At 42.9% G+C, this 574,478-nt stretch overlaps 5 protein-coding genes across 16 annotated transcripts; 3 read left to right on the top strand and 2 right to left on the bottom strand.

Annotated features, from left to right (window-relative positions):
• Positions 1-106,750: 106,750 nt before the first annotated feature.
• On the top strand, positions 106,751-266,666 carry PPP2R5C (protein phosphatase 2 regulatory subunit B'gamma). Of its 5 annotated transcripts, none has more exons than XM_038750556.1 (16): positions 106,751-106,927; positions 115,363-115,428; positions 131,904-132,066; positions 218,122-218,321; positions 228,004-228,114; positions 230,919-231,011; positions 231,102-231,232; positions 234,398-234,457; positions 238,695-238,803; positions 241,286-241,339; positions 243,447-243,617; positions 247,164-247,291; positions 248,873-248,974; positions 250,409-250,481; positions 253,500-253,616; positions 260,625-260,767. In XM_038750556.1, the coding sequence occupies exons 1-16, from the start codon at positions 106,901-106,903 to the stop codon at positions 260,688-260,690; spliced, it is 1,671 nt and encodes a 556-aa protein (XP_038606484.1). In that variant the 5' UTR covers positions 106,751-106,900; the 3' UTR covers positions 260,691-260,767. The 5 variants fall into 5 exon arrangements, with proteins under 5 accessions (XP_038606484.1, XP_038606402.1, XP_038606565.1 ...); XM_038750474.1 differs by lacking the exon at positions 260,625-260,767 and adding an exon at positions 264,016-266,666 and having other exon boundaries at positions 106,752-106,927; XM_038750637.1 differs by lacking the exons at positions 253,500-253,616; positions 260,625-260,767 and adding an exon at positions 264,016-266,666 and having other exon boundaries at positions 106,752-106,927.
• Positions 266,667-296,094: 29,428 nt separating this feature from the next.
• DYNC1H1 (dynein cytoplasmic 1 heavy chain 1) lies at positions 296,095-368,049 on the top strand. Its single transcript, XM_038752629.1, has 78 exons — positions 296,095-296,394; positions 306,306-306,393; positions 307,465-307,638; positions 308,366-308,621; positions 308,958-309,144; positions 309,364-309,635; positions 309,729-309,956; positions 310,817-311,893; positions 312,577-312,756; positions 313,451-313,600; positions 314,146-314,292; positions 315,385-315,525; positions 315,867-316,043; positions 316,164-316,274; positions 316,362-316,481; positions 317,314-317,553; positions 321,105-321,260; positions 321,451-321,564; positions 322,076-322,186; positions 322,272-322,481; positions 322,760-322,906; positions 323,116-323,282; positions 323,373-323,546; positions 324,487-324,652; positions 324,735-324,923; positions 325,015-325,209; positions 326,179-326,461; positions 326,762-326,862; positions 327,125-327,284; positions 328,691-328,934; positions 329,122-329,305; positions 329,609-329,821; positions 330,216-330,454; positions 331,512-331,668; positions 332,676-332,903; positions 333,107-333,337; positions 333,489-333,629; positions 334,214-334,447; positions 334,536-334,742; positions 334,828-334,949; positions 336,358-336,523; positions 336,784-336,947; positions 337,843-337,972; positions 339,619-339,752; positions 340,251-340,365; positions 340,999-341,160; positions 341,444-341,658; positions 341,771-341,975; positions 342,212-342,385; positions 342,477-342,596; positions 342,757-342,877; positions 344,608-344,803; positions 345,447-345,564; positions 345,683-345,898; positions 346,309-346,521; positions 346,747-346,874; positions 348,858-349,011; positions 349,338-349,484; positions 349,577-349,727; positions 350,902-351,155; positions 353,456-353,590; positions 353,707-353,801; positions 354,452-354,626; positions 354,823-354,898; positions 355,391-355,551; positions 356,017-356,128; positions 356,234-356,294; positions 356,607-356,730; positions 356,891-357,004; positions 357,197-357,367; positions 357,970-358,187; positions 358,367-358,470; positions 362,467-362,678; positions 363,200-363,353; positions 364,170-364,312; positions 365,558-365,726; positions 366,656-366,783; positions 367,685-368,049. The coding sequence occupies exons 1-78, from the start codon at positions 296,124-296,126 to the stop codon at positions 367,811-367,813; spliced, it is 13,956 nt and encodes a 4,651-aa protein (XP_038608557.1). The 5' UTR covers positions 296,095-296,123; the 3' UTR covers positions 367,814-368,049.
• A 5,136-nt stretch (positions 368,050-373,185) lies between these two features.
• On the bottom strand, positions 373,186-391,980 carry LOC119930888. Of its 4 annotated transcripts, none has more exons than XM_038749622.1 (7): positions 391,848-391,980; positions 386,462-386,529; positions 385,547-385,600; positions 382,634-382,690; positions 381,530-381,595; positions 375,239-375,814; positions 373,186-373,419 (listed from the first exon to the last, which is right to left on the bottom strand). In XM_038749622.1, exons 1-6 carry the CDS (start codon positions 391,930-391,932, stop codon positions 375,257-375,259), a joined length of 888 nt encoding a protein of 295 aa, XP_038605550.1. In that variant the 5' UTR covers positions 391,933-391,980; the 3' UTR covers positions 373,186-373,419; positions 375,239-375,256. The 4 variants fall into 4 exon arrangements, with proteins under 4 accessions (XP_038605550.1, XP_038605559.1, XP_038605567.1 ...); XM_038749631.1 differs by having other exon boundaries at positions 381,530-381,580; XM_038749639.1 differs by lacking the exons at positions 386,462-386,529; positions 391,848-391,980 and adding an exon at positions 382,143-382,287 and having other exon boundaries at positions 381,530-381,580; positions 385,547-385,582.
• Positions 391,981-397,905: 5,925 nt separating this feature from the next.
• HSP90AA1 (heat shock protein 90 alpha family class A member 1) lies at positions 397,906-411,654 on the bottom strand. The gene is made up of 11 exons (XM_038743243.1): positions 411,510-411,654; positions 403,577-403,738; positions 403,125-403,491; positions 402,502-402,635; positions 401,772-402,092; positions 401,437-401,602; positions 400,782-400,972; positions 400,521-400,668; positions 399,622-399,890; positions 398,230-398,563; positions 397,906-398,051 (listed from the first exon to the last, which is right to left on the bottom strand). Exons 2-11 carry the CDS (start codon positions 403,736-403,738, stop codon positions 397,942-397,944), a joined length of 2,202 nt encoding a protein of 733 aa, XP_038599171.1. The 5' UTR covers positions 411,510-411,654; the 3' UTR covers positions 397,906-397,941.
• A 60,918-nt stretch (positions 411,655-472,572) lies between these two features.
• On the top strand, positions 472,573-570,517 carry WDR20 (WD repeat domain 20). 5 transcript variants are annotated; one of them, XM_038742873.1, is made up of 5 exons: positions 472,573-472,845; positions 533,622-533,804; positions 551,856-553,136; positions 561,433-561,503; positions 564,210-564,586. In XM_038742873.1, exons 1-5 carry the CDS (start codon positions 472,597-472,599, stop codon positions 564,256-564,258), a joined length of 1,833 nt encoding a protein of 610 aa, XP_038598801.1. In that variant the 5' UTR covers positions 472,573-472,596; the 3' UTR covers positions 564,259-564,586. The 5 variants fall into 5 exon arrangements, with proteins under 5 accessions (XP_038598801.1, XP_038599128.1, XP_038599169.1 ...); XM_038743200.1 differs by lacking the exons at positions 561,433-561,503; positions 564,210-564,586 and adding exons at positions 555,910-556,022; positions 557,302-558,502; XM_038743241.1 differs by lacking the exons at positions 561,433-561,503; positions 564,210-564,586 and adding an exon at positions 569,647-570,503.
• The last annotated feature ends 3,961 nt before the right edge of the window (positions 570,518-574,478 follow it).

Here is a 574,478-nt window from a genome sequence, read left to right as displayed (position 1 = left end):
TCTCAAGCCTCTGAATTGAAATACTACTTCCTTTACCCAAATCCTGGAGCTCCCTCCAAAATCCTAGGACTCCTTTCCCCCATGCTTCCTTCCCACCAATTTCTGCATCCTGGATCCTCTCTCCTCACTTCTATTTGCTTCCCACCTTCCTACCACCTTGCTGTCTTCCTCTACATCAGATCCCAGCCACTCCCATAGAACATCCAGTTTCACTTGGCCAACAGACATGACACAATTGCAAATCTACCAAGGGAAATTCAACTCCTGTCACCTAGAGAGGATTTATGAAAAAAAAATTCCAAAAATAATTTCTAACCTCTGAGAGTCCCCAGACTTAAGCCTCTGTCTGTGGTGACTACCCTAGTCTTTGATGTTATGATGTTTCAATATTAGTAATAGTCATACTTTGTATGATTGTACTGTAGAGCTCTTTCCATTTTCCAAAATGTTTTCCCATCTATTACTTCATTTTATTCTCACAACATTCCAATCAGGCAGAGAAAAGCAGGTATTAATTGCCCCCATTTTACAGATGAAGCCCGGACAGCATGGCATAGTGGATAGAGCACAGGCCTGGAATCAGAAGGTCATGGGTTCTAATCCTGGCTCTGCCACTTGTCTGCTGTGAGACCTTGGGCAAGTCACTTAACTTCTCTGTGCCTCCGTTACCTCATCTGTAAAATGGGGATTAACACTGTGAGCCCCACATGGGACACCCTGATTACCTTATATGTACCCCAATGCTTAGAACAGTGCTTGACACATAGTAAGCGCTTAATAAATACCATAATTATTATTATTAAGTGACTTGCCCATGGTCACACAGCAGTCCAGTACCAGATCTGGAACTCCAGGCTCATTCCCAGGATTACATTTCAGTTTCCTGCTGGTAGTCAGACAAAAGATTGCCTGTTCCTTCTACCTTCGCCCCTTTCCCCCAAAGCAGGCCCAGAAACCATTCCTTCATCTCAGAGCATTCCTGACTGGCTGCCTCATGTTCCTTTTAGGAACGTTTCTGCTCATTCTGTTGTATTGTATTTGCTCAAGCGCTTAATACCATGCTCTGCATAGAGTAAGTGCTCAATAAATATGATTGATTGAGTAGGAATGACATAGCCAAATTCCTTCCACTTCCCTGAGATCTAGCCCAGAATGAGGAGGAGACCCCTCTCACCCTTAAATATGGATGGTCTGCCTGACCTTTGACTCCCCACCTTTATGGACCAAACACAAGCTTTGCCACTGCCCTTGTTCCATCGTTCCATCGCTCAGGCCCAGAATGTTTCCTTCCCCATTCCCAAATCCTAGGAGGGTTATTGCCACTCCTCTTCATCAATCTCCCAGCAGCCAGTGCAAGAGTCATCACTGCCAGGAGTACTCATGTCATTTATTAAGAGTTCACTATGTGCCAACCACTGTGCTAAGTGCAGAGGTAGGTACAAAATTATCAGATCAAACAGAGTCCCTGTCCTTCATGGGGCTCATAATCTAAGTAGGAGAAGACAGATACACAGAGCAATGAGAATGAATTATGAAAAGCAATAAACTATGAATACAACAGGCTATTATAGTCATGTTACAATAAGCGGCAAAATAGTCATTAGAGAGGGTAGTGCTTTGGTGCCTCCCCAAACCACCAACAATTTTAAACCTCTACAACCTCCTTGGTGTTCCAAACATTATCTAGGCTACCGTCTTACCATGACCAATGGAATGTGGGAGACTGCTTCAGGCACTGGGCAGACCCTCCTCCCCTCCCCACTGTGGACCCCAGAATCCCAGGATGGCACCACAGCTGTTCCTTCTGAGACCCTTGGTGCGACCTTGCCCCTCCCCTGCTCATGTGAGCTCCCCCCTACCTCAGTCATAGGGCAGGGACCATGGGAGTAGTCAGTGGGTGTGAAAGTTGTCACTCAAGCTAGCCCACACATAGAGGTAGGGAGGAAAGAACTTCAGAAGTTACTAGAACAAGTAGAAACTCACTCCTGAGGACTCCCTCCCTTAAGGAAAGCTACTCTGCTTACACCAGGGAGTTGACTGGGGTTCTGCCTAGAATGCAGCCGATCACAGGAGAGTCCTGGGAAAACAGGTTGGGGGCAGGTTATTTACAGGGAAGAAGACCTGAGCCGTTGTAGGTTAGAGTGATCCTTGGGCCAGGATGAAGGAGAAAAGGTTCTCTAGGTTGGGGTGCTGGGGAATGGACCCCTGGGGAGAGAGGCCCCAGTCCCAGAGCGGAAGACCAGATCATGTGGATTGGCTGCAGTTTCAAATTGGCATCTGAAAAATCCCAAGGGAAGGATCTGGGGTGGAGAGGACATGGATCCGAAACCTGGGATTCTCTGAGAAAAGAGAGGAGACAGGACCCAGGACACCTGCAGGGGAGTGGGACTACACAGATCAATCAGTCAATCAATCAATTGTGTCTACTGAGCACTTACCATGTGCAGAGCACAGTATTAAGCACTTGAGAGAGTACAATGCAACAGAGTTGGTAGACACCTTACCTGACCGAGGAGGGGAACATGTGAGAGGAAAGAGAAAGGCATTTTGGACCGGAGCTCTTTATTTATTCATTAAGATTATTAGTATTTTTCTATTAATAGCCAGGGAGAGCTCTAACCTGTATGTCTGCATTTGGGAGTGGATCTTGAAGCTCCCCAGGTCGTTGGAGAGAGGATTTCTGGGGAAGCTGAGTAACAGGATGGGAGATAAGGCTTCCCGGAGATTCCTGCAGAAAGCCTTGGAAGGAAGGGCAGCGGGCTGGACCCTGAGTGATCCCTTTACTGTTTGGGGTTGCTTATCTGATAGCCTAGAGATGATAGGAGCAGCTTACAGAAAAGAGATTTGAGGTTTGCTTGACAAAGGTCATGCCTATACCTGGATGAGGAAAAAATGTTAGTGTTGGGGGTGGGGAGGGTGTTTAGGACTTTGTGGCTACTATCAAGACTCAGAGTTCTCCTACAGTGTCTCCTGGAACTATTTCTGCCAGGAGAAAGGCTGAGGAGACCCCGGGCTGCCACAGGAGGCATCGCAAATCCAGAGGGCAAGTCCAGCTCCAGAAGAAGGCACCGATACATGCAGCAAGACAATAAGGCTTGGTGTGCCACTCTGTGATGTGAAAACCTGAAGGTGCTGACATACTGCCTGGAAGAGAATCTCTCTCCCATCCCATCTTTATTATCATTATTATGATGATGATGGTATTTGTTAAGCACTTACTATGTGCCAAGCACTGTTCTTAGCACTAGGGCTCACAGTCTTAACCCCCATTTTACAGATGAGGTAATTGAAGCCCAGAGATGTTTAAGTGACTTGCCCAAGGTCGCACAGCAGACAAGTGGCTGAGCCCATCTCCACTCTCACCAGCTTTCTCCATAGCTCCCTTCACCCTATCCTTCTACAAAGAAGCCTGTATCCTCCTACAGAAAAGCAGCATGGCTTAGTGGGAAAAGCAGTGGCTTGGGAGTCAGAGGACGTAGGTTCTAAACCCGGCTCTGCCAGTTGTCTGCTGTGTGACCTCGAACAAGCCACTTAATTTCTCTGTGCCTCAGCTACCTCATCTATAAAATGGGGATTAAAACTGTGAGCCCACATGGGACAACCTGATTACCTTGTATCTATCCCAGTGCTTAGAAGAGTGCTTGGCACATATTAAGTGCTTAACTGAGAAAAGAATAATACCATTATTATTATTGTTATTATTATTATTATTATCATTATTATTACAACTAACTCTGCCTCATTCACTGAAACCTTTAAGTAGGAGGCTTTCCCCACCCTGCCCAGCTTCCCCAGCGTCCCTCCCTCTTTCAAAGATCCCTATAATCCCACTTTCTCCATGAAGTCTTCCTTGGATGTCTGGAAGGGAATTTTTGTACGGTATTTGTTAAACACTTAATATGCACCAGACATTGTACTAAGCACTGGGATAGATACAAGATAATTAAGTTGGACACAGTCCATATCCCACATGGGGCTTACAGTCTTAATCCCCATTTTACAAATGAGGTGCTGAGGCACAGAGAAGTGAAGTGAGTTGTCCAAGATCACACAGCAGAGGAGTGGTGGAGTCAGGATTATCGTTATCATTATCATTTCCCTTCACCTATTCATTCATTCAGTCAGTCAGTCGTATCTATTGAGTGTTTACTGTGTGCAGAGCGCTGTACTAAGTGGTTGGGAAAGTACAATACAACAATAAATAGTGACACACCTAGGATAACTAATCCATTTCCAAAAGATTCACTTATGGGCTGCTGTTGTAGCACTTTTCAGCCCCAGATAATTTTGTCTGTCCATCCTGCAGATGTTAGTCTTCATTGGTGCTGCCTGTTTTAGACTCTAAGCCCTTGATAGCAGGAACTGAGTGAGTTCTTCTGCATTCAGAGTTCAGCAAGGCACCACACCTCCGCTGGGCCCTAACAAATACAGCACCACAGTGGTCAATCCCAGAGGATAATCCTCCCCGTGAGATTGTTGGAGCACCCTGCACAAGAAGACCAGTCCTTCCAGAGCCTAAATTTCACTTCATCTGGTTGTAAATCAGGCACTTTGGGAGGGGCATTGTATGGGGTCATTCAGGGCATTTTCACAATCAATTAATCCATGCTTCCAGGGAGGTTGGAGAGCAAGGAGTAGCATTCCAACAATAATATTGGCAGTACTTATTTAGCGCTTACTATGTGCTAACAGCCTTTCTAAAGTTGTGAGGAAGGCCTTTTGGCCAAATTCCTCTCTGCCCATTAGCTCTTCCCAAGAAAAAGCAGAAGTGGCGTGGTCTAATGGAAAGAGCAGAGCCCTGGGAGTCAGAGGAACTGGGTTGGAACCCAGCCTCTGCTTCTGCCAATTGCTTGCTGTGTGACCTTGGGTAAGTCACTTAACTTCTCTGGGCCTCAGTTTCCTCAACTATAAAATGGGGATGAAACATCTGTTCGTCCTCCTACTTAGACTGTGAGCTCCATGTGGGACAGAGACTGTGTCTGACTTGATTAACTCATATCTACCCAAGGGCTTAACACATAGTAGATGCTTAACATATACAGCAGTAATAATAATAATAACTGTAACAAGGAGCCTGCCCTTTGCAGAAATTGTTGCCAACACCTGAATATTCCCCAAGTTCAGAGAGAGTCTCTGATCCCCACTGCCAGGGTATTGTTCTGTCACTTAAGTGAGACCATGCAGGTTTTGTCTCCCAGCACATAACAGCTTGATTGGTGCCTTTTAAACCATTTACAAGTCAGATTCTGCTACTGTTCCCTGGTTGCGCACTGCTCCAGCACTTCTTTTCCACTTCTGGCACTTTCCTGGCTCTTGAAAGGAAACTGTCTCAACCCACCACAGGAAGAGGAGCCAGAAATCACTCACAACTGCCCATGCCCTCCCGATTCCCACCTTTGGCTCAGAGACATTCTCAGCACCCAGGGAAGGCTTATCTGAAGATCAGTTTGCAGAGTGCTTGTTATTATGCTCTAGGAACTGTTTGGCAGGGGCCACAGAGATGGCATACAGCAAAATGATTTTGTTGAGCATTGAGCACCCTACAAAGCATTGGAGTAGATTCCATATAAACAGGTCAAACATAGTCTCTGTCCCACAAGGGGCTCACAGTCTAAGTAGGAGGGAGAACAGGTATTGAATCCCCATTTTACAGATTAAGAAACCGGGGCACAGGGAAGTGAAGTAACTTGCCCAAGGTGACAGCAGAAAAGGGGCAGAGCCGGGATTAGAACTCAGGACTTCTGAGTCCCAAGCCCATGCTCTTTCCACTAGGCGGTGCTGCTTCTTTAAAAAGATGGAAGAGAAAGAGAAAGGGGAGAGGTAAGAGAGGCAGGCAGACAGACTCCTCTGCTGTTTCCTTCTCCTCTGTGATAGTCACTGGTCCTGGGGAGAGGCTGACTCTGCTTTAAGACATTGGCAGAGAGAGGCATCTCCTGCTGTCATTCCCACCAGTGTGATTGCCCCAGATGGTGATTGAGCCGCTGACTCAGCGGCTGCTGCATAAAACCGTCCACCTCCTTTCTGGGCAGGAGAGGACCTCCATGAATCCAGCCCAGATGAAGAAGGCTCCACTCAACTGGACAGAGCCAACGAAACCAATGGGAAATTCTCCAGCACGGCAGCGGGGGTGGGGGGGAGGAGAAACAGAGGGAGGAGGCAGGGTTGATTAAATAAATACCTATCTGTGGTTAACAAAAAATTGCCATGTTTCATCTCTGAGTGGGTTTGGCCTGCAAAGGCCACGCTGTGCTCCACAGCATGATTTAGTTTTTCTTTGACTATTTTTGTTCCCTTTCTTTCCCCGCTTTTCCAATTGTGCTTTGGGCTGTTGTGAAACTTGGGCCTGTTGGACAGAGTGGAGGATCTTGGGGTTGTCCCAATTCTGAGGTTTGGTTTCTAGTCCTCTCATGTACTCCTGGTCCTTTCCCTTGGGGGAGGTACCTCTTCCCTTTGTCCCCCTCACCCCTCATTGCTTGGGGTGCTCAATGTTTTGCTTTGAGGGAGTGCTGAATATTTCACAGTTCTGGAGGGAGTCTCTCCACAATTATTATTATTAATAGGAGAGAAGAGAATGTTTGTCCCATATTCATGGGGCCCTCTGTACTGGCTCTGTCTATCTGGGCCCCCTGACCCCAGCCTAGAAAAGGGGCAACTGGTTAAGAACATACAGAGAATCTCTGTCAGGTGGGGAAAAGGGGGCCCGCTGGCTTCCTGAAAGTGCCGAGGTGAAAGTGTTCTCTTTGTTTATAAACTCATTACACACCAGAATATGTATTCGGAGGAACTAGATTCTTGTCTTAGCTTTGGTAGACTCTATTTCCCCTCGATGTGAATGAAGGGTTTTAGGTAAGATTCCCCTTGGGGAAGAGCTAGGGGAGCTGGACTGACCAGTGTTTATCCTTAGGTCTACTTGGACATTTAGGAAATATTTGGGAGCTGACACCCTTGTGCAGATGTGGGGTTTTTGGGAAGAGTTAGCAGGCTCCTATGATCCCCATTATTGCCCTGGGAGTCAGGCAGATTGGCAGCTACTGCCCATGATGCTATGCTGAGCCTCCCCAGGACAGCAGAATGGTGGAGTAACAGAGCTGGAGTGGCAGAAGAGACCTGGACCTAAAATGTTCTGGGTCCATTGTGAAAGAGTTCTCGGTGAGGGGCCAGTGGAACATGGCTCCAAGGGCGTTACTTCTACTTTTACCACGGTTTCCCTCCATCAACTTCAATTCAATCCCAAGGGTTAGAGTTGCTCAACCACACAGATCCAGGACCCAAAAGGAATTTTCCACTAAGAAAATCATCCCGAATACCACACCCTCCCTCATGAAGTCCCCACTGGGGCCTCACTTGATGAAATCTTCTCCTGGGCCCAGCAGGGTTGAAATTAAGAGTTCATGTTAAAGCAGCTCCACTATGGAATCCACACAATACCTCAAAACTGCTACCTTGCTGGTTCAATCTCTCATTTTACCCCCACTGGATTACTGCATCAGCCTCCTCTCTGATCTCCCATCCTCCTGTCTCTCCCCACTTCAGTCTAAACTTCATACTGCTGCCCAGATCATCTTTGTGCAGAAACGTTCTGGGCATGTTACTTCCCTCCTCAAAAATCTCCAGTGGCTGCCTGTCAACCTACGCATCAAGAAAAAACTCCTCACTCTCAGCTTCAAGGCTGTCCATCACCTCACCCCTCATACCTCAACTCCCTTCTCTCCTTCTACAGCCCAGCCTGTACCCTCCACTCACCTGCCACAAACCTCCTCACTGTACTTCGTTCTCACCTGTCCCGCCATCGACCCCCAGACCACATCCTCTCCCTGGCCTGGAATGCCCTCCCTCCGCACATCATCATCATCATCATCAATCGTATTTATTGAGTGCTTACTATGTGCAGAGCACTGTACTAAGCGCTTGGGAAGTACAAATTGGCAACATATAGAGACAGTCCCTACCCAACAGTGGGCTCACAGTCTAAAAATCCATCCACCAAGCTAGCTCTCTTCCTCCCTTCAAAGCCCTACTGAGAGCTCACCTCATCCAACAGGCCTTCCCACACTGAGCTGTTTTTTTCCTCTCCTCCTCCCCATCCCCCCACCCTGCCTCCTTCCCCTTCCCACAGCACCTGTATATATGTTTGTACAGATTTATCACTCTATTTATTTTACTTGTACATATTTACTATCCTATTTATTTTGTTAATGATGTGCATTTAGCTTTAATTCTATTTGTTCTGATGAATTGACAACTGTCTATATGTTTTGTTTTGTTGTCTGTCTCCCCCTTCTAGACTGTGAGCCCATTGTTGGGTAGGGACTGTCTCTATATGTTGCCAACTTGTACTTCCCAAGTGCTTAGTACAGTGTTCTGCACCGAGTAAGTGCTCAGTAAATACGGCTGAATGAATGAATGAATGAATGAATGAATGAACTCCTGCTAGTGGCCAGACTGAGCATTAAATGGTCTTTCCTCATCGGTCTGAGCCTCCTCCCACACTTGCCTTCATCCTGACTGCTGGCTTGGCACCTGAGAGAGACAGAAGGTCAGTGGGAGGACTGAACTCGCCATCAATGACATCAATAACATCATTCTTCCTGGAGTCCGTTGCAAGTAACTAGAAAGTATTATGGGAAGCAGCGTGGCTCAGTGGAAAGAGCACAGGCTTGGGAGTCAAAGGTCATGGGTTCTAATCCTGGCTCACCGCTTGTCAGCTGTGTGACTTTGGGCAAGTCACTTCACTTCTCTGGGCCTCAGTTACCTTATCTGGAAAACAGGGATTAAGACTGTGAGCCCTGCATGAGGCCACCTGATCACCTTGTATCCTCCCCAGCACTTAGAACAGTGCTTTGCACATAGTAAGTGTTTAACAAATGCCATCATTATTATTATCCCCTAGGGCCAGAATTGGGCCTAGCACTTTAAAATATCCAGTCATGGAACCTGAGGCATGGTTACCCAGTGTCTCATGGTCTGGTCCTGAACTGGTGAAGGGGGCGCTTTGGAATGCTCTCTTCAAACCTGAACCCTATGCTCCAGTCCCTGGCAGGGAGAGGCTGGAATCACCATGGAAAGCCATTGCCTTGACAGTTTTCCCAGCAAGGAGAGCCAGCTTTGGGCCCAGGAGGCTGCTCATTGCTTCAGCTCTGGACCGTGAACATTCATTCATTCATTCATTCATTCATTCATTCATATTTATTGAGCGCTTACTGTGTGCAGAGCACTGTACTAAGCGCTTGGGAAGTACAAGTTGGCAACATATAGAGACGATCCCTACCCAACAGTGGGCTCACAGTCTAGAAGACAGTGGGCTCATAATAATAATTGTGGTATTTGTTAAGCACCTACTATGTGCCAAACAAGAACATGGTGCTAAATGCTGGAATAGATACAAGATAATCCAATTGGACACAGTCTCTGTCCCACATGGGGCTCCCAAGCTAAGTAGGAGGAAGGTACTTAATCCCCATTTTACAGTTGAGGAAGCTGAGGCACAGAAAAGTTAAATGATTTGCCCCAAGGTCCCAGAGCAGATAAGTGACAGATCTGGAAGTAGAGGCCTCTGACTCCCTGACTCATGCTCTTTCCTCTGGACTCCAAGCTCTTTGTGGGCAGGGTACATGTCTATCAACTCTGTTGTATTGTACTCTCCCTGGCCCCAGCCCCACCCAGCTATGGAGGGCCATAGGGAAGAAGGATCACAAATGTCTACATAGTTCCCACTCTGGCCTCCACTCTCATCACCCCTAGGATTGACTGAGCACCTACTAGAAGCAGACCACTGCATTAGACACTTAGGGGACAGGCAGAAGTAGTCATTAACCTCAAGGGATTTATAAACTAATGAGGGAGGTTCTAGACTGTAAGAACCTCCCTCATTCCCTCATCGTGGGCAGGGTATGTGTCTGTTTATTGTTGTATTGTATTCTTCCAAGAGCTTAGTACAGTGCTCTGCACACAGCAAGCACTTAATAAATGTAATTGACTGATTGACTGATGGGCCCAAATCATTATTATTGTTGTTGCTGTTATTATTATGGTCATAATTAACTTCGTTGTCATCATTTTTTATTGTTTTTGTTGATATCTTACTTGGGGCAAAGTCCTGAATTCAGCACAAGGTAAAAGGTATGAAGGTGACCCCTGAGATCTGTTTTTTGGCCCACAGGGAAGCTTGCAATCTAAAATTGGGATGAGATGATGAAAGAAAAACATGAAAAATAAGCAAATGCCCCTGTTATTCTTCGCTAGTCACTGTACCCCGCACTCTTACTTGAATCCCTCTGGGAAATAGCCTCTGCCTGCACAGTGTTTGGGAAGCTCCCTCCATATCCCAGGATGGACTTTTCATCCTCATGTCCCCCCCCCGGGAGAGCTCCCTCCACCCAAAGACGAAGAATTGCATAGAGCTCCCAGGTAATTCTCCTCATTACATAACCCAAGAATCTGGCTCGCCAACCTCGTGCTGGGATTTTATTTTATTTTTCATCTATGCCAGGGCCCAGCCGCCTAACCAGCACAGCATGTTTCTGACTGAGTTCCAGGAACTTGGATCTCCCTGGACGTAAATGTGCCATGGAAAAGTGACCATGGGAATGGAGGGGTGGAGGACGTGTCCACTGACTCTACCAGGCTGCTAGAGAAAAAAGACCAGGTGTGGGGTTACTTCTCGGGTCAGCCAAAAACTCTCTGTGGCTGCCCCTGGAGGGAGGAAACAAAGAAGAGGGACAAATGGTTTCTTCTCAGGTTGGAGAAGTAGGTGTATTAGGGGCCTCTGGGAATCAGACCCTGGACCTGTTCATTAACATCTTCGTCACTGGTCTAGGAGAGAGACCACACAGATCCAATCTCCAGGTCAGCAGATGGCTCTAAGCGGGTGCTGAAATCCCATGCAGGTGGTCAGGAAGACCTCCTAGAGCTGAGTGGGCTGAAAAATGGCAGATGAGGAGTAGTAGTAGTAGTAGCAAAAGTAATAGTAGGTATTACACACTTGGTGTTTTCAAAGCACTGTACCAAACCCTGGGAAAATATAGGGACAAAAATCAATCCATCAAACATGTTTATTGAGTGCTTATTCTGCAGAACATTTTATGAAGCACTTGGTAGCATACAATAGAGTTAGTAATCATGATCCAGGTCTTCCAGATGCTTACAATCTAACTGGGGAGACAGACACTAAAATAAATTACAGGTAACAGGAAACAAACAAGTTTAAAGCTAAGTATGTAAGTGTCATGGAGGGAAGGGATGGTGAAGTACCTAAGTACTTATCATGGGAGGGCTGAAGTGCAGAGACGACAGAGTAGGTAGAGAGGTAGAGCGGGGAGATGAAAGAGTTTAGTTAGGGGTGAAAATTAATTACAATCTGTGGCCCCCAAGAGGCTCACAATGATATTTGCTAAGTGCTTACTATGTACCAGGGACTACACCAAGTGCTGGAGTAGTTACAAGCTAATCAGGTTGGACACAGTCCCTGTCCCACAAAGAGCTCACAGTCTTAATCTACACATGAGGTAACTGAGGCACAGAAAAGTTAAGTGACTTGTCCAAGGTCACACAGCAGACAAGCGGCAGACTCTGGATTAGAACTCAGGTCCTCTGACTCCCAGGTCTGAGTTCTCTCCAGCAGGCCAAGCTGCTTACAGTCTAAGTATAATAGGTGGGGAGAAAAGGCGTTGGCAACAGACACATAAGGGAAAAGGGAACACTAAGAACCCAGAAACAATATGAGACAAGGACAATAGTAAATCTAACAAAAGCAATAGGGCAATGTGGCAGTTTCTCTGTGAGCCAATGTTATGACAAGGAGGTAGGGAAAAGGAATCCAAGCAACCACTAACTACATGATGGTGTGTTCGAAGCCACTGGGCTTGACTAAGGAAACAGACTGGGCTTCTTTTTTATGGCATGCATGAAGAGCTTACTATGTGTCTGCCACTGTACTGAGCACTGAAGTGGATACAAGCTAATCAGGTTGAACACAGCCCCTGTCCCATAGAGGGCTCAGTCTTAATTCCCACTTTACAGATGAGGTAGCTGAGACAGAGAAGTTAAATGACTTGCCCAAGGTCACACAGCAGACAAGCGGCAGACATACAGGATTAAAACCCAGGTCCTTCTGACTCCCGGGTCTGTGCTCTTATCCACTAAGCCTTGCTGCTTTTCTTCTTGCTGACAGTTCTTTGGAATTATTGACTCATTGAGCAGCAGCAGCAAATTCATTCATTCTTTCTTTCATTCAATCGTATTTATTGAGTGCTTACTGTGTGCAAAGCACTGTACTAAGCGCTTGGGAAGTACAAGTTGGCAACATATAGAGACGGTCCCTACCCAACAGTGGGCTCACAGTCTAGAAGGGGGAGACAGAGAACAAAACAAAACATATTAACAAAATAAAATAAGTAGAATAAATATGTACAAGTAAAATAAATAAACAGATTAAACAGATAAATAAATAGAGTAATAAATACATACAAACATATATACATATATACAGGTGTTGTGGGGAAGGGAAGGAGGTAAGGCAGTGGGGATGGAGAGGGGGAGGAGGGGGAGAGGAAGAGGGGGGGAGCAAATGAAGCCAACCAAGTGCTGGGCACCATCAGGAAGAGCTTAGGAAAAACAATCAACCAATCTATCAATCAATGCAGAGCCCTGAACTAAGTGCTTGGGAGAATATGATGCAACCAAGTTGGTAGATACGCTCCCTGCCCTTAAGGAGTTTACAGTCTAGAGGAAGAGCTCACAAAAGACCAAGCTTTGACACCATATAAAACCATAGTACATCCACACCTAGAATATTTTGTGCAGTGCTGGACACCACGTTTTAGGAAGGACACAATAGAGCTGGAGGAGGTACAGAAAAAGGACACCAAGATAGTCAAAACGATGAAGATGCTTCCATCTATCCAGACAGAAAGAGTTAGGGAAGAGCTAAGGAAGCACTATGATCTTGTGAAAAGAGAGTGGGATTAAGAGTCAAGAGATCTGAGGTCTAATCACAGTTACTGTGTGGCCTTGGGCAAATTAATCACTCGGTGACTCAGTTTCCTCAACTGTAAACAGGGATGATAACTAATCTCCCTTCCTCTTAGATTCTGAGCCCCATTTGGGACAGGGATTGAATCTGATCTGATTATCTTATATCTACCCCAGAAGTCAGCACAAGGTAACTGCTTAATAAATAACCTAATTACAGTTTCAGTCTGTCAGAATGTAGGCTGAGGGGAGACATGATTGAAGTCTATAAAATCATGATTCATTCACTCATTCAATTGTATTTATTGAGCACCTACTGTGTGCAGAGCACTGTACTAAGCGCTTGGAAAGTACAATTTGGCAACAGATAGAAACAATCCCTACCCAACAACGGGCTCACAGTCTAGAAGGGGGAGACAGACAACCAACCAAAACAAGGGTGAACATGGAATTGTTGTTGACCAAATCCCATAACAACAGGATGAGGGGACACCCACTGAGGGTGGTGGGTTCAAAAAAGAGAAACATGAATTCACCATGTGGGTGGCAAGGGTATGGAATTCATTACCAAAGTAAGTTCTGCAGGCTTGAAAATATTGTAGGTTCAAGAGGAGTTTAGATCATCACAATCAAACAATCCAAAATGGTTACGTAGAGGGAAAGTTAGGGATGCAGTGGAAAAGGAAGATTGTGATGATCCAACCCCAGATATTGGAACCATCATACTTATAGTTCTTTAGAGCATCTTGTTGCCACCAGTAGAGACAGAGTCCGGAGCTAGATGGACCAAGGGGGAATGATTGATTGTTGGGGAAGCAACCTGGCTTAGTAGATAGAGCACGGGCCTAGGAGTCAGAAAGCCCTGGGTTCTAATCCCAGCTCCACCACATGCGTGCTGTGTGACCTTGGGCAAGTTACTTAACTTCTCAGGGCCTCGATTACCTCATCTGTAAATGAGGATAAGAATCTAAGCCCCATGTCGAACAGGGGTTGTGTCCAACCTGATTTACTTGTATCTATCCTAGAGCTTAGAACAGTGCTTGGCACATAATAAGCACTTAATAAGTACCATAGTTATTATTACTATTGATAATTGATAATGACATACACATGGTCGGATGTTCTTATCCCTAAATCCTAGTACTCCTTTCTCCCTATATCCACCAGGTCCCAGCCAACCTCACTTTCAAAGCCCTCATAAAATCCCACCTTAACCAACAAACCATCTCTAATTATCATTACCCCATTTTCTATTAATCCTCCACAGCTTCTTGTGCCTATATATTTATTTATTTATACCCATTCTCACACTCATATATATGTGTATATATATAATAGTTCTCTAACAATAATAACAATAATAATAACAATTTTGGTATTTCAGTGCCAAACATACTAAACCCTTGGATAAATACAAGATAACTAGGTGGGACACAGTCTGAGACCTTTATGGGGCTCACCATCTAAGTAAGAGGGAGACAGAGATTAAATCCCTATTTTACAGATGAGGAAACTGAGGCCCAGAGAAGTGAAGTGACTTGCTCAAGTTCACCCAGCAGACAAGTGGTAGAACTGGGATTAGAGCTTGGATCCCTTGACTCTCAGGCCCAGACTCTTTCCACTAGGCCACGGTGCTTTCTCACCAATATATTCCCCTCAATAAATTGTAAGCTCCTTGAGAGCAGGGAATGAATCTTTTACATCTGTTCTACTTCCCAAGTGAATAGTACAATGCATTGCACTTGGAAGGCTTTCAATAAATACCATTATTACTACTGTTATTAAAACAGTGTTGTGGGCCTGCCCATTCCCCCATATTCACAAGAGGCAGAGCTACTGGGCCAGGGATTGTGGAAGAATGGGAGAGAGATTCCCAAGGCCTCGCAAAGTCAAGGAAATGAAGAGTTGAATATGTTTCACCAGTCTTCACCAGGGCATCTATCGCATAGATCTCTGTTTTATAGGGAGAGCTGTCCTTCTGTTCGAAGATGACTCCATAGTGACACTACACATGAGTTCAAGTGTCACTGGGGAGAAACTCTTACACACTGTGCTCTTGAAAAATAGTAGTGCACCTCTCGTTCACTGCCACTCGAAGTGAACATTGTACAGACATCACTGATTAACAGGGGATCTTACATTACTCTGCTGCCTGGATCTTTTTTCTAAAAAAAATGTTCAGCCCACATTTGCCCACTTCTCAAGAACCTCCAGTGGTTACCCATCCACCTCCACATCAAACAGAAATCCCTTACCTTTGGCTTTAAAGCACTCGATCAGTTCACACCCTCCTATCTTACCTCACTGATTCCCTACTGCAATTCAGCCCACACACACTTCACTTCTCTAGCCATAACCTACTCACTGTACCTCGATCTCATTTATCTCACCAGCAAGCCCTTGCACACATTCTCCCCGGGCCTGAAACTCCATCCTCCTCCTTTGATGATAAACCACCACTCCCCCTACCTTCAAAGTCTTATTAAAATTGCATCTCCTCCAAGAGGTCTTTCCTAACTAAGCCCTCATTTCCACTACTTCCTCTCACCTCTGCCCTTGGATCTGTAAGCTTGGATCTGACAAGCTGCCACTTGTCAGCTGTGTTACTTTGGGCAAGTCACTTAACTTCTCTGTGCCTCAGTTACCTCATCTGTAAAATGGGGATTAAGACCGTGAGCCCCATGTGGGACAACCTGATCACCTTGTATCCCCCCAAAGTGCTTAGAACAGTGCTGCGCACATAGTAAGCACTTAACAAATGCCATTATTATTATTATTATTATTATTATTATTATTATCTGTATCCTTCAAGTCCTTGGTATTCAAAGGTCACGCTCTCAAAGGTCACCAATGACCTCCTGCTTGCCAAATCCAACGGCTCATACTCTATCTGAATCCTCCTCGACCTCTCCGCTGCCTTCGACACTGTGGACCACCCCCTTCTCCTCAACACGCTATCCAACCTTGGCTTCACAGACTCCGTCCTCTCCTGGTTCTCCTCTTACCTCTCCGGTCATTCATTCTCAGTCTCTTTTGCAGGCTCCTCTTCCCCCTCCCATCCCCTTACTTTGGGGGTTCCCCAAGGTTCAGTTCTTGGTCCCCTTCTGTTCTCGATCTACACTCACTCCCTTGGTGACCTCATTCGCTCCCACGGCTTCAACTGTCATCTCTACGCTGATGACACCCAAATCTACATCTCCACCCCTGCTCTCTTCCCCTCCCTCCAGGCTCGCATCTCCTCCTGCCTTCAGGACATCTCCATTTGGATATCTGCCCGCCACCTAAAACTCAACAAGTCCAAGACTGAACTCCTTGTCTTCCCTCCCAAACCCCGCCCTCTCCCTGACTTTCCCATCACTGTTGACGGCACTACCATCCTTCCCATCTCACAAGCCCACAACCTTGGTGTCATCCTCGACTCCGCTCTCATTCACCCCTCACATCCAAGCCATCACCAAAACCTGCCGGTCTCAGCTCCGCAACATTGCCAAGATCCGCCCTTTCCTCTCCATCCAAACTGCTACCCCGCTTGTTCAAGCTCTCATCCTATCCCATCTGGACTACTGTATCAGCCTTCTCTCTGATCTCCCATCCTCGTGTCTCTCCCCACTTCAATCCATACTTCATGCCACTGCCCGGATTGTCTTTGTCCAGAAACGCTCTGGGCATGTTACTCCCCTCTTCAAAAATCTCCAGTGGCTATCAATCAATCTGTGCATCAGGTAGAAACTCCTCACCCTGGGCTTCAAGGCTCTCCATCACTTCACCCCCTCCTACCTCACCTCCTTTCTCTCCTTCTACAGCCCAGCCCACACCCTCTGCTCCTCTGACGCTAATCTCCTCACCGTGCTTCGTTCTCACCTGTCCCACCATCAACCCCCGGCCCACGTCATCCCCCGGGCCCGGAATGCCCTCCCTCTGCCCCTCCGCCAAGCTAGCTCTCTTCCTCCCTTCAAGGCCCTACTGAGAGCTCACCTCCTCCAGGAGGCCTTCCCAGACTGAGCCCCCTCCTTCCTCTCCCCCTCTTCCCCCTCTCTATCCCCCCATCTTACCTCCTTCCCTTCCCCACAGCACCTGTATATATGTATATATATTTGTACATATTTATTACTCTATTTATTTATTTATTTTACTTGTACATATCTATTCTATTTATTTTATTTTGTTACTATGTTTGGTTTTGTTCTCTGTCTCCCCCTTCTAGACTGTGAGCCCACTGTTGGGTAGGGACTGTATCTATATGTTGCCAACTTGTACTTCCCAAGCGCTTAGTACAGTGCTCTGCACACAGTAAGCTCTCAATAAATACGAATGATTGATTGATTGATTGATTGATTGATTGATTCACCCTGCCCTCAGCCTCACAGCACCATGTACATAGCCATAATTTATTTTCATGCCTGTCTCCCCTCTAGACTGTAAGCTTCTTGTAGACAGGGAATGTGTCAACCAACTCTGTTAAAGGACGCAGCATGGCTTAGTGGATAGAGCACGGGCCTGGGAGTCAGAAGGAACTGGGTTCTAATTCTGGCTCTCCCATATGTCTTTTGTGTGACTTTGGGAATGCCACTTCACTTCTCTGTGCCTCAGTTACCTCATCTGTAAAATGGGGATTAAGACTGTGAGCCCCATGTGGGACAGAGACTGTGTCCAACCTCATTAATTTGTATCCTCCCCAGAGCTTAGATCAGTGCTTGGCACATAGTAAACTTTTAACAAGTACCATAATTATTAATTATTATTATTGTACCAAGTGCTTAGTACAGTGCTCTGCATGCAGTAAGTGCTCAATAGATTCCATTGATAGATCTATCCTACCACCAGCAGAAAACACTTGAGTGGTTTTTGCAGTAGTGGTGATGGTTTTCACTAAGTAATCCAAAGTCTCTCGCCCAGTCCCCTTATGCCCAATGGCATACGTTTCTCAAGATGGCTGGCATGGAGAACAGATACAACCTGAGGTCTCAGAGCAGACTATTCTTGAGAGTTCAACACTGCCACTGGGCCCTCGCTGATCTTAGTGAGTGTGACATTTAGAATGACTTCATACTAGACACTTGGGAGATGCGTACAAGTGAACAATATGTGGTCCTTGCCCTGAAGAAGTTGATATTCTAATGGGGAAGACAAGCTGATGGATAGTGAAAGTGCAAGCACTTAGTACAGTGCTAAGCGCTTAGTACAGTGCTCTGCACACAATAAGCGCTCAATAAATACGATTGATTGATTGACTGACTCATAAAGGGAAGCCGCAGTGACCTAGTGGATAGAACATGGGCCTGAGAATCAGAAGGACCTGGGTTCTAATCCCAGCTCTGCCACTTGTCTGCTGGGTGATCTTGGGCAGGTCACTTAACTTCTCTGTGTTTCAGTTACCCCATCTGAAAAATGTGGATTAAGAGTGTGAGCCTCATGTGGGACATGGACTGTGTCCAACCTGATTAGCTTGTATCTACGCCAGCTCTTAGTACAGTGCCTGGAACATAGTAAGGCTTAACGAATACCATTAAAAATATATATATAATGGGTGGAAAAGGGTGAGAGGTGGCTGATTCTGTGAGAAGCAGAGAGGAATCGTTGATGGGGAAGCTTGACTCTGCTTGTGCCTGAATCAATCAATCAATCATATTTATTGAGTGCTTACTGTGTGCAGAGCACTGTACTAAGTGCTTGGGAAGTACAAGTTGGCAACATATAGATACAGTCCCTACCCAACAGTGGGCTCACAGTCTAGAAGGGGGAGACAGAGAACAAAACCAAACATATTAACAAAATAAAATAAATAGAACAGATATGCACAAGTAAAATAAATAAATAAATAAATAGAGTAATAAATACGTACAAACATATATACATATATACAGGTGCTGTGGGGAAGGGAAGGAGGTAAGATGGGGGGGTGGAGAGGGGGACGAGGGGGAGAGGAAGGAAGGGGCTCAGTCTGGGAAGGCCTCATGGAGGAGATGAGCTCTCAGTAGGGCCTTGAAGGGAGGAAGAGAGCTAGCTGGGCAGATGGGCAGAGGGAGGGCATTCCAGGCCCGGGGGATGACGTGGGCCGGGGGTCGATGGTGGGACAGGCGAAAATGAGGCATGGTGAGGAGATTAGCAGCAGAGGAGCGGAGGGTGCAGGCTGGGCTGTAAAAGGAGAGAAGGGAGGTGAGGTAGGAGGGGGCGAGGTGATGGAGAGCCTTGAAGCCCAGGCTGAGGAGTTTCTGCCTGATGCGCAGATTGATTGGTAGCCACTGGAGATTTTTGAGGAGGGGAGTAACATGCCCAGAGCGTTTCTGGACAAAGACAATCCAGGCAGCAGCATGAAGTATGGATTGAAGTGGGGAGAGACATGAGGATGGGAGATCAGAGAGAAGGCTGATACAGTAGTCCAGACGGGATATGACGAGAGCTTGAACGAGTAGGGTAGCAGTTTGGATGGAGAGGAAAGGGCTCCAGTCCAACACAAAGGGTTGGCTCCTGATCCCCGTTTGCTCAGAAAGACTCAAGCCCAGATGTGTCTGGGGAAAAAGTCATCCAACATTTAATGTAAAAAAGATAATAAGATCTTCAGCAATACCATCCTGGGTCAGTCCTTCTAGCCCAGGACTCTGTCTCCGGCAGGTGCACCAGGACACTTAGAAGAAGCCTGCCTTATGATTAGGGATGGATCACCCAACACCTATGACTTCACCCTCCAGTAACCCTTATGTGTTTAATTTCCTTCTAGTAAATGGGAATGTGGCTTGAAGGGGCAGGGTCTAATCCCTTATTAATCGACAGCAAGTTCCAGGCTAATCCTGCAAAGTTTAGCCACAATAATAACTGTGGTATTTGTTAAGTGCTTACTATGTGCAAAGCACTGTTCTAAGTAAGCACTGAAGTAGTTTTTTTATGGTGCTTGTTAAGCGTTTACTATGTGCCAGGCATTGTTCTAAGGGCTGGGGTAGATGCAAGCTAATGAGGTTGGTCCCACTCCCTGTCCCACATGGAGCTCACAGTCTTCATCCCCATTTTACAGATGAAGTAACTGAGACACAGAGAAGTGAAGTGACTTCCCCAAGGACACACAGTGAACAAGTGGTGGAGCCGGTATTAGAACCCAGATCTTTCTGACCCCTAGGCCCATGGTCTATCTACTAGGCCATGCTGCTTCTCGATACAAGATAATCAGGTCTCACATGGGCTCGCAATCCAAGTAGGAGGGAGAGCAAGTATTGAATCTGCATTTTGTAGGGATGAGGGAACTGAGGCAAAGAGAATTTAAGTGACCATCAGGCCATGACCCAGACTACTGATCTGAGAACCATCCAAAATGGCCCAAACTTCTTTGGAAGAAGCAAGATGCCAGCTCTGATTCTCACACACCGCTACCATCCCACAATTAGAGAATGATTCTCTTCCCTCCTAAGCCACAGGTTGCTGAAGAGAGATCAGATGAATCCAATCATAAACATTGCTTGGAGGAAAGGAATTGAAAGATTACAGATCAGGGACCCTGGATGCGGCACATAGTGTAGAACTGAACATTCATTCATTCAGTTGTAGTTATTGAGTGCTTACTGTGCACTGAGCACTGTACTAAGCACTTGGGAGAGTACAATACAACAATAAACAGACAAATTTCCTGCCCACATTGAGCTTATACTCTAGAGGACGAGCTTATGGCTTAAAGGGTATGACTGTTACAGGCGTACTGTTGTCCTCTCTCCCTCCCCTTTCCCATCATGTATATTTTGAGTTGTGAAATGTTCCTATAAGCCTCTGACACACCCAAGATGCTAATCAGAAAGAAGCTTGGACAGTTAGCCTCTTAAAAGGGGAAGATGATCATAAGAATAAAGAGCTTATTATGGCTCTCTGTCCATTTGCATGATCTCAGATTGGACTTGTCACTTATCACCCTGACTTTCCTCAGGATTAAGTGGTGTGTTAGCTTCACTTCATGGGGTGGCATGGGACTGCAGGTGTTCTTAATACTAAGCACCATATATAAAACAATTGATTAATTAATCAATAGCATTTATTGGGCATCTATGTGCTTTGAATCAATTGATCAATCAATAGCATTTATTGAGCACTTACTCTGTGTAAAGCACCTTATTAAGCCCTTGGAGAGAACAATAGAGTTTGTAAAACACAATCCCTGCCCTCCAGGAGTTTATAATTTGAATTTAACACTTGACTCCTTGAGTGCTGGGGCCCTGTCTTTTGTTTCTGTTTCATTCCGACAAATTTTTAGAACAGTGCTCTGACACCTGAGATGCTCGGTAAATAGCACCCCACCTTCTATCTTGTGACTCCTCTATCCCATCTAATGCCATCTACCTGAATTTACCTGCCCTGTAAAATTGAGGAGGATTGAATAACAAGAGTCAGGGCCCGCCAATCCATTCCCCAGCCCCTGTTTTATGTTGGAAGAAATGATGTGCCTTTATGAGCCAATGTGGCAGTTTTATCAGAGCCAGATCTACCACCTGCAAAAATGCTTAGAGGACAAATGTGAAATTGCAAAATTACCTTGGAGCTGGCATTTTTCAAGAGGTAGCTCCCGGTAATATCGTAACGAACATAGTACTCCATTTTGGAAGCTGCTCTCAAAGACCCACTCTGTGGCCATCAGTGACCCAATGACCTGAAAACTGAGAGGGGCCAACAGACTCATGATCCCAGTCACGAGCTTTGCCATGGTTCCAGGCCTCTCTGTCCATATTGCTGCAAGCTCTAAGGGCACATTTTCCTATTTCACATCTTGAAAATAAACAACACAAAATCCTCCATGCCATTATAAACAGACACATCATCTTTTACTATGCCGTCCTAAGGGATGCGCTGTCAAAGCTGATTGGATCTGCCAAAAGCAAACACTAGACAATCCCTTGTACATGGTTGCCAAAGAGGAAATGATAAAACTAAGCACAACAAAATAAAACTAATGAAGGTCATCAGGACAGGATGACCAAATTAATATTTCCTGACACTTCAGGACATTGGGATGGCCTTTTGAGGATAAGCACTGTTAAACAAGCCTTTCATATAGCTCCCAGTGCCGCCTGATTAGAGACCAGTGTGTGCATCTCTCGAACCTTGCTTTCTGCTATGTCATCTTGAGCAAGTCACTTCACATTTCTGTGCCTCAGTTAACTCATCTGTAAAATGGGGCTAAATACAATAAGCCCCATATGGGAAGTGGACTGTGTCTAACCTGATTAGCTTGTATCTACTCGGTGCTTATCATCAGCTTCTAGACTGTGAGCCCACTGTTGGGTAGGGACTCGCTATATGTTGCCAACTTGTATTTCCCAAGCACTTAGTACAGTGCTCTGCACACAGTAAGCATTCAATAAATACAATTGAATCAGCTCCTTGCCATTGGCTTTAAAGCACTCAATTTGCCCCACTGTACTTCACCTCACTAATCTCCTCCTACAGCCCAGCCCGCATATGCCACTCCTCTAGCGCCAAGTTACTCACTGTGCCCCAATCTTGTGTATCTCACCGCCAACCCCTTTCCCACATCCTCCCCCTAGCCTGGAACTCCCTTCCCCTCCATATATACCAGACCACCACTCTCTCCACATTCAAAGTGCAACTAAGGTCACACCTTCTCCATGGAGCCTTCCCAGATTAAGCCCTCTTTTCATTCATTCATTCATTCATTCAATCGTATTTATTGAGCACTTACTTTGTGCAGAACACTGTACTAAGCGCTTGGGAAGTACAAGTTGGCAACATATAGAGACGGTCCCTACCCAACAATGGGCTCACAGTCTAGAAAGGGAAGACAAACAAAACAAAACATTTTCCTGGGCTCGTTCTCCCTTCTGCATCATCTATGCACTTGAATCTGTGACTTTTGGACAGTTGATATTTGCCCCACCCCCAGCTCCACAGCACTTGTGTATGGATCTTTAAATTAGTTATGATAAATTACTTATTCATTCATATTAATGTCCATCTCCTTCTCTAGACTGTACGCTCACTATGGGGAGAAATGTGCCTGCTTATTATCTTGTATTGTACTCTCCCAAGTGCTTAGAACAGTGCTCTGCACATAGTAAGCACTCAATAAATACCACTGATTGATCGATTGATTGCTTAGTACAGTAGTAGGTGCTTAACAAATAGCACCAAAAAAAAAAAAAGAACATGTTTGGACATGCTCAGATAAATTAAAGGCAGTAGATTAAAATGGGGGTTTCCCTGCCTAAAAGAATGGGTTGTCTCTGTCCCCATGAATTTAAAGTGGGGGAAAGAAGAATGTCCCTCATCTTCTCTTTTCTCAACCCAAAAAGAATAGCTTCATGAGGCGATCCTGCAAGAGGTCTACTGTTTCCTACGTTGTGTTTCCAAATCCTTTGGCTTGATATTCTAAGCAGAGATAACAATGTCCTCTACGGCAAAGAAAAAATACTGTTTACTGGATTGCAATGGGCAGAGTTTGTAAAAACCCCGGTCAAAGCACTAGGACTGGGAGGACATGGAAAGAAAGAAAGCGATAAAACATGAGACAGAGAAAGCTTTTGGTTGTCTCTTGTCAGAAGCAGAGGGACAGCCAATGAAATCCAGAGAACTGGCTGAGAGCATCTGAGAGGGAGATTGGAAACATTTTATCTGGTTGCATAATTGGAAAAATGTTTATGGGTTTGGATTATAATTCTTATAAATGGGCTTATGCAGAATCCACTCCATGAACATTATTTTCATGCAATTAAGGATACTTTTTATTGAATTTCCTTGGCGGAATGACAAATTTTCCTTGCAAGATAAATAAAGAGAGAATCAGCCAAGAAGCAGTATTTGGGTAGTGAGCAGAATGTGTTGGAGCGGAGGAAAGCAAGGAGGGGAACTATTGGAAAAAACAATCCAAAATCAAAATCATCCTAGGAAAGTAATTTAATGCTGTTGCCTTAGAGGTTAGTGTCAGAATTGGTCTTGGATAGAGTAACATTGTGTGAGCGCCTGAGAAAGTTATTCCCAAAGCCAGATGGCTTGGGAGCAACACAAACTCCTTCAGGTCACTAAGGGTTATTTGCAATTCATTGCTCTTGTTCACGACCCCATCACTGAATCCTAGGAGGCCCAGAACAGTTTATGCAATTCTCATTATCTTCATAATCATCACCATCAACATCAGCAACAGGCTTAACAATAATAATGATAATAATAATAATAATAATGACATTTATTAAGCGCTTACTATGTGCAAAGCACTGTTCTAAGTGGCACATTGCCAAGATCCACCCTTTCCTCTCCATCCATACCGCTACCCTGCTCATTCAAGCTCTCATCCTATCCCGTCTGGACTACTGCATCAGCCTTCTCTCTGATCTCCCATCCTCATGTCTCTCCCCACTTCAATCCATACTTCATGCTGCTGCCCGGATTATCTTTGTCCAGAAACGCTCTGGGCATATTACTCCCCTCCTCAAAAATCTCCAGTGGCTACCAATCAATCTGCGCATTAGGCAGAAACTCCTCACCCTGGGCTTCAAGGCTGTCTATCACCTCGCCCCCTCCTACCTCACCTCCCTTCTCTCCTTCTACAGCCCACTCCGCACCCTCCACTCCTCTGCCGCTAATCTCCTCACTGTACCTCGTTCTCGCCTGTCCCACCATCGACCCCCGGCCCACGTCATCCCCCGGGCCTGGAATGCCCTCCCTCTGCCCATCCGCCAAGCTAGCTCTCTTCCTCCCTTCAAGGCCCTACTGAGAGCTCACCTCCTCCAGGAGGCCTTCCCAGACTGAGCCCCTTCCTTCCTCTCCCCCTCATCCCCCTCTCCATCCCCCCATCTTACCTCCTTCCCTTCCCCACAGCACCTGTATATATGAATATATTACTCTATTTATTTATTTTACTTGTACATATCTATTCTATTTATTTTATTTTGTTAGTATGTTTGGTTTTGTTCTCTGCCTCCCCCTTTTAGACTGTGAGCCCACTGTTGGGTACGGACTGTCTCTATATGTTGCAAACATGTACTTCCCAAGTGCTTAGTACAGTGCTCTGTACACAGTAAGCACTCAATAAATACGATTGATGATGATGATGATGGGGAGGTTACAAGGTGATCAGGTTGTTCCACAGGGGGCTCACAGCCTTAATCCTCATTTTACAGATGAGGTAACTGAGGCACAGAGAAGTTAGTTGACTTGCCCAAAGTCATACAGCTGACAATTGGCAGAGCCGGGATTTGAACCCATGACCTATGACTTCAAAGCCCACCGTCTTTCCCCTGAGCCATGCTTGACTGAGCACTTGTTGCAGGCAGGGGATGTGTCTGCTTATTGTTGTACTGACTCCCCCAAGGGCTTAGTACAGTGCTCTGCGCACAGTAAGTAGTCGCTCGATATTGAATTGAATTAACCTGTGTGCAGTGCACTCTCCTCGGCATTTGGGGACATAAAATAGAAATAAAAGACATGATCCCAGCCTTTAAGGAACTAGTTATCTGAGGGAAGACACCCATCAAACTTTAGAGAAGCAGCATGGCATAAAGGATACAGCACGGGCCTGGGAGTAAGAAGATCAAGATTTCTAATCCCGGCTCTGCCGCTTGTCTGCTGTGTGAACTTGGGAGGGTTGCTTCACTTCTCTGGTCCTCAGTTACCTCACCTGTAAAATGGGGATTGAGACTGTGAGCCCCATGTGGGACAGGGATTGTGTCAAGCCCAATTTACTTGTACCCCACCCCCACCCCCCCAGTGCTTAATACAGTGCCTGGCACATAGTAAGCACTTAACAAATACCATAATTATTTTAATTATTCTCAACATACAGTCTGTGGGGTCACTCTCTCAATATCTGGATGTGGCTGATGTTCAGATAAGGTTGGGCAAGGTATGATGGGTGGTCGGGATTTAGTCTCCCAAGGGATTCACTTCAGCACATGGAAGGACTTAATTAATCGGCAGAGTTAGCTGATCTTCCTCCCGCGGTAACTCCAACTTGTCACTGAGTCTGCTATGGGAACAGTCAGCAATTCCCAAGAGCAGTACTGGGCAGGGATTGCTAAGTGCACCCTTGGCAGTCTCAGAGACACACAGAAGCTGACCCAATCTGATAAGAAGAAAATAATTGCCCTTCCCTAGACCCCTGCCCCAGGAAATCTGTTTTTAGTGGCACACATGGATAATTGAGGTACTTGTTAAAAAGTGCTTACTATGTACCAAGCACTGTCCTAAGCACTGGGGTACATACAAGTTAATCGGGTTGGACACAGTCCCTGTTCACAGTCCCTGTTCACCATTGGGCTCACACTCTTAATCCCCACTGTTTACAGGTGAGGTAGCTGAGGCACAGAGAAATTAAGTGACTCACATAGCAGACAAGTGGTGGAATCACAGAATCCATGATCTTCTGACTGGCAGGCCTGTGCCCTATCCACTAGGCCCTGCTGTTTCGAGAATATGTCTGTTTATTGTTGTATTGTACTCTCCCAAGTGCTTAGTACATTTCTCCACACACAGTAAGCGCTCAATAAATACGACTGAATGAATGAATGAATGAATGAACAGGAACAAGGAAAAGAAAAGAAGTGGGAAAATAAGAGACAAGGAAAAAAGAGCAGCGGGAAAGAGGAAGAGGAGATAGCAGAAGCTGGGGTACGAAGACAAACAGGACCCAAAAGCCTATAGAACAGCAAAGGCAGCCACTAGGAAGAGAGAGAGAGGAGAAACACCCTAGTGTCAGGTATAAGGCTAAACTAGCACTGTGGAATACCCAGTTCTATGGGAATTTACTACTTTTTTTCCAAGGCCCCTTCTAGATTTTTCTTTACACCACAGACCACCCAAGGGAATATCTCCTTGTCTCTTTATCCTTCACCCATAACTCCCACCCCAGAAAAAAAAGGTCTGAGTTAGACATCTTAAAAGGATCAGTTTTCCAGCATGGGATCCTACCCAGGTTCCATGTAGAAGAAGTAACAGAAAGAGAAGCAGAACATTCCCTAATTCACAAATCGAATGAAATGCTATCCCAGTCCATGACTCAGTCTAAATGCTGCTATATCTTCATCCGGACCAGAGAGCCAGCAGGTAAGGAATACGTACCATTTCCCGAGCAGCCGCAGAAACCCAGTCATGCTAGAATCTGGGTTTTAAATCAAATATCTCCAAGAACTCCCTTTGGAGAATATTTGCTGTTCGTTCCAAACCTCATTTTCACATATTAAGGAATGACTTCGGTTCAAGAGTAGTACAATGGACTTTAGCCTAGCTCATGCCCACATGCTCTTCCCCTCTCTTTATCCAGTGAGGATAAAGTTCCAATTGGAAATACTGGGACAAGAGCCTTAGGAGTAGGTTTTTTTAATTGTGTAGTGGTGTCTTTGCAGAGGGGGGTGGGGGGCAATGGGACATAAAGCAGCACTGTGGGAACAGCATTGTAAAAAAAAAGTTCTCATCGATCTAGATCTCCATCTGTTTTGCTGTTGACCTCTCACCCACATCTTGCCACTGGACTGGAATGCCCTCCCTCCTAATATACAACAGAGAATGACTCTCCCTGACTTCAAAGCCTTATAGAAGCGTGGCTCAGGGGAAAGAGCATGGGCTTTGGAGTCAGAGGTCATGGGTTCAAATCCCAGCTCCGCCAATTGTCCGCTGTGTGACTTTGGGCAAGTCACTTAACTTCTCTGTGCCTCAGTGACCTCAACTGTAAAATGGGGATTAAGACTGTGAGCCCCCTTTGGGTCAACCTGACCACCTTGTAAACTCCCCAGCGCTTAGAACAGTGCTTTGCACATAGTAAGCACTTAATAAATGCCATTATAATTATTTTTATTATTGAGAAGCAGCATAGCTCAATGGAAAGAGCCCGGGCTTGGGAGTCAGCAGTCATGGGTTCAAATTCCAGCTCCACCAACTGTCCGCTGTGTGACTTTGGGCAAGTCACTTAACTTTTCTGTGCCTCAGTGACCTCATCTATAAAATGGGGATTAAGACTCTGAGCCCCACGTGGGACAACCTGATCACTTTGTATCCTCCCCAGCACTTAGAACAGTGCTTTGCACATAGTAAGTGCTTAACAAATGCCATAATTATTATTATTATTATCTCTTCCAAGAGGCCTTCCTGGACTAAGCCCTCTTTTCCTCTTCTCCCTCTCCCTTCAGCATCGCCCTGGCTTGCTCCCTTTATTCATCCCCCCTCCCAGCCCCACAGCACTTAGGTAGATGCTTGTAATTTATTTATTTTTATTAATGTCTAACTCCCACTCTAGACTGTAAGCTTGTTGTGGGCTGGGACTGTATCTGTTATATTGTACTCTCCCAAGCACATAGTACAGTGCTCTGAGCCCAGTAAGTGCTCAATGAATATGATTGACTGAATGCCTGACTGACAATGGGGTGAACCTTGCCAATCATTCAGTTTATGCATGGCCCAGTTTGGCCCAGAGCAGCCCAGGGCAATGCTAACAAGATGTGAGCAGCTTTTGGATGTACTATTAAATTCAATCAAAATGATTCTGACTGGAAAGGAGTTGTCAGTGTACACCTCAGACATCTGTTCGTCCTGACTGTAAAATGAGAAGAAAAATGTCAGACCATGCAGACAACAGAATCAGATCAGTGTGGCTTAGTGGATAGAGTTTGGACTAGGGAGTTCCAATTGCAGCTCTACCATTTGTCTGTTGTATGACACTGGGTCTCTCTGTGCCTCAGTTATCTCTCTCTGCCTCAGTTACCCCATCTGTAAAATGAGGATTAAGATTGTGAGCCTTATGTGGGACATGGACTGTGTTCAACCCACTTATCTTGTATCTACCACAGTGCTTAGTTTAGTGCCTGGAACATAGTCAGCTCTTAACAAATACTTTTTAAAAAATCTGAGGAGACTGGAAGGCATAACCATAGGGAGTGGCCATGAGGAGGATCAGAACCTGATGAAAGAGTATATTTAAGAAAAAGGGTGAAAAATGGTTGGGAGATTTAATGAAAACATAATCAACCTGGAATTACCTCCTTTCCAAGAACACTAAGACTGCAAATAATGTAATGTTGAAGGCATGTATGGTTGATGCACCCTTGCAATTTCTGCAAAAACTTATGGAAATCAGACCATAAAACCATTTGTGATAACATTCTGAGTCAGACCTATGGCTGGGAAGAGCAACACTAGAAGATGCTAAGATGACAGTGTGATGGTTGCTCTTCTTGCCAACTACGGATGGGCCACCAAACACCCTTAATTTTTCCCTCTAGTGGTACATCAAGGGCTGTCATTTGTGAATTTATCTAAACCTCCTCTTGAAACTATTGATATTCTCTGCCTCCTCAACTTCTTGTGGTAATGCATTCCATAAGCTAACCACCCACTGTGTGAAAATGTGTTTCTTTTTGTTCGCTTTGAACCTAACGCCTTCAGCATTCACGCTAGTCCTGATTTGATAAACAACAATTTTGTGTTCCCCCATTCACTGTCCTTACAATTTGGTAAGTTTCATCAGTCTTTCCAAACTGGAGTCCTAACCTGATTGGTTTCTCCTCCCTCAGAAGATCCTCCATTGAGTCTTTCTTGAAATGAAACCCAACATACAACAGGAGTGGATGTAACAAGGTTTCACATCAAGGCAGAATTCTGCCACTCGTTTAGTTTTCTATCCTCTTGCATTCATTCAATTGTATTTATTGAGCACTTACTGTGTGCAGAGCACCGTACTAAGTGCTTGGAAACTACAATTCAACAATTAAGAGAGACAATCCCTGCCCACATAGGGCTTACAGTCTAGAAGGGGGAAGACAGACCCAAAACAAGTAAACAGGCATCAATATAAATAAATAAAATTATAGATATGTACACATCAAAACAAGTATACAGGCATCAATATAAATAAATAGAATTATATATATACATAAATGCATAAGTGCTGTGTGGTAGGGAGAGGGGGAAGAGCAAAGGGAGTGAGTTGAGGTAATGCGGATGGCAGGGGGAGCTGAGGAAAATGGGGGCTTGGTCTGGGAAGGCCTCTTGGAGGAGGTGAGCCTTCAGTAGGATTTTGAAGGGGGGAAGAGTGATCTTCTGGTGGATTTGAGGAGGGAGAACATTCTGGGACAGAGGTAGGACGTGGGTCAGGGGTTGACAGTGAGACGGGCAAGATCGAGGCACGGTGAGAAGGTTAGTGCCAGAAGAGTGGAGTGTGCGGGCTGGGCTTTCCAGAGAAGATTGGGATGCCAAACCGGGAGCACTGGGTTTAGGCCGGATGCCACTTGTCCAGTCTCCGGCTCACCAGGCGGTCCCTCCGAGGGGGTGGGAGGATCTTCCTATTTTCCCAAGTAGGAGAAATATTACTGGGTGGAAACTGACCAATACAACTTTGGGATCTTCACAAACAGAGCCCAGGTCTTGAGTTTATTGCTGAAAGTCAACTAATGGTATTCAGTGAGCACTTACTGTGTGCAGAGCACTGTACTAAACACTTGGCAAAGTACAATACTTATTCTCCCTTCTTCTTAGGCAGTGAGCCCCATGTGGAACTGGGACTGTGTCTAACATGATTAATTTGTATTTGATTAATTTGTACCCCAGCGCTTAGAACAGTGCTTGACATATAGTAAGCACTTAAAAAATGTTATTTTTTTAAAAAAAAGTTGGCAGACATGTTCCCTGCCCCCAAGGAGTTTACAGTTTAGAGGGGGAGAAAGACATTAAAATAAAATATATTATAGTTAGTTTTTGCAAGGATAGTTCCATAAAGACAAAGACAATGTACCTATCTATTTTGGTCTTTCCAGAACCCTACAAATCACCCTCCCCACTTTTTTTAAAGCAATCTCAAACTTCCCAATGCCTCAGCCCTTTAATGAACCCCAGTGCTCACATTTCTCTTGAAGGGGAAAAAAACCTGTCTAAAAATAAAAGCATTACAAGCTTCTCCTGGCCTTGCTTCACTCAGTATCAGGGATGGTGGCAGCAGCGAACTGCCTCTGCAATCACCCAGATCAGGAGAGAGAGTTCATGCTAGCTCAGAGAACAGGGAGCCAGCCGCAAAGAACTGTTTGCATGTCTGAAAACCCCCATGTACTGTTTACACTTGAAACCTCTCCATCCCTCCAATTTGAAATAAAGCACTATGGGAGATTGAATGTTTTTTACTTTATTTTTATTTTTTCTATGGGGATGAATCCAATTCATTCTTAACATCACTAGAACTACTAATCACAATGTATGTGACTCAAAATCTGGGGCTGCCCACCATTAAAAAAGACAGCGAGTTAGGGTAAACTAACTCCATCATCTCCATGACATCATCACAAAGAGTAGGAGGAAAGAAGGCAAGAGGTTTTAAATGAGGCAAATCGAAGAAGATGTCTTTGTAGAAGTGTAAATTCTGAGAATTACCTGCTTAGACCTTTTCTGTTTCGTTTTCCTCTGGAAAGGGAAATTCCCCTTGTATTGAAAACACTGCAAGTTCTTGCAATGATAAACAATGGATAAGTTCTGAAGATTTTTTATTTCCCTAACCAACAACTTTTCCATTTCATGAATCCCTATGCCTGTCTAGGACCTTCTGCCTGGTTTCTGATTATTACTAATAATAATTGTGGTGGTATTTGTTATACATTGAACTTCACTAAGCACTGTGGTAGATACAAGACATTCAGGTTGATCACAGCCCCTGTTCCATGTGGAGAGCACAAAGAAGGAGGGAGAACAGGTACTGAATCCCCATTATACAGATGTGCAAACTTAGGTAAACACCATACTTTCACTGCTCTCCCAAATCCTGATATAGAATGCATTTTTTTCTCTCACTGGGACTACCCATTTTTTCTTTGAATCTGCATAGAGCACTGACCCAGTGTTTATAAATGAATCAATGGTATTTACCGAGTGTTGTGTGCAGAGCACTGTACTACGCACTTGGGAAAGTACAAGACAATAGAGTTGGTAGACACAATTCCAGCTGACAAGGAGTTTATAGTCTGCAGGGGGAGACTGACATTAAAATAAAATAAATTGCAGATAGTATTTTCCAGGATAATTCCTTATAGACAAAGGAAATGTTCCTGGACTCTTGTCCAGGGAGACCTTGACTTAAGATATTTAGAGTTAACTGCCCTACAACATATTAAATTTACCCTCTGTTTCAGGTTTAAAACACATCAGCTTTGTCTTTATGGCATTTGCTCCAGAGGTGCAAGTGATGGAGGGAGGATTCAGGGGAGCTGCTGAGAAATAGGGAAACAATTTTAAAAGGGAGAAAACTATTATTATTATTATTATTATTATTATTATTATTATTATTATTATTATTGTGGCGTTTGTTAAGCTCTTACTACATATCAAGCACCATACTAAGTGCTGGAGTAGGCACAAGATAATCAGGTCAAAAGTTTATGCTAAAAAGCAACATGGTCTAGTGAAAAGCAGCATGGCCCAGTAGATAGAGCATGCGTTCTAATTCTGGCTCTGCCACTTGTGTGCTGTTTGACCTTGGACAAATCACTTAACTTCTCAGTGCCTCAGTGATCTCATGTGTAAAATGGGGATTAAGACTGTGAGCCCTGTGTGGGACAGGGGCCTTGTCCAAAATGATTAACTTGTATCTGCTCCAGTGCACAGTGCAGTGCTTGACTTATAGTAAGCATTTAACAAATATCAAAAGGGTGTTGGGGAACAGGAAAGGCTGGGAAGCAGAGAAGGCTGGGAAGTTACCAGAGAGGCCTGACAAGTCCTTTTTACTTTCGATGAAATAAAAGTGAGCTGCTTTATCGGGGAATCCCTCTCACTAAATATACATGCATTAATGTAGCTATATTACTTATCTATAATTAACTAGCTCATTGTGGGCAGGGAACGTGTCCGCTTATTGTTATATTGTACTCACCCAAGTGCTTAGTACAGTGCTTTGCACATAGTAAGTGCTCAATAAATACAATTGAATGAATGAATGATACATAATTCTCGTTAAGTTTGGTAAAAATAGGATACCTTTCATTCAAGAATCAGTCCCCCTTTGAAACAGAAAATTGCTTCTCAATTAAAAGTGTTCGGCCATACAATGCAATTTTCAGGAGCCAAATGGTTCATATTTCCTGAATTCCTAGCTCTATGTCAGACCCTCTCCAACAATACTGGGGTCAGCACATCTTCCCCATTTGGCAGGCAGGTATTACCAGAGTTTTCCACCCACCCATTCTAGTCAATCAATCAGTGGTATTTTTTGAGCACTTACTTTGTGCAGAGCACTGTACTAAGCACTTGGGAAAGTAAAATACAACATGTTCTGGGCCCATAACAAGTTTACAGTCTAGAGGGGGAGACAGATATTAACATAAATAAATAACTCTCTTAACGAGTCAATCGTCACTCCTATTTATTGAGCACTTACTGTGTGCAGAAAACTGTACTAAGCACTTGGGAGAGTACAATATAACAATAAACAGACACATTCCCTGCCCACAACAAGCTTAGAGTCTGGAGGTTTTCTCTCCTCTGCTGTAGTCAGACTTGGTTTCCTCTAAATATCCAGTAGGGGATAAGAGAATCAGCTCATTTTCCTGATGCAGAATACACTATTTAGTTTAAAATCTGCCCCTCTGCCTTTTTAGCTGGAAAGTACCACCATCCCCAGGCAGCAGCTGCCAATCAGACTATCTCCAGCCACCGAAGAGTTAACACCCAAGGAAACCAGCTCAGCAGACAAATTCTAGCTGATCCACATATAATGTGATCAAAACTACCATCACAAAACCCCCTCCATTTCACTGTATTGAAAACAATGGGACAAGTGTTTGTAACGTTAAGCAACGGATGGATTCTGAAGACTTTTTTTTTCTAACCAGCATTGGTTTTGGCTCCTTGAGGACTCAGCCAAGACCTAGAGTCGATCATTTATTGCACAACCCCTAATCCCTACCCTTCTCCTCCCACCCTCTCTAAAATCTTACTGAGTCAACAGGCTCTGATCATTCATCATAGGGAAATGAGAGTTTTATATAGGGGGCAGGTCTTTCTCCCACCTTCAGTCAATCAATAGAATTTACTGAGCACCCACTGTGGGCAGAGCATTGTATTAAACCCATGGGTGAGTAAAATAGAAGTAAAAGACATGGTCTTCCAAGAACCATTCAGCGGGAGAGGCAGGGGCCCCCACTAAAGCATGGGGACTGGAGCTATTGTGCCATTGGCCCTACCCTAAGACAGACCCTCATTATGGGTGTGTATGTGAAGTTGGGGAGAAGGCGACTCTCGGTGATTCCTTCTCCCTCTCCCCTCTTTCCTCACCCCCAGGAAGATAAATTAGGCTGATTAGAGAAAGAATCTGCCAGAAACATAATGGGGAAGGCCTCCTCATTCATTCATTTAATTCATTCAATCACATTTATCGAGCACTTACTGTGTGCAGAGCACTATACTGAGCTCTTGGGAGAGTACAATACAACAGTAAACAGACACATTCCCTGCCCGCAATGAACTTGCAGTCTAGAGGGGGAGACAGACATTAATATAAATAAATAAATTACAGATACGGACATAAGTGCTGTGAGGCTCCTCCTTCCTGCTCATCCACCTGGAGGCTGTTACTTCTGGTCATCCCCAGGATCCTGTGAGCCCCACGTGGGACAGGGACTGTGTCCAACCCAATTTGCTTGTACATGCTTAGTACAGTGCCTGGTGCATAGTAAGCATTTAACAAATACCATAATTATTGTTATTACTATCGAGGAACAGCCATTGAAAAGCAGCCATGATCACCCTGTGGATCTCAGAGTCCATCCCACCTGAAGAGATTTAATGGGGAAAGTCGAGTCTCTGGCAAGAAACAGTGTCTCCTTTCAAAGGTCTGAGGTCTGTGTGGCAGAACCCAACCCCAGCCTGGCCCACTCCATGTCAACTTCGTATGGACTCAACCCAGCTCCTCAAGCTGGAGGTTCATGGGTTGGCCAGATCCTGCACAGGGCTCAACCCACCTTAGCATGCTAATATCCTACCAGAATCTGCTCCAGAGCTCTAGTCCTCTCCTTCACCAGTCTTCTGCTCATCAGGAGCTTTGACACTTAAAGCAGTCATCCCCAAGATTGTTCAAACATTTTCCTAACATTAGTCCAAGAAACTGAATGCTAGTCCATTTGCAGCTTAGACCAACAGATGAGGGAATCGGGCAGATTAAAAGTTATTTCTATAGAAGAAACTCACGGGGCACTAGCTTTCCATTTAAAGAAGGTCGCTGGATCCCAATCTGATACTCTTGGATCTCTTTTGCCTATCCAAGGTCCTTCTTGAAATCCTATGGTCTCTCACTGCTCTGAATTAGTTCTGAATACGTTTTCTGAGGACGCGCTGCCTTCCAGACAACAATCCTAATTAGCCCTTACACAAGCAGCCTTTCATTATGATGTGGGTGGTATTGGAAACAGGCAGCTTCCTCCTTGGAACAGCCCTTGTTTTGTAATAGAGAACGGTCTGATAAACATTTTGGAATGAATCAAAGCTGGATCACTGGTGCTTGGCGATGTAAGGGGAATGGAGCTGTTCGTTCACATAGAAAACTTTGGAGTGCCCAAAACCTCAGTGTGAAGGTCTGGGGACAGTATAATTGGTTTATGTTCCACATGGAGAGACGTATACATTTGCTTTGTCAGTTAGGCATGTCTTCCACAACTATAGGCAAGATTTATATCACCTTTCTGGGGTGGAGCTGGAGATTTTATTGCCAGACAATGGGCAGAGCTTCTGGGGGTGGGGGGAGGGACTTGTTGAGTGGGGCTCCTAAGGGAGGAGCTTTTGAAGGATGGGGTGGGTTGAATATGCTTGGGAATAAATTGCTCTCCTACAGAGTGGAAATCTTTCCTAGGTGATGTTGGGAGCCACGGTCTTTCCCCAGTTTTTCAAAGTTTCTTTTCCCTTCCACTGATAACCAATTGAGGTGGCTGAAGTACCCCTAATAAACTCATCTGTTCAATTAGATCAATGCAAAGCCTTTGGAATAGACCAGTTCCAGGGTGTAACTTGGGGAGGAAAATGGGTCCAAGGGAAAACTCAGAGGAAATGTCCAACCTCCTTGTCAGTGGTGCTTGCACATTATCCGGCTACCACCAACCTTTCTTTCATTCCTCTGTCTCACTTCCACTCCCCACTCTCTCTCCCAAATCAACCTCCTGGGTGCCCAACTCTCTCCCTGATCAACCCAACGTTTGAAAAATGTTCTTTTCCTCTGTTGTATACGAATTGGAGGATGGTCCATCCAGCTCCTATGAGGACTGTCAGAATTCTTCCAAGAATGCCGAATCCTACTCGGAGTGAAAACCACAAAGGAATTCTTCAGGCTATGTCATGCTGCCCCACCTTCTCCCACCCACGCTTTCCCACTCTCTCCCGGTCTTACTCACCAAACAATGCCCTGTCTCTGTGTTAGTTCTTGTGGTCTCTCACTTCACACAAGACCATAAGCAGTGCCACCCTGGTCAGAGCCCAAGTCCACCCATCCCAGGATTTAGTCACCAAAAGAGGCATCAAAGGATGCTTGGAGTAACTGAGTCCTAGTTGCTCTCATGAACACATCCTCATTCTTATGGATGAACCCCCAACCCCTTTAACTTTCTCCTCTAATGATCCAACAACCCGTTTAGGACCTCTTGTCCTTGAGTTTATCCAAACCCTTCTTGAAGCTATTGATATTATGAACCTCCACAACTTCCTGTGGTAATGAATCCCACATGTTTCCCACCCACTGTGTACAGAAATGTTTGCTTTGGTTTCATTTTTGAACCCACCACCTTCAAGCCTTAATAGGTGTCTCTTCAGCCTGGTGGCATGGGATTCGGAGAACAATAGTTCTATGCCTGCTCTGTTTGCGCCCTTTGTGATTCTCTAGGCTTCAATCAGGTCCCCTCGCCCCAGCAGGGGTGACTAGAGGCAGAGGCTGTCATTAAATCTGAGGCTCAGACAATCCCTCGGACCTGTTAGATGCCCTTTTCTTTACCTTCCCCAGCTCTCTCCTCAGTCTCTCTTCCCTATTTGCTCGAGAACTTCTAAATATATAATACTGTGGCCTTTGTTAAGGTCTTACTATGCATCAGGCACTGTACTGGGCACTGGGGTAGGTACAAGATAATCAGGTGCCACATGGGGCTCACAACCTAAGAGGGAGGGAGAACAGGTACTGAATCCTCATTTACTAGATAGGGGAACTGAGGTATGGAGAATTTATGTGACTTGCCCAAGGTCACACAGCAGGTACATGGCAGAGCCGGGATTAGAACCCAAGTCCTCTGACTCCCTGGATCATGCTCTTTCCACTAGGCTACACTGCTCCTCATTATATATGTGCTTATGTCCCTCCCTATATGTGGATTTGTGCTTATATGTGTGTGTACATACAGCATACATGTGCATATTTGGCCATTTTAAACCAATTGGCCTACCATCAACAAGCGCCTAATGCAATTAACAATAGCTCCATCATATTCATCATGGGGTCCCCTTGCTACTCACTTCTCAGTCTTCTGGGCTCCAGGCCAGTTTCCAAGATGCCTAAAGAAGGCTGGGAGGGAGAGATTTCGTGTACAGAACTAAGGGATACATGAGCTTTGACGGTCCAGGGCCTGCTGATGCTTTAAACTGGACCTAAGTGGGATTCGTCCATTTATTTGATCGTATTTACTGAGCCCTTACTGTGTGCGAAACACTGTACTAAGTGCTTGGGAGAGTACAATGTGAGCGAAAATGTCTGAGGATAAATGCTGATTGTGAATGCTTGTCTGGAAGTGTAGTTGGAAAGGAGCAGGAGGTGGCTGCAACTTGGGTTGTTTTAGAAATTGGGCCATCCTGAGGCAGGACAAGAATGGCTGCTCATTCATTCATTCATTCATTCAATCGATTTATTGAGCACTTACTGTACTAAGCACTTGGGAAGTACAAATTGGCAACATATAGAGACAGCCCCTACCCAACAACGGGCTCACAGTCTAGAAGAGGGAGACAGACAACAAAACAAGTAGACAGGTGCCAATACTACAGAATAAATAGAATTATAGCTATATACACATCATTCATAAAAAATAGAATAACAAATATGTACAAATATACACAAGAGCTGTGGGAGGGGAAGGAGGACGGTAGAGGAAGGGAGGGGGCAATTAGGAGGGGAGGAGGAGGAGGAGAGGAAAAAAGGGGGACTCAGTCTGGTAAGGCCTCCTGGAGGAGGTGGGCTCTCAGTAGGGCTTTGAGGGAGGAAGAGAGCTAATTTGGTGGATGTGTGGAGGGACGGCAATCCAGGCCAGAGGAAGGACGTGGGCCGGGGGTCGACGGCGGGACAGGCGAGAACGAGACACAGTGAGGAGCTTAGCGGCAGAGGAGTGGAGTGTGCAGGCTGGGCTGTAGAAGGAGAGAAGGGAGGTGAGGTAGAAAGGTGCGAGGTGATGGAGAGCTTTGAAGCTGAGAGTGAGGAGTTTTTGCTTGATTCGAAGGTTGATAGGCAACCACTGGAGATTTGTGAGGAGGGGAGTGACATGCCCCAAGTGTTTCTGTGCAAAGATAATCCGGGCAGCAGAGTGAAATATAGACTGAACTGGAGAAGAGACAGGAGGATGGGTGGATGCTCCCAACGGTCCTCATGATGCCATCCAGCAAGTTGTAGGTGTGATAGCATAAGGATGTCGTACACCGCTCTTTGTGAAAGGGTGGTTTTTCCATCATCACCCTCATGGCTGTGCGACACAAAATGCTTCCCCTTTTCAGGGCTGTGGACAGCTTAATTCTGAGATTCTAACTTTCCCCCACTAATGGATCACATCCATTACACCACCATCTTTAAGCCAGGCTGCCTTGGAGCAGGGCCAAGCCGCCACCATTTTCAGAAGTTTCTGTGAAACTGCCCCGATTGGGAGGTCGTTCCAAGTCACCCCTGCTGCACCGTGTCCAGTGGTGGTAGTTTATCTTTCTTGCCATCTAGAGCCAGCCCTGGTGGCAGAATGCATTTGGGGGTTTTCCTCTTTAAGGGGATTAGGGAGGTGGCCAAGAGCAAGGGGAACCAGAGAGGTATTAGATCTCTCACTGCTGCCAAGATCAGGGGCCATGTGGAGGGATGAGGGTTTGCATGCCTGAGGGATCGCCTGAGTCTGCAATGCAATGACAGTCTCCAATCACTCCTATTGTTGCGGAACCCATTCCTTCTTTTTCAAAGTAAACTGGGTTCATGCTACTTGGATCTGGCCTTTTCTCATAATCCATCCTCAGTGATCTGTGACCTCAGTGGGAACTGGCAACCATTGTCTCCACAATTCCCTCAAAAGAAGGAAAGGTGGGAGAGAAATTTAGAGCCTGAAACTGTCTTTTTCCCTACATTTTTTCCCAGACTGCCTGACAAACTCTTACGGTCCTCTTTTTAACTTAATCAATTTGAATCAACTGCTCACTTCTGAGGTTGAGTTTCACCTCCCCTTCCCTCCCTTTATTATGGAAAACTGGTTTCATTTTACATGAATTTCCCTTGTCTCAGAATGCTTCTCCACAGTAAAAGTAAGGGCACCTGAGTGAGTAATATATTTGGCAAATTGGCTGCAAGGTTTAGTTTCTCTTGAGAGTCTTGCTCTCAGTTGACTCCATTGAACATGTTCACAACTAATTCATTCTGTTGCCTGGCTAAATTTTAAAGAAATACCCTGCATGACGTAAGCAATTGTGGTGTTGGAATCTGTGGACTACCATAAAGAGAGATCGACTGAGACTGGAAGAATCTTCAGATCTTCAAACAATGAAGGCAACTAAGGTCACGTTTCTATAAACATATTGCACAACTCCTCAAATTAGAGTGAAATGAAAAAAATATATCATTGGGGAGTGTTGGGTTTGTGTAGTTTATACAGGAATTTAATGAATGTCACTAGTACTCATTGTCTAAAGTAGTAAGGCTCCTGGGGAAATGAAATGGTGTATCCAAATGTTAATCATTGAATAATTTAAAATGCACACACTAAAAGACTCAGTTCTGAGAAAGCTAAATGAGAAAGTGAATTTAGACACATCATCAACTGAAACTGAAAAACTAGGTAATTGGGAAAATATCTGAATAGTTCACGTAGCATCTACACCCACGCTCCAATTATCCAAGGTTCACAAAATGATCAAGCCCAATCATTTAATGGATTTGTTACATTTGTTTAGAGAAGCAGCATGGCTCAGTGGAAAGATCCAGGGCTTTGGAGTCAGAGGTCATGGGTTCGAATTCTAGCTCTGCCACTTGTCAGCCGTGTGACTTTGGGCAAGTCACTTAACTTCTCTGGGTCTCAGTTACCTCATCTGTAAAATGAAGACTGTGAGCCCGCCATGGGACAACCTGATCACCTTGTAACCTCTCCAGCGCTTAGAACAGTGCTTTGCACATAGTAAGCGTTTAATAAATGTCATTATTATTATTATTATTATTATTATTATTATTATTATAACCTCTAGATTTTAAAGAATATGAGCAGGGCCAGGGTTCTCTGTCCTAGCAACTGCATGATTAATGACAGTACTTTTTTCTACTCTGTCTCCCCCTTTTAGACTGTGAGCCCACTGTTGGGTAGGGACTGTCTCCATATGTTGCCAACTTGTACTTCCCAAGTGCTTAGTACAGTGCTCTGCACACAGTAAGCGCTCAATAAATACGATTGATTAATTGATTGATTCTATTCCTAAGCCCATTTTTCACATTAACATAGTGGAGGAGAAAGCCTTTGAAATGAAAACATCATTTGTTCTCACTTATTCTCACTGTCATCTACACAGCCAAAGGCTCTTCACAGAAACAACAAATTACTCACACAGCTGCGACTCAGATCTGGTGGGTTTGGAATAACCAAGTGTTTCCATGGCTCAGGCAGTGGCAGGCTTTGGCTCCCAAATGTGTGGGACAGCTCAAATTCCCTCCCTCTCTTCCCTCCTCCCCACACTGCCCCTCCCCACCCAAAATGACTGCCTTTCCCGTTACCAAGGGAAACCAATGACTGACACGCCAAACTGGAAATCACGTAATTATGCAGTTCAACTGAGGATCCAGAATGATGAGCTTTCTATGGGTCTGTGGGCATTGATTCTCCAGAGCAAAGGGAGGATCAATTCCCACTTGCCCAGGTTTACGTCTGCATGCAGGCTGGCTGGGGCTTGTGCCTCAGACCCCCAGGACAAAGACTGGAGTAGGACGGAAGGTGACCCAGAACAGGGAAGGGGGTGGGCAGAAGGGAAAATAGAAGGGTGTTTCGGAATGTGGCCTCTTGATCCATAAGGCAGAATGAGCAGTGGGTAGAGAATGAGCAGAATGAGCACTGAAGCCTTCTTCACTGCCACCAACAAGTAGGTAAGGCAACAGCAACAGTGGCAGCATCCTATCTGCTGAAGTATTTCTGGGACGAGGCTGGGGACAACGTGGCTACCTGCTCAGAGTTGAGAGCTAGGTTATGGTTGGGTCAACAGTGCCTCTTCACCCCACTGCCAGAGTCAAGTATCCCCTTCTTCAAGGCAAAAGCAAACAAGGGAGGGAGATTCCACTCATTTATACCAGCCCCAGGATCTTCTAGGGTTCCTCTTGAGGATGAGGAGTGGGTAAAAAAAAACCCAAGAGGCAGCATGGCCTAACAGATAGAGCACGGGTCTGGGAGTAAGAAGGAGCTGGGTTCTAATCCCTGCTCCACCACTTGTCTGCTATGTGACCTTGGGCAAATCACTTCACTTCTCTATGCCTCAGTTTTCCCATCTGTAAAATGAGGATTAAGACTGTGTGCCCCATGTGGGACATGGAATGTATACAACCTGACTGGCTTGTATCTATTCCAGCACTTAATACAGTACCTAACACATAACAAGCAATTGAACAAATACCATTAAAAAATACCAAGAGAGGCAGGTACCAAGAATGGGGTTGGACGGATTGGATGCGGGACATGGGGGAAGCCAGAGTCAGAGGTAAACAAGTTGAGTGGGAATTCTGGGCAGGGTTCATTCATTCATTCAACTGTATTTACTGAGCACTTAGTGTATAATAATAATGATGATGGTATTTGTTAAGCGCTATGTGCCAAGCACTATTCTAAGCACCGGGGAGATATAAGGTCATCAGGTTGCCCCACGTGGGGCTCACAGTCTTAATCCCCATTTTACAGATGAGTCAACTGAGGCCCAGAGAAATGAAGTGACTTCCCCAAAGTCACCCAGCAGACAAGTGGCAGAGCCAGGATTAGAACCTCTGACTCCCAAGCCTGTGATCTTTCCACTGCACCATGCTGCTTCTCTTGTATGTGCTGTATGCAGAACAGCATGGCTCAGTGGAAAGAGCCCGGGCTTTGGAATCAGAGGTCATGGGTTCAAATCCTGCTCTGCCAATTGTCAGCTGTGTGGCTTTGGGCAAGTCCCTTAGCTTCTCTGTGCCTCAGTTCCCTCATCTGTAAAATGGGGATTAAGACTGTGAGCCCCACGTGGGACAACCTGATCACCTTGTATCCTCCCCAGAGCTTAGAACAGTGCTTTGCACATAGTAAGTGCTTAACACATGCCATTATTATTATTATTATTACTAAAAGTTGGGGATAGTTCAATATAACAATAAACAGACACATTCCCTGCCCACAATGAGTTTACAGTCTAGAGGTTAAAAGGGTTAGGCAACAATCAATCGATTATAATATTTGTTGAGCACCTAATGAGTGCAGAGCACTATACGAAGCATATGGGAGAGTACAATAGAAGCAAAAGACATGTTTCTGCCCTCATGGATCCTGCCATCTTGTCTGGAGGACAAACAAAAAATATTTACAAATAGTAGGAGCAGAGAAAGAACAGGGGTAAAACAGGTAGTACCAGATCAAACCGTGAGTGGAATTGAGAGACCACACTACCTGAAGAGAGGCTAGGTATCTGCGCTTGTGCCTGAGTTGCTGTCTCGATGACTAGAAACCAACTTCTCTGTGCCACAGTTACCTCATCTGTAAAATGGGGATTAAGACTGTGAGCCCTATGTGGGACAGCCTAATTACCTTGTATCTACCCCAGCACTTAGAACAGTGCTTGGCACATAGTAAGCATTTAACAAATACTTTAAAAAAAAATCTCATTCCTAGTTAAGCAAACTGGCTCTGCTCCAGCCACTAAACTAACATCATCAGTTTTTGTTATTACTGTCATTGATGTTATTACCATTGGAGATTTATTGAATGCCAAAAACACACTAGACCCTCTACACATCACAGGGCTATATAAGATGCGTGGCCAAACTTCAGTTCGATTAAGAACAGACTCAGGAACTTCAATAGGTAATCTGAGTCTTGGGGGCTGGTTGGTTTATTTTTTGCAAGGCCAGAGTGACAGGGAAGATACAGGCAAGTGTGGAAACTTGTTCTACAAAACCCTAAATTGAGGGATTACCTACATTCATTCATTCATTCAATCATATTTATTGAGCACTTACTGCGTGCAGAGCACTGTATTAAGCTCTTGTGAGAGTACAATACAACAATAAACAGACACATTCCCTGTCCACAACGAGCTTACTGTCTGGGGTGGGGGGTAGGGGGTAGACAGACATCAGTACAAATAAATTCCAGATATACATATAAGTGCTATGGGGCTGGGAGTGGGGAAGAACAAAGGGAGCAAGTCAGGGTGATGCAGAAGGGAGTGGGAGAAGAGGAAAGGAGGGGTTGGTGGTTAGTCTGGGAAGGCCTCTTGGAGAAGATGTGACTTCAATTAGGATTTTGAAGAGTGGGGAGAGTAACTGTTGGATTTGAGGAGAGAGGTCGTTCCAGGCCAGAGGCAGAACATGGGTGAGGGGTGGGCAGTGAGATAGGTGAGATAGAGGCACAGTGAGAAGGTTAGCACTAAAGGAGCGAAGTGTGTGGGCTGGGTTATAGAAGGAGAGAAGTGAGGTGAGGTAGAAGGGAGTAAAGTGATGGAGTGCTTTAAAGCCAACGGTGAGGAGTTTTTGTTTGATGTGGAGGTGGATGGACAACCACTTGAGATTTTTGAGGAGGGGTGGGGGTGACATGTCCCGAACATTTTTTGTAGAAAAATGATCCAGGCCTCAGAGTCAACTATGGATTGGAGTCGGGGGAGACAGGAGGCTGGGAGATCGGCAAGGAGGCTGATGCAGTAATCCAGGTGGGATAGGATGAGTGATTGTATTAACGTGGTAGCAGTTTGGACAGAGAGGAAAGGGAGGATTTTAGCGATGTTGTGAAGGTGGGACTGACAGAATTTAATGATGGATTGAAATTGAATAATTTCTGCATTATAGTGAGTTGTCCACCTGCCCTGGAGCTGGTGGCTAGAGCTCGGGGCAGGACCCAGAGGGACAGCGTCACCTTGCCGAGATCAGAACCTTGCACCCAGTACAGTGCCACTCTTCACTCCACCACTGTTGGAATCCACCAGGGAGGCAGGGTCCCACGTTTCCAACACTTCTGCGTCATCATCACCATCATGGATGGCTGAGCCCTCCAGCCCAGTGCCAGTACTGAGTACTGAGTCCCAACAAGAACCCTCCTACTCTGAAGCCACCTGGCACTGGAAGGTGGTGTGAGGTTGGAGCAGCACAGCTCTGGACTAAAGGGGTGGTCTCCTTGGGTTCAGTGGGGGGTCCCCACTTGGCAAAATCAATCAGTCAATCGTATTTATTGAGCACTTACTGTGTGCAGAGCACTGTACTAAGCACTTAGTAGAGTACAATATCTCAATATAACATTCCCTCCCCACAACAAGCTTACAGCCTAGAGGGGGAAAAGGACCTAGAGAAGTTGACCCTCCTGCCCATCCTTCGATCCCTGGGTGGCATCCAGGCATAAACCCCAGGCTGGGCTGTTCCTGAAATATTGAGAGACCCAAGAGTAAAGAGGTAAAAGGAGCAGGAGAGGCATCCATTGAGAAGAACAGACTCTCCCTTTCTATGGTTAGAAATGAGGCATCTTTGCAGCTTCGTCTGCTAATTGTACCTTGTCTATAGCCTATTTCCCATTAGGAACTGTTACAAATTAAATCCCGTCTCTGCTTTAGAAGTGATGGAAGTGAAGTGAACTGAACCATTCGCAACTAACAAATAAATTGAAATAACAGAACAGGGATCCAAAGATAATCCATTTCCAGTTAATAATACTTGTCATCATTGCCTCCACGAGTGGATGGATGAACTCCACAGTAAAGTACACTAGGTAATTTTTTTTTAACTTTCCCAATAAATAAAGGGTTATTTATAGCATCTTTAGACCTTGGTTACAGCGTCTGCTTATCCTTGAGCTGATTATCTAGGTTGTGGATTATACAGGTTCTTCATCATTCTTTTTGGCCTTTCTGCCATTGCCTGTCTCATCAACACCTTCATTAACAAAATTTGGAAATAAAAGGAGATGAAAGACAGATCAGGAAATATCACTCCTGGTGAGCAAGGGAAAGTCTGGTGGGAAGGAGGGCGAAACAAATAACTAAAAGTATTATCCATGCTCTCCCTCTTCCCTATTGCCTCAAATAAATGAGAATGAACCTCATCAGCCTCTGTTTCTGATCCTACTGCCGCTTATCTCAAAAACACTTGTCCCCATCCCCTTCCCCTTCCGCATCATTGTCTTCAACTTCTCTTACCCTTGGATGCCACCTTCTCTTAAACCTTCAAGCAGGCTCAGGCCCCACCACCTTCCTTCTCCCTTTCCTGTCCAAACTCCTTGAAAGTACTGCATACACCTGCTGCCTTCACTGCCTGTCCACCGACTCTCCTGTTGACCCACTGCAATCAGGTGTTTATCTGCTTCCCTCCACTGAACTTGCACCCTTCAAATTCACCACTGACCTCCTTATATCTAAGTCTAGTGGGCTCTACTCTGTCCTAATCCTCCTGCTCTCTTAGCACAGTGCTCTGCCTTCATTAAGTGCTCAATAAATGTTACTGATAGATTGATTGGTGCTTCACCCTTTTAACCCAAGTCAGATTTCCTATCCAATTTGTTACCTCTGGCTCTGACTCTCCCATCTCCCTCCTCCAACCCATCCAAACCATTTCTCAGTTCTATCCTTAACTCACTAATTGCACTTGCCTCTCTTGGTTTTCCTCTATCCTTTCCCTTTCCCCATGAGGGCCCCTACTGGTCCCTGGGCTGGGGTAAACTAGTGGAATGCCCCCTCCTTTGCTGACTTTTTGTCTTAAAGAAGGGCACCTCCAACACTAATGGATGTGTGGAGAGAAATTGTTGACCTAGTTTTAATATACACGTATTCATTTGAATACTCAATTTTATTTATTCTGATCCCACTGGAAGTGAATATTTCTATGCTTGTCTTCCCAGGTCAAATGTTTGCTCCTTGTGGGCAAGCAGTATTTCCTGTACTCCTGATGAACTGCCTGAAAACTTAGTATAGTTCATTACATTCAGTAGGTACACAGTAAAAATCATTACTACTATTACTACTATCTGCCATTAGATATTGTTCGGACAGCTACTTTAGATCTACATACAAGACACTTTAGGCTTCTTCTGGACAAGGGTTTGCTTACTTTGCTTCTTCTGTGTAAAATCAAAGTACCGAAAAGAGTGCTTAATCAGAATTATTGATAACGGTGTAACAATCCACCCCAATGCCTTCTGTTGTCATGGGGATGCCCAAATAGCAGAGCCAGTGTGGGCAGAGTAGTTTTTTGGGGTTTTTTCACCCGGAATAGATTACTCACTTGTGGTGAGTGGTTTTCTCCAGACATTGTAAAATGCTTTGGTTCTTTAGTTACAATCAAGGAATCGTCAGTTCAGAGAGGTAGAAGATATTTCCAGAGGTAATTTTTTCCAACTGCTTCCCTCTCCAGCCCAGCTAGAATCAGAACATATGCCCCAGAGTAAGGTGGTGACTGAGGCAGTCTCAGAGTCTATCCAGCCCAGGATTCTGTCTACAACAGCAGCACCGGGACATTTTGAGGAACTCTGAAAGCAATCAATCACTGGTATTTACTGAGCACTTACTCATGAGCAGTGGACTGTCCTAAGTGCCTGGGAAAGTACTACAATAGAGGTATAGACACCATCCCTGCCCACAAGGAGCTTATAGTGTATATTGACTGTCTTCCTGGACCACCATCTGATATCCCCTCACTTTTCTCTTCTAAATCCCTAACTTTCCCTCTAGTTATTAAGTATGGGCCACCTGTCCATGAACTTATTCAAACCCCTCATGAGCCGACTGATATTTTTGGCCTTCAAAATTTCCTGTGGGAACGAATTCCATATGTTAACCACCCGCTGTGTGAAGTGTAAAAGAACCCAAGAAAATTGAGATAACAACAATAATAATCAGCAACATTTAAACTGTCCCTGGGAAGGGGATTGCTGTAGCTGTGAGAGAGCCGCAGAGTCAGGATTTCAATGGGAAGGAGTTTCTGCTCCCTCCTTCCTCCCCTCTTCTCTCCCCAACTCTAATTCAGTGTTGGGAAAGACCCAGGTCAATCTCATTGTCTCACCCTGCCAAAAACACTCATTCTTTCCCTAAGGAACATCTCCTATCTCCAAAGATGGTGAAGTTGATCAGCATTTGTTTCACAGCAGGAGTATTCTGTGGTAGTGTTCTTTTTAAAGCTCCGAAAGGACTTATGCACATTCAGCAGACAGGCTCAACAAGATGAAATCACTTGGGCCTCCTTTGTTTCATTTTTTGGCAGGCCGGGCCTTCCTGTGCTCTTATCTCTACTGGAGCCCCTTCACGTGGAAAGCAGAACCGGCTCTGATCCAGAGCCACGAAGGTAAAATGGACCCGTGGAGACTGAAACCAGGAAAAGGTCCCAGAACCAACAAGATCTAGCAGCAAACAGCTCCAGAAATGACTACCTTCAGCGCATCTGGACCCTGCTAGTAAGCATGGTACAAATTTACACATCACAACTGAAAGAGTTATAATTTAAAAAAGGTGGGAGTCCAGCCAGAATGATCCAGAGTTCTTGGAACTTTCCTCAAGCCAGACTAACAATTTAAAAAGGCTGTCTTCATTTATTTACTCTTCTTCCTTGTACTTTTTTTTTCCTGGTCCACATAATCGAAGAAAAAATAAAAATTTTATCCCAATTATATGATGAACATTTAAGGGGACACTGGGGGAAGGAAATGGACCAAATTACCCAAATAATTGCCTCAATCCTCCTCTTCAGTCTGCCACTATAGACGTGGGCCTCTTTCATTGGCTAGAAGCCATCTGGCAGTGGGGAATCATGTCCTCTGCACAACTTCAGGGCATCGATAATGAGCAGCCCCTCCCAATCCAAAGCTAAATTCATCCTAGGACTCCATCAAAAATCAGAGTCTCTCCAGATCCATCATCCTCTGAGCTCAGTGATGTTTTCCCAGGAAAGAATCTGGCCCAGTGGTCATTTTGAATCCAAACAGGCCTTGTGGTACATTAGGAAGACTAAGTTGCCACAACCTTACAAAGATGTCAATTCCCTCTCCCCCACACCTTCTCCGATGAAATACTTCTCCATGTTCAGTCCTGTAATTACCATTCAGATGGAGGATTATTAAATTGGATCTGCTGTTACTAAACACAGGCTCTGCAGTGTGGTTGGCTCACCCGGCGTTGACTTCATTACCACTAGGTTGCCTGAAGCTTCAAGCAGCTTGGATAGGGAAAGGACATTCCTCTCCGGATTGAACTCAGGCTTGTTGGAAGATCCTGTTGTGGTCTCTGTGCCCCAGAAAGAAATCACAGATGCAGGCAGAGGTCCCTAGCCTCAAACTGTGGTTCTGCCTGCCTCCACCCAAGTTGTAGGCGTTTTAAGATGACTAGAATGGGCAGTCGGAGCCCTCTTTCCTCTTCTTCCTCTGCCTGGGCCCACACAGTCTCCACTCAACCTCCAAGTGGTGTACAAGCCCTCAATCCCTTATTAATAATAATAATAGCATTTGTTAAGCCTTTACTGTGGGCTAAGCACTGTCCTAAGCACTGGGGAAGATACAAGATAATCAAGTCAGTCATAGTCTCTGTCCCACATGGGATTCACATTCTAAGTAGGAGGGAGAACAGGTACTGAATCCCATTTTACAGCTGAGGAAACGGAAAAACAGAGAAGTGAAGTGACTTGCCCATGGTCATCCACAGCAGACCAGTGGAAGAATCAGGATTAGAACTCAGGTTCTCTGACTCCCTGGGGCATGCTGTTTCCACCAGGCCACGCTGCTTCTCTACTGGCTGTTCTGTTTTAGCATCCATAATGGATCCTTCTATTGCAAGTATCTGGTGCCCTTAATGTGTTTATCACTGTGTTTGTGTTCTTATGCTACTGTGTCTTTATGAAGTCCACCTTTCCTCGTGTGTCCATCATCAACCTCCTAGACCCACCCTGAGGGACTGAGTTTTATTCATCCTTTATTGTATTTCTTCCTCAGTGTTGGCCCAAAGTAGGAGCTCAATAAATACCACTGAATGAAGAAGTGATTCTGAATCTGATGAGGGGGTTGGAAACAGGCTATCAGCAGGTATGGGGAAGGAGCAACAAAGGAAATAATCTCTTTCCATTTGCTTTTTATTAATCCCCTTCTCCCCTTCGCTCCCAGAAACAGGTTAGACTACCCTGGAGTATTAGCTTATTGGAGCTTCAGGGTCAAAAGAGAACAGGTTTGGGGCCCACTTCTCTGATCTAACACTGAGATCCATTGGAAGGCCAGCACAAAGGGTGCCTAGGTTGTTGCCTGTTGGATCAGTGTCATCCATAGTAGAATAAAGGTAGAGACCTCCTGGAATAGCCAAACCTAAGATTCCTTTTGAAACCACAAGCATAAGGAAATGGAAATCAATTAATATTCTCAAACTGCTCCAAGGCTAAAATCGGGCAGGATCTCTGGTGAATTTTTCTTCTTGCCAACCAAAGGGAACAGACTAGGAAACCATCTTTGGAAGGCATGGAGGACACAGGCGTTCATTATGCACCTTAAAGTTACATGTTCTCCCTTCTACCTTAAACTGTGGGCATCTTTTGGGACAGGGACTGTGTCCAACTTGATTAACTTGAATTTACCCCAGCGCTTAGTACAGTGCTTGAACCATAGTAAGTGCATAATAAATATAACAATAGTAATAGTAATAATACTGATGAAAACTGGTGAGGACGTGAATGTGTTTTTACTTCAGTTATGTCTGTGGTCAATTGGGGATAACTAAAATATTCTTTTAAGCAATGCCTAGAGTTCTAGTTCCATGTGCATGTTGCTTTTAATGCATTAGATTAAATCCTTCCTCTCCCCCTCGTCCCCCTCTCCATCCCCCCCATCTTACCTCCTTCCCTTCCCCACAGCACCTGTGTATATGTATATATGTTTGTACATATTTATTACACTATTTATTTATTTATTTATTTTACTTGTACATATCTATTCTATTTATTTTATTTTGTTAGTAGGTTTGGTTTCGTTCTCTGTCTCCCCCTTTTAGACTGTGAGCCCACTGTTGGGTAGGGACTGTCTCTATATGTTGCCAATTTGTACACCCCAAGCACTTAGTACAGTGCTCTGCACATAGTAAGCGCTCAATAAATACGATTGATGATGATGATGATGATGATTAGATTGTTCTACACTTCTCTTTTTGTGAACAAACGCTAACCTTCTTCTAATGCTAACCTTTTCACTGTACCTCAATCCTATCAATCTCGCCTCCAACCTCTTGGCCACATACTACCTCTGGCCTAGAATGCTCTCCCTCCTCATATCAGATAGATAATTGCTCTCACCCACTTCAAAGCCTTATTGAAGGCACATCTCCAAGAAGCCTTCTCTCACAAAGCCCTCATCTCCTCTTCTCCCATTCCCTTCTGTGCCACTCTTCCTTGCTCCTCAATTCATCCTCCCTCCCATCCCCACAGGATATATATATATAACTGTATATATCTGTAATTTATTTATTCATGTATTTAATTATTTATTTATTTGTTTGTATTAGTGTCTGTCTCTCCCTCTAGTCTGTGAGCTCATTGTCGGCAGGAATGTGTCTGTTGTTATATTGTACTCCCCCAAGAGCTTAGTACAGTGCTATGCACACAGTAAGCACTCAATAAATACAATTGAATGAGTAAATGAATGAAATTACCAAGTCTAGAAAATTGGTAAGCACTATATTCTTGGTTCCATGCCCTTATTGCTTAATTTGGCATGGCCACCATTACTAAATGCATTTTTGGCACATTTTTTAAATGCTGCTCTCTGAAAAGCTATTTTTCATTAACTCCGTGAAAAAAAAAATATTCTGTGAAATCTTTCACTGCTCACTAATCAAACTGCTATTTTTGCTGCTACTTTATAGTTGAGGGGCTTAAAATCTGGAATATTGAAAAAATGGCTACATGAGGATTACTTTGTTTAATTAGTACCATAGTATATATTGTTAATGACAAAAGATACACAGCCTCAAAATAATTGATGTTTTTTTTTTTCTGGGGAAGCAGGTGATTTCCTGACTGGATACTACAGTACCCTAAATCTGTTCACCCTATTTCTATAACTGCTTGGTATCATAGAGCAATCCATTTTCATTACATAGCCCACATAGTTAAGCCCAGGATGTGACAAAGGGCATGATTTTCATGCTAAGGAATGCCCCACTGAAGCCATCTTTCTTGGACAATCTGCCCTGCCACTGCCTTAGACTGTAAACTTCTTAAGGTGAGGCTAATTTAATAATAATAATAATAATGGCATTCATTAGTGCTTACTATGTGCTAAGCACTGGGTTGGATATAAGCAAATCAGGTTGGACACAGTCCTTTGTCCCATGTGGGCTCACAGTCTCAATCCCCATTTTACAGATGAGGAAACTGAGGCACAGAGGAGTTAAGTGACTTTGTATTGTATTGCTTTGTATTGTTCTTGATGTGCCTCTCCACAGAGACATTTTATAAGTACTTTTGTTGATGATGATAAGTGCTTAATAAATACAATTGATGATGATGATAAAGGATTTCAGTAGCTAACAGGATTTACTAAGTATCAATGTATATAAAGCACTCCACAAGTGTTTGGAAAACACAGAGAAACAGAATACATGATCTTGCTTTCAAAGAGCTAACAATCTAATGTGGGAGCCAATACACATAAACTGGAACATGTGTCATGGTTATGAGCTAAAGACTAAGTATAAATCATCATCATCATCATCATCATCAATCGTATTTATTGAGCGCTTACTATGTGCAGAGCACTGTACTAAGTGCTTGGGAAGTACAAATTGGCAACATATAGAGACAGTCCCTACCCAACAGTGGGCTCACAGTCTAAAAGGGGGAGACAGAGAACAAAACCAAACATACTAACAAAATAAAATAAATAGAATAGATATGTACAAGTAAAATAAATAAATAAGTAGAGTAATAAATATGTACAAACATATATACATACATACAGGTGCTGTGGGGAAGGGAAGGAGGTAAAATGGGGGGGATGGAGAGGGGGACGAGGGGGAGAGGAAGGAAGGGGCTCAGTCTGGGAAGGCCTCCTGGAGGAGGTGAGCTCTCAGCAGGGCCTTGAAGGGAGGAAGAGAGCTAGCTTGGCGGATGGGCAGAGGGAGGGCATTCCAGGCCGGGGGGAAGAGACGTGGGCCGGGGGTCGATGGCGGGACAAGTATAAATAATATATCCAAATGAATAAAGTACTAACAAATAACAAATCCATAAAGTATAAATAACAATAAGTGCTGAGATGGTTTATGGGTAGCATGATTAGACAGGAGAGAAGATTAACCAAGGCATGATGCCTAGAAACTTTTCCAAGAGCTGAATATAAGTTGAAATGGGACCAGGGTCCCTTGTTAAACCTTTCATCTTAGCTCACGCTTGATGCCTTGCCTGACTCCAGACTTTGTTAGCCAAGCTGCCAGGGAGAATGGATTTTTGATATAGCACTCTAGTTCTTTGCCCATCCATGCCTAATCTAGCATTTGAAAGGTAGGTCAGCTGCACTGTCTACCCTAAGTACAAAACTGATCTCTCCAAACCTAGCTGTCATTTGTGCATCATTTGTCTGCAAAGTAACCTCTGACTTAAAAATCAGTCCAGCATTGATTTGGGTGTCCCCCTTGATTTAGTTTTAAAAAAAAATTGGGACTTTGAAAATGAAACTGTTCCTTTGCACAAGTGCAGTGTTTAAATAGTAGCTCTCTCCCCAGCAAATTTATTACCCCTACATCTGCCTCTGACTTGTAAATTCTAAAACTCATTCCACGAAATGACATCCTGGGTTAGGCTCTTTGTAGGCAGGGAACATGTCTACCAACTCTGTTGTGTTGAACTCTCCCAAGCCCTTAGTACAATGCTCTGCTTAATAAATATGATTGATTGAATATAATTGTTGGCCCTTCTGATTCATGCTGCCTCCTGGAAGCATGTATAGGTCTGCCAATGCACCTGTGGATCTGTCCTTATGTACATGTGTATAATTATTTTTACATTCAATCATTTATTTAGCTCTTTCAATCTGACATATTTGTACTACTTCCTGTTATAGCACTCTTCTTCCTCCTGTTCCCACTATTAATAAAGGATTGGAATGCCTGTCTTGATTCTGTTGCACTCTCCCAAGCAGTTAGTAAAGTGCTCTTGCTCTCTGTAGTTGTTCAATAAATGTCAGTGATTGGCTGATTAACTGATCTGTGCCTTGTCATTTTAGAAGGGAAGTATCTGAGGGTTGAGGTGCTTCCTAGACTTACTCACTAACAGGTGGAGACAGAAAAGTAGCAATTCCAGAAAATGGAATTTTGTTCTATTTTAAGGATAAGTTTAAGCGGTACTTATCCTGACTCCATTTTTGAAAGGGAGTCTCAGCCCTTACGCATATATGTATATTCAATAGTGGCTTAGTGGATAGAGCATAAGCTTTGGAGTCAGAAGGACCTGGGTTCTAATCACGGCTCCACCACATGTCTGCTATGTGACCTTAGGCAAGTCACTTAACTTCTCTAGGCCACAGTACCTCATCTATGAAATGGGGATTAGGAGTGTGAGCCCCATGTGGGATAGGGACTGTGTCCATCCTGATAAACTTGTGTCTACTCCAGTGCTCAGAACAGTATTTGGCACATAGTAAATACTTAAAAACTACCATTACTATTATTATTAATAATAACAATAATAACAATAGCATTCAATTATGTATTCTTATAGATCATCCAGACTTATTTGTCCTATTACCTATCTGATCCTGGTTCTTCCTACTGCTCCCACTATCAATCAGTGGTATTTATTGAGCATCTACTATGAATTCAGCCATGTTCTGAGCACTTGGGAGAGTGCAATAGCGTTAATAGGGTAAATCCCTGCCCTCATGGAGTTTTGTAAATAATTTTGTATGTCTGACTCCCCCATTGTACTGCAAGATTGTTAGGGGCATGGAGTAAGAGGTTTTCCTCTGTCATACTTTTGCAAGTGACAAAAGTATGTGTGCTTATAATAAATACCATTAGTTCTATTACTGTCAGGCCCCTAGAAAAAGAAATGAGAGAATCAAGTTACTGAGTCTCAGTTGAAAAATACTAAATTCCCTATAGAAGTGGAAAAATTCATAAATACTGGGAAGAGAATGAGAAATTCTGGGAAAAAATCATGTTTATGGAGAAAAGATGGCCAAGATGCTTTGGAAACCAGACTATTTCACAACCTGGTATTATATCAACAGAGGAGTACAGACAGTGAGAGGCTGGGAAGATTTATAAACTTAGAGTCCAAAATTTAAGTTGTATTGGTCCCTTCCACAGATTGCAGGCATCATAGATCTCCAGCCTAGATACCCTAAGAGGTCGAAACAGAGTTGCTAAGAACATTCCAATTGAGAAAGAGTGAATGGGTTGTTACTGTAACCATGCCTATTGCACAAAGTTTGGGCACAGGTGGGAAAAAACGGCTGGGAATTTAGGCAACGGAGAAACAATAGAGATGTGTTTGACTAAGCCTTCCTATAAGAAATGGCATTGTCGTGTCCCCTGGCCCCAAATAAGAAGTGTCCTGTAGCAAACTCTCCCATCAAATGTCTCTATTATTAATTTATTTAGGGTTTTTCCCTTCTTTCTAAACATCCTATGGTTGATACTGCCATCTGGCAAATTCCCTCTAATTTGATTACTCTATTCCTATCACTAAAATACAGAAAGATAGGCTCCTTGCCTTCACCAATAATCTGACCCATTTGCTCCAGGAAGAGGAAAGAAATCAATGGTATTTACTGAGTGCTTACTGTGTGCAGAGCATTGTATTTAGTGCTTGGTAGAGTAAAATAAACCAGGAAGGTTTTCAGAAGCACCAAAGTGCCTGCCCAAGCTGCCTTTGGTCCCAGAGCATCAATTAGCACTGTACTTTTTTTCATGATATTCGTTAAGTGCTTACTATGTGCCAGGCAACATACTGAGCACTGGGGTAGATTCATTCAATTCATTCAATCATAGTTACTGTGTGTGCAGAGCACTATATTGAGCACTTGGGAGAGTACAAGTATTTGGGAGAGTACTTGGGAGAGTTAAGAGAAGCAGTGTGGCTCAATGGAAAGAGCGCGGGCTTGGGAGTCAGAGGTCATGGGGTCAAATCCCGGCTCCGCCAATTGTCAGCTCTGTGACTTTGGGCAAGTCACTTAACTTCTCTATGCCTCAGTTACCTCATCTGTAAAATGGGGTTGAATACTGTGAGCCCCACGTGGGACAACCTGATTACCTTGTATCCCCCCCAGCACTTAGAATAGAGCTTTGCACATAGTAAGCACTTAACAAATGCCATCATTATTATTACAATATAACAATTAACTGACACATTCCCTGACCACAATGAGCTTACCGTCTAAAGGAGGAGACACACATGAATAAATAAAAAAATTACAGATATGTACATAAGTGCTGTGGGGCTGGGAGGGGGGATGAGTCAGGTTGGACACAGCACCTGTCCCATCTGGGGTGTTCAGTCACATTCCCCATTTTACAGATGTGGTAACTGAGGCATAGAGGAAGGGAAGTGACTTACCCAAGGTCACATAGCAGGCAACTGGCAGAGTCTGGATTAGAACCCAGATCTTTCTGATTCCCAGGTCCACATGCTGCTTCTCACTAGGCCACGCTGCTTCTTTTGGAGGCAGAACATGGGGTCCAGATCACCAATGACTCGGGGCACAAAGCAGAAGTCTCCAAACCCCATTGGGACGGGGGCGCAGTGACTCACACCTGAAACAGGATGGATTGTGTTCTGGACGGAGCAGGAACAGAGATGCGGGTGGGGAATTTTTAGATTTGGGCTTCCATGAGTAAATACAATCTCCTGAGCTCATGACTCAGGTCGTTTCTTTTAGTACATACTTTACAAGCTTCCCTCCTTCTTCCAGCCCTCACCCCTCACCCCACCTGGAATTGCAATGACTCAGGATAGTTCTTCTGGAACAAAGTTGGCAAGCCGTATAGGTATTCTTGCAGTAAAAATGAAGTGAACATACCACCCAGCCACCACCCCACTCTCCTTCCCCCACCTGCCTCTGTTCCAGCTCCAATCCAGAATGGGGAGGGAGGTTAGGCCCAAAACACTTGGCTTCAAAGGAATTGTCTCCCTGGGTGAGATAATGCCTTTTGTCATCATCTCTATTATCATCATCCATGAGTATTTATTGAGTGTCCCCAGAATCCCTACTCCCACATCAGTATTTGCTCCAGGGTAGGGGGGGAATGGGGTGGAGACCCTGACTCAATCACCACGTCAAGCATGGGCACTTCACCAAATTGTTCAGCAATCCCACCAGGAAGAAGGAAGAATTCTTCCAAGGAAATTATTACAGCCGTGTCTATACTTGTCAAGAGGAGTGGAGAATGGAAATGATTAGCTAGATATTCAAATTTTTAAAAAATCTCCAGTATCTAGTTCAATGTTGGACACCTTTTGGGGATACAGTGAGTACCTCTCAGTTGATTGCTTTTGTCTCAATTACTGGGATATTTCAGGACAATCAAGCAAACAATCAATTAATGGTACGTATTGATTGCTTACTATGAGCACAGCACTGTACTAAGTACTTGGGAGAGTACAATACAACAGAATTAGTGGATAAAATACAACAGAATTAGTAGACACGTTCCCCGCCCATAACGAGTTTATGGTCTAGAAGGTGAGTTTACAATCTAGGGGGGAGACTTGTGGGCCAATGTTTTCTGGATAATCCCACAGTTCTCCATGTCACTTGGCTAGAGAAAACTAACTCTGGTGTCAGCAGTCTGAAAAATCACCCTTTTTTTTGTTTCAATCCAGGACTACAGACAGTAGTGAATTGGTGCACTATCCAATTCATCAGATTGTAAACTCCTTGAGGGCAGGGATTGTGCCTACTAACTCTATTGTACTCTTGGAACTGCTTTATACAGTGCTCTGCACAGAGTAAGTGCTCAACAAATTCTACTGATTGATTCGCTCTTCAGCAAAATGTCTCCTCAGTGTTAAACAAACTGTCACACCTTTTCAATTCTCCAAGAAAAAGAATCAAAGGTTATGTTTTTGTCTTTGGAGAATTATTGAATCTATTTTATAGTGCCCTGTTTAAGACTCATTTTCCCTTTATTTTGTTAGGAGAATTCCCTGAGTGCTGACTTTATGCATAGCAATAGCTGAGGATCTGTTTACTTATCAAATCTGACCCCAGAATAACTACTTGCTTATTGTATTATTCTAGAACCCATTTTAGAGAGAACACTACAGGAATGGATGTAGCAGATCACCTGTTCAAGGGGATTCCCACCAGCAGTGGATCTAAAGCAGTAGATTCCAGCAGCCCAACTCTCACCTACCGCTCTTCTGTACTTGACACCTCTGTCTACAATGAGCACCAGAAAAGGGCACATAGAGACAGAGAAACAAAAGCAGAGATTGTGGCTAATCTGAATGCACTATAGCTATCCCAGTGCTTAGCATAGTGCTTGGAACATAGTAAGGGCTTAACAAATAGTAGTAGTAGTAGTAGTAGTAATAGTATAAGAGTAATAAGAATAAGCACGAATACAAAGGGGAGAGGAATTAGTCCCATTGGTGACATTTACCTTAGGCACAAGTATTGATAATTACATATTTAATTACCTAACTTCTTTACCCTTTTTACTCTATTAGGTTTATCTTTGCCTTCTTACCTACTTACTTGAAGGCAGTGACATTGGAAGGAGATATAACACCTAATGTTCCATTGTTCACATTAAGGAGTCCCATGAAAGGAAACCCACTGAAAATCTCAAGGGCCTTTATTACATTCAGTTGTCTTTTTCTTTGACCCAGCTTGATAAACAGAAAAACCAAAAATGTCTTTCACATTCAATCCTCAAGTACAACACAATCCTATCTTGCAGAGAAGCGGCATGGCCTAGTGGATAGAACATGGGCCTGGGGGTTAGAAGAACTGGGTTCTAATCCTGACTCTGCTACTTGTTTGCTGTGTGACCTTGGAAAAGTCACTTAATTTCTCTGTGGGTCAGTTAACTCATCTGTAAGATGAGGACTAAGACTGTGAGCTCCATGTGGGACATTTTCTGTGTCCAACCTGATTAGCTTTATATCTGCCCCATGCTTACAACAGTGCCTGGCACATAGTAAGCAATTAACAAATACTACTAAAAAAAAGAATGTTCAAATATTTAACATTTTTGTGAGTCCTGTTAGAGTTTTCAGGTAATAAATAAAATATATAATAGCAACCAAATATACGAGCCAGTAGGTGAGTGGACTTTTAAAAGCCTGTGTAATGGCAGAGAGCAATTTAGATCTGGATGAAGTGGATAGGTAAGCATTTTGTTCTTTTTAATAACAAATTTTGCTTCAGTGAAGGATATTTTACTTAAATGAATCAAGAAAACACAAGATTACATTATTCTACTGATGCTTCTCTATTAGAGGCTGGTGAGTAGATTCTGCCCTCTATAGACCTAAAGTAAAACTGCTATAATATTCCATTTGATTTTTTAAAAATCACAGTTTTCACACTTCCCAGTTCCTCTAGTCTTTGCAGAAACAACAGGATGAATTAGTTCTCTCTCTGACTAATAACCAGAGCAGTGAGTTAACCAGAGAGAAGCAGCATGGCCTAGTAGAAAGAGCATGGGCTTGGAAGTCAGAGGACCTGAGTTCTAATTCTGCCTCTACCACTTGTCTGCTGTGTGGCCTTGGGCGAGTAAGTCACTTAATTTCTCTGTACCTCAGTTCCCACACCTTCAGAATGGAGATTCAATGTTCTCCCTTCTACTTAAGCTGCGATCCCCACTTGGGACCTGATTATCTTGTATCTACTCCAGTGCTACCACAATTATTATTATCATTATTCTTATAATTATTATTAGCATTACTACCTCATTGTTTCTACTCACCTGTGATGAGATACCTTTAAAAACTAGATAGCCATCTCTTAGTACCCTGTAAACTGTGTTCAACCATTCAAAGCAGCGTGAGAAGCAGAGTGGCTTAATGGAAAGAGCCCGGGCTTGGGAGTCGGAGGTCATGGGTTCTAATCCCAGCTCCGCCGCTTGTCAGCTGTGTGGCCTTGGGCAAGTCACTTAACTTCTCTGGGCCTCAGTTACCTTATCTGTAAAATGGCGATGAAGACTGTGAGCCCCACGTGGGACAACCTGATCACCTTGTAACTACCCCAGCGCTTAGAACAGTGCTCAGCACATAGTAAGTGCTTAATAAATACCAACATTATTATTATTATTATTCAAAGGTGGGTTCCAGAGAGCAGTGTTGTGCTTACGAGGCTTAGAGGATGCCAGTAAAAAGCAGAGGCCCAGGAGAGCTAACCTGTTTTCCCATTCCAAACCACACTCCCTCAGGAGGAACTCCCTCTTGACTATCTTTTAGCCAGGTGCTTCTCCATCACCCACATTATCCCTCTTCAAAACCCTAGCTCCTTCCATGTAGCCCTTGGCTGAGCATTTGTCTTTCCAGATTCCCCTTTAGGATGGGGTGACAAAATGGGATCTGTCAAAGAAACCAAAGCCACAGTCCCCCAAGTTCTAAGGGGCACTGAACTGTCTAACAACCTACTTAGTATTCCGGCCAAATAAAATCAGTAGCTTCTTGGGGGTTGTCAGCAACTATCCAGGCATCAGCTTAATTTTAGAAAGTTCTCTTACCTCCAAGTACTTGGGCATTTGAACAAAAGCAAACTGGTCTTCCCACCCAGAAAGGCCCAGCCAGTCTGTCTCTTGGTGGAGCAGTTTCCCCACCACTATGGGGATGGAAACCTGGTTCTGGCATTTCTTCTACCTTGAATTTTGGCATTAGAGGGTCAACAGGTTCACAGGTTCACAGAGAACTCCGTCCTCTCTTACAACCTCATGGAAAGTATACAGGATGGAGGCTTTGCAAGAGGCTCTCTTTGGATCCAAATGAATACTTTGACCTGTGAAGAGCTGCCAGTGCATCGGATATTTGTATAGGTGCTCAGACCTCGGTCCATGAGTGGACAAGGAATCCACAGCTTATAACACATGCACTGCATGGGAAGAAGCAAGCAGGCCCTCAGGAACAATTTTTCCGGGGCAAATAATCAGGACCCTTTTATGTGTGGGAATGCTGGGGGAATAAGTTCCGTCTCTTCGGTGTCTGGCACCTTTTCATCCCTCCTTTATTAATCACCACACCTAGGGCTGTGTGGCTTCTTTTCCTTCCCACAGTGAGAACATAACTAATACCTTTAATTCCAATGCACTGGTTCCTCCAAAGTTTTGTAAAGTATATGCTCTTCACTGAGAGCTACTTTCATGCTAGATTTGTTCAGCTGTTTTGGGTTACTTGAAAACTTGTAAAACCTTAAAAAATCAAAGCTTCTTTTTTAATAGGAATCCAGTGTTTTCTTAGTAGTCATAACTCAGTAGCAACTACAGGAATTTTTCCAGACTTCACAGAAAAAATCACCTTTGGGCTCCAAAAGGACATGAAAAATTCCAGCCAAAGTAAAATTTCAAAGTTAGGATCAACTAAGAAAAAAAGGCGGAGGTGGTACAGGGGGGAAAGGAGGGAGGTCTATAAGACAGGCACTCAATCTTAAAGGTAAATGTTTTAGCTATATGAAATACAAGTGGCATTTCTTGGGATAACTACCTTGGATGCCCATCAATAAAGGTCATGATCCTGGAAGCGCTGCAGTTAGGCAAACATAATGTAATTGCCGTTGGAGTTCCCGATGGGTGAAGACTGCTTTTCAGGTTTGTTTCAATCACATTTTCCTGGTTGGTTTCCCTTAACTTGATGCCAGGGCCAATCCTTGAACAACTACTAATGCCAGTTGTGGATTTTCATTTGAACTGAAATCAAGAAGAAAATATTGAAAAGAGCTTATTATTCACAGTACAACTAACATGGTACAAGCAACAGACTAAAAATGAAAATGATTGTTTAAGTGGTTCTCCATCAGGTACAGTGAGTGCACCTTGCTCCCCATTTAAGTCTCCTCCTCAGTAGTTCTATCTGTCTTGCCTGAGTATAAATGGAACAGGGTGCAAAGCAAATCCCCTGGATAAATGGAGAAAGTGGGAAAGTTCCCAGTTTAATTTTTCAGTCAGAAAGAACCAGAAACAATCACCCCCATATAAACACAAAAGGATAAATGAAAGTCCTTGCATGATGAATCGTGACGCTTAATGGGAGAATATAAAGTGGTTGGCATCTATCCCTGTTCCCACCTCCTTCTAAACCAGGTGATTGTTTCAATATTAAGCCATCTAGCACACTGTAAAGTACCAATAGAGGTATAAATTCCTCTAGCTGAAAGCCACATAGCTAGCTCTCCCTGCCTCTAGGTAGGTCTACCTTTAACCCATATTCAAAAACTAAATATCTAGCACTTTCTTCAAAATCTTCAGAGAAAAGTTCCCCAAAACCTCCTTAAGCCTGATATCTACAGTTCTACAATATAATTTCTCCTCTCTTCACTCCCCTGAGATCACTCTCTCTCTCCAAAGTCCCTAATGACCCCTTTCTTGCTCAAACTACCAGACTATTCTCTCTTAATCCTCCTTGACCTCTAGGTTGCCTTTGTCAATGTGAACTGTTGTCTTCTCCCGGAAATACTTTCTAACCTTGGTTTTACTGACACGTTTCTCTCCTGGTTTTCCTCTTACTTTTCTGGCCAAACCCTCTCAATCTCTTGTGTCACTTCTTTCTCTGCCTCCCATCCCCTAAATATGAGTGTCCCTCAAGGGTCCCCTTTTCTTCTCACTGTAGACTCACTCCTTTAGGTAGCTCATCCACTTTTATGACTTCAACTACCACCTCTATGCAGATGACTCCCAAGTCTATCTCTCACTGGCTCAGACCTGTCTCCTCTGCAATATCACATCAACTCCTGCCTCCCAGTTAATGCTACATAGTTGCCCCTCATTTCCCCTACTCCTTCTCCCTTCTGCATCACCCTCACACTTGGATTTGTACCCTTTCACCCCACCCTCAGTCCCACAGGACTTACACAAATATCTGTAATTTAATGCCTATCCCCCCTCTAGGCTGTAAACTCCTTCTCGGCAGTGAGCATGCCTACCAATTCTGTTATGTTGTACTCTCCCAAGTGCCTAGTAGATTGCTCTGCACACAGTAAGCACTCAATAAATGCAACTGATGTGCCACTGGCTCCTCAAGCTTAATAAGTCCTAAACAGAACTCCTCTCCTCCACCTAACTTTCCCATCACAGTTAACAACAACACCGTCCGCCCCATCACCAAAGCCCACAACCTTGCCATAATCCTTGACACCTCCACTCAACCCCTATATTCATTCTGTTGGCAAATCTTGTCCGATTTTCCTCCACAGCATTCCCAGATTCCACCCCTTCCTCTCTAACCAAATGGCCACAGTGCTGGCCCAGGCACTTGTCAGAGACTGGAGGCAGAGAGGCCAATGAGGAGGCTGATGCAGTAGTCAAACCAGACCACACTACATTCTGCACATATCTCCCCTCTTTTCATAAAGATGCCCATTCCTCTCTGCATCAGGGAAAGACTGGTGACCACTGATTTTAGGACCCTCTCCCTCCTAACTGTCTACTTGCTTTTCCTACTACAGCCATCTTGCCCTTTCTACTCTTCTCAATTGAACCTACTTGCTCTCATCACTCCTACCATCAACCCATTTCACATGTTTCCTCCCCTTGCCTACAAATCTGGTCAATTTCAAAATCTTCTGAAATTAAAGGCCCTTCATGAAGTCCTCCCCAGTTCATTTCTAATCTACCCTGTTTATATCCTGACTGCCACTTCAGTGCCACCGGAGCAGTTAAACACTTACAACCTCCCAGTACCTGTGTACATAACTTGCATACCCTATTACTGAAGCACTGACTCATCTAGGTAGCCCCTTTCCCTTTTTCCTCCTAACTGTAATTTATATTTATGTCCATCTCCCCTGCTAGATTGTAAACTTGAGGACAGTGATCGTGTCTAATTTTCTATTGTATTCTCCCAAGTTCTTATTACAGTCATTTGGGTTCTAATCCAGGTTTTGCCACTTGCCTGCTGTTTGACCTCAGCCAAGTCATTTAAATTCTCTGCGTTCCAGTTTCTTCATCTGTAAAATGGGGACTAAGGACCTGTTCTCTTTCCTACTTAGATTGTGAGCCCTGTGTGGAACAGAGACTGTCTCACTTGATCATCTTGTAGCTACTGCACTGTTTAACCCAGTTCTTGGCACATAGGAAGCGATCCGTTGTTGGGTAGGGACCGTCCTCTATATGTTGCCGACTTGTACTTCCCAAGAGCTTAGTACAGTGCTCTGCACACAGTAAGTGCTCAATAAATACGATTGAATGAATGAATTTAACAAACGCCACAACTATTATTTTCATTATCACTGCTATTTCTGCACATAGAAGGCTCTCAATAAATACTATTGATTGACTAATTCATGATCTTCAGCCTTTCAACAGTCCAGAGTTAGTCGCTAATTTAAATCTCTAATGCTGAATTTTAATCTCTACCTCTTGCCCTGGTCTCAGTAGAAATCAAGGCAGAGGGATCACTTCAACATTTGTTTTCTCCCTCTGATGTTGTGATGAATGACCTGATTGTGACAGCTAAGAAAGGATGGTTCTGGATGCTGAAATTCACTGCATATTCCCAGAACAGTCAATTATCTACCTCACATGCCCTTTTTTTACCAGCTAGATCCTAGGGAAGAACCTCATTTAAATTTTAAGTTTAGCTTCCCTTTGAACTACAAAAGTTGATTTGCAACTGGGTATTCATTCATTCAGTTGTATTTATTGAGCGCTTACTGTGTGTAAAGCACTGTACTAAGCATTTGAGAAACTACAGTAAGCTCTGCACACAGTAAGCACTAAATAAATATTATTGAATGAATACAATGCAAGAATAAGCAGGTACATTCCCTGCCCACAGTGATCTTACAGTCTTTCATTCAATCGTTTTTATTGAGGGCTTACTGTGTGCAGAACACTGTACTAAGCACTTGGAAAGTACAATTCAGCAACAGAGAAAGTCCCTGCCCACAACAGGCTCACTGTCTAGAGGGTAAATAATGATGGCATTTATTAAGTGCTTACTCTGTGCAAAGCACTGTTCTAAGTACTGGGGATCAGTACAAGGTGATCAGGCTGTCCCACAGTGGGCTTGCAGTCTTCATCGCCATTTTACAGATGAGGTAACGGAGGCACAGAGAAGTGAAGTGACTTGCCCAAAGTCACCCAGCTGACAAGTGGCAGAGCCGGGATTAGAACCCATGACCTCTTACTCCCAAGCTCGGGCTCTTTCCACTGAGCCACGCTGCTTCCCTAAAACCTTCCCAAATAAGCCCTCTGCTCCATACTCATTAAGTCAATTGCATTTACTGAGTACTTACTGTGTGCTGAGCACTGTACTAAGTGCTGGGGAGAGTACAATATAGCAATACAACAGACATATTCCCTGTGTAAGGCTATAACTCTATGAGAGTGAGAAGGGCCATTGGCTCCTTGGATTTCCAGCTGTGGAGGGACGAGGCATGTTTTGGTCCCTTTGTCTTTCTGACTAGATTCTGAAGCCTTGCTCATCCCATGCCCCTGACAAGATTTAAGTAGAGCTGAAAGAGGTAAAGTAGTACTCATATTTATTAAGCACTTACTATATGCAGGGAATTGTACTAAACACTGGGAAAGAAGATACAAGTGGGATTTAGTCATGGTTCCTGTCCCTCGGGGGGGGCCTTACAATCTAAGGGGGAATGTCAAGCCTTCAAGTGAGGCCCTTTTTGTCCTCACGGGAAAAATGAACAGCTGGTACATAGGTCTTCAGCAGACCCCACAACACAGAGTGAAAGGCAAGAAAGGATTCTGTGCTACTGGATTATTCATCTATTTCATTTTCCATACTCTTGCTCTTACCAGTTATATCCTTGTTCTTTATGTCTGCCGGTCTCTGCCATTAGGCCGTGAGCTCCTGGAGGGCAGGGACCCTGACTTCTAGATTTGCTGTACTCTCGCAAGCATTTAGTGTAGTGCAATGCATCCTGTAGGAGTCCAGAAAAGCAATCAGCACACAGCAGCTATGAATCAACATGAAGGCCATCCTTGCTTTTTCACACTGGACACTGGGTGCATTATAGTCACAGATGATTTTAGGAGATGCGAAGCAAGTAGGGGGCCTCCAAAATGAAGAGGCCATTGTTTTGGGGGGCCCACCCCTCTGGAAAGTTACAGAAGCCCCTTCCCCACTTTGATGACAGGAGACAAGGGGAAGGAAGAAGGGAATTGGAGACTTTATGCGAAACTAGCATTCCATGAACCCAGCCGGGCTGGAGGGAGTGGGTTAAAGAGAGAAATTACCTACCACTCCCTGGACCAAGCTCCATGACCCTGGAATCAAAGCTTACTGGGTTTGATCTAGGGAGGGGTTTGGATAAGGTTGCTGCAGTACTCTGGTCATAGTCCTTTGGAAGAAAAGCCCTGTAGTCCTAATAAACCTTACCCCATTTTCCTTTCCGGCTACAGTACTGGATTTCTCCAAGTCACCACCAATCCATCCATATCAGTTAAAAAAATCAATCAATCAATTAATGGTATGTATTAAGCAGCTACTGGAACAGGCCTTTTTTTTAATTGAACTGACCTCCTTAAACCAGCATAAACACCTTATACCCCTGACAGTGGCTGAAATTTCATAGAAAGTTCAAAAACTCTGCTCTCTCCAGGCTTCCTTCCCCTCTCACTGTTTGCCTTGTTAATGGTGTTGACTATTTGATCTGACCACATTGGAAGTCACTGAAGATACCATCTCCAAATACAATGCCATCCCAACCAGGTTTTTAGAATAACAATGACCCTGTTAATGAATTCTGGGTAATGTGGACTAAGCCAAGGGAAAGCAGCCTAAATCAAATATCCACTTTATGTTGACCTTTGAAAGGTGAATGCTTTATTCAAGCCACTGACTGAGAAATAGGTAAGAAAATGAAAACCTTCTGTCTAGGCAGGCATCTTTTTTCTTTCTGACACTTCGGGGTTTTCAGAATCACTACGGATTTACAGATATATAGAAGCAGCATGGCTCAGTGGAAGGAGCACGGGCTTGCGAGTCAGAGTTCATGGGTTCTAATCCCGACTCCACCACATGTCTCTGTGTGACCTTGGGCAAGTCACTTAACTTCTCTGAGCCTCAGTTACCTCATCTGTAAAATGGGGATTAAGACTGTGAGTCCCACGTGGGACAACCTGATCACCTTGTATCCCCCCAGCACTTAAAACAGTGCTTTGCACATAGTAAGTGCTTAACAAATGCCATTATTATTATTACTTGAGAAATTATTTATTTAACCCTTCAGTTGCCTTTTCCATCATCCTCAACCACACCATTGCCTGAGTATATATTCCAGAAAGTTTGGGGGGGCGTACAGAAAGTAAAAGGTTTGATCCCTCAGGGAACTGAGGACTTTGAGTATTTTTAGTGGTGTTTGTTAAGTGCTTACTACGGGCCAGGCACCGAACTAAGCTCTCTAGGGTAAATACAAGTTAATCAAGTTGGACACAAGTCTCTGTCTCAAAAGGGACTCACAATCTTAATCCCCATTTTACAGAAGAGGTAACTGAGGCACAGAGAAGTGCAGTGACTTGCCCAAGGTCACATAGCAGACAAGGTATAGCTGGGATTTGAACCCAGGTCCACCTGACTTCCAGGACTACACTTAATCCATTAGGCCACGCTGCTTCTCAGTGATGTGTAGACTTTAATATGTAATCTTTCCAAAATCTTTATTTTGGTCCCAGTATTCCTGCTCATTCAAGCAGGGAACAATCAACAAATTGGAAGGAATCAAAGGTGCATTCAGATACTGCTATTGACAATTATATGTGCCACAACAGTGTCTGTGACAGGATTAATATATACGATTGAGAAGAAATTACTGTATATTGAGACGACTGGAAACTTAGAATGTAAATTGAGATGAAAAATATTTTGAAACATTTCATCCTAAAGTGAAAATGTGTCCGTAAATTCCACTTCACTACAAAAGTGATTTCTTTCAAAGTCATATGGGTATGTTAAAAATTATAATGACTTTCAAGACCTAAATCTGAGATCCTTGCAAATTTATGGTAAAATCACCTTTCCACTGCCATCTAGTCAACTGTCAACTCCTAATGGACTGGGAGTTCAAAGCAGATTTCTCATGCCTCCATAAACTACAAAATGCAGGCATGATTGGCTCTGAATAAACTGAATCTTTAAACAGCTGGGTTTTTTTCCATTAACTCTCCCTAAAAGTTTGCTTTCTCCAGTGCTATTTACTTCTTAAGGGAGATTACTTCAGGTCTTTTTCTATCCCCTTATTGTTTTCTGAGGAACTGTGACTTCAGCTTTCATTCGCACCTGAGTTTTCCTGATTTTGTTGAGATTCAGATCCTGGTATCAGGATTAGATAGGAGTCAACTTTCTTAGAGGAACAATAGGCTAGCTGCTACCCTGATTGTCAGAAGTTAAGAATATCATCAATAACTGCCTTAATGAAGTGGAACTGAAATCTAATAAACATAAGCAATTAAAGCAGAGGACAAAGGAAATTTACATCCACTTTGTATTCTATAGCATAATAAAAAATACAGCCATTAAAGACCTGATGATTTTATAGATACATTTCATTGTGCTGTCTGGCACCAATGAAGCCTACCTGTAGCTATGTTTGTGATTCTAAGGTTATATTAAAAGTGCTTAGAGGTCTCATTCTTCCCGTGGTCAAACACCCACTAGGAGCACGAGAATTTGGAGGAGTGTTAAATGGATCCAGTTGAGACGCATCAGTGTCATTATTTAATCCCCTTTTAAAAAGTTATTTTCTCTACAAACGTTTACCACAGAGCTTAAAGTGGAAAGGAATGTGACCCTTCACGTTTGGTTAAACAAAACATAACCACTAGATGACACTATTGTCATGCTACTGTTCTCCTGCACTTGGGCAACAATTATCTCTCATTGTCTAACACCCAGAGATGCTCTCAAAATCCATAGTTTTCAGGCCTGTGGAAAAAGTTCTGCTTCCACCTGACCTGAAGAAGTTCTGCTTTCACCTGACCCACACAATGACTTGGGATCAAATAGGGAAATCTGTTGAATTTGATTATATTGGCTGCTCTTCTGAAACGAGGCCTCTTCAAAATATCCCTGAAACTCATTTATGACTAGGCTAGGCTAATCCTTCTATCCCAGGGGCTATGGAAAATGCATGGTGAACCTTGCCCAGATCCAAATCGAGGATGGTGTTCAGGCACTCTGATACCTTATTGGACAGAAGGGTACTAGGGACTTGAAGGAAACAATGAGAAAAGGTCTGGTTTGGAAGGAGAGGAGAGGGAAATTCTTTGACAGGATGCTTTTTAATGGTGTTGTATATTTCCAAACAACTAATACAGTACTCTGCACACAATAGATGCCCAGTACAGTACTGTGCACACAGAAGATGCCCACTAACCATGTGCACACAGCAGGTGCTTAGCAAAGTATTCCCTACACGAAGGTGTCCAATACAGTGCCCTGTGCATAATAGGTGCTCAGTATGTGCTCTGAACACAGTAAGTACTCAGTAAATGAGGAAAGAAAGATGGAACTAGGAGCCAGAAAGCTAAGGAACGAAAGAACAGTCACCCTTAATAATAATGATGGTACTATGTATCAGGTATGTACTAAGCACTGGGAAGGATACAAGCAAGTCAAGTTGGACACAGTCCCTGTCTCATGTGGGGCTCACAACCTCAATCTACATTTTACAGATGAGGTAACTGAGGCAGAGAGAAGTGAAGTGACTTACCCAAGATCACACAGCAGACAGGTGCAGACCTGGGATTAGAACCTATGACCTTCCATCTTCCAGGCCCATGTTCTATCTACTATGCCATGCTGCGATTGTATCTTGCTTACCTCCTTGCAAGGTTTCAAGCCCAAGCAAGTGTTGATTGATGTAGAGTGACACTTTTCTCCTTTCCCTGACTCCCAAAATGGACTTTGGAAATCCAAAGAGTAATCAGAAACACAAATAAATGTCCAGGTATCTTTACTTTGCTATTACTGAGGGAATGTGAAGGCTGAAAACCAGTTACAGTGTAAAAAAAATCCCTCAATGATGGGGAAATAACTTCTTTATTTTTCTTGTCTTGACCTTTGGCAAGTCTCTTAACTTTTATACACCTCAGTTACCTCATCTGTAAAAGGGGGATTAAAAGTGTGAACCCATGTGGGACAAGGACTGAGTCCAATCTGATTGACTTTGTGCTTAGAACAGTGCTTGGCACATAGTAAGAGCTTAACAAGAACCATAATTATTATCATTATTATTATCATTATTATTTCTTTGTGTCATCAAATGTGGCCACATTTCTGCTTGGCAATGATAGTCACTCTATGCAAGGAGCAGATTTCCTTTGGCATTCTGGTTGTGGGTAACATTGCTCCCTGGGAATTGGGCTCAGACAAACCTTGAAATCAAGTAATCAATTTACTGAGCACCTAGTGTGTGCAGAGCATGGTACTAAGTGCTTGGGAGAGTACAATATAATAGAGTTGTTAGGCAGGTTACCTGCTCACAATGAGCTTTCAGTCTAGAGGACACCCATTAAAGTGTTCAGTTAAAGAGCTGTATGAACATTTGCCCAGAAGTAGTGTGGCATAATGGATACAGCTCGAGCCTGGGAGTCAGAAGGACCTGTGTTCCAATCTCAGCTCCAACACATTAATTCATTCAATCGTATTTATTGAGTGCTTACTGTGTGCAGAGCACTGTACTAAGCGCTTGGGAAGTACAAGTTGGCAACGTATAGAGACGGTCCCTACCCAACAGCGGGCTCGCAGTTTAGATGTGTGCCCTTGGGTAAGTCACTTAACTTCTCTGGGCCTTAGTTACCTCATCTGTAAAATGGGGATTAATATTGTGAGCCCCATGTGAGGCATGGACTGTGTCCAACCTGATTAGCTTGTATTTACCCCAGAGCTTAGAATAGTGTCTGGCACATAATAAGCGCTTAACAAATAACATTATTTAAAAATAAGGAATCCTGCTGGTGTGCAGAGATTTCTGATTTTGATAGACACTACTAGCTTCAATAGACATGGGTTCGCCCTGCAATATATGAGCTGTCCAACTTTGATGAGCTCCTTCTAAATTCTAGTCCAGGTCTCTTTTCTTCTCCTTTCTCCACATAATGCAAAATGATTCAGATAGGACTGTTTCTATGGGTGAGGGTGTAGTTTATTGGCTTTGGCCAGTTTATCTGTGACCTCCTTTTCGGGGCAATCAATGAGGGGCACTTATTTGTAGGTCTTTATCTTTTACCTTTCTCTTCTTAGTTAAAAAAACTGACTTGTTCATCTTAGAGCAGACAGTAGAATCTGCTTTTCAGTAACTGAAAAATCACTGGATTAATTCAAGAATTGGGAATTGAATCCTTCTAGACTGTGAGGCCGTTATGGGCAGGGAATGTGTCTACCAACTCTGTTATATTGTATTTTCCCAAGTCCTTAGTACTGTGTTCTGAACACAGTAAGTGTTCAATAAATATGATTGACTGATTCTGTTTTACCCCTAGCTCTGGAGGCCTTACAAGAAAGATCCTTTTTGAATGAATGAATGAATGAATGAATGAGTGGCTTGTGATTGGAAAGATTGTCCTCTTATAATTGACCCACAACCTCTGACTGCTTCATTCCTCTTCCAAACGTTGGTAACTCCAGGTCTCTTTGAAAACCAGGCTGTACGCAAATGGACGAAGTTGAGACGGAAAGTAATTCCCTGGGCCCTGCAACCTTCTCCTTTTTACTCACAGTGAAAGGAAATATTGGACGAAAGGTCCTTTTTTCAAAATGTTTTTCCAGCTGCTCCTGAGTTCATGGCCAATTATTTTATAGCATATTACACTGTGCCATATTTTGAAATATAAAATAGATGTAACACAGTCCAAGTTTGGATTAAATGCACTATAGCAAGCTGTCCATGGAGTTTTGTCCTGAGTGTAAACTTATAAAAAAATTGTAATAAGTGTATAAACTATTTCCTCTGGCCTGTAGTAAGATGACATGACTCAAAATGGCTTTAAATTTCAAAGTAAACATTACAATGCCTCTGTGCTGTGCATTTAGGATTGTATCATCAGCACAGTAAGCACTGGTAGTTTTTGAAATTAAATTCTGTAACATCAGGTTTTGTCTGTTATTTGAGTGATTGAATTTTGAAAATAGTAAACTGGAACATCTTTTTTTAATATTGGAATCTCCCCCTGGAGTCACTCAATTCTCTTCTCCCTCCTCCTTTTCAATTATTAAAGATGAACTTGAGGCCCACATTTTCTTTCTGGCTCCAGAACAGCACCTGAACGGAACTGCAATGCCCAATGGGATAAATGAAGCTTGCATGTAAATGTTGAAGAGCTCCAGATGTTGGTTTGAAGAAGCCCAACTCTCAAAAAGTGAAACTATTTTTCCCCGAGATGGGCAAAATTTCTCCAGCTTCACTTAACTGAAGAAAGTTCTATGCCAGTCAGTAGGTATGCCGACCTATACTAAGCTCTATGCCGACTCTAAAACAATCCATCAATTGACTTCAGCGTAACTCTTTCTTGCATCTACTGTTGCTTAGCCTTCCAGCCATTGCTGTCCCCGGAAGTATCTGCATGAAGGACCTCACTTGCGGTGTGGTTTGGTCACGGAATGAAACTAAAAATAAGAACAACTACTTCTAACCCCGCATTTCTCAGGACACTGAGAAGTTGCTCAAATGCACTAGGTGCCACATTCTGTCATCACTATCAACCTCATCCTCATTGACTGAGTACGCCCACTGTGTGCAGAGCACTCTACCCTGCAGGGGATAGAACTGAGCATCTTTTTGTGTTCAGGGTATTGGTCCTGGGCACCTGTCATATACTTGGGAACATAAGTCAGAAGTAGGAGATGTGGTCCCTGTCCATGGGGAGCTTATATGGAAGTTCCTTTCCATCCATCTTGCTGCCAGAACAGGCTCCCAGCTAAGAGCTGTTTGGAGCCTGAGAGAAGAGCAGTTCCGTGGCTTGGAGCCAATTGGAACTGCAACACTTTTCCTCATCTCCCACTCCCTTCTTGCACTGCCCTGACTTGCTCCCTTTACCCTTCTCCCCTCCCAGCCCACAACACTTTTGTACATATCTGTCATTTTACTGTGAGCCCGTTGTTGGGTAGGGACCGTCTCTATATGTTGCTGATTTGTACTTCCCAAGCACTTAGTACAGTGTTCTGCACATAGTAAGTGCTCAATAAATGCGATTGAATGAATGTATTTGTATTCAACTTTGTCTCCCTCACTCTAGACTGTAAGCTAACTGTGGGCAGAGAATGTCACTGTTTATTGTTATGTTGTACTTTCCAAAGCGCTTAGTACAGTGCTCTGCACACAGTAAGCACTCAATAAATAGGATTGAATGAATGAATGAACGAAAATGAAAGTACACCTGCTCCTCAAGTCCCCCCCACAACCCTTGATAATAATAAAGGCATTTCTTAAGTGGTTAATATGTGCCCAGTACTGTTCTAAGCGCTGGAGCCCTCCTTCTTCTGGAGGTCCCCCAGTCTATCCCTACTCTGGATTTGCCAGAACCCTTATTCCAGCCCTGCTTGATTATGAAATTGAACAGCTCAGGAAACCTGAAGTTGCAGTCCTGTACAGAACTGCTTTTGTTTGTGCAGATATGCTTAAGGCTCTCTTGGCCTAGGGAGGAGGCTGAGCCATTTGAGAGTTGTAAGAATGGACAGTTCTTGTCAAAATGGAAAGGTCTGACTAGTTTCTGTGGGAAAGGACAAGACACAAGTCCACGGACGTTAGAATTTGGGAAACTAAAGTGGAAACTTCTGTCTCCATCAATGTACCAGGTGTTTCATGTGTGCGGATGAGTTTTCCAGGCTGCACTCTAGGTCTCAGAAAAATTTATTTCCATCATCACTATCATCATCATCAACAACTATTTAAAAAGAAAAATAAGAGAAAAACCAAGTCTCTAAGTCTCTGACCATTTACAAACTCAGTTGAAGGTAATGTATACAGGAAAATGTACAATATCTACAATAATAGCTTTAAACCGTAAAGTCATTTAGAATACCTTTATCCTTAAATACTCTGTTGCTTTCCTACCAATCAATCAATCAATCGTATTTATTGAGTGCTTACTGCATGCAGAGCACTGTACTGATTGCTTGGGAGAGTACAATACAACAATATAACAGACACATTCCCTGCCCACAAAGAGCTCACAGTCTTGATGCCTGTTTCCCCACTGGATTGCAACCTCCTTTAGGGCAGAGATCATGTCTACCAGTTCTATTACACTTTCCTGAGAGCTTTGTACAGTGCTCTACACAGAGTAAATGCCCTAAAAAACTCACTGATTGAGAAACACCAAAATAAGGAGGGAAAGAGCTATATCATCTCTCAAAGCCGCAGATCATTTTTTTCTGGTTTAAATCTTTTTCAATTTCTTTCCAACTTTTTAAGCCCTTGTTCACTTTGGCCAAATCTGCATGAGGCAAACTAGGATCTGAAAAAGAAATTTGCAGAATTCATTGTAAAATGATCCTAATCTGCCTCAACAATCAGAGAATTTGCTGATAATATGTTTTGTCATATTCTAACAGCAAAAGGCTAAAAATCCTTAGGTTATGGTCATGTTGCTCTTTCTTCTGCATGATTGCATCTTTGGGTGGCACATGATTGTCCTAAGAGACCATTGTAATGACAGTGTTCCCTTGGGTATTAATGCCAAGCAGGATTTGCAATTGAGATTTGGTCTCTCCCTCCATTTTAGTTTATAGAGGACAGGGAGAATCCCTTGGGGTCCTGAAAGATAGGAAGTTCTATTTTGTTAAACAAAACAGTTCATTGTGGTCAAGGATTGTGTCTGTTATATTATTATATTATACTCTCCTAAGTGCTTAGTAAAGTGCTCTGCACACAGTAAGTGCTCACATAGCAGGCAAGTGGGAGAGCCGGGACTAGAACACAGATCCTTCTGGCTCCGACACCCATGCGCTATCCACTGAGCCACACTTCTTCTCCTGTATGGGGCTCACAGTCTGAGAGAGGGAGGGAGAACAGGTATTTCATCCTCATTTTACTGATTTGGAAAGTGAGGCACCGCGGTAGTGAAGTGACTTGCCCAGGGTCGCGCAGCCTCAGTTACCTCATCTGTAAAATGGGGATGAAGACTGTGAGCCCCATGTGGGACAACCTGATCACCTTGTATCCCCCCCAGCACTTAGAACAGTGCTTTGCACATAGTAAGCGCTTAACAAATGCCATTATTATTATTATTATTAATAATAATAATAATAAATACGATTGACTGACTAGTCTAGTCCTGTGCAAATGTAATAAGCAAATGTAATAGGCCTTCCCAGACTGAGCCCCCTCCTTCCTCACCCCCTCCTCTCCCTCCCCATCCCCCTGCCTTACCTCCTTCCCCTCCCCACCACACCTGTATATATGTATATATGTTTGTACATATTTATTACTCTATTTATTTATTTTACTTGCACATATTTATTCTATTTATTTTGTTTTGTTAATATGTTTTGTTGTCTGTCTTCCCCTTCTAGACTGTGAGCCCGATGTTGGGTAGGGACCGTCTCTATATGTTGCCAACTTGTACTTCCCAAGCGCTTAGTACAGTGCTCTGCACATAGTAAGCGCTCAATAAATATGATCGAATGAATGAGTGAGTGAAATGTAGTGACAGTGGCCAAGGAAAATTGCCCAGCCTCATCCTTGCTTGATTTCTCTCAGTTCAAGTGGCCAAAATTCTCTCTTGGCCTGGATCCTGGGAACTACTGGAGCAATTGCAAGCTAAGTGGACAGAGCTAGAGGGCGGGGGAAGAAAAGTCTGAAATGTCAATTGGCCAAAGTGTTAACATCAAGATTCCTGGGGAAGAGGCATTATAAAGCAGTACAAGTAGTTCAGTCTCCAAGAACTACCGGAGAAGCAGCATAGCCCAGTGGATAGAGCCATGGCCTGGGGGTCAGAAGGATCTGGGTTCTAATCCTGAGTCTGCCACTTATCTGTTGTGTGACCTTGGCAAGTCAACTTAACTTCTCTGTGCCTCAGTTAACTCATCTCTCTAATAGTAGTAATAATTAATAATTATGGTACTTGTTAAGTGCTTAACTATGTGCCAGGCACTGAACTAAGTACTGGGATGGATACAAGCAAATTGGGTTGGACACAGGCCCTGTCCCACATGGGGCTCACAGTCTTAATCCCCATTTTACACGTGAGGTAACTGAGGCACAGAGAAGAAAAATGACTTGCCCAAGGTCACATAGCAGACAAGTAGCAGAACTGGGATTAGAACCTTCTGACTCCCAAAATGGTGCTCTATCCACTATGCCACGCTGCTTCTCTTAAGACTGTGAGGCCCATGTGGGACAGGGACTGTGTCCAACTTGATTTGCTTGTATCCACCCCAGTCCTTAGTACAGTGCTTGGCACATAGTAAGCACTTAACAAATGTCATAATTATTACTATCCAAAGTCAATTCTTACTAATTTTGACAAGGGTTTTTTTGTTTCGCTTTGTTTCTCCTAGAGTTGCTAGGGTTAGGCTTACCCTGGGTAGATTGAAGTCAAAAGAAGAAATTTACCCTTGGAAAATTTCCATCACACCTGCCCCAGGCAGCCTTGGCCACCTTCCGCCAGTGTGACCCCATTCAGACGGGGAGCTGACAAGAAAAGATTAGTAATGGCAAAGAGGCTAAAACACACCCATTTGACAGCAGCACAACAAATTCTGTCAGATAAAATGGCCTTTTCACAGGCAAAGCACATCCACCTGCTGACTACAGAGGAAAAAAAAATGATGGTCGTGGAGATGTCAGTTGCAGGTCAACAGTATTAATCTTAGAGGAAGCCATTAGCCCACCACTTGACAGATGGATATTTTTTGCATTGTCAGCATGAGAAATTGTTTTCTTGACAGCATGCAGAAAAATATGGCTCAAAAGTTATGGAATAAGAAGTTTAGAAGTATTGGTCAAGAGACAGTGAAGTGTCTCAAACCAGGCCCCTTGGTTACAACTTAATAATACAACTGACCATCATCATCACCATCATCATTGCAACAAGGTTGGAATTTCATATTCCAACTGTTTTTTTTCCCCCATTGGGTATGAAGTGTTACTATTAATACTGATCAGTGATCAGAACCAAAAAAATGAAATAATACACTTAGTAGCTAATTCTTTTTCAAATGTTGTGTCAAATCATTTTAGCTTCCCCTAAGTCTTAGTGCTGAACCTGAATGTTTTAGCAAAACAATTTGCCGTCATTTTTCTCTTTCAGATTTTTCCTAAGCTTACAATGCTCCTCATTTCTTCTTATGTGATGTCTTATCAAAAACAGCTTTCAGATTTTAAGAAAATGAAAGCATTGGTTATGATTAGCTATGCTCTATCATAATTTAAAGGTCAAGAGTGTTGAAGACATGAAAGGGAGTTCCTAGCCTCTATAAAATACTCATGTCCCTTAAATGATATTATGCAAAGTAGTATTTGGCAAGATTTTATTCTGTTTTAAAGGTCAGGTGGAGATTTTTCTCTCACAGGGAAGCCTTGGGAGATTCATAGACTCAAATTTTAGGCTGTTAGAGCTGGATTTTCATTCCCCTTTATATCCTACATATGTCTTTGGTGCCTGGAGCTGCCAGTGACTTAAAAGAAACTTGATATGCAAAAGAAGGAGATGGGAAAGATAGACCTAGCCTTTGGTTTGGATTTCTGATTTGGATGTATTTTGATCCCTGTAACTTCTAACCTTAATGAAGGCTTTTCTTTTATAGTACACAATTTTTTTCTCCCCATCTGATGCCCTTGTCTCATGGTCCTTACAAAAGGGACAAATTCTAGTCATTTTTAAATTTTTATCTAACTTTTTGTTCGGTCACTGAGTTGATGCCAACATCCAGTGCATAAGTTTTCAATAATTGTTTGAGCCATCCATTCCTTTGTTTTTCTGGGGACTCTCAGGGACTGTGCCAGAATTTCTGTAAGCTTTTAACTGTACAACTAGGTAAAAATGATCTGTCTGCTGCAAAGCAATCATTTTTATTTTTCTGACTTGCTAACTGGTAGACTTTTGGGGACGGAAATGAGGGCGAAGAAAGAACACTCTCTGTGCTGCACTGAAAGTGATGGATCAGCACTGGGGCTATAACCTGACAGGAGTGATGAGCTTCAGCTCACCAAGCCACTTGTTATAAGGGTTATTCCCATTGATGAGGGCAGTTTCCTCTAGAAAAAGGAAAAACTGATTTTTGCAGTTTCTCTTTCTTCTCATATTGCTGTGTAACCTTATATTTAACCAAAATCTCTGAAACAAAGTGTTTGAAATCAATTAAGAAACTTCAGAGAATTTCCTACTCCTCTTCACTAAAAACCATGCAATTAATTAGATTCTTTAATTTCAAAGGTCTGAATCTTGGTAATTCCATTCACAGCAGAATCTGAGTCAATTGACAGAGAATAGCTAACCTGTATTCCTATCTCTGGATTACTTGAAGCTTTAGTGATACTCTCATGAAAGGAGGTAATCCTGACCATTAGATTTAACAGCTTTTTTAAAAAAGCAATTCAATATTTAAGCCAAGTACTTTTACAAATGCTATTGATATCGAGGAAAAAAACAGACTGTGAAAATAAAGATAAACCATGACAACTATCAGAATTCCTGTTTCTCAGATTGTTGAAATAATGAGTATAATGCTTCATGGAGCTAGAATTTTAATCATGTTTCCTAGTTCAATTGCATTTTTCACGCATGCCTCTCAAAGTGCTTTGAAAATAAATTAACCAATGTAATTGAAAACTCCCATTTTGTAGAAGGGAAAAATGAGGACTCTCAAAGGATGGGTTTTCTTATCTTTGGTCATGTAAAATATCTGAGTCAGTTAGGAACAAAGCCCAACAGTTCTGGTTATCAGAACCTTGCTGTAACCCCTGGATTATTCATCCTCACTTATTCTACCTCTTAGCTGCCATAAAAACTTGTATATTGTACTGAAAATGAAGTTCATTCTTTTTTGCTTTCATAATCCCTGGTATGAACTAAGCATATCAGAATATATTCATTGCTTCCAAGTTCATTAAATCAAGACCAGTTTCTTATCAAACAAGAAAGTGGTTTTTTGGTATTTATCTAAATTGCTCTTCTAGATTGTAAACTCATTGTGTGCAGGGAACATGTCTACAATCTCTGATATATTGTACTCTCCCAAGCACCCTACACATAGTACAGTGCTGTGTACACAGTATAGTACTCTGCACACAGTAAGCGCGCAATAAATGCGATTGATTGATTGATTTACTGATCACTTGATCATCTAGGCTTGGGTACCGAAAAAGCCATCACTCTGAGATACTGTACTAAAGAGATCTCTTGTTTTGCCTGTTCAAGATCAGCAGATGAGCAAAGCAAAAGGAGAAGAAAATAATTTCACTAACCAAACCATCTCAAGGGCCAATGTTTGCTTATGACCAGTATTTGCAGGCCTCCCCATGGGATTTGGAAACAAAGTACCCCAAAAATGTAATCACTCCCCTCTGAGATTCATTTCTTATTATATCAATTGAAATCAATCCATGTCTCAGTAACCTGTTTTCAATTCACTTTATTATGCTGGCACTTGATGGTGAATGTGGGCAGGGAATGTCACTGTTTATTGTTGTATTGTATTTTCCCAAGAACTTAGTACAGTGTTCTGCACACCATAAGTGCTTGATAAATACAATTAAATGAATGAATGAATGAATGAAGCTCAGAAATGGGAAGTGTTGAATTTAGTTATCAATTTAGAAGCTTCTAATTAACATTCTAAACAAAACCAAATGCAATCTTGTGTACCTAAAATGTGTTTTTCAATCCTAACTATTCTCTTAAATGTTTTAAATGTTTTAAGGGAAAGGCTGGGATGCCAAAGGAAAATATAACAGAAGCAAATTTAGGGGCAAATTTGCACATTCCAAACAATTCACACACATATGCATTCATTTACCTTCCTAAAGGTATAACTCATAACTAATTGAGAAGGATCTTTCCCTCAGTATTTTCATAATCCATTGAAAGAAATGTAATTGTCCATTTCTTCACTGAAATATCATTCTAGCCTAGATTTATAACTGAGGATTCAGGAACTGGCCTATTCTACCTAAGTATTTTTTTTAACTTTGAGACATCAGTTTTTATTTTATCTTATTTTAACTACTCTGTCACCCCCCTACAGCTTTCCCCAATCCCAAATGCAACCGGAAAATCTGGGTTCTATTCCTGCTTCTGCCACTTGCCTGCTTTGCAACCTTGGGCAGATCACATAAACTTCACTATGCCTCAGTTTCCTCAACTGTAAAAATGAGAATAAGAAATCTGTTCTCCCTCCCCCATAGTCAGTGAGGTCCATGTGGGATGGGGACTGTGTCCTATCTGCTTATATTGTATCTACTGAGCCTATTTTGTGCATTTGTTTGTGTTGAGTTTCATTGTTTCATTACTTCTAATGTATGTGTCTCCAGTCCCTTCTCCCCACTTAAACTTCGGTTGTGAGCCCCCCCACCAAGGGACAAATACGATGTCTAATCCCACCTGCGTTACCTTTCCCAGCAATAAATTCAGTGTTCTGCACACAGCAATCATTTAATAAATATTATTGCTGCTATCAGTGTCTTCTTCAAACTTTTTTTATTAATTCAGCCACTTTTTTGAAAACTAATGCAAGACTTCTTAATCCCCAAAGTTTTGCTGGTGGTTGAGGGATCATAGCCTTTTCATTTGTTTCCTCATATTGCAGTGGTGCACTGGGTTGTCTAAATTTAATGAGTTCCTCTTGGGATAATTCCTTGAATAATATGCAATCAGTTCAATCTCTGCATCATCCATTTCTAAATTTAGTCATCTCCCTAATTAAAATACTTTTTGTTTATCTGCTCATGGGTCTCTTTTACACCCAAAATATCTGTCACAAACCATTTTTTGTTAAGTGTTTACTTAGTGCTAGGCACTGTATTAAGTGCTGGCATAGGCACAGAGTAATCAGATTGGTCACAGTCCATTGTCCTACATGGGGCTCACAGTCTTTATCCCATTTTACAGATGAAGTAATTGAGGCCCAGAGAAGTTAAATGACTACCACAAGGTCATACCCCAGACATCAGCCTCCTTTCTGACCTCCCAACCTCCTGTCTCTCCCCACTTCGGTCATACTTCACTCTGCTGCCCAGATTATCTTTCTACAGAAATGTTCTGGGCATGTCACCCCCTCCTCAAAAATCTCCAGTGGTTGCCTATCAACCTCTGCATCACACAAAAACTCCTCACTATTGGCATCAAAGCTGCTCATCACATTGCCCCTTTTTACCTCACCTCCCTTCTCTCCTTTTACGTCCCAACCCGCAAACTCCACTCCTCTGGTGCTAACCTTCTCACTGTGCCGCCATCTCCCCTGTCCCGTGGTTGACCCCTGGCCCACGTTCTACCTCTGGCCTGAAAGGCCCTCCTTCCTCAAATCCACCAATCAGTCTTCCCCTCTTCAAGACCCTCTCTTCTTCCAAGAGGCCTATCCAGACTAAGCCCCCCTTTTCCTCAGCTCCCCTCCCTTCCACGTCACCTCAATCAATCAATCAATCAATCAATTGTATTTATTGAGCACTTACTGTGTGCAGAGCACTGTACTAAGCGCTTGGGAAGTACAAGTTGACAACATATAGAGACAGTCCCTACCCAACAGTGGGCTCACAGTCTAGAAGGGGGAGACAGAGAACAAAACCAAACATACTAACAAAATAAAATAAATAGAATAGATATGTACAAGCAAAATAAATAAATAAATAAATAGAGTAAGAAATATGTACAAACATATATACATATATACAGGTGCTGTGGGGAAGGGAAGGAGGTAAGACGGGGGTGATGGAGAGGGGGACGAAGGGGAGAGGAAGGAGGGGGCTCAGGCTGGGAAGGCCTCCTGGAGGAGGTGAGCTCTCAGTAGGGCCTTGAAGGGAGGAAGAGAGCTAGCTTGGTGGATGGGCAGAGGGAGGGCATTCCAGGCCCAGGGGATGACGTGGGCCGGGGGTCAACGGCGGGACAGGCGAGAACGAGGCACGGTGAGGAGATTAGCGGCAGAGGAGCGGAGGGTGTGGGGTGGCTGGAGAAGGAGAGAAGGGAGGTGAGGTAGGAGGGGGTGAGGTGATGGACAGCCTTGAAGCCAAGGGTGAGGAGTTTCTGCCTGATGCGCAGATTGATTGGTAGCCACTGGAGATTTTTGAGGAGGGGAGTAACATGCCCAGAGAGTTTCTGGACAAAGACGATCCAGGCAGCGGCATGAAGTATGGATTGAAGTGGGGAGAGACACGAGGATGGGAGATCAGAGAGAAGGCTGATGCAGTAGTCCAGACGGGATAGGATGAGCGCTTGAACGAGCAGGGTAGCTGTTTGGATGGAGAGGAAAGGGTGGATCTTGGCAATGTTGTGGAGCTGAGACCGGCAGGTTTTGGTGATGGCTTGGATGTGAGGGGTGAATGAAAGAGTGGAGTCAAGGATGACGCCAAGGTTGCGGGCTTCTGAGATGGGAAGGATGGTAGTGCCGTCAACAGTGATGGGAAAGTCAGGGAGAGGGCAGGGTTTGGGAGGGAAGACAAGTTCAGGCTTGGACATGTCTCGGACCTCAACTAGCTAGTCGACTACCTCGACTAGCTCCCTTTGCTCTTCCCCTCCTCTCCCCATCCCACAACATTTATGTATATATGCATATATCTATAATTCTATTTATTTATATTGATGCCTGTAAACTTGTTTTTATGCTTGTCTCCCCCTTCTAGACTGTAAGCCCGGCATGGGCAGGGATTGTCTCTCTATATTGCTGAATTGTACTTTCCAAGTGCTTAGTACAGTGCTCTGCATACAGTAAGTACTCAATAAACATGATTGAATGGATGAAAGTGGCAGAGTCAGAATTAGAATCCAGGTCCTTCTGACTGCTAAACCTATGCTCTATCCCCCTAGGCCACATAATTGCTAATCTCAGTCTAAATGTGGAGAAGGCAGGAAAAAAATTACTTATCTGAAGTCTTTGGCTAGAATACCAGGGCCAGTGGGCCATTACATGAATTTTGCATGGAGTAGGTACCAAACAATATAGGTTGTAACCCTAGGGTGGTAGTATTATTAATAACTGTGGTATTTGTTAAGCACTTACTGCATGCCAGGCACTGGATTAAGTGCTGGGGTGGATACAAGCAAATCAGATTGGCCACAGTCCCTGACCCACATGGGGCTCACAATCTCATTTCCCATTTTTACAAATGAAGTAACCTGAGGCATGGAGAAGTGAAGTGACTTGCCCAGGGTCACACAGCAGACAAGTGGCAGAGCCGGGATTAAAACCCACTGCCTTATTGGGTAGTTATATCTGAGGGTAAGGTTTAAAACAAAATCAGCTGTTCCTCATATTATATATACATAATTACATATAATGTAGTGGTAGTAACCTGGGGTAGGGTATCAAACAATACAGGTGTCAATACAATTTTTGAATGAGTTGTGTAGACCTGCCACCTCTACTTCCTCTCTTCCAGCACTTACCTTGACCCCTTACAATGCAGTTTCCACCCTATTCACTCCACTGAGGCAGCATTCTCCCAGGTCATCAGTGAACTTTTTGTTACCAAATCTAATGGACTCTACTCCATCTGAAACATCTTTGTTCTCTCAGCTACCTTTGACATTACAGACCATGTCATTCTCCTGGAAAGACTATCTAACCTTATTTTTTATGTCACAGCTCTGTCTTCTCTTACTTATCTGGCCTGTTCTTCTCAGTCTCTTTCACTCCCTAACTGTGGTTGTCCTTCAAGGCTCTACTCTGGATTGTCTTCTCTTCTCAGTTTATACTTATACCCTTAGGGAGTTCTCTTCTTTCATGACTTTAACTACCACCTCTATGCGGATGTCTCCCAAATCTGCCTTGCTAACCTGATCTCTCTCCTTCTCCGCAATCTTCTATTTCCACCTGCTTCCAGGACATTTCTACTTTGGAAGTCCCGCAGGCCCCTCAGGCTCCATACTTCCCAATTTAAAGTCCCTACCCTTTGTTCCAAACCTTCCCTTCCACCTAACTTTCCCATTAATCAGTCAATCAGTAGTATGATCTCCCTCCTGTCTCTCCCCACTTCAGTCTATACTTCACTCTGCTGCCTGGATTATCTTTCTACAGAAACACTCAGATAATGTCACTCCCCTTCTCAAAAATCTCCAGTGGTTGCCTATCAACCTTCTCATGAAGTAAAAACTCCTCACTCTCGGCTTCAAAGCTCTCCATTACCTTGCCCCCTCCTACCTCACCTCCCTTCTCTCCTTCTACAGCCCAGCCAGCACACTCCCCTCCTCTGTTGCTAACCTCCTCATTGTGCCTTGTTCTCACCTGTCCCACCGTCAACCCCTGGCCCACATTCTACCTCTGGCCTGGAATGCCCTCTCTCCACACATCCGCCAAACTAGCTGTCTTCCTCCTTTCAAAGCCCTACTGAGAGTTCACCTCTTCCAGGAGGCCTTCCCAGACTGAGCCTCCCCTTTTCCTCTGCTCCTCCTCCCCTCCCCATCGCCCCAAATCCCTCCCTCTGCCCTACCTTTTTCCCCTCCCCACAGCACTTATGTATATTTGTACATAATCATTACTCTGTTTATTAATGATATGTGTGTATCTATAATTCTATTTATCAATTTTGATGGTATTGACACCTGTCTACTTGTTTTGTTTTGTTGTCTGTCTCCCCCTTCTAGACTGTGAGCCCATTCTTGGGTAGGGACTGTATCTGTTGACAAATTGTACTTTCCAAGCACTTAGTACAGTGCTCTGCACACAGTAAGCACTCAGTAAATGCGATTGAATGAATGAATGAATGAATACTGTGTGCAGAGCACTGTACTCAGCACTTGGGAGAGTATAACACAACAGTATAACAGACACATTCCCTGCCCACAGCAAACTTACAGTCTGGAAACATTATCACAACTTGGCTTCACTGACATTGTTCTCTCCTGATTCTCCTTCTACATCTCTGGTCAATCGTTTTCAGTCTCTTTCACAGACTTTTGCCTCCCACCCTCTAACTATGGGGTTCCCTCAAGGCACAGTTCTGGATCGCCTTCCATTCTCCATCTACATCCACTCCCTTGGAGAACTCATTTGCTCCCATGGCTTCAACTACAATCTCCCAAATATACCTCTCCAGCCCTGACCTCTCTCTTTCTCTGCAGTCTCCCATTTTCTCCTACCTTCAGGACATCTCTACTTGGATGTCCCAACGACACCTCAAATTTAACATCCTAAACAGAATGCTTCATCTTCCCACCCAAACCCTGACCTCCCCTTGACTTTCTGATCACTGTAGACAACAGCACCATTCTCCCTAACCTTGGCATTGTCCTCAACTCATCTCTCCTGTTCAACCCTCATACTCAATCTGTCACTAAATCCTAACATACTAAAATCTGCCCTTTCTTCTCCATCCAAACTGCTATCAATCAATCAATCAATCAATCAATCGTATTTATTGAGCGCTTACTATGTGCAGAGCACTGTACTAAGCGCTTGGGAAGTACAAATTGGCATCACATAGAGACAGTCCCTACCCAACAGTGGGCTCACAGTCTAAAAGGGGGAGACAGAGAACAGAACCAAACATACCAACAAAATAAAATAAGTAGGATAGAAATGTACAAGTAAAATAAATAAATAAATAAATAAATAGAGTAATAAATATGTGCAACCATATATACATATATACAGGTGCTGTGGGGAAGGGAAGGAGGTAAGACGGGGGGATGGAGAGGGGGACGAGGGGGAGAGGAAAGAAGGGGCTCAGTCTGGGAAGGCCTCCTGGAGGAGGTGAGCTCTCAGCAGGGCCTTGAAGGGAGGAAGAGAGCTAGCTTGGCGGATGGGCAGAGGGAGGGCATTCCAGGCCCGGGGGATGACGTGGGCCGGGGGTCGATGGCGGGACAGGCGAGAGCGAGGTACAGTGAGGAGATTAGTGGTGGAGGAGCGGAGGGTGCGGGTTGGGCAGTAGAAGGAGAGAAGGGAGGTGAGGTAGGAGGGGGCGAGGTGATGGAGAGCCTTGAAGCCCAGGGGGAGGAGTTTCTGCTTGATGCGCAGATTGATCGGTAGCCATTGGAGGTTTTTGAGGAGGGGAGTAATATGTCCAGAGCGTTTCTGGACAAAGATAATCCGGGCAGCAGCATGAAGTATGGATTGAAGTGGAGAGAGACACGAGGATGGGAGATCAGAGAGAAGGCTGGTGCAGTAGTCCAGACGGGATAGGATGAGAGCTTGAATTAGCAGGGTAGCGGTTTGGATGGAGAGGAAAGGGCGGATCTTGGCAATGTTGCGGAGCTGAGACCGGCAGGTTTTGGTGACGGCTTGGATGTGAGGGGTGAATGAGAGAGCGGAGTCGAGGATGACACCAAGGTTGCGGGCTTGTGAGACGGGAAGGATGGTAGTGCCGTCAACAGAGATGGGAAAGTCAGAGAGAGGACAAGGTTTGGGAGGGAAGACAAGGAGCTCAGTCTTCGACATGTTGAGCTTTAGGTGGCGGGCGGACATCCAGATGGAGATGTCCTGAAGGCAGGAGGAGATGCGAGCCTGGAGGGAGGGGGAGAGAGCAGGGGCAGAGATGTAGATCTGGGTGTCATCAGCGTAGAGATGATAGTTGAAGCCGTGGGAGCGAATGAGGTCACCAAGGGAGTGAGTGTATATTGAGAACAGAAGGGGACCAAGCACTGAACCTTGGGGAACCCCCACAGTAAGAGGATGGGAGGGGGAGGAGGAGCCTGCAAAAGAGACTGAGAAAGAACGACCGGAGAGATAAGAGGAGAACCAGGAGAGGACGGAGTCTGTGAAGCCAAGGTCAGATAACGTGTTGAGGAGAAGGGGGTGGTCCACAGTGTCGAAGGCAGCTGAGAGGTCGAGGAGGATTAGGACAGAGTATGAGCCGTTGGATTTGGCAAGCAGGAGGTCATTGGTGACCTTTGAGAGCGCAGTTTCCGTGGAATGAAGGGGACGGAAGCCAGACTGGAGGGGGTCGAGGAGAGAGTTGTTGTTGAGGAATTCTAGGCAGCGCGTGTAGACAACTCGTTCAAGGAGTTTGGAAAGGAATGGTAGGAGGGATATGGGACGATAACTAGAAGGTGAGGTGGGGTCAAGAGAGGGTTTTTTTAGGATGGGAGAGACATGGGCATGTTTGAAGGCAGAGGGGAAGGAACCAGTGGAGAGTGAGTGGTTGAAGATGGAAGTTAAGGAGGGGAGAAGGGATGGAGCGAGAGATTTCATAAGATGAGAGGGAATGGGGTCAGAAGCACAGGTGGCCGGAGTAGCACTTGAGAGGAGGGAGGATCATCTGCTATCAAGATGATCCAAGCATTTATGCTAACCCACCTTGACTAGAACAGTGCTCTGCACATAGTAAGTGCTTAACAAATGCCATCTTTATTATTATTACTGCATCAGCCTCCTCACTGACTTCCCTGCCTCCTATCTCTCCACACCCAGTCCATACTTCACTCTAATCATTTTTCTAAACAAAGTTCAGTCCACTTTCCCCCACTCTTCAAGAACCTCCAGCACTTGCCCAACCACCATCACATCAAACTGAAATTCCTTACCATAAGCTTTAAATCACTCAGTTTACCCCCTTGGCACATTCTAAGTGCTTAACAAATATTATTATTATCATTATTATCATTATTATATTATATGATCCCTGAAGGCAGGGGTCATGTATTCTTAATCTACTGTATTTTCCCAAGTGCTTAATCCAATGCTGTACACAGAGTAAGCACTCAATAGGTATTATTGATTGGTAGATTGATAGAAAAGCTGAGTGAATAATTATGTTAAAAACAAGCAACATTTGTATAAGTGCTTATTTACATTTAAGACATTACATTAAGAACCTCAACAATTTCCAATTACAGTCTTAAATTCCAATCTATCATAGCTTTTTCCTTTAGAGAGGGAGGAAAGCTATTTAAAATGCATGGGTTTCTGTCCTTTTCTATTTTTTCCCCCATTTCCCTCATTTACTCTTTGGAAAGCATTAACATGTATTAATGAGGCTCCTTCAGATGAACAAAAGAAGGTGAAATTGAGGGGGAGGAGAGGAGAAACTGTTGAGTTCCGCTGCATATTATTACATTCAACAATTTGCCCTGATTCTCCCTAAACTACAGGTCCCAGTGAACAGTGGTAAAATGCCAAAGCACAAATATTTGGAATGGGGTACTACAAAATGCCACATAGCTTTTTCACTCATAACACTGAACTGGGGACCCTTATCCCTACCTCTGAACTCTGCTAGCCCCAATACCCTGTTAATGGGGAAAATGCAGGTTATTTTTTCAGGTTTTTCATTTAAACCCATTTAAACTGATGATGACTGATCCGATTGCCTTTAATATCTGTACCTCTTTCAGTGTCATAGAATTCATTCATTCATTCAATAATACTTATTGAGCACTTACTGTGTGCAGAGCACTGTACTAAGCACTTGGAAAGTACAATTCGGCAACAGATAGAGACAATCCCTACCCAACAACGGGCTCACAGTCTAGAACAGGGAGACAGACAACAAAACAAAACAAGTACACAGGCATCAATAGCAGATGGGGACGCTGAGGCCATGAGTTTCTTAACTCACCATTGTTAGGACTAAAACCCAAACCTGCACTCTTTCCATTACACCACTCTGGGGCCCAGATAGAGTCTTGCTCTGCTAGCCTCCAACAATCAATAGCATTTATTGAGCACTTGCTAGGTGCAGAGTACTAAACACTTGGGAGAGTACAATATAACAGAATTTGCACACTCATTCCCTGCCCATAATGAGCTTATTCATTCATTCATTCATTCAATCGTATTTATTGAGCATTCACTGTGTGCAGAGCACTGTTTTAAGCGCTTGGGAAGTACAAATCGGCAACATATAGAGACGGTCCCTATCCAACAACAGGCTCACAGTCTAGAAGAAGGGCTTACAGTCTAGAAGGGGAGATGGTCATTTCATATGACATTAATATTACTATGGCTCTAACTGACCCAAAGTTTTCCGGCCCTTCCACTACTGGGGTGCAGACTGAAACCCTCCTAAAATGCCACCTTCTCCAGGAGTCATTCATTACCTGACTGATCCCCGCTGCCCTGGTCCTCAGCCACTCTGAAGGACATATCTCCCCCTTACTAGAATGTGAGCCTGCTGTGGGCAGGGATTGTCTCTATTTGTTGCTGAATTGTACTTTCCAAACTCTTAGTACAGTGCTCTGCACACAGTAAGCGCTCAATTAATACATCTGAATGAATGAATATCAGTTTTTTTCACTTTTTTCTTGCAGATGCTTTTAATTAATTATGGTACTTGTTAAGCGCTTACTATGTGCCAAACACAGTTCTGACCTCTGGGGTAGACATAAGTTATTCAGGTTGAACACAGTCCCTGTCCCTCACTGGGCTCGCACTCTTATTCCCCATTTTATGGATGAGGTAACTGAGGCCCAGAAGTGAAGTGAATTGCCAAGATCAAGGTCACACTACAGACATGTGGCAGAGCCGGGATCAAAACCCAGATCCTTCTGACCCTCAGGCCCATGCTCTATCTACTAAGTCACCCTGCTTGTCAGTAATAATAATTGTGATATTTGTTAAGCACTTACTATGTGCCAGGCACTGAAGTAAGCGCTGGAGTCGATACAATCTAATCAGTTTGGAGCAGTCTGCCCCACATAGGGCTCACAATCTTAATTCACATTTTACAGATGAGGTAACTGATTTTTTTTTTAACCAAGCGTATCCATGGTTTTTCCTCTTGCTCCCATTATATGCAGTTTGGGTCTGCCTGTCTCCTCTATTAGATTGCAAGCTGGAGGGCAAAGGGGACTGCTTCTACTTGATTAAATGCTCCCACAATATCTAGTCCAGGGCTCAAGAGTGTAATGATGCTGAAATTCACTTCATAACAATCAAGACACAGTCACTGGCATATGTAATAGCAAAAAGCTAAAAAAAATTTACTCAAAGTTAGTACCTCCTTCAGTAGTTTAATGAGTCAGGTGAAGGCAGAATAGGTGTTCACTGTTAAGGAGGATGTAAAGACAGTTTGAATGCCTGTTGGAATCAGGTGCAATTTTGAAAGCAATTTTCCTGTGGAAAATTCCAATTTTGGCTCAAATCTTCATAGTTCAAATCAAACTCTAGGTACCAAGATAACCGAATCTTCCATGATTAATTGTCAGAAAAAGTACTATCAGTCAATCTGCGGTATGTATTGAGCACTTGCGGTATGCAGAGCGGTATTCAAAGTGCTTGGGAGAGTGCAATTCAACAGAGTTTTTAGGTGTGTTCCCTGCCCACAAAAAGCTTACTTTCTAGAGGGGGAACAGTTGCAAACCTCCCAATGTCAGTTAGTTAGTGTGTTACACATGGTCAGTGCCAGGAAGATGCAGGTAGATTTGATCTATACTGGTCTGGCCAGTATCAGTAATGAGATTTAAATAATAATAATAATAATTATGGTATTTGCTAAGCACTTACTTTGTGCCAGGCAGTCCCTGTCCCACATGGGGCTCACAGTCTTAATCCCCATTTTACAGATGAGGGAACCGAGACATAGTGAAGTGACTTGCCTAAGGTCACACAGTAGACGTGGCAGAGCTGGGATTAGAACCCATGACCTTCTGACTCCCGGGCCTGTGCTCTGTCCATGAGGCCATGCTGCTTCTCTTAAAGGCACTTATGCTACTAGAATCCTCCTTTGGACACCTCTTCTCCTGGAAATACTATTAAACCTTGTTTCTTTTCTGACAGAGTCCTCACCTGATTTTATTCCTGGATCTTTGATTCTTCTCATTGTCTTTCACTGACTCTTCCTCTGCCTCCTACTCTCTAACTGATCCTTCAGGGATCTGTTCTGGGTCCCCTTTTCAATCTATTCTCACTCCCTTGGGGAGCTTATCCACTCCCATAGCTTCAACTATCACTTCTACGTGAGTTACTTCCAAATTCACTTCCCCTTTCCTGACCTCTCTTTTTCTGCAGTCTTATATTTCCTTCTGGTTCCAGAATATCCCTACACATACATCCTGCCAACATCCTAAGCTCAATGTGTCCAGGACTGAACTCCTCATCCCAAATCCTTTCCTCCACCTAAGTTGCCCATCACCATTGACACTATCACCATCCCCACATTCTCTCAAACCCATAACCTTAGCATTTTCTTTGCTTTTTCCCTCTCTTGCATCCCCATATTCAGTCTATCACCAAATTCTGTTGGTTTTTCCTCCGCAACACTTCCAGAATCTTGCCTTTCTTCTCCATCCAAATGACCACCATTTTGGTGCATTTGTCCTCTCCCGATTTGACCACCACATCGTTGATCTCACTGATCTCTCCACTGCAGTTCATACTTCACTCTGCTGCCCAGATCACTTTTCTAAAATGTTGTTCTGCAGCTGTCTCCCTACTCCTCAAAAATCCTCTCTTTTCTCTACCATTCTTCTTCATTTTAAGCAGAAATTCCTGACCGTCTCCCTTAAGGCATTCAATCAGCTCTCTTCCGCCTACTTACCCAGTTTCCTATTCCATAACACCTCAACTCACATGCTTCATTCCTCTCAAGCCCACATACTCACTGAACTGCATTCTCATCTCTCCCCCATCCAGCGTCCTGATCACACCTTCCCTACTGCCTACAACTCTCTCCCCCTTCACATCTGGCAGACCATTACTTTCCCCTCTTCAAAGCCCTTCTGAAATCACATTTCTTTTAAGAGGTCTTAATAATGATGGTATTTGTTAAGCACTTACTATATGTCAAGCACTTTTCTAAGTATTGGGGTAGATACAAGCTAATCAGGTTGAACACAGACCCTGTCCCACATGAAGCTCACAGTCTTAACCCCCCATTTTACAGATGAGGCCTTACCCGATTAATTTATGATCTCTCCAATTTATATGCCTTTTACTGCCACTGTGGTGGCACCTAATAATAATAATTATAGTAATAATTGTGGTATTTGTTAAGCACCTACTACATGCCAAGCATAGTACTAAGGGCTGGGGTAGATACAAGATAATCAGGTCCCCACATGGGGCTCATAGTCTAAGTAGGACAGAGAACAGGTATTGAATCCCCATTTTGCGTATGAGGGAACTAAAGCACAGAGAAGTTAAGCGACTTGTCCAAGATCACACTGCAGGTATATGGTAGAGCTAGCATTAGAACACAGGTCCTCTGATTCCCAGCCCAGTGTTCCTTCCAATAGGCTATGCTGCTTCTCCTACTTAAGCACTTGAGTAATCATACCTCCCCCAAAGCACTTAAGTACATATCTTTATAGGCTGGTGCTTCCTCCTATCTCTAATTCATTATAGTGCCCGTCTCCCCCACAAGGTTGTAAACTTGAGGGTAGAGATCATGCCTACTGATTTTATTGTACTCCCCCAAGCACGTTTTATGGTACTTTGCACACACAGGTGCTCAATAAATAAAATTAATTGATTTATTGACAGAATTCTATTACCTCCTAGAATCTTGTGTGACAGAAGCTTGGGCTGGATGGATTATTGATTTGGCCCATGCCATTGCCCCTGCTTTTATAATTTTTAGACTACTTAGATTATGGGAATTATTCAAGGGACTGAATTGCAGATAGTTTGTTTTTTATGGTACTTGTTAAGTGCTTACCATGTATGAGGCACTGTACTAAACACTGGGATAGATCAATATAAATCAGGTTGGACACAGTTCCTGCCCCGCTTGAGGCTCACAGTCTAAATTAGAGGGAGGAGGATTTTGGGTTGTAGTAAGAAATCAGCAAGGTAAGATAGGAGGGGGTAAACTGAGTGATTTAAAGCTTATGGTAAGGAATTTTTGTTTGATGTGATGGTGGTTGGGCAAGCGCTGCAGGTTCTTGAAGAGTGGGGAAATGTTGACAACTTTGTTTAGAAAAATGATCGGGGTAGCAGAGTGAAGTATGGACTGGAGTGGGGAGAGACGGGGGCAGGGAAGTCAGTGAGGAGGCTGATGCAATAGTCAAGGTGGAGTAGCATAAATGCTTGGATTATCTTGGTAGCAGTTTGGATGGAGAAAAAAGGGCAGATTTTAGTGAAGTTGGGATTTGGTGGCAGATTGAGTATGAGGGTTGAGCAGGAGAGATGAGTCATGGATAATGCCAAGGTTAGGTAGAATGGTGTTGTTGTCTACAGTGATCAGAAAGTCAGGGGGAGGTCAGGGTTTGGGTGGGAAGATGAGGCATTCTATTTAGGATATGTTAAATTTGAGGTGTCATTGGGACATCCAAGTAGAGATGTCCTGAAGGTAGGAGGAAATGGAAGACTGCAGAGAAGGAGAGAGGTCAGGGCTGGAGAGGTATATTTAGGAGACTGTAGCTGAAGCCATGGGAGCGAATGAGTTCTCCAAGGGAGTGGAAGTAGATGGAGAATTGAAGGGGACCCAGAACTGTGCCTTGGGGGGACCCCATAGTTAGAGGGTAGGAGGCAGAAGTCTGTGAAAAGAGACTGAAAATGATGGACCAGATACAAAGAAGGAGAAACAGAAGAGAACAATGTCAGTGAAGCCAAGGTGCGATAATGTTTCCAGGAGGAGGGGGTGGTCCACAATGTCAAAGGCAGCTGAGAGGTCAAGGGCAATTAGGATGAATCTGGAAAGGAGATGACCTTAGAGAGGGCAGTTTCCATGGAGTGAAGGGCACAGAAGCCAGACTGGAGGGGGCCAAGGAGAGAATTGGAGGACAGGAAGTGGAGGAAACAGGTGTAGACAACTCACTCAAAGAGTTTTGAGAGGAAAGGCAGAAGGGAGATAGGGAGATAATTAGAGGGAACCATAGAGTCAAAGGGTTTTTTTAAGGATAGGGGATATATGGACATGTTTGAAAGCAGTGGGGAAGAAGCTACTGGAAAGTGAACAGTTGAAGATGGTGGTCAGGGAGGGAAGGAGGGAAAGGGATGAAACATATATAATACATATATATGTAATATACAAATATGTATACATGTAAAATGCTTCCTTAGCATTAATTTCTCTAAAACCATGGTTCTTTTCATCCTTTGAGGATTGATTATTTTCCCTTGTCAATCAATCAGTCATATTAATTGTGTCCTTACTCTGTGCCAAGCACTGTACTAAGTCCTGGGGAGAGTGCAATAGAGTTAGTAGGCAAGATCCTTCCCCTCAGGGAGCTTAACATCTAGCAAAAGACACAGACACTAAAATAAATTACATATAGAGGATGCAAAATAATTTAATAATAATAATGATGGTGCTTGTTAACTATTTACTATGTGTCAAGTACCATTTTTAGCTCTGGGGTAGGTACAAGTTAGTCAGGTTGGACTCAGTCCCTGTCCCACATGGGGCTCATGCTCTTTATCCTCATTTTACAGATGAGGCAACTGAGGCACAGAGAAGTTAAGTGACTTGTCCAAGATCACACAGCAGATATATGGTGGAGCTGGGAGTAGAACCCAGGTCCTTCTGACTTCTAGACCTGTGGGCTATCCACTAAGCCAAACTGCTTCTAGGGCTTCATAAGAACATAAGTGCTACTGTCAGTAACACCTACATGCTTAAGGGGTGAATATTATAATTCATAGATTAAAGGAAGGCTTCCTGAAGGAGATATGATATTTTGAAGATGGGGAGAGAGTAGTGGTTTGTTGGATGTGAAGGGGAAGGGAGTTCCATGCCAAAGCAAAACAAAGAAAAAAAATTCCAATATTCATCTTGATGTCCTCTTCATTTCAGGGTATATATTTAGGGCCCGGTACCCTCCATGCACCAGAGGTATATGGTCCCAGTACCCTCCATGTGACTTTGAGATTGGTGAAGTTTGGGGCATCAGAAGAGGCCCAGGACTCTAGAGGGACTTTTGGTGTGGGGCTTGGGCTCTGGTCCTGTGGACCCCTAGTTTCATGTTGGTCTTGGTTCCTTTTGCCTCCTAGGGGGATTTGACACTAAACCCAATTTAGAGGAAGCTAGATCTTTTCTTCCTTCAAAGCCAAAGATTTAAAGCTGCTTATTTCTGACTTCCAGCTGGGCACTGTTGAGAGAAGGAGGTCGGTTCAGGAGGTGAAGAAGGCTATCCTACCCCATAGACATGCTGAGAGCTGCCTGCGGTAGCCATCTCTTGACCTTCTAAATGCTTTCACGAACTTAACTTCCCATTTTGAAAAACACTTCTCTAGAAGGCCAAGCTGATTTGTACATTGGATAGCTCTGAATGAATTTGTTGTTATCTCTGAGTCACAACAGATTGTACTGGCAGGGAGGAACTAGAGCCAAGGCTTTTTTTTTCTTTTCTGCTTTTTGCTTTTTAAAAAAAGAGAGACCTTGGTAGACAGAAAAAAAAATAACCGAACTCAAAAATGTGTTTAAGACCTTCAGGTTTGCAGCAATGCCATCAACCAGTTCCTAAGAATCATATAGATTTTGAACCCGCATCTCTACAGAGAATAGGATGTTTTCAGAGTCTCTGAAATTTTGCAGCCATAGGTAGATTTAGGATATTGACAAAAACTGTCAAAAACACTAACAATAAAGCTTTACAGAATGCTTGGAGTTTTGAATTTAATTACACCTATCTTATTTTTAAACTATCATTTTCTTATTACCTTAAAATGTGTACCATCTAATTGAAGCGGGTACTATTATCATTAAAAGCATTGAAGTGCCTTTGTTTCTAAGAGTCAGATGGTCAAAGGAGACATAGCAAGGACCCTATGGCCAGAGAAACCATTGTCCCAGAGATTGAATGTATATGCAAATCAAATTAAATTGGCCAATCTTTATCAGTCATTAGTTATAATCAATCAATCGTATTTATTGAGCGCTTACTATGTGCAGAGCACTGTACTAAGCGCTTGGGAAGTACAAATTGGCATCACATAGAGACAGTCCCTACCCAACAGTGGGCTCACAGTCTAAAAGTTATAAAATATAATTTGTGTAAATTCAGTAGAGAACAAAGAAGGAAGCTGGCAAGACTTGTTCAATCGTATTTATTGAATGCTCACTGTGTGCAAAGCATTATACTAAGCCCTTGGGAGTATACAATACAACAATAAACAGACATATTCCCTCCCCACAGTGAGCTATATTACAGAAATAGTAATCCAGGGGACCTTCCTTAAGTCCTCATTTCCCCTAATTTTGTATGGTATGGTAGTTGTTAAGCACTTACTATGTGCTAGGCACTGTACAAAGCGCTGGGGTGGATACAAACTAATCAGGTTGGACACAGTCCCTGTCCCACATGGGACTCAGAGTCTTAATCTCTATTTTACAGATGAGTAGCTGAGATACAGAGAAGTTAAGTGACTTGTCCAAGGTCACACAGCCAACAAGTGGTGGGGCTGGATTAGAACCCAGGTCCTACCGATTCCCAAGCCCGTGCTCTATCCGCTAGGCCACACTGCTTCTCTAGTCCTTCTCCCTTGGGCCTCAACTATGAATTTGGATCTATACCCTTTAATCACTTGATATTTGCTCTCTGGCTCAGCCCCACAGCTATTATGCCTGTATCCATAGTTTATTTTAATGCCTTCCTACCCTTCTAGACCCTAAGCTCCTTGTGGGTAGGGAAAGTTTCTACCAACTCTGTTTTACTGTACTCTCCCAAGTGTTTATTACAGTGCTCTGCACACAGAAAGTGCTCAGTAAATACCATTGATTGATTGACTGATTGCTGAACATGCCACTAGTCTTCAGCCTTTTGCAAATGTTCAGCTTTTTAGCATTATGGATATTTGAAGGGAGGTATGTATGTTGTTCAATTCAACAGAGCCTTAATTTTTAGGCATACAGTAGATAACTTGGCAATACCAATCTTGCGATCCCAACTCAATCTCTTTGCTAACATCAAATTTCTGCCTAGTTTTTTTTCAGCAAAAGAGAGATATTTATTTCCCATCTGCAAATAAACTGGAAGGAGAACAAACACGCTACAATGGTGATCCTCGAGCTATGGCCCACACACTTTCTCAAGACACTGCAATGAATCATTGTATGAGCATTATAAAAAAATAAATTTGCCAATTTGGGGTTATTTTCATTGACTCCCAACGAATCCATCTGTTCCAGAAGTCCTTCTTTGAGTAACCCAGAACTACCTATTCCTCAGAAAAGCTTTGTACCTCGCTCATGTCAATACCAGGAACTGATGCTACCTATGTAGTCCATTTAAACTGCCCTACCAGAAGTCGTCTCCAGCTGGGTGCAGGCCCAAACTGCCATGGCTTGTCTCAGGCTTTAAAATTTTGAAAAATTCATCACCTCAAACAGGCAAGAAATAGAGTTGACTGTCTAAACTCTGTAAACCCAAATAGTGCCATCTACCATATAATTCCATTCCCCTGTGGGCAGTCAGTAAATGTTTGTCGATGATGATGATGGACAGTGATAACTATGGGGCTTTTTCTCTACTTCATTCAGTCATTCAATCATATTTATTGAGCACTTACTATGTGCAAAGCACTGTACTAAGCATTTGGGAGAGTACACTATAACAATATAGAATTGTTATAATTATTATGGTATTTGTTAGGTTCTTAAAGCTCTGTTCTAAGCACTGGGGTAGATCCTTTCTCTCCCCCTACTCCCCCTCTCCATCACCCCCCGCCTTACCTCCTTCCCTTCCCCACAGCACCTGTATATATGTATATGCTTGTACGTATTTATTACTCTATTTATTTTACTTGTACATATTTATTCTATTTATTTTATTCTGTTAATATGTTTTGTTCTCTGTCTCTGTCTCTGTCTCCCCCTTCTAGACTGTGAGCCCACTGTTGGGTAGGGACCGTCTCTGTATGTTGCCAACTTGTACTTCCCAAGCGCTTAGTACAGTGCTCTGCACACAGTAAGCGCTCAATAAATATGATTGAATGAACGAATGAACAATAAATAGACACTTTCCCTGCCCACAACGAGCTCACAGTCTAGAGGGGGAGAAAGACATTAATACAAGTAAATAAATAACAGACGTGTACTGATATATACATACGTGCTGTGGGGATGGGAGGGAGGATGAATGAAGGGAGCAAGTCAGGGTGATGCAGAGGGGAGTGGGAGAAGAGGAGAGGAGGGCTTAGTCAGGGAAGGCTTCTTGGAGGAGATGTGCCTTCAATAGGGCTTTGAAGTGGAGGAGAGCAATTATAGCAGCGTGGCTTAGTGGAAAGATACGACTGAATGAAAGAGCACAGGCTTGGGAATCAGAGGACATGGGTTCTAATCCCAGCTCCACCACTTGTCTGCTGTGTGACCTTGGGCAATCCACTTAACTTTTCTGTGCCTCAGTTACCTCCTCTGTAAAATGGGGATTAAAACCGTGAGCCCCTCGTGGGATAACCTGATTACCCTGTTTCTACCCCAGCAGTTAGAATAGTGCCTGGCACATGGTAAGCGCTTATGTCGAGTAGTGTGGTTTAGTGGCAAGAGAGGTCGTGGATTCTAATCCTGACTCCACCACTTGTCAGCTGTGTGACTTTGGGCAAGTCACTTCACTTCTCTGTGTCTCAGTTACCTCATCTGTAAAATGGGGATTAAGTCTGGGAGCCCCGTGTGGGACAATCTGATTATATTTACCCCAGTGCTTAGAACAGTGCTTAGCACAAAGTGCTTAATAAATACAATTATTATTATTATTATTATTATTTTATTATATGAGGAGGGAGGGCATTCCAGGCCAGAGGTAGGATGTGAGCGAGAGGTTGGGTTGGAGGTGAGATAGATGAGATTGAGATATTATTATTAGTATTCTAAAATACATTAGGAATCAACTACCACATCATTATGAAGTTCAATACCCAAAACTAGTGATGAGCATTAATTCGTAAAGTTAGATCAAATTAAAGTGAGAAGTTTTAAAATTCTTAAATTTGTTTACTTATTTCTCAGCTCCTTGTGGGCAAGGAACATATTGCACTCTCCAAAGCGCTTAGTACAGAGCTCTGCACCCAGTAAGTGCTCAGTAAATATGATCGATTGACATACTTTTTGCTGCAATTAGTGAACTTACTGCAGTGAAATTTCGAGATTGCTGCAGTAAACTTTTGAGATCTACATATCTATGGATATTATTTTTGATGCGCTATTTCTATGGTGGCTACTAGCCTATTTTTTAAAGGAATTGCAAATATTAAATTCTCCTGAATTGAAAGGATTTTTATCAGTTTTTTAATTGGGCTGAACTGAACTTCCAAAGTTTGCTGAAAATGTTGTGTCAACTAATGAGAAACAACCCTCTGCACACAAACGCCTGGGAGAGAACTGTCCTATTTAAATATAATCTAGATATACATCTCAAGAGCCCAATCAGGCATCTCAAGGCAGAAATCTACTTTCATGATCTTCTACCCTAACTAACCTACTCTCCCTTGGATTTTTATAACCTTTGGTTTTTGAATTTCACATCACAATGCCACCCCTATTGCCACACTACGTTTTCCTCAGTGATACCTAACACCGTTTCACCACGCAGACAAAAACTTGGAAACCACGGTTTAAGGAAACGACGGTATTTCAAGTGTCGCCCAGAGCTCTAACAATATCCTAAAAAATGCAAAGTATGTTTGTAGAGATCCCTTGTCATTTGTACTGTACAGCAGTGAGTCACCCTCCTTTTTGCCTAATATAGTCCCTCAAATAAAAATATTATTATTATTATTATTGGGTTAGTGCACTAGCGAAATTGGAAGGGCCTCCCACAGGTTGCTATTTCTCCTCCACTGCATCTCCACGAGTAAATTTGTGCCACGCCTCCTCCTTAGCAAATTGTTAATTGTGTCCCCCAAATATACCAGGGAAGGGCTAAAATCAGGTGACTTTTGGATTGGTCATAATGCATCATCATCATCAATCGTATTTATTGAGCGCTTACTATGTGCAGAGCACTGTGCTATGGGAAGTACAAATTGGCAACATCTAGAGACAGTCCCTACCCAACAGTGGGCTCACAGTCTAAAAGGGGGAGACAGAGAACAAAACCAAACATACTAACAAAATAAAATAAATAGAATAGATATGTACAAATAAAATAAATAAATAAATGGAGTAAAAAATATGTACAAACATATATACATATATACAGGTGCAGTGGTTCTCTCCCATGGTTTGCCGTCTAGGAGGGGGCGGGAGGAAATCTGAGTGAGAAGCAAACCTTGTCCCCCTAAACGGTGCCTAATTTGCCCGGGTAATGGCGCTGGGCACTCTCCCAACGCTTAGTGCAGTGCTCAGCGCGTTGTCAGTACTCAGTAAATGCCTGTGCACTCTCCCAACGCTTGGTACAGTGCTCTGTGTACTCTCCCAACGCTTGGTACACTGCTCTGCACACAGAGCTCCGTAAATACCTGTGTACTCTCCTAACGCTTAGAACAGTGCTCTGCACACAATCAGCGCTCAGTAAATATGCCTGTAGAGGCAGCATGGCATAGTGGAAAGAGCATGGGTTTGGGAGTCGGAGGATGTGGGTTCTAATGCTGCTTAACCACTTGTCGGCTGTGTGCCCTTGGGCAAGCCATTTAACTTCTCTGTGCCTGTGACCTCATCTGTAAAATGGGGAATAAGACCGTGAGCCCCACGTGGGGCAATCTGATGACCTTGAATCTACCCCAGCGCTTACCATCCCCCCCATTTTACCTCCTTCCCTTCCCCACAGCACCTGTATATATGTATATATGTTTGTACATATTTATTACTCTGTTTATTTATTTATTTATTTATTTATTTTATTTGTACATATCTATTCTATTTATTTTATTTTGTTAGTATGTTTGGTTTTGTTCTCTGTCTCCCCCTTTTAGACTGTGAGCCCACTGTTGGGTAGGGACGGTATATGTTGCCAATTTGTACTTCCCAAGCGCTTAGTACAGTGCTCTGCACATAGTAAGCGCTCAATAAATACGATTGATGATGATGATGATGATAGTAAGCGCATAACAAATGCCATCATTATTTCATTCATTCATTCAATCGTATTTATTGAGCAATTACTGTGTGCAGAGCACTGGACTAAGCGCTTGGGAAGTCCAAGTTGGCAACATCTAGGGACGGTCCCTACCCAACAGCGGGCTCACAGTCTAGAAGGGGGAGCCAAACAACAAAACATGTTAGGAAAATAAAATAAATAGAATACGTACAAATAAAATAACTAAACAGAGAAATTAATACGGACAAACATATATACAGGTGCTGTGGGGAGGGGAAGGAGGTAAGGCGGGAGACGGGAGGGGATAGGTTCAAACCCCGGGTCCGCCAATTGTCAGCTGTATAACTTTGGGCAAGTCACTTCACTTCTCTGTGCCTCAGTTCCCTCAGCTGGAAAATGGGGATTAAGACTGTGAGCCCCACGTGGGACAACCTGATCACCTTGGAACCTCCCCAGCGCTTAGAACAGTGCTTTGCACATAGTAAGCGCTTAATAAATGCCATTATTATTATCATTCTCTGTGCCTCAGTTCCCTCATCTGTAAAATGGGGATTAAGACTGAGCCCCACGTGGGACCTGATCACCCTGTAACCTCCCCAGCGCTTAGAACAGTGCTTTGCACATAGTAACCGCTTAATGCCATTATTTATTTTATTATTCTCCGTGCCTGTCATGTCATCCGTAAAGTGGGAATTAGGACCGTGAGCCCCACGTGGGCCAACCTGATTACCCTGTATCTACCCCGGTGCTTAGAGGAGTGCTTGACACATAGTAAGCGCTTAGCAAATACCATCTTTATTAATAATATTGACTGATGGAGTCTAGGCGAGCTCATCGCGGTGGGCTTATTTTAGCCCGGAGTAGTCATGCATTCATGGGGTCTATTCCTGGCTCCTCCACTTGTCTGCTGTGTGACCTTGGGTAAATGACTTGACTTCTCTGTGCCTCAGTGACCTACTCTGTAGAACGGGGGTGGCGATTGGGAGCCCCACGTGGGACAGGGCGTATGTCCAACCCACTTGGCTTGTATCCACCCCAGCGCTTAGCACAGTGCCTGGCACTTAGGAAGCGCTTAACAAGCACTGCAACTGTCATTCATTTCAAATGCATTTACGGAGCGCCTACTGCGTGCGGAGTACTGTAGAGAAGCAGCGTGGCTCAGCGGAAAGAGCCCGGGCTTTGGAGTCAGAGGTCGTGGGTTCAAATCCCGACTCCGCCAATTGTCAGCTGTGTGACTTTGGGCAAGTCGCTTCACTTCTCTGTGCCTCAGTGACCTCATCTGTCAAATGGGGATGAAGACTGTGAGGCCCCCCGTGGGACAACCTGATCACCTTGTAACCTCCCCAGCTCTCAGAACAAGGCTTTGCACATAGTAATTGCTTAGAGAAGCAGCGTGGCTCAGTGGAAAGAGCCCGGGCTTTGGAGTCAGAGGTCATGGGTTCAAATCCCGGCTCTGCCACTTGTCAGCTGTGGGACTTTGGGCAAGTCACTTCACTTCTCTGGGTCTCAGTTACCTCATCTGGAAAAAGGGATAATAATAATAATAGCATTTATTAAGCGCTTTCTATGTGCAAAGCCCTGTTCTAAGCGCTGGGGAGGTTACAAGGTGATCAGGTTGTCCTACGGGGTGCTCACAGTCTCAATCCCCATTTTACAGATGAGGGAACTGAGGCACAGAAAAGTGACTTGCCCAAAGTCACATAGCTGACAATTGGCAGAGTTGGGATTTGAACCCACGTCCTTCTGACTCCAAAGCCCGTGCTCTTTCCCCTGAGCCACACTGCTTCTCAGGGACGAAGACTGTGAGCCCCCCGTGGGACAACCTGATCACCTTGTATCCTCCCCAGCGCTTATAACAGTGCTCTGCACATAGTAAGCGCTTAATAAATGCCGTTATTATCACTAATAAATAATGTATCATTATATTATAACGTGTTATATAATTATAAAATTATATAATTAATTAATAATTATATATTATAATATATTGTATAATAATGGCATTTGTTAAGCGCTTACCATGTGCAGAGCACTGTTCTAAGCGCTGTATTATTATTACTAAGCGCTGGCACCGTTCTAAGCGCTAGTCGGAGGAGGGAGAGAGTTCATTCATTCAATCACTCAATCGTATTTATTGAGCGCTTACCGCGTGCACAGCACTGTACTAAGCGCTCGGGAAGTACAAGTTGGGAACATATAGAGACGGTCCCTACCCAACAGTGGGCTCACAGTCTGCTTACTGCGTGCAGAGCACTGTACTAAGCGCTCGGGAAGTACAAGTTGGCAACATATAGAGACGGTCCCTACCCAAGTGGGCTCACAGTCGTCAGCTTACTGTGTGCAGAGCACTGTACTAAGCGCTTGGGAAGTACAAGTTGGCAACATATTAAAGACGGTCCCTACCCAACAGTGGGCTCACAGAGCACTGTACTAAGCGCTCGGGAAGTACAAGTTGGCAACATATAAAGACGGTCCCTACCCAACAGTGGGCTCACGGAGCACTGTACTAAGCGCTCGGGAAGTACAAGTTGGCAACATATAGAGACGCTCCCTACCCAACAGCGGGCTCACAGTCTGCTTACTGTGTGCAGAGCACTGTACTAAGCGCTCAGGAAGTACAAGTTGGCAACATATAGAGACGCTCCCTACCCAACAGTGGACTCACAGAGCACTGTACTAAGCGCTCGGGAAGTACAAGCTGGCAACATATAGAGACGCTCCCTTCCCAACAGTGGGCTCACAGAACACTGTACTAAGCGCTCGGGAAGTACAAGTTGGCAACATATAGAGACGGTCCCTACCCAACGGTGGGCTCGCAGTCTGCTTACTGCGGGCACAGCACTGCACTAAGCGCTCGGGAAGTGCAAGTTGGCAACATCTAGAGACGGTCCCTACCCAACAGTGGGCTCACAGTCGTCAGCTTACTGTGTGCAGAGCACTGTACTAAGCCCTTGGCAACATATAGAGACGGTCCCTACCCAACAGTGGCCTCACAGAGCACTGTACTAAGCGCTTGGCAACATATAGAGACGGTCCCTACCCAACAGTGGGCTCACAGAGCACTGTACTAAGCGCTTGGGAAGTACAAGTTGGCAACATACAGAGACGGTCCCGACCCAACAGTAGGCTCGCAGAGCACTGTACTAAGCGCTCGGGAAGTACAAGTTGGCACCATATAAAGACCGTCCCTACCCAACAGCGGGCCCCCCCCATTTACCTCCTTCCCTTCCCCACAGCACCTGTATATATGTATATATGTTTGTACATATTTATTACTCTATTTATTTTACTTGTACATATCTATTCCATTTATTTTATTTTGTTAGTATGTTTGGTTTTGTTCTCCGTCTCCCCCTTTTAGACTGTGAGCCCACTGTTGGGTAGGGACCGTCTCTACATGTTGCCAACTTGTACTTCCCAAGCGCTAAGTACAGTGCTCTGCACACAGTAAGCGCTCGATATATACGATTGATGATGCTTACTGCGTGCAGAGCACTGTACTAGGCGCTCGGGAAGTACAAGTTGGCAACATACAGAGACGGTCCCTACCCAACAGTGGGCTCACAGAGCACTGTACTAAGCGCTCGGGAAGTACAAGTTGGCAACAAATAGAGACGCTCCCTACCCAACGGTGGGCTCACAGTCCGCTTACTGCGTGCAGAGCACTGTACTAAGCGCTCGGGAAGTACAAGCTGGCAACATATAGAGACGGTCCGTACCCAACGGTGGGCTCACAGTCTGCTTACTGCGTGCGGAGCAGTGCACTAAGCGCTCGGGAAGTACAAGTTGGCAACATATAAAGACGGTCCCTACCCAACAGTGGGCTCACAGAGCACTGTACTAAGCGCTCGGGAAATACAAGTTGGCAACAAATAGAGACGCTCCCTACCCAACAGTGGGCTCACAGTCGTCAGCTTACTGCGTGCAGAGCACTGTACTAAGCGCTCGGGAAGTACAAGTTGGCAACAAAGAGACGCTCCCTACCCAACGGCGGGCTCACAGTCTGCTTACTGTGTGCAGAGCACTGTACTGAGCGCTTGGGAAGTACAAGTTGGCAACATATAGAGACGGTCCCTACCCACCAGTGGGCTCATTCATTGAGCGCTTACTGTGTGCAGAGCACTGTACTAAGCGCTCGGGAAGTACAAGTTGGCAACAAACAGAGACGCTCCCTACCCAACGGCGGGCTCACAGTCTGCTTACTGTGTGCAGAGCACTGTACTGAGCGCTTGGGAAGTACAAGTTGGCAACATATAGAGACGGTCCCTACCCACCAGTGGGCTCATTTATTGAGCGCTTACTGTGTGCAGAGCACTGTACTAAGCGCACGGGAAGTACAAGTTGGCAACAAACAGAGACGCTCCCTACCCAACGGCGGGCTCACAGTCTGCTTACTGTGTGCAGAGCACTGTACTGAGCGCTTGGGAAGTACAAGTTGGCAACATATAGAGACGGTCCCTACCCACCAGTGGGCTCATTTATTGAGCGCTTACTGTGTGCAGAGCACTGTACTAAGCGCACGGGAAGTACAAGTTGGCAACAAACAGAGACGCTCCCTACCCAACGGCGGGCTAACAGTCTGCTTACTGTGTGCAGAGCACTGTACTGAGCGCTTGGGAAGTACAAGTTGGCAACATCTAGAGACGGTCCCTACCCAACAGTGGGCTCACAGTCGTCAGCTTACTGCGTGCAGACCACTGTACTAAGCGCTTGGCAACATACAGAGACGGTCCCTACCCAACAGTGGGCTCACAGAGCACTGTACTAAGCGCTCGGGAAGTACAAGTTGGGAACATATAGAGACGGTCCCTACCCAACAGTGGGCTCACGGAGCACTGTACTAAGCGCTCGGGAAGTACAAGTTAACAACATATAGAGACGGTCCCTACCCAACAGTGGGCTCACAGTCTGCTTACTGTGTGCAGAGCACTGTACTGAGCGCTCGGGAAGTACAAGTTAACAACATATAGAGACGGTCCCTACCCAACAGTGGGCTCACAGAGCACTGTACTAAGCGCTCGGGAAGTACAAGTTGGCAACATATAAAGACGGTCCCTACCCAACAGTGGACTCACAGAGCACTGTACTAAGCGCTCGGGAAGTACAAGTTGGAAACATATGGAGACGGTCCCTACCCAACAGCGGGCTCACAGTCGTCAGCTTACTGTGTGCATAGCACTGTACTAAGCGCTCGGGAAGTACAAGTTGGCAACACATAGAGACGCTCCCTACCCAACAGTGGGCTCACAGTCTGCTTACTGTGTGCAGAGCACTATACTGAGCGCTTGGGAAGTACAAGTTGGCAACAGATAGAGACGGTCCCTACCCAACAGTGGGCTCACAGTCGTCAGCTTACTGCGTGCAGACCACTGTACTAAGCGCTTGGCAACATACAGAGACGGTCCCTACCCAACAGTGGGCTCACAGAGCACTGTACTAAGCGCTCGGGAAGTACAAGTTGGGAACATATAGAGACGGTCCCTACCCAACAGTGGGCTCACGGAGCACTGTACTAAGCGCTCGGGAAGTACAAGTTGGAAACATATGGAGACGGTCCCTACCCAACAGCGGGCTCACAGCCTGCTTACTGCGTGCAGAGCACTGTACTAAGCGCTTGGCAACATATAGAGACGGTCCCTACCCAACAGTGGACTCACAGAGCACTGTACTAAGCGCTCGGGAAGTACAAGTTGGAAACATATGGAGACGGTCCCTACCCAACAGCGGGCTCACAGCCTGCTTACTGCGTGCAGAGCACTGTACTAAACGCTCGGGACGTACAAGTTGGAAACATATAGAGACGGTCCCTACCCAACAGTGGGCTCACGGAGTACTGTAGTAAGCGCTCGGGAAGTACAAGCTGGCAACATATAGAGACGGTCCCTAGTGAAAACACGGGGGTGCGGGGCCAGCCCGGTTGGCAGGTAGGAGTCCAAGCGAGACGGGTCACCGGGGTTTCATTTCAGGGCGGGGTTTCGCACGGTCTCCTCCCTTTCTGCCCGGCTCTGTCCCCCCCCCCCCGCCACCGCCACGACGGCCCACGTCACAACGGAATAGGGCCGGACCTCCCTCCGTCCCTCCCTCCTTCCCTCCGTCCGTCCCGACCGAGCCCGTCACGCAGCAGAGACGCGCGCGTCCCGTCCTCCCCTCCCGCCCTCCCGCCCGTCACTGCCGCCGCCGCCGCCCCCGCCGAGGGGAGGAGCCCGACGGCGGGGCCACGTGACGGGTGGCGGCCAATGAGGCGGCGCCTTCTCGCGGGAGGGGGCGTGTCCCGGGGCGAGGGGGCGTGGCCTCGGAGGGGAGGGGGAGGGAGAGGGGACGCCGCCGCCGAGGCCGCCGCCGCCGCCGCCGCCGCAGCCCCTGCGCGCCTGCCGAAGGACACGCGCCGTCCGGGAGGCCTCCCCGGAGGAGGCGGCGGGAGGAGGCAGCAGCAGCAGCAGCAGTAGCCGGGGCGGGGGGTGCTGCTGCTGCTGCTGCTGCTCGGTGCGGGGGCGCGGCGGCGGCCGCTCCAGCCATGCCGAATAAAAACAAGAAGGAGAAAGTGAGTCCGGGGGACCGTCGCCTGGATCCGTCCGGGTTGGGGGGGGTGAGCTGGGCGGATGGTGATCGATCGATCGATCAATCGTATTTATTGACTGCGCGCAGAGCCCTGGGCTGAGCGCTCGGGAAGGACCAAGTTGGCAACATCTAGGGACGGCCCCTACCCAACGGTGGGGATGATGATGTTCATTCATTCATTCCTATTTATGAATGATACGTAGATATGTTGGTACCTATTAGTTACTCTATTTATTTTATTCATTTATTCATTCAATCAATCGTATTTATTGAGCGCTGACCGCGCGCGGAGCACTGGACTGAGCGCTCGGGAAGGACCAAGTTGGCAACATCTAGAGACGGCCCCTACCCAACGGTGGGGATGATGATGTTCATTCATTCCGTCCTATTTATGAATAATATGTAGATATGTTTGTACATATTTCTCTATTTTATTCATTCAATCAATCAATCGTATTTATTGAGCGCTGACTGCGCGCGGAGCACTGGACTGAGCGCTCGGGAAGGACCAAGTTGGCAACATCTAGAGACGGCCCCTACCCAACAGTGGGGATGATGATGTTCATTCATTCCGTCCTATTTATGAATGATACGTAGATATGTTGGTACCTATTAGTTACTCTATTTATTTTATTCATTTATTCATTCAATCAATCGTATTTATTGAGCGCTGACTGCGCGCGGAGCACTGGACCGAGCGCTCGGGAAGGACCAAGTTGGCAACATCTAGAGACGGCCCCTACCCAACGGTGGGGATGATGATGTTCATTCATTCCGTCCTATTTATGAATAATATGGAGATATGTTTGTACATATTTATTACTCTATTTTATTCATTCATTCGTTCAATCAATCGTATTTATTGAGCGCTGACCGCGCGCAGAGCACTGGACTGAGCGCTCGGGAAGGACCAAGTTGGCAACATCTAGGGACGGCCCCTACCCAACGGTGGGGATGATGATGTTCATTCATTCATTCCTATTTATGAATAATATGGAGATCTGTTTGTACATATTTATTACTCTATTTTATTCATTCATTCGTTCAATCAATCGTATTTATTGAGCGCTGACCGCGCGCAGAGCACTGGACTGAGCGCTCGGGAAGTACCAAGTTGGCAACATCTAGAGACGGCCCCTACCCAACAGTGGGGATGATGATGTTCATTCATTCATTCCTATTTATGAATGATACGTAGATATGTTGGTACCTATTAGTTACTCTATTTATTTTATTCATTTATTCATTCAATCAATCGTATTTATTGAGCGCTGACCGCGCGCAGAGCACTGGACTGAGCGCTCGGGAAGGACCAAGTTGGCAACATCTAGAGACGGCCCCTACCCAACGGTGGGGATGATGATGTTCATTCATTCCGTCCTATTTATGAATAATATGTAGATCTGTTTGTACATATTTATTACTCTATTTTATTCATTCATTCGTTCAATCAGTCGTATTTATTGAGCGCTGACTGCACGCGGAGCACTGGACTGAGCGCTCGGGAAGGACCAAGTTGGCAACATCTAGAGGCGGCCCCTACCCAACAGTGGGGATAATGATGTTCATTCATTCATTCCTATTTATGAATGATACGTAGATATGTTGGTACCTATTAGTTACTCTATTTATTTTATTCATTTATTCATTCAATCAGTCGTATTTATTGAGCGCTGACTGTGCGCGGAGCACTGGACTGAGCGCTCGGGAAGGACCAAGTTGGCAACATCTAGGGACGGCCCCTACCCAACGGTGGGGATGATGATGTTCATTCATTCATTCCTATTTATGAATAATATGTAGATCTGTTTGTACATATTTATTACTCTATTTTATTCATTCATTCGTTCAATCAGTCGTATTTATTGAGCGCTGACTGCGCGCGGAGCACTGGGCTGAGCGCTCGGGAAGGACCAAGTTGGCAACATCTAGAGACGGCCCCTACCCAACAGTGGGGATGATGATGTTCATTCATTCCGTCCTATTTATGAATAATATGTAGATATGTTTGTACATATTTCTCTATTTTATTCATTCAATCAATCAATCGTATTTATTGAGCGCTGACTGCGTGCGGAGCACTGGACTGAGCGCTCGGGAAGCACAAGTTGGCAACATCTAGAGACGGCCCCTACCCAACAGTGGGGATGATGATGTTCATTCATTCCGTCCTATTTATGAATAATACGTAGATATGTTTGTACCTATTCGTTACTCTATTTTATTTATTTATTCATTCAATCAGTCGTATTTATTGAGCGCTGACCGCGCGTAGAGCACTGGACTGAGCGCTCGGGAAGGACCAAGTTGGCAACATCTAGAGACGGCCCCTACCCAACAGTGGGGATGATGATGTTCATTCATTCCGTCCTATTTATGAATAATACGTAGATATGTTTGTACCTATTCGTTACTCTATTTTATTTATTTATTCATTCAATCAGTCGTATTTATTGAGCGCTGACTGCGCGCGGAGCACTGGACTGAGCGCTCGGGAAGGACCAAGTTGGCAACATCTAGAGACGGCCCCTACCCAACAGAGGGGATGATGATGTTCATTCATTCCGTCCTATTTATGAATAATACGTAGATATGTTTGTACCTATTCGTTACTCTATTTTATTTATTTATTCATTCAATCAGTCGTATTTATTGAGCGCTGACCGCGCGCAGAGCACTGGACTGAGCGCTCGGGAAGGACCAAGTTGGCAACATCTAGAGACGGCCCCTACCCTACAGTGGGGATGATGATGTTCATTCATTCATTCCTATTTATGAATAATATGTAGATATGTTTGTACCTATTCGTTACTCTATTTATTTATTTTATTCAGTCATTCATTCAATCAATCGTATTTATTGAGCGCTGACTGCGCGCAGAGCACTGGACTGAGCGCTCGGGAAGGACCAAGTTGGCAACATCTAGAGACGGTCCCTACCCAACAGTGGGGATGATGATGTTCACTCATTTATTCCGTCCTATTTGTGAATAATATGTATATCTGTTTGTACCTATTCATTACTCTATTTTATTCAGTCATTCATTCAATCAATCGTATTTATTGAGCGCTGACTGCGTGCAGAGTACTGGACTGAGCGCTCGGGAAGTACCAAGTTGGCAACATCTAGAGACGGTCCCTACCCAACAGTGGGGATGATGATGTTCATTCATTACGTCCTATTTATGAATAATATGGATATGTTTGTACCTATTCATTACTTTATTTTATTCATTCATTCAATCAATCGTATTTCCTGAGCGCTGACTGCGTGCAGAGCACTGGGCTGAGCGCTTGGGAAGTACAAGTTGGCAACATCTAGAGACGGTCCCTACCCAACAGTGGGGATGATGATGGCATTTGTTCATTCATTCCGTCCTATTTATGTATATCTGTTTGTACCTATTCATTACTCTATTTATTTTATTCAGTCATTCATTCAATCAATCGTATTTATTGAGCGCTGACTGCGCGCAGAGCACTGGACTGAGCGCTTGGGAAGTACAAGTTGGCAACATCTAGAGACGGTCCCTACCCAGCAGTGGGGATGATGATGTTCATTCATTCATTCATTCCTATTTATGAATAATATGGAGATATGTTTCTACCTATTCGTTACTCTATTTTATTCATTCATTCAATCAATCAATCGTATTTATTGAGCGCTGACTGCGTGCAGAGCACTGGACTGAGCACTCGGGAAGTACAAGTTGGCAACATCTAGAGACGGTCCCTACCCAACAGTGGGGATGATGATGTTCATTCATTCCGTCCTATTTATGAATAATATGGATATATGTTTGTACCTATTCATTACTCTATTTATTTTATTCATTCATTCAATCAGTCGTATTTATTGAGCGCTGCCTGTGCGCAGAGCACTGGACTGAGCACTCGGGAAGTACAAGTTGGCAACATCTAGAGACGGTCCCTACCCAACAGTGGGGATGGTGGTGGTGATGGCATTTGTTCATTCATTCATTCCGTTCTATTTATGAATAATATGTATATATTATACATATTAGCATATGCATAGCATATGCATAGCATAGTTTATATGCTATAGCATAGCATAGCATATGCATAGCATAGCATTATACATATGTATATATTATACATATAAGCGCTTAGTACAGTGCTCTGCACATAGTAAGCGCTCAATAAATACGATTGATGATGATATATGTTTGTACCTATTCATTACTCTATTTATTTTATTCATTCATTCAATCAATCGTATTTACTGAGCGCTGACTGTGTGCAGAGCACTGGACTAAGCACTCGGGAAGTACAAGTTGGCGACATCTAGAGACGGTCCCTACCCAACAGTGGGGATGATGATGTTCATTCATTCATTCCGTCCTATTTATGAATAATACGTATATATGTTTGTACATATTCGTTACTCTATTTATTTTATTCATTCATTCATTCAATCAATCAATCATATTTATTGAGCGCTGACTGTGTGCAGAGCACTGGACTGAGCGCTTGGGAAGTACAAGTTGGCAACATCTAGAGACGGTCCCTACCCAACAGTGGGGATGATGATGATGATGACATTTCAACCAATCGTATTTATTGAGCGCTTACTGTGTGCAGAGCACTGGACTGAGCGCTTGGGAAGTACAAGTTGGCAACATCTAGAGACGGTCCCTACCCAACAGTGGGGATGATGATGATGGCATTTGTTCATTCATTCATTCCGTCCTATTTATGAATAATATGTATATATGTTTGCGCATTTTTATTACTCTATTTATTTTATTCATTCATTCATTCAATCAATCATATTTATTGAGCGCTTACTGTGTGCAGTACACTGGACTAAGCGCTTGGGAAGTACAAGTTGGCAACATCTAGAGACAGTCCCTACCCAACAGTGGGAATGGTAATGATGATGGCATTTGTTCATTCATTCATTCCGTCCTATTTATGAATAATATGTATATATGTTTGTACATATTCATTACTCTTTATTTTATTCATTCATTCAATCAATCGTATTTATTGAGAGCTTACTGTGTGCAGAGCACTGTACTAAGCACTTGGGAAGTACAAGTTGGCAACATAGATATATATAGTATATATATATATACACTATATATAGTAAAACATATATTTTACTTGTACATATCTATTCTATTTATTTTATTTTGTTAGTATGTTTGGTTTTGTTCTCTGTCTCCCCCTTTTAGACTGTGAGCCCACTGTTGGGTAGGGACTGTCTCTATATGTTGCCAACTTGTACTTCCCAAGCGCTTAGTGCAGTGCTCTGCATCATCATCAATCGTATTTATTAAGCGCTTACTGTGTGCAGAGCACTGTACTAAGCGCTTGACACAGTAAACGCTCAATAAATACAATTGATTGATGATGATGGTATTTAAGTGCTCGCTAGGTGCAAAGCGCTGTTCTAAGCGCTGGGGAGATTACAAGGTGATCAGGTGGCCCCCACCGGGGGGGGGGGGGGTGGGGCTTACAGTTCCAATCCCCGTTTTACAGATGAGGGAACTGAGGGTCAGAGAAGTGAAGTGACTTGCCCAGAGTCACACAGCTGACAGTTGGTGGAGCCAGGATTTGAACCCATGACGTCTGACTCCAAAGCCTGTGCTGTTTCCACTGAGCCACGCTGCTTCTTTACTTCCCAAGCGCTTAGTACAGTGCTCTGCACACAGTAAGCACTCAATAAATACGATTGATTGATTCTTTATTGAGCGCTTACTGTGTGCAGAGCGCTGTACTAAGCGCTGGGGAAGTACAAGTTGGGTTAAGCACTTACGATGCGCAGAGCACTGTTCTAAGCGCTGGGGGGGATCTCTTCAAAGCCCAACTGAGAGCTCACCTCCTCCAGGAGGCCTTCCCAGACTTCTAGACTGTGAGCCCACTGTTGGGTAGGGACCGTGTCTGTATGTTGCCAACTTGTACTTCCCAAGCGGTTAGTACATTGCTCTGCACACAGTAAGCACTCAATAAATGAGCCCACTGTTGGGAAGTGACCATCTCTATATGTTGCCAACTTGTACTTCCCAAACGCTTAGTACAGTGCTCTGCATACAGTAAGTGCTCAATAAATGAGCCCTCTGTTGGGTAGGGACCGTCTCTCTATGTTGCCAACTTGTACTTCCCAAGCGCTTAGTCCAGTGCTCTGCACACAGTAAGCGCTCAATAAATGAGCCTACTGTTGGGTAGGGACCGTCTCTATATGTTGCCAACTTGTACTTCCCAAGCGCTAAGTACAGTGCTCTGCACACAGTAAGTGCTCAATAAATGCGATTGAATGAATGAATGAGCCCCCTCCTCCCCCTCCCCATTCCCCCGCCTACCTCCTTCCCCTCCCCACAGCACCTGTGTATATATGTTTGTACATATTTATTACTCTATTTTACTTGCACATATTCTATTTATTTTATTTTGTTAATATGTTTTGTTTTGTTGTCTGTCTCCCCCTTCTAGACTGTGAGCCCGCTGTTTAGTAGGGACCGTCTCTATATGTTGCCAACTTGTACTTCCCAAGCGCTTAGTACAGTGCACTGCACACCGTAAGCGCTCAATAAATACGATTGAATGAATGATCAAGTTGTCCCACGTGGGGCTCACAGTCTTCATCCCCGTTTTACAGATGAGGGAACTGAGGCTCAGAGAAGTTAAGTGACTTGCCCAAGGTCACACAGCAGACGTGGCGGAGTCGGGATTCGAACCCATGACCTCTGACTCCAAAGCCCGTGCTCTTTCCACTGAGTCACGCTGCTTGGAAGGAAGGCGGGGAGGCCCCCCCCCGCCTCCCACCCCCCAACTTCCATTGCCCAGCGTAGCGTGGCTGGGGGGGGGGGGAGTCGAACGAGGTTGCCCTGCACCCCCATTCCTCAGTCATTCAATCATATTGAGCGCTTACTCTGTGCAGAGCACTGTGCTAAGCGCCTAGGGCAGTATAATGCAGCGATAGAGGCAATCCCTGCCCACAACGGGCTCACAGTCTAGAGGCGGGGAGGCAGACACCAATACAAGTAAGCAGACATGAATAGAAATAAATGAAATGACAGATCCCCAAGTGCTGCGGGGCGGGGAGAGGGGGGAAGAGGAAAAGGGGGCTTAGTCTGGGAAGGCTTCTTGGAGGAGATGGGATTTTAATTAGGTTCCTCCTACACCCCCATCTGCCCCCACCCCCAAACAAGCCGCAGATGTGCCAAATAGGAGCTCGAAGGGAGGAGGGGAGCAGTAGTAGTTGCCCACTTCTCTCTTTTTTGCCCCCCATTTTCTCTCCTCTCCCCATTTTCATCCCTCCCCCCATTTTCACCCCTCTATTTGTACCACTCCCCCCATTTCTACCCCTCCCCTCCGCCCCCTAACCATCTATTTTTCCTCCCCCCCGACCGCTCAGGACCAAAGGCCAGGGACAGCTGCACCTCTTAGGAGGGGTGAGGAGCTAAAAAGGCGGGGTGCAGAAAAGTCGGGGTGAATTGGGGGAGCCTTAGGCAGCTCCTAATCCGCCCCCGCAACCCAGGAAGCACTGAAAGCCGTAAGAGTTGAGGAAATTGAAGGATGCGAGAGGCCGCTGAGATGTCCTGGGTTATGCCTGGGGAGGGTGATGGAGAAGGTGCAGCAACGTTGAGTGGGGGCCTGAAGGATGGGGGAATTTTGCAGGCTGGAGAGGGAGGTGATTTATTTAAGAAGGGAGCCGTACACCCTGCTCATAAAATTTCACTTACGGATCCTATCTTTCTGGTGAGCTGTCAGGCTTCGTGTTTCTAAAGCGTTTTGTTTTCTTCCAAAGAAAGGCATTCTAGGGCTGTAAAGTACTATTATTATCCTGGGTTGTGATGTGTACGTGCTTTGCATTGGCTTTTTTTTTTATTTTGGATTGCTCGATTGAGTTTCAGGTTCTGCAACATGTCAGTATCCCCTTAGAATCTTAGAGAAGTCGAGGGAGAAGGGGACTGTTGCAACGTTTCAATGTCCCCTTAGGCTGTGAGCCCGTTGTTGGGTAGCGACCGTCTCTATATGTTGCCAACTTGTACTTCCCAAGCGCTTAGTACAGTGCTCTGCACACAGTAAGCGCTCAAATATGAATGAGTGAATGTAGGATCTTGGAACAGAGGGGTTGTGGGACAAGGGGAGTGTGTTGTAGTGGTTTTGCTTATTTTTTTTCCTATAACACTACCTTTTCATTTTCATTTTGTGTTTAACTTCTCTTTTGTACACTTTGCCCCCACCAGTTAGTGAAGCTGGTTATGCGTCTTTCTGTCTCATTACAAAGTGAACTGAATGCTAATGGACAACAATGTAGATGTTATTAAAATATGACACAGTTGTAAAAGTAAATACTTGTTCTTAGCCTTAACAATTGAGCATACTGGGCATTTTGATTTGTGTCCAACTCAGATGTGCTAAACTTGTTGGTCTTAACTTTTCCTTCCAGGAACCAGCCAAATCTGGAAAAGGTGGGAAAAGTGGAAAAGAAGGACCCGATAATTCAGAACATGAGGTAAGCAGGTTTTCAAGTATTTCCTCTTTAATTGTTGTACCGGGCTCTAACTCAAATTAAAAAAAAACCTACAGAGTGACAGCCCAGAATGCTTAAAATGTTTCTGCAAATGAGATTACAGTTCTGTCTCGTGTGTTCTGCCATTTATAGTTATATGAAATCAGGTAAATGTCCTTAAACCTTACAAAGATGGCCTTTTAATGAAAGCTTGCTCTGATTATAGAATTCTGAACCACAATTCTCCTCCTCTCTTCTACCCACCCCCACCCCAGAACACACATTTAGTAAACCGATTCTGTTCTTGCCCCTCACTCTCTTTAGTGTACATGTTGGTATTGTTTCTGTCAGTCACTGAGGCATGTTGGTTTGGCACATGTTCCACTTATCCATCTTACTACTTGCTTTCCTCAGCTGCTGGACCCTATTTCTTTTTCAGCTGTCAGGCCCCTCTATCAGCTGTTGATCCTCCTTGTTTTTTCTTTGCACTTTTTCCCCTTCATACTCTCCTTCAGCTGCCCATCCTCAGTTTTCAGCTGTTAGGGTGACTCTCTTGTGCCAGGTCTTTCTTTCACCTGCCCCTTCTCACTCTCTGTCAAGAAACTTATTTCTTTTGTATATCTCCTTGGGCTTTTAGGAAGGGGTTGCATTCTTGTATCCCCCCGACTAGTATTCTTCCATTCAATCTTTTATTTTATAATTGTTTTTCTTGACTCTCATCACATCGATTTAACTGCTGAAAAGGACCTGGTTTAGATGGCAGCCCTCTTCAGTTCAGTGCTCTCGGTAGCTGCCCATTATGGCTACTGTTCTCGCCACAAAGCAGGTTTCTCATTTTGCAAGTGTCATTCACACCCATTTTAACCGAACTAGAATCAATTGAAATTACTTTGGGAAGCAGTTGTCTATAACTTGGAATTGCTTGCTTTGTAGCATGGTGTCTAGGTAAATTGATTTAGATAAAATTGCTTTAGTTAATCGCTGCCCAGAGTCCAGCCTGGGTTTCTTCAGCGTGATTCTTTATACCTATGAAGCTGGTTCCCTAGTTACACCCAGAATTTGCTGTGGTGATAATTGGTGCCCCTCGCCACTTGATCAATCAATCAATGGTATTTATTGAGCACTTAGCGTGTGCAGAGCACTGTACTAAGTGCTCGGAAGAGTACAGTATAACCAATTTGGTAGACACATTCCCTGCCCACTGGGAACGTACAGTCTAGAAGGGGAGATAGACATTAAAATAAATAATGGATATGTACATAAATGCCTTGGGGCTGAGAGTGGGGTGAATATCAAGTGCATAGATGATGCAGAAGGGAGAGGGAGTAGCAGAAATGAGGGCTTACTTGGGGAAGGCTTTTTGGAGGAGATAGGATTTTAATAAAGTTGGGAAATGGTGATCTGTTGTGTATATAAAGGGAGAGGCAGTTCATAGGATGTAGGCACCGGGTCAGTAGCGAGATGGACAAGATTGAAGGTACACAAGGACCTGGGTTCTAATCCCAGCTTTGCCACTTTTCTGCTGTGACACCTTGGGCAAGTCATCAAACTTCTCTGTGCCCCAATTCCCTCATCTGTAAAAATGGGGATTAAGACCCTAAGGTCCAAGTGGGATAGGGTCTGTGTCCAACCTGGTTAGCTTGTATCTACCCCAGTGCTTAGTACAGTGCCTGGCACATAGTAAGCGCATAGCAAATACCATTTTAAAAAAAGAGTAGGTTGGCAACCAGGCTGGGTCGTAGTATGAAATCGGTGAGGTCAAATAGGATGGGGTGAGCTGATTGAGTGCTTTGAAACTGATGGTAAGGAGTTTCTGTTTGGAAGTGGACGGTCAACCGGTGCAGTTTTTTGACGAGTGGGGAGATAATAATTGTGGTATTTGTTAAGCGTTTACTATGTGCCAAGCACTGTTCTATGCACTGGGGTAGATATAAGGTAATCAGGTGGACAAAGTCCCTGTTCCACATGGGGCACACAGTCTTAATCCCCACTGAGGTAACTGAGGCACAGAGAAGTGAATGACTTGCCCAAAGTCACACAGTGGATGTGTGGCAGAACTGAGATTAGAACCCACATCCTCTAAGTCCAAGGCCTGTGCTCTCTCTACTAGACCATGCTGCTTCCCTGTGGCCTGAATGTTTTTGTTTTTTTTAGAAAAATGATCTGGGCAGCACCTAAGTAAGGACTGGAGTGACAGGAGGCAGGGAGGTCAGTGAGGAGGCTGATACATCAAGGCATGATGTCATAAGTGCTAGGATCAGTGAAGTAGCAGTTATTCGGAGAGGCAGGAGTGGATCGTTGCAATGTTGTGAAGGTAAAACTGAGTATTTGGTGAGAGACTGAATATGTGGGTTGAATGAGCGATATCAAGGATAATTCCAAGGTTACAGGCTTATGAGACGGAGGACAGTGGAATTGTCTACAGTTGTGGGAAAGTTACAGGGAGGACAGAGTTTGTGTGAGAAGATGAGGAGTTCTGTTCTGGACATACTAAGTTTAAGGCATTGGTGGGTCAACTAAGTAGAGATGTCTTGAAGGCAGGAGGAAATACAAGACTACAAAGAAGGAGAGAGGTCAGGGCTGGAGATGTAGATTTGGGAATCATCCGCGCAGAGGTGGTAGTTGAAGCCTAGGGAGTGTCTGAGTTCTCTGAGGGAGTGGGTGAAGATGAAGAATAGAAGGGGACCCAGAATTGAGCCTTAAGGGATTCCCACAGTTAGACGGTGGGAGGCAAGGGAGGAGCCCAGCCGAAAAGATCGAGAATGAGTGGCCAGAGAGATAGAAGGAGAACTAGGAGAGTACATTGTCAGTGAAGCCAAGGTGAGATAATATTTCTACGAGAAGGGGGTGGTCCACAGTATTGAAGACAGCTAAGAGGTCAAGGAGGATTAGGATGGAGTAGAGGCCTTTGAATTTGGCAAGGAGGACCATTTCCATGGAGTGAAGGGGACAGAGACCAGATTGGATGGGGTCAAGGAGAGAAATGAAGGAGAGGAAGTGGAGGCAGCAAGTGTAAACAACACAAGTCACTTAAGGAGTTTGGAGAGGAATGGTAGGAGGAAGATGGGATTCATTCATTGTCGTATTTATTGAGCGCTTTCTATGTGCAGAGCACTGTACTAAGCATTTGGAAAGTACAATTCAGCCACAGAGACAATCCCTGCCCAACAAGGGGGGAGACAGACATCAAAACAAGTAAACAGGCATCAATATAAATAAATAGAATTATAGACATATACACATCATTAATAAATAGAATAATAAATATGTACATATGCACACAAGTGCTGTGGGGCGAAGAGGGGGTAGAGCAGAGGAAGTGGATCAGGGTGATGGGTTGATAAGTGGAGTAAGCTGTGGGGTCAAAGGAGGGTTTTGTTAAGAATGGGGATACATGAGTGTCTGCAAGCAATGGGGAAGAAGCCATTGGAAAGCGAATGGTTGAAGATGGTCAGGGAGGGAAGAAGGAGTAAGGGACAAGTGGTGAGACAGATGAGATGAAGGTGCAGTGAGTAGGTTGGCATTTGATGAGCAAAATATAGAAAAGCCTGCGTCCTGTTCCTCTGTGGGATTTTGAGGTACTCATGGAGACCAAGCCACAACGTACCTGGCCGACCGCAGGCTGGGCTTGTGGAGGTCAGCCCTATTTATTAAGCAGTGCTTGAAATTGCCTTTCACCTAGTGTGTTTCTCCTTCGCTGCAACAATGGATTAGTTCTCAACTGATTAGCCTCAGTGGTGTTTTGCTCCCCTCCAGTGTGAGTTTTTCACTCTCTTGTGCCGATAATTTTTCTAAAATATCTTTCCACTCCTCCAAAAACTTTCCCATTTCACCTCTCATCAACAGGAACTCCTGATTGCTGACTTCAAAGGCATGCCTTCCACTCTCTTCTCTCACTACACTCCAGCTCAAAGTCTACTTTGTGCATGAATGAACCTACTCATTGTGCTTCATTTTCATCTTTTCTGCTTCCAACCCCATACTCACGATCTTCCCTGTGCCTGGAATTCCCTCTCTGGTCATATCCATCAGGCCACATAGCTCTCCCCATCTTCAAAGCCCTCCTGAATTCATTCCTCCCTAGATCTTCTCCTCCCCTGCTCTTGTACCCCCAACTATCACTTCTGTGGTAAATGTATACTTATGCACTCACAACCACCTGTAACATTTCTATACATTTCAATTTAAGTTCACTATTTAAGCCCTTATTCATTTGTATAGTCATTTTCCCTTTCATTGATATCTAAATGATTTTGTGTCTGCCTCCCCCTGATGGATTGTAAGCTCTCCAAAGGCAGGGTTCATGTTAAGCTCTCCATAAAAAATAAGCTTGGGAATTCTTGTATTATCCATTTTTCTTCCCCTCTAGACTGTAAGCCATTTGTGGGCAGGGAGTGCGTCTCCCAGCTCTACAGTATTGTACTTACCCAAGTACTTAGTACAATGCCCTGCCCAAAGGAAGCTGTCAGTAAATACCATTGATTGACTCATGTGCCTAGCCAAAGAGGTGATGTCAGTGCCTCTAGACTTCTTGTGGGCTGGGAACATGTCTGTTTATTATTGTATTATACTCTCTGAAACAGTACAGTGCTCTGCACACAGGAGGTGCTCAATAAATACGATTGAATGAGTGAATGTCTTGTGCTCTGCTACGTACCTACTCCAGTTTCACTTACTGTTGATAATAACAGTAATGGTATACAGCGCTTACTATGCATCAAGCACTGTTCTAAGTGATGGGGTAGATACAAGGTAATCAGATTGGACCCAATCCGGTCACATGTGGGACTCACAATCTTAATCCCCATTTTACAGATGAGGTAACTGAGGCACAACAAAGCGAAGCGACTTGCCCAAGGTCATATAGCAGACTGTGGCTCAATGGAAAGAGCTCAGGCTTGGGAGTCAGAGGTCATGGGTTCTAATCCCGGCTCCATCACTTGACAGCAGTGTGACTTTGGACAAATCACTTAATTTCTCTGTGCCTCAGTTACCTCATCTGTAAAATGGGGATTAAGATTGTGAGCCCCATGTGGGACAGCCTGATTACCTTGTATCTCCCCCAGAACTTAGAACCGTGCTAGGCACATAGTAAGCACTTAACAAATACCATCATCATAATTATGATCATTTTTATAAGTGGCAGAGCTGGATCCTGGTCCATCTGACTCCCTGCTGCTGGCTTTCTTAACTTGCAGCACAGAGCCCACGTTCAGGAAGCATGTTCTAACTAAACTCCTTTTTGGAATATCCTGCATTATCTGTAGCCACTCTTCTCCTCAACTAATTTTTGTATTATGCTCTGTATACATTACAGCACAGTGTAATACACATGTATGTTGGCCTGGATTGTCTCCCATATTAGGTTGGAAGTTGCATGGGGGCAGGGGTCCCATTTACTCTTGACACTAAGCCCCTAACTGGGAGCCATGTTGGCCGAGTGGAAAGAGCATGGGTCTGGGAATTGAAGAATTTAGGTTCTGGTCCCAAGCTCTGGCACTAGCTGGCCACAACTGAGGCAAGCCACAACCTCTCTCTCCCTCAGTGGCCTTACTTGTAAAGTGGATATACTACTACCCATCTTACCATACTTCAAGGGTGCTGTGAGAACAAAAGTGAGACAAGTAATATGTTATAGCACTTTGGGAATAAAAATTCTATGTAAAATTCAGATATTACTAGGGTGCTTAGACCCTGGGGACTCTCAAATACGTGGTGATAAAGATTATTTTAAGAGCAGGGAAAGAATCAGGGGTTTAGAGGCTGGAAGATTTACTCCTGGGAAGAACCGGAAAGGTTAAATGGGAGGATAGCGCGAGGAATTGTTAAGAACCTAGTTATGGCATGTCTGGCAAGGGGATCCACTATGTCCCTAATAATAATAATAATTTGTGGTATTAAGCACTTACTGTGAACCAGGCATTATACTAAGCACTGGGGGGAATACAGGCAAATTGGATTGGACCCAGTCCCAGTTCCACAGCAGGCTCACAGCCTTAATCCCCATTTTAAGATGAGGTAACTGAGGTACAGAGAAGTGAAGTGATATGCCCAAGGTCACTCAGCAGACAAGCGGCAGAGCTGGGATTAGAACCCATGACCCTCTGATTCACAGGACTGTGCTCTATCCACTAGGCCATGTCAACTTTTTTTAACTTTAGTTCTTAAATGAGTCTGGTGGTCTGTTCTGTCTCCTTAATTCCCTCCCTATGCTCTTAGGGTGACCATTATTATTATTATTTGGTATTAAGTGCTCACTTTGTGTCAAACACTGTTCTAAGCACTGGGGTAGATACAAGTTTAATAGGTTGGACACAGTCCCTGCCACATATGGGGCCAGGTAGGAGAGAAATTGAATCCCCATTTTACAGATGAGGAAACTGAGGCACAGAGAAGTTAAGTAACTTGCACATGGTCACACAGACAAGTGGCAGAGCCAGGATTAGAACCTAGGCCTTCTGACCCCCGGACCCATGCTCTCTCCAGTAGACAACAAGCTTCCCATCCAGATTATAGAATTTAGATTATAGAATCTCAAGCTAAAAAGCCCAGACTGTTCCTGGAATTTACTGAAATGAGCATTCTGAGAGATTTTTTTTTAAAGAGTAAACATCACAGTAAATTCCTGTGAATTATTTCGAGGTAAAATAAACTGAGTAACTCTTGGTTCATCTGTACACAGAATTGGCCTCTTTCTACTGATGATTTCTTCGTTGTTCTTTCATTCATTCAATCATATTTATTGAGCACTTACTGTGTGCAGAGCACTATACTAAGCAGTCATCATCTTCCTTCTTGACTTCTAGGTTTGCCTACTTACTAAACATGACTGACTTACACATGGGTGAATTTCTCTTCCTACCCAACCTGACTATGTTGCATTCCTCTCAATGACACCTGACCCTTAAGGGAGGTGGGTTGTAATGCTTTGTGTCGGTTAGAAAGGAGGATAGGAATGGCTGTAGGCAAAGAGTTCCAAAGTGGTTGGGCAACACTAGACCAGGTTCTGAAGGTGTGGAAGTAGAGAGAGGAAGGGGCAGACCCAGAGGATTAGTAGGACTTGGTTATGGCAAAAGAGAGAATGGAATTGAAAGTAGGAAGGTGATGATGAGATGCAAAGTCTTTTTAGAAGCTCCTTACTGTCGGCTTTAAGGCACTCAATCCAAACCCGCACACTCTGTTCCTCTAATACTAACCTACTTGCTGTACCTCAATCTTGTCTATCCTGCTATCAGTCCCTTACCTACATTCTCCCTTGGGCCTGGAACTCCCTCCCTCTTCATTTCTGCCAGTCCACTGCTCTCCCCACCATCAAAACCTTCCTAAAATCACATCACAAGGCCTTCCCAGACTGAGCCCCTTCCTTCCTCTCCCCCTCATCCCCCTCTCCATCCCCCCATCTTACCTCCTTCCCTTCCCCACAGCACCTGTATATATGTATATATGTTTGTACATATTTATTACTCTATTCATTTATTTATTTTACCTGTATATATCTATTCTATTTATTTTATTTTGTTAGTATGTTTGGTTTTGTTCTCTGTTTCCCCCTTTTAGACTGTGAGCCCGTTGTTGGGTAGGGACTGTCTCTATATGTTGCCAACTTGTACTTCACAAGTGCTTGGTACAGTGCTCTGCACACAGTAAGCGCTCAATAAATACGATTGATTGATTGATTCCCAGACTGTCCTTTATTTTCCCTATCTGCCTTCCACTCTGCATCAGTTATGCACTTGGCTACGTACCCCTGAAGGACTTGGGTACTCACCCTAGCTCACTAGCATTTTTGTAAATATTCTTTTACTTTACTAACTTCCATATCCAAAATCTATTTTAATGTTTGTCTCACCTTTCAGACTTTAATTTAGACTTCAATTTGTGCCTACCAACTCTGTATTTTCCCAAGCGTTTAGTACAGTGCTTGGCACATAGTAAGTACTCAATAAATACCATTGATTTAGAACTTAATTTTCTGTCAAATCTCTTTTTGCTTTGCCACTTATTCATTCATTCAGTCATATTTATTGAGCACTTACTGTGTGCAGAGCACTGTACTAAGCACTTGGGAAGTACAAGTTGGCAACATATAGAGACGGTCCCTACCCAACAATGGGCTCACAGTCTAGAAGGGGGAGACAGACAACAAAACAAAACATGTGGACAGGTATCAAGTCATCAGAATAAATAGAAATAAAGCTAGATGCATATCATTAACAAAATAAATAGAATAGTAAATATGTACAAGTAAAATAGAGTAATAAATCTGTAAAAACATACATACAGGTGCAGTGGGGAGGGGAAGGAGGTAGGATGGGAGGATGGGGAGGAGAGGAAAAAAGGGGGCTCAGTCTGGGCTTAGTGTTGCTGTTTTGCTTTTGTACCATTACAAAATATATTGGTAATTACACATTTGAAAATTGAATATTCACATTTTGATTAATTTATTTGCCCATGGTTTTCTTTTGCTCAGGGTATAATGTCTCATAGACAATGCATATTTCATCTTTAAAAGAAATGGCCAAAGGAAGCCAATCATAAATATGTTCACGAATGAACACGTTTGCCAATCTTCAAAACACGTGTTTTGAAGATTGGCAAAGGGGTACAGAGTACTTGAGCAACTCTTAAGCCCCCTTAGTATGATATCCAAATCTGGGCAAACGTATGAAGCAAAATCATTTTATGAGTATTCATACTCAACTATCACTATGAGTTTCTTGTATTTAATTGTATGGGACTAGATTACATATAGAGGAATATTCTCCTTTGGATTTGGGAGTTATGTACAAACAATGTTAAAGCTTTGCCAACACTGCTTTTTGATATTGCATTAAATCTGTTCACTGTATTATCTTTTGGGATTTCTACCAGAACTCTTACCTGACATACAAAGAAAGAACCTGACAGTAGTCACCATAACTTCCCTTGTTCTACTCTTTTGCATCTCTTATCTTTATCAATAACTCCTAAAAAAGAAAGATCATTTAATTCATTCATTCATTGTCATATTTATTGAGTGCTTACTGTGTGCAGAGCACTGTACTAAGTTCTTGGGAAGTGATTATGAGTTGAACCCAGGCTTGAAGTAGGAGGAAAAACTCCAGATTCATTTATTCCCAGATTTTAGTAATTATATCAACAGATTTCCTGCATTTCCCAGCAGTGACATTTTTTCGCCTTTCATCACCACCCTTGCTTAATTCTTCAACTGTGCTGTGTTTTACCCATACTATTTCACCTATATTATTTATGAGGGCATTTGTTAAGTGCTTACTGTGCCCCAAGCACTGTTCTAAGCACTGGGGTAGATACAAGGTAATCAGGTTGTCCCACATGGGGCTCACAATTTAATCCCCATTTTACAGTTGAGGTAACTGAGGCACAGAGAAGTTAAGTGACTTGCTCAAAGTCACACAGCTGATAAGTGGCAGAGCAGGATTAGAACCCATGACCTCTGATTCCCAAGCCCCTGCTCTCTCCACTAAGCCATGCTGTACTACGTTGTCATAAGCCTATATTTATATATTAACTATAGATGGGCAAGAGAACTTGTGTTTAAAATATTGATCTTTTTGGAAAGCAAGATTCAGTTTTATATATGTGTGTCTTTATATTTTTGGACTGTTTAGTCTGCAACACTCTTTAACAGAACAAGAAATATTTGTGTTTGCAGTACTTTGGATGTGTGCAATATCAGTTACCATTTTTCTGGGGGAAGTTAATATGTTCAGGCATGCCACCAATTATTTCATAGGGAAAAGAGCTTCAGAATTCTCACAGCTATTTAAGATAGCCTGAACTTGGTTTGGCCCCATGCGTGCTTACTATAGATGAGACCTTTAGTAACCACTGAAAAGATGACGGTTTTTAACACTGAGGTCTTAGTTAAAGCCTGAGAGCAGCTTTTGTGGTTTGTGCTGTCTCATCGTTACCTTTGCCATTCAATTTATTTTTTGGAGTTACCCAGCAGTACAATCCCCCAGCTTAAGTGCTAGCTCCCTCTGTTCTAGTACATGGCAGCTGTTGGCACCTCTGGGAATGTGGCACGTATTCAGTCATATCTTAGTCTTTCTGTCCATTCCCCACCCCCACCCTCCTTTACCTTCTCCTTTGCTGTCACTGCTGGATGACAATAGGGAAAAAATTTGGCTAAAAAGGAAATGTCAGAAGGGAACAGAACCATCACACTCTGCTTTAAGCTGCTGAGTATTAGATAACCACAGTTAATTTCACAAAAACCTAGAGCTGACTCTATCTCATTTTAAAAATAAAAGTAGTTCAGTGCATTTGGAAAGACTTAGTACTTGTAATACTTAAACCAGGATAGACACTCAGAAAAAAAAAATTGTTGACCGGATTTGAAGTTTCACTTGTATCGGTTTTGACAAGATATGAAAAAAATCATCCCCTGGGTTCCCTGTATGTGTGTCTTGTAAAATCACCACAAGTCTTCATGTTAAAAAAAAAAAAAAAACATTTTCCAATTCTTCAAGTGCCAACAAGACTCTCCTAAAACTGTAACAGCATTGCATTCCCATTTCCTGTCAACTGAGGGAGTGAGAGAAGCCTGGAAATTAGAGTTAGGACTCTTGAAGAGCAAAGTAAATATTTTTATGTCAACAGTTTGCAAAGAGCTCTGAGTTTTTTCGGGGAGCTGGGTTTGTGCCTGGATGGGTTTGCTTTTACCCAAGCATTAACATTATTTTTGAAACTATTTGTTTTTGGCATTTCTGAGGGAGACTGTGGCTCTCTCAAAGAAAAGGAGGAGTGTCCTCTTAACAGTGCCTTAGCTCTGACCTAAAACTGACATCAGTGAAGTCATAATGTATATTGTCTTTGTGATTCCATGCTCTGCATGCAGTAAGCACTCAATAAATACGATTGAATGAATGAATGAATCTGAAATCAACAATGATGTTAGTTCCAAAACTCTGAACCCCAGTTTCCAGAAGGTTTTTCATAGTTTTAGTAAAGAGATCAGTGGTCAAAATATTTTCAGTTGCCATAAATCTAAAATGAATTCAAGTGAATAATTTGTTTCCAATAGTTTACACATTCTAAAAATAGTTAATTATATAGGCACCAAAATAACTAGTTAATGATATTAAGCGCTTTCTATATGCAGAGCACTGTACTAAGTGCTCGGGAGAGTATGATGCATATGTACATATAGAGCTCTGTACATAAGTTCAATTAATGAAGTACGTCTCTCATAATTAAATGTCAGTTTATTAATATTCAGTTGTGGTTGATGGAGGAAACATGAGGGGGTTGTGTGGAAAGTATTCTAATGTAGGTCAGCGTGTTTAGTGTTCTAGTTATTGCCATTTTTATACTCCTAACAGTCTCTCAACTGCTAACATTAGAAGTCATTTTTAAATTTACTTTTGAGAATTGGCCTATTACAGCAAGGAATCTGGTGCTTACCAATTTTAAAACAGTACAGAAAACCCTTCTAAAACATCTGTGTTCTTATAGACCAGTTTAAAGATGTTGGAATTTGATTCCAGAGTGGTGAATGACAGGTGTTTTTCTTGTACTTGAGTTAATTTTTACTTATTTCATATAGAAGGAAACTAAAGATACCATGGAGACTTCCCTATCTTTACTTGGAACAAATATCTTAAATAGCAGACTGAAACATATATTGAGGGTTTGAAATGAAAACAGTAGGGAGGGAAATACATTTAACAAAATATTTCATTTTAAACCCTCATGCATGGTTTAGGGTTTTTTTGTTTTGTTTTGTTTTTTGTAGCTTGGTTCTTGAAAGGAAGATCAGATCACAGAGAGCTAGATGATTATCTTATGAGAGTGGCTAGTGTCTAGGACCAGGAAGAAAACATTTTGCCTCTAAGGTAATAAAGTAGGCTCTACCTCTGTACTGGCAATTGCTAGTTTTTCTTCTATTTGCCAAGGAAGTTGACTTATGTTCACTGTAGTTTACTGTATGATACCTTCTGATAAGTTGGCATTAGATTCCCCTCCAACCCAATCAATTAATGATATTTATGGAGCACTTACTGCATGCAGAGCACTATACTAAATGCTTGGGAGAGTACAGTACAATACATTTGCTAGACATGGGCCCAGCCCACAATAATCTTACAGTCTAGAGGGGTATACAGACCTTAAAATAAATTACTAATGGGGGAAATGGCAGAGGGTAAGGAAATTTCATTAGTGCTGGGGGCTGAGTGGGGTGAATATCAAGTGTTTCGTGGGGCACAGACCCAAGTGCATAGGCAACACAGAGGAAGGGTAGGGGAAATGAAGGCTTAGTCAGGGGAAGGCCTCTTGTAGATGTGATTTGAGGCGGGTTTTGAAAGATGGGTTGAGGAGTGGTCTGTTGGAATAATAATAATCAATGATTATGGTATTTGTTAAGCACTTAACCACACGCCAGGCACTGTACTAAGTGCTGGGTTGGACACGAGCAAATCAGATTGGACACAGTCCCTGTCCCACATTCATTCAATCGTATTTATTGAGTGCTTACTGTGTGCAGAGCACTGTACTAAGCACTTGTGGGCCCACAGTCTCAACTCCCATTTTACAGATGAGGTAATTGAGGCCCAGAGAAGTGAGGTGAGTTGCCCAGGGTCAACACAGCAGATAAGTGGCGGAACCAGGATTAGAACCCGCGACCTTCTGAATCCCAGTCTCGTGCTCTATCCATTACACCATGCTGCTTTATGCTGGAAGTGAAGGGGGAGGAGCGCCAGACCAGAGGGAGGACGGGGGCAAGGGTTCAAAGGGGAGATAAAAAAGAGCAAGGTACTGAGAGTAGCTGCTTTATCCTGGGATTGCACTTGGCCTGGAGAAATAGAGGTATAAAGTAAAGGCAAAATGAAAGCTGTACCACCTAAGAGCCATTACCAATTCTGTGGTACTGAAGCTCCCTTCTGACCCAGAACTAGAGGGGCAGCTATTATGCTGATCACACAACTTCAGTACTTTGGGGATGAGGTGCTGAAAGACCTACAGTGCAGCCAGATTTTGTGTACATGCCTGAAATTGAACTAGCAAGGGCTGCACTTCTGTGCCTGTGCTAGGCATAGAAAGCCATTAGGCAAAATTTAGAGGATACTTTTCCTGCAACTTCACCAAGAGAAGCAGCGTGGCCTAGTGGATAGAGTATGAGCCTGGGAGACAGAAGGATCTGGCGGTGTTTTTGTTTTTTTTATGGTATTAAGTGTTTACTGTGTGTCAGGCATTGTAATAAGCATTGGGGTAGATTCAGGCTATAGACACAGTCCGTGACCCACATGGGGCTCACAGTCTTAATCCCCATTTTACAGATGACAGAACTGAGGCACACAGAAGTTAGTCCATGGTCACATGGACAGGTGGCAGAGCTGGGATTAAAACCCAGGTCCTTCTGTCTCCCAGGCCCATGCTGTATCCACTAGGCCACACTTCTAGTCCCGGCTCTACCACTTGTCTCCTGGGTGACCATAAGCAAGCCACTTTACTTCCTCTGTGCCTCATTTACCTCAACTTTAAAAACGGGTATTTAGACTGTGAGCCTCAGCTGGGACATGGGCGGTGCCCAACCCAATTAGGTTCATTACTACCCCAGTGCTGAGTTTAGTGCCTGACACATAGCGCTTAACAGGTACTATATTAAAAAAATGACTTTAGCTGAAGTTGCTAAGTCAGGGCTTCAGGCACTCAAGGACCTGGGGATTGCCCTCATCAGAACAGAATCACCATTGCAGGCCTTAAATTCAGCAGCCCCCTTTGGTTGCACATTTCTGTGTACACCTGGGAAGCTCAGACCAAATTGGGATCTCTAACTTTCAAAACCAAGTTCATCTTTAGAGTGGCTATTGCCTGTGTGCTAAAAGCAGATCAAGCACAACGGGTAAGGGAGCCACCCCAGAACACCCTTCTTGGGTAACACCCAGTTCAGAGGACAGATAGGAGACAACGGATCCAGCAACTTGGCAATTAAATAACTGCCTTATCAGTTGTTAAATTGCTGAAATGCAAAGCCTGGTCCAAAGCAACTAGCAAGTGTTTCATAACTACCTAGCAATACATTTGTATTATTATTTTTAGCTTCATTTTGTGGGTGCCATATGGAAGGGACTGTCAGCAACACATATGCAGTGTCGGTAGCTCAAAGGACATCTAGATATATCAGGCTTCTAAATTGTAACTTCTGGATAGAAGCCTCTCAGTTTGTACAAAATGCATAAGATAGATACAGCCTCAGTAACTAGTGTATATTAAAAATCAATTAAAAGCTGCTTTCTAATCAATCAATCAATCGTATTTATTGAGCGCTTACTGTGTGCAGAGCACTGTACTAAGCACTTGGGAAGTACAAGTTGGCAACATATAGAGACAGTCCCTACCCAACAGTGGGCTCACAGTCTAAAAGAGGGAGACAGAGAACAAAACCAAACATACTAACAAAATAAAATAAATAGAATAGATATGTACAAGTTTCTAAGTTGTACATATCTAAGTTCTAAGTTTCTAAGTTTCTAAGACTAGACTGTAAGCTCATTATGGGCAGGAACGTGTCTACCAACTCTGTTGTATTGTACTCTCCCAGTGTTTGGTACAGCGTTCCACATACAGTAAGTGCTCAATAAATATGATTGATTCTACCAATATCTTTTCACTGTGCAAGCAAAAAATTCCATAAGCAACTTTTTCCTGGGTTAGGGTTTGAGATAATCAAAACTGATATCCTGTGATATTGGAAAACATCTTGAATATCCAAAAGGGCAGTTTGTAAATTTCTAGAGTAAAGAGCTGATGGGTTGCAATTTAGGTGGGGTTAGTGTCAGTATTTATTGCAGAATTGATTCCTTTTGAACTTTGCACATGAGAGGATATTCAAATGCTGGCTGATGGTAAATGAATTAACTTCATTTTAAATTTTGCTGAACGTCTCAGTTTCTTGCCAAGAAATGAAAATAGGAATTATATTTACATAAAATATAAATTTATGTAATAGTAGAATTTTGCCTGAATTTAACCTCCTGCAGTTTGACTGTAAAGGGGATTAAGTGGACCAACATAACTAAATGACCATGAGAGCTATTCCAGCTTCAACTAGGATATTGAATATTCCTAGGGATTGCAGGACTGTACAACAGCCGTACAACTCCTGTTACCTCTTGAAACAGGACAATAATTAAAGAAGTACTGTAGCTAATAGAATTAGGGATTTATTCATTTTTCATCAATGGAACTTTGTGCTCCCATGTTAGCTGTATCTTGGAGGTCACTCATTCAATTATATTTATTGAGCACTTACTGTGTGCAGAGCACTGTACTAAACGCTTGGGAGAGTACCAAACAACAAACAGACACATTCCTGCCCACAATGAGCTTACAATCTAGAGGTGGTGGAAACAGACATTATAAATAAAGATATGTACATAAGTGCTGTGAGGCTGGGGGGAGGGGAGAACAAAGGGAGCAAATTAGGGTGACCCAGAAGGGAGTGGGAGAAGAGGGAAGGGGGGCTTAGGGAAGGCCTTTTGGAGGAGATGTGCCTTTAATAAGGCTTTAAAGGCGAGGGGGAGAGTAGTAGTCTGAGTTTCCACTCACTAGGTCAGCAAATTTAAAGAATATATAAAGTATCACATTCACTGGTTGTTTCCAATTAAAAATTGGAAGAAAGATTTAAAGAATAGGCACTGAGTATTTTAAGAAAGAACTTTACCATATCAACACAGTGGTATTTATTAAGCACTTACCCTGTACTAAGCCCTTGGGAGAGACCAGTACAGTGGAGTTGGTAGGTGGGATCCCTGCCCACAAGGAGCCTACAGGCTCCAGTAGAAAATGCCAGTTTCTTTTTCCAAATGTAACAGGGCAAACCTCATTCAGTACCAGGCTAATGGCAGCAGGCCAAAGTAATGTTTTGGAGTCAAGTACCTCCACTCTGCCTTGATCACCATCCTATCTACCTGGCTGCCAGATGGCTGAGGGCAGGTGAAGTCCAAGGCACACAGCTCACCTACCCCATGGCTGGTGGGGAGGTGAAAAGGGTAGCAAAAAGCAATTGAGACCCTTGGACAGCAGCTTTCAATTAAACAGATTCTTGGACCAAGCAGGAGGCCCATACGAGGGTGCAGTCTCACCCTCACAGGAATTAAAGAAACCTTGACTGCACCAAGTAATGGATTTGAATCTTGCTGTGCCGAACTATGACTAAGTAGTAGTAGCCAGTCCCCTTAACATTAATGACTACTTTGAGATACTATTGGTGACATAAGCTGCATGTTGAGTCCAACCTGCTGATAGCTTTGCCTCAGGTATGCCTTGAGTTGGGAACAGATGACTCGGAAGCTGGTGATATAATGAAGGTTAAGAAATGAAGGTGAAGGTTCTGTTTGAAAAACTCTGGTGGAAATATGATCTGAACTCTGTTCGTGCAATTCTCACCTCTTGTGAAGGAAACGTGACATTTGCTAAATGTGCATTTGTGTTTTGTTCTTTCTTGGAAACAGATTTCTAACAAGAAAGCCAACAGCGCGACTCCTCCCCAAACTCCATTATCAAAAATAAAAGTACCTTCTGCGCAGACTGTATTAAAGAAAGAGAAACGCCAGAGTTCTTCGAGATTTAGTATCAGCAATAACAGAGAACTCCAGAAACTACCAGCTTTAAAAGGTATTTTCTTTCTGCCACTTCTGAGAAGTTCATGTTGGGTTCCTTTTAAAGAAGGAAAGGAGATGGTTGTAAATGAGTTATTAGTGGGGACTTTTTATTTCTTTGCTCTTTTTTGACAATTATTGACAATATTAAATATTTAATATTTGGGGAATGCTAGCATTAACTTAATTGACAATATTTTACAAATATTTAAAGGGAACTTAAGGATGTTTATGGTGGAAATGAGATCACTTTTTGCACATTTCCATTTTGGATATAGTTCCTCATATGGAATAGAATACTATTGAAAAGTTGACATATAACTCAAATGGATCCTATACCCAAATAATTAATACCAATGTTAATAAGAGCTTTGATATATGGTACAGAAATGATGAGGTCCCCCTATTAGACACAACAGTAATCAGATCTTTTCTAAAGGAATAATGTGCTAGGATGATTAAAGGGTTGGAGTGCTGGTGGAACTCCCATCCTCCCGGTGAACCTGGAAATGAGACCAGTGAGTTGCACTTCTGTTGCTAGTAAAGTGATCCTGAATTTTATATTGAACATCTACAAGTGAAGTTTTCCAAAAATTCAGCCAGTTGGGGGAAAGACACACCCATTTTTTCCCATTCTAATACCATCTCAATAATCTTCCTGAGTTCTGAGGGGATCAATAAAGCATATGGTAGAAGGGAAACAGTAGACATAGTAAACCATTAGTTCTCTGATAATGTTGGATGTACATTCTTGATGAATTTCTCATTAAGAAAAACTCACATTGTAGCACCCATGCCCAGATCTCCACTCTGTTGACAACACATCAGGTTCTATCCAGACAGACTTGTTTTAGCAAAAGAATGTTTTCTAATTCTTCCCATGGTGTTTTATTCCAAGCTAACTGGGAGAACTGGCTGCACTTGGTTTTTCAGTAGGCCTTTAGCAAGGTTCTGCACTGAAGGGTTTTAAGCAAATTTGAGTTATCATGAGCCTAGAGGAATGTGAATAGAAAACTAGCCAAATGATAGGAAACAAAGGATAAATGAGCACTCTTTTGGATAGACATGTAAATATGAGGACCGATTGTCCTCAGGGATTGCTGTTTTATCTAGCATTTTACATAGAGAAAGTGCAAGGTCAAATCTTCAAGTTTGAGTGTGACACTTCCAAGTGGAAATGAGAGACCAGAAAATGCCAAATAAACTTCACTTTGAATGAACTGTAATGATTTTATAGAAAAAAATACCCAATTTATAACTGTGATGAGTGCATCAAAGTGATCCCAATTCAGGAAAAATCATAAAGGCAGTAGTCATTGAGATTCTTGTTGGTCCAAAGTACAATAATCAAAGAGTGCAAAACATAGTTGTTGGACTTCATCAGGAAAGGTTTAGAAAACAACAAAAATCTTAGTTTTACCATTCTATAAATCATGTAACTCGACACCCGGAACACTGTGCGTAGTTCTAGGGATGGTTTGGAAAAGGACAATAGAAATGATTGGGCGGAGCAGATGGAGTTGCTTCAACATGTGGCTAAAGGGATAATTCAGTTTGGAAAGACCAAGGCTGAGTGTGGGTGTGATTGAAAATTACAAAATCATGAAGTGTTTGGACAGGGAAGTTATGGAATAATGGTTCACCAAATGCCACAACACTGGGGCAGGGGTATTTTGAAGGTGGAAAGTTCCAAATAGTCACATTTCCTCATAGATCAAATGCTAATGATGTGGAATTTTTAACTACAAAGTTGGTCAGGCAAAAATTAATACACTCAAGGAAGACTTCAGATAACTTTAATCGAATGGGTTATTAAGGAGAATTGTAAGAACTATTGAACAGTAAGAACTATTAAACTATTAAACATGCTGGGAAGCAGCATGGCTCAGTGGAAAGAGCATGGGCTTTGGAGTCAGAGGTCATGGGTTCAAATTCCAGCTCTGCCACTTAGCTGTGTGACTTTGGGCAAGTCACTTAACTTCTCTGTGCCTCAGTTCCCTCATCTGTAAAATGGGGATTAAGACTGTGAACCCGACATGGGACAACCTGATCACCTTGAAACCTCCCCAGAGCTTAGAAAAGTGCTTTGCACATAGTAAGCTCTTAATAAATGCCATCAGTATTATTATTATTATTATTAATAAACAGTTTATTCTTAACTATGAGGATGAATTTAAGGATACCATGGATTACTTGAGTCCTCTGAGTGTTCTTTGCTGCCGCTGTTGGAGACAGAATCCTGGACCAGATAGACCATAAGGCCTCATCCATTATGGCATTTTAAAAATATCATGTTTTTGTCTCTGGGAAAAGGCTAAAGGCTTGGAGAAGTCTGAGAGCCAATTTAATAGAGGTAGCTTTTCTTGGAAAGGTTTTTATTTAGAGACGAGCAACCAAGTATTCCAACTCCACTAAGGATAGACAAAGAGGAAATGTATTTAAATGGAAGCATGTGGGATTTGAGAAAGTTGCTGGAGTGATTACAAAATGTGAGTCCCAACCCTCAAAATCAAGGGTAAAGAAAAGTAAACTAAACAGTTCTTAGGGGAAAGCCCTGATGATCTTCCCCATTACAGGAACAGTCCTTGGTTTCAAACAGTCACAGTCTCCTTAACCTTCAGATATGTCCAGTAGCCAGTTCTCTAATCACAAGTCCTCACAGTTCCTGACCTCTGCTCTCGGCAGTGGGGTAGAGTCCTGGGCACCCTTGGTGGCTGGTGGGTAGAGGAAGGCTGTTCAGATATCCAAGTTGGTGCATGCAGAGGATGGGGCAAGTGATGGCATGGCTGCATGATCGCAGAAATGGAAAAATCTTCAAACTTCTCAAAGCACTTGACGATATGGTTTTAAGATCTTATGGTCTGTCATCTCTTCATTTGCAGTTAAACTGACAGATTGTTTGAAAATAATAATTATGGCATTTATTTAGTGCTTACTACTGCAAAGTGCTTGTGGTGATACAGGTATCCTTCCTTATTGCTTGTCTTTTTATAGTCTATTGCTTCCTCTTACCTGTAATATATTTTAGTGTCTGTCTCCCACTCTTTGAGGACAGGGTTCATGTCTACTAATTCTTTGATACTCTCTCAAGCCCTTAGTACACTACTCTGCTCACTGTCAGTCAGTTGCTTGGCACATAGTAAATGCTTAACAAATACCATTATTATTATTAATTAATCAGTGGTATTTATTTAGCACTTAATATGTGCAGAGCACTGTACTAAGCACTTGGCAGAGTATAATACAAAAGAATGAGTGGACACATTCCCTGCCCATAATGAGCTTACAGTGTAGAGAGGGACAGGCATTAATACAAGTAAATGATTTATTATATCAATCAATCGTATTTATTGAGCGCTTACTGTGTGCAGAGCACTGTACTAAGCACTTGGGAAGTACAAGTCGGCAACACATAGAGACAGTCCCTACCCAACAGTGGTCTCGCAGTCTAGAAGTTATTTAAAGTTACCTTTAAACTATTATATATAGTTTAAAGATATGTACATAATAGTTGAGGGGTGGGGCAAATATATCAAATGTCCAAAGGTCACACATCCAAGGGCGAGCGAGCTGGGGAAAAAAGGGCTTAATTGGGGAAGGCCTCTTGGAGGAGATATGACCTTAACGATGTCTTGAAAGTGGAGAGGGTGGTAGTATGGTGTATCTGGAGGGGAAGGGAGTTCTACGCCTATGGGGGGAAAGCAGTTGGTAGCGAGACAGACAAGTGAGTAAGCCGGTGCTAGAGAAGCAGAGTGTACAGGCTGGGCTATAGTAGGAGATTAGTGAGGTGAGGTAGGATGGGGCAGGCTGAGTGCTTTAAAGCCGGCAGTAAGGGGTTTCTGTTTGATGTAGAGGTGGAAGAGTAGAGAGACATGGACTGAAAGTTTTTATAACTATTTCTCCTCCCTTCTGACACCCATGCCCATCGCCCCCGCCAGCTCTTCCGTACATTCAACTCCCTTCTCAGGCCCCCGGTTCCTCCCCCTCCTCCTTCCCTCACCCCCAACGATCTGGCCTCCTACTTCATTAACAAAATTAAATCCATCAGGTCCGACCTCCCCAAAGTCACTTCCCCCCCTTCTCCAACCCCCCGGCTCTCAACACTCTCTGCTACTCTCCCATCTTTCCCAGCAGTATCCTCAGAGGAGCTCTCCTCCCTCCTCTCAAGTGCTACTCCGGCCACCTGTGCTTCTGACCCCATTCCCCAGTGCTCTGCCCATAGTAAGCGCTCAATACATGCGATTGGTGATTGACGATGATGATTCCCTCTCATCTCATGAAATCTCTCGCTCCATCCCTTCTCCCCTCCTTAACTTCCATCTTCAACCGCTCACTCTCCACTGGTTCCTTCCCCTCTGCCTTCAAACATGCCCATGTCTCTCCCATCCTAAAAAAACCCTCTCTTGACCCCACCTCACCTTCTAGTTGTCGCCCCATATCCCTCCTACCATTCCTTTCCAAACTCCTTGAACGAGTTGTCTACACGCGCTGCCTAGAATTCCTCAACAACAACTCTCTCCTCGACCCCCTCCAGTCTGGCTTCCGTCCCCTACATTCCACGGAAACTGCCCTCTCAAAGGTCACCAATGACCTCCTGCTTGCCAAATCCAACGGCTCATACTCTGTCCTAATCCTCCTCGACCTCTCAGCTGCCTTGGACACTGTGGACCACCCCCTTCTCCTCAACATGCTATCTGACCTTGGCTTCACAGACTCCGTCCTCTCCTGGTTCTCCTCTTATCTCTCCGGTCATTCATTCTCAGTCTCTTTTGCAGGCTCCTCCTCCCCCTCCCATCCTCTTACTGTGGGGTTTCTCCAAGGTTCAGTGCTTGGTCCCCTTCTGTTCTCGATCTACACACACTCCCTTGGTGACCTCATTCGCTCCCACGGGTTCAACTATCACCTCTACGCTGATGACACCCAGATCTACATCTCTGCCCCTGCTCTCTCCCCCTCTCTCCAGGCTCGCATCTCCTCCTGCCTTCAGGACATCTCCATCTGGATGTCTGCCCGCCACCTAAAGCTCAACATGTCGAAGACTGAACTCCTTGTCTTCCGTCCCAAACCTTGCCCTCTCCCTGACTTTCCCATCTCTGTTGACGGCACTACCATCCTTCCCATCTCACAAGCCCGCAACCTTGGTGACATCCTCGACTCCGCTCTCTCATTCACCCCTCACATCCAAGCCGTCACCAAAACCTGCCGGTCTCAGCTCCGCAACATTGCCAAGCTCAGCCCTTTCCTCTCCATCCATACTGCTACCCTGCTCATTCAAGCTCTCATCCTATCCCGTCTGGACTACTGCATCAGCCTTCTCTCTGATCTCCCATCCTCGTGTCTCTCCCCACTTCAATCCATACTTCATGCTGCTGCCCGGATTATCTTTGTCCAGAAACGCTCTGGGCATATTACTCCCCTCCTCAAAAATCTCCAGTGGATACCAATCAATCTGCGCATCAGGCAGAAACTCCTCACCCTGGGCTTCAAGGCTGTCCATCACCTCGCCCCCTCCTACCTCACCTCCCTTCTCTCCTTCTACAGCCCACCCCGCACCCTCCGCTCCTCTGCTGCTAATCTCCTCACTGTACCTCGTTCTCACCTGTCCCGCCATCGACCCCCAGCCCACGTCATCCCCCGGGCCTGGAATGCCCTCCCTCTGCCCATCCGCCAAGCTAGCTCTCTTCCTCCCTTCAAGGCCCTACTGAGAGCTCACCTCGTCCAGGAGGCCTTCCCAGACTGAGCCCCTTCCCTCCTCTCCCCCTCGTCCCTCTCTCCATCCCCCCATCTTACCTCCTTCCCTTCCCCACAGCACCTGTATATATGTATATATGTTTGTACATATTTATTACTCTATTTATTTATTCATTTTACTTGTACATATCTATTCTATTTATTTTATTTTGTTAGTATGTTTGGTTTTGTCTCCCCCTTTTAGACTGTGAGCCCACTGTTGGGTAGGGACTGTCTCTATATGTTGCCAATTTGTACTTCCCAAGCGCTTAGTACAGTGCTGTGCACACAGTAAGCGCTCAATAAATACAATTGATGATGATGATGATCATGGAAAAATGATCTATGCAACAAAGTGAAGTATGGACTGGAGTGGGGAGAGACAGGAGGTGGGGAGGTCAGCGAGGGGGCAGATGCAGTAGTCAAGATGAGAGAGGATAAGTGCATGGATCAGTGTGGTAGCAGTCTGGAGAAGAAAGGGTGAATTTTAGTAATGTTGTGAAGGCAGAACCAACAGGATTTGTTGGCACATTGAATATATGGTTAGAATGAGAGAGGTGAGTTGAGGTCAATGCCAACGTTAAGGGCTTGTGAGATAGGGAGGATGGTGGTGTTGTCTGCAGTGATGGGAAAGATGGGGGAAGACAGGATTTGGGTGGAAAGATAAGGAGTTCAGATTGGGACATGTTTGGTTTGAGGAGAGGATATGTGCTTGGATCAGCATGGTAGCAGTTTGAATGGAGAGGAAAGGGCAGATTTTAGCAGTGTTGTAAAGGTGGAACTGACACAATTTGGTGATAGATTGATTATGTGGGTGGAATGAGGATGATGGGTCAAGGACAATGCCAAGGTAGACTTGTGGGATAGAGTGGATAGTGTGTTATCTAAAGTGATGGGAAAGATGAGGAGGACAGTTTTGGTGGGAAGATAAGGAGTTTAGGTTTTGGACATGCTTAATTTGAAGTATTGGCAGGCCATCCAAATAGATGTGTCTTGATGCAGGGGGAAATGCAAGATTGCAGTGAACGGGTCAGGACTGGAGATGTAGATTTGGGAATCATCTGCATAGAGACGGTAATTGAAGCCATAAGATCGAATGAGTTCTCCAAGGGAATGGGTGGAGAGGAAGAATAGAAGAGGACCTAGAACTGAGCCTTGAGGGACCCTACTGTCAGGGTGGGAGATGGAGGAGGAGCCAGCAAAAAAACCTGAGAAGAAGCGGTTGGAGAAGAGAGAAGGAGGAGAACCAAAACAGAACATTATTGGTGAAACAGTAAAGGTTGGATAAAGTTTCAACAAGGGGGTGGTCTACAGTGTTAAAGGCGGCTGAGAGGTCTAAAAGGAATAGTATGGAGTACTGGCTTTTGGATTTGGTGAGAAGAAGTTCATTGGTTACTTTTGAGAGGGCTGTTTCTGTGGAGTGAAGGTGATAGAAGCCAGATTGGAGGGGACCTAGGAGAAAACTGGAGGATAGGAAGTGGAGACAGTGGTTATATTAACAACTCTTTCAAGAAGTTTGGAGAGAAATGATAGGAGGGAGATGAGGTGTTAACTGGAGAGAGCTGTGGGGTCAAGGGAGGGTTTTATAGGATACGAGATCACATAAGCATGTTTTAAAGCAGTGGGGATGAAGGTGTTAGAAAGTGATCAGTTGAAGATGGCAGTCAAGGAGGGAAGAAGGGAGGGGGGCGAGTGCTTTAAAACATGAAGGGATGGGGTTGGAAGCACAGGTGGAAGGGGTAGATTTAGAGAGAAGGTGAGAGTTCTCTTCTTGAGTTACTGCTGGGATTAGAGGGCGAGTCAAAGAGGATGGAGGAGCGGGGGATTGGAGAAGCACAGGGGAGATTTTTGGGAGATTATGCCTGATGGATTCAAATTTGTCAATGAAGAATGTAGGCAGGTCATTAGCGGAAAGAGGTGGTGGGGGCAGAGGCGACAAGAGGTTTGAGGAGGGAGATAAATGTCTGGAACAGCTGGCAAGGGCAGTGGGTGTGGGAGTGAATTAGGAAAGAGAAGCATTGTTGTTAGGCAGTGGAGAGGGCCGAATTGCAGCAGATAATGAATTTAAGGTGAACGAGGTCAGAGAGACGTCTGGATTTCTGCCAACAGTGCTCTGCAGCTCGGGCACAGGAGTGCATAGAGACGGTAATTGAAGCCACAAGATCAAATGAGTTCTCCAGGAGAATGGGTGGAGAGGAAGAATAGAAGAGGACCTAGAACTGAGCCTTGACGGACCCTACTGTCAGGGTGGGAGACAGAGGAGGAGCCAGCAAAAAAACCTGAGAAGAAGCGGTCAGAGACCGGAGACTCTCCCTTCAAGGCCCTACTGAGAGCTCACCTTCTCCAGGAGGCCTTCCCATACTGAGCCCCCTCCTTCCTCCCCCCGGTCCATCCCCCCGCCTTACCTCCTTCCCTTCCCCACAGCACCTGTATATATGTTTGTACGTATTTATTACTCTATTTGTTTTACTTGTACATATGTATTCTATTTATTTTATTTTGTTAATATGTTTGGTTTTGTTCTCTGTCTCCCCCTTCTAGACTGTGAGCCCACTTTTGGGTAGGGACCGCCTCTATATGTTGCCAACTTGTACTTCCCAAGCGCTTAGTACAGTGCTCTGCACACAGTTAGCGCTCAATAAATACGATTGATTGTAGGGAGCGGACTGTGGAGGTGATCCAGGGTTGCGGGTTAGTGGTACAAAACCTTTGGAGGGACAGGGGAGCCAGGGAGTTGAGTTTAGTGGAAAGAGTGATTTTGATGTGTGCGTCAGGAAAAGGTAGTTTTGGACTAGAGATCAAATGGGATAGGATGGCTGAAAAATATTGGAGGGGGTCAAAAGAATGGAGGTGTCTGTGGCGGGAAAAAGACAGATTTGCTGGGGGTGGGTGTATTGGGAAAGAGAGCAAGTGAGGAGGTTGTGGTCTGATACAGGAATTTCAGAATCGGTGAGGGTAGAGATTGTATAGTTACTAAAGATTATAAAATCAAATATGTACCCAGATTGGTGAGTGTGGGAGGTGGGAGTGGAGCAGGAGGTCATTGGAATAGAGGAGTGAGAAGAGGTGGACCGTGGAATAATAATAATAATGTTGGTATTTGTTAAGCACTTACTATGTGCCAAACACTGTTCTAAGCACTGGGTCAGATACAAGGTAATCAGGTTGTCCCTCGTGGGGCTCACAGTCTTCATCTCCATTTTAGTAATCAGGTTGTCCCTCGTGGGGCTCACAGTCTTCATCTCCATTTTACAGATGAGGTAGCTGAGGCACAAAGAAGTTAAGTGACTTGCCCAAGGTCACACAGCTGACAAGTGGCGGAGGCAGGATTAGAACCCATGACCTGGATCGTTGGGGTCAACCACATGCAAGGATCAATGCAAAGTTGGAGAATGAGAGAAGCAATATGAGAAAGGGCTCAAAATGGTTCAGAAAGTTGGAGGTGGGGACTGGAGGTTGGTAGATGACCATGACTACTAACTGGAGTAGGTGGTAAAGGTGGATGGTATGGGTTTCAGAGGAAGTTGGGCTGGTGTCCAAGTGGCATGGGGTGGGGGGTGGGGGGGCATAAGAAGGAAACCGATTCCTCCCCCTCTCCCAGTGAGTCTGGGGGAGTGGGAGAAGACAAGTTCCCCTCTAGAGAGTCAGGGGATGTCGTATCATCTGGGAAGAGCCGGGTTTCAGTGATGGCAAGAAGGAGCAGTGATTGGGTCAGGAACAGGTCATGGATGAAGGGAAACTTTCCCTTGGTGGAGCTGGGGTTCCACAGGCCGCACTTGGCTGAAGCTGTGGGGAGGTTGCGTGAGGTGGGGCTGGTGCATGAGGCGTAGAGGCCAAGGAGGGCTGGCCTCTGGTGATGCGAGGGAGACAGGTGGTTCTTGGCACAGCGGGCGGGGTGAGGGGATCAGAGGGAGGGGACTGAGGGCACTTGGAGCTAGGGTTCAAGGGAACAAAAGTTTTGAGCTGCCGCAGTTGATCTGTAGACCCAGTGGCCTATGGCGACTCAGGACCTCCCAGTTCTGCGCCGCGATTAGTCATTAAAGCATCTGTCTGGTGTGAATGGGCAAGTGCTATTAAGTCATTAGTTATTGTTGACACAGGTGTTTGATAACGACTATTGTTGGATTGATTGGTGGTCAAGGGATTGGACACAATTCCTGTCTCTCCTGGAATACAAAATCTCTTGCGCCATTTTGCAGATGAGGAAACTAATGTCCTGAGAGGTTGCGACCTGCCCAAAGTCACCCAAACCAGGGGGTACCTCCTACTGCCCCACACAAGGCAAGTCTGTGGCTTCTAAACCTGGACTTAAAAGAAATAGTGTTAGCCTTTAGGGGTAAACTCAAGTGTAACATAATTTGTTGCAATGGCAACTACATCTTCATTATTCTCTTTGTCATTAGGGTTTGCTTGCAAGGGGTAATTTTGGCCTTAACTGAGAAATCAACTATTTTTCAACTGTCACTGCATTTTTGTCATATATTGGCTCACAATATATAATCTTTTGAATTACACTATTTAGAATTAGGCAACACTTCAGGTGTGTGGGTTTGCTTTTGAATTCACCAAAATAATACTCTTCTCCTCAAGCATCTTTTAGCACTCATACAAAGCACACATCATTGAGATTTCCAAAATATGCTCTGGTCTGAATTCCTTGTATATTTCAGATGAAAAAAGACTTGCTGTAGTTACCGGATATTTTTTTAACCGAAGGATACTTTTTAAGAAGTTCTGAATTATCTGAATATTTTCCTTGTCTTGATCCAGCCAATGAACTCAATGCTCCCTTTTGTGACAGTCTCTCTGGTTTTACCCAACTACTAGCTAAAATGCATCTGTGGTGCCTAAGGGATTAGGTAATGCAGAGCTAGAACCTAGATCCTTTAAAATTCATGTCCATCTGCAGCTCACTCTGACAGTGACAACTAAAGATAAATTTTTCTGGAGGCCTCTATGGCTAGGAGACCAGAGTACTAGATTAAAATGATTTATGAACTATACATGCCCTGGGGAACAGAGATTGAACACTTCTAAGTGATTTTTGCATTCTTGCTCACGTTTGCATGTGTGTGAGTGTGTGGTTGGGGTGGGGAGATTTGGACTTATGAGACTAACAGAATTATGAAAAGCGTATTTTATTTCTCAGTAAGTTCTCCCTCAGAGGAATTGTAATTTGCTCCACTTTAGTTATAGGTCTATTCAGTTGTGGATTTTAATGCTTCCTTCCTAGTGCCATGGTGATTAATAACCCTCAAATTTTCTTCAAGTAGAAAATTGTACTGAGGTCTCTAAAGTAATGTTTTAAAAACTGTTTCTTAGATGCTAATATTTTGTGACATGTCCAAGCCCAACTAGCCTAAAAGCACTTGACAGTTCTGTATTAAGAAAGATCATTGCTATAATTGTTAACGTAGTCTCAATATGATAAATGTACAGATTCTTCCAGTCAGGTACAGCGCCTAACAAAAACGCCTTATTCTGACAAGTTAAACTCCCAAAATTCAACCAACACCCAAAAGTACACCACTGCAGTCCTCTCTATTCTCTCCTTTCCTCTCTCTTGATCAATCAGTGGCATTTATTTAGTGCTTACTGTGTCAGAACACTGTACTAAGCCCTTGGGAGAGGGCAATTCAACAGAATTAGGAGACGTGTTCCCTGCCCACAGTGAGCTTACAGTATAGATGGGGAGACAGACGTTCTGATCTTCTGAAACCTCTCCTCTTGGACTTTTATGAGACCAGGTGCCAGTTTCTTCACTCTCCTCAAGTTTGAGGAAAGAATGAAACCCGAACACATTCTCCCCATCTAGTTCCCTGACTAGATCTCAGTTACCTCATGGAAGCTTCCCTCACCAGCTTTCAGCCCTCTAGGCAGGCAGGATATATCAAAAGGAGGACTGTGCTGTTGTTGACCAAAACCTGTGACTTCTCTTCCCAATCTATCGATCTTATCTGAGTGCTTACTGTGTGCAGAGCACTGTACTAAGCGCTTGGGAGAGTGCAACACAGCAGTGTAACAGGCACATTCACTGCCCACTTCCCAAATCCCTTTTCCTCCTTTCCTTTAGAGATTGTAAGCGTGTTGTGGGCAGGGAATGTGTCATGTTGATTGTTATAGTGTACTCTCCCAAGTGTTTAGTACAGTGCTCTGCATACAGTAAGTGCTCAGTAAATACGATTGACTAGGAATGTAAGAACATAGGTCTGAACCTCTTGTTAATCTAGGATATCTGACTCTCCAGTCATCCATATAGAATTAATTATCCTTAGGTTCAAAGATGACAATACTAGTGGTGAGACTGAATCCATAGGTGTGAGCATTACACAGAGAATCACTCGCACACTGTGTCTATGAAAATGCAGATCACCCATAGTTGAGGGAAGAGGTACGTCCCACCACTAGCAAAACACTTGGGAGTTGTTATTATATTATTTGTGATGGTTAGTGCTGGGCCATTAAAGAGAAGCAGCATGGCTCAGTGGAAAGAGCACATGCTTCGGAGCCAGAGGTCGTGGGTTCTAATACTGACTCCAGCACTTGTCAGTTGTGTGACTTTGGGCAAGTCATTTAACCCCTCTGTGCCTCAGTTACCTCATCTGTAAAATGGGGATTAAGAATGTGAGCCCCACGTGGGACAACCTGATTACCTCGTTTCTCCCCCAGCACTTAGAACAGTGCTTGGCACATAGTAAGCGCTTAACAAATGCCATCATTATTATTATTAATACACACTCAACCCAGTTCTCCTGTGCTCTGTGGCATGAATTGTGAGAGGGTTGATAGGGAGAATGCATACAGTTTGTGGTCACAGAACCAAAACCACATACCTGAGACCTCAACAATAGGAGACACCAATGTGCTCTCACTAGTTTTGTAAGCCAGCTCTGAGTAATGCTCAAAGTGGTGTAATAAGAGTAAGATAAGTCTTTTTCTTGTTCTTGCAGAAACCAGGAAAAAAGCAATTTTGGGAGGTTAAAAAGAATTGATACCCTTTAAAATTCTGAAACTGTTTTTTCCCCTTCTCACTACTTGTATTTGTATTTGCCAATTTAAAAATCTTACTTTGCATTTGATTCTTATTTTTTAAATTATTTCATCTTATCCAAACTGTGATCTCAGAGGATTATAAATTTGCCAATCTAATTGGAAAACAATTCAGAAACTGATAAACCCACAGGATTAGGATCCGTCCTTCATATAAAGTCTTTGTAAAACAGGAATTAAAAAAACTTCCTTCAACTCTTATTTTATCTCTCTAAATAGAACTTAATGCATTCTAAGTGAAAGCTACCAACTTGAATATTATTCAGACTGTTTTTGGATATAGTGATAAACTGCCATGTGAACATTCAAAAGCAATGACAAGTGCTTTATTCATTGAACAGTGATGCACATTTTCACTTAAGAAGCAGCATGGCCTAGTGGATAGAGCACAGGCCTGGAAGTCCAAAAGGACCTGGGTTCTAATCCTGGCTCTGCCATTTTTCTGCTGTGTGACCTTGGGCAAGTCACTTAACTTTTCTGTGCCTCAGTTCCTTCATGTGTGAAATGAGGATTAAGACTGTGAGCCCCATGTGGAACATGGACTGTGTCCAACCTGATTAGCTTGTATCAACCCCAGTGCTTAGTACAGTGCCTGGCACATAGTAAGGACTTAACAAATACCATTCAGTGTGTATCTGTAATAGAGGGAAGCTTGTTGTGGGCATGGAATGAGTCTACCAACTTTGATATATTGTACTCTCCCAAGTTCTTAGTAAAGTGCTCTGCACACAATAAGCACTCAATAAATTCATTCAGTCATATTTATTGAGTGCTTACTCTGTGCAGAGCACTGTACAAAGTGCTTGGGAAGTACAAGTCGGCAACATATACAGAAGGTCCCTATCCAACAACGGGCATTGATCGATAGTTTAATATCTGTCTCCCCCTCTACTCCTTGTGGGTAGGGCATATGTCTGCCAACTCTGTTGTACTCTCCCAAGCAGTGAATACTTAGTAAGCCCTCAATAAATCTCCAGCGGCTACCAATCAACCTGCGCATCAGGCAGAAACTCCTCACCCTCGGCTTCAAGGCTGTCCATCACCTCGCCCCCTCCTACCTCACCTACCTTCTGTCCTACAGCCCAGCCCGCACCCTCTGTTTCTCTGCTGCTAATCTCCTCACTGTGCCTCATTTTCACCTGTCCCGCCTTCGACCCCCAGCCCATGTCCTCCCCCTGGCCTGGAATGCCCTCCCTGTGCACATCCGCCAAGCTCGCTCTCTTCCTCCCTTCAAAGCCCTACTGAGAGCTCACCTTCTCCAGGAGAGCTTCCCAGACTGAGCCCCCTCCTTCCTCTCCCTCTCCTCCCCCTCCCCATCACCCCCGCCTTACCTCCTTCCCCTCCCCACAGCACCTGTATATAGGTATATATGTTTGTATGTATTTATTACTCTATTTATTCATTTTATTTGTACATATTTATTCTATTTATTTTATTTTGTTAATATGTTTTGTTGTGTTGTCTGTCTCCCCCTTCTAGACTGTGAGCCCGCTGTTGGGTAGGGACCGTCTCTATGTGTTGCTGACTTGTACTTCCCAAGCGCTTAGTACAGTGCTCTGCACACGGTAAGCACTCAATAAATATGATTGAATGAATGAATGAATAAATACCATTGATTGATTACATTTTGTGGGTTGGTGGTCCTACTGCTAATTTTTTTTAGAAATTTGTTTTAGGATTGTTTGGCATAATCTTGTATTGAGCAACAACTATAATGTCATCTAGAAGAATATTTACTATGATCATTTCCTTTTTGTTGAAGGTTTCTGTTTGTCTTGAGTTTTGGTGACAAAGCTGTATGTCTTATCCTTCTACTTCAGAGAGATTTCTTTGAAGGAGGATAAACTGTTAAAATAAATGTGATATTTACTGAAGGTATTTCAAGACTGCTTTTGGAAGGCACTTTACAAAAAGAATTATTTTTCTGCTCTTTTGTTTTGCAGTTGCAGGTATTCTAGCCCACCAGAATCTAGTTGCTGATTTTTAAGATTATTCAAACCAACCACAGCGCTAGACTGAGGAAGACTGTTCTTGCTTTCTTATCCCCTGAAGTGAAAGGCGTAGTGTTGATTTACGTCTTCATTGGATTCATACATGATTGAACGTTATTGCATGTGTTTGATAGTCCAACTCTAGAGAATTAATATGTTTAGTACACTTCAAAATATAAGCCACATAGCTCATTTGGAAAACACAGTGACCAGATTTTCATTGCTTTCCTCTCCCCATTTCTCCCTCACCCCTTCCCCACCACAAGATGAAATAATATTGTAGCATAAAGTGGTATCTGAGTAAATTCAACAGGTATGAGCTGTTTTTCATCATTTGAAGTCTCCTTTTACACTTGTAATTTTTTTAAATATTGCATATTTGGTTTTAAAATAATTTAAACTGTAAACATTCTGCTAATTTGGGCTGAGTAGTGATGTATTGTGGCTAAATGACTCACAAATTAATTTATTTTTGCAAAGGGTTCCTAATAGCTGCTACCTTTTTCTCTTAATTCTTCAAGTCGTAACAATTGTTACTGGGAATGAGCTGCTTTTCTTTTTAAAAAATATGCTAGAAATATGAATTAATCATGTGTATCATTTCTTGAGTCACCTCTATCGTAAAAAGAAACCATTTACCAGTCAATATAATGGAAAAGGATCAGATTTAATTGACAATTTATTGGATGTGTGGAAGTGTTAAACTTATATTTACTTTCTCAAAGAGAAACTTTTCAAAGAGAAAGATAATTACTTTAAGACTGTGAGCCACATATGGGATAGGATCTGTGTCCAACCTAATGATCTTGTATGTACCCCCAACACTTAGTTCAGTGCTTGGTACCAAAGTAAGCACATAACAAGTAACGCTGAAAAAAAGTGCACATTTTTCAGGGAAATTCTCTGGTAGTGAGTCTTAGTTTTGACTGTCTTCTCCCAGATTAGTGTGTGTCAAAAACTTTTGCATTAGAAGTCAATAATTTTTTTGTTTCCCTGAAATATATTCTGTATTGATCTAAAGAAACTGGTCTCCTATAATAAATAACTACTAAGTATTATTTTTGAAAGGGGAATTGTTACAGAAAAACTGAGTTTAAGTGCTGTCTTCCAGTGTAAGTCATAACTGGCTTACTTGGATTCTTAATCAGGAGTGTAATAACTGTTTTCTATGTGGCCAAATGACCAAGGTGAATAGTGGCTTGCCTGGTCACACGTCACTGTTCTCATCCTCTGTCTTGGCAATGATGGCGGCTTTGCAGGCTTCAGGTTTTAGCAGGAAATAACTTTTTTTCCTTGTCCCCTCCAGCGGATGCCGAGTTATTGGTTACAGTGATGCTAAGGGAGGATATCCCAGGGGACCCTTCGCAAACTCACTGAAGATTTGGAGGCTTGGCTTTCCAGATAGATGTCAATTGTTTTGAGTTTTATGTCTGAGTTTTATATTTTATAAAAGGTGGAGTTTATTTTAGATTTTATGTATGTATATATATTTTATATCTGAGAGCCAAAGTTGTAACCCTTCTTAAGCTAAACCATGGTCTTCTTCCTGTATATTCTTTAATATGGGGAAGCTATGTGGCTTATTGGAAAGAGCACGGGCCTGGGAGTGAGAGAACCTGTGTTCTAATTCCAGCTCAGCTACTTGCCTGCTGTGTGACCTTGGACAAGTGACTTAACTTCTCTATACCTCAGTTTCCTCATCTGTAAAATGAGAATTAAGTCCTACTACCCCCTACTTAGAATGTGAGCCTCACTTTGGACAGAGAGGGACTGTGTCCAATCTGATTATCTTGTATCTATCCCAGCGCTTAGAATAGTGCTGGGCATATACATAGTAGGTGCTTGATGATGATTATTATCATTATTATTATTATTAACTTGGGTAAAAAGAAGCAAAATTGGATTGTCTTAATATAAAAGGTCTTCATTTTTTGGAAATGTGAATGGTAACACCCGCATTGTCCACATTTAAATTACCTCAGTGTATTTTTACAGAACTCTGTATTAATCGATTATATTTATTGAGCACATACTGAGTGCAGAGCACTGTACCAACCTCTTGGGAGAGTACAATATAACAGAGTTGATAGACACGTTCAGCGTGGCTCAGTGGAAAAGAGCGCGGGCTTTGGAGTCAGAGGTCATGGGTCCAAATCCCAGCTCCACCAATTGTCAGCTGAGTGACTTTGGGCAAGTCACTTAATTTCTCTGTGCCTCAGTTACCCCATCTGTAAAATGGGGATGAAGACTGTGAGCCCCCTGTGGGACAACCTGATCACCTTGTAACCTCCCCTGCGCTTAGAACAGTGCTTTGCACATAGTAAGCGCTTAAAAAATGCCATCAAAAAAAAAGAAGAAAGTTCCTGTTGCATTACTCCCCTATGTCCATCACACATAGGCACAACCATTTCTTTTAACACTGCATCTCACTGTATCCAGACAGGCCTGTATTATCAGATGAGCATTGCCAAATTCTGCTGTTATATTTTTGCCAAAACAGCTAGCATTTCTGAAGACTCGGGCCAAACTAAGTGTAGGTAAATCTTTCTATTAGTTCTTATAGATCTAAATTTGTGAGGCATCTTTTGCAACCTTTACTCTATCTGCTATTCAAGAAATGTTCTGTTTAATTCTGGTTTTGGGGGGATAAGTGCTTCTTTCCCTGGCCAGATTTCAGGATTCTTTATAATTGAATAGGTAATTGAAACTTTTAAGGGAGGATTCAACAGGTAACTTAAAAAAAACTCTGTAGTGTGCCTGACAAGGCAAAAATGATCTATTATTATCTTAAGTAGTCCATGCTACTAAGAGTAGTGGTCCTTGTGTAAAGTGGTTGAAAACTTTGGTAACTGACCACCAGTCTTGATTTAACTGAATGTGTGTGAAGTCAGTCAGTCGTATTTATTGAGCGCTTACAGTGTGCAGAGCACTGTACTAAGTGTTTGGGGAGAGTACAGTGTATCAATAAACAGATACATTCCCTGCCCACAATGAGCTTACATGGCCTATGTTCCCAGCTGTAGTTACAACTTTCGTGGCTGTTTCTCTGACATACTTCTTTGTCTCAGAGACTGCCCAGTGCTTTACCTAAAATGAATTCCTCTATTCTGATTGCATGCCAGGTGGGCAAATATGTTGTGCTCTGCTCCCATCTCCCAACAGTTCATGCTGTATGGCCTGGAGCTTTGCTGCCATGTTTCCTCATAATGTTCCTATACTGTGAGCCCGTTGTTGGGTAGGGACCGTCTCTATATGTTGCCAACTTGGACTTCCCAAGCGCTTAGTACAGTGCTCTACACACAGTAAGCACTCAATAAATACGATTGAATGAATGAATGAATACCCACCTGCTCTGTTTTGGGAACCCTGCTTCTGCTTGCCTAATAGTAGCTGTGTAGGTATTTTGCTGTTATCTATCTTCTACACGTCTCGATTCCAGCTGAATTTCACTCTGATACTGGTGGACTGGCTATATTACAGGATCTCTGAGGTAATCCTATCCTTTCTTCTGATAAGGCTAGCTCTAGGTGACACCGAGGAAACCTCTCGAAACTATAATTGATCTCTGAGGCAAGCCAGAGGGGTATATAGCTTCTTTGAGGATTTTGAGAGTCAAAAATGGAAAATTCAGGCAATCCAATTCCTTCTGGCATTGCCTGTGGGACAAAGGATTGTCAATACCCACATTTCCCAAACACCCCCCCTAATATTAATGATCTCACACTGAACTAAATTTAATTCTCGTTCATCTTAGAGTCTTTTTTTTAAAAGCAACCCAGAGGGTTTATTAATGTTCACTTAAGTATTAATCTATATATTGTAACTATTCTCTCCTTGGAAATGTCAAAATGTGATTGTCATTAGCAGCCTGCTTTGTCATTCCCCTAGAACGTAATCGTGCTTAAAATAACTCTTTGGAACAGGGGAGGACACAGGTTTGGATAAATCTGTGAGTGGCTGCGTTGGAAAGGCCACTGACTCCTTTCTGTTCCTTTGAAGAAGACTCATCCCCACCAGAGGTGATAACCCTCCATAAGGCTAAATGAAGGCACGTCTCTCATGTGCACTCCTCCTACATCTCCATTTCGGAACTCCTTGAACTTCTCATCAGCTGGCTTGAGAGAGGGAGGAGGGAGCGGGGGAAATTTCAGACCTCAGAGAGTCTGGCAATGCATCTCTGCTATGTATGCAAAGGTGCACGCATACACCCAATGTGCCTGCTGGGATTAGAAGGGACACATGCAAAACACAATGTGCCTTTACAACCCCACCCTGCTGAAATGAATTCAGCCTCGCCAGTTATAGACCCCATAGGATTCTAGGAAGTAGATCTCTGCCTAGGAATGACATTACACTTCAGATTTGGGGATTTCCTGCCCCTCAGACTCTAATAATTCTTTTTATATATTAAGCACTTACTACGTGCCAGGAACCATACTAAGTGCTGGGGTAGAACCAAGATAGGTTGGACACAGTCCACATCCCACATGAGGCTCACAATCTTAATCCCCATTTTACAGATGAGGTAACTGAGACAAAGAGAACCTAAGTGACTTGTCCAGGGTTGCACAGCAAACAACTGGTGGAGCCGGGATTAGGACCCAGTTCCTCTGATTCCAAGGCCCATGCTCTTTCCACTAGGCCCTGCAATCTCTTTCCACTAGGCTTCTACTGGTTTGACCAGGAGCTTCATGTGGTCCATCTAGGAAAAATATTAGCAAAGACCATCTCATGCTTCCGGATCTGGATTCTCAAGTTTGGAAGTTCATTCTCAGTTCATTCTCAGTCTCCTTTGCTGGCTCCTCCTCCCCCTCCCATCCTCTTACTGTAGGGGTTCCTCAAGGGTCAGTTCTTGGTCCCCTTCTGTTCTCTATCTACACTCACTCCCTTGGTGAACTCATTTGCTCCCATGGCTTCAACTATCATCTCTACGCTGATGACACCCAAATCTACATCTCCACCCCTACTCTCTCTCCCTCCCTCCAGGCTCGTATCTCCTCCTGCCTTCAGGATATCTCCATCTGGATGTCTGCCCGCCATCTAAAACTCAACATGTCCAAGACTGAGCTCCTTATCTTCCCTCCCAAACCCTGTCCTCTCCCTGACTTTCCTGTCACTGTAGACGGCACTACCATCCTTCCCGTCTCACAAGCCCGCAAACTTGGTGTCATCTTCGACTCCACTCTCTCATTCACCTCACACATCCAGGCTGTCACCAAAACCTGCCAGTCTCACCTCCAGAACATGGCCAAGATCTGCCCTTTCCTCTCCATCCAAACTGCTACCTTGCTGGTTCTGTCTCTCATCCTATCCCGACTGGATTACTGCATCAGCCACCTTTCTGATCTCCCATCCTCCTGTCTCACTCTGCTTCAGTCTATACTTCACTCTGCTGCCCGGATTATCCTTGTACAGAAATTCTCTGGGCATAACGCTCCCCTCCTCAAAAGTCTCCATTGGTTGGTTGCCTGTCAACCTACGAATCAAGCAAAAACTCCTCACTCTCGGCTTCAAGGCTCACCATCACCTCGCCCCCTCCTACCTCACCTCCCTCTCTCCTTCTACAGCCCAGCCCGCACACTCCACTCCTCTGCCACCGCTAACCTCCTCACTGTGCTTCGTTCTCACCTGTCCCACCGTTGACCCATGGCCTGGAATGCCCTCCCTCCACACATCCGCCAAACTAACTCTCTTCCTCTCATCAAAGCCCTACTGGGAGCTCACCTCCTCCAGGAGGCCTTCCCAGACTGAGACCCCTTTTTCCTCTCCTCCTCCCCATCCCCTACACTCTTCCCTGCCTCCTTGCCCTCCCCACAGCACTTGTATATATTTGTACATATTTATTACTTTATTTCTATTAATGATGTGCATATAGCTATAATTCTATTTATTCTGACGGTTTTGACACCTGTCTTCATGTTTTGTTTTGTTTTCTGTCTCCCTCTTCTAGACTGTGAGCCCGTTGTTGGGTAGGGACCGTTTCTATATGTTGCCGACGTACTTTCCAAGTGCTTAGTACAGTGCTGTGCACACAGTAAGTGCTCAATAAATACAATTGAATGAATGAATGGAAGATCATTATGATCATCCAAGCTTCTTTAACTCTCTTTTTTTCTGAAATAAGGAAAAGGAATTGTCCATTTCTGATTGTCTGAACTCAACAGAAAAGGGCAACTTTCTAAAACAAGGTGTTTGATTTAATTTCAAAACCCTTATGCCTAATTATCAAATACTCACGACTGCTTCCTCTAGCCCATATCCTGACCACATACTGGAGAAACATCAGAAGCATCAATAAATGTCTGTCCCTTGTATGAGTCAAAGCTTTTTTCAGCTTGGGGGATACTGGGTTAACTCATTTTCTTAAAATAGCTCTTTAAAAATGCAGTTTTTACTAGCAAAAAATTAAAATAGATTGAAATCAAGTCCTCCAGATAATTATGTCCAATTATAAACTTCATAGTCCCTAAAATTTGTAATATTCTCACTCTGGTGTCTCATCTTTCCTGAAATGAAGTGGTGAATTAGATTTTGCTTATAAATATCAGTAAATGGTTTTGTCAGAAGTTTTCCAAATTTTGATTAGAGAAATAATAATCTCTAACTTTTTGGTTGCAATTATACTATGAGGAAAAAAGCTAAAAGTCTCACACATGTTAGAGGCCACATAGTTTGGGGACAAGCTTATTTTTAAAAAAAATTTATTGTAGAAAATTTACTTTGTCCCTCCTGAATAGTTACAAGCAAAGTCAACAATAGGGACCAAGAGAACATTAGTGAGGTATATATATCATGGACATAGAATTAATGAACTCAGAGTCATTTACCATCTGTCCCTCCAGCATCCTGGAAATAGTAGTAGCAGCAATTATTGAGCACCCATTTGTTATGATGCACTGTACTAGGTACTTGGGAAGTGGAGAATAACAAAAGTGGCACATTGCCAGCCCACTAGGACACTACACTGTAAAAGGAGAGACAAACATAAAAATATTTACAACTAGAGTAGTCAAAATAAAAAAAATCCTCATGTTTTGGGTTTTTTTTTTATAGGACCTTGGTTCTAATCCTGGCCTCTCCACTTATCTGCTGAGTGATGTTGAGCAAATCACTTAACTTCTCTGTGCCTCAGTCACCTCATCTGTAAAACAGGGATTACGACTGTGAGCCCCATGAGGGACATGGATTGTGTCCAACCTGATTAGCTTGTATCACTCCAGTGTTTAGAACAGTGCCTAGCACAAAGTAAGTGCTTAACAGATAGTATAAAAAGTACTTACTATGTGCCAGGCACTGTACTAAGCACTGGGGTAGATATAAGCTAATCAGGTTTGAGTAGTGGGGACATGAGTGCAAAATAATGTATTAGAAAAGTGGTCCGGGCAGCAGAGTGAAATATGGACTGTAAAGGGGAGAGTCTGGCAGCTAGGAGATTTTCGAGGAGGCTGATGCAGTAGTTGAGTCAGGGTACAACACATGTTTGGGTCAGTGTGGTGGCACTTTGAGTGGAGAAGGGGTGGGTTTTGTAAATATTGTTAGGGAGGAAGTGACAGGATTTGGTATTAGATTGAATACTGAGATTAAGAGAGCCTGGAAATAGGATGTGAGGAAATAGAAAATAGGAAATAGGAAATAGAAACAATCACTTGATTGTGAAGGCAAAGTTACTTGGAGAGGATATGAAAGAGAAGCTCAGTCTTAAAAATGTTGAGCTTGAGATGCCAGCAGAACATCCCTAGAGAAATGTCCTCAAGGCAAGAGGAGATGTGAGATTTAATTATAATTCTATTTATTTTTATAATGATGTGTATACATCTATAATTCTGTTTATTTTTAATGGTGCTACTGATGCCTTTTTCCTTGTTTTGATGTCTGTCTCCCCCCTTCTAGACTGTGAGCCCATGTGGGCATGGACTGTCTCTGTTACTGAACTGTACTTCCCAAGTGCTTAGTACAGTGTTCTGCACTCAGTAAGTGCTCAATAAATATGGTTGACTGAATGAATGAGTGAATCTGGGCTATTGGGGGAAACTTAGGAGTTAGTCAAGTAGAGGTGGCAGTTGAAGTTTTGAAAGTACATGAGTTACCCCGGGGAGTCGGTGTAGATTCAGAACCAAGTCCTGAGCTCCACCCACAGTTAGTGGGTGGAAAGCTGAGGAAGCTATTAAAATAATAATATTGTCAATAAAAATGATACTTAAGTGCTTACTAGGTGCTAATGGCTGTACTAAGCGATGGGCTAGGTACAGGATAAGCAGATCGGATAAAGTCCCCGTCCAGTGTGGGGCCCACATCTAAGAGGAATACAGGTGTTGAATTCCCATTTTCCTCAAGGTCACACAGCAGGCAACTGACAGAGCTGGGATTAAACCCAGGCTGTGATTCCCAGACCCGTGCTCCTAGAGATTGAGAAAGACGTCAGAGAACTAGGAGGAGGACTTGGAGAAGACTGTCAGAGGAACCAAGATGAAATGTTTCCAAGAGAAGTGATCCATAGTGTCAGAGACCATCACGAGATCAAGAAGGTTAAGGACAGAGTAGAATCTGTTTTATCTGGCAAGAAGCAGCGTGGCCTAGTGGGCCTGAGCATCACAGGACCTGGGTTCTAATTCCGGCTCTGCCAAATCCTTGCTGTGTGACCTTGAAGTCATTTGACTTTTCTAAGCCTTAGTTCTCATGTTCTCCCTCCTGTTTAGACTGAGCCCCATGCAGGACAGGGACTATGTCCAACCTAATTCACTTGTATCTACCCCAGTGCTTAGAATAGTGTTTGACACATAGTGTTTAACAAATATATATTTTTTTAAAAGTATGTCATTGGTGACCTTAGAGAGAGCACTTGAAGTGGCTGGATTGTAGAATGTCAAGGAGTTGGAGGAGAGGAAGTAGAAGCAGAGAGTGTAAACAGTCCATTCAAGGAGGATGGACAGAAATTGTAGGAAGGAGATGAGGTGATAGCCAAATTGTGCAACTGGATTAGGGGGGATTTTTTAGGATAGGGGAGAGGAGTGGGTTTGAAAGCAAAGGAGGAGCCATCAGAAATGAGCAGTCGAGGCATCGTGATCTCGTTGAAAGAGCTCAGGTTTAAAAGTCAGGAGACCTGAGTTCTAGTCCCTTCTCTGCTATATGTCCTTGGGTCTCTCAACCTCTTTGGGCCTCAGTACTCCCACCTGTAAAATAGGGATTAAACAGGGATTAACCTGTTCTCCCTCCTTCAATTGGGAGCCCTGTGGACATGACTTGGAGAAGCAGCGTGGTTCAGTGGAAAGAGCATGGGCTTTCGAGTCAGTGGTCATGGGTTCAAATGCTGACTCCACCAATTGTCAGCTTTGTGACTTTGGGCAAGTCACTTAACTTCTTTGTACCTCAGTTACCTCATCTGTAAAATGGGGACTGACTGTGAGCCCTCCCGTGGGACAACCTGATCATCTTGTAACCTCCCCAGCGCTTAGAACAGTGCTTTGCACATAGTAAGTGCTTAATAAATGCCGTCATTATTATTTATTATTACTATGACTATGTCCAATAAGAAAAGCAGCATGGCTTATTGGAAAGAGCACAGGCCTGGGATTCAGAAGTACCTGGATTCTAATCCCAACTTCCACCACTTGTCTGCTGTGTGATCTTGGGCAAGTCACTTCTCTGTGCCTCAGTACTCCATCTGTAAAAAGGGGATTAAATCTGTGAGCCCAATATGGGATATGGACTATGTCCCACCTGATTAGTTTATATTTACCACAGCACTTAGTACAGTGCCTGGCACATAATAAGCAACTAACATACCATAAAAGAAATCTGATTATGTCATGTCTAGCCTAGCATTTAGCACATTTAGTACAATAAGTACAGTTGGCAGACCCTTAGACCCTACATGGGGCTCACAGTGACTGTGCCCAACCTGATTAACATATCTTCCCAGCATTTAGAACAGTGATTGGTACATAGTATGTGCTTAACAAATAGCATAATTATAATGATGACAATGTCTGTCTTCAAGGAGCTTACACTCTAGTGGAATAGTAAGCCCTTAATAAATGCCATTATTATTATTATTATTTTTGTGGTTGAAGATGATGGTCAGAGAGGGAAGTAGAGTTGGCACTAGTTGCATACTGCTTCCTCTGGGGTCGCTGCCTCCCACAGAGGTACCACACCGAAGGGACGCCTCCTCCAAGAGGCATTCCTTGACTAAGCCCTCATTTCCTCTTCTCCCACTCCTTTCTGCATCACCCTTGCACTTGCATCCTTCATTCACCCCCTCCCTCAGACCCACAGCCTTTATGTATATAGCCATAGTTTATACTAGTGTCTGTCTCCCCCTGCCCCCCCATCCATTGTTAACTCCTTGTGGGCAGGGAACATGTCTACCAACTCTGTTGTACTGTATTTTCCCAAGCACATAGTATAGTGCTCTGCACACAGTAAGTGCTCAGTAAATATGATTGATTACCAAGACAGAAAAGACTGTTGGAGACTGCCTGGGCCTTGGTCAGAGTTTCCCATAATTGTGGTATTTGTTAATTTCCCATGATGCTTCTTCATTTTCTTTCTGGGATAGTGGTGCAGTCTAACAAGTACTATAATCATAATCATAGAGACTAGTTTCCAGAGGGCACTGGGGAGGTTCCTATTTGGGGCAACCCCCAACCCCTACCCCATCTGTGCCAGAGGCCAGTGACAGGGACTGACCAAGAGCACCTGAATCTATGGAGATTCAAAGCCTATTGGATCTTCCTCAAGAGGCCGTTGCGTTTCTACAAGTAACACTTTGGTGTTTTAATAATAGGAAATAAGAGTTACAGCATTTGACATTATTAGTCAAACAGAAGAATTTTAATTTTTTCAGGAAAAAAGAACTTGGTGAATATACCCTATGTTTTGAAGTTTTAAATAAAAAATTCACCTCAAGTCATGGTAAGGGTTTTTTTTGTCTATTACATCAGCAACTAGAAGGCAGGGTAGTATGCCTATCAGTGATAGTTTAGCCCCCCCCCACCCCCCTAAAATTCGGAATGGTAAAAATTTATCAGAACCTTACGTGTAACCCAAAGAATAGTTTGGCAAAGGCCACCGGAAAACTTTTGAAAAATCAGTGGCCTTTTAGTAAGTGAATAAACCTGTCCCATTTTAATGAGGATCCGAAGTGCGATTTTTAACGACAATTGACTGTAAAAGAGACTATTTCTGACAGTCTGGATAGATTTTTAAGTCCCAATGCCAGTGTGAAAGCGATTCGACTACCACGTACCTGAAAAAGGCTGCGGTTTTGGTTTTGTTTTTTTGTTGGGTTTTTTTTTTTGTTTGGTTTTTTTTTTGGGGGTTGCCTGTTGGCCCGGATAACCTTGCAGTGGAAAGTTTGCAACCATTTTCCCAGCCTCCTGGGTTGGCCCAGTGGAAGTTTATAGCCCGTGCTTCCGTTTGCTAAGAGCCAGCCTCTCTGCCCCAAAGTTCCCGACAAATGGAGACCGCACAAAGCCGAAAAATGTCCAAGCTTTCCAGCGCCCACTGACAGCCAAACAGAAAAGCCCTTTCCATTTGCAGCTTTTTAGTGTCATTTGAAGTTGCAGCTCCGGGCCAATCAGGTTGGGCCCTGCCTGCTGACATCACCGAGCAGCCAGTTCCCTCCAGCTGCAGAGAGCTCTAGTTTGTCTCTTTTTTTTTCTTTTTTTTTTAAACTAAAATGGAGGCTGGTTTCTTGCCTTAAGGAGTCCATTGCCTTCCCTGCTGAAGCCTAGATGTTGACATGTAATAAAGCTGGCAGCAGGATGGTGGTGGATGCAGCCAATTCCAATGGGCCTTTCCAGCCCGTGGCCCTCTTGCACATCAGAGGTGAGTTATTGGGTGTTTCGGTGAAATCGCAACCTTTCTAGGGGCTGGTTAATAAATGGCTATTGTGCTGCTCAGATAAGGAAAGCAGGAAGTCCTTTTTTTAGCAGAGCCCACTTGCGTTTTGCTTGCAAACCTTACAGAATTAGAGGGTGGGGAGGGGAGGTGGAGCGTGAGTTTGGGGTTTGAAGTGCTACTGAGAGAATTTTAGAATTCAAGGAAGCATCGCAGGCATAGTTAAAAGCAGGTTTTCCTGCTTTCTGCCCTCTCTCCCCCCATCCCCCTTTCAAGCCTTGCTGATGTCAAAGGATGTGAAGTCACTAACCCAGTAAGGTAGTGGGGGTGGGCAGGCCTCAGCTAAGTTATCAGTAGGCAAAGTCTAGAATATATTTTCTACATTCGTCCCCTTGCTTTTCCCAGGAAAACATTCTCTAAGATAATTTCAGAGGAATTGCCATTTTAAAATGAGCTTTTGTTTTTAGAAAAGGTTTTCTTCTGATTTTTTTTTCTTTTTTGCAACGAAAACGATCGAGTAGTCCTGTATTTTCAGATATTGAACTTCGGTGTGCATAATTTCTAAAATATTTTAACTGAAGTGCAGACTTAACTGAGTGGAGTGGGATCGCCAAATTTCGTGCACATTGTTTTTTAAGCTAAATTTGCCCTTCCCGTTGGCCTTTTATAATGTGAAATGCCAGCAAGTTGAGATGTGTGTGTGAGCAACAGTAAATTTTAATTGGTTTATCTTTGTTGTCATCACTGATGTTTTTGTGGTGAATACATGAAAAATTACCCTGCAGTACAAACAAGGGAAATTGATTACGACTTGTAGTTTAGAAGCGAAGTAATGTAAGCCAGTGTATGTGGTTTTTAGTATAAGATTTGTCAAATACAGATTTTAAAACGTGTTGGTGTAGAGAGGGAAGAATAGGAAGTAGATTAGACCTTATTATAATTATTTTACAAATCGTATTAGCTGTAACTGCTCCAGATGAATTGAAAAGATATAACTTTATAATGTGACTGTTTCAAATGTCTGTAGTGAGAGAGGGTGGAGGAAGATTTCTAGGTGACTAATAGCCTGTATGACTAAAATGCCGGACAAGATGTTTCAGATCCTAGGGTGTACCCAAAGAAGCCTTTACAGTATCGATTGGATCAAAATGGGGGTTTTCCCATTTGGAAAAAAACTCTTGTACCATTAAGCTAAAAGCAATTGACAGCTAAAATGACAAACTGTTGGCTAAGGAAGGAAATATGTGTGCCTCCAATATTCGAAGTTTTGATTGTAATGCTGGGCGTTTTAGATTCTGGCATAAAATGGAAAGAAGTGCAGCTGATCATCTGACTTTAATTTCTGTTAAATTTATATATTTATTATTGTGGTACGTGCATATGTAATAACCATTTTTTGGATCCCTATAGTAACCTGCATGTAAGCCTTGAGATTTTGTACTTCTGAATCATACTGTTTTTTTAAGGTATAGGGAAAATAAACTTTGAAGTTATTCTAAATAATACCAACTGGTCAAAAAGATGCTGGTTGATATTATTTTTTAAATCCAGATGGTAATTCTTTAATGTTTTTACAGTGCAAGGAAAGCAGTGTTAAGCATATTGCATGGGAGCAGTTTGTGCTCTTTCAAGTAGTAGGAAGTCCTTAAGATACCACTATTCTGAATTATTATTATTAGTAGTATTATAATAATAATCATAATTGTGGTATCAAGAGCTTAGTATGTGCCAAGCATTGTACTAAGTGGTGGGGTGGGTGCAAGGTAATCAAGTCCCATATGGGGCCGCTCAGTCTTAATGGGGAGCACAAGTATTGAATCCTCATTTTTCAGATGAGGGAACTGAGGCACAGAGAAGTTAAGTGCTTTGCCCAAGGTCACACAGCAGACAGGTGGTGGAGCCAAGATTAGAATCCATGCTGTGTGACTCCCAGGCCCTTGCTCGTTCCACTGGAACACACTGATTCCCTATTTATTTCCCAAATTACTCTAATTCCAAACCTAAACAGATTATTGCCCCACAGCTTTTTATGGGTGAAAGATGTTTTAATTAAAAAAAATCCAAGGAAAGCATGTTATAGTTTGACGTGTTAGGATTCATTTTGACTGGTAAAATCCTAAAAGTGCTTTTTTTTAATGCTTATATTTTAAGTTCTTTGTTTTGCTGCCGTGTGTGTGTGTGTGTGTGTGTCATTTGAAATGAAAAATGCATGGTTAAACATCCTCATGCAATTACTGGCCCCATTTCTAGCAGCTGGAAGATTCTCTCCCTGTTCCCTCCGGTAGTCCATTTGACTGAGGAAATCTTTCCAGGGATGGGATTGTGAACCCAAATTTCGTGGTATGAGAGAAACGTAGCTTCTTGGACTGTGTTAGATTTGAGTGGTTTAGGGATTTCTAGTTCTTGGCCTGGTCACTTAAAAAATTATGTGCCTTACTCTGCAACAAAGGAAGTAAATCCATGTTTTCAGTACTTTTTTTAGACAGTAAACTTGTTGTGGTTAGGTAATGTATCTATCAATTCTGTGTACTCTCCCAAGTGCTTAGTACAGTGCTCTACACAATGCATACTCAATCAGTATGATGGATTGAATAGGCTCCATGTGTGTATTTTCAGAAAGGGCAAGTGAGAGAGAAGGGCAAAAGGATGAGAGCAGCAATTCTGATGTTTTGGGGTGGGTTTTAAACCCGTTCTAGAGGGAAAGTATTTTTTAACCAAAGCTATTCGATAATAGTCAACTGTATTCAGTGCTTACTCTTTGGTGTACTTCAGCTATCATATCTCTGCGGATGATTTCCAAATCTTCATCTCCAGCCCTGTACTCTCTCCTTTTCTGCAGATTATTTCTTCCTGCCTTCAGGACATCCCAACTCTGATGTCTCCCCAACACCTCAAACCTAACATGTCTAAAACAGAATTTCTCATATTCCCACCCAAACCCTGCCCTCTCCCTGACTTTCCCATCCTTCCTGTCTCGCAAGCCTGAAACCTTGGCATTACCCTCGACTCATCTCTCTCATTCAGCCTTCATATTCAGTCTGTTCTCATTCAATCTTCATATTCAGTCCGGTCTGTTCAACCTTCGCAGCATCACAGAAATCCACCCTTTCATTTCAAATCAAACTGTTACCTCATTAATCCAAGCATTTATCCTATTCTGCCTTGATTTTCTGCTTCCGCCCCCTCGCTTGACTGCTTTGCCTGAGTCTCCAGTCCATACTTCACTCTGCTGCCTGGATCATTTTTCTGCAAAAGCATTCAGACCACCTCTGACCTGCAGTCAACCCCGTTTTTATTCAGTCATATTTGAGCGCTTACTGTGTGCAAAGCACTGTACTAAGCGCTTAAAAACAGCTTCTCCTTTCTAAATGACCAGTGTTTACCATAGAGCAGTGCTTCTCAACTTGTGTGCCTTGGCAGGTTTTAAGATTGAGAGCCGCAGCCAGGCACCTTCCGTGTGACCTTCCGTGTTTTGTTACCTCCAGAAAGGCATGTGATGGGAACATTTTTAAAAAAAGTTCTATTTTATCTTTCCCCTAGATGTGGTTCCTCATCACCTGCTCATCTGGAAAAGGGTTAAGAATCCTAAACCCTAGGTGGGAAAAAGGGGGGGAAGGGGGGGGAGAGAGAGAGAGAGCCCTTACCTGAAAAAAGATAGCACTTTTTCCCCCCTCATGACTAAAGCAACAGCACATCAAGAGCAGGAGAATTAGATTGGGGAAAGGGAAAAATCTCCCTTCACTTATACCTGCAAAAAAAAAATTCCTTTGAAAATGCTGTTAATCCTTGATATTTTATCAGTTCAACTATGGTTACTCTACCTCTCATACAGTCCTTTGTGTTTTCTTGTGTACTCTCCCACACACTATATAATTGTAAATTTTGCATTAGTAGAACTTTTCTGCACTATTAGAACCCAACCAGAAGTGACTGAGGGAGACTTTTACCTTCTTTGAAGTTCCTTAAGGTATGTTAGTAACCAAAGTAACAAACAGCTCTCTAGGTAATTACACATTTGTGTATCCTTTCATTAGAGCCTTCAGTTTTATTTGCAGTCTTTCCTCAGCAAAGATTTCATACAGCCATGGCCATCTTTTAGTATGAATGTTTCTCTTATGAATTTTGTCTTGCAAAATTATCATCCCTGATATGCTAATTAATTTCTAATAAAGTAACAGTTTTTAGAAATTGCCATTTTGTGTTTACGTTGGAAACTGCTGTGAAATAAAGCCCTGTTGCAAAAGCCGTGTTCTCCCTCTAGACTGTAAACTTGTTGTGGGCAGGAAATGTGTTTACCAACTCAGCTATATTGTACTCTCCCAAGCTCTTAATACAGTGCTCTGCACACAGTAAGCACGTAGCATGGCTTAATGAGTAGAGCTTGGCTCAGGGAGTCAGAAGGATCTGGGTTCTAATTCCAGCTCTGCCTCTTGCCTGCTGTGTGATTTCAGATAAGTCATTTAACTTTTCTATGCCTGTTACCTCATACATAAAATGGGGATTGAGCCACATGTGGGATATGGGCTCTGGCCCAATCTGATTGACTTGTATCTACCCCAGCGCTTAGTACAGTAATATTATGCAGCAAATAATAAGTACTTAATGACTTCTGTTAAAAAAAATTGATTGCATGAATGATTGATTGCAGTAAATGATATTAATAGGAAGTATGAGAGTAATTGTAATGTAGTCCAACTCTTATGTTTTTATTCTACCTGCATTGTGGCATATCTTTTTTGTGTGTTTATTTTGAAGTGAAGCATCAGATTAGGGCAGAATTCCTCCAAAGTAAACATAGTTCCATATGTCAGATTTGGTAGCAACAGAGAAGTAAAACTGCCAAGATGTTTAGTATTTTATACAGCATATCAAATTAGAAAGCTATATTCAAAGAATAGCTGTTAGTGATGTGAAATTTTCCTTACCTCTTCCCCATTTTTCTGCAGTTCAGAGTGTTTATGGTAATATATAACTTGTTTGCTGTAAATGTGAGTATAAATGAGGTTGTACACAAATTATTAGAATAAAAGTAAAAGGAGCTGTATCATACATTCTGTGAAGTTCCATTGATATGATTTGTGTGTAAATATTGCTAACACTGATTATACTGACAGTGCAGTCCATCAGACTTGGTTTTATCGGGGGTAAGCATAAATTCCAAGATAATGCAAATGAGGCTCCTCAGATCCAATAAATGCCCCCTATTGAGGTTGGACCAAAAATATTTTTATTGCCAATCACACGTCCACATTGATTTTAAACTTACCTTTTTCTGGCCAGGTTGATTTATCAACACTAAAGAATATTGATCCTTTGCATCTGAGAAGAACACTGCCCATATTTTCTAACTCAAGGGAGGAAGATATCAAAAGATAGCCCTCCAGTTTTCAGTATCAGCCCTGAACCACACACTGACAGAAAGGGGATAAGCTGCTGCCAAAAGAAGCCCAAATCCTATTTTTCCACCATCGCCTTTAAACCTGCTAACTAGCTTTATATTCATAAATCTCAAATCCTTGTTAAGCCATTCAAAGGAGGGAAAAGTAGTGGAAACAAATGTACTGATTAGTCCTTTTTTAAAAAAATATTGCAACAGTAAAGACATGTAACATTACTTTTCCTGAAGTAACCCTTGATTGTATACCAACCAATATTCTTTTTTAATAGTATTTAAGCTTTACTATGTGCCAGGCTAAACAACTAAGGTAGATAGAAGCTAATCAGGCTGGACACAGTCCATGTTCCACATCGGGCTCATAGTCTTAATCCACATTTTACAGATGAGGTAACTGAGGTACAGAGAAGTGAAGTGACATGTCCATGGTCACAAAGCAGACAAGTGGTGAAGCCAGGATTAGAACAGCGTGGCTCAGTGGAAAGAGCACGGGCTTTGGAGTCAGAGGTCATGGGTTCGAATGCCGGCTCCACCACGTGTCTGCTGTGTGACCTTGGGCAAGTCACTTAACTTCTCGGAGCCTCAGTTACCTCATCTGTAAAATGGGGATGATAACTGTGAGCCCCATGCGGGACAACCTGATCACCTTGTACCCCCCCCAGCGCTTAGAACAGTGCTGTGCACATAGTAAGCGCTTAACAACTGCCATCATTAAATTAAATTAAACCAGGTCCTTCCGACTCCCAGGCCCATGCTTTTTCCTCTAGCCCTCGCTGCTTCCTTGGTAAATGTTTCTATTTTATATTTTAAGCTTCAGAGGATAGATGCCTTTAAGGGATTAACTTTCACTGTTATGAAGGAAGGTTGCGAAGCCTCAAATTTCAAAATACTCTTAGGAAATATTTAATTTTTAGAAATTAATTAGCTAGGCCATCTGGAATAAATTGTGGGAGGATAACTTTATACATCTCAAATATCTGCATTTATAAGTTGGGTGTTGTGACAAATGTAGTCATTTGCTATCTGTGATCTTTTAACCATGGAATATTTAGCCATCTTTTGCATCACCGTAAGCTCGTTATGGGCAGGGAGCCGACTCTCTTGTACACTCCCAAACAGTACACTGCTCTGCACTGATTGATCAGTTAGATTTATAATCAGTTCTACAATTGCACTTTCTGGGGCCTGTCCAGTGATAATGCAAAGATGACATTTGGGGAATTGACAAAGAATCATAGGAATCACATGTTAAGCTGTTTGTGTGAGTGCCAACCATAATTGCATAAAATAAAAATGCTTTAAAGATAATTTGTACATAGGTTTTTATATATTCTCCAAAGGTAGGTAACTAGAAGAAATTATGTGATATTTGCCACACCCCCAACCCCACAGCACTTATCAATCAGTCGTATTTATTGAGCGCTTACTGTGTGCAGAGCACTGTACTAAGCGCTTGGGAAGTACAAGTTGGCAACATATAGAGACAGTCCCTACCCAACAGTGGGCTCACAATCTAGAAGGGGGAGACAGAGAACAAAACCAAAATATTAACAAAATAAAATAAATGGAATAGATATGTACAAGTAAAATAAATAGAGTAATAAATATGTACAAACATATATACATATATACAGGTGCTGTGGGGAAGGGAAGGAGGTAAGACGGGGGAGATGGAGAGGGGGGTGAGGAGGAGAGGAAGGAGGGGGCTCAGTCTGGGAAGGCCTCCTGGAGGAGCTGAGCTCTCAGTAGCTCTCATACAGCACTTATGTACATATCTTTAAATTATATAGTGTAAATTTATGTTAATGTCTGTCTACCCCTTTCATTCATTGAGGGCTTACTTTTGCAGACACTGTGCTAAGCGCTTGGAAAGTACAATTTGGCAACAGGTAGAGACAATCCCTACCCAACAACAGACTTACATGTAGAAGGAGGAGACAGACAACAGAACAAGTAGACAGGCATCAATAGACTGTAAGCTCTTTATAGGTAGGGACCATGTCTGCTAATTCTGTTGTACTCTCCCAAGCGCTTAGCAGAGTGCTTTACGTGTGGTAAGTGCTCAATAAATAATAATAATAATAATGATGATGGTACTTGTTAAGCGCTTACTATGTGCAAAGCACTGTTCTAAGTGCTGGGTAGGTTACAAGGTGATCAGGTTGTCCCACGGGGGGGCTCACAGTTTTAATCCCCATTTTACAGATGAGGTAACTGAGGCCCAGAGAAGTTAAGTGACTTGCCCAAAGTCACACAGCTGACAGTTCCTGGAGCTGGGATTTGAACCCATGACCTCCAACTCCAAAGCCCGTGCTCTTTCCACTGAGCCATGCTGCTTCCCCTACCATTGATTGGTTAATTGACTAATAAAGCTCTCAGTGCTCTGCTTGACTGTTCAAGACTTGTACTTTGGAGAGTATATCTGTATTTTTCATCCTATCACGTGGACAAAATATTTCCTCCCCAAATAGAAGGACTTGGCTTTTTCTTTGTTTTGTTTTTTAAACTGCAACCTTACACTAAAAAAAACATGAATGAGGTTATTGTAATCTGTATGGTCATCAGATCTCCAAAATGGAATTCTGGGTTTGTGTAATTAAAAGGTTAAAATTGAGTTAAACAGTTAAACTATTCTTTGCTCCCTTTGTTGCTCAGTTTTCAGTGGTGTTATGTTTAAGCAAGATGGGAAATTTTTGAAATGGCTTTGACCTGTGACGCCTTGCACATCTTTCCACCCATGTTTCCGCTTTCAACGTCCTTATCTCAGTCTTTCTTTTTTCTCTGTCCATTGAGAGACTGGGAGGTAGGAGGAGGAAGGAGTCATCTGGCTCATTCTAAAATTTATTCATATTTGATACCTTAAAATTACTAAGCACATTGACAGAGAGCTCAAAATTCTCAAAGATCAGTTTGCTGAGGGTTCCTGCAAACAATAGCACATGAGCCTCTGCCCAGTACAACAGCTCATCACCCTCTTCTCACTTCCAGTACTGTAGTTTAGTCTGCCCTGCTAGAAAGTACTAATAATAATAGTCACGATGGTATTTGTAAGCACTTGCTCTGTGCCAAGCACTGAACTAAGCGCTGGGGTAGATACAAGGTTTGTCAGCTTGGACATGGTCCTTGTCCCACCTGGGACTCACAGTCTTAATCCCTATTTTGCAGGTGAGGTAACTCAGGCCCAGAGAAGTGAAGTGACTTGCCCAAGGTCACACAGCAGACAAAGTGACGGAGCCGGGATTAGAACTGACGCTCTTCTGGCTCCCCAGGCCATGCTGTATTCTGTATAAATATGCTGTATGAATATGATTGATTGATTGATTGTATTCACTGCTCCATGCAGCTTCTCAGTGGCCCCCTGGGGCCTGGCTGGCCTCTTTGTATCTTGTGAATTGTAATTCTCAGCAAATTTCCCACCTGTCCCACACAGGATACTTCACCTGACAGACTGAGACCAAAACAGACCTGGGCATGCAGTTCCCTCCCTTCCTGGCCTTGCCCAGATAACAGGGACACGTTGCATAGAATGTCCAACCTCATTTGCTTTTATCCACCCCAGCGCCTAGTACAGTGCCTGGCACATAGTAAGTGCTTAGCAAATACCATCATTATTATCATCATTAGGGTACCCGCTGTTATTGTACTCTTTCTCCTAAGTGCTTATTCATTCACTCATTCATTCAAACATATTTATTGAGCGCTTACTGTGTGCAGAGCACTGTACTAAGCGCTTGGGAAGTACAAGTTGGCAACATATAGAGACGGTCCCTACCCAACAGTCTTCTAGACTGTGAGCCTGTTGTTGGGTAGGGACCGTCTCTATATGTTGCCAACTTGTACTTCCCAAGTGCTTAGTACAGTGCTCTGAACACAGTGCTCAATAAATATGACTGAATGAATGAATGATTAGAAGGGGGAAATCTGTACAAATATACAAGTGCTGTGGGAAGGGGGCGGAGGTAGGGCTGGGCGGAGGAGGAGAAGTGACTTGCCCAAGGTCACATAGCAGACAAGTGGCCGAGCCAGGACTAGAACCAGTGCTCTGCACACGGTAAGTGCTCAGTAAATATTGAGACCAGGGGCTCTTCGGAGCTGTAATGCCTAATGATGCATAGCATACCATACCTTGTAGTAGGAGAGGTATATGCTCTGTGTAATTGTTTAGGCAGGACTCCCCTAGCAACCTGATTGGCTATTTGGACAAGCAGATTATCAGGATTTTTTCAAGATGGGCCATGATATTGCCAGTTTTTTCCAATGGTCATGTTCTGTTCCTTTTTTCCAAACATAGTAGAGAAGCTGTGAGTTTGCACTAGTATGACTTTATTTGCTGCTCTAAAAATGCTGAAGACTTTTCAGTTTTGCTATACATCCCATTCAGGGTTTTTACAGAATTTACGTTCAACTATTGCTATTTATTAAATCTGACGTAGAGATTCTCCCCCTTTTAGACTGTGAGCCCATTGTTGAGTAGGGACCATCTCTATAAGTTGCCGACTTGTACTTCCCAAGCACTTAGTGCAAGTGCTCTGCACACGGTAAGCACTCAATAAATATGATAGAATGAATGATAAGACTCTTGGATAATCTGTTGGGCCCCAGTGCCATATTGGTGCATGGGAACCAACAATTTACTGAGTAACCAGTTGGTGTTCTCGCAGTTGTAAAGTTGGGATAGGAACTCCAACTCTCCGGATCAGCCTCAGTCCAGATTGTGGAGGATCAGCTGCCTTACCCCGATTTCCAGATCATTTCCAGCAGTTCATTGGTGACTCATTGAAGCCCCAGGAAACGATTGTCGGCACCTTGATGTTTATTGCTCCCCAAGGACAATGTTCAGCAAATTCTAATTTGTCATGGAACCCTTCATACGAATGGTTTTGTCCTTTCTTTCATTCTTCAGGCTCCTTTGTGCATTATTGATAACGGTTGTCAACTTAGATTGTTTTATATGCAATTTAATGGCCTCAAAATGAAATCACTGATCATTGTGGAGGAAGGTTTTTTTTTTCATTTTCAGCATTTTTTATATTTAAATCTGTCCCTTTTGTTAAATGGCATTTAAGTGCTTACTATGTGCCAGGCGCTGTGATCCCTGGCATCGTGGATAGAGCACAGGCCTGGGAGTCAGAAGATCATGGGTTCTAATTCTGGCTCTGCCTGCCCCTTATCTGCTGAGTGGCCTTGAGCAAATCACTTGACTTCTCTGTGCCTCAGTTACCTCATATGTAAAATGGGGATTGACTGTGAGCCCCAGATGGGACTGAGACTGTGTCCAACCCGATTTGTGTGTATCCACCCCAGCGCTTAGTACAGTGCCTGGCACGTAGGTCAGGTCTTAACAAATACCGTAGTAAGTATTATTATTCATAAACTGTGTGGTCTAATGTTAACATAACCCAAAATTCTTGGAGCAGTTTCTCTTCACCTTCTATTTTCATCCTACCCTGGGAAAATCCCTGATCTTTACTTTTTAGACTGGACATGTAGAAGCCATAATGCTCGGGACAACCTCATCTTGGCATAATGGAAAACTACTTTTTAATTTTATTAATCAGAGATATAATTTTATTTAATTAATGCAACCTAGAAATAGTTGTAGGTAGGATAAAACCTTTGTTCATAAATGAATTTATAGTATTTACTTGATTACTTTGTGAAGCTATTTTATGAAATGTGAAAGTTAATTGTTACTGTAGAAAGTATCCAGTAGTGCTTCTGCAGATTCCAAGATAGCTCTAGCTTGGTGGGTAGGTGATGTGCAAAAAAGGACACTGAATTAGAAGTTAAAAGGTCTGATATTTTCTTTATACTTTAGAAAAAAAATGGGAGCATCACTTAACCTTTACTATGTCTTGGTCTCCATCTGAAAAATAGGGTGATCACTGTCTTCATAAAATGAGCACTTCAGTCATAATAATAATAATAAGTAATAATTATGGTATTTGTTTGCTGCCACCAAATTTTTGTCATCAGTCTCTATTCATAACCTGTTTCTTTTTATATTAACATGACTCTGGCATGTTCAATTTTTAGTACCTTCTTGAGTTGGACACATGGTGCAGGGCAAAACCAAGAAAGAATGTCAAGATAGATAAATGAGATTCAGAAAAATATGTTGTCTGAGAAAGATAATGCTTTTCCAAGAAGTTTCTTTCTATTAAAAGCTTTTCATAAAACTTTCAAAATATGCATATGATTGTATCACATTCTTCCAAAAGTTTTTTTTTATTGTAGGAGGCTGAACTGACAGTTTCCTAGGAATTAATCAATCATATTTATTGGGTACTTACTGTGTGCAAAATACTATTGTTTGGGAGGGTGCAGTATAACAAAGTTGGTAGACACACTCCCTGCCCACAACGAGCTTATGGTCTAACGGGGGAGGCAGATATTAATATGAACAGATATATTATGGGTATGTACATAAGCGCTGTGGGGTTGAGGGAATGGTAAATAAAGGGGGATGCAGAAGGGAGTAGGCGAAGAGGAAATGAGGGCTTGGTCAAAGAAGGCCTCTTGGAGTAGATGTGCTTTTAATAAGGCTTTGAAGATGGGGAGAGTGATTGTCAGATATGAAGTCAGGTAGTTCAGAGAGGTGCAGTGAGTAGGTTGGCATTAGGGCAGCGAAGTATGCGGACTGGGTTGTAGTAGGAAAGCGGCTAGGTAAAGTGAGAGGGGGCAAGGTGAATGTGTGCTTTAAAACCTGTGATAAAGAGTTTCTGTTTGATGTGGAAGTAGATGGGTACTACTGGAGGTTCTTATGGAGTGGGGAAATGTGGACTGAACAGTTTTGTCGAAAAATGACCCAGGCAGCAGAGTGAAGTATGAACTGAAGTGGGGAGAGGCAGGGTGGTCAGCAAGGAGATGGTTGCAGTAATCAAGGCAGGATAGGGTATATTATATTATATTAACAAAGTAGAAGTAACAAGAATGTAGCTCAGTGTCTCAGTTTCTGAAGTTGAGAAGATATGAGGTTTAGGGAGCACCAGGCTGGATGGAATGATTGTATGGGCCAGTGATGACAGGGAAAGAGTATGAAGAATTAGAAATGTTGGCCTCAAACAGGAGTTAAAAAAAAAAATGGGAACCTTTGACTCCTGCTTATGGAGTCATTCCATACGTTTTGCATGAAGACAGCGGTATTGAAAATTTCAAGTTGCCAGTTTGTATTTTTTTTTTACAAAGAACAATCTTTATTCTGACTGATTCTATGTAGAATAACCTTACAAGTGTTTTAAGCCACTCCTATTTGCAAAGTCAGTGCATTTCTCTGGATTGCAATAAACTTGTAGGAAACAGAGGTCTTATATTGACCAGGAAAATGCTGATTGACACAAATAATTTTCCATGGAAATATGGAATCGAAAGCTGTCCCTGAATTTTGCTCCCAGATGCGTTAACAAAATAAAAAAAAAAACCAGAATAACGAAGAACCATAATGTCCTTTGGCAGGCGGAGTGTGGCTCCAACATGGCTAAAAATTCCAGCTCTAACTGAGGGTCTACAAAATGGGGGTAATGTCTAACTACCTCTGAGGCCTGGTTCTACTTTGTGACTTCTGCCTTGTTGAGCAATTTCATCCGCGTCACCCATGAGCCGTCCCTGAAAACGGCAAGACAGGATCGTCAGCAGTAAGGTCCTGCGCAGTGCAGCCAGTCTATCAGCATTGAGTGATTCCTGCTGCTACACAACTCTACTGGGCTGGGCATGTGCAAAGAATGAGTGACAACAGGAAATCCAAGCAGCCGCTGGGTAGTGCAGCTACAGGCAGGTTGGGCGGAAGACACTCTGAAATCCAACCTCGAGCTAAGAGTGGTGCAGCATAGTCGTGAACTGTTGGAAAATCAAGTAAAGCAGACCATCCTGATGGTTAGCACTCAAATATGGTGACTACTTTCTGATCAGAAGCGTTGAAGACATCGAGTCTTAGTGGCAGATTGTTAAACTGTGCTGGGCTGATTGCCAGTTGGTGCAGTCACAAACCGGGGCAGGTGTTATGTGGCAGTAGATTTGGAAAGGTCTGTTGATCGTGCTTTGGATTTTTCCATAACACCTTTTCACATGGAGAGCAGTCACTACCAGAATCATTTTTAAGTATGTGAGAGAGCATGTGCACGTGAAGGTTTAGTTAACCAATTATTTTAATGCCTTTTTTTTTTTAAAAAAAAAGGCTTAAATGGAAATCAACTGTGATAATTTAATACTAAAATTTCATGAAGAGATGTAAAAATCTTGTGATTAAAAACTAGAAGACATTCAATCAATGATATCCGAGTGCATATTCGTGTAGAGCATTATAGTAATTGTTTGTGAGAGTACAATATAACAGTTTCTTCAACTGCGAAATGGAGATTCAGTACCTGTTCCCCCTCCTACTTGAACTGTGAACTCCTTGTGGAACAGGGACTGTTTCTGACCTGGTTAACTCGTATCTACCCCAGTGCTTAGAATAGTGCTTGACATATAGTAAGCGCTTAACACACACCATAAAAAAAGGTTAGTAGACACGTTCCCTGCTTACAGTCTGGAAAGGAGCATGTTGATCAAGAGTTCTGAATGACTGGAAGAAAAAAATTTATGGGCCAGTTAGCAGCTTCAACTATGATATCCATAGTAATACAAAAGTCTGTCCATGTAAATAATTATACCAGTTAGGTAGAACCTCAGCAGTGTTTCTTCAATATTCAGTATTTTCCCTATGTGCTATATCGTTTGGTAAAATAAGCCAACTGCACCCATTCATGTCTTTTCTAGGTATGTCAAAATAGTATGTTTTGGGTAGCTCCTTCTGTTTTTCGATATTTGGACTCAGTAGAATAATGGAAAATACAGGGCTGCAAACATTTACTCCTAACCACTCCAAAAGTAATTTCAGTTATAAGAATATTAAAAAATATTGCCAGCAAGTGGGTGGTGCTTTTTGAAGTAAGGCAGGCTTACAGTGAGCAGTTCAGCATACTCTTGTGCATAATGATGAAGAGTGTGTGCATAGCATAGTAGTAGTTCAAATGAATATTATTATTTGTTATTAGCACTCATGGAACTTTTAATCTTCAAAGCGCTTTCCAAACATTAATTAATCCTCAGCACCCTTGTGAGGTAAGTAACGAGGTATTATTATCCCCACTTTTACAGTGGAGGAAACCAAACCGAAGAGGTTGCACGACTTGCCTGGGGCCGCTGAAGGAGTTGGTGACAGAGGCAAGACTAGAACTGGGGTTTTCTGACTTACTATCCTGGGCTCAGATCTCTGGGACTTTTCTCTGTGACTGCACCACAGAGACAAATCCCTGGAGTCTTTATCAAACCTATCTCCAGAGCACCTTCTTTTGTGAGCTTTATTTCTACCGGGCACCTGAAACCAAGTTGGGCGATCTTATGGTATCATCTAGAAAAACAGAAGATGCAGATTCTGGGTCACGAAGGTAAGGGTGTAACTTTGGCTTTTGTGGTTAGAATTGGCTGAGTTCGGTCTCTCCTGAACCATTCGATTTCTTGGAGGATCATTTGCTGTCGAGTAGTATTCATCCTGCTTTAGCAGCTGAAATGGCTGGAGTGTTTCCATTCCATTTGGTGAAGACTTGCATTACTGTTTTGTTTTGACTGGAGATGACTTGGAGTATTTCAGTTCTTAAAGACTTACTAATGTTGAATCCTAATGCATTTTGAATCATTCAGTATATTTATCGAGCTCTTGCTGTGTGCAGAGCACTGTACTAAGCACTTAACTGAGAACTTGGCAAATTTTATTTAAATTTGAATAATTTATTTTGAAGCCATAAATTTCTTATTACAATTATAGAAGAAGAATTATTGGAGAAGCAGCGTGGCTCAGTGTCAAGAGCGCGGGTTTGGGAGTCAGAGGTCATGGGTTCGAATCCCCACTCAACCACTTGTCAGCTGTGTGACCTTGGGCAAGCCACTTAACTTCTCCGTGCCTGTTACCTCAACTGTAAAATGAGGATTAAGATTGTGAGCCCCACATGGGACAACCTGATCACCTTCTATCCTCCCCAGCGCTTAGAACAGTGGTTTGCACATAGTAAGCACTTAACAAATACCAACATTATTGTTATTATATTCTTGCTTTCCTTTTCCAAAGATCTAAACTTCAGGCTTTTTTTTTTTTTACTACTTAGCTCTTTAAAAAAATAGTCCTTTCTGCATTTATTTAATTTTCTCTCTAACGTTTTGGAAGTGCATTGTGTTTTCCAAGTATTCTTAATTTTTTTTTCATTTGGGATTGTATTGTGTTGTAATCTGCCTTTTTAAAATAATCCTTTAATTTATGGAACCAGATCACATAAAGTGAGTAAACTGCTTACTCATAAGACTTATTAAAAATAATCAAGTTCACCTGATAGTATCACTTGGTGCGATTGAATAAACAGAATTCACTTGTAAAGGGGAGTGGTGTTTTTCTCCCTCTGCAGAACTACAGATCACAGAGTGGTTTCTGATAGATTGGGCTAACTAGAACCCTGCAGCTGAAAGAGGTTTTAAAGATGGGAATAATGCCATCTAATAATAATAATAATGACACCAGACTGAGCCCCTTCCTTCCTCTCCCCCTCGTCCCCCTCTCCATCCCCCTCATCTTACCTCCTTCCCTTCCCCACAGCACCTGTATATGTGTATATATGTTTGTACATATTTATTACTCTATTTATTTGTTTATTTATTTTACTTGTACATATCTATTCTATTTATTTTATTTTGTTAGTATGTTTGGTTTTGTTCTCTGTCTCCCCCTTTTAGACTGTGAGCCCACTGTTGGGTAGGGACTGTCTGTATAAGTTGCCAACTTGTACTTCCCAAGTGCTTAGTACAGTGCTCTGCACACAGTAAGCACTCAATAAATATGATTGATTGATTGATATAATATAAAAATGAAAATAAGCTAAGGCCAGGGAGTCAAGTAGTACCCAAGCATATTTTAGGGCTTTGGGAACTTTTCTGAGGGAGCTCACTGAAAATGTTTATGGGAAGCAGCGTGGCATAGTGGAAAGTAAACTCATTGTGGGCAGGGAATGTGTTGGTTGCATTATTATGTTGTACTATCCCAAATACTTAGAACAGTGTTCTGCACGCAGTAAGTCTTCAACAAATACGATCGACTGACTGACTGGGATTCAGAGGACCTGGGTTCTAATCCCAGTCCCTCCACTTGCATGCTGTGTGACCTAGGGCAAGTCACTTCACTTCTGTGCCCCAGAACTGTAAAATGGGAATTCAGTACCTGTTCTCCCTCCTACTTAGACTGTGAGCCCTACGTGGGACAGGGACTGTGCCTGACTTGATTAATCTGTATCTACCTCAGTGTTTAGGACAGTGCTTGACACATAATAAGGGTTTTATTATTATTATTATTGTTATCACCATTACATCTCTCTTTAAAGTTATAGACCAAAATTCTCCTATATTTGTCTTCCTAAATCTTGACCTTTATATTTTTCAATAAAAAGAATAACAATTTTTGTGGTTCAGGTACTCAAATTTCTGTGCATTCAGGCCCTTAAAGCACAGCGCTTTGCCGTATTAACATGGATGAACCTCTTAAGGGTATGTAGTACTGAAAGTACTATATTTGCGTACCGTATAACATTGTCTTAATATGCACAGCAAACAATTTAAAAATGGATATCGACAAGGACTATAACCTGTGTATTTTTAATGCATATTTTCTTAAACTCATTAATTTTTGTACCACTTTAGCATGGTTTAGAAGTTTAGATATGTCACTCAAACATATTTACTGAATGCTTGCTGTGTGCAGGGCATTGTAATAAGCGCCTGGGACAGAACAATACAACAGCGTTGTTAGTGACATTCCCTCCCCACAATGAGCTTACAGTCTAGAATGGGAGACAGACATTAACATACTATGTACCACTCGGGGTTGTGGTACTTCAAACACAGAGCAACTTTTGAACCTCATCCCAATTTGTAAGAATACAAGAATAAATGAAAGAATTAATGATTTAAAATCAGAACCTCAGCTTTCATTACCTTGTCTAGCGACTGTATCCCTCCACCTCTCCAGAATTTTGAAAAATAGAATCTCAAAGACATGTTGTGAAAAGGCTCAGCTATTCCTGAACCGTAAGAGAGTAACTTTCCACTTGTGAAGGAACAAGATATTGAATTTGAGAATTTTCTATATGTCTTCTAAATATATTTGATTATTGCTATGATTTAAACTAATATTACTTCCAAATACAATTAATTCATCATCATTTGACATTCCAGGAATCCTGTTACTCTACTCTGCTGACTATGTCCTAAGCACTGGGGTAGATACAAGGTAATCAGGTTGTCCCACATGGGGCTCACAGTTTTAATCCCTATTTTATAGATGAGGTAACTGAGGCACAGAGAAGTTGTGACTTGCTCGAAATCACACAGCTGACAAGTGGCGGAGCCGGTATTAGAACCCATGACCTCTGACTCCCAAGCCCGTGCTCTTTCCACTGAGCCACGCTGCTTCTCTAAAATTTCGCAGCCTACCCGTCGGGGAATCTAACTCCGGTCTCCAGCATGACATGACTCACCACTATACTAATGTAATTTTGGCATTTGTTAGGTTCTTTCTATGAACCAAGCACTGTCCTAAGTGCTGGGGCAGATACAAGATAATAAAAGTGGACTCAAGCCCCGTTCCAAATGGGGGTTGCAGCCTGCTAGATTGTAAATTCATTGAGGGCTGGGATCAAATTTTCTTCCATTTTTTTTTATGTCCTCCATACATAGGAACTCTAGTACTAGTCTCAAAAAGACTTTAACTCATTTATCTAACATTTTAAAAGTATACACTTCTAAAATTCTGCACTTACAAATGTGATTTACTAAGTTTTAAAGTCTTCATTATTTTTCCCCTTTTATGCTCAATGAAACTGGGCAGGAACTCCCTCTGGCTTCATATATGACAGATCACCACTCTTCCCATCTTCAAAGCCATATCAAAATCCCATCTCCTTCAAGGAGCTTTCCCCAAATAAGCCCTCTGTACCCCTTTGCCCTCTCCCTTCAGCATCACCCTTGCACTTGGATTTGTGCACTTGATATTCAGCCCCACAGCACTTAAGTCCATAGCTGTCATTTATTTTTAATGTCTGTCTCCCCCTCTAGACTGTAAGCTCTTTGTGGGCAGGGAACCTGTTCCCAACTCTGTTGTACTCTCCCACGTGCTTAGTACAGGGTTCTGCACACAGCAAGCTGTCAGTAGATACCATTGATTGATACTCTTAATGATGTTTGCGGAATCACTTGTAGTCTCTTGTAAGTTCAGGTAGCAGGGAACGGAGTGTTCTGGAGTGGATCTTCCATTATCTGCCACTTATCAATCAGTGGTATTTATTGAGCACTTGCTCTGTGCAGAGGATTGTACCTAGTGTTTGGAAAAGCACAGAAAGGTTGGTAGGGAAGATCCCTGCCCTCCTTAGGGGTCCCCAGCTCATTTGCAGATTTCATTCATTCAGCTGTATTTATTGAGCACTTATTGTTTGCAAAACACTGTACTAAGCACTTGGGAGAGTACAGTATAACAACAGACATGTTCCCTGCCCACAACGAGATTTGGCTACTCCTTGAAATTTAGGACAGATGCAGCTAATCTTAGATGTAGGGACAACAACATTCTGAGGCCCAGCAAGATAGTTTAATTCTTTGGTTCCTCTTTGGTTCTTTCATCTCATGTCTCCACCATGTCATCACGCATTTTTAAAATGAGCAGTGGAGAACAGCACGTTACAACCAGTGCTTGATCATTACAAATAGTGGTTTAGTCGGGCGGCCAAAACCCTAAAAGTATTCTTTTTTTATGGTATTTGTTTAGCACTTACTGTGTGCTAAACTGTACTAAGTGCTGGAGTAGGTACAAGCTAATCAGGTTGGATATAGTCCATGTCCCACTTGGGGCTCCCAGTCTTAATTGCTATTTTACAGTTGAGGTAGCTGAGTCATAGAGAAGCGAAGTGACTTACCCGAGGTCACTCAGAAGACAAATGACAGAGCTGGGTCCTCTGACTCTCAGGCCCATACTCTATCCACTAGGCCATCCTGCTTCTGCATACCCTAAACTCTCAGATTTTGGCCAGTCAAGTTAGCCAGGATTCATAATAGCCAGCTAGATCAAAATTGGCCACTCTTGGGGTTTTGACTGAAGTTATGCAGTTCTTTAAATACCTTTAAGAGTCTATTCGGTATTTATTTCCTAGGATGTGTAGCATCAACTGTGGATAAAGTGGGTTTAGGAATCTAGAGGGGGCCAAGATCTTGAAACCTAATATGATTTACTCAGTAAGCATTAAACAATCCATTGGAATTTTCTGTAAGTAAACCAAGAAGAAAACCTTCACCGTATAAGCTGCCTGTAAAATGGAAACCTAATGAGAATTTGAAATGGGGCTAGTTACCTAAAAATGGGTAGCCTCTAGCAATCCAAGGGATGAGCACTATCTGAGCCCTGATTTCTGGATCAGTTTCCCCTGCTTCAGGTTCTAGCTGGCAGGTTCTATTTCACTTCTTTTCACCAGTCCCTCTCTCCTCCTGCCCCTTCTTCAACTCTCCCATCTTTCCCAGCAGTATTTCAAAAGGAAACCTCCCGCCTACTCTCAAAATCCACTCCTTCCACCTGTACCTCCAAATCTAGTCCTTCACACCATATCAAAGAACTAGCCCCCTTCCTTTTGCCTTCACTGACCACCGTCTTCTACTGTTCACTCTCCATTGGATCCTTCCCCATAGCTTTCAAACATGTTCATGTCTCCCTTATCTTAAAAAAACCTTCCCTTGACCCCACAGCTCCCTCCAGTTATTGCCCGTCTCCCTCCTATGATTCCTCGCTGAGCTCCTTGAGTGAGTTGCCTACACCCACTGCTTCCACTTGCTCTCCTTCAGTTCTCTCCTTGACCCTCTACAGTCTGGCTCCATCCCCTTCACTCCACCGAAACTGCCCTCTCAGACATAACCAGTGATCTCCTTTTTGCCAAATCCAATGACCTCTACTCCATCCTAATCTCCTCCTCAACTTCTCAGTTGCTTTCAACACTGTTGACCACCTCATTCTCCTGGAAACGTCATCCAACCTCAGCTTCACTGACACTGTCCTCTCCTGGTTTTCCTCCTATCTCGCTGGCCACTCATTCAAAGTCTTTCACAGGCTCCTCCACTGCCTCTCACCCCCTAACTATGGGGGTCCCTCAAAGTTCAGTTCTGGGTCCCCTTCTCTTCTCCATCTACACCCACTCTCTTGAAGAACTCATTCACTCCCATGGCTTCAACGACCACCTCTGTTTGGATTATTCCCAAATCTACATCTCCAGTCCTGATCGCTCTCCTTCTCTGCAGTCTCATATTTCCTCTTGCCTTCAGGACATCTTTACTTGGATGTCCCCCCAACACCTCATACTTAACATAATCGAAACAGAACTCTTCATATTCCTATCCAAACCCTGCCCTCCTTTTGTCTTTCCCATCACTATAGACAGCAGCACCATTCTCTCTGTCTCACAAGCCCTTAACCTTGGTATTATACTCGATTCATCTCTCATTCAGCCCATATGTTCAGTGTCACCACATCCTGTTGGTTCAGTGTGGCCTAGTGGAGAAAGCACAGGTCTGGAAGTTAGAAGCACCAGGGTTATAAACCCTTCTACGCCACGCATCTGCTGTGACCTTGGGCAAGTCATTCCACTTCTTTGTGTGTCAGTTACCTCATTCGAAAATGGGGATTAAGACTGTGAGCCCTGTGTGAGAAAGGGACTGTGCCCATCCTGATTATCTTGTATCTACCCCAGTGCTTAGTATAGTGCCTGGCATACAGTAGGGGCTTAACAAATACAGTTATCATTATTATTGTTCAGCCTTCACAACAATGCCAAAATCTCCCCTTTGTCTTCGTTCAAACTGCTACCAAGTAAATTCCAAAAATTTACCCTATCACTCCTTGATTTCTGCACCAGCCACCTTACTGATCTCCCTGCCTCTTGTCTCTCCCCACTTCAGTCCATACCTCACTCTGCTGCTCAGATCATTTTTTACAAAACTGTTCAGTCTGTGTATCTCCTCCTCAAGAACTTCCCGTGGTTACTCATCCACTTCCACATAATAACAATAATACTAGTGGCATTTATTAAGCACTTACTATGTACAAAGCACTGTTCTAAGCACTGGGGAGGTTACTAGGTGATCAGGTTGTCCCACGGGGGCCTCACAGTCGTAATCCCCATTTTACAGATGAGGTAAATGAGTCATAGAGAAGTTAAGTGACTTGCCCAAAGTCACACAGCTGACAGTTGGTGGAACTGGGATTTGAACCCATGACCTCCGACTCCAAAGCCCGTGCTCTTTCCACTGAGCCACGCTGCTTCTCTGCATCAAACAGAAACTCCGTACCAGAGGCTCCTAAGCACTCAATCACCTTACCCCCATATGTTACCTCCCTGGTTTTCTTCTATAACCCAGTACACCTACTTCACTTCTCTAATGCCAACCTACTCACTGTACCTTGATCTTGTATATCTCACCGCCCACCTCTCGCTAACATCCTGGTTCCAGCCTGAAATGCCCTCCAAAAGGCAAAACACTCCCCACCTTCAAATCTCTTCCAAGAGGCCTTCCCTGACACAGCCTTCATTTCCTCTTATCCCACTCCCTTTTGGGTCACGCTTGCACTTGGATTTACACTCTTTTACACACACACACACACACACACCCCCACACACCCACACCCACACCCACACCCCTCATATACATATCTGTAATTTATATTAATGTCTGTCTCCCCTTCTAGACTGTAAGCTCACTATGGGCAGGGAACGTCTCACAACTGTTCATTCATTTATTCAATCATATTTATTGAGCGCTGTGTGCAGAGCGCTGTACTAGGCGCTTGGGAAGTACGTCGGCAACATATAGAGACAGTCCTCCTATATTGTGTACTCTCCCAAGTGCTTAGTACAGTGTTTTGTACACCATAAGCATTTAATAAATTCAATTGATTGGATTTCACCCCAACACTGTAAGGAAATGAGTGCCCAGATCTGTAGTTTTTTCCACCATCCATCCTAACAGTGAACCCCAGAGCTTTGATGTTATCCTTGACTCCTCTTTCAACCCCCATATTCAGTTTATCACCAAATCCTGTTGTCTCTCCCTCTGAAACATTTCCAGTATCCAGTCCTTCCTCTCCATCATGTGGCCACCTTGCTAGTCCAGGTGCTTGTTCTCTCCAGACTTGACTGCTACATCAACTTCCATGCTGATCTCCCTGACTCCAGGATTTCTCCCCCCTTCATATTTTGCTGCCCAGATCATTTTTCTAAAATGTTGTTTTGCACAAGTCTCCCTACTTCTCTTCAAAACTCCAGTGGTTTTCCATTCTTCTCTGCTTCTAGCAAAAACTTATTACCAAAGGCTTTAAGGCACCCCACCAGCTCCCTCCTTCCTACTCTTTTCCCCCAGTACATCCCAGCTCACACTCTTAATTCCTCTCAAGCTAACCTGTTCACCGTGCTTCGTTCTCATCTCCCCCGCTGCTGACCTCTTGTTTGCAGCTTTTCTTTTGCTTAGAGCTCCCTCTTCCTCCCCACCCCAGAAGACCAATGCCTTCCCCATCCTGAAACCACTTTTGCAATCACATCTTCTCCAGAAATCTTTTCCGTGTTGGTTTCTAGTTGCCCCAACTCCCATTTCAGAACTTCTGTGCCGCATAATCCCTGAAGTGCTCACAACCCCGCATTGCACTTTTACACATACCTTTTATACTCTTATGTCAGTCCTGTCTATAATATTTTTTAGTGCATCTCCTCATCCCCTCCTCCCCCCCACCAAGATGATTGTAAGTATCATTAATTCAGGAATCAGGTCTACTAATTCTGTTGTGCTGTCTCACAGATGACTAATTCAGCACTCTGCACAAAGTAGGCCCTCGATATAGTATTGATTGATTAATCCTCTGAGCAGTCCGAATGCTGTAACCTGAGCAAGGCATTCCTGGAGCTAATTGTGTGCATGCATGTGCACAAAGGCTTTCATTGAGATCCATAAGAGAATTAGTGCAGCAGCTGCCAGATTTGTTTTCAGCTTTGTCAGTTTCATCATTAGTGGTGCACCCACCTACGTCACTGCCTGAAGCGTGTTAACTTTTCTCACGGCTTACCGACAGCCAAACCAGAGGGAGAGGGGAAAGTGCGGAGGGGGGAGTTAGGATGAAGATTTTTCAATGAGAGGTAGTTGAATATCATAGAATATTAACAACAGTCGTGGTATTTAAGTGTTTACTATGTGCCAAGTGCTGAAATAAGCACTGGGGTAGATACAAGGTCATTCATTCATTCAATCATATTTATTGAGCACTTACTGTGTGCAGAGCACTGTATTAAGCTCTTGGGAAGTACAAATTGGCAACATATAGATATGGTCCCTACCCAACAACGGGCTCACAGTCTAGAAGGGGGAGACAGACAACAAAACAAAACAAGTAGACAGGTGTCAGTACCATCAGTATAAATAGAATTATAGCTATATACACATCAGTAATAAAATAGAGTAATAAATATGTACAAATATATACAAGTGCTGTGGGGAGGGGAAGACGGCAGGGTGGGGGGACGCTGGGGAGGAGGAAGGGAGGAAAAAGGGGGGCTCAGTCTGGGAAGGCCTCCTGGAGGAGGTGAGCTCTAGTAGGGCTTTGAAGGGAGGAAAAGAGCTAGTTTGGTGGATGTGTGGATGGAGGGCCTTCCAGGCCAGAGGTAGGATTTCATTCATTCATTCAATTGTATTTATTGAGTGCTTACTGTGTGCACAGCACTGTACTAAGCACTTGGGAAGTATAAGTTGGCAACATATAGAGATGGTCCCTACCCAACAGCGGGCTCACAGTCTAGAAGGGGGAGACAGACAACCAAACAAAACATGTGAACAGGTGTCAAGTTGTCAGAGCAAATAGAATTAAAGCTAAATGCACATCATTAACAAAATAAATAGAATAGTAAATATGTACAAGTAAAATAGAGTAATAAATCTGTACAAACATATATACAGGTGCTGTGGGGAGGGGAAGGAGGTAGGGCAGAGTTGGGGGGATGGGGAGGAGGAGAGGAAAAAGGGGGCTCAGTCTCGGATGGCCTCCTGGAGGAGGTGAGCTCTCAGTAGGGCTTTGAAGGAAGGAAGAGAGCTAGCTTGGCGGATGTGTGGAGGGAGGGCATTCCAGGTCAGGGGGAGGACGTGGGCCAGGGGTCGACGGTGAAACAGGCAAGACGAGGTACAGTGAGGAGGTTAACGGCAGAGGAGCAGAGGGTGCGGGCTGGGCTGTAGAAGGAGAGAAGGGAGGTGAGGTAGGAGGGGGCAAGGTGATGGAGAACCTTGAAGCCAAGAGTGAGGAGTTTTTGCTTGATTCCTAGGTTAACAGGCAGCCACTGGAGATTTTTGAGGAGGGGAGTAATATGCCCAGAGCGTTTCTGCACAAAGATGATCCGGGCAGCAGAGTGAAGTATAGACTGAAGTAAGGAGAGACAGGAGTATGGAAGATTAGAGAGGAGGCTGATGCAGTAATCCAATCGGGCTAGGTGAGAGAGTGAACCCACAAGGTAGTGGTTTGGATGGAGAGGAAAGGGCGTATCTTGGCGACATTGTGGAGGTGAGATGAGACCGACAGGTTTTGGTGACATATTGGGTGTTTGGGGTGAATGAGAGAGTGGAGTCATGGTTGACACCAAGTTTGCAGGATTGTGAGACAAGAAGGATGGTAGTGCTGTCCACAGCGACGGGAAGGTCAGGGAGAGGACAGGGTTTGGGAGGGAAGATAAGGAGCAGTCTTGGACATGTTGAGTTTTAGGTGGCAGGCAGACATCCAGATGGCGATGTCCTGAAGGCAGGAGGAGATACGAGCCTGGAGGGAGGGCGAGAGAACAGGGGTGGAGATGTAGATTGGGTGTCATCAGCGTAGAGGTGATAGTTGAAGCCGTGGGAGTGAATGAGTTTACCAAGGGAGTGAGTGTAGATGGAGATCAGAAGGGAACCAAGAACTGACCCTTGAGGAACCAAGGGTCCTGAGTAATTGAGTTGGACACTGTTTCTGTCCCACGTGGGGCTCACAATCTTAATCCCCATTTTACAGATGAGGGAACTCAGGCATTCATTCATTCATTCGTATTTATTGAGCGCTTACTGTGTGCAGAGCACTGTACTAAGTGCTTGGGAAGTACAAGTTGGCAACATATAGAGTCGGTCCCTACCCAACAACGGGCTCACAGTCCAGAAGGGGGAGACTGACAACAAAACAAAACATGTGGACAGGTGTCAAGTCATCAGAATAAATAGAAGTAAAGCTAGATGCACATCATTAACAAAATAAATAGAATAGTAAATATGTACAAGTAAAATAAATAGAATAATAAATCTGTACAAACATATATACAGGTACTGTGGGGAGGGGAAGGAGGTAGGGCGGGGGGGGAGGGGGAGAGGAAGGAGGGGGCTCAGTCTGGGAAGGCCTCCTGGAGGAGGTGAGCTCTCAGTAGGGCTCAGAGAAGTTGTGACTTGCCCAAGTTCACACAGCAGAGAAGTCGAGCTGGGAATAGAACCCAGGTCCACGTCTGTGTTTATCCATATGCAGTAGAGTCGCAGCCACTCAAATTGGCTTTTTGATGAGCTGAAGGTCTCCAGGAAGCACAGCAAGAAGCAGAATAGCATCAGCAAGAACAGGTGAAAAGAGAAACTGTTTCCAAGAGGCTGGATGAAGCCTGGTGTTGTGGTAGGGAGGGGTTGTGACTGTTGCACTCTGAATCAGGTGCCAGAGTTTAAAAACGCCTCAATCCTGTCTGTTCTGTAGCTCTTACTGTCTTCATTATTGTCCTTGTTTTCATAGGGTTTGCAACACTTCAATTTGTCATCTTATTCTTAAACTCTGAGCCCATGTTTGGCTTCTGACCCTTTTATTTTTCCCCAGTGCTTTACACAGTGCCATGCACTCAGGAGACACTCAACTAATTCTAAGTGAGTAAATGAGTGAGTGCTGCTGCCACCTTGCTGGCTGTCCAGATTATGGCCCTCTTCCAGGAGCACAGCATATTGGCTGTGTTCACCCATTACCCTAAATCATACTCTTCCCTTTTCCTGGACTCTCTTTCTATCCTTACCTTGCTCTTAACTCTCTGCTTCCAACCCACTGTTTATACCATTCCTCTGGCATAGAAATCGCTCTCCCTGCCCCACCCCCGGATCTGCCAAACCAGGGCTCCTGCAACTTCACAGCCTTTCTAAAATTCCACCTTCTCCAGGAAGTCTTCCCCAACCAATTCACTTCAACCCAACAGCTCCTTGTAGCTCTTATGTATTTTAATCCTACCATCAGCACTTAAGTACACATTTTTTGTGGTAGCTGTAAAGCGTTTACTCTGTGCAAGGCAATGTACTAAGCACTGGGGTAGGTAGAAGCTAATCAGGGTGGACATGGTCCCTCTCCCATGTGGGGGCTCACAGTCTCAATCCTCATTTCACAGATGAGGTAACTGAGGCCCCGAAAAGTGAAGTGGCTTACCCAAGGTCACACAGCAGATGTGTGGCGGAGCTGGGATTAGAACCCAGGTCCTTCTGACTCACAGGCCCATGCTCTAGCCATTAGGCCACGCTGCTTCTGTGTATGTATATTCAAATATTTATTCAGCTCTTTCTTCCTGAAGTTTATTATAATTTTGTTCTGCCTCCTCCTCCATCTGTAAATAACTTCCATCTGTCAGACTTCCACATTTGATTTTAAGATCCTTGAAAGGAGGAAACTCATCTTCCGTCTGTGGTACTATCTCAAGCACACCGTACAGCATTTTACCCTCACACACTTGAATTCTATTGATTACTTTAGAAATCTGAATTACATTTGGATTGTTTCATTTATCAAAGCAGATACTTTTGAAGTCATGGAGAGATGGTGAATCATCCCTAAATACTTATGCGTTTTTTTTCATTTTCAGTTAGAATTTTAGTTTTAAGAAACCCACTATTTTCCAAAAGGTAGCATGAGAACCTGAGAATCTGTATATTAAGAAAATTCAGTCCTCATATTCCTCTTCCTCTTTATTTGTAGACTGAAAAAGATAAAAGAAGTTTTCTTTTCAATTCCCAAGTACGTTGCAATTTGGAACAAATTAATCCAAAAGGAATCTTTAGCTATGCATGGCTGTTTCTTTTTCTTTCTTTTTTTTTTTTTGTGTGTGTGTGTGTGACACTTGTTAAGCGCTTACTCTCTTCCAGGCACTGTACTAAGCGATGGAGTAGATACAAGTTAATGTCCTTGACCCCCAGGCCCATGATCCATTCAATAGGCCATGCAGTTTTTATTGAGCAGCCCAAAGTTCAATCCATACTTGCCTTCCTGAGGCCAGTTGAAAGGAGGTAACTGAATTGATCTTACTCAGCCTTAAAATAATTTATCTCGGGGCAATGTCCCACTTCAGCATCCAGATTCTGTTTGGGAAGTGAGAGTGTGTGTCAGATCCTGAACTACGTTTCTGCCTAAGTCTTCTTCCCCATTAGGGGCTCTGTTGAAAAAGCTTCTGATCCGTGGGCGTACGGCAAATGTGTCCTTGTTCCCTAAGTGCTGTGTTCTGAGGACAGAAATGGGACAGGGCAGGGGCCAGATTTGGAGTTGGGATTTGGAGTTGGGATTTGGAGTTCTCATCGTTTGTTGTCTCCTTTTAAGCATGCAGGAGAGAAGGACAATGTGCTTTGCATTAAAGCACAAAGGAAAACCACCAGCCTAAATGACTAGAGACTAGAAAGTACAGCTGCCTTTGGTGTGAAAGCAACTCTACCCATAATGTTTGCAATTACTATTTATTTCTACATTCTAATGCTGGGTGCCTTATCGGTACCACCAGAGACCCTCTGTAGAGAGACTTCTTAGTAGGGAGTCTGTCATATTTCAGTTTCTGTTTTGGATTTATCCAGCTTCTTCCAAACAGCACCGATTGCTTCAGTTAATTATGGTAATTAATTATGGTATTTAAGTGCTTAGTAAATGCCGAACTCTGTTCTAAGAGTTGGGGTAGATATGAGTTAAGCAGGTTGGACACTGTCCCTGTCCCACATGGGGCTCACACCCTTAATCCCCATTTTACAGATGAGGTAACTGAGGCCCAGAGTGGTGAAGTGACTTGCCCAAGGTCACACAGCAGACGTGTGGCAGAGCTGGGATTAGAACCCAGGTCATTCTGACTCCCAGGCCCACGCTGTACCCACTAGGCCACACTGCTTCACTGTACCGACCTCATGCTCTTCTTGACTGTGAGCCCGTTGTTGGGTAGGGACTGTGTATATCTTGCCGACATGTACTTCCCAAGCACTTAGTACAGTGCTCTGCACACAGTAAGTGCTCAATAACTACGATTGAATGAATATATGAATGCTCTCCCTTTAAGAAAGAAAAGTAGATATTCCCATTTTGTCACTGATGAAATGGAGACAGAAAGGTTAAAGAAATAGTCCCAAATCAGACAGGGGCTAAACCTTTGACCACAATCCATTAGAGTCTTTCCACTAGTCTTCCCTCTCTGAAGTATTTCCCTCCCTTAATTGAAATGTTTGCCAGGGTTGGAGGCCAGTTTGTACATGCATTTGTCTTATCTTTGTCAGAGGCCAATGCTTTTCTGCCTCTGTACTCCACCCCACCGCACCCAGAGCAGATTCAGCCAACTCCAGTGGGAGAGAAATGTGTGAGTGAAATGAAGCTCCTGGCTCTAATCCTAACTTTCAGAGAGAGGGGGAATCTAAGGAACTAAGCCGTTGCTGTACATAACCCAAAAAAGAGCTTTCCCCATCCTCTAAATTGAAAGGAGAGTGGCGCTTAACAAATACCACGGCTAGGTGAGTGATTGGACATTCTTATTAAAATAACTTTCCCTTTGACAGAGATCTTAGGGGGCCAAACCATTTGCTTGATCTAAAAGCTTCCAGAATTTATCTATGAGAAGGGCCTAGCTTGGCCTGACTAGCAGTCACAGCCCTAACCTACTTACTCAAAAGGTGAAGAATGATCAAGGGATAAAGCAGGAACTTCTTTCCTCTCTGGACAATATAGAGCCACTTCATTCATTCATTCATTCATTCAATCTAATTTATTGAGCATTTACTGTGTGCAAAGCACTGTACTAAGCCATTGGGAGAGTACAGTATAACAAGTACAGTAAAACAATAAACGGAAATAGTCCCTCTCATCATCATCATCAATCGTATTTATTGAGCGCTTACTGTGTGCAGAGCACTGTACTAAGCGCTTGGGAAGTACAAGTTGGCAAGTACAAGTTGGCTCCACAGCGAGCGAAAGCAACCTGTTTCCAGTCACAGCAGAATCACTCTTCGGGTTTGTTTTTTATTTTGGTATTTGTTCAACGCTTACTATGTGCTGGGCACTGAACTAAGCACTGGGATAGATAACAAGCTAATCAGGTTGGACATAGTCCATGTCCCACATGGGGCTCACAGTCTTAATATCCGTTTCACAGATGAAGTAACTGAGGCCCAGAGAAGTTGTGACTTACCCAAGGTCACACAGCAGACATAGCAGAGCTGGGATAGAACTCAGGTCTTTGATTCCCAAGCCTGTGCTCCTTCCACTAGGTCACGCTTGCTCCAAATAGATCCCATAATGCTCCTAGTTTTAATCACCTTGAAAGGCACAGGAATCTTTTGGGGCTTCAGTTTACTGGCCCAACCCCTTCCCTCAATAGTCAATAGTCTCTTGAAGCCAGCATGGTTCACAGCATACAGACTACTCAGGCATTCTAGTTTTGAACAGGTAACCACAGTGGCATGGGAGAGTGTCATTCATTCATTCAAACATGAATGATTGCTGCGCTTGTTGTGTGCAGAGCACTGTACTAAGCTCTTGGGATGTACAAATCGGCAACATACAGAGACGGTCCCTACCCAACATCTGGTCCAGCGCTTAGAACAGTGCCCAGTGCTTAGAACAGTGCTTTGCACATAATAAGTGCTTAATAAATGCCATCATTATTATTCAAGGGCGGAGACTCAAATTTACTGCTCGGAAGGAGGCAGTGGTAAACCACTTCTGGATTTTTACCAAGAAAACTCATTGGATCCACTACCAGAACTATTGCAGATGGAGAGCTGGGCGTTCTGGGAGAGATGTGTCCATGGTGTCACTATGGATCGGAGGCGACTGGGCAGCATAAGACAAGACAACAACTGTTTACTTGCTGTGGAGATTTCAACAGTAATTGTTCAGTGAACTCACTCCAGATATAGGAATAAGCTCACTATTCCTGATTTTGAAGTCATTATTAACCTAAATCCAGGGTTCCCAGTCCCCCTGAAATTCTGCCATCCTGCCCTTAGCAGATTCCCTACGGTCTTGCTGTCCACAGGTTCTGCTAGTCTGTAGTTTTGTTTTTGTTTTTTTAAAATCAGGAAAGCAGTTTAAAAAGGCTTCGAACTTCTCTATGCCCACTTCCATGGGAATTGGCTGTGTTCCAGATGATGCCAACTAAAGAAACAGTGTTGCCTGGTGGATAGAGCATTGGCCTGGGACCCAGAAGGACCTGAGTTCTAATCCCAACTCTGTCACTTGTCTGCTGTGTGATCTCCCCCTCCTGGACTGTGAGCCCGTTGTTGGGTAGAGACCGTCTCTATATGTTGCCGACTTGTACTTCCCAAGCACTTAGTTCAGTGCTCTGCACACAGTAAGTGCTCAATAAATCCGATTGAATGAATGAATGAATGAATGAATCTCGGGAAAGTCAGTTCACTTCTCTGGGCCTCAGTTACCTCATCTGTAAAATGGGAATTAAGGCAGTGAATCCCATGTGTAACAGGGATTGTGTCCAATCTGGTTTGTTTATACCTAACCTAAGTGCTAAGTACAGTGCCTGGCACATAGTAAGCGCTTAACATATACCACAGCTAGGTGAGTGATTGGACATTCTTATTAAAATAACTTCCCCTTTGGGAGAGATCTTAGGAGCCAAACCATTTGCTTGTTCTAGAAGCTTCCAGAATTTATCTATGAGAAGGGCCTAGCTTGGCCTGACTAGCTGTCACATCCCTAACCTACTTACTCAAAAGGTGAAGAATGATCAAGGGATAAAGCAGGAGGGAGGATCCATAATGTTTGAGGTAAGGAAGCTGTTTCCATTTCTTATCTGTAGCATTAGCTTGTTCTTCAAAAGATTACCAGAATCTGCAAGCCTTAAGCTTGGGAGAGCGATGATAATGTGATATATGTGTGTGTAACTTCATTCAAAGTTGAATGAATACAATTTCCATTATTAAAAAAGAATGTGAATTTTGAACTGGGGTTTAAACTTTGCAAGATATAGTGGGAGTGTTAACTCTAGTACCCACTGATTCTTATGTAGAAGATACTAGTCCTTTGTATTAGCAAAGTGGTTAAGTAGGTAGTACTTTCATTTCCCAGAGAATATGAACCCCACCCAGAGGTGTTAGAGAAACACTGAATGATTGAGACAGTATTGACGGGAGTGCCAACTTGCTTCTGTTATTTGGTAATTAAAGCTTTACCAAATGTAATGGACATGAAAAAATTGAAAAATAATTTCTGCATGGTGTGTGCAAACCCATGTTTAGTGGCTAGCCTGGTGATGGTTTACCTCTTTTGATGTAGATAGCATTTTAGCTGGTTTTATTTCGATGGAAACGTTATTCACTTAAACTCTAATGTTGTGTTAGATGTTATACCTGTAGCATAGGAAAGGAAAGGTGATCTTTTGTATTTTGAGGGAAGGAAAATAAACCTGGGGTGTGGGGAAACCTATTCCTACTTCCCACCTGTTTAAGGGAGGAAACTGTAAGCTCATTTTGGGCTGGAAACTCACGTATTGGATGTGCTCTGCCAAGCGCTTAATACAGTACTCTGCACACAGTAAATGCTCAATAAATGTCATTGATTGAAATATCTGATTAACTTGTATCTACCCTAGTGATTAGAACACTTAGTGCTTAACAAATGTTTATTATTAATGTTATTATCATCATCATTACTATTATTATTACCACTGATTGTTTGAAACAGCAGAGAATGGCCCAGATCCATGCTGGACAATGGCAGGAAGGTAGTTGGTTTGGGGCAAGGGCTCCCTGAATGCACTTCTTGTTATGGGCAGGGCACGTGTCTGTTGTACTGTATTCTCTCAAGTGCTTAGTCCAAGTGCTCAATAAATACCCTTGCTTGATTGATGTGAGGACAGTAATTCTCCATTGGAAGCAGATTTAAGGCATCTAGGAGAGAATAAGGGAAGGGCCTAAGGGAAGTTGCTTTTCCTCTCTGCATTTATTACTCTATTTATTTATTTATTTATTTTGCCTGTACATAGCTATTCTATTTATTTTATTTTGTTAATATGTTTGGTTTTGTTCTCTGTCTCCCCCTTCTAGACTGTGAGCCCCCTGTTGGGTAGGGACTGTCTCTATATGTTGCCAACTTGTACTTCCCAAGCGCTTAGTACAGTGCTCTGCACACAGTAAGTGCTCAATAAATACGATTGATGATGATTGATGATGATTGCCTTGCGGGTGGTATTGGAGGGTTCCTTATTATTAAGAGAAACAGCATGGCCTAGTGAATAAACCTGGGCCCGGGAGTCAGAAGGACCTGGGTTCTAATCCCAGCTCTGCCACTTGTCTACTATATGACCTTGGACAGGTCACTTAAACTTCTGGGCCTCAGTTATCTCATCTCTAAAATGGGAATTAAAGACTGAGTCCCATGTGGGACAGGGACTGTGTCCAACCTGATTAGCTTATATCTATCCCAGTGCTTAGAATAGTGATTGACACACAGTAAGCGCTTAACAAATACTATTATTATTATTTTGGTAGCTGTTTACCTGGAGCAGTGGAAAGGCCTAGCACTCCCCTATTCAAGGGCCAATCGTTTACTGAATTGACAGTCATCTTGGTTAGTTCTTTGCAATCCTTTGTTACCATTGTCTTTGTCTACCCCCACTTAGATTTTGAGCCCATGTGGGACAGGGACTGTGTCTGATCAGCTGTTTGTATCCATAGCAGCAGTGCTTGGCACCTAGTAAGTGCTTAATACATGCCTTCACGATCTAATTAACAAGCAGCAGATCTTCGTGGTCGAACCTGCCTTCTCCTCTTCCCACACAGTTTCTTTCTCTTCTCCCACACTGTACCACAAGAGTTGGCAGCATCCAGAGGGTGTCCTCTCCTCTCTCCTCCCTACCCCCTGCCCACAGCTGCCCCGGTTGCCACCTGGTGACCCAGCCCCTAAACACATTCCATTCATCATGACCTCTTCTGCAGATGGATTTTATTTTTATAGGCTTCTCTATATGTAGCATGCCTCTGGGGTTTGGTCTCCCCTTAAGGGTCAGGACTGTCCTATTCTTTCTTTGTAATTTCCCATGTCTCTCCCCAGTAGTGACCAACTGCCAGTGGACACCCAGATGACAGTCAACAAAGGGGAGAAGGTAGCTGATAAAAGTTGCATCTGGATCATCCATTAGTCTCCATATTTTTTACACTGGCAACATTTCCCTAGTGGAAGTTGCTCCAAGGAGATTTTTCAAGGATTCTGTAACCCCAAGCTTAACCTCAGAATCTTCTTTCCACTCCTGGACCAATGAACAATGGCAATTTTAAAGGAGCAATTGATCATCATCATCATAATAATAGTGGTACTTGTTAAGTGCTTATTGGGTAACAGCAACTACTATTCTATGTGCTAAAGTAGATACAAGTTAATCAGGTTGGACACAGTTGCTGTCCCACATTGGGCTTACACTCTTAATCCCCATTTTTTACAAATGAGATAACTGAGGCACAGAGAAGTGAAGCGACTTGCCCAAGGACATACAGCAGACGTGGCAGGGTAAGGGTTAGAACCCAGATCTTTCCTACTCACTGGCCTGTGCTCTGTCCACGAAGCCACACCACTTCTCCAATCAGTCTCAATCATCAGTATTTATAGAGCACTTACTGTGTGCAGAGCACTGTACTAACTACTTGGTAAAGTGCAAAACAACATAGCTGGTAGACACAATCCCTGCCAGTAACTGTCATTGGGGGTCTTTGGACTGCAACCATTTTAAATAGCTGCTTCCTCCAGTAGCAGAAAGAGGGGTGTTCCAAGATTTGAGACAGTTGTGATATGAACTGACCACCACAGAGCAGTAGTTCATTTAGACTTTTTCAGTGCCATTGAGGAGCAGGGAAAGGGGGGTTTTGGAGTTAGGGGGCTCAAGGCTGCCTTTCCTTTTGAGGACTGCAACATTAAGAATGGCCATGGTACAGTATCCTGTTTGGAAACCTGAATTCAACCATACAGATTTCCTTAAATATACCTCTAGCTTTCCAGATTTTATTATTTCTCGTGGCAGTTGTTACTCATCATGCTTTAAAAAAAAAGAATTGGTAAATGTACATTTGAATTCAGAAGTTGGCATTTGGACTGGGTAGGGGGCAGGTGGAGGGAGTGGTAGAATATTCAATCAAGTCTAAAGTGACTTGTAAGTATTGAACAATAGGCTGAAACAATTTGAGGAAATTGGCTTTGTTTTCAGAATTGTGTAAGTATTGAAGTAGCTGGTGATTATTACTCAGTTTTCTTTTGCTTTGTATACATTTTGATTTAATGTATTATGTTTTCGTAGTGCTTCTATAGCTAGAGGTGAGCCCAAAGTAGGACAGGGACTGTGCGATCTGCATTATATTTGTATCTCCCCTTAGTGTTTAGTGCAGTGGGTGGTGTATAGTAAGGACTTAATAAACACTAGTGCAAGGATATTGATAAGGATATATATTGTTTCATATTAAACATTTTAATTCATGTAATCTTTTTGAAATACATCATTGACAGCATTTGAGATCCCACTAAGTGTAACTCTGAACTTGAAGCCCTTAGGGAATTATAAAGAAAGTGGAAGATATGGTTTCTACTTTCAAAGGGCCTACAATGGAATCAGCAGTGGGGCTATGTGCACAGATATTAAATATAGAAACATGTAAAACATAAAAATGTGCTTCATTCATACAGAGCTAGTCCTAAGAGTTGGAGTAAGCGAACCCACGTGGGGTTAGCCTGAGAATGTTCCCTGAAACAGGCAACTTTTAAGTTTTAATGGACGCCGGGACTGTGGTTGGGTAAATAGGAGTGGAGGGAGGGCATTCCAGGGAAGAGAAATTACATGGTAATGGCTCAGAGGCATTTGAGTGAGTTGTGTCTGGGAGTTGATAAGCAGACCTGCTTCACTGAAGAGGCAGAAGCCAGCAGATGGTGGGAGAGAAGGGTGAGAAGAAATATGGAGGTATCCTATTGTCCTTTCCCAAGCACTTAATACAGTGTTCTGCACACAGTAAGTGCTCAATAAATGTGACTGGATGAGGAGAAGTTGGAAGGTTGGGAACTAATCAATCAGTGATATTTATTGAGCACTTAACTGTGTGCAGAGCACTGTACTAAGTGCTTGGAATAGTACATTTGAGTTGATAGGAATTTACAGGCTTTTAAATTAATTTAATGTAGGTGGCAATTGGGAACTGCCAAAGGATTTTCAAAATGAAAGTGATTTGAACAGAGTGGAATGAGGAGAGATAAGAAGGCCAACAGTGAAGCTGTTCCAGTGGTCCAGGTGCTAGTAGGTAATCTAGACTGTAAGCTTGTTGTGGGCAGGGACTACCTACCAATTATACTGTATTTTCCCAAGCATAGTGCTCTGCACACAGTAAGCAATAAATATGATTGGATCTGGGTAAGTGTAGCAGCTGTGAGACTAAGGATTAGGGTACTAAGGGCAACTCTGCGAGAATGTTCAGTATTCAGTGACTAGCGTGGATGCTCGTTGTGAGTGGGGAGTGTGTCTGTTTATTGTTACATTGTACTTTTCCAAGTGTTTAGTACAGTACTCAGCTCAGAGTAAGCACTCAATAGATACCATTGAGTGGATGGAATAGAGGAGTTTAAAGGTGACCGCCAAACCAGATTTGGGCTTCCAAGGAATGGCTTGGTTTGTTTCTGTAGCTAGGGGACTCCATTTCTCTGCCCACACCTCTCCTGTTCTTGGGGAAAGTTTTGGCCATTGTCCAGATGTGTAGGTAAATGGTACAAGAAATGAAGGCAGAGAATGTGTTTTGCTTCTGTCGTACTCCCCTAGGTACATAGCACAGGTCGGCGCTGTGCATTCCAGCACTCGGTAAATGCCATTGATTATAAGGGGCAGAATTTCTCTTGCTGCTTTCTGAGGTGGTGAGTAGATGTTTTCTGAATTATAGTGGAAGGTTTTGGTTGGTTGAGGAAGATTTTTGCATGCACTAGAATGCTGGAGGGCTTATTTCCCCCCACCCTTCCAATGTCACCAGCTGGTGGTCATTGAAATCATGTGAAACATCCAAGTTAGTTTTTGCTGGAACACACCCACCTAATAGTTCTTACTGAATTCCATTGGGTTCCATGAGTAGTGAAGTCCCCAGGGCTTTGTAGGGTAGGTGTGAGTGGCCCATTCAGCACTGGCCTATCAAGAAGATCTGCTGCTAAAGGGAAGTAGAGAGATATTCTGTTCTAGGTTCCCAGGCTACCTCCTCATCAGCTGTCATAATGACAGTGGGCCATTTGGGAGACAGAAGGGCATATGTATAGCATAGAGTGTCCATTGGTAAAACCAGTCCATTGATAAGTACCACTGATTGATCACAAAAAACAAATCTAGCACATGTCTTACTGACTCAAGTATACCCCTCCCTCCCAATCATAAACCAAAGTACAAAGCAAGCAGGACTTACAGGTTATCAGATGCTCGGGGCTATGTCCATTTTCTTAAAGAAGCTCCTCCCCACACCCCATTTAATTATTAGTTAACCCTGGCTGCCCCCCTCCCACTATTTAAGGAATGTACTTTTTTAAAAAAAACTAAGCCATTTTCACTGTCTTGCATTTACTCATTTTTTAAGCAAAAATATGCTTAAAATTAGCTTTGATACATTTATATTGTGGAGAAAATTATGATCATTTGGTGACTGATGGGTGCAATGGTTTTTTATCATGTGTGTTAGAAAAGCTACTTCTTTACCATTTTATATTTCTAAAATACCATCTCAGATGCTTAAAGCACATAGATTTGGAAGATCCTTTCTGCAAAATATAGAGAGGTTGTAACTTGCCCATGGGTGGTTATGTAATGAGTCATTGTTGGGAGTTATGAATGTGACCTCTCTCTCTCTCTCTCTCTCTCTCTCTCTCAATTCTGTGGCTGTTTGTGTAAGTAGGTGAGACTGAAAACTAAAATATGGAGTTTGCCCTTGGATTATTCAGTAGTTGCCGTTTTCAGTGCACATAGCTTTTTGCCTTTCTGGGTTCTATGATTTCTAGCTGGCATAGAGTTTTGATTAAAATTGATTGCTTCGCACCAGTATAATTGGCACTAATGTTGTTTCTGTAGCTGTCAGCTGCTATATTAACATTGCTCCTATCTGTGTCCTTGTTATAACCTTGGTATTGCTTCTGACCACTCTAAATATGATTGCCCTTTATCTCACCATAGAGCAGTTGATTTGCTCTTTTGTTCTGTAGTTCACCTTGTAACTAAATAGTTTATTTCCTTTTGACTGAATGCTCCCAGACCTCACTTTCTGAAGGTTTTGTCCTAATCTGCCATTTTGGTAAAGTTGGCCTAAACTCTTGTTGAGAAGTTGGTTATATAGTTGTTGGCAATTTTAGGTCTCACACATAGTAGTAATAACATTTACTGAGCCATCATTGGTTGTAATGCACTGCACTAAGTGCCTGAGAAATGTAAAACAGTAGTGCTTAGTACATGCCATAACTAATAATAACAGGCACATTCTCTGTTTACAATCTAATAGGGGCGACAAACATAAGATATTTATAGAGTAAATAGTGGAATGTTCAAGTGAATAAGCATGTATACCAACGTGGTGAGCAAAGGTAAAAATATTCTCATAGTGCTGTTCAGCTTATGGATTTATAAGATTTAGGGTGCTGTGAAATAATCCCAAAAGACTTGGAGGCAGGATTTTAGCTGTGTTCTGACGGGTTTGGGGAGTCCAGTGGAAAATACAGTATGAGCAAGGGTATGGAGGAGAGTCAAGAGGAAAGTTGCCTTGGGAAAAACAAAGAGGGTGAGTTGGAGACTAGCAGGGGAAGAGAGCAGATAGAGAAGTGGTGTGAATTTATGAAGAGCATGGAAGCTGCTTGGGATGAGCAGCTTTTGTTTGGAGAGAGACAAGGAGAGCTTGTAGAAGGTTTTGAAGAGAGGGGAGGTAGGGGCCACGCAAAACTTTAAAGAGATAATAATAATAATAATAATGGTATTTGTTAAGCGCTTACTATGTGCAAAGCACTGTTCTAAGCGCTGGGGAGGTTACAAGGTGATCAGGTTGTCCAACGGGGGCTCACAGTTCTAATCCCCATTTTACAGATGAGAGATGATCCATGCAGCAGCAGCAGCAGCCTGTATTATAGTTTGGAGGTAGGAAAACCAAGCAAGGAGGCAGATATAATCAAATGTCTTGAAATGGCCAGATCTATGACAATGGTAGCCGCTTGTTGGGAAAGGAAGGTGCAAAGTGAGGAGACATTGTATAGGAAGAACTGGCAGTAAATTGGATGTGAGAGTTGGCAGTGGTGAGCTCAGAATGACACCATAGTTGCAAACTTCTAAGACAGGGAAGATAGATGATGATGTCATCAACTGACGTGGGAGAGTTAGGGAGAAAGATGAATAATTCTGCCATAGACATATTGAGCTTGAAGTGACAGTGGGACCTCCAAGTGGAAATGACTCCCCTAGACCATGAGTCAGTGTCCCTTAGACTGAGCCGTCTGTTGGACAGAGACACTGATCCGATTATCCTTTACCCCCAGCCCTTAATACAATACCTGGCGCATTGTAAGCATGTAACTTGTACTATTATTATTCATTCATTCATTCATTCAATCGTATTGAGCGCTGACTGTGTGGAGAGCACTGTACTAAGCGCTTGGGAAGTACAAGTTGGCAACATATAGAGACAGTCCCTACCCAACAGCAGGCTCACAGTCTAGAAGGGGGAGACAGACAACAAAACAAAACATATTAACAAAATAAAATAAATAGAATAAATATGTACAAACATATATACATATATACAGGTGCTGTGGGGAGGGGAAGGAGGTAAGGCAGGGAAGATGAGGAGGGGGGAGGTAGGAGGGGGCTCAGTCTGGGAAGGCCTCCTGGAGGAGGTGAGCTCTCAGTAGGGCTTTGAAGGGAGGAAGAGAGCTAGCTTGGCGGATGTCTGGAGGGAGAGCATTCCAGGCCAGAGGGATGACGTGGGCCGGGGGTCGACGGTGGGACAGGCGAGAATGAGGCACGGTGAGGAGATTAGCGGCAGAGGAGCAGAGAGTGTGGGCTGGGCTGTAGAAGGAGAGAAGGGAGGTGAGGTAGGAGGGGGCGAGGTGATGGACAGCCTTGAAGCCCAGGGTGAGGAGTTTTTGCCTGATGAGTAGTTTGATTGGTAGCCACTGGAGATTTTTGAGGAGGGGAGTAACATGCCCAGAGCGTTTCTGGACAAAGACGATCCAGGCAGCGGCGTGAAGTATGGACTGAATTGGGGAGAGACAGGAGGATGGGAGATCGGAGAGGAGGCTGATGCAGTAATCCAGACGGGATAGGATGAGAGCTTGAACGAGCAGGGTAGCGGTTTGGATGGAGAGGAAAGGGCGGATCTTGGCAATGTTGCGGAAGTGAGACCGGCAGGTTTTGGTGATGGATTGGATGTGAGGGGTGAACAAGAGAGCGGAGTCGAGGATGACACCAAGATTGCGGGCTTGTGAGACGGGAAGGATGGTAGTGCCATCAACAGTGATGGGAAAGTCAGGGAGAGGGTAGGGTTTGGGAGGGAAGACAAGGAGTTCAGTCTTGGACATGTTGAGTTTTAGGTGGCAGGCAGACATCCAGATGGAGATGTCCTGAAGGAAGGAGGAGATGCGAGCCTGGAGGAAGGGAGAGAGAGCAGGGGCAGAGATGTAGATTTGGGTGTCTTCAGCGTAGAGATGATAGTTGAAGCTGTGGGAGCGAATGAGTTCACCAAGGGAGTGAGTGTAGATAGAGAACAGAAGAGGACGAAGAACTGACCTCATTATTATTTTTATTAAGTCATACAGACAAAGAGACGTGGATCAGATGAGAGCACAGGGTGACAGGAGAGATTTGGGAGTCATCCACTTAGAATTGGTAGCTGGAGCTGAGTGATCAGATGAACATCCTAAGAGAATAAAAAAGCAAGAGAAATAGAGGACCCTTATAAAAGCCCACAGTGAAAGGATGAGGCAAAAGAGAAGGCAGCGAATAGGACTGAGAAGGAAAGTTCAGAGAGGTAAGGGAAAACCAGGTTGTCACAGTGCCACAAACCCAAGGCCTGATTGCATTTTGAGGAGGAGGGAGTGGTCCTCGGTGTCCAAAGCAGCTGAAGGTCAAGGAAGATTGGGACAAAGTATAGCCCTTTGAACTTGGCTTTAAGGCAGTCATGGGTGTCCTTAAGGAGTGCAGTCGCAGTGGAATGTATAGGTTGAAAGCCCATTACAGTGGGTCGAGAACAGAGGTGGTAGAGAGGAAATGAAGGCCGAGGGTGTATACGACCCTTCAAGAAGTTTCCCCTTCTAGATTTTAAGCTCGTTATGGGCAGGGAGCTCATCTGCTAATTTTGTTATATTGTGCTCTTACAAGAACTTAAAATAGTGGTCTGCACATAGCTAGTGCTCAATAAAAACCATTGATTGATTGAGGGAAATGGGGACAGGGAGATTCAGGCAATAGGGCTTTTTGAGTATGTTGAAGACTTTAACCTATTTGAAGGTGAGTTGGAAGGGAGGAGAGTAGTGGCAAGTGATTTTTAAGAGGAGAGAGGGGATTGGGCCAGAGGCACAATTAGAGGCGCTGGAGTTGGAAAACAAGATGGAGGCCTTGAGGAACAGCTGGGAAGTAGGATAAAGATAAGGAAGCAGCAGTAGAGTAATGAATGGGTGATAAGGAAACTTTGGGAAGTTCATGCCCAATAACTTCAATTTTACCAACAAAGTAGTTGGTGTGGTCATTCACCAATGTCATTTTAGGGTCAATTTATAAATGATGCCTGTTTATTAGGTCATTACTTTTTTATGGTATTCGTTAAGCACTTCCTATTAGGTGTGCCAGGCACTGTACTAAGAACTAATGTTACTCTGTTAACTTAGAATGTTGACTGCTTCCATCTCAGTAGAGCCAGTAAAAATGTTTGGTTATCCCTAGGTTTTGCTTGGTGCAGTTTGGATAGAGCCTTATTCACCTTTGGACTGACTGAGAATCTGTGGGATTATGTTCAGGTTGGCAAAGTAATCAGGAGCCATCTTAAGATCTGGATTTCTTAAGTACCTCCAGCTCTATAGACTGCAACTCCCCCAAATTCTAAAGTGGAGCTTTACAAGAAACTCTAGGATGTATTTCCCAGATCCCAAAATCTGCTCCAGATTTTGTTTGATTTTTAAAGACGAGCTTTAAGCTTAAATGCAGGATACATTTTCCAGCCAGCTTGAATCAATCAGTCGTATATATTGAGCACTTGCCGTGTGCAGAACACTGTATTAAGCACTAGGGATTGTACACTGTGACATAATGACCCCCAAATCTGCCAAGCAAAAAATTGATGATATTAATACAATTGATTGGGAAATACTAGGATTAAGGTATAAAAGTACCCCCTCCATTTTATCAATCAAAACTTAAATATGAGCAAGAATAAACTCACTGGCCTATAAATGATAGTAATAGTGGTGCCTGCATACAGGTTGTGTCCTGGGCTGCAGTTCTAACTACTACCGTGGACTGTAAAGTCAGAGAGCGAAAGGCACCTTACGAATCACCAGTCCAGCACTACATTATTCTATCATTATTTTCATCTGTATGTTTTATTCCCTCTGTTTTCTCTCCTGTTCTCTCTCACCTTCGTATCATTCAAGTCATCTTCTCTGGTTTCACATAGATCCAGTTCTCCTAGGATCTGGGGTTGTCTTCTTGCAAAATCTCATGCTAAGAAAAACTTGCACTGTAGAACTCACCGAATCCATTGCTGCTCGTGTACCTATTGCTTCTGACACCTCAGCAAGCTATATCCAAACAGACCCGTGCTGTTTACCGACTCCATAGCAATGTTTTGGTCTTGAGTTCTGACCGGAGCGCTCAGTAATGCGATCAATTGATTGTTCTTTCGTGACTTTTTTGACCTCGTCTGTTCCGTTTATGTGCTTTTCTGAAGGCATTCTCATTCAGCTTTATTAATACAGCTCAAACTGAGGATGATCAATATTGTTAAACGTTGAAATGACAAAGAAAAGGGATATAAATGCATTTACTTAATTTGGAGAATTTGTTCACCTCATCATCCTCCTTTTTACGTTTGTTAGGGGGCAGTGACTGAAGGATGGTTCAGGAAAGGAGCAGATTTGCCTGCTGTACTCGGTTCACTGCCAGCACACTTTGGGCGTGCCTCAAGCAGGCCTGCTCCCCATGAGTCTTTGCTTTCCGCCGTTTTCTGTAGTATTGTATGAAGCAGGGGTGAGGAGTATATGGCCCATGGACCAGACCCGATCTGCCAGGCAGGTTAATCCAACCTGGCTCCCAGCCCAGATGGAGCTACTGCAGACATAAATGGCAGCACCTGCACACCTTTAAACCCTTCTTTTCCCTTTCCCTAGATCCATGTTCAGCCTCCGGAATGTGGCCCTCTGGCTGCAGTCATTTCCCACCCATGATGTAGTGATTCCCCTGCTACAGAGCCCACCACTTCTGCCCCTTTTAGTAAAACAGAGGCATCCAGTTGGCGATGAGGAGCCTCTCAGAGAAGTGGGGGATTTGGAGCTCACCCTGTGCCCTTTCAGTGGGCCTTTTTTCCTGGGTTCTCTCGAAAAGAAAGCATTCATTCGGTGGCTGCCACTGAAAATGTTAACGTTCTCCCCTTCCTTATACCTTGGATGATTCAAGAAAGCATTCCTGTTAGGGCTTCTGTCCTTTCCTTAAATTCAAACCTTACTGCCAATGATTAACAGGTGTGTTCATCCCTGAGGCATTGAAATATCCCAGTCCTATTTAAAATGTGCTGTCTGGCTGAATACACTATATTCTGATTATTGAAGCAGGATAGCATCTGCTCTTCCCTACCCTACTTGGGGTGCAGTTCTTTTTCAGCCATATAGCTGCATCTGGCAAAAAACATTTAAGTTCCTTTGAAATACCTTTTGAATTGTGCCATCTCCATGTTATATTGGTTTAGTGGTAACAAATATCACTTTAAGGACATTGGTCTGGATAAGATGGAGGGGTTCTTTTCTTGGTTTAATATAAATTTTTATTTTTCTTATTTTCTGAAAAACGCCTGCAAGATCTTTCCATTTTATTAATTTATAGTACATATTGTCCTTCCCCTAGCCTGGGACTAACTCCCTCTCCCTCCCTATGCACCAGACGGCAACTCTCTGTACCTTCAGAGAGTGTAAATATCTGTAATTTATTTATATTAATGTCTTTCTTCCCCTCCAGACTGTAAGCTCATTGTGGGCAGGGAATATGTTTACTGCTATATTGCACTCTCCCCAAGTGCTCAATACAATGCACTTAACATAGTAAGCGCTCAGTAAATACGACTGACTTCAGAGCATTACCTCCACTAGGCCTTCCCAGATTAACTCTTCCCTGGCCAGCATCCCTTCCCTTCCCTTCCCTTCCCTTCTACATCATCTGTGCACTTGGATCTCTGACCTCTGAACATTTGATATTTGTCCCACCCCAACCCCACAGCACTTATGTACATATCTTTAAATTATCTATGATAACTTTATTTTAATATCTGTTTCCCCTTCTAAACTATAAGCTCCTTATGGGCAAGGAATGTGTCCGCTAATTCTGTTGTATTATACTCTGAAGCACATGCTGTAGTGCTTATTCATTCAGTCATATTTACTGAGCGCTTACTATGTGCAGAGCACTCTACTAAGTGCTTGGGAGAGTACAATATAGCAACAGACATATTCCCTGCCCACAATGAGCTTTCAGTCTAGAGAGGGAGACAGACATCAATATAAATAAATAATTTACAGATATTGTGTAAGTGCTGTGGGGCTGGGAGGGGTATGAATAAAAGGAGCAAGTCAGGGTGATGCAGAAGGGAGTGGGAGAAGAAGAAAGTGGGGTTTAGGGAAGGCTTTTTGAAGGAAGTGTGCCTTTAATAAGGCTTTGAATGGGGGGATAGTAATAGTAATACAAGGGAGGGCATTCCAGGCCAGAGGGAGGATGTGGGTGAGGGGTCAGTGGCTAGATAGACAAGATCGAGGTACAGGTGTGAAGTGTGCGGGCTGGGTTGTAGTGGAGAGTAACAAGGTGAGGTAGGGGATTGTATACTTTAAGCCAATGGAGAGGAGTTTTTGTTTGATGCGGAGGTGGATGGGCAACCACTGGAGTTTCTTGATGAGTGGGGAAACGTCCTGAACGTTTTTGTAGATAAATGATCCAGACAGCTGAATGATGCATAGTAAACACGCAGTAAATACCGTTGATTGATATTGCACCTCTCCCTGCTAGATTGAAGCGCTTAGTAAGCACTTAGTACAGTGCCCTATGCTCAGTAAATACAATTGAATGAATGAGTGAAGGTCAGGACCGTGCCTTTTAACTCAGTTGTACTCAATAAATCCTGTTGCTTAAAGATCACTCCTGTTTCATTTGTGTGTACCTTTTGTGGACCCTAGTGAAATTACCAAATGACTGAGCCAAGAATGTGATGAATGTCATAAGTAGCATAGAGGTATATATCAGCAGCAATAACTCGTCTTTTTTTGAGAGTTAAGAAAATATGGTTTTCAAGTTTATAGAACAGTTTTCCCTAGATTGTAAGTTTACTAAGAACAGAGGTAATAATAATAATAATAATAATAATGGCATTTGTTAAGCGCTTACTACGTGCAAAGCACTGTTCTAAGCGCTGGGGGGATACAATGTGATCAAGTTGTCCCACGTAGGGCTCACAGTCTTAATCCCCATTTTTACAGATAAGGTAACTGAGGCTCAGAGAAGTTAAGTGACAGCCCAAGGTCACACAGCAGACTTGTGGTGGAGCCGGAATTCTAACCCACAACCTCTGACTCCAAAGCCTGGGCTTTTTCCACTGAGCCACGCTGATCTTCTCTAAAAGATCATGTCTTTTAACTCCATTGCATGCAAAGCACTATAAGAATCACTATGGAGAATACAATAAGCATTCAAATATGATCACTTGATTTGTCAGTTACCCGAAAATACAAATGCTAGATCTATTTGTCTTACTGTTTTTCCATTAGTTTGCCATGTTGGTTAATCTTTTAAAGTGCTAGTATAAGCAAAGTTTTTATTTATTCAGTTAAGGGAATAAGATATCTTTGGCTTCATGCAGTGATGACATTAATTATGCAGGTCCTATTCAGAAGCAACTCCTTTAACTTTGGCATACTACTACAGTTTCCTCCACCACCTGTGTTATTTTCAAAGCAGTATTGTCAACTCCATTACCTGTGCTAATCGGGAAGGGAAAATAGTGGGATGGTAATACCAAATGGGGAAAATGGCTTGGGTCCTGGCTGGGTGAGGAGATGTCCCTACCACTACTCAATCAATCATTCGTATTTACTGAGCACTTACTGTGTGCTGAGCTCTGTGCTAAGCCTTTGGGAGAGCAATATAATAGAGTTTCTAGATATGTACCCTGCTCCCAATCTGAAGCAACGTGGCATAGTGGATAGAGAATGGGCCTGGGAATCAGAAGGACTTGGGTTCTAATCCTGGCTCTGCCACTTGACTGCTGTGTGACAAGTCACTTCACTTCTCTGCCTCAGTTACCTCATCTGTAAAATAGGGATTAAGACTGAGCCCCATGTGGGACAGGGACTGTGTCCAACCTGATTAGTTTGTATCTACCGCAGCTCTTAGTACAGTGCCTGTCACCTAGTAAGTGCTTAACAAATACCATGAAAAAAAAAAGCCATGTGGGGGCAGAGGAAGGAGGTATTCAAAGCCCTACTCCCTTCAAAGCCCTACTGAGATCTCACCTCCTCCAGGAGGCCTTCCCAGACTGAGCCCCCTCCTTCCTCTCCACCTCCTCCCCCTCCCCCCTTTACCTCCTTCCCCTCCACACAGCACCTATATATATGTATATATGTTTGTACGTATTTATTACTCTATTTTACTTGTACATATTCTATCTATTTTATTTTGTTAATATGTTTTCTTTTGTTGTCTGTCTCCCCTTTCTAGACTGTGAACCCGCTGTTGGGTAGGGATTGTCTCTATATGTTCCCGACTTGTACTTCCCAAGTGCTTAGTACAGTGCTGTGCACACAGCAAGCACTCAATAAATACGATTGAATGATGTTGCACGTTACATTATACCCTCCCAAGCAGTTAGTGCAGTGTTCTGCATACAATAAGCGCTCAATAAATATGATTGATTGGGAGTTGGTGTTGCTACTCAAAGGGAGAAAGGTAAAGGTGAATTGTACTTTCCAAGCGCTTAGTACAGTGCTCTGCACACAGTAAGTGCTCAATAAATACAATTGAATGAATGAATGAATGGATTGACCACCAATGATGTCCTTAGAAAAAATCTGTTAGGGGATAGTCCGGCATTGTTTATAGTGTGTAGCTGCTACTTCATAGTTCCCCACCTCTTTGCGTTTAAGTAAAAAGAACACTAATGAACAATAATAAAGTATTTCAAAAGTTTTTATGGGCCAATAATATATGAACTCCAGCTTCCTAATTAAGAGTTTGCCTTTGCGGTTTATTTTGAATACTTATCCTTTTCAGTGCTTTAGTAATTCTTAGGGATTTTCTTTTGTATCTAATAATGCATTAAAAAATAATCTTTGCCTGCACTTTGAATGATTTGCCAGGGTGGGTTCACCATTTGCCTCACTCCTTTTTCCACCACTGTTGTTCTCTTCCACCATTATTCTATCCTCTTCATTTTCCCCTCATGTTTCCTTCTAGCTCCTCCATCACTTTTCAGTTTATTCCCATTTCTCCATCCTGTCTCCAGTCTCCTTTTATACAGTGTTGATATGAAAAATTTAAGCCAAAAGTTTTCCCAAAAGGATAAAGCCGTTTCTTTTTAGACTTGACTGAAGTGTGTCTTTCTCTGAGCCCACAGCTAAAGCTTCACCGTAAAAAGTGGGTCTTTGATTTAGTCCTATGGTATGCCTAACTCAGCATAACAATTTTATATAGCACCTCACAGAATTCTGTGGTCACGAAGACATTTTTCTGAATACTGTTGAGTAAATTCCAGTTATTCCCTGTGGTGTGGCCATCATCGTGCACTCCATTCTGTCAGACGGGATTTTCCTTTTTGTTTTGGATAGGCTCCAAAGTTATGGTTAGGAAATGTACTTGGACTGGGCTCATCTGTCTGAATATAGTGCAAGGTGATGTTGAAGGACCAACTCTGTTTACACCATCCGTGTGGCATTGAACATGAATTGAGTGTGACCATGCCAGCTTTCCTTAATGTGGGATTGAACAAGACTGCAACCCCCTCATTATGGGAGAACGGGGGTAGTTATCTTCTTCCTAAATGAGACATATTAGAAATCTCATCCATGCATACCAGTTGCCTTTTCTGGTGGTGCTTGTGTAGAACAAAGAGCATGTTTTTGTTTTTTAAAGGGAAGGACTTCTGTTGCAAGTGAGACAGGGACTGTGTCCGACCTGATAGTTTTGTACTTACCCAAGTGCTTAGAACAGAGAAGCAACATGTCCAAGTGGAAAGAGCATGGGCCTGAGAGAGGACCTGGACCAGCACTGCCAGTTGCTTTTGTGAGACCCTGGGCAAGTCACTTCACTTCCCTGTGCTTCTCTTCTCCTGTTCTCCCTTCTACTTAGACTGTGAGGCCCATGAGGGACTGTGTCCTACCTAATTAACTTGCATCTACCTCAGCGCTTAGAACATTGTTTGACAGACAGCACTTAACATGTACTGTGAAGTGCTTGGTGCACTGTAAGCACCTAACAAATATCATTTTAAAAAAGTTCTGAGCCAACCTCTAAGGAGAAAAATGTTTTTCCGCTCCGCTTGTCATTTCAGCGTGGCATTCTCTTAAAGATTATGGAGTGGCAATCAGTCCATGTGCTCTCCCAAGTGGTTAATATAGTGTTCAGTACATAGTAATTGTTCAGTAAATAAGACTGATAGCCCAGTTGACGGACTGTGACAATGCAGGAGCGTAGATCATCGGTGATGAGCTCGGTGCACGATCTCTTTCTTAGCCTGGCCAAGTGGAAAGAGCACGGACCTAGGAGTCGAAAGGCTCTGATTCTGACCCAACTCTCACTTGTGTGCTTTGTGACCTTGGGCAAATCACTTAACTGGTCTGTGCCTCAGTTGCCCCATCTGTAAAATAGGGATGAAGCATGTAAGCCCCATGTGGGACAGGGACTGTGTCCCCAGTTATCCCAGTCCTTAGTATAATGCCTGGAACATAGTAAGTGCTTAACAATCACGATTATTACTATTATTATTATTATTACTAGCACTTTTTACGTACTCTGAACATATGGCACTTCCCCCAGGCAGCAGGGAATGCCAAAAACAAATTGGCTCTGGCCTCTTCCTCCAGACTTTGTATTAGAGAAGGGAAAGAAATAGTGGACACATATACAATTAACCAGAAACATTGATATCTGCATCCTAGATGGATTAGGGTGGAATAAGCATTACAAGAACAATAGTTTAATAAGGAAAGTCTTCTGGGAGGTGATGGATTGTACTATGAGAAAAGTCACGGAGTGGAGCATAGGAGTTCTCAGAAAGTATATAATTGTTCTCCATATTGGAAGAAGACACCTCTGTTGGTGAAATCCACCTGGGAATGTGTGTGGCCGAAAATGCAAATGCCGGGCTCACACTCCTGGCCATATTGTCTGTACAAAAAAACTGTCTCCTGTTTTGTCATGTTTAATGTTTGCAGCTCCTGTTGCTGTTTATTCCTCTACCTCCATGTGCCATTTCATGGGAAGCTTTTGCATGGAGAGTGTCTCCTTTCACGAAGGCAGTGTGTCATGCTAGCATGTCCTCAGCAGCTAACTCTTAGTTGCAGCCAGGACACAGCAGCAGAGTCTGAGGCCTCATTTTACTGTGTCGGTAAAACACTTCCTCTACCCTCCTTGCATCCAATTTCCTAATTTCAGCTCTCCGCACAGCAGCTGCTATTCATTCGCCTCACATCTCACCTGTTGTAGCTGTGCTCTGGTGAACTTAGTTTTGATGCTATGAATCTGTCTATGCTCCAGCATTTCATTGATTGTAGATTGTCTTCATCATCATCAATGGTATTTATTGAGCACTTACTGTGGGTCGAACACTCTACTTAGCACTTGGGAGAGCACAATACAACAGAGTTGGCTGACGCTTCTTGCCGTTTAATAATGATTTTTACTTGGAAATGACAGAGAACTGCTCGAGAAGCTGGGGGACGTGCCTGTGTGGGGTCCAGGTGTCACAGCCACAGAGAAAACGGGCCTGGGAGTCAGAAGAACCTGGGTTCTAATCCTGGCTCTGCCACTTGTTTGCTGGGTGACGTTGGACAAGTCACTTACCTCATCTGTAAAATGGGCATTGAGACTGTAAGCCCCACATTGGACAGGGATTGTGTCCAACTCGATTTGCTTGTATCTACCCCAGCACTTAGTACAGTGCCTGGTACATAGTAAGTGCTTAACAAATACCATCATTGGTGTTATTATTACAGCTCTGTAGACTTTTACTTTAGCCAGGAGCATGTGCCTCATTGCTGCCACATACTAACAGCATTCCAGAGGATTTGCCTGCCTTCCCTCTAGACTGTAAGCTCCTCGTGGACAGGGAACGTGTCTGCCAACGCTGTTGTATTGTATTCTCCCAAGCGCTTAATACAGTGTCCTGCATACAGTTAAGTGCTCAGTAAAAATCACAGGCCTGGGAGTCAGCAGGACCTGAGTTCTAATCCTGCCCCTACCACTTGTCTTCTGTGTGACCTTGGGCAAGTCAGTTGACTTCTCTGTGCCGCAGTTACCTCATCTGTAAAGTGGGGATTAAGACTGAGCCCCATGTGCGACGTGGCCTGTGTCCAACCTGATTAGCTTGTTTCTACCCCAATGCTTAGTAAGCAATTAACAAATGCCAGAATTTTTTAAAAAAATGATTGATTCTTGATTCTCCAAAACTATTCTGACACTCTCCCCAAGGATTTGTTGGATTTAGGATTTTCTTAATTCTCTAGAAGTAGGGAATAAGAAAACCGCCATGATCACTGTGGAATCTGTTTACCAGTGCCAGGTTGGGGGGATCAATGTAGGGCTTTAAGAGCATGTTCACTACAGAGGCACTCCAGGTTTTACAGAGGGAAGGGAATGAAGATAATGTTTGGGAAAGATGATTCATTCCGCTGGGCAGAGGTTAAGTTGGAGAGAGTAGAAGCCAGAGATAGGGAGAGTGACAAGAAGCGGTCCTCCCATGTTGGAGTTGAGGCGGTTAGGGAACGGACCAGGGCAGTGACAATTAAAAGGAAAAGCTAGAGCTGAAAAATTACAGAAGAAATCAGCAGGACTTGGTGACACATCGCTTTCTTCAGTCCCACCCCCACAGATGGTTAGCAGCACAGCCCGTGGTGAGAGAGTGGGGAGGAGAGCGTGTGCTGTCCTCTGTCTTTAAAGACGACAGCACTGACATCAGGTCCCCTCCACATGCACGAGTGCACATGAGTGAACAAGACAAATAAAACAAAGCAGCGTGCCCTAGTGAATAGAGCACAGGCCTGGGAGCCAGAAGGACCTGGGTTCTAATTCTGACTCCACCACTTGTCTGCTGTGTGACCTTGGGCAAGTCACTTCACTTCTCTGGGCCTCAGTTACCTCATCTGTAAAATTGGGATTAAGATTGTGAACCTCATGTGGGATTGGAACTGTGTCCAACCTGAATTACCTTGTATCTAACCCAGCACTTTGAACAGTGTCTGACAGTAAGCGCTTAACAGATACCATTAAAAAAACCCAAAACATGATATGTGCTGATGTGGAAATTCAGGAGGCCATGCAATTCTCAAATTTCTCTGACTTCCCCCCATAGAAATGTACATTTCAGCTTCATCCTAGACCCAGAAAGATCCCAATTTACAGGAAGGAAGTTGGGGTACCACCTGCCTAATCTCTCTCTGAGACTGCCCCTGGCCTAAAGCTGAGGCTTGAACTTCAGACCTGTTCCACACCCACCCCACAGAACCCGGACTCACCAGTAGTAAAATCTTTAAACCCAAGAAAACAAAACCATGCCTACATAGATTGAAAGCAAACTTTTAATCCTTTCCTCAGTTCCTGCTTTCTTTCAGGAGACTAGGAAATTACAGCAGGGTTGTGGCCTACCAGCCCCAGAGTGTCAAGTTGTCATAAATCCAGAAGGCACTCTAATATTCATTTGGGTGGTTTATCATGGAAAATTCAATTTTTTTTAGCATTTCAATCAGTGACATTTATTGAGTACTTACTGGGTGCAAGAGCACCAAATTGAGTACTTTGGAGCTTGCAAAAAAATAGGTAGACGATCTCTGCCTTCAAGGAGTTAACAGTCAATTTTTAATGTAAAAATAATCACAGTTTACAGTGTTTCAGGTCTTCTTAGCCATGAAAAGAGATTCATTTCATAATTATATTTTGTTCCTGTGTAACTTTAGTTTTAGAAATCTCAGAAAGTTTATTTCTGCAATACATCAGAACCCTTACTAATGTGTTTCTAATGCTGTAGAAATTCACAGGGTAATCTCCATTTTTTAGGGGCGAACAGGGGGAAGGCAGTGGTCCTTGTGGTGGTGCTGTGTGTGTGTGTGTGTGTATTTCTGGGTATTCTGTTTATTCATTGATTTGCTACAGAATAGGAAAAATATCTGAAATTTTTCACAAGTCCTAATATTCAAGTAGTGAAATATTTACTAATAACAACCCCAGAACAAAAATATGCCAGGGACTACCTTACCCCTTATGCTTCCAGAAGTTAAATGACCTTGTAATTGCTGATCAAATTCCTGTTCAAATCATTACTCTTCCCTAGTAGCTATCGTTCAACACCTCCTTCTTTGTTTTCCTTTTTTTTAAAAGTGGTATTTAAGCACTTACTTTATGCCAAGGACAGTACTAAGCACTGAGGTAGATACATACTAATCATATTGGACATAATCCATGTTGCAAATGGGGCTCACAGTCTTAATCCCCATGTTACAGATGAAGTAATTGAGGCACAGAGAAGTTACTTGCCCCAGGTCACACAACAGGCAATTGGCAGAGCTTAGATTAGAGCCCAGGTCCTTCTCACTCCCAGGCCTGTGCCCTTTCCAGTGATAATAATAATAATGATGGCATTTATTAAGCACTTACTTTGTGCAGAGCACTGTTCTAAGTGCTGAGGAGTTTACAAGGTGATCAGGTTGTCACATGGGCTCACAGTCTTAATCCCATTTTACAGATGAGGTCACTGAGGCACAGAGAAGTTAAGTGACTTGCCCAAAGTCACACAGCTGACAATTGGTGGAGCTGGGATTTGAACCCATGATCTCTGACCCCAAAACCCATGCTCTTTCCACTGAGACACGCTGCTTCTCGTAGGTCATGCTTCTTCTCTGATTCTTTTCTGGTTATGAAACTAACCATTGTAGAAACATTGGCAATCTATACTACAGTTTTGTTTCACCCTGGTATGCTTTTGTTGCCTTGTGTCGAAGGCAGCCGAGAGGTCGAGAGGGATTAGGATGAAGTAGAGACTGTTGGATTTGGCAAGAAGGAGATCATTAGTGAACTTTGAGAGGGCAGTTTCCGTGGTTACTGTTGATCTTAAGGTTTGCAGTCTATTCTAGAGTAAGTATTTTCTTCTCTGTATTACATCTACTGTCACTCTTTAACTGAATACAAAATAAATATTAGGGGTTTGGTTTTGTAGCATTCATTTTCCCAAGTAATTGAATTGTTTGAGCCATCTGCATAGTAACCACTTATTAGTTGAGTCAGATGGCCTGGCATGTCAAATACTACTCTAAGATGCACAAACCATGTCATAAAACTCAAGGCTAGTTATTAGGTTCCTATCTGTTGCACATGCATGTCTTATCACCATGAAGTCTGGTACAAGCTGGGTTCAGTGTTACCTTTAGCATAGCTCAAGCATTGATATTTTACAGTGTACTAAAGCAGGAAGCTGTAAAAGTATTTTTTTGTCCTTATTTTGCCATATTTACCCTCCAAGTGGTCAAGTGGCTGCTGGTCCTTGGATAAATTAGCTATGAAATCAATCAGTCGTGGTATTTATTGAGCACTTGCTGTGTGCAGAGCACTGTACTAAGCCCTTGGGTGAGCACGGTGCAACAGAATTAGCAGACATGTTCCCTGCTCCTAACAAGCTTACAAGTCTGGAGTGTGTGTTTCCTGAGGGAATCCCCGCAACTGGCTCTTCCTAAGGACTGATCCCAGGGACCCCTGTTTGGACACTTACTGCAAGCATTGGCTAGGGCTCTTCCAGGGCCCAAGGGGAAAAGGGAAAGGCAATGGCTACTTCACAAGGAGCCACTCTAAGAATCAGCTACTTCTCTTATGACAATCACTGTGGTTCTGTGATACTTCTGGGACTAATATCCCCAGAATTCCTGCCACTCACCCAGAGACACACGTGAACTGGGAAAATGTTGGAGGGCGGAAAAAGGCAAGGGAGACTCAAAGTTGGTAGTGTGATTTATTTTTTTCACTATTTCCAACCTATGGGCCCCTAAGTAAGGGAAAAAACTATCTGGATAAGATAACGGTGGAAAATGTTGTTGTTTAACTCCCCAAAGAAATGGTGTATGTGGGCACCCATGCCAGAGGTCAGGCTCGGCAGATAACCATTGCATGCCATCTTCTGGCAGATGTACAGGGGGCTGTAGCTATAGGTACACTGCAGCATGAATTAGTTACAGCTGAAAGGTACTTATATGTCATTATAAAGATGATTCCACAGCTCTAAATTAATTTCTTGTTTGTCCTTGCTTCCTTAGATTGCTCTTATTAGTAATAATAGTCTGTATCAGATGCTGAGCACTGGAATAGATGCATGATTATGAAATAAAACATAATCCCTGTCCCACCCAGTGCTCACAATCTACCTCATCCCATTCATTCATTCCGTTGTATTTATTGAGTGCATACTATGTGCAGAGCACTGTACTAAGCACATGGAAGAGTACAGTACAACAATATAACAGACGTATTCCCTGCCTACAATGAACTTACAGACTAGAGGGGGAGACAGACCTAAATATACATAAAGTACAGATACATACATAAGTGTTGTGGGGCTGGGAGAGGGGATGAATAAAGGGTGACGGAGAAGGGGAAAGGAGGGCTTAGTCAAGGAAGGCGTCTTGGAGTAAATGTGCCTTCAGTAAGGCTTTGAAAGAGGGAGAGTCCTGTTAAATATGAGGAGAGGAGAGCGTTCCAGGCCAGAGGCAGGATGTGGGCGAGAGGTGGGTGGCGAGATTAGACGAGATGGAGGTACAGTGAGAAGGTTAGCATTAGAGGAGTGATTTGTGCAGATTTGGGTGTAGGAGAGTAGCGAGTTGAGGTAGGAGGGGACAAGGTGATGGATTGCTTTAAAACCAGTGGTGAGGAGTTTTTGTTTGATGCGGGGTGGATGGGCAACCACTGGAGATTCTTGAGGAATGGGGAAATGCGACCTGAACGTTTTTGAAGAAAAATAATCCGGGCAGCAGAGTGAAGTATGGATTGTTTGACATGTGGAGAAACTGAGACCCAGAGGGTTAAATAATTTGCTCAAATTCTGTGTGACCTTGGGCAAGTCACTTCAGTTATCTGGGCCCCAGTGTCCTCATCTTTAAAATGGGGATTTAAGACTGTGAGGATCATGTGGGATGGGGACTGTGTCTCCAACAGTATTTGCTTGTATCTACCCCAGTGCTTAGTACAGTAACTGGCACATAGTAAGTGCTTAAAAAATTATTATTCTTATTATGCAGAAGGCCAGTGGAAGGATTGGGACTGATATGGGTCTTCTGACTCCTAGTCCCATGCTTTTTCTGCTAGGCCATGCTGCCTTCTATTATTTCCAACTCCATATGTCTCCATCACTGACCCCCTCCTCCCTTGTCATTCCTAAATTGGGAGGCCTTTGTAGGCTGGGATCGTAGCTTATTTTTTTAATCCTTGGACTCTTCCTCACCCTTTATCACAGTGCCCCATACACAGTTAGTGCTCAATAAATAATAGCAAATTAATAAAGGCAAGGTGATGGCAAGTCAAAGAATAGACCCAATCTGGAATCATGACTAAAGCATGAGTTCTGCAATTTCCGTACATATCCTTTAAATAAAAAAAGATATTTCCAATAGCATATTATGCATAGTCTGCCATTTAAGAATATCATAGCTAGCACAGGTTTTGTAACTTATTTTAACAGAATTCCCATGTACGAAAAATGTAATGACCATATTCCCTTGCATATTGCCTCCCCCATTTCATTTCCATATCTTCCCCCTCCCTGCACACCCCCAGATTTTTGAGAAGGAAATAAGACTATTTTTGTAAGCAGTGATAGCGGCACACACCAGGGTATGCAGAGGAGGAGGGTTGAACCCTGGCAGATGCAGACTGTGGTTGCAAAGTTGCTTTGAAAAGTGTGTGCACTTGCCAGGGTAGTAAGAAGAAATGGGATCAGAAAATGAGACTATGAACTCTCGGGTGGGAAGGACCCAGATAAGAACTGAGGAGTGACAAGGAATGGGGCAATTATATAGTAGAATAATAATAATGATAATTGTGGTATTTGTTAAGCGCTTACTCTGTGCTTAAGCACTGTTTTAACTGCTAGGGTAGATACAGGGTAATCAGGTTGGACACAGTCCCTGTCCCACATGGGAATCACAGTCTTAATCCCCATTTTACAGATGAGGTAACTGAGGTGCAGAGAAGTAAAGTGACTTGCTCGAAATCACACAGCAGGCAATTGGCAGAGCTGGGATTAGAACCCACATCCATGTTCTTTCCACTAGAGCATGCGGGCAGCACTTGGGAAAGTGCAATAGAAATAAGAGATGCAGTCAATCAGTGGTATTTGTTGGGTGCTTACTGTGGTATTTGTTAAGCATTTGCTTTGTGCCAATCACTGTACTAAACGTTGGAATCGATAAAAGATAATTAGGTCCCATTTGAGGCTCACAGTGTAAGTAGGAGGGAGAACAGGTATTGAATCCCTATTTTGCAGATGAGGGAACGGAGGCACAGAAAAGTGAAGTGACTTGCCCCAGGTGACACAGCAGAGAAGTGGTGGAGCCCAAGTTTGAGCCCAGGTCCTCTGACTCCCACGCCCAAACTCTTTCCATAAGGCCATGCTGCCGTGAGCAGAGTGTTGTACTGAGCGCTGGGGAGAGTACAATATGATAGTTGGTAGATGCACTCCCTTCCCACTAGGAGCTTATATTCTAGAGGGGGAGACAAAAGTAAAAATAAATGAAAGATAGGGGAACTAGTAAAAGGATGATTTCTACGCAAGTGCTGTAGGGTTTAAGGGTATACAGCTAAGTGCAGTGTCAACTCCGAAGGAAGGGCGGGTAAAGACGACTTCCTGGAGGAGGTGTGATTGTTTTAGAAGGGTTTTGAAGGTGGGGAGAGTGGTGGACTGTCAGATGTGAACAGAGAGGGAGGTCCAGGACTATGGGAGGACATGAGCAATGGGGCAAGAGTCAGGCCCAAGTTCTCTTTTTCCTTTCCTTCCTCCTCCTTGTTTTCTTCTCCCTTCATTCCTCCTTGTCTTCTCCTCCTCCCTTATTATTCTTCCCACTACCTTTACTGCTAGATTTAATTCCTCTTATACTATATCGCCCTCCCCTTGTTTTGGAGTTACAAAAATTATTCAATAAAGTAGGGCAGTTATGCGAGGAAATATGGTAGTCAAAACCTCTTTCCTCATGACTTTAAATATGGCAATAGAAAAAAGGAAATTACTTAAAGGAAATTAGCTGACAAAGGCAATTCCTCCACAATGGGTGATATTTTTGTTTAGATTGTTTGAATAAGGCATTTTTCTTAACATAGGTATACCATCAGTAAAACAATATTGTTTTTTAACTACGAAAACATCCCGAGATTGTCAGCTTCTGGCTTGAGGCAGAAGAGTGGCCAATGGAGAGGGAGGCCAGAGGCAGAAACATGGCTGTATTTCTCTTTAGTAATAAATAAATAAAATGTCAGATCACTATGAGCCAGGATTTTGCCACTGTGGCCTGACATCCTTAGCTAAAAGCAGAGAGAACAGTGTGTAGCTTTACTTCACTTCGAAATATTGTGTCACTGAAAGCCATGAGGCAGGTAGGGCTGTTGAAGAAGCAGCTTTCAGCTTTTCTATCGCAACTACTGTTATTACAAAAAGGTTCCAGACCACTACAGCAGACCAAAATGCAGCTTTATTTGTAAAAGGTGCTATAAATAGTTCTCTATTTTGTTGGATCATTTATTGAACGCTTACCGTATACCCAGCACTTAGCACTTGGGAGAGTACAGTTTAACAGAGTTAGTAGGCACGTTCCCTGCCATATCGAGCTTAACAGTAATAATAATAATTGTTAAGTGCTTAGTACAGTGCTCTGCACACAGTAAGCACTCAATAAATATGATTGAATGAATGATATTTGTGTTTACTAAGTGCCAGGCACTGTAAGAATAGTAATAATCATAAATAACAATGGCATTTATTAAGCACTTCCTATGTGCAAAGCAGTGTTTTAGGTGCTGGGGAGGTTACAAGGGATCAGGTTGTCCCTCGGGGGGCTCACAGTCTTAATCCCCATTTTACAGATGAGGTAACTGAGGCACAGAGGAGTTAAGTGACTTGCCCAAAGTCACACAGCTGACAGTTGGTGGAGCCGGGGTTTGAACCTCTGACCTCTGACTCCAAAGCCCGTGCTCTTTCCACTGAGCCACACTACTTCTCTACTGTTCTCTTCTGGACTAAATGCTGGGCTAGATACAATCAAATGGGGTTGAGCACAGTCCCTGTCCCACTTGGGGCTTACAGTCTTGATCCCCATTTGATGGATGAGGTACGTGAGACACAGCGAAGTGAAGGGACTTGCCCAAGGTCACAGAGCAGACAAGTGGGAAGCAGGGGAAGCAGCGTGACTCAGCGGAAAGAGCCCGGGCTTTGGAGTCAGAGGTCATGGGTTCAAATCCCGGCTCTGCCACTTGTCAGCTGTGTGAATTTGGGCAAGTCACTTCACTTCTCGGGGCCTCAGTTCCCTCATCTGTAAAATGGGGATTAAGACTGTGAGCCCCCCGTGGGACAGCCTGATCACCTTGTAACCTCCCCAGCGCTTAGAACAGTGCTTTGCACATAGTAAGCGCTTAATAAATGCAATTATTATTATTATTATTATTATCAAGTGGCAGAGCTGTGATTAGAACACATGACGTTCTGGCTCCCAGGCCCAAGCCCTATCCACTATACCATATTGCTTCCTCTCTGCGTCAGCAGGGCACCAGTTTAACCTTATTCCGCTGGCCCTTGGGCCCGCTCGATGTTGACCATGAGGACAGTGTTAGGGTGGGCACTGTGGGGAGAAGGGTGAAGGGAGATGGGAGGGGGGTGTCTAGAGGGGTTGCAAGGAGGTAGGGCTCTGAACAGCTGTGGGCAGTTCTTTGTGAAAACAAAAAATGAAACTAACATTTTCTCTCATAGGAGGTTTCAAAACACAGTTTGTGAGGCTCTATAAACCCTCCAAAACTTATATTGATGTTAAACTTGTGACTGGTACGGAACTTGATGGTTCTGTTCTTTATAGCCTTTTCTTCTTTAGGAAATTTCCAAAGCGTATCTTTTGAGATGGCATTTTCTGTTTTAGTTTTTGTAAGTTTGCAGTACGGACAGTAGAGCGGTTAAAGGAATTTTTGTGTAGTTTTGGTGTAATTTATTTTGCACCTTGTATTTTTCTAATTTTCTAATTTGTCTTTTTTAGATGTTCCTCCTGCTGATCAAGAGAAGCTTTTTATTCAGAAGTTGCGTCAGTGTTGTGTCCTCTTTGATTTCGTTTCTGATCCACTAAGTGACCTGAAGTGGAAGGAAGTAAAACGAGCTGCTTTAAGTGAAATGGTAGAATACATTACCCACAATCGCAATGTGATCACCGAGCCTATTTACCCAGAGGTAGTACATATGGTAAGTGGCTACACGTTTTGTCACCCCCGTGTATGCAGAGTGTGAACTGCGTGTGACTGCCCTTCATCACCCCAAGTCTGTTGCCCAGAAAGACCATCTTGTTCAGTTTCAGTTGGGGAGTTCCCTTAAGTAGAACAGCATGGCTCAGTGGAAAGAGCACGGGCTTTAGAGTCAGAGGTCATGGGTTTGAATTCCGGCTCCGCCACATGTCTGCTGTGTGACCTTGGGCAAGTCACTTAACTTCTCTAAGCCTCAGTTACCTCATCTGTAAAATGGAGATTAAGACTGTGAGCCCCTTGTGGGACAATCTAATCACCTTTTAACCCCCCAGCGCTTAGAACAGTGCTTTGCACATAATAAGCGCTTAACAAATGCCATCATTATTATTATTAAGTAGAACCTGTACAAGTCATATTTCTGAAGACATATTTCTGAACATGTCTGAACATTTCTGAACATATTTCTTCTAGACTGTCTGCCCACTGTTGGGTAGGGACCGTTTCTATATGTTGCCAACTTGTACTTCCGAAGTGCTTAGTACAGTGCTCTGCACACAGTAAGCGCTCAATAAATACGATTGAATGAATGAATGAAGACAGTTGACCTGCATTGTTCATGTGCACAAGAATCTAAACCTGTCCCCAAAGGGATGCATCCACATTACATATAAATTGATTACTCCTTTCCCTCCTCATTTGAGCTCTTTAATATTAAATTTTAAACTACATGAAGGGGGAACCTATGTTTCGCTTATCTTATTCCCACCCAAGCACTTGATACGGTGCTCTGTGGTCAAATTATGATGAGGAGGACCTCTCCTGGAAATGACAGTTATCTGGACTTGTGTCTGGTGAATGATCAGTTAATTTCCATCAAGGCTCATTCAGTTACTAGGAAAAAGTTGGGGTAACTTAAGTAGCACTCATCTGTCCATTAACCCCAAATTCTGTTTTGCTTGATTATTGCTTGTTGGGTTCTTTGAAGTAACTGCAGTCCTAATTAGTTTGGACGACTCTCTGTAATATTGTTTCTTTCCTCGTCCCAAAGCAGTATTCCTTGATTGACCCTGAAGTCATATCAAATGTTACCAAAGCTTTGAAATGAGGTCCACGGTAGCCACAAAGCCATTGACAATGATGTCTCATGCTGTATTTTTTATGCCCACACCAAATGTCTCTTGGGACGTTTGTTAACCTCAAACTTCTGTGTACCATTATGAATGCCATTTTGCAGATACTACTTTTCTTTAGCATTTACAGTCTTATTTATTGAGCGCTTACTCTTTGTAGAGTACTATACTGAGTGCTTGAGGAGAGTACAATACAATAGAGTTGGTTGACATGTTCCCTGATGACAAGGAGTTTAAAGTCTAGAAGGGGGGACAGACTTTAAAATAAATTTCAGCTATGTACATGAATGCTGTGGGGCTGAGAATAAAACAGTACCAAGTCCTTAAAGGGTACAGGTCCAATTGCAAGGGCAATACAGAAGGGAGAGGGAGTAGGTAGGTTATATGATGGCTTAATCAGGGGAGGCTCTTGGAGGAAATGTGATTTTAATAAGATTTTAAGGTGAGGAGAGTGATGGGGGAGTATGTTCCAGGCCAGACTTGTTGAGAATGTAGGTGAGGAATCGGCGGTGAGAGAGGCGACATCGAAGTTCAATGAATAGGTTGACATTAGAGGAGTGAAGTATATGAACCGGGTTATAGAAGGAAATTGGTGAGGTAAGAGAGGAAGGAACAAGATGATTGAGTGCTTTAAGACCAATAGGTGTTTCTCTTTGATGCTGAAGTGTATGGGAATCCACTGGAAGTTCTTGAGGAATGGGAAAACATGTACTAAATGGTTTTATAGAAAAATGATCCTTGTAGCAGAGTGAAGTATGGATTGAAGTGAGGAGAGACAAGAGGCCAGCAAGGGAGAAGGGGGAATTTTAGTGATGCTGTGAAGGTTGAACCAACAAGATTTAGTGATAGATTGATTGTGTGGGTTGAGTGAGAGAGAGGAGTCAAAGATAACACCAAGGTTACAGGCTTGTGAGACAGGAAGGATGGTGGTGATGTCTACAGGGATGGGGAAAACCAGGGGAGGGCAAGGTTTGGGTGGGAAGGTAAGAAGTTGTGTTTTTAGCCTCTTAAGGTTGAGATAATGTCAGGACATCCAAGTAGATGTATCGAAGGTAGGAGGAAATGTGAGACTGCAGAGAGGGAGAGAGAGAGAAGGGCTGGAGATGTAGATTTGGGAATTATCCACGCAGTGGTGGTAGTTGAAGCTATGGGGCTGAATGAATTCTCCTAGGGTGTGGGTGTAGTTGGAGAATAGAAGGGGACCCAGAACTGAACCTTGAGGGACTCCCCCCTCCCCGCCCCCTGCAGAGGAGGAGCCTGTGAAAGAGACTGAGAATGAGCTGTTGGAGAGATAGTAGGAGAACCAGGAAAGGACAGTGTCAGTGAAGCTCAGCTTTCCAGGAGAAGGGGGTGGTCGACAGTGACAGGCAGCTGAGAAGTCGAGGAGGATTAGGATTGAGTAGAAGCCGTTGGATTTGGCATGAAGGAGATAGTTGGTGATGTTTGAGAAAGCAGTTTACGTGGAGTGAAGGGGGCAGAAGCCAGATTGGAGGGGGTTAAGGAGGGAATTGGAAGAGAGAAGTGGAAACAGCCAAGTTTTGACAACCCTCTTAAGGAGTTTGGAAGTAGGAAGGAAATGGCGTGATAACTGGAGGGGAGCAATGTAATTAAGGGAGGGTTTTTTTGGAGGCGGGGGGGTAAGATAGGAAATACGTGAGCATGTTTGAAAGGATTGGGGGAAAAAGCCTTTTACATTCAAGAGTGTAAGCTCCTTGTGGGCAGGGAATATGTCTACCAACTCTCTTGTAATGTACTGTCCCAAGCAACTAGTACAGTGATCTGAATCCAATGAACTCAGTAAATACCATTCGTTGATTGACTAGGCCTTCCTTCTGTTTATTGGCATTCAGTACCTGTTTCTCTGAATCATTAGAATGTGAGCCCCATGTGGATCAGGAACTGTCTGACCTGATTAACTTGTATCTACCCCAGTGCTTAGTACGTATCTACCAACTCTCTTGTATTGTACTCTCCCAAGTACTAGGTACAATGCTTTGCACACAGTAAGATTTCAATAAATACTATTGATTGATTGCTTTGTCACATTGTCAGCACTTAACAAATACCACTCTCATTATTGTTGTTATTATCCTTTTTCCTGATAGAGACCTTTGACAATAATGAAAAGAAACCTTTCCTAAGAACTTAAGCTCATAGGTACTGATTGAATATTTGCCTACATGTTTTAAGTTCAGGTAACGATTTTGTTTCTAAGTGAACTTTCATCTGCACTGTAGCTTTTAAAAATTGTGGGGAATATAGCCTTGTGAAGTGCCCTTGAATTAGAGCCTGACAGTTTCTAGACTTAGTAAAATAGCAAAAAAAAATTTTTCAAGATGTTTCAGAATTAGTCATATCACTGAAAGTCTCTTTTTCCCAATACCTGTTAATAGAATTATTATTAGTGAAAAGGGAAATCTTTTCTCCTCTGAGCTCAGTATTTTGTATTCATCCCTAGATCATCAGAATCCATAATTTTAGAAGTGGTTCTTAAATATTGAATAAACTGACAAAATGTGTTATAAATCTAACGTCTATGTTCATAATACTTAAAAACTGCCATTTTAAACTTTCTCTAAGCTTAGATTTACACTATTGTGCATCTCTGTTGTAATTGGTTGTCCAGTTTAAAGAATGCCACCCTCGATCCAAAGGTTCAGTATTCCTGGTTTTTGGTAGATGAACTGTAAGACTTTTTTTTACCCCAGTTCAAGTTACTGAAAAAGGTAGGCCTAATAGAATGCTTGTCCCTTAAAATGTTTTTCACAATACCTAAGAGTTGATGATCCCTATAGTGAACACTTATTATGGAAGAGGAAGCAGTACCTGAAAATGCACCCTCTTTCCAAGATGCCCTGCATCTACAGTCAGGGCTGAGACCAGAGCAGAGCTTCTTAACAGATGTGCCTTGCCATTGTCACAGGAGACTCCCATAAAATACCATGACTTAATGGAAAGAGCATAAGCCTTAGATTCAGAGGATCTGAATTCTAAACACAGCTCTACTACTAGTCTGCTGTTTGTCCTTGGACAAGTCACTTAACTTCTCTCTGCCTCAGGTACCTCATCTGTAAAATGGGTGTTAAGACACACTCCTTAAAACCCCTCATGGTAATGTCTCAGCACTCTGTAAAAATTTGATATTTTGGTAAGCACTCAGACCAGAGTGCCCAGCCTCCAGTCTGCCAGCCGTCAACCTCTGGGTGCTTTGGGGTATGATCAAATCACCCCTGGGACCACTGTTTCCTGAGGCTTGTTCCTGGATGGAGAGAGCTTTAGTGCATATCTACTCAACTGTCAAATTGTTCTGGTTTTAAAAACCTCCTCCCGGCTGATGGATAATAGATAACTGGCACTCATGGCCACCCACACCCCCTTTTTTTTTTTTTTAAGAGACTGGCTCAAGACAAAGTTTGGATATCCCCATTTTAACATTCAGAGGCAGCCAGAGAACACAGAAATCATCATCAATCATCATCATCAATCGTATTTATTGAGCGCTTACTGTGTGCAGAGCACTGTACTAAGCACTTGGGAAGTACAAGTTGGCAACATATACAACTAGGCACTAAATCCACAGTGGTCTCTTTTGGATATCTTAGATCAGTGCTTCCTAACCTTTCCTCCCTAGGCAATCTGCTTACACAAGAATCTCTTCCCCTCCACTGCCTCCTTTTTTGGGGAGGGAAGTTGTTCCCAGACCTCTCCTGATGTGTTTGACATGATCAGGAATAACTTTATTACCCATTGGTTTACACACTTATGAACACTCATACATGAACCAATTCAAAAGTGTGAGGCCCAAGATTCCCATTTCTTGGTGGATTTTTTTTTCTCCTAGTAAATATTTTTTAAGTGCTTACTACATCAGGCACCGAACTAAGCACTGTGGTACATTCAAGCTCATCAGTTTGGACTCAGTCCATGTCTCGCATGGATCTTACCACCCATTTTACAAAAAAGGTACCTGATGGTTTTCATTGTTTTAGGGGATAGACAGTTAACTGCCCTATCATTGCCCTATGACAAAGGCAGCACATATGGCAACTAGACTTATGATTCAATGCATAGGCAGATGTATGAGATCGCAGCCCTATATTAGAATACCTTCTAAAGCAGAATTTTAACTTGGCTTTGAAACTGACAGCACAGGCATCCTTCTAATGAAGATCAGCAATACTCCATGCAACTGGGTCAAGTGGAGGAGCTTTCTCCCATCGTAGCTAACTGTAGCTAAGTCTTGCCCATTTCATTACAGATAAACTTCCCTTAGTTTGTTCACCTTCATGTTGTCTCAGGTGTATAAGATTTCTTGACATTTTGACACGTTCTTTCCTTGAACAATGTGATATAAAATCCAAGGCAGCATGAAGCAGATAATTTTTAAAAGTTACTTTACAGGGTATAACCGGGGTGTGGGGGGAGGGGGGTGTTCCTACGGATTAAGCACAATAGGATGATTTCACATTCCAGTGTCTTTGATAAATGCACCTAACTTGGGAGTGGGAGTTGTATTTTATATTGGTGCCTAATGGCTTTTAAGAAAAGTAGCAAGTGAGGAAATGAACCAAAACCAAACCAGATACTGATTCTCTTATTCCCAGCACATTTCCTGCCCTCACTTTTTATTAATTGATTTTGTGTGTGTGCATGTGTTCACGTGCATGCGTGTGTGTTGAGTTTTGGAGGTGTGACTTTTGGAATGGATGGGGAAGGGAAAAAAGAAAGATTGATGGCTCATTACCTTGAATCTCACTTTGCTACTTCCACAGAGGCAGATGAAGCATTAGTGAACTAAATAGACTCAGTGCCTCTGTTAAACAATATAATGAAGTATCTGAAAGAGATCAATAAAAAAAACAAGTGGGTTGGAAAGATTGAGCTACCTAGCCAATCTACTTAGCGTGTCTCCAATTCCCTTTCGCCTCGCACAGGCTCCCTAGAGCCAGCGTACAGGGATTGTCAAGCAGAGGCTAAGTAGAAGTGTGTACCCCCAGTCATTCTGCCTTCAGCATGGCTCCATTGCTCAGTTCTCGCACCTGAAAGAGACACACATGAGAGGACAGAACTGCCATCCAGGGAATAATTCTCCACTGAAACAGATTTAAGGCTTCATCCAGCAGAGAATAAGGGAAGGGCCTAAGGGACATTGCTTTTTCTCTCTGCATTGCCTTGGGGTGGTACTGGAGGGTTCATTATTACTAAGGTAAACAACATGGCCTAGTGGATAGAGCATGAGCTTGGAAGTCAGAAGGATGTTAGTTCTAATCCCAGGTCCTTCACTTGTCTGCTGTATGACCTTGGGCAAGTCACCTCACTTCTCTCGGCCTCAGTTACCTCATCTGTAAAATGGAGGTAGGGACTGTCCAATACGATTTGCTTGTGTTTACTCCAGTGCAAAGTACAGTGCCTGACAGATAGTAAATGCTTAACAAGTACCATTATTATTACTATTATTATTATTACTTTGAAAAATCTTTCAATGAAATGTCTGCCCTATATTTTTTTAATGAGGCAGTCATTTTTCAAGGCATTTAAAGCATACTTCCTGTGCAAGCTCTTGTTTTCAGTAAAAATGGTAATAGTTTTTAAGTAGAAAACAGGAAATGAGAAGAGTGCTCCTTTGCCAGATTATTCGTACCACTTTTGCCCCGCCCCACTCCTCTGACAATGTGTGCTTCCTAGTTGAAGAGCTCTGATGTAATTTGACAAAAAGATCCAGAGCAAATTCTATTTAAATGAATTAAAGCAAACAAATAAGGGAAGCAGTGTTGCCTACTGGATAGTGCACAGGCCTCAGAGCCAGAGAACATGGGTTCTAATCCCAGATCCACCTCATGCCTGCTTTGTGACTTTGGACAAATCGTTTCACTACTGTGGGCCTGTTTTCTTCACTGCAAAGTGGGAATTCAGTGCCTGTTCTCCCTCCTACTTTGATTGTGAGCCCCATGTGGAACAGGGACTGTAACCATCCGATTAACTTGTATCTACCCGAGTGCTTTAGACACACAGTACTTGACACACAGTAGGTGCTTAACAAACACCATAAAAAAGTGATGATAACCCTTGTGTTTTTGTACCTAGATTTAAATCTGGCCTTCACTGCCATATCTGATATTATATTTTTGTTGTTTCTTGGACAGCTGTTCATTCTTCATAACCAAGTAAGACCATGGAAATAGAGTTTTTAACCTTTCCCCATTTTTCACTTAGTCTCTTCTTGTCCCATTGTATTTACTTGTTCCTCACCTCTCTCTTCCCACCATCATTCAAGATCTGCCATTTCTTTGTTTGAATCTCATACTCTTATTAATATTACAGTAAATATCCCAAAGGACCCAGAATAAGTATCAGTATAAATGACCAGGATGAGGTTAGGTCATACACTCTGTTTTGCACTAATGCAAGAATTTCTTTTTTAAATTTCCCATTAAGGGAAGCTCACAGTAATGTGGGCCTTGACCCATGCCATTCACACAAGTGTCGCTTCAGGCATTTCATTCTATCCAGACAGATGCACATTGTTGGAAGTAGATTTCCTAATTGCCTAAAACCATCCTATCCAAACCCAGAGTGAAAACATGTGCTCTGGGAGAACTGGGTGTATGTCATAAGCGTGTGGTAAAAATTGTTCATCAGTCCCATGGGGACTTCAGCAGTAGCTTCGGGCCTTTCATTTCCTTGGGTCAGATTGTAATGTAACTGTTTTACTTCGTCCTGGACCCAAGAGTGCCTTAAGACTGATTTTCTTCCGTTTCTGTGTCTTCAAATTGAGTTAATCATATGTGGCTTTCACCAACTGCAACTCTGCAATCAGATCAGCATGCAGTTTCCACAAAGTACAACTGGCACATTAACCTTAATACCATTGCAATTATATGCTAATCACCTTAAAGCTAATTTGACCCCAAAAGCTTTCCTGCCAAAGGATATGTTACTATGGACCAGAAACACAAGCGTGATTTGAGGTTTCATGCTGTTTGGCTACTGCTGTTTGGAAAATGATTAAGATGAGGTTTATGAGAATCTTGACCTTTTCCCTGTGATTAAGACTAGACTGACATAAATAATGGTTTGCCTTATGTCACCTCAATTTTCAGTTAATTTAAAAATGATTTGCTTGCTTCTGCACATATTATGGATCCATCTGTACAGATATTTATTTAGAGTAAAAGGGAAAATACTTGACCATTTGACTTTTAATTTTTCATCTCTATTCCACATTAGTTGTTTCTTTTAGCTGTCAGGGGTGGGGAGAGAGGGAAAGGGGATGAGAGGGAGAGATTATGCCCACTTCCTGAGGCTAGAGGTACCAAATAGTAAGTGGAGTATTCCTCCTTTAATGTCCCAGCTAAATGTAGGAGGAAATTTTCTGTTGAATACTTTTTTCAGACTACTTCAGGATTCAGGAGATATGTCAGAGACAGCAAAGCAAGAGTAAATGTTTTATTTTTGTCTTTAGCATAAGACTTACATATTTCATAGTTTATCATAGTCTTAACAATTGTTAAACATGCACAGTATTAATTTCAGTAATTCATCTGTAAGCCTCTATCTTTTGTTGCCCTCTCTTTGCCTTTGGTGAACTCTTCTCTGTATAGATTATTGCAGGTTGTATATATTTAAGCTTTATGCAAGGAAGGAAAAATTAATTTCAAACTAAGGGGGTGGCTGCTTTTCATAAACTTATTTTACTAGAGTTTGAGATTAGCATTTGTTTTTTCAGTTGGATTTTATGTTCCATTGCAGTGTGTTTCATGTAGTGCTTTTCCAAAGACTCCAGCTATTCTCAGAGAAATTTAAACTTGCAACATATTAACCCCTGGGCATTGAGGAGGGTGGTAGGAAAGAGAGGTCATGCTAGGCCCAACCCCAGAAAACAGTAGTCGATCCAGGTTTCAGAAAGAGACACCTGTTAGTGTAGCATTGCCTGCCACATGACAGAGTAAAGGCATTTCTAACTGTACCCCAACTTCAGCTCTGAAGACCTCACTTATAAACCTTGAAGATGATAGGGAAGACTGTATTTTTAGAATGCATGTCACCTCTTCCAGTCACTGAAAACCCAATCAATCAATCAGTGGTATTTAGAATGTAAGCCCAGTATGGGCAGGGTACGTGTCTGCTAATTCTATTATACTCTCCCAAATGTGTAGTACAGTGCTCTGCACACTTACTGAGCACGTGCTGTAATTTGTTTCTGTAACTATAATTGATATATATCAATGTCTGTCTCCCCCTCTAGACTGTAAGCTCATTGAGGGCAGGGAATATACCTGTTTATTGGTCTATTATACTCTCCAAAGCGCTTAGTACAGTGCTTTGTATACAGTAAGCACTTAATAAATATCATTGAATAAGTGAATACTAAGCGCTTGGGACAGTACAACAGAGTTTGTAGACATTTTTCTTCCCCACAAAGAGCTTACGGTCTAGAGGATCCACTGTCAGGTTGTAATGATTACGGTGCTTTATTGCATATAGAAATTGGCTTTTCCATCAACATTAAATGTATAGTTTGCTTCTGGTAATAAAGATGTCTGTGGTTTTTAGTTTGCAGTTAACATGTTTCGAACATTACCACCATCCTCCAATCCCACGGGAGCAGAGTTTGATCCAGAAGAAGATGAACCCACACTAGAAGCTGCATGGCCTCATCTACAGGTATCTGATTATTGGGTTTCTTCAGGAAAGCAATGCATGTGGTGTGGTTGTTATAATACAGTGCCAGTATTTTCTGCAAAATAAATACCCTAGGCTGATTTTTTTCCAGTGGACGTTAAAACACATTGCTTCACTGTCCTATATTGGCTGGTAGCTTATGAAACTTTGACCTGTAAAACAATTACATTTAATGTGTTGGAAAAAAAATTGGCATGCGATCAATTGGACACCTGTGCTATTTTAAAATCAGGAGTTAGGCTTATTTTCTTTAAGAAGTAATACGGTACGGGAGATTAGAACTTTTCTAGTTGAAGCAGTTTTTCAGGAGCTAAGGATAAATCAGATTGGATTTTCTCATAGGAGCAATGTTATAAATCGGGGGATGGTTCCTGAACTAAGGTCAGGTACCTATCCTGTTTTCACCAAAATTACCCAGAATTAGTGGGGAGGCAGCCGGACCTCATGGACGGAGCATGGGATTGTATGTTAGGAGATCCAAATTCAAGTCGCAGATCAACCACTGGCCTACATGTGGCCCTTGGCTACTCACTAAACCTCTGGGCCTCAGTTTCCTCATCTATACCATGAAAATAAGATAAATTGTGAGGCTCTGAGAGCCAGGGACTGTGTCCAAAACTCATAAAATGTATCTACCCCAATCTTTAGCACAGTAAGCCCTTAGTGCCACAGTGAATTACTCAAACATAAATGAGTGAAGCAGATACACTGATACATTTGTATTGATTTGAAAACTTCCATAGAAGGGTAGGTTCTATGAAATGGACATATTAACCCTCTTTGGTGATTCTTCCTGGTGCCTTGATCAGGTTATTGCAGTCTATTGCCACTCCCCTCCCACCATTTGAAATTGTTTTCCCATTTCCCCATTACTACCAGGCACTTCCCATGCCCCAGGACTAGGGTTGTAAAGGAGGCTGAGGTTATAAAGTCCAAATCAATGTATTATAAAACCAAAATAGGTTGCAAATTTAATAACACTGTGCCATTTTCCCCAATTCAAGGCTTAAGTTGAAGATTGCCAGTTCATAATGTAAATTATTGCTGTAGTTTTTACACCTAGGTTGTGTACTTTTTCATTCCTCAGTGTGTCTTTTCAAGTCACCAGTGCTCCTGGGGGTATTGTGCTTGCCACTGCATGTCACCATATTGGGTAGGCAGGATGACCTAATGGGAGGAGCTCAGTATTGGAAGGCAGGTGACCTGGGTTCTGGTCTCAGTTCTGCCACTGTGTTCTGTGACCTTGGGCAAGTTACTTCTGTGTGTCCTGGATTTCAAGAATGATATTTTGCTTACTTAAACTCTGAGATTGTGAGCCCCATGCGGGAGAAGGACTGTTTTGGATCTGATTATCTTGCGTTTTTCCAGTGCTTCGGGGTATCATTATTATGATTATGATATTCTCTAAAGTTGCTGAGACCAGTTAAGGATTTTTCTAATGACATTAGGTAAGACCAGCAGGAATAATAATACTGGTATTTATTAAGCACTTACTATGTGCCAACACTGTGCTACGCACAGGGTTAGACACAAGGATGATCAGGTCAGATGTAGTCTCTGTCCCTCCCAACGTTTACAGTCTCAGAGGAAGGAAGGGCAATAAGGTTAGTGGACATGTTTCTTACTGTCATGGTGCTTACAATCTATGAAGGATGAAATGAAAAAGCCAGGGCTACAGAACTGGAATGGGTGCATATTAGGAGAAGGGAGTATTGTAGGAAAATTGAAAAGTCAAAAGGTGGGAAAGAGGAGAAAGAAGAAAAAACCAGAAAGTGAGCAGGAGAGACACTAAAAATTCAGCAGAATTCATGATTACTGCCCAGGCTATTTCTCTCATCAACTAAATGTTTTAGTGTACCTATGTAGAATGTGCAAGTTGTGCAGTATTGTCCAGTCTGTCAGAGTAGTAAAGTACAACCATATAGCCTACTTGATTACATTTCCAAATTTAGTTAGGTTCTGGTTTCAGGTGGGTGAAATTCAGTGCTTATTTTTTATGGTGTGGAGCTACTCCCACCACCCAGAATTTCTCTTGAATAGTAACCTGCTCCTTGAAATTGCAACTTATGTGAGATGGATTAATGATCCATTTGCACTTAGCAATAGTTCCTGCTGGTTATGTGGCCCTTTGGGAGCAACAGGTTAAAACCTTGGTGTTGTCTTTCCCATGAAAATTAGGTTATTTTTAAAGAAAGTATTTTTCTACGCATCATTTTGGGGGAACTTAAGACCCATGTATTTCCTAATTAAATGAAGCTATGTAATTAGCTAGTATTCATTTGAAAGAACTCTAGCCCTTCCTAAGGAGCACATGCCTGGGAATCAGAGGACATGGGTTCTAATCCCAGCTCATCCAAATGTCTGCTGTGTAACTTGGGGAAGTCACTTAACTTCTTGGTTCCTCAGTTACCTCATCTGTAAAATAGGGATTGACTGTGAGCCCCATATGGGACAAGCACTTAGTAAAGTGCTTTGTACACAGTAAGCACTCAATAAATACAGTCGAATTGAATGACAGGGACTGTGTCTAACCCCATTATCCCTTATCAACCCTAGTGCTTAGAACTTTGGTTGGCATATAGTAAGCGCTTAACAAATACCATCATTGTTATTTTTATTATTATCATTATTATGGATAGTTCTTAAGCATATGGGGCATAATCATGTACGTTGTTGTCGAGTTGTTAGTTTGTTATACTTTTAAACAGGAATATTCAAGTTGAGTTTATAGTTTTCAAAGTGCTATATTCCTATACTCATAACTAATTATTCTTGCTTTTTTTCAGCTTGTTTATGAATTTTTCTTAAGATTTTTAGAATCTCCAGATTTCCAACCTAATGTAGCTAAGAAATATATCGATCAGAAGTTTGTATTGCAGGTGAGGTAAAAAGTATTTTCAAACTATCTACGGACATTAATTCATAATGGGGTTTTGCTTGGTCAGTAAGCATTTTTTATTCTCTTACAGCTTTTAGAGCTTTTTGACAGTGAAGATCCTCGGGAGAGAGATTTTCTTAAAACAACTCTTCACAGAATCTATGGGAAATTCTTAGGCTTACGAGCTTACATCAGGAAACAGATTAATAATATATTTTATAGGTATGTTAAAACTTTCCATACCTGGATTTTCATTTTCTACCCAGACCTTTTCTTTAGTACCTTTAACCCCAGTTATGGACCACCTACTTCACTTGGCTGCGTATATTATTTAAAATGAAAAGAAGCACATTCTCTTCATATTCCCCTAGAAAAATTGTTCAAGATAATTTCATTCAGGAGTCTACACGATATAAGCATTAGAATTGGTATTCACAGAGTACTTGATAATAAGGGGCAATCATGTGACTAAATTCTTTGAAAGTGGGTATCACTGACAACGTCTCTGTAAAATAGGTCAGTACTGCCTTGTCTGTTGGACTCATGATAAAATTGTAGCTCAGTGATTGTTAATATAATTCCCAAGTAATGACAGAGTTTGAGATTAGAAATCAGCATGCTTTTCCCCTTTCTATCAGATTACATTGTATCTCCAAGTGCAAAAACACAGATGCTTGTTTCATTAGCAAAATGAGACGTCTTGCTCAACTTGTCAGCTAGTTCATGTTAAATCCCTGCCTTGAAAATTCCTTAAAGAAATGTGATCTTTTGTCTCTCAGCTCTCAAACTGAGCCATACTGTGTGTTGGGATTGTTTTGTTTTGCCTGAGAAGCAGCCCATTTTCACACCCAGTCTGAATCCTCTCCATCTAAACAGGAAGGAGATTTAGGCACTCTAGTTGTTGCATGTCTTTCCTACAATAAAAGGATGAGTACTTTGTATGAAAGACCATAATCAAACCAGAAAGGGAAACTCTCTGGAAATGATTCATCCAGCAATAATAGAAGGATACAGTTTCAACAGATTTAGATGAAGGTCTTAGGTTTTAATGCATCCCGAATCCTTTTGATGCATGCCTTATTTGGAAGTAGCTACACCCAAGTGATGTGACATCAAATGAATTTTCAAAAACCACTCATTTCTCGTATAACACAGAAGTTACATTATTGCCAAACCTAACGATAAGAAAACCCCACAGCGTAGCACTGCTTCTTCTGACATTGTGTTACATTTATCCAGACAGGCTAAATTTCTTGGAAAACTACTCCCTAAACTCTGCTTTTGCTAGCTAAAACCCAAAGTGAAAATACATCTTCTGAAGGCACTGAGGTTATAATGTTAACTAAGTGAATAAGAAAAGTTTTGATACCCCCCACTTCTAATTTTTAGGAAGGAAACTACATTTGATTTTGGTATATGGGTTAAAATTGTCTTTATGTATTTCATTTGGTAGACAGCATGTTGTCATTTTGCATTTATATGGCACCTTTCTTTCCAGTCTTATTTTTTAACTGCTCACACTCAGGGCATTCCAAGTCCCATCTCTTGCGATCTCCTCTTGTTCTCTTGTAGAGAACAGCAGAGTACCCCAATCAGAAAATAGTGCTCCAACTATCCAATATGTTCCCTTCTGTAATATCTTCTCAATACTAAATTATTTTACTTTCTTTAATTCCTCTCAGGCTCTATATTCCAGGCCATTCATTGTCAAAGGCTTTCCTACGCCCTCTTTCCAAGTTGCAGAAGACAGAACTGACACATTCCAGAACTGACCAATAATGGGAGGATTATCTCATTGCCTCTCCTCCTGATTTAGTCAGCCCAGTGTCATACTGTCTTTATTGTAACAGCTCTACATTGCTGTTTCATGTTCAGTAACTCTCAGAACACATAAACTATCTAATTTCCTTGACTAACTTTAAACCAGATGTTGGAGTCACGACTTTCATTCCTTTTAACACTCACAGTTTAAAAACATTTTAAAAAAGGCTTTGGTTTGGAGGAGGGGGGTACAAAACTTACAGAAAAGCATTTTTTAATGTGCATGTATAAATAGTCACTAAAAGTCTCTTTTCTTGATTCATGACCATCAGAAGGCAAAATGAGTGTTTTGTTCCTGGCACTTGGATCTGTACCCCTTAAGCAGTTGATATTCACCCCACCCTCAGCCCCACAGCACTTAATATACAGCTTTAATTCATTTTGATGTCTGCCTCCTCTTCTAGTCTGCAGACTCCTTGTGGGCTGGAATCGTATCTAGCAACTCTATTGTATTGTACTCTCCCAGGTGCTTAGTACAGTGCTCTGCACATAGGAAGCACTCAGTATGTAAACTTGACTGATTCAAAGTGCCTCAAGTTGATAAAGGTCCTGGAGCGGCACTGCACAAGTATGAGCACATCAGTCAATCAATCGTATTTATTGAGCGCTTACTGTGTGCAGAGCACTTTACTAAGCGCTTGGGAAGTACAAGTTGGCAACATATAGAGACAGTCCCTACCCAACAGTGGGCTCACAGTCTAGAAGGGGGAGACAGTCTAGAAGGGGGAGAAAAAAAAACAAAGCACTTATGTATGATAAAATAGAATACTGCAAAGTCCAGGTTTGACAGTCCAGGATCCCAGGATTTGTTTTTCTAGACTGTGTACCTATCCAGCCCTCACCCTCTCCTTTTCTTCTTCACTACCACTCCAGGGTACAACCTCCCTAACCCCTCAGTGCATCCTCAACTTGCTGGTAAATGGGCAACAGAATCCACAAATACTGATGAATGAGAATAGTGCCCTGCTTCCCATTTCATACTAGGTTGATTCCAGAAATAACGTCACAGATGCTGCATTTGTTGCATTGTTAGGTGTCTGTTCTAAAAGTACTCAATTTAAAGAGACAATATGAAGGTTAAATTAGAACCAATATAAAGAGGGGAGGGCTATGGTGAAATAAAACATCTTAAGAGTTCTGTTTCATTAACATTTGTTCTAAAACTAAGCTAGTAAAATCCTGCCAGCACCACAAATTAGAAATCTGCCATCCATGTATGGCAACCCTGCATCCTCAGTCCATGCTGTTTCACTCCAGGGTTCTGGAATGGCTGACGACTCGAACACATTTACTGTCATGAGTATGAGGTCAGCAGGCTGGCCCGTACTTGAAATCAGAGGAGCAGGGAGATTGGGTCAAGAATTGGAACAAAACACATCCACAAATTGTTATCTTTGTGTATGAAGAACTACTAGCTATGAAAGCATTTGTGTTTTGCAAATAATAGTGCTTAATTTTGATGTGAAATATTCGTTCCTGAGAGTACTCATTATTCTATTTAGGGATTTTCTTAACCTAAAGTTACTCTCACTTTTTGACTAGAATGCACATTCTATCTGTTTTTAGGTTTATTTATGAAACAGAGCACCACAATGGCATAGCAGAGCTACTGGAAATATTGGGAAGGTAAGCTGCTTAACTGTTAAATTCGTGAGTAGGATATTGATCTTGAGATGGGATTCATTGCCTCTGCTCAGACTGTGTTCTAGACTGGGTTAAACTCCCCTTAGATTGGGTTAGGCGAGAAGTACAGTGGACAGAAAGATGAAAAGTTTTGTTTCTCGGGTCAGGGCGAGCTATGACACACCTTCCTCTTTCTGTACATAAAATTCGCTACCACTTATTCCTCCAGTGGTTGTCATGGCACCACAATATGAATCATTTTGTTTCAAGTGCAGTGTTTAAAAATAGTTATTTTTTAAACAAAAACATAAGCAAGTCAACATTAAAACTTAAATGTAATTCAAAGTAAAATAGTTGTGAAATATAGGATGATTGAAAACTAATTCTGTGTTTAAAGAATCATAGAATAAGTTGTCTGGCAGAAAAAAAATAATAATTTCAACCATTCCTTAAAAAACACATAATGTCATTTTCATAACTTAAAACATGCAGGTTCCAGCATTTTTCACATTTCCCCAGACTTTATATCTGATGGAAATTTCCATTCTTTCCCCAATTCCAAGACTGTAAAACCTTTAAATTAGACTGTGAGCCCAATATGGGACAGAAACTGTTCCCGACCAGATTTTCTTGGATTTACTCCAGCCCTTAGTACAGTGCTTGGCACGTAGAACGTGCTTAACAAATAATAATAATTGTATTTTCTTAAGCGCTTACTGTGTGCTAAGCGCCTGGGTGGATACAAGGTAATCAGGTTGTCCCAGGTGGGGCTCACAGTCTCAGTCCCCATTTTACAGATGAGGTAACTGAGGCACAGAGAAGTGAAGTGACTTGCCCAAAGTCACACTGCTGACAAGTGGCATAGCGGGGATTAGAACACACGACCTCTTACTCCCAAGCCCGTGCCCTCTCCACTAAGTCACATTGCTTCTCATACCACCGTTGAGAAGCAGTGTGGCATAGTCGAAAGAGCACAAGCCTGAGAGTCAGAGAACGTGGGTTCTCATCCCAGCTCCACCACTTGTCTTCTCTGTGACCTTTGGCAAGTTATTTAACTTCTGTGCTTCTGTTCCCTCATCCGTAAAGTGAGTATTTAATACCTGTTCTCCCTCCTGCTTAGATCCTGAGCCCCATGTGGGACCTGATTATTTTTTATCTACCCCTAGTGCTTAGTACAGCGTAAGCTCCTTGTGTGTAGGGAAAGCGTCTAACCATCTCTGTTATATTGTACTCTTCCAGGTGCTTAGTAAAATGCTGTGCACACAGTAAGGGCTCAATAAATGTGAATAATTGGCACATAGCACTTAACATACCACAATTATTATCATTAGTAAATGCAGAAAAATGCCCTCTGGTTTTTAAGATACTTATCTGCCTTGATTGTAATTATATGATTCTTTTAAGGATCAGGAATTCACTTTTTTCACTCACCCTGCATTCATTGAGGCAGTTGAAGAGCGAAGAAAAAGTGCAGAACCTCCATGTTGCCCCTGAAGTCACCTGAATTTCCTGCTCCATTTTTACCAGGCATCAGGCAAATGAAACACAAAGGGAAAGGGTAGGAGAGTTAGATGGTCCTTCCAGCTGCACTGCCTGTACCACCCAGCTGTAGGGCTCTTCCAAACTTTGAGGTGACTCTACTACCTCTAGCATCACACTGTGGGCTGGGAACTTGTCTACCAATTCTGTTACATTGTACTCTCCCATTGTACTACGCACGTAGTACAGTGCCCTGCACGCAGTAAGTACTCAGTAAATACCACTGTTTGATAGATCAGTGGAGCCACTCCTAGCCTTCAGGAGATCTACCCTGTTGTCAGTTTCCAATCTTGTAGACAGCCCTGGAGGCGAGATTGAAGGGAGGGAAGGGGGCGGCTTCCAAAGTAGCCTGACCACAGCAGTCTCTTGGACCCCCTGGCAAGCCAGGGCAACCCCTGGGACTCTGCCAGGATTCGGCAGCACCCACTGGCTTAATGTCAGCGGGGTGGTGAGGGCTGGGTATCTCCAGGGGAACACACCGTTGGGCCACCAGGAAGATTTCATATCCTCTTTACTGACTTCCAAAAGTCACTCGGGGAAATGTGCCGCATGTACTGAAATTGTTGGAATGGGACATACGTGTTTATGTGTTTGGGTTTTATAATTAGCCGGGCCCTCTGCTGAACCAGAGCCAGCAAAGCATGCTCTTGAGCTATTTTTGTTGCTGCTGTTGTTTCACAATGGCTGCCCCCAAGAAGACAGGTTTTAGATTTTTGTCATCAGGCATTTGGTCTGAAGTGGGTACACTTTTCAGTGTCAAGATTGTTGTGTTTTGAACACTCCACTGTTCCAAAAGAAGCAAACTTTCTCATTAGAGGGCCTGGGGGAAGGGATAAACTGCAGGTCCTGGCAAACATAATTGTGGTAATCCTGCACTCAAGCAACGGATTGTGCATGTGTGGGAGTCATTGTACGACAGCTGGAACAGTCCCAGAAAGCAGCAGCATCAGGTTAGACCCCACAGTCTTGGGCCCTGCTATGGGTTGAGCTGGGTTCTTCCTGGGGCTAGAATTATTATTTTTTTTAATGGTATTGCTTAAGTGCTTACTATGAGCTAAGCACTGTACTGAGTGCTGGGGAACCTTCAAGGTAATCAGGTTGGATATAGTCCATGTCCCACATAGGGCGCATAGTCTTAATCCCCATTATATAGATGAGGTAACTGAGGCACAGAGAAGTGAAGTGACTTCCCCAAGGTCACACAGCAGACAAGTGGCAGAGCTGGAATTAGAACCCAGGTCCTTCTGACTCCCGAGCCTTTGCTGTATCCACTAGGCCATGCTGCTTCTTAGTGAGGTCATTGTAACTACTGCAAATCCTATACTTATGTTTGTAATTCCTTTATCTCTTCCCAATTCAGATATCCAAATCGCCTTGTCAGCAAGGTTCTGTTAAATAGCAGAAAAGCTTAACCTAATTTTTGTTTCCAGTGTTCTTGTGAAGAGGATATTTGCCCAAGTTTTCATATCCTAAGCCATTGAGAAAAGGGGCAGTGTGTCTCAATTGTGAATATTCATTCAATCGTATTTATTGTGCACTTACTGTGTGCAGAGCACTGTACTAAGCGCTTGGGAAGTACAAGTTGGCAACATATAGAGACGGTCCCTACCCAACAGCGGGCTCACAGTCTAGAAGGGGGAGACAGACAACAAAACAAAACATATTAACAAAATACAATAAATAGACTAAATATGTACAAATAAAATAAATAAATAGAATAATAAATACGTACAAACATATATACATATATACAGGTACTGTGGGGAGGGGAAGGAGGTAAGGCCAGGGGGATGGGGATAGTGCTTGCTGTGTGCAGAGCACTGTACTAAGCGCTTGGGAGAGTACAATACAACAATAAGCAGACATATTCCCTGCCCACAACAAGCTTACAGTCTATGGGGGGAGGCAGACATTAATACAAAGTTCATATATGTACATAAGTGCTGTGGGATTCTGTGGGTGTCTGTGGGACTCCGCAGGTGCCAGAGATGAGAGGGAAAGGAGAGGAATGTTAAGTCCAGCCCAACATATGGGCAGGAGGGGGGAACTCAAGACAGGTGGGGAGTGAGGCCCGAGACTGGGGGGGGCCCTGGAATAGGCAGGCCTTGGGAGTGGTCCCTGGGGCTGAAAACCATCAGTGGCTGCCCAGTCAATCATTCAATGGCATTTACTGAGCATTAACTGTGTACGGAGCACTTGGGAGAGTACAGAGTTGGTACACATTGCCTGTCCACAAGAAGTTTACAGTGTAGAGAGGGAGACAGATGTTAAAAAAATTACATATATGTGCATAAGTCCTCTTGGGCTAAGGGTGGGATGAATATCAAGTGCTTAGAGGACACATAATCAAGTTCATGGGCAATGCAGAAGGAAAAGGGAATAGGGGAAAATGAGGGTTTAGTGGGGGAAGGCATCTTGGAAGAAATGCGATTTTAATAATACTTTGAAGGTAGGGAGAGTGGTGGGCTGTCGGATATGAAGGGGGAGGAAGTCCCAAGATAGAGGAAGGACATGGGCATGAGGTTGGCAGTTAGCGAGATGAGATAAAGGTACAGTAAGTAGGCTGATGTTAGAGGGGTGAAATACTGTTCAGCTTCTGGGGAAAGCTTAATAGATGCTGCATTATGATCGAGTTCATTGGTGATGTTGAAGCGGAACAGAAAAACCATTTTGCAAAACTTAAACACCTTTTTTTTTGCAGTATAATTAATGGATTTGCCTTACCATTAAAAGAAGAGCACAAGATTTTCTTATTGAAGGTGTTATTACCTTTGCACAAAGTGAAATCTCTGAGTGTCTACCATCCACAGGTAAACTAAAATGGGACATTGGTGTCTTTGGGCTGAAACTGTTGTGAAGTGTGTATTTTGTATAATGTAGTAGCGTTCACAATACTTGAGCTTGTACTTGAGCATTTCTTTTGAAATGTGTTGGGTTTTTTTCTATAAAGCAAACTGCTTGTTTAATTCACTCTTCAAAAAGTCAAAATAAAATTTTTGATGGTCCAAATGGAAAGGCGCAGATACATGGTCTTTTGCAAGTACAGTAGTAGTAGTAGTGGTAGTAGTGGTGGTAGTAGTAGTAGTAGTAGTAGTAGTATTTATTGAGCACCCACTGGGTGCAATACACTTTAAGTGCTCGGGAAGTATAAAACAAGAAGAGTTATTGACTTAGTTGTTTTAAGCGACGTTATTGTAAAACTAGTTGCTACAAAGCAAGGCTCTGATTTCTGTATTCTCCAAGTTACACACCTCCGCAAACTACCACTTTCGCACTTCTGTGCCACCTGCACACTTATGAACTCTCTCAGGTACATTTCTTAAAAATACTGTACTATTTAAACTCTAAATCAGGTGTGTATGATTGTCTTTTCCCTCATATCTGAATTATTTCATTGTCTGCCTTGCTAGAATGTAAAATCCCTAGTTCAGAGACCATGACTATTGAATCTATTGTGCTCGCCCAAGGACTTTTTCTCCTCCCTTCTGTGTCACCCTGACTTGCTCCCTTCATTCATGCCCCCCTCCCAGCCCCACAGCACTTACATACATATCTATAGGCTCATTGTGGGTGGAGAATATGTCTGTTTGTTGTACTGTACTCCCCCAACTGCTCTGCATACAGTAAGCACTCAATCAATATGATTGAATGAATGAATGAATGACTTAGTACAGGTTTCTGCACTCAAATACTATTGGCAAATGAAGTGGACTTCGGTCTGTTTTGCTTTCATTTGTGAAACTCATTAGTATTCAAGCAGTCACTGTGCTTAAGAGTACACTACTAAGTTTTGGGAGAGTACAATAGATGAGTTACAGATGACCCCTGTTCTCAGTAGGCTTATCTAGTGGGGTAGTAACTAAAATAATTTACAGCTAGGACAAAGAAGGAAAGTGGATTTTTTTAGTTTAATGAATATGTGAGTACTAGGGTGTGAACAAAAGGACTACGGTTGTTGTAAGTAGATAAATATGTGGTTGACTCAGAATGCTGATGGTAGCTGGAGGAATAAAACTGGGGGAGAAGAGAGGGCTCCTGGAGGAGATGTGACTTCAGGAGGCTTTAGAAGATGGGAAAAGCTCTACTGTGGTGGATATGAATGGAGAGGGAGTCCAGGCATTAGGAAAGTTGTGAACAAGGGGTCAGAGGTAGGAGAGACAATGCAAGAGAAACAAAGAATGCTAGATGAGGTGAATAGTGGGTAGAGAGCTTAAAGTGCTGTAAAATCAATGGTCAGAAAAAATCTTAGAGTAATCCAAAGTGGCTAAAAAAAGAATATTCTAAGTCTCCTTAGAGTAGATTCAGTAGTGATTCCTGATTTGAGCAACACTTTTCAGAAGAGCCTAAAAAGCATACTGCCTTTTAGTCTCTCATTTATCCTCATCCAGAATTCCTGAGATGAGAAAGTATCACTGCCATCTTACTAATGCCAAAACTGAAGTCTCAGAGGGATTCTGGGCCAGACTCAGTAGCAAAACCAGAACTAGAAGCCACATGTCCTGATGTATCTAGAGTTTGCTCCACTGAAGTGCAAGTGAAATGAGATGTGGTGAATCAAAAGCTCCATTTGAATTTTCTTATTCATTCCATTTTCAAATATAAAATGTCACCCAGTTCAGTAAATACATTTTGGGGGGAAAGACATTTAGAATTGACCCACATATAAGTTCACAACTATTGTTCCTCCTCACCACCAAAAAAAAAAAAAAATGTATCCAGCCTTTTTCTGCACTTACCAATGTACAGTTGTTGGTAATCTGAAGAATTCACTCACAACTTGAGGAAGTAAAATGACCAATGATGTGGGAGTTATCTTTAGTTCTCATTAGAGTTCTACCCACAGCCTTGCTTCTTTTACGTTTCCCATAATTTCTCTGTGACAAGTTATGTGGGCTATTCGGCATGAATAATTCAGTGCTGTTACAATGGAAACAGTTCTGATTTCATTCTTCGCAGTAAGTAGTGCCTGAATCATAATTATTTTTTCTGAATATCACAGAATGTAACACTCTACTACTTATTCTAAGATTTTTAAAAGCGTTTTGTAATCTGAATATTCAGAGTGTTTTCAAGACCTAAAATAATAATTTTAAATATTAACTTTGGGGTTTGAACATGCAAAAACTCGGATGGAAATGTTAATAGTCTGGTTATACAAGACACTAGTACTTCCACATGTCTATGGTGTGTGGTTGTGGTAGGGTCTTTGAATTTTTGCTTCCCCAATTTTTTTTGTATTCACCTTATCCATAGTGCAATGCTAATATATATTTTCTTCTTTGACCTTTTCAGTTGGCATACTGTGTAGTTCAGTTTTTAGAAAAGGACAGCACACTTACTGAACCAGTAAGTATGTTTTAATATTTGGTTGAATTCATGATTGCAGATTGTAAAGTTGCTTTTATTTTTCCCAAACTGCAGCAGTTCAGTTATACTAATTGACTAGAGTTTATTTCATTCATTTTTACATAGGCTATAAAATGCAAAGCCAGTCCTTACTTCACACTTGTAAGGTACTTTTTAAAAGTGAGCCTTTAGACTAAAGTAATTAGTATGTAGCAATAAACATTTGGTATAATAAAGATAGTCCTTTGGACTTTAACACCTTTCTTTCCTTAGATCTCAGAGCATTAAAAGCCACCCACTAGGCAGGAATATTTTAGTCTTTTAGTTACAAAGTCTTTCAGTTGTCTTTTTGAGACAAAATACTGGTTACTTGTTCAGAATGTGCCCAGGAAGTAGCCAACCTTAATACCCAATTAATAATGTTCACCTAATGCCCAGTTATTTTAGCAGGAATATGTCAGTTTGCTCAACTCTCATCTCCGCCCCCCACCCCGAAAGATGTAGAAAGTGTCCTTTCTCAGAATTAATATAAGGAAAAATGATTGCAACTACCATAATCACAGTGCCATAAGATTAAACTTGTTTAATTCACTAATACTCCTCAAGTTAAATTTAAGATGGGTGTACGGTGATGTGCAAGTATATCCTTGCAGTAAAAAAAGATCACATACGTAAAAATGGTTTAGTCAGAGTTTCTCTGAAATTCTTAATGCAATAGTGATAATTAAATTTCTCTCAAAATTGATTAAATTCTAATTTTATCAGCATTCCTGTTGAAAACTTGGTTAAGGCCCCACCACACTAAACTCAGTTTTAATCAGTACCCCTGTCAACCACAAGCTTTCAAGCATTTCAGAAATCCAGAGGATATATGTGTTGCTTTTCAACACTGGAACAGTGAGTTCGAGGATAAATAGTTCCTTGTCAGATACTCTTTGAGGAAAAAAAATAGTATGTGTTAAAGAGGATTACTGCATTCTGAAGTATCTGAAAAGCCTGGTTGAGCCCTGATATAGGCCAATACCGTGTACAGCCAGCCTTTAATACGCAGACTAATGGAGGGCGATGAATGGAATCGGGGAAGAGTTTTGGACCTCACCTGGTTGATGAAGAGGGAATTGGAAGGGGGAAGTGCCAGATCAGTGGGGCCTGGAGAAACTTCCTTTATCAGAGGTGAAGTAGGCAGAGAGTTGGTGAGGCCTCAAAAATCTGCAGGAAAGATGCTTTAAAAATGGATTAACCATTACCCATAGGTAATTGAATTAACTGTTCCTAACTGTACATTGTAGGAATTTAGTGTTCAGTTCTATTACTGGGAACATGTTAAAAAGGTTTGGAAATGTAAGGGAAACATAGGAATAATACCAATTGTAGTATTTAAGCACTTACTGTGTGCCAGGCATTGTACTAAGTGCTGGGGAAGATATAAATTAATCTGGTTGGACACAGTTCCTGTCTCACATGGGGCTCCCAGTCTTAGTCCCCATTTTACAGATGAAGTAACTGAGGCACAGAGAAGTTGTGATTTGTCCAAGGTCACCCAGCAGGCAAGTGGCAGAGCCGGGTCTTCTGACTCCATTCCGGGCTCTTTCCATCACGTCAAAGCTAGTTTAGGTGCTGTGGTTCAGTGATAATTTTATCTCAACCCATAGAATCCCATTATGCAGCCGAACAAAGAAAAGCAAAAGTGAGTTGATGTTTTTGGATATTTTTTTTTTTTTTAGGAAGTTCAAGCTAGCTGTAAAATTTCCTCTAAAAAACCTTTATTAGGGGAAAATCCTGCTTCCAAGCAAAAGCAAATGTAAAATCATTTATTTGCATCGTTATAGAGCTCTTGAATTCATCTAGTTTTTTGTTGTTGTTGTTGAGGTTTTTTTATTTTTGAAACATCACTAGCGCGTACTGAATAAAACATGGAGTTATCTGTCACTGTCCAGTTTTAGGACACCAAGCTCAATGATATTGGTATTGCATTGCATCATGTTTCCACAAGGAAAGAAACTGTCTTCTCTTGCTTCTTTGCCCCTGATAAACATGACAAAAATTACTGATCACAGATTATTATACTCTGGTCATAATTTTAACATGGTAAATTTTGTTTCTATAGGTGGTGATGGCACTTCTCAAGTACTGGCCAAAGACTCATAGTCCAAAAGAAGTCATGTTTTTAAATGAACTAGAGGAAATTTTAGATGTTATTGAACCATCTGAATTTGTAAAGGTTATGGAGCCTCTCTTCAGACAACTAGCCAAATGTGTTTCCAGCCCACATTTCCAGGTGTGTACTATTTTAAAAAGATATAAATGTTTAAATGTTTTTACCTGAATTAATCATTACAGCTATAGGCATGTTTTATAACTGTTTATTACATATGAAGCTATAGCTTTTTCATAAAAAGAATGTTAGTGTTCCATATACCACTGACATTTTTTTTCCTAATTGCTTATTCTTGAATGGAGTAAAATACATATTGCAAGCAAGTCCAGCGCTTAGAACAGTGCTTTGCTTATAGTAAGCGCTTAATAAATGTCATTAAAAAAAAGTACTGTATCATCTTTTGTTTAGCCAACACAAAATAAGAATGTCAGGCACCTAGTGGACTTGCAGTAATTGTCGATTTTTGACAGTGATGATGGTGATTTTCCAGAACTACTTTTAAAAGCCTATTTTATGTATTCTTAAGCTTAGGGGGAGAAAAGCAAAAATTACATGTGACCATGTATTTTGACCTTACTTACACTGTCAATCTCTCTCACCCAGGAAATTGATAGTTATTGAGCTTCAGTAAGCTCTAGATTATCCAGTTGCTCCTTCTGTCTTGACTACTGTTTGCCCTGTAGCCATGAGGTTTTGAGTTTGACACCTCCGTATTTCTGGCCTTCAGGTTTCTTCTCAAGAGAAGCGGTGTGGCTCAGTGGAAAGAGCATGGGCTTGAGAGCCAGAGGTCATGGGTTCTAATCCTGGCTCCTCCACTTGTCAGCTGTGTGACTTTGAACAAGTCACTTAACTTCGCTGGGCCTCAGTTTCCTCATCTGTAAAATGGGGGTTAAGACTGTGAGGCCCACGTGGGACAACCTGATAACCTTGTATCCCCCCCAGCGCTTAGAACAGTGCTTCACACATAGTAAGCGCTTAACAAATGCCATCATTATTATTACCATTATTATTATTATTATGTATCTTATGGTCACATTTTGCAGTTGTTTTAATTTGTTCAAGGATTTGTTTGTCACTTATATGATAAATATGCATTGGTAAACTATTTAGCTGTATTTCATTTGCAAAGTTCTTTTCACATCAAAGGCTACAAAAATAAGGGGAAAAAACCTACTGAATTAATTTTTAAAAGATTTTCAAAAAATTACCAATGTAAACATCATGCAAATGAGGTTTTTTATTCTTATAGGCATAAACAGAGCTCTAAATTAAAAGCAGCCATTAAAATAATTTTGGAATACTTAAAATGTATACCCAGGCAAAAATACTAGTATTGTAGATTTAAACAACATGAGAAATCCCTAAAGTATTTTTATCATTGAGCAACAACATTTTGAATATGCTGTGAGCATAGGACAGGAGGGGGAAAAAAAGGAGGAAATTGCAAAGAATTCCCAACAGTTTGGCTACCCCATGTACCAATCTTTTTTTTTTTAATAACTTAGAGCATATGTTCACATTTCAAAGATTACTCATTTTGTTGTGGAAAAAGTTTAAAATTCAAGAGTAATCCCAGACTGCTTTCCACACCAAGCTGTATAGCTTCTATTTTTCCCCTCCCCATATTTGAAATTGTACCCCCAGTTCTTTTTATGCACCTTGACCTTCTCACATAATCAGGCTTTTTGTTTTATGGATTTGTTGGGTTTGGGTTGGACTCATCATCATCATCATCATCAATCGTATTTATTGAGCGCTTACTGTGTGCAGAGCACTGTACTAAGCGCTTGGGAAGTACAAGTTGGCAACATATAGAGACAGTCCCTACCCAACAGTGGGCTCACAGTCTAAAAGGGGGAGACAGAGAACAAAACCAAACATACTAACAAAATAAAATAAATAGAATAAATATGTATGAGTAAAATAAATAAATAGAGTAACAAATATGTACAAACATATATACATATATATACATATATATTGGACTGTGGGGTGTTGTTTTTGATGAGGGTTAGCGTGTAGTTTAGGATAATGTAGAGCTTAATTTTAAGCTTTAAATCTCTAACAAAAAGCAAAATAAATGAATAGTGACCATATTCATTCTAGACCCCCAGTTTCCTGGGGCTCATAAGAATTGGGAAGGGGACAGGGAGTAAGTGTGAAGACAAGAAAGGGAAGAGCTAGTCAGTGCACTGGCAGGGTACAACCAGATTAAACCACCATCTTGGCTGCTGGGATCTCCACACTTGATGTTGTGGGATCTGATGAATTAGAATAGCTCTAATTGCATAGAAGGCTTAAGACTAGTGGAGTGTAAGTTTCCCCAAATGCTTTAGTTCTCTAATGTAAAGAATTTCTAAGTAACCATAATAAAGAGACACTTCTCCAAAGTAGGTTGCACAAAGCTGGAATGATCAGCTTCTCCCAACTCGGGCCTTATTTTCACTGTTGGAGCTCCTCATCTACCATTTTCAGCAAGTGGGTTGTCTCAGCCCATCTGGTGAAAGTAACATTTTTGTTACCTTTTCTCTGAATTTAAGACTTTCCATCTCCAAATTTGCAGGGAGGAAAATAACCTTCATTTTAATGCAGAAAATTTTACAGGAAGAGATCCCAAACTAGAGTGTGCATGCACACACACACACACATACACACACACACACACACACCTGTTATATTACTAGATTGTTCGGTACAAGAACAAAAGTCATGATATTACCTAGGCCGATATGCCTCTCTTCAACTTTTCCCAAATTATCCATTTTTTCATCCTTATTTCTCAAATACTTTCACTATTTTCTATCTCCTCCCAGAAGTCATTTTCATCAAACTACATCTCTAAAGGTGAAATACATGAACCTCAAGGTTGTAAACTTTTCAGGATACATTATTATGCCTTATTCTTGGGGCTGCATTGGCAGTTGTATTGTGAATCTGAGGAAGTCATGGGTATCTAAAAATTTTGAATTTGTGATGCAGAATATTACTTTTTTCATGGTATTTGTTAAGTACTTATTATGTACCAGGCACTGTTCTAAGTGCTGGGATAGATACAAGTTAATCAGGTTGGACATAGTCCATGTCCCACATGGGGCTCATGGTCTTAATCCCCATTTTATAGATGAGGTAACTGAGGCACAAAGAAGTTAAGTGACTTACATAAGGTTTCACAGCAGACAAGTAGCAGAGCCAGGATTAGAACCCAGATCCTTCTTACTCCCAGTCCCATACTCTAACCACTAGATCATGCTGCTTCCCACTTGTTCTGTAGTTTGACAGACAATTACTCTCCCCACATTCAAAACCTTATTGAGGGCCTATCTCCTCCAAGAGGCCTTCCCTGACTAAGCCCCCCTTTCCTCTTCTCTCACTCCCTTCCGCGTCGCCCTGACTTGCTCCCTTTGTTCATCCCCCACCTTGCGTCCCCACAGCACTTATGTACATATCTATAATTTATTTATGTTAATTAATCTATGTCTCCCCTCCTCTAGATTGTAAAGTCATTATGGGCAGGGACTATGTCTGTTTATTGTTGTATTGTACTCTCACAAGCATTTACTACAGTGTGGTGCACACAGTAAGTGCTCAATAAAAATGAATGAATGAATTCCTCATACTTTTAACCAATGAACCATTATGAAAAAGCTGTTTACCTATGTCTTTCAGGTGGCAGAGCGAGCACTGTATTACTGGAATAATGAGTACATTATGAGTTTAATCAGTGACAATGCAGCAAAGATTTTGCCTATCATGTTCCCATCCTTGTACCGCAATTCAAAGACTCATTGGAACAAGTAAGAAATTTCTGTGCACATGGTGAAAAGTTGGGTTACTGTTTTGTGGACTCTACAAGCTTCCTGATGGAAGCTTGCAATGCTGGATTCTGAATTTAAAGAAGCCATAAAGGAAATCAATGATTGAATTGCCCCACTGTATTTCAGAGGAATTAGTGACATAACGGATCATGCCCTAGCCCTTTATCCCAATCAGTCCCTCTCTTCACCCTCAAGCCGATTTTATGATAGACTAGAGTAGTCCGTCAGCCTCCAGTGGGGCAAAGGGTGGATGCAGTAACCCAGACCCTGAAGTTGTTCCTTAATCAGTAGCTGCTATGGCCGTTCTTCAGTAGGAAGAATATTTTCTTCTCCAGCTTTTGCTGTTTCTGTGGAAGTTATGCTGGGGACTATACGGAGCTGAAACCAGCAGTTTCAGTCCTTGAAATGGCTCCTGAACCACTGGCACTGTTACTGGACACCCACCCCCACCCCGTCCCTCCCATTCTGGGCCCTTAGAATCTCCCCTTACTCTCTTCTCATCCCCTCCACCACCCCCCTACACACATATACCATGTAGGAGTTTTAGCAAGTTTTAACAAGAGATGGATAGGGTTCACTATGTAAATTTTATAGCATACAGTTATATGTACAATCAAAATGGCTTTCCACTAAAAATTCCATATTTCATTATTTGAGGTTAATTTAATCTGTCGCATGCTATCCTAAAGCAAACGATCGAGGGCATTTTGAGAAATGGTGCTCATGTTCTTTTTCCCATCAATAATTTATGTGGCATGTTAAGAACTAGTAATATCCTCAATGAACCTGTAATAGCCTTTCCATTCTTCCTTGCAACTGTATCTTTTCCTTACAGAGTGCTGCGCTGGATGGACCATTGGTCTGACCCTCATAATGGCGTTGCTCCTGTTCTCATATTTTTACTTTATGAAAATAAAATATCTGATTATGGTTTCCCTAAGCACCACCTATTATGCCTTCAGTTCAGGCTTGAAAACACTGGTGCTCCTAGACCTTAGGTAGAATTTCAGTAGGTTCCAGATCAGAAGCCGAGAATATATGGCTTAATTGCCTCATAGCACAACTAAGGGGAAACGGTATTCAGGCTTTTGCTAGGCTGTTGTAAAAGCAATTGCATGCCATCCAGTTACTTTGGATATCCATTTCTCTTGGACTTGAAATGTAAACAATAACTGCTTCTGTAACTTTTTTTGTTTGCTTTGGGTATGACAAAGAACTGAAACTTTCTGTTCTCATCGGCTGGTTCTACCCAGGACCAAACAGAGGCCCCTGTGCAATTAAATCCCAAAGCCTCATGTTTTCTTATTGGTGGAAATGTTTGTAGCATCATTTTCAAAGTAAAAAATGGGGAGATATGCAATGAAACTTTTCATCATTGCCACGTTAAAGACAGTCAAATGAGATTTTGAGGGGCTTGAAAAATTGGAAATACCATTAGGAGTTTGTGCTGATGATTGGTTACATAGAGCAGGCTGGGAGGCAAATCTTCTGATAAGTACTTCTGAAATCACTTGTAAACCTTAAAATACCCCACGTTTCAACCTGAGGTTTTACTTATAGGACAATACATGGCTTAATATACAATGCGCTGAAACTCTTCATGGAGATGAACCAAAAACTGTTCGATGACTGCACACAACAGTTTAAAGCAGAAAAACTGAAGTAAGTTTGGATTTTTGTACATGTCCTCAGTGGGGTAGGTGAGCCATCCCCAGAATTTGCTCTGGTCAGCCACCACTTTTTTTAAAAAAGCTGTGATAACTTTGCCTAGTGTTAACTGGCAAGAACATTGTAGGATAATCTTTCCCACTATGAGTACTTAAAAATTAGACCCTCTTTAAAGGTAACATTCCAGGAACTATTGATGTTGGTTTGGTTACCTTTCTGAAAAAAGGATACTATCTGTGATTTCAGCTGCTAGGGTAAAAGAACATAAGCCAGTTTGATTTTAATATCATTTCCTGTCTCTGTTTTCTCCCTCCAAACTTAATTTATCTTCTATATTGCCCACAAGTGAATATCGATAGATTCAAATTACATTTTTATTCATAACTGCTAACTTACATCATTCTTGGGTCTCCAGAAAACAACTTTGTAAAATGTGCAAAAGACAGTACTTAATTCCAGCTATTGAGGATTAGTAAGTTCCACATTTCCATATGTCCAGCACTGTGAAATCACAGAGACTCATCTGTGCCAGTCCCAATTTAAAGGAAACAAAAGTTAAACAGAGACTTGAGCAAGGTCACAGTCCCTCTGATGGACGTGGGACTAAAACAGATGGGCAAGACAGATCTTCTGCATGATGAGAATGGTCGTTAGCCAAAGACAATGCTGCCAATTCGTATTTTGATTTTTATTCCTATCTCTAAAACCACTTTTCTCTTTGACTCCAGTAAAATGATCAGCCACCTACTCTTTTCCGAAGTATGCAGACTTTTATTATAACCCCTTTTTACCTTCATAAGTCTCTCCCCACTGCTGCACATCTGTTTTTGGTCAGTCAGTCTTTTTACTACCTACTGTACACTATATACTGTACTATCCCCCTCTAGACTAAAAGCTCATTGTGGTCAGGGAACCAACTCTTATAATGTACTCTCCCAAGCACTCAGTAAGTGCTCTGCAAACAGCACTCAAAAAATGCCATTAATTGATCGACCTGCTCCCCAGTAAATGACACCCTGGTTTTATAAAAACAGAATTAACTCGGTCTGCTGGAACTGTTTTTAAAGTGGCACATACCTAGAATGATAGGCATTTTCTGTTAATCCCTCTTATTTTCTTGCAACACTTTGCATTCTCTTCCTTTTTAATGCTTACCCTGAAATGTCAGCTCTTTTCAACTTGAGTCTCCCACATCGCTGTGTAGAATGGTTTTGCTTTGGATATGACCGTGCTGTCCCATCAAAAATAATTGAAAGTTTGGGCTTCTGAGACAAGCCATCCAACAAGGTGAAAGAAGAAATGGTTTCCTGTCTGTGAGAGATCACTTTACAAGTCTAAAAATACCTGTTTGTGTTGGTGAAAACTTTGTTAGAAACTTCATTTCTTCACCTCCCCTAGTTTTCAAAATGGCATTTTGCTGTTTTTCAGAGAGAAGCTAAAACTGAAGGAACGAGAAGAAGCATGGGTTAAAATAGAGAATCTAGCCAAATCAAATCCCCAGGTACTGAAAAACAGAATAACATGTTGAAAACATTTGAGTTTTTTGTTAATACCATTGCAAGAACAGGTACACACACGACTTAATCTGGGGAAAAACACTTCCACTAATACTATGTATGAATTATCTGCAATAAAAAATACTTTTAAACTTTGTAACCTTCCTCTTGTGCAAGTACTTATTTTATCCCTTACCCTCCCTAAAAGAGATTCAAAGAAATTGATAAGGCCACTTCCCTGCTTGCTTTCATTTAGCTCCTTTATTTATGTGCCTTATGTTTGTACTATGGCAAATCTTCGGACTGAAATTGTGCCATCTCATCTCAGAGCTGTGATGGCTTCAAGCAACACTTGGTTTTTCCCTTTTCCTTTAAAAAAAAAAAAATAAATCCAAGAGGGGAAGATTTGATCTTGTTGAACAAAAACAAATAGATGACCTTGGGTGTAGAACCAATTTCTGGTGGGTCATCTGTCTTTTTCCATTATAATTGGCTGGGAGGGACCTTGTTCATTCCTGATTAGAACCAGACTAAGGTGTTCTTGCTCTGTAGATTGTAGTAGAATCCGTCTTGCCATGGGAGTAGCTGTAGATTAGCGGTAAAAATATTTAACCGGGAGAAGTCGATTGGCTCTTAGGGATGAAATTGTTGTGTGGGGATTGGTGGTGGTTTTTAATGATAGGGACTTAAGACAAAGTCAGTTCTGAAACTCTCTAATCCTTCTGTTCTAGTGTGTCGTTCTATCTTTAATTGTTCCTCTTAATGAATGTCAAGCGTCTGTATCTTTGCCATGTTATGATTTGCTCCCAGACTTCTCACACTTCTCCCAAAGCAACTGTTATCTCAAGCGCTTAGTACATGCATTGCACCCAGTGGGTACTCAATAAATATTACTACTACCTTAAGGGCTGTTGCCTGAATCCAGCCACTAATAAGCCCCAAAGTTGTAATGTGTACAGCAATTGGGGGTTATTCTAGTACTTAACGAGAGCAGTTTCAGACTTTCTATCCCTGTCATTTTTCCAACCTGAAATTAGAAAATACCTTTTAAAAGTAGTTGTTCAAAAATCATGCTGAGTTGGTTTAACAGTAAATATTTAGCCTGATTTATAGGACCAAGAGAAATGAGTGTTCTGTTTTTGCATGCAAAAATAATGGATTAGTGTTGATCATTTAGCTGCTAAACCTTGGTATATGATTAATATAATTTCTCTGGTAATCCAGAATCATTCTAATGCCAGTTAAAAACAGTCTTGCACAGTTTGTAAGCCATTGATTCTTTGTGCATTTCTGTAGAGCTACAGATAGCATACTTTATTTACGTTTGTCTTAAGATACATCAAAGAATAAATCTCCTTGCAATATTAATCTGCTTATATTGCATGTTAGTTAAAGATTATTTGTTTAACTTGAAAACATTCATAGGTTATTTATTAAGAGTCTGTACTGTGGATGAATGAGTGCTTTCTCCTGGATCTTATTTCTTATTGTGTGTAAATTCATATTACCACCTATTTTTGCATTTAAAGGAAGTGTAATGTGCATTCCATTTATTTTTAAAGATGGAAATTGTAAAAACAGTTATAGAAACCATAAATTAATTTCTTAAAAGGCAGGCATAAAACTGTTGACCTTGGTGTAGGTTTTGGATTTTTTATATTATGACAAAATGCTGCTCTTCCTGATGTTGCATGGGGTTATTTGCTAAGTAGATAAAATCTGAAAGCTAGCCCAAATGCAAGATTGTCACATTCACTTCTCCAGACCCAGAGATTGGGAAAATGATATTTCCTGCAACTGAAGCTAGTAAAGTGTAAAACATCCACCATACATAGAAAGTAAGGATTCTTCAGAGTTTTGTGTAGGATGTTTGGATTGCATAAATAAAATAATCTGAAAATTAATATATCTTTTCTGTAAGTGGTAAAAAAAAACTGCTCAGCTATATCAACTCTTTATGTAAAATTACTGTGCATGCCTTTGATGCTTCTCTTGTGTAGGATAGCAGGAGCTTCCCAAACGTATGAACGTCCTGTGTCTCTATTCTCTACTGGTTAACTGAATTGCCTAACATTTGTTTTTTGTATTTCCTTTTGTGACTCTCTTGATAAGTCTTCTTACAATTATGCCAATCACGTGATTAAAACAAATAGTTTTAACATACAGTTTGTCTTCAAATAACCATTTTAAGCACTTCATGAAGGTGCTATTGCGAACCATCATGCTGTCAATTTGACACTCCTCTGATTTCATCTTTGTGTTGATACCATTTGTGACTAAATCATTAACTTTTGTCATCGAATGACTTGCAAAATTAAAAGTGGAAAATACTTCATGAGTTAAAATTTCATGTCATTATGTATATTTCCAAATGATGATCATGTTAGTACCTATAGTCCTCTGTAAACTCTTAAGGTCCAAAATCTTCAGTCTCAGTATATCAATATATTATTGTTGTCTACCTACAATTTGGTAGCTTGTAATGCAGTACAGATTTCCAAAGCTAGCACTGAATATTTCTTCCCTCAGTGCTCAACAGGAAAGTTGAGATTATTTCAAAGTGTGGTTTTCATCCCCAAATCTTACATTTGGATCTGGTGTTAGTGATTAACTAATTTTTAGTACTAATTACCAGTATCTTACCAAACAGCAAATAGAAGTTCATCGAACTTTTCTGTTTTGTCAATGCTCAAACTTTTTTTTCCCCCAAACCTTTTCTTGTAGGACTTAGAAATGAGATTTTAATGTTTTTGAAATAATTTAGTGTGCTATTTTAAATGGAAAGAGCCTGACCCTGCTTTAAGAGTACAGTTAGGTTTAGTGGAGGTTGAGGGCGGCACAGGGGGATGGTTTTCTGTTTTTTGGCATTAGTTCAATTCTGATTAAACATACCACAGTTAACTTTTTATCACTAAAACAAGCCATGCCTCAAAATAATTTCTCCCCCTCCTTTCTTACCCCTTGAAGTTGTTAGTATTTCAGCTTGCAACCGAGAGTGATGATTTTAACACTTTGCATTTTAGTACGCAGTGTGTAGTGACACCAGTGCCCTGAACAGTCCTGTTGCAATGGAAACCGATGGGCCCTTAATTGAAGATTTAAAGATGCTGAGAGAGACAGTGAATGAAGAGGCTCGTCAGGTAAAATACTGTGAAGATATATTAAGCTGCTTTGTGTACTTTTGCTTAGTAAACAATTGTAGTTTTAGCTGGAGATTCAATAAGGAGTACAAACAGTAACCCAAATCCAAGCCTGATCCAGGACTCTTGTCATTGTTAATATTTAGTTAAAATTCTTATAGGCCTCACCTTTGCATTTTAGATTTAAATTGGTAGCGTTCAAATAATTTCAGGTCTTGGTCTCCCAGGAAATAAATCTTGGGGAAAAATAGGGGTGCTCTTGGCTCTTTGGTAGTTGCTTCAGTGTCGGTGATTCACGGAACATTATCTCCAGGCAACTGCCAAAGTCAGGAAGAAAACCCCATCTTCCCAGAGATTGCAAGAGGGGAAGCAAAAGAGCAGCAGGGTTGGAGAACAGGTAAAAAAGCTGCCCTGCCTCCCATCTTAGTCTTACAAATCTTAGGAAGGTGGATTCCCCTCAAGTCTTCCCCTCAGCTTCTGCCAGCCCCTGAGAATGCCGTCTTGAGGGTTGCAAATCCCAAGGCATCATTTGTCTTCTTGGCACCTGCTCCCAGCTTCTCCCAATTGTTTGTTCAATCCTTTCTCACTCCTGTGGGGCCTTATCAGTCAATCAGTGGTATTTATTGAGCACTTACTGTGTTCAGAGCAGTGTACAAAGCACTTGGAAGAGTTCAGTACAACAGAGTTGGTAGATATATTCCCTGCCCACAACAAGCTTGCAGTCTAGGGACCTAAAAGGTATGATGCTACCACTCATAAACTCTGAGAGAAGTGCATTCACATAAGCATGCCCAATTCCCTCAAGAAGTTTGAACCCACTGATATAACTCCTGGTGAGTTTAGAAGTCACTACTCCAGCCTCTGCTCTACTTCTCCTTCTCAGAAACTCATTCCATAGTAGGGGTAGAACCCTCTCATTACCTTGTGAATACGGAACTGGAGGGTTTTTTGCATCAGAAATTATTTGCAGGATTGCTGAACCACTTATCCTGTGAACATTTAAATTTTATGTGATTATCTATGGAACAATTTCAGTTTGAGGGTACAGAAACTGCCAGTTTAAATAAAGTACACTTAGAGCAGTATTTAAAAGTATTGTCTCTCTCTTTGAACAAAGACAGTATCTTAGAAGCAGCCTGGCCTAGGGAAAGGAGCGTGGGTCTGGGTTCTAATCCTAGCACCTCCATTTGTCTGCTTTGTGACCTTGGGTAAGTCACTCAACTACTCTGTGCATCAGTTATCCCAAATGTAATGGGAATTCAATACCTGTTCACCCTCCTACTTAGACTGCAAGTCCCATGTGTCCAACCTGACTCACTTGTAACTACTCCAGCGCTTAGAACAGTGTTTGACACATAGTAAATGCTTAACAAATGCCATAATAATATTCATTTTTGTTTAAAATGCCATTCTGATTTAAACAGAAAATGGTCCTGCCTTCCATGGGTTGTGACATGGGTTGAAAAGACCAGATTGGCTGCTCATTTTTGGCTGGAGAGCAGAGGTCTGAGGAGGACAGGAAGCACTTTTCTGTCTGTCCCTTCTTCCTCCCTCCCCTTTGACAGATTCCCCAGTGTGGGCTGTGAGTGAGGGATGAGAAGGGAGGGCAAAAGTCCGTCCTGGTTCCGTTGCTCATCTCCTTTCTTGTAATTCCTTCTCCTTACTCCTCCTCACCCTGCCCTCCCAGAGGCTGCCACCTGGATTGGAGAGAAATAATCTTCCAACTAGTGATAGTAGGGACCTAGGAGGAAAGAAAACTAATTTTGCTGCCAATACTAACTTTGCAAGATTGTCAGTAGGACAGACTGGGATACTTATTTCTAAGTTCTCATAAATAGTTGCCGTTGATTTTAAAAATACTTTCTTACCCCCAAGGAGTAAGGGCATTAAAAGGGAGCACTTTGAAAGGTGCACCGTAGAATAGCCCCTGGAAAGTGGGTGACTCTTACAGGGTGACTAAGGCCCACCCCTACCTCTGGAAGAGGGAGAATCAAAAATGGAAAAATGTTGGTTCTTCACTATTATTATGGTACGTAAGTGCTTATTATGGGTCAAACACAATTTTTGATTTGTTTCATTTTGTTTTTTAAGGGTATTTGTTAAGCACTTACTATGTACCAGGCACTGTGCTAAGCACTGGGGTAGATACAAGTTAATATACAAGTTAAACAGTTCGGATGGAGCCCCTATTCCACATGGGGGTCACAGTCTAGTGGGGAGAACAAAAATTTAATCCCCATTTTACAGATGAGGAAAAAGAGGCCTAGAGAATTTGTGACTTGCCCACATACCAGGCAAGTGGCAAAGCCAGGATTAGAACCCAAGTCCTCTAAATCCCAAGCCCATATTATTTCCCCTAGGCCACAGTTCTTCCCTGTTCCTTTGCCTTTGTGCTTCCCTAGGGAAAGGGGTTGTGTAAGATCTCTTCAGCCCTGTCAGCATGCTGAGCCTTGCACGCTGCAGGAAGCCAAAAAGCTTTCATTTAATCCGATTCTGCTACAAACATTCTGATGAGCCCCAGTCTGTTGTGGAGAGTCCAGGGGACCCTGTTCTTGTCCCCTTCAGAACTGCGTGGGAGATATAAGAAGCTGATGAATAGTTTCCTCTGTTCTATTCTGCTGGGCTTTTTCTTTGGGCTGGAACCCACTTGGGACTCGTTTCTAATAGTAATTAATCAAACTTGACCGTTTGCCAACTGGAAGTTAGAGGAGATTTGGTGGAGTGGGCCTGAAAGGAGTGATTTGGGCAGCAATTGGACTCTGCTAAGGTTTCAGCTTCCCTACCCCCTATGCTTTTATGAGACCCGTTCTTTCTCAGGAAAAACAAGTCCACACAAGTAGAGCCATTTATTAGAAAGGCTTAGGACAAACTTGCCTTGGTGGCTTTCTCTGGACAGTTTAACATCCCAGCCCTCACAGAAGAGATAAAGTAACCAGACATCCGTACAGAGTCATTAACCATTAGTGCAACTGTAGAGTCTTTGTTTTTCCTATCAGTTCCAGTGTCTTTCCCTTGTTCTTTTATTCCTGCGAATCATGCCGATGAATTGTGCAGGCAGCTTGAGGAACCTAATTAATGTGAGTGAAGTTGGTTTTTAAAATTCAGTGAGTCATGGTCCCCTCCACCAGTTTTGACTGTAGAATAGTAAATCTGCCCAAGACTTTTGCAAGAATGCTAGCTTGGGAGTCAAGGCCTTCTGCCCAGGATCTGGACCTCCATTTGGGCTCCTCAGTGGGTCCCCAGACCTGACAGGACCGTTACCATGTGGATACCTCTGACGGTGATCTGCAAGTACATTTTACATCTGATCATGTGTAGAGCAGATTCTGGGCCCCAGACCTGGCAGGCTAAAATCTGAAGGCCTCCTACTGAAACATGACAAGTCATGAGTTCCTCTCTTTGTCACCAGTCTTCAAATTTAGCTTCTGTGACTCAGCTCTCCTGGGAATGAAATGGGGAGGCAGCAAGAGATAGAGGCATTCACATTACACCTACCCCATTTTTAGGTTGTTTTTAAAGATGATCTGTCCTCTTTATTTGGAATGCATTCTTTGCCAAAAGAAAAAATTACATGTAAGAAATTGTTAGCTCTTAATCACCAAAGCATCACATTTTACTTCTGCTTCTTGCTGTTTACTAATGAGCTAGTCCAAAAGCCCCAGAAAGTAACAGTGCCCAAAGATCCCAGAATTCCAACCTAAGAGAAGTCCAAGTTTAGTAACCACCACAGCAGGATGGAAAATAGCCTCCCTCTCTCATTCACCACAGTCCAGGGCCACTTTAGGCCATGCAAGCAGAAAAGAACAGGGGAATGAAGGTTAGTTTCAGTAAAGAATTTGAAAATTTTTGGTGCTTGACTTATTCCATCAGTAGAGCTACAGATGAAAGAACCCAATTTGGACTGAACCTAGCCCTACAAACCACATGGAAGGCCAGATTGCAATACAATGCATTGGGACCTGTTATTATGTGTTGCCGACTTGTACTTCCCAAGCGCTTAGTACAGTGCTCTGCACACAGTAAGCGCTCAATAAATACGATTGATTGATTGATTGAGCTTCCTCCAAGCTCAAGGTCTGGTTTCCAACTCTGAGCAATAAATAGAAGCAGTTTTTTTCAGTGTTGTGAACCATTTGCGGGATAGGGGCTGTGTCTGATCTGATTATCATTTATCTACCCTAGCACTTAGCACAGTGCTTGAGAAGCAGTGTGGTTTAGTGGACAGAGCATGGGCATAGGACTCAGAGGATCTGGGTTCTAATCCTGACTCCACTTGTCTGCTGTGTGACGAGCAAGTCGCTTAATTTTTCCATGCCTCAGTTTCTTCATCTGTAAAATGGGAATTAAGACTGAGCCCCAACCTGATTAGCTTCTATCTGCCCAAGCGCTTAGTACGGTGCCTAGTGCATAGTATGTGCTTAGCAAATACCATTAAAAAGTGCTTAATAAATGCCTTTGTTATCATAATACCCTGAAATACATGGCCCAGACTGGGCAGGATGAGGTATAGCCTTGAGAGAGAAGATGAAAGCCTGGTGGGGGTGAAGGCAAAAGTAAGTGCTTAACAAATACCATTTATAAAATTAAAAAAGATTTCAGGATTTCAGGCTTCTGAAATCACAAGGCTCTTTTTTTTTTTTTTTTTTGCTTTTTGTTGTCCCCTGCTGCCCTAAGGAGCCCCTTACTGTCACATCCCTTCCTCCCCAACACCCCGCAGACCAGGGTTAGCCCAAAGGTATTAGCTATCCCTTTTGTCTGAGCCTTAGTTCTAACAGGATGGGATTCTTGGAGATTGCCAGAAAAAGGCTGAGGTGGCAGAAAAAAAACTGCAGGTCCACCTCTACACCTGAGTTTTCGTTAGTTTTTGCTCTGTTGTTTTCTGGAATTAATCAATCAATCAGTCAATCGTATTTATTGAGTGCTTACTGTGTGCAGAGCACTGTACTGAGCACTTGGGAAGTACAAGTTGGCAACATATAGAGACAGTCCCTACCCAACAGTGGGCTCACAGTCTAGAAGGGGGAGACAGAGAACAAAACCAAACATATTAACAAAATAAAATAAATAGAATACATATGTACAAGTAAAATAAATAGAGTAATAAATATGTGCTTGCTTTGTGCCTGGACTCTACTAAATGCTGGGGTAGATACAAGCGCATCAGGTTAGACAGTCCATGTCCCACATGGGCCTCCCAGTATTAATCCCTGTTTTACAGATGAAGTAATTGAGGTACAGAGAAGTGAAGTGACTTGCCCATGGTCACATAACAGACAAGTGGCAGAACCAGGATTAGAACCCAGGTCCTTCTGACTCCCGCTGTTGCCAGCAAATAAATTGAAATCCTTGTCCCAGTTGCCTTAGGCACTGATTATGCTTCTAAAGGTGGTGAGGCATCCAAGTTGGGATATCATGAAACTTTATTACTAAGCAATCTCTCCAGGATGCATAAAGTTAAGTACTAAAGCTATGCCCCTTTATCAGTTAATAAATGGCAATGTCTTCACCCAGTGGCCCTTAGAACACTTGGCTCAAGAGTCCTTTATCATCACAGTAATTGTGATAATTGAGGTGTTTGTCAAGGGCCTACCATGCGCCAAACCCTGTACTAAGCACTGGGGTATGTATAAAGATATATACTGGGGTAGAGAAGGAGCTTGGCTCAGTGGAAAGAGCGTGGGCTTGGGAGTCAGAGGATGTGGGATCTAATCCCGGCTCTGCCACTTGTGTGCTGTGTGACCTTGGGCAAGCCACTTAACTTCTCAGTGCCTCAGTTCCCTCATCTGTAAAATGGGGTTGAAGACCATGGGTCCCACATAGGGCAACCTGAATAGCTTGAATCTACTCCAGCGCTTAGAACAGTGCTTGGCACATAGTAAGCATTTAACAAATGCCATTATTATTATTATAAATTAATAAGGTCAGAAACAGTCCCCGTCTCACATGGGGCTCACAGGATAAACAGAAGGGTGAACAGGTATTTCGTCCCCATTGTATAGATGAAAAGTAGCATGTGGCTTAGTGGAAGGAGCACAGGCCTGGAAGTCGGAGGACCTGGGTTCTAAACCTAACTCTACCACTTGTTCCCTTTGTGGCCTGGGCAAGTCACTTGTCTATGCCTCAGTTACCTCATCTGTAAAATGGGGATTGAGACGGTGAGTACCCTGTTTCCAACCTTTCTTGTATTTACCCTAATGCTTAGTAAAGTGCCTGGCACGTAGTAAGCACTTAACCAAAAAAGAAAAAAAAGAAAAAAGTGGCTAGGCCTGGATTAGAACCTACATCTAATACCACTTGTCCACGCTGCTTCTTCAAGCATCCAGCAGCTGAAGGAATTTGCAAATTCAATTTAGACCTAATAGAATTTGAAAGAAAAGTTACAACTCAAGTCTTGGTTCATTAAACCTGGCACCATAATGTTTTATGTTCTTATAGGGAATGCCAGTGGACTCAGGGGGTTCAGATAAGTTCCTGGGCAAGCAGTCTATAATGGGTAGAGTGAAAATTAGGACTGTTAGATGGTATATCCATGAGGGTGGATGTCAGAGGACAAACTTGTCATGATTCTTCCAAACCCAAACTCTGGGTTGGATTGACCATTGGTCTGAACCAGGATAACATTGCTTATGGTCCTGTATTACTAAGTGGTATGAATCTAGTGGGTGAATCTATTCCAAAAGTGGAGTTCTTATTAGGTAGATCTTTCCAGAAAACATATAGTGCCTTTATGTATTAGCTAAAATACATTTAATCCAATACCAGAAATCTGAGATGCTTAAAGCTTTTTATATCTCTTATAGAGGGTATGGGGAGGAATATCTTATATCAGTTTACTTGGCTAGTATGATAAAGAAATGGTATGCAAATCCCTGAAATTATCATGTAGAACCCTATTAAGAAAATGGCTTATGTTTCTAGAAAAATATTTCCCAAGAGGAAACTACAAAATGATTTAAACTTGCAACAACTTTCTCAAACTGAAAATTGTTACAATTTTTATTTTAACAGTTTTGTCCCCGGAAAAAGAATTTCAGCTTTACAGATAAGGAAGTTGTAGAAAGACGAAAAATGTGAAGTGAAGGTATTCATTGGTAACATGCACAGTGTGTGTTTTAAAACCTAAGACATTTAAGAAATAAACACTGGGCCAAGTAGAGAAATATCATATACGTGAAGTATTTTCCCTTTTTCATGTCATTCCAATCTGTGGTTGTCATCAAGAAAAACCCTTAGTTGAATAGTTCAAGCATTATCTCCTAGATAGAGTGTGAAAGCCTGTGAACTCGCAGGCTTTTAAAGGGAGGGATATGCCTGACTATGCCATTTGTATTTCATCCCCCCATTATATGTCGTGCTTTTATGGTTCTCAAAATTGTGTCATCTCACTCAGGCATGAAGCACACCTGAAGAGATTTTGAGATGGAGATGTTTTTCATTTCATATTTAAAATATGTTCATCCCCTGCTCAGCCTTCATCCCAGTTCATTTGCCATCCCACTTGGAATTTGACCTTGTTCTCCAGCAGGTCCTAATTCACTCCAGTGATAAAAAGGGTGCCGTACTCTTTCTCAAGCCTGACTTTGCCCTGTGGATTGTAGAATCTCCGGTTCTCCTCATGTACACTGGACCAGAATCTTTGCGTACTAGATATGCATTTGTCAGTTGTTGGCCTCACAAAAAAAAAAAAATATCTTGCCACGATTGAATTTTCTACACTCATATCCTCCAGTTCTGGCTTTAACCCTATCTTTATTGGATAGTGTGTTTGTTTTGTTTTTATTCTCTCCCGCAATACTTCCGGGTTGAAGGAATGTTTTTTTCTTTTGAGAGCTTCCAATACAGTCTCCTTGGTTGCTCATGGGAGTACAGCATGCTCAGTGGAAGCAGCGTGGCTCAATGGAAAGAGCACGGGCTTTGGAGTCAGAAGTCATGGGTTCAAATCCCGGCTCTGCCGCTTGTCAGCTGTGTGACTTTGGGCAAGTCACTTAACTTCTCTGTGCCTCAGTTACCTCCTCTGTAAAATGGGGATTAAGACTGTGAGCCCCCCGTGGGACAACTTGATCACCTTGTAACCTCCCCAGCGCTTAGAACAGTGCTTTGCACGTAGTAAGCGCTTAATAAATGCCATCATTATTTATGATTTATTTAAGCTTTTTAGGCTTAATTCAAGCATCCAAGGAGACTGTATTAAATAAATAATAAATACAGTCTCCTTGGATGCTTGAATTAAGCCTAAAAAGCTTCTCGTGTCACCTAGTGAATGGGAGCTGTTCTAGAGTGGACCCATTACTTAACCTTGGTGGTGTTTCCAGAGGTATGGGAGCTCCCAGAAGGCAGTAATTTTCTGGAAGAATCAGTATCCTCCTCACAAATGCACTCCCAAGTTCTGTTCCAGAAACTGCAGGTGTTTCTTCTTTGGTTTAAAAGGTGGAATTATTGTTAAAGTGGCTTTATATTTTTCTGTGGAAAATATGGTTTCCAATGAGTTTTTGTGTTCAAATACAATTCAATTCTTCCAAAATGTGTATTTTCACTAAGTGCTTTGATCACTATCTAGAATGCGAAAATTGAAGCAATGGTTGTGTGTATGCACACAGCATCAGTCAAGGCACAGAGATCCGGTGCTTAGAACAGTGCTTTGCACATAGCGCTTAACAAATGCCATCATTATTATTATTATTATTATTGTTATGATATTGTGAGTTTTCCTCAACATGGGTTTTGTCAAGAACTGGCCTCTGGGGCTCTAGAAGAACTGAATGTGTTTGTATTAACTAGTCTTTTGCTACATTTAATATCTTGTCATTGTTCTAAAAGAAAGAGCCTGCCCCTGTTTGGAACTTCTGGTATAGATACCACTGGCAGTTGGAGAATGAGGTGACAATGGATTATTTTGCCATCAACTGTATATGTTCATGGCCCACAGCTGCCATTCGGTCTTGGCAAAAACAGCTTTGTTCCTTATGCACAAGAAGAGCCTTACTCTGCCCATTTTCCAAAAGCAGCCAGTTTAGTTTTCCAAAATGATTGGGACTAAGTCTATTTGACATGTAAGTGCCTACTGCAACAGAAATAGGGTACATAATACCTATTCCAGATATAGTTGGGGTTTTTTTCTAGATATCTAAGAGGCAAAAAGCACATGGGGAAAGGAGGATCAGAAACCAAGCAAGCCTCTGCTTCCCCTGTAGCCTCATAAGGTCAATCAGGGGCAAGCAATATACTCTCTTCCCTTCTCTGTTTTCCTTAACCATAGGACCAGGACTCCAGAGAAGACTCGAATCCCATTTTTAATCCCAATGAAGTCCCTGGATTCCTGCAGACAGGTTTTTTTAAAAATTTTTTAATGGCATTTGTTAAGCACTTACTATGTGCCAGGCACCATACTAAGTACTGGCATAGATTCAAAATAATCAGGTGGGACACAGTCTCTGTCCAACAAGGGGGGCTCACAGTCTTAATCCCCATTTTACAGATGAGGTAACTGAGGCACAGAGAGTTAAGTGACTTGCCCGAGGTCACATAGCAGACAAGTGGTGGAGCTGGGATTAGAACGCAGGTCCTTTTGATTCCCAAGCTTGTGCTCTATCCACTAAGCCGTGCTACTTCTTGTGGAATTGTTTTAGCCCTTCCCTGCTTGGTACCCCAGACTGAGGAGAGAGAGAGTAGGACGGCAAACTCATGGAGGAAAGATTCAAGATTCAGGTTTACCATAATATGAAGAAAATAGCCAAGAATTCAATTTATACCAGAGGGGTGTCATATCTCTCATCTCAAATGAAGGGTTAGGATTACCTGGAGATGCTTTTCCCTGGCTCTTAAATACTTTTTTCCTAACTTGCAACCGCACACTCCATTAACAATTTCTCTTTGTATTAAACATCTTTCTTCCTTTCATTTTTAAGCGACCCATCTTCACTGGCTTTAAATCCAGTATATTGTAAACATCTTTGCACTCCTGCGCAAATTTCCTTCAGGTTCCTGTATGGTGCTGACAGCATAAGACAAGACTGTTTCAAGATGAGCAGTGGAGGTTTGCTTTTGTTGTAGGAGAAATCACTGTATGCAAAAGACTTAATAGGATGATGTGGAGTGTACTAAATGGCTGAATATGTAAGTTTGGTTTTGTAAATGGAAATTACTATAAAATTTAGACAATTGGGATATTGGCAGTTGCAACAGATGGACTTGGCAATATCTCCCCTTCAGGTGTTGTTTGTGGGGGTTTTTTTGCTGTGTGTCCTTTAGGAAATCCCATTCCTTGAAATGTATGGTCATTTTGGTTCAGCTACTTAATGAATTCATTTATATTTTCCCTTCTGAAATGTAATTTGTGAATAAATGATCTCTTTTCAGATAGATTAGTTTTGGGTCAACTTCATTGCATTTTTAATTTCAGGCACAGAAAGATCAGAAAAAGGACCGTCCTCTTGTGCGACGCAAGTCAGAACTGCCTCAGGATATCTATACCATGAAAGCCTTGGAATCCCATTGCAGAGCTGATGAAATAATATCACATGATGGGCATTAGACTATTCAGTGGAATATATTGCGGGGAAGAATTTTTTTTCTGGACTCAGTAGAAAATGCATACTTTTTGTGCCATACCAATCAGTTACACATGAAGTCAAAGCTTTCTTCAACCCAGTTCTGTAGGCAATAATTCAATATGCAGCTCAAGATCAGTGGGTTCAAACAATGGTAAATTATTGGATGTCACACATGTGGAACCTTGGGTTGATTAGTATTAAATAGCCTCATTTTTTTTGGTAGTGTTATCATAGACCCAAGCGTATTACAAATATGAATTTATCTCTAAAATTTTAGACCTGAGAAAAGCACCCTGATCGCCCTGTGTACCTTATTCCACCAAAATGAAATGTATATCACTTATAAGTAGCTGCTACTGTGAAAGTAACAGCATTTGTTTTCAAATCAAAATAACACTGTCAATTTGGAGTATTACACATTTTCTAGGGCTTTTTTTTAACCTTGGAATAGTTTCCATATTGGTATCAGCAGTTTAAAAAAAAAAACCTACCACTTAAAATTATTCCTTTTATTATGACACGTAGCTTACAGATATTGGACTTAATGACCGTCATCAGTCATTGTTGTTTTTCTAAGTTCTTTATTTTGGGTAAATCCACGTGAACCGTGTCCTAATAATTTTTCATATATCTAAAGCCATATTTTAAAGTCTTTACTACAGCACCAGTGTTCCAGAAACAGATAAGAAGAAATTTGTTTTCCTATGCTCAGTTTCTTTCGAACCTGGAATTGGATTCAGTTTTTTAAAGTGTTAAATAGTTTCATTTTCAAAATTCTGATTTTTGTCCGTACTGTAACACTTGTTGGCTGTTGCCCCTTAACTGAGCTTTTTAAAATTTATCTATAAATATTTGGGCTCTAAGAGCTCAGAATTTGGAAGAGATCAGAATGAGGTCATTTTAAGGTGGATCGGTTCTCTTTTCCTAGCAAAAACTTTTGCATTCCAGGAAAATGCCCAACATCGCAGTATAAAGTGAACTAGACATTAAAATGACATTGTTCTATACCTTTTTACCTTAACTGTGAGGCTAGGAGCATGGGAGAAGCAACAGTGATGATAATTTTATGTGGATATATATGTCTTATGTGGAAAAGAGCACACTCATTACAAATACACCTCACAAGGAAAATGAAAATGCATTCAAATTTCCATTGATCTTCAAATGCTGCTATATATTCCACCAAGTTATTTGCATGTAATGGGCTTTTTGTTATAAATGGAACAGCACGGGAGGAAAAATACTCTTTAAACTTAATGCTTTGTCTATTTTTGATTTCTCTCAGGGTGGCCAGTATTTTGACTTATTTATCCTGCTTGAAAGCTGTTTGAAATGTGTTCTGCTATTCTAGATGGGTGATTCTAGTTTCTTTTGTCTCTTGCAGTAAGATAATATAACTTAATGTTAAATGTCTTGATGCATAAGATGATAAAATGTGGCTTCTTTAAAAATCTGTTATTTAAAAAAGAAGAAAGGGTCTCCTGCATCCATAAAAATATTGTGAAAAGCAGACATAGTTACCTTGTGCAGATGTAGTGCCTGATGTCTGTTGGTTTCATTTAAAATTCATTTACAATGTTTTGTTCCCTTATATTTTGGCGGGAAATCATTTTTGTGGAGGGGATTTAGTGTTGTAAGAGAGAAAACTAAATTGAAAGACCACCCCGGCTTGAAGTGGAAAAGTCCACTGTGTAAAGAAAACTTCCTGTGAAACTTGAAAAGAATCTGCTTTACCATTATGATAAAACTATAATTAACAAAGTTTAAAGATGCCTTCTCCTTTTGAGGGAAAAAGGGTGCTTTTATATCATATAAAGCAATGTCTTATGTATTTTGATATACCATTGTTTGAACTTCTGTCTTTAGCTGGTAGATTATCAGATATCTTTGATTTGGGGTATTCAGTATGCTTGTGCAAAGGATTTCTGGAAAGAAGTAATTTCATTTTGCCCTTGGGGGGAAAAGCATATATATCAGTGTTTGGTTGACTGTAAAGTAAAAGATCATCTTTTTGTCTCAATTTTATTTCTGTTCTTTATTGAAGACAAACATTCACCAAAAGATAAGCATAGTCATGTTTTTGAAAGAAATTACAAATAATGGATTTGAGATTTTGACCTATTGCATTTTTCAGTGTCCCACCCTAATTGTTTAACTTGCTTATCATACTTGGGTATAATGTGTAATCTGTACTGAATGAATTTTAAAACTACTCTGACGAAAAATAAACATTAAACTAGAAATTTGGTGACTGTTTTCCTTCATAAAGCTCTGTATTTGACATCTTCATGTTTTCCAAAATACTGTATACCTGTACATCAGGAATGTCAATGATAATATTACAAGTGTCTTTTAAGTGTGGCTCTAGTATGGCTTCATTTTAATATTGTACATACATTGTACTTTGTTTTATGGTAATAAGTAATAAAAATGTAGACTTCATATTTTGTACAAAAATGTCCTATGTACAGAATAAAAAAGTTCATAGAAACAGCAAAAATAGGTAAGTGGCACAATTATTTTCTTTAGACAATATCTGTAACCCTGCTTTCGTGAAATGTTCTGTTCCAATGTACCTACATATTTTTTAACATTTTGTAATTCAATAATTTTTGTTCTGACATTGTTTATGAAGAGAAACTTCATACACTTGCCATTTAATATGCTCTTTTATCTAATTTTAAAGTTCTAAAAATGGTGTATTATATGGACTAAATAAAAAAAAATGTGACTTTTCCTTGCTCATCATGAAACTGAATTCAGCATTCAAGCCACAGTGTTGGGTTGCTTCTGGTAAGAATTCAGACCAGCACCACCAGGTTAGGAGCTAACTGGAAGGACAAAATTGAAATGCTTTTTTTGTTGTTTTTTTTAAGATGTTCCCTACAGAGTTTCTTAAGATACACTTTTTAAAGCCATACCTTTCTAAAGAAGCAAATGGGGTATATTCTTCCTAGTTTTAAAATAATGCATGCCAGAGCACTAGAGAAAGTGGGTTGTGACTCTTACAAACACAAGCAGTGAACAGTACTAGAGCTAGGGGGTCTAGTAATTGTAATTGTTTTTAGAAACATAAAGAAATTACTATATAAAACTCAGGCAATGGAGTAGAGGCTATGAGGTCTTTTTAGTTCCCATTTAATTTTTAGTACTCTTAAAATAGGCCTTTCAATAGCATTATTATTGAATGTCCCTAAATATATTTAATGTTTTAAGGAATAGCTGAATATATAACAATCAATTAAAATTGTCCTTCTTAACTGGAAACACATAAGTTAACATAAGTTTGAAACATAATAGTAATTGTGGTTTTTATTAAGTGCTTACCATGTGCCAAGTATTGTACTAAGCACTGGAGTAGATCCAAGACAATCAGGTCCCACATGGGGCTTACAGTCTAAACAGGAGGGAGAACTGGTATTGAATCCCCATTTTGAAAACGAGGCAACTGAGGCATAAAGAAGCTGTGACTTGCCCAAGGTCCCAGAGCAGGTAAGAGGCGAAGCTGGGATTAGAACCCAGGTCCCCTGATGCCCAGGGCCATGCTCATTCCACTAGGCCATGCTGCTTCTCTATTCTCACAAATTGATTACAATTTAAAGATCCCATTCACTAACTCCTACAGATAAAATCCCTTAACACAATAACTAGTTGTAGAGGAAAGTACAGTGCTCTGCACATAGTAAGCGCTCAATAAATACGATTGATGTTGAAAGTTCAAAGAAGCTAAATTTCAGGGGGTGGGTGTTGTATAAAATTTCAATCCCTACAGATTGAAATCCCTGTAGCTGGGTAGGCATGGCCTAGCAGTCTAAAGTGCTGGATTAAGCCTCCAGTCCCTGTCAGGGTGGTGGGTTCAAATTCTCCTGCTGCCTCAGTTTTTTATAAGTAATGTGGCTTAGGGGATAGAGCATGGGTTTGGGAGTCAGAAGGATTTGGGTTCTAATCCTGGCTCTGCCACATGTCTGCTGTGTGACCTTGGGTAAGTCACTTAACCAGGCCTCAGCTACCTTACCTGTAAAAATGATGGTTAGGAGTGTGGACCTCATGTGGGACAGGAACTGTGTCCAACCCAATTGACTTGTATCTACTCCAGCGCTTAGAACAGTGTCTGGCACATAGTAGGCACTTAACAAGTACCATAATTATTACTATTACCAGCCTAGTTCACTCTCTGCAATTGGCAGTTATTAGCCCTCATGCTAATGACTGCTCTCTGGTTCTTTGAACCTCTTTCCCTATCCCTTAAAGTAATTTAGATCTACCCTCACAGGAAGAACATGGATTAGTGTACTAGATAAATATTATCGGGGGAAGCCTATAAGTGCTGTGCCATTAGACAATGACTGAAAGGTGAAGAAAACCTGAATCTCCTACACAGGTACATAAGGTATAAAACTCATTTGAAGACTTGGTGGGGGTTTTTTGGTTTTGGGGTTGGTGGTGAGAGAAAATTATAGATTGGATTTGGAAGCTGAGACTAGCTCTCCCTGATTTTTCTGAGCAACCTTGGCTAACTTCTCACTGGTTTGCTTTCTTCATCCATAAACTAGAGATATTCTCAACATTCCCATGTTAACTGGAGGACAAATGAGAAGTGAAAAACATTTAGAGGAAAATTATTAAATCAGTGGAACTAATGTCTTTGTTCCCTGCAAGTGTAGTTACTAATAAGTATGTTGAGCAAATAACCTGCACTTAATAATAATAATTATGATGGTATTTGTAAGCACTTACTTGGGGCCAGACACTGTACTAAGCACTGGGGTGTATACAAGCAAGTCATTTTGGACTCAGCCCATGTTCCACATAGAGCTCACAATCTTAATCCCCATTTTACAGATGAGGTAACTGAAGCTCAGAGAGGTTAAGTGAGTTGCCCAAGGTCACACAGTGGACAAATGGCAGAGCTGGGATTAAAACATATGACCTTCTGACTCCTAGGCTTGTGGTCTATCCACTACCCCATGCTGCTTCCCTCTTCTCTCTGACCACCTTCCCACAGGGTGCTTTAGACTAATAATAATAATGGTATTTGTTAAGCGCTTACTGTGTGCCAGGCACCGTACTAAGCTCTGGAGTGGATGACCCTTCAAGTCATTTGAAAACCCCTAGAGGATTTCAGGGTCCCCTAAACTGAGTGAGGAACCTTGGGATGTCTGTTTCCTTGCCCACCACCCCATTCCCAATTTAGGGAACCCTCTCCAAGGTCATATAGACTGAACTCATGGTGGACTAAACTCTGCACCATGTTGGAGTTCACTAGAGACAAACCAAAAATGCTGAGTAGTTCAGCCAAAAATAGAAATGTTCTGTTCCTTCACATAAGCCAAGGCTCTTCAGCGCTAAGTACTCTATGTGGAAATTAGAAATGAATGGCTTTTGGTCAAATGGAAGTCTTCTTGGCTCATAATGCACACAGTGCTCGTCTTCAGCATTCATTTGTCAGAATATTTGCTCCAGATATGCAATGGAGAAGAGCGTACCCTGCTAATGGAGCAACAGCCCCCAAATACACAGAGCAAAAGCATTTTGGGGCTCATATTAATTTGTGAGTACTTGCTGGTAATTTTTAGGCTAATGGAATTTGCCAGGTGAGTTGTCTAGTTCTGAGTCTACTTATCCTTACCAACATTGCTGGAGGGGTGCCTATATTTGCCTGAGAAAAGGCTACATTTTAAAGGGAATCTTCCTGTAGATCTATGCCAGATCGTGTTCAGAGCAAACCGCCTCACGGACAGGGAATGTGTCTACCAACTCTGTTAATTTGTACTCTCCCAAGCACTTAGTAGAGTGCTCTGCACACAGTAAGTGCTCAGTCAACATGATTGATTCAGTGGGAATCGTGCTGTGGAAACAGGAGCAGGACAGCATTCACTCAGTTGTATTTATTGAGCACTTACTGTGTGCAAAGCACTGTACCAAGTGCTTGACAGCATCTGCCTGATTCATCCAGAAGCCCTGATGTGAATCTGCTCATGCAGTTGGTCAGTGATACTTCCAACATTGCCCTGCCTACCAGCCCTACTGAGGGGCTTCAGGGAAGCCCCCAAAGTCCAAGCAGACTGGGCAGTAAAGTGGAGAAAACCCAGTACCTTATCATCCTTAGGCAGCAGCTGTCAATTATCAATCAATGGCATTTATTGAGCACTTACTGTGTGTAGAGCACTGAACTAAGAGTTTGGGAGGTGGTAGGTGCATTCCCTACCCTTTAAAAGTCTTCCAGTATAGAGACTGGGTGGGCACCTCAGCCAACCAGGAAATATGCACTAAATGGCATCATCTCTTGAAGTCTCAATCAGGTGCTTTTCGGCCCTTCTGTGTTCAGTAGCAACAGAGTGCTCTTCTTCGATCCCCTCAATGTTAGCTTCTTAGATTGGATTTACATCAGTAGGTAGGGAAAGTCTCAGGAATCTTCAACCTGCCGATATGACCTTTTCTGTATCCCCACTTGCGTGAGGTTCCCCTAGGATGATGATCGTTAAGCACTTAAGTCCCAGTTCCCACTAGTCCCCTTGGTTGTTATAGAAGGCCACTTTTCCTTCACCATATTGTTCCCTCACATAGCCCTCTGAGGTGTCCTATGCCATTCAGTAGAATATTTCCTAAGACTCCAGTTCAGGGCACTTCACACCTGAAGGAACTTAGGCTGGAAAGTTGTCAATGTAGAACCGCTATCTTGATTGACCCTTGTACTCCCTTTTCCTACCTGGTAAGTATAAAATTGCTCTTTAGTGTTCATGATGAATCAAAATGTTCCATCCCAATGGTAAACACCACTTCATACATTCCTCTGCATGATACATTACATGCAATGATACCATAATACAGGAATTGTACACCTGAAGAAATCTACTTTAAGGAAAACTTGCTTTGTTGTGCTCAGACCCTGTCCAATGCCACGCATATGCACAAAACTTTCTTCTAACACTGCATTGTGTAGCTAGACATATTTGTCAAGAAAATGTTCCTTAATCCTGCCTTTATGGTCTCTTCGAAAAATGCACTGAATACATATTTTGCCAGAAATATTTACAATTGCATCACACAGTCGAATGCATTCCCTTGGAAGTGGTGAAACAAAGTATCTGTGTGTTTAAGAAGGGTTGGGTTAATTCCATGAGTAGAATGTTCATGATGGGTAGTTAGAGCAAAAAAGTAGGAATAGTATTTAAAAAAATATTTGAAGTGCTCACAATGTGACCAACACTGTTCTAAGCGCTGTAGTAGATACAAGTTAGGTCAGACACAGTCTGTGTCCCTCATGGGGCTCACAGTCTAAGTAGGAGGCAGAACAGGAGAACTGAGGTACAGAAGTGAAGTGACTTTCCCAAGGTCACACAGCAAGCAATTGGCAGAGTGTGTTTAGTATCCAGGTCCTCTGAATCCCAGGCCTGTGCTCTTTCCACTAGGCCATGCTGCTCCTTTTAGAGTAGTGGTAGTAAGTGTGAGAAGGTTCTAACAGAGGGAAAAGTTAGGGATTAAATGGTCCATCCCTAACCCTGAGGGTGGATGTCCAGAAGGGCAAGCTAGCACACTTTGCCATTTAGTGTTGCCACTGTCAGAGGCAAACTACTGAGGTGGATGGATCCTGGAACCGACAACAATGGCACTGCTTATGATGTTAGGTTCTTAACTAGATAAAATAGGGAGGTTTGGTTTCAGAATTTGAATTCGATGAGCAACAGAAAAATTAAGGATGTTAATAGTTTTGATTCAGTTGTGTCACAAAAAAAATTTCAGCTATCAAGTTGAGTGTAACAACGTAATTACTACCTTCGTTTCTTAAATTAGAATAAAAAAGTAGCCGAAGGGTTTTTCTTCCAAGTCACTTTGGTAAAAGCCCATTGTGGAAACTGAATAGGAATCAGAAAGATCAGATCAGGAATGACTGCAACATGTTGAAGAAAATAAAGATAACGGCAGAGAGAGGGGCTCTCTTTAATAACAGCATTGCCTTGTGGATGTGTCTGGGTTTAGGAGTCTGAAGGACCTAAGATCTAATCCTGGCCCCACCACTTGTCTGCTGGGTAACCATGGGCAAGTCACTTCAATTCTTTGTTCCTCATCATCATCAATTGTATTTATTGAGCGCTTACTGTGTGCAGAGCACTGTACTAAGCGCTTGGGAAGTACAAGTTGGCAACATATACAGTCCCTACCCAACAGTGGGCTCACAGTCTAAACAGGGGAGATAGAGAACAAAACCAAACATACTAACAAAATAAAATAAATAGATATGTACAAGTAAAATAGAGTAACAAATATGTACAAACATATATACAGGTGCTGTGGGGAAGGGAAGGGAGGGGGATGAGGGGGAGAGGAAGGAAGGGGCTCAGTCTGGGAAGGCCTCCTGGAGGAGGTGAGCTCTCAGTAGGGCCTTGATCCTCAGTTGTTCCTCAGTAACCTCATCTGTAAAATGGGGATTAAGACAGTGAGCTCCACATGGGCCATGGACTGTGTCCAACTTGATTAGGTTGTACTTACCCCAGCAATTAGTACCATGCCTGGCACAAATACTTGCCAGCACTCCGTCACCTTGCCTTCTCCTACCTTACCTTGCTGTTCTCCTGCTATAACCCAGGCTGCGCACTTAGTTGCTCTAATGCCAACCTACTCACAGAACTTCAGTCTCCTCTATCTCACCACCGATACCTTGCCCATATCCTGCCTCTGGCCTAAAACTCCCTCCCTCTTCATATCCAACAGATAATCACTCCGCCCATCTTCAAAGTCTTATTGAAGGCACATCTCCAAGAAAACTTCCCTGACTCAGCCCTCATTTCTTCTTCCCACTCCCTTTTGAATCGTCCTTGCATTTGGTTTTACTCCCTCTTCTCACCCCTCCCTCAGGCCCACAGCATTTATGTATGTATCCATAATTTATTTATATTAATGTCATCTCCCCCTCTAGACTGTAAGCTGATTGTGGGCAGGGAACGTGTCTACCAATCTCCATTATATTGCACTCTCTCAGCGCTTAGTACAGTGCTCTGCTCACAGTAAGTGCTCAATGTGATTGTTTTCGGCTGCATGTTAGGGATAGGCTAACTGCAAAATGAAAGAGGGAACAATGTAATTTAAAGAGAGTAATGAACCAGGCTATTCTGGGTCAAGTCCAGAGATCCACCAAGCTCAGAATTCGGACACTATGGCTTGGAGAAATAGTGTGATGACTCACCTCCTTGCATCCATTCTCCTAATTAAGGAGACACTTCTAACCCCCTTCATTTCATCTAAGTGAACAAGGCAGGTGATGTTTTCCAGGATTCCAGAGTCTAAGATGCCAAAGGATAATGAAGTGGGTGGCAGGCTCATTTAGTTTTTCCCTGCAGATCTGGAAGTGGAGCCGGTGAAAAGGCAGAGCTTGATTTGGAAAGAGGACAAATCCTGCATGGAAAAAAGATTGAAACTGAGCACCTTAATGACTGACAGGTAGATTGATGAACGTTTAACTCAGGTCCTTCACAAAGTTTGATTCTCAAAGGAGTAATGTGCCCCTCAGTTTGGGATAAGCTCAGTCAAAACCATCAACTTTTAGTGCAATCCTATCTGCAAATGGCCCAGTTTCAATTTTAGAAGACGATGTTCCTGGGGATATTGATTTTCCTTGCATTAAGATGGTGCCTGTAATAAATCATTTAAAAGAAAATTTCTTCCGTCTCAGAGTGGATTTAGACACGTTTTGGTACTGATTATAAGTTGAGGACAGGAAATGAGTACACTGGAAGATGGAATATTCTATTTCTAAATAATAATTATTATAATTCTGGTATTTAAGCACTTACTATGTGCCAGGCACTGTACTAAGCAAATCGGGTTGGACACAGTCCCTTGTCCCACGTGGGGCTCACAGTCTCAATCCCCATTTTACAGATTAGGTAACTGAGGCACAGAGAAGTTAAGTGACTTGCCTAAGGTCACAGAGCAGACAAGTGGCAGAGCTGGGATTAGAACCCATGACTTTAGGGTTAAAGTAATTAAGGATTTTTTTTAATCGAAGACAAAATCAGATTTAACTTTTGTTAACACAAAAAATTGAGGTTTCCTATAGGCTGCTCACACAGCATGGGTGTGGCTATAATGTGCAGCTGGAGAAGTAGAGCTAGGTGGCATAAGTAGTAGTATTCACCTTTGCAACCAAAGACCCTGAAACAACATAAAGCACTCAGCAGGATGCCTTTTGACAGTTGGGGTCTTGCTGGGTACCTCTGCCAGCTGAATAATCTCTGAGCATTGCATAGGCATTTTAACCTTAATGCGGGGAGGGGAAGGGAGAAATATTTTCTTTAATTGAAATAGATTTAGTAGAGGAAGCAAATGAAACATCCATAAGGTAAGAGGTCTCTGGATTCTAAAACCCTGAAATTATAATTTACAAATGTACCCCCTTCTCCTGCCTACCATTCCTTTCACACTCCTCGAGTGAGTTTATACTGGCTGCCTCCACTTTCCTCCATTTCTCTCCTGGACCCCCTGCTTGCTCACTTCCACCCATGTGAGTCCACAGAAATTTCCCTCTCCAAAGTCACCAATGACCTCTTTCTTGCAAAATCCAAAGCACCTTAATTCCACCTCTATTCCGCCTTAATCCTCCTCAACCTCGCAACTGTCTTCGACCACCCCCTTCTCCTGGAAACATTATTCAAACTTGACTTCACTGACACTTTCCTAATAGTAGTAGCAATAGTATTTATTAAGTGCTTACTGTGTGCAAAACACTACTAAACATTGGGAAAGAATACACAGGTAGGAACTTGACAAGGTCCCTGTCTGTTGGGGCCTCACAATTTAAAAACATAAAGTTGGATGAAAGAGTGGCAACAGATGTGTAAGGAAAGATTAAACAAAACACTGACAACATAAAGCCATGGACAAATAGCTCCAGAGTAGCTGTCCAGATCCCTGAGGTGAGCAAGTTAGAGGTTATGATGCTTGAGATGATATATGGTAATGATAATTATGGTACTTGTTAAGCACTTAGTATGTGCCAAGCACTCTTCCAAGTACTGGAGTATATACAAGTTAATCAGGTTAGGCGCAGTTCCCTGTCCCCCATTGGGCTCACTCTCTTAATCCCCACTTTACAGATAGGGTAACCTGAGGCCCAGAGAAGTTAAGTGACTTGTCCAAGGTCACACAGCAGACATGTGGCAGAGTTGGGATTCGAACCCAGGTCCTTCTGACTCCAAGGCCCATTAAGCCATGCTGCTACTCTTAGGTGATGATGATTACTAGTCACCAGCCACAAGTGGCTAAAGGACACTGTCACGGGCTAAATCTTGCTCTAAAGATTCTGGCAATAGAAAACCCTGCTTTAGAGGGAAATTCTGACCTCAAAAGTCACAAGAGTAATTCCCCAGTGCTAATTACCCCAGCCCCCAGCTTTGTCTTTTTCACCAAGGAGGAAATGAAAGGGAAGAAGAAAGTGTGAGACACGAAGCTCTTCTACTTCCTTCTATCTCACTCTCAAGTCTCTAAGCAGCAGCCCCGGACTTGCTTGAATCCAGTTAAGAGATTTATGCAATGGACGGAAATGAAGGCACTTCTGTATGCTCTTCAGAGTCAGACTTGGCCTACTCATGTCCTGGTCAACAAGGATTTTCATGTTAATTAATGGACCAGTTGGGCCATGGAAACAGAGCTAAGCAATCCATAGGATAACCTCCTAGGTTGTGCCCCCCCCCATCCCTCCTCCTCCACCTATTCTCAGATTGGCCAACGTTAATGGGGAGATAGATGGTAGGGGAACTTAAAACCCTGGGTCTTTCGAGACTTCTAGTCCTAGTGAGCATGTGTATTGGATTTCCCAACCCCAGAAATAGGAACATCAGCAAAAAAAATGCCAGACCAAAATCATTACCAAAAGGGGCTTCTTCCCACTTCCTTCACATCCAAAAAAACAACTTTAAGTAAAAAATACACCAGATTTTTCTGGGAGGATGTTGGACTAAACATGCAGAAAAGATTGCTAAGGAGATAACCAACTATCAACTGGAGGACTAGGTGGGTCACCTTAGGCCAAGAAATATGATTTGAAAGTTTTAGAATTGGAGGTCCTGAGCCTGAGAAGAGGGAACTATCATGCCCAGGAGAAAAGGAATCCAAGAACCAAGTAAGGGTGTGGGCTTGGGTATTTATTCATGTGATAGAGTAAGGATTTAGGGGGGAACAGGCCAGAAAGCATCTCTGGTTTACTTCATAGCTCCCTATAGATCCACTGACGTTTTTATGGAATTTGTTGAGCTCTTACTATGTGCCAGGCACCGTACTAAGCGCTGGGGTAGATACAAGCTAATCAGGTTGGACACAGTCCCTGTCCCACATAGGACTCATAATCTTAATCCCCATTTTACAGATGAAGTAACTAAGGCACAGAGAAGTGATTTAACAAAGGCCACAACAGCAGACAAGTAGCAGAGCCTGGACTGGAATCCAGGTCCTTCTGACTCCCAGAACCATGCTCTATCCACTAGGCCATGCTGCTGGGGCATTCTGAGAAATGGTTCTGCACTCTGCTGAGCCATTACTGTGGGTAGCAGAAAAAGTCAAGAACCAACCACTCCCGGCACTGGAACAGTGAGAGCCAAAGGATAAATAGATGATGTCTTCTCTCCTACAGCAGAGAGCCAGATCCCAGCAATACAAGTTGATGGGATAAATATGTGATGAAGTAATTGTGACTCCAGGAGAGAGGCAAACATAAAAGCCATAAAGGAAAGTAGGCCATAATGGGGGTTTAAACTTTAACAAAAATCATCGGTGAAAAAACATTTCTCTATACCCCAGAATTTAGGCACATGATTGAACTGTGGATGAGCCTCAGGAATTATTGATGATTCACTTTCTACTTTCAATAGGGCAGAGTTCTACCTTCATGCAAGGGAAGAAATAGGAGGCCCGTGAAACTAACACGTTATTAAGTGTTTCTCGGGAGCACTAGAAGGAGAGATGCTTCAGAAGGAGTTGTTCTAGGCTATGAGCTTGTTGCAGGTAGGAAACGGAGTGCTCTGCAGTAAGTGCTCAATAAATATGATTGAATGAATGTCTACCAACTCTGTTGTATTGTGCTCTCCCAAGCACTAGTAAGGTAAGTGCTCAGCATCCAGTATGCACTCAATACATACCACTGATGATAAAGATATTTTTTTCTCACCAACTCTGTTGTATTGTGCTCTCCCAAGCGCTAGTAAAGTAAGTGCTCAGCATCCAGTACACACTCAGTACATACCATTGATGATAAAGATATTTTTTTCTCTTTAATTCACTGAATAACTTAAAATAAAACCTAAAGCAATTCCAAATGTTTCACCCACCACACTGGGCTCCCACACAGGTTTACAAATCAGGATTATGAGGTTCACAAATAAGGAATTGCATACTTAGGTTTTAGGACTGCCTAAGAATAAAAGATTTCTAACAGAAAAAAGATATTAATAGTTTCCCCCACAAAAAAAGCAATGCTGACATTCGCCACTGCTGCTGGTGAATCATTCTTCTATTTTAAATCCACAAATATATTGAGAACTACCTGGGCGTGAACTAAAAGTGCACAAGAGAAAGTTTAAATTCAGAAGACAGGAGAGTCACTGTCAGTGTTCCTATTTGAAAATGGATAAAAACAAAATGTTCCGTCTTTCCTGTGGAACTGAAAGTATTTGCACTACATGAGCTCATTAATTTTCCCACCAAACCCAGGAGGATGGCCAAATGCAGATGTCACGAGCTCTCATTTGAGGGAATTGAGGCAAAGAGTTGAAATGTCTAAAGTCACACAGTCAGTAGAATTAGAATGCAAGCCCCCTGGCTTCTTTTTGCATGCCATATGATGCACCCTTGTCCTGCTGAGGAGTTCTAGAGCATCAATCATCAGCCTGAGAGGAAAATTCAATCCTAAAGATTTCTCTGCTGGTTATTAAGAATTCTTTTAAGAGTATGAGGCTTTGCTAAAGTTTTCCCTCTGAACGGAGAAACGAAAATCACTCTTTGAAAGAAGGACTCCCAGCCCTGTCCCTGTCCCGGGACAGTCCTCAGAATTCAGGTAGATGGGAAACAGAACAGCCTTTTTGACACTCTGGTAGATCCCAGGGCCATTTAATAATAATAATGATTGTAGTATTTCTTTAGTGCTTGCTATGTGCCAAGCACTGTAATCAGCACTTGGATAGATACAAGATAATCAGTCCCTGCCCCACTTGGGGTTAACAGTCTAAGGCAGAGAACAGGTATTTTAATCCTCACTTTAAAGATGAGGGAACTGAGGCACAGAGAAGTGAAGTAATTTGCCCAAGATCACGCAGCAGAAGCCAGAATTAGAATTCAGGTCCTCTTTATTCCAGGCTCATGCTCTTCCCATTTGGCCACTGTGCTTCTCAGGAGAGAGGCACACATGAACACACAACCACTTAGCTGATAATCCACAACAGCACAAGCTCTAAGAGACTTTCTGACAATTTAATACCACCAAAAGAACACTTAGCAAAACTTCTTCATTTGTTTGGAAAGATTTATCATGCCATCTTGTTAGCCACCTAGGCAATTTTATATATTTAAGTGGCTAATTCAGCATACCCTCGAAGTAATTGTTTAATAGAAGAAAGCATTTGATGATTTAAATGTTGAACTGCTAAGAAACACATAGATTCAGGGGAGCAGCATGGCCTATTGATAGAGCATAGGCCTGGATATCAGAAGACCTGGGTTCTAAATCCTGGCTCTTCCATTTGTCTGCTGTGTGACCTTGGGCATGTCACTTTATGTGCTTCAGTTACCTCATCTATAAAATGGGGATTGAGACTCTGAGTCTCATGTACTAAGCACTTAGTACAGTGCTTTGCATACAGTAAGTGCTCAATAAATACGATTGTATGATTGTGGGATATGGACTGTCTCCAACCTGATTAGCTTGTATCTACCCCAGCACTTAGTACAGTGCTTGGCACATAGTAAGCACTTAAATACCATTAAAAACAATTCTGAAAGCTCTGCATGCACAGGGACTGTGCATCTTACTCTTTATTGTACATTCCCAAAGATCTAGTGCAGTGCTATGCCTACAGAGAATCAATAAAAACTATTGATGTTGACAACTGTTTTTTGCACTGTTCGGGTATCAACTCTGATCTGGGCACTCTATTTTGGTGCTGCTATGGTGATGAAAGCTCATATTCCCTAGGAAATAAACTGAGACTGACAAAAAACCAAACACCAGGCAGTTGCCTAGAGATAAATTACTTTAAATGAACTGAAGGAGCTGTGGGGGCCTTGGAAAACCAAATCCAGTTGCAGGAAGGGTGATTTTTTCTAGAAAAAAATAAAATGGGATTGAACAAATAATTTGTTTTAAAGAAGCAACTTCATAATTTTTATTCTGAATATACCTGGGATCCCACAGTCATTATGCAATCTCACACAGAAATCTATTTTAGGGTACCTAGAGTTTCACTATTTCTACCAGAATCAGAGGCAAGTTGAGAGAAAACAGGGTTTTGGTTTTTGTTTTTGTTTTATGGTATTTGTTAAGTGCTAGGGTATATACAAGCTATTCAGGTTGGACACAGTCCATCTGCAGCAGAAAAGCAGCAACCAGTCCAAAGAAGTGGCCTAGTGGAAAGAGCACGGCTCTGGGAGTCAGAAGACCCGGGTTCTAATACCAGCTCTGCCATGTACCTGCTGTGTAACCTTGGGCAAGTCACTTAACTTCTCTGTTCCTCAGTTCAATGCATGTTCTCCCTCCTATTTAGACTGTGAGCTCCATGTGGGACCTGACCTGACCATCTTGTATCTACCCCAGTGCTTAGGAGAGTGCTTAATACATCACACATGCTTAAGAAATACAACTTTTATTATTATCATTATTATTATTTCCCACACGGGGCTCATAGTATTAATCCCTATTTTACAAATGAGGTAAATGGGGCCCAGAGAAGTTATGAGACTTGCCCAAGGTCACACAGCAGAAAAGTGGCAGAGCTGGGATTTAGAACCCAGGTCCTTCTGACTCTCAGATCCATGCTCTACCCACTAAGCCTTGCCGCTTCTCGTGATTTTCATCGGAAGAGACAGAATGCCGGAAAGGTTTCTGTGGAACTGCTAAGCAGTTGGGTGACCCTCTTAAACACATTTCTTGCTTGGCTGTGGCTCAAAGCTTGGCCACTTAAACACGGTGTGGCCCCACAGAGTTGTCCCAGCTTCACTCTGCTGCTCGGATCATTTTTCTACAAGAACTGCAAGGACATGTCACCCCATTCCAAGGGAGACTCCAGTGGTTGCCCATCCACCTTTGCATCAACACAACCTCCTCACCATTGGCTTTAAACACTCCACCACCTTGCCCGCTCCTCCTCACCTGGCATCTCTCCTTCAACAACCTAGCCCGCACACTTGGCTCCTTTAGTGCTAACCTTTTCATTGTGTCTCGATCTCACATATCTCATTGCCGACCCCTGGCCCCACATACTGCCTCTGGCCTGGAATGCCCCCCCTCCTCAAATCCAACAGATGATTACTCTTCCCCACCCCTTCAAAGCCTTACTGAAGTCACATCTCCTCCAAACGGCCTTCCCAGACTAAGATCCATCTTTCCTCATCTCCCACTCCCTTCTGCGTCGCCCTGTCTTGCTCCCTTTGCTCTTCCCCCGCCCCCCAGCCCCACAGCACTTATGTACATAACTGTAATTTTATTTATTTGTATTGATGTCTGTCTCCCTCTACGCCCCCCCACCCCAATTATAAGTTCATTATGGGAAGGGAATGTGTCTGTTTATTGTTGTATTGTACTCTCCCAAGTGCTTAGTACAGTACAATCAGCGCTCAGTAAATACGACTGAATTGAATGAATGAGAATACTCCTTGAACATGTTGATGACGGAATCTGCTGTTGAGAACAACAAATCCGCCTTGTTGCTGAAACGTCTGGACCAAGGCCCTGCAAAAGGGCCTTGATTATAGTGTTAGTGGTTTATGCAGCATATCTCTCTCTCTCTAAGCTCTCTTAATTGCCAGTCATGTTTCCACTGGGACACAGAATACAATGAGAGGGCAGAAGTACCATTATTAAGTGCGTGTATAGGTTTTTTTGTGCAGGAACCATTTATGGCTAAAGTGCTTTGTCACCCACATAAATATGATTGATTGATTAATTGCTTAGCCATCTAGTAGAAGAAACACATTTAAAAAAGAGTTCAACAGGGAAATTATAGTGTTTTTTTTAAGTTGCCATTCATTCATTCATTCAATCGTATTTATTGAGTGCTTACTGTGTGCAGAGTACTATTCTAAGCACTTGGGAAGTACAAGTTGGCAACATATAGAAGCAGTACCTACCCAACAATGAGCTCACAGTCTAGAAGGGGGAGACAGACAGCAAAACAAAACATGTCCCGATTCTGATTTTTTTTTTCTTGTAGACATTTCATTCTTCACTTACTTTTCTCTCCTTCCCAACACTCTGGGTTTCCTCCATCTTCCTATGCCTGTAAATCCCAATGCCCTTCTCCCTATCCTTGATATGCCCGTAAGATTGAAGGAAGATGTCATTATTAATGTTTGTAAGCACTCTGCTATCCACATATAGAGGCATATCTGCTATCCACAAATAGTGATTTGTTCCAATCAGCCACGCTGTTCTTGTCGGTGGGGGGGTGCAAAAGTGAATTTTCAGGATTCCCAGATTTACTTCTTTTTCATTCTAGCTTTAGAGGGTGAAAACGTGCTCGTTAAGTTAATTGGAAGCTGAACCGTTACCAGTGTGAAGTCTCTGCGACTCTTTTACCTCAAGTGCTTCAAACCACACTGTGCAACTTTGCACTTTTACTCCAGCGCTTAGAACAGTGCCCAGCACATAGTAAGCGCTTAACAAATGCCATCATTATTATTATTATTACTTCGAGTTCTTAAAATAGTACCATGTGCCCCCTTTGATTAACAATTTCCAGAAAGAAAAATATGTCCTTCCACCACTAGATGGTGAGAGGTAGTTGCCGGATTCTCAGCTGTGAGAATTTTGATGGGAAATTAATACCGATTGACAGGGCCCCAAAGAGTGTCTAAAAAATAAATGTAGTTGATGCATTAGAGAATCTGCAGAGGGGACAACTAAAAGGTGATCAAAACAGTGCCAGCTATAGTTTTGAGGCTGTTTTATTGTCCTATTTTGCAGCGTAGCTGCCGCTGTATGTAGATGGGGAGAGAGGGAGAGAGAATATGCCAGGCCTATTATTATTAGTAATAATAATAATAATGATAATAGTATTGTTAGTGTTTATTATCCCTCTCAGGATTGCACCTGGAGAGTTTCCAGTACTCTACCAGTCTTGGCTATGGGTCAGAGATGACTCGACATCATAAGACAAGTGTTTATTATGGGCCAAGCACTGTGCTAAGCATTGTACTAGATACAACACAATCAGAACAAGACACAGTCCACGCCTCATGTGGGGTTTACAGGGTAAAGAGAAAGGAGAACAGGTATTTAACCCCCATTTTATAGAGGCGGAAACTGAGGCACAGAGCAAATAAATCACCGTCCCAGTTCATACATCAGGCAAGTGACAGACAGGATTAGGATCTGTGCATATTAAAGTACGCATCTCGAAGGTGAGAATTTAGGAGTCAAGCAGCTCAATTAGTGGAAAGAATTGATAGCATTTTTGTAGTAGTAGTAGTAGTATTTGTTGAGTGCCCATTTCGTACAATGCGCTGTAGTAAGCACCTGGGAAGTACAATTTAGGTTGTACAGTACAGTAAATAAGATTTTAAAAAGTGCAAGGAGAGTAGAGAACTGGTTTTACACAGTGAAAAATTTTGCCTGGGCATTAGCTCACATGACTTTTTTAATTTTTAATTTAGCTTTTTGACTGGAAAGGGTAATAATTTTGATTTCTACATGTTTGTATACACTGCCATTGTAATTACTTTGGTATTTATTAAGCACTTATGTACCAAGCCCTGAACTAAGGGTTGGGGTAGATAACCTAGCCAAGCACCTTTGAAGGAGGGAGCTGTCTCTGACCTTGTGACAGAATCCTGTTTAACATCCTCCTGAACACATTTTCCACTTCTAAGGTTGAGTCTCTGTAGAACACAGAAAACCTACGAACACAGAAAGCTATGATACTTGGCCCTACGTTCCCTCTAGACTGTAAGCTCACTGTGAGCAGGGAATGTGTTTGTTTATTGTTGTATCGTACTCTCCCAAGTGCTTAGTACAGTACTCTGCACACATTAAGCGCTCAATAAATATGATAATCAGATTAGATAAAGTCCATGTCCCATAAAGGGCTCGAATTCTAAGAGGAAAATGAGGCATGGAGAAATTAAATATTTTTTTTATATACATATAGAAGCAGTGAGGCCTAGTGGATAGAGTATGGACCTGGGAATCAGAAGGACCTAGGTTCTAATCTTGGCTCTGCCACTTTGCTGTGTGACCTTGGGCAAATCACTTCACTTCTCTGTGCCTCGGTTACCTCATCTGTAAAATGGGGATTAAGATTGTGAGCCTCATGTGGGACAGGGACGGTGTCCAACCTGATTATCTTGTATCTATCCCAGCACTTAGAACAGTGCTTGACACAGAATAAGTGTTTAACAGATGTGGTCCCATGTGGGACAGGGACTGTGTCCAACCCCATTTGTTTGTAGCCACCCTTACACTTAGTATAGTGCCTAGCACACAGCAAGTGCTTTAACAAATGCACATCATCATCATCATCAATCGTATTTATTGAGCGCTTACTGTGTGCAGAGCACTGTACTAAGAGCTTGGGAAGTACAAGTTGGCAACACATAGAGACAGTCCCTACCCAACAGTGGGCTCACAGTCTAAAATGGGGAGACAGAGAACAAAACCAAACATATTAACAAAATAAAATAAATAGAATAGATATGTACAAGTAAAATAAATAAATAAATAAATAGAGTAATAAATATGTACAAACATATATACATATATACAGGTGTTGTGGGGAAGGGAAGGAGGTAAGATGGGGGATGGAGAGGGGACGAGGGGACATAGTGAGCGCTTTAACAAATACCACAATTATTATTATTATTAAATACCATCATTCATTCATTCATTCAACTTGCCCAAGGTCACACTGTAAGCTAGTAATAATAATAATGGCATTTATTAAGCTCTTACTATGTGCCAAGCACTGTTCTAAGCGCTGGGGAGGTTACAAAGTGATCAGGTTGTCCCACAGGGGGCTCACAGTCTTAATCCCCATTTTCCAGATGAGGTAACTGAGGCCCAGAGAAGTTAAGTGACTTGCCCCCTCGTCCCCCTCTCCATCCCCCCATCTTACCTCCTTCCCTTCCACAGCACCTGTATATATGTATATATGTTTGTACATATTTATTACTCTATCTATTTATTTATTTATTTTACTTGTACATATCTATTCTATTTATTTTATTTTGTTAGTACATTTGGTTTTGTTCTCTGTCTCCCCCTTTTAGACTGTGAGCCCACTGTTGGGTAGGGACTGTCTCTATATGTTGCCAACTTGTACTTCCCAAGCGCTTAGTACAGTGCCCTGCACACAGTAAGCGCTCAATAAATACGATTGATTGATTGATTGATTGCCCAAAGTCACAAAGCTGACAATTGGCGGAGCCAGAATTTGAACCCATCACCTCTGACTCCAAAGCCCGTGCTCTTTCCACTGAGCCACGTTGCTTCACCTAGTAGGAAGCTTGGGACTTGAATCCAGCTCCCCTGACTCAATCAATCATATTTATTGACTTTCTAGACTGTGAGCCCATTGTTGGCTAGGGATTGTCTCTATAAGTTGCCAAATTGTCCTTTGCAAGTGCTTAGGACAGTGCTCTGCACACAGTAAGCGTTCAATAAATACGATTGAATGAATGAATGAATTGAACACTTACTACGTGCAGATCACTGTACTAAGTGCTTAGGAGAGTACAATATAATAATATAACAGAGTTATATTATAACATTATTATATACAATATAATATATTATAATAATATATATTATATACAATATAATAATATAACAGAGTATGCACATTCCCACAACAAGCTTCCCTGGCCCATCTCTTTCCACTAGGCTATGCTGTCTTAAACACACCATTTCAACTGCCATTACACAGTACGTCTCCAATAAAGGTCATTATATATGGTTTTCTTTCTAGGACCTATGCCAAAATACAGAGCAGTAGCAATTGTTCAGGTGTTTATGTGACTGAATTACTTAAGTTTCTGCTGAATCATTAACACAATGACCTTATCACTGCAGCATATTCCTTGAGTAGACTTTCAACCGTCAAGATGTTTAATCAACCAAACCAACCAAAAGGTACCTCGCTGAATATGATGCAGCAAAAACCCAATAATCTGGTTCGCACTGGAACAACATCAGCCTGTATGGACAGGTATTCTAAACAATTTGATTTATAGTTTATAAATTATTCATTCCGCTAAGAATACTATATAAACTATTTTATATATACACTATATAAAATTAAAAGGGCTAAACCATTCTAGATCTCTCCCCACTTAATTCGTGTGTATTATACATTTTATGGTGGAGCAGAGCACTCTACCCATGCTGGATGACAAATAATAAAAAAAAATTAAACAGCATTAATAAGTACATTCCTTTGCGGTGTCAAAAACTCAAGTTTAAATGTTGGCAGATTTAATCCTGCAGAAAGCCAATTGTTTAATGTTGTATTAGGTGAAAATAGAGTTAAAATTGGAATTTTGTTACAAGAGTTGGGTTGGGTTTATAAATTAAGGTTAGCGACAAGCTAAAGATTTAATTAATTTGAATGACTGTCCATATTTGGATACATCAGATATTTGGCTGGGTTTAATGGCTGCTGATGATATACCACCCTCCTACTCAGGTTTATCTTCTCAATAACACTGATATTATAAACTGTAGTACAAAAAATGTATTAGGTTGGTATGCTGTAGGAAAAGTGGTATTCATTCAATCGTATTTATCGAGCACTTACTGTGTGCAGAGCAAAGTACTAAGCACTTGGAAAGTACTATTCAGCAATAGAGACAATAATAATAATAATAATGGCATTTATTAAGCACTTACTATGTGCAAAGCACTGTTCTAAGCGCTGGGGAGATTACAAGGGGATCAGGTTGTCCCACAGGGGGCTCGCAGTCTTAATCCCCAATTTACAGATGAGGGAATTGAGGCCCAGAGAAGTTAAGTGACTTGCCCAAAGTCACACAGCTGACACATGGCGGAGCCGGGATTTGAACCCATGTCCTCTGACTCCAAAACCTGGGGTCTTTCCACTGAGCCACGCTGCTTCTCTGCCCACAACAGGTTTACAGTCTGGGGTGTGGGGGAGTAAACAGGCATCAATATAAATAAATTATAGATGTATACATAAGTGCTGTGGGGCAAAGGGAGCGGAATCGAGGAGACACTGAAGGGCATGCTCCCCTTCTCTACATTTCTACCTTGATGACCTGCCAAATTTAGAAGTTTTTAGGAAGCAATCTGGGATGTAACATAAAGGAGCGAAGAAAAGCATGTTCTGGGACCTAAAACTTGGATATTCAGCACAATGCTATTCTAACAAACTTCACTGTGTTTGATAATCTGAAAATTTGCGTCATTGAAATAGATCCATTTTGACTATAGAATCACATGCAAACAAAACTCTTTACTTGGCGTTTCTCAAATGATTAAGATGAGTGTTTAATTCAGCCTAATGACAAGAACACGGACTTGGGAGTCAGAGAGCTGGGTTCTAATTACGACTCAGACAGTCATCTGGTGAATGACCTTGGGGAAGTCACTTCACTTCTCTAAGCCTCAGTTTCCTCATCTGCAAAATGGTGATTGAGACTGTGAGCCCCACGTGGGACAACCTGATTACCTTGCATCTACCCTAGTGCTTAGAACGGTGCTTGGCACATAGTAAGCACTTAACAAATGCTATTATTATTATTATTATTATTATTATTATTATTATTATTATCTGGACAAGGTTAAGTGTGCTGGGGATTAAGGGATAGGAGAGCTCATTATGGGCAGGGAATGTGTCTGGTGAGCCCGTGTTGAGTAGGGATTTTCTCTATTTGTTGCCGAATTATACTTTCCAAGCGCTTAGTACAGTGCTCTGCGTACAGTAGGTGCTCAATAAATACGATTGTATATATACCTGTATATACCTGTATATATGTTTGTACATATTTGTTACTCTATTTATTTATTTATTTATTTTACTTGTACATATCTATTCTATTTATTTTATTTTGTTAGTATGTTTGGTTTTGTTCTCTGTCTCCCCCTTTTAGACTGTGAGCCCACTGCTGGGTAGGGACTGTCTCTATATGTTGCCAACTTGTACTTCCCAAGCGCTTAGTACAGTGCTCTGCACACAGTAAGCGCTCAGTAAATACGATTGATGATGATGATGATGATTGAACTCCTCATTTTCGGCTTCAAGGCTGTCCATCACCTCGCCCCCTCCTACCTCACCTCCCTTCTTTCCTTCTCCAGCCCAGCCTGCACCCTCCGCTCCTCTGCCGCTCACCTCCTCACTGGGCCTCGTTCTCACCTGTCCTGCTGTCGACCCCCGGCCCACGTCTTCCCCCTGGCCTGGAATGCCCTCCCTCCCAACATCCGCCAAGGTAGCTCTCTTCCTCCCTTCAAAGCCCTACTGAGAGCTCACCTCCTCCAGGAGGCCTTCCCAGACTGAGCCCCCTCCTTCCTCTCCCCCTCCCCAACCCCCCGCCTTACCTCCTTCCCTTCCCCACAGCACCTGTATATATGTATATACGTTTGTACATATTTATTACTCTATTTTACCGGTACAAATTTATTCTATTTATTTTATTTTGTTAATATGTTTGGTTTTGTTCCCGGCCTCCCCCTTCTAGACTGTGAGCTCGCTGTTGGGTAGGGACCGTCTCTATATGTTGCCAACTTGTACTTCCCAAGCACTTAGTACAGTGCTCTGCACACAGTAAGCGTTCAATAAATACGATTGAATGAATGAACGAATGAATGACTCTCCCAAGCGCTTAACATGGGTTTGGGAGCCAGAGGTCATGGGTTCTAGTTCCGACTTTGCCACTTGTCAGCTGTGTGACTTTGGGCAAGTCACTTCTCTGTGCCTCAGTTCCCTCATCTGTGGGCCCTACTGAGAGCTCACCTCCTCCAGGAGGCCTTCCCAGACTAAGCCCCTTCCTTCCTCTCCCCCTCGTCCCCCTCTCCATCCCCCCATCTTACCTCCTTCCTTTCCCCACAGCACCTGTATATATGTATCTATGTTTGTACATATTTATTACTCTATTTATTTTACTTGTACATAGCTATTCTATTTATTTTATTTTGTTAGTATGTTTGGTTTTGTTCTCTGTCTCCCCCTTTTACGCTGTGAGCCCACTGCTGGGTAGGGACTGTCTCTATATGTTACCAACTTGTACTTCCCAAGCGCTTAGTACAGTGCTCTGCACACAGTAAGCGCTCAATAAATACGATTGATGATGATGATGATGATGATGACTGTGAGCCCCAGGTGGGACAACCGATCACCTTGTATACTCCCCAGCGCTTAGAACATTGCTTGGCACATAATAAGCACTCAACAAGTGCTCTGCACACAGTAAACGCTCAGTAAATACGATTGAATGAATGAATGAATGAACAAATGCCATCTTTATTGTTATAGTACTTAGCCCACAGTAGGTGCTCGATAAATACGAATGAATGAGGGGTCCGGAATAGGACAGCCTTGCCCCCTGAAGCTACTGAGCCCATTCTATTTCCTGCACGGTTGAAGTGTGTTTCTGGTGTGCTATTTCTTACCGGGGCAGAAATCGGTATTTCCATTAGGAAATGGGGACCCGGTAATCCAGTCGTCACGGGTTCTCACCTAAAACGATAAAAATAATGTCATTTGTAATGGCATTATTGGCATAATGGCATTATTGTATTATTACAATAATAATAATGGCTTACTATGTGCAAAGCACTTTTCTAAGCGCTGGGAAGGTTACAAGGTGATCAGGTTGTCCCAAGTGGGGCTCACAGTCTTCATCCCCATTTTCCAGATGAGGTAACTGAGGCCCAGAGAAGTTACGTGACAAGTCACACAGCTGACAATTGGCAGAGCGGAATTCGAACCCATGCCCTCTGATCCTCAAGCCCGGGCTCTTTTCACTGAGCCACGCTGCTTCTTTGAGCTCGGGCAAGTCACTTTACTTCTCCGGGACTCAGTCCCCTCATCTGTAAAATGGGGATTCATTCATTCATTCAATCGTATTTATTAAGCGCTTACTGTGTACAGAGCACTGTACTAAGCGCTTGGGAAGTACAAGTTGGCAACATATAGAGACGGTCCCTACCCAACAGCGGGCTCGCAGTCTAGAAGGGGGAGACAGACAACAAAACAAAACATATTAACAAAATAAAATAAATAGAATAAATATGTACAAATAAAATAGAGTAATAAATTCATTCATTCATTCATTCAATCGTATTTATTGAGCACTTACTGTGTGCAGAGCACTGTACTAAGCACTCGGGAAGCACAAGTTGGCAACATATATATACTGTGGCTCAGTGGAAAGAGCCAGGGCTTTGGAGTCAGAGGTCATGGATTCGAATCCCGCTCCGCCACAGGTCTGCTGTGTGACCTTGGGCAAGTCACTTCACTTCTCTGTGCCTCAGTTACCTCATCTGGAAAATGGGGGTTAAAACTGTGAGCCCCCCCTGTGACAACCTGATCACCTTGTAACCTCCCCAGCGCTTAGAACAGTGCTTGGCACACAGTAAGCGCTTAACAAATGCCGTCATTATTGTTATTATTACAAACATATATACAGGTGCTGTGGGGAGGGGAAGGAGGTAAGGCGGGGGGGGAGGAGGGAGAGAGGAAGGAGGGAGCTCAGTCTGGGGATGAAGATGAAGACTGTGAGCCCCATTTGGGACAACCCCAGCGCTTAGAACAGTGCTTTGGACATAGCGCTTAACAAATACCAACATTGAGGCCTCCCCAGACTGAGCCCCCTCCTTCCTCTTCCCCTCCTCCCCCTCCGCCTTACCTCCTTCCCTACCCCACAGCACCTGTATATATGTTAGTTCGTATTTATTACTCTATTTATTTATTTATTCTACTTACACCTCTCCCCCTCGTCCCCCACTCCATCCCCCATCTTACCTCCTTCCCTTCCCCACAGCACCTGTATATATGTATATATGTTTGTATATAGTTATTACTCTATTTATTTATTTATTTGTTTATTTTGCTTGTACATATCTATTCTATTTATTTTATTTTGTTAGTACGTTTGGTTTTCCCAAGCACTTAGTACAGTGCTCTGCACACAGTAAGCCCTCAATAAACACGATGGATTGATGGATTGATTGACAAACACCAACATTATTATTATTATTATTATTATTTCAAACCGGCCGAAACACGGAACAAAGAGGGGGGACAAGGAGTGGAAAGAGCCCTGGCTTTGGAGTCAGAGGTCATGGGTTCAAATCCCGGCTACGCCCCTTGTCAGCTGTGGGACTTTGGGCAAGTAGCTTCACTTCTCTGGGCCTCAGTTCCCTCATCTGTCAAACGGGGATGGAGAATGGGAGCCCCCCGGTGGGACAACCTGATCACCTTGTAACCTCCCCAGCGCTTAGAACAGTGCTTTGCACAGAGTAAGTGCTTAATACTGTGAGCCCACTGCTGGGTAGGGCCTGCCTCTATGTGTTGCCAACTTGTACTTCCCAAGCGCTTAGTACAGTGCTCTGCACACAGTAAGCACTCAATAAATACGATTGATTAATAAACGCCATTATTATTATTTGGACATAGCGCTTGACAAATACCAACAGGAAAGAGCCCGGGCTTTGGAGTCAGGGGTCATGGGTTCGAATCCCGGCTCCACCACATGTCTGCTGTGTGACCTTGGGCAAGTCACTTAACTTCTCTGAGCCTCAGTGCCCTCATCTGTAAAAATGGGGATTAAGACTGTGAGCCCCACGTGGGACAACATGATCACACTGTATCCCCCCGCAGCACTTAGAACAGTGCTTTGCACATAGGAAGCGCTTAACAAATGCCATCATTATTATTAGTATCTGTAAAATGGGGATTAAGACTGTGAACCCCACATGGGACCTGATCACTTTGTATCCCCCCCAGCGCTTAGAACAGTGCTTTGCACATAGTAAGCACTTAACAAATGCCATCATTATTATTATTATCTATAAAATGGGGATTAAGACCGTGAACCCCACATGGGACCTGATCACTTTGTATCCCCCCCAGCGCTTAGAACAGTGCTTTGCACATAGTAAGCACTTAACAAATGCCATTATTATTATTATTATTATTATTATTATTATTCTTTCAAACCGGCCGAAACACGGCAAGGTGGAAAAAAGAGGGGGGACTTTTAGACTGTGAGCCCACTGTTGGGTAGGGACCGTCTCTATATGTTGCCAATTTGTACTTCCCAAGCGCTTAGTACAGTGCTCTGCACATAGTAAGCGCTCAATAAATACGATTGATGATGATGATGATGATGGGGACTTCCCAGACTGAGCCCCTTCCTTCCTCTCCCCCTCGTCCCCCTCTCCATCCCCCCCATCTTACCTCCTTCCCTTCCCCACAGCACCTGTATATACGGATATATGTTTGAATATATTTATTACTCTATTTATTTATTTATTTATTTATTTGTACCTATCTATTCTATTTATTTTATTTTGTTAGTACGTTTGGTTTTGTTCTCCGCCTCCCCCTTTTAGACTGTGAGCCCACTGTTGGGTAGGGACTGTCTCTATATGTTGCCAACTTGTACTTCCCAAGCGCTTAGTACGGTGCTCCGCACGCAGTAAGCGCTCAATAAATACGATTGATTGATTGATTGATTGAAAGCGCCACCTCATCCCTCCAATTTATTTTATCTTGTTAGTATGTTTGGTTTTGTTGTCTGTCTCCCCCTTCTAGACTGTGAGCCCACTGTTCGGTAGGGACTGCCTCTACATGTTGCCAACTTGTTCTTCCCAAGCGCTTAGTACGGTGCTCTGCATGCAGTAAGCGCTCAATAAATACGATTGATCGATTGATTGATTGAAAGCGCCACCTCATCCCTCCTATTTATTTTATTTTGTTAGTATGTTTGGTTTTGTTCTCTGTCTCCCCCTTTTAGACTGTGAGCCCACTGTTGGGTAGGGACCGTCTCTATATGTTGCCGACTTGTACTTCCCAAGCGCTTAGTACGGTGCTCTGCACGCAGTAACCGCTCAATAAATACGATTGATTGGTTGATTGATTGAAAGCGCCACCTCATCCCTCCTATTTATTTTATTTTGTTAGTATGTTTGGTTTTGTTTTCTGTCTCCCACTTCTAGACCGTGAGCCCACTGTTCGGTAGGGACTGCCTCTACATGTTGCCAATTTGTTCTTCCCAAGCGCTTAGTACGGTGCTCTGCATGCAGCAAGCACTCAATAAATACGATTGATTGATTGATTGATATTGATTGAAAGTGCCACCTCATCCCTCCTATTTATTTTATTTTGTTAGTATATTTGGTTTTGTTCTCTGTCTCCCCCTTTTAGGCTGTGAGCCCACTGTTGGGTAGGGACTGTCTCTGTATGTTGCCAATTTGTACTTCCCAAGCGCTTAGTACAGTGCTCTGCACATAGTAAGCGCTCAATAAATACGATTGATGATGATGATGATGATGATGGGGACTTCCCAGACTGAGCCCCTTCCTTCCTCTCCCCCTCGTCCCCCTCTCCATCCCCCCATCTTACCTCCTTCCCTTCCCCACAGCACCTGTATATATGTATCAATCAATCAATCAATCAATCGTATTTATTGAGCGCTTACTATGTGCAGAGCACTGTACTAAGCGCTTGGGAAGTACAAATTGACAACGTAGAGAGACGGTCCCTACCCAACAGTGGGCTCACAGTCTAAAAGGGGGAGACGGAGAACAAAACCAAACATACCAACAAAATAAAATAAGTAGGATAGAAATGTACAAGTAAAATAAATATGTTTGTACATATTTATTACTCTATTTATTTACTTATTTTATTTGTACATATCTATTCTATTTATTTTATTTTGTTAGTACGTTTGGTTTTGTTCTCCGTCTCCCCCTTTTAGACTGTGAGCCCACTGTTGGGTAGGGACCGTCTCTCTACGTTGTCAACTTGTCCTTCCCAAGCGTTTAGTCCAGTGCTCTGCACACAGTAAGCGCTCAATAAATACGATTGATTGATTGATTGAAAGTGCCACCTCATCCCTCCTATTTATTTTATTTTGTTAGTATGTTTGGTTCTTGTTCTCTGTCTCCCCCTTCTAGACTGTGAGCCCACTGTTGTGTAGGGACTGCCTCTACATGTTGCCAACTTGTTCTTCCCAAGCGCTTAGCATGGCGCTCTACACACAGTAAGCGCTCAATAAATACGATTGATTGATTGATTGATCGAAAGCGCCACCTCATCCCTCCTATTTATTTTATTTTGTTAGTATGTTTGGTTTTGTCGTCTGTCTCCCCCTTCAAGACTGTGAGCCCACTGTTGGGTAGGGACTGCCTCTACATGTTGCCAACTTGTTCTTCCCAAGCGCTTAGCACGGTGCTCTGCACACAGTAAGCGCTCAATAAATATGATTGATTGATTGATTGATTGAAAGCGCCACCTCATCCCTCCTATTTATTTTATTTTGTTAGTATGTTTGGTTTTGTTCTCCGTCTCCCCCTTCTAGAGTGTGAGCCCACTGTTGGGTAGGGACTGCCTCTACATGTTGCCAACTTGTTCTTCCCAAGCGCTTAGCACGGCGCTCTGCACACAGTAAGCGTTCAATAAATACGATTGATTGATTGATTGATTGAAAGCGCCACCTCATCCCTTCTATTTATTTTATTTTGTTAGTATGTTTTTTTTTCTTCTCTGTCTCCCCCTTCTAGACTGTGAGCCCACTGTTGGGTAGGGACTGCCTCTGCATGTTGCCAACTTGTTCTTCCCAAGCGCTTAGCACGGTGCTCTGCACACAGTAAGCGCTCAATAAATACGATTGATTGATTGATTGATTGATTGAAAGTGCCACCTCATCCCTCCTATTTCTTTTATTTTGGTAGTATATTTGGTTTTGTTCTCTGTCTCCCCCTTCTAGACTGTGAGCCCACTGTTCGGTAGGGACTGCCTCTACATGTTGCCAACTTGTTCTTCCCAAGCGCTTAGCACGGCGCTCTGCACACAGTAAGCGCTCAATAAATACGATTGATTGATTGATTGATTGAAAGCGCCACCTCATCCCTCCTATTTATTTTATTTTGTTAGTATGTTTGGTTTTGTTGTCCGTCTCCCCCTTCTAGACTGTGAGCCCACTGTTGGGTAGGGACTGCCTCTACATGTTGCCAACTTGTTCTTCCCAAGCACTTAGCATGGTGCTCTGCACACAGTAAGCGCTCAATAAATACGATTGATTGATTGATTGATATTGATTGAAAGCGCCACCTCATCCCTCCTATTTTATTTTGTTAGTATGTTTGGTTTTGTTCTCTGTCTCCCCCTTCTAGACTGTGAGCCCACTGTTGGGTAGGGACTGCCTCTATCTGTTGCCAACTTGTACTTCCCAAGCGCTTAGCACGGTGCTCTGCACACAGTAAGCGCTCAATAAATATGATTGATTGATTGATTGATTGAAAGCGCCACCTCATCCCTCCTATTTATTTTATTTTGTTAGTATGTTTGGTTTTCTTCTCTGTCTCCCCCTTCTAGACTGTGAGCCCACTGTTGGGTAGGGACTGCCTCTACATGTTGCCAACTTGTTCTTCCCAAGCACTTAGCACGGTGCTCTGCACACAGTAAGCGCTCAATAAATACGATTGATTGATTGATTGATATTGATTGAAAGCGCCACCTCATCCCTCCTATTTTATTTTGTTAGTATGTTTGGTTTTGTTCTCTGTCTCCCCCTTCTAGACTGTGAGCCCACTGTTGGGTAGGGACTGCCTCTATCTGTTGCCAACTTGTACTTCCCAAGCGCTTAGCACGGTGCTCTGCACACAGTAAGCACTCAATAAATATGATTGATTGATTGATTGATTGAAAGCGCCACCTCATCCCTCCTATTTATTTTATTTTGTTAGTATGTTTGGTTTTCTTCTCTGTCTCCCCCTTCTAGACTGTGAGCCCACTGTTGGGTAGGGACTGCCTCTACATGTTGCCAACTTGTTCTTCCCAAGCACTTAGCACGGTGCTCTGCACACAGTAAGCGCTCAATAAATACGATTGATTGATTGATTGATATTGATTGAAAGCGCCACCTCATCCCTCCTATTTTATTTTGTTAGTATGTTTGGTTTTGTTCTCTGTCTCCCCCCTTCTAGACTGTGAGCCCACTGTTGGGTAGGGACTGCCTCTATCTGTTGCCAACTTGTACTTCCCAAGCGCTTAGCACGGTGCTCTGCACACAGTAAGCGCTCAATAAGTACGATTGATTGATTGATTGAAAGCGCCACCTCATCCCTCCTATTTTATTTTGTTAGTATGTTTGGTTTTGTTCTCTGTCTCCCCCTTCTAGACTGTGAGCCCACTGTTGGGTAGGGACTGTCTCTATCTGTTGCCAACTTGTACTTCCCAAGCGCTTAGCACGGTGCTCTGCACATAGTAAGCGCTCAATAAATAAGATTGATGATGATGATGACGGGGAGGGGAAACTGCCACCTCATCCCTCCCCTCAGAAGGCTGAGGGGAGGGCCTGGGCCTCCCTCCATTCCCGCCCTTTCCCGCGGTCGGTTGGGCCTGCGCGTCACGTGACCGGAAGCGGGCGTCGGCGGCGGGCCGTTGGGCCTGCGGGTCACGTGACCGGAAGTGGGCGGCCGCGCAGGGGCGCGGGGCGGTTCTTTTTGAGGGCGGGGAAGAAGAGGTCGTTTTCTCCTCAGTGAGGCGAGGGGCGGCCATCGTCGTCCATCTGCCCCGCCATGTTGGAGCCCGGCGGCGGCGGTGGCGGCGGCGGAGGCGGCGAGGACGGCTCGTCCGGCCTGGAGGTGTCGGCGGTGCAGAACGTGGCCGACGTGGCCGTGCTGCAGAAGCACCTGCGCAAGCTGGTGCCGCTGCTGCTGGAAGATGGGGGCGACGCCCCCGCCGCCCTGGAGGCCGCCCTGGAGGAGAAGAGCGCCCTGGAGCAGATGCGCAAATTCCTGTCAGACCCGCAGGTCCACACCGTCCTGGTGGAGAGGTCCACCCTCAAAGGTGACAACCGCCGCCGCCGCCGCCGCCGCGGAAGGGGCTCCTGGGGGCGGGGAGACATCATCCATCATCATCATCATCATCATCATCAATCGTATTTATCGAGCGCTTACTATGTGCAGAGCACTGTCCTAAGCGCTTGGGAAGTCCAAGTTGGCAACCTATAGAGACGGTCCCTACCCAACAGTGGGCTCACAGTCTAAAAGGGGGAGACAGAGAACAAAACCAAACAGACTAACAAAATGAAATGAATAGATAGGTACAAATAAAATAAATAAATAGAGTAAAAAATATGGACAAACATATACCCATATATGCAGGCGCTGTGGGGAAGGGAAGGAGGTAAGATGGGGGGGATGGAGAGGGGGGCGAGGGGGAGAGGAAGGAAGGGGCTCAGTCTGGGAAGGCCTCCTGGAGGAGGTGAGCTCTCAGCAGGGCCTTGAAATCATCAATCGTATTTATTGAGCGCTTACTGTGTGCAGTAAGCCCCCCTTCTTACCTCGTTCCCTTCCCCACAGCACCTGTATATGTATATATGTTTGTACGTATTTATTACTCTATTCATTTATTTTACTTATACACGTCTATTCTATTTATTTTATTTTGTTAGTATACCTGGTTTTGTTCTCTGTCTCCCCCTTTTAGGCCGTGAGCCCGCTGTTGGGTAGGGACCGTTTCTATATGTTGCCAATTTGTACTTCCCAAGCGCTTAGTACAGTGCTCTGCACATAGTAAGCGCTCAGTAAATGCGATTGGTGATGATGATATGTATATATGTTTGTACATATTTATTACTCTATTTATTTATTTTACTTATACATGTCTATTCTATTTATTTTATTTTGTTAGTATGTTTGGTTTTGTTCTCCGTCTCCCCCTTTTAGGCTGTGAGCCCGCTGTTGGGTAGGGACCGTCTCTAGATGTTGCCAATTTGTACTTCCCAAGCGCTTAGGACAGTGCTCTGCACATAGTAAGCGCTCGATAAGTACGATTGATGATGATGATATGTATATATGTTTGTACATATTTATTACTCTATTTATTTATTTTACTTATACACGTCTATTCTATTTATTTTATTTTGTTAGTACGTTTGGTTTTGTTCTCTGTCTCCCCCTTTTAGGCTGTGAGCCCACTGTTGGGTAGGGACCGTCTCTATATGTTGCCAGTTTGTACTTCCCAAGCGCTTAGGACAGTGCTCTGCACATAGGTGCTCAATAAATACGATTGATGATGATGATGATATGTTGCCAATTTGTACTTCCCAAGCGCTTAGGACAGTGCTCTGCACATAGTAAGCGCTCAATGCGATTGATGATGATGATGTGTATATATGTTTGTACATATTTATTACTCTATTTATTTACTTGTACATATCTATTCTATTTTATTTTGTTAATGTGTTTGGTTTTGTTCTCTGTCTTCCCCTTTTAGGCCGTGAGCCCACTGTTGGGTAGGGACTGTCTCTAGATGTTGCCAACTTGTACAACCCAAGCGGTTAGGACAGTGCTCTGCACATAGTAAGCGCTCGATAAATACGATTGATGATGATGATGATGATGCAGAGCACTGGAGAGACATCGCTCCAGGCCGCTGGTTTAGCCAGTACACCGTGCTGCTGCTGCATTTTGACACCCGCCTGCATGTTTTGTTTGGTCACCAGGCCGCTGGTTTAGACAGTACGCCATGCTGCTGCTTCATTTTAACATCCGCCTGCGTGTTTTGTTTTGTCAGTCAATCAATCGATCGTATTTATTGAGCGCTTACTGTGTGCAGAGCACTGGAGAGACATCGCTCCAGGCCGCTGGTTTAGCCAGTACACCGTGCTGCTGCTGCATTTTGACACCCGCCTGCATGTTTTGTTTGGTCACCAGGCCGCTGGTTTAGCCAGTACGCCATGCTGCTTAGTTTTGACACCCGCCTGCGTGTTTTGTTTGGTCAATCAATCGATCAGTCGTATTTATTGAGCGCTTACTGTGTGCAGAGCACCGTTGGGAAGTACAAGTTGGCAACATATAGAGACGGTCCCTCCCCAACAGTGGCCTCACAGTCTGTCGTCTGTCTCCCCCTTCTAGACCGTGAGCCCGTTGTTGGGTAGGGACCGTCCCTGCTGCCAACTTGAACTTCCTAAGCGCCTAGTACAGTGCTCTGCACACAGTAAGCGCTCAATAAGTGCGATTGAATGAGTGAATGAATGCTTTGTCGTCTGCCTGCATATCTATTCTATTTATTTTGTTAATGTGTTTGGTTTTGTTCTCTGTCTCCCCCTTCTAGACTGTGAGCCCACTGTTGTGTAGGGACCGTCTCTATATGTTGCCAACTTGTACTTCCCAAGCGCTTAGTGCAGTGCTCTGCACACAGTAAGCGCTCAATAAATACGATTTGATTGATTGATTCTAGACTGTGAGCCCGTTGTTGGGTAGGGACCGTCTCTGTATGCTGCCAACTTGTACTTCCCAAGCGCTTAGTACAGTGCTCTGCACACAGTAAGCGCTCAATAAGTACGAATGAATGAATGAATGCTTTGTTTTGTCGTCTGCCTCCCCCTTCTAGACCGTGAGCCCGTTGTTATGTAGCGACCGTCTCTGTGTGTTGCCAACTTGTACTTCCCAAGCGGTTAGTACACTGCTCTGCACACAGTAAGCGCTCAATAAGTGCGAATGAATGAATGAATGTTTTGTCGTCTGTCTCCCCCTTCCAGACTGTGAGCCCGTTGTTGGGTAGGGCCGTCTCTGTATGTCGCCAACCTGTACTTCCCAAGCGCTTAGTACAGTGCTCTGCACACAGTAAGCGCTCAATAAGTGCGATTGAATGAATGAATGAATTCTCCCCCCCCCCCCCCCACCCCATTCCCTTTTTTCGGGATGGGGCCGCCCCCTGGGGAGATGTCGGGACGGGAAGGAGGCCGGAGTTGGGAGAGGGTGTTCGTCAATCAATCGATCGTATTTATTGAGCGCTTACTGTGTGCAGAGCACTGTACTAAGCGCTTGGGAAGTACAAGTTGGCAACATGTAGAGACAGTCCCTACCCAACAGTGGGCTCACAGTCTAGAACGGGTGGGGAGCGAGCCACTGGAAAGGACGACTGCAAATTCGCCCCCAACAATTACACTTCTTTGTCTAATTCGGCTTCTCAAAATGGCCGTGTTGGGAGGAGGCAGCGAGTCCAAGGCCCGGTCCCCGCTTCCCGACACTCCTGGGCAGAAGGGGGGGAGAGAGATTCCCGGGAATCTCGTCCCTTCCACCCTCCCCACCCCTGGCGGGGCGTGGGTGTGTCCTCCCCACCCGCATACCAGATTTGGGAGGAAAGACGTCAGGAACAGGGCCAAGATCTATTCAGAGCCAAGCCTTTGGTCTGCAGTGGGAGAAGCAGTGCCATTCATTCAGTCGTATTTATTGAACGCTTACTGTGTGCAGAGCACTGTACTAAGCATTTGGAAAGTGGGCTCGGTGGAAAGAGTGCGGGCTTGGGAGTCAGAGGTCATGGGTTCGAATCCCGGCTCCGCCACTTGTCAGCTGTGTGACTCTGGGCAAGTCACTTCATCATCATCATCATCAATCGTATTTATTGAGCGCTTACTATGTGCAGAGCACTGTCCTAAGCGCTAGGGAAGTACAGATTGGCAACATCTAGAGACAGTCTCTACCCACCAGTGGGCTCCCAGTCTAAAAGGGGGAGACAGAGAACAAAACCAAACATACTAACAAAATAAATAGAATAGATATGGACAACTTCACTTCTCTGGGCCTCAGTTCCCTCATCTGGAAAATGGGGATTAAGACTGTGAGCCCCCCGTGGGACAACCTGATCTCCTTGTAATCTCCCCAGCGTTTAGAACAGTGCTTTGCACATAGTAAGCGCTTAATAAATGCCATTATCATTAATATTATTTCACCCCCAAGGGAAGCAAGATTGTAGAGCAGAGCACCCAGTGGCCCTGTGGTCGGCATAGCAATAATGGTATTTAAGCGCTTACTATGTGCTATAGTAAGCACTTAATAAATGCCATCATTATTATTATTATGTGCAAAGCTCTGTTCTAAGCGTTGGGGGGATACAAGGTGATGGTCACGTTGTCCCACGTGGGGCTCACAGTCGTAATCCCCATTTTACAGATGAAGTACCAGGCTCAGAGAAGTTGTGACTTGCCCAAGGTCACACAGCAGACATTGGCAGAGCCGGGATTAGAATCCATGACTTCTGATTCCCGGCATAGGACAGGGCCCGTATCATGAGGTTTCATATTGATGTTTTCTGATCTGATCGCCTTTGTACTCAATACTGGCATCTTTAAGAACAGTAATAGTCACTGGACTGCAGGCAGTGCGTAGCACAAAGCTAAAAACTAGGTAAAGTAAAATATAGGCCTATGTGCTTAGGTAACTATGGTTACCGACTAAATTGAAGTAGGAGAAGGATTGTTAGTCAGGACACTTGAAATTGGGATCTGGCTTGGAATTAATGTTACCTATTTTCCTTTTAACTTCTGCCTTTCAGCCTGCTTGGCGCCAGAGTTACTTTTCGGTGCCTAAGACTCAACCGTGGTTATTTTGCTATTTGACATCTCTACTCAGGCTTAAATGACACTTCCTGTAGACTGGCCAAATTTGTACATTTAATATTCTCCTATATAATATGAAGCTTCTTTTTCCTGGTTACATTAATGTGGATATTTCCTAGCTATTTTGCCTTCTGGAAGCTAATAGTTTCCGGTGATTAGTTATTGTTTGGTCCCCTTGTAAACTGTGCTTTTGTTGGGTCACGATTCCTATTTAAAATTCTTCACCATGCACACAGATTTTTTAGGTCATCAGTCGATCCATTAGTGCATTTTCTTTTTCTGCAAGACTGCCAAAGCTGTCTAAATATCTTATGGTTGTTTTGTTGCTTATGCAGGTTGTTGATCAGAAGTGTGGTACAAAACATCTTTGCTCTTCCCAGTGAATACAATTATTAACACCTGGGCATCTTTTAGTCCTCTTATCCCAACTTCATAGTGACTTGCACTTTTTTGAAAGTTGGCAGTGTGATGAGGGAATGTGAAAGTGAAATCCTTCATCGATGCCTTTCAGATATTTAAAGCTTTGTTAAACATTAATTTCCAGACCTGTAGCTTATTTCCAATGCTAACATTTGTGAAATAAAGGAAAAAGTGTCATTATATAGACCTGTTATATAACTCAGTTGTAGCAGCAGAAATATTATTAAGCATTTTGTGTAATACACTGTATTAAGTGCTTGGGGAAAAAATCCTTAACACAAGGTTTTGCAAGAACACAGCCCATATATATATATATACTATGTACATATATGTATATATATACTAGCATATATATACATATATGTATATAGTATATCCTTTAGAGTAAGTACTATTAAGAAAATTTTCTTTTTATCACAATTAACCATTTCTAAGGAAAATTTAGGTGGCTATGAGCAAGTAAAATTCTTGTACCTTAAAAATACTTACAGCTCCTTTTGAAGAAAGAAGACTGACAATTAATGCAATCTTAAAATGGACTTAAATAAATAGCATTAGAAAAGCAAGTGTCTGTTTAAAACAGTATTCTTAGAATGGCAAAAAAATTATTTGGGAGAGGGAGGAAAGACAATATGATGGGCTAACTTTTAGTTAATTTTAGGTTATTTAAGGCCAAGGTGTAGTTCATGGTCATTTCTAAACAGACTTGTGACTATTTTTAAAAAGTCCACTTTAAAGGCTTAGTTGTAGTATTTTTGGGTGCTCAAATTAACTTTGTGACTTTAAAGAAAAAAACTATAATATTCAGTAAAAGCAGTGAACTCTGTTTTTTGGGAAGGGGAGATTCAATTAGAAGTAACTGTTTCCAAAAAATGTGATAATTACCTCTTGGAAATTTGGGTCTTTTAAATAAACAAGCAGAAGTTTACCCACTCCTGCCTTTTTTTAATAAAATTTTTTTAAAAGTTATCAAGGTGCTCCTCTTAGTGTTTTTAAATCCTGTTTGGATGTTATGCACTTAATTCTGACATGAGTGCTTTCTCTGTATATTTTAGCTGACATGCTGAAAGGGAATTAGGGAACATTATTCCGTTAAACTTGTTTTGGTTTCATGGTGTCAGAAGAAGCAGTTATGCGCATGCACATGATGTCAGGCACTATGAGTACCGCATTCTAAGATTTTCCTTAATCCTGGATTTTGCAAGAACTAAACCCCCATGTTCTACCTCAGAAACAGTCCCTTTACCCTCCCCATTGGTATTTTTAAAGAAGGTATGAAATTACTGCAAAATGACAACACATACTTAGGAAATGTAGACTTTTAAAAAATTCTTCACAGCCCAGTCATCTGTCGTATTCTGATTTTTTCCAGACTCTCATCTTTCCTGGTAGTTAATCATTTAGAACAGTGCTTGGCATATAGTAAGCGTTTAACAAATACCATCATTATTATTCTTGTTCTCTATTGGAGAGCTTAAAGAAAAGTTATTTTACACAAGAGTACCGCTAGTAGTAAAAATCAATTTGTTCCTTTTGACTCCATGAAGTTTTGTGGAATACTTTTACAGTAACCAGCATGAGCAAAGCAATGATCCTCTCACTTCTGCATGCGATCACAAGTGAGACATGGTTGGTTTCAGCAAGATAAGTGCTGACAAGCGAAACTTGCAGAAAACAGATATGTGTCTAGGAAGCTGCATGGAGAAACGGAAGTGGCATGCCTCTGGGACAAAATAAAATAAGGATGAAAGTAAAGGCAATCGTGGGTTTACATTTTGAAAATAGATATTTGCCGACATTAAAAAGAAAAGCCTAATGATGTGTTCTTCTACTAGTTTAAGTGAAAAGTTTTGGTCTGTAGTTCATAATAAAAAAAAATGGAGAAAATAATATCTTTTTCGATCCCTGCTTATCCTTTAGAAATTTTATGAGGCTGGAATTAGACATGCTATAAAACCCCTTAAGAATCTCTTAAGCTTTGAGGTTCCTTTTGTTAAGGGGTGTTGTCGTAGTTTATTGTTGTCCTGGTATATAAGCATGAGTTCACTTAAATATTTGATTGCTGGGATTAATCAAGGGATTGAATCATTTGCAGAGTTTTGACAGTTTTCTTACTGGATTTGCTGATTAACTTGGACAAGTTATCTATCCCCTTTCTGGACTGTTCTCTTACCGCCACTGCCCCCCCCCCCCTCCACCAAAAAAAAGAAAAATCTAACTCCCAGGAAAATAATTGGTAGCTTTAATGAACTATTGCTCCTGTATCCGTTTAACACTCAGTAATGTAATAAAGTGTGTCTGAAAACTAGTAGTTTTGTGAATAATAGCCTACAATTTATTCACCATTTTGCAGTACTTTAAACATTGTTTTAAAACCAAATACAGGGGATTCAGAATTGCGTATATATGTGTGTGTGTGTATATATATTCCTTTTAACAGTGGACAGGACAGTTTAATATATTTGCATATCACTTAAAGGTATGCAAATTTCTTTTGCAAACTCGTAGTATTTTGCTTTAATGGAATGTGTCTATTTTAAATAACCTTGTATTTCATCTTTAAAGTGGACAAAAGTTAAACTCTACATGTTTTGGTCAGTTTTTAAGAAAAAATATGCAGTAGTAACATTCATTCTAGGTGAAAATGGACCTCACAATTTGAGTACTCCAAATTCCTAGTTGCACAAAGCATTTCAGCATTAAAAAACCCCATATTTCTCATAAATCTAACCTATAAATGTATCTCTGAGCATTTTCAACACATTGAAATCGAAATTCAGCAGAGGCCAGTGCCCATTGTTCTTTGAGGATTATGTCATTGGGTGTGTCTTTGTCAGTCAAAAGTAGCTTTATGCTGCATTGCAGTAGTCTTAATGCAGAAGAGTGAGCTTCTATAACACTTACATCATCTTGTGACTTATCACATAAACTAATGCTTTCTGCATCTCTCGCCACCATTTCCTCATGTTAAATGGAAAGAAAGTAGAAACCGTGGAAAATGTGAGGCTGCATAATTTCTCCATAACTTTATCATGGTAGGCGATTAAAAAATGACATTTTTCAAATACTGTTTTGAAACAGTATTTCAAACAGGGCCAAACATAATTTCCGCATGTACTTAGAGAATGTAACAAAGATCCTTAGTATAGCTGTCATGACTGTTTTGAGCTCAACAAACTCTTAAATGTACCATATCTCTTAAATGTTTTCTGTCTTGTTCTTCAAAGGCAAATTAAGAGGGTTGTTGGTATTGAAAGGTTAACTACCTTATACTAGCCTAACTATAGTACATTAAAATAATTCCAATATTCGTTATTTTAGCATTTCTATAAAGCAGGTAAAGGCTTTGAATTAATGTAACTTGTTTCCAGCCAGAAACATTTAATTTTGGGGTATTTGTCTTATAATTGTGGTGAGAACCTAGTTTCAGAGGATAAATTTATTTGTTGAAAACTTATTGTGACCCTGCTCCATATTCAGGCATCGTCAGAGAAATGGCTGCCCTTTCTCTTCCTTAATTTTACCATGTTCTGGCTAGACTGGCACCACAGATAAATCAGCTGCCAAGGTGGAAAGCACCATTTTTTTCAAAACTGCGTTGTGCATAGTTCCCAGAATCAATCATATTTGGGTACTTACTGTGTGCAGAGCATTGTACTAAGTGCTTGGGAACGTTCAATATAACAGAGTTGATAGATACATTCCCTGCCCACAAAGAGGTTAGAGTCTAGTGGGATACTGCTCTTATCCTTTGCTGCAAATGCCTTCCTGTTACTGAAGTTCCTCAATAATCCCTTTGATTAGAAAAGCTGTGATTCTCCACCCGCACATGTTCCATGCAGTAGCTAGTTTTGTTTTGTTGTCTGTCTCCCCCTTCTAGACTGTGAGCCCGCTGTTGGGTAGGGACTGTGTCCATATGTTGCTAACTTGTAATAATAATAATAATAATAATAATAATAATAATAATAATAATGGTATTTGTTAAGCGTTTACTATGTGCAAAGCACTGTTCTAAGTGCTGGGGAGGTTACAAGGTGAACAGGTTGTCCCACATGGGGCTCACAGTCTTAATCCCCATTTTACAGATGAGGTAACTGAGGCACAGAGAAGTGAAGTGACTTGCCTATAGTCACACAGCTGACAAATGGCGGAGCCAGGATTTGAACCCATGACCTCTGACTCCAAAGCCCGTGCTCTTTCCACTGAGCCACGCTGCTTCTTGTACTTCCCAAGCGCTTAGTACAGTGCCTTGCACATAGTAAGCGCTCAATAAATACGATTGAATGAATGAATGAGGGCAAACCAGATAATATTAATGTGGGAAGTATCGTGGCCTGGTGGAAAGAGCATGTGCCTGGGAGTCAGGGGGCTGTGTTATAAAGCTGGCTCTGCCACTTTTCTGCTATGTGACCTTGGGCAAGTCACTTCACTTCTCTGTGACTCAGTTTCCTCATCTTTAAAATGGAGATTAAGACTGTGAGCCCCATGTGGGACATGGACTGTGCTGTCCAACCTGAGTAACTGCATCTACCCCAGAGCTTAGTACAGTGCCTGCAACATAGTGTAAGCGCTTAACAAATACCATTTTAAACATGTCATAAAATGTATTATTTAAAGCAAGTGTATATCACTACAGCCTTTATTTTGGCTCGAAGCATTTAATGCAAGTTTGCTTGTCCACAAAGAGAATCATACTTGTGGTTTCAGCCACCTGAAGTGTATTAGTTAAATTTTTCTAAAGAGGACTTTTCTGTTGTCAAATCATCAACTGCCCACAGTACATCCATTCTGTTTAAAGTTTTTGTTGGTGCCAAATTGTGAGTCTTCTCAAGAACCTAAAACCTCAATGGAATGTCAATCTTGTTGGTGCCAGTTAATCTCCAGAAGTTCCATGGCAAATCTTGTGAATATGTATGTGTTTTGTATTTTGTAGAGGATGTTGGTGATGAAGGAGAAGAGGAAAAAGAATTTATTTCCTATAACATCAACATTGACATTCATTATGGGCTAAAGTCCAATAGGTAAGTGATGCGATTTATAAACTACCCTTGCAAACTTTAGGGAAACTAAAATTAACTTAATTCAAACCAACCTATTTACAAACAAATGCTTTTAAGTACGATCATAGTTAGTTTTAGACACTCTAATACATATTTCAGACTAATCTTATGGCTAGATGGATCCAAATTTAAATTTAGTATAATACTGCCTCCTGGGAACAGTGAGAGGTTTCACTAATGTGTATATATCTATAATTCTGTTTATCTGCTTTGAGCCCATTGTTGTTGAGCCCAATCTGTTGCCTAATTGTACTTCCCAAGTGCATAGTACAGTGCTCTGCACACAGTAAGCGCCCAATGAATACGATTGAATGAATGAATGATGTAAGCACTGGCCTGAAAATGGTGATTTGCTCTCCAGCAACATAGGATAGTAGAATTGGCCTTTGATTCCAAGACAGTGCACCTTGCAAAGAGAGGGTGGCTTGGGTGTGAGTGGCAAATTGAAAGTCACTTGCACACTGCGCCCGTGAAAATACAGCAGTGCACCTTTTTTGGTCCCCTACCACTTGAGCATACTGCCAACAAGCTAGGCACATTAGTTGTTTTTGCAGTGGTAATGATGTTTGCACTGAGCCATCTATCATCTATACTCTCTCACCTGGTTCCCCTTGGCCATTTGCATACCTGGCAAAGCACTGATAGGGAGAATTAATGAGCCCAGTTAACCTGTATTTTGAAGGCTTTACATTCAGTGGTTAAGAACTGCATGGGGCAAAAGTGTATAAATGTTCACAAATCACTGCTCAAGTATGCCGTAACATTTGTGACTCATATAACCTGGAAGAACTAAACTGAGGGTATTTGGGAAATGATTAGAGGTCATGAAACAGCATCATTTGAAACTTTAGAGCAAATTATATTTAACTCATCTGTATGTTGAATTTAAGCATGTGGTTTGCCATGCGTCAACTAATTTTCATAGATGACTGTAGTCTTTTGACACAGAATTAGATGGAAGCAGCTACTGTTAACATAAAATCTGTTTCTGAGTAAGGTTTATTGATTCTGTCCAATTTATTTTCTTTTCAGCTTGGCATTCATTAAGCGTACTCCAGTAATTGATGCGGATAAGCCAGTTTCTTCACAACTGCGAGTTCTCACACTCAGTGAAGACTCTCCATATGAAACACTGCACTCTTTCATTAGTAATGCAGTTGCTCCATTTTTTAAATCCTACATCAGGGAGTCTGGCAAGGCAGATAGGTAAGTTTTTGGGTTTTTTAATTGTTCATTATGTAAAAGAAATATGTGCTTGCATTTCTGCAGATTTTTGGTTTGTTACTGGTAGACATGAAGTAGAGCTGCATAATGTGAGAGGACAACATATAATATGTTACCTGTATATCTCACAGGGTTGTTGTGAGGACAGAAATGAGCTAATTAATTTGAGAGTGCTTTGGCAATAAAAGGACTATAGAAAACTAGTGAAAAGCAGCGTGGCCTACTGGAGAGAACATAGGCCCGGGAGTCAGAAGGATCTGGGTTTTAATTTTCACTCTGCCACATGTCTGCTGTGAGACCTTGGACAAGTCATTTCGCTTCTCTGTACCTCAGTTACCTTATCTAGATATAAAATGGAGATTGAGTGTGAGCTCCTTGTGGGTCAGGGACTGTGTCTAACCTAATTAACTTGTATCCACCCCAGTGCTTAGAACAGTGCTTGGCACATAGTAAGTGTTTAACAAGTTCTACTATTATTATTATTATCATTATTATTATTATTATTGTAAAATGTGGATACCTGTTCTCCTTAAACTGTGAGCCCCATACAGGACAGGGACCGTCAGACCTAATTCACTTGTACATGCCCTAATGCTTAGAACAGTGTTTGACAAATGCCAAAAAAAAAATTTAATAGTAAATAGAATAAGCAATTTAGAAATTTCTAGTGCGTTTACATTTTTTTCTTTGATACCTTGAATCCTCTTAGGGATGGTGACAAAATGGCTCCTTCTGTTGAGAAAAAAATTGCAGAACTTGAAATGGGATTGCTTCATTTGCAGCAGAATATTGAAATTCCAGAAATAAGTTTGCCGATTCATCCAATTATTACAAATGTGGCAAAACAGTGCTATGAACGTGGAGAAAAGCCAAAAGTGACTGACTTTGGAGATAAGGTTGAAGACCCCACTTTTCTCAACCAGTTGCAGTCTGGGGTTAACCGCTGGATTCGAGAAATTCAAAAAGTAAGAAAGCAGAAAAGAACCACCAAGTTTAAGCATTTGCGGTCTGCATGGAAAACTGTGCCACTTTAAAAAAAAATTGCATATCAAAGTAAAGATTCAGTGCTGGAAGGCATACTGGATTATGATTTGAAATATTATAAGTTATCAGTCCTCTCTCTAGGGAAGTCAGTGTACCATCTTCAGTAGTGTTACCTTCCAGCCCTGTGTGATTTCAGAGCTATTTGAAGCATAAGATTGGGCTGGGAATTCATGTTTTAGTTTATGTTAGTGATATTTATAATTTTAGTTATAAATAGGTATAAGCGCTTTATATAAAGTTTCTTTTTTCTCCTTAAGGTGACCAAACTAGACCGCGATCCTGCATCAGGAACTGCCTTACAGGAAATCAGTTTTTGGCTAAACTTGGAACGTGCTTTATACCGTATTCAGGAAAAGCGAGAAAGCCCAGAAGTTCTTTTAACACTAGATATTCTGAAGCATGGCAAACGCTTCCATGCCACAGTCAGCTTTGATACAGACACAGGTAAATATCACAATTAAAATTTTAACTTAGGAGTTACCAGGTGAGCTTTTAACAGTGCTTTTCATATAGTAAGCGTGTAATAAATGCCATCATTATTATTAAATTATTATGCACAATATAATATATATAATAAAAACCCTCATTTGTTTGGTCATATGTATGTTCATATAGATCAAATTTCAGAAATCCTAAAACTAGAAAAATTGTTTATTAATCTAGGTCTGAAACAGGCTTTGGAAACTGTCAATGACTACAATCCACTGATGAAAGACTTCCCTCTGAACGACTTACTCTCTGCTACTGAGCTTGACAAAATAAGGCAAGCACTAGTTGCAATTTTCACTCATCTGAGAAAAATCAGAAATACAAAATATCCTATTCAACGGGCGTTACGTCTAGTCGAGGCAATTTCAAGAGATCTGAGCTCTCAACTACTTAAGGTGTTAGGAACCAGAAAACTGATGCACGTGGCATATGAAGAATTTGAAAAGGTAGGTTTTTATTTAGAAAAAAAGCAGTAGTTTACAAGCCTGAAATCCAGATAACTTTGAAAACTTCCACTCTCTTTAATTATATTCTCCTAGGTAATGGTTGCATGCTTTGAAGTCTTCCAAACTTGGGATGATGAGTATGAAAAACTTCAGGTGTTGCTGAGAGATATTGTGAAAAGAAAAAGAGAAGAAAATCTGAAGATGGTATGGCGTATTAACCCTGCCCACAGAAAGCTTCAGTCTCGTCTTGACCAAATGAGAAAATTCAGGCGTCAGCATGAACAACTGAGAGCTGTTATTGTCAGAGTCTTAAGGCCACAGGTATGATTCTGAATCTGAAATAGAGTGAACTTCATTTGTAACATTGACGCTCCTTAATCTTCAAAGATATTCAAGCGTTTTCCCTGTCTTGTTGACATTTTTTGGATTTGAAATGCTTATATAAAATGTGTAAAATATCCCTACAATAGCACAGCTTTTTTTGTTGTTGTTGTTTTTTTTAAGTGATATTTAAACGCTGTGTGCCAGGGACTATACTAATCAGGTTGAACACAGTCCATGTCCCACATGGGGCTCTCAGTATCAATCCCCATTTTCTAGCTGAGGGAATTAAGGCAAACAGCATTCTTTCATTCATTCAATCGTATTTATTGAGCACTTACTCTGTGCAGAGCACTGTACTAAGCGCTTGGGAAGTACAAGTTAGCAACATATAGAGACATTCCCTACCCAACAAAGCAGCAGACAGGTGGTAGAGCCGGAATTAGAATTCAGGTTCTTTTGACTCCAAGGCCATGTTCTACCTACTTGTGCTAGTAACATTGGTAGCTCTCCTTAAACTACCTAACAATAATATTTTTGAGTTTGTTTGTTATAGTGTTCTTACTGGCACACAAACTAACGAACTATGCTAATATGCTGAAATTATGCCTATTATACTCCATATCACGTCTGGTTCTACATGTCTAATCATTTTAAAAGCACTCCAGAAGTTTGTAAGACAAAATTTCAGTAGCTGGGTTAATTTTAAAGAACCAAGTGCTTTGAACTCAGTCATGCATGAGATTCCTTACTCCTCATGAAGCCCTAAGCAAAGTTTGCAAGAAAAATTGCAATAGTTTTGCCTAACAAATTTAAAAGTTAGCTTTGGTAAATGGCCTTTCACATGTCTTTGGGTATAGGTCACTGCAGTTGCCCAGCAGAATCAGGGCGACGTGCCTGAACCCCAGGATATGAAAGTAGCTGAAGTCCTCTTTGATGCTGCTGATGCCAATGCCATTGAAGAAGTTAACCTTGCTTATGAAAATGTCAAGGAGGTCGATGGTTTAGACGTTTCCAAAGAGGGTACAGAAGCATGGGAGGCAGCAATGAAGAGATACGACGAAAGAATTGATAGGGTAGAAACAAGAATCACTGCCCGCCTCCGAGATCAACTTGGTACAGCAAAGAATGCTAATGAGATGTTCAGAATCTTCTCCAGATTCAATGCTCTCTTTGTCAGGCCTCACATTCGTGGTGCCATTCGTGAGTATCAAACACAGCTTATCCAGCGTGTAAAAGATGATATCGAGTCTCTCCATGACAAGTTTAAAGTTCAGTATCCACAAAGTCAGGCTTGTAAAATGAGTCATGTTCGTGATTTGCCTCCTGTATCTGGGTCAATCATCTGGGCCAAACAGATTGACAGACAACTGACTGCCTACATGAAACGTGTTGAAGATGTCCTTGGCAAAGGTTGGGAGAACCACGTTGAAGGTCAGAAGCTGAAGCAGGATGGAGACAGTTTCCGCATGAAGCTCAACACCCAAGAAATATTTGATGACTGGGCCCGGAAAGTACAGCAGCGCAACCTTGGTGTTTCTGGCCGCATTTTCACCATTGAAAGCACTCGTTTGAGAGGCCGGTCTGGGAATGTCCTCAAGTTAAAAGTGAATTTCCTCCCTGAAATAATAACGCTCTCAAAAGAAGTTCGCAACCTCAAATGGCTTGGTTTCCGTGTTCCCCTAGCAATTGTGAACAAGGCTCATCAGGCCAACCAGCTCTATCCGTTTGCTATCTCTCTGATTGAAAGTGTCCGCACGTATGAACGGACCTGTGAAAAAGTGGAAGAGCGTAATACCATCTCACTCCTCGTAGCTGGTCTGAAAAAAGAAGTTCAAGCACTGATTGGAGAAGGAATTGCATTGGTGTGGGAATCTTACAAACTTGACCCTTACGTCCAGCGCTTAGCTGAGACTGTCTTCAATTTCCAAGAAAAGGTTTGTTTCTCTAAGGATTTTGATAAGATTTCAATCAATCAATGGTTTTGAGCACTTACTGTATACAGAGCACTGTACTAAGCACTTGGGAGAGTACAGTACAACAGAGTTGGCAGGCATGTTCCCTGACTACAATGAGCATACAGATTTGAGGGGGAGACAGACATTAATACAGATAAATTGTTTATAATATATAATTTAAAGATATGTATGTAAGAATAGATGTCTCTAAAGTTGCGTGAAGTATTGATTTACAAATGCAGCATTTTGAAGACAATAGTTTAATTTCTGTCCATCCTAAGTATTCAGTTATTGTAATACATTCAACCACAACAATGCTCGACAGCCTGAGATTTGCCTCTCTTTGAAGGCCAGTTTTACATTAGGGTCACACTACTTCAGTGTGTTAGTAGTGGGGTGGAGGGGGAGAATGATAAATTAATCCCCTAAAATTGTTTGAAATTGGGTTTTCTGAGGTAGTTGAAGGTAGAAGATACATGTCCTGAGGAGTAAAATTAAACATACTGGGCTCCAAAATTGAACTGCTTAGGTAATGAGAGATTTCTCCTCCCAAACCAACACAAAGGAAAATATTTCAGCCACTGGGAAAAAAACACAGGAAACAAGATTGAATGTAAAACACTAGAGATTTAATTTTAAATGTACAACGTCTACTCCAACAGGTTGATGATCTTCTGATTATTGAAGAAAAAATAGACCTTGAAGTTCGCTCTTTGGAAACATGCATGTATGATCACAAGACTTTCTCAGAAATCTTGAACAGAGTCCAAAAAGCTGTTGATGACTTGAATCTTCATTCATATTCCAACTTGCCCATTTGGGTGAATAAACTGGATATGGAGGTATGAGATGTTGTATTTTAGTTTCCCTTTATATAGTAAATCTGTCCCACCCAGTCTAAATATTTTATCTTAATGCTAAGGGCAGCATATTGTTTCCAGGCACTACCCTGGTAACATTTCTTAATAGAAAAGGGATCCTTTTTATTAAGGCTTCAGTCTCTACATTATACCTTTTTGCATTTGAGGTTATTTTTGTATATTATTGCTATAATTAACCTCTGAGGTGCAAACTTCTTGTTCACTAGTCCATCAGTTAGCTGAAACTACCAGTTGTTACCAGTAGCCTACTGTCTTGGATTTTAGCGACATCCTTAAATCTTTTTTCAGTGCACTCTTGTCCTTTATGTAACTTGTAACTGAAGAGGATTGAAAACAAGCTCAGCTATATGCTATGTTTTTGCCAAGGAATAATTATGATCATAATTATGGTGACAAAGGTATAGCGTTATATATGTGAGATGAGGAAAGAGAGGGACAACTGTGGGAATAAGAACAGATGATTTAATTTGAATTTGTGTCCACCTTTGTATACTTCTCCTAGTACTTAAGTACAATGATACGCATACAGTTCGTGCTTTGTAAATGCTATTGCTACTAATTTCATTTAAACGGTACTACCATTTAAAGGAGGAAAATACTGCCACCTCATGGAGCGAAACATTATTATGAGTCAATTCTGTTTTTTTTTCCATAGATTGAAAGGATATTAGGGGTTCGTCTGCAAGCTGGTCTAAGGGCTTGGACTCAGGTACTTCTTGGTCAGGCTGATGATAAGGCGGAAGTTGACATGGATACAGATGCTCCACAAGTCAGTCACAAACCTGGTGGAGAGCCAAAGATCAAAGTAAGTACTTCTCGGGCCATCAGTCTTCTAATTGACTTAAAATGTTTCACTTACAGATTTTTCATGAACACTAGGGCCAGTTTACCACATATCCCATGCCGTTTTTGCTGAAAATGGCCCTTTGTGCAGACATAATGGAGTAATTGGGTTCCAACATGTTTTCTGTGCTTACTTCCTGCTCTTACCTGAATGTTCACCTGTTTCTGGTCTGGTGGATAAGCAGCAGATAGGGGAACATCATTAAATTCATGTTCTTAGTATAAGGCCTTGCATACCATACCACCTAATAGATTTTCAATTATTGGCGTGGTTGGGTTTATGGAATTAGGAGAGTGCGTCCATCTGTTGCCTTCCTTGCATTCTGGCCTGGTTCTGAGGAACATTTCTTAAGATAGGCCTCCCAGATGCTAACAGGAGAATTAAGATCAACAGGAAAAAATTCTTCTCTATATAAATGTACATATATATATTTATATGTGCTTGTACTTGTATATCTTCCTGAAGAAGTTACCTAACTGGAAACTGTTTAATACCTCCAATTCCAGAATGTCATTCATGAACTGAGGATAACCAACCAGGTCATCTATTTGAACCCACCAATTGAAGAATGCAGATACAAACTTTATCAGGAAATGTTCTCATGGAAGATGGTGATATTGTCACTTCCTAGAATTCAGTCTCAGAGGTATCAGGTAAGCATTTAAAAATCACCGTTTTTAAAGGAATTTATGGAATGCAGTTCTTTAGCTTTCAAAATGTATTATTTTTCTAGGAGTATTAAGATACCAAAGCATTGATTGTTCTTCTGTTTGAACAGTGTGCTTTTTCATCACCTAACACGTGTTCAACATATTAATTTGGTAATCCTTAGAGTAGCTTAGATCTTTCAACAGCTGCTTCTGGGAGTATTGGATTTAGGTGAGCCTGGGTTGATCCAAGGAAGTTGATGGCCTGTGTAATGTTTTCTAACTCTTATTCCCACCCACCACCCTTTAACTCAGCTCACTTGTCTCCCTTCCAAAAAAACTGAAGACCAGGACCCCCTTTCCTTCACTGTGTGCCTCAGTTTTTCCATTGGGCTTTTTTAAAAGTTATTTCATCCCTTCTGTTCCTTGGCTCCTGTCCTGACTTACCTTACAGTCTCATGTACCTTCTCCTAGGTTTAGCAATAGATTTTTTTCCAACCTAGGCTCTTCATTTGAGGGTGTGGAAGGGAAGGTCTTGGAGATAACAGTAACTAATCCTCTTCCATAGCAGCTCATTTCTCTGTCACCTGCCTGACAAAGCTTCTACATGTCCAAACAGTTGTGGGGAAGGGAGACCACCACTGTTCTCTGGGTTTCTTCCTAATCTCCCTCCCAGTCTTCCTTCCCATCAATATTAGCCTTCAACAGGTGTTGTAGTATCAACTGAGTATGCCAAGATCCAACAAAAAAAATTTGCTAACTATATTCATAAAATACGTACTACTTTTTCAAACCAAATTGATTTTGCCAAAAACCTTGAGTCCTAAAAAAAGTATGATTCAGGATGTTTTGATTTCCCCATGCCCCCTTCCAAATGTTACATTAAATATTTTAAAAATACTTTTTTGAAAAAAGTAGGTAAAAGATTCAGCAAACTTTAAGGGGTTCAAAATAGTCAAATACTCATATTTTGGGAAAACTGCCAGGAGGCAGGAGCACCTGTATTCTGCTATTCTGACCTAAATCCTAGTTTCCTGTTTTAAGTTGGATCTGCTAGTAATTGCTGTTACTAGTATTAATTTGAATTCTTTTGGTTAGGTGGGGGTGCATTATGAATTATCTGAAGAAGAAAAGTTTTACCGAAATGCTTTAACCCGGATGCCTGATGGCCCTTCAGCTCTTGAAGAGTCATATTCTGCAGTTATGGGGATTGTTTCTGAAGTAGAACAGTATGTCAAGGTAAGAAACCTAACTTTGCCAAACACAAAACTATGGCTTAGAAATGTCAAATCTCCATAAAATGTACAGGTATATTTTTGTGGTGTGATCCACAAACCATTTAAAGGTATTGGTTAACAATGTTTGAAGTACTTTAGCAGGTGCTTAGTTGTAATTTTTTTTGTTTTTATAACGTAGTGAATACATTTCTAATCTGACAATTCCAGAATCTGGAGAAATGAAACGTCTTCCAATTTTGTGTGCCTCTGTTTTTGGAATGATTCAATTTCCTCTTAATGCTTTTGGAAGCTTTTGTACAAAAAATGTTGACGGTATTTTATTACACGGTTCTTGATCTATAGGTGTGGCTTCAGTATCAGTGCTTATGGGATATGCAAGCTGAGAACATTTATAATCGCCTTGGAGAAGATCTAAATAAATGGCAAGCCCTTTTGGTGCAGATCAGGAAGGCCAGAGGAACTTTTGACAATGCAGAAACCAAGAAGGAGTTTGGACCAGTAGTCATAGACTATGGCAAGGTAAACTCCAACAGGTCATTGACAGTTAACTGAATAGTTAATAGGATTGAGTTGTTGAAGAACTTTAAACTCAAGTATCTGAGAAGCCTTGACATAATTCTTTATTTCACTCTATTCCAGGTCCAGTCTAAGGTCAACTTGAAATATGATTCTTGGCATAAAGAGGTTCTCAGCAAATTTGGACAGATGCTGGGGCAGAACATGACAGAATTCCATTCTCAAATATCTAAGGTGAGAAGATGCAAATCTTCTGATATACTTTTTCGTTCCTCTTAAAGCATTAAATACTTGCTCCTAAAATATATTCTTTCCTTGCAGTCTCGTCAAGAGTTAGAACAGCATTCAGTTGATACAGCTAGCACATCTGATGCAGTGACATTTATCACATATGTACAGTCTTTAAAACGCAAGATCAAGCAGTTTGAGAAACAAGTTGAAGTAAGTAAATTATTAGCTGTATTTGAAATAAGTTTCTGTAACGGTGGGGCAACTTGGTATTTTGTCTCGTTTCCAAATCAGCCTGAAAAAGTGCAGATACTTTTGCTTTAATAAACATTTAAAACAAGCTAATTTATATTTCGGTTAGATGAATCACAATGTGAATCATGGGTATCCTTGTGCGTGGCAGTTTTTATTTTCTTGACACTCAAATGGACAAGCAAGCAGCGTGACTTATTGGAAAGAGCCCGGACTTGGGAGCCAGAGGTCATGGATTCTAATCCCGGATCCACCACTTGTCAGCTGTGTGACTTTGGGCAAGTCACTTAGCTTCTCTGTGCCTCAGTTGCCTCATCTGTAAAATGGGGATTAAGACTTTGAGCCCCATATGGGGCAACCTGCTGACCTTATATTTATCCCAGTGATTAGAACAGTGCTTGGCACATAGTAAGCACTTAACAAGTACCATAATTATTATTATTATATCCAACATACATCTGTTTTCAAGGTGACCAAATGACAGCTCCTGAACTACTGAAGGCAAAGTTCTTCAGGAAATCTCATTGTGAGATTGTGGGCTCCTAGGATGCTCTCAGTAATACTTTATTGAGCACCTGCTGAATGTAGAGCACAGTATTAAGTTCTTGGGAGAGTACAGTTGACATTAAAGACATCACTGCCCTCAAGGAGCTTGCTGTCTAATGAATGATAAATCTTCTAAGTGCAACCAAACAGTGATTCACATTTTAGATGCCTGATAAATATTTTTAGTCTAGTAAGTTGTCCACTTAGCAAGAAATATCATGTCTGTTTTGGTATTTTTTTTTTAAAGCTCTACCGCAATGGCCAGCGCTTGCTTGAAAAGCAGAGGTTCCAGTTTCCTCCATCTTGGTTATATATTGATAATATTGAAGGCGAATGGGGAGCTTTCAATGATATCATGCGTCGTAAGGATTCTGCCATTCAGCAGCAAGTAGCCAACCTGCAAATGAAGATTGTCCAAGAGGACCGAGCAGTGGAAAGCCGCACAACAGACCTCCTGACTGACTGGGAGAAAACCAAGCCTGTAACCGTAAGTCTTCTGTTTGTATGTCAAAGGGAATGTTTCTCCCTAAGTATTCTGCTATGCTAATGCTTACATCAGTTGACTGGCATAAGTAGAAAACTATAGTATTTGAACTATCCGGGGCCAAGGCTGTTACATATAATTGTTTGAGCCACCTGAGAGATGCTTGCCCGATGTATTTGGTTGTCCAAGTTCTTTATGGAATTTTTCAAGTTTATTTCAGTGCTTGACATGGTAAGCGCTTAACAAATACCATAATAATAATAATAGTTATTATTATTCAATTTGGAAGCAGACATTTGGATAATTAGCTGTTTATTTTAAATTCAGTCTAGCCCTTTTGGCGTATAATATAACTCTTTTTAAGCCTCAGAAAGACAAAGGGCATGTGCATATTTTAAGGAGTGGGTATAACAGAATTCATAATAGGCTTAACATTTTGACTTCAATTACCAACAGACAGAAGATCAAATCTTATAAGGATGCCCTAAAGCTTCCTTTTTATTTTGCAAACCTTTTTCGTCGTAGCCAAAAACACTACAATATGACCAATTTCAGTATTTCCTTTGACCGTCACTTCTCATGAAACCTGGAGAAAATAGCGTGATGGAGGATCTGGTTTAATGTAGACTGAATTTAAACTAATTCACTGAAAGGTTTAGGAGAAATACAGAATGAGAATGGGAAGGAAGTCATTGCCTTGATCTGACTTTCTAATTTGGGGATTCGGTTGTTTTTCTTAGTTACTTCACTTCAGTCAATCAGTGCTAGGATCAGCATGGTAGCAGTTTGAATGAATTGGAAAAGGTGGATTAAAGCAATGTTGTAAAGGTAGAAAGCACGTAATTTGGTGACATGTATGTGGGTGGAATGAGGGATGGGTCGAGAATAATACCAAGATTTACGGGTTTGTGAGGCAGGGAGAAGGATGGTGCTGTCTACAATGATGGGAAAGTCAAAGAGGACAGGGTTTGGATGAGAAGATGAGTTCTGTTTTGGATGTTTATTTTGAGATGTCAGTGGGACATCCAGGTTAGAGATGTCTGAAGGCAGGAGGAAATGCGAGATAGCAGAGAAGAAGAGAGGATATGTAAGCATGTTTTCTTTCATTCAGTTGTATTTATTGAGCACTTACTATGTGCAGAGCACTGTACTAAGTGCTTGGAAGAGTGCAGTACAACAATAAACACACACTCCCTTCCCACAACAAGCTTACGGTCTAGAGAGAACGGAACAACTGTTTCTTTTCAACAGCTGCTTCCCCACTGTTTGAAAGTAGTGCGGAAGAAGCTGTTGCAAAGTGAATAGTTGAAGATGGCAGTCGGGTGGTGGAGGAGCAAGTGTTTTTTAATAATAGTAATAATAATTTTGGTATTTGTTTAGCACTTACTATGCGCAAAGCACTGTTCTAAGCGCTGGAGAGGATGCAAGGTGATCACGTTCAATCTTAATCCCCATTTTACAGATGGGGTAACTGAGGCACAGAGAAGTTAAGTGACTTGCCCAAAGTCACACAGCTGACAAGCGGCAGAGCCGGGATTTGAACCCATGACCTTTGACTCCCAAGCCTGTGCTCTCTCCACTGAGCCACACTGCTTCTTTATGAAGTTGTGACGGGTTGGGGTCTGAAGCCAAAGTGGAAAGAGGTAGATTTAGATGGGGGTTGAGAGATCCCTTCTTGAGAGTCGAAAAGGGTGGAGGAAGAGGTGGGAATTGGAGAAGCACAGGAGAGATTTTAAGGTCATCCCATCTGATGGTTTCAATTTGCATATACTTTGGACCCATAAGTATTTGCTTTCTAGGAACAAATATCCAATTCTCTTCTCTCTGTGAGGCAGTAAATAGTTCAAATATGATCGACGGACTGATTTTTTAAAATTCCCGTATGCATTTGCAACACCTGAGCAGACTGAGCCCCCCTTTTCCTCTGCTCTCTCCCCCCTCCTCCTTTCCCCTCCCCACAGCACTTGTGTACATTTGTACATATTTATTATTCTATTTTATTAATGATTCATTCACTCAATCGTATTGATTGAGCGCTTACTGTGTGCAGAGCACTGTACTTAGCACTTGGGAAGTACAAGTTGGCAACATATAGAGACGGTCCCTACCCAACAACGGGCTGACAGTCTAGAAGGGGGAGATGTGTATATAGCTATAATTCTATCTATTCTGGTATTGACATCTATTTGTTTTTTGTTATCTGTCTCCCCCTTCTAGACTGTCAGCCCATTGTTGGGTAGGGACCGTTTCTATATGTTGCCTACTTCTACTTCCCGAGTGCTAAGTACAGTGCTCTGCACACAGTAAGCGCTCAGTAAATACGATTGAATGAGTGAATGAATAGTTCATTACCTTTCCCTCTTTCCACATTCTGCCCTGGTCTTTTCCAAGTTCATTTGTCTCCTTCCTCCTCTGTCACTCCAGTATTTAATCACCTCAGGATTTGGATCTTTTTTAAGAAGCAGCGTGGCTCAAGGGAAAGAGTACGGGCTTTGGAGTCAGAGGTTGTGGGTTCAAATCCCAGCTCCGCCAGTTGTCAACTGTGTGACCTTGGGCAAGTCACTTAGCTTCTCTGTGCCTCGGTTACCTCATCTGTAAAATGGGGATTAAGACTGTGAGCCCCACGTGGGACAGTCTGATCACCTTGTATCCTCCCCAGTGCTTAGAACAGTGCTTTGCACATAGTAAGCACTTAACAAATGCCATTATTATTATTATAGATGTGCAGAAATGTTAATAATAATTGTGGGATTTAAGTGCTTGCTGTGTGTCATACTGTACTAAGCACTGGGGCAGATGGGGTATATGCAAATCAGACACAGTCCCTGCCCCCACATGGGGCTCACAGTCTAAGAAGGAGGGAGAATCCCCATTTTATAGTTGAGATAGTTGAAGCACAGAGAAGTAAAGTGACTTGCCCAAAGTCACACTTCAGGTAAGTGGAGGAGCTGGGCTTAGAATGCAGATCCTCTGACTCCCGGGTCTGTGCTCTTTCCACTAGGCATGATGCTTCTTGAAACAAAACCTGGATTGGTGGAAGTCAGAAATGAGAGTTAATAATAATGATAATAATAATGGCATTTATTAAGAGCTTACTATGTGAAAAACACTGTTCTAAACACTGGGGAGGTTACAAGGTGATCAGGTTGTCCCACGTGGGGCTCACAGTCTTCATCCCCATTTTACAGATGAGGTAACTGAGGCTCAGAGAAGTTAAGTGACTTGCCCAAAGTCACACAGCTGACAAGTGGTGGAGCCGGGATTAGAACCCATGACCTCTGACTCCAAAGCCCGTTCTCTTTCCTCTGAGTTCTCTTCTTCACTTCTCTGAGAGTTCTTAATGTTACAGACCCCTTCCAGAAAACATAAAATGGGAAAGTGAGATAAGAATGGAGGCTTTAAAATGACATTTAATTGATTCCTGGACCAGAACAGCAGTTTGGTTTTTTGTTGTTGTTTTTTGCAGAAATGTCAGGGCTGACCTCAGACTTCTAAAAATTATGGGACGTTTAAGCAATCTCATGCCTTGACTCCTCTGTTCACTCTCATTTTAGGGCAACCTACGCCCGGAGGAGGCTCTTCAGGCACTTACCATTTATGAAGGGAAGTTTGGACGGCTAAAGGATGATCGCGAGAAATGTGCAAAGGCCAAGGAAGCACTAGAATTGACAGATACAGGACTGCTCAGTGGCAGCGAAGAACGTGTGCAGGTGTGTATTGATCCATCAGTATTAGAGCCAACTATTCCCTCCATAGGGCTGTATTAACACTTGGGAGCGTGCACTCAAAGTAAAAGATGTGATGGTTTTCCTCATGGAGTTTACACTTTATGAAAAGGCATTGAACTTGTATTATCTACCTCATAAGTCTTTATTTCTGTTTAATTCTTCAAACTTGTAGGTGGCTTTGGAAGAGTTGCAAGATCTCAAAGGCGTTTGGTCTGAGCTTTCCAAAGTTTGGGAGCAAATTGATCAAATGAAGGAACAGCCGTGGGTTTCAGTGCAGCCTCGTAAGGTATGTGTGGGTTCTTTGGGGTTTTGGTCAGCAGATGATAGTCAGTTAGTGTTTATTGATAAATGAAATTTACATGTAAATTGTTCGGCTTGTCATGTTAGAATAATCATGAAGGATTATTCTAAGTAGAGAAGGATCTCGACTCTGCCACTTGTCTGCTGTGTGACCTTGAGCTAGTTACTTAACTTCTCTGTGCCTGTTACCTTATATGTAAAATGGGAATTAAGACTGTGAGCCCCATGTGGAACATGTACTGTGTCCAACTTGATAACCTTATATCTCAGTGCTTACAACAGTGCCTGGGTCATAGTAAGCACTTAACAAATACTTTTGGAAGAAAAAGGCAAAAAAAACCACCCCTTGAAGTCAAAAATTAAAACTTCTCTATATTGTTGGAAAGGGTAGATTTGGGTCCCTCCTACCCCACAGCAAAAGTGAGTCAAAACTCTTGCCCAGTGTAGGGGGATATGTTTTTGACCAGCTAAATATCATTTTATATTTTTCTGGCTAGCTTCGACAAAATTTGGATGCACTCCTGAACCAGCTGAAAAACTTTCCTGCACGTTTGCGGCAATATGCTTCTTATGAATTTGTTCAGAGGCTTCTGAAAGGCTATATGAAGGTAAACTACTGGTGTGTATATATATTGAAAATGAACATGTTTGAAACTATTATAACTACTTACTTCCCTTTTATACCTTTTGTAGATAAACATGTTGGTGATTGAGTTGAAGTCTGAAGCTCTTAAAGACCGCCATTGGAAGCAGTTGATGAAGAGGCTTCATGTTAACTGGGTCGTATCTGAGCTAACACTGGGACAGATCTGGGATGTTGATTTGCAGAAAAATGAAGCAATTGTCAAAGATGTGCTACTGGTAGCACAGGGAGAAATGGCTTTGGAAGAATTTTTGAAACAGGTAAGTAATATAAATGGATGGTTTGGAGTTTTTTACTTTTTTGTAGATTTTTGCCCTCTAGCAGATATTGCCAGAGGGGCTTGAGTTTGCCAAACTGGAGGAAATAGATCAGCAGAAATGTTTAGAAAATACTATTTCCAGAACAAAGTTTTTATAAATAATTCCTTTATTGAAACTTAAAAATTGGTAACAAGGAATCTTTGAGAGGGCCCCAGTTTAGCAGTGTGAATCCTATAATAGATATTCAAATATCAATCTAACCTTTTGTTTTCATTTAGATAAGGGAAGTGTGGAACACTTATGAATTAGATTTGGTCAACTATCAGAACAAATGTCGCCTGATTCGTGGATGGGATGATCTCTTCAACAAGGTCAAAGAGCACATCAACAGTGTCTCTGCTATGAAGTTATCTCCATATTACAAGGTATCTGTAAAATAATTTTGTGTAGACTTGTCATTTCACATGTTGAAGAATAATGTATATCCAGGCAGGCCCTTTAAACTGTAATTCCTTTATCTTGGAATAACTAATTGGCTGTCTGAATGACTATCAAATGTGTGTGCTAATTGATAATTATCTGAAGGTTAATAGGTAATAAAAGCTTTCTTAACCCCACCCCTCACCACTGCTAGGTATTTGAAGAGGATGCATTGAGCTGGGAAGACAAATTGAATCGTATCATGGCTCTCTTTGATGTATGGATTGATGTCCAGAGACGGTGGGTCTACCTAGAGGGAATCTTTACTGGAAGTGCTGATATCAAGCATCTTCTGCCAGTGGAAACTCAAAGATTCCAAAGGTGTGCTTCTGATAATGAGATTCTTTGTTTCTGGTAGTTATTGTATTTCTCTGTAATTTAAAGCTCAACTGTTTCTTATTTGACTTGCAGCATCAGTACAGAGTTTTTGGCTCTGATGAAAAAAGTATCCAAATCTCCCCTTGTGATGGATGTTCTTAACATCCAAGGTGTACAGAGGTCTCTGGAGAGATTGGCAGACTTGCTTGGAAAGATCCAAAAGGCACTAGGAGAATACCTGGAAAGAGAGAGATCATCCTTCCCCAGGTAAGATATTTGAATGTCCCCCCCTTTTTTTTTATTTTTTGACACAGTATTACTTAAATCCCCTCACTGATTATAGTCTCTCATTACCCTTTTAGGCATTTCATTGCCAGTAAGTGCATCAGATCTCCTTCAGATGATCATTCAATTGAATAATGTTGTTCCTTAAATCTTTTTTAACTAGGGGCTCAAAACATGTTAGCTGATTAATGCTCTACCTTTAAAAGCAATCTAAGCTTGTCTAGCAGTTACCTTAAAAGGAGGGTCACTAATTTTTCAGAAGTATATATGGGATGACAGTTTGGGGAGCAGCAGAATATGAAAGAAGCTTATCACTGGTCTGATATTGGAAGTAATTTTTCTTCATTTTAGATCATTAGTACTAATGTGGGAATGTTTGTGCCACCAGAATTGGGTTATAGACACCATAATTCTAAATAATTAATCTAAACTATAACTGTGTGGCAGCTTTATAGTTCTAAGGATTCAATGTAAGTGGGTGGGGAGAGAATGAACTTCATTGTTACAGATTAAGCAGACACTTTGTAATTTTTAGTTTCTTAGTGTCAGTGTAATATGTTTGAGTATTAATATTGTGTAGGCACCTCAGCAGTAATTGACAATGCTCCCTTACCACTGCTCTGGGTTTTTGTGTGACTTCTGATGTGTGCTGAGGTCTGGCTCTCTCCTGGAAAGGCAGATTTTCCATGAAGAGCAGGGGGCCCAAGAACAATAGTCCCAGAAGAGAAAGTATTGTGGGGAATGGCAGATAAGATGTGAAAAGCAGCAGCCACCTGGTTTCCACTCTAAAGGGCCCTTGGTCCTTTTGCCTCTCTCCTTTCCATTCCCCACAAATGTATATCTTCCCAGGATCCATGTTAGATTGCCTTTGCCCACATTTAAGTGGTTAAACTAAAGATGAATTCTTTACCGTTAATGTTAGGTTCTACTTCGTTGGTGACGAAGATTTGCTAGAGATCATCGGAAACAGCAAGAATGTAGCTAAACTGCAGAAGCATTTCAAGAAGATGTTTGCTGGAGTTTCTAGCATCATCCTAAATGAGGATAACTCTGTTGTTCTGGGCATCTCATCACGTGAAGGAGAAGAGGTAGTTGAGATTGCGTTTTACATTTCACAAACATGGGCAGTACCATTGCTGCAGATCTTAAATCATATTTTCATTTTTTCAGGTGATGTTTAAGAGTCCGGTGTCAATCACAGAGCATCCTAAAATCAATGAGTGGCTCACGTTAGTGGAGAAGGAAATGCGGGTCACCCTAGCCAAACTACTTGCCGAGTCCGTTACAGAGGTGGAGATCTTTGGGAAAGCAACTTCGATAGATCCAACTACCTATATCACTTGGATCGACAAATATCAGGTATCTTTAAAACTAGAAGCGCTTCAGATTGGAGGGGTGATGTGCCTAATGATCAATTTGTTTTAATCATTGTAAATTTATTTTCTTTCAGGCACAGCTGGTTGTTTTGTCAGCCCAGATAGCCTGGTCTGAGAATGTAGAGGCCGCGCTAAGTGCCGTTGGAGGTGGAGGTGACTCTGCTTCTCTGCAGTCTGTGCTGACTAATGTTGAAGTTACTCTGAATGTGTTGGCAGACTCTGTGCTGATGGAACAGCCCCCACTCCGCAGGAGGAAGTTGGAACACTTGGTGAGTGTGTGCCTTGTGTAACACATGCCCCACCCAAGCCCCTGGCAAGCACATGAAAGTTAACTACAATAAATCCAGTGAGGAAACTTAGAAAATGCTCAAGATGATTGAATAGTTTGGAAACGGGAAGGAAAAATCTGCATTAGCTAACCATAGTACAAGAAGAAGATGGGATCATGTGGGCTAGGTACTTGAAGGGACTTTGGGAAGAAAACGAAAGCAGTGTGGCCTAGTGGAAAGAACACGGGACCTGGGTTCTAATTTCGGCTCCGCTGTTTGTCTGCTGTGTCACCTTGGGCAAGTTACTTCCCGGTGCCTTGGTTACCTCATTTGTAAAATGGGGATTAAGACCGTGAACCTCATGTGGGAGGTGGACTGTGTCCAACCTTATATCTACCCCAGCACTTATACCTTTAAGTGCCTAACTTATAGTAAGCACTCAAATACCTTTTCCAAAAAAAAAAAAAAACTAAAAAGGCAAAAAACCCGAAACTGGTAACTCCATTTCTGTACCTCCCACCCAAGTAAATGGCTGCTTGGGTGGTCCTCAAGGATGCATATAATAATAATGATAGTAATAATAGTAATGGCATTTATTAAGCGCTTACTATGTACAAAGTGCTGGGGAGGTTACAAGGTGATCAGGCTGTCCCACGGGGGGCTCACAGTCTTAATCCCCATTTTACAGAGAAGTTAAGTGACTTTCCCAAAGTCACACAGCTGACAATTGGCGGAGCCAGGATTTGAACCCATGACCTCTGACTCCAAAGCCCATGCTCTTTCCACTGAGCCACGCTGCTGAGCTGCAGGGGGTGCCTCATTCCACCTGCGAGCCAAGGGGAGAGTTTAGAAGATTGCACCTCATGACACTCATTTGCTCTCGGTCTTAAGTGCCTCAGTTGTTTTCAATTGTGTCTTTTCACAGGATGCTTAATGCTGAGTTAATTTTTGTCTCATTTTTTTTTTTAGATCACAGAATTAGTGCACCAAAGAGATGTTACAAGATCATTGATCAAAAGCAAGATTGACAATTCTAAATCCTTCGAGTGGCTTAGCCAGATGCGATTCTACTTTGATCCTAAGCAAACTGATGTTCTGCAGCAGCTGTCTATTCAAATGGCAAATGCCAAATTTAATTATGGGTTTGAGTACCTTGGAGTTCAGGATAAACTAGTGCAGACACCTCTTACTGACCGTTGCTACCTGACAATGACACAAGCCTTAGAGGCAAGGCTTGGGGGATCTCCATTTGGTAAGTTGTCAAATACGTGGTGGGGAAAGGAGGGTAGCTTAAAAAATATTCTCACTTGGTGAAGTGAAACAAACTGGAAAAATGGCAACTAGACTTTCACATCATCAGATTGCATTCCTCAGTGACATTGCCCAGAGTAGATGATTTTTAAAGCCGTAAATTCATGCTATTGAAAATTCCCAATAACTATTAACTTTCATTTAAAACTAAATTAATCTCTGATTCTTTAATGCTAGCAAAAATGTGCCAGTTTGATACTGGGTGTTGGAAATCTAAAAGCATTTCTTTTTAAAAACATAGGGCCTGCTGGGACTGGTAAAACAGAGTCAGTCAAGGCACTTGGGCACCAGCTTGGACGATTTGTTTTGGTTTTCAACTGCGATGAAACATTTGACTTTCAGGTACAGTAAACTTTTCATTTGAAGTTCAGTCATTCAGAATGTTCAGTTTTAGCATCTCATATTATGGAAATATTTTGGTGACTCCAAAGAGATTTCTATAGCTAACATAATGGAGAAAAACTTTCGAGACCTGCAAATATAAGAGCTAGCAGTTTTTTATTGGGCAGAGAGCAGAGCAGGGAGTTTACCAATACTATTTCTGTTCTTCTCAAAAAAACACCGACAGTGTTTACAAAGTGACTTGTATTTTTCCTTTTTTTAGGCAATGGGACGTATCTTTGTGGGACTTTGTCAAGTAGGTGCATGGGGCTGCTTCGATGAGTTCAACAGACTGGAAGAGCGTATGTTGTCTGCCGTTTCTCAGCAAGTTCAGTGCATCCAAGAAGCCCTACGAGAACATTCCAATCCAAACTACGAGAGGAGTAAGAAACCTCATTGTTAAACACCCTTTTCTTTTCTAAAGACATATTAATGTAGATTTATTCGTAATGTTTCTTCGTATCATGAACTAAATCAGAGTAAAAGGTGTGGAAAAAATCAGTAGGCCAGTAAACAGCAATTGAGAAAGTTTTAAGCTGCCAGAAAAATTAACAGAGCATGAAGGACTGGAGTCAGGGGGTGTCTACTGAAAATTTTGGGGGGAAGTGTTTTAGTTTGAAGTATAAGCTACACTAGAACAAGGGTGTATAGTTTATTTTGAGCATTTGGAGTGCTGCACATAATGTCTTCCTGATCATCAGTAGAAGAGTGGGGATTAAATGGCCAAAGTGCAGTAACTTCCTCAAGTTAGTACAGGGCTCTGCACACCATAAACACTCTAAGTATCATTGATTGGTTGATCATATCTAGTGCCAAGCCATCTGTGGATGTATTTAGTAATCCCTGGTATGCAGCAGTCTCTAAGAGCAGTGGTGCATAGGGGTTACGGACAGCTGGCTTAGAAGCAGGAAGACACCACTGTAGGTGACAATGACTGCATTTTAGTTCTGGCCTGCAAATCTGCTTACCTGGTTACCAGCTTAACACTCTACTAGGTAGTCTACCAAGTTAAGACCTAGTGCCATGGTCTTTTTGGTAATGAATGAATTTAAACATCTCCATATCAAGTTACCCTGAATACCTCTTTTCTACCATAACACTAGTGGGGATTTGCCTTATGTTTTTTAGAACTCTTTTCAAATAGTATTTTTCCATTTTGTTCATTTATCTCAACTTCAAGTTATTTTCTGCCAGAATCTGAAAATATAAACCAATAATGCTTCAAACTGGAGTAGCAGTAATTGCAGGCTTTTTGTACTTGTTACTGGCAGGTAATCAAAGCTGAAGTTCTTATTTGTTCTTTTTGAACTTAGATTTTAACTGTGGCACCAGTTTTACTCTGATGCAGATAAATATTAAGTACTAAAGCATAGACACAGCAAAATGAGATATTTTACCCAAATGCAGGTGGTGGGAATTAAGTTCTGCTTATTCTGTAATTCAGTTGTGCAGTGGAATTCTTATGGGGAAAGAAGATGAGATGAGGAGTGGTTGGAAAGCGGAGAGTAGGTACTCTTAATGTCATTACCACGCCAAAAAAGTAGGAATGAAAGTTTAAGGAAGTGAGGCTAACTGATTAGCAAAATCAATAGGAGGCATGATTGGCAATCATCAGCTGTACTGAAAAGCCATAGGGTTTAGGATTTCTCCCCGAGATAGCACTGGTCAGGATCCAACTGTGTCTTTCCCCTGGATTTTCCTATGCCAGTTTTGGGGAGGGCGGTAGTTAGCATCCCTGCTTCTTAATAATTTATATGGAGCTAAAAGCTCATTTTTTGCTATTTTTCAGCTTCTGCACCTATCACTTGTGAGCTGCTCAACAAACAGGTCAAAGTGAGCCCAGATATGGCTATCTTCATTACCATGAATCCTGGCTATGCAGGTAGATCGAATCTTCCAGACAACTTGAAGAAGCTGTTTCGAAGTTTGGCAATGACGAAGCCAGATCGCCAGTTGATTGCCCAAGTCATGTTGTATTCTCAGGGCTTTCGCACGGCTGAAGTACTTGCCAACAAGATTGTGCCATTTTTTAAGTGAGTACTTGTCATGTAATAAGTGCTGTGAACTTAGCAGTTATTTTTCAAAAATTCCACTTTTTGATTTCATGATTGTTTCCACATAATTGAACCGTCAGGTATTTTATCCAGCGAGAACCAGATGCATACAGCTGCTTTGCATTTAGATTTTAGGTAACTGAAAAAATTTTCTGCCATTTTGCAGGCTGTGTGATGAACAATTATCTTCTCAAAGCCATTATGACTTTGGCCTGAGAGCTCTGAAGAGTGTCTTGGTGAGTGCAGGAAATGTGAAGAGGGAGAGAATTCAGAAGATAAAGCGCGAGAAAGAAGAACGGGGTGAAGTGGTTGATGAAGGAGAAATTGCTGAAAACCTACCAGAGCAAGAGGTTCGTACAGAATGTGTTATCTCTTACAGTACTCAAAGCTACTGTCAGATGCCAGTGCACCGTTTGGTTAGTGCTTAGTCCCAATTTGTTTTTTGTATATGTATGTGTATGATGATCACAGAACCTTGCCTTTTCTTCTTTGTTGAGGCCTCTTGTTTGGATGTTGACTAGGTGAAATATGCAGGAATAAGTTGACTATTTTCTGATATGTACCATCCAAGTAAATTGGAATGGTGAGCTAAAAAATGAATGATCATGGTACAGTGATACGTACCCTTTTATTTATTTCCCCCCCTGCAACAGATCCTAATCCAGAGTGTTTGTGAGACCATGGTACCAAAACTGGTTGCAGAAGACATTCCACTGTTGTTCAGTCTTTTGTCTGATGTATTCCCCGGAGTTCAGTATCATCGTGGTGAAATGACTGCTCTGCGAGAGGAACTCAAGAAAGTGTGCCAGGAAATGTACCTAACCTACGGTGATGGAGAAGAAGTTGGTGGAATGTGGGTTGAGAAGGTAATTGGAAAGTCTTCACTATTGGTACCTCACTAGATCACTTGAATAATATATATGAAATCAATCCATCAGTGGTATTGAGTGCTTACCATGTGCAGAGCACTGTACTAAGCACTTGGGGGAGTTCAGTACAACAGTTGGTAGATATATCCCTTCCCTAGAAAGTGTTTACAGTCTCAAGAGATGTGACACTATGTACTAGGTGGCTTCTGGTTTTCTTTTTGGACTATTTCCCATCCCATTCTTCAGGCTCAGTCCTTGAAAAGCCTTGGTTCATGCCCAAATTGGACTTCACTGTTTCAAAATAGAAAATACTCAGCACACTGAAATTGAGTGCAGCCTCTTGGGCTAAGATTTTTGTACTAAATAAATATATTGGCTTCGTTTGACGTAGGTTCTTCAGCTCTATCAGATCACCCAAATCAATCATGGCTTGATGATGGTGGGGCCTTCAGGAAGTGGAAAGAGTATGGCTTGGCGAGTTCTTCTAAAAGCTCTGGAGAGATTGGAAGGGGTGGAAGGGGTTGCTCACATTATTGATCCAAAGGCGATCAGCAAAGATCACCTGTATGGTACCCTGGATCCAAATACTAGAGAATGGACAGATGGCTTGTTCACACATGTCCTGAGAAAGTAAGTATTGGTGTCATAACTTACTGATTCCAAATCTAGTGGCATTCTAGACTGTGGTTCTCCAATAGCCAGACCAAGTAACCAGGAAGGTCACGTGAGAGGTAGATAGCATGGCTTAATGAAAAGAGCATCAAACTGGGCACTTTTATCCAAGGTCCACCTCTGACTTGTGTGACCTTGGGGAACCAATTTTCATGCCTCAGTTTCCTCATCTAAAAATTGGGATAAGATACCTGCCTTCCTTGCTTATCGGAGACTGAGTCCTGCATGGGACAGAGACTGTCTAATGTGGCTACCAATCAACCTACGAATCAGGCAAAAACTCCCCACCCTGGGCTTCAAGGCTGTCCATCAACTCGGCCCCTCCTACCTCACCTCCCTTCTTTCCTTCTACAGCCCAGCCCACACCCTCCGCTCCTCTGCCGCTAATCTCCTCACCGTGCCTCGTTCTCACCTGTCTCGCCATCAGCCCCCAGCCCATGTCCTCCCCCTGGCCTGGAATGCCCTCCCTCTGCACATCTGCCAAGCTAGCTCTCTTCCTCCCTTCAAAGCCCTACTGAGAGCTCACCTCCTCCAGAAGGCCTTCCCAGACTGAGCCCCCCCTCCTTCCTCTCCCCCTCGTCCCCCTCTCCATCCCCCCATCTTACCTCCTTCCCTTCCCCATACCACCTGTATATATGGATATATGTTTGTACATATTTATTACTCTATTTATTTGCACATATTTTATTTTGTTAATATGTTTTGTTTTGTTGTCTGTCTCCCCCTTCTAGACTGTGAGCAAGCTGTTGGATAGGGACCATCTCTAATGTTTACAACTTGTACTTCCCAAGCGCTTAGTATAGTGCTTTGCACACAGTAAGCGCTCAATAAATACGATTGAATGAATGAATCTACCTCAATGTTTAACACAGTGTTTGACACAAAGTGCACAATAAGCCATAGTTAGTTAATTATAGTATGTGCCAGAGAAAGGATTCAGGAAATGGTTAAAGCAAGGTTTAAAAAAAAAAACACAAAAAACTAACATCACTTGTATGCCTTCGTTATAACTTAGGATCATAGACAATGTTAGAGGTGAATTGCAGAAGCGGCAGTGGATCATCTTTGATGGAGATGTAGATCCTGAGTGGGTTGAAAACTTAAACTCTGTCCTGGATGACAATAAACTTCTGACTCTGCCAAATGGAGAACGTCTCAGCCTTCCACCAAATGTAAATGGTTTCCTTTCATTTTTATCGCCAGTATTATTTCCTATAGGTAGCTGAAACTTGTCAACAGAAAGACTACTTAATATCAATTTGTAGATAACTGCCTTTAAACTTGTTAATCTGTTCATTAAGGAATGAGTTGGTATCATAAATGTTCTGATTATTCTTTACCTTCCTTTGGATTGTTAGTGTTATTTGAAGATAATAGTACTTGATGCCTATATATCATCTTTATTTGGAGAGGACACTACTGATGGTGATTGGTAACAAATTCAAACAAAACAGATAAATTAAGCTTTTACAGAAGGTTTTAGATGCCAAACCAGTTCCAGAAACAGATCATCCCTTACTTGCCACAGGCACCTAAATTGAATGCCAGATCAGTCAGCAAGTAATGTGGGAGCTCCACCAAGTAGAGTGCCAGTTCCTAGAAAAGGTCTAGAACTAGTTTCTGTGGTCCCCGGAAAAACTAACAAGCATTTGTGTGAGTCTCAAAGGTGTAAGGAGAGGTGCCTCTCAGTTCTTCAGAGCCTACCCTCAGTTCTGCCTAGTCAGAGCCAGGATTTGATAGTTCATGTCACTACTTCAGACAATTGAGAGGAATATCACAAATGCTTCTCTCAAAAAGAAAATATCTCCAGTGAAGTTTTGGAAGCCTCAGAAACTTCCTCTGGGTTCCTTTCACGTGGTCCAAGCTGGTTACTGGATTCTGGAGAACGCCCATGTACAGCCCAACAAGAGCAGCACTGATAATGAAAGGTTTCAGATGTTACCAACCTTATTCTCTGCAAACTTGTGTGAAATGGGCCTAGACTATTTGGAGAAAGGTGAAAAGTGAAATTATTTTAAGCCTGTCTCAAAACCCTTAGGTTTTTTGTTTTGTTTTAGTAGAACTTCCCTTTTCAGATAAAGTGCTATAACTGTGGTTTAAAGGCTTAAAAAAGTACAACTCATTACACCTGTTGATTATATATTTATATATATAATATGTATTATTTTTCTACTTACAGGTGCGAATTATGTTTGAAGTCCAGGATTTGAAATATGCAACTCTGGCTACAGTTTCAAGATGTGGAATGGTCTGGTTTAGTGAAGACGTTCTGAGTACTGACATGATATTCAATAATTTCCTGGCCAGACTGCGAAGTATTCCCTTGGATGAGGGTGAAGATGAAGCACAGCGAAGACGGAAGGGCAAGGAAGATGAAGGGGAAGAAGCTGCTTCCCCAATGTTACAGGTATGACCTTGAGCATCTTATAAAAGCTAGCTAGTTAGAGACTCGGGGTTGAAAGATGCACGGGACTATTTCTAAAGCAGTAATGACCGAAGGAAATTGCATATTGTAAAATTCAGGCATCATCAAAAATTTTTTCTGCTAGGGATCTTCCAGGCAGTTGATGACCATGGTGAAAGAATAAATATCTCTCCATTCTCTCACAGATCCAGAGGGATGCAGCGACGATTATGCAGCCGTACTTCACTTCCAACGGACTGGTCACTAAAGCTCTCGAGCATGCCTTCAAGTTGGAGCACATCATGGATCTCACCCGTTTGCGCTGTCTCGGATCGCTCTTCTCCATGCTGCATCAGGCTTGCCGCAACGTAGCCCAGTACAATTCTAATCATCCAGACTTTCCTATGCAGATCGATCAACTAGAACGTTACATCCAGGTAAAAAAAAGAAAAAAATTGTCTCGAGCCATCCTGAAACTCGTAAGCAAAGTGGTTTCTAGGTATAGCTCTAAAAGAAACTTACCACTGAGTGACATTTTTTTCTTTGAGAAACATCATTTGTGTGAATTTTTCATTCCTCTTCCAACAGCGGTACCTAGTTTACGCAATACTGTGGTCATTGTCCGGAGATAGCCGCCTGAAAATGAGAGCCGAGTTGGGTGAATACATCAGGAGAATTACTACTGTGCCACTGCCAACTGCACCCAATATACCCATAATTGATTATGAGGTTTGTAAAGTCTTCTCCGTTTAAAAATACTTTGTTCAAAGCTGAGGTAGCGCTCTGATGCTTTATGGAAAATTAGTCAAAATCAGCCTAGACATCATAAAACTGGGAAGTTAAACATTAATCAGCTCAGTTCCTCTGTTGAACTGGCATAATAGCTACACTTTTACTATAGAATAAACTTAGGAAAGCAGTGTAGCCTAGTGGAGAGAGCAGGGTTCTGATTTTGGCTCCTCCACTTTTTCAATCAGATTTATTGAATGCCTAGTATGTGCAGAGCAGTGTACTAAGCGCTTGGAAGAGTTCAGTGTAACAGAGTTGGTAGTTATGTTCCCTGTCCATAACGAGCTTACAGTCTAGAGCCACTTGTCTGCTGTGTGACCTTGGGCAAGTCACTTAACTTCTCTGTGCCTATGATTGAATGAATGAACAAATACCAGGCCCTTCAATACTAAATCAGGTAGCTCTGTGTCTGTACTTGTAGTAAATTGCATTTTAGTCAGACTTGGTAATTAAAAGAACCATACAAAAACAGAAGTGTCATTAGTTACTCTGGTTAAGAGCTAACTTCAGATTCTTTTTTATAGGTTTCTATTAGTGGAGAATGGGCACCATGGCAATCCAAGGTTCCTCAGATTGAAGTAGAGACCCACAAAGTTGCTGCTCCTGATGTTGTTGTACCAACATTAGATACAGTCCGTCACGAAGCCCTCTTGTATACCTGGTTAGCAGAACACAAGCCCTTGGTCCTGTGTGGCCCACCAGGTTCCGGAAAGACTATGACTCTCTTTAGCGCTCTCAGAGCCCTACCTGATATGGAGGTAAAACTTATAGGCCACTACCAAGTTAAATATTAGAAATGCAGTCATTTTCAGACATTTACCTTCTCCTTCGCTTTCCCTCCTCTAGGTTGTCGGACTTAACTTTTCAAGTGCTACAACTCCAGAGCTACTCCTAAAAACATTTGATCACTACTGTGAGTACAGGCGAACTCCAAATGGAGTAGTGTTGGCTCCTGTTCAGCTTGGAAAGTGGCTAGTATTGTTCTGTGATGAAATTAACTTGCCAGATATGGATAAGTACGGCACTCAGAGAGTCATATCCTTTATCAGACAGGTTTGTTTGCTTCTCAAAATAAAGGCACAAAAAATTGAGACTCTGCAATTTTATTCCCTCCTAATATTCTGCTTTCCTCCTTCAGATGGTAGAACATGGGGGCTTCTATCGCACGTCAGATCAGACGTGGGTGAAACTAGAGAGAATTCAGTTTGTTGGAGCTTGCAATCCTCCTACTGATCCTGGACGAAAGCCCCTTTCTCACAGGTAATGCATTTATAAACTAGGCTCCTTTTTCTGCCAAGTTCTTCATGTTCTCCATTAAACTTCCTTTAATCAGTCAGTAGATAATAAATGCCTGTGTGCGCAGAGAACTGTACTAAATACTTGGGAAAGTACAGTAGACCCAGGGGACAAGGTCCCTGTCTGCAAGGAGTTTGCAATCTGAGGCTGATGGGAAGATGTGCTAAAATAATACATAAAACGTGTCCTGAAGTGCAGTGGGAGATTATTAGTGCAAAAGTACATCTTTCCAGTTAGCATATTAGCAACTTGGGGAGAAGAAAATATGGTAAAGTTTTTTGTTTTTTGGAGAAGATAGTATTTCAGACATTTTCCCTGCCTACAACGAGTTTACAAACTAGACGGGGAGACAAGCATTAAATGACAGATATGTACATAAGTGCTGAGGAGCTGGGAGGGGCGGAATGAATAAAGGGAGCAAATCAGGGCGATGCAAAGGGGAGTATGAAAAGAGGAAGAGGGAGGTTAGTCTTGGAAGACTTCTTGGAGGAGGTATGCCTTTAATAAGGCTTTGAAAGTTGGAGAGTAATTGTCTGCCAGATATTCATTCATTCAGTCATTCATTCAGTCGTATTTATTGAGCGCTTACTGTGTGCAGAGCACTGTACTAAGCGTTTGGGAAGTACAAGTCGGCAACATATAGAGACGGTCCCTACCCAACAACGGGCTCACAATCTAGAAGGGGGAGACAGACAGCAAAACAAAACGTGGTCAGGTGTCAAGTCGTCAGAATAAATAGAAGTAAAGTTCGATGCACATCATTGACAAAATAGAATAGTAAATATGTACAAGTTAAATAGAGTAATAAGTCTGTTCAAACATATATACAGGTACTCTGGGGAGGGGAAGGAGGTAGGGTGGGGGGGATGGGGGGGAGAGGAAAAGGGGGGCTCAGTCTGGGAAGGCCTCCTGGAGGAGGTGAGCTCTCAGTAGGGCTTTGAAGGGAGGAAGAGAGCTAGCTTGGCGGATGTGTGGATGGAGGGCATTCCAGGTCATGGGGAGGATGTGGGCCGGCGGCAGGACAGGCGAGAATGAGGCCTGGTGAGGAGGTTAGCGGCAGAGGAGTGGAGGGTGCAGACTGGGCTGTAGAAGGAGAGAAGGGAGGTGAGGTAGGAGGGGGCGAGGTGATGGACAGCCTTGAAGCCGAGAGTGAGGCGTTTTTGCCTGATGCGTGGGTTGATTGGTAGCCACTGGAGATTTTTGAGGAGGGGAGTAACATGCCCGGAGCGTTTCTGCACAAAGACGATCTGGGCAGGAGGAGGAAGGGTGTTCCAGGCCAGAGGGGAGAGAGGTTCTAAATTGTCTTCCTTTCTGATTCTTAGAGGAAAGCCTTTTGTCTCTATTTTTTTCTTCCCCTTCTCCCCACCCACAGATTTTTGCGTCACGTACCGGTAGTATATGTGGATTATCCTGGGCCTGCTTCCCTGACTCAGATATATGGCACATTCAATCGTGCAATGTTGAGGCTAATTCCATCACTTCGCACATATGCAGAACCTCTTACTGCAGCTATGGTAGAGTTCTACACAATGTCTCAGGTACTTTAGTTTTGAATTTTTCACTTGATACCTATTTCCTAACCAGCTAGTAGGCAACTTTGAGAAGTATATTGTCTCAATCCAGTGTATTTTGGGGAAAAGGACTGTTTGGGGTTTTTGGCTTTTTGAGACTTGATAATAGCAACTAGTTTGAATTGTGCTATTATGACCTGTGCCACATACCCAAGAAAAATTATCTATATAATATTACTGAGATATTTTTATCCATCTGTAACTGTTTAATGCTCATTCTTTTTCAGGAGAGATTCACTCAAGACACCCAACCTCATTATATCTATTCTCCTCGAGAAATGACCAGATGGGTGAGGGGTATCTTTGAAGCATTAAGACCTTTAGAGACATTACCAGTTGAAGGGCTTATAAGGATCTGGGCTCATGAAGCCCTCCGCCTCTTCCAGGACAGGTAAATAAATAAGAGTCTGCTGATGGGATTAAGACCTATTGACGTAATATTTGGAGATCTAGTTGATTGAATTTAGTAGAATATTATTTAGTCAAAGAATGAATGTTCCAGTAAGGGACATCAACTTTTTCCTTACCCAGTTTCCAGAACACTCTCCTTGGCAGAGAATGCTTATGGAGGTAGAGTAGATGGTAGGCATGATGTGCTGCTTCCTAACATTCATCTCAACCACTAAAACATTCATTGCCATTTGATATATGATTTTCAAGTGTGCTCCAAGTTCACCTTCTGCTTCCAGTGAGTTCATACATCATGTCCTCCTCTGCTTCCCACCCCGCAACTGTGAGAGTTTCTCAAGGTTCAGTTCTGGTTCCCCTTCTAGTCTCCATGTATACCTACTCCCTTGGAGAACTCATTCGCTCTCATTCAAGTACCATTTCTATGTGGATGGTTCCCAGATCTACCTCTCCAGCCCCAACCTCTCTCCTCTCTAGTTTTGCATTTTCTTCTGCCTTCAAGGACGTGGTTGAGGCTGGAGAGGTGGATGTCCTGCTATCTCCTCAAATGAAACATGTCCAAAACCGAACTCCTCATTCCCTCCCAAACCTTGTCCTCCCTGAAATTTCCCCATCACTGAAGGCAACATCACTATCCTCCCTCTCAAAAACCTGTAACCATGGCATTATTTTCAACTCATCTCCCTCATTCGACCTGCATATTCAGTCTGTCATTAGGAAAGAGGGGGGGTTTATAATAAAATTCTAAATAATGCCATCAAAGAGTTGAGGTCAAGAAAGGATAATCATTGCTACAGCTGCATTCATATAACCCAATACTTTAGGGACGATGGCGGGTGTTTTTAAGCAAAGTATGCTGCCTTTTTTTTTTTTTAAAGACTTGTGGAAGATGAGGAAAGACGTTGGACTGATGAAAATATTGATATGGTAGCCCTAAAGCATTTCCCCAACATTGACAAGGAGAAAGCTATGAACAGACCCATCTTATACAGTAATTGGCTGTCAAAGGTAAATTGCATGTAACTCCTGAATTAATTTGTCCAACACTTAATGGTTAAGCTTTGACTTCCTTTATATTAAGAACTTTTTGTCCTAAGATTTTTTTTTTTAAACAGCGTGACTTAATGGAAAGAGCACAGGCCTAGGACTAAAAGGACATGAGTTCTAGTCCCAGCCCCACCATTCCCATTCCCACCATTCCATAGAGAAACAGCATGGCTCAGTGGAAAGAGCATGGGCTTTGGAGTCAGAGGTCAAGGGTTCTAATCCCGGCTCCGCCAATTGTCAGCTGTGTGACTTTGGGGAAGTCACTTAACTTTTCTGGGCCTCAGTTACCTCATCTGTAAAATGAGGATTAAGACTGTGAGCCCCTCATGGGACAACCTGATCACCTTGTAACCTCCCCAGTGCTTAGAACAGTGCTTTGCACATAGTAAGCACTTAATAAATGCCATTATTATTATTATTATTATTCCCCTGCTATGTAACTTTGGGCAAGTTACTCCTTTCTCCCTCGGGTTTTGTCATCTTTAAAATAGGGGTTAAACACCTCTTCTCCCTCAGTTTAGATTCGGAGCCCTGAGTCGGACAAGGACCTGGGTCCACCTGATTATATTGTATCTACTCCAGTGTTTAGTACGGTGTTTGACACATAGCAAGCGCTTAACAAATAATTCAATTATTAAGATTTATAAAGCAAATTTTAATTAAATTTCTCCATGAGAAAGAAGGGAAATGATGACGGCAGGTATTAAATAGCATATATTAACACAGGTGGGTAGTCTATAAAGTAAATATCATAAGCGATTCAGTTATAGTGATTGAATCCTCTTTGTTGACACACTGAAGATGGCATTTCCAACAGCAAAGGTTCTGCCACCACTGCTTCTCAAATCACCCTGGGAATTTGTGTCTAATTCAAATAACAGGTTTGGCAGTAGTTCATTTGGTTAGATAATGAGATTAGCATTGGCATGCCTGTTCCTGATTCAAGTGAAGTGCACCTGTTCTTTCAGGATAAGCCATTAACATTTGCCTTTTGAATAATATGTTTTTGTTTGACTGATACTTAGTAATTTCTCCTTATTTCAACTGTTTCTAGGTATAGGGCTTCAACTCTAAGGGATGAGATCTGTTATATAATGTTATATGTATTTTAAGTTCTTTCCATGTTCAAGTGTTGTGCCTTAAAATATTAATTTCCACATGTTAAATATGAGAAGCAATATGGCTTAGTAGAGCACAGGCCTGGAAGACAGAGGATCTGAGTTGTAATCCTGGCCAAACCACTTGCCTGTTATGTGATTTTGAGCAAGTTACTTCTCTGTATCTCAGTTCCCTCATTTGTAAAATGTGGATTCGATATCTGTCCTCCCTCGTACTTAACCTGTGATCCCCATGTGGGATCTGATTATTTTGCATCTACCCCAGGACTTAATGCAGGGCTTGACACATAGTAAGCATTTAACAGATATCACAGTGGTTGGCACATAGTATGTGCCTAACAAATACCATCATTATTATTGTTATTATTATTATTACATTCCTAGTGAGATCTACTGAAATCTTGATTTACTGCTGTCAGGATTTTCTTTCATATAAACCTTATTTAATCAAAGGTACAAAAATCTTGTGCATAAATCAATTTTCTGTAGGATTACATTCCAGTGGATCAGGAGGAGCTAAGAGACTATGTAAAAGCCCGGCTGAAAGTCTTCTATGAAGAAGAACTCGATGTCCCTCTTGTGCTGTTCAATGAAGTTTTAGATCATGTTCTCAGGATTGACAGGTGAGCTTCATTTTTAGGTGAGAGAGGAGTTTAATGCACTTTGACCTCTACTTCATTTGTGCCTAAATTCAAACTGCCTAAGCAGGTTTAAATTTCATCTTTTTTAAAAGTTTAAGGATCAGGATAAATCCTCTCCAATCAGATGGATTTATTGAGTGTTTACTGCATGCAGAGCATTGTTCTAAGTGCTTGGAGGAGTACCATACAACAGAGTGGTTAGATACATCCCCTGCCCACAACAAACTTAGAGTGTACACGAGCCACTCATCACTCCAAAATCCTAAACCAAAATATTAATGTGGGCTTCTAAACAATAAATCCTGTACGGTATGTTCCTATTCAGAGTTCTGCTTTTATATAGCACTTTCCTCATTTACTGAAGGGGAAAATATAAATTTTAATGTCTTCTAAAAGATGGTCCCACCCTTGAATCAGAAAACGTATAGCTCCACAAGCTTTTTAAGCAAATCCTTTTTTTCTTTTTAATTTAAATAAAAGGATCTTCCGTCAACCTCAAGGCCACTTACTGCTTATTGGAGTTAGTGGAGCTGGGAAGACTACCCTTTCTCGCTTCGTTGCCTGGATGAATGGATTAAGTGTCTATCAGATTAAGGTAAGAATAGCTTGAAGCGTGCTATACTTTAAGAAAAGCCACAGACTTTATTTTATTCAAGTGAATATTGCGTTTGTTTAGTGTAGTATTGATGGTACTTATTTGAACACCCTTTGGGTGCTCTGCACTGTGCTAAGTGCTTGGGAAGGTACAACAGAAAAAGACACATTGCCTGCCCTAAAGTAGCATGTATCCTAATCAGTAGCATGTATCCTAATCAGGGAATCAAACTTAAAAATATTTGGGAAATTATAATCCAAATAATTGAAAGTAAAATTAATGATACGTGCATACACCAGTTCTGAGAGTGTATAGAAATACCTCCAGCCTTATCAACCCATCCCTAGTTCTTATGTATCGGGAATTAATTGGGGAAATATTGTTGGAGGAGGATTTTAGGAAGGCCTTGAACAAGTGAAGAGGTGTGGTTTATCAAGAATGGGGAAGGAACAGAATTGCATTCTGGAGGGCATTGTGAGTGAGGAGACAGAGAAAGGAGAGTCACAAGCAAGGTGCCAGTTGCAGGTTTAGTTTGGCAGTCAAAGAGACCAGACCTGTTAAATGGGAAGAATTGGTGGGGAGCCTGCCTCCTCTCTAGGGCCCAAAATGAGCTAACACTGTAAATTTTCATAGGTGCACAGAAAATATACTGGTGAAGACTTCGATGAAGATCTCAGGACTGTGCTGAGACGTTCTGGCTGTAAAAATGAAAAGATAGCATTCATAATGGATGAGTCAAATGTGCTGGACTCTGGATTCCTGGAGCGAATGAACACCCTTCTGGCCAATGGAGAGGTAGCTAAAGGGCATAGCTGTTAAAAAGCTCTAAGAAAGCTTTGTGTAAATTAATGAGCTTTTGTCATTGTGAGATAGGGGGAAAAGTTAGGGATATTTGGAAACCCATCTGTAACTGTGTTAAGGGAGGGGCATCCATCTCATTCTTCTTCCTAACCATTCTGTTGCCATTCTCTGGAGATACAGTATTGGGCTGAATGAACCACCGTGCTGTCACTGACACTTCTTTATTCTTAAGAGTAATAACTGAGGTTTGATTAAATGATAACTTTTATTTTCTTAGGTTCCTGGTCTCTTTGAGGGAGATGAGTATGCCACTCTTATGACTCAGTGTAAAGAAGGAGCACAGAAAGAAGGCTTAATGTTGGATTCTCATGAAGAACTTTATAAGTGGTTCACCAGCCAAGTTATTCGTAATCTCCACGTTGTGTTTACAATGAATCCATCTTCCGAGGGTCTAAAAGACCGAGCTGCCACTTCTCCTGCCCTCTTCAATAGGTAACCTGTTCTGCTCTGAAACTGCTGCAAATATTTAAAAATCTTTGTGTTTCTTGATGAAATGAGAGAACTCCCTGTTGGGTGTTTTTGAGAAAACTGTTACCTCTTTCAGGTGTGTGCTGAACTGGTTTGGTGACTGGTCCACAGAAGCACTCTATCAAGTTGGCAAGGAATTCACCAGTAAAATGGACCTGGAAAAGCCAAACTACATTGTACCAGATTACATGCCTGTTGTCTATGACAAATTGCCCCAACCACCATCACACAGGGAAGCTATAGTGAATAGTTGTGTGTTTGTTCATCAGACTCTCCATCAGGTGCGTTCTATCTTTGGTATTATCAGCAGGGCAAAACAAACCTAAATGTTTTGATATTTAAAATAACTTCAGAAAGAGATTTTTAAAGGGGTTAGTCATGGTAAAACTTAAAAAAAGGATTAACCATACTAGATTAATTATTGAAATTGCAAATGCATTTTTACAAAATTAAAAATATTTTAAATATTTTTTGGTGGGTTTTTTTGTTGTTGCTGCTGCTGCTTTCCATTTTAAAGGCTAATGCTCGTTTGGCCAAACGAGGGGGCAGAACCATGGCAATTACACCACGTCATTATTTGGACTTCATCAACCATTATGCCAACCTTTTCAACGAGAAACGGAGTGAACTGGAGGAACAGCAGATGCATTTGAATGTTGGCCTTAGGAAAATCAAGGAAACCGTTGACCAGGTACAGAGTTTTAAAATGCAATGATAGAGCAACAGAATTCCTTAAAGAAGTTTCAGATGGTTACACTAAGTTCTGTAATGTACTTTTTCAGGTAGAAGAGCTGCGTCGTGACTTGCGAATAAAGAGCCAGGAGTTGGAAGTAAAGAATGCAGCAGCTAATGACAAGCTGAAAAAGATGGTTAAAGATCAGCAAGAAGCTGAAAAGAAAAAGGTAATGTGGTTATTTAGTTTTACTCTTAAAATTGCAGGTCTCTTAATATTTCTGAAACATGCAAAGTTCCAAAACCTAGGGAAGTTAGAGAATGTGTTTTTCAGAAATTGTTCTCAATAAATTAAAGAACAGCCAGCATTTAACTCATCCTGCCTTACAGGTTATGAGCCAAGAAATTCAAGAACAGCTACATAAGCAACAGGAAGTAATTGCAGACAAGCAGATGAGTGTGAAGGAAGATTTAGACAAAGTTGAACCTGCTGTCATTGAGGCTCAGAATGGTACGTAAACACCATAAAATGTTTAACTTGCTAGAAAGAGTGGTTTCAGATAGACGATGCCCATGGTGGGGTTTGGGTAGGTCCAGATTCTGCAGAAAAGCTTCCAAAATGGCCAGCACCAACTGATTTTTTTTTTTTAACAAGGAAACCGTAGATTTGATAAGTTTCTAAAACATATTGCTATGTAGTAAAATTGAGCTTTGCCTTCATCTTTGGAAGCCTATTTCAAAAGAGCCCAAAACTAGCAAACAAATTTGAGTTCACTCAACCATTTTAGTTACCTAAGAAACTACTTTGTGTTCTTTTGTTGTACTGGAAATTTTATATAACATGGTAAAACATAATTCTGCCATATTGCTTATTGATTATGAAATTATTTTCAGTAGTTAAAAATGAGGCAGCAGTCATTCCTTCGCACTTTTCCTTGTGTCCTCCCCTCCCTTGCCAAAATGCACCTTTCCAGCTATAAATTGCTATGTGGAAGTGAGTCAGCAGCATCTCTTTCTAGACCCTATTTTAGTTTTCCTCAGTAATGAAAGGCAAAATTAGCCACCTAGTTCCAAACTTTGGTAGTTATTAGTGAAACTCTTCTCTCCTGATAGCTCTAAGTACACTATTGAGTACTTAATATCTAAAATTTTGAGCGCTTGAAGGAAGCGATCACTTTAAAAAGTGAATTGGAGTGACTTGAGATTCTAGTTCCACCAATTTGAGGGGGATTCCAGTTGTTAAATGTGCTTACCTAGGACATGGGGAAATGGAAACTTGGTTATTACCCAGTGAATTTCATCCACAATTCTGACTGGAGTAATACTAATTATGTGATATTTAAGCCCATAATGCATGCCAAGCACTGTACTAAACTCTGGGATAAAATATAAGCAAATCAGACACAGTCCCTGTCCCACAAAGGGAAGGTTTTTTATTTTATTGAGCGTTTACTGTGTGTAAGCATTGTACTAAGCACTTGGGAGAGTACAGTGCAACAACAGACACATTCTTTGCCCGTGACGAGCTCACAGTCTACAGGGGGGACAAGACATTAATAAGCATAAATAAATTATCTCAGTTTTTACAGAAGAGGAAACTGAGGCACTGAAGTTAAGACGGTTGCCTAAGGTCACAAGGACAAGGGACGTAGTTGGAATTAGAACCCAGGTTTCCTGGCTTCCAGACCTGTGCTCTTTTTTGCTAGGCCACGTGGTCTACATGAATTACATTTCTGGATCACACATCTGGAAATATGCCAGATGGCCAGTTCCCTCCACAACTTTTATGAAAGTAAAGTCATCACATATTCAGTGGCAAGATCCAGTTGTCATAAAGTGCTGTAATAGCTAACAATTAGTTGCACTACAGTAGTACTTCATTGCACCACCCTGGTTTAAAAATTAGTAGAGTTAACTTGCTGGACTGCCTAGCTAGATACTGGTAACTAATTCTAGTGATCTTACATTCTATTTGTTATGGAATATATATGTGTATATACTTGGCTTCTGATTTTTTTATAATGCTGGTGGTGGGTATTCAAAAGGCACTAAGCATTTGAAAGTTTACTGAGTCTAAGCAGATCTTTCTGGGATTGACATTAATAAATTTGAGTCAAAGCTTCAGACCATGATTTTTTAAAATTTCTGTCTTACGGTTTGCTGTCTGTCTTCCTTTCTCCCCCCCCAATCAATACCTTCTCTGCTGCTTTTGCCCCGTCTGGTTTGACTGCTGTCATTTAGCTGTAAAATCAATAAAGAAGCAACACCTGGTAGAGGTCCGATCAATGGCAAATCCACCTGCAGCAGTGAAGCTAGCCCTAGAGTCCATCTGCTTGTTGTTGGGTGAAAGTACAACTGACTGGAAACAGATCCGTTCCATCATTATGAGAGAAAACTTCATCCCAACTATTGTAAACTTTTCCGCTGAAGAGATCAGGTGAATAAATGAAAGAACAGCACTATTGCTGGGAACTGAAAGAAATTGTTCAAAGAAGTTTTGATTTTTAACTATTTCACTGAGCTGAAATTAGTCCACTCTAAATGGTCATCATTGTAATCTTGGGGTAAATTGCCCTGAAGGCAGCTCAATTTGCCAAAACTAAAGGAGAGGAAAGCCACCCCTAGATATTGAAACAAGCTGTTTGTTGTCACTAGGGAGAACTCAAATTTCTTTCCTAAGTTCCCAGCAGTAGTTACATTTTTTTGTCTTGCATGCTGAATACTGTTTTCATCCCCCCCCACCACTAGCTGTGAGCTCTATAAGGAAGCAACATCTTGTTGAAGTAAGAGCAATGGCCAACCCTCCTGCCGCGGTAAAGCTGGCTTTAGAATCTATCTGTCTTCTGTTGGGTGAGGAGACAAATGACTGGAAAAAGATCAGACCAGTTATTCTCAGAGATAATTTCATCAGCAGCATTGTCAACTTTAATATTGAAGAACTAAGGTATTGGTTTTAGTTTATTTTAAACGGTAACTGGGCTAGCACGCTAGTGTATCCACGTCAGTATTTTTGCACCCCATCGAGTATTTGCTGTGTTTTCCGGTTTCCTGTACTAAGTAATGGAACTTTTCTGTTGCAGCGATGCCATAAGAGAGAAGATGAAGAAGAACTATATGTCCAATCCTAGTTACAATTATGAAATTGTAAACCGGGCATCCCTGGCTTGTGGTCCTATGGTAAAGTGGGCAATCGCACAGGTAATTAAGGGATATCCTGGGCACCTACCAATGGAAACGCTACGTACTTTACAATTGGAATCAGGGAGATTCCCCTTTGCTCCCAATAAATGACTGTTGTTTTGTGTGTATTCAACAGCTCAACTATGCAGACATGCTGAAACGAGTAGAACCCCTGCGTAACGAACTGCAGAAGCTGGAAGATGATGCCAAAGACAACCAGCAGAAAGCTAATGAGGTTGAACAGATGATCCGTGATCTTGAGGCTAGCATTGCTCGTTACAAGGAAGAATATGCTGTATTGATATCCGAGGCTCAAGCAATTAAAGCTGACCTGGCTGCCGTGGAGGCCAAAGTATGTTTTTGGAGTTTTAATCCCTGGCCTTTTAAGTTTTAATATTGTCCACTTCCTTCCCCCTCCCACCCCAACTCCTGCCAGCAATTGGCACCAGAAGATATGTAAGGTGAAGGCATGGTTTTTCCATTTTGGTAGAACCAAAAGAATAAATGAAATTTTGTAACAAAATAATACCACATGTCAAAACTCCCAAACATTGAAGCATAAATTCTGCTTTTTATATGGAACTTATTGTAGTCTTTGTAGACTACTTATTGTAGTCTTTGTTGTGGTGGTAGTGTGTTGTTTTAACTCCCAATTATATAATGAATCCTATAATCTTGTGAATATTAGTGATGGATACTTACCAAGTCTCTCTCAGTATATTACCGCTGATATCTTCAATTATCTGGGTCCTTTGACTATAGGTAAACAGAAGTACTGCTCTCCTGAAGAGTCTGTCTGCAGAGCGTGAAAGATGGGAGAAAACGAGTGAAACTTTTAAAAATCAGATGTCTACAATTGCAGGAGATTGCCTGCTGTCAGCTGCATTTATTGCTTATGCTGGTTACTTTGATCAGCAAATGCGCCAGAACTTGTTCACTACTTGGTCCCATCACTTGCAACAAGCAAATATACAGGTAAAAACTCTAAGCTTAGAGTTAAAATGTTATTCTGTTCAATAAAGGAATCTCTTACAAAGAATATTACAACTTGAAAACTAGAGACATAATTCATCCTATTGAGTGTCTCCATGGTCAGCACTTAGGAAAAAAAGTAGCCTCAAAAAGTTTACAATTTACCAGGGGAGCTAAAATTGCTTCCTGTTGTTTGGGAGATTAGAAATAATAAGATCTGTCTTGCAGTTCCGTACAGATATTGCAAGAACAGAATATCTTTCCAATGCTGATGAGCGTCTTCGCTGGCAAGCAAGTTCTTTACCTGCAGATGATTTGTGTACAGAGAATGCAATCATGCTTAAACGGTTTAACAGGTAATTATTTCTGCTTTTCAAAAATTAAGCTGCTGGGGCATGCAAAAACATAAAACTTTGATATCGTGTCATTCCTCCTTTGCTCTTCCAAGGTAATCACAATTTTTGATAGGAGGGAAAAAAGTACCCCAAAATAAAATGGGGAACCCACAGCCCATGTGTACAGGATAGGGAGGTATAAATGGAAGGGCAAACTTCAGGTCACTAGGTCCCCTGCCTCAGGCCTGTGAGTGACTAAACCATCCAAAAGTGATGTTTTCCAGTTGTATTCTTAAAGATCTCCAAGGATGTTCCCATATTTAATCATCCTGACAGTCAGGAAGTTCTTCCTTTATGTCCAACAGTATCTTTGCTAAAATTCAAGCTTGCAGCTCGTGTTCTGTGGGCATGGATAGCTCGTCCTCAATTTCATAAGTGTACGTCCATAAAGACAGTCAGATCACCCCATAGCCATCTCTTTTTTTCCAGGCTAAGCTCTTTGCACCTTTCTTCATATGTCCTATTTCCCAGCCTTTTAATTATATTGTTTTTCCATGTCCATTTTCTCTGTATAAAATGACAGTAACCAAAATTGCCCATAATCTCTGATAATGGTCTGGTTGAAAATCGTTCCTCCTAAATATTAAAAGAAATGGGATCATGTAGCCTAAGGACTGAAAATGAGTCAGTCTTATTACAGTTGATGCTGCCACTTTGGGTTCACAATGCTAAGGCTGTAGCTTTGGAGACCCATACTGCCAACTGGAGAAGGGCCTCGGGGAAGGGCGGGGGCGTGGTTGGTGTTGCTGAGTAGCCACTGAAATTAGGATCAGGCAGAAGAGATTTGTGGCTTGGCTTATTTAAGCTTATTTAAGCCAGAGGTGCCATTTCCACCCTAGGAGTAGGCAGTTGTTGCCTCCATCTTGAGGTATACGTGCCAGGGTTTCTGACCTCTTCTGTTCTACAGAGTCCTTCCCTGGAAGTTATTAAAAATTAAAATACTGCCATCTTCCAGGAATAAAGTTTTAGTCATGTCTAAAGGCTCCTTCTACCACCGTCATTCTTTTATTTCCCTAAAGAGGCAGTTTTAATGTTACTAGATCTCTGATTTCAACTAACAAAGTTAACAGCATGTTCTAGAGCTTTCAATGTTTGCTTGTAATTTTGCTGTCCAGTTTTTGCAAATAAGGTAATTTGGGAAGATATTTTTTCTTTTTCCCTGAAGACGGTGATGATGTAATTGGATATGTAGCCAATTGGGGAATAAAAATGGCTTTTAACACTTCCAAAAATCTGCCCATTCTCCACTATGAATTCTTGTCAAGCCACACTGTAGCTTGGTGACTGCATTAGGCTCCTCCCTGGCTTCCCAATCTCCAACCTCTTCCTCCCCAATCTCTGTTATATACTCCTCATAATCAGCCTGAAGACTCCCCAGCACTTGGCTCCACCTTACTTACCTGCTTCTTCTCCCACTATTCCTCAGCTCACTGTCTTCATTCCACCCAAGCCAAAGCTCTAGCTGCTCCTCACTCTCGACTCCCACTTCCATCCCCTCACTCAAACTGCTCCCTCAAAGGCCCCCACTCCTATCCCCAACTTGGAATTTCCTCTCCCCCTACCTCAAAGGCTACAGCTTTCCCCACATTCCAATCCCACCTCCTCCAATAAGCTTTCCCTTATTAATTTCCCATCATCCTTTCAGATAATTGTAGCTGAAATTCTAAAGAATTACGAGCTTACATCCTCTTTAGCAGTAATGTGCATAAATCTGCTTTATTTTTGGCCTCTGTAGTTGTAAATATAATTATGTTTATCTCTTCCACTAGAGGTTAAGCTCCTTGTGATCAGGGAACATGTCACTTCATTATTCTATACTTCCCAAGCACCTAGTGTAGTGCACCGCACCAAGAAGGTTCTCAACAAATGCTGCTGATACTGCTATTACCATGAAAGCTCCTGAGCTTTCGGCCCAATTTAACCCTTAATTTTTGGACTGTTTAGGTACCCACTGATTATTGATCCTTCTGGACAAGCTACAGAATTCATTATGAATGAGTACAAAGACCGTAAAATCACTCGAACCAGCTTTTTGGATGATGCCTTCAGAAAGAATTTAGAAAGTGCATTGCGGTTTGGAAACCCACTGCTTGTTCAGGTGAGTCAAATCAAAAGCATGGTTCCCCTTCCATATTAGTATCTAACTCCAAAACTAATTTTTGAAAACAGGTAATGGGTAGTTCAAAAAGAATTGTGTATAGAGAGAAGGATATTTGGTTTGAAGGTGAAAACAAGGGGAAAGCTGAACAAGTTCTAGAATTGTGACTTGTCTTCTCTTTAACCCTCCAAATATGAAAGTTTCAAGCCCCAAGTGTTTGCAAGATGGAATTTCTTAAATTGATTATATACTTGATGCGTCATTTTTGATGTGATTCTAAATGCAACTGCTTTCCGCAATATTCCAACATTTATATTTACACTTAGGACGTGGAAAGCTATGACCCAGTTTTGAATCCAGTGCTGAACCGTGAAGTTCGGAGAACAGGTGGTAGAGTGCTCATTACCCTTGGAGACCAGGATATAGACTTGTCACCATCATTTGTCATTTTCCTGTCGACCAGAGATCCAACGGTAAGAAAGGGCAATCTAGGAGGTCTGGCAGTCTGATGATTACCAAGTTAAATGAATATGTGGCACTAAATGTAATTCCAAATATTTTGTAGGTTGAATTCCCACCTGATCTCTGCTCCCGGGTTACATTTGTTAATTTCACGGTCACCCGCAGCAGCCTACAGAGCCAGTGTCTGAATGAGGTTCTGAAAGCAGAGAGACCCGATGTGGATGAAAAACGTTCAGATCTTCTTAAACTTCAAGGTATGTTTCTAAACCTCCTTCATCTTATGACCTCTCTTCTCTACAAACTCACATTTCCTTCTGTCTCCTCAGCATCTCTACCTGGGTGTTCCTCTGGCATGTCAAAGTCAGTATTTTCAAAACTCATCTTCTCTCCCAAATACTCTCCTTTACTGGACTTTCCCATCTTGGTCAACATCACCACCAATTTCATCCCCACCAGTCAAGTCTATAATTTTGGCATTATCCTTTACTCCTTCCTTTCTTTCAGCCCCCGTATTCAGTCTTGTCGCCACATCCTTTTAATTCTTCCTCCACAACATTCCCAAAATCTACCCTTTCCCCTCCATCCAAATAGCTACCACTCTGATCCAGGCACTTGTCAAATCCTAGCTCAGCGTCTGCTGCATCAGCCTCCTTGCTGATCTCCCTATCTCCAGCATCTACCCACTCCAAACCGTACTCCGCTGATGCTTCCAGGGATTGCCCATATCCCTCCGCATCAAGCGGAGAGGCTCTAAGACGTTCAGGAATTGACTTGAAGGCACCCCATCATTCCTCTCAAGCCCCTCTACTCACTGTGCCCCTTTCTTTTGTCTCCCACTGCTGCCTTGTTTCTACCTGGGACTCCCTCCCACTTCATATCCAACAGACCACTACTCTGCCCATTCCCAAAGCCCTTCTGTAAAAACGTCTTGCAGGAGGCTTTCCCCTGTTTATTTTTAATCTCCCCACCTTATATCTCCCACAAACGCCTTTTAAGCACTCTGCCACCTAACTACTCCAAAGCACATATCTTTATAGTAGTTCCTCCTATTTTTATATAATTTATTTTAGTGCCCTTGTCTCCCCTACTAGATCGTAACCCTTGGGGGCAAGGATCTTGTCTACTAATTGTATTATAAGTCTCCCAGGTGCTTAGTACAATGCTCTGAACAGTAGGTGCTCAATAAGTACTATTAATTAAAGTACTTAAACTAAGATGGAATCTAAAAGTCAGTGGGTGTATCTTGTGTGGAAGGATACTAAAAATGTAGCTAATAGCAACAAGTAGGCAGATAGCAATAAACAGGATTATATTGAACCTTAAGGGAATAATGTCTTCCAGTCCTGTTTTCATCCCTTTTGCTTTATTAGAAAATACTGTGATTATACAATGCAAATAGCATAACTAATTCATTTATTTTTCTTCAAGGTGAATTTCAGTTGCGTTTGCGTCAGTTAGAAAAATCTCTGCTACAAGCCCTTAACGAAGTGAAGGGCCGTATTTTGGATGATGACACTATCATAACTACTCTGGAGAACCTTAAGAAGGAGGCAGCTGAGGTTACTCGAAAAGTGGAAGAAACTGATATTGTCATGCAAGAGGTGGAAACTGTATCTCAGCAGTATCTGCCACTTTCCACTGCCTGCAGCAGTATTTATTTTACTATGGAGTCATTGAAACAGGTAAAAATGCGAAGGACCCCTTTGGCTTTTTTACTGTTGCAAATTTCAGACAGTGCTCGGATATTTGGGGGACACATTTTAAATATTTCTTTCCAGAGCCATTTTGACTTGGCTACATACTAGACTTGTAGGTAGTAGTTCATTTATCTCCACTCTACTGGGCACGTGTGTGTTGTATTTTTTTTGTGTGTATGTGTGGTCCTTGTCCTTCATGTTCTTATTCTTGTCCTTCGTATTTGAAGAAGACACTAGTGATGGACTTTGTCTGTGAGTGCGTGTGTAGTTAAAAAGGCTACTCGTGGGACCCTTAAACCATGGCCACTCTGTACACCCAGAAACACTGCTGTTGTGTTCTTCCCACTTATCTGTATTCCCTTACAAAGCTTTTGCTCAAAAAGAGCCACTCCTTTCTTGATAGCAATACAGCATGCTGGTTTTCCCTCAAGAATTGATTTCCAGTTTTCGGCCGATACATAGCATTATCTGAGGCTTTTGTTTCATAGTGTCCTTAAAACATTTGCTCTGTTTCCCAATTTGAGGCCTCCATATAGAAGTTGTTTGGGTATCTTGCTCTTTCTTATTCTCTTCTTGTTTGTCACCCAGCAAAGCTGTGTTTGGATGAGCAAAGCTTGGATGAAAGGGGGACTGTGTTCTAAAACTTAATTGTGACCTTGCCTTGCTATTTGATATTATTTGTGGCCTATAAATGATGCTTATGGAATGGCTCAAGGAGCTAGATGTGGGATCCAGACTTCACAACTAGAGAAAAGATTGGATAGCAGTGAAGCTTATTAGCCTTTTAGTTTGGTCTGGAGTCTTAAACCACATTGCCACCCCATTCAGATAGTCTCCCGAAGGATGTCGTGGTCTTATTGCCTTTTTCTACTTCCTCATCTATCATTGTATCATTGGCTGCTGTGCTGCCTAGGTAACAACATTCTGTGAGCTCTGTAACTCTTTTACCAAAATGATTGTCCGGTTTTGTGTTTGTCTTTCCTGGTGCAGACAGGATACTTCGCCTCAGTTTTCAGCCCGTAATGCCTGGCTGATTCAGTGAAGCAGGTTACAGTCATTTTCATGTCGTGTTAGGTGTGGGTCCCTAGGGCACAGTCATCTGAAAGCAGGAATTCTTGATGGACGATTTCTAGCACTTTGGATGATGCTCCAAGTCTTTTGATTTGGGTTTCCTACAAAAGCATATTGTAACACCTCTGTCCTCCAGCCAGGATAAGTCGAAAGGACCACGCCCAGTAGCCCTCCCTGCTCTACTGTATTGGCGATGAGGAATGGCTCAGACTAGCTACTATTGGCTCCGACCCAACCAGCTGTGCTATCATGGTGTAGTTTTGGATTCTAGATGAAGTTTTCAAGACAGTCAGATTTACAAATAACTTTTCAAAGCCCAAATCTCTAAAACCTGCCATGTATGTTTTCTGATCTGTCGCACTCGCACTCTTCACCTCCCTAAGGAGGAGAGAAGCATTTATGCAGAGCAGATGCCCTCTGTGGCTGGACAAGAGAAATCGTCCCTCCCAGAGTATGGCTTAATCCTGGTTCATCGATGGCTGGGCATAGTGCCTGTAGACTCAGACTCAATATTTGCAAAATAGATTGGATCTTGTAAAGTCCATCTAAAGAAGAGTCAGGCAATTGTCAGAAATGCCTTCCTCCTGTTACCATTATTAAAGTACTTGTAGTTTTAGTGAAGGTCAAAGCAGAATTTCAGTTCAAAATACATTGCATGTACATCTGGATCTCAAGGACCCTTCCGGGCCTAAGTAAAATGTCATTTGTAAGGTGCCAGTTATCTGCAGGGATTAATTTCTTAAACCAGCAATCTTTCAGGAAAGAGAGCTGGCTATTGTTCAGTGATGTGTAATTGCAGGGTCTGATTGTTTGTTTCTCCAGAGGAACAAAGCTCAACTAAGAACATTCCAACTCCTATTAACACAAACCTTGCCCCGCAAAACGAGTTCCAATTATTCATTTCCATTTTGCATGTGGAAACAATGATGAAACTGACCTGTCCAGCTGTAGCAGAACCCATCACTCCTCTTTAACTCCATTAATTTAATTAAACTATAACTTATTTAAAAGGGTGCACAACTCAGGCTGAGAGAGGCAGGTGCCAGGCTCACCTCCCTTGCCTCCAACTCCTGACTCCAGTAACAGGAAAAAAAAAACAGAGCTGCTCTAGGATACCTACGAAGCAGAGAAACAGCAACAGCAGTTTTGGTGCAGTGGAGAGGGGAGTTAGATGAATGTGCATCCCCTAATGTTTGTTTAAATCTTCTTTTCAGATACACTTCTTGTACCAGTACTCACTCCAGTTTTTCCTGGATATTTATCACAATGTCTTGTACGAGAACCCAAATTTGAAGGGGATTACTGATCATACCCAGCGCCTTTCTATCATCACCAAAGATCTCTTCCAGGTACGTACCAAAGAAAAAAAAAATCAAGAATTTCATTTGAAGCTTAATCCATAGAAAACAGTCAGTTGAATGGTGTGTCCTAAACTGCGGTGTATTTTTTCCCCTTTGGTCCACAGGTAGCTTTTAACAGAGTGGCTCGAGGCATGCTGCATCAGGATCACATAACCTTTGCTATGCTTTTAGCAAGAATTAAGCTGAAAGGCACCATTGGGTAAGCATTGCTAGTGCCTCTCAAAGGTGACACATAAAATGACATAAGCTCATTATGGGCAGGGAATGTGCCTGCTAATTGTGTTGTAGTGTACTCTCCCAAGCGCTCACTAAATGCGATTGATTGGTGGCACTGATTGAGGGCTTATTGTGTACTAAGCACTTGGAAGAGTACAGTACAACAGAGTTTGTAGATACGTTCCCTGCCCAAGACAAGCTTACAGTCTAGAGACATACAATAATATAAAAATGCTAGAGATTTGTGAAACACAAATGGATAAATACCAGCTGATGAGTGCTGAGATGATAAAGGGGAATGGAGCAGGTGGAAGATTAATTGAAGGTCAATCTCATTGACTTTTACTAGTAAGCGCTCAATAAATGCCATTATTGTTAATAAATGCTATGGTGAATAATAATAATAATGGCATTTGTTAAGCGCTTACTATGTGCCAAGCACCTTTCTGAGCCCCAGGGTTGATAGGTATAAGCTAATCAGGTTGGACACGCTTATTGTCCCATAAGGGGCATGCAGTCTAAGTATGGCTGCCTACGTTATCTTTTTAGGACTCTTGCTTTTAAGGACCAGGTTAAAAAGAAAAGAAGGAGAAGAAAACTAAGAACTTATCTAACCAGACACTTCATTTTCAGGGAACCTGCCTATGATGCTGAATTCCAACACTTCTTGAGAGGAAAAGAAATTGTACTCAGTACTGGCTCTACCCCAAAAATTAATGGCCTGACAGTAGAGCAGACAGAGGGAATGATGAGACTGAGCTGCCTTCCAGCCTTTAAAGATTTAATTGCAAAGGTTCAAGCAGATGAGGTAATCTTTTTTTTTTTTTTAATTCAATCTAAGTTGAAAATTTTGGCCTTTTCTAGGAAGCAGGCCTGTCTTCACTGAAACAGAATGTACTTGTGAAATCTTGTCAGCTTCCAATATGTTGGCCTCCAAAAAATGAAAATCGCCCTTGCTTTCACTTTTTATCATGGTTGTAATGCATTACCTCTTTTTATTGCAGCAATTCTGCATCTGGTTAGATAGCAGTTCACCAGAACAGACTGTGCCATACCTCTGGACTGAAGAAAAGCCAGCAAGTATGTCTGTCTCTGGGTCCCTTCCTCCGACTTCATATTTCACCCTAAATTCGGACCCATTATCCGAAAAAGAATGCCTTAGTTTTTAAATTACTTTTAAAGCGAGCCTAATCTTACATGCAGACTGACATTGGAGACTGAGCAGAAACTGAAATAATTTCCCCAGGCAGCAGCTAGTAGTTGCTGAAAAGTACTTCGTCATTTGAACAGCGTCTAAGTGTTGAGGAACCAGCGGGATGGTTTCTCTGTTAGACAAGAGTAGTTCCTAGTAATTAAGCTCAAGTGACTTTAGAGTTTTTGTAGCATTTGGGGGAAATTTGCAAGTCTTCTATTGCAAATAAAAATGACTGTGCCTTCAGTTGTCACAAACTGAAGGGGAAAGGTATAGGAGGACCATTCTCTGATCAGTTGAGAGTGAATCAGTTTGTCTGCAAACATACGGTATCTACTAGAAGGACATGCATCAGAATGACAATTCTGTTTTCATTTCAGCTCCTATTGGTCAGGCCATCCATCGCTTGCTTCTGATTCAAGCTTTCCGTCCCGATCGTCTGCTGGCCATGGCTCATATGTTTGTTTCAACCAATCTCGGAGAGTCCTTTATGTCTATTATGGAGCAGCCATTGGATTTGACACACATTGTGGACACTGAGGTAATAGACTCTAGGTCGTGGCCTGTGGCAACCCCAGCTCTTCAGAATGCTGAACAGCCAGTGAATAAGCACCTAGTAAATACCAAAACTATGTACCAAGCCCTATGTTAAGCGCTGGGGTACAAGATAATCAGATCGGATAGTCCCTTTCCCATCTGGTGTTCACAATCTAAGAAGCAGGGAGGCTCTTTACTCTGGAGATTGCTTTGAGCAATTTTCTTAAGGCCTGTAGACTTGGCATCTGTGTATTGCACATCATCTACTCCATCAGGTGTTTGTAGTAGAAAAGTAGGTCCACCTCCATTAGACTGATGAGGGACCTTGACTGCAGGTTTTACTTTTCTATGAAATAGAAATGATTCGTACTCTCTCCTTGTCCCCTTCTTCCTGGCTTCTGAAAGTAAGCTGTAGCTTGTACTGAATGAATACTGAGTGAATACTTACTGTGGACTTCTGAATTTTCAGGTTAAACCAAACACGCCTGTACTCATGTGCTCCGTGCCTGGTTATGATGCTAGTGGCCACGTTGAAGATCTTGCGGCTGAACAAAATACACAGATTACGTCGATTGCAATCGGTGAGCCTGATCTCATTTGGACGTAGAGGAAAAGAACACTCTTATAATGATGCTTCAAAAACGGTGTTCTTTGTCGATAGTCCCTAAACTTTTTTGTGTTTCTAGGTTCTGCGGAGGGCTTTAACCAAGCTGACAAGGCAATCAATACAGCTGTAAAGTCTGGCAGGTAGGTATTTGAGATCATTTTATACCACTGGACTAGTAACTGGGGCATTTTAAGTGCTTACTAAGTACCACGGACTATACTAAGCACTGGGGTGGATACAAGCAAATTGGGTTCGACCCGGTCCCTGTCCCACATGGGGCTCACGGTCTCAATCCCCATTTTACAGATGAGTTAACCGAGACACAGAGACACGAAGTGACTTGCCCAAGGTCACACAACAGACAAAGCTGTGTCCACTATGCCACGCTGCTTCTCCATGCCTTGTGACATACAAACCAAAGCTCACTTAATGCTTCCATTTGCTTTTCCGAGGTGGGTGATGCTGAAGAATGTGCATCTGGCTCCTGGCTGGCTCATGCAGCTGGAAAAGAAGCTCCATTCCCTCCAGCCTCATGCTTGCTTCAGGCTCTTCCTGACCATGGAAATTAATCCCAAGGTAGAGAGTTCAACCTTGTTTGTTTATTCCTGAAAGTCGTTTCATGGGCTGTGTGGATCTGTTTCTCTCTCGGTTACTCTGTAACTGTGTATTTAAATCCAGTGCTAGCTTCTAGCATGTGTCAGGACCAAACTGTAACGTGTGTGTGTTTTCTCCCTAGGTGCCAGTTAACTTGCTTCGAGCTGGTCGCATATTTGTATTTGAGCCTCCTCCAGGTGTAAAGGCTAACATGCTGAGGACTTTTAGCAGCATTCCTGTTTCAAGAATTTGCAAGGTAAAGGCCAAGTATGGCTTATAGACTTTATGGATGCTTCAGGATAACCTGTTTTGTAATCATTGAACCAAAATGTGTTGGGAATTTTGGGGAAATGTTTTAGTCCCTTTTTTGTTTCACTGACCCATTTTCCCTACAGTGTCTAGAAAAGCTACCTTTACTGTATTAATCTTTATGACATTTCTCATCTAGTCGCCCAATGAACGTGCTCGCTTGTATTTCCTCCTGGCCTGGTTCCATGCCATCATTCAAGAGCGTCTGAGATATGCCCCCCTGGGCTGGTCAAAGAAATATGAGTTTGGAGAATCGGATCTGCGATCTGCCTGTGACACTGTAGACACGTGGTTGGATGATACAGCAAAGGTAAGTAAAAGCTGCATCTTGGGATTCTGAGCTGACCCTGAAGAATGCTTTCGGTGACATGATGGTATTCTTGATAAGGGAACGTGCTCAGGCCAGAGGAAATGAGCTGGCAATTCACCTTTAACTTGAAGCCAAAACAGAGTAGCTAGGTGTCTTTGACATTGGTATAAAAAGAAAGCAAAAAAACTGACCATACAATTAGTGGCCATTCACCAAGTTTTCGGATGGTCTGTCTTCTGCCCACTACAGATAGACCTCTGTTTGCCTTTTAGTATTTTTATTTAAGCCCCTTGCCTCCCTCCACCACATGTCCTAAACCTGAGTTTCACAGCTCAGAAGTGCCATCCGTATTTACCGACACCTGGGTGGGGAGTTGGGGTTCCCCAGAGAAATGCAGTGGATTCAGATGGATTTAGGTGGATTCAGCTAGGAAAATGTTGCATGAGATTCCATTGGTGTCCCGTGGGTTCAAGATCCAAGGGGGCCATTGGTGGCCATTGTACACATAATGGACAATCACAGTGCATTGATTTTTCTCCCCCCACCACTCCCACTTTGTACAGTGTACAAAATAAACTTATGGGAGGATGTGTATCCTTTAGGGCCGGCAGAATATTTCACCTGATAAAATCCCGTGGTCAGCCCTGAAGACTTTGATGGCTCAGTCCATTTATGGAGGCCGTGTTGATAATGAATTTGATCAGCGTCTTCTCAACACTTTCTTGGAGCGTTTATTCACTACTAAAAGTTTTGATAGTGAATTTAAGCTGGCCTGCAAAGTTGATGGACATAAAGACATACAAATGCCCGATGGCATCAGGTATTCCCTTTCTATTCATAAATCTTGGTGACTTCAACTTGTTCTCATGAGTCTGTTGCAGTTTATTTGATCTGCTTTTTTATTGTGACTTTCAGCAACACAAGATAATCACAGTAGTCTTTGATTAGGTTGTGTGCAACTTCATGTACTTAATCTGTACTTACATCTCTGATTTACAGACGGGAGGAATTCGTTCAGTGGGTTGAGCTGCTTCCAGATACTCAGACTCCTTCCTGGCTTGGCTTGCCAAATAACGCCGAGAAAGTTCTCCTCACTACCCAGGGTAAAGTTTAGGACTCCTAGTTTTTGGAGTCTTGTTTTCTCAAAAAGGGCCTATTTCTCAAAATACATACATTTGTAGGAAAGCTATGAACCTGTTTTGAGTTGTGTTGATTCTCACTTTTAGAGGAAATATTTATCCAGTTTTTGAATTATCTGTGCCCTTTGCCCCTCTCCTTTGGCAGCATGTCTGTTGGCCATTTCACTCTTCATTGACACTCCTATTAGAGGGTAGAGAGGGGAGATGGAACCCGACAGCATTCCTCCATTGGGAGGAATTAAAATGGGTTAGAAACTTGGAGGTGGCATAGCTTGATGGATAGAGCCTGGAACTGGGAGTTGGACCTGATTTTTAGTTCTTGCTCTGTCACTGTCATGCTGGTTGACTCTGGACCCAGTTTATCCGCTCTGTGTCTCTATTTTCTCATTTGTGAGTGGAGATTCTAACTCCTAATTCTGATTCCTGTCTAATTGTTATACTGGGATCTTGTGAGGATGAAATTGATGTGGAAGCACTTTCAAGCAATGTACAGAATACTAGTTCAGGTAAGGTTTGGAGACTGGCTGTGGAGTTTTGTGAGAAGGCTTCGTCTTGTCTCCCATTGTCGCAGATAATCAAGAGTAGGTTATGGTGAGAGCTTTCCTTTTTGTTTTTTTAAATGAAAGTTGTTTTAAAGTAGAAGAGTGTCTATTATTGTGTATTTAGAGTAAAGGAAATTTAAGTGGACTGGCTTGAGTCAATCACTCATCCGCTAAATTTCTCATTGTTAGAGGCTTTGTCCTTTTTTCTCACTGGATCTTCTGAAGACCTTATTAAGAAGCTCAGAAACAAATTCCAGATGACCTTTGCCCTCTTTGATTCATCAGCACAATCAGAGGATTCTGTTCAGAACATTGCCTTCTTTGCCTTAAGATAAGGCAGATTTCATCTTCCCTAGAGGATTAAATGTCCATGTGGTGAAGGCAAGGATGCATTTCCATGCCAGAAAAAGATGTGTGTTCATGAGCCATCTTAATGGTGGGTGTGGTGATGCACACAGATTTGCATTTTTTGACTCTTGATAAGAAAAATGTAACAAGGGAGCAATGTCAGGCTGACTTCCAAAGAGCCCAGGCCAACCTAAAGATCTAGCAGTTTCTGGGTGTGTCGCCTACTAGCTTTTCCCAGGTAAAGTAGAAGAGCAGTACAGCTGATTGCCCTTCTTCCATGCATCTTGTAGCTGAAGAAGACCAAAACTGGGCTGGCTGCTCTTGCTGTCCCACTAGATTCCTTTCAGTTTCTATGTAAACAGTGAGCAACTTGGCCTAATGGAAAGAGCACAGGTCAGGGAATCAGAGGACCTGGATTCTAATCCCAGTGCCACCACTTGCCCTGCTGTGTGTTGAGCAATTCACTCATTTTTTGTCTTACCTCCAGTTTTTTCACCTGTAAAATGGGGATTCAATTCCTGTTCTCCCTCCTACTTTGACCATGAGTCCTATGTGGGATAGGAACTGTCTGGCCTGACTGTCTTATGTCTACTACCTGCTTAACAACAGTGCTTGATGTGTAACAAATGACACTATAATTATTACAATAAGCGCTTATTAAGAGTGGTGCTTGTTACTAGAAGGTGAAATACTAATTCTCAGTGCTGCATCTGTCAAAAATGGCCTGAAGTATACATACTTGCAATTATATTTACTTTTCCATCTGTATAATAGTCTCTGCGTAATGGTTTATGATGCTGTGTAGAAATGCATTCACATGGCTAGAAAAGAATAGATATAGAATATTCTTTTTTCTAACCAGCAAGTGATTCAATATTCTATTCCACCAATTCACATTCACCTAGTTCAGAACATGAGAGAGCACTGTGTATGGAAGCTTCTTTTGAAAAAGTCCAACTTCAAGAAAATCCACGTTTTAAAGGAACACTGAAATAGACATGGATGAGTGGTTCAAGGTGTTCAAGCAAAGTGAACAGAAGCGTCTGATCTTATCTGGAAGGACTAGAATAGCTGTTAGGTAACTCTCCAGGATAGCATGGAAGAAGTAAACAAAGCTTCCAAGAGCTCTTGTCTTCTTTGGTCTTAAAATGGTGCCTGAAAAATGAATATCCAGTTTTATCCTGTACTTTTTTTTCTTATGGTATTTAAGGGCTTACTACATACCAGTCACTGTTCTAAGCGCTGTGATAGATACAAGCTAACCAATCCATCAGTCATATTTATTGAGCTCTTACTATGTACACTGTACTAAGCACTTGGGAGAGTATAACACAGAATATGAGACACATTCCCTGCCCACAACAAGCTTAAAGTTTAAAGGGAGAGGTAGACATTAAAAAAATTATGGATTTGCATAAGTGCTCTGGGGCTGGGTTTGGGAGATGAATAAAGGGAGTAAATTTGGGTGACGCAGAAGGGAGTGGCAAAGGAGGAAATGGGGACTTAGGGAACACCTCTTCAGGGAGTTGTGCCTTCAATAAGACTTTGAAGGTGGGGAGGGTAATTGTCTGGGATATGAAAAGGGAGGGCATTCCAGGCCAGATGCAGGACATGGGCGAAAGGTCGGCAGCAAGATAGACAAGATCAAGGCACAGTTAGTAGGTTGGCAATTAGAGGAGTGAAGTGTGCAGGCTGGGTTGTAGTGGGAGAGCAGCAAGGAGAGGTAGGAGGAGGGCAAGGTGATGGAGTGCTTTAAAGCCGATGGTAAGGACTTTCTGCTTTATGCAGAGGTGGATGGGCAACCACTGGAGGTTTTTGAGGAGTGGGGAAACATGGCCTGAATGCTTTTGGGAGAAAAATGCCCTGGGCAGCAGAGTGAAATGTGAAGTCAGGGAGGCAAGGAGGTCAGCAAGGAGGCTGGTGCAGTAATGAAGGTGAGAAAGGATAAGTACTTGGAGTAATGTGGTAACAGTTTGGATGGAGAGGAAAGGGCAGATTTTCAGCATTGTTGTGAAGGTTGAACTGACAGGATTTAGTGATAGATTGGGCTTAATGAGTGAGATGAATCAAGGACAAGGTTATGGGCTTGTGAAACAGGAGTTGATAGTGGTGCTGGGAGTGATGGGAAAGTCAAGGGAGGACAGGGGTTGGAAAGATAAGGAGTTCTAATCAAGTTGGACGTAGTCCATGTCCAAATGGGGGTTCGGTCTTAATCCCCATTTTACAAATGAGATAACTGAGGCACAGAGAAGTTAAGTGACTTGCCCAGGGTCACCCAGCAGACAAGTAATGGAGCCAGGATTAGGACCCAGGTCCTTCTGTTTCCCAGGCCCATGCTCTATCCAGTAGGCCATGCTACTTCTCTTCTAGCATACCTCATTATTAACCAAATGTGCCTAATGCCATTTTGTGTGTTCCTCTTTTTTTCTAAACATACAAAAGGGTATCACCGAAACGGTTGTCTTCCATTCTCATCCCTTTTTAACCATACGTTGTTAACTTTGTTGCAGCAGCTTGTCATTGTAGTGTAACCTCATCCTCCCATAGGCTGGTATTTTCCATGCCATTGATCCTGATGGTCCAGTTATCTAATTCTCCCCCCTCCCCCCCCCCATGTACCTTGCCTAATAGGCTTATACTTCTTTATTGCAAAAACTAGTCTATCATCTTTTCCCAGATGAGTTAAAAATGCTTATTGAGCCCTGTGCAAAAGTACATTATGGCTACTTATATGAAAGTATTGCTGTTTGAGGAGTTCTGGGCTGGCAGGGGTAACTGTGCCTAGGCTCCAGGCATGAGACTTACCCAGTTCCTGCCCTTTTCCATTGCAGTAGCTGTTCTCCTCTTCCTCCTATAAACCCTGCTTTCTTCAAACTGTAGGGAAAGACTTTTTGAGTGGCATTGCGGCATCACCTAGGTTTTAAATTGTCTGCCTACCATTTAAGTATTTGTTCCTCCAAAAACATTCTTACCTATGAATTACCCTGACATTTAGAAACTGTTTCATTTTGGTTCTTTTTGCTTATCATCGAAACCCTAAACCTTCTTGACCTTTTGTGTTGCGGTTAAGGCATTGACATGATCAGTAAAATGCTGAAAATGCAGATGCTAGAGGATGAAGATGACCTAGCCTATGCAGAAACTGAGAAGAAAACAAGAACAGATTCCACTTCAGATGGACGCCCAGCCTGGATGAGAACCTTGCACACCACAGCTTCTAACTGGCTGCACCTTATCCCCCAGACTCTAAATCATCTCAAAAGAACTGTGGAAAACATCAAGGTAGAATGTTTTTCTTTTTTTGTGTGTCTTTTGACCTGAGATATGAGAATCTCTCTGCTATTTTCGTGGGTTTTCCCAAGAGCAGCTAGAATTATTTGTTGTGGTAAAAACCAGATACAGTAATTGGAGTGGTGTATTTAACCTATAACATAATGTATGGGAGAGATGGTTGAACTTTTTTTCAGGCTGTGCAAATGTCAGCCAGTAAGCAATTAATCCAAAGGCATGACCGGAGTCGGTCTATTCATTTAGAAATCACTTCTTCCGAAAAACTGCTCCCTTGCCTTGCTGTGTGACAGATTGGAGCCCTGTGTTTTTTAGTCAGGTGCTAGTTTATTCAGTCTGGCTCCTAAGGGAGCCAGTGGAAAAGCTGTTCTCAATTATTTCCCCTCAGATATCCCCCCACCCACCCCACATCCCCAAATACCGGAATATTTGCGTTTTATTAATTTTAGGGGAAATGTCTCGCCACCTAATTTCCTTTCCATGTGACTTATCCTTCACGTTTCTTTAAACTTCAGGATCCCCTGTTCAGATTTTTTGAGAGAGAGGTGAAAATGGGAGCTAAGTTGCTTCAAGATGTTCGTCAGGATCTTGCTGATGTGGTTCAAGTGTGTGAGGGAAAGAAGAAACAAACCAACTATTTACGAACACTTATAAATGAATTGGTGAAAGGTACCTCAATCAGATTTCATCCTTTTCCTTTTAGCTCGCAGTAAGATGAAAGCTTTGGTTCAGTTGAAATTAATCAATGATTGGCTGTTTTTATAGCTTGATAATGATTTCCAAGTAATGAATGAAAATGGGCTCAGTCTCGTGTCTTGTATACGGTTGATGCAGATGAGTTGTTTCCTGTTAAGGATGGGATTAATCGCTCCTCTCCTTAGGAACTCTTGGTTCTAAGAGAGCCAGATTGCTCATGGAGGGGAGCCTAGACAAAGGAAGCCAAATCAGAGGATTACCCTTTCCCTCTTGTTTTAATAATTCATTACAAGGCCAGATACTGGCATCATGGGAATGTCAAGTAAAAAAAAAATTAGGCCAGTTTTAGTGCATTTTTCTTCTTACCCATTGAAAATAATGTAATTAAATTGGAAAAAATTAGAATGTAAATCAAGTTGGATCACAATCAGTTTCCCTCTTAGTATCTGGCAACTGTAGCACTTTTAGATTGTATTCTAGAAAATATGTTCGGTGGAAAATGGTTCCATTTATAATGGACAGGGAGGACATACTCTTCATTGATTACTTGAAGGAATTAAAATCCAAAGAGCTTATTTTTCAGAACTTGCAGAAGGGTAACCATCACAAAATTCTTGCAGATATCCTTTTGACCATGTTGGAGAAAGAATCTTAAGCTGGTTGAACCATGGGTCAGATCCAATAAGGAGATATATGTTCCTAAACAATAGTTAGGAAAGCAAGTGTCAGATTATCACCACTTTGCATTCCCTTTGTCAAATCCACACTCTGTACTTTCACCCTTTGCAGGAATCTTGCCTCGAAGCTGGTCACATTACACCGTGCCTGCTGGGATGACTGTCATTCAGTGGGTGTCTGATTTTAGTGACCGCATTAAACAGCTGCAGAGTATCTCACTGGCAGCTGCATCTGGTGGTGCAAAAGAACTAAAGGTACAGAATTCCCCCTCCCCTCGGGTTTGAGCTGTAAACTTTTTTGCCAAAATTTGGTATGGCTACTTTGTATGTAATATCTTTTGGAATGAGCAAGGAAAATAGCATGGCTTAGTACCAAACTTGGATTCTAATCCTGGCTCTCCCCGTTGCCCCTGTGACACCTTGGGCGTCACCTAACTTCTGTATCCTTCCATTTCAACTGTAAAATGGAGATTAAATAGGTATTTAGATTGTGAGCCTCACATGGAACAGGGACTGTGCCCAGCCTGATTGGCTTGTATCTACTGTAGTGCTTGGAACGGTGCTTGACACTTAGTAAGCATTTAACAAATACCATAAATAATGAAATAGAGGGCTGTGGGAGACTGTACAATATCGGGAAAAGAGTGGTAACGGAGTTGAGGAGGAGGGTGGCTTTACTGGAAAGACCTGTGGGCCTGGGAGTTCGGGGGCCTAGGTTCTAGGTCTGTTGAAATAGAAATAGGTTCTATTTCTAGCTCTGCCACCTTTCCTGTTGTGTGACCGTGGGCAAGTGACTTAACTGCTCTGTGCCTCAGTTTTCTCATCTGAAAAATGGGGATTAAATACCTGTTCTCCTCCTATTTAAACTCTGAGCCCCATGTGGGACAAGGACTGTGTCCAACCTGATTAATTTGCATCTTCCCCAGCACCTAGTACAGTGCTTGATGCGTAGTAAGCACTTAATACCATCATTAAAATTAATCTGTAAAATAGCCCATTTCCAGCCTCTCCCAAATTCCCAATAATATTATGAGTTAAAAATATTTTGGAAAAAGAATTGCCATATATGCATTAAGGCGGTCTTGCCTTACTGGTACTTGTCAAAAATGCTAATTCCCCAAGATTCTAGGACAGCAAAATGTTTTTATTGATTGCGAAGCTTACCAAAAAATGGCATTTGCGGGTTCGATTGTCCTCTACCCATTTTACAGATAGTCTACCCATTTTACTGTCCTCTACCTCTGTCCTCTACCCATTTTACTGAGGCACAGAGAAATTAAGTGACTTGACCAAGGTCACCCAGACAAGTGGCAAAGCCGGGATTAGAACGCAGTTCTTTCTGACTCGAAGGCCTGTGCTGTATTCATCAGACCATGCTGTGTCTCAAGCTGAGAGGATGTCTCCACCCAGATCTTGGGATTGTGTAAATGAATGAAGAAATGTGTAGAAAAGTGGTCTCAAGCATATTGTCCTTAAAACCTTCTTTTCTTTCTTCCCTAGAACATACACGTGTGCCTGGGTGGCTTGTTTGTACCTGAGGCTTATATTACTGCCACAAGGCAGTACGTGGCACAGGCCAACAGCTGGTCTCTGGAGGAACTTTGCCTTGAAGTCAACGTTACAACCACCCAGAACGCAGTCCTGGATGCCTGCAGCTTTGGAGTCACAGGTGAGTTGTGCCACATCCTGCTAGAAACCTGAGGTTACAAAGAGTAAAATTGATGGAAGCAGCAGGGCCTTCCCAACTTTTAAAAGTTTGAGATGGTCACCACCTTAGCTGTAGCTGTGACTTGCGCCAACTGTAAGGAGCCTGAAAACCTGTTGCTCCTTTGTTAGCGGAGTCCAGTCTCTCGTATTTTGTTGCCTTTCTTTAAGTGTCCATGGCCAAGTCCCTTGACTCACCTTCCCTCATTCTTAGATTACAAGTCCCTTGGAAGCCAGGGACTGTGTCTGTATCTCATCCCACTTTTCCAGCATTTAGGTCAGTGCTTTGCACGTAGTGATCACTTAATACTAGTACTACTACTCTTGTGGTCAAGGAGTTTGATTTGTCAATCATTTATTGGACACTATGTGAAGAGCACTTTACTAAGCAATTGGGAGAGTAAAATAACAGATACAGTCCCTGCCCACAGCAAGCTTACAGTAGAGGGGGGATTTAAAGATTCATATGTAGACAAATGCCAAAAGGATTCAACATGTACTTTCACTTGAAATAGACCAGCTATGCATATGCCCCACTCCAGGGTATCTGGTTGCTGCTGTGGCCGGCGTAATTGATTTACATTCTTTGTGCTTTTCACTGCAGTGAGTCAGAGTGATTAGAGGTCTTCTCATTAACTTGGGCCAATAGTAAGGAGTGAAACTTCGATTAAACTTATTGGCCAAACCATTTTAACGTACTAGATCAGCTTCCCTATGAAGCTCAGGTTATGAATAAAGTTGGTATTACTAGCTCGTGTAGTAACTTTCTTACTTTAAAGCTAAATCCTCCCATAGAGAAGTCTTAAAAGGCTATGTGCCAAACTCTGGGATTAAACTGGGGAGGATTACGGGTCATCCTATTGCATGTTTTTCAATTTGATACTCTCTCTATAGGTTTGAAGCTCCAGGGTGCCACGTGCAGTAATAATAAACTGTCCCTTTCGAATGCTATTTCCACAATCCTGCCTATTACACAGCTTCGCTGGATCAAGCAAACAAATGCAGAGAAAAAGGCCAATGTAGTAAGTAGTACACAGGTTAACAGTCTTTAGAAAGTCCTGTTCTTATCCTCAGGCCTTGGAGCTTGAACTTTCCTTCCCAGAAAAAAGCAACTTATTTTCGTAGGAATAGGAACCCTCTCTGCTTAGAGTCCTCTGTCTGACCTCACCTGTCTTGCTTATTTGGCCATCATTTAACACAAGCTGGCCGAGAACACTGACTCCTTGCTCCTACACCCCCAGGATAGTCTCTGCTGGTGCAGTATGGGCTGGAGAGGCCAGCTCCAGAAAAAGATGGTTTGCTGCCCCACTTTTCTGGGTCACTTGGAGCCATCTATTTCACTTATGCTTTGTCTAGAATCTCACTGCCCTCCAGAATGGAGGGGGAGGCTGAATTTTCCCCTCAAGTCCAAGGCTTTCTGGTTATATTCAGACCATTTTTTAAAAACAGAAAAAACCTCTCAGCTGTATCCCATAATAATAATAATGGCATTTTATTAAGCGCTTACTATGTGCCAAGCACTGTTCTAAGCGCTGGGGAGGTTACAGGGTGATCAGGTTGTCCCATGTGGGGCTCACAGTCTTAATCCCCATTTTACAGATGTAACTGAGGCACAGAGGAGTTAAGTGACTTGCCCAATGTCAGCTGACAATTGGCATAGCCAGGATTTGAACCCATGACCTCTGACTCCAAAGCCTATGCCCCTTCCACTGAGCCATGCTGCTTCTCATGGTATGCTTTAGGGACTGTCAGTCACATGTGATTTAATTGCTGCTACTTTAGTGCTGAGATGACTTTTTGTTTTGTCAGGTAGCAGGGAGGTAGGAGGTCTTTGAGAAGAGACCCATTTTCAGTGTGAATTTGTCATTGAAATATTTCCATCACACACTAAGGCTTTTAATTCATCTCATGTTTCTTTTCTAGGTTACCTTGCCTGTCTACCTGAATTTCACACGAGCAGACCTGATCTTCACCGTTGACTTTGAAATTGCGACAAAGGAAGATCCTCGCAGCTTCTATGAACGTGGGGTTGCAGTCTTGTGTACTGAGTAATGAGTCTGTCTTAAGTCTGTAGGAGGAAGTTTTGAGCACTTTAAGGAGAAACAATAAGGGGGATGGATTGAAGCGCAGATGGATTTATGTGAAAGGTAGGAGAGTAGGAGTTTGAGGTGCTTTGAGGGCTGGAGAAAAGTGAAGACTGAAAAATAAGAAGGAAATAGTGGGGTTTCAGGTGGTTATTGAAGAGCTCGTAGATGATAAAACTTAATGAAATAAACTTGCATGCATGAGGTGGTTGTCCTGGATTTTTTTTTTAACTTCATCTCAGAAAATACATTTAGAAAAGGTGGCAAAAATGGTCTTAGAGCTGATTAGATGGACAGCAATCATATACCTGAGTGATGGAATACCTACACCTTTTTTGTGCCCAATTTTCCCCCCAAAAAACTGAAATTCAAGATTTGAGAGAGGGTAGGGAAGGTTATGACCACTATAAACTGGCAAAGCCCTGGGCCCTGCTGCCCCACAGCTCCCTCCCCCCAGGCATTATATACTATAGCCGGATGAACAATGAGTTAATTGGTTAATTGTAGCTGTGCTGCTCCATCCTCTGCCACCCCTCCAGCAACCTAGTAAGAGACCACAACCCTTCCCATGACTGCTACTGCATTCACCTTTTGTTCTTCATCAGGTTGCTAGCAATTGGTCATCCCCCACCTCTGCAATTGAGGTGCCTGAATCATCTTTCTCCGTGATGTGGTCAAGGAGAGAAACGGAAGAATTTACACAATTTGTAAATGGAGGTGGGGAAAATGCTGCTGTGAAGGCAGATGAGAAAGTAGGGACATTACCGTCAAAATTTTCAGAAAGTGAGGGGGCTCTGTGGTTGATGCTTGGGACTGTGCTCCTAATAAGCTTACGGTATTTGAAAATGCCCAACTTGGCCAAGCAATCAATCTATTGAGCATTTACTGGTTGTAAAGCACTTTACTAAGTGCTTGGGAGAGTACAATGGGGGTAGGCGTGTTCCCTGTCCACAAGGAGCTTTACAGGCAGGCCTCACACATCATGACATAGCTTGGACGAAAAATTGAATATTTAAGCAGCCTCTCCCCTGTGATACAGCTTTGACATGATTAAAATAGATCTTTGACAACCTATTTGAGTTGAAATAAGAGCAAGAGACTGTTTCCTGTGCGTGCCCTTCTGCTATGGCTGAGTCCATTATTTAGCCTGCCACCTCACTAATTTTAACCATAAATTGTAAATAGTCACTTTAATTCCTACTGGCTTCCTTGCCTTCTGTACTACATATATTTGTAGTACTCTACATACTCTTCCTCCCTTCAAGGCCCTGCTGAGAGCTCACCTCCTCCAGGAGGCCTTCCCAGACTGAGCCCCTTCTTTCCTCTCCCCCTCGTCCCCCTCTCCATCCCCCCGTCTTACCTCCTTCCCTTCCCCACAGCACCTGTATATATGTATATATGGTTGTACATATTTATTACTCTTTTTATTTATTTATTTATTTTACTTATACATTTCTATCCTACTTATTTTATTTTGTTGGTATGTTTGGTTCTGTTCTCTGTCTCCCCCTTTTAGACTGTGAGCCCACTGTTGGGTAGGGACTGTCTCTATGTGATGCCAATTTGTACTTCCCAAGCGCTTAGTACAGTGTTCTGCACATAGTAAGCGCTCAATAAATACGATTGATTGATTGATTGATTGATTGATATATTGTTAATGGCCCTTCATGAGGTGGCCAGAGGATGCCCAAGCTTTCAGTTAGAGCAGGGCGGACCTTCTGGGTCCCCAGTGCCCTACCCAATGCACCTGTTTACCATCCTGCACTCTTACTGTATAACTCTTTCCCTCATTCCTGTACTGACAATGCAGAAGCTTTGTAATCATATCCTAAAGAGCTGCACCTTGCTCACTTTAGACAATAACCTGAGGTAAAGCAGAGATTGCTCCTCCGACTTGGATGTTTTGGAAGCTTATTCCCTGATCTGTATGTGAAATGGCAGCAGTCTTCTAATCAACTGTATTTAGTGAGCACTTACTGTGGGCAAAGCACTGGACTAAGTACTCAGAGCATACAACAGGATTAGCAGGTATGTTCCCTGCCCCTAATGAGTTTACAGTCTTGAGCGGGAGACAATGAGTAAATTTAAGAGGTACAGAAGTGCTGTGGGGAAGGGGCAAATAGCAAGCGCCAAAAGGTCACAGCTCAAAGTGATAATGCAGAAGGGAGAGAGATGGGTAAAAAAGGGTTTAAGTGGGGTAGGGTGACCTTAATAATGCTCTGAAGGTGAAGAGGGTGGCAGCAAGAGACAGGTACAGTGAGTTGGCATTAGAGGAGTAAAGTGGGCAGTAGTAGGGGTGTAGTAAGAGAATAGGGAGGTGAAGTGAGATGGGGCAAGCTGACAATGCCTTAAAGCTGATAAGGAGTTTCTGTTTGATGTGGAGGTGGATGGTTAGGCATTGGAGGTTCTTGGAGGTGGAGAGGCAGACTGAACACTTTTGTTGATAAATGATCAATGCATGGAGTGAACTATGGATTAGAGTGGGGAGAGACAGAAGGCAAGGCAGGATAGGATGTTTGCATCAGCATGGTAGCGGTTCAGATGGAGACGAAAGGGATGGATTTTAGCAATATGAAGGTAGAGCCAACAGGATTTCATTCGTTCAGTCATAATTGAGTGCTTACTGTGTGCACAGCACTGTACTAAGCACTTGGAAAGTACAATTTGGCAACAGATACAGTCCCTACCCAACAACAGGATTTGGTGATAGATTGACTGTTGGTGGAATGAGAGATGAGTTAAGGATAATGCCAAGGTTACAGGTTTGAGATGGGGGAGTGGTGGTGTCTACAGAGATGGGGAGGACAGGTTTTTGGAGAGAAGGAGTTCAGTTTTGGACATGAGGTTTCTGGAGGATAACCAAGTAGATAGGCCTTGTCTTGAAGGTGGGAGGAAATGTGAGATTTTAGGGAAGGAGAGGAGTCAGGGCTAGAGATGTATATTTGGGAGTCATCTGCACAGAGATGGTAATTGAAGCCATGGGAGTGAATGCATTCTAGAGAGTGGGTTTAGAGGGGGAATAGAAGGGAACTTAGAACCGAGCTTTGAGGGACCCCTATTGCCAGAGGGTGGGAGGTAGAAGAGGAATAGAGACTGAGGAGGAACAGAGTGGAGGAGAACTAAGAGGATAGTGTCAGTGAATCCAAGGTTGGATAAAGTTTCAAGGAAAAGGGGGTGGCCTACAGTGTCAAAAGTGCCTGAATGGTCTAGTGTGACTAGGATGGAGTAGAGGCTGTCAGATTTGGGGAGAAGGTGGTCACTAGATACCTTAGAGGGCTGTTTCTGGGGAGTGAAAGGGTGGAAGCCAGATTGGAGGAGAGAAAGTGGAGACAGCTGGTGTGAACAACTCCCTCGAGATGTTTGGAGAGAATTGATAAGAGGGAGAAGAGGTGATAACTGGAGGGAGTTGTGGGGTGTCAAGGGATTTTTTTATTTTTTAGGATGGGGGTTATATTAGCATGTTTGAAAGCAGTGGGGATGAAGCTGTTGGAACAGTTGAAGATGGCAGCCGAGGGAAGAAGGGAGGGGGTGAGTTTTAAAAAGGTATGAAAGGATAGGTCAGAAGCGTAAGTGGAGGGGGTAGATTTAGAGAGGAGGAGTTTTCATATTGAGTTACTGCTAGGAATATAGGGAGAATCGAAGAGGGTGGAGGAGATTGGAGAGAAGCAGGGGAGATTTTAGGGAGATCAGGCCTGATGGTTTCGGTTTTGCTGATGAAGTATGTGGCCAGGTCATTAGAGTTGGGAGGAGGGAGGGTGGGGGAAAAGGAGGTTTGAAAAAGGAATTAAATGCCTGGAACAGCTGGTGGAGGCAGTGGGTACAGAAGTGAATTTGGAAGAAGTACTGTTGGCAGTGGAAAGGGCTGAAATGAAGCAGATAAGAATGAGTTTAAGGTCAACAAGGTCTGAAATATCTGGATTTCCTCCAACAGTGCTCCACAACTCAGGAACAGAGGAAGCAGACTGGGGAGGTGATCTAGGCTTCTGGGTTAGTGGTACAAGACAAGTAGAGCGACAGAGGAGCAAGGGAGTTCAGTGGACTGTCTCTGTTGCCAAATTGTACTTCCTAAGCGCTTAGAACAGTGCTCTGCACACAGTAAGTGCTCAATAAATATGATTGAATGAGTGAATGGTGTTGAGGGCCGATAAGTGCATCAGGAGAAGGTAGTTTGGGTATAGAGACCAAATGGGGTAGGATGGCTATAGAATACTTGGGGGCGGGGGTGTCAAAAGAACTGATGTCTCTGTAGGGGGAAAAGGACAGATTTGGGGGGAGGGGGGTGAATGGGAAAGAGCAGGTGAAGTGGTTGTAAGATAAAGGAATTTCAGAATTGGTGAGGGTACAGATTGTACAGTTACTGGGGATTAGAAGATCAAGTGTTCAAGCCAAAGTTGGTGAGTGTTTGAGGTGGGGTGGAGCAGGAGGTCACTGAAGTAAAGGAGTGCTAAGTACAGCGCTTAGTACAGTGCTCTGTACACAGTAAGTGCTCAATAAATACGGTTGATTGATTGATTGAGAGGAGGTGGACAGTGGAAGGATCATTCTATGCCTTGATAAAAAGAGTACTGGGCTGAGTGTTGGGGGCTTCCAAAGTGAGATGTCTATATTTGTTTCCCCTGCATTAGGGCATTAAATACCTGGAAATACTACCTCCAAAGCAGGCATAAAGTAAACATTAATTGAATTTCACCTGGTACCCACTCCCTGCACTCATAACGAATAAAGGTTTCAGAGTCATTGCCTATATTAACAGAAGTTAAGTTCTTGCTTTTACTTCCACACCACTAGTGAAAGAAATGCAGGATCTGTTTTCCTCCAACTGGGTCTAGACCCTCTCCTAGCAGCCCACACTAGGTGGAAGCTCAGGGATGAAATCATCCAGAAGAGCCATTTTCCTCTTGTGTTAAATTTGCTTTTGACTTTCTCCTTATTTTAACAGGCCCCTGTTTGTAATGGGGGAAAAAAACCAACCCATCAGCCACAAGCCAAAACCAACCAGAGCCAGGAGTCATTTGACTATTTGACTTAAATAGTCATTTGACTATTTCTTAACACAACTCTTAATAATGGACTTATATCTGGAACTCAATTGGACCCTGTCCCCACAGCTTCTGAAAGGTGCAAGGTTGAAACACTAAATGCTAAAGCATACAATCAGGAAGCTAAGGGAGACTACTTTTACCTTTAGAGCTAGGCAGCTGGAGAAAAACAACAACATGAGTCATTTGGGCAAAGAGAAGTAGGGTGGGGAATACCACCAACACATTCCAGCAAGGAAAATATAAAGGAGTCTAATCATCCCCTTCCCTCCACCATATTGATCTTCACTAACTCAACGAATAGAAGGGCTTCGCTTTATTAAAGTCCAACTGATACCAGGATTGTATTGCTATCACAGTATTGTACTGCTATCACATACCAAGGAGGAGTCACATCAGGCCTTCCTGTCGGATGGCAGAGGAATCACGGGTCCCCTTCATGTTTATTGGCACTTCTTGTACAGCCATTCATTGCTGAAATCTGTCCTGGGCTGCACATGCCCTGAAACCATGGAACCTGATGAGACAGTTGCTCCTGTGAAGTGAAAAGAGATCACAATAATACTTGCTTGTTCAATCAATCAATCAATCGTATTTATTGAGCGCTTACTGTGTGCAGAGCACTGTACTAATCGCTTGGGAAGTACAAGTTGGCAACATATAGAGACAGTCCACACCGAACAGTGGGCTCACAGTCTAGAAGGGGGAGACAGAACAAAACCAAACAAACAAAATAAAATAGAATAGATATGTACAAGTAAAATAAGTAGAATAATAAATATGTAGCAACATATATACATATATACAGATATACAGGTGCTGTGGGGAAGGGAAGGAGGTAATATGGGATGGAGAGGGGGACGAGGGGGAGAGGAAGGAAGGGGCTCAGTCTGGGAAGGCCAGCATTTCGATTTAAATTTATGAACTGACTCTAAGGGATGGGAAAGGACAAGGGATAACTAGACACTAGAGTCCTTCTGAGAAGCAGCGTGGCTCAGTGGGAAGAGCATGGGCTTTGGAGTCAGAGGTCATGGGTTCAAATTCCAGTTTAACTTCTCTGGGACTCAGTTCCCTCATCTGTAAAATGGGGATTAAGACTGTGAGCCCCCTGTGGGACAACCGGATCACTCTGTAACCTCCCCAGCGCTTAGAACAGTGCTTTGCACATAGTAAGCACTTAATAAATGCCATTATTATTATTATTATTTAAACCCCCAAGTAAAAAGTTTAGAGTGGTCGCAGCTCTGTATGGGGTAAGGGATTTTTTTCTTCCAATAGCACATACCCTCTTCTGCCCTTAAGTCTGCACAAGGAAATACTAACTTTGGGTTAATAAAATGACCAGGGATTGTTTGAAGGAGGGTGTTTAAAAAAGAAAAAGAAAATCACACACATGCTTTGGGAGGTCTAGGAACCCTGACCCCCATTAAATCACACTTTGAGTGCGGGGCATAGAAAGGCAGGGAAGATTTTTATGGGGAAGAGCAAGTAACATGAGACTTGGAAGGTCTAACAAGCTCAAGTCTGAGAGAGTCAGGGTGGCAGGAGCAGGGGAAAGTCTTTCCAGCCCTTAATGAAAACTGAGTTCACTCCGTTCTCGTCAGATCCCTGAGCTGAAAAGAGCTGGGAATCCTGCCTAAATGACTACAAACTGAAAGCAATGGCTTTGCCCCAGTGAAGTTGGTATTTATGGTGACAGTTCTCCATCCTGATGTCAGGTAGGATTTAAGGGTTTTCCATCCCTCAGTACTGTCCTTCCACCCTGATTGATAGGAGCCTTCTCTCTTGGGGAGCTGCCTGGTTTGTTAGCCCCTCTGGGTAGCAGCCCTCAATCAGATGGATTCCCACGCCCTTAAAGTGTTCAAATCTTATGTCTGCATGACTTCAGTTGGTTCAAACTGTTTGTTTTGCTTTATGGTACTTGTAGAGCACTTACTAGGCGTCAAACACTGTGCCAGGAACTGTGCAAAGTGCTGAATCTAATCAGGTTGGACACAATCCGTGTTCCACATGGGGGGCTCACAGTCTTAATCCCCGTTTTACAGATGAGGTAACTAAGGGACAGAGAAGTTGAAATTTGCCCAAGGCCACACTCCCAGGCCCGTGTTCTTTCCACAAAGCCGTGCAGCTTCCCAGTGCTTTTCAGTCCTTTAAATCCGGTATCTGCAACAAACCACCTCCAAATATCCTTATTATTAAAAAAAACACTTAGGGTCATTCAAAGTTCTCATTCTTATGTTACGTTTGTCCTGTTCCACCATACAAAAAAAGTTATCTGCTAAAAGATCTGTATAATCTATAGCTTGTGCTGAGATCGACTGCTTCAGTACTCACTGAATAGCTAACACACTTACCTCTGCCCAAACCATATGCTATTTCTTTCTTTTCATTCTTTCACACTCTGGAAGGAAGAATTCCATTTTTCTCTTGAACAGGGGTTGTTTGTAGACCCTGCTGTCTTTCTCCCACATGCAGGGTCTGGATGACTGCAGAGGTGCCCTTGGTGTGTTTTCGGTAGGTCTTGCAGATTTTGGAGGATCAGCACTTCTGAGTAAGCAACGGTCAGACTTCTGTCCTAACGTCTCAGGCACGAGTTCCCAATCCACAGACAATTCAGAGGCCTCAAGGAGTCTTCCGGAGCTCTCCGTCGTCTCTTGGCTGGTCGTCTCCATCGGTATTTTCACGTCGCTCATCGGCTCCATGTACACGTCGTTTGTTTCTGAGGCTGGAAAGTCCCAGGTGGTTGGTTTTGCAGGGAGTTCTAGATTCTTTGAACAGATGGAACCCCCTGACTCCACTTCACTGGGGTCATCAGAGATCAGGGATGGAGAAATTCTACCGCAGGTGATATCTCCGAGGATACAATCATTCAGACTGTAGTCTGAATGATTGGGTGTGTCTTCTGAATCACCGTCATAAGGATCTAAAAACTATGACAAAAATGAATCCGAGGTCAGCTGTTTAGGGTTATAAAAATTACAGTGTCACAGTCTTCTAATTTTATCTACTACTAATGTTGGTGATTTTTGTATTGTCTTGCCAATAAAATTAAAGTGATATTACAATAGCAACAAACATCCTAGTAGAGGCCTAAAGAAACATCATAAGATTTGGTCCTGTGTCGATTAACCTTAACACCAGTTCCAGAGAAAAATGGAACTTTCTATTCTACCTACATGTTTTGGCATCAGCCAAAAGCTGAGGCTACTACAAGTTCGAGCGAGACTCAGGCTTGAAATTAGGGAAGCAAGCCAGATACAATGAGGAAAGTGCCAAGAAGGAATGGAAAAAAAAAAAAGGATAGGATAAGGCACCAAGAGCTTAATCCATTCACTTTCTCACTACTGAAACTTTAATCTGTAGACAAAATATTCTAAAGTTAAATAAGTTAAATATTTTTAAGTATCAGTGTAAAAGAAAATCTGACCACTTCAAAAAGCAAAATTGATAAAAGCGATTTAAATTGTCAGGATTTAGGGTTGATTACTCTATTACTCTATTTTACTTGAACATATCTATTCTATTTATTTTATTTTGTTAGTATGTTTGGTTTTGTTCTCTGTATCCCCCTTTTAGACTGTGAGCCCACTGTTGGGTAGGGACTGTCTCTATATGTTGCCAACTTGTACTTCCCAAGCGCTTAGTACAGTGCTCTGCACACAGTAAGCACTCAATACGATTGATTGATTGATTAATGGGGATTTACACATTTTCTTAGCCTTCATGGAATACATATAAGAATATACTAGAAAAACCTTATAGGCAATTCACTGAGAGGGATTTTTGGCAGTTACAGGATGGACTTAAGACTCTTCATGGAATTTTAATAGCTTTTGAAGAAGACCCCTGGCAGGAAAGATATCTTTAATTTAAACTACTGCAGAACAATTAAATGTCTTCAGTTTCTACCAGGTCAGCTGTTCAGCCATGGCAAGAAACTGGGTGTGGAGGATTAGGCTGTACCTGTCTCAACCAAACTGGGGAACCAGGTCATCTACTAGTAAGAAAAATTGTCAAAAGCATTTATTTCTTTGTTGGTTTTTGACAATATCCTGGATAAAAGTCAAATAAAAACCATCAGGAAAAGTCAAAGTTCTCCTAAGGGGGGGAAAAAAATCACTTCTTCCTGTTTACATCATTTTGTTGTTAGTTTTCCCCAGTGGCACTAAACTATTGGCTGAGGACCTAAAGCAGAGTGTCCTGAGCCACTGGGTATAATATTTGCTCCTTATTTAATAAAAGGAAAAACAGCAATCACTAACATCTTGGTTGTTCTTCAAAATGAGACATTTTCCAAACATTACAAGGTGTTTTGTTCTCATTAAAAATGATATCCCATTAAAAAAAGTTTCACTACAGAGCATTCCCTCTCCAAGACCAGAATTCTGAATATAAAAAGGAAATACCTTTCCTCTGAGCCTCCCGATTTTTTCCAACTTTATAGAACTAAAAGAGGACAACATCCTGGAACTGGGGGAATCTAACCCAAAAGATTCTCCAAGGGAGCAAGGAAAGAAGAAAATTTAAATGGAAAAGAAAGAAAAAAAAAACCCAGTCCCTTACAGATTGGTTAAAAATGTAGGAATTTCTGATAATGGGTGTTTTTCCCAGAAATAGAAGATTATTTAAGGCCACATTAAACAGAAAAGGAGAATGAAAAGCTGTCAATGTTCTAGTGCGGGGGAAGAGAGGATTTTTGTCTGTGTTTCAGAGGGTTATGGAAAGAAACAAGATCTAATGTCTGCCATTAGCCATGGTAATTTGTCCTAAAAGCAGCGTGGCTCAATGGAAAGAGCACGGGCTTGGGAGTCAGAGGTCATGGGTTCAAATCCGCCACCTTTCGGCTGTGTGACCTTGGGCAAGTCACTTCACTTCTCTGTGCCTCAGTTACCTCATCTGTCAAATGGGGATTAAGACTGAGCCCCATGTGGGACAACCTGATCACCTTGTATCCTCCCCAGCGCTTAGAACAGTGCTCTCCTTCTCCAGCCCAGCCCGCACCCTCCACTCCTCCGCCGCTAATCTCCTCACCGTACCTCGTTCTCGCCTGTCCCGCCATCGACTCCCGGCCCACGTCATCCCCGGGGCCTGGAATGCCCCCAATCCCTCTGCCCATCCGCCCAGCTAGCTCTCTTCCTCCCTTCAAGGCCCTACTGAGAGCTCACCTCCTCCAGGAGGCCTTCCCAGACTGAACCCCTTCTTTCCTCTCCCCCTCGCCCCCCTCTCCATCCCCCCATCTTACCTCCTTCCCTTCCCCACAGCACCTTTATATATGTTTGTATATATTTATTACTCTATTTTACTTGTACATATCTATTCTATTTATTTTATTTTGTTAGTATGTTTGGTTTTGTTCTCTGTCTCCCCCTTTTAGACTGTGAGCCCACTGTTGGGTAGGGACAGTCTCTATATGTTGCCAACTTGTACTTCCCGAGCACTTAGTACAGTGCTCTGCACACAGTAAGCGCTCAATAAATACGACTGATTGATTGATTGATTGCTTTGCACATAGTAAGTGCTTAACAAATGTCTTTATTATTATTATTATTATAAGGTACCATTGGAGCCAGAGTGGCTCCCAAATTCATGACCAAGAAATCCAATGAATGCTTGAGAGCTGAAGGTGAGGGGATTTAAAAACTGTGCAACACTCTGGGTTGTCAGCTGCACTACTAACTAGTTCTGAGAAGCCCACCAAGTTTTTTCCTGTATCCTTGTAGGTCAGTCCAGCCTGAGCCCACCCCGTCCCCCCGACTAAGGGAGGTACCTAGGGACTTCCAGGCGATTGTTCCCTCTATCCTCACATACAAAACTGCAGCCACTAAGAGTAGCTTTGACACCCATCTCTGCCAGGGCTACAGACTGAGCCCCCTTTTTCCTCTCCTCCTCCCCATCCCCCTGGCCCTACCTCCTTCCCCTCCCCACAGCACCTGTATATATGTTTGTACAGATCTACTACTCTATTTTACTTGTACATATTTACTATTCTATTTATTTTCTTAATGATGTGCATTTAGCTTTAATTCTATTTGTTCTATTTATTCTGATGACTTGACACCTGTCTACATGTTTTGTTGTCTGTCTGCCCCTTCTAGACTGTGAGCTCGCTGTTGTGTAGGGACTGTCTCTATATGTTGCCAACTTGTACTTCCCAAGCGCTTAGTACAGTGCTCTGCACACAGTAAGAGCTCAATACATACGACTGAATGAATGCTGTACCTGCTCTGACAATCTCACATGGGCCTGCGATTCAGATCAGAGTGAGCAAAAGCCAAGTCGACAGGGGTGAAGCCAGCTGTGTTGGGCTAACCATTCATTCAATCGTATTGAGCGCTTACTGTGTACAGAGCACTGTACTAGGTGCTTGGGAAGTACAAGTTGGCAACCACTGTTACCAACTCCACCCTCCCTCATGGGGCTTTCTCCAGGCTGGGTGGGAGGGGAAAGATAGAAAGAAGGCAAATGCAGCAGATCCATGCATTCCTCCACTTCTCTGTGCCTCAGTTACCTCTTCTGTCAAGTGAGGATTACAATTGTGGGCCTCATGTGGGGCAGGGACTGTGTCCAATCCAATTTGCTTGTATCCACCCCAGTGCTTAGTACAGTGCCTGGCATATAGTAAGCGCTTAAATACCATAACTATGACTACAGCAGACCCTGGGGACTACAAGATCCAGGGCACCATGGAGACCGGTTCCCTGGGCAAAGCATGTCTACATTGACCCATCCCCTCCCCACTCTCCACCCTAAATCCCAACAGTTTTGGACAATATGGTCTAGAGGACCTGGGTTTTAATCCCAGCTTTACCACTTCTCTGATGTAGGCAAGTCACTTAAATACCATAAAAAAAAAAAGTTAAGCACTATGTACCAGGCACTGTACAAGCTAGTCAGGTTGGACACAGCCAAGGGACTTGCCCAAGGTCAGAGCAGGGGAAGAACCAGGATTAGAAGCCTTCTGACACCCAGTCCTGTAGTCTAGCCACTAAAGAATGCTGCTTCTTTACTTCCCTGTGCCTCTGTTTTCTCATCTGTAAAATAGGGGTATAATGACTGTTCTCTCCTACTTAACACTGTGTGGGACAGGGATTGTGTCTGATTTGCAGACACTCCATCAGAGCTTAGTACGGTGCTTGAAACATAGTAAGCACTTAAATACCACAATTATTATTACTGGAAAGCCCTTAGATCTGGGAGCCCATCCCAGTTCTGGTATTTGCTGTGTGACCTTGAGCAAGTCACCTCACCTCTCTGGGCCCATTCCCTCATCTGTACAGGGAGAGTAATAGTACTGTCTGTACCTCATAGGGATAAAACGAAATTATGTGAAAGCCTTTTGAAAAAAATTCAAAGTCAAATAGAAATTCATGGCATTATTATTATGCCTGTTGGCCTTGGGCAGGCCCTGGGACTTCAGCCCATGCCTGGTTCTCCCCCGCACACTCTGGCAGGAAAAGAAGGCAGAAGGACTTCTGTCCAGTGCAAGACTGACCCGCAAACAAAGCTTTTGCTCTGAGGGAGGTTGACTAAGTTCAGTTGGGGAATCATTTCCAAGAAGAGAAGAAAAAAAACAGATACTGCACACCGCTTTCCCTTGTCATAGAGATAATCTGGGTCCCCGTTTCCCTGACAAAGAAACACTTCACAGACTGACAGATGACCTCAGTCATAAAGGGCTCCCACAGTTACAAGACAATGAATGCACCTTCCTTGGGCTATTTATTCTAAATGTTTGATTTTCTCCTGCCCCTGAGCCCCCCAAGGACTGTCTAATTTCCCACCTGTTTATTCTCTCCCAATTCAGTGCTCTGCCCAAAGTGCTTAAGTTCTATCAAGTGCAAAGTACTATAATAATAATAATAATAATGATGATGGCATTTTTAAGCGCTTACTATGTGCAAAGCACTGTTCTAAGCACTGGATGGGGATACAAGGTGATCAGGCTGTCCCACGTGGGGCTCAGTCAATCCCCATTCTACAGATGAGGTAACTGAGGCACAGAGAAGTTAAGTGACTTGCCCAAAGTCACAAAGCTGAAAAGCAGCGGAGTTGGGATTAGAACCCATGACCTCTGATTCCAAAGCCCGGGCTCTTTCCACTGAGCCACACACTACTATTGCTGCTTCGTGTATGGAATCTCTCCTAGGAATATTGACCTCTCCCCACCCCACCACAAACACATATACCATGATTAAAGTAATAATAATTTTAAAAATAAAAATATTTGTTAAGCACTTGACCCAAACACTCAAATAATCAGGTCAGACACAGTCCGAGTCCTATTTGGGGCTCACAATCTAAGTATGCAGAAAAACAGTTACTGAAAGATGGTCAGAAGAGGGAAACTGTTTTGGAAAATCCAGGATTAAGAAAGAACAAGATTTCTTGTTCTTCACTGACTGTGCTCATTAGCTGGTTATAGGGCCTAACTTTCCCAATCCCAAAATCAGGGTCCCACCATAGTGCTCCTCCATTCAAACTCACTTGTCATTCCCAGAGCTTAATACAATGCCCAGCACCTAGTAAGCGCTTAACCAATACCATAATTATTATTCCAGTAGAAAGCTGGTAAGTAGGGCTGCTAAATGCTAACCCAGAGTCAATATACTCCCAAGGGAGGTTAAAAATCTTTAACATTGACCCACCTCTCTTCTGATACCTTCTGCAAATTCCATGTGATTCTTTTTGTGATCGCCCTGGGGGGAAGAAAGCTTGAATAGTCTTTACTATCAATATAAACAAGGCAAGCAGTTTAACCCCGCCACCAAAAGCCAATGCAGCCTTAAGCAAGTGCACATGCAATGACAGGAAAGATAAGGACAAGGAGGCTGATTCTAAGGACTTGGATTTAGACACCAGGGCAGATGTGAAAGGTTTTTTACAAACCACCAAATCCATTCTCTGTAGAAACATGACAGCTTTCAGAAGGAGGTCACTGAAGCTTGTTCTCCACCCCTGGGCAAAAGAGTGTCTCTGATTCTTTTTTAAGAGAACACCAAAAATGAGGGCTGCAGGATAATGGGACATTGCCATTTTAGGTTTAAACATCTGATCTGAAAGCACGGTGACACCCGTCACCTACTCATTTTGAAATAAAAAGGCCAATGCCATATTAGCTATTTCAAGTAACGCTTCCAAGAATATTCCCACCCTCAGAGTTACACTCATGCTTTCTTTATCCTACCCTCTCCACAGCCTCCTTCATGTCTACAGAGAGGAAATGAAAGGAAAAAAAAGATTTTAAAAGAGTAGGGGCACCTTGAACCGATGTAGCATGCCTCTCTGCCTCCTCTGGATGCCAACCCTGCTGTTGAATGGACTGAACGCTCCTCTGATGCAGTCACGCCTGTTCTGCCTTTGATCAGCCATGGTTCTCAGGGAGGAGGACTTTTTGGGGATTTTACTTAATTAAAAAATATCAGGTTAGGAAGAGCAACCTCAACGCAGCATATATCGCAAATGCAGCTAATGAATCTCTTGCTGGGTATGTTTTCAGTTTAGAGGAAACAGGTTTCAGCCTACTCCTCCTCCGTCTCTTTAACATAATCCTGAGAAAGAGAGGTCACCGGAGGTGCTCGATATTGGTTGATACTTGAATTTTTCCAGACAGTGTGACCTTCTTTATCATAACCACAGTCTCCTTCAGCATTTTTGTTTCAGTTTTAAGTCAGGGGTGTTGTGGGGAGGAAGGGATACATCGGTAAGTGAGAGAATCTACCTAAGGGAGTGCTAAAAATATACAAACCTACTTGAAATTTCATGTTGCTTGCTTTCTTTGAGCCTTGGGTGACAGGACTTGTGAGGCCCTGTAAGAAAATACTTCCATTATAAGTGCAGACTACAGTAAGTATTCTCTTATAAAATATAGTCCCTGGAGGGTGTCCAAAGAAAACAAAACAAAACAAAAAAAAGGAATCCTTTTGACCCTGATACTTTCAGATTTCTGTCTATAAATTGATACCGTGATCCTTAGGAAAGAAAAAGGTCAGTAAAGTCATTCAGGCTAGATCTATACAAGTGACCAGGACAAGGATAGTGACCAGCACAAGCACTCTCATTCCACTGGGACTACACTTACCACAACTGTAAACCTATAAGGTGTGTCTCCTTCTCTACTGTTGCCAACATCTATAAGTACTTGACCATTTTTACTCCTGACAATATTAAAACAACGATCCCATTTTAACAGGCATAAGACACAAGCAGGTTAGAGATTGATTTCCGGCTAGAAGACACAGCATTTCATTTCAGACACAGAATTTGAAATGAAATGGATATTCCCCTGGTTGCCTTCCAAGGCCCCACCGTGACTTCTCTCTCATTCCCTGACTCCTGGGTAAGTGGAAACACTTCTGGCAAAGAGGAAAGGCCTCCTTGCGTCCCCCAGGGCCTCTTCAGTTGTTTATCTTGGTAGGGGTCTTGTTTTAAACAGCTGGGCTTTTAGTCAATAGTATCTACTGAGTGTTTACTGTGTGCAGAGCACTGTACTAAGGGCCTGGGAGAGTAACAATACCACCCCTGCCCTCAAGAAGCTTACAACCTACTGAGACAGACATTAAGCTAAACTACAGAAAAGACCTTCAGCATACCCAAATGTCAAAAGAGTACCAAGCCTGGACCCCTCTCAGGATCACCCCTGGAGAGTTTCCAGTACCGTACGAGTCGAGCAAAGACGCCGATGCCATGCCATGCCTAGCTTGGGCAGCGGCTAGCGAGTGGAAGGCAATCCGCTACAAGTCAAAACTCACCTGTGCTGGGCAACAGCGGCATGGGAGGGAGTAGAGGGTGGAGACTTAAGTTTACTGTGCGGAAGAAGGCAAATGGCAAAACCACTTCCGTATTATTATTTTTTTTAAAACCAAGACGACTCTATGGATCCACTACCAGAACGACTGCAGATGGAAGTGGGGCGTCTTGGAGAGATGTGTCCATAGAGTTGCTAAGGGTCAGAGATGACTCGACAGCATAAGACAAAACAAGGCCAAGCCTGGGAGGGACTTCAAGCAATCAACTCTCAAAGCACAAACTGAGGAGTCTCTTTTAAGCCATTATGTCATTTTCAAATAGTTTGGGATAAGGCAACAGGCATGAGAGCCTGCCCTAAAAAGTCTCTTGACCCACTGTTGGGTAGGGACTGTCTGTATATGTTGCCAACTTGTACTTCCCAAGCGCTTAGTACAGTGCTCTGCACACAGTAAGCGCTCAATAAATACGATTGATGATGATTCTGGGACAGATCTAAACTGTTCTCTTGTGGCTATGAAATACCAATTTTTTAAAAAGCCCCATCAATATATTCCAAATTGTTTTAGCAATGGCCTGTTCCCTTCAGCTCGTACGTTCTAAATTCCAGATTTTCATACTCCAGAAACGTGGTGATAAAGAAATATTTACTCACCCGTTCTCAGTGATGATTTAACCAAGCCAACTTCAACACCCTGATAGACTCACTCTTATTTACCACAGATTAAATTTTCCTCTCTCCATTTGGTCTCAGCAGCACCAAGGACAAATTGTCAGCTTTAGCTCAGAAGCAAAAACACTGAAAGGCAGCAAACTGTCTGGAGGATAGCAAAGCTGACGAGGATCTTTCCCTTTACTCCAATTAGTGAAGAATGCCTCAACCTCTCAACACTGCTCTGGCTATTTGCCCCTTTAAAGTACATCCTTTCTCTTCCTCTCTCAAAATTCCCTTGAAGGGATGTTAGATGGTAAATCCCTAACCAGTAGATGGAAAATCCCTAACCGTTAGATGGATGTTCAACAGGGCATCGATCGTACAGTTCCACCAGGCATCCTGAGCTGGTTAGACTGAACTGGCTTTGCTAAATGTTCTAACCCAAGATGGAATGGAATACCCTAGGCAACCACTGCTCCAGGCACAAGTGCCTGGTTTGTTTTTTGGAAGAAATATCTTCAGCCTTTGCCTAAACATATGCAAAATCAGTCCCAGCCTGCACAATGTTCCAGAGGAACTGTTTTATGAGAAGGATTACCACAGTGATGACAGAAGAGCACACAAGAATTCAGAAATCCACAGAATTGGAGGTTGCTCCCGGGCATAATGGCACCTGTATATATGTTCGTACAGATGTATTACTCTATTTTACTTGTACATATTTACCATTCTATTTATTTTGTTAATAATGTGCATCTAGCTTTAATTCTATTTGTTCTGACAACTTGACACCTGTCCACATGTTTTGTTTTGTTGTCTGTCTCCCCCTTCTAGACCGCGAGTCTGTTGTTGGGTAGGGACCGTCTCTATATGTTGCCAACTTGTACTTCCCAAGTGCTTAGTACAGTGCTCTGCACACAGTAAGTGCTCAATAAATACGATTGAATGAATGAATATGGGGTTAGGACTGGATCAATAGGAACTGGTGATTTTAAATGGGGGAAGGAGAAGAGGAACAAATGCATAGGGATAATGTGACGGGGAGAAGGAATTAAAAGATATTTATACATTAAAAAAGGAAGAGGTGGGCTGGGAAATTTAGTCTAGTGCTAGAGGAACCCTTGAAGGGAAAGTGTGACAAGTCACTGGCTTCGATATCACAACAGTGCACCAAGAACTGTTCTGTTTCAGGGGAAAAATCTCCCAAGACGACAGACCCTAAAAGAGAGAACCACATCCTGGGAAATTAGGACAGGGTCATTACCTCTGAATTGGTCTCAGACTCCGACTCAGTACTTGACTCAACTTTGCATTTTCGCTTAAAAATAAGAGAAAGTTAGTTGGCAAACTCATAAAACTGGCATTATCAAATATCAATCCAGCAATTTAAGGCAAGCATTTCCTTTTGCAGATATGAGCTTTATAAATCTGTGCATATACTGGCCCTCCAAAGCCCTTTCCAGAAAGAAAGCTTGCTTTTCTCTTGAATAAATTTGAGCATTAGCTGTGCTTAGGTGTTAGAAAATTGGAACTATGGACTAGGTACTTATGATTGAGTCCAGCAGAGTTTTATAGAAGCATATGGCTTAATACCCCCAAAAATTATACTGAATGATCTTGTTTTCCAATTCACAAGCCAGGTTCTCTATCTAATAATCCTCTTTTTGCTTCTTAAAAACCATACCTGAACTTTTGCTGTCCTTTGGACATATTTTATCATCTGTATTTACTGTATTAAACACTTAGGAGAGCAAATTATAACAGAGTTGGTGGACACATTCCCTACTTGTTACATGCTAACAGTCTAGAGGGGAACAGACATTAATATAATTTATGACAATTCATGAGAAGCAGCGTGGCTCAGTGGAAAAGAGCCCGGGCTTTGGAGTCAGAGGTCATGGGTTCAATTCCCGGCTCTGCCACTTGTCAGCTGTGTGACTTTGGGCAAGTCACTTCACTTCTCCGGGCCTCAGTTCCCTCATCTGTAAAATGGGGATTAAGGCTGTGAGCCCCCCCGTGGGACAACCTGATCACCTTGTAACCTCCCCAGCGCTTAGAACAGTGCTTGGCACATAGTAAGCGCTCAATAAATGCCATGATTATTATTATTATCAGTAAGATTTCTAGACAACCCTCAAAGCTGTCATGTAAACACTACTTCCCATTAAGAGGGCATTACCTGATATTTGTGGGCTAATCTCTCCACAAAATCTGTACTTTTATCAGAATCCACGGGGTCATGTAGGTCTAACCAGAAAAGACAGAAGAAAAAAAAAAATAATCTGAGCAGGAGAGTCTTCCAAGTATTCACTAAGTGGTAGCCCCATTGGTAAACAGCAGCCAGGCTAAGCAGTCCCTCAGCATTTATTTGGTCAACTTCCTCACATGAGAAATCAGAACCCATTTTTGCCTCTAGGTCTACACATAGAAGGAACATTTAATTGGTGCAGAAGCAGCATGGCCTAATGGAAAGAGCACAGATCCTGGGTTCTTATACTGACTGCTGTGTGACCTTGGGCAAGTTAACATTTCTGTGTCTCAGTTTCCTCACCTGTAAAATGGGAGTTCAATAATAATAATAATGATGGCATTTGTTAAGCGCTTACTATGTGCAAAGCAGTGTTCTAAGAGCTGGGCGGGTACAAGGTGATCAGGTTGTCTCATGTGGGGCTCACAGTCTTCATCCCTATTTTACAGATGAGGTAACTGAGGCTCAGAGAAGTTAAATGACTTGCCCAAGGTCACACAGCAGACATGTGGCGGAGCCGGAATTCGAACCCATGACCTCTGACTCCAAAGCCCGCGCTCTTTCCATTGTGCCACGCTGCAGGGCAATGCCTCTGCACCCTCCTACTTAGACTGCAAGGAACCTGATTGGATCATATGTACCCCAGCACTTAGACCACTGCTTGACACATAGTAAGCACTAATAATAATAATAATAATGGTACTTGTTAAACACTATGTGCAAAGCACTGCTGTAAGCACTGGAACAAATACCACAATAAGTACCACAGGTGAAAAGTTATAATTTTGAAGTCTATGTTGCAGGGAACCAAATATAATCTGGTCTTTCAAAGGATTTTGAAAGAAATTTGTAAATTAAGATTCTAAATTCCTCAAATAGGGTTCATATTTTCATTGTGATAATAATAATGGCGTTTGTTAAGCGCTTACTCTGTGCAAAGCACTGTTGTACAAGTACTTAGTCCAATACTCTGCACCCACTAGGCCCCCAATAAGTACTGTCTCTGCGATAAATCACAAGCCACGTAAGGGCAGCTTCCCTCCAAATTTTATACAGAACACCTAACCCCTAGAAGGATTCTGAGAAATGGTGGTCTGAAGGATTTTTCTCTAGCCAAAATTTCTGAAGTGTCTGTCCCATAGGAGCAGGGCCTTGGAGCTCTTTCAAGCACACCCTCGAATCTGTAACACAAAAATAATAACAATTATGGTATTTGTTATGCATTTACTATGTGCCAAGCGCTGTTCTAAGCACCGGGTAGACACAAGGCTATCAGGTTGTCCCACATGGGGCTCACAGTTTTAATCCCCATTTTACAGATGAGGTAACTGAGGCACAGAGAAGTCAAGCGACTTGCCCAAAGTCACTCAGCTGACAAGCGGTGGCATCGGGATTAGAACCCACCACCTCTGACTCCCAAGCCCTTGCTCTTTCCACTAAGCCACGCTGCTTCTCAGAAGTAGGTGGATTCAGGTTTTTTTTCTAATTAATAGCCACTCCCAAACCTGACCATTCACTATGTAGATCTGCAAATTTTAAATGTTGGGATAAGTGCTGAATACAGAAGCAGTTTGGCCTACTGGTTATAAGTCAGAAGGACCCAACTTCTGACCCCAGCTCCACCACATGTCTGCGGTGCAACTTTGGGCAAACATATCTATTCTATTTATTTTATTTTATTTATTTTATTTTGTTAGTATGTTTGGTTTTGTTCTCTGTCTCCCCCTTTTAGACTGTGAGCCCGCTGTTGGGTAGGGACTGTCTCTATATGTTGCCAATTTGTACTTCCCAAGCGCTTAGTACAGTGCTCTGCACACAGTAAGCGCTCAATAAATACGATTGATGATGATGATGAAATTTCTTAACTTCTGCCCCCGTTATGTCATCAGTAAAATGAGGATTAAGACTGTGAGCCCCATGTGGGACATGGACTGTGTCCAACCTGAAGAGCTCATATCCACCCCAGCATTTAATACAGTGCCTGGCACATAGTAAGTGCATAACAAATACCGTAAAAAAATAGCTAAGGCAATAAGATTCAGAATTAGACGCAGAAATCCAATTCTCCAGCGAAAGTGAGAGGGTAATAAGTTTAGTTAGGACCAAGGATATCGGTCTGCGAATTGGGTGGGTTACCTGCACTTATCACCCCACTGCAATAATAATAAATAATAATAATAGTAGTATTTGCCAAGCACATAGTACTAGGCACTGGGGTTGATACAAGCTAGTCAGGTTGGACACAGACCCTGTACCATGCGGGGCTCGCAGTCATTCGTTCACATTTATTGAGCACTTATTGTGTGCAGAGCACTGTACTAAGCGCTTGAAAAGTACAATTCAGCAACAAAGAGACACAATCCCTACCCAACAACGGGCTCACAGTCTAGAAGGGAGGAGACAGACAATAAAACCAGACAGGCATCAATAGCATCAATATAAATGAATAGAATTATAGATATAAACACATCCTTAATAATATATAATATGTACATATAGCGGAAAGAGCTCGGGCTTGGGAGTCGGAGGTCGTGGGTTCTAATAATAATCATAATGATGGCATTTATGAAGCGCTTACTATGTGCAAAGCACTGTTCTAAGTGCCAATCCCTCCCCATCCCCCGCCTTACCTCCTTCCCCTCCCCACACCACCTGTATATATATATGTATATTTGTTTCTATTTATTTATTTTACTTGTATATATCTATTCTATTAATTTTATTTTGTTAGTATGTTTTGTTCTCTGTCTCTCCCCTTCTAGACTGTGAGCCCACTGTTGGGCAGGGACCGTCTCTATATGTTGCCAACTTGTACTTCCCAAGTGCTTAGTACAGTGCTCCGCACACAGTAAGCGCTCAATAAATACAATTGAATTGAATGAATATACACAAGTGCTGTCAATCCCCACTTTACAGAAGAGGTACCTGAAATGAAGTCAGAGAAATGAAGTGAGTTGCCAAAGGTCACCCAGCAGTTAAGTCGCAGGACCCAAGACCTTCTGCCACCCAAGCCTGTGCTCTAGCCACTACTCATTAATTAATTTATTTAATAGTATTTATTCATTCAATCGTATTTACTGAGCGCTTACTGTGTGTAGAGCACTGTACTAAGCACGTGGGAAGTACAAATCGGCAACATATAGGGACGGTCCCTACCCAAACGGGCTCACAGTCTAGAAAGGGGAGACAGTCAACAAAATATGTGGACAGGTGTCAATACCATCAGAATAAATAGAATTATTGCTACATCATTAATAAAATAAATCAATATGTAAAAATATACCCAAGTGCTGTGGGGAGGGGAAAGGGTGGAGGGAGGGGAGGTGAAAGCACTTAGTATAGTGCTCTACACACAGTAAGTGCTCAATAAATACGATTGAATGAGGGAATGGGGAGGGGAGGAGGAGAGGAAAGGTCGGGGGGCTCAGTCTGGGAGGGCTTACTTTGTGCAGAGCACTGTACTAAGCGCTTGGAAAGTACAATTCGGCAATAAACTACTCCCTCCTGCCTCGGCTCTGGAGCCCAGCCGACCATTTGGAAAACCCTTTCCTGCTGCATTGTTCCCTGAGGGTCTCTGGGATCTCCCCCAGGGAGGGATGGGGCTCAGTGGAAAGAGCCCGGGCTTGGGAGTCGGAGGTCGTGGGTTCTAATCCCGCCTCCGCCACTTGTCAGCTGGGTGACTTTGGGCAAATCACTTCACTGGGCCTCAGTTAGCTCACCTGTAAAATGGGGGGGTGAAGAATGTGAGGCCCACGTGGGACAACCTGATGACCTTGTATCACCCCCAGCGTTTAGAACAGTGCTTGGCACATAGTAAGCGCTTAACAAATGCCAACATTATTATGAGGGGGGCGGCCTCTCCCCTATCCGGGGGGTGGGGAAGAGAAGCAGGGATAAAGACTGTGAGCCCCCCACGTGGGACAACCTGATCACCTTGTATCCCCCCAGAGCTTGGGACAGGGCTTTGCACATAGTAAGTGCTTAATAAATACCAACATTATTATGATGGGGAGGGGGGGAAGAGAAGCAGGGATGAAGACCAACTTGTACTTCCCAAGCGCTTAGTACGGTGACCTGCACACAGTAAGCGCTCAATAAATACGATTGAATGAATGAATGACTGTGAGCCCCACGTGGGACAACCTTATCTCATTGTATCCCCCAGCGCTTAGAACAGTGCTTGGCACATAGTAAGCGCTTAATACCAACATTATTATGATGGGGGGGCGGCCTCTCCCCTATGGGGGGAGAAAGAGAAGCAGGGATAACGACTGTGAGCCCCCCGTGGGACAACCTGATCACCTTGTATCCCCCCCAGCGCTTAGAACAGTGCTTTGCACATAGTAAGCACTTAAACACCATCATCATTATTATTAAAGAGGAGGAGGCCTTGCCCCACCTCTCCTTCAATCAATCAATCGTATTTATTGAGTGCTTACTGTGTGCAGAGCAATGTACTAAGCGCTTGGGAAGTACAAGTTGGCAACATCTAGAGACAGTCCCTACCCCACTGTGGGCTCACAGTCTTCATTCATTCAATCGTATTTATTGAGCGCTTACTGTGTGCAGAGCACTGTACTAAGCGCTTGGGAAGTACAAGTTGGCAACATATAGAGACGGTCCCTACCCGACAGTGGGCTCACAGTCTAGAAGGGGGAGACAGAGAACAAAACAAAACATATTAACAAAATAAAATAAGTAGAGTAAATATGTACAAGTAAAATAAATAGAGTAATAAATACGTACAAACATATATACATATATACAGGTGCTGTGGGGAAGGGAAGGAGGTAAGTAAGGGGAGGGGATGAAGAGGGGAAGAGGATGGAGGGGGCTCACAGGAGAGTCAGGGGAAGACAGGGTTTGGGTGGGAAGATGAGAAGTTCTGTTTGTGTCACCTGATCTAAACAATAAACTAACAAAATTATAAACTAAGCAGCAAGTGACCCATGGGAAAGATGAGGAGAACACCACACACAAGCAATATTGAATAGAACTCCACACTTTCACTCCAAAATGAACTCAGTGGGCAGAGGATTGGGGAGGGGGCTTCCAAGCGGCAAGCAGAGTGGCTCAGTGGAAAGAGCCCGGGCTTTGGAGTCAGAGGTCATGGGTTCAAATCCCGGCTCTGTCAGCTGGGTGACTTTGGGCAAGTCACTTCACTGGGCCACAGTTCCCTCATCTGTAAAATGGGGATGAAGACTGTAAGCCCCCCCGTGGGACACACCTTGTATCCCCCCCAGCGCTTAAAACAGTGCTTTGCACATAGTAAGCGCTTGATAAATGCCATTATCATCATTATTATTATTATTATTACCTGGGATCTGGCGACTCAGGCCACGCTCCGGCCTCCTCCTCTTCTTCACCGCGTTGGGCCCGGGAGAGCCCGGCATCCAACCCATCCCAGCCCAGGGATGGCCTGGGGGCTGCACCCCTGCCGACCCTCCCCGAGCGACCCCTCAACGACGACCCTTCACCTCGTGGCTTCTCCAACGCCGCCCTCCCCCAAAGGCTCCGGCCCGTGGTTTTCATTAGAGCAAAAGGGAATTCAGGTGGAGGTGATTCAGGATCACCACCTGCCCAGGATTAGCATCCCACCCCAAATCTCGCTCCTCTGGAGAAGAAAGGGGCTGTGGACGTCCCAAGTGCTTAGTACAGTGCTCTGCACACATTAAACGCTCAGTAAATAGGGCTGACCTTTCCCCTTCTCCCCCTCTAGGAAGGTTAGAGGGGGCTACAATTCCACGTGGTCACAGATGGGGGGGAAAAATGGAAAAAAAAATCATGGGCATTTTCCAGGGAAATAATAATAATGATGGTATTTGTTAAGCGCTTACTATGTGCAGAGCACTGTTCTAAGCGTTGGGGAAGTTACAAGGTGATAGGTTGTAATTTAGTTATTTGTACATATCTATTCTATTTATTTTATTTTGTTAGTATGTTTGGTTTTGTTCTCTTGTCTCCCCCTTTTAGACTGTGAGCCCGCTGTTGGGTAGGGACTGTCTCTAGATGTTGCCAATTTGTACTTCCCAAGCGCTTAGTCCAGTGCTCTGCACATAGTAAGCGCTCAATAAATACGATCGATGATGATGATGGCATTGGTGAAGCGCTTACTATGTGCAAAGCACTGTTCTAAGCGCTGGGGAAGTTACAAGGTGATAGGTTGTAATAATGATGGCATTGGTGAAGCGCTTACTATGTGCAAAGCACTGTTCTAAGCGTTGGGGAAGTTACAAGGTGATAGGTTGTAATAATGATGGCATTGGTGAAGCGCTTACTATGTGCAAAGCACTGTTCTAAGCGCTGGGGGGGATACAAGGTGATCAGTTTGTCCCACGCAGGGCTCACAGTCTTAATCCCCCTTTTACAGATGAGGGAACGGAGACTCAGAGAAGTTGAGTGACTTGCCCAAGGTCACACAGCATGTGGTGGCGCCGGGATTCGAACCCACGACCCCTGACTCCAAAGCCCGTGCTCCTTCCACTGAGCCACGCTGTTGTCCCAGGGGGGCTCACAGTTTTAATCCCCATTTTACAGATGAGGTAACTGAGGCACAGAGAAGTGAAGTGACTTGCCCAAAGTCACACAGCTGACGGTGGAGCTGTGTCTTCATTCAATCACATTTATTGAGCGCTTACTGTGTGCAGAGTGCTGTACTAAAGCCGGGGTCTAATCCCAGCTCTGCCGCTTTGGGCAAGTCACTTAACTTCTCCGTGCCTCAGTTCCCTCCTCTGTAAAATGGGGATGATGACTGTGAGCCCCACGTGGGACAACCTGATCACCTTGTATTTAACCTAGCGCTTAGAACAGTGCTTGGCACATAGTAAGCGCTTAACAAATACCGTTACTATTATTATTATTATTATTATTATTATTATTATTATTATTATTAATCTTCTAATCACAGGTTTTAGGCCATTTCCTTAGTACAGTGCTTTGCACACAGTGAGCGCTCAATAAGTAATCAATCAATCGTATTTATTGAGTGCTGTGTGCAGAGCACTGTACTAAGCGCCTGGGAAGTACAAGTTGGCAACATCTAGAGACAGTCCCTACCCAACAGTGGGCTCACAGTCTAAAAGGGGGAGACAGAGAACAAAACCAAACATACTAACATAATAAAATAAATAGAATAGATATGGACAAGTAAAATAGAGTAATAAATATGTACAAACATATATACATATATTCAAGTATGATTGAATGTGTTTCCTCCGCTTGGGTAATTCAACCTGGGGAACGCTGCTGTGGGTCACACGAATTCAATTTTCCAGAGGGAAATAAACGGTCAAGGGGTGGGCGCGAAAGATATCACAAGTTGGGTGAAGAACGCAACAGGAAAACCCAGTGAAAAATATTGCACTGGCTTCTAATCTCATTACTAGACAACATTTGAATTTATAAGCATACCTTGGGAATATTATTTCCATTTGCTTCCCTGAATCACTGGGGATCCTCATACGAGTTGTTGGTTTCACACTACATCTTCTCTATACACCAGAAGCCCACCCTACCTGTTTATGATGTCACTTCCATTGCCATGACAACACACTATTATGCTGTAACATCTTGGCTATTGCGAGTGATCTCGCTCATGAAGGAAATTAAAGATTTAAGACTACGGGGTCACCCTTGTCACCCTTCTGCCGCATCATTTTTCTTGTGCATGCCTTTCATGACAATGATTCTGATGATTCTAAGTACTGCAAAATTTTAAAAAAAAGCCCTCAGCTGATTGATAGACTGTTTCCAAGTTGTGGGCAGGGAGTGTTTCTGATGTTATCATCATCATCAATCGTATTTATTGAGCGCTTACTGTGTGCAGAGCACTGTACTAAGCGCTTGGGAAGTACAAGTTGGCAACATATAGAGACAGTCCCTACCCAACAGTGGGCTCCCAGTCTAAAAGGGGGAGACAGAGAACAAAACCAAACATACTAACAAAATAAAATAAATAGAATAGATATGTACAACTAATATAGAGTAATAAATACGTACAAACATATATACATATATACAGGTGCTGTGGGGAAGGGAAGGAGGTAAGACGGGGGATGGAGGGGGGACGAGGGGGAGAGGAAGGAAGGGGCTCAGTCTGGGAAGGCCTCCTGGAGGAGGTGAGCTCTCAGTATGTTATGTTGTACTCTCCCAAGCGCTTAGTGCAGTGCTTTGTGCACAGTAATTGCTCAATAACTATGATTAATATTAATAATAATCTATAGAAGAAAACCCTTCATGCCAACATGGCAGGAATCCCATCCTGATGCTAGGTGAAGACAAGTATCCATGGGGGCAGGGGGGGGGATAATTCCTTTCCATGATAGAAACTGGGCTGCTAAAATACTAATTTCTGCCATTTATAATAATAATAATGATGGTATTTATTAAGCACTTACTATGTGCTGTTCTAAGCGCTGGGGAGGTTACAAGGTGATCAGGATGTCCAACGGGGGGCTCACAGTCTTAATCCCCATTTTACAGATGAGGTAACTGAGGGACAGAGAAGTTTAAGTGGCTTCTCCAAAGTCACTTATGATCGTATAGTGACCTCCACTCAACCTACTTTGTATGGTAAAATTGGAAATAATGTTAACTTTAATGGTTTATGTCACTTGTTTAAAGTTATAAAAAGTTATAAAAATTACATGAAAGACCAATTTGAAGTGATAGGTTTCTAGGACAAAATGGAAATAGTAATAATAATAATGGCATTTATTAAGCACTATGTGCAAAGCACTGTTCTAGGCGCTGGGGAGGTTACAAGGGGATCAGGTTGTCCCACCGGGGGCTCACAGTCTTAATCCCCATTTTACAGAGGAGGTAATTGAGGCCCAGAGAAGTGAAGTGACTTGCCCAAAGTCACACAGCTGACAAGTGGGGGAGCCGGAATTTGAACCCATGACCTCTGACTCCAAAGCCTGTGCTCTTTCCACTGAGCCACGCTGCTTCTCTAAAAAGGCATTTCTTGACCAGCTATAACAAAATGCATGTTTGGCAAAAATGCCTGCTTTTAGATGAAAATAGTAACTGTATTTTATTGAGGGCAAAATAGCAAAAATTAAAGTCCAAAACTAAAATGCTAATTTCTACCATTCATGATAAGCCCCTCAACCTAACCGTAAAATTTGGAAACATGTTAACTTCAGTGATTTATTTCATTTGTTTAAAATTATAACTAATTTAATCAATTTACTGAGCACTTACTGAGTACAGAACACTATAAGCACTTGGGAGAGTACAATAACAGAGTTGGTAGACACATTCCCTGCCCATAATAATTTTACAAGCTAGAGTGATTTTTATATGATTTAGATCATATCTTTTTATTACTTTGATTTGCTGTTCCTTTCCAAGGATTATTAGTCTAATTTGGACATAAATCATCTTATAGTTTTAAATATATTTTGAACATCTAAAAGCTTTATAAATATTTCTGTTTGCAGCTTGTAGAGTGGAGAGGATTTAAAATGCTATTATATTAATTTGAGATATTAAGAGTAATACTGTTCATACATTTGTAACGATGGATTTGGGGTAGTTTGTAGTTCAGCTTTTAATAGTTCTGTCAACATCAAGTTGCTGTTCTATATTAAGAGGAATTATCCAATAATATGGAATTTATATTACAGAACATATAGCTTGACCAACATTGCATATATTTGGCACATTTTTTCTGATAGCTGAGCAGTGTGGCCTACTGGGTAGAGCACAGGGCTGGGAGTCAGAAGGACCTGGGTTCTAATTCCAGCTCTGCCACTTCTCTGCTGTGTGACCACGGACAAGTCACTTAACTTCTCTGTGCCTCAATTACCTCATCTGCAAAATGGAGATTAAGACCATGAGCCCCATGAGGGACATTTAACTCTGTCCAACCTGAATAGCTCCTATCTATCCCAGCACATAGTATAGTGCTTGGCATATAGTAAGCACTTAATTACCATTAAAACAATCATTGTTTTGCATTCTACACAGATGAAGTACACTTTATGCTTAGAACAGGGTGAGACTTTCATTGAATTTGTAGTGTTAAATTTTAGGCTTTAAGAAAATATCAGGGCTTAAAGACCATCTTGACAAGCTGCTTTATCCAAAGCCATCTTGTTAATCTTAAATAATAAAGGATTTTAGATACCAACTTAAATTGTGTGTTTAATTCGACTTATTGGTTGACTATGGAACTACGAATCTTGACTAATTCCTCAAAACTATTTCAGCCAAAATTTGAAGCGAAGATATGCATTGTAGAACTGATTGACTGTAGCAAACCCTAAATGGAAAGTGCATTTCACTTTCAACCATTTAATCGACCTAATCAATGGGATATATTGAGCACTTACTATGTGTAGAATACTGTACTAAACACTTGCGAAAATACAACAGAATTTGACACATTCGCTACTCTCAACAAGCCTACAATCTAAATGGGGAGACAGACTTTAAATATATAAAGACGTGCTTAAGTGCTGTGGGGTGAATATCTAATCCTGAATAATAGCACAATTCAAACCACAATCACCTCAACAGATGACAAATTAGATGCCTTGAACAGGGTATTAAAATGTTTTAGGGTGAGACTTTGGTTAAATTTGTAGTACTAAATTTTAGGCTTTAAGAAAAGATCGGGTGTTAAAGGGCATTTTGACAAGCTGCTTTATCCAAAGCCATTTTGTTGATCTAAAATAATAAAGGATTTTGGATACCAACACTTTAACTCATCTTCTTGGTTGACTACACAACTACGAATCTTAAAAATTGCTGCCTTCAAAACGCTAAGTGCCAACTCATCCAAAGAAGCTCACTTCACAGGTTACCTTAAACACACTTTATTATTAGGACATCCAGGACTTTCATTATACATGCAGATGTTGTTAGTCACAAAATGCAGTTCTAAAGTATCCTAGTCTATCATATAATGCAATTTGAACTTTACTAAAAAAAAAAAAAAACCTAGACAACTATATAAACAGTTTGAGAGACTTCAAAACAGTAACTTGGTGAGAATTGTAATGCCTTCCCTTCCCACTTCTGGTCCCTCTTGATAGCTAGCTACTATAGATCAGACCACACGGTGTTTATAAGATAGCATTAGATTACAATTTGTACATATAAGGAAACAAGCGTTGCAATCTTGAGGGTGGGGAGGGAGCAAAGGCGATTACTAGTTCTTACTTATACACCTAAAGGCATCTCAGAACTGATTTCCACGTGTATCCTTAAATGACATGTTTATTTCACATGTTTTAGAAACAAGGAAGTAATGTAACAAAAATAAAGACAACATCTTTGAAAATATCAGAAGGAATGAAGAGAAGACATTTTCAAGTATTTTTTTTCTGTCAACATTCAGAATATACAAAATAACTTATTCAGACTGGTCCAAGAAACATGAAGCCCTTTATTAGGTAGTTCCTTTAATCTACTTCTTCCATACGAGAGGTATCTTCATCTCCTTCAAGGGGTGGCATTTCTTCAGCTTCTGCTGCACCGGTTTCTTCAGAAGCAGGATCATCTTCATCAATGCCTATTTTAGAATAAAGGCAAAATGTGAGCAAGATTTTCTTTTTTGCCCCAAATATTCATTAGTAGCTTCCACTGAAGATAGAAAAAGGGAATAAGAATATGACTACACTGACAACTGTTCAGGACATTATGACACTATAGTAAATCACTGTACGTATTTGTTTTGAACAATTACTTACCAAGACCAAGTTTGATCATCCTGTAAATGCGGTTGGCATGAGTCTGGGGGTCTTCCAGACTGAAGCCTGAAGACAGAAGTGCAGTCTCATACAGTAAGATGACAAGATCCTTCACAGACTTATCATTTTTATCATCCTCTGCCTTCTGCCTCAAAGTTTCAATAATGGAATGGTCAGGGTTTATCTCCAAGTGTTTCTTTGCCGCCATGTAACCCATTGTAGAATTATCTCTCAGTGCTTGAGCCTTCATAATCCTCTCCATGTTAGCTGTCCAGCCATATGTGCTTGTGACAATGCAGCATGGGGATGTGACCAATCTGTTTGACACAACCACCTGCAATTAACAGAACAAGCTTTGTTTATAAATGGTATTTGGGAAGCGCTTACTATGTGCCAGGCACTGTACTAAGTGCTGGGGTAGATATATGGTTTTCAGGTTGGACACATTCCCTGTCCTGCCTGGAGCTCACATTCTTAAAATCACTTTACTGATGAGGTGACTGAGGCACAGGGAAGTACAGTGACTTGCCCAAGGTCATCCAGCAGACAAGTTGGGTGGCTGAATTTCAGTGAAGAAATCTGTTCTTTGACAAGCAACAGTTTTACACTGTGGTGTCAATCTTCGAGGGAAGTGAGGATTTTGACTGCAGACTCTGCAGCCACCTGTGCCACTAATAAGGGCGTTGCCAATCTTAATAATAATTATTATTATAGTGATTATTATTAATAATTATTAATCAAACCAAAAGGAGTGATTTGAATTAATATACTGGAATGCATTTCAAGAAGCCAACACCAACAGACTGCAATTATCAAAATTAGAACTATTAAAGAGTCCCACTTTAGTTTTTGAAATCAAGATGCTGATCAAGATTCAGAGGTTCGATCCCCAAACCCACCTTTCACACCAGAAATGACTAGGCACAGAGCTTCATAACTTGTCCAGGTGACACTACAGCGTGGCCCAGTGAAAAGAACTCGGGCCCGGGAGTCAGAGGACCTGCCAGGGCCTTAAGCCCAGCTGCCACTTACCTGCTGTGAGGCCTTAGGCAAATCACTTACCTTCTCTGGGCCTCAGTCCCCTCACCTGCAAAATGGGGATTCAATATCTGTTCTCCCTCCTACTTAAGACTGAGAGCCCTGATAGTCATGTATCTACACCCCCACGCTTAGTACAGGGTTTGGCACATACTAAGTACTTAAAAACAACAATAATAATAATTACAACAATGTTAGGGAAAAATATTCAAGCTAGTCACATCTTTAAAATTCACATTTAAGAAGTTAAGAAGCAACAGACTGAGGTTAAATCTAAATCAAAGTTATACCCTTGAATGAACATTCAGGACCAAAGCAACATTGACCTTGATAAAACACTAAATAAGCTTATACCTTCTCAACTTTCTTTTCAAGGATATCTTTCATGATTTTACAGAGACTTTCAAATTTTGCTTTCTTTTCCTCTTGATTCTTTTTCTCCTCCTCATCTTCTGGGAGTTCCAAGCCCTCTTTGGTTACAGACACCAAGGTCTTGCCCTCAAATTCCTTTAGCTGTTGAACACAGTATTCATCAATAGGCTCGATCATGTAGACGACTTCTAGGCCGTGTTTCCGAAGACGCTCAACAAAAGCGGAGTTAGCAACCTGGTCCTTCGTTTCACCTGAAGTTTAAAGAAACAGTCGTTCTGATATTCTTCAAGTAGAACAGATCGGTGGGTGCAGAGAAGAATATGCCCGTCTCCCATAAAGTATGACTGTAGCACCAAGCAGGCAAATAAAAATACATTTTGAAAAACACTGGCAGAAAAATCCCACACTCTGTTTTATTCTCCCTAGGTATCAAAATACTAGGAAGTGATTGAATATAGGGAGTGCCCCTGTTCTCCCTACTAGTCATCTTGCAGTGCATGCTGCTGGGCACAAGCAGATGAGAGTGTGTGGATGGCTCAGCATAAACCATCACCACTACTGGAAAAAACAAGTCCATTCTCCCTTACCACTGGTACCTGATCAGTATATACCCCAAGAAGCAGGGGCACATGTTTTCAGGGACACTGTGTCTTGAGGACCAGCACACTCTGGGTTATACGTGATAGAAACTCAATTTCTATATCAAGCATACTAAACACAGTTCTGGTACAAAAGCGGTATTATCAAACCCAACTGTAGCAAGAACACATGGCCTAAATCCAAAATGTCACTTGATAAGAACAAAATTCAGCTTCTAAACATGAAACTGAAATCCTGGAAAGACAAAGTACCATTAAAAAACAAAATGTTAGAGTTAGTACCAGTGATATAATAGATGTGTTTCTGGTTCTCCTTCATTCTAGTGCAATAATCTTTGAGGGAGACCATCTCATCTCCAGAAGCAGAAGTGAAGTATCTCAGCAACTCCGAAAGTCTCTTCCGGTTCTGAGAATCTTCATGTATTCCAAGCTGTAATAAAGACATGTAATCAGAAGCTTCTAGTTCTGATGGAGCAAAATATATAATTATCCAAATATTAAGAGTTTTACAAAACTATAATCAGGTCAGACATGTCAACTGACCTTGACGTTCTTAGAGAACTGCTCATAAAGCTTCTTGTAATTCTCTTTATCTTCTGCCAGTTCAGTGAAGAGTTCCAAGCACTTTTTGACCAAATTCTTCCTAATCACTTTCAGGATTTTGCTTTGCTGCAGCATTTCACGGGAAATGTTTAAAGGGAGATCCTCAGAGTCCACCACACCTCTAATGAAATCTGGAGGAAAACGAGGTTGAATATTTTACAGTATCAGTAACAATTAAGCAAAATTTATTGAGGTACTCAGTTCTCCCTATAACGGGATTCATGTTCTTGAAAAGCCTCATGCTTTCCTCATACCTAGACAAACTCCATGTAACAACCACTTCTGACACTATTCTACCCAGATAGATGTAAGCTGTCAGAAATAAACTTCCCTAATTTCTGAATAGCAACCAAATGCTTAGTGAAAGCACATCTTAAGGCAGAACTGGCTGTGCACAATGTGTACTGAACTTGAACAAGCAATTTCTGCAAGTTGAGTGCATTTGGCCAATTGTCCAGACTTCCCCAGAACAGTACCACAAACAATTCATCATTTAAGTTAATGATGTAAATTAAGTAGAAAACAATTGGCCGTTACTTATAAGGCTATCATATCACGGTATATAGCCACTAGTATGAAATGTTGTTAGACTTACTCAGATACTCAGGTATTAGTTCCTCACAGTTATCCATGATGAAAACTCTGCGTACATATAACTTGATATTATTCTTTTTCTTCCTGTTTTCAAACAGGTCAAAGGGTGCACGTCTTGGGACAAAAAGAAGGGCTCTGAATTCCAACTGTCCTTCAACTGAGAAGTGCTGTTTAAAAAAAAAAAAAAAAAAGGAAAAGAGGTCCAGCATCTTTACCGCTAACTTTGTCAGCCCACAGTCCCTTCAATGAGAAAATATTATGAAATGTCCCAGGTTATCAAACAGCTTACTGAACGTAAAATTGACCTCAGTTGAAAAATAACTGTAGAGAACTTACTTTTACAGCTAAATGGTCTTCCCAGTCATTGGTCAAGCTCTTATAAAATTCTCCATACTCCTCATTAGTAATATCATCAGGATTCCTAGTCCAGATGGGTTTTGTCTTGTTGAGTTCTTCCTGGTCAATGTATTTCTCTTTAATTTTCTTTTTCTTTTTCTTGTCAGCATCTTTCTTTTCTTCTTCCTCTTCTTCAGAGCCAACATCTTCAATCTCCGGTTTATCTTCAGTCTCCTCCTTTTCCTCTTTCTCTTGTTCCTCCTTTTCTTCTTTTTCTTCTGCCTCATCATCACTTACCTCTTTATCCCGCTCTTTCTCCACCTTCAAGAAAGTTTTAAGGAGATGATGTTAATCATGATTATGCCATAAATACGGAGACCTCAAGGCTAGATTTTTCCCAGACATATGTTGAGATCAAGTGGTAATCACTTAATAGGCCCATGTAGACTTACAAATAAAACCCACATGCATGAAACTTTATTTAAAAGTCAACTGTCTTGGGGCATTCAAACAAGATTTATACGTCAGCCACTCTAGTAAATATTAAAGTAATCCCAGCTTTCTGTAACCAGATCAATAAAGTATGCCAAAACAATCCATCTATGAAACCACAAAAATCTTGCTATATGAACATTTAAGAAGCACTGTTTGTACATGAATAGTTAATTTATGGGCATAACTAACTTAGGAAGGGAGAATTATGAGCCTTAATTTGACAGTTAAGACTTACAAAAAGTGTAATTGGATAGCCAATGAACTGAGAGTGCTTCTTCACAATCTCCTTTATGCGCCTTTCCTCCAAGTATTCAGTTTGGTCCTCCTTCAAATGCAGGATAACCTTTGTTCCACGACCAATAGGTTCACCTTATGAAAAAAGCAGAGGGGAAATTTGTCTTACAGAAGCCACTTTGGCAGTATATGTAGCCTTGTAAATTATGCATTGTTGATGTGCTAAATCATTAGAGGTGTTTCTATACACATATTTATCTTCTTCCAAATCCGAGGGAGTTTTACCTCTATTTCCTATTCATCCTTTTAAATCATGGGTATTTAGATTCCAATTCAAAATCTATTTATTGTTCATGTGACATTAAAACTTCTGGACAGCTACACTTTTTCAAACCTAGCCAACAATGATGCAATGCCCTTATTTGTAAAGAACCCACTGTACATTAGGACACCTTTAAAAGTAGCTATAAATCCTGAAATGATGGTATTACTCTCCTGCATCCCAGGAACACACTTAACCCCACGTGTAATTGCCTCATTTTTACCAATTTTCTATAGAGGATTTAGAACAACCTTATCAAGATGCTATAAACATTTCTTACAGAAATAAAGAACATTACATACCTGTATCAATTCTAACAGTGAATGACCCTCCTGCAGAAGATTCCCAGGCATACTGTTCATCATCATTATGTTTGGTGATTACTGTCACTTTTTCAGCCACCAAGTACGCAGAATAAAACCCAACACCAAACTGACCAATCATAGAGATATCTGCACCAGCCTGCAATGCTTCCATGAAAGCCTTGGTTCCAGATTTGGCTATAGTGCCAAGGTTGTTGATCAAGTCAGCTTTCGTCATTCCAATGCCAGTGTCCACAAGAGTAAGGGTGCGTTCATTCTTGTTTGGGATAAGATTAATATTCAGTTCTTTCCCAGAGTCTAATTTACTCGGATCTGTCAAACTCTCGTATCTGATTTTATCCAGAGCCTAACAACAGAAACACAGAGTGATCAAAACCACTGCACCATGACTAAAGCTACAGGAGTGAATTCCTTTCAAACGAATGACTTACATCAGATGAATTAGAAATCAGCTCTCTCAAAAATATTTCTTTGTTAGAATAGAAGGTGTTGATAATCAGAGACATCAACTGGGCAATTTCTGCCTGGAAGGCAAAGGTCTCAATTTCTTCCTCCTCCATTGAATGATCCTGAGTTTGCATTGCTTCCGGCATCTATTGAGGATATTAGAAAATTAAATACACTGGGCACATGCTGCAGGCTATTTTTAGGTACGTATTTAAGAGCTTAACGGCATAAACATCACACGATAATCTTTTATTTTGGATGTTCTTCACTACGATTTTGTTTTGCTCCGTCCTACAAAAACTTCAAGCTCAAGGCAATCAAAAATTACTGATCAGCTTTCTGCATTCCCGCTAAATACGCGGTAAACTCCAACACCCCGCCGGTCTCTAAAAACTGGATCGATTGACTGGGTAGCTAGAGATAAGAGGGAAGTATTGGGAGGAAGTTGCACTGAAAAGACTATTTTGTTCGTTCACCCTTAAATGATTTTTAAGTGCGCTAACGAGCAACTGGCAGTTTTTCAGTCTACAGACACATCACCTGCCCTCTCTTATCCTTCGTTAGAGGACCATGGGGCAAGCCCACCAGATACAGCCACGGCTCCTCCGGATTCTCCCGGTCTGCGATAATAATAATACTAGTAATGACGGTATTTGTTAAGTGCTTACTAGGTGCCAGGCGCTGTACTAAGCACTGGGGTGGATACAAGCAAATTGAGTTGGACACAGTCCCTGTCCCATGTGGGGCTCAGTCTCCACCCCCATTTTACAGATGAAGTCACTGGGACAAAGAGAAGTGAAGTGATTTGCCCAAGGTCACAAAGCAGACAAGTGGCAGTCACCCCCATCCCGATAACCTCCCTGACCACCTTCCACCGGGTCGGGGGCTTGACTGTAAGCCCGTTGTGGACAGGGATTGGTGCTCTATTGCTGAATTGGACTTTCCAAGTGCTTAGCACACAGTAAGCGCTCAATAAATATGAGCGAATGAATGAATGGGACTCTTCAAGTCAGCTGAAAACCCCTAGAGGATTTCAGGGTCCCTTAAGCTGAGCGAGGAACCTCAGGATGCCCGTTTCCTTGCCCACCACCCCATTCCCCCTTCTAGACTGTGAGCTCGTTGTTGGGTGGGGACCATCTCTCTAATGTTACCGATTTGTACTTCCCAAGCACTTAGTACAGTGCTCTGCACACAGTAAGCGCTCAATAAATACGACTGAATGAATTCCCATAGACTGTGAACTCGTTGTGGACAGCAATGTGTCTGTTACATTCATTCGGTCATATTTATTGAAGGCTTACTCTGTGCAGAGTACAACAGTGCTTGACACATACTAAGCGCTTAACAAATACCATAACTATAATAATTATTATAACTATACTAAGCGCTTGGAAAGTACAATACAGCAAATAACAGTGCTTGGCACATAGTAAGCACATAACAAATACCATCATCATTAGTAATAAAGAGGGACAATCACTGCCCACAACGGGCTCACAGTCTGAGGGAGAGGAACTCTCCCCAGAGCGTCATACGGTGCTTTGCAGAGTAAGCGCTCCCTAAATACGACTGAATACGCATCACCCCCACCCCCAAAAGCGACCCTCCCCCCCAAACTGCAGCCCTCAGAACGGGTGGTCCTCTCAGAGACCCCCCCCGCCCCCACCGGCCCAGGCCCGACCAACCATCGCCATCCTTCATTCATTCAATCGTATTTATCGAGAGCTTCCTGTGTGCAGAGCACTGTACTAAGTGCTTAAACTTAATGATGTTGATGATGGCATTTGTTAAGCGCTTACTACGTGCCGAGCACTGTTCTAAGCACTGGGGGGCATGCTAGGAATCAGGTTGTCCCACATGGGGCTCATAGTCTTAATCCCCATTTTACAGATGAGGTAACTGAGGCCCAGAGAACCGACTTGCCCGAAGTCACCCAGCTGACCAGCTGCGGAGTCGGAATTCGAACCCACGACCTGTGACTCCCAAGCCCGGGCTCTTTCCACTAAAACGTACTGCTTCTCAGTCCTTCGTTCAACCGCATTTCTCGTGCGCGGAGCCCTGTGCTAAGCGCTGGGGACAGCCCGACACAATGCTAAAACAGAGAAGCAGCGTGGCTCGGTGGAAAGAGCCCGGACTTGGGAGTCGGAGGTCGTGGGTTCGAATCCCTACTCCGCCAACTGTCAGCTGTGTGACTTTGGGTGGGTCGCTTCACTTCTCTGGGCCTCAGTTACCTCATCTGTCAAATGGGGTGAAGACTGTGAGCCCCCCGTGGGACAACCTGGTCACCTTGTAACCTCCCCAACGCTTAGAACAGTGCTTGGCACATAGTATTTTTTCATTCATTCAATCGCATTTCTTGAGCGCTTACTGCGCGTAGAGCACTGGACTAAGCGCTTGGGAAGTACAAGTTGGCAACATCTAGAGACGGTCCCTACCCAACAGCGGGCTCACAGTCTAGAAGGGGGAGACAGACAACAAAACATATTAACAAAATAGAGAATATGTACAAGTAAAATAAGTAAAGAGCAATAAATACGTACAATCATATATACATATATACAGGTGCTGTGGGGAGGGGAAGGAGGTAAGGCGGGGGGGATGGGGAGGAAGAGGAGGGGGAGAGGAAGGAGGGGGCTCAGTCTGGGAAAAAATGCCATCATTATTATCATAATTATTAAACGGTCCCCTTCGCCTCCTCCCCCGGCTCTCCCTCACGCCCGAGTCATTCATTCATTCATTCATTCATTCATTCAACCGTATTTATTGAGGGCTTACTGCGTGCAGAGCACTGAACTAAGCGCTTGGGAAGTCCAAGTTGGCAACATCTAGAGACGGTCCCTACTCAAAAGCAGGCTCACAGTCTAGAAGGGGGCGACAGACAACGGAACAAAACAGATTAACTGGTCAAGTCACTTAACTTCTCTGGGCCTCAGTTCCCTCACCTGTAAAATGGGGGTGAAGGCTGTGAGCCCCCCGTGGGGGCAACCTGATCACCTTGTAACCTCCCCCGTGCTTAGAACAGGGCTTTGCACATAGCAACTGCTTAATAAATGCCATCATTATTTATTAACAAAATAAAATAAATAGAATAAAGATGTACAAGTAAATCGAGTAATAACTACGTGCAAACATATATACAGGTGCAGGGGGTAAGGCGGGGGGGATGGGGAGAGGAAGGAGGGGGCTCAGCCTGGGAATAAATACCATCCTTATTATTATAGAGAAACAGCATGGCTCAGTGGAAACAGCACAGGCTTTGGAGTCCGAGGTCATGGGTTCAAATCCCGGCTCCGCCACTTGCCAGCTGTGTGACTTTGGGCAAGTCACTTCACTTCTCTCCCCCTCGTCCCCCTCTCCATCCCCCCCATCTTACCTCCTTCCCTTCCCCACAGCACCTGTATATATGTATATATGTTTGTACATATTTATTACTCTATTTATTTATTTATTTTAATTGTACATATCTATTCTATTTATTTTATTAGTACGTTTGGTTTTGTTCTCTGTCTCCCCCTTTTAGACTGTGAGCCCGCTGCTGGGTAGGGACCGTCTCTATATGTTGCCAACTTGTACTTCCCAAGCGCTTAAGTACAGTGCTCTGCACACAGTAAGTGCTCAATAAATACAATTGATTGATTGATTCTCTGTGCCTCAGTGACCTCATCTGTAAAACGGGGATGAAGACTGTGAGCCCCCTGTGGGGCAACCTGTTCACCCTGTAACCTCCCCAGCGCTTAGAACAGTGCTCGGCACACAGTAAGCGCTTAATAAATGCCATCATTATTATTAAATGCCATCTTTATTAACAGAATAAAATAAATAGAATAAAGATGTACAAGTAAATAGAGTAATAAATACATACAAATATATATACAGGTGCTGTGGGGAGGGGAAGGGGGTAAGGCGGGGGGGTTGGGGAGAGGAAGGAGGGGGCTCAGCCTGGGAATAATCAATCAATCGTATTTATTGAGCGCTTACTGTGTGCAGAGCACTGTACTAAGCGCTTGGGAAGTACAAGTTGGCAACATCTAGAGACAGTCCCTACCCAACAGTGGGCTCACAGTCTAAAAGTGTAATAAATACCATCCTTATTATTATTATAGAGAAACAGCATGACTCAGTTGAAAGAGCCCAGGCTTTGGAGTCCGAGGTCATGGGTTCAAATCCCGGCTCCGCCGATTGTCAGCTGTGTGACTTTGGGCAGGTCACTTCACTTCAGCGCTTAGAACAGTGCTATGCCCATAGTAAGCGCTTAATAAATGCCATTATTATTATTATTCTCTGTGCCTCAGTTCCCTCATCTGTAAAACGGGGGTGAAGACTGTGAGCCCCCTGTGGGGCAAACTGTTCACCTTGTAACCTCCCCAGCGCTTAGAACAGTGCTCGGCACATAGTAAGCGCTTAATAAACGCCATCATTATTATGATGAAGCGGTCCCCTTCGCCTCCTGCCCCGGCTCTCCCTCACGCCCGAGTGGATAAAAGGACTTGATCACCTTGGAATCCCCCCCCCAGCGCTTAGAACAGTGCTCTGCACATAGTAAGCGCTTAACAAATGCCACTATTATTATTATTAAATAATAGTAAGCGCTTAATAAATGCCATTATTATTATTATTCTCTGTGCCTCAGTTCCCTCATCTGTAAAACGGGGGTGAAGACTGTGAGCCCCCTGTGGGGCAAACTGTTCACCCTGTAACCTCCCCAGCGCTTAGAACAGTGCTCGGCACATAGTAAGCGCTTAATAAATGCCATTATTATTATTCTCCGTGCCTCAGCTCCCTCATCTGTAAAACGGGGATGAGGACTGTGAGCCCCCTGTGGAACGAACTATTCACCTTGTAACCTCCCCAGCGCTTAGAACAGTGCTCGGCACATAGTAAGCGCTTAATAAATGCCATTATTATTATTATTATTATTATTCTCCGTGCCTCAGTTCCCTCATCTGTAAAACGGGGATGAAGCCTGTGAGCCCCCTGTGGGGCAAACTGTTCCCCCTGTAACCTCCCCAGCGCTTAGAACAGTGCTCGGCACATAGTAAGCGCTTAATAAATGCCATTATTATTATTATTATTATTATTCTCTGTGCCTCAGTTCCCTCATCTGTAAAACGGGGAGGAAGACTGTGAGCCCCCTGTGGGGCAAACTGTTCACCCTGTAACCTCCCCAGCGCTTAGAACAGTGCTCAGCACATAGTAAGCGCTTAATAAATGCCATCATTATTATGATGAAGCTGTCCCCTTCGCCTCCTGCCCCGGCTCTCCCTCACGCCCGGGTGGATAAAAAGGACTTGATCACCTTGGAACCGCCCCCCCCCCCCCCCCCCCCCCCCCCCCGAAAGCTTAGAACAGTGCTCTGCACATAGTAAGCGCTTAACAAATGCCATTATTATTATTATTAAATAATAGTAAGCGCTTAATAAATACTATTATTATTATTATTCTCTGTGCCTCAGTTCCCTCATCTGTAAAACGGGGATGAAGACTGTGACCCCCTGTGGGACAACCTGATCACCTTGTAACCTCCCCAGCGCTTAGAACAGTGCTCGGCACATAGTAAGCGCTTAATAAATGCCATTATTATTATTCTCTGTGCCTCAGTTCCCTCATCTGTAAAACGGGGATGAAAACTGTGAGCCTCCTGTGGGGCAAACTGTTCACCCTGTAACCTCCCCGGCGCTTAGAACAGTGCACGGCACATAGTAAGCGCTTAATAAATGCCATTATTATTATTCTCTGTGCCTCAGTTCCCTCATCTGTAAAATGGGATGAGGACTGTGAGCCCCCTGTGGGACAAACTATTCACCTGGTAACCTCCCCAGCGCTTAGAACAGTGCTCGGCACATAGTAAGCGCTTAATAAACGCCATCATTATGATGATGAAGCGGTCCCCTTCGCCTCCTGCCCCGGCTCTCCCTCACGCCCGAGTGGATAAAAGGACTTGATCACCTTGGAAACACCCCCCCAGCGCTTAGAACAGTGCTCTGCACATAGTAAGCGCTTAACAAATGCCATTATTATTATTAAATAGTAGTAAGCGCTTAATAAATGCCATTTTTATTATTATTCTCTGTGCCTCAGTTCCCTCATCTGTAAAACGGGGATGAGGACTGTGAGCCCCCTGTGGGACAAACTATTCACCTTGTAACCTCCCCAGCGCTTAGAACAGTGCTCGGCACATAGTAAGCGCTTAATAAATGCCATTATTATTATTCTCCGTGCCTCAGTTCCCTCATCTGTAAAACGGGGATGAAGCCTGTGAGCCCCCTGTGGGGCAAACTGTTCCCCCTGTAACCTCCCCGGCGCTTAGAACAGTGCTCGGCACATAGTAAGCGCTTAATAAATGCCATTATTATTATTATTCTCCGTGCCTCAGTTCCCTCATCTGTAAAACGGGGATGAAGACTGTGAGCCCCCTGTGGGGCAAACTGTTCACCCTGTAACCTCCCCGGCGCTTAGAACGGTGCTCGGCACATAGTAAGCGCTTAATAAATGCCATTATTATTATTATTATCATTCTCTGTGCCTCAGTTCCCTCATCTGTAAAACGGGGATGAAGACAGTGAGTCCCGTGTGGGGCAAACTGTTCACCCTGTAACCTCCCCAGCGCTTAGAACGGTGCTCGGCACATAGTAAGCGCTTAATAAATACCATTATTATTATTATTATTATCATTCTCTGTGCCTCAGTTCCCTCATCTGTAAAACGGGGGTGAAGACTGTGAGCCCCCTGTGGGACAAACTGTTCACCCTGTAACCTCCCCAGCGCTTAGAACAGTGCTCGGCACATAGTAAGCGCTTAATAAATGCCATTATTATTATTATTCTCCGTGCCTCAGTTCCCTCATCTGTAAAACGGGGATGAAGACTGTGAGCCCCCTGTGGGGCAAACTGTTCACCCTGTAACCCCCCCGGCGCTTAGAACAGTGCTCGGCACATAGTAAGCGCTTAATAAATGCCATTATTATTATTATTATCATTCTCTGTGCCTCAGTTCCCTCATCTGTAAAACGGGGATGAAGACTGTGAGCCCCCTGTGGGGCAAGCTGTTCACCCTGTAACCTCCCCGGCGCTTAGAACAGTGCTCGGCACATAGTAACCGCTTAATAAATGCCATTATTATTATATTATTCTCCGTGCCTCAGTTCCCTCATCTGTAAAACGGGGATGAAGACTGTGAGCCCCCTGTGGGGCAAACTGTTCACCCTGTAACCTCCCCGGCGCTTAGAACAGTGGTCGGCACATAGTAAGCGCTTAATAAATGCCATTATTATTATTATTATCATTCTCTGTGCCTCAGTTCCCTCATCTGTAAAACGGGGATGAAGACAGTGAGTCCCGTGTGGGGCAAACTGTTCACCCTGTAACCTCCCCAGCGCTTAGAACAGTGCTCGGCACACAGTAAGCGCTTAATAAATACCATTATTATTATTATTATCATTCTCTGTGCCTCAGTTCCCTCATCTGTAAAACGGGGATGAGGACTGTGAGCCCCCTGTGGGACAAACTATTCACCTTGTAACCTCCCCAGCGCTTAGAACAGTGCTCGGCACATAGTAAGCGCTTAACAAATGCCATTATTATTATTCTCCGTGCCTCAGTTCCCTCATCTGTAAAACGGGGGTGAAGACTGTGAGCCCCCTGTGGGGCAAACTGTTCACCCTATAACCTCCCCGGCGCTTAGAACGGTGCTCGGCACATAGTAAGCGCTTAATAAATGCCATTATTATTATTCTCTGTGCCTCAGTTCCCTCATCTGTAAAATGGGGATGAGGACTGTGAGCCCCCTGTGGGACAAACTATTCACCTTGTAACCTCCCCAGCGCTTAGAACAGTGCTCGGCACATAGTAAGCGCTTAACAAATGCCATTATTATTATTATTATTAAAAAAAAGGAGCCTTGGCGGCGGTCCGTTGTTACCTTGAGGGTGGGCCGTGGACCGACGGGTGAGGTGACGCGCGAGGGGAAAGGCGAGGCCGCAGCCAACGGTCCCAACCGCTGTCCCCGACGGGAAGGACGGAGGGACGACCGCACCGTCCCGCTCCTCTGTCGGACTGAGGCGCGGCGGCGGCCGCCCGCCTCCTTTTATAGCCGCGTCCGTTGGGGCTTGGCGATGCCCTTTCCAGAAGCCTCGCGAACCTTCCGGAAGAGCAGGCGCTCGCGCCCCGGCCCGCCCCAACTGACGCGGCGCGCGCGCGAGCCCGGCCCCCGCCCTCGCGGGGAGAAGGGGCGCGCATGCGCACGCGCGTCCGCGCGCCGGCCTCGGCGGGGGGGGGAGGAGAGCGCATGCGCACGCCCATCCGCCCAGCTAGCTCTCTTCCTCCCTTCAAGGCCCTGCTGAGAGCTCACCTCCTCCAGGAGGCCTTCCCAGACTCAGCCCCTTCCTTCCTCTCCCCCCCGCCTTATATGTTTGTACATATTTCTTACTCTATTTATTTTACCTGTACATATCTATTCTATTTATTTTACATATTTTAATAAATATTACATATTTATTTTACATATGAGCCCACTGTTGGGTAGGGACTGTCGCTATATGTTCAAGGCCCTGCTGGGAGCTCACCTCCTCCAGGAGGCCTTCCCACACTCAGCCCCTTCCTTCCTCTCCCCCCCGCCTTATATGTTTGTACATATTTCTTACTCTGTTTATTTTACCTGTACATATCTATTCTATTTATTTTACATATTTTAATAAATATTACATATTTATTTTACATATGAGCCCACTGTTGGGTAGGGACTGTCGCTATATGTTCAAGGCCCTGCTGAGAGCTCACCTCCTCCAGGAGGCCTTCCCACACTCAGCCCCTTCCTTCCTCTCCCCCCCGCCTTATATGTTTGTACATATTTCTTACTCTATTTATTTTACTTGTACATATCTATTTATTTTACATATTTTAATAAATATTACATATTTATTTTACATATGAGCCCACTGTTGGGTAGGGACTGTCGCTATATGTTCAAGGTCCTGCTGAGAGCTCACCTCCTCCAGGAGGCCTTCCCAGACTGAGCCCCTTCCTTCCTCTCCCCTTCGTCCCCCTCTCCATCCCCCATCTTACCTCCTTCCCTTCCCCACAGCACCTGTATATATGTATATATGTTTGTACATATTTTTTACTCTATTTTATTTGTACTTATCTATTCTATTTATTTTATTTTGTTAGTATGTTTGGTTTTGTTCTCTGTCTTCCCCTTTTAGACTGTGAGCCCACTGTTGGGTAGGGACTGTCTCTATGTGTTGCCAATTTGTACTTCCCAAGCGCTTAGTACAGTGCTCTGCACATAGTAAGCGCTCAATAAATACGATTGAAGATGATGATGATGATTTTACATATGAGCCCACTGCTGGGTAGGGACTGTTGCTATATGTTGCCAACTTGTACTTCCCAAGCGCGTAGTACAGGAATATTTTAATAAATATTACATATTTGTATATATTTATTACTCTATTTTGCTTGTACATATCTATTCTATTTATCAATCAATCAATTGTATTTATTGAGCGCTTACTGTGTGCACAGCACTGTACTGAGCGCTTGGGAAGTCCAAGTTGGCAACATAGAGAGACGGTCCCTACCCAACAGGGGGCTCACAGTCTAGAAGGGGGGGACAGAGAACAAAACCAAACATACTAACAAAATAAAATAAATAGAATAGATAGGTACAAGTAAAATAAATAAATAAATAGAGTAATAAATATGTGCAAACATATACACAGGTGCTGTGGGGAAGGGAAGGAGGTAAGATGGGGGGGATGGAGAGGGGGCCGAGGGGGAGAGGAAGAAAGGCCTCCAGGAGGCCTTCCCAGACTCAGCCCCTTCCTTCCTCTCCCCCTCCCCCCCCCCGCCTTATATGTTTATACATATTTCTTGCTGTATTTATTTTACTCGTACATATCTATTCTATTTATTTTACCTGTTTTAATAAATATTACATATTTATTTTACATATGAGCCCACTGTTGGGTAGGGACTGTCATTATATGTTGCCAACTTGTACTTCCCAAGCGCTTAGTGCAGTGCTCTGCACACAGTAAGCGCTCAATAAATACGATTGATTGATTGATTGATTTGTACGTATTTATTACTCTATTTATTTATTTATTTTGCTTGTACATATCTATTCTATTTATTTTATTTTGTTAATATGTTTGGTTTTGTTCTCTGTCTCCCCCTTCTAGACTGTGAGCCCACTGTTGGTTAGGGACCGTCTCTATATGTTGCCAACTTGTACTTCCCAAGCGCTTAGTCCAGTGCTCTGCAATCAATCAATCGTATTTATTGAGCACTTACTGTGTGCAGAGCACTGGACTAAGCGCTTGGGAAGTACAAGATGGCAACATATAGAGACAGTCCCTACCCAACAGTGGGCTCACAGTCTAAAAAACTGCACACAGTAAGCGCTCAACAAATATGATTGATTGATTCCCCTTCCCACAGCACCTGTATATATGTATATATGTTTGTACGTATTTATTACTCTAGTTTATTTGTACATGTTTATTCTATTTATTTTATTTTGTTACTATGTTTGGTTTTGTTCTCTGTCTCCCCCTTCTAGACTGTGAGCCCACTGTTGGGTAGGGACTGTCTCTATATGTTGCCAACTTGTACTTCCCAAGCGCTTAGTACAGTGCTCTGCACTCAGTAAGCGCTCAATAAATACGATTGAATGAATGAATGAAGGAACGCGCGCTCTCGTTCGTTCTCTCTCTCTCTCTCTCTCTTCCCTCCCCCCGCCCTTCGGCTGTTGGCGGCGTTAGGGAAGAGGCCGCGAGGGACGGCGCATGCGCGCGCGGGCGAGGGCCCGCCTGAGGGGGAGAGGCAAAGCGCATGCGCGAGCGCTCGCTCGCTCTCTCTCACTCTTCCCCCTCCCCACCCCCCGCCCTTCGGCGGTTAGCGGCGTTAAGAAAGCGGCAGCGGTGGGCAGCGCATGCGCGCGCGGGCGAGGGCCCGCCTGAGGGGGAGAGCGCATGCGTGCGCGAGCGCTTGCTCTCTCACTCTCTCTCTCGCTCGCTCTCTCCCCCCGCCCTTCGGCGGTTAGCGGCGTTAGGAAAGAGGTCGCGAGGGATGGCGCATGCGCGCGCGGGCGAGTGCCTGCTTGAGAGGGACAGCGCATGCGCGCTCTCTCGCTCTCTCACTCTTTCTCTCGCTCTCTCTCCACCCCGCCCTTCGGCGGTTAGCGGCGTTAGGGAAGCGGCCACGAGGGACGGCGCATGCGCGCGCGGGGCCCGTCATTCATTCATTCATTCATTCATTCATTCATTCATTCATTCATTCAATTGTATTTATTAATAATAAATATGTGCTGAGCTCCGTTCTGTGCGCTGGGAGAGATACAAGAGGAGCAGCGTGGCTCAGTGGAAAGAGTGCACTCAGTGGCTTGTGATTCAGAGGTCATGGGTTCTAATTCCGCTCCGCCTTTTGTCAGCTGTGTGACCTCGGGCAAGTCACTTAACTTCTCTGGGCCTCAGTTCCCTGGTCTGAAAAATGGGGATGAAGACTGTGAGCCCCACGTGGGACAACCTGATGACCTTGTATCTCCCCCAGCGATTAGAACAGTGCTTGGCACATGGTAAGCGCTTGACAAATACCAACCTTATTATTATTACAAGGTAATCAGGTTGTCCCACTTGGGACTCACAGTCTTCATCCCCATGTTACAGATGAGGGAACTGAGGCCCAGAGGAGTGAAGCAACTTGCCCAAAGACCCACAGCAGACAAGTGGCGGAGTCGGGATTAGAACTCATGACCTCTGACTCCCAAGCCCGTGGTCTTTCCACTGAACCATGCTGCTTCTATTTATTAATAATAATAATAATGGTATTTGTTAAGCACTTACTATGTGCCAAGCATTGTTCTAAGCGCTGGAGTAGATACAAGATAGTCAGGTTGTCCCACGTGGGGCTCACAATCTTAACCCCCATTTTACAGATGAGGTAACTGAGGCCCAGAGAAGTGAAGGGACTTGCCCAAAGTCACACAGCAAATGGCGGAGTTGGGATTAGAACTCACGACCTCTGACTCCCAAGCCCGTGCTCTTTCCACTAAGCTACGTTGTGCTTACTGTGTGCAGAGCATTGTGCTAAGCACTTGGAAAGTACAATTTGGCAACAGATAGAGACAGTCCCTACCCAACAACAGGCTCACAGTCTAGAAGGGGGAGACAGATAACAAAGCCAAACAAGTGGACAGGCGTCAATACCATTAAAATAGATAAATAGAATTATAGATAGATACACATCATTAATAAAATTAATAGAGTAATAAATATGTACAAATATACACAAGTGCTGTAGGGAGGGGAAGGGGGTAAAGCAGAGGGAGGTTCTTTCTCCCCCTTCTAGACTGTGAGCCCTTTGTTGGGTAGGAGCTGTCTCTATCTTTTGCCGAATTGTACTTTCCAAGCACTTAGTACAGTGCTCTGCACACAGTAAGTGCTCAATAAATATGTCTGAATGAATGAATGAATAGGGGTGATGGGGAGGGGAGGAGGAGCAGAGGAAAAGGGGGGGCTCAGTCTGGGAAGGCCTCCATCGTGAGGATGCGAAGGTGAGCCCGTTGTTGGGTAGGGACCGTCTCTACATGTTGCCAACTTGTACTTCCCAAGCGCTTAGTACAGTGCTCTGCACACAGTAAGAGCTCAATAAATACGATTGAATGAATGAATGAGTCTGCTCTGTGATCCGTGTCCCCCAACAAATGAGTACGCGCAGCATATCCACACACAAATATTCTTAAAGCGTACTTTGGTAGCATCTCTCTACCTCTCTGCAGTCTGGCATCTCCTCCTGCCTTTCGAGGCGTCTCTACTTGGATGTCCCGCCATCACCTCAAACTGGGCAAAACTGAGCTCCTTGTCTTCCCACCCAAATCTTGTCCTGCCCCTGACTTTCTTGTCGCTGTAGACATCGCCACCGTCCTTCCTGTCTCATAAACCTGTAATCAATCAATCAATCAATCGTATTTATTGAGCGCTTACTGTGTGCAGAGCACTGTACTAAGCACTTGGGAAGTACAAGTTGGCAACATATAGAGACAGTCCCTACCCAACAGTGGGCATTATCCTTGACGCCTGCCTCTCATTCAACCCAAATATCTAATCTATAACTAAATCCTGTCCGTTCAACCTTCGCAACATGGTTAAAATCCACCCTTTCCTTTCCATCCAAACTGCCACCACATTAATCCACACATTTATCCTATCCTGCCTGGATTACTGCATCAGCCTCCTGTCTCTCTCCACTTCAGCCCATACTTCACTTTTCTGCCTGGATTATTTTACTACAAAAACGTTTCCCCACTCCTCAAGAACCTCAAGTGGATGCCCATCCACCTCGGCATCAAACAACAGAGTTGCAGACACCTGCCCTATCCACAGCAAGTTTCCTATGCTCACACATTCTTAATTAACTATATTTTGATCTTCACGGGGCCTTTATGTCTTCCCCGTTAAACTGTGAGTTCCTCTGTGTTCCCCAGTACCGTACTGTGTGTTTCCTAGTACAGTACTGCATGTTCCCTAGTTGCCTAATTTGAAGGTGATTCAACCAATAGTGAGACTATATCCATTTGACTATCTCCATCCTTTTTGAGAGAGTATATCTTTTTTTTTAAGTATTTTTAATGGTGTTCGTAAAGCACTTATTGTGTCCCAGTCACGGTACTAAGCACTGGGGTAGAAATGAGATAATCAGGCTGGACATAGTTCACAGCCCACATGGAGCTCATAGACTGAATCCCTACATTGCAGATGAGGTAACTGAGAGTGATATGCCCCAAATCACACAGCAGACAAGTAGTGGAGCTGGGATACTGTGCGTACAAAAATACAGTAATGCACTTTTTCTGGATCCTTACCATCTGGGGTGAGCTTTGCTCAGTTCCAAATGGTTGAGGAGATTTTAGATGTGACCTGACGGGTAGGGCATGCACTTGAACTGTTTTTGTCTTCCTGGTGATGGTCTGCACTGAGCCACCCCCACAACTCTCAGTCCCCTGTGCCAGGGCATGACTTCCTCTGCTATCTTACCTTTCTTTTAGACTGTGAGCCCACTGTCCGGTAGGGACTGTCTCTATGTGTTGCCAATTTGTATTTCCCAAGCGCTTAGTACAGTGCTCTGCACATAGTAAGTGCTCAATAAATACGATTGATGATGATGGGGAGAATGAGTGTAGACTGCGGTCAAGGAACCGAATATCTCAGACCTCAGCAACAGGCATCACTGTCCCCTGACTGATTTCCAAAGCCATCACTGGGCATGAAACTCCGTGGTTTAGTATTCTTGTGAAAGCCAGAAGAAAAGCAAAAAGAAAAAATGAAAAGCAAAACAAAAACAGCAGCAATATTAATATACAGTTAATCCTTCCTACTAGGCAAACTGGAGCAGCAAAGGTGGGTAAGGACCGTCCCATTATTTAGTATTCTTGTGAAAGCCACAAGAAAAGCAAAAAGAAAAAATGAAAAGCAAAACAAAAACAGCAGCAATATTAATATACAGTTGATCCTTCCCACTAGGCAGACTGGAGCAGCAAAGGTGGGTAGGGACCGTCTCTATATGATGCCGACTTGTACTTCCCAAACGCTTAGTACAGTGCTCTGCACGCAATAATCGCTCAATAAATATGATTGAATGAATGAAATACAGGTAAGAGGAGTTGTTTCAGGGGTCAGTGCAATGTCACAAAACTTCTACTTCTGGTCACATTTGGAAGAACTTTTCCCAACAATTATCTGACTACAGTACCAATCCCCAACGGCTACTGCTCTGATGAAGAGAAGCAGCATGGCTTAGTGGAAAAAGCACGGGCTTGGGAGTCAGAGGTCGTGAGTTCCAATCCCGGCTCCAGTGCTTATCAGCTGTGTGACTTTGGGCAAGCTGCTTGACTTCTCTGGGCCTCAGTTACCTCATCTGTAAAATGGGGGTTAGGACTGTGAGCCCCACGTGGGACAACCTGATTACCTTGTATCTCCCCAGCATTTAGAACAGTGTTTGGCACATAGTAAGCGCTTAACAAATACCATCATTATAAGCACTTAGTACAGTGCTCTGCACACAGTAAAATGCTCAATAAATATGATTGAATGAATGAATGAAAACATTATATCCAAAACATAGTGCATATATAGCCCATCTCCACAAGCCAGCCACCCTCCATCAGGCTGCCCGGCCTCACCCAAGGCTGTGTAATTGACTCCAACCCTGGTCTGTCCCAAATTCTCATCATCATGCCAAGTTTGGTAAGAAGGGAACCAAGATAGAAATGACACTTGCAGATAATGGAGGAGTGAATTAAAAAAAAGAAAAAAAACAATCAAACAGGAGCCCGATGCCAGAAACTTCCCTTTTCTGAGCCAGAGGAAGAACATATGAAATAGAGAAATGGCTTGTCCCTACTTACTGTCCTTTCACTGCCTGGACCCAGTTGGTATACTGGGATGATGATGATGGCATTTATTAAGCGTTTACTATGTGCAAAGCACTGTTCTAAGCGCTGGGGGGGATACAAGGTGATCAGGTTGTCCCACGGGGGGCTCACAATCTTAATCCCCATTTTACAGATGAGGAAACTGAGGCACAGAGAAGTGAAGTGACTTGCCCAAAGTCACACAGCCGATAAGTGGCGGAGCCGGGATTCAAACCCATGACCTCTGACTCCCAAGCCCGTACTCTTTCCACTGAGCCACGCTGCTTCTCCTGGGATGAGAAGCAGTGTGGCTTAGTGGGTAGAGCACAGACCTGGGAGTCTAAAGGACCTGGCTTCTAATCCTGCCTCCACCACATGTATGCTGTGTGACCTTGAGCAAGTCACTTAACTTCTCTGGACCTCAGTTACCTCATCTGTAAAATGGGGATAAGAGTGTGAGCCTCCTGTGGGACAGGAACTGTCTCATCATCATCATCATCAATCGTATTTATTGAGCGCTTACTATGTGCAGAGCACTGTACTAAGTGCTTAGGAAGTACAAATTGGCAACATATAGAGACAGTTCCTACCCAACAGTGGGCTCACAGTCTCCAACCTGATTACCTTGTATGGCACATAGTAAGCACTTAACAACTACTACAATTATTATTAGTAGTATTTAATAATTGACTTTACTTCAAATGTACAAAACATTGGCACTTAATAATAATTATGGTATTTGTTAAGCATTTACTATGTGCCAGGCACCGTACTAAGCATTGAGGTGGATACAAGCTAATCAGGTTGAACATTCCCACGTTGGGCTCACAGTCTCAATCCCCACTTTACAGATGAGGTACCTGAACCCTGAGAAATGAAGTGACTTATCCAAGGTCACCCAGCAGACAAGTGGCAGAGACAGGATTAGGACCCATGACCTTCTGACTCCCAAGCCTGTGCTCTTTCCACGACACCATGCTGTTTCTGTGAGCAGCGTGTAATGGGGGGAGCCAGCTGAAGAAAGAAGGAGTGGGGAAGAAAACCGTAAATTTAAAATTTGGAGTCTGTAAACGCATCAGCAGGTGCAGAATTTCATAGTCTATTCTAAAGTCAGCTAGAAGCCAGGGGCAGGGAAACCAGGCTTTCTCAGAAGCTACAATTTCCTGGGTTAAACCCTGTTTTTTAAATTCTCTATTACAGTGCTCTGTACTAGGTGTGATAAGTAGGTTCATGGTGCAAGTGATAATGATGAGGCAGGGATCCTGTCTATGTATTTTATTCATTCATTCAATCGTATTTATTGTTATTTTGTATTTTCCCAAGCACTTAGTACAGTGCTCTGCACAAAGTAAGCACTCAATATATATTTAAGAAGTAAATAAATTTTATTATCATACTCTCTCAAGCATTGCGTACAGTGCACTTCATAAGGTAAATGCTGAGAAAATTGATTGATGATGAACCTGAGTTGCTTGAAGGCAATTACCTCCTCAGCTAAACCACCCTGCCCCGTTGTCCTGCCTAATATAAGTGGGTAACCTCTCTCTGGAAAACAGTTCATCATCATCATCATCATCATCAATCGTATTTATTGAGCGCTTACTATGTGCAGAGCACTGTACTAAGCGCTTGGGAAGTACAAATTGGCAACATATAGAGACAGTCCCTACCCAACAGTGGGCTCACAGTCTAAAAGGGGGAGACGGAGAACGAAACCAAACATACTAACAAAATAAAATAAATAGAATAGATATGATAAATAAATAGAGTAATAAATATGTACAAACATATATACATATATACAGTTCAGTGAGAGAGTGAAAGAAAGAGAGAGAGAGAGAGAGAGACAGAGACAGAGAGAGAGAGTTGTGAGTGGGAGGGATGAGAATCGACCCTTCCCCATTGTTTCCCCCTGGTGAACCCAGTTTCCCCCAATCGATTAATTAATCATATAGATATTGAGTGTTTACTGTGTCCAGAGCACTCTACTAAGTGTTTGGGAACATACAACATAACAATGTAACAGACATGTTGCCTGCCCACAGAGCTTAGAAGTGGAGAGTGCTAATAGGAAGAGAGAAGCCCTGATGCCTAGTGGATAGAGCAAGGGCCTGGAAATCAAGGACCTGCCACTTGTCTGCTGTGTGACCTTGGGCTAGTCACTTAACTTATCTGTGCTTCAGTTACCTCACCTGTAAAATGGGGATTAAATCTGTGAGGCCCATATGGGACAATGACCGTGTCCAACTTGACTAGCTTTTATTCATTCATTCATTCATTCAAACGTATTTATCGAGCGCTTACTGTGTGCAAGTTGGCTGTCTCTATATGTTGCCAACTTGTACTTCCCAAGCGCTTAGTCCAGTGCTCTGCGCACAGTAAGCGCTCAATAAATACGATTGATTGATTGATTGATTGATTGAAGGCCAGCCAGATGGGGCTCACAATCTTAATCCCCATTTCCCAGATAAGGTAACTGAGACACAGAGAAATGAAGTGACTTGCCCAAGGTCACACAGCACACAAGTGGCAGAGGTGGGATTAGAACCAATGTCCTCTGACACCCAAGCCCAGGCTCTTGCCACTAAACCATGCTGCTTCTAATCCCAGGGAATAAGAGGGGGATTTAAGGGGGAAGTATAGGGAAGTAGCAAGGCTTAGTGGAAAGAGCACAGGCTTGGGAGGCAAAGGTTGTGGGTTCTAATCCCCATTCTGCCACTTTTCTCTGTGTGACCTTGTACAGGTCACTTGACTTCTCTGTGCCTCAGTTACCTCATCTGTAAAATGGGGATTGAGACTGAGCCCCACGTGGGACAACCTGATTACCTTGTATTTACCCTAGCGCTTAGAACAGTGCTTGGCACATAGTAAGGGCTTAACACATACCGTAATAATAATTATTATTATTACATAAATTAATATAACTAAATTCTTTATAATGTATAATTTATAGATATGTACATAAGTGCTGTGGGGCTGAGGGTGAGGCAAATACCAAATGCCCAAAGGCCATGGATCCAAGTGCATAAACAGCACAGAAGGGAGAAGGAACCAGTGAAGACTTGTACTTCCCAAGCGCTTAGTACAGTGCTCTGCACACAGTAAGCGCTCAATAAATACGATTGATGATGAAGACAGGGTTTTATTGGGGAAGGCTTTATAGGTAGGTAGGAAGAGTGTTGGTCTGACATATAAGGAGGGGGAGGGAGTTCCAGGCCAGAGGGAGGATGTGAGAAAGGGGTCAGCAGCGAGATAGACAAGATCGGAGCACAATGAGTAGTTGGTACTACAGGAGCGAAGTATATAGTGTTTTATTGTCCGTCTCCCCCTTCTAGACTGTGAGCCCGCTGTTGGGTAGGGACCGTCTCTAGATGTTGCCAACTTGTACTTCCCAAGCGCTCAGTACAGTGCTCCGCACACAGCAAGCGCTCAATAAATACAATTGAATGAATGAATGAATGAATGAATGAATACAGGCAGGGCTATAGGTAGCTTGAGGTAATTGGTTTGGACACAGTCCCTGTCCCTCATGGGGCTCCCAATCTTAATCCCCATTTTCCAGATGAGGTAACAGAGTGACTTGCCCAAGGTCAAGGTCAAATGGCAGACAAATGACAGAGCTGGAATTAGAACCCAGCTCCTTGGACTTCCAGGCCAATGCTCTATCAAGTAGGCCACACTGCTTCTCATCCTATTTATTTTATTTTGTTAATATGTTTTGTTTCGTTGTCAGTCTCCCCCTTCTAGACTGTGAGCCCACTGCTGGGTAGGGACTGTCTCTATATGTTGCCAATTTGTACTTCCCAAGCGCTTAGTACAGTGCTCTGCACACAGTCAGCGCTCAATAAATACGATTGATGATGATGTTGCCAACTTGTACTTCCCAAGCGCTTAGTACAGTGCTCTGCATACAGTAAGCACTCAATAAATACGATTGAATGAATGAATGAATCCGATGTGGCAAAATCTTCTGACTAGTTTATTGCTCTGGGTGAGTGGGTGCTTAATACATAAATGATGGATTGATTTCCTCTCATCCCTCCCTTCTGAACACAGGTGGCAAGAAAGGGAAATAGAATGGAGAAAAGAAAATGAAAAAAAATATTCGTAATCACTGCAGTAATAAAAGTCAACTGGAAAACTATGAGACTAGACTGTGAAGTTTATGGAGATATATGACACGGGAGTGGATGAGTTCAAAGGCGTGTAAATTGAGAAGAGAAAGACTCCACACTGAACCTTGAGAGATACCCACAATTAGAGGATGGAAGGCAGAGGAAGAGCCAGTGAAAGAGACCGAGATGTATCAGGCAAAAGGGAGAACCGGGAGAGAATTGTGTCAGAAAAATAAATCAATCAAGTTTATGAAGTTTATGAAGATATATGCCATGGGAGTGGATGAGTTCTCCAAAGGCGGGTAAATTGAGAAGAGAAACACTCCACACTGAACCTTGAGAGATACCCACAATTAGAGGATGGAAGGCAGAGGAAGAGCCAGTGAGAGAGACTGAAACGTATCAGGCAAAAGGGAGAGAATTGTGTCAGAAAAATCAATCAATCAATCAATTGCATTTACTGAGCACTTACTGTGTGCACAGCACCGACTTTTGATAGTGTTTCCAGAAGAATAAAGCAGTGATGCCTAGTAGAAAGAGCACAGGACTGGAGTCAGAAGGACCCGGTTTCTAATCTTGGCTCCGCCACTTACCTACTGTGTGGCCTTAGGTAAGTCACTTAACTTCTCCGTCCCTCAGTTACTTAATCAATCAATCAATCAACCAATCATATTTATTGAGTGCTCTCATCAGTACAATGGGGATTAAGACTGTGAGGTCCATGTGGGACATGGACTGTAACCAACCAAGTTTGTATCTACCCCAGAGCTTAATACAGTGCCTGGCATATAGTAAGTGCTTAACAAATGCCATAAAAAACGGGAAAAAATAGAGCGATCTTTGTTGTCGGAGGCAGTCGAGAGCTAAGTGAGTCACAGCTCACTGTAGTTCCAACCACAACTGTCAAACCCAGAACCCTTAGATGGTCTTTTCAGATGCTGGTAGAGGCAGGAATTCCAGGGAGCGAGCTGTGTTTGGCTCATTTTGGGCAGGAAACGTGTCTACCAAATCTGTTATAGCGCACTCTCCCAAGCGCTCAGTACAGTTCTCTGAAGTGCTCAATAAATACCACCGGTTGATTGGTTGACTCTAACACACTTCTGCTGCATTGTTTGGCTTCACCCTGGATTCCCTGGTGTCTCACATGCAGCGCCACAGGGACCGCAGCTGAAAGCAGGACAACTCCAATCAACATTTTGGCAAATGGTGAGACCAGAGGATAAGATAGTCGATCACATATGTAAATACACATATGTCAGAGAGAGACAGCCCCTCATTCATTCAGTCATATTTACTGAGCTGTTACTGTGTGCAGAGCACTGTACGAAGCACTTGGGAGAGGATAATACAATCTTAAACAGAAACATTCCCTGTCCACACTGAGCTATTTAGAAAATTCCATGCTTCTGTATTTTAAGTGTGGTGAAGCATGTATATGTGACAGTTTTTCGAAGCAGAGAGCTGACATAGAGGCTATTTGGGATGGGGCGATTCCCTCGCCCCCCTCTCCATCCCCCCATCTTACCTCCTTCCCTTCCCCACAGCACCTGTATATATGTATATATGCCTGTACATATTTATTACTCTATTTATTTATTTATTTATTTAACTTGCACATATCTATTCTATTTATTTTATTTTGTTAGTATGTTTGGTTTTGTTCTCTGTCTCCCCCTTTTAGACTGTGAGCCCACTGTTGGGTAGGGACTGTCTCTATAAGTTGCCATCTTGTACTTCCCAAGTGCTTAGTACAGTGCTCTGCACACAGTAAGCGCTCAATAAATATGATTGATTAATTGATTGAAGGTGGGTAGCTAAATTTGCCATATTGCATGTTATACAGCAAATTTAGCCTTGATGGATGGAACCTAACCTTTGCAAAAACAAACACCTTATCACATTAATTGCATTGTTACTTCTGTAAAGAGCAGCAAAAACTGCTGAAACCCTCTTATAAATGGGAATCCTTGAATACCCTAGCAAAGTTGGGACTCGTCAAAATTTGTAAGTGCTGTTTCCATTGAGAATGGAGTAGCACCAACAAAGGCAAGATTCTTTTTTCATTGCTCTGAGTTATCAGTATTGCTGTCCATATAAAAAAGGTTGCTTAAATTGCATGCCCTTACAGGGCAGAAACCATGGCTATTGAGCTCTTTGAATAATATCATATGCCTCTGGATGATGATTGAGAATATTAATTTGGATATTTACTGAACTTATGCAGAGTACAGTCATTTTTATGGTATTCGTTGTGTTTTCTATGTACCAGCACACTCCACTAAGCACTGGGGAAATTACAAGCGAATCAGGTTGGACATAGTTCATGTGCTACATAGGGCTCACAATCATAACCCCCATTTTGCAGATGACGTAAAAGGCACAGAGAATCAATCTATCAATCAATCAATCGTATTTATTGAGCGCTTACTGTGTGCAGAGCACTGTATTAAGCGCTTGGGAAGTACAAGTTGGCAACATATAGACACGGTCCCTACCCAACAGTGGAGTGAAGTGACTTGCCCAAGGTCACATAGCAGACAAGTGGCAGAGCTGGGATTAGAAAATTAGTGACAGACATTAAAATAAATTATGAATATGTACTTAATCAATCAATGGTATTTATTGAGTGCTTACTACTTGCAGAACATTGCACTAAGCGTTGGGAGAGTACAATACACCAGAGTTGTACAACAGTGTTCCCTGACCATGACAAGCTTACAGTCTAGAAGGAGGAGGCAGACTTTAATATGAGTAAATAATTTATAATATATAATTTATAGGTATGTGCATAAGTGCTGTGGGCCTGAGGGTGGGGCAAATATCAAATGGCCAAAGGTCTTAGATCCAAGTGCAAAGGCGATGCAGCAGGGAAAGGGAATAGGGGAAATGAAGGCTTAGTCAGGGACGGCCTCTTGGAGGAGGTGTGATTTTAAATAGTCCCTCTCTCCATCCCCCCGTCTTGCCTCCTTCCCTTCCCCACAGCACCTGTATATATGTATATATGGTTGTACATATTTATTACTCTATTTATTCATTCATTTATTTATTTATTTTACTTGTACATTTCTATCCTATTTATTTTATTTTGTTGGTATGTTCGGTTCTGTTCTCTGTCTCCCCCTTTTAGACTGTGAGCCCACTGTTGGGTAGGGACTGTCTCTATGTGTTGCCAATTTGTACTTCCCAAGCGCTTAGTACAGTGCTCTGCACATAGTAAGCGCTCAATAAATACGATTGATTGATTGATTGATTGATTGATTGATGGTAGAGAGAGATGATCGGTCGGAAATGAAAGGGGAAGGCCTTCCAGGCTAGAGGCAGAACATGGGCAAAGGAGCGGCAGTGAGGTAGATGAGATTGAGGTGTAGTGCGTTGGTTGGCGTAAGCGGAGCGAAATGAGTGTGTTGGGTTGTAATAGGAAATCAGTAAGGTAAGAAAGGAGGGGACAGGTGATTGAATGCTTTAAAAGCCAATGGTAAGCCATTTCTGTTTGATGCGGAGGTGGATGGACAACCACCTCTTGAGGAGAGGGGACACATGGACTGAACATTTTTTTAGAAAAATGTTCCAGGCGACGCAGTGTGGTATAGACTGGAGCAGGGATAGGCAGGAGCCAAGGAGGTCAGCAAAGAGACTGATGCTGTAGTCAATCAATCAATCAATCAATCAATCGTATTTATTGAGCGCTTACTATGTGCAGAGCACTATACTAAGCGCTTGGGAAGTACAAATTGGCAACACATGGAGACAGTCCCTACCCAACAGTGGGCTCACAGTCTAAAAGGGGGAGACAGAGAACAGAACCAAACATACCAACAAAATAAAATAAATAGGATAGAAATGTACAAGATAAATAAATAAATAAATAAATAGAGTAATAAATATGTACAACCATATATACATATATACAGGTGCTGTGGGGAAGGGAAGGAGGTAAGATGGGGGGATGGAGAGGGGGACGAGGGGGAGAGGAAGGAAGGGGCTCAGTCTGGGAAGGCCTCCTGGAGGAGGTGAGCTCTCAGCAGGGCCTTGAAGGGAGGAAGAGAGCTACCTTGGCGGGTGGGCAGAGGGATTGGGGGCATTCCAGGCCCGGGGGATGACGTGGGCCGGGGGTCGACGGCGGGACAGGCGAGAACGAGGTACGGTGAGGAGATTAGCGGTGGAGGAGCGGAGGTTGCGGGCTGGGCTGGAGAAGGAGAGAAGGGAGGTGAGGTAGGAGGGGGCGAGGGGATGGACAGCCTTGAAGCCCAGGGTGAGGAGAATAGTCAAGGTGAATAGGCTAAGCTCGCTGTGGGCAGGGAACGTATCTGTTTATTGTTATATTTTACTCTCCCAAGCACTTAATACAGTGCTCTGCACACAGTAAGTGCTCAAAAAGTAGACTGACTGTATGAATACCATTTATTGAACTTACATAATATGGCTAAACTAAGCAAGAATTTCCGGAGGTAAATTCATTATTCCTGTTCACTAAGCACTTGCTGTGTGCAAAGCACTGTACTAAGCACTTGGGAAAGTATAATGCAACAATAAAGAGTGACAATACCTGCCCTTTGTACAGTTTCACATGAGCAAGCTGTGCACTAAGCGCCTAACCAACAATTGCGTGGCTCAATGGAAAGAGCACGGGCTTGGGAGTCAGAGGTCATGGGTTCAAATCCCAGCTCCGCCAATTGTCAGCTATGTGACTTTGGGCAAGTCACTTCACTTCTCTGGGCCTCAGTTACCTCATCTGGAAAATGGGGATTAAAACTGTGAGCCCCCTGTGGGGCAACCTGATCACCTTGTATCATCCCTAGCACTTAGAACAGTGCTTTGCACATAGTAAGCGCTTAACAAATGCCATTATTATTGAAGCAGCGTGGCTCAGTGGAAAGAGCCCGGGCTTTGGAGTCAGAGGTCATGGGTTCGAATCCCGGCTCCGCCACATGTCTGCTGTGTGACCTTGGGCAAGTCACTTAACTTCTCTGAGCCTCAGTTCCCTCATCTGTAAAATGGAGATTAAGACTGTGAGCCCCACGTGGGACAACTTGATCACCTTGTATCCCCCCCCCCAGCGCTTAGAACAGTGCTCTGCACATAGTAAGCGCTTAACAAATGCCATCATTATTAACCACAGTGGATAGGCTGCATTCTGATTTGTCTGCCTCAGTGGAGCTCATCCATTTTTTTAATAATGGCATTCATTAAGCGCTTACTATGTGCAAAGCACTGTTCTAAGCGCTGATGATCAGCCAAACTTGTCTCCCAAAGCAGTGATGAACTTTTGATGCCATCTGCTGGAATGATATTTAGTGCTGTGTTAAGCAAATCACCATTAAAAGAAATGATATTAGTTTCCAAACTATTTTGAGGAAGACTTTTTTCAAGTGCAAAAGAATGCGTACGAAAAGTTTCAGGGTCTAAGAACAAAATTTAGAATCGATACTTAAAGAGGACCACAGAAAAAGCTACCTTAGACCATTTATTAGCAAGACTTAAAAAATGCAAGCGTACCCCAAATTACAACCAATCCCTGGATATACTCTGTAAGGTTTGATGTCACACATATGTCTGACAACTTTCACATCTGACCAACGTGCCATAAGGAAGTAACTGTCTTCCTGCCTTCTCTCCACCTGGGCTGAGGTTGCGAAATGGCGTAATCATCATCATCATCAATCGTATTTATTGAGCGCTTACTATGTGCAGAGCACTGTACCAAGCGCTTGGGAAGTACAAATTGGCAACATATAGAGACAGTCCCTACCCAACAGTGGGCTCACAGTCTAAAAGAGAAGCAGCATGGCATAGTGGATAGAGCATAGGCCCGGGAATCAGAAGGTCATGGGTTCTAATCCCTGCTCCACCACTTGTCTGCTGTGTGACCGTGGGCAAGTCACTTCACTTCTCTGGGCTTCAGCTACCTCATCTGTAAAATGGGGATTGAGACTGTGAGCCCCATGTGGGACAGGGACTATGTCCAGCCCGATTTGCTTTGTACAGCTTTAGTACAGTGCCTGACACATAGTAAGCACTTAACAAATACCATAATAATAATACTTATGGTTATTATTAATAATCAGCAATGACTGAGTCTAGGAGGAACTCTGTCCATAGTTTGGATCCGGCTTTCAAGGCATTGAAGAGACTCCTGAGCTGGTGTATTGAACTGGGGAGAGAGATTAATTTAGGAATGTTTGGTGCTGGTGTCGAAATAACTGCAGGCAATTCTGAGAAATCGTCCAGTGAGAGCCTCAATGAACTTCAACAATCCAATTCATCAGCTCAAGATGCCTAAAAAGATAGAGTTATGTTTTTCCACCAATCAATCAATCAATCAATCAATCGTATTTATTGAGCGCTTACTGTGTGCAGAGCACTGTACTAAGCACTTGGGAAGTACAAGTTGGCAACATATACAGACGGTCCCTACCCAACAGTGGGCTCACAGTCTAAAAGGGGGAGACGGAGAACAAAACCAAACATACTAACAAAATAAAATAAATAGAATAGATATGTACAAGTAAAATAAATAAATAGAGTAATAAATATGTACAAACATATATACATATATACAGGTGCTGTGGGGAAGGGAAGGAGGTAAGATGGGGATGCAGAGGGGGACGAGGGGGAGAGGAAGGAAAGAGCTCAGTCTGGGAAGGCCTCCTGGAGGAGGTGAGCTCTCAGTAGGACCCTGAAGGGAGGAAGAGAGCTAGCTTGGCGGATGGGCAGAGGGAGGGCATTCCAGGCCCTGGGGATAATCTCACCCCCAGTTAAAAGTTGCATCAGTTGTCAAAAAAAAAAAGGTGAATTTGTAAAAATGGTTGAAGAAGATCCTAATGAGGAGAGGAACTCCAAGATATGTAGAGATGTTCAGAAATTGGCCTACCAAGAGGTATTTTACAAAGAAATGAAGAAGGCTGCTATTCCACCTAATTTGGATAAATTCTTCACTAAAGTTGAAAAATCATTACCACAGTCAGAAGAACAAACTTCTCCTTCCACAGGACCCTGCAAAAACTCATAATCATCTTCTAAATCCTCATTATTTAATATTAACAATAAATATTAAACTATAATTTGGGGACACTGATCATCTCTAGACAGTAAACTCATGAGCAGGGACCATTTCTACCAACTCTGTTATATTGTGCTCTCCCAAAATTGTGCTCTAAGTACTGTTGCTTAGAATAGTGGTCTGCACACAGCAAGTGCTCAATAAATATGATTGATTGATTGATGAATTGATCATTACAGTATATAGAATATTGAGGAATTTCATATTAGCTTTCCAGAGTTCTACCTTATACCGTGTAAAATCCCATCTCAATCTGGTCATTTCAAACTGCAAACTTACAATGAAAGAAAATAGTTTGAGGAAAAAAGTGGACAAGGGGCCAGGAACGTTGAGTTTTAATGCCAGTTATGGCTTCAAATAATCTCATTTGCTTTCTTTGCACATCATTAGTAAAATGGGAATTTGCTTGAAAACGCATACTTGCGAAGAATTTGAAGCACATTGTAAACATGTAATTGGAATATTAATAATGGTGATGATATTAAGCACTTACCTTGAGCCAAGCACTGTGCTAGGGGCTGGGGTAGACGTAATCTGATTGAATGTAGTCCCTGCCCACATGGGGCTAAGAGTTTAAGAAATTATTCAGAGCAAAATATGAGTCCCAAACAATTTTCTGAATGGAGAAAAGTAAGTTTAATGAAATCTGATTGTTCTAATTTAAAACAATTTGATTCTAAGTAGCAACGTTCAAAAATCAATCAAGAGGAGAAAGTGCTACTTGATTGAACTCTTTGCCCAAGGCTACATCAGCAGAAGACCTCTAGATTATTATGGCTTCACGATTTTTTTCATTTCTAAGTGTCGCCGCCTTGGATTTCAGCGTGCATCCTTGGATTTCATCATCATGATCATCATCATCAATCGTATTTATTGAGCGCTTACTATGTGCAGAGCACTATACTAAGCGCTTGGGAAGTACAAATTGGCAACAAATAGAGACAGTCCCTACCCGACAGTGGGCTCACAGTCTAAAAGGGGGAGACAGAGAACAAAACCAAACATACTAACAAAATGAAATAAATAGAATAGGTATGTACAAATAAAATTTCAGCAGCATGCAAGGTCTCGGACCGGGAAGCAGCATGGCCTAGTGGATAGAGCACAGGCCTGGGTGTCAGAGGATGTGAGTTCTAATCCTGGCTCTGCCACATGTCCGCTGTCCTGGCTCTGCCACATGTCCGCTGTGTGGCTTTGGCCAAGTCACTTCACTGCTCTGGGCCTCAGTTATCTCATCCGTAAAATGGGGATTAAGACTGGAAGCCCCATGAGGAACATGGACTGTGTCCAAACCTGATTATCTTGTATCTACCCCGGTGCCTAGAAAAGTGCTTGGCACATAGTAAGCATCTAATAATACCATTAAAAATACCACTCAGGAGCTCCCATCCAAACCCTGCAAAATGCAATATGAAGAGCACCCAGAATGAGGGACCCTGCTGCCATTCTAATAATAATAATAATAATAATGATGGCATTTATTAAGCACTTACTATGTGCAGAGCACTGTTCTAAGCGCTTGGGAAGTTACAAGGTGATCAGGTTGTCCCACGTGGGGCTCACAGTCTTAATCCCCATTTTACAGATGAGGGAACTGAGGCCCAGAGAAGTGAAGTGACTTGCCCAAAGTCACACAGCTGACAATTGGCAGAGCCGGGATTCGAACCCATGACCTCTGACTCCAAAGCCCAGGCTCTTTCCACTGAGCCATGCTGCTTCCCGTGAGGACCACTATTATTTTATTAAGTCCTTACTATGTGTCAAGCACTGTTCTAAGCAATGGGGTCCCACATGAGGCTCGCAGTAGGAGGGAGAACAGATATTTCATCTCCATTTTACAGTCAAGGAAACTGAAGCCCAGAGAAGTTAAGCAGCTTGCCCAAGGTCACACAGCAAGAGATTGGCTGAGCCGGTATTAGAACCCAGGTCCTCTGATTCCCAGGCCTGAGCTCTTTCCATTAGGCCACACTACTTCTCCATTATTTCCTATCAGTATGCTCCTTTACTTGGGAATGCTCCTGCTCACTGAAATTAAAGCAGAATGACCAACTCAGGTGGACCATGACAACTTCCCTTCCGATAGCCCTATCTACAGTTTCGAAATTTCGAATCCCCGCAGCCACTTTCTTTCCTGAACCATCGATGGAGGAATGATTTTCTCATATTTAATGAGAATATGTTCCGAGAATTTAGAGTCCAGAGGTTTTGATAAGTGCACTGTAGTCCAAGTATAAAATTCAAGCGCTCTTTGTAGACACTGTGTATAGAGCAGGCGCACAGCATATTGGAGACCGCACAGGCTTGGGAGTCAGAAGGTCATGGGTTCTAATCCTGGCTCCACCACTCATCTGCTGTGTGACCTTGGGCAAGTCACTTCACTTGAGAGCTCACCTCCTCCAGGAGGCCTTCCCACACTGAGCCCCTTCCTTCCTCTCCCCCTCGTCCCCCGCTCCATCCCCCCCATCTTACCTCCTCCCCTTCCCCACAGCACCTGTATATATGTATATATGTTTGTACATATTTATTACTCTATTTATTTATTGTACTTGTCCATATCTATTCTATTTATTTTATTTTGTTAGTATGTTTGGTTTTGTTCTCTGTCTCCCCCTTTAGACTGTGAGCCCACTGTTGGGTAGGGACTGTCTCTATACGTTGCCAACTTGTACTTCCCAAGCGCTTAGTACAGTGCTCTGCACACAGTAAGCACTCGATAAATACGATTGATTGATTGATTCTCTGGGCCTCAGTTATCGCATCCATGAAATGAGGATTGAGACTTTGAGCCCCTGTTCACAGAGACTGTGTTCAACCCAAATGCTTGTATCCACCTCCGTGCTTAATACAGTGCCTGGCACATAGTAAGTGCTTACCAAATACCACAGTTATTATTATTACTTTTACTATCCCAGCTCTGTTATATTGTACTCTCCCAAGCACTTAGTAAAGTGCTCTGCACATAGTAAGTGCTCAATAAATACAACTGCCTGATTGATATACCAAATACTATAGGCATGTGGCCCTCAATAGCTTCCTAAACTCATTAAGTAGCCCTCCAGCCCAAATGATTGCCAACCCCGATCCAGTTGTTTGTGACAATAAGAGTGACCCTGCAAAATGGATCAGGACAATTATTTCCGTAATTCATGGTAAACTGCCACGGGTTGAAGTAATCGCCAAGCACTCTGCATCACCATTGTAACAGGGGAAGAATGCATCATTTAATCTGACCGGCGTTATGCAAATGTTTTGCTGGTTTAAATCTGCCGTAATGAAAGTGTTGTGAGAAATCTTAATGCTTCGTTTAATGCATTTAGAACTGAAGTAATTTTTAATCTCCAAGCTAACTCCTACAGAAGGATTCCGATCAGCCCTTCAAGCAGCAGGCTAAAAGGTGGTCCATTGATACACAAATGATTTGTTCACTCAATAACTGATTTTTTATTCAATCTAAGGGTACAAGCAGAAACAAGCTTTATGACATTTTCGCTCATATGTATTTTTGTCAACAAAATTAAAACGAAGGGCTGTGCAGACTAAATGAGGATTCAGACATGTCAAGTATTGTAACCGTAGTTATTGACTATGCAACAAATTTATGAATTTAATGGCATTAATTAAGCCTGATATTTAAAATGCTTCCTTTAATGTTACATTGTAATGTGACCAGGCTCCTGGACTCTACCCAGAAGCAGCGTGGCTCAGTGGAAAGAGCATGGGCTTTGGAGTCAGAGGTCATGGGTTCGAATCCCGGCTCCACCACAAGTCTGCTGTGTGACCTTGGGCAAGTCACTTAACTTCTGAGCCTCAGTTACCTTAGCTGTAAAAATGGGGGTTAAGACTGTGAGCCCCACGTGGGACAACTTAATCACATTGTATCCCCCCCAGCGCTTAGAACAGTGCTTTGCACATAGTAAGCGCTTAACAAATGCCATTATTATTATTATTACCCAGGTCTTTGATATAGCACCCACTCATTTTACCCAATTTATTATTAGTTGAATGGAATAGACTTCATAAATCAGATTTCACTAGAGAGTAAATATTGACTTCTCTCTGATACTTGCTAGTGCTTTGGGGACATTGATGAAACGAACACTAGAAATAATAGTAGCAGATGTCAGTGGGAAGCCACAGTGTCAGCCAACTTGTACTTCCCAAGCGCTTAGTACAGTGCTCTGCACACAGTAAGCGCTCAATAAATACGATTGATGATGATGATGATGATGATGATGAGAAAAATAGAATTTAAAGTCCATGGAGACTCCTGCAGAAACTAGTGGCCCAGGACACCTCACATCATTCATTCATTCCTTCATTCAATCGTATTTATTGAGCGCTTACTGTGTATGGAGCACTGTACTAAGCGCTTGAGAAGTACAAGTTGGCAGATGACCCACCCCCCACCTCAGGCTCCAGAAGTGAAGTAAGCTCTCTGTTTAGGAGTCAAGTCTCCAGTGCCCCAAAAATGAGGAGAAGAGAGGAGAAGGAGGGAAGGAGAGGAGAAGGAAGAGAGGACGAGAAGGAGAAGGCGAGGAGGAGGAGAAGGTGGAGGAGACAAGAAGGAGAAGGAGAGGAGGAGGAGAAGGTGGAGGAGAGGAGAGACTCCTTCTCTCCCCTCCCCAGTCTCTCCCTTCCAACCATGCTGACCCTTCCCCCCAACGCCCCATCACAATTTCTAAAAATTTAAAGCACTTTACAGTTGGTTTCAATGCCCCTAAGTAACCAGTGACCTGAAGGCAGTGCTCAGTAGAGCTCAAGTGAGTCCGTGATAGGGGCTGCTGCATACACTGCTGGCGTAGTGGCAAAACGCTGGGCTTGGGAGTCAGAGGTCATGAGTTTTAATCCCAATTTCTCCACTTGACCTTGGTGAAGTCACTTAACTTCTCTGTGCCTCAGTTACTTCATCTGTAAAATGGGGATTAAGACTGTGAGCCCCTCGTGGGACAACTGGATTACCTTGTTTCTACCCCAGCGCTTAGAACAGTGCTTGGCCCATAGTAAGCACTTAACAAATGCCATCATTATTATTATTATTATTATTCAATCACATCTGGCTGCATTTCACTGAAAAACCAGCTGGCAAACCCAGAGTAATAATAATAATCAAGGTAATAGTAATAACTGTGGTATTTGTTAGGTGCTACTATGTGTCAGGCACTGTACTAAGCACTGGGGTGGTTAAAAGCAAATCAGACCTTGTCCCCCATAATAATAATTGTGGTATTTATCAAGTGCTTACTCTGTGCAAGCACTGTTCTAGGCACTGGGGTAGATACAAGCTAATCAGGTTGGACTCAAACTCAGTCCCATATTGGGACCCAGAGAAGCATAGGGACTTGCCCAAAGTCACATAGCAGACATGTGACAGAGCCGGGATTAGAACCCACGTCCTCTGATTCCCAGGCCCGTGCTCTATCCACTAGGCCACACTGCTTCTCCACTAGCCTTCCTCTTCCCCCCACCAACATCCACAGTGCCTCAAGTTGGCAGGCTCTTACGCTAATTAATGATCCTTATTTGAAGAAGAAAGGGTAAGAAAAGCAATTTCGGATGGTTTTGACTTGGCAGCTCTCCGCTAGTGAGGCCAGAGAAATCACTTCTCTTTAGAGTCCAAGGCTTACCTGGCTGATTTGAGTTTGGGGAGCTACAGAAGAGATTCCAGGGATTCTAAGGGCAACTTCCTAAATCATCATCATCATCATCATCATTATCATCAATCGTATTTATTGGGCGCTTACTGTGTGCAGAGCACTGTACTAAGTGCTTGGGAAGTACAAATTGGCAACATATAGAGACAGTCCCTACCCAACAGTGGGCTCACAGTCTGAAAGGGGGAGACAGAACCAAACATACTAACAAAATAAAATAAATAGAATAGATATGTACAAGTAAAATAAATAAATAAATAGAGTAATAAATATGTACAAACATATATCCATATATACAGGTGCTGTGGGGAAGGGAAGGAGGTAAGATGGGGGGGATGGAGAGGGGGACGAGGGGGAGAGGAAGGAAGGTGCTCAGTCCGGGAAGGCCTCCAGACTGATCAATCAGACTGATTGATTATATCAATCAATCAATCAATCAATCATATTTATTGAGTGCTTACTTTGTGCAGTGCACTGTAAGAGAACCAGCGTGGCTCAGTGGAAAGAGCCCGGGCTTGGGAGTCAGGGGTCGTGGGTTCTAATCCCGGCTCTGCCACTTGTCAGCTGTATGATTTTGGGCAAGTCGCTTCACTTCTCTGGGCCTCAGTTGCCTCATCTGGAAAATGGGGATTAAGACTGAGAGCCCCATGTGGGACAACCTGATCACCTTGTATCCCTCCAGCACTTAGAACAGTGCTTTGCACATAATAAGCGCTTAACAAATACCATTATTATTATTATTATTATTACTAAGTGCTCAGGATAGAACAATATAGCAGAGTTGGTAGACACGTTTCCTGCTCATAATGAGTTTATAGTATTGGGGGGACAGATATTAACATAAATATAGAAATCAAATTACAGATATGTACATACTGCTATGGGGCTGAGGGAAGGGTGAATAAAATACAGTGCTCTGCACACAGTAAGTACTCAATAAATATGATTGAATGAATGAAATATTAGTTCAAGAGCAATGCGGAAGGGAGTAAGAGAAAAGCATAAGAAGCGGCATTGCCTAATGGATAGAGCACAGGTCTGGAGGTCAGTAGGACCTGAGTTCTAATCCTGCTTCTGCGACTTGTCTGCTTTGTATCCTTAGGAAAGTCACTTAACTTCTCTGTGTTTCAGTTACCTCATCTGTAAAATGGTGGTTAAGATTGTGAGCCTTAAGTGGGAGTTCACTGTTTACTGGTATTGATGTCTGTCTCCTCCCCTCTAGACTGTGAACTTGTTGTGGACGGGGATCATCTCTCTTTATTGCTGTACTGTACTTCCCCAAGCGCTTAGTACAGTGCTCTGCACACAGTAAGTTCTCAATAAATACGATTGATTGAATGAATGAATTAGCGGACACGTTCCCTGCCCATAACGAGTTTACAGTCCCTGTTCCACATATGACTCACAGTTGAAGAGGAAGGAAGGACACAAAACATGCTCATTTTACAAATGAGAAAATGGAGACACAGGGAGGTTAAGTGATTTGCCCAAGCTCAGGCAGCAGTCCAGAACAGGATCTATAATAATAATAATAATAATAATAATAATAAAATAATAATGGCTTTTATTAAGCTCTTACTATGTGCAAAGCACTGTTCTAAGCGCTGGGGAGGTTACAAGTTGATCAGGTTGTCCCAAGGGGGCTCACAGTCTTAATCCCCATTTTACAGATGAGGTCACTGAGGCCCAGAGAAGTGAAGTGACTTGCCCAAAGTCACACAGCTGACAAGTGGCAGAGCTGGGATTTGAACCCATGACCTCGGACTCCAAAGCCCGGGCTCTTTCCATTGAGCCACGCTGCTTCTCTAACTATAACTGAGACTCCCTCCTCTCAGTCCTGTGTATTCTCTCTCCACTAGATCACTTGCATTAGGAAAATAAAGAGATTTTTTTTTCTCAGCTACTTCCTTATGGCTCCCGTTAGTTGAACGTCTACTCCAACTAGCTCCCGAGGGACTGACTGAGGTTCAAGAGCAAAATAATTTCCTGATTTGGGACTATGCTCAGGTTTATATTCACAATCAATCAATCGTATTTAATGAATGCTTACTGTGTGCTGAGCATTGTTCTAAGTGCTTGGAAGAGTACATGTAACAGAGTTGATGGAATTGCTCCCTGCCCACGGGAGGTTACAGTTTAGAGTGGGAGACAGACAGGAATTCAAAGTCCCTTCCAACTTCACTCAATTGTATTTAATGAGCGCCTACTGTGTGCAGAGCACTGTACTAAGCAGCTAAGGGCCATATTCCCTTGCCTACTGACGGAAGGACATTTAAGCCATTCCAAGGGAGATGATAACCCATTTCAGTTTTCAGCCCTCATCATCATGAAATGTTTTCATACAGTTTATCCAATCCCTTTTGCTGAAGCCGGAATATATTTCCTTTTGAGCCGTCAATTTCCTCTGAATAATGGTTCTCCCCTAATTGAAGACCATTAGTGTATCGCTTCTCAGTCTTCCATTTCTTTGGCTAAAATCACCTCTGCTCATTTAACCTTAGGTTATAGCTGTTGTTGTTCAACCCTTTCCTCATCCTTGTCCCACGTATCCAACTCTGGCCCTAGATAGTAAACTCGTTGTGGGAATATTTATTTTACTTGTGCATAGCTATTCTATTTATTTTATTTTGTTAGTATGTTTGGTTTTGTTCTCTGTCTCCCCCTTTTAGACTGTGAGCCCACTGTTGGGTAGGGACCGTCTCTATATGTTGCCAACTTGTACTTCCCAAGCGCTTAGTACAGTGCTCTGCACACAGTAAGCGCTCAATAAATACGATTGATTGATTGATTGATTGTGTGCAGGCATTGTGTCTGTTTATAGTTATGTTGTGCATTCCCAAGTGCTTAGTACAGTGTTCTGCACGCAGTAATTGCTCAATAAGTACGATTGACTGACTGGCTGATCCCCTGTTAAGTGAAGTGACTTGCCCAAGATCACACAGCAGGCAACCGGCGGAGCCAGAATAAGAAAACAAGACGTCCTAACTTACAGGCCCACGCTCTAGCCACTACACCATCATCAATCGTATTTATTGAGCGCTTACTATGTGCAGAGCACTGTACTAAGCGCTTGGGAAGTACAAACTGGCAACTTATAGAGACAGTCCCTACCCAACAGTGGGCTCACCATGCACTAGAGAAGCCTCCCCCAGCATTTCTGGTAGATCAACTCCTTGTTCCTGCTTTAATGGTGCCTATGACTTTTTTTATGGTATTTGTTAAGTGCTTACTATGTATATAACACCGTTTTAAGCACTGGGGTAGATAAAAGTGAATTAATATGGACACAGTCCCTGTTCTGAGAGGGGCTCACAGTCTAAGTAGGAGGGTGAACAGGAGAACTGAGGCACAGATAAGTGGCTTGCCCAAGGTCACAAAGCAAGCATTTGGCAGAGCTGGTATTAGAACCTGGATCTTCTTACTCTTTCCACCAGTCCAAGGTGCTTCTCAACATTACCCATTTAAAACCTTTAAGCTGTGCCAGGGAGAGCATCTCAAATAGTCATCATGTTCTCCAAGGATGCTCAATAAGCTCGATGAACACGGATTCACGGATTGACTCAAGCAGAAGGTTATCTTGCTGGGAAACTTGCAGTGCAGTAAAAAAAGCAACAGATGGGGCTAAAACTGTAAATAAATACATTGAGGTTGAAAACAAGGACCAAAGAGAAAATGCATACTTTTATATTTTATAAAATATATCATTTTATATTTTGCTATTAAAACCTCTCATTCCTACTATGCAAAGTGTAGTGCAAGACAGTTTTTTATGAAAGAATCAGTTAATTCTTACTTCTTTCCTCATTAAATACAGTGGACTGTGAGCCCACTGTTGGGTAGGGACTGTCTCTATATGTTGCCAACTTGTACTTCCCAAGCGCTTAGTACAGTGCTCTGCACACAGTAAGCGCTCAATAAATACGATTGATTGATTGATAAATACATGTTAATACAACCAGAAGCAAGACTTCTAAATAAAGACTCTGATTCTATCTATCCTTGCTCGAAAACTTGCCATCATTCCAGAAACAATCTTTAGCTCCTAACTTCAACGTAGTCACTCACCATCTTCTTTAAGAAAAATGGAAAATGAAGAGAATGAAGAAAAACGGAAAACAAGCGTGTAGTTACTTAAGCAACTCTCTGCCATTTGTCTACTGGGTGACCTTGGGCAAGTAACAACTTCTCTGTGCCTCAGTTACCTCATCTGTAAAATGGGGATGGAGCCTGTGAACCCCATGTGGGACATGAACTGTTTGCAACTTGATTACCTTGTATCTACCCCAGTGCTTAGAATATGCCTGGAACATAGTAACTGCTTACAAAATACCATAAAAACAGGAAAAAAAACTCTTCAGGTGGTACACTTATACAAGCCTGCACGGTCTGAATCCAATTGCTCTTGGATAAGAGGCGCCCATGTGCTAAGAAGCACATGAAAGTCTCTTCCCATTCTAGATTAATATTTTTCCTTAATCTGTAGTGTTTACTGAGCATGTACTGTGTGCAAAGCACTATACTAAGCCTTTGGAAGAGAACGATAGAGGTAAAATACACAATCCCTTTCAGCATTGCTTCTATTTTCATGCAGTTCACTGATAGCTGGGAATCATTTCTTCTCCTCAAATTTAATTTCTCTTTAGCCTGTATTAGTGGGAAACCCTGACCCTCATATTTAAAAAAACTCCAGGGTGGCCCGTTTCAATTGTTAGGATTTCAATGTCGTCTGAGATTTCTGATCAGTTTGAAAGGCACTGACATTAAAGAATAGAATTACCTGCCGCCTATCAGTAAAACTAGCCAATTCTTTCACTCCCATGGTTCAGAAAATCAATCTGTAGAGCGGAGAAAAGAACCACCCAGCTGATAATCCTAGGGACTTGGGTCTCTACTAATGGATAGCAAAGGTTAGATCAGCATGGAGTGCCTTTCTAAACTGTATTCGGCCCTTACCTGAGATGAACTACCCTAGGATGAAGTGGTAGTCTCATGTACTGCCATACCTCTTCAATTTCTGTGGTCTCTATTTGGCCCTCAGACACAGATACACAGATACACAGGTCCATAAAATGGGGATTGAGACTGCTAGCCCGACGTGGGACAGGGACTGTGTCCAATCCGATTTGCTTCTATCCACCCCAGCACTTAGTACAGTGACTGGCACAAAGTAAGCGCTTAAGAAATACCACATACCCCATGATTCAGCAAGGTTATATTTCTCAACATTGGGGTTAGGTCCCAAATTGTGTGTATCATGGGATACTTTTATCGCCAATCGATCAATCAATGGTATTTATTGAGCATTTACTTTACTATGTGCAGAGCACTTCTTAAACGCTTACAATACAATAGATTTGGTAGACCCAATCCCTGCCTATAGGGAGCTTACAATCTACCCGGGGAATATATTTTCCCATAGACTAACTTATAATTACTGTCGTTAAGTTAGAGTGTAGAGCCAGCCCCATATGATGATGGTATTTGCTAAGCATTTACTATGTGCCAAGCACTGTTCTAAGCACGGGCGTAGATAACAAGCTAATCAGGTTGGACCCAGTCCCTGTCCCACATAGGGCTCACAGTTTTAGTCCCCATTTTACAGATTATGTAACCAAGGCACGGAGAAGTGAAATTAGTTCCCCAAGGTCACACAACAGATAGGTGGAGGAGTCAAGATGAGAACCTAAAGGCCTCTGTCTATCCACTAGGCCATGACAGCTGAGCCCTGTGGGTAAGTAAAATTATATTGTAAATCCCTCCCCACAACCCTCAACCCCTTATCCCTTTCCCTTCCTCTGTTCCCGAAGGCTTAAAATTCCTGATGTATTTTTATTTTTAAATCAGTGACATGTCCCACTCAAACTGCTCCCCCCACCAGAGAGATGGGTTGAGGTAGGAAAATATTACCCGTGCACATCTGGACAGTGCCCGGGCACACAGTAAGTGCTTAATTAATACTATTATTATTATTGTTATTATTTTATTATTATTATCATTATTAATATTCAGTCACTGAACCCGCAGTCCTGGAATCTTGCTTGGGCCACTGCGACTGCTACTGGTTCTGGATTCTGGTCCCTATAACAAGCAATCAATCAATCAGTTGTATTTGTTGAGCACTCACTATGTGCAGAGCATTGTACTAAAGCACTTGGGAGAATACAATAGAGTTGGCAGACATGTTCCCTGTCCACAATGAACTTACAATCTAGAGGGGGAGACAGTCATTAATATAAGTAAATAATTTATAATATTTACCGTCAGCTCTTTGGGTCATTCTCTGGCTCCCATGTATCCCCCCACCCCCCATATGCACATACTTCTGTCATGGATTTGGCATCTGTGCCTCCAGCATGGTCCATTGCCATGGAGACTGACAGAGCATCCATCCTAGGTTTGGGAGTCAGAGGTCGTGGGTTCTAATCCCGGCTCCACCACTTGTCAGCTGTGTGACTTTGGCCCAGTCACTTCACTTCTCTGTGAATCAGTGACCCCATCTTTAAAGTAGGGATGAAGACTGTGAGCCCCACGTGGGACAACCTGATGACCTTGTATCTACCCCCTTTTAGACTGTGAGCCCACTGTTGGGTAGGGACTGTCTCTATGTGTTGCCAATTTGTACTTCCCAAGCGCTTAGTACAGTGCTCTGCACATAGTAAGAGCTCAATAAATATGATTGATTGATTGATTGATTGATACCTCAGCGCTTAGAACAGTGCTTGGCACATAGTAAGTGCTTAACAAATGCCATCATTATTATTATTATTATTATTAATAATAATATAATATAATAATATAATAATAATAATAGTAATGGCATTTATTAAGCACTTACTATGTGCCAAGCACTGTTCTAAGCGCTGGGGAGGTTACAAAGTGATCAGGTTGTCTCACATGTGGCTCACAGTCTTAATCCCCATTATTGTTATTATTACAACAAGCCCAAGGCAGTTTTTTATGGTATTTGTTAAGTGCTTACTATGTGCCAGACACTGCACTAAGCACTCAGGTAGATACAAGCTAATCAGGTTGGATGCAGTCCATGTCCCACAGGGGGCTCACAGTCTTTCTCCCCATTTTACACATGAGGTAACTGAGGCCCGGAGAAGGGAAGTGACTTACCCCAGGTCATCCAGCAGACAAGTGGTGGGGCCGAGATTAGAACCCAGGTCCTTCTGAGTCCCAGGCCCGGGCCATGCTGCTGTTGACGGAGAGATTTTTGGCTTCGCCGCAGCCAAGGCTGGAATCCTGGGAGAGCTGGGGCCCAGGAGCACCTGCAGCAGCCCGAGGAGGGAACAGGCGATGGCACAGCTGCTGGGACTGTCACACACTGCCGCAGAATCCTGCTGCACATATACAATGGGGAGAAAGTCAGAGCTGAGCAGAGAGCAGCGAGAGGGAAGTAGCCAATCCTCCTCTAGACTGGAAGCTTGTTGTGGGCAGAGAATGTGTCTGTTTATTGTTCTACTGTACCTTCCCAAGCGCTTAGCACAGTAAGCACTCAATAAATACGACTGATTGAAGGAAGGATTGAATCAATCAATCAATCAATCGTATTTATTGAGCGCTTACTGTGTGCAGAGCACTGTACTAAGCGCTTGGGAAGTACAAGTTGGCAACATATACAGACAGTCCCTACCCAACAGTGGGCTCACAGTCTATAAGGGGGAGACAGAGAACAAGACCAAACATACTAACAAAATAAAATAAATAGAATAGATATGTACAAGTAAAATAAATAAATATTTATTTTATAAATAAATCAGTTCAAACTAAGCCAGATTCCTGTCATTTGGGTCAAGGAGGTGGGGTGGGACCAAGCAGCGGACCACTGGAAGCATTCCAGTCGAAACGCTGGGGACATTTTCCTACCCACCCCTCACTTAGCAGCAGCAGCAGCAATTGGCTTGAATGTAACAGTTAATCCATAAATCAATGGTATTTATTAGGCACTCACTATGTGCAGAGCACTGTACTAAGCATTTGGGAGAGTACAATACAACAGAGTTGGTGGACACATTCCCTGCCCACAGTGAGCTTACAGCCTAGAGGGGGAGACACACTTCAAAGTAAAGAAATAATTTATCATATAGACATTGAAGATATATACATGGGCTGTGGTAACTTACGTGCTACTGAGGTGGCAGTTGGGGGACAAAAAATGGGGAAATTAGAGATTAGTCAGGGAAAGACTCACTCAATCCATCAATGGAGTTCTGAAGGTGGAAAGAGCTGTGGTCTGTCAGATACGTCGCGGGAAGAAGATTCAATCAATCTATCAATCGGTGGTATTTCTTGAGAGCTTAATGTGCCCAGAGCACTGTATGTTATTTGGGAGGGCATGAGCAGGGGATCGACATCAAGAGAGAAGAGTGTCAGTAGGTTAGTTTGAGAGGAACAAAGATGTGAGCTGGAGTGAATGTGGGAGAAGAGGATGGATAAGTGGAAAGGAGACTGACTGAGTCCATTAAAGCCAATGGTCAAGAGTTTGTACTTCATGCAGACAGGGATGGACAGCCATTGGAATTATTCGAGGAGAAAGGAAATGTGTGCACAGGCAATTTAGAAAAATGACCTGGGCAGCAGAATGAAGAATGGACTGGAGATGGGAGAGCCTGGTGAGAGTCTACTGATGATTCTTTGTTCCTCTAAATCTAAACTACTCACTGTGCCTCATTTTCCTCTCTCCAACCATTCGACTCCTGCTCAACCCCTCCCTGCTTCCTGGACTTTCCTCTCCTTCAAATCCGACAGACCAATGTGATTTCAGAAGACCTTGTTACTTAAGGACTAACTCACCCCTTTTTGTTCTTTTTCCTATCAGTAATTTATTTAAATGTTCGTCTTCCCCATCAGACTGTAAGATGCTAGAAGGCAGGAATCTTGTCTACTAATCCTATTATCCTCTCCCAAGCGCTATGTTCAGCTCTGAACACAGAAGCTACTCAATAAATACTAATGATTGATCATCGATTGATTCCTCCAGCAGTACCTAGGCCTGTTTAAAACACCCAGGTTATGGATTGCAGATTGCATATTGCTTTCACATAAAATGACCTCCCGTAACTGATAGTATTATGCCATGTGTTTTTGTCAACTATCGTTTCACATCTTTTTAATAACAACTGAATATTATTTATTTCATATTATGATTTTTACCATCCTGAGAGATTTTGTACTTCCCAATGCCCCACTGAAGCTTTATTCCATTGTAATTTTGCTGTTCTTTTCTCCTGGTATTTGATGATGACCCATGTTTCAATACCCACATATTATCCCATATTTCATTTCTGGGTTTCACCAATATTTCATTTTATCTTCATACTTACACTATATTAAAAAGGAAAGGGGTATGTCTAGAACATGTATTACTCCAGCCATGAAGACTCTTTCTTGAATGACATATGAACTTGTGACATGATGCAAATGTAAGAAGTTTAGCTCCTCTATCATACTGTGAACTCTGAGAGCTGGGGTCATGTCTTTCATTTTTATCAAACTCTCCCAAGTGATTAGTGCACATTGCTATGCACCTTGTAGATGTTCAGTAAACACTATTCATTGAATGATCCATTGACAGCCTGAGCGGATTTAGTGACCAGCAAATAAATTGCCTGAATTTGCAAAGTGTTAGAAAGAAAGGGCATTGTTCAGCGTGAAAGGAAAAATGGGAGATGAATATTTCTCTTTACCTAGTTCTTGAATATAGCATCCAGAATACAGCATTTAATCTGAGGACACTTTAGAAACAAATGTTTAGGGAATATTTTAAGGAATCACTTAAGAAATGATTTTAAGAAATAATGAAAAAGTGAATGTCTTAAGAGAAGGAACTATAAAGAGAGACTAAGAGAGACTTTCAAACTCTAATTTGAAAGTGAAAAAAATGAATTCAATTTATAAAACAGAAAAGTCAAAGTCAAGCAACATAATCCTGTAAATCTTGGGAAGGTGTACATCAAAATGAGAGAAGAATTAGTTGGCAAGTAAAGAGAGTTATCACTAAAAATAATAAACGGAAATGAAGAAAGGGAAAATTCTTGACATATTAGATTAGGGGATAGTCTTCAAAAAGAAGTGGCAGAAGTTTAGTTGATTGGGAAAATTTAAACGAACTAAACCTTAAAGGCTATTTTTAAGGAAGAAATTTGTATGAATTTGTGCATTATAGGAGAAACTTTATCCTCACCATATATCTACAGCTCTTCTGAGAATTACATAAAACTATGTTAATTCGTTTTTGAAATTTTAATATCCTATAGCTGTAACCACATATTCTACTAACCAAATGAGATATGGTACTAACCATTTAGTACTAACCAAATGAGATATTTGATTGAATCAGATGTCTCCCTTTTCCTCCCACTCAAATTTTCTGCTTTATTTCATTACTTCAATGTGGGTGGCTATGGGTTTGCCATTGTCAATTTTCGTAAACAAAATGGTCCGTGCTACTACAATGCGTTTTCCAGGGAGGATGCAGGATGTCCTTCTGCAGATATTTTTGTCTCTCCCTCTAGACTGTAAATTCATTGTGGTCAGGGTACATGTCTACCAACTCCTTTGTAGGCTTGGGAGTCAAAAGGATCTGGGTTCTAAACCCGGCTCCACCACTTTTCTGCTGTGTGACTTTGGGTACAGCACTTAACTTCTCTGTGCCTCAGTTACCTCATCTGTAAAATGGAGATTAAGACTGTGAGCCCCATATGGGACATGGACTACGTCCAACCTGATTAGCTTGTATCTACCACAGTACTTAGTACAGTGCCTGCCACATAGTAAGCGCATAAGAAATAGCATTAGAAAAACAACCTCTACTAAGCACTAGTGCAGTGATCTGCACACAGTAAGCACTCAATACATTTGATGACGATTACGATGATGATGATGATATTTTTAGGGAAGCAGCAAGGTCTAGTAGATAGAGCACGGGCCTCTGAGTCAGGAGGACCTGGGTTGTAATCCCAGCTCTTCCATTTGTCAGCTGTGTGACCTTGGGTAAGTCACTTAATTTCTCTGTGCCTCAGTTACTTCATTTGTGAAATGGGGATTAAGACCGTGAGCCCAATGTGGGACAGGGACTGCGTCCAACCCGATCTGCTTGTATCTACCCCAAGGCTTAGGATACTGCTTAACACACAGTAAGCACTTAACAAATACCATCATCTTCATCATTATCATCATATTTTTAGGAATAGGACAGCCAATACTTTGGGCGGATGGCATCGGATGCAATCCTCCCTGAAAGCAGAGGTTCAGACTAAATGAACTCCAAACTAGAACAACCCATCGGGGCATCCAGTTTGACTGGGGTTTGTGGGTTTGGGGGGCCCCAGTCATAAAGGTATTTTTCCACAGTAGCTTTGGCACCTGAACCTCTGGCTTCAGGAGTTCCAGTCTATATAATCATGAGTGAAATTCTCGCTAATCACTTACTGCATACTGTGTCAGTCGACAATCCCCAAGGAGTTGCCGCCAGTCTCTTCTCCAGGCCACACTTCTCTCTACTGCCAAGATCATTTTCCCAAAAGGTCATTCTGTGCACATCTTCCCACTCCTCAGACACCTTTAAGGTTGTCCATTCCTCGCCCCATGAAGTAGAAATCGGCTCCGCCGCGTGTCTGCTGTGTGACCCTGGGCAAGTCACTTCACTTCTCTTTGCCTCAGTTCCCTCATCTGTAAAATGGAGATTGAGACTGTGAGCCCCATGTGGGGCAGGAACTCTGTCCGACCTGATTTGCTTGTATCCACCCCAGCACTTAGTAGAGTGCTTGGTACATAATAAAAGCTTAACAAATACCACAATTATTATTATTATTATTACTTGCTTTAAGGCACTCAGTCTGTGCTGCCCCTCCTACTTTTCCCACTGTCTTCTCTCACTACAACCCAGATGATGTTCTTCATCATCAATCGTATTTATTGAGCGCTTACTATGTGCAGAGCACTGTACTAAGCGCTTGGGTAGTACAAATTGGCAATATATAGAGACAGTCCCTACCCAACAGTGGACTCACAGTCTAAAATGAATGAATGAATGTTCTTCATTCTTTCAGGCCAATTCCCAGCCTGCTCATGATTCATCAGGCAGGAGGAGCTCAGGACTCCATATTATTTTCTTTAAATTAGCCGTGAAATCTTACACACCGATAAGTATGAATGCCTGATGAGCCACATTCATTATTATTATTATTATTATTAATTGTATTTATTGAGCACTTACTGTGTACAAAGCACTAAACTAAACGCTTGGGAGAATACGATATAACATCAGACATATTCCCTGCCCACAATGAGCTCACAGTCTAGAGGAGGAGACAGGCATTAATATAAATAAATAGATTACAGATATATACAGATAAATACATATGTGCTGGGGGGAGGGAGGATGAATGAAGGAACAAGTATGAGTGGCGCAGAATGGAGTGGGAGGAGAGGAGGGCTCAGTTAGGGAAGTCTTCTTAGAGGAGATGTGCCTTCAATAAGGCTTTGAAGTGGAGGAGAGCAATTACCTGTTTGATATGAGGCGGGAGGGCATTTTAGCCCAGAGGTAGGATGTCGGTGGTGAAATAGATGAGATTGTGAGACAGTGAGAGGGTTAGCACCAGAGGAATGAAGTGTGCAGGCTGGGTTGTAGTAGGAGAGCAGTGAGGTGAGGAAGGAGAGGGCATGATGCTTAAATGCTTAAATTCATAGTTTGGTGCGTAAATTATCTGGAGGCTAAAGTAGCCAGTCCTCCAATTTCGTATCAAATCCTTTGATTTTTAGGTCGTCTGTCCCTACTGTTTTAGTTGATCAATCAGTCAACCTTATTTATTGGGTGCTTTCTGCTCACTTCTGAGACTACACACAACAGTATAATAGACACATTCCCTGCTTACAGTCTAGAGGACAAGCTAACAGTCTAGAGGACTGGTTTTGTAATTTCAGTACCGAGCTTTCCTCCACCGTGGCTCCTACAGCTAAATCAGAGAAGCAGCGTGGCTCAGTGGAAAGAGCCCGGGCTTGGGAGTCAGAGGTCATGGGTTCATTCATTCATTCATTCAATCGTATTTATTGAGCGCTTACTGTGTGCAGAGCACTGTACTAAGCGCTTGGGAAGTACAAGTTGGCAACATATAGAGATGGTCCCCACCCAACAGCGGGCTCACAGTCTAGAAGGGGGAGACAGACAACAAAACAAAACATATTAACAAAATAAAATAAATAGAATAGTAAATATGTACAAGTAAAATAAATAGAGTAATAAATCTGTACAAACATATATACAGGTGCTGTGGAGAGGGGAAGGAGGTAAGGCGGGGGGGGTGGGGAGGAGTAGGAAGGGGAGAGGAAGGAGGGGGCTCAGTCTGGGAAGGCCTCCTGGAGGAGGTGAGTTCTCAGTAGGGCTTTGAAGGGAGGAAGAGAGCTAGCTTGGCGGATGGGCGGAGGGAGGGCATTCCAGGCCAGGGGGAGGACGTGGGCCGGGGGTCGATGGTGGGACAGGCGAGAACGAGGCACAGTGAGGAGGTTAGTGACGGAGGAGCGGCGGGTGCGGGCTGGGCTGTAGAAGGAAAGAAGGGAGGTGAGGTAGGAGGGGGTGAGGTGATGGACAGCCTTGAAGCCGAGAGTGAGGAGTTTTTGCCTGATGCGTAGGTTGATTGGTAGCCACTGGAGATTTTTGAGGAGGGGAGTTCGAATCCTGCTCTGCCACTTATCGGCTGTGTGACTTTGGGCAAGTCACTTAACTTCTCTGTGCCTCAGTTACCTCATCTGTAAAATGGGGATTGAGATTGTGAGCCCCACGTGGGACAACCTGATTACCTTGTATCCCCCTCACAGCGCTTAGAACAATGCTTTGCACATAGTAAGCGGTTAACAAATACCATTATTATTATTAAATTCCATCACTCAGATGCTAATCCAGACTCCATATTGACCTGGGAGAGGGACACAGAGCCTCCAGAGCGAGTGTGGAATTCAGGTGATCCCTAGAGAAACATTCAAGGATTTCATGAATTTAGAAGTAGCATAGTCTAGTGGAAAGCACACAGGCTCGGGAGTCTGAGGACTTGGGTTCTAATCCTGACTCCTCCATTTACCTGCTGTGTGAACTTGGGTAAGTCACTTAACTTCTCTGGGCCTCAGTTCCCTCATCCGAAAAATGGGGATTTAATATCTGTTCATCATTTAGACTGTGAGCTCTATGTGGGACTGAATTACTTTATATTTCATTCATTCATTCAATCATATTTATTGAGCACTTACTGTGTGCAGAGCACTGTTCTAAGCACTTGGAAAGTACAATTGGGCAACAGAGACAATCCCTACCCAACAAGGGGCTCACAGTCTAAAAGGGGGGATTTGCCCCATTGCATAGTAGAGTGCTTGGCACATAGCAACAAATACCACCATTATTATTATCATTATTATCAGTAGTAGTGTAGTTCCAAAAATGATGGCTCTAAGGTATATGATCACGTTACATTGCATGTTTATAATAATGCATGTGATGTCACATTCATCTCTGTCTCTGGTATCTGTGAGGGTTGTCAAGGGCCTTTGCACATGGTAAGCGCTTAACAAAAACCATCATCATCTATTTGGGGTACAGTTTGTATGGACAATTTCTTGTTCTTTTTATTTTTGTGACTGATTTTTGTACAGGTAACGGAAGTAGATGCAAAAAAAAAAAATTCAATCAATCAATTCATTTGATTTATCGAGCCCATACTCTGTACAAAGCACTGAACTAAGCCCTTGAGAGAGTACAATAGAGCAAGTAGACATGATCCCTGCCCTCAAGGAGTTTACAGGCTAGTGGGATTGTAAAATATGTTTTAAAATGTGTTGCTGTATAAATATTAAACATGGATCAGTAAGAATACTCAGCTAATAAAATTGTTATTCCATGCACAGATCACTCAAGTAAAAATGCCCAAAGGGCAAAGATTGACTTGTATAAGATAGGCAGCATGGCAATTATTAACCTAAGGAGAAGCAAGAAAGCTTCTTGCAAGAGATGAAAAAGAATGAGAAGAAAAAGTGGGAGAGAAGAAATAGGTTTTCTTAAAATGAGAAAACAAGGGACGGTGACTGGGGCAAAGGATGATCTCAAGAAAGATCTATTTCAAAACTCAGGGACCAGGTGGATTTTGATGAATACATGCCATGGAACAATATAATGATGTATGCTTTTGTTTAATTAGGCTCATGTGTGACCACCAGGTTGTTTAGAATGATGGCACAATCCTTCCCCCAACCACTTTTGCAGGGTGTTTTGAAATGATTTGGAAATAAATTGGCTCTTAGCCAACAGGGTGAAAAAGTGTCCTTCCTCTCCCTCCCTCTAGACTGGGGCAAAGTGGCAGGGAAAGGAAGAAAATTTAGCTTTTTCCTGGGGATCTGGGTAGGAGATAGGAAGGAGTCTATGCCCTGTCTGGAGATACCTAGGGCCTGATCAATTAGCCGTGATAAATTATTTCTCTCCCTCCGAGCTAGATTTGGGATAAAAAAGAAAGTTAATGTGGTTAACTTGGTTAACAGAAGTGGCATGGCTTTATAGAAGACAATACCTGGGAGAGAGAGTACCTGGGCTCTAATCCCGGCTCTGCCCGCTGTTAGAACTTGGGTAAGTCACTTAACATCTCTGGGTCTCAGTTATCCCATCTGTAAAATGACAATTAAGTCCTCGTTATTATGATTATGGTATTTGTCAAGGGCTTATTATGTGCTAAGCACTGATTTACACCGAGGTAGATACAAGTTAATCAGGTTGGACACAGTCCATGTCCTACATGGGTCTCACAGTCTTAATCCCCATTTTACAGGTGAGGAACCGAAGCACAGAAAATTCATTCATTCATTCATTCAGTCATATTTATTGAGCGCTTACCGTGTGCAGAGCACTGTACTAAGCACTTGGGAAGTACAAGTTGGCCATATATAGAGATGTCCCTACCCAACAACGGGCTCACAGTCTAAAAATGGGAGACAGACAACAAAACATGTGGACAGGTGTCAAGTCGTCAGAATAAACAGAAGTAAAGCTAGATGCACATCATTAACAAAATAAATAGAATAGTAAATACGTACAAGTAAAATAAATAGAGTAATAAATCTGGACTTGCCCAAGGTCACATACCAAACAAGTGGCAGAGGTGGGATTAGAACCCAGGTCCTTTTGACTTCCAAACCTGTTCTCTACCCACTAAAACATGCTGGTTTAGACTGCGAGCCCCAGGTGGGATAGTGACTATGTCCAAACTGATTACCTTGTATCTATCCCAGTGCTTAATATAGTGTCTGGCATATATTAAAACATGTTCCATTAAAAAAAAAATCTGTCTTTCATTTAAACTCAGGTTTTCATGGATCTCTCAAACAGCTCAACACACCTTCCCATGGCCAGTCCCTTTGAATTGATTTCAAGGAGGATGGTCTGTTAATCAGTCCTAAAGACCTTCAGGAGCTGTAGATAATTATCTTGTGAACTTCTCCTCCCATATTTTGTGGGGCGTTTTCTCTCTATTTATAATTCCAGATTAAATCCTATTTGTTTCTCTTCACTGCTTGTGGGGGCAAGCTCAGTCAGAAACTCTGGGGTTTAGACAGCCTTATTTAGGGGAAGCTAGTGGGAGGCCTTAACCGTATTCCTGCCTTGGGGTAGTCAATCCTTTTAGCCCTAGTTCAGTGATATTCAGCAAAGCAGTCCCGAATTCATTCCAGAGGGAATCCCAATTCTTCTCTGGGATCCTAACAGTTTGCTGGTGAATATGTCTGGAATGCCCTCCCTCTTCATACCCAAAAGGCGATTATTCTGCTCACCTTCGGAGCCTTATTAAGACCACATCTTTTCCGAAAGCCCTTCCCTGACCAACCCCGAGATAGATTCAAGGTAAGTAATCAATCAATCAAATTTATTGAGAACTTACAGCTAATCAGGTTGGATGTTAATCAAGGTGGACGCAGTCCCTGTCCCACAAGGGGCTCCAAATCTAAGTAGGAGGGAGTTCAGGCATTGAATCCCCATTTTGCAGATGAGGAAACTGGGGCACAGAGAATTCATTCACTCATTCATATTTATTTTGTGCTTACTTGTGCAGAGCACTGTACTAAGCGTTTAGAAAGAACAATTCGGCAACAGAGACAATTCCTACCCAACAACGGGCTCACAGTCTAGAAGGGGGAGACAGACAACAAAACGAAACACATAGGCATCGATAGCAACAAAACAGATAAATAGAATTATAGATATAAACACATCATTAATACAATAGAGTAATATGTACAAATATACACAAGTGCTGTGGGGAGAGGGAGGGAGTAGGGATGAGGGGGAGGGGAGGAGGAGCAGAGGATGGGGGCTCAGTCTGGGAAGGCCTCCTGGAGGAGGTGAGCTCTCAGTAGGGCTTTGAAGGGGGCAAGAGAGCTAGTTTGGCAGATGTGAGGAGGGAAGGCATTCCAGGCCAGAGGTAGGACGTGGGCCAGGGGTCAATGGTGGGACAGGCGAGAATGAGGCATAGTGAGGAGGTTAGCGGCAGAGGAGCGGAGTGTGTGGGCTGGGCTGTAGAAGGTGAAAAGGGAGGTGAGGTAGAAGGGGGCGAGGTGATGGAGAGCTTTGAAGCCAATAGTGAGGAGTTTTTGCTTCATGGGAGGGTTGATAGGCAACCACTGGATATTTTTGAAGAGGTGGGTGACATGCCCAGAGTGCTTCTGTAGAAAGATAATCCGGGCAGAAGAGTGAAGTTTAGACTGAAGCGGGGAGAGACAGGAGGATGTGAGATCAGAAAGGAGGCTGATGCAGTAATCCAGTTGGGATATGATGAGAGATTGTACCAACAAGGTAGTGGTTTGGATGGAGAGGAATGGGCGGATCTTGGAGATGTTGTGAAAGTGAGACCTGCAGGTTTTGGTGATGGACTGCCCAAGGTCACGCAGCAGACAAGTTACAAAGTCAAAATTAGAACCCAGTTCCTCTGAATCCCAGGCCCAGGTGCTTTCCACTAAGCCATGCTGCTTCCCTTTTCTGGAAATCAGTCAGGAACCTAATTCAGCATGTGAGGCAACTAGTATGATCCCCCCTGGGTAATAAGAGATGAGCTGGCTACACACATGACTAAGGTTACCCAAGGCCAATAGGGAGTGGTATAGAGGACCCCTAAACTCCCTCCAGATTCTCTGTAAAGCAGGGGCCCTTATATAGCTCAGTCTTGGTAGACTCCCCAGAGCATAATTAACTATGCTGATTAAAGACAAAGAACAAAGACCATGCTGTACTGCCCTAATCTTTTAAACTGGCAAGTGAATAGAGCATAGGCCTGGGAGCGAGGAGGACCTGGGTTCTAATTCCAGCTCGGCCACTTGTTTGCTGTGTGATCTCGGACCTTCACTTCCTCTGTGCCTTAGTTACCTCGTCTGTAAAATGGGGATTTAGACTGTGAGCCCCACATGGGACATGGACTGTGTCCAACCTGAGAACCTGGTTTCTACCCCAGTGCTTAGAAGAGTGCTTGGAACACAGTAAGTGCTTAACAAATATCATCATTATCATTATTACTATCAGCTTTAAGACATTCAATCAGTTCCCCTCTCCTACCTAACCTCGTTAGTCTCCCACAACAACTCAGCCTGCCCACTCCACTCTTCTAATAATGCCAGCCTATTTATTCATTGTGACCCAATCTTATTTCTCTTGCAGCTGATCCTTTGCCCATGCTCTCCTCCTGGACTGGAACTTCCTCCCACTCCATATCTGTCAGACCACCACTCTCCCCACCTTCAAAGCTCTACTAAAATCAGATCTTCTCCAAGAAGCCTTCCCTGACTAACTTCTCATCTCTCTACCCTATTCTCCCACGTTTCTGCTTCATCTATGCACTTGGGTCTGTCCCCACTTAAACATTTTGATTTTCATTCTGCCGTCTGCTCCATAGCATTTATGTCTATATAGTAATAACAATAATATTTGTTGAGTGCTTACTATGTGCCAAGCATTGGAGTAGATAAGCATTGCAAGATAATCAGAATGGACAGAATCCCTGCCCCGCGTGAGGCTCACAATCTATCAGGGAGAACGTGTATTGAATTCCCATTTTAAAGATGAGGAAACTGAAGCACAGAAAAGCTAAGTGACTTGGCCAAGGTCACACAGCAGGTAAGTGGCAGAGTCAGGATTAGAACCCAGGCTCTCTGACTCCTATGTTTTATGGGTAAGGGTAAATTTATCTCTCTCTCTCTTTGTAATTTATCCTCTCTGTAATTTATTTTAATGTCTGTCTTCCCTGTTAGATTGTAAATTCCTTGAGGGCAGGGATTGTGTCTACCACCTCTACTGTATTTTATTCTCCCAAGCTCTTAGAACAGTATTTAGCATCACTAAATACTACTGACTGACTATGGATCAGTACAAAACTTTTCATGGGATCGGTGTGTCTCTATTTCTGATGATGATGATGTTTATGGTATTAAGCATTTATTATATGTCAAGTACTGTCCTAAATGTTGGAGTAGATACAAATTAATCAGCTCAAACCCAGTTCCTGTCCTGTATGGGGCTCACAATCTACATAAGAGGGAAGACAGAGAGAATGCCCATTTTACCGATGATGAAACTGAGGCACAGTGAAATTAAGTAACTTGCCCAAGGTCACACAGTAGACAAGTGGCAGAGCCGAGGTCAAGCTACTTTCCGATGTTCTTATTATTTTATTTTGTCCTGTCCTACAGTTCCATGCAATTCACAGCCATCATTTTCCCAAGTGAATACCAGTAACCTGATCCTTTTATTAATTTCAGAGTCACCAGAGGAATGGTTCCTGCAATAACACAGTCTTTGCCAGCTCTCAGCAACTAGAATTAAACCTACCTTTTTCATCTCCATAATTTCCCCTACTCACCCTCTCTCCTGTGTCTCTTGCACACTTGGATCTGTACCCCTTAAGCACTTGATATGCACCCCACCTCCAGCCCCACAGCAGTTGTGTACGTATCCTGACACTCACCAATTTCCCCCATCTGTAATTTACTTTTTAGTGTCTGCCTCTCCCTCTAAACTGTAAACTTCATGTGAAAAAGGATCGTATTTAACAACTCTATCGTACTGTGCTCTCCCAAGCACTTAGTACAATGCTCTACATACAGTAAACACTCAGTAAAGGTCATTGATCGATTGATGGTGAATGACCCTGAGCCCACTACAGTGTGACCTAGTGGGCACAGCATAAAGGATCTGGGTTCTAATCCCAGCTCTGCTACTTGCCTGCTGTGTGACCTTGGGCAAGTCACTTAACTTCTCTGTGTCTCAGTTCCCTCATCTGTAAAATGGGGATTAAGACTGTGAGCCCCATGTGGGACAACCTGATTAGCGTGTATCTACTTCAGCACTTGGTACAGTTCCTGGCACACAGTAACTGCTTAATAAATACCATTTAAAAAAAATTGTACGTGCCCTTGAAAGTAGGAAGGGAGTGTGGTCCAGTAGGAAAGGCATGGGGCTGGGAGTCAGAAGATGCAGGTTCCAATTCTAAGTTTAAGTGCCTGCTGTAGGAATTGGGTAAATCCCTTAACTTATCTGAGCCTTCGTTTCCTCGTTTGTAAAACTGGCATAAAATGCTCAGGACTGCGAGACAAGAATTGTGTCCCATCTGAATATTTTGTATCCAACCCAGTGCTTGGCACATAATATTCATTCATTCAATCATATTTCTTGAGCACTTGCTGTGTGCACAGCACTGTACTAAGTGCTTGGAAAGTACAATTTGGCAAGAAATAGAGCCAATCCCTCGCAGTCTAGAAGCGGGGGCAAGCTCATAATGAGCTCATAATGAAAACCATCAATAAAGAATAGACTGGGATCTTGTGTCATTCATTCAATTGTATTTCTTGAGCGCTTGCTGTGTGCAGAGCACTGTACTAAGTGCTTGGAAAGTACAATTTGGCAAGAAATACAGCCAATCCCTTGCAGTCTAGAAGCGGGGGCAAGCTCATAATGAGCTCATAATGAAAACCATCAATAAAGAATAGACTGGGATCTTGTGTCATTCATTCAATTGTATTTATTGAGCGCTTGCTGTGTGCAGAGCACTGTACTAAGTGCTTGGAAAGTACAATTTGGCAAGAAATAGAGCCAATCCCTCGCAGTCTAGAAGCGGGGGCAAGCTCATAATGAGCTCATAATGAAAACCATCAATAAAGAATAGACTGGGATCTTGTGTCATTCATTCAATTGTATTTATTGAGCGCTTGCTGCATGTAGAGCACTGTACTAAGCGCTTGGGAAGTGTCCTGAAGAGTTCCTTCAACTATCTCAAATGACCATGTTCTAACAGAGCCATTTTTCACTATCCCATCGGAACCGCAGGGGAGAGTCGGAGCAACTTTTAGTTTATTTTTAAAAATCAGTATCATAAGATATATTTGTCATTGAAATTAGGTCAGGCCTTTGAAGTCATTAGCTTTTTTTTTCCTTTAGATTTCACTTCTGCTGGTCGTTTTAAACAATTATATTTTAGAGTAATTCAGTAAAAAAATCAATGTGATGAACTTCCTCTTCAAAGCAGTGCATATGGTCAATAAAACTGATGCACAGGCGGAAGAGTTAAGAGCCCCATTGACCTCTGCACAGAAGAAAGGGACATACCAAGCACAAACTTCATGATCTAGAGGAGAAGGCAGTGTTCCAAATTCTGAACCAAAATCTGCATAACCCTCAGGGAAGACAGGGGCCCACAGGAAAAATGGGGAAATGTGCAAATGTAAAAAAAAATAATAAGTTCAGCAGTGACAGCACTAGTGTCTTTTGTGATGAAGGTGATAAGATAAGCTGTCATTTTGGAGCACAGAGTAGTCTGGGAAAGTGACAGCCAAGAGGGGTTTTCTCCAATCTAATCAGAGAAGAATCATTAGGGAATGCAGGAATGATATAGGCTCACTGCTTCTCCCCTCTTTCTTCAGAAGCTTTCCTTTTCGGTTTGCTGAGCCTCCACCAGAAATTAGGCAGGCGAAGAGAGGAGGTGAAACTCAAATCAGCATTAATTTTGCTGCTTGTAAGCAGCTCTTGTAAATGTTTGGTGGGGGTCTTTTATTAATATTAATAATAATGATATTTGTAGTTATATTTTATGTGTAAAATACGGTATTTGTTAAGTGCTTACTATATCATCATCATCAATCGTATTTATTGAGCGCTTACTGTGTGCAGAGCACTGTACTAAGAGCTTGGGAAGTACAAGTTGGCAACATATAGAGACAGTCCCTACCCGATAGTGGGCTCACAGTCTAAAAGGGGGACTATACTATATGTCTAGATTGTAAGCTCTCTGTGAAGAGGGAATGTATTGTACACCCTAAGCACTCAATAAATGCCATTTAGATGGGAGGTAATCAGGTTGGACACAGTCCCTGACTCACATGGGGCTCACAGTCTTAATCCCCATTTTATAGAAGAGATAACTGAGGCGCAGAAAAGTGAAGTGACACGCCCAAAGTCGCACAGCAGACAAGTGGCAGAGAAGGGATTATAAACCAGGTCCTCTGACTCCAAGGCCCAACCACATGGCTTGTATTGATGAGAATGGTCAATAGGAGGCTTTGAGAATATCTCTGGATGCTTGGGTCTGAATAATCTAGAATTAATTTGATAGTAGAATGGCCACTGATGGTGTTTGCAGATACAAGACAAGGAGACACGCGTAATGTCACTTGTGACATGCATGGTATTCATTCATTCATTCAATTATACTTACTGAGCGCTTACTGGGTACAAAGCACTGTACTAACCACTTCGGAAAGTACAACAGAGTTGGCAGACACATTCCCTAACCAAAGCGAGCTTAAAGTCGAGAGGATAAGTGCTTGAATCAATGTGGGAATACTTTGGTAGGAGAGAAAAGACTGTGAGCCCACTGTTGGGCAGGGACTGTTTCTATGTGTTGCCAATTTGTACTTCCCAAGCGCTTAGTACAGTGCTCTGCACACAGTAAGCGCTCAATAAATATGATTAATGATGATGATGATGAAAGGGCGGATTTTAGGGATGTGTGAAGGTAGAACTGAAGATTTGATGGCAGGTTGAATATGAGGGATGAACAGAAGAGAGGAGTTGAAGATAATTCCAAAGTTATGAGCTTGTGAGACAGGAAGGATGGCGGTGCTGTCTACAGTGATGGGAAAGTCTCAGGGAGGCAATTTGGGGTGAGAAAATGAGGAGTTCTGTTTTGAAAATGCTAAGTTTGAGGTATTGGTGGCATCCAAGTATTTATTCTATTTATTTTATTTTGTTAGTATGTTTGGTTTTGTTCTCTGTCTCCCCCTTCTAGACTGTGAGCCCACTGTTGGGTAGGGACTGTCTCTATATGTTGCTAACTTGTACCTCCCAAGTGCTTAGTACAGTGCTCTGCACACAGTAAGCGCTCAATAAATACGATTGATGATGATGATCCAAGTAGAGATGTCCTGAAATATAAGCCTGCAGAGAAGGAGGAAAATCAGGACTGGAGAGGTAGATTTGGGAATCATCTGCCTAGAGGTGATAGTTGGAGGATGTGTGAAGGTAGAACTGAAGATTTGATGGCAGGTTGAATATGAGGGATGAACAGAAGAGAGGAGTTGAAGATAATGCCAAAGTTATGAGCTTGTGAGACAGGAAGGATGGCGGTGCTGTCTACAGTGATGGGAAAGTCTCAGGGAGGACAATTTGGGGTGAGAAAATGAGGAGTTCTGTTTTGAAAATGCTAAGTTTGAGGTATTGGTGGCATCCAAGTATTTATTCTATTTTGTTAGTATGTTTGGTTTTGTTCTCTGTCTCCCCCTTATAGACTGTGAGCCCACTGTTGGGTAGGGACTGTCTCTATATGTTGCCAACTTGAACTTCCCAAGTGCTCAGTACAGTGCTCTGCACACAGTAAGCGCTCAATAAATACGATTGATGATGATGATGATGATCCAAGTAGAGATGTCCTGAAATATAAGCCTGCAGAGGAGGAGGAAAATCAGGACTGGAGAGGTAGATTTGGGAATCATCTGCCTAGAGGTGAGAGTTGAAGCCATGGGAGCAAATGAGGTCTCCAAGGGAGTAGGTGTAGATGAAGAATAGAAGGGGATCCAGAATTGAACCTGAGAACTGAGTCAAGAATCTCACTTCCCTCGTGGCCCAGAAGACTATGCCTGTTTTTCAGCCCTCACGTTCTATCAACTGTTAAATCCTGCTGGTTCTTCCTCCAAACCGCTTCTCAGATCCACCCCTTCTTCTTCACCCAAACTGCCACCTCCCCGATTCGAGCTCTCGAACTATCACAGTTAGACTTCGGTGTCAGTCTCCTCACAGATCTCTCAGCTTCCAGCCTCTCCCTTCTTCAGTCCATATGTTTCATGCTGCTGCCCAGATCATCTTCCTGAAACATCACTTAGCATATTCATTCCGCTCTTCAAAAACCCCCAATCGCTGCTCATTTTTCTCTGCATCAAATAAAACCCCTCACCACTGATGCCAAGACTCTCTACCAGCTCTCTCCATTTTACATTTTGGCTCTCTTCCTCTGCTGTTTTGCAGGTTATGCTCTTTGCTCCTCCTAAACTCACTTTCTAAATGTACCCTCCTTTTAATTCTTCTACTTCCAACCCCTTGGTCATGCTGTTCATCTGTCCTGAAAATCCCTCCTCCCAAATTCACCAAATCTTAGCCCTCCCTCTCTTCCAAGACCTCCTAAAATTCCACTTTCTCCAATCAATCATATTTATTGAGCACTTATGTACAGAGCATTGTACTATGGGCTTGGGAGAGTACAATACAACAGAATTAGCAGACTTGTTCCCCAAGCTCACATATGAGCTCACAGTCTCCACTTTCCCCACAGCACTTATGTACATATCTGTAATTCATTAATTTATATTTATGTCTGTCTCCCCCTCTAGACTGTAATCTCCTTTTTGGGCAGGGAACGTGTCTACCCACTCAGTTTTCTCATCTGCAAAATGGGGATTAAGACTGTGTGGAACAGAGACTGTGTCCAACCTGATCATCTTGTATCAACCCAGCACTTAGTACAGTGCCTGGCATATAGTAAATGCTTAATAAGCACCATTTTATTTTTTTTTTTATTATATTGCACTCTCCCAAGTGCTTAATACTGTGCTCTGCATATAGTAAGAGCTCAATAAATACGATTAGTTGACTGATTAATCCAGAAGTCTTCCCCTATTAATTCTCAACACCCCAACCTACCTCTAGCATATATGCATTTACACCTACCTCAGGACTCATTATAAAGGTATATTCCAGGGTTTATTTATGGTATTTGCTAAGTGCTTACACTGCATCAAGCACTGTTCTAAGTGCTGGAGTAGATACAAGGTAATCAGGTTGGACACAATCCATGGCCCACATGGGGCTCATAGTCTTAATCCCCATTTTACAGATGAGGTGATTGAAGCACAGAGAAGTTAAGTGATTTACCCAAGGTCACCCAGCAGAAAAGTGGCGGAGCTGGGATTACAATCCAGGTCCTTCTGACTCCTAAATCTGTGCTCTAGCCACTAGGCCACGTTGCTTCTACAACCACTGTATGGGATAACCATGCCAGAGATACAATCTATGTGATTTGAAGTCTTACTCCCCACAAAAACCTGGCTGCCGTGACATCCTGACCAAGTACAGTGCTCTGCACACAGTAAGTGCTCAATAAATACGATTGAATGAATGAATGAACTGAGTCCCTTCCTTCCTCTCCCCCTCCTACCCCTCCCCAACCCCCCGGCTTACCTCCCTCCCCTCACCACAGCACCTGTATATATGTATATATGTTTGTACATATTTATTACTCTATTTTACTTGTACATATTTATTCTATTTTATTTTGTTAATATGTTTTGTTTTGTTGTCGCCCCCCCCCCCCCCTTCTAGACTGTGAGCCTGCTGTTGGGTAGGGACCATCTCTATATGTTGCCAACTTGTACTTCCCAAGCGCTTAGTCCAGTGCTCTGCACACAGTAAGCGCTCAATAAATACGATTGAATGAATGAATGAAGCACAACAGATCAGCAAATCCCACCCTGTGCCCTCCCCACCGTACTGAGGTTAAACGACTCTGAATGAATGGATCTTGGAGGAAGCTCTGTCTGGTTTTTGGATCCCTGTCTCCCCCTTCTAGACTGTGAGTCCATTGTTGGGTAGAGACCGTCTCTATATGTTGCCGATTTGTACTTCCCAAGCGCTTAATACAGTGCTCTGCACACAGTAAGCACTCAATAAATACAATTGAATGAACGAATGAATGAAAGTGTAGAAGAGATTCTTCAGCTGGGGAAACAGCGTCATTGAGAAATGGATGATTTAGATGTCAATTGAGTTAATTGCATCTCATTTAGAAATCCTTGTCCAAGAACCTAATTGATTTTCAACAATCCAATACACCATCACAAGGTGCTGAAATAAATGAAGAAGGTATGGCCCTTCCCTCCCTGGCTAAAATTTGGGGATTGAGAAGCCTTGCATCCATTTTCAAGTAAAGTGGATGCATTTGTAAAAATTACTGAAGATGCTGATGGAAAGAGGAATTCACAGGTGTGGCAAAGGTGTTCAGGAGACAGTTAGGATGCTACCAGGTACTTTATGAAAAAAAAAACAAGGTGGCTATTATTCAAATTACAAATTCTTTGATGAATTTGAAAACCCACTACCACAATCAGCAGAACAAGTTTCTACTTCAGCAACCTCCAGCCACGACTCAGTCATAATATTACAGCTCATTTAATGTTTGGGGGGTTTTTTTGTATTTGTTAAACACTAACTATGCGCCAGACACTGTACTAAGCACTGGGTAGAGACAATCAGGTTGGACACAGACATTGTCGCACGTGGGACTCGCAGTCTCAATCCCCATTTTATAGATAAAGTAACTGAGGCCGAGAGAAGTGACTACTTACCAAGGTCTCACAGCAGACAAGTGGAGGAACCAGGATTAGAACTCAGGTCCTTCTGACGCCCAGGCCTGTGCTCTATCCATTAGGGCATGCTGCTTCCTATGTTGTAGGTGCTTTGGTGCTACCTTCTGACAAAGGTTAAACAAAAAATTGTTGAATTTTAACATTACACTCTATGATACATTAATTTGATATTTTTTTTCCCAGGGATTCTGAAACAGATCTTAATTTTTAACACGTAAATCTATGAGAAAACGTACTCTTGTGATTCAGTCTTCCACTTATATGGGTGATTTTTAAGAAAATCATCCTGTTGTGAGAATTCCTGTAGATGTAAATTCAATAGTACATTCTATTATTTATTCTTATTTATGCTGATATTTCATCCTAGAGTATTCACTCTACTACTTTTCTAATCCTTGTTTCCACTGTTCCTGCTACTCTTAATCATTTTGTATGCTTGCTTCCCCATTAAATTGGAATCTCTCTGTGCTCTGTAACTCTGTTTTGCTTCTGCTGGGCATTCCCAAATACTTAGTACAGTACACTGTACCCAGTGTGTACTCAATAAATGTTATTATCACTACTACAACATAAGACATGAAGATTTATGTTTACTGCACCTCTCGGTGGCAAGTCTGCTTGTTGGATTAAGGAAGGAATGTATAGGGTTAAAGTGTTAGCTCGCTTCTACTATTCTGAGAAGGATTTATGGACTGTCAGCTTGTTGTGGGCAGGGAACAAGGTTACCAACTCTGTTATATTGTTATATTGCTCTCTTCCAAGCACTTAGTATCATCATCATTCACATTTATTGAGCGCTTACTGTGTGCAGAGCACTGTACTAAGCGCTTGGGAAGTACAACTTGGCAACACATAGAGACAGTCCCTACCCAACAGTGGGCTCACAGTCTAAAAGGGGGAGACAGAGAACAAAACCAAACATACTAACAAAATAAAATAAATAGAATAGATATGTACAAGTAAAATAAATAGAGTAATAAATATGTAGTATAGCGGTCTATGCACAGCAATCGCTTAAGAAACACGATTGATTGATTGGAACAGCAATCAGGAGTAAGGAATAGTATGAGAGATGAGGCAGGGCTGTGAATGAGAAAAACAAATTAAGGAATAGGCTCTTCCTCTGCCTCCCACCCCCTTAACTGTGGTATTTGTTAAGCACTTACGAAGTGCCAGGCACTGTAATAAGTGCTGGGGTGGAATCGAGCAAATTGAGTTGGACACAGTCCGTGTCTCACAGTCTTCATACCCATTTGACAGATGAGGCACAGAGAAGTTAAGTGACTTGCCCCGTCACACAGCAGACAAGTGGCATAGCCAGGATTTGAACCCAGGTCCTTCTTACTCCCAGGCCCATCCACCATCATCATCATCATCATCATCAATCGTATTTATTGAGCGCTTACTATGTGCAGAGCACTGTACTAAGCGCTTGGGAAGTACAAATTGGCAACATATAGAGACAGTCCCTACCCAACAGTGGGCTCACAGTCTAAAAGGGCCATGCTGCTTCTCATCATCATCAATCGTATTTATTGAGCGCTTACTGTGTGCAGAGCGCTGTACTAAGCGCTTGGGAAGTACAAGTTGGCAACATATAGTCCCTCGAGATTCAGTTTCATTCTCCATTTACACCCGCTCTCTTACAGAACTCATTCACTCCTACGGCTTCATCTACCATCTCTATGCCGATGATTTCTAAATCTACAAACACAGCCCTAACCTCTCTCCTCTGCAGTCTCAATCAATCAATCAATCGTATTTATTGAGCGCTTACTATGTGCAGAGCACTGTACTAAGCGCTTGGGAAGTACAAATTGGCAACACAGTCTCACATCCTCCTGCCTCAGGACAACTCTAGTTGGATGTCCCACTGAACACCTCAAACTTAACACGTCCAAAACAGAACTCCCTCTACACTGTGAGCTCCCTGTGGACAGGAATGTGTCTGTCGTTACATTGTACTCTCCCAATTGCTTAGTACAGTGCTTTGCATACAGTTATCGCTCGATAAATACGATTGAATGAACAAATGAACTCGTTATCTTCCCACCCAAACCCCGCCCTCCCTGTGACTTTCCCATCACTGGGAGAGAAGCAGAGAAAGAAGTCAGAGAAGCAGCGTGGCTAGTCAGAGAAGCAGTGTGGCTCAGTGGAAAGAACATGGGCTTTGGAGTCAGAGGTCATGGGTTCTAATTCGGGCTTCGCCACATAATAATAATAATAATAATAATAATGGCATTTATTAAGCGCTTACTATGTGCCAAGCACTGTTCTAAGCGCTGGGGAGGTTGCAAGATGATCAGGTTGGCCCACGGGGGGCTCACAGTCTTCATCCTCCTTTTCCAGATGAGGTAACTGAGGCCCAGAGAAGTGACTTGCCCAAAGTCACACGGCTGACAATTGGCGGAGCTGGAATTCGAACCCATGACCTCTGACTCCAAAGCCCGGGCTCTTTCCAATGAGCCATGCTGCTTCTCATGAGCCACGCTGCTTCTGTGTGACCTTGGGCAAGTCACTTAACTTCTCTGAGACTCAGTTACCTCATCTGTAAAATGGGGATTAAGACTGTGAGCCCCCCGTGGGACAACCTGATCACCGTGACAGCGCTTAGAACAGTGCTTTGCACATAGTAAGCACTTAACAAATGCCATTATTATTATTATCACTGTAGACAGCACCACTATCCTTCCTGTCTCACAAGCTGATAACCTTGGCATTATCCTTGATTCATCAGTCTCATTCAACCCACATATTCAATCTGTCACCAAATCCTATCCATTCAACCTTCACAATATCACTAAAATCCATCCTTTCTTCTCCATCCAAACTCCTACCATGTTAATCCAAGCACTCGTCCTAGAGAAGCAACATGGCTTAGTCGATAGAGCACAAGCCTGGGAGTCAGAAGGTCATGAGTTCTAATTCCGGGCCTGCTACTTGTCTGCTGTGTGACCTTGGGCAAGTCACTTCACTTCTCTGTGCCTCAATTACCTCACCTGTTAAATGGGGATGGAGACTGTGAGCCCCACATGGGGCAGGGACTGTGTCCAACTTGATTTGTAGCCACTCCAAGCACTTAACAAATCTCATTAAAAAAAAATAAAGAACAAAAGGCAGGTCCAGATTAGAGCCCACGTCCTCTGACTCCCAAGCCCTAGATGACACAGCTTTTTATGGGGAAAAGCTGTATATATGTATATATGTTTGTACATATTTATTACTCTATTTATTTATTTATTTATTTTACTTGTACATATCTATCCTATTTATTTTATTTTGTTAGTATGTTTGGTTTTGTTCTCTGTCTCCCCCTTTTAGACTGTGAGCCCACTGTTGGGTAGGGACTGTCTCTATATGTTGCCAATTTGTACTTCCCAAGCGCTTAGTACAGTGCTCTGCACATAGTAAGCGCTCTCCCCATTAGATTATTATTATTATTATTGTAAATTCTTCATGGGTAGGGATTGCATTATAGGATGGCCTAGTGGAAAGACCACCACTTAGTACAGTGCTTGGCATATAGTAAGTGCTTAACAAGTACCATTAAAAATTAAATGGTTTAAGTCCTCATTCCCACTGCACTTATATGTGTACACACACACACACACAAAAACAAAAACAAAAACAAAAACAAAAACAAAACAAAAACACACCGCCCCCCCCCATACTTCCCCTGTTAATTTCTATTCTTCCACTAGATTGTAAGGGCCTCTGACAAAGTTGGTGTCTGCCAACTTTATTGTACTCCTCATGGACAGGAAGGTGTCTGTTGTTATATTGTACTTTCCCAAGCGCTTAGTCCAGTGCTCACCACACAGTAAGTGCTCAATAAATACCATTGATTTCTATTATGTATATTCCCAAGTGCTTAACAGGGAATGTGTCCATTATATCATTATACTGCCCTCTCCCAAGAGCTTAGGACAGTGCTCTGCATATAGTAAGCACTCAATAAATAATTGGCTGACTGACAGAATACATACATACAAACACTGACTGACAGTGTTTGATACATAGTAGGCACTCAATAAATGCTGTTGATGACTGATCTTTTACATCAATATTTTGCCTAAATGAATTTATTAATAGTATTTGTAATCTGGAAAAAGTTACTTATTCTATTGAACGTAATTAGGCGGTATAGGTTTGAAATTATATAGCAACGAGACTTGGGTTTTTTTTTTAAATTATCCTAAACTCGTTGGCTAATATTTAGGTGTGCATAGATACAGAAAACTGATGATCTGAACCTCAATTACTTGAGCATTTGATTATCCAAACTGAGTTGAGTTCGGATTTTCAGTGATTGGCAAAGGGTTATTATTTGAAAAGTGATGCTCTATAAACCTCAACACGACAAGTAATTGCTTTGCACAGGTTTTTAGTCCTGAGACTTCAGAGGTGGTATTAGGTCTAAGATTTGTCTGTTCATGTTGGGAGACTCCATCATCAATTCAACTGTTATACTGTCCCCTCCCAGGGGCTTCGTACAGTGCTCTGTGCACGGTAACCTCTCAATACATGATTGAATTCAGATAATCAAAAAGTAGGTGAGCGCCTATCCATTCATCAAAATCTTCAGTGAACTAAATCAGCCTTGATACCAATTTGTTGATGATTATTTTTCCATTGTATTTTTACACAGATCTTGTGAACCATGTAAGTACCACTATAAACTTATAAATAATTCCCATTAATGTCCACGTATGATGCTACTGGGTGAACTTCACATATTTTGAAGGTGGGGCTGAAATGACAGTTCATTCCAGATTTCTATTTACATAATTTAAATAAATCTTTGGCTGTGCTATTGCATTTGCAATTCTCAGCGCCCAGTTCTGTCTTTGATTCTGTCTGTTTTCCCATCCCTGATTACCAGCTATTTGTCTGCTCTGCCTGCACCTGCTCGCTCTCTCTCTCTGTAAAACACACAAAGTCGCATGCTTTTGTACTGTGTATGAGTTAATACTGTGGCTGAATCTAAACAGCATGACAAAAGGCACGCCTTCATCGGACATCTCCAAATTTCTTCTCCAAAAATTAGCTGGATAGTGAGAGAGCATTGAGATAAGGACAGGCAAGAGACTGAAGTTGGAAAAGAGGGAAAGACAGAACAAGATGGGTCGATAGATAGATAGTAGATAGATATCACTGTCTCTAGAATGTGAGCTCATTGTGGTCAGGGAATATGTCTGTTCATTGTAGTACTGTACTCTCCCAAGAGCTTAGCACAGTGCTTTGCACACAGTAAGCTGCCAATAAATACAATTGAATGAATGGAGTTAGGGAGACAGAGACACAGTGAAAAAGAGATAGGGAGAGAGAGATAGGAAACATAGGGAGAGAGACAAAGATAGATATACATATAGAGAGGAGACAGAGATACATACAGAGAGAGAGATGGGAGAGACAGAGGTTGATAGAGACAGGAAAGACAGAGATAGATATGCATATATAGAGGAGAGACAGAGATAATAATAATAATAATGTTGGTATTTGTTAAGCACTTACTATGTGCCAAACACTGTTCTAAGCGCTGGCACTGTACATAGAGACGGGAGACAGAGATAGATGAACATAGAGAGAGACTGCAGAGACAGAGGTCGATAGACATAGAGAGACTGCTGAGACAGAGATATATATATACATAGAGAGATGGGAGAGAGACAGATAAACAGAGAGAGACTGGAAGGAGACAGAGATAAAGAGAGAGAGGCTGGAAGGAGACGGAGATAGGTATGCAGAGAGACTGGAGGGAGACAGAAATAGATATATAGAGAGACTGGAGGGAGACAGAAATAGATATAGAGAGAGACTGGAGGGAGACAGAGATAGATATAGAGAGAGACTGGAGGGAGACAGAGATAGAGAGAGATTGGAGACAGAGATAGAGAGAGAGAGGCTGGAGGGAGACAGAGATAGATAGAGAGAGAGGCTGGAGGGAGGCAGAGATAGAAAGAGACTGGAGAGAGACAGAGAGAGACTGGAGAGAGACAGATATAGAGAGAGACTGGAGGGACGCAGAGAGAGATGGGAGAGAGACAGAGATAGATATATAGAGAGGGGCTGGAGGGAGACAGAGATAGAGAGAAAGATGGGAGAGAGACAGAGATAGAGAGACATGGGAGACAGAGATAGGAGGCTGGAGGGAGACAGAGCTAGAGGGAGAGAGGCTGGGGAGAGAGAGAGAGAGAGGCTGGAGGGAGGCAGAGATAGACAGAGAGAGATGGGAGAGAGACAGATAGAGAGGCTGGAGGGAGCGATAAAGAGAGAGATAGATGGGAGAGAGACAGAGAGAGAAGGGAGAAAGACAGAGATAGAGAGAGAGACTGGTGGGAGACAGAGATAGAGATGAGAGAGACAGAGATAGATAGAGAAGCAGCATGGCTCAGTGGAAAAAAGCGCGGGCTTTGGAGTCAGAGGTCATGGGTTCAAGCCCCGGCTCCTCCAATTGTTAGTTATGTGACTTTGGGTAAGTCACTCAACTTCTCTGTGCCTCAGTTAACTCATCTGTAAAATGGGGTTTAAGACTGTGAGCCCCCCGTGGGACAACCTGATCACCTTGTAACCTCCCCAGAGCTTAGAATGGTGCTTTACACATAGTAAGCGCTTAACAAATGCCATAATTATTATTATTATTATTATTAGAGAGAGACTGGAGGGAGACAGAGAGAGACAGGACAGAGATAGAGACAGAGAGAGAAGGGAGGTAGATATAGAGAGAAGAGGGACAGAGATAGAGAGACTGGAGGGAGGCAGAGAGAGAGAGAGAGAGAGAAAGAGAGAGACTGGAGGGAGACAGAGATAGGTAGGGAAAGACTGGAAGGAGACAGAGAGATAGATGGGAGATAGACAGAAAAGGGAGAAAGACAGAGATAGAGAGACTGGAGGGAGACAGAGATAGAGATTGGAGAGAGACAGAGATAGAGAGAGAGGCTGGAAGGAGACAGAGATAGAGAGAGATGCTGGAGGGAGACAGACAGGAGAGAGATGGAGACAGAGAGAGAAGGGAGAGAGACAGATAGAGAGGCTGGAGGGAGACAGAGATAGAGATAGACGGGAGAGAGACAGACAGGAGGGAGACAGAGAGATAGAGAGAGGCTGGAGGGAGGCAGAGATAGATGGGTGAGAGATGGAGACAGAGAGAGATAGATGGGAGAGAGATGGAGACAGAAAGAAGGGAGAGAGACAGAGAGAGAGACTGGAGGGAGACAGATAGAGACTGGAGAGAGACACAGAGAGAGAGAGAGAGGCTGGAGGGAGACAGAGATAGATGGGAGAGAGATGGAGACAGAGAGAGAAGGGAGAGAGAGACTGCAGAGAGACAGAGATAGATAGAGAGAGAGGCTGGAGGGAGACAGAGATAGACGGGAGAGCGATGGAGACAGAGAAGGGAGAGAGACAGATAGAGAGAGAGACTGGAGGGAGACAGAGATAGAGACTGGAGATAGAGATAGAAAGAGAGAGATAGATGGGAGAGACAGGAAGGAGACAGAGATAGATAGAGAGAGGCTGGAGACAGACAGAGATAGACGGGTGAGAGATGGAGACAGACAGAGATAGATGGGAGAGAGGCAGATAGAAATAGAGACTGGAGAGAGACAGAGCTAGAAAGAGAGAGAGAGGCTGGAGACAGACAGAGATAGACAGGAGAGAGATGGAGACAGAGAGAGAAGGGAGAGAGACAGATAGAGTTAGAGACTGGAGGGAGACAGATAGAGACTGGAGACAGAGATAGAGAGAGAAAGATAGACGGGAGAGAGACAGGAGGGAGACAGAGATAGAGACTGGAGAGAGACAGAGATAGAGAGAGGCTGGAGGGAGACAGAGATAGATGGGAGAGAGATGGAGACAGACAGAGATAGACTGGGGAGATGGAGACAGAGAGAAGGGAGAGAGACAGGTAGAGAGAGAGACTGGAGGGAGACAGAGATAGAGACTGGAGAGAGACAGAGATAGATAGAGGCTGGAGGGAGACAGAGATAGACGGGAGAGAGATGGAGACAGAGAGAAGGGAGAGAGAGATTGGAGAGAGACAGAGATAGCTAGAGAGAGATAGACGGGAGAGAGACAGGAGGGAGACAGAGATAGAGACTGGAGAGAGACAAAGATAGGTAGAGAGAGGCTGGAGGGAGACAGAGATAGATGGGAGAGAGATGGAGACAGAGAGAGATAGACGGGAGAGAGGTTGAGACAGAGAGAAGGGAGAGAGACAGCTAGAGACAGAGACTGGAGGGAGACAGAGATAGAGACTGGAGAGAGACAGAGATAGATGGGAGAGAGATGGAGACAGAGAGAAGGGAGAGAGACAGCTAGAGACAGAGACTGGAGGGAGACAGAGATAGAGACTGGAGAGAGACAGAGATAGATGGGAGAGAGATGGAGACAGAGAGAGAAGGGAGAGAGAGACTGCAGAGAGACAGAGACAGATAGAGAGAGAGAGAGAGGCTGGAGGGAGACAGAGATAGACGGGAGAGAGATGGAGACAGAGAGAGAAAGGAGAGAGACAGAGAGAGAGGCTGGAGGGAGACAGAGACTGGAGAGAGATGGAGACAGAGAGAAGGGAGAGACGGATAGAGAGAGAGAGAGAGACACTGGAGGGAAACAGAGAGCGAGATAGAGAGGGGGGAGAGAGAAGGAGAGGGTGATGTAGAAAGAGCCGGAGAGAGCGGACAAGCGCCGACGGCTTCGTGAGGCACCGAGGGGACAGGGGGAGCCTGGGAGGAGGGCTGACGTTGGGGCAGGGTCTCCGACAGTCCCCAACGGTGGCCTCCAATCAATCAGTCGTATTTATTGAGCGCCTACTGCGTGCAGAGCACTGTACTGAGCGCTTGAGAAGTCCAAGTCGGCAACACCTAGAGACGGTCCCGACCCAACAACGGGCTTATATTAACGTCCCCCCTTCTAGACTGTGAGCTCATTGTGGGCAGCCATACACATGTATACATGTTTGTACGTATTTATTACTCTTTATTCTGTTTGTACATATTTATTCTATTTATTTTATTGTGTTAATATGTTTTGTTGTCTGTCTCCCCCTTCTAGACCGTGAGCCCGCTGTTGGGTAGGGACCGTCTCTAGATGTTGCCAACTTGGACTTCCCAGGCGCTTAGCCCAGTGCTCTGCACACAGGAAGCGCTCAATCAATCAATCAATCAATCAATCGTATTTATTGAGCGCTTACTATGTGCAGAGCACTGTACTAAGCGCTTGGGAAGTACAAATTGGCATCACACAGAGACAGTCCCTACCCAACAGTGGGCTCACAGTCTAAAAGGGGGAGACAGAGAACCGAACCAAACGTACCAACAAAATAAAATAAGTAGGATAGAAATGTACAAGTAAAATAAATAAATAAATAAATAAATAAATAGAGTAATAAATATGTACAACCATATATCCATATATACAGGTGCTGTGGGGAAGGGAAGGAGGTAAGACGGGGGGATGGAGAGGGGGACGAGGGGGAGAGGAAAGAAGGGGCTCAGTGTGGGAATAATAAATCATCAATAAATCATCATCATCAATCGTATTTATTGAGCGCTTACTATGTGCAGAGCACTGTACTGAGCGCCTGGGAATAAATACGATTGAATGAATGAATGAATGAACAGAAGGGAGGCCTCACAGCCGCCCCACGCCCACCGGCCCGGCCTGACGCCGAAGTGGATCGGGCGGGCGGGCGCGCGCAGGCGCGCAGGGAGGGGGGGCGGCGAGCAGGCAGGCGAGCGCGCCTGCGCAGAGGGTCCGTAAACAAGCCCTCCCCCGTGCGCGTCCCCGGCCCGGCGCCTGCGCGCTGGGCGTGATCCGGGGCCCCCGGGGCAGGATGAGCGCGGCTCTCCAAGATGGCGGCGGAGGGAGGAGGGAAGGAGATGAACGAGATTAAGAGCCAGTTCACCACCCGCGAAGGTCTGTACAAGCTGCTGCCGCACTCGGAGTACAGCCGCCCCAACCGGGTGCCCTTCAACTCGCAGGGCTCCAACCCCGTCCGCGTCTCCTTCGTCAACCTCAACGACCAGTCCGGCAACGGCGACCGCCTCTGCTTCAATGTGGGCCGGGAGCTCTACTTCTACATCTACAAGGGGGTCCGCAAGGTACCGGCCGGGGGGAGACGGGGGGGGGGGGGGGAGAACCGTGAGGGGGAGGAGTCTCCCCCATCCCACCGCCCTCCCTTCGGTCCTATTGACTGAGCGCCCACCGCGTCCACGACGCTCCCACATCCACTTCGGGGGCCGCCGGGAACTCCGTCAGGACGGGCCTGTGGGCGTGGGGTCGCTAGGGGGGCGAACTCTGAGGGGAGGAGTCTCCCCCATCCCACCGCCCTCCGTTCGGTCCTATTTACTGAGCGCCCACCGCGTCCAGAACGCTCCCAGATCATCATCATCATATTTATTGAGCGCTTACTAAGTGCAGAGCACTGTACTAAGCGCTTGGGAACTACAGGTTGGCAACATCTAGAGACAGGCCCTACCCAACAGTGGGCTCACAGTCTAAAAGGGGGAGACAGAGAACAAAACCAAACATACTAACAAAATAAATAGAATAGATATGGACAAGTAAAATAAGTAAATAAAAAGAGTAATAAATATGTACAAATCCACTTGGGGAGCCGCCGGGAACTCCGTCAGGACGGGCCTGTGGGCGTGGGGTCGCTAGGGGGGCGAACTGTGAGGGGGAGGAGTCTCCCCCATCCCACCGCCCTTCATTCGGTCCTACTTACTGAGCGCCCACCGCGTCCACAACGCTCCCAGGTTGTCATTATCATCATCATCGATCGTATTTATTGAGCGCTTACTAAGTGCAGAGCACTGGACTAAGCGCTTGGGAAGTACAGGTTGGCAACATCTAGAGACAGGCCCTACCCAACAGTGGGCTCACAGGCTAAAAGGGGGAGACAGAGAACAAGACCAAACATACTAATAAAATAAATAGAATAGATATGGACAAGTAAAATAAGTAAATAAAAAGAGTAATAAATATGTACAAATCCACTTGGGGAGCCGCCGGGAACTCCGTCAGGACGGGCCTGTGGGCGTGGGGTCGCTAGGGGGGCGAACTCTGAGGGGAGGAGTCTCCCCCATCCCACCGCCCTTCATTCGGTCCTATTTACTGAGCGCCCACCGCGTCCACAACGCTCCCAGATCATCATCATCATCATCATCATCGATCGTATTGAGCGCTTACTAAGTGCAGAGCACTGTACTAAGCGCTTGGGAAGTACAGTTGGCAGTCCCTACCCCACAGTGGGCTCACAGTCTAAAAGGGGGAGACAGACAACAAAACCAAACATACTAACAAAATAAATAGAATAGATATGGACAAGTAAAATAAGTAAATAAAAAGAGTAATAAATATGTACAAATCCACTTGGGGAGCCGCCGGGAACTCCGTCAGGACGGGCCTGTGGGCGTGGGGTCGCTAGGGGGGGCGAACTGTGAGGGGAGGAGTCTCCCCCATCCCACCGCCCTTCATTCGGTCCTACTTACTGAGCGCCCACCGCGTCCACAACGCTCCCAGATCATCATCATCATCATCATCGATCGTATTTATTGAGCGCTTACTAGGTGCAGAGCACTGTACTAAGCGCTTGGGAAGTACAAATTGGCAACATAGAGAGACGGTCCCTACCCCACAGTGGGCTCACAGTCTAGAAGGGGGAGACAGAGAACAAAACCAAACATACTAACAAAATAAAATAAATAGAATAGATATGGACAAGTAAAATAAATAAGTAAATAGAGTAATAAATGTGTACAAATCCACTTCGAGAGCCGCCGGGAACTCCGTCAGGACGGGCCTGTGGGCGTGGGGTCGCTAGGGGGGCGAATTGTGAGGGGAGGAGTCTCCCCCATCCCACCGCCCTTCATTCGGTCCTACTTACTGAGCGCCCACCGCGTCCAGAACGCTCCCAAATCATCATCATCATCATCATCATCAATCGTATTTATTGAGCACTTACCAAGTGCAGAGCACTGTACTAAGCGCTTGGGAAGTACAAGTTGGAAACATATAGAGACAGTCCCTACCCAACAGTGGGCTCACAGTCTAGAAGGGGGAGACAGAGAACAAAACCAAACATACTAACAAAATAAAATAAATAGAATAGATAGGTACAGGCAAAATAAATAAGTAAATAAATAGAGTAATAAATATGTACAAATCCACTTCGGGAGCCGCCGGGAACTCCGTCAGGACGGGCCGGTGGGCGTGGGGCCGCTAGGGGGGCGAATTGTGAGGGGAGGAGTCTCCCCCATCCCACCGCCTATTTACCCCATCCCACCGCCTATTTACTGAGCGCCCACTGCGTCCACAACGCTCCCAGATCCACTTTGGGAGCCGCTGGGAACTCCGTCAGGACGGGCCAGTGGGCGTGGGGCATCTGTGAGGCCTCCCTTCTATTCATTCATTCATTCATTCATTCAATCGTATTTATTCCCAGGCGCTTAGTACAGTGCTCTGCACATAGTAAGCGCTCAATAAATACGATTGATGATGATGATTTATTGAGCGCTTACTGTGTGCAGAGCACTGGGCTAAGCGCCTGGGAAGTCCAAGTTGGCAACATCTAGAGACGGTCCCTACCCAACAGTGGGTTCACAGTCTAGAAGGGGGAGACAGACAACAAAACATATTAACAAAATAAAATAAATAGAATAAATATGTACAAACAGAATAAAGAGTAATAAATACGTACAAACATATATACAAGTATATGGCTGCCCACAGTGAGCTCACAGTCTAGAAGGGGGGACATTAATTAATATAAGCCCGCTGTTGGGTCGGGACCGTCTCTAGATGTTGCCAACTTGGACTTCTCAAGCGCTCAGTACAGTGCTCTGCACGCAGTAGGCGCTCAATAAATACGACTGATTGGAGGCCACCGTTGGGGACTGTCGGAGACCCTGCCCCAACGTCAGCCCTCATCCCAGGATTCATCATCATAGTAATAAAGGCGATGACAGTGGTCGATCAATCAATGTCGTATTTATTGAGCGCTTACTGTGTGCAGAGCACTGGACTAAGCGCTTGGGAAGTGCAAGTTGGCAACAGATAGAGACGGTCCCTACCCAACAGTGGGCTCACAGTCTAATAAATACGATTGATTGATTGGAGGCCACCGTTGGGGACTGTCGGAGACCCCGCCCCAACCTCAGCCCTCCCAGGAGTCATAATCATAGTAATAAAGGCGATGACAGTGGTCAATCAATCAATCAATCAATCGTATTTATTGAGCACTTACTGTGTGCAGAGCACTGGACTAAGCGCTTGGGAAGTCCAAGTTGGCAACATATAGAGACGGTCCCTTCCCAACAGTGGGCTCACATACTAACATACAAACATACAAACATACTAACAAAATAAAATAAATAGAATAGATATGTACAGGTAAAATAAATAAATAAATAGAGTGATAAATATGTACAAACATATATACAGGTGCTGTATATTAAGGTCTTCCTTAAGCGCCAAGCACTGTCCTAACCATTGGGCTAAATACGGGGAAATCGGGTTGGGCCCAGTCCTTCCCCTCCCCACAGCACTTGTGTGTTTGTGCGCATTTATTACTCTATTTACTTATTTTATCTGTACATATTCATCCTATTTGATTTATTACTCTATTTATTTATTTTATCTGTACATATTTATCCTATTTTGTTTTGTTAATATGTTTGGTTTTGTTCCCGGCCTCCCCCTTCTAGACTGTGAGCCCACCGTCGGGTAGGGACCGTCTCTAGATGTTGCCAACTTGTCCTTCCCAAGCGCTTAGTATAGTGCTCTGCACACAGTAAGCGCTCAATGCGATTGAATGAATGAATGAACGAGCCGCTGTTGGGTAGGACCGTCTCTAGATGTTGCCAACTTGTCCTTCCCAAGCACTTAATACAGTGCTCTGCACACAGTAAGCGCTCAATACGATTGAATGAATGAATGAATGAATGAGCCCGCTGTTGGGTAGGGACCGTCTTTATATGTTGCCAACTTTTCCTTCCCAAGCGCTTAGTACAGTGCTGTGCACACAGTAAGCGCTCAATACGATTGAATGAATGAATGAATGAATGAGCCGCTGTTGGGTAGGGACCGTCTCTAGATGTTGCCAACTTGTCCTTCCCAAGCGCTTAATACAGTGCTCTGCACACAGTAAACGCTCAATACGATATGAATGAATGAATGAGCCTGCTGTTGGGTAGGGACCGTCTCTAGATGTTGCCAACTTGTCCTTCCCAAGCGCTTAGTACAGTGCTCTGCACACTGTAAGCACTCAATACGATTGAATGAATTAATGAATGAGCCCGCCGTTGGGTAGGGACCGTCTCTAGATGTTTCCAACTTGTCCTTCCCAAGCGCTGAGTCCGGTGCTCTGCACACATTAAGCGCTCAATAAATACGATTAAATGAATAATAATAATAATGGCATGTATTAAGCGCTTACTATGTGCCAAGCACTGCTCTCTGAACCCCCATGTTAAACCATCGAGGAGGTCGGGCCCGGGCTGAGGCCGAGGGCGTGGTGGTGGGGATGGCCCATCAGCTGCAAGCCCGGAGGAATCGATGGCTTAGGTAGTAACGCCTTCCGGGCCCTCGTTATAATAATAATAATTGTGGTATTTGTTAATTCATTCATTCGATCGTATTTATCAAGCACTTACTGTGTGTAGAGCACTGTACTAAGCGCTTGGGATGTACAAGTTGGCAACATATAGAGACGGTCCCCACCCAACAGAGGGCTCACAGTCTAGAAGTTAATAATAATGGTGGCATTTCGTAAGCGCTTACTATGCGCAAAGCCCTGTTCTAAGCGCTGGGGAGGATACAAGGTGATCAGGTTGTCCCATGGGGTGCTCACAGTCTCCATCCCCATTTTACAGATGAGGGAACTGAGGCCCAGAGAAGTGAAGTGACTTGCCCAAGGTCACACAGCTGACAATTGGCAGAGCCGGGATTTGAATAATAATAATAATTTTGGTATTTGTTAAGCGCTTACTATGTGCAAAGCACTGTTCTAAGCGCTGGCGGGGGGGATTGTCCCACGGGGGGCTCACAGTCCTAATCCCCAGGGCGCTCACAGTCCTAATCCCCATTTTACAGATGAGGGAACTGAGGCCCAGAGAAGTGAAGTGACTTGCCCAAAGTCACACAGCTGACAGTTGGCGGAGCCGGGCTTTGAACCCTTGATCTCTGACTCCCAAGCCCGGGCTTTTTCCATTGAACGTTTAGAATGTGTCCAGCACTGGGGGAAATACAAGGGAATCGGGTTGGACCCATTCATTCATTCAATTGTATTTGTTGAGCGCTTACTGTGTGCAGAGCACTGTACTAAGCGCTTGAAAAGTACAAGTTGGCAACATATAGAGACGGTCCCTACCCAACAGCGGGCTCACAGTCTAGGGTCCCTGTCCCTCATGGGGCTCACCATCTCTATCCTCATTTTCCAGATGAGGGAACTGAGGCCCAGAGAAGGGAAGTGGCTTGGCCAAGGTCACCCAGCAGACCTGTGGCGGAGTCGGGATTAGAACCCACAGCCTCCGACTCCCAGGCCCGAGCCCTTTCCTCCAGGCCACGCTGCTTCTTCTAGTACACGGGAGTGCTTTTGGTACACTCGGGAGGCCCTTTGGCTCTGCCCCCCCCCTCCAAAAAAAAAATAAAGCAAGTCACAGAGGTGGGGGGACCCCTCCTTGGAGAGATGGCAGGAGGGGGCCTCCAGATTGTAAACCCGTTCAGCGCTTAGAACAGTGCTTTGCACATAGTAAGCGCTTAACAAATGTCATTATTATTATTATTATTATTATTATTATTATTATTATTATTATTATTCCCAGAGGTGGGGGACTTTTCCCCGGAGAGATGGGAGGAGATGGTTGTGGAGGGGGCCTCCAGATTGTAAACCCGTTCAGCGCTTAGAACAGTGCTTTGCACATAGTAAGCGCTTAACAAATGTCATTATTATTACTATTATTATTCACGGAGGTGGGGGACTTCTCCCCGGAGAGATGGCAGGAGATGGTTGTGGAGGGGGCCTCCAGATTGTAAACCCATTCAGTGCTTAGAACAGTGCTTTGCACAGAGTAAGCGCTTAACAAATGGCATTATTATTATTATTATTATTCACGGAGGTGGGGGACTTCTCCCCGGAGAGATGGCAGGAGATGGTTGTGGAGGGGGCCTCCAGATTGGAAACCCGTTCAGTGCTTAGAACAGTGCTTTGCACGTAGTAAGCGCTTAACAGATGTCGTTATTGTTGTTATTACCTGCGTTGTGGTGTGCGGCACAGAGTCAGCGCGCGGGCGGCAGATGCCGTCGATCGGTTTCCCAAGCGCTTAGCCCAGTGCTCCGCACACAGTAAGCGCTCAATAAATGCGATTGAATGAATGAATGAATGGATGAATGAATGAATGGGGAGCCTCCCTCCCCGGAGAGATCGCTGCAGATGGGCACGTAAGTCCCGCCTCGTGGGCAACCCGTGCCCCACAGCTGGGGAACGACAGGGAAATCGGTTCGTTAAGCGGTCGGGGATCGCGACATGGGTTAGTCTTGGGGCCGGGGGTAAGGGAGGGGGAAAAGTGCTCGCCCTAATCTAGTCTGACAGGTCCGACCCCAGGCTGGGAAGGAGAGATGGCATTAAAGCTACTGCACAGTTCCAGGGAGGACTCTTCCCTTTGGTGGCAGGTGATTTTCCTTTTTATTTTGTTTTACCGCGGGAGTCTCCGGGACGAGTCGTTTGTCTTGTAAGAATGCCACCTCCGTGCGAAAGGCCTTTAAAGGTTTGGGTGGCGGTACAACTGCCTGCCCACACTGACCCTTTAGACAATCTTCTCCGGATTGCCGTTAGAGGGAAGAAGTCAATGGAGTCCACTCATCTTACCGGAGGTAGAAGAAAATGAGAGAAGCAAATGGTGCCTCATTAGAAGTTAGCTCCTAATATAGGTCGGTTGACAGCACAGGGCAAGACAAAAATTGAGTAACTGGAATCTTAAAGGAGCCCTGCGGCTAGCCACATACGAAGGTTCGGGTTAAGGAGGGGTTAATAAATGTCTAGTGGAGCCGAGCCGTCATTTGAAATGTTTTGGGGAGGGATCTGATTTTTAGGTTTGGAGAGGGGGACAGCATGTTGCTAGAAAATGTCGAGAGTCAAATCATCATTTTTTCTTAAAGAGGCTGGGGGAAGAGGCCAGAGTCTAGAACTAAAATTGTGGCTCCTGATCCCTGATGTGTTCGGTGACCTTGGGCCGGTTACTTAAGTTCTTTCGGTCGTGACCAGTAAAAACAGAAATCTTTTCCGATGCTTGCTTTGAGGCTATTGTGAGAATGTGTGTAATAGAGGGCTCCGAGGGCTCCGATAAGCGGCTTAAATTTAAACAATAGTTCTGTGTCTAAAAGCAAACAGGAAACTGCCATCTTGACAGACGCCAGAACTCAAGCGATCAGTTTTCCCCGATGAAAATGAGTTTCAAGGTGTTCAGATATACTTTGAAAGAAAAATGGAAGCCGGTTGGAAGAAAATGAAGCTTGTGACTATTGGCTAAACCAGTCGTTTGTTTTGGGGGCTCAACTTTTTCAAATTTTGAAACTTTATTTCTGAAGCTTCCTAATAGGTGCTGCTTTGCTTGATAAAACCGGTCCCTTGCCAAGAAGTATCATTTCCATGGAAACTCTAAAGATGCCAGCCGAATTGATGAGTTCAGAGAGATCTCTAGAAATGGAACTGAAAATACATAAATTTAAATATATAACAGATATTTAGTATTTACAAAATCACTCAAGTTCCCTACCTGCATATTCATGTGTGATAGTGTTTCAGTCTTTTCTATTGCTCTCGTCTAGGTATGATTACCGGTTGTGCAGAACACTTTATACCTTTGCGGTTTTCTTTTCCGTCGTAGCAGCAGTGCTGTACCCTGATTCTGTTTTTCGTCGAATGAGTTTGCAAATTTTCATCATCTGTAACCATTACTTCATATTATTTTATATGTGATTATCTCAGCCTATTCTCCCAATTTAGAGGAGAGTATAAAAAATGAGATATCTGAAGAGATCAAAATTAGCTTTGAGGTTTTCAGGATTCTTTGAAAAAAGTAATTAGATGTGACTTTTAAAATTCATTTTGACCATTTTTTCCCTTTTTTAAATAAACTAAAACACTTTGTAAGAGAGCTACATCAGTTTCTTCAGACTTATCCAATAGTTGGGTTTTGATTAATGCAGATTCAGAAAAACTGCCAATCAAAACTTGGCAAAACTTCTGGAATACACAGAAAGTAGAGCACTTGAAATGGTCACTGGGCTCATGAAAACTCTCCCGATTGTCTGCAGCGGCGCACCTGTGATGGCACCAAAAAAATTTATTTTGGGGGATTGGAAGGATCAGAGAAATGGATAGGGACCCACCTGTTGAAATCAAGCCATTCAGGTGACCCTTAAAATATAAATGTTGTGGTGATTTAGAGCACACTTCCTAAACTTTGTTTCCAAAAGTCAGTTTTGTAGGGGTTTTTTTCCAGCTGTGGTATAAAAACTGCAGCATACAAATATCGCCTCATTTTTACCATTATTTGACCATGGCAAACTTCATTTCGTGAAATCCTATTGAAGTAATTATTTCAAAGCTGAATACTCTCTTGAGATGAGGTTTGATCGAGTTCTAATATGCCAAAAGTTCAGAATGCAGCTGTCATTTTTCTTTAATGCTTGCAGAATCCAGAATGGTCATGTTCATTATTTTGGCCTCCAGTATTTGCATCCAAAACTGTGACTAAAGGTTTCAAACTCATCCATATTGTTTGTTTTTTTTCTTGAGGGGAAAAAAAAAAAGATCTTTGTCTTCTGAAGGATGAGGTTGTATAGGATAGCTGAAAGGAAACTTTGATAATGGCTTCAACTGAAGATTTCATCCAAAAATATTTATTGTGTGGGGAATTATATTGATTACATTAGCTAAAAGCAGAACAAATTTTTAAATGTGGCATTTTTGTCAGAGATCATATCAAACTGTAGAGACCTATTCTTTTACTTGTTAAGCACAAAATCCAATTCTAAATAATGTAGGCTGATTTCACTGAATAAGCCCCTGCATCTGCTGATGTCATATTAATCATATTAATCTCTTTTTTTAACATTTATCATCCACGTCCTTTATTTCTAATTGTTGTTTTGCTCAGCAGGTCTCTTTTTTCCCAGAAATATTCATACTCAGATTTTGAATTATTTTCCTAGTGGCATAATAAAATGTTAGGCACAATTTCCAAAGTGGCCTTTAACTTCAGTGATTCAAATCCTTTTGGTTTAAGATGTCTTTTTGGTTGGCAGTAAAATATAAGAACAAATTATGATTTCCTTCAACTTCACTGGGAGTGAGTAAAATTTTGTAGAGAAAGTGAGTAATGGAAAATTCAGACCAAGTAAGTGATATAGTGTTCCTCTGACCATCCAAACCATATTTCCTGTTAGATCATACTACATTTTTTTTTTACTAGATTTAATAATCAATGAACAGTGCTTTAACTTTGCTAACACTAGATTCTGAAAATACATGCATTTTAACTGTCATTAAAATCTAGTCCTATACAAAAAAATAGGTGGCTTAAACCTTGGATTTACTTAATTTCACCAAGATGAGGGGTTGGAAAATTTAAAATGAGCTACCAAAATTTTGGTAAATAGAAAAAGTTGTATGTGTGTATTCTCGCATATATACTTCAAGAAGATGCAGCTAATGGCAAAGTTCAGTTTTGGGTGTATGTGTTTGTATGTGTGGGTGTGTTTCCGAAAAGGCTAGTGCACAATCCTGCCACATTGTGTGCACACAGTCAAGTCAATCAGTGGTATTTATTGAGCACCTACTGTGTGCAGAACCTTGTACTAATCCCTCTGGAGGCTATAGTACAAATTTGGTGGATACGATCCCTGCCTTCAAGGCACTTACAATGTAGTTGTGGAGCCAGACAATAAAATAAATTATAGCTAGGGTAAATGGCAGAGTATAAGGTTATGTTCATGGGAGCTGAGGTGAGTATCAAATGGAGCACTTACTGTCTGCAGAGCACTGTGTAAAGCACTTGATATCAAAAGTCTAAAGGGTGATGTGTGGGATTGGGGTGGGAAGAGAACAGGGTACAGACACGAGGGGTTAGTCAAGGAAGGCCTCTTGGAGGAGATGTGATTTTAGCAACGCCTTGAAGGTTGGGAGAGGTGGTGGTGTATCGGGTATGAAGGAGGAGGGAGTTTCAGGCTAGGAGGACACGAGCAAGGGTATGTTGGTGAGACAGTCGAGATCGAGCTGGTGTCAGAGGAGCAAGTGTGTTGGCTGGAGTGCAGTGGGAGATTAGTAAGGAAGGTGAGAACTTATTGAGTACCTTGAAGCCAATAGTAAGGAATTTGCTGCGAAGATGGATAGGCAACCGTAGGAGGAGGCATGGGCTGAGTGGTTTGATTTTTTTGTTGTTTTTTAAAGAAAAATGATCTAGGCAGCAGAGTGAAATATAGACTGGAGTGGAAAGAGCCTATTGTCGAGAGGTCAGTGAGGCGGCTGGTGCAGTAGTTGAGATAGGCTATGATAAGTGCTTCGGCCAGTGTGGTAGTGGTTTGGATGAAGAGGAAGGGATCAATTCTAAGAGATGTCTTGAAGGAAGAACCGATGGGATTTGGCGACAGAATGAATATTCAGGTTGAACGAATGTTGAATTGAGGATAAGGTCATGGTGGTGCCTCCTACGGTAATGGGAAGGTTGTTGGGAGGACAGGGTGTGGGTGGGAAAGTGAGTTCTGTTTTGGACTTGTTAAGTTTGAGGTGTCAGTAAGTCATCCAGGAAGAAGGCAGGAGAAAACGTAGGGCTTGCAAACGAGGAGAGGTCAAGGTTGGAATAGATGTGTGAATCATCTGTGTGGTTGAAGCTGTGGGAGCAAAAGAGCTCTCTAAGGGAATGAGCGTGGATGGAAAATAGAGAGGCACCCAGAACTGAACCTTGAGGAACTCCCACTGTCCCACTGTGAGGGTGTAGGAGGCAGAGGAGAAGCCTTGCAAAAAACTGAGTGGCCAGAGAGATGAGAGGAACAGTGTCAGCGATGCCAAGGTTAGATAGGGAATCCAGGAGAAAGGGGGTGGTCCACAGTGTTAAAGGCAGCTGAGAGGCCGAGGAGGATTAGAATGGAGTTGAGACTGTTTAATTTGGCAAGAAGGAGTGATTGGGACCTTGGAGGGGGCAATTTCTGTGGAGTGGAAGGGGTGGAAGCCAGATTGCAGGGAATCGAGGAGAGAATTGGAGGAGAGGCAGTGGATGTAAATAATGTACTCTAGGAGTTTGGAGAAGAATGGTAGGTGGGTGGGTTTGGTTGTTTTTTTTTAGAATAATATATTGGGCATATTTGAAAGCTGTAGGGACTGAACCATTGGGGAGTTAGCAGTTGAAGATGGCAGTCTGGGAGGAAAGAAGGGCAAGTGTTTTTATAAGTTGAGAAGGGTTGGGTTCCAAGGTGCAAGTGGAAGGGATATGTATATATGTTTGTACATATTTATTACCCCATTTATTTATTTATTTATTTATTGTACTTGTACATAGCTATTCTATTTTATTTTGTTAGTATGTTTGGTTTTGTTCTCTGTCTCCCCCTTTTAGACTGTGAGACCACTGTTGGGTAGGGACTGTCTCTGTATGTTGCCAACTTGTACTTCCCAAGTGCTTAGTACAGTGCTGTGCACAAAGTAAGCGCTCAATAAATACGATTGATTGATTGATTGATTTTAATAGGAGACAAGAGATTTTCTCTTGAGATACCAGTAGGAAGGATAAAAGTGGGTAGGTGGAGGGGAGATTTGGGAGATTGTGACTGGTTTCAATTTTGAAGTAGGTGGCAAGGTCATTAGGGACAAGAGATGGGGGGAGGTAATGGAGTTTGAGAGTTAAAAGTCTGAAACAGCTAGTTGAGGCCAATGGGCAAAGAGTTGATAAGGGTGGAGAAGTGCGAGTGAGGTGAGTTAGAGGTGGACGAGGTTGGCCTGATGTCTGGATTTCTGCCAGCCGTGCACCATGGCTTGAGCACAAATTTGGAGGAAGCATTCTGTGGAGGTGATCCACTGCTGTAGGGTTGTTAATGCAGGATCAAATGAGGGATGAGGGGGTTAAGGGCATTCAGTTCAAAAGAGAGGGTTGGAGTTGAAGGTGTTGGTTTGTGCATGGAGAGAAGGTAAGTTGGGTATGGAGGCCACATGGGGCAAGGTGGCTTGGGATAATCGGAAGGGGTGGAACAGGACAGTTTTACAGGGAGGGAGTGTTTGGGAGAGAAGGTAGGAGAGGAGATTGTGGTCAGAGAGAGAAATTTCAGAGTTGGTGGGTGAGCTTAGAGATTTTACAGTGACAAGAGCTGATGAGATCGAGCGTGCGTCCGAGTTGGTGATGGGTGAGGTGGGATGGAGCAGGGGTTTGAAGGAGTTGAGCGAGAGAAAGCGGGCCGCAGGAAAGTCGTCAGGAGCATCCCCATGGATGTTCCAGTACCTGAGGATCAGTGCAGGGAAAGAGAAGGCGAGAAGGAATGAGAAAAGGATCAAAGTGGTTCAGAAATTTGGAGGTGGGGCCTGGTGGATGGTAGTAAATAAAGGTGACCAGGAATTGGAGTGGGTGGTAGAGATGATAGCATGGACTGCAGAAGAAGGGAAAGGGAGGGATGGGAGAAGGGGAGCGTGGGAGGTAAGCGGCATTGGAGGGTAAGAAGTAGGCCAACTCCTCCCTCTTTCCCTGAGTTTAGGGGAGTGGAAGAGGATGAGACCTAATAGGGAGAGAGTGACAGACAAGACAGTATCATCTGGAGGGAGCCAAATTTCAGTGATACAAGCATTAAATAATTGTGGAATTTAAGCACTTACTATGTGCCAAGCACTGTACAAAGTGCTAGGGTAGTTACAAGATAACCAGGTCCCTCATGGGGCTCACAGTCTAAGTAGCTGGGAGGACAGCTGTGGAATCCCTGTTTTGCAGATGAGGGAACTGAGACCCAGACTCATTTAAAGCCATACAGCAGACAAGTTGTGGAGATGGGATTAGAAGCCAGGTTCTCTGACTCCCAGGACTGTGCTTTTTCCACTAGGCCATGCTGCTTCCCTGTGACGGGGAAGAGGAGCAATGATTGGGTCAGGAACAAGTTAAGGAGAAAGAATTTTGCCTATAATGTAGTGGGGGTTCCCTCACTTGGCTGTGGTTGTGGCGTTGGGGAAGGAAGGAGGGGGCAGCATGAGGGGTGGGGAGGGTTGAATGGAGGTGAGCTGATGGGAGACAATATTGAGGGGGTGGGGAGGATGGCAGTGGGAAAAGACCCTTTGGACCATGAGCCTCTTCTAGACTGTGAGCCCATTGTTGGATAGGGATTGTCTCTGTTGCCGAATTGTACTTTCCAAGTGCTTAGTACAGTGCTCTGCACACAGTAAGTGCTTAATACATGTGATTTAATGAAAAGACAGGGATGGCATGTTTAGAGGGAGGGGACTGACGGGACAAGGTGAGGACAGAAGGGTTTAAGGGTTACGAGAGACTATTTGGAGCAGTAACCCCTTAATTTGGTGTTTCTGGCTCTCAATTACAGGACTGAATTCAGGTTTTTAAAGTGAGTGGGAAGGAACACACAAAAACCGCCCCCTGCCGGGTTAATTGTATTTCTTGATTGCTTACTGTGTGCTGAGCACTATACCAAGCGCTTGGGAGAATATAACAGACACATTCCCTGCTCACAATGAGCTTACAGTCTAGAGGGGGAGACAGACATTAAATAAATTCCAGTACACAGTACTGTGGGGCTGTGGGGGGAGTGGTGAATAAAGGGAGCAATTCAGGGTGATTTAGAAGGGAGTGGGAGAAAAGGAAAGGAGGGCTGTCAGGGAAGTCCTCGTGGAGGAGTTGTGCCTTCAATAAGGCTTTGAAGGTGGGGAGAGTAACTGTCTGTCAGATATGAAGGGGTGGCGGGAGTAGGGGACGGGCCTTCCAGGCCAGAGGCAGGATGTGTACGAGAGGTCGGCAGCGAGATTAAGATCGAGGTACAGCGAGTAGGTTGGCTTTAGGGGATCAAAGTGTGCAGCCTGGGTTGTAGTATGTGTTGTTTGCAGTATTTGGCACTGTTTTCCCTCTTGCCTCCTTGTCTCCTTCTTTTAGAAACTTTCCCTTAAAAGAGCCATTCCTTTCACGATAGCAGTATGCCATGCCGGTCTGTCACGACAACTGATCCTAGTTTTCAGCCTCGATGCAACGTGGTCTGAGGTTTTGTTTTACTACGTCCTCTGTCCTTGCTTCCAGTTTCCCAGTTTCAGGTCTTATCTAGGAGTTGTTTGGGAATCCTGCAGTAGGTCGTTGTCCTCACATGGCCCACTCTGTGTGACTGTGTTGAAGTGAGCGTAGCTTCACTCCCGGAAGACTGATTTTATTCCCAGACTTCATTGTTTACAATTCTGCCTTGCCACTTGATGTCCAGTGCAACCCTTGAGTGATGCTGATGGAACTGCTCAAGGAGTTGGGCATGTCACGTACGTGGGGGTCTAGGTCTCTCAGCATTAGAAGATGTCGGGCAGGATTACAGCTCTGTAGTCAGTCATATTTATTGAGCATTTAACTGTGCGCAGAACACCGTACTGAGCACTTGGAAGAATACACTATAACACATTCCCTGTCCACTACAAACTTACATACTTCTAGAGACTGATACAATGCTGCTGCCACCCCTGCCTGTTTGAGAGTCTACCAAAGGGTGGGCTGGATATCTTGATTTTATTTTTTAATGGTATTTAAGTGCGTACTATGTGCCAGGCACTGTACTAAACACCAGGGTTGATATAGGGTAATCAGGTTGGACTCAGTCCCTGTCCCACAGAGGGCTCACAGTCTTAGTCCCCAATCTGCAGGTGTGGTAACCGAGGCGTAGAGAAATGAAGCGACTTAGCCAAGGTCACACAGCAGCCAAGTGGTATAGCTGGGATTAGAACCCAGGTCTTTCTGACTTCGAGGCCCGTGCACAATCGCCTAGGCCACACTGCTTTTTTTTACTAAATTGTCTGTGGTCGCATCATTGGCTAATATGATGCCTAAATTACAGAATTCTGTGAAAGTGTTTACCTCTGTACTGCCAATATAATATTTTAGTTATGTGGATGACTTCTCTGGTGCCACACACTTCGTTTTTTATCAGACTTATTGTCCGTTCATAAGGCCCAGCCAGTTTGGTGAACTGGTTTACAATCATGTGGTTGTGGGCCTCTAGGACACAGTCATCTGCATGCAGTAATTCCTGAATGACTTTTTCTAAGACTCGATGCCTGAGAAAACAAATAAGGTAATCCAGTGGCAACACGACACAACTTGTAGAATTTGGCATTCCAAAAGCGTCAAACAAAATAGAAATATTTCACGTTTTCTAAATTTTCACTCAAAATTTTACTTTATGATTTTGAAATTCTGGCTGCATTCTTCTATGAATCAGTAGTGATATATTCAGAGTCTGAAAATATTTGCCATACCAAGAAACATTAAATTTAATCGCACAGGGTCTAGGCCAGGATAAAATAAAAAAATAAAAAATAAAAAACAAAAAGTGGCCTGCCGTCTATATCTGTTTCGAAAATCATTTTAATCTGGGCCCAAGGGCCAAATCCTGCCTGGCTGCAAACCAGCAGCATCCAGCCACGGGCGGCTTCTACCTGTGTCTGAGCCAGCTGTGGATGCAGCTACCAAATAAATCATGCCTTCTTGCCTGGCGTGGTTACACTTCAACCTCAAGAACAACAGCATGTGCTGGGGTTTACTGACCGTGTCCGTGGTTGGCTGGGAGCCGCACCTTCCCCGTCCATCATCCTTGCTCATCATCAGAAGTGCCTGGCCTTGCAACAGCCTCACCGATTTGATCAGTCCATCAGTGAATGGTATTTATTGAGTGTTTTTACAGTTTGCAGAACACTGTAGTAAGTGCATGGGAGAGTACAGTATCCGTTCCCTGCCCAGCCCAGGGGCCTTCGGCTGAAATAACGCTCTATGCGTTACCATTACCCCGAGAAGTAGCATGACATAATGAATAGAGCACAGACCTGGGACTCAGAAGATCGTGGGTTCAGATGTGACCGCTGCCAGCTGTCTGCTGTATGACCTTGTGCAAGTCACTTCACTGCTCTCTCTCCCTCCCTTCAGGCTCATGTCTCCTGCTGCCTTCAAGACATCTCCATCTGGATGTCTGCCCGCCATCTAAAACTCAGTATATCCAAGACTGAACTCCTTATCTTCCCTCCCAAACCCTGCCCTCTCCCTGACTTTCCCATCACTGTAGACGGCACTATCATCCTTCCCGTCTCATGAGCCCGCAACCTTGGTGTCATCCTCAACTCTGCTGTCTCGTTCACCCCTCACATCCAGTCCGTCACCAAAACCTGCCGGTCTCACCTCCGCAACATCGCCAAGATCCGCCCTTTCCTCTCCATCCAAACTGCTACCCTGCTGGTTCAATCTCTCATCCTATCCCGACTGGATTACTGCATCAGCTTCCTCTCTGATCTCCCATCCTCCTGTCTCTCCCCACTTCAGTCTATACGTCACGCTGCTGCCCGGATCATCTCCGTGCGGAAACGCTCTGGGCACGTTACTCCCCTCCTCAAAAATCTCCAGTGGCTACCGGTCAACCTACGCATCAGGCAAAAACTCCTCACTCTCGGCTTCAAGGCTGTCCATCACCTCGTCCCCTCCTACCTCACCTCCCTTCTCTCCTTCTCCAGCCCAGCCCGCACCCTCCGCTTCTCTGCCGCTAATCTCCTCATGGTCGCCTGTCCCGCCGTCGACCCCCGGCCCACGTCATCCCCCTGGCCCGGAATGCCCTCCCTCCGCACATCCGCCAAGCTAGCTCTTTTCCTCCCTTCAAAGCCCTACTGAGAGCTCACCTCCTCCAGGAGGCCTTCCCAGACTGAGCCCCCTCCCCATCTCCCCTGCCCTACCTCCTGCCCCTCCCCACAGCACCTGTGTATGTGTTTGTACAGATTTATTACTCTATTCTACTTGGACATATTTACTATTCTGGTTATTTTATTTTGTTAATATGTTTTGTTTTGTTGTCTGTCTCCCCCTTCTAGACTGTGAGCCCGTTGTTGGGTAGGGACCGTCTCTATAATGTTGCGAACTTGTACTTCCCAAGTGCTTAATACAGTGCTCTGCACACAGTAAGCGCTCAAATACGAGTGAATGAATGGGCCTCAGTTATACCTCTTCTGAAAATGGAGATTGAGACTCGGCCCCACGTGGGACAGGGACCACATACAACCCGATTTGCTTGTATCCACCCCAGCGCTTAGTACAGTGCCTGGCACATAGTAAGCACTTACCAAACACCACAATTATTAATTATTATTACCACGTGTTTGGGGTATTGCAGCCAGAGACTTTCCTGATGCTCCAGGTGTGACCTCCATGTTATTGCCTATTACTGGTAGCTTGGTGTGGGCAGGGAAAGTGTCTGTTTATTGTTGCATTATACTCTCTCAAGCACTTAAGATTGTGCTTTGCACACAGTAAGCACTCTAAATATAATTGAATGAATGAATGGCGTGGTGGTAGGAGATAAGTGGTGCAGTATTATGAGAAGCAGAGCTTCTGAAAAGGGATTTCAGCAAAACATCCTCTGGCATTGTGAAGACACCATTAGCTATAGTGGCTGGATAGATTTTTTTTTTCCTTTTACACTTAATTTTCATGGACAGCTAAGCTAGTTCAATTCTAAATGTAGCGATGATAATATTTACAAAACTATTGTGGGGAAAAAACTTAACTGTAGCACCTGTGTAGTGTGAGTTGTCATAATGATGGGGTTTATAACTATAAGCCATGTAATTTCTCAAAAGGTGTGTTTTTAGTAATATGTATTAAATTATGGAAATATGTTTTTAAGCTTTAGTTTTGAACTAGAAGAGATGCTTGAGGAGATTGCGTGGATGGGCTTACTGATTAGCTTACATTTCTAAGCAAGTGTGTTGCTTCTTTATTGGACTGGGATTGAAAGTCACCACTTTTTATTTTAGCAAAAATGCCTGGGAAAAAATTGAATGAAATTCAGGTGAGCGGATTGACTGTACAGTCAGTTCTATTACATATTTTCAATTCTTAATAATGATATTAATAACAGCAACTATGGTATTTGTTAAGTGCTCACTATGTGCCAGGCTCTGTACTAACCACTGGGGTGGATACGAGCAGATGGGGCGGGACACAGTCCATGTTCCGCATAGGGCTCACATTCTTATTCCCCATTTTATAGACGAGGTAATTGAGGGACAGAGAAGTGAAGTGATTTGCCTAAGGTCACGCAGCAGACAGGTGGCAGAGCCAGGATTAGAACTGGCTAGAATTAGAATTTTGTTTAGAATGAAAATTCAATCAATGGTATTTATTTTAGTGCTTGCTCTGTGCAGAGCACTGAGCCAAGCACTTGGGAGAGTACAGGAGAATTAGTAGAAACCCCTGTCCTCAAGGAGTTTGTAGTCTGGTGAGAGAGGTAGACACTAAAATAAATTACAGGTCTGGGGGAGCAATAGAGTGTAAAGATCCTGTACCTATGTGCAATGGGAGGGATATGAATACCCAAGTGGTTAGGTGGCAAGGAGGGAATTAGATGGGGTTATAAGAGACTATTCAGGGAAGACCTCCTGGAAGAGATATTAAACCTTTTGAGGAATTAGGGAACATTCTTTTCACAATGCACCTTTGTCAGGATAGGGAACAATGTGCTCAGTACGGTGCTTTGCACACAGTAAGTGCTCAATAAATACGATTGAATGAATGATTGACTATAATGTTGGAAGAGACTTCTGTGCGTCAGCACAGTGTTGGTCAGGACAAGACTGCTACTTTTGGTAAATGTAGTTTCCCTCAGGAACTCAACTGCTGCATTACAGAAGAATTGGCTCTAGTTTGATTATGAAGTCTTATGAAAAGTAGGTAAGGACTGGTTATTAGTGCTATTTTATAATCTCTTACCACAAATGCCCTGCTTCCCATGCATACAGGTGTCTATACGATCTCTATTGTTAATAATGAGGATAGAAGCTTAGAGCTGTGAGACAGTTCAAGAAATCACCTTATCCAGACCCCTGTCTCCAGGAAGAAACGTAAACTCCACTTCATCGTGTGTCTGAATTCTATAACACTGGAAATTCCGTTATTTCAATAACTTATTATTATAGGATTTAATCACCTATATGGTTAGGAAGTCCTCCCTTAAATCAATCAATGATATTTATTGAGCACTTACTATGTACAGAACACTGGTCTAAGCTTTTGGAAGAGAACGATACAAAAGATTTAGCAGAAATGTTCCCTGCCCATAATGAGCTTAAATCTAACCAAAGTCTTTCTTGCTGCAATTTAAGCCATATTTGATAGGACTGTTCCCTGGAGAGAAAAACCACCTAGTTATAACAACACCTTGATTATAGACAGTGTTTTTTGTATTTCAAAAGAGTTTTCACATTACTAAAGTGTTCTTTATCCTCGCAACATCCCTGTGTGGTAGGGAAAGTCAGTCACCCTTCTATAATCTCCTTTTGGAACTCAGCAAAAATGTTAGTTGGTTGTCAGAAGCTTCTGTGTTTGTGTCAGGAGTTTCTTCTAACCAATTAATAGCTGATCTGCTACTTTCCCCGAGGAGCTGCTAAGAGTTTGAGAACGCTTTGATGAGGAGAGGAAAAATGGGTCTTTTCTTTGGCCCTTTTACTTCTCCCAACTCTTCCAACAAGCCATCCCTCCCCAGTTTTCTCTCCACACCCCAAGTCACGTCAACCTAAGATCCACCTCTATCACTTAGGTAGTCATTTATATCTCTCCTCCATTTTGTGTGTGTGTGTGTGGTCAGTTGTACAGTCAGTTTAATCGGATTACCCCATCTGAAAATAATTCTAGGTCTGTCTCCCGCATTAGAATGTAAACTTCTTGTGGGTAGGGAGCATCTTCTTTAGGGATTCATTCAGTTGTATTTATTGAGTGCTTACTGTATGCAGAGCACTGTACTAAGTGCTTGGAAAATACAGTCCGATAACAAGTAGAGACAATCCCTGCCACTAATGGGCTCACAGACTAGAATGGGGGAGACAGGCATCAAAACAAGTAAACAGGCATCAATAGCATCAATATAAATAAATAGAATTATAAATACGTACATATATATATATATACACAAGTGCTGTGTGTGGGGAAAGGGAGGTAGAGCAAAGGGAACGAGTCGGGATGATGGGGAGGGGAGGGGGAAGCAGAGAAAAAGGGCTTATTCTGGGAAGGCTTCCTGGAGGAGGTGAGCCTCGCTTATACCAAATCTCTTGCATTGTATCTGCCAAGTGCTTAGTACAGCGCTCTGCACACAGTAAGGGTTCAACAAATACCATTCACTCTCATTCATGTCTCATATTCAGTCCGTCACCAAATCCTGTTGGTTCTACCTTTACACCGCTAAAATCCGCCCTTTCCTCTCCATCCAAACTGCTTTCACTTTGATACAAGTACCTATCGTGTCCCGCCATAACTATTGCAGAAGCCTCCTTGCTGGCCTCCCTTCCTCCTGTCTCTTCCCACTTCAGCCCATATTTCACTCTGCCTTCTGGATCATTTTCCTGGAAAACCGTTCAGTCCATGTTTCCCCACTCTTAAAGACCACCAGTGGTTGCCCCTCCACTTCTGCATCAAACTGAAACTTCTTACTATTGGCTTTAAAGCACTCAATCACCTTGCCTCCTCCTATCTTATTTTACTGTTTTTTTTTTCCTACTACAACCCAGCTTGTTCACTTTGGATCCTCTGATACCAGTCTCTTCACTGTACTTCAGTCTCATCTATTTTACCGCCGAACCCTTCGCCCATGTTTTGCCTCTGGCCTGGAGCTCCCTCCCTCTTCATCAATCAATCAGTCAGTCGTATTTATTGAGCACTTACTGTGTTCAAGGCACTGTACTAAGCATTTGGGAGAGTACAGCACAACAGTATAACAGATATTTGACAGACAGTTACTCTCCTCAGCCTTTAAAGCCTTATTAAAATCATATCTCCGCCAAGAGGTCTTCCCCAGCTAATCCCTCATTTGCCCTACTCTCTCTTCCTTTTGCGTCACATTGACATTTAGACTTTTACCTTCATTCATTCCACCCTCATCCCCCCAGCACTTATACATATCTGTAATTTATTTTATTGTCTGTCTCGCCGACTAGAAGCTTCTTATGGCCAGGGGACATGACTGCAGACTGTTATATTGTACTCTCCCAAGCGCTTAGTACAGTGTTCTGCACATAGTAAGCTCTCAGTAAGTGTGATTCTTTTTTACCTTCCCAAACACTTGGTGCTTTCAGCCCAATGGGGGCTGAATATCTTTTGCTACCACTAGTAATGATGGTATTTATTAAGCACTTATGTCCCTCACCCACACAGGGCTCACAAGAGATAGGGAGAACACATTTTATTCCATTGTACAGATGAGTAAACTGAGGCAGAGAGAGATGAAGTTATTTGCCCCAGAGTCCTATGGCAAGCAAGTGGTGGATAATAATAATGATGGTATTTGTTAAGCGCTTACTATGTGCCAAGCACCGTTCTTAGCGCTGGGGTGGATACAAGGTCATCAGGTTGTCCCACATGGGGCTCACAGTGTTAATCCCCATTTTCCAGATGAGGTAACTGAGGCCCAGAGAAGTGACATGACTTGCCCAAAGTCACACAGCTGACAAGTGGCGGAGCCGGGATTAGAACCCATGACCTCTGACTCCCAAGCCCGGGCTCTTTCCACTGAGAATCTGGGTCTCCTGACTTCCTGTCCTGTGTTTTTCCCACTAGTCTAGATTTACTATTAACTTTGTGACTTCTCTTCCCCAATGCTCTGTACTACCTCAATTTGGCCACTTTTTCTGCCACCTCACCTTGGTCCTTATTCCTGCTTTTGTGCCTTAAAATTGTAAATTCTTTGGAAAATTAAAGACACATTACATATACACCCCCCCACACACCTTTTTTGGTAGATACTAAATAACCCTTAAATCATAAAACCTTATCTCTTAGGTTCTATTTTCATGGTTTTCTCTGGACTCGCCACTTCTCCACATCTCTTTTCAAAAGTTGAAACCAAATTTGGGTGTCGTACACTAAATAAGAACTGGCTAACATCAATTGTACTAGAAAGATTACTCCCTGACTTTTGAATGCCAGACTCTAGCTGACATATCCCAATATTGTTTACATTTTTAAGAAAACAAACCACTCTGTCTCTTAAGCGGCATTGCTTGTTTTAAAAAAAATTTTATGTGCAGTTAAGTAGCAAGAATACTGTGAATGTCAGTAGCAAATTGTTCTTTTATTGTGATTTAATCCTTTATTTTTTTCAAAGGCTATGTTCTATTTTAAGCAACAAGTGATAAATAGGGTAAACCTGATGTATTTCCTGGACTTCACATCTGACAGCAAGATTTAGCAAATTGTTTATAAACTTTGATTAATTAATTTATTTAATTTATCATTGAAAAAAGTGTAAAGAACAGAGTTCAAAAAAAAGAAGTCTCGAGGCACCATCCCTCCTATTCTCCTCTGGATGTAGATTAGGTACTAGCATGGAAATTTCAGGAGTACATTCAGTTCTGCCACAAAGCATATTTTAATATGTTTTGGTTAGAACGTGATGGCAGAATTAGTGAATATTGTTTTGGCAGTGTGCAACTACCTGAATACAGTGCAACAGTGTCAGAAGAAATGGTTCTGTGCGCGCACACACACACATACACAGTGTAGGGCATAGCAAGTACTGGAATGCTATAATACGAGTTTTCCATAATGCAGGCTTCTGCAAGAATACAATTCAGCATTTATAGAACTGTTTGTATCTAAAAGCAACTTCGGATCGAGTAAGAAGACCCTACAAGAGTGTATCAGTTGAAGTTGGCATGGGGTTTTCAGATACACAGAAAATGTGGTGCTTTTATTACATATTATCTTTGTGTAATTAAAAGGCATTCAATTTGTTTTGCCTTTTATATGCTATAGTGTGAGGTTTGATGGGGTAGAGGATACGTTTTGGGTTTAGAGGCAGAATAGTCAGGAATATTCTGATAGTTCAGATGTACTAATCTTGATTCTGTTTTTTAACTTCTGTATTTCAGTTTTCCCATTGATAAAATGGAGATAGTAGTTGCCCCAATTCAAGGTTTTTATGAGAACACGCTTTAGGGGAAAAAGTGCTATTAAATTCTTGTGATCGGTAGATTTCATTGACCTACATTTTCTTTGAATCCCATTGCTTGGCAAATGTAGAGGTGATTGTGAATCTAATTATCCGAACAGTTTTTTTTATTGAACATTTATTATTTGGGGACGGAGATATATTTAAGGATTTAAATGATTCGGCTTATATTTTTGTGTTCTAATTGTTTAGTTTCTGAAAAGCCATCACAGGTTTCTAGATTGTGAGCCCGCTGTTGGGTAGGGACCATCTCTATATGTTGCCAACTTGTACTTCCCATGCGCTTAGTACAGTGCTTTGCACACAGTAAGCGCTCAATAAATGCGATTGAATGAATGAAAGTGTCCTGACTTTGTCAGTGTGGTTCAAAGGTAATGCTGCTGACAATGAGAGTCTCTTTCTGAGCCAGAATCTCTTGTGCATTTGTCCATGAAAACACAGTAGTGTCCTTTTTCTGGTTCCATATTACTAGGGTGAATATTGTGATTATGAAGGTAAAGATATGTCTTGCTGAGTTGTTTACGCAGTAGTGGTGGTTTGCATTGAACTGTCTACATGCTTTTGCCTAGCTCCTCCCTGTCTCCTGTGGCATGCATCGGGATGGTTGACAAGGAGAACGAATGGGGTGTAGCCTGGTTAAGGACCACAACAGCAACAGAGCAAACGTCGTGTCCTCACTCGTTAGTTGCGGTAATAGTATTCATTAAATGCTCGCTGTGTGCAAGGTACTGTACTAAGCACTGGGAATGAATACACAGGCCCTTGGGCTCCCAATCTAAGAATGAGGAGAGGCAGGGGCTGGAAACGGACATATGAGAAAAGAAAACAATACCAAGAAAGTTAATGTGAAAGACAAAGTCAGGAATAAATAAAAAATAAAGCTGCAGGGTTTTGTGGCTAAAAAGGTAGTTTGGTGCTTGAGGCTGAGTCCAGCGGTGTTAACCACAGTAATCAGCACAGGTGCAGCCTTCCCAGTATTGTACCGTCTTGTATGATGTACGCTGAAGGCGGCATGCTGCCTCAGCTTCCCATCCCTCCCATGGAGATGGAGCGGGGCAAGTCCAAAAGGAGACCCTCAAATGACATGGTGGGTGTGATACATGAGTATGCTACTTAAGCGGCTTGGGGTGGGAGATAAATTTTCCTTCCCTCCTATTGCCTTACTATAGATCGGACACGAGAGAGGGCTCCTTTTCTCTGTTTTATAACCAAGCCCACCCTTCATTCCCCCATTGATAAAGCCTGTAAGAATACAGGCAGCCTGTTACCCAGGAGACATGATGGCAGGGGAACCTGATTTCCTCAGAAGCCACCCTCCCCTTGGCCTTTCTTGGGCTAAGCCACTGAAAAGACTTGGAGGTCAAAAGAAATGGAACAAAAGTAGAGAGTGTGCAGACACTGCTTGTTGCCTTCCCACTGCCTTATCCTGAGTTGGACAGATTTCTGCATAGCGTTAATATGAATTTATTTTTTGGAAACAAATTGTAAGAACACTAGTTAATTTTTGGAAAAGAGAGGTTAACATAACTGTCAAATATCAATTTGACAAACTGTCAAACTCTCCCCCTCCTCCCGCTCTCCATCCGCCCCGCCTTACCTCCTTCCCTTCCCCACAGCACGTGTATATATGTTTGTACATATTTATTACTCTATTTTACTTGTACATATTTATTCTATTTATTTCATTTTGTTAATATGTTTTGTTTTGTTGTCTGTCTCCCCCTTCTAGACTGTGAGCCCACTGTTGGGTAGGGACCGTCTCTATATGTTGCAACTTGTACTTCCCAAGCACTTAGTACAGTGCTCTGCACACAGTAAGCGCTCAATAAATACGACTGAATGAATGAATGAAATATGCCTTCATCATTATTGTTATTATGGTTTGTGCCCCACTCTGTTCTAAGCTCTGGGGTAGATATAACTTAACCTACGTGGGCACAGTCCCTGTCCCAAATGGGACTCACAGTCTAAGTAGGAGGGAGACCAGGTATTCGTTTTACAGTTGAGGCAACTGAGGAACAGAGAAGTTAAATGGCTTTCCCAGAGGCACACAGCTGGCAAATGGCAGAGCCAGGATTAGAACCCAGGTCCTCTTGACTCCTAGGCCAGTGCTGTTTCCATTAAGCCATGCTGCTTTTCTTTGTCTAGGTGATTTAAGATATGAGGCAAAATTAAAGTGAATCCAAAGGATTTCAGAATTTGAATACTGTAAATCAGAATATATACTATTATGAATCCAATAACTGAAAATTTGGGCAAGATTTGGTATGTGTTTGTACTTATCAGGTGGTGTATGCTTGCCCAAACATCACATTTTTTCTCCTGTGAGGAAAACGAAAATTCATGGCAAGATTGGAATTCAGTCTGAATGCTCAAGTTCAGATCTACCTGCAGTTTTTAGTCTAGCATTATTTCCAGACAGAACTGTATAAAATGAGCCATTTTACCTCCAACATGAAGAAAAACTTTCTATTTTTTTAAGCACTCACCCATGGGTTTTACTTTCATAGTTTAACACCTGAGCGTGAGATTCTTTTTTTTTTTTTTTTAGATAAATGTTGGAATTATATTTCCTGAGATTTTAAGGTCACTTTGAATTTTTCATAATTGTCCTCCAAAAGACTAGATCATAGATTCTGATCTACAATGCTACACACTTACAGAAAATAATTATTTCAGATCAGTAACGCATGTTTTGAAGTATATTTGTTGGCCCATTTTTGTCTTGCAGTGAGATTTCAGCCAACTCATTCTCAACACATTTATTCAGTTATACACATTTATTTTGATTACCCTATCAATCAATGGTATTGAGTGCTTGCTGTGAGCAGAGCACTATACTAAGCACTTGGGAGAGTACAGAAGAATTGAAAGACAAGATCGCTGTCCTCAAGGAGTTTACACTCTAGCAGTGAGATATTAAAATAAATAAGTTCCAGATAGGGAAGCAGCAGTATGAAGATATGCACATAAGTGCTGGGGGAATGGGTTGAGTATTTGTAAATACTTTTATGTGTGTCTCCCCTATCGGGAGGGAATAAGCCACTTGGCTTGCTTATGCTTCCCAAGTGCTCTAGTGTATTTCATTGCACCCTGGGGAAGTCAGGGACTACTATTACAGCTACTACTAGGTCAAACCCCAGGAAAAGGAATAACCTATAAGTTTACTGTATAATAGCTTTTTATATATCTATATGTATAGATAGATATATGTAACAAATTTATATTTGTACATGCCATTACTGCATCATCCTCTTCCCTGATTTCCCTGCCTCCAGATTTTTCTCTCCCTAGTCGTTATTGTGCTGCCCAGATCATTTTTCTAAAATATCAATCTCACGTGACTTCCCATTCCTTACCACCAACAGTGACACTCAGGCAGTACTCTTAACCCCTATTTATCCATGCTTTTTTCTTTCTACACTTTGCCCCCTCCCCCATACTGTAAGCTTGTTGTAGGCCGGGAACGTGACTGTTATACTGTACTCTCCCAAGCACATAGTACAATGTTCTGCGCACAGTAAGTGCTCAATAAATACGATTGACTGACTGACTTTGCATGCTTCATTTCTTTCAAGCCAGTCTGTTCACTGTGCTTTCTTTATTCATTCATGCATTGTTGTATTTATTGAATGCTTACTGTGTGCAAAGCACTCTACTTAGCGCTTGAGAGAGTATAATAAAACAATAAATAGACCCCATTCCCAGCCCTTTATCTCTCCTGCAGGGGACATCTTGTTCATGTCTTGCCTTCCCTTCTTCGTGGAATTCCCTCTCCCCTCACACTAGGCAGACCTCTGCTTTCTTTATCTTCAAAGCCCTTCTGAATGTATATTTCCTCCAAGGGAGGCCTGATTAATCTCTCATCTCCCCACTTGATATCCCAACTGCCACTTCCACTCATGCACCTAGCATTATACTCTATTGCTTTCTCCTGCCTTTAATTTTTTTTTTGTATTTGTCTACCCTGCTAGACTGCAAACTCCTTGAAGGCAGGAATCATGTCTACTAATTCTGTTATACTCACCCAAGCGCTTAATACAGTACTCTGCACACAGTTTATTATTATTATTAAGTGTCGAGTCATTTCTGATTCATAGCGACTCCATGGATATACTTTCTCCAGAACGTCCTGCCCTCTGCCATAATCACAATCTTTCTAATGGTTCTTCTGTTGTTGTTGTTATGGTTTCTATCCATCTAGCTGCTGGTCTGCCTCTTTCATGTTTTCCCTGGACTTTTCCTAGCATTAGTGTCTTCTCCAGAGAATTAGTCCTCCTGATTGTGTCCAAAATATGCCAATCTGTCGATTCACTTGGCCTTCCAAAGGCCACTTTGGTTTAATTTGCTCTAAAATCCATTTGTTTGTCTTTCGGGCAGTCCATGGTATTTGCAAAAGCCTTCTCCAACACATTTCAAAAGAATGGATGTTCTTTCTATTCTGTTTTTTTTACTGTCCAGCTTTCAGATCTACATCTCTGCCCCTGCTCTCTCTCCCTCCCTCCAGGTTCGCATCTCCTCCTGCCTTCAGGACATCTCCATCTGGATGTCTGCCCGCCATCTAAAACTCAACATGTCCAAGACTGAACTCCTTATCTTCCCTCCCACACCCTGCCCTCTCCCTAACTTTCCCATCACTGTTGACGGCACTACCATCCTTCCCGTCTCACAAGCCCGCAACCTTGGTTTCATCCTCGACTCCGCTCTCTCGTTCACCCCTCACATCCAATCTGTCACCAAAACCTGCCGGTCTCACCTCCGCAACATCGCCAACATCCGCCCTTTCCTCTCCATACAAACCGCTACCCTGCTCATTCAATCTGTCATCCTATCCCGACTGGATTACTGCATCAGCCTCCTCTCCGATCTCCCATCCTCTTGTCTCTCCCCACTTCAATCCATACTTCAATGTGCTGCCCGGATCGTCTTTGTGCAGAAACGCTCTGGGCATGTTACTCCCCTCCTCAGAAATCTCCAGTGGCTACCAATCAACCTACGCATCAGGCAAAAAGTCCTCACCCTCGGCTTCAAGGCTCTCCATCATCTCGCCCCCACCTACCTCACCTCCCTTCTCTCCTACAGCCCAGCCCGCACCCTCTGTTCCTCTGCTGCTAATCTCGTCACTGTGCCTTGTTCTCACCTGTCCCGCCGTCGACCCCCGGCCCACGTCCTCCTCCTGGCCTGGAATGCCCTCCCTCTGCCCATCCACCAAGCTAGCTCTCTTCCTCCCTTCAAAGCCCTTCTGAGAGCTCACCTCCTCCAGGGGGCCTTCCCAGACTGAGCCCCCTCTTTCCTCTCTGCCTCCTGCCCCTCATCCCCCTCCCCATCTTCCCTGCCTTACCTCCTTCCCCTCCCCACAGCACCTGTATATATGTATATATGTTTGTACGTATTTATTACTCTATTTTACTTGTACATATTTATTCTATTTATTTTATTTTGTTAATATGTTTTGTTTTGTTGTCTGTCTCCCCCTTCTAGACTGTGAGCCCGCTGTTGGTTAGGGACCGTCTCTATGTGTTGCCAACTTGTACTTCCCAAGCCCTAAGTACAGTGCTGTGCACACACTAAGCGCTCAATAAATACGATTGAATGAATGAATGAATGCAATGAATACAGAGAAGCAGCGTGGCTCAGTGGGAAAGAGCCCAGGCTTTGGAGTCAGAGGTCATGGGTTCAAATCCCGGCTCCACCACTTGTCAGCTGTGTGACTTTGGGCAAGTCACTTAACTTCTCTGGGCCTCAGTTCCCTCATCTGTAAAATGGGGATGAAGACTGTGAGCCCCACGTGGGACAACCTCATCACCTTGTATCCTCCCAGCGCTTAGAACAGTGCTTTGCACATAGTAAGCGCTTAATAAATGCCATTATTATTATTATTATTATTATTATTATTCTTATTCTTGTCACTGGATAGTAGGGGCTCAATAAATACTCCTGATTTGAAGTGGTAGTGCTGGTTTTAAAAGACAGCTATCTCACATGAACTTTATAGTCCTTCAAATGCACACTTTATCCCAGCACTTTGGAAAATCTACTAAAATCTTGAGAAAGCTAGTCTTGCGTATTAGCATTTAATGAACTTACATTAATTTTATTCTTAAGAAATGAAATTCACCAAGAATTCCTATCATCTTTTATTTGTGCCCAAAGGAAGAGGGAGAAGTTATTAGATTCCACCAAATTTTTTTTTTTCCTCAGATCAAATATGGGGACCACTTTCATGTATAACAGGACCAATATCAGCCACGTAGTATTTGAGACCACAGATGAAAGATATGGACTTAGAAACTGTCTCAAAGACCCAATTGAAATTTCTGTATAGACCTCAGTGGCCATTTCTAAACCTAACTTGCACACAAGACAAGATCAAAAGCGAGATTTAATTAATACCATAAAAGAAAGATCTCCACAGAGAATATTGGAGAGCAGGGTTGCAAGAGAATATTTTCAGCCCCTCAGGGCTAAACTGAAAGTCTGACTACTAGTCCACGTGCTGTCTCAGAACTCTGCTTGGGGCAAAGCTGAGAAAAGGAGCTTACACTTAAAATCACCCGCAGCTTTAAACTCGTGACCAAATTAGCCCACACTGACTTCCCCTTCACCCTAGGTACAGCTTGCAGAGGGAGAAATACATTACCCCAAGCAGTTCTATCTACTGGTCTACAGGGTTAGGAAATAGAGTGGGCAGCACATTTCCCTGCCAGTTTTAAACGAAGGCACTTACTTTAACTCAGCCAGTTCAACTCGGATCATCCTCCACTGGATAGGGTGGATCCGCCCTGTCCTCTCCATCCAAAACGCTACCCTGCTCGTTCAATCCCTCATCCTATCCCGACTGGATTACTGCATCAGCCTCCTCTCCAATCTCCCATCCTCCTGTCTCTCCCCACTTCAATCCATACTTCATGCTGCTGCCCGGATCGTCTTTGTGCAGAAATGCTCTGGGCATGTTACTCCCCTCCTCAAAAATCTCCAGTGGCTACCAATCAACCTACGCATCAGGCAAAAACTCCTCACCCTGGGCTTCAAGGCTGTCCATCACCTCGCCCCCACCTACCTCACCTCCCTTCTCTCCTTCTCCAGCCCAGCCCGCACCCTCCGCTCATCTGCCGCTAATCTCGTCACCGTGCCCTGTTCTCGCCTGTCCCGCCGTCGACCCCCGGCCCACGTCCTCCCCCTGGCCTGGAATGCCCTCCGTCCGGCGATCCGCCAAGCTAGCTCTCTTCCTCCCTTTAAAGCCCTACTGAGAGCTCACCTCCTCCAGGAGGCCTTCCCACACTGAGCCCCCTCCTTCCTCTCTCCCTCCCCATCTTCCCTGCCTTACCTCCTTCCCCTCCCCGCAGCACCTGTATATATGTATATATGTTTGTACGTATTTATTACTCTATTTTACTTGTACATATTTATTCTATTTATTTTATTTTGTTAATATGTTTTGTTTTGTTGTCTTTCTCCCCCCTTCTAGACTGTGAGCCCGCTGTTGGGTAGGGACCGTCTCTGTATGTTGCCAACTTGTACTTCCCAAGCGCTTAGTACAGTGCTCTGCACACAGTAAGCGCTCAAGAAATATGATTGAATGAATTTTAACCCCATTAGCTTGTCTCCTCCCAGAATATCCCACTGACCCTGGTGGCACGGGTGAGGGAGGTCTGACGGACGTACTTGAGCAAGCTTGTGACGGTTTTCTCAAACGGTTGGTTTAGTATTTGCTCGGACCTGCCAGACTTATCTCCTTCCCCCCGGTATCACTGTAATCGTGCAGATGGGTTGCTCTCAATAATTTGTATGGTTGTCTTTTCCGAGGCCTTTATATTGTGTACATACTAATTACACATTTCAGTGGGCTGATATAGGCATCAGTAAATATTTATCAAGTACCATTCATTGATTGCATTGGTTTTTTAAGTTTGAGTACTATTGTGTTTTCTACTCAGTGCAACAGGGATTATTATCAGCAAAATTGATAATGTTCTTCAGATTTTTTTATTCGGAATGTTCCACCAAATAATTTCATGATTTGCTTGCTTGGATTTTTTTTTTTAGATATGATTAGGTAAATACCAAGTTCCAGTTTCTCATTTTATCAGATTGCTAACCTTCTCACTGTGCCTCGATCTCTTCTATCTCACCGCCAACTCCTCACCCACATCCTGCCCTTGTCCTGGGGCACTCTCCCTCCTCAAATCCCACAGACAATTACTCTGCCCTCTTCAAAGCCTTATTGAGAGTACATCTCCTCCATGAGCCTTCCCTGACTAAGCCACCCTTTTCCCCTTCTCCCACTCTCCTCTACATCACCCTGACTTGCTCCCTTTGTTCATCTCCCGTCCCAGCCCCATAGCATTTATGTACATATCTGTAATTTATTTATATTGATGTCTGTCTCCATCCCAGACTGTAAACTCGTTGTGTCTTTATTGTTGTACTGTACTCTCCTAAGTGCTTAGAACAGTACTCTGCACATAGTAAGTACTCAGTAAATGCGATTGAATGATACTCTGTATAACGCCCAGTAAATTGAACCATTATTCATCTGCAGATTAGGAATAAGTACTCTTTTTTAAATTACTATAATGCCTCAAATAGTATATGAAGTATTATAAAATAGAATTTAAAGCCTGTTCCTTATTTCAAAGGACTCCTAATCTAGGTTCAGAAATCCTCAATAAGAGGAAAGGTGAAGAGGAAAATGTAAAGTTTAAAAATCTCCCCCTTCAAAAAAACCCAAACCCAACAACCTAAAGGGTGATATATTCCTGCATCATTTGTAGGTGTGAGCCAGTGTAAGAGTTCTAATTGGCGATTCTGTTTCCGATTTAACTCCTGTTTATATATATATATATATATATATAAAGTATTCAGGATGTAGTTGTGGTAGTACTGTAACATTTGAAAAACACAAAATCCTGCTTACATTCCCAAAACATTGTAAGCATCTTCAAGGGCAGGATCATGTCTTTTACTTCTTGCATGTTTCTAAGCATTTAGGTTGGATGCTCTGAACATAGTTGTCACTCCAAAATATTGTTGCCTGTGACACTTCCCATGCAAATTAGAGATTTTATGTATGTTTAATTTTTGAAGTTGAGGGAGGTGGGGGAAATCATCATGTGAATTGAGTTTTTCTGGCTTGGAGTGGGAGAGGAGTGAGGATAAGTAGTGGCAACAGAGCTGTTTGAGTGCCTTAGAGCCCAGTTGTGAGAAGTTTCTGTTTAATGCTGAGCTGGGTGGGCAACCATTGTTTTTTTGAGGAAAAGGGAAATGGGCACAGAATGATATATTAGAAAAATGACCCGGGCAGCTGGGTGGAGTATGGACTGGAGAGTGGCGAGGCTGGAGGCAAGGAGACTGATGCAGTGATCAAGATGGGGTATGACCAGGGCTTGGGCTAGCATGGTAGTGATGGGAATGGATGTTATGAAGAGAAAATTAAGAGGATTTGATGACTTGACAGAATGTGGGGGTAGAAGGAAAGAGGAAAAAGAGTCAAAGATAATGCTGTGATTGTGAGTTTGGGAGACAGGGAGGATGGTTATATTGTCAGCAGTGATGGGAAAGTTGGAGAGAGGATAGAGTTTGGAAGGGAAGAAGAGGAGTTCAGTTTTAGCCAAGAACAAGAAATTTTCCCCCAGGAAGCTCAGCACCACCTCTAGAGAGTCCAAGTGCTAACTTGTCTTCAGGCCCCATGGAAGAATTGCACATATAGTTAGTCGTCCTCTATATTTGAAGGTGACACCACTGATGATGAAATTCACCTTGGAGTGTGTGTGTGGCTTGGAAAGGCCAATGTGGGACCCACAGTCCTGGCCACACATTGTGCACACAAAAAGACTGCCCCTTGTTCTTTTACGTTTGATGTTTGCAGTACCTGTTCACAATTTTCTCTTCTACCTCCTTGTCTGTACATCCATAAGGAGCTTCTGCTCAAGAAGAACCACAGCTCTTTTGCTAGCACACACCATACTAGTCTGTACTTAGTAACTGGCTATCAGTTTTCAGTTGGTTTAGAGCATTGTCTGAGGCTTTTGTGCCATGTCGTTAAAACATTTCATGTGCCCTTCTTTCTTTGTCCCCCAATTTCAGCTCCATGCAGCAGGATTTTTTTGAGGGTGGTAGTGGTGGTGATATCCTGTTGTTGGTCGTTCTCCTCTTGTGTTAATAATTGTGGTATTTGTTAGCACTTAATGTGTGCTAACCATTGGGGTAGACACAATATATGCAGGTTGGACACACACCCCGTCCCACGTGTAATGGCTGTGTTGAGGTTAGTGTAGCTCTGTGGCTAGGAGACAGAGTACATTCCAGTACTTAATGTTTGGGAATCTCATCTTGCAAGTTGACATTGACTGTGGCCCATAAATGACACTGAAACTGCTCAAGGAGCCAGAAATGGTGCTTGTGTGTTGGACAGCATTCCAGCTCTGTAGACCTTTATTTGGTATAAACCTGATAACATGCTGTTTCCACACTGTTTGAAAGTTTCTTAAGGGATGCGCTATTCTCCTTGAAGTGCTTTTCTATTTTGTCTCTGCATCATTGAAAGGTTTGCTGCCTGGCTAATAGAATTCTCTGGCAGCATCTAGCTCTGTATTGCCAAATATACATTTTTTGGCTATGTGTCCACTTGGAGAAAGTAGGAAGTAGAGACACACCTTTTCTTAAAGGTATTTATTGAGTACTTACTACGTGCAGCATGACGTATTAGGAAGCAGCATGGCGTAGTAGGTAGAGCATGGGTCTGGGAATTGGAAGGTCATGAGTTCTAATCCCAGCTCCGCCACTTGGCTGCTCTGTGACCTTGGGCAAATTGCTTCACTTCTCTGGGCCACAGTTACCTCATCTTTAAAATGGGGATTGAGACTGTGAGCCCCACATGGGGCAGGAACTGTCTCCAACCCGATTTGCTTGTATCCATCCAGTGCTTAGTACAGTACCTGGCACATAGTAAGCACTTAACAAGTACCATTATTGTTACTTACAGAGCACTGTACTAAGCACTTGGGAGAGTACACGACAACAGAATTAGCAGACACGTTTGCCTACCCATCAGCTAATTTACTCCTTCTTTTACTTACCAAAAGACTTTGCCAAGGGCCAACACCCTTCCTCCCTCCTTTTTTTTTTTTGGTGTGTGTGTGTACACGTGTGTATGCATGCACACATTTGCAGAAGGGAAGCCCAAGCTTTCCGTTTTGTCCAGGTGTGCAAACTCACAGATCTACTCCTTAGACTTCCTGTTCTCTCTTCCCTTACGACCAACAGAAATAAGGGAGGACTCATATCCTGTAGCTATGAAAAGGAACCATTTGCTGATCATTTTCTCTAAGGTCAGAAGAAGAGCATGTGATCTATAACTGCAGATTGAGAATTTCCCTGTGGGGTTATTTCCCATTGAATGGGCTTCTGAGAAATTTTGTGAATCCATCCTTCTTAGAATCAGTAATCAGTGAATAACTGCCGAGATGATATGACAGGCTAGCATTTTATATAATTTAATCATCATTTTGCATGTAGTTTGTTGATAAAAATTTAAATAACCATCAGGATTTCTAGGCATCTTACTTTATACTGATTTCTGGCCCCTGTCTGGTACTGACATGGTACTGGACACTTTTCTGACTGGTATGTATATTTTTAAACACCCATCAATCGTAGAAGTTCCCCGAATTTTCACAAAGAATCTATGCTTGTAAATCCATACGCATTTGTTTATGTAATGTAGTAAAACATACATTATGTCTGTTGCTTGTTCTGTGATTAATGCAAATGCAAGAAGCAGCAAGGCCTAGTGGATAGAACGTGGATCTGGGCGTCAGAAGGACCTGAGTTCTCCTCCCAGCCCCACCACTTGCCTGCTGTGTGATCTTGGGCAAGTCACTAAACTAATTTGTATTTCAGTTACCTCATCTGTAAAATGGGGATTAAGACCTTGAGCTCCAAGTGGGAGGTGGACTTTGTTGTCCAAACTGATTAGCTTGTGTATTCCCAAGTGCTTAGTACGGTGCCTGGCACATTATGAGTGCTTAACAAATACCATAAAAAGTAGTTGTCATCATTTTCCAAACAAAAAGTTGTCAGTCTCACCAGGAACAGGCAAACGTACAAACATTAGTTATTTCTATATAATAAATGGGCACTAGGTTTTATTTATAATATTTTAATAGCTATTATTAAATTTAAACTATCGGGGGGGGTTCCAGAATTCTTTAGTGCCGTTAGTGATCACTGTAGAAGTGTATCCATGCACAGAAATGCCTCCTGAGTAGTTGTGATGGCCTCTGTGGGAAAGTGGAGAGATTTTAATGATAGTATTTTTATGAAGTTGTGTTTAATTGGTCAGTTTTACTACCCTGTTGTTTTTCTAGGAGATAATGATCACCTTCATAGGGTTTTTTTCCTAGTGTACTAATTATAGACTTCATATTTAATTTCAACACAATGTGAGCTCTAAAGCTTTTATCAAGATGTTTAAAGGCAAATTTGGTTTAGCAGTTTTGCAATATTTTAAAGATATTAGGGTGCAGTGCAGATAAGCTTGCTACGGTGAGCCAGTGCTATTTACGAACCATACTAGTGAAGCAGCGTGGCTTAGTGGCAAGAGCACGGACTTGGGAGTGAGAGGTCTTGGGTTCTAATCCCGGCTCCGCTGCTTGTCAGCTGTGTGACCTTGGGCAAGTCACTTAACTTCTGTGCCTCAGTTACCTCATCTGTAAAATGGGGATGAAGACTGTGAGCCCTACATGGGGCAACCTGATTTCCTTGTATCTACCCCAACGCTTAGAACCGTGCTTGGCACATAGTAAGCGCTTAACAAATACCAGCATTATTAGTATTGTTATTTATTATTAATGCTATTTCAGTTTTTTACCAGCTGAATGTTTTTGGTATTTACTGCTGTCTAGTTTTTGCACTTCTGCAGAATTAACAGGAAGGAAGAAATAACTAACACCAGTTGCTTAAAATAAGGAACCCTTAACATTACAGTATCAACTGTGTTGGTGGAACTGATGCCTTAATAGGGTTTAATTAGAGATTGAAGTTTTTTGGAGGACTCGGGGAGACCCATGGTGTTGTCTGGGTTTTAGGGAAAGGAAACTTGAAGCAAGTTCAGAACAGGGAAAGAGGGAATCTCTGTACACTCTGGGCCCAGGGAGAGGAACAAGAACCCCCCACTCCACTTCCCTCTTTCCCCCTCACCTTTGAGTCTGTATATGGCTGAGAATCATGAAGCAGTGTGGGCTAATGGGCCTGGGTGTCAGAAGACCTGGGTTCTAATCCCGGCTCTTCCACTTGTCTGCTGGGTGACCTTGGTCAAGTCTCTTCCCTTCTCAGTGCCTCAGTTCCCTCATCGGTAAAATAGGGATTAAGACTGTGAACCCCATGTGGGGTGTGGACTGTGTTTAACTTGATTAGCTTGTATCTATTTCAGTGCTTAGAGCAGTGCCTGGCACATAGTAAGTGCTTAACAAATACCATTTAAATAAAAAAAATCGTGGCGACCCCAAGTGCTAACTCCAAGGGTTAGAGAGACTCTTAGGGTTGTGCAGTTTGTGACCTGCAGTATCAAGCCCTTACAAGGTGCCTTTAATAGGTGTCCTTATAAGGTGGCCTTACTGTATATCCAGTGGAAAGAATGTAGTTCTTGGAATCAGGAGATCGGTTTGTAGTCTCCGCTCTGCTGAGCTGTACCATCAGGCCTGGAGGTTTCTGACCATACAACTCCTAGGACATTGTATAAAGTGTTAGGCCCAGCAAGCCCATTGGCTTTAAAGCCCTCAATCATCTTGCCCTCTCCTACCTCACCTCACTACTTTCCTACTACATCCCAGCCCGCACACTTGGCTCCTCTAATGCCAACCTTCTCACTGTATCTCAATCTCCTCTCTCTCACCGCCAACCCCTTGCCCAGATCCTGAGCCTCTGGCTTTGGAACACCCTCCCTCTTCTTATCTGACAGACGATTACTCTGCACCCCCCTTCAAAGCCTTTATCGAAGGCACATCTCCTCCAAGAGGCCTTCCCTGACTAAGCCCTCTTTTTCTTTTCTTCAGCTTCCTTCTGTGTTGCCCTGACTCACTCCCCTTATTCATCCCCCGTCCCAATCCCACGGCACTTGTGTACACATCTATAGTTTATTTATCTTAAAGTCTGTCTTCCCCTCTAGACTTAAGCTCGCTGTGGGCAGGGGATGTGTCTATTATGCTGTTGTATTGTACTCTCCCAAATGCTTAGTACAGTGTTCTGCGCTCAGTAAATACGATCAACTGACTGACTGGGGGGGAAAAAAAGGGTTGGCTAGTGTGAGCTGAGGAGACCATAGCAGCTACTAAAGCAACCGCTTTCCGGGGCACCATTCTGTAGTCAGTGGGTCCTGAATGTACAAGTCCAGTGTTTGTGTGTTGCACAGTGTGCTGCACCCCTGGTGCCTACTAGCTTGTCCCTTTATCCCAGTGTGAAAAGGATTGGCAGGGATGAGAGGGAGTGACACTGTGCAAGTCACCCTCAGTGCACAGTCACCCATTGTTTTATACAGATTCTCATGAGGTTTGTTCATCACCGGCTCTGTCTGGTCCCAACCACCCCCTGGGGAAGACTCACGTAAGGATGGGCGAGTCTGAACAGCAAAATAGTGGAGAGAGGGGCAGCCTAGCACCCATATAGTCTTGAGGAAGGTGGCACTGACTTTCACATGAGACTAGGAATGGGGCAACTCAGTGCCTGTTCGGGGCTTGGGGAAGGAGAACCCCCAGCGTGGATTTGGGGCTTGGAAGAGAGGACCCAGGGAAACTCCCTCTTGTTCTTATTTCCACTCATGTTCATTTCTCTTTCTCTCTCTCTCTCTCCCTCTCCCTCTTCCTCTCCCTCTCCCTCTTCCCCTCCCTCTCCCTCTCCCTCCCCACCAACAGCCACCCATTAAGGGGAGAGCAGGCTGAATTTCAGGACTGACTGACATTTTCATTCAAAGCAGGCCCAAAGCTGGTTTGAATCGTCTCCCCACCATTTCCATCACTATTTCATCTCCGAATGCTTTGGTAGCCACACTTTGTTCCCGACAGACTTCACAGATACTAGAGCAGAGCCTGTTGTTTTAGAACAGAAGGGGTATCCATAGTAAAAATACATCGTGTCCGTTGAGGAACCCGACTGAAGTCAATGGAGGGTATCACCACAGCAAGATTAATGCCCCACATGAACGTGCTAAAAGTGAATTCCAGTGTCGATCGTTTTTCTTGATCAGTAATTAACTTGTACCTTTCCTTTAGCTATACAAGAGGGCATTCTAATCTATGGGAGAGTTTGTCTGGGAATCAGGAACTTGAGTTCTAGTTTTACTCCTTTCATCAAGGGCTCTGTGAACTTGAACAGATAACATAGTTTCTACCTTTACCTGTTAGATGTTAAACTGTATTCCTAATTGAAAATGGGGACTTACCTGTCCTAATTCACAAATAAGGCAGTACGCCAGAGCAGAGACCACATAAGATCATAAAAGTTCATGTGGACCGGAGATTTCCAACTGGTGGGATCTGGTGTGCTTTCAGGTGTGCCCTGAAATATCTGTCTGCCAGTTCAGGCGTATTTCCAAGCTTCGGTGAAGAGGAAGAAGGATGCTAGTAAGGAAAAAAGGCATTGTGTCTAGAACTCGGGGCCTTGCTGTCTTTTGTCACTTCTTTTCAGTGCAGGATGAATGGTCTGTGACTATAGCATCTCAAACTCTTCCCCATTTCTTCTGGGGGAGCAAGGAGTCTTTGTTGAATGGACTCCTTCCCAGAGAAAGTGTGGCCTAGTCGACCCAATCAATCACTGAGCCCCTTCCTTCCTCTCCCCCTCCCCATCCCCCCCGCCCTACCTCCTTCCCCTCCCCACAGCACCTGTATATATGTTTGTACAGATTTATTACTCTATTTTAGCTGTACATATCTACTATTCAATTTATTTTATTTTGTTAATATTGTTTTGTTGTGTTGTCTGTCTCCCCCTTCTAGACTGTGAGCCCGTTGTTGGGTAGGGACCATCTCTATATGTTGCCAACTTGTACTTCCCAAGTGCTTAGTACAGTGCTTTGCACACAGTAAGCGCTCAATAAATACAATTCAGTGAATGCATTTATTGAGTGCCTACTGTGTGCAGAAGACTGTAATAAACGCTTGGGAAATTACAATAGAGTTGGTAGACACAGTACTTGCCCACAAGGAGCCTAAAGCCCCACAGCACTTATGCACACATCCATTATTTATTTATTTTATGTATTTATTTATGTTAATGTCTGTCCTTACCACCTGACTGTAAGATTGTTGTGGGCAGGGAAACATGTCTAACAGCTCTGTTATATTGTACTTTCCCAAGCGCTTAGTATAGTGCTCTGCACACAGTAAGTGTTCAAATGTGATTCATCTACAGGGGAATACAGGCGTTAAATTACAGATAGGAGAAATAGTAGATTATAAGGATACTTTCCTAAGTGCTGTGGAGCTGGGATGAGTATCAGAGTACTTAAGGAGTACATAACCACATGTGTAGTCGACAGTGAAGGGAAAGGGGTAAGGCAAATAAGGCTTTAGGAAGGATTTTTGGAGGAGTTGTGATTTTAGGTGGGTTTGAAGGTGGGAGAGTGGTGGACTGACAGATATGAAGGGGAAGAAAATTCCAGCCCTGAGGGAGGACCTGGACAGGGGTCGGCAGCAGCGGGACAGAAGAAATCGAGGTACAGAAGTAGGTTGGCATTACAGGAGTATGCAGGTTGGAGGCTGGGACTATGTCTGCTAAATCTGTTATATTTGCACTCTCCCAAGCACTTAGTACAGTGCTCTGCATACGGAGTGCGCTTAATAAATACGACTGATTGGGTTGTAGTAACAAATCAGTGAGGTCAGGTAGGAGGGAGAGAGAGCGGATTGAGTGCCCTAAGGGAAGGAGCACAGAACCGCAAGTCAGGAGACCCGGATTCTATCCTGTTGTGTGACCTTGGGCAAGTCACTTAATTTCTCTATGCCCGCTTCCCCATCTCTGAAATGAATATAAAATACCCATTCTCCCTCCCTTTTAGACTATGCCATTTATTTATTTGAAATGGCATTTAAGCGCTACTACGTGCCAGGCACTGTACTAAGCTTTGGGGCGGATGCAAGATAATCAGGGTGGACATAGTCCCTTTCCCACATGGGGCTCATAGTCTAACCCCCCCCCCCCCACCATTTTACAGATGAGGTAACTGAGGCACAGAGAAGTGAAGGGACTTGCCCAAGGCCACACAGATAAGTGGCAGAGTCTGGATTAGGACCTTCTGACTCCCAAGCCGTGCTCTACCCACTAAATTGTGCTGCTTCTCTGATCTGATTGCATTGTGCACGGGCTTTGGAGTCAGAGGTCATGGGTTCGAATACCGACTCCACCACGTCTGCTGTGTGACCTTGGGCAAGTCACTTAACTTCTCTGAGCCTAAATTACCTCATCTGTAAAATGGGGATTAAGACTGTGAGCCTCACGTGGGACAACCTGATCACCTTGTAACCTCCCCAGCGCTTAGAACAGTGCTTTGCACATAGTAAGTGCTTAATAAATGTCATTATTATTATTATTTACCCAAAGCACTTAACTAGTATTAAAATGTCCACTGCTTCTCTGTAGTTGCCTTTAATTTGAGGGTTGCCTTTGAAGGGGAAACGCAGTGTGTGCCCCAATAGCTTCAGAAAGAGCAAATGCCTTTATCATTCAATTATTCAGTCGAATTTATTTAGTGCTTACTGTGTGCAGAGCACTGTACTAAGCGCTCTGGAGGGTACAGTACAGCAGTAAACAGACATCTTCCCTGCCCACAATGAGCTTACAGTCTGAGTCTAGGGAGGCTTTCAAATGTCTCAACATCATCCAAATTTAATACCTTAATCTTTGTAAACCCGGTGCAGCCAGGGATTGTTTCTCTCTAATGCTGAAGTGTACTTTCCAAGCACTTAGTACAGTGCTCTGCACACAGGAAGCGCTCAATAAATACGATTGAATGAATGAATTTGACCTTGCCTATTTGGTAGTAGAATAACTTTGTTTTCAGTAGAGAAACCGGTGAAGGTTGAGCCACCGAAGGACCGGCCCTGCCTCTGTTCCTTACGAGCCGCCTGAGATGGTTCTGCTCACAAAGAGCCACGCTGTCTTTAATTGCTGGTGCCACAGTTATACTGCTGCATTGGTTGAAGCTGTGCTTTCATCTGTCCTTGGACTTTCCCCCAACCCACCATGTCTCCCTTCCCATCTTCCTTCTGAACAGTAGCAGGGAGTAGAGTTCAATACGGGCAGCAACTGGTCAACAGAGTTGTATTGGACTGTAAAGTTTGGGGAAAATAGAGCCAATTGGTCATCTACTTATCCATCTCGTCATTCCAGTGCAATATAACAAATGCAACAACCAGATTCTTAATTCGATTTATATGACTCAACAGATTTGTTAATGTAATTATGTCATTAACACTGATCATCTTAAATATGAGCAACCTCTAACTAGCATTTAAGGAAGTAATATTCTAGTCCGCCAGTACAGTGATACAGTTTCCAAGAGGATCGTTCATTGTCCTGGTGACTTAACTTACTGAGGAAATTTAAAAAAATGACTACAGAATTATTAGGAGTATTTCATTGGAAAATACATCAGATTTCTAGCACAAGCTATTTTCAGATCATTTTGGATATTTAATCAGTTAATCAGTCGTATTTATTGAGCATTGTACTAAGCATTCGGGAGAGCACAGTAGAGTCAATATATGTGATACCAGTCCTCAAGAAATATGCAGTCTAATGGACTGCAGATGCTAAAATGAATTACAACTAAGGGGTTGCAGCAGAGCTAAAAGAGAGGTGGCGGGGTGGGGAGAGTGAAGACCCAAGTGCTTAGTTGATGCTGAAATGTTAAAGTGGCAGTGTGGTGGGGAGATGTGGGAGAACTACACAACTTAAAGCAAATGATTTTCTTTCAAAGACTAGCTTGTAGAATGCCAGCAGAGCACTCTACGACAGGCAGAACACTGTTCAAGGGTCTTTGAATCTAGAAATGGGCGATCGACCCTGCAGGAATTTACAGTCAGGAGGAAGAAGGGAATATGAACATTAGTTAATGTTTAAGTAGCCAGGTGTGTGAGATAAGTCCACAAGTACTTCAAGAAATTGTGAGTTCACAAGTATGTAGTGGTGCTGAAGCGGCCGTTGGGGGTATAGATGGGGGGAGATTAGAAATAAATTGGAAAGACTTTTGGGATATATGATTTCCAAAAGGTTTTGAAGATGCATGTGCCACCACGTTTAGCAGCTGTTTATGAGCTGCCACATTTAGTGTGGTGTTCTGCACATGTTTAGTACAGTACAGTTCTTAGTACTATGCTCTGAACACAGTAAGCACTCAGTAATGCAGGTTGAACGAATGAACGGCCACGCATGTGCCGCCGTGTTAGCGGCTGTGTATGAGACACCGTGTTTAGCAGCTATGTTTACAAGGCAGCCCTTGATTAAGATAGTAAATATCTTTAAAAAACTATAAAAGTTATGACAAACAGCACTTAAGATGTTTCTAAGTTCACACCTTGTCACCCTTACAGCACAGTACTAACCTCTGGTATGCCACCAACTCTGGAGGCACAAGAGGAAAGGCACACCCAAGAGCAGTCAGGGAACAGGGCAACGATTTTAAAAACTGCATGGGAGGAGAAGTTTAAAGATGAGGGGTGGGGAGGAAGTGAGGAAAGGGAGAGGACAGGCGAGCCAGGAGAGTGCTTAGTTTTTTTCAAAGTGATATTTAAGTACTTACTATGTGTCAAGCGCTGGGTAAGATACGCATTACCCTGTGATCTAGTCTTAATTGGAAGGGAGAACAGGTATTTCTTCCCAGTTTTTCAGGTGAGGCAACAGAGGCACAGAGAAGTTGTGACTTGCCCAAAGTCACACAGCAGACATTTGGCAGAGCCGGAATTGGAACCCAGGTCCTCTGCCCCCCAGGCCTGGGCTCCTACCATGAGGTCATGCTGCTTCTCAGCGAAATTGCTTAGGAGGGTAGATTGATCAGTTGGTAGAGCACTGTACTAAGCACTTGGGAGAGTACAATATAACAGAGTTGGTAGACATGTTCCCTGACCACGATGACCCTACGGTCTAGAGGGGAAGACAGGAATTAATATAAATAAATTGCAGATATGTACATAAGTGACGTGGGGCCGAGGGAGGGGTGAATGTAGGGTTCAAATCCAAGTAAGTACAAGGGCAATGCGGAAGGGAGTGGGAGAAGCGGAAATGAGGGCGTAGTCTGGAAAAGCCACTTGGAGACGTGCCTTCAATAAGGCTTTGAAGATGGGGAGAGTGATCGTCTGTTAAATATGAAGAGGGAGGGCATTCCAGGCCAGAGGCTGATGGGCAAGAGGTCAGCGGCGAGATAGACGAGATCGAGCTACAGTGAGTATGTTGGCATTAGAAGAGTGAAGTGTGCGGGCTGGGCTGTAGCAGGAGAGTAGTGAATAAGGAGTTTTTGTTTGATCTGGAGGTGGATAAGCAACACTGGAGGTTCTTGAGGAGTGGGAAAGCATCGACTGAATGTTTTTGTAGAAAAATAACCCAGGCAGCAAGAGTGAAATAAGAACTGGAGTGGGGAGAAAAAGGAGGCAGGGAGATCATCAAAGAGGCTGATATGGTAATTGAGGAGGGATAGGATGAGTGCCTGGATTAATGTGGTAACAGTTTGGGTGGAGAGGAAAGGGTGGGTTTTAGCAATGTTATGAAGGTTGAACCAACAGGATTTTGGTGACAGATTGAATATGTGGGATGAATGGGAAAGATGAGTCGAGAATAACACCAAGGTTGCAGGCTTGTGAGACTGGGAGAATGGTGGTGCTGTTTACAGTGATAGAAAAGTCAGGGGGAGGGCAGGGTTTGGGTGGGAAGCTAAGGAATTCAGTTTTGGCTGCGTTTGGGGTGTCAGTTGGACATCCAAGTAGAGATGTCTCTTCAGGAGGAAATGCGAGGCTGCAGAGAAGGAGAGATCAGGGCTGGAAATGTCGATTTGGGAATCATCTGCATAGAGGTGGTAGTTGAAGCCATGGGAGTGAATGAGTTCTCCAAGGGAGTGGGTGTAGATGGAGAATAGAACCCAGAACTGAACCCTTGAGGGACTCCCCCAGTAAGCGAGCGGAAGGCAGAGGAGAATGAGAATGAGTGGCCGTAGAGATAGGAAGAGAATGAGGAGAGGACAGTGTCAGTGAAGCTGAGGCTGGATAATGTTTGCAGGAGAAGGGGGTGGTCCAATGGGGTCAAATACAGCTGACAGGTTGAGGAGGATTTGGGTGGAGGAGAGGCCACTGAATTTGTCAAGAAGAAGATCATTGGTGATTTTGAATGGGCGGTTTCTGTGGGGTGAAGGGGCCAGAAGCCAGATTGGTTGGGATCAAGGAGAGAATTGGAGGAGAGGAAGCTGAGACAGCGGGTGTAGACAATTCGCTCGAGGAGTTTGGAGGGGAGTGGTAGGAGGGCGGTGGGGCGATATCTGGAGGGAGCCATTGGGCTAAGGGAGGGTTTTTTTTTAGAATCGTAGTAGACTTTACTGAGGCTTTTTCTCTGGAGTTTGAAAATGGGGCCACATTGCTGTGTGACACCGAACTAAGCCTGAAATTACTGACCACCGAAGAGCCAGTACTATTCAAGGCAGATATGGGATTAAACACCCACCAACACACCAGGATCATCATCAATTGTATTTATTGAGTGCTTACTGTGTGCAGAGCACTGTACTAAGCACTTGGGAAGTACAAGTTGGCAACATATATAGACAGTCCCTACCCAACAGTGGGCTCACAGTCTAAGGCTCACAGGCTTACACCAGGATGGAGCTGAGAGCTATGTGGGCCCCAAAAAACATGACTGAATCAGACAACAACACAGTCTTAGTTGGGATTTAACTAGTAACACCAATGGGAAAAGGTCAGAGCAGAAAATTCCAGAGTTGAGGGTTGCAACGTTAACATTAAAGCCATTGGAGGAGTTTGACTGCAATGGAGAAGCAGTCTGGCCTAATGGAAAGAGCATGGGCCTGGGATTCAGAGGATCTGGATTCTAATCCTGCCTCCACCACTTACCTGTTAAGTGACCTTGGACAAGTCACTTAACTTCTCTGTGCCTCAGTTCCCTCATCTACACAATGGAAATTCAATATCTGTGCCCCCTCCTACTTAGATTATAAGCCTCATGTGAGACCTGATTATCTTGTATCTACCCCAGCACTTAGTATAGTGCTTGGCACATAGTAAGGGGCTTAAATACCACGAGTATTATTATTTATTGTCATTATTATTGTTGTTATGACTGTTAGGCCCAAGATGAGAGGATTTAATGAAGAGAAGTCAGGCACCATGTGCCATAAAGAAGCATAGAGAAGCAGCATGGCTCAGTGGAAAGAGCATGGGCTTTGGAGTCAGAGGTCACGGGTTCTAATCCCAGATCCTTCACATGTCTGCTGTGTGACCTTGGGTACATCACTTCATTCATTCATTCAGTCATATTTATTGAGTGCTTACTGTGTGCAGAGCACTATACTAAGTGCTTGGGAAGTACAAGTTGGCAACATATAGAGACGGTCCCTACCCAACAGTGGGCTCACAGTCTAGAAGGGGGAGACAGAGAACAAAACATATTAACAAGATAAAATAGAATAAGTACAAATAAAATAAATAGAGTAATAAATACGTACAAACATATATACATATATACAGGTGCTGTGGGGAGGGGAAGGAGGTAAGGCGGGGGGAGGGGAGGAGGGGGCTCAGTCTGGGAAGGCCTCCTTGAGGAGGTGAGCTCTCAGTAATAATAATAATAATAATGGCATTTATTAAGCGCTTACTATGTGCAATGCACTGTTCCAAGCGCTGGGGAGGTTACAAAGAGATCAGGCTGTCCCACGGGGGGCTCACAGTCTTAATCCCCATTTTACAGATGAGGGAACTGAGGGACAGAGAAGTGAAGTGACTTGCCCAGAGTTACACAGTAGTGCTTTGAAGGGAACTTAACTTTTCTGAGCCTCAGTTACCTCATCTGTGAAATGGGGATTAAGACTGTGAACCGCACGTGGGACAACCTGATCACCTTGTATCCCCCCAGCGCTTAGAACAGTCCTTTGCACATAGTAAGCGCTTAACAAATACCATCATTATTATTATGATGACAATAATAATCAATTATTATCAATATCAGTTATCAATTATTAAATGCAGTTGATTGATTGATTATTATAAGCTCAGAGAAAAGGCTGGAAAACAGGAGTTAATTTTAAATAATTCCTAAATTAAGATAAGAATCAAATTAATCCCACTCTAGCTTCCTTTTTACCCCAGGTATTAACAGGTTGAGAGAAATAAATTAGGTGCTTGAACATCTCTTCCATCCGGGCCTCACAGAGAGCAGGAAGGCAAGGAGAGACCTCTACAACCATCAGGAAGCTCCCAGTTTATGTGTCTTTCCTTCTCTCTGCCCTCAGGAGAACGTGGCTTCACTCCCATGTGGATGGAGCTTTGCCACTATTACAGTATTCAGCTTTTCAAACTCTTACTATTAATCAGTCGTACTTATTGGGCGCTTTCTGTGTCCTGAGCACTGTACTAAGTGCTTGGGAGAGTACATTTCCTGCCCACAAGGAGACATTAATATAAATAAATAAATTAGGGATATGCACCTAAGTGCTGTGGGTCCGGATGAATAAAGTAAGTCAGGGCGTTGCATCTGTGTTTTTCCTTTTCCCACTCTTTGTAAATAATCTGTAGTCTTCCAACTTTTCGTAAGCTTAGAGCTGGACTGCAATAAACATACCACTGGTATTGATATATGGATAGAAAGTGTGCCATGCTGGGACCTGTAGCATGCAGTTTACAAGAGGTTCACGATCTCTGTAGGGAAGCACAGACATTTAGAAAAGAGAAATAAATTATAGGCTAGGTATAGGAATGAGAAAAGAAGAATCATAAAGGAAGGGGGGAATAGGGAGATAAGATGAACAAATAGACACTCCCCAGAAGGGGTGCTTCAGATGATTTTTCTGCTGCAACTACTGCAGCTTCCCCCAAATCCAAACACTTCTGAGGGCTCTGGGATCACGAGTCCCCACGCATCTGACTTCTGGTTCCCTCTGGGGCAGGGTTCTCCCGGTGAGATTTATGGCATTCTTTCAAACTTGGAAAATTCTGGGAAGGGGAAGGTTTGAATCCTTAATAATAAGGCACATCTCCTCCAAGAAGTCTTCTCAGACTAAGCCCCACTACTCTTCATCTCCCACTTCCTTCTCCGTCACCCTGACTTGCTCCCTTTACTGTCCCGTCCCCCTGTCCAGCTCTAAAGCACTTATGTAAATTTCTATTTTTATTTATCCCTTTACTGCCCCCCCCCCCCCCCCGCCCCAAAGCACTTACACATATCTGTAACCTTATTTACTTGTATTGATGTCTGTCTCCCCAACTCTAGACTGTGAGCTCGTTGTGGGCAGGGAATGTCACTGTTTATTGCAGTACTTTCCCAAGCGCCTAGTACGGTGCTCTGCACACAGCACTCCATAAATACAATTGAATGAATGAATGAATTCCTTTTCATTTTGGCTTCTTCCAAGACTTTTCCCATCTGTTTCCTTCCTCTCAAATTCTGAGGCCCCACCAGAGTTGATGAAACCTGGATAAACTGAACAGACCACCTCTGTTACAGCTATTAGAAAATAAGTTGATGTGACTTGCCGTCCCGATAAAGCCAGTCAATGTACATTGTATTCTGTCTGTGTCCCTTGCATTGGCCTTGTTTAGCAGTGGTGTTTTTGGTGAATTTTAAGGGTTGGCAAAACCCTAATCAACCCTCTACAGCCCAGGAAAAGAAGGCAGTCCTAAAGATGACTTGATGTCATATTAATCAATATATGTGTCCTGTATTACTAATGTAGGTTAAATCTTAATATAAAGTCACCTAAAGACCACTTTTTAGTAGTCTCCTATCTGTAATTTATTTTAATGTGTCTTCCCCATAGACGTTAAGCTCCTTGGGCAGGGATTATGTCTACCAACTCTGTTACAGTGTACTCTCCCAAGGCCTTAGTGCAGTGCTTGGCACACAGTAAGCACTCATTAAGTACCACTGATTGAGTACTTCAAATAGTCTGAAAAATCCTTGTTAAATTCAGCACTTGCTACAATGAATCCAATCTGGGCTAGCCAGTGAACACATATGATTGCCCACACAAGAATGGTATATCAGTCGATGGTATTGAGCACTTACTGTGTGTAAAGCACTGTACTAAGCACCTGGGAGAGTACATTAGAGTCGATAGACGTTTTCCCTGCCTATACACATATTCACTTGTGCCATCAGGTGTTGAAAAATGAGGTTGTTTTAGTGGTAGCACCATTTCCCATGTCCCTTTGTATTTTGGGGTGGTTGTTTTTCTTCCTTGACTCGAAAGCACATGCAATTTGTGGACCAAAATGGCTTTGAAACCAAGAATAAAACGTCAAGCTCGTGAAACTTGATGGATGTAACATAAAGTAGAATAATGCCAGATATCCTATACTTAAGGCAGGCACTGTTCCATAGAGCACCATATGTTTCTGTTCAGATGGATCTAAAGGGAATTTAAAAGACCCAAATGGGTTTAAAAGTAAATAATCTTTATTCTGAAACAATTCCGAAGTACTGTACCCAACATAATGGAGTTATTATAAATGTCAGAGAAGCAGTTTTATTGTTGCGGAAGTAATGTATGAAGGACCGTTGGCTGATAATGAACTACAGTTTACAAATGTGGGTCAGCACATTTCAAAGCATGAAGGGATTTTTATTATTATTCATGGGAGGATTTTATTCTGGACATTATTTAAACTACTATCTTTGATAGGGAAGAAAACATATTGCTCTTCCCTGTAGGATTTTCAGTTATTCCTTTTGGAATAGGGTTGCATATTTATCCATATTTAACAGAAGAATTTAATAAAAATAGGGCATTTGAATTTTGCAGCGTGTTAATGTGATGAGATTTGCTATGAGAACGGGGGTGCAAATCTAATTTGGCTAATGTTTATTCATAGACTTTTTTAAATGAAGACATCAGCATTTCCTGATAACTAAACCAGAAGCAGCAGCAGTAATCATTAACAGTAGATTACAATTCACATTATTGTGAAATGGATAGCCAAGTGAGGCAGAAGAAATTGTATTGTTGAGGATAGTAAGTTTAATTTTCTTTGGTTGATTAGTGGGGAAGTAGGTTTTGTCTAACACCTAAAAGTTGTATGAAAGATGATTAAAAAAAAAATTGACACGTAGCCAACAGTTTTCAGAGCTTCCGTGGATTTTATTAAACAGAATTTTCCCATGGGACCCAAAAGGGTACAGCATGACTTTTCAAGATGCAAAGGGGATAAATAGCCCCATCCCATTTTCTCAGCCTGTGTTTTCATGTTATGGTATTTATAAGCGCTTACTACGTGCCAGGCAGTCAGATGGGACACAGTCTATGTCCCAAATGGGGCTCACGGTCTTCATCTCCAATTGACAAATGAGGTAACAGGCACAGGGAAGTGAAGTGACTCGCCGAAGGTCACTAAGCAGACAAGTGGTGGAGCCGGGATTAAAACCCCAGGTCCTCCTTCTGACCTGGCTGAAAGGCCTGGGCTCTTTCAACGAGGCCACGCTGCTTCTTGTGGTTCAAAATTATGTTAGGCTGCAGTCAGGCACTCATGGGGAGCTCCTTTCAATCAATCAATCAGTCAGTCGTATTTATTGAGCGCTTACTATGTGCAGAGCACTGTACTAAGCGCTGGGGAAGTACAGATTGGCAACACATAGAGACAGTCCCTACCCAACAGTGGGCTCACAGTCTAAAAGGGGGAGACAGAGAACAGAACCAAACATACCAACAAAATAAAATAAATAGGATAGAAATGTACAAGTAAAATAAATAAATAAATAAATAGAGTAATAAATATGTACAACCATATATACATATATACAGGTGCTGTGGGGAAGGGAAGGAGGTAAGATGGGGGGATGGAGAGGGGGATGAGGGGGAGAGGAGGGAAGGGGCTCAGTCTTTCAGGCCGCGCCCAGTAGCCCTAGCCCTTTCAGCCTCCGACGGACAATTAATGTGGCCCACGGAAAAGCTCTTAGTGACCTAGAAAGGCCAGAAAGCTTATTCAGGAGAATTCATCCTGGTTTAACTGGGGAACCCCCCTGCCCAATCCCTGAATAATTCTCCTGAGCAGTTGGCCCTCACTAAGCCATATGTCTAACAGTTTTCCCTGTCATCTTTTCCACTTTCCGAAGCTTATTTAAGGAAGAGCAGATGGTTCCAAGGGCCTTACTGTTGGGCATACTTTGGAGGGCAAAATTTGAAGTCAGTGACTTTTATCCTTCAAAGACTTTGTGGAAAAAATGGTGTAGGACACTAGAATTGTTGAGTCTACCATGTACCTCATTGGCTTTACCTTGGAATGGTATCTTGAAAGCCCAGGTTCTTAAATGTGAATATTTGATTCAGTAGAACCTTTGATTGTGGTTTTTCTTTAAAGGATTAACACCCTCCCCTTTAGTCCCACAGCACTTATGTACATACCTGTAATGTATTTATTTATATTAATGTCTGTCTCCCACTCTAGACTATAAGCTTGTTAGGGGCAGAGAATGTGTCTGTTCTGTTGTACTCTCCCAAGTGCTTAATACAGTGCTCTTTTATTCATTCAGTTGTATTTATTGAGTGCTTACTACGTGCAAAGCACTGTACCAAGCGCTTGGGAGAGTACAGTACAACAGCAGACACATTCCCTACCCACAACGAGCTCACAGTCTAGAGGGGGAGACAGACACGAATATACATAAATAAATGATTGAGTAAATAAATTACAGTTATATACATATGTGCTGTGGGACTGGGAGGGAGGATGAACAAAGGGAGCAAGTCAGGGCGACACAGAAAGGAGTCAAGGAAGGCTTCTTGGAAGAGATGTGCCTTCAGTAAGGGTATGAAGTGGGAAGAGCAATTATCTATCTGATATGAGGCGGGAGGGTGTTCCAGGCCTGAGGCAGGATGTGGACAAGCGCTTAGTACAGTGCCCAAGCGCTTAGTACAGTGCTCTGCACATAATAAGCGCTCAATAAATACGATTGATGATGATGACAAGAGGTCGGCCAGCCGTGAAATAGCCGTGAGAAGGTTAGCATTAGAGGAACAGAGTATGAGGGCCAGGTTGTAGTGGGAGAGTAGTGAGGTGAGGTGGTACACACAGGGTACACAGTAAGCACTCAGTAAATACAACTGATTGATAATAGTATTAAGCTTTTACTTTGTGCTGAGTACCATAGCAAACTCTGGGAAAGAATACATGGTCAGGAATTAGACACGGGCCCTGGCCTTCAACCGACTCCCAGTCCAAGAAAGAAAGGGGGAACTGGAGAAGATTGGAAGCTCCTCAGGACCTTATCTTATGATAAATACGATTGATTATCTTCTATTGATATTGGTTGCTACCAAACAGTGCTCTGTACAACAGAGATGAACGGCGTTGCTGAAGAAAATCAATGCGTCAGTCAGTCTTCTTTCAGCACGTTGGGCACGTACAGTGGGTAAAGAGGCCGGAATCGTAGAAGTTGAAATTTAAAAGTTTATCCTGTGTTTCAGCACTGTTTAAAATCAAAAACGTAACTATGTAGTTGGAATAATTAACTGCATAGTCTAGTGTTGTTTTAGTCTTGAAAGGTCTTTAAAAATACAGCCAAAATTTCCCTTAGTATAGAAACGAGGTGATTCCTTTTTCTGGGTGGGTGTAAAAAGGAAGTACTGTTTGAGGGCAGGGAAATCCCTTTTTGAAAAAGGCAGCTTTAGTCTCTTTTAAAGGCATATACCCCCGTTCCTGGGAGTAGAGGAAAAATAAGTCGGAAAGGGCACCGTTCAAGAGACATTCCTGACAGACAGCACCAATTCTGAGGAAATCTAGTTGATGACTAGAGAGGCGGGCAGCTTGTCCTCAAGTCACTTTGTGCTTCACTCAGTCCCCTTAACAATCAAAGGAAATCCAGAACAAGCTGCATTTTATATTTTATTCTTTCCATTTGTTTTCTTGCCACTTTTTAGAATTATTTCAAAATTTCTGATTGTAAGATCCTTGAGGGCAGTGATCATGTCAGCACAGAGGAAGCACATATAACTATTGATTAATAAGGATAGTTAGTATTCTTAACTAAAGCAGGAGTGCAGAATTTTTTTAGGTAGGCCATGACTTCCTTATTTGTGGTATGAGATCTATCACATCTCTGATTTCTCATGCTTCCTCTGTGTTATCCTGCGTAAATAAATGTTACCACCCCAACTCCCTCCTACCATTCCTCTCCAGACTCCTGTCAGTTGATCATATTTATCGAGCGCTTGCTGTAAGTGTCCTGTGGGTAGGGTACATACATACCAACTCTGCTGCGTACAGTGCTCTGTGCACAGTAAGTGCTCAGTAAGGACCGTTGATTGATTTAAAAACTTTTTTTTAATGCTATATGGTACTTAAGTGCCTACTGTGCGTCAAACATTGTCTAAAGCACCGGGGTAAGAACAGGCCAATTATGTTGGACAAAGTCCCTGGCCCGCATGGGGTTCACAGTCTAAGTAGGAGCCCACTATTGGGTAGGGACTGTCTCTATATGTTGCCAACTTGTACTTCCCAAGCGCTTAGCACAGTGCTCTGCACACAGTAAGCGCTCAATAAATACGATTGATGAAGTAGGAGGGAGAACAGGATTTGAATCCCCATTTTACATTTGAGGAGACTGAGGCACAACGAAGCTGAATGACTTGTCCAAGTTTACACAGCAAGCAGGTGGCAGAGCTGGGAACCCAGATCCTCTGACTCCATTCATGAGAAGCAGCGTGGCTCAGTGGAAAGAGCACAGTCATGGGTTCAAATCCCGGCTCTGCCAGTTATCAGCTGTGTGACTTTGGGCAAGTCACTTAACTTCGCTGTGCCTCAGTTCCCTTATCTGTAAAATGGGGATTAAGACTCTGAGCCTCCTGTGGGACAACCACATCACCTTGTAACCTCCCCAGCGCTTAGAACAATGCTGTGAACATAGTAAGCGCTTAATAAATGCCATTATCATTATTATTATTCATTCCATCATATTTATTGAGTGCTTACTGTGTGCAAGATACTGTACTAAGCACTTGGGAGAGTACAATATAATAATAAACAGACACATTCCCTGCCCAACGAGCTCACGGTCTAGCTGGGGAGACAGATATTAATATAAACAAATTATGGATATGTAGTTAAGTGCTGAGGGTAAAGGGATCAAGAACACAGGCCTCTCAACTTGGTTTCAGACCTCTACGAAAGTGACACTAGTTCTCCACAGTGATGAGCTTCTCTCTGATTTCTTTGAATTCATTTTGGGTCTCAACTATTACCAAAGGAGCAGACTTTTTGGAGCCGTGACTTAGAAGTTTAGAATCAGCAGTTTCTAGCAGTTGGCATCCTCCCCTACCCCCATTGATGCCTGTGTGAAGTGCACTACTTGGCCACCAGAATCTAGGTGTGATTTAGTTTTTGAGAAGATGTGATTCGGCTAATCCTAAAAGAATTCGTGGCATCTGAAAATCTCGTGCATGTTAGTTAAAATCCTTTTTGGCAGACACAGCTTCCACTTCTAGTGTAAGTTGGAGGAAAATGTTCCAGGGAACTCTGACTCAAAACTGAGCACTGTATACACACAGAGAAATGTGTACAATGCCGAGAACACAATGAAGTCAAGTAAACAGTTTTTACTCCAAAAAGCAGGAAACAAAGGGTGACTGTTCAGACGTCTGATTTTCAGCCAAGCCACATGCACGGCTAGCAAAAATTAGCAGCTGGCTTCTCAATCAGGATAATTTATCCAAATAAGCCAGGCCCGTAAATAAACTTCCCAGTGTTCCCTGCCTCCAGCCTCTCTCCCTTCCCCAGTTCACACTTCATTCTGCTACCTGGATTCTTTTCCTAAAATGGTATTTTGCTCACCTTTCCCCACTCCTCAAAAGCTTTCAACCATTCCTTTCCAGCGCTTAGAACGGTGCTTTGCACATAGTAAGCGCTTAACAAATACCATCATTATTATTATAAAGCAGAAACTCCTGCCTTAGGCACTCAAGTCTCTCTCCTGTCCTTACCATTACACCTCACAGGCACCACACCTTTCCTTGCACTTCGTTCTTCTCAAACTCACCTACTCATTGTGCTTCACTTGCATTTCTCCTGCCTTGGACCCAATGCATCCACTTTATTTCTGTCTGGAGCACCCTCCCTTTTCACATTTGCCAGACCTCGCCACTCCCCAGTTTCAAAGCCACTCTGAAATCCCCTCTCTTTTAAGAGCAAAGCAATTATGTCCATATCCGTAATTTATTTATAGTAATGTGTGTCTCCCCATCTAGACTGTAACATTGCTATATGAGCAGGGAATGTTTTGTTATGTTGGGTTGTACTCTCCCAAGTGCTAAGTACAGTACTCTGTCCCCAGTAAGTAATCAGTAAATATGATTGATTGATTCAGGCCATACCCAATTATTTTCGCCCTGTCCCCAATTTTATGTCCCAGTTACCGCCCCAGCTCATTACATCGCTAAAACTCATCCCTTCCTCACCAACTGTGCTGATCCAAGCACTTGTCTTATCCCACCTTTACTGCTGTATCAGCCTCCTTACTGACCTTCCTGCCTCTGCTCTCCCCACTGCTGTCTATACATAATAATAGTAATAATAATTGTGGGATTTGTGAAGCGCTTACTGTGTGCTAGGCACTGTACCAGGTGCTAGGGTAGATGTGAGCAAATTGCAGTAGACACAGTCCGTGACCCATGTGGAGCTCATTCTTAATCTCCATTTTGCAGATGAGGTAACTGAAGCACAGAGAAGTGAAGTGACTTGAGCAAGGTCACACAGCAGACATGGGGCAGAGTTTAGAACCCAGGTCCTTTTGACTCTGTCCACTAGGCCAGGCTACTTCACTCTGCTGCCCAGATTATTTTCCTTTAAAAATGTTCAGTCTGTGTCTCCCCACTCACGAATGACCAGTGGTTGCCCATCCATCTCCGTATCAAACAGAAACTCCTTATCATTGGCTTTAAAGCACTGTATCAGCCCTCCCCTTCCTAGATTACCTCGATTTCCTAACTAGAACCCGGCCTACATGCCTGGCTCCTCCAATTCTACCTTACTTACTGTACTTCTGTCTCATCTATCTCACTGCCGAGCCCAGGATAAAGACGGGAATAAATGTTATTTTGAAGGAAGGTTATAAGAGATTATGTCTATCTAGAATATTCAGAAATAACATCCTGCATGAACACTGCATGTTTCTGATTTTCTAAATGAACAATTTGCAAAAAAATACGTGAATGATTTTGGTAGAACATTTTTGTCAGTCGAACAAAAGGAGAGGAATCCAGATTTCCTTTGTCTTCTAATTTCTTTTGTCTCACCCTGTACCATTTCCCTGTTCTCTAAAGCTGTTTTTGATCTTAAGCTCCTTAATTTAACCTGTAGGCCCTCCTGATGGAGGATGTGTTGCACTTGCAGACTCTGTCCTTGAAGGGGGGAAATAGACTTTTGAAGAGTTACACCCTGAAGCTGTATCCAAGCACCCAGAAAAGCACCTGTTCATGCAGAGAAGACTGCTCTAGAGAGCCTTGAGAAGAAGTATTGACTTTTAGACTGTGAGCCCACTGTTGGGTAGGGACCGTCTCTATATGTTGCCAATTTGTACTTCCCAAGCACTTAGTACAGTGCTCTGAACATAGTAAGCGCTCAATAAATACGATTGATGATGAAGTATTGACAAAGAGCTGGGAGCCAGTAGGAAGCTGCTGTCACTTCTAGACTGTGAGCCCACTGTTGGGTAGGGACCGTCTCTATATGTTGCCAACTTGTACTTCCCAAGCGCTTAGTACAGTGCTCTGAACATAGTAAGCGCTCAATAAATACGATTGATGATGAAGTATTGACAAAGAGCTGGGAGCCAGTAGGAAGCTGCTGTCACTTCTAGACTGTGAGCCCACTGTTGGGTAGGGACTGTCTCTATATGTTGCCAACTTGTACTTCCCAAGCGCTTAGTACAGTGCTCTGCCCACAGTAAGCGCTCAATAAATACGATTGATTGATTGATTGATGTCTGGGTGACCCTGTAGTGAGGCTGAGAGCCCCTCCCTCCAAATCCGACCTTGAAGGAAAACTCAGGACTGGCCATCTCCAGAAGTGGAGACTGAGGCTGAGAAAGACCTGTTTGTCGTCTTTAAGGCTTTAGTGAGAAGCAACAAAGTGCAATCATCATCATCATCATCATCAATCGTATTTATTGCCTGTGCCTCCTGGGCATCAGGCCCCTGGGGGGGCCAAGGAACAAGGCGCTGCTGCCGGCTGTTTGTGTGTCAAAGAAAAGACAGACTGTGTGTACAGATTGGTATGTGTGTAAGAGTGGACTCACCCAGCTGGCCATCCTTTTAGACTGTGAGCCCACCGTTGGGTAGGGACTGTCTCTATATGTCGCCAATTTGTACTTCCCAAGCGCTTAGTACAGTGCTCTGCACACAGTAAGCGCTCAATAAATACGATTGATCCTTTGGAGAGGGGTTGGCTAGGGTGGAATGCCTGTGGTTCTCTTTCGCTAGCTCCGGGACCTCTGTTGAAAGGGAATTTTGGCCAGTAAACCTGTGTCTTTCTAACCTCAAGACCTGTTAGGCGGCAAAACAAACCTTACTGAACCCTGCTTATGGCAGCTGCCTGCTGAGATCGCGCCAGGCCGGGAGCCTTCAATCCTCATAGATTTTTCTTTGACCAGCTCACCATGCTTGGATAGCAAAACTGCATTCCAGTTTTCAAGCTCCTCTTTCTCTGACTTGTCAGTTCCGCTTATTCGGTTTAACGAGTGCTCGTTTTTATGATGGAAGACAGTTATGGCTTTCTCCTCTTCTCCACTTCTAGCCCTGGGCTCCGTATCCATCTATTCTATTTATTTTATTTTGTTAGTATGTTTGGTTTTGTTCTCTGTCTCCCCCTTTTAGACTGTGAGCCCACTGTTGGGTAGGGACTGTCTCTATATGTTGCCAACTTGTACTTCCCAAGCACTTAGTACATTGTTCTGCACACAGTAAGCGCTCAATCATCATCATCAATCATATTTATTGAGCGCTTACTATGTGCAGAGCACTGTACTAAGCGCTTGGGAAGTACAAATTGGCAACATATAGAGACAGTCCCTACCCAACAAATAAATACGATTGATTGATTGATTCTAGTAATGATGATGATACTTGTAAAGCACTTACTAGGTGCCAAACACTCTTCTAAGCACTGTGGTAGATGCAAGGTAATCAGGTTGTCCCAATCCCTGTCCCACATGGGGCTCACATTCTTAATCCCCATTTTACGTATGAGGTAACTGAGGCCCAGAGAAGTGAAGTCACTTGCCCAAGGTCACACAGCAGACATGTGGTGGAGCCGGAATTAGAACCCAGGTCCTTTTGACCTCCAGACCAGTGCTCTAGCTACTAATCCATGTGCTGTTTTTAACTTTTGCTTGTTTCTTCTCCACTTCTTCCTTCTAAGACCAATTGGAGAACTTTTTTCCATTCAAGGTGTTGTTTCTATTTTTGCTGTCCAGGTACTTGTTCTTGATGTGGCTGCTGTCTCCAGGCAGGGGCTTCCGGTCACTTTTTCTTGAAGCAGCATGGCACAGTGGATAGAGCTGGGGCCTGGGAGCCAGAAGGTCATGAATTCTAATCCTGGCTACGACACATGTCTGCTGTGTGGCCTTGGTCAAGGCATTTCACTTGTCTGGGCCTCAGGTCCCCCATCTGTAAAATGGGGATTGAGTCTGTGAGCCCCATGTGGGACAGGGACTGTGTCCAAACTGGTTTGCTTGTGAGCCCACTGTTGGGTAGGGACTGTCTCTATATGTTGCCAATTTGTACTTCCCAAGCGCTTAGTACAGTGCTCTGCACATAGTAAGCGCTCAATAAATACGATTGATGATGATCCACCCCAGCACATAGTGCAGTGTCTGGTACATAGTAAGTGTTTAACAAATACCATAATATTTCCTTTCACCATGTGAAGTTCGTACTAGTGGCACTGTGCACCTCTCTCCTGGGCCTCCTCTTCCAGTTGGCACCCAATGGAACCTGTGCCACCAAAATTTCCAGGGACCTAGCCTGGTCATTATTCACTATGAGTTTGGGGCTCACACTTCAGGGCCTTGAACTCTTTGGAGGAAAGCTAGTAAATCAATCAACCAGTTGTATTTATTGAGCACTTACTGTGTGCGGACCACCGTACGAAGTGTTTGGGAGAGTTCAGAATAACGGAGTTTGGTAGGCACATTCCCTACCCACAACAAAAACCCCTCGCTTGTGGCTTCAAAGCTCTCCATCACCTTGCTCCTTTTTAACTCACCTCCCTTCTCTCCTTCTCCATCCCATCCATCACACTCCACCCCTCTGATGCTAACCTGGTCTCTGTGCCTAATTCTTGCCTCTCCCACCATCAGTCCCTGGCCCATGTTCTACCTCTGGCCTGGAACACCCTCCCTCTTCAAATCTGTCAATCACACTCCCCCCCTTCAAAGCCCTACTGAAGGCTCACCTCCTCCAAGAGGCCTTCCCAGACTAAGCCCCCCTTTTCCTCAGCTCCCCCTTCCCTCCGCGTAATACAGACTCTCTCCCTTTGCTCTACCCCCCCCGCCCCACAGCCCTTGTGTATATATGTACATATCTACAATTCTACTTATTCAGATGCCTGTTTCCTTGTTTCGATGTGTATATATCTATAATTCTACTTATTTATATTGATGTCTGCTTACTTGTTTTGACGTCTGTCTCCCCCCTTCTAGACTGTAAACTCAGTGTGGGACAGGGATTCATCAGTCGTATTTATTGAGCGCTTACTATGTGCAGAGCACTGTACTAAGCGCTTGGGAAGTACAAGTTGGCAACATATAGAGACAGTCTATAGGGGCTGTCTCTCTTTATTGCTGAATTGTACTTTCCAAGCTCGTAGTACAGTGCTCTGCACACAGTAAGCGTTTAATAAATGATTGAATGAATGAATGAGCTTATAGTCTAGTGGGGGAGGCAGACATTAAAATAAATTACAAATAGGGGAATTACTCTCCCAAACGCTTACTACAGAGCTCTGCACATAGGAAGTGCTAAGTAAATACTACTGATGATGAGATGGAGGAATGGCAGAGCATGTAAGCTCGTTGTGGGCAGGGAATGTGTTGGTTATAGTGTTGTACTCTCCTAAGCTCTTAGTACAGTGCTTTGCACAGTAAGTGGTCAGTAAATACGATTGACTGTACATAAGTGCCCTGGGGCTGGGGGTGGGGTGAATATCAGGTATTCCTTGCATAGGCAAGGAAGGGAGGGTGACTAGGAATCAGGGAAGGCCTCTTGGAGAAAATACATATAAAGTCCAAAATAACTTGCTTTATTTTAACTAACATTTGAGGCTATAAAATTAGTTGAGGATGTGGGTTGAAGTCAGTGTGTGGAGATTCCACCAGGATAATTAAAAAAAAAATTCTGGTGTCTAATATTCCTTTATAATGTTTCTGCAATTGATTTTGAAACTATGATTTTTGACAATGAAAAGTCTAGGTGTTAGAAAATTTGCTGCTCGTATTGCTTTTCCAAAAGATGTGTGTTAAAGTTTTATGTTCCATTTCAACTGACAGAATTTAGGGAAACACCATCTGAGGCTTAGGATGGTTTGGGCAAAGGTTGGTTTCACCCAAACACTGAAGTATAAAAGTGAGGAGCTATTTAAATATGAATGCGTAAGTGATGAGACTGTCAGATCCACTTTAATTTACCAGGGTTCAACTGTGTATGACTACCATAAAAGTCAAATAAAGGTAGCTGGGTTCAGTATTTTATATCTCACTGTACCTCAGTCTCGTCTTTCTCACCACTGACCCCCTCACCCACGTACTGGCTCTGGTCTGGACTGCCTTTCCTCCTCAAATCCAACAGACAATTGCTCTCCCCTGCTTCAAAGCTTTATTGAAAGCACATCTCCTCCAAGAGTCCTTTCCTGATTAAACCCTCCTTTCCTCTTCTACGACACCCTGACTTGCTCCCATTATTCGTTCCCCTCCATCCCCAGCTCCACAGCACTTTTGTACATATCTGTAATTTATTTATTGATATTAATGTCTCTCTCCCCCTCTAGACTGTAAGCTCGCTGTGGGCAGGGAATGTGTCTGTTATTTTGTACTCTCCGAAGTGCTTAGCACCGTTCTCTGCACACAGTAAGTGCTCAATAAATATGATTGAATGAATGAATGACTACACTCATCAGAAAACTGTAGAGGTCATCTGCCTCAACTCCCTCCTACCTCTGGCCAGCTGAATAACTAAACCTTAGGGGAGAGACACTGTTGTATTCTTTCTACTAAATATATTCATATATAGATTCTCCACAACTTCCTTTGGTAGCAGGTTCCAGATTTTTATCACCTTGATAGTATATTAACTCTGTTTCCTTATGGACTGTTTGTTTTATTAATCAAACCAACCTATGCAGAGAGAGTCATGTTGATACAATTAAGCTGCAGTTACTGTATAATTCACATGCTACATCTTATGTGATGTTTCTTTCTCCTTTAGGCTGCTGATTTGAGTAAACCAATAGATAAAAGGATATACAAAGGAACACAGCCTACCTGTCATGACTTCAACCATCTAACCGCCACAGCAGAAAGTGTTTCTCTACTTGTGGGCTTCTCTGCAGGCCAAGTCCAGCTTATAGATCCAATTAAAAAAGAAACTAGCAAACTATTTAATGAAGAGGTAAGTGATGTTACTTTTGTAGTGTCTTACTGTAAGATTGCCTTTTAAAAAAAAACAAACTTATACCAAAGTTAAAAGGCTTTTCAGTGGGAAAAAAAAACCCAAAACAAAAAGCAGCCTGTTCTTGATTAATATTCCCCCTTATAGAAGCAGTGTATTGTTATGGAAAATACTTAAACACATTATGAGATTGACTTTTAATGTACAAGAGAGCAAAGATGAAATACTTTGTAAAAATTAAGCAGTTCCTAGCTATCTCATTTACAAAGTGAGAGTTGGAGGTGTTCATATTTTTAGAAAATTGGGTATGGTAGCTATTTCCTCCAGTTTGATAGCTTTTGCCATAAGCTGTTTAAAACTCTAATATTTCTTTTGTCTATGTGATGAAGAAAGACATCAGCATTATTTGGCCAAAGGGTAGTAGTCTTGGAAACATTGCTTGGGCATAATATTGCCTTTGACATGGTTTGGAATCCTGGCAATTTTAATTGGGTCGCATGAAACAGCTATTGCTAATGGCATTGCATGAATCAGGGTTTCCAGTGTGTTACATTGTGGCCTGCCAGAAGCTAGCTAGACTTGTGTAGTCAGTTAAGGAACATGTCAGGGCTCATAATTTGTCACCAAATCAGACTGTCACTGGAGTTTGAAAGCTGTGGGAGTGGCTTTTTAGCCCCAAATTGCGTGTATCATTTTAAGTAATCAGCTTTCTCTTCTTTTCCCTTCAACGTTCAGTTCACGTCTCCCCACTGGCTGCCCATCCACCTCCGTATCAAACGGAAACTGTTTACCCTTAGCTTTAAAGCACTCAGTCAGTTCACCCCATCCTACCTCACCTCACTAATTTCCTCCTCCAGCCCAGCCTGCACACTCCGCTCGTCTGGTTCCAGCTTACTCACCGTGCCCCGATCTCATCTATCTTGCCGCCAACCCCCTTTCCCATGTCCTCCCTCTGGCCTGCAACTCCTTCCCCTTCCGTGTACTCCAGGCCACCACCCTGTCCACTTTCAAAGCATTACTAAGGTCACGTCTCCAAGAGGCCTTCCCTGATTAAGCCCTCTTTTCCCCAGTCCACTCTCCCTTCTGCATCATCTCTGCACTTCAATCTGTGATCTTTGGATGGTTGATACTCGCCCCATCCCCAGTTTCACAGCACTTATGTACGTATCTTTAAATTATATATTACAAATTACTTAATCGTATTAAAGTCAGTCTCCCCCTCTAGACTGTAAACTCACTGGACAGGGAACAGGACTGCTAATTCTGTTATATTGTACTCAAGTGCTTAATGCAGTGCTCTGCACATGGCAAGCACCCAGTAAATACCATTGATTGATCTTTATTTCTCCCCATCCCGTCTTACCTTGCATGTTCCTTGCGTGCTATACTTAGCAGATAGAGGAAGGAGAGCTAGGGACAGGTGTTGGGCTGGGCAATGGGTGATTTAGGGAAAGTCCGATATTCAGTAATCTTTATGCTCTTTCCTTGAAGTAAGGGCCAAAGAGGTTGGCATGCCTGTTTTACAGATGTGGAAATTGAGGCACAGGAGGTTTTAAGTGACTTGGTGAAACTTATATCATGGTGAAATGTGCATGACACAGGGCAGGAAGTCAGGCTAATTTTATTTTACCTGCTTTGGGTTGTCAGGGTTATGAGGCTGGTCATGGACCTCCCTGGAGCCTCTCGTGGGAGTAGATTTGTAACTCAAGTTGATGTATGCTAGCTACTATCCCACATACCCTTGGGGGATATTTGAGGTATGCTTACAAACTCTAAAGGCTCTGTCTTCAGAGCAGTCACTCTACTAAGCGCTTGGGAGAGAACAGTGTAATGGATCTGTTCGACACATTCCCTGCCCACAAAGAGCTTACTGTTTGAGGGGGAGACAGACAATATAAATTAGTAAACTGCAGATATGTATATAAGTGTGGAGGAGAAAAGCCTAGTAGAAAGATCATGGGCCTGGCAGTTAGAAGGACCAGGGTTGTAATCCCAGCTCTGCCATTGGTCTGCCAAATCACTTAACTTCTCGGTGCCTCAGCAGTGGGGATTAAGACTGTGAGCCCTATGCGAGAGAGGGACTGTGTCCACCCCGATTAACTTAAATCTACGTCAGTGCTTAATGCAGAGCCTAACACTTGGTAAATGCTTAACAAATACCATAAAAAAGTGCTGTGGGGTTGAGGGAGTGGTGAATAAAGAGAGCAAATGTAGTACAAGGGTGACACAAAAGGGAGTGGGAGAGGAGGAAGTGAGGGCTTGGTCAGGGAAGGCCTCTTGGAAATGTGCCTTCAATAAGGCTTTGAAGGTGGGGGAAAGTAACTGTCCGTCAGATATGAAGAGGGAAGACATTCCAGGGCAGAGGCAGGACGTTGTCAAGGTTGGAGGTTGGCAGTGAGGTAGGTGAGATTGAGGGACAGTGAGTAGGTTGGCGTTAGAGTGAAGTGTGTGGGCTGGGTTGTAGTAGGGGAACAACAAGGTAAGGTAGAGGGCAAGGGGATTGGTTGCTTTAAAGCCGATGATAAGGAGTTTCTGTTTGATGCAGAGGTGGATGGGGAACCACTGAAGGTTCAAAGGGAGCTGAATGATCAGGGTGGCTCTCTGGGTGTCTGATTATTCAGGGAGGAACTTATACCTGTCTCATCAGGAGTAACCTCAAGTTGATGGACATCAGAGCTGAAAAGTCTTGTATTTCAATCTGTCAATCAGGTGTGATGGTAGAGTTATGGGGGTTCGCTTTGGGTTAAGACCAATGACATGTTTTTGGACACTGCTGTTTCCGGACTGGGCCTTAATGGAGGACAAGTAAGGATCAGTTTTGGTGATTGAGAGTTAGAATTTTATGTGTTTGTTTCCCCCCCTCCACCACTCCCCAGAAACGTTCTCTGGGTCTGCGTGACGGTCTCTCTGGGTGTGCTTCTGAAGCCGAGCATTAGATTTGCCCTGATCCTTGTTTCTTAAATCTCAAATTTTCATTTTAAAATGTCATTCGATGTTAAGCCTTCTATTTTGGCGTACATAAAATTGGAAAATGTGTTCATGATGATAATTCAGTGTAGATATAGTAGAAATCTATAGTAGAAATAGTTCCCTGTTGAAGTTAACGAAGACTCTTCGTTCCTGACATTCTCCTCCCCTTGCTTCCTCCCTTCTCATTACTCCTCCTCCCTTCTCCTTCCTCACCTATCCTCCTCCTTCAAGGCACTGTAGAACCCATACACGGTTCTGCTCCCTGGGAGGTTTATCATCAGGGTCCAGTACAGAGAAGGAATGCCATTCCTTGCTCAAGGTGAGCTAAAAGTCTCTTGTAACTAGATTCATTCATTCATTCAGTCGTATTTATTGAGCGCTTACTGTGTGCAGAGCACTGTACTGAACACTTAGAAAGTACAATTCAGTAACAGAGACAGTCCCTATCCAAAAACGGGCTCACAGTGTAGAAGGTGGGAGACGGACAACAAAACAAGTAAGCAGGCATCAATAGCATCAGTATAAATAGGATTATAGATATATCATCATCATCATCATCATCATCAATCGTATTTATTGAGTGCTTACTATGTGCAGAGCACTGTACTAAGCGCTTGGGAAGTACAAATTGGCAACATATAGAGACAGTCCCTACCCAACAGTGGGCTCACAGTCTAAAAGGGGGTAATGATATATTATTATTATATTAATGATATATTAATAATATAATTATTAATTTTATATTTTATATTAATTATAGATAATTAATTATTGTGTAATATAATATTTTATATTAATTATATATTATATTAATTATTATAATTATATTATATATAATTATATTATGTGATTATATTAATTGTATATTAATGATATATGCATATCATTAATAAAGTAAATAGAATAATAAGTACGTACATATATGCAGAAGTGCTGTAGGGCAGGGGAGAGAGCAGAGGAAGGGAGTCAGGGCGACGGAGGGGAGGAGGAGCAGAAGAAAAGGGGGGCTTAGTTTTGGAAGGCCTCCTGGAGGAGGTGAGCTTTCAGTAGAGCTTTGAAGGGGGAAAGTGGGATCGTTTGGCGGATATGAGGAGGGAGGGCATTCCGGGCCAGGGGGAGGACGTGGGCCGGGGGTCGACCGTGGGACAGGTAAGAAAGAGGCACAGTGAGAAGGTTAGCGGCAGAGGAGCGGAGTGTGTGGCCTGGGCTGTAGAAGGAGAGAAAGGAGGTGAGGTAGGAGGGGGCAAGGTGATGGAGAGCTTTGAAGCCAATAGTGAGGAGTTCTGGCTAGATACGAAAGTTGATAGGCAACCACTGGAGATTTTTGAGGAGGGGGGGTGACATGCCCAGAGCGTTTCTGTAGGAAGACAATCCAGGCAGCAGTGTGAAGTATAGACTGAAGTGGGGAGAGACAGGAGATTGGGAGATCAGAAAGGATGCTGATGCAGTAATCCAGTTGGGATATGATGAGTGATTGTAATACCAAGGTAGCGGTTTGGATGGAGAGGAAAGAGCGGATCTTGGTGATGTTGTGACGATCTTTTAATGGTAGTACATTTTGGTGGTCCACAGGACCAGACAACTACATCCAAAACCTTCTCCTTCCTTCTCAGGCCTGAGTTCAGGGTTCAGAGTCCTAGAAAGGTAAAGACAAAGCAAACACCCACAGAAATGATTCTCTAGCTTTGACTTAGGCACTTACTATGTGAATAATCAGTTCTGGCAAGTAGAAAGACAGTCCTGAACTTGATTCTTAGCAGCCCAGAAAGGCTGATTTCCAAATTGAAAGTAAACTAACAGTTGATTGGCAGTAAATCCCTTTTCTTTCAAAACAGGTAGAATCATCCAGGAAGAACTGTTAATTTGGGTGTCAAAAACAAATGCTGTTTCCACATTAGACACACCTTTCATTGTGCGGGAAAAGACGGGTTAAGAAGTAGTAAAGTTGTTGAAGTGTGGGGTGTCATTTTGAGAAACTGGAAAAAAAAGAAATTGAATATTCCGCAATCCTCTGGATATTTTCATTAGAGTCACTTTCTCTACCTTAAGGAGTCATAAATTAATGGGTAGAACACTGGAATTGCCTTTTCTGAGATTGGAAGATTTTAATTTTTTAATCAGAGCCCTTGTTCTTAGGAGGAGCGTCTGAACAAGGCAGATTGTAACCAACTACTCAGTAGCCTCATTTCTGGGTCTCTTTTCCTTACTTGAGTACTAGCGCGTGATCCAGAGAAGTGAGCCACCGCTTTATACAGTTCATTTTATTATAGCAGGAGAGGGAAATGTAGGTTAGTGGTCTAGGGGAGATTTCCCACCTGTCCCCAGTGTATATTCAGAAGTATGCCTAATAAGGGGGGGACTAAGCAAAAGAGAATACTTTCCTGTCAGATTGAGAGGAAAGACAGGCTAATTTATAGGGAGACCATGGGTCCTGTCTTTGCATAACCTTGTTGGGACATGATGTTTCAGCGATTTAGTGTCTGCATTGGCAGGTCTTTCCACTAGAAATTAAGAAAGACAAGTGTCAGGTTGGCATTTATGGCTTCTGAGATGGCAGGGAGCAGCATGGTTAGAGTGTGGGCCTTGGAGCCAGTCAATCAATCTTATTTATTGAGTGCTTACTATGTGTAGAGCACTGTACTCAGTGCTTGGGAGAGTCTTGTCTTATGCTGTCGAGTCGTCTCCGACCCATAGCGACGCCATGGACGCGTCTCTCCCAGAACGCCCCACCTCCACCCGCAGTCGTTCTGGTAGTGGAGCCATAGGGTTTTCTTGGTAAAAATACAGAAAGTGGTTTACCGTCGCCTCCTTCCACACAGTCCTCCTTCCACACAGTCTCCGCCTTCGACTCTCTTCCGTGCCGCTGCTGCCCAGTACAGGTGAGTTGTGACTTCTAGCAGATTGCCTTCCAACTCACTAGCTACTGCCCAAGCTAGGAATGGAATGGGTAGGCCTCTGCTAACCACACAGTCCGCAGTTGGACACATGTCCCACGGGGTTCACAGTCTTAATCCCCATTTTAGACGAGGTAACTGAGGCACAGAGAAGTGACTTGTCCAAGGTCACACAGCAGACAAGTGGCAGAGCCAGGATTAGAACCCAGCTCCACCTGGCTCCCAGGCTCATGCTGTATCCACCACGCCGTGTCATGGAAGGCTTCCTGGAAGAGATGTGCCTTCAGTGGAGTTGCTGAAAATGAAGAAGGTTGGCGGCGAGATAGAGGAGATCGAGGTACAGCGAGTAGGTTGGCAGTAGAGGAGTGATGTGTGATGGCTGGGTTGTAGCAGGAGAGTAGTGAGGTGAGATAGGAGGGGGCAAGGTGACTGCTTTAAAGCTGATAGTAAGGAGTTTTTGTTTTGATGCGAAGGTGGATGGGCAACCCCTGGAGGTTTTTGAGGAGCGGGGAAATGTGCTGAAGGTTTTTGTAGAAAAATGATATGAAGACCTGGGTTCTCATCCTGGCTCTGCCACTTGTCTGCTTTGTAACCTCAGGCAAGCCACTCAACTTCTATGTACCTCACCTCATCTGTAAATTGGGAATTTAAAGACTGAGCTCCGTGTGGGACCTGGGCTGTGTTCAACCTGATTAGCTTGTTTCTACTCCAGGGCTTAGTAAGGTGCCTGGCACAAAGCAGGTGCTTGACAAATACCCCCCCCTTCCTTCCTCTCCCCCTCGCCCCCCTCTCTATCCCCCCCCATCTTACCTCCTTCCCTTCCCCACAGCACCTGTATATATGTATATATGTTTGTACATATTTATTACTCTGTTTATTTATTTTGCTTGTACATATCTATTCTATTTATTTTATTTTGTTAGTATGTTTGGTTTTGTTCTCTGTCTCCCCCTTTTAGACCGTGAGCCCACTGTTGGGTAGGGACTGTCTTTATATGTTGCCAATTTGTACTTCCCAAGCTCTTAGTACAGTGCTCTGCACACAGTAAGCACTCAATAAATACGATTGATGATGATGATGATTAAAAAAAAAAAAAAGAAAGGACCCTGAAAAATGTCCTATTTTTCCATATTGAAGTAGTGCTGGGGCCCAGTAATCGGATGAAGCTCAACGTGAATTGTCACTAGAAATCTGTTTTTTAAATATTGTATTGTTGGCAATGATGAGATTGGGAAGGGACAATCTGAATAGCTTTGTAAACATCCAGAGACTTTTCTCAGTGGATGGCACAGAGTACCTCGGCGTAAGAAAACAATAAAGCAACTATGTGCTCAGGGATGAGGTGATGGTTGAAGGGCAGGGAGAAGAATATGCTGACTTTGGGTACCACAGCATCTCTTAAGAAATGTTAACCATTGTGGGTAGCAAAGTAGTCTCTCGAATTTTAGAATATAAATAATATTACATACTCCAGGAAATCCAGCTTGCACTTTTTGTACATCTCATATACATCTCACATTTATATGATAGGGAAAGAACTCTTCAATTCCCAAGCCTCCTGCCAAGTTACATGACTTAGTGCCAGCTTGGCAGTTACAATGAGGAGCAGAAGTTTGTGAAGTTAAAGATGGTTCATGAATATTTAAATCAGAATTTGAGCAATCATTGCTGGAGTAGGGCAGGAATCAAATATGAATGCATGTGGGCTTTCCAGAGGGTTTGTAGATCATGTGTGTGTAAGGGATCTTAAAAAGGCAAGAAGATTTGGGCAGGCCTTTACTCTTGCCATCTAACTTTAGCTTTCAGCTGCCATCCTTAGGGAAATTCTGGTGAAGGCCCTGTGTACGTGATAGTCCAGGAAGAAAAGGATTTTGATTAGAATGGGCATATTGCTTTCTATAATAATAATAATAATAATAATAATAATAATAATGGCATTTGTCAAGCGCTTACTATGTGCAGAGCACTGTTCTAAGCGCTGGGGGGGAGATACAAGGTGATCAAGTTGTCCCATGTGGGGCTCACAGTCGTAATCCCCATTTTACAAATGAGGTCATTGAGGCTCAGGGAAGTGAAGTGACTTGCCCAAGGTCACACAGCAGACATGTGGCGGAGTCGGGATTCGAATCCATGACCTCTGACTCCAAAGCCCGTGCTCTTTCCACTGAGCCACACTGTTTCTCTTTCTATCTGACTGACCTAGACCTGCCCTTCCATTGTCAGGTGATAGCTTTGGTCAAACCAGTTGTTAGATATCCCAGAGAAGCAGCGAGGCTCAGTGGGAAGAGCATGGGCTTTGGAGTCAGAGGTCATGGGTTCAAATCCCTGCTCTGCCAATTGTCAGCTGTGTGACTTTGGGCAAGTCACTTAACTCCTCTGGGCTTCAGTTACCTCATTTGTAAAATGGGGATTAAGACTGTGAGCCCCCCGCGGGACAATCTGATCACCTTGTAATCTTCCCAGTGCTTAGAACAGTGCTTTGCACATAGTAAGCGCTTAATAAATGCTATTATTATTATTATTATTGTTCTCCAAAAGTGGATAGCCACCAGATCAGATCGTGGAACGAGCTCCAACTTTTCATTGTGAGCAAGGGGTGGAGCACCGGGCTTTTTGAAGGGACAAGGGAGAAATAGGAGAGGGAAATGACGGACGGGGTGGGGTGGGAGGAAGAGGGTGTGAGACTGCCTTTTCTATTGAAGTCAATATCGGTATAGATTCTTGGTCCTGAAGCTTTCATCGTCACTGAGGCTCATCCATGATTTTCAGCGGAAAATCTCATGACCATTATCACTCTCGAAGTGTCTAGTACTGGTCCCTCTAGACAGGTGGGCAGGGAATGTGTTTGTTTATTGTTATAGTGTATTCTCCCAGATGCTTGATACAGTGCTCTGCACGGAAGTGCTCAGTGATACGATTGAGTGACTAGTACAGTGACCTGTACACAGAAGCTGTAGACATCCAGTGAAGGAATTTACTTTGCCTGCTGCAATGTTGTCCTCTCACTCCCTTCCTCCTTCTCGTCCTCCAGAGTTGCTTCTGGTACTTTGCTCCCATTCCTGGCCTGCGGGACCAGAGCGGAGGCTGCTCTTGCCCCTGGGTGTGTTGCCTGTGGACGTGAGCCATTCCCTTGCCTTCCCGCTTCAGGGAGCATGTCGGTTAGAGAGTACGCTCCCTAGCACTCCTCACACAGAAGGCACTCAGTAAAAACCGTCAATAATGATGGTATTTGTCAAGTGCTGTTCTAAGCCCTGGGGTAGATGCAAGCTAATCCCGTTGGGCACCTTCCCTACCCCACGTGGGGCTCACAGCCTTAATCCCCATTTTACAGGGGAGATAGCTGAGTCACAGAGAAGTGACGTGACTTTCCCAAGGTCACACGGCAGACAAGTGGCGGAGCTGGGATTAGAACCCAGGTCTTTCTGATTCCTAGGCCTGTGCTGTATACGTTACGTGTTTCCCATTGATTGGTCAGCTGCATAGCCCCCAGCCGTAAGAGTTCAGTCATCACCGAGTTGTGGGACTGGCCAGAGGCTGCTGGCAGCCTCAGTGCCTGTGAGGAAGGGAATGGCTCACCCCCAATCCATCAATCATATTGATCAAGGGCGTACTGCCTGCAGACCACTGTACTAAGCACTCGGGAGATACAGTATAGCAGAGTTGGTAGACACATACCCTGCCCACAGTGAGGTTACAGTCTAGAGGGGTAGGAGGCAAGAGCAGTCTTAATAATAATAATTGCTATTGTTATTATGGTGTTTATTAAGCACTAACTATGTGCCAGGCACTGCATTAAGTGCTGGGGTAGAAACAAGCAAATCGGGTTGGACACAGTCCCTGTCCCACATGGGCCTACAGTCTTAATCCCGATTTTCCAAATAATAATAATGATAATGATGGCATTTATTAAGCGCTTACTATGTGCAAAGCACTGTTCTAAGCGCTGGGGAGGATACAACGTGATGAGGTTGTCCCACGTGGGGCTCACAGACTTAATCCCCATTTTACAGATGAGGGAAATGAGGTAACTGAGGCCCAGAGGAGTGAAGCGATTTGCCGAGGTCACACAGCAGACAACTGGCGGAGCCGGGATTAGAACCCATGACCAGCCTTCGGATTTACAGTCCAGTGAACGCAATGGGACCCCAACAGGGGACCAGGCCCGGGCTGTGTCCTGCCAGCGGAGGGCAAGGGTTAGGACTATCACCTTGGCTCTACCTCTGGCTTCTCTCTAATTCCAAGGGATGAGGTAAATCATCAGTCATCATCAATCGTATTTTTTGAGCACTTACTGTGTGCAGAGCACTGTACTAAGCGCTTGGGAAGGACAAGTTGGCAACATATAGAGACAGTCCCTACCCAATAGTGGGCTCACAGGGGGAGAAGCCTTTTAAATTGCCCCTAAATCTTTGGGGTGGGGCTAAATGGACTTGTTCCATGGGGTTAATCTTAAATCCACGGGGGCAGTCACCCTCATTGTCCCCGGGAGTGGATGCTTACATCCAGATCAGTGACCCTGTTCCCCCCAATTTATTCATTCGTTCAGTCACATTTATTGAGCGCTTACTATGTGCAGAGCACTGTACTAAGCCCTTGGAAAGTACAATACAGCAGAGAGAAATGATCCCCGCCCACAACGGGCTCACAGTCTGTCCCATTCATTTTCATCCGCTGCTGAACAAAGCCGTAGTGTTTTGATGAAAACTTAAAATGTGATACTGTTGGAGCACATGGTTATTGGCCTCTGAGAGCTGATATGTGCCTCATTTTGGCATACTTGGCCAGTGAGTGTTAGAGGTTCCAAGCGTGTGACGTTAACGAAATCCTTTCTAGAAGCCTGTAAATGTTTAGAACAAAGCTCAGAAGATTTTAAGGAATTATCCTTAAATGATAGGGTTCAAGCGAGGTTTGCTTCCAGGAAATAAAGGCTAAAATATTGCCACTGTGACCCATACTGTCATCAGTTTGGGTGTTTTTCCATGTTCGGCTGATTCTGAGTTAAAGGAAAGAGGAACACTCAATCCCTAATGGCCTCAAAAATTATTGCAGTTCTGCAGTGTAACGATGTGGGCATTATAAAAAATGCTCTGGTTTTCTCCTTAAGGAAATTATATGCTCATCCATTTTACAGTGCATTCCATTTATCATTCTGCAATTGGAGTTTATTCCCTGACTATAGTTGTTCATCTCTCTCAAAAAGGCCCAAGAACATGCATCCTCGAAAGTAATAAAGTGCATTTTTATAAAGGGTGCTTTGGCACACAATTTACCCAGCTCAACTCCGTAGACTTAGTAATTTGGCTCTATTTACAAGGCTTACATTTGAAAAACAGCTGTTTGCAGTAAGGCATTCAGACTTCGGCTTTCTGTATGGCACACACTTTTTCTGTGTGTGTGAGATATGGGCTGGAGGAAAATTCCAGCAGGCAGCAAACTCAGAATTGTCTAAATGTAAGTAACGAGTCCAGTTCTTAAACCGCCTTAGTTTGGTCCTTGGCAAGAAGTTAGGCATTTGGGGAGGAGCGTTTCCTCTTTCAAGTCACTTTTTAGGGCCCTTGCTAAATGCACTGCCCTAGAGAAGCAGCGTGGTTTAGTGGATAGAGCAGCACGGCCCTGGGAGTCCGAAAGACATGGGTTCTAATCCCAGCTCAACCGCTTGTCTGCTGTGTGGCTTTGGGCGGGTCGCTTCGCTTCTCTGGGCCTCGGTTCCCTCATCTGGAAAACGGGGATGAAGATTGTGAGCCCCATGTGGGACAACCTGATCATCTTGTATCCTCCACAGCGCTTGGAACAGTGCTTTGCACATAATAAGTGCTTAACAAATGCCATTTTTATTATTATTATTATTATTATTATTATTATTATTATTATTGCTCTTGTTAAGCGCTTACTATGTGCCAAGCACTTTTCTGAGCGCTGGGGTAGCTACAAGTTAATCAGGTCAGACACGGTCCCTGTCCCACATGGGGCTCACAGTCTCATCCCCCCATTTTACAGATAAGGGAACTGAGGTGCAGAGAGGTTGGGCAACTTGCCCAAGGTCACACAGCAGGCATGTGGCCCCTTCCTCCCTTCAAAGCCCTTTTATTTGTACATATTTATTCTATTTATTTTATTTTGTTAATTTGTTTCATTGCCTCCCCCTTCTAGACTGTGAGCCCACTGTTGGGTAGGGATCATCTGTATATGTTGCCAACTTGTACTTCCCAAGCGCTTAGTACAGTGCTCTGCACACAGTAAGTGCTCAATAAATACGATTGAATGAATGAATGAATGCTGTGACCTTGGGCAAGTCACTTCACCTCTCTGTGCTTCAGTTACCTCATCTGTAAAATGGCGATTAAGACTGTGTGAGCCCCACATGGGACAGGGACTGTGTCCAACCCAATTTGCTTGTATCCACCCCAGCATTTAGTACAGTGCATGACACATAATTAAGCACTTAACTAATACTAGAATTATTATTATTATTAGTGATTACAGGCCATGCTCCTCTCAGAGTGCCCTAACTTATTACCAGGAAGTGAGTTTAGGCATTAGGAGAATTAGGCTTATTACAAAAACACCATTTCCAGGGTCGTAATTGGTGCTCGAAGCGAGAGAAGGAAAAAAAAAGCCATTCAGATATATATATTTTTTTCAGTTGGAGAAATAAAGGAATGGCCTATTGTAAAAGTACCAGGGTGATTTCTGGCTCTTCTGAAAAGGATGGTTGGCTTTTTTTTTTTTGAATCCTACTCCATTTCCAAAACGCTCATAATGACAAGAAACTTAGCAGGCTGCCCTTAAAGTTGGTCCTGAAATAATCCTGGAGTGGTATTATCTAGGGATCAGGGGAACTGATTTCACGTCTTGACTTGATTGCCGTCTTGCTGGGTGGCTTTAGTTACGAGAGAACTTCTTGCTGTCCCATTGGCAAGGGAAGGCCCCCAACCTGCGGATAGGATGGCTAGAATTGAAGCAACCCCTCGTGCCATTTCATAACCTTTTGGAAGGTAGTATTTAGATAAATTCAACTATATTGTTATTATCTACCTTTCTATCCCTGATCCTTTTCCAGCTGTAGAATCTCACAGTTTCAGGAAAAGATCAGAAGTAGGGCACAGGCCTGGGAATCAGAAGGTCTGCAAATATATTGTAGTAAGTACGGAAGCGTTTGTATTATTCAGGAGGATGCCACAAATCATGGGGCATAGTCATTAGATTGTAAACGCATTGAGGGCAGGAACCGTATCTCACTTTTCTTAGCTCTCAAGTCTGTACTGTTTATTGTTGCAGTCCCAGAAGAGAAGCAGTGTGGCCTAGTGGATAGAGCACAGGCTTGGGAGTCCGAAGGGCCTGGGTTCTAATCCTGTCTCCACCACTTGTCTGCTTGCCTTAGGGCAAGTCTCTTCACTTTTCTAGGCCTCAGTTACCTCACTTGTAAAATGGGGATTGAGACTGTCTGCCCTACGTGGGACAGGAACTGTGCCAACCTGATTAAGTTGTGACAGTGCTCGGCACATAATAGTGCTTAACAATTACCATAAAAATATGAGGGAATATGCTTGGTACATGTCTGTCTGTTGCCAACTTGTACTTCCCAAGCGCTTAGTACAGTGCTCTGCACACAGTAAACTCTCAATAAATACGATTGATGATGATGATGACTTGAAGGCCAGCCCAGCCCCACCCCGCATGACACCCACCATTTTCTGGACAACTGTTTTAGAATGACACCTAAAGTCTCATCCAAGGACATACGAGTGCCCCATGAGTGAGACCCAACTAAACTAAGATTTTTATTTTAGTTGTCTTCTGGAGCAGTAGGTACTTGTTCTATATTAAGAATTTTCATGTCATTTAGTAGGTGCTACAGAGAAAGATGTTATTGAACATAAAATTCATGATTTATTTATTTTACATCAGTTTTATATATATATATATATAAAAAGAAGCGTATATGAGAAGCAGCGTGGCTCAGTGGAAAGAGCACGGGCTTTGGAGTCAGAGGTCGTGGGTTCAAATCCCAGCCCGGCCAATTGTCAGCTGTGTGACTTTGGACAAGTCACTTCACTTCTCTGGGACTCAGTTACCTCATCTGGAAAATGGGGATTAAGACTGTGGGCCCCATGTGGGACCACCTGATCACCTTGTAACCTCCCCAGCGCTTAGAACAGTGCTTTGCACATAGTAAGTGCTTAATAAATGCCATTATTATTATATATATATCATCATCATCAGTCATATTTATTGAGCGCCTACTATGTGCAGAGCACTGTACTAAGCGCTTGGGAAGTCCAAATTGGCAACATATAGAGACAGTCCCTACCCAACAGTGGGCTCACAGTCTAAAAGGGGGAGACAGAGAACAAAACCAAACATACTAACAAAATAAATAGAATAGATATGTACAAATAAAATAAATAAATAAATAAATAGAGTAAAAATATATATATATATCGTTAACCCAAGCCCTCAGCGGACCCTCCCCCAGGAAAGGAAGTGGAATCTGTGGTTCAAGCATGTTGGACTTTACTGCCAAATGACGTGTAGCGGCGGATCACACAGCCTACCTATCCCGGGCCCCATCCCGGCTTTGAATCCTGTCCTTCTCTTGCCTCCGGGCTACTCCACCCAAGGTGTTGTCATGGTCAGGCCCTGGGTCAGTGCCAGTAGTGTTAGCAGCCTTATCTGGATTTGGCCGGCTGGCCTCCTTGGATCTGCCTGTCAACAGGTCAGGGGTCCTGGGGCCCCTTCTGTCCTGTGGGTTGGGGTCCTGAAGTCCCTTCTCTCGTCTCTTATCCGGCCCTTCCAGGCTAGGGTGGGCTCCTCTCCACAGTGACTTCGTCCCAAAGAAGCAGAAGCAGTAGAAGTATTTACATCTCGATGCTCCATCTAAGGACATTTCTTTTACAATAGCAGTTTGTCTCGACAGGAAAAAAAAAATGCTTGGGAATTCATGACTGCCTCTGAGTAGAGTGGAAATAAAAATATCTTTAACCTTTCACATATTACAGGAGGTTATATATAGTTTTATTGAATATTTTTAAACACAGTTTGTGTATCCCAGCTGAAAACTACACTTGATTTTAGACTGTGAGCCCACTGTTGGGTAGGGACTGTCTCTATATGTTGCCAACTTGTACTTCCCAAGCGCTTAGTACAGTGCTCTGCACACAGTAAGCTCTCAATAAATACGATTGATGATGATGATGATGATTAACTCTAGTTTACCATTAGTGCTTATCCCAGTTTGCTTAATAGCCTTGGTGCTCTGGAGCTGGAAAGTTGAAGTTGTCTATAAGCCACAACATATGCAGTACCTGAAGTGCCATTTTTGCCGTGATTTTTCCATAGTGACCACATTCATTTGTAGGGCCTCAATTAGTGGTATTTATCGAGCACTTTGTGTGCAGAGCACCCTACTAAGTACTTGGGAAGGGTACAAGAGAATTAGTAGGCACGATTTCTGCCTGCTGTCTTTGCAACAATGCTGATAAATATTTTTCTGTAGCGTTGACAGTTGTTTAAAATCATATCAAGCTAAACTAAGCGTTAGTGATTTTAACCCCCTACAACACCCAAATGCCTCACCTTGAGAACCAGTCCGAACCTTGCTCTGGATTTGTCTTCTCCTTTAGCCAGAAACAGGCAAGGGATGAAGGTGGACTAGTGGTTAGGCCAGCCCACTCCACCCCTCATTGTTAATGGCATCACCAACGGCTCAGTGCCCGTAGGCTCAGCCCTGTCTTTAAACTGGCCAAGCTGAGATTCATTCAAGTGGTGTTTACTCAAGTGCCTACTCTCTGGAGGACAGTGTACCAAGCACTGGGGAAACGGAAAGTGACACAGGTGAGAATTAAACACAGTCCTTGGCCCTCAGAAGGACTCATAATCCTAGAATGAGGGGGGAGGGAATTAGCAGTGGACCCACAAGGAAAGATTTAAATGATAAAAATGGCTAAAAGGCGTAAGAAACACAAACAGTGAAAACAATAAGAAGTAGAAGGCAGTTTGGGGATTCCTCGCTGATGGGGCAGTCCGATCCAAAATCCAACAGCCACAACCTCCCCAACGTTTTAAAGTTTTTTATGGTAAGGCCACTGCTTGTTCTTTTGGCCCCACTCCAGGACACACTGGGGTTGCTCTGTCCCCATCCCCCTCACCCCAGCCATAATGTGGTGGGAAAGGCTGCCTTGTTGTTGTTTTTTTCCTCCTCTGCTGTTACCCAGCCTCCTGGTTTGCAAATCTTGTAAACTGTTTTTGCATGTATAAACTGGGAGATCTAGAACTATGCAAGCCAGTTGCTGATACATGTGCTGCTTCAACACCTAAAGGCATGGTACCCAAACCAGAGCCGCTTAAAGTAGACAAAATAGGCTAATGGCGCCAGACAGGTTACTACTGGCCCAAATCCTGGAGCCAAAATGGGCTTAAACTGTGCCTACAGAAAGCCTTGTTCCAGGCAAGTGAAAATGGAAAATAAGACCAACAGTACTAGGTCAGTATTCCTTTAGCTGCTGAGGCTTACTTAGGTCCAATACCTTGCCTCTAGAAACTTGGTAATTATAGGAAAGGGTAAAGAAATTCTGTGAGCCACAGAGAATTTTTTGCAAGCCCCGAGGATCTTTTGAGCCTTTGTGCAAGGCCTGGGATATTCCCACCTCAGTAATACAACAAGATAATAAGGCAAGTCAGGATATGAAATGAGACCCAAGAAACCTTTTTGCTCTTACCACTACTTTTGGCATACTTGCTGAAGTCTGCAAATTGCCCCTTTCAGGGAATATTAATTTTTATATATTTAACAGTAAAGAAGGCTGGTTTCACTGTACTTTCTGGGAAGCCCTGGGAGGTGGGGGGGTGGGGCAACCCAATTTAAAATGTCAGCTGATCATTTTTTATTAGTCTGAAGGGTGTTTTTACATGAAGAGCAGAGAACCTAGTTACTATTCTGCCGACTCCAGGTTACCAGTTTATAGTAGAAGGAGTTCAGCATATTTTCAACTTTTTATGTGTTCCTTGCCTGACTCCTTAAATGACGACTTTCCAACCCAATCTCTCCATGGATTGACCCCTTAAAAAGAATTCAAGGTAGATGGATGGCCAGTTTGACAGTGCTTTAATGGTGATAGTTGTTAAGCACTTTGTGCCAGGCACCGTACAAAGCGCTGGGGTGGAAGCAGGGTGGGTTGGACACATTCCCTGTCCCTTGTGGGGCTCACAGTCTTAATCCCCATGTTCCAGATGAGGTCACTGGGGTCCAGAGAATTGACGGGACTTGCCCAAGGTCAAATGGCAGAGTCGGGATCGGAGCCCAGGTCTTTCTGACTCCCAAGCCTGTGCTCTATCCACTAGGCCGCAACTGCTCTTTTAGATTCTTTTTGGTAGGCTTTTTCAGTGATGCTGTTATCGGTTACTAGCAGTATTGCCTGTTACTTTCATTTTAAATTTTAAAAGATGGAATAAAAAATAGAGAACAATAAGCTGCCTTGATAAAATTAAATCTGCTCTTGACATCATAAAGGACTTGACTGTATGTTTCCATAGCTGGTTCAGAATAAATAGAGGTTGATATGGTCATGTGATGTCAAGTGTCTGTAGTCCTGTTGAGCTGAGATTTAGAGGACTTTGATCACCTCAAGACTACTTTGCCATTCTTCCAGGTGGACCGGTGTCCTGTAGGAAGCCGGTGTTGCAGGCATTAAAATGGTGCATTTGGCATTTCAGATTTTTCTAGGAAGACCTTTGGAAATTTGAGAATTTCTTGTAAGCACCTTAACACTTGGCCTGAAAAACGGGAGGCCCCAGCGGGGATTCCATTTATCCCAGGGGGGGAATTTCCAGGTTGTTCCTTGGCTTTTGAAAAGAAACACTGTGTGACCTGAATTAATCTGAGGAAGTTGCAATAAAATTCCCTCAAATGCTAAGGTAAGAGGGAAACAGTGACCTACAAGAGTGCTCTTATTTCAAGCAACTCTTCCTTATGCGAGGTGCTATATACCCCCTCTCCCTCCCCAAGCCACGCGCACTTACATTCTCACTGGGTCTTTCTGAGGCTTACACTCTTGGCAAGACCATAGCAAGAACTCTTGCTTAATTTGTCAACGACCAGTAATTATGCTTTGTTTTTTTACTACAAAAAAGTTCAGTTGTTCATTTCTCACCTTTCCGATGGCTTGTTGTTTTTCTCTTGTTTTTCCAGAGACTAATAGACAAGTCCAGAGTAACCTGTGTAAAATGGGTGCCAGGTTCAGAAAGCCTTTTCCTAGTAGCCCATTCGAGTGGCAATATGTACTTGTATAACGTGGAACACACTTGTGGTACCACAGCCCCACACTACCAGCTTCTTAAGCAAGGAGAAAGCTTTGCCGTACACACTTGCAAGAGCAAATCAACAAGAAACCCTCTTCTTAAGTGGACAGTGGGAGAGGGCGCGCTGAACGAATTTGCTTTTTCCCCAGACGGGAAGTTCTTAGCGTGCGTGAGCCAGGATGGCTTCCTTCGGGTGTTCAATTTCGACTCAGTGGAACTGCACGGTACAATGAAAAGCTACTTCGGCGGGCTGCTGTGTGTGTGCTGGAGTCCAGACGGGAAGTACATCGTGACGGGCGGAGAGGACGATCTGGTAACGGTTTGGTCCTTCCTGGACTGTCGAGTGATCGCGCGAGGCCAAGGACATAAATCGTGGGTCAGCGTCGTGGCGTTCGACCCGTACACCACTAGCGTGGAAGAGAGCGACCCGATGGAATTCAGCGGCAGCGACGAGGATTTCCAAGACCTCCTGCACTTCGGCAGGGACCGGGCCAACAGTACCCAGTCTCGGTTATCCAAAAGGAACTCCACAGACAGCCGCCCAGTAAGTGTTACGTACAGGTTTGGCTCAGTAGGCCAGGACACACAGCTCTGCTTGTGGGACCTCACGGAAGACATTCTTTTCCCCCACCAACCACTGTCAAGAGCAAGGACGCACACAAACGTCATGAACGCCACGAGCCCGCCCGCGGGAAGCGGTGGAGCCAACCCCGGCAGCAACGGGAACAGTATCGCGACACCGGGAAACTCGGTCCCCCCTCCCCTCCCGAGGTCCAACAGCCTTCCGCATTCGGCCGTCTCAAACGCCGGCAGTAAAAGCAGCGTCATGGACGGGGCCATCGCTTCTGGGGTCAGCAAGTTCGCCACCCTCTCACTACACGACCGGAAGGAAAGGCACCACGAAAAAGACCACAAGCGAAACCATAGCATGGGACATATATCGAGCAAGAGCAGTGACAAACTGAATTTAGTTACCAAAACCAAAACGGACCCAGCTAAAACCTTGGGAACGCCCCTGTGTCCCAGGATGGAAGACGTTCCCTTATTAGAGCCTCTTATCTGTAAAAAGATAGCACATGAAAGACTGACTGTGTTAATTTTTCTTGAAGACTGTATAGTCACTGCTTGTCAGGAGGGATTTATTTGCACATGGGCAAGGCCTGGTAAAGGGGTAAGTTTTAATCCTTAATGCTGCATCAAGATTTAGAACTTGACTAGGTAGTGATTTTTTTTTTTTTTTTTGTGGGAGGGTGGGGTGCAAAATGAATGTTGAATGACATTTCTTTATGCTCAATGTAAAACGAAATGCATCAGAGCCATAATTTTGGATACTGCATGACCTGTTGTTGGGAATCATTTGAAATTTCACTTGAGTACATTTAAAAACTACAAAGACGTTTCCCTCTGGGGAGTATGGCAGGTGTGAAGGATCAGTTAAGTTTCCGGAATTCAGAACGATGGGGATTTTAAAATGCTCAGTTTAAACTGTCCACATTAAACTGATGAAAATTGGCTACACTTGTGAGTGTACTTTGCTTCATTCTAAATAAGCAGCCGTCAGCTCATCTGAATATAATTGGTTTCAAGGCCTTGTTAGAAATCACCACTAACTGTTTTGGAGTCTGTCTCAAATTTAACTGTAGGGACAAAGCGTGGAGCAGTATTGACTAAAATTATCCTAATGCTAGGGCAGAAACCTTTTTAAAAAGAAGAAAATCTGTAATTTTTAAAACACTCAAGTCTTTTTAAGACCATGAAAGTCCCATTTTTTTTCAGAGTGCTTGAAATGCAAAGTAAATTGGTATGTTAAATATGAACACAACTGTAAGGTTGTTATTGAAAGTTTGAATTTATAGCCCGAAGACTGTTACAGTTGTCCAAAACGTCTTTTGCCGCGATAGTCGAGTTCGTTTGTGCCCAAGACCACCTTGTCTTTTTCTCCCCCCGCCCCATTCTTTTCATTCCCTCCCCCAAAAATGCATCCTGCTTTGACTAAAAAAAACGAAGTAAAACAACAACAAAAAATAGCTCGTAACCCCCTGACTCCCCATGTAGCAGCTGTGGTGCTGGGCCAGCTTTATTTGTACTCAGTTGACAGCAGGTTACCCGTGGTGCTTGACAATTAAAATTGTTCCCGAGCAGGCTGGTACTTGAGGGCACCAGAGTGATGCACTGTGGACCATCCTTTTAGACCTCTAATACTTAAAACGGCGACTGTAAATACGTATCACTTTTAGACTGTGAGCCCACTGTTGGGTAGGGACTGTCTCTATACGTTGCCAATTTGTACTTCCCAAGCGCTTAGTACAGTGCTCTGCACCCGGTAAGCGCTCAATAAATACGATTGATGATTGATGGTGAAGGACGACACCAGTGTTGGACGCCAATGTCAAACGTACCACAACGTATCGCATTTTTAGGCACTTTCAAATTCCAGCTTTCAAAATGGTAAAGGGCAGTTCTCCGAGATGCATTCAGTGACAAAATGGCAACCTCCTTTTTGGTTTTAGAGACGGGCCAATCTGTAAGCTTAGCAAATGCAGATTAAAATGATCTCGGGTTTAAATAAAATTAGCGAGTGGCACCCAGAAAAGTGAACCTGGTGATTTGTCAATGAAAAATATCTCAATGTAAGTAGGCCGGGGGTGGCCCCAAGGATGTGTTCATTTTCTTTAAGCAACTCCTAAGAAATAGCCGATTTAAAAAAAAAATAATCTCCTGATGTAATTTAACCCAAACAGAGCCTGGATCTATTAACCCCCCAAAAGCTTTTTTTTTTCCAAGAAAAGTTCATTTCTTTTTGCTTTAAAATTGAAATGAAAACAGCCAAGTCATGTAGCTGCTTATTCCTCATTAATTCATGACACATTTTGCAGTTCTATCACAGCATTTTTTTTCAGGTGGAAGCCATCTAGGGCATTTGCTTCGTAATCAAGGACCCTCAGCGTCCTATTTAAAATATCCTTAGTTCAATTCCAGAGCAGATTAAATTTTGTTAGAGAAGAAATTAATAAAACAGGTGCAGTTTTATGCACCTCTGATTATTTAAAAATCTAATTTCAAATGTTTCTGAGACACTGAGTATGCAGTTCCAAAATTTAAGACTTGTGTATTTGGCCTATATGGAAAATGGTTAATCACAGGTAAGTCATATTCATGCTGAAGTTAAAATGATTTTTTTTTTTGGAAAATTAATATATTGCACATGGATGTAAAAACAGTGTATTGTTTAGGATATATTTACTTGCATAGAAGACACTTTCTAATGAACTGACATTTTTCTGAAAAAAAAAAACTTTCAATTGCATTTTCATGATCTCACTCGGCTGGCATAAACGAGGAGTTTCATTGGCACATAGACAGGGTTTTACTGTTCTGGAGGTTATGTTTTTGCCAGAAATGTGGAGGGTGGGGAAGTAGAAGATATGCTTTCTTATTTATTTCCAGAAAATGGCAAGCACTTAAAAAGCATGATTAAATGCAAAGTTAAGTGGAGGGGGGGGGGGAAATCCGTGCTAATCATACGGGAAGTTTTCCGTCGGTGTGGGGAATTTACACTACGATTTTTCTTCCTGTTTTTGCCGGCGAGTGTATCCTTGAGGACGGATACCCTTCCGAGGGTGTCCCCTCCCCACCCCTTCTAATTTGCACCTTCCCCGTCTCCTTCTCCTGCCTCGTTTCCCTTGCCCTTTCTCAGTCTCTCCCTCTTTCCCCTTCCCTCCCTCCTCCCACCCTCCTCTAAAGATTTTCTTCACCCCGCGTCGCGGTTGAGGCATGGCTCGGCCCAGTCCCAAGGGGCAGGGAGGGCTGGCTTGTCCCACGAGGCGCAGGTTCTGTCCTGCCGCACGGGGAGATCCGAAGCGTCGTAGTCGTGTGTAGCATCACTGCTGAGCCCCCCCCCCCGACTTTTCCCTCTGACTCATTGCCCCCCCTTTTTTTGACAGCCGTCAAAGCACTTCTCCTCCAATCAGGAGGACAGAATGCAAGGTATCCTCCAAGACCAGAACTAATGTGGCTCCACAAATTGAACGGAAGAGGGAACTGGAAAGCGAGCGGGGTGGGTTGGCCTTCCCCTCCTCTTGACACTAAACGAGCCGCCGCCGTCGAGGTGTTTGGTTTCCGCACGGCAGCTGGCGGGGCCGGGGCAGAACCGGGGTTTGCCATCTGAGGCCCGGTGAGGCGGGACGCGCGCGGTCCGGGCTGCCCCCCGGTCGGTCCCCACCGGCGGTTTTGTGGATTCTGGTTGGGATTTTTTTTTTTTTGGTCAGACCTTGAGCTTCCTCCGAGAGCCGTGCTCTTTTCCAAGTTGTCCACCCGAACGTTACAGAGGAAAAGACCATCCCGTAACGAGGGTTGCCCAGGAGCCGGGGGGTAACGATAAGGGTGGACGGGGCGGGGAGAAAATCAGGCCTCAGATAGCACAGCTTTCGAGAACTGAACTCAGATCAGGCTACCAAAACGATTAAAAAAGCCTTACGGGAAACGTTGAATTTCAGAACAGGATGGTTATTTCTCACGGGGTAAGAGTGTTGTTATCTTGTGAGCTGGAGCTACCAGGGACTCTGTGACTAATGTGAGAGAGAACGGTTGACGTTCTTGAGTCAGACACTTTCTATGGACCATCAGCTTCTCACCCTGATTCCGTACTGCCGTGTTGCCATCCAGGCATTTTGTTTTCTTGGCCTTCTGTCATAACATGGGAAGTAGACATTTCAAATCTTCCCGGGCCCATCCATTTTTGGTCCGGGAAATTAGCTGGGGAGCCCAAGTGCAGGAAAATAAGCAACATCATAAAAAGCTCAAACTCCTTTAGTTGGCTCTCTCCTTAGTAATTATGGGAAATGGCGCACAACAGCTTAATTTGAAAAGTATTTGTACAAAATGGAACTTCTGATATTTTTGAAAAGGGGTGGCACTGTTTTTTTCTCGGGGGGAGAAAACTATATGGTTATTCTGCCTTGTGAGCCTCTGACTAGAACTTTTTTAACAATTCATGCCTTGCGCTGAAAGAGAATGAGAGAGGATGCCGACTATTTTATCTTAAACTTCAAAGAGATTCAGGAGTGCGGAGGGGAGTGTGGAAAGGTAGCTGTTGGGAAAATATCACGGTGGCTTATTTTATCTCTGTGCACATTTGCCAGTTGGAAGGTGAGCGCAATGAAATAAAAACAGTTTCTACCACGTGACAGAAGTTCTCTGGCCCAAGTAGCAGAAAGCTGTTTTCTTCCCTTGGTTCCTTTAGTGTGGATCATCCCATCCTGTGGGGGGGGGGGGGGGGGGGGGGGGGGTGCAGAAAGCCTAATAAATTATTCCAAATTCATGCTCTAAATTTATAGGTCTGAAAGAGTTGAAAGGCGGTTGACCTTTCTTACCTGCTCACAAGTTTAACTGCACGGTCTGGGGGAGACGCTGTTGGTTTCCGTGTTCGAACAAGCTCAAGGTGTGACTGACCGGAAAGAAGCCGACAGGCTAAGGAGGTGGTTGCCTAACTGCAGGATAAGCCTTTGGGAAGCATTGCAAATGAAAGTTATTTATTTGATTATCCGTTTTGAAGAACCGTGAACAGAGTCTTAATGAGGCATTTCCAATTAAAGAGTCCATAGAAGACTCTGACCAAGATTTAGCTAAACGCTAATTAGACTTCACCTGGACTGCTAGCATTGTAAATTTGGGTGAGCGAGGGGCTGGGGGGGGGAAAAGGCAGTTGGTTTTACTTCTGTTATTTGAAGGGGGCATTTCACTGTTACAGCTGATGTTCTCAATGTTGGAACCTAAAATTCCGAGTCCTGTTTTTTTCTCCACGGTGGGATTTTCTATGGAAGCATCCAACCTCCTAGAGTTCGCTTGGCGGGTTATTTATTGTCCACACGATCTGGGTTACAAAGGTGAAAGTTGTACATAATTGCAAAAACACACGTACCTTCTGAACCTCTCTAGTCGAATCCACCCTCATCCGAAGGCTGTTTCGAAAACTACTGTCATTATTATACTGTTTTTGGAACTAGTCCGTTGATGTGGTTTATCGCAAAATGCCTGTTGAAGTGTCTCATGACTTCAGTGAAGCCGAGAAGGGACCGGGGTGGAACATTATGGCGAGGGTGTCTGTATTAAAGAAATCTGACTTCTGCTGTTCACGTGAACTTCAGAAATCCCTTGTATTCAGCATTTACCTTTGAAACCCGGTTATGTCTCTTAAGGGACTGTACGATCTGCCCCGACAGTAGGTGAAAGCTACAAATGGGTGTTCATTTTTGTATTCATCACCGCATCTGTTACATGAAATTCGTGTCTTAGCTGAAATCGCTGTTTCATAACTTGAGTGGAAGTTAAAACAATCTTTTTTCCTGCATTTTTATGATTTCTGTATACTTGAGTTTGTTAAAGATTAATATGTTAGGTGATACTGTACAAAACTGTATGAATATTTACCTTTAGTGAAAATCAAAAGTAAAATTCATATGTATTTCCTTTTTTACATTTTCATCTAATTTCTTGACAACTTGAATAAATTTCATAAAGAGCCTTTCTAACATGAAATATTGTTAAATTAAGTTATTAACTGTTGCAATAATTAATGAAGCTTTAATAATATCAGTATTGTTGGTATTTTTATAATTTAAAACAAATCATGTTTCTGTTTCACACCGCTTTGTTTTTTAGCTGTCCTGTTGTCTCTGTTACAGCTAAAGAACCTTACTAAATACTTGATATTACAAAATACTTGGGGTTGTCTTCTGTATACTGACATTAAATAAAAACGTGTGAATGAATTGTAAATGTAGAAATTTTCAATAGACATGACCACAGCTGAGCTTTAAACCCTGGGTTTAACCAAAAAAAACCCAATAGTAGCTTTTTTTAACGCTGAAAAATTAAGGGCCGTGTCAATGTCATGGGAAAGCATAACCCCAGAAATTGCTACCTCCTAATTTCCAATTTGGAGTATCTCCTAATTAGAAAATTGGCTAAAACGTAGAGGTTTTGATGGTCAGGCACTCCTCCTAATTTCCAATTTGGAGTGTCTCCTAATTAGAAAATTGGCTAAAACGTAGAGGTTTTGATGGTCAGGCACTTTCTGAGGTGTTAACTGCTTATGCTGTATGTTTCTCTATATGTTGCCAATTTGTACTTCCCAAACACCTAGTACAGTGCTCTGCACATAGTAAGCGCTCAATAAATACGATTGATGATGATGATGATGATGATGATGATGCTAAATCAGGCCTAGGGGAAACTGTTGAGTAAGGTTTCAGCTCTGCTGTAAAGATCAACTGTTTGATTCACGTTCAATATTTCAATTAAAATAGGTCCGTGCGGTCCGTTTTTAGGGACCCGGCGTACTCACTCTCCCAAGATGGGTGGAGGTAGGGCCACTTCAGAGCCGCTCAAGTTTCTGTCCCCGCCAAAGCTCGGAGGGCTGCCTGCCGGGAGGTACAAGAAGCCTGACCCAGTTGGAATTAACTTCTGGTCTTACTCAGGGATGCCTGCCAGGGCAGCCCCCCTTCCCCCTTCCCTTTCCTTTCATCCTGTTGCCAAAAAGACAAGACTTGCAGGATCCTTCTCCGTGTTTCAGTGTGGGATTTGTTCAGCTTTCAGGTTGTCCTTTCCCATTACCATACCCACCCCCACTGCCAATCTAAAGATCTGACCTGGAAAATCTTTTTTTTAACCCCTGCTCTATTTCCCAAGTGCTTAGTACAGTGCTCTGCACGCAGTAAGCGCCCAATAAATACGATTGACTGACTCAACCCACTGCATCAGCGAGTTTCAGGTCTTGGTGACCAACTCTCCTCTCTGCAGGATCTTTAAGGATAAAATACTTATTGGTACTTACCTTTGCATCTTTCCCTGGGTGCTTTAGATGATTGTTCCTAACTCTCCTCCCTGCCATCCTTACCCCCCGTCCCCCACCCAGATCCCTGGCTAGGGCTGTGACCACTAATAATAATTATGTTGGTATTGGTTAAGCACTTATGTGCCAAGCACTGTCCTAAGCGCTGGGATAGATACAAGGTTATTAGGTTGTCCCACTTGGGGCTCACAGTCATGATCCCCATTTTACAAATGAGAGAACTGAGGCACAGAGAAGTGAAGTGACTTGCCCAAAGTCACCCAGCTGACAAGTGGCAGGGCTGGGATTAGAACCCGTGACCTCTGACTCCCAAGCCCGGGCTCTTTCCACCGAGCCACGCCACTTCTACTAGAAAGGCACTAGATCAATCAGCCGTATTTATTGAGCGCTTACTGTGTGCAGAGCACTGTACTGAGCGCTTGGGAAGTACAAGTTGGCAACATATACAGTCACCATCATCAATCGTATTTATTGAGCGCTTACTATGTGCAGAGCACTGTACTAAGCGCTTGGGAAGTACAAGTTGGCAACATATAGAGACGGTCCCTACCCAACAGTGGGCTCACAGTCACTAGACTGTTCAGTGGCTTTGGGGTTGGATGAGCAGTGAGTAGACTGGAAGATCTTTGTGGACAGGGAGTGTGTCTACCGACCTCGCTGTATTTTACTTTCCCAAGCGCTCAGTAGAGTGTTGTGCAGAGCACTGTACTAAGCGCTTGGGAAGTACAAGTTGGCAACATATAGAGACAGTCCCTACCCAACAGTGGGCTCACAGTCACTAGACTGTTCAGTGGCTTTGGGGTTGGATGAGCAGCGAGTAGACTGGAAGATCTTTGTGGACAGGGAGTGTGTCTACCGACCTCGTTGTATTTTACTTTCCCAAGCGCTCAGTAGAGTGTTCTGCACACAGTAAATCTTCAAAAAATACCATTGATGGAGTGACGAGCATGTGCTCCAATTTTGCATCCCTGCCTTCTCCAAGTGAGCCATCATCATCAATCGTATTTATTGCGCGCTTACTGTGTGCAGAGCACTGTACTAAGCGCTTGGGAAGTACAAATTGGCAACATATAGAGACAGTCCCTACCCAACAGTGGGCTCACAGTCTAAAAGGCCATGACTTTAGCCCTGGTCCACAGGCTGGTCAGCCTGGTCTGCTCCCTCGGCAGCTGGTCGACAAATTCATTTTCTCCCCAAAGGGGGTGAGACCGGCTGGCTTATAACCACATCCTTGAGAGACGCCTTAAAAGAGGCTGCTCTTCAGCCACCCCTCAACTTCATTAACCCCCTTTTGACTGGGCATGGCCTGCCACCAGGAAACTTGCCATCCCCACCCCGGCCCTTCCCGTGGGGTAGCTGTGAAATCCGTCCCTTAGGGAATCTGGTCTGGCCTTTGGGGAAACAAGGGTTTAGTTCCGAAATGTGGGGGCTGGATCCAGGGATTGCATCCAGTTTAAAAGTCGGGTCTTTGACGTTTCTCTGATCAAGACTAGTTGAAACGGGACGGAAAGGGGGCTGGCCTGGCTAGGAACCCAGGGGTGGGGGTGGACCCAGGCCCACCCAAGACTGGCTTCCTGTACTTCCTAGCAGGACGGTCGTTTGAGCTCTTTTGCAGGGAGGAGTCCCGAAAACACCCGAGAGCGGACGGCTGGCAGGCCCGCGCATCTTCGGAGAATGTCGGTTTTGGTAAGCGATGCCCGTTTCTGTTTCAAACTCAGGTTCACCGATCCAGACGCGGCGGGGGTAGGCTGCCTACCTCAAGCGGGGAATGACGAATTCTACAGGAGCTCTTTTTCTAGGCAGATTCCGTTGCCCCTTAACTTGCAGACTTGAACGTGCTTTGGCTGAGCCTTTAGATTGGCTCAGCCCATTTTACAGGTGAGGTAACCGAGGCTCAGAGAAGTGAAGTGACTTGCCCAGGGTCACACAGCAGACGTGGCGGAGCCGGGATTCCAACCCGTGACCTCCGACTCCAAAGCCCATGCTCTTTCCGCTGAGCCACGCGGCTTAAATACCTCATTTTATTCATCTCCATTTGGACAACTGCTGGGAGTCTTCCAAATCTGGCCCCAGGTGGAAGGGGCTGGGTGGAGGTCACTGCTTGTACATATCTATTCTATTTATTTTATTTTGTTAGTATGTTTGGTTTTGTTCTCTGTCTCCCCCCTTTTAGACTGTGAGCCCACTGTTGGGTAGGGACTGTCTCTATACGTTGCCAATTTGTACTTCCCAAGCGCTTAGTACAGTGCTCTGCACATAGTAAGCGCTCAATAAATACGATTGGTGATGATGATGATTGGCAAACCCAGGAGTTTCCAGGCCTATACCCACACCCTTCTCCAGCCAAGTTATTAGGTAAGGGAAAACGTTAGCCTGGGGACTCCTGTTATTAGGTAAGGGAAAAAGCCTGGGGAATCCTTTCCTTTTATCAATTCCTGGAATTCCCCTTCTCCCTTCATTGTTCGATTTTTATAATGCTTCTGGGTGTCAGGGCTCAGTTGGAATTGGGCTGAGAATCACCCTCCGCACCCTAACTCAGATCTGCGAGGTTTGTCTGATTCAGGCTCTCAGCCTCTCTGAAGGAAGAGGCAACTTCTTCATCATCGATCGTATTTATTGGGCGCTTACTGTGTGCAGAGCACTGTACTAAGCGCTTAATAATAATGGCATTTATTAAGCACTTACTATGTGCAAAGCACTGTTCGAAGCGCTGGGGAGGTTACAAGGTGATGAGGTTGTCCCACGGGGGGCTCACGGTCTAATCCCCATTTTACAGATGAGGTAACTGAGGCACAGAGAAGTTAAGTGACTTGCCCAAAGTCACACAGCTGACAATTGGTGGAGCCGGGATTTGAACCCATGACCTCTGACTCCAAAGCCCGGGCTCTTTTCCATTGAGCCACGCTGCTTCATTTTCTTCCTTTTACTCTGAAACCTCAGCTGACATTTTCTGCCTTCCAGAGCACCACGCTCTTAAGTAACAGTTGCTTCAAGGAAAATGAGTTTCCCTATCTGCTGCTTCCATCTCTCTCTCTCACTGGAAAATTAGACCAGAAGGGATCGGTCCCAACAACCTAATTCCTGAAAAGCCAGCAGATTTCCAGCCCTGATAGTGGTATTCTAAATATCTCCACTTCCTCAAGACCAATATATGTGGCCAACCTGTACAAATCTTTCATACATTCTCTCTGTTACATGCAAAATGTAACAAACTCAAGCCACTCAAATATTTAAATCCACTTTGAGAAAGAAATTTTCTCCTTAAAATTTGCCTGATTTAGCTCTTGTTTCATGGGGGTAATCCCTCAACACAAAAGTTTTGAGCTAATGATAACGTGCAATCTGTACCCATTCAGTAGCTGCAGGGAAAATTTGGAATATTCTCCAAATTCGTATTGTACTCTCCCAAGTGTTCAGTGAACACCATTGCTCAGTGAGAAGCAGCGTGGCTCGGTGAAAAGAGCACGGGCTTTGGAGTCAGAGGTCATGGGTTCGAATCCCGACTCCACCACATGACGGCTGTGTGATCTTGGGCAAGTCGCTTAACTTCTCTGAGCCTCAGTTACCTCAACCTGTAAAATGGGGATTGATTGTGAGCCCCACATGGGGCAACTTGATCACCTTGTATCCCCCCCAGCGCTTAGAACAGTGCTCTGCACATAGTAAGCACTTAACGAATGACATCATTACTATTACCATTGATTGATACTGAACATCTCTTTAGTTGCAGACTGGTTTTGCATCTTAAATCATAGATGCAGTTCTGAGAAAAATGGCCTGTCCCGTCATTATAGTCCCAGTCTCACACAAGGTGTGATTTTAGTGGTCTAGAATTAAGATAGCTCCTTAAATAGACTCCTGGTATCCACTACTCTGTTTGGATCACGGAGAGGTGGGAATTGGGGGATTCTGCTGATGTAAAGCCTTGCGGATAAATTGGAACAGAAATGTTTTAGCATTCAACGGCAGCCCTCTGTCACCTTCTCCCTTCTGGAACACACGGTGCTTTCTTCGTAGAAGTTTTTGCCCCAGGCCTCCTTTTAAACAAGCCCCTTTAAAGGAGCTAGAAGTTTTGCTCAGTTCCACTCTTGAAAGGGACACAGTAAACTCCTGGAATTGGGATTCACTTGGAATATTAGCAGAAAAAGTCAATTATAGACTGGTGGTCACCCTAGCACTCCTGGGTGATGCTCTGCTCCAGGACCGCGTAACACCTGGGCCCTTGTCCCAGTTTTTAACATTTCTCCTTAATTTCCATGTTTTGGGATGGATTTTTTTTTTTTTTTTTTTGGTCCTGGCATTGTGTATGCTTTAGAGTCACAGGGGGAATTTAGTGTAGTGCTTGACTCAGAGGGGTTTGAGTGCTGCAGCATATCTTCTTTCGACCCGCAGGCAGAAACTTTTCCCGGAGTTCTCATGGCTCACCTCAGACACAGAGTAAAGAATTTTCGATTCTGCGGGAAAAGGAGCGCCGTTCTGTTTCCTGCTTTCCGATCAGGTTATATTCAATCGGCTTCAAAGATACAAACTTCATAAACTGAGCATAGACGGACCTCCATTCAGGCTCCAGATAGGAGGAGAGAGAAAAGCTTGAGTTGCATTGCCAAAGCTCTGGACCAATCATCTGTTCTAAAATGAATAAAAAACAAACTGTAGGAACGTGAGCAGCAGTCTCTTCTCTTCTCTTTTTTTAGTAGGTCCTTTATTTGCTAAACACTTTTTGGTTGAAATTCCTTCTGGGGAGCTCCTTTTCTTCATTTGTATTTTTTGGTGGAAACTGCCATTTTTCAGTGCAGGTTTTTTAATAGTATTTAAGCGTTTACTGTGTGTCAGGCACTATAACTAACCGCTGGGGAAGGTAAAAGTTAATCAGGTTGGACAACGGTTCATGTTAGGACATCATCATCATCATCATCATCATCATCATCAATCGTATTTATTGAGCACTTACTATGTGCAGAGCATTGTACTAAGCGCTTGGGAAGTACAAATTGGCAACATATAGAGACAGTCCCTACCCAACATCAATCGTATTTATTAAGTGCTTACTATGTGCAGAGCACTGTACTAAGCGCTTGGGAAGTACAAATTGGCAACATATAGAGACAGTCCCTACCCAACAGTGGGCTCACAGTCTAAAAGGGGGCTCACAGTCTTAATCCCAGTTTTGCAGATGAGATAACAAGCACAGAGAAGTGAAATGACTTGCCTAAGGTCACACTGCGGAGCTAGCAGAGTGGCAGAACTGGGCTAAGAATAGATCCCAGTTTCTCTGACTCATTGATGGCGTCTTGGATGTGTAGAATTTTCCAGGACAGTCAGGATTTTTTTTATTCCATCATCCCCACTAAACCGCTAATGACCAAAAGTGGTTTAGAGAAGCAGCGTGGCTCAGTGAAGAGGTCATGGGTTCAAATCCCGGCTCCGCCAATTGTCAGCTGTGTGACTTCGGGCAAGTCACTTCTCTGGGCCTCAGTTACCTCATCTGTAAAATGGGGATGAAGAATGTGAGCCCCCCCGTGGGACAATCTGATTACCTTGTAACCTCCCCAGTGCTTAGAACAGTGCTTTGCACATACTAAGCGCTTAATAAATGCCATCATTATTATTATTATTATTATAAAAGCCTCTGACCAGTCTTACTTTGATGACCCTTTCCTAAAGTAGATGGGCCTTCAAGATAACAAAATGTATACCAACATTTCAAAAAAAAAAACCAAACAGTTCTTTTGCAGTTTATATTTACTATTTGAACCTATGGGCTAGCAAAGATGTTCACCAGCTGTTCCCCGGTGTTAAGAATGCTGTTATTCATTCAGTTGTATTTATTGAGCACTTACTGTGTGCAGAGCACTGTACTAAGCGCTTGTTATAGTGAATGTGTCCCAAAGAAATTTAATCAGTTGGACTTCCCAGTTTTATTAAAATTGGTACTTGCAGCCTCAAATTTGGGGAAGTTTAGAGAAGCAGCGTGGCTCAGTGGAAAGAGCACAGGCTTGGGAGTCAGAGGTCATGGGTTCTAATCCCGACTCTGCCCTTGTCAGCTGTGTGACTTTGGGCAAGTCACTTCTGTGGGCCTCAGTTACCTCATCTGGAAAATGGGGATTAAGACTGTGAGCCCCATAGGGGACAACCTCATCACCTTGTATCCCCCCAGCGCTTCAAACAGTGCTTGGCACATAGTAAGCGCTTAACAAATGCCGTTATTATTATTATTATTATTCCCAGACCTTTGCTAATATTTCAGGCCGTGTTTACATTTGTGTGGCGATTGCCTGAGATTTGAACTCCTTAAAAATACTCGGCCTAGCGTCTTACCTTTTCTGCAGTCTTAATTCTTATTTGAAATTCTAGTTTATTCACTGGGTCACCAACCCTTGATTGTCGGATTGAAACAGGAGTTACATCAGTTGAGCTGCAGAGTCCTCAAAAGGCCTTAATTAAGCACTAATCAACCTCAGACTATAGCGTGACTGCCTTGAGCTTTCTTCCCTTCTGCTCTCTGGTGGAATCAAAATAGCCAAAGGGAGCCAGCGGCATCCGGTATTCTCTGGGATGAGTCCGGCTAACTTGGATTTAGTGAACCGTTAGCTAATAATAGCAACAATGTGAGTTTGTGGATAGGTGCGGCCCCGGGCATTTGGATTTCCTCCCATGACCCTGAAACCCTCTCGCCAAGTAATTATTTTCTCAGACACGGAGAACCGCTCGACAAGCCTACATGCACAGTAGACAGCATGCAGGCCAGGAGCAGGGCAGCTTAATCAATCAGTCGTATTTATTGAGCGCTTACTGTGTGCAGAGCACTGGACTAAGCGCTTGGGAAGTACAAGTTGGCAACATATAGAGACACGTAAATCCTCATTTCTCCAATAGAGTCAGCCAGTTGCATTTATTGAGCGCTTACTGTGTGTAGAGCACTGTACTAAGCACTTGGGAGAGTACAATACAACAAAATAAGACATTCCCTGCCCACAATGACCTTATAATCTAGATGGGGAGATAGGCATCAGTATAAATAAGGAAATTACAGATAGACCTCTGACCTGGCTTAACTATTAATAATAATAATAATGACATTTATTAAGCGCTTACTATGTGCAAAGCACTGTTCTAAGCGCTGGGGAGTTTACAAGGTGATCAGGTTGTCCCACGCGGGGCTCACGGTCTTAATCCCCATTTTACAGATGAGGTAACTGAGGCCCAGAGAAGTTAAGTGACTTGCCCAAAGTCACACAGCCGACAAGTGGCGGAGCCGGGATTTGAACCCATGACCTCTGACTCCAAAGCCCGGGCCCTTTCCACAGAGCCACGCTGCTTCCGCTGCTTCACCTATTCAGTTTATCCAGGCCACAACACTACTGCCAGATAACCACAGGCAGACAGAACGTGCTTTTGAGTTCCTGAGAAGAAAGAGTTTGTTTCCAGGCAGGTGAGACCCTCTAGCCAAGGGGGTGTGTGCCTTTGCCTGCAGCAAAGTCCCTCTTTTCCCCCAAGCCTCAATCAGTGAGGGTATTTGAACCCTTGGCGTAGGCTGCGAACATTCACCAAGGAGCTCGGAGACTGCGGACTACCTCATTCGTTGGTCCTTTCTTCACGAGAGGTCCGTGGCCTTTCCACTCATGCCATTTCTGGGCGACAGGTGATTGCGCCTCATCTTAAAGCTCTTTACCAACTCATTGTGTGGGTGGGAGGATAACGAAATGGGGGAGGAAAGGTGTGGCCCATCTCTCCGTACAGTCCACAGGGGAAAATGGAATTTGAGGAGATTGACAAGCTCTCCCCTTTCCAAGAAAACTGCCTTTCCTGAAGGTTGGAATTTGGATCTTGTGATTTGACATCGGCCCCGTGACGATAATCCCTGTGCCTGAAAAGCAAATTGACCTCCATGCCTTTCTCCCTGGTTTAAAACCCCACTGCAGGCTATTAAAGGTGAGAAGTCAGAGCAGTTTTATTAGGGCTCTGAAACAGAATCCCCCACGGTAACCGTAGGCGCTACCTGTTGCGGAAATTTTCAAAATGAGCACCGGTTCCGAACCTCAGGCTTGGTGGAGGCTTTTGAGGGGGTGATTTTACAGTCTGCCCTCCATTTCTGTGACTAGAAGCAGCAGTTCGTTGCCTCTGTAGGGTGTTGTTAGCCTTCTCCCCTGCTTTGTAAGATGAACACGCTATCTAGAAAAGTGACAAAGTGTTCTGGGTGCTTTGCAGTAAGAGAGCCACCAAAAGCTGCTTCCTCACACTGAGTTGGAGGGGTCCGCGGCAAGTTGGCCGGGTAACGGCATCGTGTGCGACATCGGCATCCTGAGTGAAGGTTGTGAGTTCAAAGCAGAGGGACTTAAACTGGCGCTCAGGGCTTCAGCCATTAGACTAGGTCTCCTTTTTATCTTTTTTTGGAAGGGTCCTCTGGGAAGAAATAAGGAAAAAGAGCTCCTCTAGGTTCTTTGAGATGTCAAATTCTCCCTAGGGCAGCTGCTGCCTGCCCCTGTCTAGATTGATGGATCTAAGTTACAGGAACCTAAGGTAAGGCTGTTTGTAAATAAAATCCCTTCCAAGAAAAAAAAAGTTGGATTCTGTATAGCAAGAAAATTGCAAGTTGGTTGATCAGCCTGGTTGAGGCTCCACAAGGATGTGGTTTCAGACCTTACTGGCTCTGATTGTAGCCCTGACAGATCTCAAGCACGAGAACGTTATATCTGGCATACGTTAAGCTTGGAAATCTGTGAACAGTACTCTTAAAATAATTACTTTTGCAGTGTTCCTACATTGTCTATCCACATTTAAAAATTCCTACTGAGTGGGGTTGTAAACTATTCAGTGACCAAAATAACCTGTAAATGCAAATGAACTGTAGTGCTTTTTTCTATGTAGGAGACTAACCGTTTGGGCTTTCGTAAATTAACCCTTTAGCCGAGGAAATTGAATACTGATGTGACTAACTTCAATGATGCCCTCCTCCTCCAACCTTCCCAGGTTGGCTTAAATTACTGACTGCTCTTTTTTCCCATTCTCTCCCTGCTGTTGCAGGGGTTTGAATTTCTGCTCCTTGGATTAATTAAATTTCCACAAATGCCCCTTCCCCTCTCTCCCTCCCCTCCACTTCCACCCTGTGTTTTCATAACCAAGCGGGCACACCTCTCTCTCACTGTGATGTCACTGCTAGGTTTTAGCATTGCTCTATGTGCTCTGCACATAGTAAGCGCTCAAGAAATACGATTGATGATCCCGATCCCTGCCCTCCTTTCCTTGCTCCTAGCATCCGGCTTTCAGGTGCGGCTAATTAGGGAACCGAGGACAGAAAACAGCTCCTTTAAGGCGCTTTAACCGAATGCCGCGGGGGCTCCTCTTCCTACAAATGCCAGTCCGGTTGTCCAAGCAAAGGAAAACGGGCACGATCTGAGAACCCGGCAATGATGTATTTCCTCCTGAGGTGGAAGTTCCTCCCCCCCACATAGGGATTCACAAGTCAAACGTGCTCTTTCAGCTTTCCACCAAGCCACTCGAGTGTGAAAGAGGTCATTTGTTTCCTAAGGAGAGAAAGCTACCCTCTCTCCCTGCTGGCAACAGCCCCCCTTGTATTAAAACCGTACAGCCACTTGATCTCAATTCCCTCTCATTCGGGAATTGTGTCTGTAAAGGGGCCGGCACGGGAAGTTGTCGCTGTGGTCAGGACTGGGGTAGGGCTTTAACGTGGTGCAAATAAAGCGGGTCAAATATAATGCTTTCCACCCAAACCTGCCGATCGATCCCGGTGCTGGAAACGACTGAAGTGTTACTTTGCTTTAACAGTCAGGTACTTTTGCTGGATTAATGCAGATTGCTTTGTTTGCAGGGTGTATTGTCATCCCCAAACCAGGCCAGTGCTCCAAGTGGAACTGTAGTATAGCCATCCCACTCGCGCTGGGCTGAAAGTTGGCCAGCAGATGAAGTAATGACAGTGGAACCGGGAGTCCTTCAGCCACAGAGCGTCACAAATTCTAAACTGGCCGACCGCCAATCTGGGAATCAGAGCCCTGATATTATCAGAAGAATGATGTAATAATCGGTCTGTATTCAGTGCTGACTTCTGAGCTGTTCACCCAAGAAGAGTTTCCCTTTTTTTAAAAAAAAAAAACGCTTCTCTCGGTGTTGCAGTGAAATTAAGAAACCGTGTTTCTTCATTTTTTACCGAGTTCAATGTAAAAACAGAAACACACCTATATATAGTGTAAAAATAAAGTATGTTGAACAAAACCTCCCACACGAAGTTCAATTGCTCCAAAATAGCCCTTCGCTCCGGTATGTTTTGCACTGATTTTTTTTTTTACCTGAGGTGGTTGGAAGACAGCCTGGAACGCACTTCTGGAGACGGTCATTACTTTTTTGACTTAAAACCTGTAGATCAGGAAGATGGATGCTGCAATCATAGATTTATAAAAGAAAAATTATTTGCACTTAAATAGTTTCAACGCTAGTAGAAAATTACTTTAAATATGGGTGTACAGACTCCCGGAAAAGCTATGTTGTGGAGAAAAAGATATCCTTTGTATCTATTAAACATTTATTTTAATATTGTTCTTTCCAATTGCAATCAGCTCTGTATTATATGTATATATAATGTAACTCAGTGATCGGGGAAAATGGAAATTTCACTAGTGATTTTCATCGTCATTTAAGAAAGCGATATTTCTAATTCAGAAAAACGTTAATATTAAACTATCTTGAATATGCAGTTTGTTTACTTTGTTTAAATTGGCTCAGTTTTGATGTAATTAGTCTTTTGTTGAATTAAATATTTGGTACAGAACAATTTTATTCCTTGTACACCACATTCCTTTGTCCTCCAACTCAAGAATACGAGATTTATCGTGGCTAATGAATGAAAGATCATATTCTGAATTTACCTCCAATTTTCAGCATGCTGAGACCCAATCTGTGAAAAACAAATCAACATTCCCGCTGGGTGAGTCCATACTCCGTTCCTGGTGAGGCAATGAGGGGATAATGGGGAAAAATGCTCATTTTCCCCCTTATAAAGTAACAAGACAACTGTATATAATTATCATAGGCCAAAACCAAACCAACCTGCTTTTTGCTTAACTATATAACTTTGTTCTGTGTGCTCTAAAATTGGAAAGAAAATGTGTTTGGTAAATTTATTTTGGGGAACAGTTGTAACTAAAAATAGACACGCAATATAATTGAGGATTTTTTTTAAAAAAAAGCTATGGATGGTTTTGATGGGAAAACATAAGGTGAGCTTTTTTCTACTTTAGGTGAAGCCACTTGACAAATTATTTTCATGCAGTCTTCTCCCCAAAACTAGCCCCTTCCATTTATATAATTTCTATAGCTTAATCAAATGTCCAGAACTCAAGCAGACCCCTGTTTCTCCAGAAATCAATCACCCAATTGGGTGTCTCTTGTGATGATCTAAAACATGGAGCAGTAATTCAAAATAATTTAATTAAGCAGCATTGCCTAGTGGAAAGAGCATGGGCCTGGGAATCAGGGGACCTGGGTTCTAATCCCCACTCTGCCACTGGTCTGCTGTGTGACCTTGGGCAAGTCACTTCACTTCCTTGTAATAATAATAATAATGGTATTTATTAAGCGCTTACTATATGCAAAACACTGTTCTAAGTGCTGGGGAGGTTACAAGGTGATCAGGTTGTCCCACAGGGGGCTCCCAGTCTTCATCCCCATTTTACAGATGAGGGAACTGAGGCCCGGAGAAGTGAAGTGACTTGCCCAAAGTCACACAGCTGACAGTTGGCGGAGCAGGGACTTGAACCCATGACCTCTGACTCCAAAGCCCATGCTCTTTCCACTGAGCCACGCTGTACCTCAGTCACCTCATCTGGAAAATGGGGATTAAGACAGCCTCATACGGGATATTCTCTGTCCAAACTGATTATCTTGTGCCTACCCCAGTGGATAGTACAGTGCTTGGCCCATAGTAAACACTTATATAGCTAATACCATAAAGAAAAATTTGGAAAACTGTCCCACCTTTTTGGTCATTGGTGGGAGGGAGTTCCTGGTGATGATGATTGATGATGATGATGAGCAATGATAGAGGTTTCACCTAATGACTGGATTGCAGTTAAGAGTTGATAATTTCAGGCTTGACTAGGTTGAAATCAACGCTGAAACCTTTTTCAAAAGACGGGGAACGCCCCTTTCTCAGAGAGCAGCTTCAGTTACATCCCAGGTTTAGTGGGCCTGTCCAGTGATTTTTCACACGAAATGAATTCTAGGTTGCATTTTCCCCCCTTCAGGTAGGAAACGTCTTCATCATCATCATCATCAATCGTATTTATTGAGCGCTTACTATGTGCAGAGCACTGCACTAAGCGCTTGGGAAGTACAAACTGGCAACATATAGAGACAGTCCCTACCCAACAGTGGGCTCACAGTCTAAAAGGGGGGAGACAGAGAACAAAACCAAACATACTAACAAAATAAAATAAATAGAATAGATATGTACAAGTAAAATAGAGTAATAAATATGTACAAACATATATACATATATACAGGTGCTGTGGGGAAGGGAAGGAGGTAGGATGGGGGGGATGGAGAGGGGGACGAGGGGGAGAGGAAGGAAGGGGCTCAGTGTGGGAAGGCCTCCTGGAGGAGGTGAGCTCTCAGCAGGGCCTTGAAGGGAGGAAGAGAGCGAGCTTGGCGGATGGGCAGAGGGATTGGGGGCATTCCGGGCCCGGGGGATGACGTGGGCCGGGGGTCGATGGCGGGACAGGCGAGAGTGAGGTACGGTGAGGAGATTAGCGGCGGAGGAGCGGAGGCTGCGGGCTGGGCTGGAGAAGGAGAGAAGGGAGGTGAGGTAGGAGGGGGCGAGGGGATGGACAGCCTTGAAGCCCAGGGTGAGGAGTTTGTGCCTGATGCGCAGATTGATTGGTAGCCACTGGAGATTTTTGAGGAGGGGAGTAACATGCCCAGAGCGTCTTGGGGAAGAGAGGCTGCCTAGGCCAGACTTGTGACAGCATCGCTGAGAATATCTCTGGCCCCTGTCTGGGTGATCTCTGGTCCTATGCTTATAACTTTGTCCCCTGGAGCAGTTATCCCCTTCCCTGCCATTGTTGTCCTCTTCTGGCCTGCTGTCAATCGTATTTATTGAGTGTTCACTGTGTGCACAGCATTGAACTAAGCACTTGGGAGAATACAGTACAACAATAAACAGACACATTCCCTGCCTACAACAAGCTTATAGTCTATGGGGGAGACAGCCATTAAAATAAATTACACAGATGCTGTCTGTGTGTGACCAGTCCAAGTGTCAAAAAACCTGCCCAATTTCATTTATAGGCATTAGCCAAAGGCAACTCTTGGTTTTTTAGTTCTCTGTTCATAGGCCTGGCAACCTGTGAGCCCACTGTTGGGTAGGGACTGTCTCTATATGTTGCCAATTTGTACTTCCCAAGCGCTTAGTACAGTGCTCTGCACATAGTAAGCGCTCAATAAACACGATTGATGATGATGATGATTCAAAGTGAAAAACCCAACGCTCACTCGCGGCTGTTAACTTGAAGACCCGCCTTGTCGCAAAGGTCTGTATCCCGGTTCTTGCCCCCCAACCCACCCACTTATGCACATATCTGTAATTTATTTATTTTAATATCTGTCTCCCTCTCTAGACTGTAAGCTCATTGTGGGCAGGGAATGTGTCTGTTGATTGTTCTACTATACTCTCGCGCTTAGTACAGTGCTCTGCACCCAGTAAGCGCTCAGTAAATAGGATTGACTGACCCTTCTGTCCTCCCAGAAGGCAGTCAAATCCATTTCTTTGCAACTCACTTGGATTAAGTCGTCTTTGGCTAGTTGATGTTCTGGATGGGTGGTTTGGGCTTCGAGCCTTCTGTTCTCACAGCTCCTCTTGTAGCATTTTCCAGGAGCAGTATTCGTCCTCAGTGATTCACGTATGCCTGATCGCCTAAGTAGGACCAAAGAGAACAATTGGAGATTTTCTGGTAGTTCAGAGGTTTGTGGGGGAACGGAGTTAAGGAAGAGGAAGGAGGAAGAAGAAGAAGAGGAACATTTTCAAAATGTATTAATGGGCATCACACATGGATGAGAAAATATGCAAACGGCAAGATTTCCCACTTGGATTAGGTTTGCTTCTCTGAGATGTTTCAGTCTGTGTACTGAAAGGTCAATCAATCAATCAGTGGAATTTACTGAGTGCTTACTATGTGCCGGGCACTGTACTAAGCACTTGGGAGAGTACAGCGGAAAGAGCCCGGGCTTTGGAGTCAGAGGTCATGGGTTCAGATCCCGGCTCCACCACATCAGCTGTGTGACTTTGGGCAAGCCACTTCACTTCTCTGGGCCTCAGTTCCCTCATCTGTAAAATGGGGATGTAGACAGTGAGCCCCCCGTGGGACAACCTGATCACCTTGTTAACCTCCCCAGCGCTTAGAACAGTGCTTTGCACATAGTAAGCGCTTAATAAATGCTATTATTATTATTACTAGGCAAGTCACCTCACTTGTCAGTGCCAAAGTTCCCTCATCTGTAAAATGGGGATGTAGACTGTGAGCCCCCCGTGGAACAACCTGATCACCTTGTTAACCTCCCCAGCGCTTAGAACAGTGCTTTGCACATAGTAAGCGCTTAATAAATGCTATTATTATTATTGCCAGGCAAGTCACCTCACTTGTCAGTGCCTAA

The sequence above is a fragment of the Tachyglossus aculeatus genome, chromosome 1 (genome assembly GCF_015852505.1).
Source record: "Tachyglossus aculeatus isolate mTacAcu1 chromosome 1, mTacAcu1.pri, whole genome shotgun sequence".
Taxonomy (NCBI): Eukaryota; Metazoa; Chordata; class Mammalia; order Monotremata; family Tachyglossidae; genus Tachyglossus; species Tachyglossus aculeatus.
The sequence above is the reverse complement of the archived record's forward strand: the minus strand, read 5'-3'. Positions and strand labels throughout refer to the sequence as shown.

What these genes read in the sequence shown, in the direction of transcription:
- PPP2R5C (XM_038750474.1), top strand. Translation starts at nt 106,901, where the DNA reads ATGCCGAATAAAAACAAGAAGGAGAAA. An exon ending in CCGATAATTCAGAACATGAG is followed by an intron (nt 115,429 to 131,903) that starts GTAAGCAGGTTT and finishes TCTTGGAAACAG; the next exon opens with ATTTCTAACAAGAAAGCCAA. An exon ending in TAGCCAAATCAAATCCCCAG is followed by an intron (nt 250,482 to 253,499) that starts GTACTGAAAAAC and finishes TTTGCATTTTAG; the next exon opens with TACGCAGTGTGTAGTGACAC.
- DYNC1H1 (XM_038752629.1), top strand. Translation starts at nt 296,124, where the DNA reads ATGTTGGAGCCCGGCGGCGGCGGTGGCGGCGGCGGAGGCGGCGAGGAC. An exon ending in TCAGAGTCTTAAGGCCACAG is followed by an intron (nt 309,957 to 310,816) that starts GTATGATTCTGA and finishes CTTTGGGTATAG; the next exon opens with GTCACTGCAGTTGCCCAGCA. An exon ending in TCTTCAATTTCCAAGAAAAG is followed by an intron (nt 311,894 to 312,576) that starts GTTTGTTTCTCT and finishes CTACTCCAACAG; the next exon opens with GTTGATGATCTTCTGATTAT.
- LOC119930888 (XM_038749622.1), bottom strand. Translation starts at nt 391,932, where the DNA reads ATGGGTTGGATGCCGGGCTCTCCCGGGCCCAACGCGGTGAAGAAGAGG. An exon ending in GATTAGCCCACAAATATCAG is followed by an intron (nt 385,601 to 386,461) that starts GTAATGCCCTCT and finishes CTTATTTTTAAG; the next exon opens with CGAAAATGCAAAGTTGAGTC. An exon ending in CAAGCAACATGAAATTTCAA is followed by an intron (nt 381,596 to 382,633) that starts GTAGGTTTGTAT and finishes AGACTATTCAAG; the next exon opens with CTTTCTTCCCCCCAGGGCGA.
- HSP90AA1 (XM_038743243.1), bottom strand. Translation starts at nt 403,738, where the DNA reads ATGCCGGAAGCAATGCAAACTCAGGATCATTCAATGGAGGAGGAAGAA. An exon ending in ACACATCTATTATATCACTG is followed by an intron (nt 399,891 to 400,520) that starts GTACTAACTCTA and finishes TTTAAACTTCAG; the next exon opens with GTGAAACGAAGGACCAGGTT. An exon ending in TTGAAAAGAAAGTTGAGAAG is followed by an intron (nt 398,564 to 399,621) that starts GTATAAGCTTAT and finishes TGTTAATTGCAG; the next exon opens with GTGGTTGTGTCAAACAGATT.
- WDR20 (XM_038742873.1), top strand. Translation starts at nt 472,597, where the DNA reads ATGGCGGCGGAGGGAGGAGGGAAGGAGATGAACGAGATTAAGAGCCAG. An exon ending in TCTACAAGGGGGTCCGCAAG is followed by an intron (nt 472,846 to 533,621) that starts GTACCGGCCGGG and finishes TTTCTCCTTTAG; the next exon opens with GCTGCTGATTTGAGTAAACC. An exon ending in GGGCAAGGCCTGGTAAAGGG is followed by an intron (nt 553,137 to 561,432) that starts GTAAGTTTTAAT and finishes GCTCTTTTGCAG; the next exon opens with GGAGGAGTCCCGAAAACACC.